At 35.9% G+C, this 574,482-nt stretch overlaps 3 protein-coding genes across 7 annotated transcripts; 2 read left to right on the forward strand and 1 right to left on the reverse strand.

Moving 5' to 3' along the window:
• Positions 1 to 121,311: 121,311 nt before the first annotated feature.
• On the reverse strand, positions 121,312 to 216,932 carry LOC145668077 (degenerin mec-4-like). 2 transcript variants are annotated; one of them, XM_081735584.1, is made up of 6 exons: positions 216,215 to 216,932; positions 214,179 to 214,310; positions 210,779 to 210,917; positions 169,731 to 169,913; positions 141,093 to 141,238; positions 121,312 to 121,913 (listed from the first exon to the last, which is right to left on the reverse strand). In XM_081735584.1, the coding sequence occupies exons 1-6, from the start codon at positions 216,284 to 216,286 to the stop codon at positions 121,476 to 121,478; spliced, it is 1,110 nt and encodes a 369-aa protein (XP_081591710.1). In that variant the 5' UTR covers positions 216,287 to 216,932; the 3' UTR covers positions 121,312 to 121,475. The 2 variants fall into 2 exon arrangements, with proteins under 2 accessions (XP_081591710.1, XP_081591711.1); XM_081735585.1 differs by lacking the exon at positions 214,179 to 214,310.
• On the forward strand, positions 193,575 to 407,045 carry LOC145668078 (uncharacterized). Of its 4 annotated transcripts, XM_081735588.1 has the most exons (4): positions 371,567 to 371,891; positions 375,098 to 375,171; positions 390,348 to 390,607; positions 397,772 to 407,045. In XM_081735588.1, exons 3-4 carry the CDS (start codon positions 390,349 to 390,351, stop codon positions 398,149 to 398,151), a joined length of 639 nt encoding a protein of 212 aa, XP_081591714.1. In that variant the 5' UTR covers positions 371,567 to 371,891; positions 375,098 to 375,171; position 390,348; the 3' UTR covers positions 398,152 to 407,045. The 4 variants fall into 4 exon arrangements, with proteins under 4 accessions (XP_081591715.1, XP_081591712.1, XP_081591714.1 ...); XM_081735589.1 differs by lacking the exons at positions 371,567 to 371,891; positions 375,098 to 375,171 and adding an exon at positions 193,575 to 193,679; XM_081735586.1 differs by lacking the exons at positions 371,567 to 371,891; positions 375,098 to 375,171 and adding an exon at positions 220,188 to 220,267.
• A 79,272-nt stretch (positions 407,046 to 486,317) lies between these two features.
• On the forward strand, positions 486,318 to 563,635 carry LOC145668080 (uncharacterized). The gene is made up of 3 exons (XM_081735590.1): positions 486,318 to 486,513; positions 549,751 to 549,953; positions 563,088 to 563,635. The coding sequence occupies exons 2-3, from the start codon at positions 549,764 to 549,766 to the stop codon at positions 563,483 to 563,485; spliced, it is 588 nt and encodes a 195-aa protein (XP_081591716.1). The 5' UTR covers positions 486,318 to 486,513; positions 549,751 to 549,763; the 3' UTR covers positions 563,486 to 563,635.
• Positions 563,636 to 574,482: the final 10,847 nt, after the last annotated feature.

Here is a 574,482-nt window from a genome sequence, read left to right on the forward strand (position 1 = left end):
GCATGGTTGTCATGTAGACCTTAAAAATAAAGACGATGAAGAAGATGATGAATATATAGTTGATTTGCTTTTAAGTATAAGAGACAATCAACAATAAGTTTTGTGTTTAGATATTCGTAAAGGTAAGGATAATGAGTTTTGGACATCCTTATCAGAAGATTTTGGTTAAAGAAATAAATTGTATGATCGGCTAATATCTGATAATTAAGATTACGACTTTTATGGTATGATAGCCATAAAAGGTAATTAGTTAAGCATTAAACAAACCATCAGCTGTAACATCGAATGCTAAATTTAATATACTACCTAAATCGGAATTATTATGGTATCTTCTTATTATAACTCTCCAATCTACGAAATGTCTAAATAAATATATAAACTCTACAGAGAGGTCTTGATAAATTGAAATGTTATGCCAATGAACACTATCTTTGAACTCTGCAATAAATTCTTCTGTTAAATTTTGAAACATTGAAATCATTGCCCAATTTACTTTGTCAGCGTAATCTCATAAGGTTTTCTGATAATTGCTGGGTTCCACATAAGCGCCACCAAGAAAGTTTATCTGCATGTTCTCGTATAAAAGATTCAGAGAGTTTGCTTCCATAAGATCTAGCATTAAAATCAACTTTGTCTATAAACTCATTAATAAATTCTTCAGATAGGTTTTGATTAAACGATACTTCTCTCCAATGAACTCTATCTGCAACTTCTCTTATAAAGTCTTCTGATAACTCTTGTCTTCCCGAAATAATCTCCCAATGAACTTTATCAGCTAATTCTCTTATAAACTCTTCTGATAACTTTTTCCATGATCATATTTCACTCAAATTAACTTTCTGCTGATATTTGCGTATGAAATCTTCTGTAATGTGATCATAGTTATATTCCTCCTCATAATCGTCATAACCTATAGATAACCATTGTTCATCAGTCAATTAATCAAACATCTCATCGGACAAGTTCATAACGTTTGCATAGAGAATGTTTTGTATAAGATTCGAGTTCTTTAGTAGCTTTCTTGAACAAATAATCTAACATACCTACAGACACGCTAAAATTTATTTTGTCTTCATCATTATAGCCACCAATATCTAAATGTTTACATACACAATCAAATATAGGTTTGTAAGATAATATTTCCTTAGCACTAGTCATATTCCCCTGTTCGTTTTTATTCTTAGATTTTTTAAATTTATTTCATTTTTGGTTTTTTATATACGGTAATAAATATTGAGAAACATTTTGATTTATTACATGATAGACTTAAACTAATTCATCAAGATCTTAAACTATTAGCAGCACTACTAAGAAAGCAAGCACTGTTAATAGGAAGCAAATACTGTTAAAGGAAAAGAATTATTAATAACACAACAAAAAACACCTGATTTGGGTAGTGATGAATACGAATATGATAATGATGATAATGATGATGAGTAAGTTTACAAAAATGATTCAGTTTTAAAATGTGTATATGTAACTTTGATGGGTCTTCCCATGAAAGCTCTATAGTAACACATCAAGGAAACATATGTAAGCAATGGCAGGCGCGTGCAGATGTTTAAATGATGTGTTAAAAATGACTGAAAATGATTTTAAAAATTTTGGTGAAGATTAAAACTTGAAAAGAATGATAATAAGATTTTCTATATAATAAATAAGATGAGTAATTATAGTAAATTTACTGTAGTAGAGTTAAGACGAAAATCTAAAGAAAAGGGAATCAAAAGATATTCCCGATTACGAAAACGTGAATAAACCTTTTTAAACATGACGATGAACAAAGCAGAAGACAGATTAGAAATATATTCCCATTTGAACAACAAGTAATTGAAGAACCAAGAATCAAAGTTGAATCAATACCAATCGATGTAAAACGTCAAAATATTACATTAAAATCAAAATTAGAAACATGGATATTTAAAACAGATTATAAGCCACAAGATCCACTCAAAAACAATATATTACTGCAACATCTAAAGCTATATTAAACAGATTGTAAATTAGCTTAAGTAAACATAGTTCATTGAAAGCTAATCTTTATATAAGTTGTACATATAAGAAAGGCGAAGAAACTCAAAACTTCTATTTTAACACTGAAAACAAAGAAATATATCAATCAAGTAATTTAAAAGAAGAAATAACTAAAATGAAACAAAGATTAAGAACAAGAATGGTTGAGTTGCAAGCTAGAGGTTCTGGCTGGGCTCTTATAAACATTAACATTTTACAACTAGCAATCGTCAAATATGCACCACATAGAGGATCAACATACATAGATCTACTTGATAAAATTAAAAATAAACAAGCAGTCATAAATGTAAAGAACAAACATGAAAACTGTTTCTTATATTCAATTGCTTCTGCATTACAACCTGTTGAAAAACATCCACAACGACCACCCAAGTACAAGCATGTTGCTATAGACTTAGAAAAATATTAAAAGGCATCAATTATCCTGTAAAACTAAGTGACATCCCAAAAGCCGAAAAATTACTTAATATTTCTATAAATGTCTATGCGTATGATAAAGACTATTCAATCTATATACTACATCACACACAAAGCAAGAAAGAAAATCATGTCAATTTATTATATATAAAAGAACAAAATGAAGACCAAGTTAAAACACATTATTGTTGGATTAAAGACCTAAGTAGATTAGTAAGTAGTCAAATAACTAAATGGAGAGCCCGAAAAATTTATGTGATAGATGTTTGTTATACCTTTACTCCCAAGACGCTTTAAATAAACATGAGCAAGATTGTTCGTTAAATGAGGTAGTAAAAATAATAATGCCTAAAGAAGGTAAATACGTTGAATTTAAAAACTACCAATATACAATGAAAATGCCATTTGTGATTTATGCTGATTTTGAATGCTTGTTACAGAAAGTTATGAGTTGTCAAGAATGTTATCCAGATAACATTCATATACGAAGAAATATCAACAACATAAGCCATCTGGATTTTGTTATTATGTAGGAAAGAGCGATGGAAGTAAAACTAATCCTGTTTTGTATAGAAGTAAGAACGCTGTTAAAATTTTTATAAGACTTAACGAAAGAAGCCAAACACATATAGAACGTATACAAACAAAATAACGAATTACCATTAACAACAAGTCAGAGAAAAGAGTTCAATAAATCTAAATGTTGTTATTACTGTAAGCAGAAGTATACTAAAGAAAATCATAAAGTTAAGCATCATGATCATATAACAGGAAAATTTGTAGCACCTCTATGTAATAACTAATATTTTAAAAAGTACCAAAGTTTGTAACAGTGATCATACATAACTTGACAGGATATGACTCACTTGTTTATAAAAGAGCTTGGATGTAATAAAGAAGAAATAGATCTAATACCCAATAACGAAGAAAGATACATATCATTCAGTAAAAAGGTTGGAACTATTAAATTGAAATTTGTAGATTCATTTAGATTTATGGCTTCTAGTTTAGAAAAATTAGAATCGAACTTGAAACCTGAACTAATGATACATACCCAACACTTTTATCCTAATCAAGAACAGTTTCAACTTGTAATAAGAAAAGTTGTTTACCAATATGATTATGTTAACAATTGGAGTAGGTTTAGAGAAAGAAAATTACCGCTAAAAAAAAGCATTCTTCAACAAGCTTATGAACACACATATAAGTGATGAAGATTATGAACATGCAAAGAAAGTATGGGAAACATTCAACATCAAGAATCTCGGACAATACCATGATTTATATTTAAAAACAGATGTATTATTGTTAGCAGATATATTCGAAAATTTTAGGGAAACATGTCTTAAAGCTTGATCCTGCTTGGTATATGACAGCACCAGGTTTAGCTTGGGATGCAAAGATGACAAATATAGAATTAGAATTGTTGTGTGATTATGATATGGTATTAATGATAGAGAAAGGTATAAGAGGTGGGATTAGTCAATGCTCAAAAAGATATGTTAAAGCAAATAATAAGTATATGGAAGATTACGATAAGAATAAAGAAGATTCTTACTTAATGTACCTAGATGCTAATAACTTGTATGGGTGGGCAATGAGTCAATATCTACCGTATAAGGGATTTAGATGGTTAAGCGAAGATGAGATAAGAGAAATAGACTTCACAACTATATCTGATAATTCTGATACTGTGTACATATTAGAAGTTGATCTTGAATATCCAAAAGAATTACATAACTATCACAAAGACTATCCACTAGCTCCTCAGAACATATGTCCGCCTGGTTCAAAACAATCAAAGCTATTAACAACTCTATATGATAAAGAAAAATATGTAATTCACTATCGAAACCTAAAACAATGTTTTTCACTTGGATTGAAATTTACGAAGATACATCGAGTAATAGAGTTCGAACAATCAGGTTGGTTAAAGAAAAATATATTAATTTAAACACACAGATGAGAACGAAAGCAACAAATGATTTTGATAAAGTCTTCTATAAGCTCATGAATAATTCAGTATTTGGGAAGACTATGGAGAATATTAGAAAGAGAGTTAATATTAAACTTATAAGCGATGAGAAGAAATACGAGAAGCTTGTAGCAAAACCAAATTATAAGAGTACTACAGTTTTTACGGAAAATTTAGTAGCTGTTCACATGAACAAGGTTAAAGTCCAATTTAACAAACCGATTTATGTAGGTATGTCAATTTTAGATTTATCAAAGCATTTAATGTACGACTTCCATTATAATGTGATGAAACAAAAATACCAAGACAAAATAAAAGTATGTTATTCAGATACCGATAGTTATATATACCATATTCAAACAGAATATGTATACGAGGACATGAAAAGTTATATTGATTACTTCGACACGAGTGATTACTCTAAAGATAACAGATATAAGATACCACAAGTTAATAAGAAAATACTTGGTAAGATGGAAGATGAACTTAAAGGAACAATCATAGAAGAATTTGTTGGTTTAAGATCAAAAATGTATTCAATCAGGTTCGAAAAAGATAAATGTTGTAAAAAAGCAAAAGGAGTTAAGAAAATGTTATAAGTAAAGAACTATCATTTAACGATTTTAAAGACTGTTTATTCAACCAAAAAGAATATTATAAGAAGATGAATTTGATTAGAAGTTATAAGCACGATTTGTACAGTATAGAAGTTAATAAGTTAGCTTTAAGTTGTGTAGATGATAAAAGATGTGTTTTAAAGAATAGGATAAATGCTCTACCATTGGGACATTATAAGATAGAAGAGAAATAGTTTTAGATGTAAGATTTTAGATTGTAAGTTTTTAGATGTAAGTTTTTATTATTTTAAATGTCATAAAAGCCTATGCGCAGAAACAATACTCATTCTCACTTTGCGCTATCCTTGTGTGTTAAAGTGTAATGGTCAGCGGCGGCTTCATAATTTTTTGGCAGTTAGGAGTAGAGGGGAAAAGTGGGCTCGTAGTTACGTATGTATGCTACTATTTCTCTCTACAACTGCTGCTTCCTCCACCAACTTCACTTTGCCAGGACAGTTCGAAGTCCTTCTCTTCTCACACAACTGAAAGGAAGATACATATTTAATTATTTACGTTTTACTTCATAAATGTACCTAATATTAATAATAATAATAATAATAATACATATTGTAACCTACCCAAGTTTCATAAAAATTATTTATTGTAAAAAGGAAAAATTGTGAGATGAAACTCCGGCTTACTGCAAGCTGGTTAGTTTTAAATGAGTTGGAAGCACTGTGAACAAGTAACCTTGAGTGGTAGAAGGTGCAAGCATCTTGTCGTCCGGGATGACGTCACGTTGCGACCGAATTGTCTGCTCTAAGCCATGAGCATGTTACAGTGCTACTTTGGAGGTAAGTGGTGATGGTTGTTTAGTATAATAAGGAGGAAAGAAATGGGTCTTTAAATTTTTCCGTAAAGTTAAAAATTCTTTATTTGATTCTTTAAATATAATTACAGGCCCTGACTATTAAGTTTTATTCAGGTTTTAATAGTATTACATGTGATTGATGGCAGTTGCCCCTCCCGACTTTTCTGAAATGGCCTATTAATGTATATAGTTTCAACCAGGGAAATTTATATATTAACATTGATATACAAATATTCAGATCATGTCTTGCCCCCCACTTTTAACGTTCAATCGCCGCCACTGGATGGAAGTATGTTTTTCTAAAAACGAAGGAAAAAAGGAAAAGTAACGTAATGTTAACGTATCATAACTTGAGTAATTTATGCAAGTTTACTTGAGTGTCTTAGTAGAGCATGTTGATTTCTGTTTTTCTTGCAAAGATATCTATTAAAAGTTGCTAGTCAGGATTTGAGTGAATTAATACTGCTGTTACGGAAACTTTTCAGGCAAGTGGAGGCTTTAAAAATCAATGATACTTTTCATGGAATTTTCAGTTAAAATGAAAAAAGGAAACGAAAGAATTGCAGTATTTATAGCGTTAGCAATTCATGCGTTTTTACCCATTTAAGCTTAATTTCTTTCCTCCCATTTTCCTATGCTTCGAGAAGCCACCTAGCAGTAAATTCGAGTTTCATACATTTGAGAAAAAAGTAATGTAAAGGCTTACCATTTTCTATATTGGATAATTATTGGAATAATTTTTAAACCCAATACTTCTAAATTATCGGATAACTTTTTTTAAGAAAAAGAGTTATCTTTTTAAGAGAAAAGTTGTTGCTAATAGAGATATTTTATTTATTCAATTGTTACTTGTTGAATGGTTAATTATTTTCTATAAACAAAATTTGGATTTGTTATAATACAATTTTTCACTTGTTAGAAATTCTTTTGACTTCTCAAGTAGTCGTAGAAGTTTTCCTAGTAGTATTACTAGAGGTAAAATAAGTTCTCTCCTGAATATATGAATAAACCTTGTCCAGTATTGAACCAGTCACTTCAGTCGTCATTATTCTCAGTCGTGGGGGAATGGAATTTTCCTTCTCTCTCCTTTTATAATTTTATATTCTAAAGGGGGGGTCATTTCCCGCAGGGCTGTAAATAGTGGGGGCAATTTAAAGGCTATATGTGTGTCGTCTACACGTTACAATATGGAAACACTCTCCTTCCACAATCTGGTAAAGCTGGTCAGAACTTTCAAAATTGGCTTATAGAAATATGAACGATTTTCATTTACCCAAGTTGTAAAATCTTTTTTTTTCTCTGGATATGATACTGATATCCTTCATGCAGTAACAATTCTTTGCCTATAGCGGTCCTTGTGAACCTCCATTACAGATCAATATGGTACTGTAATCCCAGTATCATGTTTTGGCCTTTTATAGGTTTCTCACCCCACTCCCAGCACCAAGGCCACGGAATCAGGTGTGCACACCTGGCCTCTGGGAACGTGGAGATTACAACAGGGCTTTCACCCCAAAGGCACGAAGCCAGGTGTACGCACTTGACAGCTGGTAGTGTGGTCGGGATAACCACGATGAGATTCGAAGATTAAAAAAATACCGTGGGGATGTGCACGAAAATTGGACTATGCCGATCACCACGCGTGCTGATGAGCACGTAATCGTTTCTATTATGATTGCGATAAATACTCGAATTTACAACACAATTTGGTATGCTTGACATGAACATAACCATTATTACTTATATGGTATTTTCTCAACACACACAAACAAGAATAATTCACTTCGGTACAAATAATGAAACTATGAAACAAGGATCCTTGGAGAAAGCGGGGAAAATTTTCTTTGCTCCCTTCTGAAATTACAGTTTTGCTGCATCTTCTGTGTTCAGATAAAAGTAATAATGACGCGACCTTAGTAAATGAAGCAAAAAATGTACTGTCCGTAATATACTGGGTTTACATATTGTGTATATGTACTTTACTTCTGTGGCAGCGTTTTAGGTCCTGAAAATAGTTCACAAGTCCTCAACTTACTCAAAAACTACCCGTAATTAATTGAATTCTGTATCGTTTCATCACGAATGTGCTTTCGTGATATTATACTGAACGTTATTCCATCTCTTTACATAAGGGAAGCAAGATAAATTTTAGTTTACGTAATTGTTGTAACACTTTACCAAGAAGCGATTTAGTTTTACTTTAAATAAAGAAGGAAAGAAAAGCTTCACACATTATACATTTTACGCCCTATCATAACATTTTGGATAGAGTGAAGAAACGTTCTTGGAAAATCTCAGTCAGAATGGACTATTACCGAAGTTCGGGCTCTTCGATTGCGAAGTAAAGAAAGACTCCGCTAGTAATTTTAACCAGTTCAATAAGTTAAACAGATATGGACAAGTCTAGCAAATAGCCAATTTAAGATGTGAACAAAGTCTAATTTCTAGTCTTCGTGTTTCGTGAGTCAATTCGAAAACTATTTAGTGTAATTTACAGAAAATTAGAAATATTTCATTAATAAAAGAATGCTAACCAATAGATGAAAGATGCCTCTAAAACTAGTATCGATGGCAGATTTCAGGGCCTTGTCATCCAAAACATGTAGTTGCCCACTACGAGATTCATCCAAAAGGCTCACATTACAACGACTTGATGGGGCAGCTCACAAACTCGCTTTAAAGTCATACATCAAACATGTGCGAAGAAGCTGCTTGGATACCTCCATTTCTCTTCGGCACTGGACGAACTATGACTGCTGTGTGTGCGCAACCTCTCATACTCAAATTTTTATTTAGCGAAATAAAAATATTTTTTGTCTTTAGTTAATATTAAGCTAATTTTATCGTAAAAAGTTCATACTTTTGCTTTCAGTGCTCCTATTGGCAAGAAAAATCGTGGGTCCAAATGTACCCACTGGACGCATAATATATAAAATATTCTGATATTGTGAAATGTTTAGTCTTACCTAATCTTTAAGTTAGATATGTATTATTACATTCTAGCAGTACAAAATAATATGTGGAACTGTTGATAACTACAGAGAACTAACTGAAAATTCATAAATAAAAATGCTTTTCATGGAAAAACTCTCAATATATTTTACCATAAAATTCGTGATAGAAAATTTTAGGACATAATTATTCTTGTATAAATTTTAAATATCTTATTCAAAATTAGAATTACAAAGATGGGTACTATGCAGGAAAATAAATGATAAATACGGTTGAAAACGTGAAGTTATTTTCGATGGTATTGAATGAAATAATTTTTATTTTTGTCAGGCACAAAGCTACACCACCTTTTTGGCACCTTATCCTAGATTTTACTTTGATGCAGAGTTTGCAACATTGCTTTTGTACATCATGAATCGGCCAGGTCACCAATAGCATCGAATCTAGTATCTAAGCCAGACGTTGTGCTGACTGCCTTCCTCTTCTTCTCGATCAAAGGTGCTTCTTCAGTGGAAAGTCTTCCACGTTTCCTCGACATATCTTTTCCAGCCATTACAAGCGCATTTGCAATATCTGCGAAAACATCGAGTAGCTTTTTTATGTGTGCCAACACCTCTTTGGTTGCAATGACGTCTATATAATAACCAGGAATTGACAACACACATATCAATTAAGTGGAACACAGTTCTAAGATAAAATCTCCTTGCCCTTATATCAATTCTGTATAATTCGACGAGCATGTTATGCAAATCTACGCCTTCCATCCTTTGGTTATATTCTGTGACAATTGATGGTCACCTCACTTTTATATGACTCTTCTCAGCCAGGGACCACCTTTTTACTTCATCTACGAGCTCAACACCTATGTAAGATGACGCAATGTGAACAAATTTATAACTCCCAAAGCTTGGCAGGCACATGTCATTTCATTTCCTCTTTGGAGCATATGATTAATGGGACGACAAAGATGGTAGGAACTTTTTTTGGTTACCTTGTAGTTTTGATTACCATCTCATATAGCTATGTTCTCGACGCTAAAAGAGATATTGAATTCCAAATTAATCAAGGAACCTAACTCTTTTAAAGCTAATAAAGAAATTCGTAATAATAAAAATGTCAATACAATGCGGAAAATTAAGGTCCCCTTCGTTCGCGGCCACTGAGTTGCGCTACTGCTTGTGAAAAGACAAGCAACCGACAGCAAGTACCAAGGCTTCTTGTTACTTTCTGTTTCTCCTCTCTTTTATTGCCCATGTTATGAGTGGTGTTGCCAGGACACACAGAAATACATGGAACACGCAGAAACACACATACAGCCGTTCATGGTTCGAGATTTCCGTGTCCATTCGGCGACTATCCGGTTCATATAGTTCGTAGAAGCATCTCCACCATCTCAAGTTATTCCAATTTGAGAAATGGCTGTTAATAGTAAGCAAGCACTTCTTCTTATTTTGCTGCTCAAACAGAAGAAACGTAGAGAGAAAAAACAATTTATTTATTATCATTTTTAAAAGAATTAAGCCAGGTTGTTCCGACTACTGGAACAATTTTTAGATATTTAGAACTAAATCCTTTTAATTGAGTGAGTTCCCTGGGTTTTGAAGATGCTGACATGAAGGGAATATTTTAGGTTCCCCGGATGACAGTTGGCCTGAACTAGCTTCAATGAGGTTCCTGAGGATTCACAGGACGGCTCTCTTTCTGCTAAGAGATTTGCCTTAGAGGAGGATTTGCATGAAAACAATCCTGTCATTAGGACTATATACATATGCATATTATTTCCATACTTTTTTTTTTTTTTTTTTGAGGTGTTGCAGCTCCAAAGTCAACATAAACTTTGTAATTAATTTCTCAATTTATATTCTTTTGTTAGACGCATGTAATACTCTTCCACTTACCAATATTTTTGTTTATATATTTTTATTACTTACTCTAGTGCTTGTGGTCCCTAGTTCGATCCCAGCTCGCGCCGTGTGGACTTTGTGGTGGACAAACACCGTGCCGTGGGTTTTCTCGGGGTTTTCCCGTTTCCTCCCACTTTCTTCATTCCACCATTTCATTCATTTCTCATCATCACCGTCTTCTTTAGCCTAACCGGCATAACCGTGGGACGTAAAACTTAAAGATTTCATTTTTATTACTTAGAGTTCAACTTTATTTCAACACCTACGCTACTAGGCTACGTGGGGCGTAGATCTACAAACCACAGTACCTGCCACTGGAAATCGAACCCGACTCCTGCAAGGGCAGCAAAGTTCTAAGCACTTAGCCACAAAGAATCCCATCAATATATATTTGGTTTTGTCAGCAACATATTTCCGTCCTTTACTTCTTTCCTTAATAATAATAATAATAATAATAATAATAATAATAATAATAATAATAATAATAATAATAATAATAATAATAATAATACATACATACATACATACATACATACATACATACATAATTATGTAAAGACAATAAAGAGGAGCGCGCCAATATTTTTTTCAAATTAGTCTGGAAACCAAAATTGGTAAATGTGTACCAGGTTTGGTTCTAGTAAACAGATTAGAGTCGAGATGGAATATTATTCTTGGGATACAATTGATTACAGAAAACAGCTTCTCCCTACCTATTACCGTTTTTACCTTATAGTAATCAACGTTTAAACCGGAAGTAGTTGATTTATGCCATTTCTGGTTTAAATAGAGGGTTAAGAGGGGGAGATAGTACATATATTTGAAATGCTAAATTGATTACAAAAACACTTTTCGCTATCTATTATCGTTTTTATTCTATGGCGATCAACACTGAAAGCGGAAATGGTTGATTTCTACCACTTCCGGTTTTAATACAGTATTAAGGATGGACTTGGAAGATATTCTTGGAACACTTAATCGATTTGAGAAAACCCCTTCTCGCTATCTATTATGGTTTTCGCTCTATAATTGCAACGTTAAAACCGGAAATGGTTGATTTGTACCACGTCCGGTTGATTAATCGTCTCCATTAACGAACTCGGACGAGATACCATAATCGTTCTACATATTTATTGCAAAAACAGAATATAACAATTTGGCATTTGTCCAAGAGTTGTCGTAGGAGTAACGGACGGACGGACTAAGAATACAATATTATAAGTCCCGTTACGTGATAATAGTAATAGTTATAAACGTATCCGGAAATGATTCACTTGGCATAAGGGGTGACTGCTAATCTGGTGATTAATAAAAATGACTAATACCCAAAGAACAAAACATAATAGACAACTAGGCAGAGTTGGATTTACCACTAGGCCCGAGTCTAGGTGCGCAACGTTTTGAGGGGAGCACTTTGAATAAAAATTTAATTAGCAAGACGAAGAAAAGTGCAAAAGTATAATAATAATAATAATAATAATAATAATAATAATAATAATAATAATAATAATAATAATAATAATAATAATAATAATAATAATAATAACAGAAGTCAAGCAGTCTCCAAATAATAATTGATTTAGCAAGTCTATTGGCGTTAATCATTGGTCGTCGAAGCTAAATAGAATTTTAACGTTCTACTTGCAGTAGACAGTGGCGAAGAGGTGGCTAATTATGGTGTACTGCACTTCCCTCGCAACCCTCTGTGCACGTGCTCCTCAACACCTTGTCACAATATAAATCTAGATTAAGTTCAACAATCCGATTATTTTATTCCCTTTAATGAAATTTTTAGTGTTGGAATATTCAAACTATTACGGGCGAAAATTCAAAACGAATTTATTTCATTGTAAACGCATATTGTAAAACTCATCATTCTCTGTAACTACTTCAAAGAAGAAGAAAAGATTGTGAATTTATAGTAATTAAAGTCTTTCTTCACAACATATTTTATGTAAAATGAAAATTCATTAAAATTTATACTAAAACGAAATAAAGGTATGCATAAAATAAGTTTTTCATTATTATTTTCTATTGTTAAAAATTTCCCCCATCGGGGAGGGGTAGTAAACCCGCAACTAGGGCAGGCACGGAAAGATCAAGTGTGCATGTTTCGTCTGATCAGCACTTTTTCCTTTTCTTTTTTCTTTTTTTTTTTACAACATATATATACATTGGCATCAAGATACACTGGCAACCATGTGCGGTGACCGTCACTGCAGTGTCCCCGTACGAAGGCTACAATTTAAAGCAATGCTTTCCCTCGAGTGGCGGACACTGAGAGTTGCTCGAGACAGTTGCAGCAACTGCAGTTACCTCGTACGAACGCAGCAATTTAAAGCAATGCTTCACAAGCAGTTGCGCCACTGCAATGGCTGAATATGAAGGCTCGGTAAGATGTTATATTTAGTGCTGAAAGGTTATTTTTGTTTGCAATAGGTTATTATTCTACTTATTAGCAGAAAAGTTCAAATACGACAAAGTGTAAAAGTTCAAAAAGTACAATATATTCGTATGAAATAAGATCCTTAGGAAATAAACTTGCTTATCAGCTATTTTCATTCTTTCTTCAACGAAGCAGATGAAAAAATAATTTAAAATTAAATGTGTAGTTTTGCGTTCCCGTGTATGCATGGAGAGTTACATAAATCAGTAAGCAGTGTGAAGTAAAGTATCGCGTCCATTTGAGGAAACGCTTTGGAACTATGAAACCATCTACTGTTAAACCGAAATAGTGGAATTTCATTCGATTTGAAACCTGTATCATATACAGGGTAAGTCAAAATAAGAGTTACAAGCCAATAACTCGCGAACTATACATCAAAATACAATGAAATGAAATTTTTAAATAGGAACATAGGACGTGTGATACCTCGTTTGAAAGACTTTGGAAAATTAAACAATTTTTGTAGGAAACAATTTTGATATGGGGCACCGTTTTCAAGATGGGTCCAAAAATAGTGCTATATCAGATAACATTTCCAGTACTTATAAATCAGAAACGGTTGAGTACAAAACGATGCCATAGGCAACGTGGAATGGTGTTGTCGCGGCGCCCATCATGGGGCTCCGGGACCAACTTGAAAGTTTCAAATGGGAATATAGATCGAGTGATACCTTGTTTGGTAGATCGTGGAAAACCAAACAGCTTAGTATGAAAACTAATCAGTGAAAGTTGTTGCGTGTCAACTCCCCATTGACATGGACATCATGAAGGTCAATCGAAACAAACCATCTTGCAGTATCTGTTTCAAGTTTGGAGAAACTAAAAGACAAAAGCATGTTCTTTGACGAGTGTCCTTTGCTACAGCTTTTTCATCTTTATAAAAAAAATTACTAAGATAGATAAGCTTTACAAACTACATTATTGTTGAGCAAAGTAGTTGTGAAGAGCCTTACATACTGTTGCAAAGTCACAAGAGTTACAAATTTTACTTTAGTACCATTTATCCCATAATATCTCCTTTATTTCGCATGATGAATCGTCCACAGATGAAATTTTCAAGCATACTTGAAAATCGATACAACCATTCTCATGGCAGTATCAAAATGCAAACAACACACTTCAACCCGTGTTTTTGCTAGTGTAGCTAGTGTAGTTACAACTTGTAAATTGAAATCAGGTGTTCGAAGCTTCACTTTTGCATCCGAATAAAGATGCTGACATTTGAATACTCATCCCCATGCAAAAGGATCCCTGTCTTAGATAAACTTTTCAATGCTCTACTTCCATAAAGGTTCTTAGGGAATGAAAATAAACGGTTGTAGGTGAAACCTACTCAGGAACTTATTTCATTGCTACTGCTATTATTGTCATATATAGGTTGAGTAACGAACTAATATAATGTTATCTCAGTATCTGAATAATGTAATGTATGATGTATTCGACTACCAATAGCGTCTACATCTTCACAATTCACTTAGTCATCAACTCCTGCTATGATACCAGTGGATACATATATTCCGTAACGATCAGCCTTACACTAAAAAAGGTTGAATGTCATTCAGCCACTTAATCGTAAGTGTTCAATCACTCGTCCCATATCATACGTGATAGTAATACGCTGCAATATTGTGCACTATTTTGATATTCAGTTCGAATAAAGATTTCATTGCACGATACATCTCTCCGAACATATGTAAACGCTTAATCCATGTATTTTCTACCATTCTATGATCGTGGGTTAAACCCGCACTACTCTTCATTACACGTATCATGCTTTATTCAGTTGCAAAGTCTGAGGAAATTACTACACAATTGGCGCGTTGGATGGCAAATTGGCGTAAGTCAGTTTTGAGACATTGTGAGATGCTAAGACTTTTTATTAGAATCGATATAGAAAACTGGCCTAATGCCTGGTCTTTTAACTCTGAGATACGCAACGTTGCCATCAGACAGGTTATGGTTTCAAGTTAACGGAAATGACAATCTCATTTTTAAAAAAGAAGAAAGAAAATGACTCACGCTACTTCGCCACCCACGCCTCAATTGTCTGATGTTCAACGAATGACATGAGTTTCATGGTTTTGGAAATGATCACATAACCAGCAGTGTGTAAATTATAACTGCTGTATCGTCTAAAGATATATACGTCCACAATTAACATACATGTTATGCCTTATCGTAGTAAATAGGGATAGTATGCGTGCTAAAGTAGTAAGATGTAGATTTTGGTTTCCTTCTGCCTCTCCTCTCGTAAACATGTGAACAATGTTGGTATATTCTATGTATTGCACCTACAACTTCACCATTCTTGCTTCAGCTCGTTGATACATTTTTCCACTTTCAGTAATATGTCACCCTGAATTTGACTTACTGTAGTTTCTTCAAAGTTCTTAAATATTACTGTAGATAATTTTCATATTTAAATGCCATATTTGTTAGAACCAATGATGTAGTCACACATTTCATGTCTGGATACAGGAGACAAGACTGATGACAGCAAGATAGACTTAAGTGCATGTGTGCGGGAAAATGTCCTCGTAATGACCTCAGAAATTATTTCGTGTTTAGCATATGGAAACTATGTTTTCTGCACACGCTGCTCCGACAAAGTAGAGCCACTCATTATAGATTGTATGCTTTCTAGGTAACTCACTTCATTTAAAAAAAAGAACCTAAAAGACAAGCAATGTTGAGGCCAATATTAAGTTTTAAAGTAGTTAGTCAAAGGCATGAAATGGTGAGGTACTTCTAACCTTTTGGCTTTGTATTCAAACTATAGAGCGTACTGTAGATATAGGTTTCATCATTTGGGTTTAGGTTAACTAGCAGAAGAAATGTGATATGCGATTGCGATTAGGTTTCAGATATAGAGAATGCCTGCATAAATCTACTTCAGGTGAACTGGTTATTATCATTGTCGTATAATGTGGAATGGATGTGTCAGATGAGATCAAAATTAAGTGATTGCGGCTGCGTATGTGAGATTTACAGGTGCATCAGGCGCGAACTCTAGATGTTGAAGTTGGTAAATTGGTAGAAAGCTTCTGTTGGGAATGGTACAATTTTTAAGCAATGACATAACGCTTTCTAGATTTGCCTTTTACTTAATGATTGTATTCTACGGAAAAGTGTTCCATAGACTCCTGTTCTACCATGAAATGTTCCCTTTCCATCACCGGTGATCACATTATGGTCATTGTTATCTGGGTATCACTAAACAAAACAACTAAGGAGAATTGGGCAAGATCACATCATAATTACTGGATTCAAGAACTACCTGCTTTTATCTTTGAATCTCTGTACATGAAACATAAAATCCAAATGAACATAATTTACAGATCAACTACATTAATACAAATATATGATCCAGTTCTATCGCAAGACCAAATTGCATTAGATACAGGATGATTCTTGGCATTGACTACTGCATTGCAGGTGCACGATACTACAAATTTCACATTTAGGGGAATTATTCAAGTATTGTTCTTAAAGAAAGAGGATTAAAGTTTACCAATTCTAAAATATTACGAACCTGAGATGGGACATTATGCAGATTTCTTACTTACTTGTGGTATTTCCAGTAAGTATTGACTTAGTGGCTTTGTAATAATTCTCACTTTTTGCTTGATATTGTCATTCTTTGATTCACACTATTGCTCGTTAATGATAGAATTTTTCACATCCTTGAAGGACAGAGCGTTTGGTTTTCCATTCATCTGCCTCTGATTTTGTAATAAACACACCTATACTTTTCACGAAACTATATTTTAAAAAATTCTGAATGCTTATCACCGTTTCCAGTAAGTTATACCATGTTTGCATGAAGATACTGATGCTGCCACATAAATTGGAACAACCACTCTAACCATTTAAAAAATAAAATTCATTAAAACAACAAACATTCTCTAATATACTAAAATGTTGAAGTTTCATAAAAGCTTGTTCAAATATAAAATACTCAAAAAACATTTTCCTCAAAGTCTCATGTTTTGGTATTTTGCCTATGAAGAGTAGAAGTACCCACCCATTAAGATTCCAGCACAAAATTATTTCTATAGTATTCACTCCTTGATGGTATATGTATGGTATTGGGTGTTATAACTCTAACTCTATGGCCTATGGAACTCGAAGGTTCACAAAAGCTCTCCTCTGACTTCTATCCTCAGCCAATTGGATCCAGTTTCTACTTTGTATTCCTATCTCTGCGAGATCCATCTTAATATTGTCCTCCCATCTGCGCCTAGGTCTTCCTAATGGTCGTTTTCCGATTGGTCTTGGGGCCGCGGTGGCTCAGTGGTAGAGCGTTCACCTCTGGTGCTTGGGGTCCCGGGTTCGATCCTAGCCCCCGCCAAGTGGACTTTATGGTGGACAAACACCGTGTGCGTGGGTTTTCTCGGGGTTCTCCCGTTTCCTCCCACTTTCTTCATTCCACCATTTCATTCATTACTCATCATCACCGTCTCCTTTAGCCTAACCGGCATAAGCGTGGGACGTAAAACTCAAAGATTTCATTTCATTTTTTTCCGATTGGTCTGCGTTTCTACTCTCTACCATTCTAGCTACATGACCTGCCCATCTAAGCCTCCTTGACTTGACGACCCTAACAATGTTGGGTAAACCGTATAAATTAAGTAGTTCGAGTTCCTCGTTATGAAGTTTCCTCCATTCCCGTTCTTCTTGTGTCCGAATATTGGTCTCAGGATCTTGTTCTCAAATACTTTCAGTTATCCTTTCAGTATTGGGTGTTATTACCCTACTAAAAAGAAGTTACAGAATTTATATAGCGTAGAATTACTTTGCATTAACGAATTACAAGAGTTTATAATGATTGTTATTTCAGAAGACATATAAAATTAGAGGAAGAGTTCAATCATATTTTTGATGGGTTTTAGTCGATAAATCTAATATTGTGAAAGTTACTTCTTATTTAATAGCAATAATGAGTTTAAACAATCGGAACATTCTATCATTCCTACAGTGTCATTGCTGTACGCAAGAGATTTCCTTTGACACCGAACACGTATGAGTTTCGAAGAAAGTATAGCCAAGCCACTTAGTTTTTCAAATAGCATTTTATTCCCTGAGCAACGTAATTAAGATTTAAAAATCAACATATCGCCTATAGGTTAACGAGAAGATCGATTTGAAATCTTGATGTATCTTTCAAAGGCAAATATTTTGAAACATTAGTTTATAGTTAACACGTTAACTGCCGGCCAAAATTAGCTGGTTGGGCCCCAGGCGCCATTGATGCAGTATTATGTAACTCTCACTGAAATGTTCAGTGGTTGCTATAATTCTCATCCCATAAAGTTAGTAAGCAAAAAACTTCTTCACGAGCCATTAGTTCCGGTATACTTTCGTGCGCCGTATTGGTCCAACAGCACGAATAAGTAGCTTTAGTTGTGAGCCAACGACTGGGAATAGAGTCATAAACTCAATATTACAATGTTGGTCCCTTCGGACTAACGCAGCGCAGTAAGAAAGTTTACTGTTGGGCCGAACGGCTCAACACGGCAGTCAACGTGTTCTAATTAAACTTCAGTCACGTATGCGATTGGCTTGCGTCTCGTAACGCTAAATTCGCGCTTAATGTTTAAACGTAGTTGTAGAAAGCTTCAAATTCAAAATTTTGTGTTACAGCATTTTTCAATATTTGTCTAATATCTCTCATAAATGACAATGGCTGCTTCGTGTGACTCACAGACCTTGTCAATGTGCCTTTTGTAATAGTTTTCAACTGATTTGCAATGTACCACCGTTTTAAAGTTAATAACGGAAATCGTTTGGATGTGTTTCATACGTAAGGAAAGTAAAACTCCTTTGAGTGTATACCAAGATCGTTTTTGTTCCTTTCGTTTGGTTTCATTATACCACATATAGATAATGTTTATTCGTACATTTCCTTTCTTAAGTCCAGATAGTTCTACAACGTATGAGACGTCAACTACCTCTTCATCAAGATGTAATGTTGCCCAGCTTGTGCGCCTTCGTGTCTGACGAATTGATGCACGAAATGAGAATCGTTTTGTTTTCGAACTCAAATCCTTCCTTCCCCTCATTTTCCATCTTTTCTGAAATTCTTAGAGATATACTCACTTGTCGTCATCCTCGTATTTGTCGTGGTCAATGATTATTTCACACATATTTTTCCTGGAGTCATCGTCATTACGTATCACGTCACTTGTCTTCAAATGAGATTTCTTCATTATAGTGACTGACCATCTAAAGCTGAGAAAATTCAATTCACGTTGGGTTTTAGGTACTTTGACGAAGTGAAGACATCGCCTGTGGCCTGATGAAAAGAAACAGTGCTGCCAATAGACAATTGATCGACTTTGTTGTAACTATGTATGAAATGTTTATTCTTCTGTTCAATCCCGAAACAAAACGGCAGTCACTTCTGAAGAAGATGTTGCTGCCTGAATTGCAAGAAAATTGAAAATCGATCTGTGTACCCAGGAGTTCCCTCGAAATTCCATATACCAGTATCTCAAACAAGCATATTTCAATGATTTCGCAGATGTTTTTGAAAGGTGGATACACAGACTGCGACGGTGTGTGAAGGTGGATTATCGTTAGAATCTAAAGAAATGACAATTATTATCACTATTATGTATTTTCTTTGACATTGACATGAAATAATTCAGAAAAAGCATCTTCTCTATATAAAAATTACATTGAGGTGTGGATGTGTGTATTTATTGATCTCTAAACTGGTAGTTGATATTAAATGTTTCAGTATAAAGATCTTTATTATGTTATGGATCCGTGATCTATGAAGAAACAGGGAATTGGATTTATACAGAACATTAAGCCAGGCACGGAGTCAGGATTTCGTAAAGGGCGGGTCCGTGACATGAAACACTGTGGTCATCACACCAGGGCACAGTGGTCCAGAAACCCTCAAAACCTGGCCAAAATTAACTTTTCGTGCGAAAAGTTGAAATCTTGTGTTTTTCGTTGCAGAAATGTTATGTTATGCTAAAAATAAGACAAAATGATGGAAGAACATTTATAATCATGTATTTTCACATATTTGTACAACAAGAATAACATTTTTCCACATAAAATACAGCGTAACATGTTATTAACAACAACTTATGATTTTTACACATAAAGGCTATTCTGATTCATCCTCAGATGATAGCTGTTAATGAATGCGAAACAAGAAGACAAAATATTTTATTAACAATTTTAATAATATATTTGCACATATTTGCACAACGAGAATAATATTTTTGCCCGTGAAATAAAGAATAACTGAACAGTTTATGATCTTTACACAATAAGCCTATTCTGATTCATCCTCAGATTACAGCTGCTCTGAGCATGTTTAATATGCTTATGTCGGGCTTCTTGGGCCTCCTCCGTCACCTGCGCAATGGGTAATAGGTCGTGCGAGATTATTGAGGACCCATGAGCGAGAATTTTGTGAATGGAGGCGGGCATGTAGAACCACGAATAATGCTTGGTATAGAGATCCCTGATATCGTTTGCCCAAGCTTGAAATTTGTTTGGATCGATAGCCAGTCCACAAGACTATGATTGCAGCAAGACGCCACACTGCTTAACAAGCTTTTCATTCAGACCTGTTATTGCTGCAACTTGTTGATAGTTTCCAAAAATCGTCTGGCTGTATTGCCGTCGTTGGAAGTACCACTGCCGTCTTGCCTCGGTCCGTCAATATTGAGGCCTAAGTCAGCTTTCATGGCCTCTTGGATCTCTTTTTTCTTCTTCATCATGGTCGGTTGGTCGCCTTTCCGCACCTACTATTTCTTAATTCCAAACGGTATGGCACATGCAGCAACCACTCCATAAATCTAATCCAGGCATGTAGCGTGGACAATCCGAATCGGAAAGTTTCAGGTTTTTCAGTTCTGGATCCCTTCTGGAAGGTATTCATTTCTTTTGGATTAGCGCCACATAAGTAGCAAGTTTGTGCCGATCTTGTTTGCGTCACAGCGTTACATATTTCGCCATCCACCATTGTAAACTGCAGATTGTGTATAACCTCGAATTCAGTTGATTCTATACTGCGATCTCCTAACAGTTGAATATTGATGCAACTTGGAGTCAGGCACCTAATTTGCTCTTCCATTAGGCTAGCTTCTTGCCTTGCAAGTTCTTCAGTTTCTTTCCTGAATTGTAACTTTATCGGCCGACAATATCTTGTCGATGAGGGATGTTGATTTTGCCACACTACAACTCTAACCACTTTTTTCTCATAATAAAGTTGCAGAGGCACAGCTGACGTGACAAAAATGTCGCTGTCTTGAAAGCCCACCTCCAGATCTGTTTGTTTGTATTGGGCTTGACTGGAGGTTCAGTCACATCCAGATTACGTAATCAGCTGCAGAGATTTCTGATGGTTTCGAGCACAGGTTCCTGTATTTGCAGAACTCTTGTAGTTCTATGGTCGAGGAGAGATTGTAGAGCTACTTCAGCTACAGATTCTGTGACGTTAATGACTTCAGGATAGCAGTCTTTCTTTGTGTCCAGAACTTGGTTGTAAGCAAAATATATATTGTGATCCAAGTCCTTTGCTCCGTTTCTTAGCAGCTGGTACTAATGACGTGTCAGATCCCCTTCGAGTATCAGTGCTAAAGCCTCCTCTGGTTTGTAAAATTTGGATTCTGTTTTTGGGTATGTGCCCATGACTTTCGAATCTTGCCAGCCCTGGTAGGCGATTCTTCCATTTCTTGAAGAAGTTTCGTTTTTTCCAATTCTCTCTCCTCTCTATATTTCATTTGAGTAGCATAAGCAAGTGTAGTGCCGCTGAATGAGGAGCGCAGTGTTCCTGTTTTTCTCCTCTTCGAGCGCTCCCTGCTCATAGTGAAAGCCACCTCTGGTCATCCAGGTCCAGCTACACCTGCTGAAGTCGATGGGCCCCAGTCGTCTTCACTGACAGCTAAGTCATCATTAATAACTCACCGTTTAGCCAATCTGCATTCTCATCTTCCAATTTTTGATAATTACTGTTGCACTTGTCAGGCATGTGAAACAATTTCGAGCAAAACATGTGCACACTCTGCTTGGCTTCCTTTGACAATTCAGCAGATGCTTTATCTTTGAGGTACGTGAACAGGTGCTTCTTTTTCACAGCTCTATCTCCTTTTGCCCTCCGAAGGACCTCCAATAGCTGTCTTCTTGATGTTTGATAGGACATGGGTGAAAAATAGAAGAAACAAATACAGTACAAAATAATTTTGCACTTTGTACAATGAGTCTTATCTACATCAAAAATATTTCACAGACGAGCAAAAATGAGCAAGTTTGGTTTACGGTTTCTGAAAGAGGGAGTGTTGAACTACTTCCAGAGTGCGATACCAAAGTGGAAGTACGTGGAAGTCAAAAGATAACTCTACGAGAACAAAAAAATACACGTAACATTTCTTGCTCCAATTTACTTGCATTTCATCCCCTGTAAATCGATACATTTAATAGCTACACACTGATCTAAACTCATCATCATAAATAATAATCTTTATAGATGTGACAAAAGTATTTTATTTCACCTGGCTGCAAGAAGACTAGGTAGAAAACATGCTCACCCTTTGTTGCGCTAACTTAGAAATCTTCAGTAATTAATGCACAAGGTCAACCTCTCACTTCGGAAGTCAATTTCTGACTAACGGGTGACAATTTCTTTAAGACCCAGGTAGATTTGAATACCACAGGTCATTGACTTTCAAACACATTTGGTTGTTTGCTATTTTTAAGGAATTGGTTTTTGGCCAGGTTTTGGGGGTTTCTAAACCACGTTGCAGGGGCTCGATCATTCTGAACTATTTTACTTGAACATGTATTAGTTTGTTTAGCCAAGATATCGTAATGGGGAGAGGTGACATAAAATTCTAAAGGCCCAGGAGCTCGATTATTCTAAACTACTTTACTAGCAACATATTTTGGTTTGTTAGGGCAATAAAATGAGGATATGTTAGTAAGTATTTTAATAACAAACTATGAAGTAATCTCGAGTAAAAGAAAAAAAAGTATTGAAAAAGATTTTGCAATATTTACGTTCCTTCCTTTCTTCATTCAAATATAACAATTTTCCTTTCATTGTAAATATTTTACAATATCTGCGTTCCTTACTCCGTTGAATCAAATCTTAACAGAACTTTCTTTTCACAGAACTTTTTTGTTTTCATTACTCCGTAAACTACTGCCTGTTCCAAATGACAGGTTAAAGGAGCAGTAGAAACCTGTTTCTGAAATAACATGTTTGATACTGCAGTGAAGCGACGATGGAAAGTTATGATAAAATATGTCCACATCAGGGCCGGATTTGCGTGGGGTGCAAAGGTGCACGTGCACCCCCGTTCGTTGTAAATATACACTACCTAAAGTGAGAAGCTGGCATTGAGTTTTGCGAAAATCAATAGTTTCAGTCAGTTTTCTGAAGGTTGTAGGAAAAGGATTCACCGAGAGCAAACAATTAGCATTTCCAGGGCAATTCCTCATTCACACCGCAGATGTTTAAATGGATTTATAAAACTCAATTTAATTCAAATATACTGGCAGTTACTTGATGCACCCCCTCAGGAAATCCTGGAATCCGGCCCTGGACACAGATATTACTTCTTCACAAGACAGTGGTAATACGTCAGAAGATTCTGAACAGTCTCCTTTGAGAGAACCAGAATTCGCTTCTGACTCTGCTCAGTAACATTTTATCTACGCCTACAAATGTAGCGGATGGATCCAAATACAAATACATGGACAGCTCCAGAATAAATGAATGAATACAGTTTACAACAAGTGTCAGCAGCAAAGTTATCCGATCCCCATCTCCATAAGGACAATGGCTCGCCGACACATGGATAGATCCAGGTAGGCGTTAGTCATATAACGTCTTATGTATTATATCAATGCCGACACACTATTCAATTGAAAATAATAACTGTAAATTATCTAGTTAGAGCATTTCGTTCGATTATAATCCCTCTCAGTTCTAAAGCGCTGGACGTAAAATGACACACAGAGAAGAACAAAAACAGAATTGAACAGTGTCTAAAGATGAACTTCTAATCTTCATCATATTAACTACGAGTATACATTAGACATGCTATGAGTCTACGCAATATGCCAGTAAAAAAACTTGTTGGTTAATTAAATGAGAAATTCTAAGCTTTAGAGCAAAATACTAGAAAATAAGATATATCGTCGATTTTATAAAAGATCAGAATAAATTACACCACACAATGTTCAATTTACTATCATGTGTTCAAAATGTTTGAATATAATGTTTTTAATTATATCAACCCTCGAGAAAATATAACAAGTGATAAACGACTGTTTCCAAGAACATAGAGGAGATAAATCTGAGATAGAGTTCTGTTTATAGGCAGATGTAAAGATTAAATATCCTCGCTTAGGAGATTAGAATAAGACCTAATTGTCAGCCTCTTTTTAATTAGTCTTATGCCTTAAGGAAACATACAAAAAAAACTGGGATAGCTTAAGTTATTTTTTCTTCACTTTCACTAGCTGAGAAGTTCAGAAATGAGAGTATCAGTTGTATCGGAAAAATAAGAATGCAACAAATACATTTATCTTCTAAAGTGAGAGAAATAAGAACCAATGAAACCAGGGAGTATCAAAATCAGTATGGTATCAATTATGGGTTATCAGTAGAAAAATAAAAGGATTGACCTTGAGCTTGCTGCATCCTGATGTTTAGATGTTACCTACAGGAACAAGTTGTAGTTTATGTATCAACAAAAGTGAGTTTGGACGTTCTGGACTAGACGAAGCGAAAATGCTCTACTCGAGCAGAAACCAGATTATTACAGCATTTGTAATTTACTGAATATGGCAGGCATAAATTCTTGTATTTTGTTAAGGAGAAATACAGGTAAGCACAGCAGCACAAAAAGGTTCGTCTTGGACTTAACTGATGAAATCGTAAATGAAAAATGAGATTATAAAACTGCAACATTCAGTTAAACATAAAAATAAGTTCCGTTGAAAAGAAACTAGCCTATTGTCAGATTGTAGGAAAGTGCAGCAAACAAGTCGTCACTTGTTTGCCATTCCTGTGAAAAATATTCAGTGCAATTTTTTGTATGCAAAGCAATAATAAATAACTGCATGCTTCAATATTATGAACAAACAACAGTAAAATATAATTAATAATATATATAGGCGCCGGTTTTTTCAATGGTTGCTCATGCTTCGGTATTTATAAGATGAATTATTCTACTTTTTTTCAGCATATTCAATAGACCAATGGTTTACAAACTGAAACTCCCTTGAGAGGGGAATGTTAACAAAGATTATCAAGGAAGCATATAACTACTAAAATGAAATGTGAAATTATTTTAAACTGTAAACGCGTCAATTTTTTCACGATTATCCACATTTCTTTATGGAACATAACTCAGACTGAACGTTAAGATTTTGTTTGTCAAGTGTGTTCAGCAAGATTAGCCACTGTTTTAAGTTAACTTTTAAGACTGCATCATGTAATTATATATTTTATATTCGTTAGTAGGGCTCACATTAAATTATCTATTTTTTGACGCCATAGTAATTTGAAAATTGATTGCGACGCAAGTATCTAATGGATGCTGAGCACCCGTTAAAAGTTTCCAGTGGACGCATCTACGTATGTACTCGACGCCATACATACACATACATTTGGAGAAAATAACTAGGATGGTAAAGACGTGATGTGTTATTTTGAAAGTAAAACTCTTGATTATGTACAAAAACACGGAAGCTTAGAATTACTTATTTTCTTTCTCGTGAAAAACAAGTGCACATAATAGCAGCTTACTATCATGAGCATATATCAAACGATCAAGTAAAGAACAGAAGCATTAGGGAATAAATTAGTGGCCGTATGGTAATTTTAAATTAAAATCAGTTTACGTACATAGATGTGTTAGTTTTCTCTCTGTATGGTTATTATTATTATATTATTAGACTATGTCATTTAAGTAAGGGTAATCATAAGGAATCTCAATGTAAAGAACGTCAATTAAAATACCAGTGTAATAATGTTTCACTGACAAGTCCTGCAACGGTTTGTAATGAAAAGGTTTTCTCTCTGAAAACAGCAAACTCACATGTAGTGGGCTAGCTTGCTACACAAGTGCATTTGTTGGCCTGTATTAACATGTACTGGTTGCATAGTTATGGACAATCTTGTTAACAGGAGTCTACCTCGTACTTCTCCATTTCAAAACCATACATAATAAAATTAAACATTTTAACTTGAAATAAAGATATCCATTTTGCAATGAAAATCCATTTTGCATTTATTTGATGAAATTATATTTTATTGATAAGAGTGAAGTGTTTATTTAAGCAAAATTGTACATCAAAGTATTTTATTTTAATTATTTTTTTAATGATTGAGCAAGTGCAGTGTACTATCATGCTCAACTTCTAAGAAAGACCGTTGAAACCTGCTTCTTGTGTTTATAAGTCAAATTGTGTCTTCTATTTTGTTAACTTGTCTTTTATTTTGATACATTCCCATACCAACATGAAACTGGAGAACCTGAAGACACATTTATTTTGGTGATGATAAAAAATGATCTTATTTGTGAAATTTTAATATTTGCTCACATTTGTGTAAATTGTGTTTGGACAGCAATTAATTGAAAACGAAACGTTAGTATATTGCTAATTCTATGCCTTATGTAAGAACATCACTCGCACTGTTCTAAAATGTGGTTTTAAATTTTAGTGAAACAACACAACATACGAAATGGGATATAAATTATTGGATACTTTGCAAACAAATATTGGTATACAAATGGACGCATAAAATGAAATAAGAAGTACAATTATTTTGAGTATGGTAGGTACAATTTAACTACATTTGTTATACGAATGTAAGACTGCCTTATGTAATTTGAAGCAATATTGCAAAAACTTATAACAGAAATTCCTAAGAGAAATCCCATGGATCCTCCAACATCAGAAAGTAAATTGGATTTATCATAGGTTAAAATCTCGTCAATGTGTTCCACTTGATCTGTTTTCATCCGGATATAAACAAAGCTTTGATTTAAATAGACTTCATCAAGATCAGAATCTTCAGAAATACTAAAAACTCTGTACTTCAACATCTCACATGGACGTACACAGGAACAGTTTTCAACGTAATTTAACGTTAGCCATCCATAAGTAAAAATGAACTTCTGAAGATCATAAGAACTATTGCAAGCCGAGAGTCCAGCAAGATCGAACCATGGAGCATCACATTCAACTGAAGCTGCCAATATCTGCCTCATACAATTCATAATGCACTGCAAATTTTGAAAGTTACATATGTTACTCAACTTATATAAATATATTGCATGCAAGTGTATAATTAGTGAATTTTGAACGTATTAAAGTGATACCAAGAACAATAACATACAAATTAAATTCAAAAGGCATAATGTTACAATCGACCTCAACATTTAAGAAGAAACAGAATGGAACAGGAACATCTTATACTCGACTTATACGCAGTAATGTTATTCAAATCATTTAGCAACTGTTTTTATAATTAGTATAGTAACTCAACTTAGTATTAATGTTGTTATTTTATAACTTCGCTATTATGTATTCGCAGTGACGACGCCAGATGGGGGTGAGCGCCCCCCTGGTGGCTAATTGTGTCCCCTCCCTGTCCCCCCCAGACTCAGCGTTCTTAAAACATTTTAAATATGGTGTTTTATACGTTCATATCGTAGCTAATTTTATTGTCAAATTGTATCATCCATGCATGTGCCGGATTTACGGCTCAAGCTTTCTTCTTTGAGAGTCTGGGTATGCACGTATATTTGTTTTCTAAATTAGTCCTTTTTCCGGTAAATTTTATAGTTCTTTCTTGTGAATTTCATTTAACTTCCAACAGTAAAAATAGACAACATTCTTTTTTGGAAAATTGGCTACATTGTAAATGCGATTTAACTGAAGGGGCCGCGGTGGCTCAGTGGTAGAGCGTTCACCTCTGGTGCTTGAGGTCCCGGGTTCGATCCCAGCCTCCGCCAAGTGAACTTTGTGGTGGAATAACACCGTGTGCGTGGGTTTTCTCGGGGTTCTCCCGTTTCCTCCTACTTTCTTCATTCCACCATTTCATTCATTACTCATCATCACCGTCTCCTTTAGCCTAATCGGCATAACCGTGGGACGTAAAGCTCAAAGATTTCATTTCATTTTTCCGATTTAACTGAAAACAGAGCTTCCATTGTTAGGGATGCACGCGAGACGCGAGAAGTCTCGTCTCGTCTCGCGTCTCGTCTCGCATTTGCGAGACGAGACACGAGACGAGACTGAAAATTTTATGCGAGACGCGAGACGAGACTAAACCATGCGAGACGAGACTCCGTTAAGTCTCACACGAGAAGTCTCGCGAGACTTCTCGCAGTCTCGCAACATTTATGAATTACATGTAATTATATATTTAGTGATTTTACATTTATTGAATTTTCTAAGTTGAGCATTAATGCCTCCAGGAAAAAAAAGTGATTGGGACAATAGACATTTTATGAGATTTATTATTATTCAAGGTTGATTTTCAGAATTAAAGCCTTCTTTAGTTTCTAAACATCATTAAAAAAGAAAAGCTTTGTAAATTGGAAATTTATTACAACATCGATTTAGGACTTTATTTTGCGACACAAACACATACACGCGGGCGCGCACGAATACATGAACTTCTGTTTTTTGGCCTGAAAAGCAAATAAGACTCCCTATTACTGCAAAACGTGATATTTCCGTTGTTTCTGTCTTTTTTACATTACTACTAGCGATTTATGTTGGGGAATGGCGGGAAAATCCCCTCTCGTCAAAGTTTATCCCGGGTCCGTCTCGCATAAATAACATGATATTTTTACATGGAATAAGTATTTTCTTTCTATATATTTATCAAAAACATCCCCCTCTATTTCGGAAGTTTAATTCAAACACTGGTTTGGTAGGATGGCCCTATAGGTTTGATGCGAGATGATAGGAATGGCCTTATATCTGTGAGTAATTTTATTTTCTAGATCTTGCAACACTATATAAGTTGAAAGCGAAAGTTTATAAAATGCGATAATGCAACATTGCTACAAGCGCGAACGAACCAAAAGAATTGGGTCGTATTGTGTTGTGAGGAGTTCTTTTGCTGGCTACAAGCGATTTTGGTGGTATAAAAACATCTTTATAATGGAAAATCACCCTTCAAGGAAACGACCAAAACGTGTAAATGTTGATAGTGGCGACGATATTTTAGAAGAGCCAAATATTGCTGGAGACCTCTAAGCTGGAAAACAATGTTGGATCAAGCAACAATTTATGCTGTAAATTATGCTATTAACCATTTGGGAATCCCATGGTACAATCTGTACCATACGGGGTGTTTCATGGTACATTGCGTTATAACTCTCCTATTTGAGCTTTTTCGACCGTTTTTGTTTTGTTTCTGTTTTTCAAGTCCAGAGGCATTGTAGAAGACCTTACGTATGGTTTCACACCTTCCTGCGTCGAGACATAGGAGGTGATGACATCATAATTCTAAAATATATATATTTTCTTTTAATATTGCGGGGCCGGTCTATGTTCATTATTCTTTGCCGGGCTTATATTTACACGTAGAAGAATGAAATTTTGCACAAACATTCAGTCCACCGAGTAGTATTTACCAGATTTTTTTTTTCAGATTTCTGCGTTAAAACAGGGGGGGATCCAGAGGGGTAAAAAGTTGAAAAAAGGGATATTTTACCAAAAAATCCCTTTCTTCGCGATTTTCCCACCTTAGATACATGATGGAGACAGGTGAATGGTACCGCCTGAAAGGCAGTTCTATTCTGAAGAGAATGATGTGCGACACATGAACCTAGGGTAATTAGGGAAGTGTCAGGGAATTTTTATGAAAATATACTTCTGTATAGGGGAATTTTGGACATTTTCGGTATTATTTTTTGCGGGCTTATTTTTAAACCTAAAAGATTGAAATTGTGCACTAACATTCAGTCCACCGAGGAGTATTTACGAGATTTTTTTCGTACTTCTGTGTTGAAACATGGGGGTACAAAGGGGCTAAACGTTGAAAAAGAAAAATTTTTACAAAAAATCCCTTTCACAGGATTTTCTCATCTTAGATACATGCTGGAGACAAGTGAATGGTACCGCCTGAAAGGCAGTTCTATTCTGAAGAGAATGATATGCAACCCATGATCCTAGGGTAATTAGGGATGTCTCAGGGAATGTTTAAAAATTTCCCTCTGTATATGGGAATATGGGACATTGTCAGTATATATTTTTTTGGTGGGCTTACTTTTGCACCTGGAAAATTGGAATTGTACATAAACATTCAGCCCACCTAGTAGTATTTATCAGATTTTTTCAGATCTCTGCGTTAAAACAGGGAGGTCCAGAGGGGCTAAAAATTGAAAAAAAGGATATTTAGACCCAAAAATCCCTTTTTCGGGATTTTCCCGCCTTAGATACACGATGGAGACATGTGAGTCATACCGCCTGAAAGGCAGTTCTAAGCTGAAGAGAATGATGGGCGAAACATGACCCTAGGGTAATTAGGGATGTCTCAGGAATTTTTTTTACCTGAGATCATGGTGTTTTACGGTAATTTGGGGCATGGTGAGAATTCCTGATAAAATTTCTTCCGCCCTTACTATTCAAGATAGAAACTTGAAATTTGGCACACACATTTAGTATAGCAAGTACTATTTATCAGATTTTTTAGGTGGGTACGTTCACACAGGGCCGCTCCACAGGGGACCAAAGTGCGAGAAAAAATTCCCTCCGTAATTTTCCCTTTGACATCATTTTTTCCTCTCCTGGTATATGGTATGAGCATACAAGTGGTACCATTTGAAAGCACGCTTCATTCTGAAGAGAATGAGGTATGAACCATGATCCTAGGATAAATAGTGACGATGCAGTAGCTGCTTGACTGAAAGTCTAAAATATAGCCCAAAAAGCCGGGTACCGGAAAGGGTTAATTTGACGAAAATTAATGGTCCAGGAATCAAATTCCAGCACAACTTTTCTTTTAATTTGGAGCGGAGGGGGACACAAGTTCGGATACCATGTTGAACTTTAGGTTCCGTCTCCTTAGGATGTTATGAATATTCATCCCATGGAAAGCAGTGGCATACCACCAAGGATTCAACTTGCCAAGGGACGTTTAGGTCAAATACCTGTCTTCGGACAGAATATCACATCATCATTCATTAACAGCCATAGAATAACACATTGCAAAATTTTGACCAGAATATATGCGAGACTGCGAGACCATACGAGAAAGTCTCGCGCGAGACGAGACTCAAAGTTTTATGCGAGACGCGAGACGAGACTTCACGTTTGCGAGATGATACGAGACGCGAGACGAGACCAACATTTGAGGCTGCGAGACGAGACGAGACTTTCCATTTCTCGTCTCGTCTCGTCTCGCGTGCATCCCTATCCATTGTGTCTAGCGAACAACAATAGTAGAGTTGGTTGACTTGTTTTCTTCGTATTTGAACAACTTTGATTAGAAACAAAACATAGGAAAAACAATTAAATATATTATATACAGTGGCGTATTTAGGGGTTGGCTATCGGGCTCAAGTCATCCAAGAAAAAAATTGTTATATGCAAAAGTTCATTAAAATTTGTCGACACACAAAAGGAAAAGTGTAAATTCTTATTCACATATTGTACATAGCCACCCCACCCCCGAAATAAAATCCTAAATACGCCACTGATTATGTACATTAAGTAACTAGTGTGTAGTTATCCAGATTTGAAGCTTTCAGTTACGCATTTTGTTTTCTTAAAGGTTCTATATTTTTTTTCTGAAACATTATTCTCAACATTCAGTATTCATAGGATGGGCTTATAACAGCTTAATTTTTGAATATCAGGGTTTAATTTTTGAGGAGGTGAAAAGTGTTTTCTCTTACTGCAAATAATAATAATAATAAATGTCTGGGATTAAACTATTAGCTGCAAATAAAATTTATTGTCAGAGTTCTGATCTTTAATTAGTAATTGGTATGTACTAGTGCTCCCTTTTGCTTCAAAACATTCACGTGACCTCTACCACATTGAGCAGATCAATTTGTTTTTCAGTTTTGTGAATAATGCAGAGATTCTGCATTCAATGTCTGAACCTTAGACAGGTAGTCTCCATCATTATCCCAGAAGAATGTTGCAAACACTTTCCCAGCAGACTTCTCTCTATGAACTTCTTGGGGCGAGGGGAAAATGTACGCTGCCACTCCATTGACTTGTTTCGTTCCAGGATCGTAGTGTTACAACTAAGTTTCGTCCACGGTTATTATTCATGACAAAAATTGATCGGCATTGCGGTAAAAATGGGAAAAGACTTCCCTTGATATCGTCACTCTTTTGATCTCCTGACAGATTTTTCGGAACCCGTTATGCCGAGAGCTTGCACATGATCATGTCATGAATTATCTTAGCTATATGTTCCAGAGAAATGCCCACAAACTCTGCCACACGTTTTGTTGAAATTCTGCAAATTTCAAGAATAATGTCATGAATTCCATCAACGATTTCGGGGACAATCATTGCTTTTGATCATCCTGGACGTAAAGCATCATCTGTTGAGAAATCACAATATTTAAACTATGTCACTCACTTCTTCATCAGTGCATGTAACGGGAGAGAGTCTCGTAGTGTTTCACTGATTTCTCATGAATTTATTTCGGTATCAATCTTACATATTTTTTTCAAACTGACGAATAGGCAGGAAATGAGGGGGAGATCTTTTGTCAAGTCTACCAATTCAGCGGAAATTTTATTTTATTTTTCACTAATTGTATTTTCAACGAATATGAAAATAACAATTATAATTATAGCCTATATACTCATCTCGATTTTACGGACATCGATTTAACAAACTTCGGAAGCGACGCACAAAGTCTGGAGGAGCTGATTCAATCTAAAAATCCTGATTTTAAACCAAAACTGTTGAAATTGCTTATTTATAATATATATATACAGCGTATCTGGTATTTTACACGACCAGCTTGAATTTTGTACTTAATTAAAAATACATACTACTGTATTATTCAATTTTCTTTCGCAATGTAATTATAGATATTAGCCACTGCATTCATTTTCTATGGCTATTAGCCACTGCTGGAACCTACAGACAATCGGAAACATTTGACCGTCCATGCTCCCTTTTACACCGACTTAAACAATGGAGGAGGCCCATTAAAACGAGGGATGAGGGTGTATAATTAGAGTGAACTTTGTTACTTCATATTGCAAAATATCTTGAGAAACAAGAACCTGACGAAAATATGTACGAAATAAAAAGTCAAATTTTGCATAGAGAAATTTACTTACGCTAAAATTAGTTTCCCGCTTCCCCATTTAGGTTGGTACGGGGATAAACTGAGAAATGATATGGGAACCCCGTCATTTTAATTGCAGATTCGGGTTTTAGAGGGAAAATATGTAAATTTTATTTAAAATATTTTTTTCGAACACTGATAGGTGATAGTGTAATCAGTTAAGTCTAGGTTCATTTAAGTATCTTCAATCTGGTTGGTTAGATAGAAGTTTAGTGTCTTTCTTAGCACCGAGGCTATATACGGTAAAATGCAGACAGACTATTTAACATGGAATTCGAAACACTGTAATGGATTCAAATATCAATATTCTCCCACCAGGAATAGAATACTTCATGAGCAGAGTTATTTTATTTGTTAGTTGCAAATTTTACTTTAAGTAAATTTAATTTATAATTACATAATATGAAAACAACAACGTAATACATGTTGTACTGTAATGTGGTCAAACATAATAAGACTATCGTTTTTGGCATGCAAAGATAGCCGCCTCCCAAAAAATGTCTCTGCCCTTCCTTTGCCCCCCTAAGAAATTACAGTTGGTGTCGTCACTGTGTATTCGTATATTAGTATTACTATTACTTTTTCAAACAATACTGTTAACAGAAGCCAAAAAGTCATAAAGCATACACTTGTTCGGAAGTCGTATAACATTCTGGTTGATAAAGTACACTACGTGTTCAGATAACCCTAGAATAGAGAAGATACCTGAAGGTTATTTTCGCCTCAACTGACATTAAGAGGACCCCATTTTGTATCGGTTTACGTAAACGCAACGCAAAATTTTCGTTTCTGACAAAAAGATAAAAATAAAACAACTAAACCTATGAAAAGAACTGCGTCTGAAACATTGGCAGAATTATATTTACATCGACGAGGTATTGTGAAAATTAAAACGCCATTCTGCATTGCAACATGTTTAATTGTCTCTTTAAATCCTGAAAATGAAAAACTACTCCACTCTCAAAAAAGGTAATAGAGATTCTTCGTAAGCGTTGGATTTAGAGGTTCCGGAAACCTGAGAAATTTTAATCAGTTCTGGCGGATTGGTTCAGACCGCCTGAATGATGCAATTTCTTATACAGCCATTATTGCTTCTCCCATATTACACATTACTAATACTTGAGTGTCAACTCGATAACGAGATATGAAACATAACAAAAGACGTCTGAAATCTACTTTTATACTATTAAAACCACTGATCGATAGCAAATTTTTAAATGATAGTATAGTTTCCGAACTGCTGAAAATTTTCAATTTAGTTTTGACTCTACACTCTACAGTCATAGTACTAACACATTTAAAATCGAGTTTTATTTTCAAAGGTAATTTTATATTCTCACGATACTACTGAAATACTTCACGATTCGGTAAAATTCGAGAAGTTTCCTACAAAAAATTGTTATTAATAATTTGGGCAGCTGATGTGGGACCCAGTGTCAGATAACTGTACTCAATACAATAATATTGCATATTTTGCACTATATTTGTACCAAGTTTCATTGAAGTGCCATTACTAGCTATGTAGATAGGGATTTTTACGGATATATTCCACAATTTTGAAACATGGAAAAAAATAAGCTTTCGCTTTCATCCTAATTAAGCAGGTAAACTAAATCTAATTTAAAATTTGTTTTTGCATGAATCTAGGTGTTCCTTTCGTTCTTCGAGTTTCTCAAAAGGAATCTGAACTTAATCTTTGTACTGTACCGTATTTGTACTTTGTACTGTATTTTAAAATAATACCAGTAATAGTGTTAATGTACTACCTGGAATAGTCTAAATCTCATTTAAAAGGAAATTTTAGACTTTCCCTCTAATTAACTTGCATTCATGGTTAACACGTTATTATCTTTCCAATGACTCGTGTTTTCAAACGACACAAAATGAAGCCTTACAATCAGGACCGGATTAAGGAGGACTATAGCCCCGAGCCTCCAGGTATGCAGGGCCTCCGCCCCGCTCAAAATCTCAACAGGCTATCTAAAGAGAATCATGAAGACACAATCATCATCATAAAATAAAATATGACCAAAAATGTAAATCATATTCCCTTGATTTTCCTACTGCACTTTCACAGAAATGTGTTAGTGAAGTCAGTAGGGTCACAGATATTTTCTAGGACGGGTCTCCGGATGGGTTAATCCAGCGCTACTTACAATTCATACTTCTGGGGAAATTCCGGAAAATTTGACAAATTTCCCAGAATAATATGTTCTTCAGCAATATGGGCGCCCCTTGCGGAGCCCTAGTATGAAGTACCTGTACCAAATATAGCTATCACATATTTTGGGCAATATTATGCCAAGCCACATTAAAATTCAGTTCATAGTTAAGATTTTCTTCGAAATAAATAGCAAAATTTTGAAATATAAAAAATGTACTTAATAAATTTTACTCTATCCTAATTGTAACAAATTAACGATTTGTGCGCCGTGATCTTTGAAATAATGCATGATTTAAATTATATTTCACTAATGTATAACGATCACCCATAAATTCGGGAAAATTTCTTAAAGTTTTCCTTGAAAAGGTATTGTAGAGATATTTTATTTCCCTCATACTATTAATATTCAGTATATAAACAAATCAAGATTTAATAACGATTTCATTTTTTATTTTTTTAAATATTTTTTCTCTTTATTTTCTGTGGATAATGAGAGACAGACATAACTTGGAATAATAAGACAGTCAGCAAACATTTCAAAATTCTCTTTAGTAGACGATTCCTCATTCTTCATTCTTGGTAAATTTATCTAACTTATGTAATCTGATGTAATCAAAGCGCTCTGTAACTGTTGACATATTATTAAATAAGTCGAGAATTCCATTTACCTTGCACTTTCCTGAATCCTTACACGTGCGAACTTTGGATGCTTTTCCGTAATTTCGACGGCCATCTTCCTACTTTGGTTGATATAAAAACGTCCCAGGACCCGAAAGAAGGGAGTAGCACTCGAGAAGCGGTGAAGTACACGAGTCGCGAGTGTGAGCAACGGCAAAAAAAGACCTATTCCAAGTTCCACGCCAATCCGACACAGAAGCCGAGACATGAAGACCACCAGTCGACGACCAGAAACGGAGGTACGGAATACACATCCAAGGTCCTAAACGCCCAAACAACCTTCCTTTTCTTTCTTCCTAAACATACTCTCAACTCTCTCTTTTTTTATATATTTGTTTTTTTTTTTTTATTTTTACCCACATGATCTACAAACTAAATACGCTCGTCGTCTTCTCAAATACCTCTCAATTCTACCAGTAAGCTATATTTCCCAAATTAACGATAATAGTTTCTTTTCTTTCTTCAAAACGACGACAAAAGCATTCCTACCGAATGCACAAGCGTAAGAGTATATTTTAATTTTGGTACCCCCATCTGGTCCCTAGTGTCAGGTATCTGCACGGAAAGTACACCGAAAAATCCTACATGTCCTAGGTTTTATATTTCCCAAGTTATATTGAAAGATGATTAGTAGTTATGAATATAATTTTCGAACCAATAAATATAATTTTCGACACCACCACAAACTCGACGACAACATTCTTTTGCTAAAGCAAGTTTCATTTCTTCAAGCGGTAGCTGAATAGTTAGTATGACGTCATCCATGAATGATATTTCTGAATTGACATGCTGTTTAAGAGTTGCCAAATTACTTACAAAAATTTCGAAATGTTTTCCTGAATTGAAAATAACAGTCGATACTTTGTGCGAGTTGTTTGTGGAAAATTAAGAAAAGCCTAAGAGTTGCCTCTAACAAGCAAAATCAACGCACATTTTTCTCGCAAAGTGGAACGTGTTACTATGTCAGTAGATTGAGAATAATGAAAATGACATGATATACGATTGAAACTACTCTAGTTTACGAGTTTACGAGAAGGGGATGAATGCATTCGTCAATGGGAGCAACCATGAGAAACAACTGTATCATAATTCAAATCAAAAGGAATTTGCAATAGGACAAAATTTCGGAATGCGGCAAACTATGCCCATGCTCTTGGAGAGCCAAACTAATTGATGATATCGAAATTTGTGTGCCCGTCATTAGTTTACAATGTTGGGTAAAATAATGGTAAGATAAACGTTTACATGAAAATCATGGTTACAAGTAAGAATTAACAAAATGTCTCACACAACAGCCTAAATGGAGAAAAGTCAAAATCCAGGAACAAAGTAAAATCAAAATTTTACCGATATGTCAGTACATAAGTTATGAAATGTTCCACGTCTAGATGGATTGGAATAGTTTCCTTTATATTCGTCCACAGCGAAATAACGTCATTTTATCCTTGAATGTGTTTACAATGTAGAGCGACAGAGGAATAAATACAGTCGTAGTTGTAAAATATGAAATCATAATTACGAGCAAATCATAATTGCGATCAAGTTTCCATATACGCAATGCATGTATATATTTTTCATGTACGACAGTTATAAACCAGTATTACGATGTATCTCATTGCGAGTGATGCTTCAAATACATGGAAAGCTTCCCACATGAGTATTTAATGGCATTTTAAATTATGATTGGCCTGATCAAATCATTATGTTAAGTTTATATAGTGCAATATAGAACTAGACATATGTAAAATAATACTTAAGTAATTGTTTTACGTTTTATTTCTCCTGTGAGTGTTTGTAATAAGAAAATAATACCCTTCCTCATTCTTTCATTCTCCCTTGCCCTCTCCATCTGAAAAGTCATATTTTTCTTAGAACATATCTTGGTACAGAAGGATATCTTCATGACTACTAGTTGTCATTCAATGCAAGTTCGCAATTATGTAACCTAGGAGGTATACGATTTCTTGGATGTAGCTTCTGCACTTGCGCACCAATAAAGACAATAAAATATGCCGTTTTACAGAGAAATTTTCCGTATTTCTCCCGAACTTCTGGATTGTTATACGCACACACATGGGATATCATTCAAATTTCTGCATTATTCTACAGACGGTGATGTAGAAACGATTAATCTTTCAATAGCTCGAGTAGGACTAAGAGTTTATTAAATATTTTATATATGTCAAAATATTGCAATATGTCTAAACAAATTTTCCGTATTTATAACCTACCGAATTTGCTTAGTAAATCTTGGCAGAAATATGTACAAAACATGTAAAAATATTTGGGTACATTTGATGTAAATACCTTACACTATCCACCACTGCCCCACCAGGCTGCCCAGGCATATTTAGGAGAAAACTTCTCAAATTTTCCGCATTTTCCGAAAATTGTGGATCGTTGTGTAATATCATTCGAACGTGCGAATTATTACAAAGATAAGTAAGTACAAACCATGAATTAAGATTAATTATGGTAGGAGAAGAAGCTTCCTAACTGCAAGTCTAAAATCTCCTTTTAAATGAGACGTGATTTTTAAAGGAGTAATACTATTACAAGGGTTATTTCTCAGTTGGAGGTAAAACTAAGTTGAGATTTGTTTTCAGAAGCTTGAAAACTATAAGGAAAACAGTTCCATGCAACAAAAAAAGTTTCACTGTTAACCAATGATACCATAGGTTCATGGTTAGCATGTTATCGACTTTAGAATGATGCAAATTTTCGATTATTTGAAATGTATGTATAACGATCCATAAATGTGGGAGAAAACTTTTAAAAGTTTTCCTTGAAAGATTTTTTTGAAATTTTAGTACACCTACCAAAGCCCAGTGTCAGATACTTTCACGAGAGGCATTTCATCAAACTTTTACATTTATAATGACAAGTTTCATGGAAATATGATTAGTACAGGGATGCAAACAACCACTCGCCCACTCGACCGGAGCGAGTGGTTCATCGGTGCGGGCGAGTGTTTAATATCATACCGAAGGTAAGTAAATGATTTCTATCATAGGGTGTGGGCTAGTAACTTTTTTCTTGGGCGAATAAAATTTTGTTGCTTATTTGCATCCTTGGATTAGTAGTTCTGAATATATAGAATGTTTTCGAAACAAGGACTTTTTTTTTTTTTAATTTGGCTTCTGAGAGAGAAACGACGGGGCGAAAAAAGAGATAGGGTAAGTTTTCATATGAAAATGATAATTTTATGATAAGGGTTTCACTCCCGATGGCAGCTCATGTAGTTCAGATCCCACGTGAAACTTTATGTCACTATCTTATGTAGCCTCTGTGCTGAAAGGGACGCTAAACCCGAACTCAACCAACCAGATAACCTTATCTCTAATATGGGTTACATAACGTGCACTTACAACGTAATAAGAGGTATGTAAGTACCAGACGAGCGAAAGCAGCTTACTCTGACCATATGCTGGTGGACTGATTATGAAATGGTTGGGTTTCAGTATACTTAAGATGTATTAAGTGGATGTATGTATTTTATGCACGATACCTACTTGTAAGCCAGTAATACAACGGAACGTATTGTAAGTGGCGTTTCAAATTCAATGAAATTTGGCACATCAGCATTTAGCGGCAGTTCTAATTACAATGAGCTGATGAAAGCATGTTCAAAGTCTGCATATTGCAATATAGAACTAAATATATGTAAACAAATACAACATATAAATCTAAATATACTGTATATCCAAATCTTTATCTTACATTCGATTTCTTCTGTGAATTCCCTAACCAATCCGCAGCAATATTGTGCAAGCATACTCTACATTCCCCTTGTTCAGATTGTTTGATGGACTCTTCATCATCTTCATCACTGACGTCTTCGAGATTTGCTGAAGAAAAGTCCTGGTAGCTGTGCAGGAAATGCAGTTTCAGAGATATGTTGCATCCGTCCTATTCATAAGTGTACAATAAATTCACCTTTCAATGTTTTGTAAGTTTCAGCTTTTCTAATGCCTATGAAACCTTAGCACAAACTCATGAAAGATAGAAGATTACAGTTCAAGAGGACTAAGCAAGGCATGGAAATTCTGGTATGGCAGGAAATCCCTTATTGAGACCTACAAGTACACACCGGCCTTCTCTTTATTGGCACTGAAATTAGGAAATTTACGTACATGCACTGGAAACCAGCCTTGCTTTTCTACATTCCAGCCACAAAATATTTATGAAATCATAGTTAATATGGAGTGGAGGTATATATATATATATATATATATATATATATATATATATATATATATATATATATATATATATAGAGAGAGAGAGAGAGAGAGAGAGAGAGAGAGAGAGAGAGAGAGAGTAGAATAGGGGGCGTTCGCAACATTCTTTTATAGCTGTTTCAATTTTCTTGTGTCGTTGCTGATTTTTCCTCTGATAACGAATGCCTCGGGGTTAACTATCCCATTCCCGAAAAAAGTAAGTGTTTCGTATATCCAGCCTGTAGTCTTGTAAATGTGCCTATAACTATAAAATCCTAACTATGCCTAACTACTTGTGTATAGATATATAAAAATTCAAAGATCTAGTTTCTCTACAATGCTGTTATAAACTTAGTTTCAAAAAATGTACCACGGAAGATCTACTTTCATGCAAGAAAATGCCAAACTTAAATTTTGTTAACCAGTTAATTCAACAAAAATCATAACAAAAAAACTAAGTAGTTTGCTCCTAATTTTAAAAAAATGCTTGTCTTCGAATACTTCTGATTATGCACCCGCTTCCGTTCCGAAAATTGCACGCATCATCTGTTTTATGTTACTTTGTTGAGTACATTGTGTTCTTGCCCAAATTTACGTTATCCTATTACAAAGGTAGTTATGCCCCCTCCCATTCGGGATAGGCCAATATTGTTCACAAATGGTATAAAGATAACACGATAACACTTCACAGTTCCATAACCTCGGCATTTCATATGATTATGTGTACAACACCATCCTCAAGTTTCTTTATCTTTCAAGTGTCGCTCACTTCACAGAAACTGTGTGTAAGTGATGATAGTAGAAGAATAAATCGCTTACCATCGGGAATTTAACCGATCTCGTTCGATTGGAAGATAAATACCCTACCACCTATGTCACCGCAGGTCTCTTGATATAGACACTAATAGATAGTTAAAATATAAGAGTAGAAAACGTAACAATTTTCTATGAAAAATTTATGATTCGTTGACAGGTATTAAGACATAAGGATTTACTTTAACAAACATATATTTCAAATTACTTAAACGATTCACTTAAAGTACCGTGATTTATTACTAATGTTTATTTAACGTGTCACAATATTACTTACCATAGTAAAGCTGTAGTTCAAATCGCCAGTGCATGGATATTCGTCAAGATTTAGCGCATGAATATACTGGAGCCCAACACCAACATTTAGTTTCTGACCGGAATACACTTTAATGATTTCTCTACCAAGAACTTCTGTTTTTATATCTGGAAATTAAAATATTTTCTTTAAAAGAAAAACGTAAATCAGCTAAGTATTAAGTTGAAATGTGTTTGATATACTTCAGGCGTACTAAAGTCATAGTCAATGAAGCTGACTGCATACTTTCAATAACAAATTGAGACAGTAATATCTTTGAATGATCTAGAAGCAGAGAAACTACTTAATCACCAAAGAAAACGTGCATCATCCACTTTTAGAAGAACTCTTAACTCTTGAAAATATACACAATAATTGAGTTTCGAATTATGGTCTGTTGGAAGGATGGAATACGTAAATATACACGTATATTGTATTTCTTCTTATAAATCAATGTAGAGGTTTATTATTACTGTATTTATGTTTCTTTGATTATTTAATTTGTCATTGCAAGGAAATGTGTAGATATGTCAGAGCCAGGTCTGACGCTCGCAGGGTTTAAAAGTCAAGCAATGTGTTTGACATTTTTCTTTGGCTTTGATCCTGACATCTGCATCACACGTTAATGTGTTAGCGTTGTTTGCAATTTTACAGTTCTTCGTATTACATGCGGTGATGGTTTAAATTAACTAAATTAGAAAGTTTTATATTGAGTTCTGTCAGAATTCTAGTTTTAAACTCGAATCAGGAGAAGAACGTGATAACAATGTGTGGGTCCACTGTTCTTTCCTGTACGCGAGCAATTTGTAGAATTTAGTCCATTGAACTGTAGTGAAGGGTGTAGGCCTAGTTAAATTTACATTGAAGTTGCAATACTTGATCGTGACGTAATGTCACGTGATATTAGTCCACTTTGCACATACAACTTTACTGATAAAAAAGTTATTTACTTAGGCTACGAAACAGCTGAGCGAGCGTCAGCGATCGAAGGAGGTTAGAAGCCCAGCATGGCTCGTTTTATTCCACCTTTACCCTATGATAATAGCACGTGACATTACGTCACACTCGGGTTGTGCAACTTGGATGTAAATCTAACTTCACCCTGTAGTGAATGATTATTTAAAAGAAAAATAACCACAAAATATTCTTACCTGACCAAGGTTCGTAACGGCTATGTATGTAAATCAAATACACTCCAAACGCATCTGAGGGTTTCCAGCTTCCTAGAGTCATATGAATTCCATCTCCTTTCCTCGCGGTGTTATTTCTGCTTATTGTAAAGCAATTACCATAATTAAGTGAAGACACTTTCCGAACGTACTTCTGGTCTACAAGAGATACATTTGAAACCATTTAATTACTTTGTCAACTAACAAGTGAAAACAAATCGTGAATCGTACACAGTTGTGACTCTCTCCTTGAATTTGGGAAGTGTCAAAAAAATGTTACAAATGTTCTGAAGAAATTGTAAATTTGGATGGTTCAGGTCGATCCTTTACTTAGGTAAAAAATGCCAAAAGTTCAAATTAGAGAACTTTTACCTCATCTAGGATAAGGCTTTATTACTCATTACATATTGGTAAGTACTCATTACATATTAAACCAATTACACATACATATTAATGTAATGCAAACACATAGAGTTGGAAACACATCATTTATTTGGAATGGCAACGGCCAGTGGCTGCGGCAGCAATGAGCTGTTAATGGCAGTATGTTCGGATAAACTCCATACTACGCAAGCAATAAAATAGCAGTGTGTAATAAACTGAGCATACGGTAATAGAATAAATTGGGTTACTAGAAAACCTCTCAGATTTTCAAAGCGGCCACCTCTCAGATTCTTGGAATTCGCTTAAGATGTGCGACCGTGACTATCGTTAAAAGTGAGTTTCCTTGTGGCTAAGCGATTAGCGTACGTGCTTCTGGCCTGGGAGACCCGAGTTCGATTCCCGGCGGAGCTCACGTGGTTCGGATCTCACATTAAGCTGTAGGTCCGCATCTTATATAGTATCACTGCTCAAAGAGACCCTAAACTCAAATCAATCCAAAGCCAAACCAGAGATATTTAAAAGTATGTTAAATATCTCACGTCAGACAATGTCCAAGTTGATGATGGATTACAAAGCTAATGGCAAAACCTCATGGGCGAAGAGGAATATTGGTCGAAAAAAAAACCCTGAGTAGCAGGTCCTGCCGGGCATTAAAGTGAACAGTCAGAATTATCTTGCGACTGCGGTGTAGGTGGCGGAGCAACCCAACCAGCTAGGGCGCCGATTTCTCTGTAACTTGAAGGAGAAGGCATTCAAGTGAGTGTTCGGTTGCAGATAAGGGTGTAAAAACTCACATATGATGATTTTAAGACCAATTGAATTCAAATTATGCCAAATGTTGCATGTTCATAAAAATCATACAACAATACATATACCAATAAAAATACATATAAAATGCATATTCATAAAAATATATGGAGGTCCTTATAACTTAAGCATTGGGAGCGTTGGCCCCCCGGTCCCCAGAATCGGCACCCTTGCAACCAGTAACTCCCATTGCTTGTGTCGACAGATACAGTCCGTGACTGTTACTTGACATAGACATATTGGGGTCTGGTTGCATAGGTGAAACAACTAATACAAGTCTTACAAGTCTTTATCATGGCAACTATGGTGCTGTGAACATGCAATATTGACCATTGATGACTGAAAACGTATAATACAGCCGTTCGAGCCACCATTCACTGTACTTCAACTTACGGGTCTTCTTTATGAGAGGCTGAAATATGGCGACGCTTCTGTGAGCTGTGCTGATGCTTACTGATAATGACGCCATATCCCAGGATCATATTGCATCTATTAATACAGCTGGAACTAATGGAGGAATATGAGTTGAATATTCCCTGGTCCGCCTAATCCCAATACCTCAACATAATTTAATATCTATGGTCCGTTTTGGAGACACAACTTCTGAGCATCCGCCTCCATCCTCTCCCACGGAACTAAGTGATCTTAGCTGTTTCGATAACAATAGGTGGTCAAATTATCACTAATCTAATAAGTTGCACTTTTCCAGGTGTTTCCATTAAACATGTAAGTATGCAGTGGCGAAGATTGGACGTTAAAAGTGTGTGTGTGTGTGGGGGGGGCAAGATATGATCTGAATATTTGTATATCACTGTTAGTTTTCCTGGTTGTTTCTAACATTTTGTTTGACGAAAGGTTGTATAACTAATAGGATACTATCTTTTTCAGTTAAAATACCGTATTTCGTATTTCATATTTTATTAAGTAAATTGACAAGAGCAACGCACATGAGGTACTAATCCTTGAGTACTTGCTCATGAACATCTTAAAATTCTGTCTGGAAAATTGTGTGAAAATTGTGTCGAAGTAATGGAATTTAATTGCTCACTGTGTAAGTAATTTGCATTCTTTGGCGCATATTTGCTACATTGTATTTAGACAATCTTGAATTCAGACTTCTTATGTCAATGGAAAGTTTCGAAACCAAAAGGTGAATATACAATCTGTATAAATCTTATATTAAGTATCATACAGAGTATTTTTGTCTGGAGATAGACTAAGATTAGGGAAACATAATTATCTTGAGTCATAGGTTAATTCAACAAGCTGTTACAACTAAACATTTACAACTACAACATTTACAACTAAAAATTTCAAAGTGTAGTGAAAACCATTTTAAGTTTTTAATTGATTTAAAATAATTTAATGCTTTATAAACAAGACCTAAATGTGTCAGAAGTTTTAGTAATTACAAGTTTGAGTAAAATTAAACCCATCAATTTACAATAATTATGTTTTAAAAAATACTTACAGTAGTTACTGTCGGGGCTAGAATACTTTTTTGAAATAAATATTTCTCTGGATTCATAAGTAACTGCCTTCCAAAACGCACTCAGCTTATCTACTGGCATATTGAGTTTCCACTTTGTAAGTACGGATATGTTTAATGACTAAAAAGAATAAAGACTAATTATTGATCTGGAACTATATAGAGAACAATACAAGGTATGATCAAAAAGTAGGGTGAATGATTCTTTTTTTTTTTTTTTTTTAGCGGCAACTGCTGATGCTACTGCCATTTAATGTAAATTGTCCGATAGCCTGATCCCTTGAGACAGACAGCGTTAAATTGGATCTCGTTCTGATTTGTCAGTCAGTATCCAGAGCCGCATGATTGAGATTGTGTTTATTGTGTATGTCTCGCATCATGGATTTTGAACAACGCGTGAACAGTAAATTCTGTTTCAGGTTGAAAAAAGTGTCCAAGAAACTCATGAAATGTTGAAATGGTTGTATGGCAATAATGCTGTAACTCTGAAGACTTTACAAGTGGTGTGAGCAATTTAAGAGCGGAAATGGTCGATACAAAGCATTTTAACCACCGAATTGGAAATGAAAAGAGTGTGTGCGAAATTCGTTTCCCGACTTTTGACTGACGAACAGGGGGTTCTGGCCGAAAAAAATATTCCTACCTGTCTACATCCACCGTACTCTGCAGTTATAACATGACGCAACTTCTGGTTCTTCTCAAAAATTAAAACCGAGTTTAAAAGGAGACGTTTGGACATTCCGACACTGAGAGGGACGCGACAAAGTAGCTGAACGCCCTTCCAAAAGAAGGCTTCCAGAAATCTTCCAGTCTTCAATTCAACGTTGGGATAAGTGCATTGCTAGCCAAGAACAGTACTTTCAAGGAGATTAAATCAGATTCCATGTAAGATCATTACTTTGCTTCTAATAAAATTATTCACCGTATGTTTTGAGCACACCTCGTATAAAAGAAAAACAGTTTACTCAATTGCAAAATGTTCATTACTTTTCCCCTATTGTTCAAAAATATTTCACCTTTATGTTCGTCAACTTTAATTATAAATTCATTTCTTGAGATTTTAATTTATTGAACAACTAGCTTAGCCGAACTGCATCAGTGGGCGAAAGTAACGTAGGTTAAGTTCTAAATATTTTTCCTCTTCATCCAATGACTATTAATACTGCATTTACCTTCTTAATTATTATTATTTGGATCACACAAATTTGACTTATAGGATCTAAAATTGTACAAAAACTCTTGAACGAAAGCGAATTTTTAAATTCTTTTTTGCAGTAGATAGCTACTTCACTTACCTCAGTTGAGTCCATTAATGGATTTAATCTGTTAAAACCTTGACAAATAACGGTGACTTACGCAGGTCCGTTACTCCACATGATCACCCTTGAACGAAAGCACTATTTCGAATTCTGTTCTGTTCTTGTTTTGCAATAGTTAACTGAAGTAATTACCTACCTACTTCTTTCATGTAGTCAAGGTGTTAACATACTCACGGGTGACACTGACTTTAACAGTGGGTAACCATATCCTACTTCTTGTATTAAAATAAAAGTGCATAATTCTAGAATGCTAGATGTTACGTAAACGTTTTTAGATGGGAATAAACATCCTACTGTTGACACCTATGGCACAAAATTGAAATTTCTTCGCGTGAATTTCTTTACTGTTTTCTAGCAGATAATGGAAAAAGATGTATTCTTGGTATGTGTATTTCCCTTTCAAAATTTTTGAATGGATAGTTGCCCAAGAGTGTTTGTAAAGCATTTCAAATAAGAAAATAGAAAAGAATAACATTTCAAACTAAAAGATGGAAACAAGATGTCTATAATTTAACATATAAAGGACTGAAAATTGGAAAAATAAGAATTGAAGGCATATTCTACAGGGTAAGTAACTCAAAGCAATATTCAAGACTAACGTTCTGCTGCAACTACTACCAGTACGGGCATCGAAGATCATGAAAACATACAGGTAGAACCAACGTAAGAAACAAGCCAGTGACAGGAATGCCTAATCAAAAACGCAATACAAGCAGTTACCAACCAAATAACCTGGGTCACTACAGTACTTACCATTTCCATGCCACAGATTGACCGAAACCGGATGTTGAAAGCCATACCACTAGCCACTAAAAGGTATTTTTTCAAAACACTCAATGCAGGGAAGATCTACTTTGCAAACCTGACATACGAATGGAAAAAGCAGCTACATCTCACCTACCATGAAAAAGCAATAGTCAATAACCACAGAAAGTAAGTCAAGCCTCAAAAACAAAGCAGTAGAAATGAAGGAAGAAGCAGAAAGGGGATGAAGTAACTTCGGACTGCTCAAAAATGGCGACTCAAGCACCAACAATCGTTTACAAGATGACTACTTGTATGGTTAAAGTAAGTAATGCCGTACTAACGAAACACATCCGAAGTACAGATAATGCCGATTGTAAAATTTACAGTTCTATTTGCTGGGTTATTCATAATTCAATATATAATTTGTTATTACTACAAATATGTTTATTGAGCTCCCTCGTGGCTAAGCGGTTAGCGTTCGCGCCTTTGGCGTGGGAGTCCCGGGTTCGATTCCCGGCGGGAGCTCATGTGGTTCGGATTCCACGTCAATCAGTAGGTCCACGTCTCATATAGCCTCGCTGCTGAAAGGGATGCTAAACTAAAATCCACTCCACAAATATGTTTACATGGATTTTTGCCACCCTTTTCAGTGTGGTTTTGCCATGTAAGTTGCCTATGCGTATAGCATGACCGATATATAGTGCGTGGAGTTAGTGTAAAAATATTTCACTTCCGGCTACCAGTCTGCAATTTTACACAGTTCTTATATGTATACGAAAGAACAGAAAACCGCCGGGAGACACTCGATCCAATGTCCAGAACTCGTGTGATAACGTCATCAAAATGGCGGACAGCTCGATTCATAAAATAAGCCATATCTCCGTTATTTATGAACCGATTTTCTTCAAACTTGGCTCATTTTAAAGGAAATTAAATTTGCAATACCAAAATATTTCCTCTAAAATTAACCATTTCGGAGTTATTTAAGAATTTATTAAATTAATGAGTCTTTAATGAAGAAAAATACAAAATAACTCCGAAACCCTTAGTTTTAGATGGAACACTTACTTAACGTGTTATATTGTTAACAGAGATGGAGTGGGTCAGTAGGTCGGTGGGTCAGTGGATCAAGTGGGTCAAGTTTTCTGAGTGGGTCAGTGGGTCGTGGGTTCACAGTATGTGACCCACTGTGACCCACCACCCACCGTGACCCACTGCGACCCACCACCCACCATGGCCCACTGCGACCCACCGACTCAGTATGATCTACCGACCCTCTCTGCTCACTGCATTGTAAACAGTATCTTCTGAAGACTGGTAAATTTGTCTCCGTTTTACTTTCAAGACCTTCATTTCCCTTCCTTTTCCAGTTGTTTCTGTCTACTTACCTGAGGTGAGTATATGTAACCAAGTGAAAAAAGAACTTCAAGCACTTTTGGATATTGATATTTTTAATAGTAATAATAGCAATAGGATTTACACTACAACTTGGCTTTCGAGACCTGTGAGTTTTTAGAGCTAACTACTGGAAAAAATACATTTTTGAATCACTGTAATATATAAAAAATTGAATGTAACTATTTGTGCCTGATCATCACGGTCAAATTGCAAAGTCAAATGAAATTACTTTCGGTATATAGTTCGGCCTTAATCCAAATTGGGATGTTATGTTGCTTTAATTATAATGCAGAATATCCTAAGGAGGTAGTGGGGATCCAAATTTATGCGAAAAAAAATGAGTATCTCGCAAGCCGTTAAACTTACGGAGCTGAAATTCAGTGTATTAACTCTTTATTGAAAATAAACAGAATGTGTCCTAGCATTTTTTTAAATTCTCCTTTATGTGGGGGAGGGGTACTTTCTATATATGGAAAATTGGTAGTGAGTTGGTTTGTAAAAATTAGGGATGGGCACGAGCGAGTTCGAGGGAGTTTTCTTTGAAACTCGACTCAACTCGAAACAGACATGTTTGAACTCGACTCTAGAACTCGGCTCGAAAAATTTCCTCCAACTCGACTCGAATTTGGTTCGAGTTTCGAGTCGAGTCTAGCCAAAACGAGCCAAATCGAGCCTAATCGTGTGTGTAGTTCAAGTATCATACATGCACAATAAAATTATTATCAATGACACTACTAGTACTACTACTACAACTACAACTTATTATTATTATTATTATTATTATTATTATTATTATTATTATTATTATTATTATTATTATCGTTATTATTATTATTATTATTATTATTATTATCGTTATTATTATTATTATTATTATTATTATTATTATTATTATTATTATTATTATTATTGTTATAAGGGCCGACGTGGCTCATTGGTAGAGCGTTCACCTCTGGTGCATGGGGTCCCGGGTTCCATCTCTGCTCCCGCCAAATGAACCTTGTGGTGGACGAACACCGTATGCATTGGGTTTCCTCGGGGCTCGTCCATTTCCTCCCACTTCCTTCATTCTACCATTTCATTCATTTCTCATCATCCCCATCTCCTTTAGCCTAGCCGACATAAGAGTGGGACGTAAAACTCAAAGATTTATTATTATTACAGCGTTTTTGCTTCGCAATCGGAAGGTCCCATGCTCGAATCCAGAGTTCAGTATCCTGACTGAGGTTTTCCAGGGTTTTCCTCAGTTACACCAGGTCAATGTTGAGATGGTATCTTAAAATACAGACCCTGGTCGCCATCCTTCCACTTCCTTTCCCAATGTTGTTATTATTGTTGATTTGAGGGCTCCAGTGTAAAATGGCCTCTGAGATTGTATCTGGTAGCTTAGTAATAAAGAAATAAATATATCTCTCGTTCACTTAATTCTGCAAAAAATGGCTGATGGTGGGCATGAAGTCATACGTTTCCGGGTACATATACAGTTCCTAAGAGGCCACTTTTTACGATACTTTTTCGATACGAGACAGACACAAACTTTGTCTCCTAGACTATTGTCGTGGTCTGTATATGAGTAACTTTAAGACACAATCTATGCTACATTCGTGAAGTGTTCTCTCGGTATTCGTGTAAAATTGATTCAAATGCGAAGTTCTCCGCGGCCCAATGCATATTGCACTAATTTTAACGGCCCATATGTAATTTGCATATTTATGGGCCTTCATATATCCGGAATTCAATCATACACTACTATAACGCTCGGGAACAAATATTTTTTACACTAGTTTCTTTAGATGGAACTGGACATGAATGTGGGTATATACAACAAAAAATTGGATCAAAGAATTGTTGTGAATGAATATTAATCTAGAAGTACTCTACTGAGTAAATAGGCAGAACGATATGGAGGAGAGATTTGAATCGGATAAGAAAAACAGTCGCTTGTGATTGAAGAAGACAAAATTATGTATGTAACACTGCTGTCAGAAATAAGATAAAGTATGAATAATGATAATATATTGTAGATATTCACTATTATTATTATTATTATTATTATTATTATTATTATTATTATTATTATTATTATTATTATTATTATTATTATTATTATTAATTTCAGCACGCAAAGTATCACAGATGTAAATATTTCGTGAAAGCAGAGAAATGAACTTGTTTTTCCGATTGCCTTTGTAAATAGCTGTGGGATTCTTCCTGTTATTTGAGGAGTGTCTGCAAATTTTGACTACCATAGCTTTGCTCAAGTAAATGACATACTGCCGCAGAAAAGTAATATTGTTCTTCTCCTATATTTATTGCTTACTATAAAAAAGGAAAGAGCTTAAAACTATTCAGTAAAGAAAAGTCTGAACCTCTGTAGGGAGGGACCTCTGATTACAGATTCCGTTTGGTGGTAACTTGTTTACTTACAGAGTTGCAGGGCTGTTGAACAATAAACCACACGTGTTCAGTTGCAGTCCAGTCTAAATCTTTAAGAACGTTTGCCTCCAATGAATAAGATAAAAGAGAATTTCCGGCCATACAAAATATGAAGAAACGAAGTCAGCACTTTATTTACCATGATATGTGGGGGGCGCGGTAGCTCAGTAGTAGAGCGTTCACCTCCGGTGCTTGGGGTCCCATGTTCGATCCCAGCTCGCGCCGTGTGGACTTTATGGTGGACAAACACCGTGTGCGTGGGTTTTCTCGGGGTTCTCCCGTTTCCTCCCACTTTCTTCATTCCACCATTTCACTCATTTCTCATCACCGTCTCCTTTAGCCTAACCGGCAAAACCGTGGGACATAAAACTTAAAGATTTCATTTCGTTTTTACCATGATATGAGAGGATTTAGCGAACATCATGATAATTGTCACTTCTGGTAAAATTAAGTTATTAGGTGGACTGGATTGGTATGAAGCCACAAGGGAAACTTGTTTGGTATGTGTCATTGTATCGTATTGAATAGGAATGATGAACTTTCTTTTCATACTTACTCGAAAGTCAGAAAATGTGGCATACAATTATGTTTCCACGAGCTGCCCATATTATACAAATAACAACATTGTTATCAGGAATAGGCTTTTTATAATATTGGTAATAATAATAATAATAACTAACTAACTAACTAACTCTGTGGCCTATGGAACCCGGAGGTTCAGTGCCGCGTTCACAAAAGCTCTCCACTGACTTCTATCCTTAGCTAATTGGATCCAGTTTCTACTTTGTATTCCTATCTCTGCGAGATCCATCTTAATATTATCCTCCCATCTGCGCCTAGGTCTTCCTAATGGTCGTTTTCCTATGGGTCTACCAGTCAAGACTTTGAAAGCGTTTCTACTTTCTTCCATTCTAGCTACATGACCTGCCCACCTAAGCCTCCTAGACTTGACGACCCTAACAATGTTGGGTAAACCGTATAAACTATGTAGTTCCTCGTTATGAAGCTTCCGCCATTCCCCATTCTCGTTCCTCTTGGGTCCGAATATTCTTCTCAGGATCCTGTTCTCAAATACTTTCAGTCTATGTTCTTCCCTCAGAGTAACCGACCATGTTTCGCAACCATACAGAACAACAGGCATGATTATCGTTTTATATATTTTAAGCTTCAAATAATAATAATAATAATAATAATAATAATAATAATAATAATAATAATAATAATAATAATAATAATAATATGTAGAAACTAGATGACGATTATTGTTCTCGCAAGAAATTCTAAATATGAGGAATTTAAAAATAACATAGGAAAATTATAAAGCTAAAGACAATATAGGAATATTACGAAAGAGTATTATGAAGATAATTTAAAGTTAAGTATGATTTCTTTTGTCACTAGAATTCTTTATAATGATTGATACTAACAGAAAAACAGACCAATAAAGCAATATGTTAATACTAAAAAATTAGTAATTTCTCCATATATCCTATGATAAGATATTAAGAAAAGTGATCAATTTTGAATTATCCCTTTTATTAATCATTCATAATGGGAGCCATTTCAACACAGCTATACAGTCACATATACAGTATAAAGACAAGGAGATTTAATGTTGATAATTATGGTTGGAGGGGTTATTCGATATATATATATATATATATATATAGGCTATATATCATAAAATATTGGAAAATATGGTAAATTTTACGTATTAATTAATTAATTACAAGTATTCATAACGTGAGAGCTGCTTCAACACGGCTATAGCATAAAGGTGTATACCAGGAGATAAATTGATATCCACATCAATTTGATTAAAGAGGGGTTACATGAGACACATCATGTATAGACCTATATCAATCTTAGAATACTCCGGCAACCCTGTTATTTTTCTGTTCTGGAGTTAGCAGTTATCTGAATCACCGCGGTGCTCCGCCCGGGTTTAGGGTTGTCAACGGATCGAGTGGCTCGGCTCACAGCTCATCTACTATCGATCCGAACCGAGAAATGAGTCGAGTCAACACCTCACCTAACCGAGACGGCAAAAACCGATGGCTCACCTGAGCCGAACCGAACCGATTCGGTGGCTCATCCCGAACGAGTCGGCTCAGGTCATCGGCTCAATTGAGCCGAGCCGATGGCTCATCCCAACCGAGCCGGCTCGAGCTGTTTGCTCAGTTGAACCGAGCCGATCCCGTTGACATCATTACCCGGGTTGGGCTTATGCTTAGGTTCAGAAATACGACCGTGCAGGTCTCATCCTTGATGGTAAAAACTACAGTATATACATATATTGGTGCTCACGATATTTGAGGCTGGTGAGGACTTTTATTTTAAAAAAAAAATCAATTGTGGTCTCGTTATCGAGACGAGATGAGATGCAAGCAGTGTCCCCTCTAGTGAGCAACACTAAAAGTATTCCACAGTACGGCTTACATTTCTCATGGCTTTCGCTTTACAGTTTAATCAGGCCATGATTTCAAATCAAGCTAAAACGAGCTAAACGAGCGAGCCATGTATCAAACTCGACTCGACTCGAAACTCAATCTCAAAAACAGTAACTCGGCTCGAAACTCGACTTGAGAGAACTACATTTGACACGGCTCGAAACTCGACTCGAATTCGAGTCGAGTTTCGAGTCCAGTCGAGTTTCAGCTCGACTCGTGCCCATCACTAGTAAAAATGATCGAAAACGATCGATGTTATTTAAGAAAAAAATCAGAAACAAAAAATACAGTGCTTGGCTTCATATATCCATTGCTTTCTGTTATAATAATTGCTGAAGCTTATATTTATTATATGGAGCACTTACAGCACAGGGAATCAACCCATAAAGTTGTGAGAAAAATAGGCATAAAATTTGTACTGTAAGCTTAATTATACGGAAATTTTAAGTTTCGATTGTACGCATAATTGTATGGAAAATTTTACACTTTTTTTTCTTTCCCTTTACGTTGGTCTACTTACTTTGATTTGGAACTTTCAAATTTCATCCTTTTTTCCACTGAAAAGTATTGATAATTCAACAAGGAAATAATTATATTATGATAATTTAATTGAAATTCATCGCAATTTGGCACACGGCAAACAGCAGTGTGGTAATTGAAGGGGAAGAAGGAGGGAAATTCCCATTCACCTCTGAACACTTTCCAGGAACCTCGTTCCCTTTTGCTTTCTAGACGGGGGAGGAAACTTGGTAATGGTATCAAACCTTCATATGTAATTACAAAAATTAAATTTATAAACAAATAAGAAATCATCAGTTTATCAGGCTTTAATTGATAATTTATTCACAAGATTTCCAATCAAAGGCGTGGTAGATGAAGTTTCTGTTCTACATGGGTGGACATTGCCAACTGACATGGTCGATATGGGAAAGATGTTGTATGGTGATAGAGAGATGATAGTTCTTGCTGAGTATTTCAAACCTGACCAAGAAAAATCGTTATCAGACTTAAGTCTAACAAGTACATTGTCGATGAGAAGTTGCAGAAATCGGGTAGAAGTATTATCAATTTCCACAACAGAGTGCGTACGCGGATATTCCCTTATGAATTTACAGATGACTGATATTAGAAATAGACTAAGTGCTCAAACATTGTCTAACTTGTTGCTCATCAATGTTAATGGCCCACCGCTAGACAGGCTCGAAATAGACGAGCTATTTCTTGGCTGAAGGATGGACATCATTCCGCTGCGGACGATTTACCACGAAAAAGTTACCAACAGGAAATAAATCCGTTTTCAAATTTGTTTTAAGGTGGAAAATTACGAGTTACGGAAAATGTATACTTGTATTACTAATGGCTTATTTGTGTTATTCAACTTTGTATCTAATTTTTAGTAAGTCTCTTCTTTGCTTTAGGTAAACTACTTTGAATAAATATTCATAATAATTGCAATTATGCATATTTGTAACTTAAATTTAACGTGGTGTTTTAGTGATTACACAAATTACATTTATGAGCATGCTTTATGGAAATGCTCTCACATAGGGTACCCGAGCACCTTTATACCTTATGAACAACTGATTTTTCAAGTCTTTTGTCAGAAAAATACTGTGAACTGAGAAACCATAACCTTTTCCATATTGTACAGGGATATTTTCCTGTGAATAGAAGTTTCTTGTGGAATGCGTTCAGAAATTAACACTTGCAAGAATACTCTCTTAGTACAAGTATATTTTAGGCACACACTAATTTTCCCCCACCTCGAACTGTTTCAATTTCCTCACTGACAAACACTTTACCGTTTTATATCGTAAAGGTCAGATCCACCGTTATTGTAACAGAGTAGTGTTTGAGCGATTGACTAGAAATTCAAACTCCGATTAGTGACAATATCACAGTCTTGTTTTATTACAAGTATAAACTCTTTAGTCAGTTTAGAAGAGGCCGTGGATCGTGTTCAGTGTTGATGACGATGGATTTTGGTGAGTCAGAGTAGGTCAAAGTGGATGAGAGTGGTTCATGGTGGGTGGTGGGTCACGGTGGGTGGGGGTCACAGTGGGTCACGGTGGATCGTGGGTCACAGTGGGTCACAGTGGGTGGTGGGTCAGTGGGTCGTGGGTCAAGTTTTTATTGACCCACGCCAACTCTGATTCTTAATTTCATTACCTTTAAAATGAGTATTTTAAATTAACGAAGAAAATCGGCCCATAAATAACTGAGATATCACATATAACGTGTTAATTACATTATTAAAATGACGGTCACGATTTTTAACAGATAGCGACAAATTCAGCCAAAATACTTCACTTCCATATACCAGCCCCAAATTTTACACAGTATTTATATACATAATAAATAATTTTAAAATACTTGGGAGGCACTTGATTTAACACGCTGAACTCCTATGTTGACGTCATCAAAATGGCCGAAGGGATTAAAAACATAAGTTTCTTTAAATACATTTAACTCCGTTACCAATCATTTTATTGAGTCTTCCAATTGTTCCATTTGAAAGAGCATGAAATAAGCTACAAAAATTTTATTCGATTTTAAATGGTTTATGGCGGTGACAGCGTGGAAGGGGGTAAAAAATGAATGTTTTGAAATTGTTGCTGTTGGCTTACTATATTTTGCAATGACATTTCTGTTATTACAAGAGGCGTTAACTCAAGTAAATACACATTACATCCATTGCAATGTTGCATGCTTGTATAATTTTTTATGAGTGATTCATCTTTAATTATAAATTATATCACAAAAGAGTGAACATGAAAATAAAAATAGTTATTTACATCTTTCAGTGGATCCAATGAGTAGTAGAAAATGGATCGATCTGGAACAACCTAGGCCAACCTAGGCCATAAGAGGCCAACTCAGGAGCCCCTGGGAAATTGAACACCTTGAACCGTGAGCCCACGGTCTTTTACGACCTCCATTTTAGGGGTGAATTTATTCCCTTTTATGACCACTTTTTAGGGGGTGTATTCGTTCTCTTTTACGACCTCCATTTTAAGGGGTGATCTCGTTCCCTTTTATGAGCATATTTTCCAACCCCTATTTGAACATGAGACTATCAACACTACGTAACACACAACAACCTCCATTTTAGGGGGTGTATTCATTCCCTTTTATGAGCATATTTTCCAACCCCTATTTCAACATGACAGAGACTACGAAACATGGCGGACATAGCACAGGGGGTGTATTCATTTTCTCCACCCCTAATTGAACATAGCAGAAATTACACTGAGAGTACGTAACACACAAAAACCTCCATTTTAGGGGTGGACTCGTTCTCTTTTATAATTACTTTTCCAACCCCTATTTTACCATATCAGATTTTTCAACCCCTATTTTAAGACAATGAATACCTATGTAACATAGCGATTCGATACGCTCTTTGAACCGATTTGGGTGAAACTCAGTATATAGGGGTTTTCGGACATGCTAATTACAAATATCATACTTATTTTTACCTGGGTCCTATAGTTTATGTGGCATACGCCCTTTCTATGACAATTTTAACCGATTTGGATAAAACTCGGCATATGGGGGTTTTCGACCATGCTGAGTACGAATATCATACTTATTTTTACCTGGGTCCTATAGTTTATGTGGCATACGCCCTTTCTAGGACAATTTTAGCCGATTTGGGTGAAACTCGGTATATGGGGGTTTTCGGACATGCTGATTACGAATATCATACTTATTTTTACCTGGGTATTATAGTTTATGTGGGATACGCCCTTTGTATGACACTTAAAACCTAATAACTCGTAAATGGATCCACATATTGAGATGTTGTTTCCAAATCTAGTAATAGGTCATCAACTAGTGCAAGTTCCAAAATAGTGATCATCGAGGTCAAAGGTCAACATACTTAAAACCAAATAACTCTTAAATGGATCCACATACTGAGGTGCTGTTTCCAGATTTAGCAAGAGGTCATCAACTACTACAAGTTCCAAAATAATGATCATCGAGGTCAAAGGTCAAAGTACTTAAAACCAAATAACTCGAAAATGGATCCACATATTGAGATGCTGTTTCCAGATTTAGCAAGAGGTCATCAACTACTACAAGTTCCAAAATTAGTCGCCATCGAGGTCAAAGGTCAAAATACTTAAAACCTAATATCTCGAAAACGGAGCCACATACTCAGGTGCTGTTTCCACATTGAGTAATAGGTCATCAGATACCACAAGTTCCAAAATAATGACCATCGAGGTCAAAGGTCAACATACTTAAAACCAAATAACTCTTAAATGGATCCACATACTGAGGTGCTGTTTCCAGATTTAGCAAGAGGTCATCAACTACTACAAGTTCCAAAATAATGATCATCGAGGTCAAAGGTCAAAGTACTTAAAACCAAATAACTCTTAAATGGATCCACATACTGAGGTGCTGTTTCCAGATTTAGCAAGAGGTCATCAACTACTACAAGTTCCAAAATTAGTCACCATCGAGGTCAAAGGTCAACATACTTGAAACTTAATAACACGAAAACTGAGCCACATATTGAGATGCTGTTTCCACATTTAGTAATAGTTCATCAATCACTGCAAGTTCCAAAATAATGAGCATCGAGAGCTTGTAAACGGAGCAACGGATAAATTTTGTACAAAGCAGAAAAAGTGAAGGAGGAATACATTTGAGTGGCCTATTGAATTTTGTACCAACGAGAAATGTCATTTTTTCTAGACCATGTTCTAATATTTAAACAAACGAAGGGGTGAATTTCAGTGACCTATTCAATTTTGCACCAACGAGAAATAATTGCGTATTTTAAATAAACAATCGGATAAATTTAACCGGCTCAGAAGTTCAATACTATTTTGTACTCTTGAGTGAGCTTTCCAATTTTGTAGCAAGAAGGACCATTTTTTTTTAAACTAACTTAGAATTTAATTTAATTTTTGTAATACTCAAATTTGGATGGAGTGTTTAGTTTTGTACGAACCAGAAAAATTGGATTGGATTATTTCCTTAAGTACCAACTGGAAAAAGTGAAGGGCCATTATTCAAATAAACGAAGGAATACCAACTAGAAAAAAGAGGTGAAGTATGAATAAAATTTAGGTGGACTATTTTCTTTTGTACCAACTGGAATGTTCTATTTTTGTATCAATCAGAAAAAAAAACGAAGAAGAGCCATTTTAACAAGTTCATAATTTCGATGTTCTACTTTTTATACCAACGAGAAAAAATGAACTAGCTGAATATTTAAATATACGAAAGAACAAATTTAAGTGACCTATTCAATTTTGTACCAATGAGAAATGGCTCAGCAAAAGGCGAAGAAGGACTATTTTATATAATTTTACTACTCAAATAAACAATGGAGTATTTAGTTTTGTACCATTTTGGAGTATTCAAATAAACAAAGGACTTATAATTTGTGTCAACTCTAAAATCAATTAAACGAAGTAATGCATTTGAAAAACCGAAGTTGAGTATTTTATACCGTTTTGTATTATTTCAACAAACAAAGAAATAAGCAAAAACAAAAAGGATCATTTTATATCGTTTTAAACTAGTCTAATAAACGAAGGCATAAACATGAGTGAGCTATTTAATTTTGTAGCAACCAAAGGATTTTCACGAAAGAACAAAATTGTACTAATCAGAAAAAACCGAAGAAGACCCATTTTAACTAACTGAGAATTTCTGTACCTTTTTGTACTATTTAAATAAACGAAGGGATAAATTTGAGTGACCTGTTTTTTGTACTAACCAGAAAAATCGAAGAAGGTACCTTTATACTAGCTCAATGAACGAAAGAACAAATTTGGGTGTTCTACTTTTTTATACCAAACAAGGAAGAACCATTTTAACTTGTTGAGTATTTTATACCATTTTGTACTACTTAAATAAACGAAAGAAAAAGCGAAAAAAGACCTTTTTAACTAGCGCAGAATTTCTGTAACGCAAAAATTAATTTGGATGAAGTAACAAGAAAGAAAGCAAATATATGCCATATTAACTATTTAAATAAACGAAAGGATAAATATACTGTAAGTGATCTATTCCATTTTGTACCAAGGAGAAATGTCATTTTTATCTAACTTAGAATTTCTAGTGCATGTTGTATTATTTAAACAAAACGAAGGGCTAAATTTGAGAAAGCGAACATGAACCATTTTACTCAAAATTTGGATGGAGTATTTAGCTTTGTATGAACCAGAAAAAAATGTAAAGGAGAACCATTTTAACTAACTCAGATCTTCATACCATTCTGTACTATTTTTTGTACCAATCAGAAGAAAATCAAAGAAGGGTCATTTTAACTAGCCAAGCAGAAAAAAGGAAAGAATTAACACTTTGTACTAACCAGAAAAGGAGAAGAAGGATCAGCATTCTATACTTTTTATGCCATTTATTGGGGTGTCCTATTTCTTTTTTTACCAACGAGAACCATTTTTAACTGACTTAAAATTTTATACCTTTTTGAAAAATTTGTATCAAATCGAAAAAAGCAAGGAAATACAATTTTAAATAGCTCAGCATGTTATAGCTTTTTGTGTTTTTGGTCTACCCAATTTCTTGACCATGTTGTACTATTTAAACAAACAAAGGAATAAATTTGTGTGACCTATTCACTTTTATAGCAAGCAGAAAAAGGAAAGAAAAATTTGAGTGGCTTAAGCAAAGAAGGTCAATGGTAACTAACCTATTGAAGAATGAATAAATTTTGTTTGCAATTAAAAAAGCGGAGAAGGTCTACTTTCTGTACCAACCATAGAAAAACAAATTTGTTTGACCTATTCACTTTTATAGCAAGCAGAAAAAGCACGAAAAAAAGGGAAGAAGGTTCATTATAACAAGCTAGGTATTTTTATACCATTTTGTATTACGGATGGTCTATTTTATTTTTGTAACAATCAGAAGAAAAGCTCAGAATGTTATACCTTTGTGATGCTACATTTTGTATTATTTTTGTGTCATCCAGAGAACAATTTAAATTGCCTCTCCCTGACAAATCAGTTGCCAGAGTCCAATGTTTGTAATCTATTAAATTCTTATTATTACAGTACTACAAATTAATCCAGTTAACAGTTCAAGTTCTTCTATTCATACACAATCAAATGCATATGCTACAGTGTCTCAGTGTTCATTTACAGAATTAAATAATTGTTTATATTTCTCTAAAAACATTTCTACTATTTCTTTGATATAATAATCACACTCTGTAATGTACTCATATACCAGATTAAATTTTTTCTCCACAGTATAAGTGTTCTTAATATTGTAACCTTTAAAATGCTTCTTTAAATAAAGGTTATAGATTTTCTCTCTCATTGCACGTTTAATTAAGATTGTCCACACCTTTTGCAATAATTCGTAATCATACTGCAGCAAACAGTTGTGATCTTTTTCATTCTCATTATGTTTAGAACATGCTTCACATAATAATACTGAATTTGGTGTATACTCATTAAATAATTGTATAACACATGTATGACTAATACTTTCACTAGTACACTCGCACTCATTACCTTCCAGTTCAAAACAGGTAATATTTGAAACACTGTCATCATCACTTTCCGGGAGTATTTCATCATTATATCTGTTATAGCGTCTAAAGTAATACACTTCTTCTATTTCTTGTGTTGGATATATGATTCTCACTTTATCACGTAATTCATCTGGCAAATCGGGGTCAGACGGCTGGATTAACAGTATAGGTTTTTCGTTTTCACACTGAATTTCTTTTTCTCTAGGTGAAACATAAACAATCTCCGTGCTAGTCATTTTTCTGCTCATCAGCAAAAACCAGTCAAATAAATAATTTTATATATCTACAATAAAAACATTCTATGCATTCTCCGTGTTTAATAATATGTTTTCAAGGCAATATAACATCATGATGTATGTTCTATTATTTTCCAAATATACTCCATAAACTTATATTCCATTATAATAAAATACATAAATGCAAAAATATATATATATTTGTCTTTTTGAACTTAGACGAGGAAGGAAAGTCTAAAAAAATAATTGAATCGTTGAGCAATAGGCAGTACCTTAGCAATACAAATGTTAGGTAACGCATTTGTAACGTTGATTAAATATCTGCAGCAACATGGAAATTTGAAAACTTCTCTTACTTTGATATAATCTCTTCTTCTGCTGATTCAAAATGGTCAAGTATGCTCTTTCTTCTTTTTTCTTTAGTACGCAAATTGCTATGTAGTCTGTTCTACACAATTATGACTCAACTCTGGTTTGTTAAATCTCACGTTCAATATTTTATGAGCCTTTCTTAGTGACGGGAGAGTCAATTTAAATTGTTCTCTGGATGACACAAAAATATACAAAATGTAACACCACAAAGGTATAAAATTCTGAGCTGTTTTCTTCTGATTGTTACAAAATGAAATAGAGTAATACAAATGGTATAATGGACCTTCATGGTTGGTATAAAAGTGAATAGGTCACACAAATTTATTCCTTCGTTTATTTGAATAACACAAAAAGTATAGAAATTCTGAGCCTATTCCGTCGTTTGTTTGAGTAGCAGAATATGGTATTTCTTTGTTTATTTGAGTAGTACAAAATGTACATAAAATAGACCTTCTCCGTTTTTTTTAATTGCAAACAAAATTTTTTCTACTGAATAGGTCACTCAGTTTTAATAGCACAAAAAGGTTAGTTACCATTGACCTTCTTTGCTTAAGCCACTCAAAATTTATTCTTTCGTTTCTTTGAGTTAGTTAATATGGTAATTTGATTAGTACAAAATGTTAATTCTTTCCTTTTTTCTGCTTGGCTAGTTAAAATGACCCTTCTTTGATGAACAGTAGTAGAAAATGGATCGATCTGGGCCATACTAGGCCATAAGAGGCCAACTCAGGAGCCCCTGGGAAATTGAGCACCTTACACCGTGAACCCACGGTCTTTTACGACCTCCATTTTAGGGGTGAATTTATTCCCTTTTATGAGCACTTTTTGGGGGTGTACTCGTTCTCTGTTATGAGCATATTTTTAGGGGTGAACTCGTTCCCTTTTATGAGCATATTTTCCAACCCCTATGAACACATAGCAGAACATCAGACTACGTAACATAACAGAAGATCAGACAACAGATAAGAATATGAAGCATAGAAGGGGTGAATTCATTCTCTTTTATGAGCATATTTTTCAACCCCTACGAACACATAACATAACAACGGTATACTCGTTCTCTTTTATGAGCACATTTTTCAACCCCTATTCGAACATAGCAGAACTAGTAAAAGAGTATGACTTATTTTTCAACCTTAATTGAAGACAGCAGAGAATAGATAATATTCAACCCCTATTGGAACATAGCAGTGAATACATAAAACTACTCCAACCCCTATTTTAACATAGCAGAAATTACACTGAGATTATGAACATAGAACAGAGCATGGCTTATTTCCCAACATAGCAGAAATTACACTGAGACTACGTAACACAACATCCTCCATTTTAAGGGTGTACTCGTTCTTTTTTATGAGCATATTTTCCAACCCCTATTTTAACATAGCAGAAATTACACTGAGACTATGAACACACAGCAGAACAGCTCGATGATCATTATTTTGGAACTTGTAGTAGTTGATGACCAGTTACTAGATTTGGAAACAGCACCTCAATATGTGGATCCATTTAAGAGTTATTTGGTTTTAAGTATGTTGAGCTTTGACCTTGATGATCATTATTTTGGAACTTGTAGTAGTTGGTGGCCGATTACTAAATGAGGAAAAAGCACCTCAATATGAGGATCCGTTTTCGAGTTATTAGGTTTTAAGTATGTTGACCTTTGACCTCGATGGTAATTATTTTTGGAACTTGTAGTAGTTGATAACCAATTGCTAAATGTGGAAACACCACCTGAGTATGTGGATCCATTTTCGAGTTATTAGGTTATAAGTATTTTGACCTTTGACCTCGATGACCACTAATTTTGGAACTTGTAGTACCTGATGACCTATTGCTAAATGTGGAAACACCACTTCGATATTTGGCTCCGTTTTCGAGTTATTAGGTTTTAAGTGTCATACAAAGGGCGTATCCCACATAAACTATATGACCCAATTAAAAATAGATATGATCTTCGTAACCAGCATGTCCGAAAACCCTCATATACCGAGTTTCATCCAAATCGGTTAAAATTGTCACACAAAGGGCGTATACCACATAAACTATAAGACCCAGATAAAAATAAGTATGGTATTTGTAATCAGCATGTCCGAAAACCCCCATATACTGAGTTTCATCCAAATCGGTTCAAAGAGCGTATCGAATCGCTATGTTACATAGGTATTCATTGTCTTAAAATAGGGGTTGAAAAAAAATCTTATGTAATTTCTGCTATTGTAAAATAGGGGTTGCAAAAGTAATTATAAAAGAGAACGAGTACACCCCTTAAAATGTACTCATAAAAGGGAATGAATTTTATGTATTCTCTGGTCTGCTGTGTGTTCGTAGTCTCAGTGTAATTTCTGCTATGTTCAATTAGGGGTGGAGAAAATGAATACACCCCCTGTGCTATGTTTCGTAGTCTCTGTTATGGTAAAATAAGGGTTGAAAAATATGCTCATAAAAGGGAACGAGTACACCCTCTAAAATGGAGGTCGTAAAAGGGAACGAGTTCACCCCTAAAATGGAGGTCGTAAAAGACCATGGGCTCACGTTGTACGGTGGTCAATTCCCAGGGGGGCTCGTAAAAGGGAACGAGTTCACCCCTAAAAATATGCTCATAACAGAGAACGAGTACACCCCCTAAAAGTGCTCATAAAAGGGAATAAATTCACCCCTAAAATGGAGGTCGTAAAAGACCGTGGGTTCACGGTGTAAGGTGCTCAATTTCCCAGGGGCTCCTGAGTTGGCCTCTTATGGCCTAGTATGGCCCAGATCGATCCATTTTCTACTACTCCAATGCCCTCTTTTTACTGATTGGCAAAAATTAAAAAAATACTTTTCTTTTTTAGGAAGGGTAACAGATATTTACAACAGTTTCTCACAATGAAAACATGTACAGTCCATATGGATTATTAACGCGGAAGGCACAACTATTGAAAACAATGTAAAATTTAAACAAAGGGACAAGTTTGTAAGATTAAACTTAATTTCTGCATTAGCCCTCACAACTACAAAGTAAAGTGCGAAGTTCGAGTATTTTTACACATCGACAGCGCGTGCAAATCTGTTTGCACTTGCATGCTATCAACTCTTTTAGCTTTTCCATGGTGAAGTTTGGGCTTGTCGACCAGAGGGGCTCATAGTCCTCTGCGGTCTTTTTCCATCCCCACTCACAAGGATCCATGCGTTGACTGTTCCGTTGAAGACAGTTTGTCCACAAAGAACATTGTAGAATGGCCCTCTTCAAGTGTTGCAACAGAGCGTTGCTGATTGGTGGAATATTTTCAATGGGTCTGTTTTGCTGGGTAAAGAGAAACCGCCTGGTTTCATTGACGGTCTCTGCAGAACTTGATGAATGGTACATAAGAAGTACAAAGTGTTGAATGAGTAAAAACGTGTCGTCATCTTCAGAGATGTTGTCCAGAACTTGAGAATATGCCGAAAAGCTTTGTCTAGGTCTCGAAAAGTCATCCATATTTTCCATGCAGCTGTTTTACCAATACTTGCAAAACTCGACACAGTGTCAGCCCCCGTAAATGCATGGAAGAAAGGCAAAAGATCTGGAACTCTTCGTGGAACTATGTTGTGCAACTCGTGGATCGGAAGGTATTAGAGGTTCTTTACACTGCCGTATTCCATCCAAAATTCTTTCAGTGTATTGAGTCTAGAAAAGGCATACATAGCAATTACTACACTATCAACAGTTTTCACAATGACCTTAGAACAACCCGAGTATTTCATGGCATGCCATATGTGAAGTAGGAGAGGGGCATCGGCTTCTTCATGGAATTCGGAAGATATAGCATCAAATGTCACCTCCATTTGCAATCCAATTACCGTGTCTCTGTAGGTGCAAATTACTTTTTCCCGCCGAGGAAATCCATTATGACCAAGTTTTCAGCTAAAAATTCAAAGAGTTCTTCTTTGTTTTTACTGTGAGCAAGGAACTTACTGAAAGATTTGGGGATGACAACATTAGATTTTACATTTATGCTGAGCCCAGACCCTCTCGACTGTCTTACGTCATTTTTTAGGCTTCCTTCTAGGTAGCGGTCAAAAACTAGGGCAACTCTTTCCACAGATCTTAATCTCATTAGAATGTATGGTTTAACAATCTGGTTGCAGTACTCTTGAAATGTACGGCTGGATTTAGGGACAAGCAGATGGATCAAGGCTGCTGCATCGATTATGAGCGAAGAAACTTCAGGCTCATGAGCAGTGGTCACTCGAACTTCACATATTTCCGTCTCCTTTAGCCTAACCGGCATATCCGTGGGACGTAAAACTTAAAGATTTCATTTCATTTTCATTTTCGAACTCCACATGACTCGACGATACAGGACAACACATCGGATTTTTTATTGGTTTTCTGAGCTTACCGCAGTCGGATATGGAAGGTGGACATGAGCTATTTTTATGGGCAAAGAACTTTTTGACGTCAATTTCCCTTGATTGACTAGCAACGTACAACCTGGCAAAAAGAGTACTGTCTTTTCTCAGGTCTACTATATTCTGCTTGTCTTTGGACTTAACTGTAACTTTCTTAGCACTCATCAAGGGAAGGTTGTTTCTTTTGATGACTTCATTGATGGAAACTTTTCTAAAGATCAACCGATCTTCGACAAACGTATCAAATTGGCTTTTCCCTGTAGCATTTGCCGACATGACACTCATCGCATTTTCTTCTGAGAGAATGATTCTACTGCTGTTGACTGTAGTTAACTCGTCATCTTCGAATGGGTTGCCGTGTGATTCAAACACTTCAACAAGGGCAGAAACAAGGTTTTCGAATTTCTTATGAAAACTTGAAGTATCTTCTTGATCCTCCTCGGAAGTGATGTTAGATTTCAGGTTCCGATCCTTTTCGAACTCTCCAATCATGCGAACAATTTCGGTCCTGCAACTATCCATTGCAATAGCCCCTCCCCTTGACTTAGACGGGATAGGTTAATTGAAGAATTTTTAATTAGTTTGTTGTTCTTCTCATGTAACTGGTCATGTGCCATCCTGGAAAATTTTCTTTTAGTTTTGCAGCCAGATATATTTCCGTTTTGGAACTCACGGAACATTGTTGGATGCATCTTTGGCAATTGCTTTAAGTTGAACAAAAACACTGGCAGCCATCGCGCATAGTTAGTATGATCGAGAGCAAACATCCATTGACAAATTTTCTCCAGAGTAGAAATAAAGTCTATCAAACTGCCTTGTCGAATGCTGCGGACCAAATCTAAAAGGAGACATTCTGGCACCATGGTACATTGTGTGATAGAATATTTGTTTCTTTTCTAATAATTCGGTAAGTACCACTAGCAAAAACAAAAGAAATGTTTTTGCGTTTTCTTCAAGAAGTTTATGCCATCTACTAGAAGAAAATGTACAGATCTTCTTTTCATCCACTTCCAAGTTGTCATCGCCATATATAGTTCATAAACCATTTACTTATAAACTAAATCCAATAACATTTTTGTAGCTTATTTCATGCTCTTTCAAATGGAACAATTGGAAGACTCAATAAAATGATCGGTAACGGAGTTAAGTGTATTAAGCAAACTTATGTTTTTAATCCCGGCGACCATTTTGATGACGTCAGCATAGGAGTTCAGCATGTTAAATCAAGTGTTTCCCAGATATTTTAAAACTATTTATTATGTATATAAATACTGTGTAAAATTTGGGACTGGTATATAGAAGTGAAGTATTTTGGCTGAATTTGTCGCTATCTGTTAGCAGTCGTGACCGCCATTTTAATGTAATTAACACGTTATGTGTGATATCTCAGTTATTTATGGACCGATTTTCTTCGTTAATAGCTCATTTTAAAGGTAATGTAATTAATAATATAACACGTTACCTAAGCGTTTCGTCTAAAACTAAGGGTTTCGGAGTTATTTTGTATTTTTCTTCAATAAATACTCATTAATTTATTAAATTGTTAAATAACTCCGAAATGGTTAATTTTAGAGAAAATATTTTGGTGACATGTTTTATTGCAAATTTAATTTCCTTTAAAATGAGCCAAGTTTGAAGAAAATCGGTTCATAAATAACGGAGATATGCAGTAGCGTAGCGTTAACTTTCGCAAAGGGGAGACAGCACAGGCGCACCCACGACGGGGGAAGGGGGAGGCAGCCGGGTTCCGACATCCCCAAAACTTCTTAAGTCAATATACTTTTATTAATTTTGTTAATAAAACTATGCTTGTTTAGTAGAGAAATTATTGATGTAGAATGAAAATTTGATCTTACATATCATCTGTACTATTTCTCTTATAAAAACAATGTACGAGTAGTTTCATATTTTTTTCTGAAAATATACGTAGATGAAAGAACTTTACAGTTACTTGTCTTGTCGAGTGCAGAATAACATCCGTTCAATACTACATAGACGTAGTGACTTGGATCCAGGGCCGTAACTTGTGGGGGGGGCAGGGACCAATTGTCCCAGAGAAGCTCCCAAAGAAGCTCCCCGCCGTTCGAGGGAGATCCATTTTAAGACAAAATTTTCTTACTCTATATACGATACGAACATGAAATTATAAATGAAGCATCAAACAGATTCACTACATTACATAAATAATACACCACACAAAAGGAAATAAAACAAAAGAGTCGTGGGCCCATTTTAGTAAAAAAAAAAAAGTCTGCTATTAGGGGTCCTAGAGATAATATTTATTCGTATGGCTTTGAGATTTGTCAATATTGTTCCCTTAATTAATTTGTTATGTATGGAACGAGCCCAGAGGTGTAACTAACGGCCCCGCTAACCTTGTCGTACTTGAGGGCCCACAGGCTCCAGGGGGGTCATAAAGAGTAAGAGAAAGTTGGAAAGAAGGGGCCCAAGAATTAGAAAAATAACTTTTCTAGGGGACCCAAATACGCGTATTAGTGCTTGCCGCCCAGAAAACTCTAAGTTAGGGGGCGCTGCTTGGATCCCCCAAACCCTGCACCCCTCCGCCATGAATGGAGTTAGGTATTGTCTGCTCGGGCAGACTTTTTGGTCAGTGTCGGACCCGTAGAACACTTTCTACACAAATGTGGAGTTAGCATATAGGTATACATTTTATTTTTTGTAAAAAAGTTGGGGGCAACTCCGCCCTCCCAACAAAACATTGGGTGCGTGCCTGGTAGATATTATTATTTCTTCTCGAGTTCGGAACCAAAATTAAGTTGTAGAGTCATGTCTCATACAGCTTCGGTGATGCAAAGGAATATGAAACTCCTAACCAAATTTCCTTATAAAGTGATTTTTGCGAGGTTGCACTACTGTATATAACATATGGAGACTTAATTTTGATCAACAAAGCCCTCAACGATTAAATCAAACAGGCATACCGATATTTATTCATTCTGAAGAATCTCAGTATATACACTGGGTATGTTAAATTGAATTAATAATTTACTTCCTATGTAATATCTTCTTATTTGCTTAGGCTTTGTAAAGTGTGATCTCTGATTCAAAAAGTAAGCTTAGAAATTGGCTGTTTTAAACTTGATACTAGTTTTCATACGACAACTGGTGCAATAAATCTATACATAATTAACACACGTATCCAATTTCACACAAAGTTAGCTAACGATTTTAAAAGCAACAACAGAATAGCATACTATAAAACATCTTGCGTTCGCTTTTGCCTTTCGCAGTGTTGAGACACTCTAATATTGCGATTAAAAAGAAGCCGAAGCTAAATCGTGGCAGATTTATATGAATTACTGGTATTCATAAAACTTTCAGCAAATTGTTCCGGTAGTTATTAATTTGTTTCTTTTTTTTCTTCTATTTCTTGAAATTTTCTCTGAAATATGATTGAATATCTAAAAAGAAGAGGAAAAAGTGTGTTGGATTTTCAATAGTACAATTGCGCTGAGTGTGGTATCACTGCAGCTGAAACATGTCTCATTGCCAGGTTCTTTCAGCGAGCGAGAACCTCACACAGCCACATGCGCCCGCAACTTTCAAGTAGGAGCTCCACTGACTTGTTCAGCCACGTTGAGACAGACTTCCCGATGTCTCTCTGTGGCCTGTTTGACGGAAACAGAACTTTAATTTCCCAGTTTTGAAAAATAAAATTATTTACAAATTAGATTCTATCACTATTGCTATTAACCAACCTATCACGAACCCTATTATTTTTGTATTTTTCTACAACATGAAATGTATATTGATTCTTATTAATTAAGAAATTCTAAAATTATGTTCTTTTAATTTGAAAGGGTATACATTGTCTCAGTGTCTCATAGCACTCTACGCCACTGGAGATATGGCTGATTTTATGAATCCAGCTGTCCGCCATTTTTATGACGTTATCACACGAGTTCTGGACATTGGATCGAGTGTCTCACGGCGGTTTTCTGTTCTTTGGTATACATGTAAGAACTGTGTAAAATTGCAGACTGGTAGCCGGAAGTGGAATACTTTGGTGGTTTCTGACACTAACTCCATGCACTAATAGGGGACTTTTCCAGGTAATCCAGGTTTTTGTCCCTCTATCAAAGCTATAGGGTTAAAAATCTCGCGCTTTCCTGTCTTCTTGTTTTCCTTTCTTTCTTCAATATTTATACATTTTATCAAATTCGCGAGTAAATGTATTCGTTAAGATAAATGCCGCGGCGCTACACACCGACAGATGGTTTAAGTTACTAACTGGAGAAGAGAAATGTAAACAGATGGTTGATACCTTACTCTCTGTCAGGACACAAGATATCCTGAGATCTGTCCTTTGTTCTAGATTTTCTGTACTGTTTAAGGATATTACGGTAACACAATCGAATGGTACCGTACGGTAATTGCTGCCTGCTCTCACAGCATCAGAGATTCTCCGAAGAAATGATACCAATTAGTAGGTATATGTGATGTTCTGGCAATAATATTTATAAGCGCAGCATATAATAATAATAATAATAATAATAATAATAATAATAATAATAATAATAATAATAATAATAATAATAATAATAATAATAATAATAATAACATATGGAGATGTTACATCAATCACATTGGCATTTTGAGTATGGTTACAACATATCTTCTATTATTGGGACAACCACAATAGCATTGTAAAGGATTCGACAACCAGTATTCCAACTACGTGGAAGTTCTGTAGTTACAAGTACCATAATTTGCATAGTGATTGACATAAGACATCATAAACTTGAGTAAGACAATATTTTTGTTGACTTGGCTATACTTTTTTGCTAACAATATAATGTATTGTCTGCGCAGATATGAGTGTTATTGGGGCCATATTAGCAATTTAGTATTGCTGCATTCAATCATATTTTTGTTTGTCCTAACTATACAGTTTTTAGTGCTAATAGAGATGTTACGATGGTCAAGAATACTAAAAATTAGGAAAAGGTAGAAATTACATTATTACATTGACGTTTTAGTCGCATTTTCGTCTCTGTATGACGTTTGTTGAAAGATCAGATTTTTAGATCCCCCTGCTACACTCATACCTACCTTCTAAATCGAGTATATATGTTTAGTGAAACAAATAAACGTTATACCATCCCTCTCTTTCTCTTTTCTATACCTTATCTCTGGAGATGAATGTTCAGACAAGTAGGCTGTGGAGTTGATTTTCGAAAGTAAAAATATCTAAACAGTTACAAATGAATATTATGGTGCTTACCTTAACGTATCAAAGAAGAAATTGAGAATTCAAATATTTTCAGAGATAATATAGCACTAATGCTGCAAATCTGAGCCTTAATTACATAAACATACTCCTTACCTCTCTGGTCAAATTAACAACTCCGCCATAAATTATTCTGTAACCTGCCTTCCTATACGTAAGAATGCTCTTCACGGTGATATAATGCCACTTTTGATCGTGAGGATAAGATTTAGGGAAAACGTGACGGTTTCAATTAAGGAGACACGGCATTTTCTTCTTGTTCATTTTATCAAATGTGGAGTATCTGATTTTTGGAACTCGTATGCTATATTGCTGATAGTGATGAGCCCAAAAGTCTTGGTCTTGCAGTTTGTGCAACAGTCTTGGACCAAGACCAAGACCAAGACCAAGACCAAGACCAAGGGTTCGAGTGGAAGATCAAAACCAAGACCACCCGGGTCTTGGTCTTGGTCTTACATTTGCTCATCACTAATTGCTGACAACTAAGTAGGGAACCATAAGTAAATACATATATTATAGTACTTATACACAGGGGTGCCAATCCCCCTCAAAGGCTGTGACGCCAATTCGCCCCAAATTAACAAAGTATCCCCCTCACATTTAATTTTACACTTTTTTCCTATCACAACACGTGAGATCATTGGTAAGGAAAAGGACTCAAGACACATTCCTATTACACAAATTTTAAATGTACTAGTTTATTTCAACGTAAAATTGATAATTAATCTTTGTTCACTTTAGGATGTTTCATTTTGTAAGGCAAAAATTAAATGTAAAATTTTTGCAGAGTTTGCTTATGCCCCGGGTCTCAGTGATGCAAAATATATATACAAGAAATTTCAAGAAGATTGAATAATATTTAAAGTTTGCACACATTGATCACTTTTGTAAAATACCATTTTTCAATGTTAATTACTTATATTTTTAAAACTAGACATCAGAAACTTAAAATAATACTAAAACTAGACACTAAGATTAATAGGTAGTACGAAAAAAAGAAGTATGCAATATTAATCAATTTTGAATGATGCAATCCCATCTTTTGTTCGCCAGATGACGACTTTTCTGTGATGCTCGACTATCCTCAATAAGAATTTTTTTTGTTCGTTTCTGACTTTAAACTTTCATTTTTTTTATCAGAGCGATTCCTCTTTCTCCGGTACAACTAATTAAAAATTATTTTTATTTTACTTCTTAACTGACCTAAAATTTCCTATACACCTCCTTATTCACTTTTAATCAGCATTTTACGGATTTATTTTTTACACGTATGTTCATGTTAAAATTACCTTTATTTAAGCATATTCACTTCGACAACCATTAACCAAAAGCAAGGTTACATGTTTGAAGGTAACCAAGAAAGTTCTGTCACTTTTTCACCCACCACTTTCGAACATCGATATGTCACCTAAGACATACCCTGAAGATCACAATTAGGGCCCATCAGCTTCGACTACTTTCTACCAACGTTCTGGAAGACCATGGATTCCATCGCGGTAGAACTTGGTGGGTCGTAAAGCGAATAAAGTGTCAAGTGCATGTTGCACCTCTACTAGGGATTTAAACTGGAGTCCTCTACCATGATTATCCAAGAGGCTGAACATATGATAATCGGGTGGTGCAATGTCCTGAGAGTATGGCGGATGCAATAGTGTTTCCCATCCAAGACCTAGAATGGTGTTCGGGTCATCCTAGCCACGTGGAGCTTAGCGTTGTTCTGTAACAGGATGATCCCTTTGCGATTCAGAAGTGCTGGCTCCAGAGTTTTGAGTTTGTCTTGAACACGGCTCAACTGCTAACAGTACACAGTTGTATTGATGCTCTGACCAGCTGGTGGCAGTTCCCGACGCACGATGCCGCGACCACTCAACCAAACACATAAGAGGACCTTTTTCTAATTCAGTGCTGGTTTCGGGTATTTGAAACAGTTCATGGAATACTAACCAAGAGGACGGCGCCATGGAGCTTCGTACAGGACCCACTTCTCATCACATGTCAACACCCTTTCCAGAAATGGCTCCTTCCTCAGACGAGACAGCAAAGAAACACAAGTTTCTACTCGCATTGCCTTCTGGTTCGGAGTCAAATCGTGTAGGACCCATCGACCTAGGGATGCGCACGAGACGAGTCGAGACAGGATTTTCCTGATAATATTCGAGTAGAGACACGGCTCTTCCAATAGATAAATATATATTTTTCGAGTCTAGACATCACTTTTACAGCATATTTTCGAATCAAGACAGCCATAAATCTTGTCTCATGCGCAACTCTACATTGACCCAACTTGTAGTACTACTAAGTTGATGGAGGTGCTCCCGAATGGTTTGTCCAGTCACACTGAATTGTAATCCCAGTTCCTCACATGTTTAGCCACTGTTCGCCTAAATTGCAGCCTGAAAGTCTTCATTTTGTATATATGTTGGTCTTCCGGCACGTGATGCCTCTTCGAGTGTTTCGTCACCATCCTGAAACTTGTTAAACCACCAATGCAGTGTCCGCGTAGTCACGACACCCTCACCAAAGGCCTGGCATATTTTCCGCCCCGCTGCAGTGGCGTTGAACTCGTACAGCATACACGCCCGTATGACGCTCTGTGGAGGTTCCATGTTTACTCTGTCCTTACGCAAGTTCACGGTATAACTGAACTGCCACAACCATGTAGTATGTTGGGTTTACCCACATCAACAACTGATCTTCGCCTTATCTCCATTCACATTCGAGGATCAATTGAACATAGACCTCTGCAAAAAGCAACAGAACTTTCTTCGTTACCTTTATAAAAAGTGAGACATATTTTCTTTAAGATACAGAAAAATTGCATAATTTCAGAAATTGTAAGGTATAAAAATTACATCGTTACTACACAAGTAAATAACAAAAACATCCATTTTAATCAATCTGATGGTTTGACAACAACCTTTTCCTTTGTTTACTGTTAATTAAAATTGATCAATATTGTCCTCATGTGATAATTCGCTTAACATTTCGTTAAAATAATTCGTTTAAGTTACTTAACTAATTTTTCACTATTAAAATGGTATAAATCACACTTCTTGTATCATATTTGACCGGAGACTTTCATTCAGTTTGTTAAGTCCATCATGGGAAAAGAAAGCCATTTAAGTCATTAAGACCAAGAATTAGTGTGAAAGGCGATCTAGTAATTCAGCAGTCAGTGAGTCAAGGATCTTGAAGTAAACATCAACTTTAATTTTTCTTAAAGGTTTAGTTATTACTTCATCAATTTTAAATTTTCTCCTCTTCCGTGAAAAATCCCCCCAAAATTCTAATGACGCCATTGGCGTCATGTTTCCCCCTTGTGGGGACCCCTCCTTATACATATCATGTGGTGTGAAGGGTCTTCGGTTTCCTTGCAGAAAATAAAATAAAAAACAATGAAATCTTTTAAAGATGTATTTCGATCTAACTACAACTCGTATAATGTCATCACATGGTCCAAGGACAGTGAAGTGTATTTAACAGCCACTTAGCGGATCACATGCAGATTTCTTAGTAGAAGCTATAGTGGTTCAGTTCAGGAACTGGTATAATAAGAGGGACTTTTTCCTATCTAACTGAGGTAACAATACAATACATGCACACAAATGTTCGGTCGTTTTTTGATTTACTAATATTTAACACATTACGTAGACTCTTATGGAGAATAGGATAATTGTTACCACATCTCAATACTACAAAAGACTCCATATAGTAGATTTTGATAGTTGAGGTGTCAAAATGTGGGATTTGCGTCGGTAGATATATAAGCATTTTTAAAAAATATCTGAATGCTGAACAGAATTAAATGGAACGCAGTACGGCATTTAGAAACCTATTTCGAGAATATTACAGAAAATCTGAAGAATCGTTTCCACCACTTATAGACCAAGGGCCAAGGGGTAATAACTCCCCCCCCCCTTGGGAACTTTTGCCACTATATTAGAAATGTTCCTCAGGGTCCTTAGAATCAAAAAATTGTTGTTAGTCAACATATAAGTGCAACATCTGGGTTCTGGGGCCCTTAACCATTTACAATCCATGTATATTTACATACATCGATGGGATCTCTTTAAATGGCCGTAGATCAGGCCGTTAGTGCAACACTGGAACCTCGATCAATTTGTAAGAGTGTAGCCTTTCAGTTTACGCAATGAACGGGGCATTTCTGTGTACAAAGGAAAACTAATTGAGGGATATTTAAGAAAATTTCCCTTAAAAAGTCCCTTATCGAGATTCTTTTAGTTATTACGTGGCAACACTGCAAACTACGTGAATAATAAAATGCAGTTATGTGTCCCATTTCATGTTCAACTTAAACTGAAACTTTCGTCTTGATTCATGAAATAGCAACAGAGGAAATATGTATTTTATAATCTTCACAGGTTCATAATAATTAATTTTCATGGAAATACGAGTATGACTTTGTGCCAACGTTTCGTTTTATTTTTCTATAGATAACAAATGATACAAATTATTTTAGTAAATTTTTTCATACATTGTATTATGACAGATTCCCAGTACCAAGAAATCCCCCAAGAAGATTTTATGGTTTGTTGATCCATGGTATAATAGAAAATATTTCAAAGCAATAATTTTACTATTGTGCGGTTCCATTATGTTTCTTTGAAAATACTTGTTGTTTTGGTATTCTACAATGAATACACTTCCAAACATGTATGCTGGTATGTGAAGTTATCAAACAACTATCGAAGTTATTGCGTATGACATGTATTCTTATTACATGTGCACACAAATAACCGCAATTAATATAGTATATAACATGCAGTTTTTTTAATTGCTATAATATTAAACAAACCTTTATATTATTTCTGTTCTTGTCTGTCTGTAAGTTGATAATAGTAGGCAGTGGTATATTTAGGATTTTAGTTCGGGAAGGGTTATGCACAACACGTGAATAAAAACTTATATTTTTTCTTTTGGTTGCTAGCAAATTTTAATGAAATTTTGCATACAACAAATTTATTTCGGAAGAGGGGCTTGAGTCCGATAGCCACCCCTTAAATACGCCACTGATAGTAGCACATTCGCCATAAAATCCACGTGTTCTCAGTTATTCTGGAGAAGAATGGCAAATAAAAGAATGACAGTCCGAGTATGCCTCATTGAGTTTCTCGAGGCCTTTGAAGCTGCCAGCATGCAATAGGTCTTGCCATTTAGATTTAAGCAAATCGCCTGCAATGTCCGTCAACCCGCCATACGTAACTTCTATACTGGTTGCCTAACACTGTAGTAATCTTATGGGCTCAAAACGGCCCCTAAAGTGTTGAATAGAACAATAACGGCACGGTTTTTGAAAACTTTAATGAGAACTGGACAATCTACACAAAATTTGGAATCAACCAGTGAAAACGATACTTTTCTATCACGTGTAGTTTTCGAGATCTCATTCTCGAAGGATTGCGGACCAACATATAAACCTAGCATTTTTAAATATAGGCTAGTTGAACCTGCGCTCTACACAGCGCATCATTCACATATGAACCTGAATCTACTTGTTATTCCTCACATATGTACATGTCCCTTTACAGACACAAGTGAAAGAGATCTTGTAACAATTGGCAAGAGATACCATAAAGGAGAGATTTTGTCGATTACTTTTTCAATATCTCGCACTTTTTGCAAGATTTGAGCCTATTTCCGGTTGGAGTTTTTAATTCATGTATGAGAGTTTTTAATTCATGTATGATCAGTATTTTCTTCTTGCATGCAGTATAAGCAAATACATTACACACACAATTAATTATAATGTCAGTGATAAATGGTGTTCATTGGTCAAAACACTCCAAACAATAAAGATTCAACTTACTGTTAGAGTGGAGAAATGGTTATCCTTCGTTTTTTATTATCATTTGGCCATGAAACAAACGCCTGAAAGGTATGCAACCCCTACATACAATTATGTGGTGTTGGAATGTATAATGTGCAGGATATGATGCTTTAGGCTTTTTTTTTAATTTTTAATTTCAACACTTCCAGTGTAACCGTAAAAATGTAACAAAAAATAATGGCCATGTTTTTTAGATATTCAATCAAAACTGGACAATCTACACAAAATTTGCAATCGATTAGTGAAAACGTCATTTTTCTAGAGTCTGCAGTTTGTCGAAAGAATTGGCCACAAACATATAAACGGCCACAAACGTATAGTTTTAAAAAAACTTCAAAGATGGCAGCATAATTCATTTGAATTGATTTTGGAAAAGGCTTATTAAAATACAAAGGCTTTGAACAATAACACTAGCCACAGTGAAAATGTAACTGGAATGAAATAAATGTTTTTTAACTATATCGGCCACGCTGATAACGAAAACGACAATGGAAAATTCGAATTAGCTCTCGTTTCCAAGTTAAAGGGAGGAGGTGAAATTAATTATAATTATTAATTATTAGCGGAAACTGGACATCTGGAGCTCTAATCAGGTTAAAAAATAGGATATCCGTAGCTGGCGAAGAAAAATAAACGAGTGTTTTCATCCCCATTGGTGAACTGAAATCGCGATATTCTCATATACGGTTGGATTACTTGCCTCTTTGAGGTTCAAGGAAACAACCGTCGAATTGACTATAAGCCTCCACGAAGGTAAACAGACGTACTTGATCCTAAGTTGACGACCTTGCTATTTCCTTGGTTTTTCGATTTATTTCTCTCCTCTCCTCTTCGGAGGTGGAGTTAACGGAAATCAGTTGTGTGCTGTTTATCGCTTTATCTTCTGACCTCTTATTATTACTCAATTTTCGACAAGGCAGTACTTAAGTAGTTTCTCTAATGCCGGGTTCTGATCCGCCGAAACATCGAGTTGAAAGGCATAAACTACCGCCAACTGTTATGGGTCCACCAATAGACCGCCCACGGGCGCGTGCTCGTTCAGCATCTCACTCATCTACCTCTAGCCTCTCACCAGCTCGCGAACCAAACAGAGACCGTTCACGCTCACCTAAAAAGCTTAGATACACTGATGCTTTGCGCAGTTCTCCTAGAACCAGTACAGTCAGCATCCAACTTCAATCTACGCCATCTACTTCAGAAGATGCTATGGGCATTGTTCCTTGTATAATTTTTACAATTCTATTTACTAATCTTCCTGCTGAGCTCATGGACATCAAAAAGTTTTACCAAAAACTAATACGATACTGTTCTAGACTGGATCTCCAACAATTAAACAAGACCTCTAACGGAATCATCCTGAAAACAAAGAATCCCGATCTTTGTAAGCATCTCATCTATAAAGTGGGACCAGCAATGCTTGGCGTTAACACGAAAATTCAACTCCTTATATCAAAACACCACCTCCGCCTCGGCGTACTCCATTACTCTCTGTAGCTATCCGTGGAGTTGATCCTACCTATACCGAACAAGACATACTAGAGGAACTAAAGCAGGATGGAATTCAACCTACTAGAGCTCTCCGTATTAAGAGTGCTAATAGCCCTGCATACACGGTCAGACTTCTAACAGATGATCCAGCACTGGTAGACGATGTAAATAACGGTGTCTACACCTACCGTTGCCACCATCGGGTGGAGCCTTCCCGCACACCCCCGCCTCCCTCACCACGGTGTGAAAATTGCCTAACTTATAATGCGCATCCAACGAACAAATGCACAAATCCTTCCGTGTGCTCCCACTGCAAAGGAGATCATAAAATAAAAGAGTGTCCTAAGCTCAACGAACCCTCCAGATGCAACAATTCTGACGGGGAGCATCCAACTTACTCCTACAATTGTAAGGGCAAAGCTAAACCTCTTCCAGATAAGCCCGAGACTGTTGTACCTCTCCGCGTCCATGTCTCATCACGTCCGACTAGTACCACAGCGACCACACAAACATCTTACTTACCACCACCTACTGTGGAAAGTATTTTGAAGTTCATCACTATCGTTCTTCAAAATGCCTTTCCCTTCCAGCGTGAGGCTATTCTGAATCATGCAACCAAAGCCGCCTTCGATATATTCCAGCTCCATATGGCAGCTACATATTCCGGCCTGTCTACCTACTTCTATTTTCATACAGACACCCATCATGAATAGTACAGGTCAGAGAAGGACGACTTTACATTGCTATTCTGCAATATTCGTTCGCTACCTACCAACCGAGTTCTCCTAGAAACTTTAGCAACTCAGCACAATGCAGATAGCATCCTTCTTAATGAAACATTTCTAAAACGATCTGACCGCTTCTATCTTCCACGTTATCATCTCATACGCTCTGATCTGCCACAGAACATCGCACGTGGTAGTGCAGCAATAACCGTTAAGAATTCTATTCCACGGCGCCATAACATACCACCTTCTCCCGGGCAATATCCCGAACACGTCATACAGACGCTCTATTTTCCACCTACTACTATTACCTCGCCACCATCTATGTTCGATCTACACAGCCACTTTCGTATCGTTTTCTGACGTACTTGGATCTCAACTTTAAAGCTTTACATCTCCTTAGCAGACATCAACTACCATTCTCGTACAGCAGCTCAGAAACAACGCTTTCATGATTTCCTCCAAACTACTCATAGTTCTTTACTGCAGTTTCCACATCCTACTCGTCCGGAAAGCGACACTAGTCCCGACGTGGCAATCATTTCCAGTAATCGGTTACCACCTACTACTATTGATGTCCTTGGTTCCATAGGTAGTGATCATCTCCCAATACTTCCCTCTATAACTTCACGTGTGAAATCCACTGCATCTGCATCACCACGCACAACCAGATATAAATTTAGCAAAGCTCGGTGGGATCAGTATAGCACTTATATTACCGAAAATCTGCCGGCTACTGCACCTACTCTCACAACAGTTGCATCTATTGAAACATTCTCATATACTCTAACTGACATAGTCTCTCACGCTACGGATTACGCAGCTCCTAAATGTGCTAACAAATTGTCTAGACCTCGTTTACCAGCACGCGCCCTCGATCTTCTCCAGCGCTCACACGAGTATTTAACAGAGTTTCGTCGCACAATTGACCGCCGATTTCTTCTTCTGCATCGTCAATTCCAACGAACGGTACAGAGCTACATAGTAGCCCGCAAACGACTAGACTGGCGTGCCTCCTGCAATGCTTTGCACCAAGAAACAAATCCCACTAAATTCTGGAATACCTTTAAACGTCTCACATTTCAGAAACAGGGCCTGCAAAGCCCATCATATGTGTTGGCCAAGTACCAACGACGGATGCAGAAAAGGCAACTGCTTTCGCTACATATCTTGAGGGAGTCTTCACTCCACACACTGCACCTTTGTTCACTTGTCCTACAGATACCCATATCTCACACGCTGGTTCTCTAGTGCAGCCATCATTTCAACCTGATTTCAACTATACCTTGATCCCACAAATCAGCTCACTGCTCCAATAACATCAGATGATATTACGGCTGTATTAAGATGCCGTCGCAACACAGCTCCGGGGGCAGACTCAATTACGTATCGTCAACTGCTTAAGGCACCTGTGACGTTTTTAGTCTTACTTGCTTCTTTGTATACAACTATTTTATCTACCCGCTATTTTCCAACTAAAGGAAAGTTGCTAAAATTGTGGTGTTTCTAAAACCTCGCAAAGATCCAACTACTGTGTCATCCTACAGACTCATTAGCCTTACTAACGTGTTTAGCAAGACACTAGAACGCCTTATGGTAAAACGGCTACATCACTACCTACAAATCACGAACAAACTACCAACTATTCAAGCTGAACTCCGTCCACTCCATAGCACTGCTGACCAATTACTCAAACTTTCTGCACTACTTGTCAACCATTTTAATAAGCATTTACCATCTGTTTTGATCTCATTTGATATTGAACGAGCGTTCGATACTGTTTGGCATGAGGGGCTCATAGCAACAAGGGGGAGGGGAAGAGGAAGGCAGGAGTAAACCACGTTTCATTTAAGCGAAGTTTCAGTGTGTTACAAGCTGTGTTGTGTTCGGGTGCTGGAAGAACGTGTTACTGAAGTGTAGTTAGTGCGTGTTGTCATTTAATTCCTGTGATTCAATATGCCTAGCAAATGTGTAAATGGTGCTTACAATTTTTTACATTTGCGGACAGGCTATATTGAAGTCGCAAAGGAGGCCAATAACACCTTATATTAGGAAGACGTACAAACTACTTTGGCCGTGAAATTGGGAACCAGGACAAACCATGGGCTCCTCATGTATGTTGCATATCTTGTGTTTCGAGTCTTCATTCGTGGTTGAATCGTAAAAGATCTTCCATGGGCTTTGCTATACCTATGATCTGGCGAGAACCATCAAACCATGTGAACGATTGTTACTTTTGTATGACAACTCCATTAACACATGGATTTCCAAAAAGAAAACGTCTTCCTTGACATACCCGAAAGATAAAGCTTAACTGTTGGCGTCAAGACTACAACAGTGGAACTGCCTTGATAAGACGGTAAGTGTGGCTGCGTTCCGTAACCACCATATGTCATTCCATCCATTTTTCAAAAGTGAAAAAAACTTGGTATTTTGTAGTGATGTAGAAGGACTAATGGCAGCTATGGGCATTGACTATAAAAGTGATGAGTGGAGGTTATTCATCGACTCCTCCAAAATAAGTCTCAAAATAAGTCCCAAAATAAGTCCTACTGTATACAGATAACGTGTTACCATTGATTCCGGTAGGGTATGAAACTTACATGAAAGAAACATAAGATAACAATTGTTATTGCGATTGAACTATGACAAGTTTAAATGACAGATTTCCATTGAGCTGAAAGTCGTAGGCATATTACTTGGGCTACAACAGGGCTACACAAAACTCTGTTGTTAACTGTGCCTCTAGGATAGCGGCGCCAAAACACTTCATTATAAAAAGAAAGATAGACCTAAGCGTCAATCACTTGAACCAGGACATTATAATGTTATGCACGAAGTACTTATCGAATCCGACAAAATAATTCTCCCTGCTCTTCATATAAAATTGGGCCAAATGAAAATCTTCGTTAAGGCCATGGACAAAACTGGGGAAGCATTTCTCTATTTGTGGGAGAAATTTCCGTCTTAGCAAGGCAAAAATAAAAGAGGGAATTTTTGCGGCTGCTCAGATACGCAAACTGTGCAAAGATGAGAATTTCAACACCATCCTGACAGGCGATGAAAAGTTAGCTTTGGATGCCTTTGTTCAAGTATCAATAAACATTTTCGGAAATAAGAGGTCAGAAAACAATAAGGATCTTGTGGCAAATCTTCTGCACTGCATGATTGACTGGCTGCAACATGTCCTTAAAATTACTTTTTATGGATTCGCACTTAGACTTATTTCCTGACAACTGTGGAGCTGCAAGCGATGAGCACGGGAAACGCTTCCACCAGCAAATTTCGGGCATGGAAATGAGATACCAGGGAAAGTGAAATGCATAAATGTCAGCCGATTACTGCTGGACACTAATGGGGGAATCAGCAGCTGAAAACTACAAACGTCAAACAAAGTGGTCGCGTCTTCATTGACCTTCCTACGAGGGATAACAACAAGGTAAATACACGCATAAGCTTATAAATGCAATAAAGTAAAATTATCATAACTTCAAAACGAGAGTTAATCTTGCATTTTCATTAACGTTTTCGTTATCAGCACACTCGAAAACAAAAATTATGTGTTCTCATGCCGCTTACAGAAAAAAAAGTAAAATTTTGTTGGCTAGTGTAATTTTAAAAAAGTAAACTTTACATGAAAAAGGACTACTTAAATAATTTATTTAAAGTACACATAGTTTAAAATATTTGTTTCTGTTAAAGGTGAAATCACAAATAACCGTATATCAAAGGTTATAGGTTGGAGCTCAGGCGCTTCTGTTGCTATGGCAGGATTTTAATAGATAGACTAGCTGAACCTGAATCATTCGCATATGATCGTAAATATCCTTCTCATTCCTCACAACATCTACACATGTCCCTTTACAGACACAAGTGAAAGATGTCTTGATAAAAAGGAATCGGTAGGGCGTATCATAAAGGGGAGATTTTATGGAATATTTTTTCCTGAATATCTTGCACCGTTTGCAAGATTTGAGCCTACTTCCGGTTGGAGTTTCTAAGTCATTCATGACCAGTGTTTTCTTTCTTTTTGCATGAATTATGTAATGAGCAAATACATTACATACACAATTAATTATAACGGTAGTTATATATGGTGTTCATTGGGCACAACACTACAAAAATAAAGATTCTTCTTACACTGGAGAAATGGTTCTTTCCTTTTTTATTGTTACTGGCCATGAAACAAACGCCTCAGACATATGCAACCCCTATATACAACAATGTCGTGTTAGGATGTATAATGCATAGGGTATGATACTTTAGATTTTTTTATTTCAACGCTTCCAGTATACCCTTAAAATGTAATAAAGAAATAATGGCCATGTTTTTCTAAACTTTCGATTAGAAGTGGACAATCTACGCAAAATTTCCAATCGATCAGTGAAAACGTCATCTTTCTAGAGCCTGTAGTTTCCGAGATCTCATTGTCGAAAGGATTGACCACAAACATATAAACGTCCACAACATAAAGTTTAAAAGAACTCGGAAGGTGAAAGCACAATTCACGTGCATTGGTTTTAGATAAGGCTTATTAAAATACAAAGGCTTTGAACAATAATTTTAAAACATAAACTTTATGAAAAAGATGTATTTAACTAATTTATTTAAAGTACATATGCTCAAAATGTTATGTTTGTCTCTGTTAAACGTGAAATCATAGATAACCGTAAATGAAAGATTTGAAAGCCAAAGTTATAGGTTTTAGCTCAGTCGCATTTAAGTGCTATTGTAGCATTTTAATAGATATATATCATGGACCAACAAACCACAAATCCTTCTTGGGGTGTTTCTCGGCACTGGGGATCTGTCATAATATAACAAACGAGAAAATCAACTAGAATAATTTGTATCACTTGTTTTCTATAGAAACATAAAACGGAACGTTGAAACAAAGTTATGCCCGTACTTCCATGAAAAGTATTATGAACCACGTGAAGATTATAAAATACATATTTTCTCTGCTGCTATATTTCATGAATCAAGACGAAAGTTTCAGTTTAAGTTGAACATAAAATGGGATACATAACTGCATTTTATTATTCACGTAGTTTGCAGTGTTGCCACGTAACAACTGTACATTAACACGAAGTCATACTCGTACTTCCATGAAAATCAATTTTGTGAACCGTGTGAAGACTTAAAAAAACCAATTTCCTCTGCTACTACTTGAAGGATCAAGGTGAAATTTTCAGTTAAGGTTAAATATAAAACAGAACACATAAATACATTTTATTATTGACCTAGTTTGCAGTGTTGCCACGTAATAACTAAAAGAATCGAGAAAAGGGACCTTTTTAGGGAATTTTTCTTTAATATCCCTCAATTATTCGTCCTTTGTACGCAGAATTGTTTCGTTCATTAGGTAAACTGAAAGCCTATACTCTTATAAATCGATCGAGGTATAATTTGTTCCAGTGTTGCACTGAGGGTCGGAGGTTGACACAAAGTCGTACTTCGATGAAAATCTATTATTATGAACTCTGTGAAAACTATAAAAAATATATTTCCTCTGCTACTAATTCATGGAAGAAGTTGAAATTTTCAGTTTAAGTTGAACATAAAATAGGACGCACAAATGCATTTTTATTATTCAACTAGTTTTCAGTGTTGCCACGTAATAACTAAAAGAATCTCGATAAGGGACTTTTTAAGGGAAATTTTCTTAAATATCCCTCAATTAGTTTTTCTTTGTATACAGGAATATACCGTTCATTACGTAAACTGAAAGGCTACACTCTTACAAATCGATCGAGGTTCCAGTGTTGCACTAACGGTCTGGTCTACGGTCATTTAAATATATCCCATCGATGTATGTAAATATACATGGGTACTAAAGGGTTAAGGGTCCCAGGACCCAGGTGTTGCACTTATATATTACCCAACAACTATTTTTTCGATTCTGAGAACGCTAAGGAACATTTCTAATATAGTGGTGAAAGTTTCCAAGTGGGGGGGAGTTATTATCCCCTTGGCCTTTTGTCTATTAGTTAATATGTTGCTTGTTAGTTTTTTCTTTATTTTTGTTACCAGATTTTGTAGCCGTTCTGAAGCATGACGTTTTACGGATTCAAACGAAATAGAATGTAATCTCAACTGCCATCTAGGAATTGAGTTGCTGTTCTAATACCTAAGAACAACATAAATGTTTGTATCTTTTTAAATGTATGGAGAACAACTATTTAAATGTAGTAACAGATATTAGTTGGTTTCAGCAATTTATTAAAAGACCGATATTTTGATCCCAAGAAACATTATGTGCTTTGTGCTCAATTACTTACTACTAATTCATTGAAAAAGAAAGCATACCTTAATTACATCTTTCTTGAATCCTGGTTCACGACAAACGGTAATTGCAGGAAATTGTAATGTTTCACTTTTCACTAGTCTGGTTCTAGTCAGTATGCTGGGATGGCGATATTTAATGTAACATTCTTTAATCTATAAACAAACCCATAGTCAATATACAAATTGCACATTTGCTATAATAAATTTGAATTTTTTAAGCATTTAGTATAGGGTTTAGAGAATTTAAATAAGACTGAAAGGAAGATCTATTCTTAGTAAAGAGAAACATGAAATATATAGTTATAGTGTATATATGCTAGCTACTCAAAACCTAGTTACATTCAAGATATTCATCATATTAAAGAACTCTAATGAAATGAACATAGTTTAATAAACAAAAGCCTAAAAATAGCCCTTCGGTATTGAAAAAAGAACAGAGTAATAATTTGAAACCCACGTAGTTATGGAACTATGATAGCTATCATAATCAGTTCAAGAAATTTTTTACGAATTAGTACTAGAGCCTGTCAATTTCAGGTATTCCCTCGAAAAATATGCGAAACATACTTCGGTCTGACCCCTGCCACCTTCTGACGGAGGAAACCCACCATATGCTTAGGGAAAAGAAGTGAATGACAACTGTGTTGCCAATTTGTCATTCTGTCATTTGGTCTTGATGAGTGAAGACCGTGGGCTACTTAGAGGGGCTAACAAGACAAAGTACAGCGAAGTTCGTGAAATAATTCATTATGGCAACCCATCCGCATCCAACAATTGAAAGATCTCGGCCTCAACAACTAGTCCCTCCTCTTTCGAGGGAGGCACGGGAAAGCATACACCTACAGCAGCGCCACAAGGGGCACAGTTGAAATAAAAGGCTCTAGTAATACTCTAGTACTGTCTAAATGTTCATGTTTCAGAATTCTTCTGTATTGAAGCATGAACTGTTTTTAAAAAGTTGTGTTATGATAGACATTTCTAAATAGTAAATGAGCGTAACTGACAAACTTCTATTTGGCAAAGTGAAAAGTTAAGCTCACTGCTATCTTAGGGATCGCAAATAAGTAACATCAATTTTTTTACTTTCTCGTAAGAATTAATATTACGTATTTTTAGGGACTGTGCAACGCCACAGAGTTTATCATCGTGCTCAAGGAAAAGTCCTTATTAACGGTTTATTGGATATCTGCGCCATCCGTACATTGATTTCTGAGAATTGTTTCTCTCTCTCTCTCTCTCTGTCTGATTTCTTATAAATAAAATATAACTTTAATGGTATGGCTTTATTGACTTATTCTTCAGATCTTTTTACTGTGAAAAACAAGCATCTTTTTATGTTTAACAAAAATGATCATGGCCATAATACAACACAAGGTAGTGATATATTTTTGATGCATCAAAAACATGCTAATACAAGCAAAACCGTGTACATGAATTGTGTCAGATTGTATAATAAATTTCCTCTGTACTTGAAAAATATGACCAATGTTTCCATTCTTGGTAAGACTTTATATAATCTACTCACTGAAAAGCGCTATTATACAATTAAAGAATATTTAAATGACTCATTAACTGAGAGTTAGTTACAGGTACTTACCCGTGAGTACATGCCTGGTGTGGTACAAACAGTTACCTAATTAGATGTAAATTGTCATGTTTTTATACTTTATATATCCTATTATGTGGTTTTGGAAATATGCATGATGTATACCTCTGGTACTTGACAATATTGTATGTTTTTTCCTTTCTTTTCTTCCTGACAACTGTAACGCTTACATGAGAATTTCTCATGCTTTGTAAGCTAATGAAACAGGCAAATAAATGAAATGAAATGTTCAGATGAAATATCCTTTACATAATTTAATTTTTTAATAAGCAAATTTAAATTAGGCAATATCATATTTATATACTGTATTTAACTAGACTTCATGAAGAAATCAGTACAATTCCGTCAGGAAAACGCCAATCAATTTCAAAGAAAACTAACTAAAAAGAAGTCCTCATGAATATCAATGAGTTGAAAAGTATGAGTGCTCAACACCACTAACTAGAGAAATCATATCTTCATCTTACATGAAAATGTACTATATTAGTGTACTTAACGAGCACAGTTCCTATCCTAAACTTATTTGTGTTTAGATGCAAAAATTGTAAAAGTACATGATATTTAAGAGATGTGAAATTATTTCAGTCTACAAATATGAATAATCGTTCAATGACATGTGTTAAGTCTTATATTATGTAGTAATATTTTTTAAGAACTGGAAAGACTGTTCCTACGATATTTAGATTTCATTTGTTATTCAAGATGGAAAGTGTTGAAGAGAGACGGTACATAATTCACGAGGCACGAACATTTCTTCCAGAATTTTAATGTTAAGTTTGTTATTTAAGTGCAGTGAACACAGTGCAGTTATTATATGTACTTTGTGGTTTATTTGAAGTGTTAGTTGAAAACCAGCGATTAGTAAGGTACAATAAAAACTAAAAACAAGTATTGGAAGTTTCCATTGTTAGAAGACAGTCTATTACCAGTTAAGTAAATCGCGAACATTTAAGAACATAAGCATAAACAACATTAATATTCTATGAGATTGTTTAATAAAATGAACATTATTTAGAAGGAATGATTATAAACTAAGTGACAGTTAGAATGTATACATTTCGGATGAAGAAATACCTGGCCATTGAACTAAAAGAAAGTTAGACCGAAATCTCTATATCTCTCTATATATATAAAGAAACAAGCTCCATATTATCTTATTATCTTCGGAAAATTATATCGGAAGTTCATTGGTTACTTGTGTCTGAAGGATGAACAATGACAAGAAACTAACAACATTGGCACATCCGAAATGCAAAAGACTAGTATTCTAGTATTCGATTCTCATCACTTCAGCGGTTAGATTCTCTTTCATTTCACAGCATTGTGACATGTACACTGCACTATATAAAAACAAAACAATTTACTGCACAAGTAAGTAATCTCGTTATAAGTACGGACATTTGAAAGATTGATTAGACGAACAAGTAAACAATGTTCAGTCCAGTCAATTTCATTCCGTGAAGTTATGGATTTTTTAAATTGGTATTTGAAACGTTGATGGTATTCAGGAATAGCATTTTCTTAATGACAAATGACCTAAAGAGATTAACCATTTGAGAGAACTACATTAAGAAATTAGTAACATTTAGTAATTACTTAGAAGTGAAATTTTTCGTATCGTATTTCTAGAATCGTCAATAGTCCCTGAATCAAAGATGGAAAAATGTACTTAAACAAATGGAAGATCTTCTATTGCCCTTATGTGAAATTGGTATCTTTTATTTAAAAAGAAAAAAAACTCTAGGAGAAGAACTTGACCAACTTATCCTTCTGTAGTTTATGACATATTCAAACTTTGAGAATGCCTAAAGGGATCGCATTTATAATTTTATCAGTACACACAATTTTAGCGCAGATATGTACTTATTACTATATTTCTTGTTCTTCATCCCGTTTTCAGCTATGGGTCTGATCGTATTCCTTAATATTTCCGCCTTCAGTTCTTTGTAACGCTTTCGTTACATCTGTGCCTAGTGTCTTTTATTAAGATATTTAATTTTCTTTCATTAAAGCGGAGTAACCTTTAACCCACAAATGAATTGATGTAGGAATATCATATCGCTTTATATGGTTTGCACAGACCAATTTTTCAATTCAACATCTTTTCCTTTCTTAGTACAAACGTAACTCAATTATAGCGAATAGAATAGTAAGTGTTTCCACTATGCAGTGAATTGAAACTGCTGACACTACACTGCACTAGTGAAGACAGAGCTCTGAAAGTGCACATTGCCTGTATAACAGTCAGGAAGTAGTTAAACTTAGTTACAAAAACGTTTAAAACCATTGGACGGTGGTCACTGAAAATTTAAGATTTCTTGGGAAAATATTACTTTTAGAATGAAAGGAATAATGTCTCTTCACAATCGAAGAGGATAAAAAGTAATTTCGTCGCGTTGAGGTGAGATTCCTTTTAATTTGCTAGATTTTTGGATAGAGAAAATTGTGTTATTTTTTCATTAAACTTGAAAAGATCGTTACTGAATTTTCTGTCTGTCTGTATATATATATATATATATATATATATATATATGTGTGTGTGTGTGTGTGTGTGTGTGTGTGTGTGTGCGTGTGTGTGTGTGTGTGTGTGTGTGTGTGTGTGTGTGCGTGTGTGTGTGTGTGTGTGTGTGTGCGTGTGTGTGTGTGTGTGTGTGTGTGCTATTTGTGACTTTTTCAATTTTGAGCTCTCCATTCGACAGAGCATCAAAAACTATCTCAAAGAAGTGATGGAATTTTTCTCGCCATTCTTACCGTTCCCGAGATATTGGCCAAAAACGTTCCGATTTCGTCAGATTTAAGAAGCCATATCTCGGGAACCGTAAGTTATAGAGAGATAATATTGATGTTTATCAAAACCTAAGAGGAGGTGAACATTTTGATAAGCAATAGTTACCGATGGCCACTGGCGAACTGGCAACCGTTCTCCAGATATTTTCCAAAAAAGTTCCAATTTCGGGAGATTTAAGGAGCCATATCTCGGAATCCGTAAGTCATGGACAGATTATATTAGAGTTAAATAATTCCTAAGAGGATAGTACATTCTCAGAATACATACGGTGATTTGAAGTGACAGTTCAATATAACTGATTCAATAGGCCCCCCTAATAAGCAGGTTCCAAATATGTAAGTATATTATCTATTGAATTTAATCAAATAAATTTAATACAAAATGTCATATAATTTTTTTTTTAAAAAAATAATTCTTTTTAAGTTCGTTCTGGCAATGCTCTTCGAGCATTCTCAACCGGTATTAATTTGGATTTGCAGCGTTTTCTTATTAGTCAATGGCGAATCCAATAATGTCTAAAGAGGTTGATATTTGAGGTGCAGCTGAAGGAAATTAGGACACCTGCTACCCAGCCCATCAAAAATTTCTCTGATCTATCTTACGTAGAGAATTTTACTATAGGAAATTATAAAATTATAGAACATTTATTCGTTTCCTCTTAACTTGCACCCTAACGTTCTTCATCCTCCCCCTGCCCTCAAGCTTTCGTCTCTGGCTGCAGGCCTGCCTATAGGAATCCATAGTATCGACACTATTTATTTTCCTAGTAAGGTAGTGGTTCTCTTGTACTTTATTTTGTAAACTAACTAAAATTACTAGTTAATGGCTAATTACTATATTTATGTGTTAAAGCGAGAAATGCTCTGTAACTTCTTTTAAGGATATAAAGTGTATTAGTTGGAGGCGAGCACTCAAAATATTTTCTTAGTGGGTATCAAAAGTCAAAAATATACTCCATTCTAGACCTCTGTGAGTATATCCCTGGTCAAGACAAAATTCAGGTATGTTGTAAAAGTTCTTCGCTTTGAAGGGAAAGGTAGAGCTAGGTTGAGTAAATCAGAGTCCGTGATCGACTCCAACTACCGGCTTATTCTAAAAGATCCTCTAATAACAACAGTATTTACAGAAATACTTCAATACAATTTTCCCTATTGTGAGGTAGAAATTAGGCAGCACAAGACCATGCAGTCAAGGACAGAATCTCTACAGAACTCCGGCCAAGTTAGGTAGAGTGGCGTAGGAAACTTTAATGCTCCTGGCAACCAATGAGGGGGTAAAAAGTCACAGAGCCCCGAAGCAGCTAAGGTTGGGATGACAACAGAGCTCCGAAGCAGGCTAAGCCAGGTAGAAGGGAATCCAAAAGTCACGCAGCAGACTAGAGGCTTTGAGGTTGTGTTTTCCTAGTGCTCCAGGCAAGTAAGAGGAAGAAGACCAATCGAAAACTAGTGCCTGTCCGCTGGATGCTTTCTAACATACGGGCGCTTCTGGCGCTACTGATCTCATGTTGTAATGTGACTTGTAGGTGGTGCTGGTCGTCCGTCGTCTGATTTTTGTAGTAATTCCACGTGTGGTGTATTACTTCAACGTAATACAAACAGGAGCAGGTGACATTGCTTATAAACACTAGCACGTAGTACAATATTATCTTTTGGAAAAGCTATGAGGATTTTTGAGGATGTTAAGGTGACCTCACGCGTATGCGCCACTCATTAAACTTTCATCCTCCAAAAATAAACCTGGATGCGTATTTCTCTTAGTTAACATGAGTTACGAAGGCGTATAAACTATACAGGCATATAGCTATATCTTCATAGACTGTATATGAAATACTGTTGCTTTTTGTTGTTGTTAGAACAAAACAAAATTGATATCGGATCGCTGAGTTTACTTAAGAATAAGTAATGCTTTTATTAGGCAGGACTTTATTTCTCTTTTTTCAACTGCAAATTCTTGCTTTGTGCAATACGTTGCCGTTTTCGAAAACTAATAGGTGTTGACAATACTTGTAAAGAAGGTCTGGAGAAGTGTGAAGAACTGTGCCTCGTTTTAGTTTCCATTTTGGCTCGGTTGTTGAGTTTACTCTCCATTGTCCATTCACAACAAACGTGTCAACTTTCACGGAAAAAAGAGACAGAAAGAGAAATGAGCATTTTGTAACTGATCTGTGTTTTCTTGAGATAGTTTTTACCCATTACAAAATGCATCCTTGTCCTTCTGTTGTAAGACAATGATTAACGCCAATCTTCCCGCCATATCCTGATCTGGCAGAAAATCTGATGGCAAATCACTATCTACATTGTATGATTACATCTAACACACATAATTACTTAATACCATACTTCGAAATACTTAAACATGACTTCTTTCGACCTCCATGATAATCTGATCTCTGTTGACTGTAAAGTAGCAGCTTTACAAGATCAATGCTCTCAATGGTAAAGATGTAAGTGTAAGAACACTTCCTCCTCTGTTCGCTATGGCTTAATATAAAGAGACCACAAAATGCCAATAATCAATCAGAGCACTTGCAATAATAATAATAATAATAATAATAATAATAATAATAATAATAATAATAATAATAATAATAATAATAATAATAATAATAATAATAATAATAATAATGTTTTTCCTGGTGTTACGATAAGGTACGACAAACCTGTACCTTTGTAATGAGAAAGGAAAGAACTTTGAAAATACGAAGTAGTAAATGAGAGTTTTTATTGTTTTTTCTTTTCCTTTTTTCTTTCTAGAGAAAGAGTTGCGAATCTTTGTTCCTTCTTGAAGTCAGTTAGAGTAAAAACATACCGAAGATACCTTGCAATCGAGGTCGAAGTTTTTAAGTCGCGGTCGCTACCTCGATGTGTAAGTCTAGATGGATGAAGGGCGTACATAGCGAAGAGGTCGCATCCTCGCTGTAAGTTCTCAGTTTGAGGAGAAACATATCTGTGACGCGTTTGAAATTATTCCGCCAATGCATAAAAATTACCGCGATACCATATTTTGAAATTGAAAGGACCAAATAGTTTATAAATGGGGATGGACGCGAGATGAAACATGCGAAACGCCAAAGTTTCGTTTCGTGTTTCGCAAAATTATTTGAGTCTCATCTCTTGTCCATCTTCAATAAATCAAAGATTTTTACCTTTTTCAAATTTTCTGTAAAGAAATGCCCTCTTTCAGCACTCAGACGAGAAATAATTTCCCAGTAAAATAAAAAACAGGTCTGCCTTCAGGTATTAATTTCACCAAATGAAGTCTCGTCACTGCAATTTCATTATTCCAAGTTGCCTCCCTATGGATACGTGCCTGTCTTTACAGGTATTTCTTTACCTTATATCAATAACGAATTTAGAAGAAATTCCTTTTTACTAATCTCGGAATTGGGGCGAGGGGCGTGAAGTTTTTAAGCATAGATATGATTAAAAATAGCTTCCTTTTTCTTTAAAAATTCTGGAAGTTAGGCTCTTGAGCCCGAAAGCAACCACTACTGAATTATATAATAACACGCTATAGTATAATTCTCAAATTTGATTTGATATTCCCATTTGACTTGTTATTTTCTTCCATTCTCAATTTAAAACTTGCCTATTATGATGTTGTTTGTGCCTCTTATCATATATTGCTGAAACATTCCTCACTAGTTCTACTAATATGTCTTTCATAATCAAATTTAAAGTGCTCTGCAGACGAAATTCTGGGCAAATGAAGATTTTATTCCGTGCAGCGCTTCAGGGAGAACCAATGACAACAAAAGGCGCACCGATGTTTCCACTGAACATCGATGTCAAAACAAACTCGGTTATTCATCATCGCGACTAAAAATTCACCATGGCGGTCCACCTCTAGGTCGCGATGTAGCGTGCATCTCCGGCATGCGCTTACTCATCTGAATACATGTGTTTGTGCCATTATCGAGGTAGCAATCGCAACTTAAACCTTGACCTCGATCGCAAGGTATCTTTGGTATGTCTTTAGCCTTAATTGTATTTAGGGCCTTTAAGGTTCTGAACCGACCAGATTATTTCCTGAAAAGACTGATCTTCTGCAACGAAATAATCCCAACAAGCTTATCTATCGCTGAAGTTCAATGGCCGTGAGAGATGGTAAGTTGAGGCCGGGATTCGTGAGATAAATAAAGCAATAAGGCAAATGTGGACGCTAATCAAAAATAATCTCTCTGTCTCTCTCTCTCTTACACACACACTCTCTCTCACACACACACACATGCACATACATACATACACATGCCCCACACACATATACATACATACATACATGCATACATACATACACGATATGGGTATACGAAGACACAAGGGAACGAAAAATCTTGCTACCAATAGGTCAGATTTCTCAGAAATAGGAACAGATTCATATAGTAACTTTAAATGTGCATTCAAGATTCAGAAGTACTTAAAAAATTCCATTCAAGTATCTACACAAACCAAGTACTGTACAAGTCTTTTGACTTGGCCACGGATGAAGTCCGAACTACCCTTTCCTCCTACTAATTTTACAATTTAGAATTGAGCTTCTCATAAGAAGTGTATACTCCCGAAAGACGACAGAGTTGTTAGCGAAACTATTCTATCTTTGTATTCTAATGAAAAAGTAATTAAACTTTGGCAGAAACTTATTATTACTATTATTAATTATAATAATAATATTGGTTGCCAAATCTCCGGGCGCTGCTCGGAGTGCCCTGGTTCGAAACACATTATGTGGATTTACTTGAACATGAATTAAATCTATGGACTTAAGTACCATATTAAATTATCTATACTTAACTATAGGTATGCCTTATAATATATGTTGTACTTATGAGTTGATGTTGATTATTTATAAGGATTAGGTTTTTATTGTAACCAACACTAGGTTTCACTTCTATCATCGCTCCACTTGTGTTTTAGGGTGGCAGCAACATTTAACGTTTTGATAGACGAAAAGATGGAATTTAAAATTATATATGGAAAAGCACTGTATAATTTGTTTTCTGTTTGAGAAGACGATAATAATAATGCTAATTATGAAGTATTCGTGTAACGTGGGTTCCTGTCACCACGGCATGGCGCGTCCTCAGGTTGCGGATCGAGGAGAAGGCCTCTAGATATAGAGGTTAGCTGCGAATATACTGAATAAGCAGTCGCGGACAGACGACTAGGAGTGGTCCTCCAGCTTGGGGGTTTGGGTAAGGCTAACACCCTCATCCTGTAAAAAAAGGGACTTGTTCAGAAACATTCACAAAAGCCTCGGACAAGGACTGATAACTTGGCACGACATCAGCAAAAGAAAATGGACATGAGATTTGGAACATGGAATATCAGAAGTCTTTATAGGGCAGGCGCGTTAAAATCTGTAGTGAGTGAGTTAGAGAAATACAGGATGGACTTAGTAGGAGTTCAGGAAGTTAGGTGGGAAGGAAATGGATCTGAGAATTCCGGAGATTTTACGTTCTTTTACGGGCAAGGAAATAAAAATCACCAGTTAGGAACAGGGTTTTTCGTTCACAAACGAATATTACCAGCAATTAAACGGGTTGAATTTGTTACTGACAGACTTTCTTTTATTACTCTTAAGGGACGGTGGTGTGATATTATTGTTTTAAATGTACATGCTCCAACTGAAGATAAGGGTGACGATATAAAAGATAGTTTTTACGAAGAAGTGGAACGGATATTTGACCAACTCCCGCGATACCATATGAAGATTCTATTAGGGGATTTCAATGCGAAGGTAGGACGAGAGGATATTTTCAAACCGATTATAGGGAACGAAAGTTTGCATAAGGAAAGTAATGACAACGGTGTTAGACTCGTGAACTTTGCAACATCCAAAAACCTAATCGTGAAGAGTACAAAATTCCCACATCGCGACGTTCATAAATACACTTGGACGTCACCAGACGGAAAAACACATAATCAAATTGATCACGTTTTAGTAGATAGAAGAAGACAATCTAGCATAATTGACGTCCGGTCGTTTAGAGGGGCTGATTGTGACACTGATCACTACCTGGTAGCAGCGATAATACGGGAGAGATTATCGTTGAATAAAGGTAATACTCAATGTCCGAAAACGGAGAGATTTAATTTAAAGAAATTAGAAGAGAGCCAGGTAAGAGAGGAATACCAGATTGAAGTTTCGAACAGATTCTCGGTTTTAGAAGACTCGGAGTGCACTAGTGTTGAGGATACTTGGATTGAAATTAGAGATAGCATTAAAAGTTCAGCAATAGAAAAACTGGGACACGCGGAAATACGTAGGAACAAACCATGGTTCGACCAAGAATGCATTAAACTAGTAGAGAAGAGAAAACAGGCAAAATTACGGTTGCTACAAAATCCGAATGAAATAACTACACAAAATTTCGCAGATATCAGGCGGGAAACTTCCAAAACTTTTAGAACAAAGAAACGGGATTTTTTGAAAGCTAAAATTAAGGAACTTGAAGATAATAGTAAAAATAAAAATATTCGGGACATGTATAAGGGGATCAGCGAATTTAAGAAAGGCTATCAACCTCGTGCTTATATATTAAAGAAATCTGACGGAACAGTTCTCACTGATACGGATAGCCTCTTAAATAGATGGAAAGATTTCTTTGACGATTTGCTGAACACGCAGCCAAAAACTAATGTGCGTGTAGAAAAGGAGATACACACCGCAGAACCGTATATTCCAGAACCCAATCGAATAGAAGTGGAAGCCGCTATAAAGAAATTAAAGAAACACAAATCTCCGGGTGTAGATGAAATTCCGGCTGAGTTAATTTTATCTGGAGGCGAAAAATTGTGGAACAAGATACACAAACTCATTCTCCTTATCTGGAACAAGGAAGAATTGCCACAAGAATGGAAAGAGTCAATCATTGTTCCAATTCACAAGAAAGGCGACAAAACTGACTGTAATAATTATCGAGGCATTTCTCTTCTGTCAACATCCTATAAGATCCTTTCAAATATTCTGTTAGCAAGATTGACCCCATACGCAGATGAAATTATTGGAGATTATCAGTGCGGATTTAGACGAAATCGATCAACTATCGACCAAATATTTACCATTCGCCAAATACTCGAAAAGAAGTGGGAATACAATACCCCGGTACATCAACTATTTATTGATTTTAGAAAGGCTTACGACTCGGTTAGGAGAGAAACATTATACAACGTTCTTACAGAGCTTGGAATACCGAGAAAGCTAATTAGATTAATTAAGATATGTTTAAGTGAATCCCAAAGTAAAGTCCGGATAGGAAAATTTTTGTCCACGAGCTTCCACGTCGAAAATGGCCTGAAACAAGGAGATGCGTTGTCGCCATTATTATTTAACTTTGTGCTGGAATACGCCATAAGGAAAATCAAAGATAGCAACCAGGGCCTAGAGTTGAACGGCATTCACCAGGTTATGGCATATGCTGATGATGTAAATTTAATAGGGGATGATAGGAGAACAGTAGAAATAAATGCAGAGATATTATTAAACGCTTGCAGGGACATGGGTTTAGAAGTAAATGCAGAGAAAACTAAATACATGGAAGTGCGTCGGGACCGTAATACGGCAAATTGTGGAGGCGTTAAAATATTAAATAATACTTTTGATAAAGTGGATACTTTCAAATATTTAGGATCAATATTAACAGACGAGAATGATATTCACGAAGAAATTAAATGTCGACTAAAAGCAGGGAATTCGTGTTACTATTCGGTTCAAAATCTCTTGTCGTCGCGAATTCTGTCGAGGAATTTGAAGCTTAAAATATATAAAACGATAATCATGCCTGTTGTTCTATATGGTTGCGAAACATGGTCGCTTACTCTGAGGGAAGAACATAGACTGAAAGTATTTGAGAACAGGATCCTGAGAAGAATATTCGGACCCAAGAGGAACGAGAATGGGGAATGGCGGAAGCTTCATAACGAGGAACTACATAGTTTATACGGTTTACCCAACATTGTTAGGGTCGTCAAGTCTAGGAGGCTTAGGTGGGCAGGTCATGTAGCTAGAATGGAAGAAAGTAGAAACGCTTTCAAAGTCTTGACTGGTAGACCCATAGGAAAACGACCATTAGGAAGACCTAGGCGCAGATGGGAGGATAATATTAAGATGGATCTCGCAGAGATAGGAATACAAAGTAGAAACTGGATCCAATTAGCTAAGGATAGAAGTGAGTGGAGAGCTTTTGTGAACGCGGCACTGAACCTCCGGGTTCCATAGGCCATAGAGTTAGTTAGTTAGTTAGTTAATTATGAAGTATGCTTTTCGAGAAAACAAATTAATCCATTTCTTCCTTGGATGTAAACTTACCTGTACGATGACTATAATGAAACAAGCAAAAGCTATTATCCACTTTAGAGATAACATATTTGACATTTTGTTAATTTTATAACTAGAAATAAATTTCATAAACTTTGTTTCATTACTGGAGCTCCCCTTTTTTCCAAATGGGGATCCCTTGGTTTCAAGCTGAAAGTTATGACGACCCATTCCGCATCTGTTTCGATAGATGACCTTATTAGGGTGAGAAATGTTCCAAACAGTGTTTGATTTCCAAGGCCATTGACGGGGTTTCTTCCAGTTTTTCATGGAGCCTTTTGATTTGTTACCAAACAATAATCTCCCTTCTTTCTAGTACTCTTGCACTAATAAATCATACAGAATGTCAAGTTGAAATTTATTAATTCTGAATTGCTCATAAATCATAAACAAACAAAACTCATTTACTAGACAACATAACACTCATATGCCATCAAATGAAATATTTGTCTGAGATTATCAACTATACTTCATCAAATAGTAATTATCTAGTACTCATAATGATGTAATACGCACAACAGAACCTTGACGATTGAAGTTTCGATACGAATAATATTATCTTTGCTACCCTTAAAAGTAGTTGTTAATTTAAGAAGATTTATTGTTCCAGCAACCTTCAAATGAATAAGTACTTTTCAATAAGCTATTCTGTAAATATTAAGATAATTTGATTTCTATTAAAACAATGAAACATATTTTCTTATTGTACCCTAGGAGGATTAATTGACAAGTTTGAATCACTTCTCAAAAAGTCTTGATGAAATTTAATTTTTAATTATTTACTTGAAAGATTTAAATGAAGATTTAGATAATTAGATTATTTTAAGATAAAACCACTAGGCGTATTGGTTTAAGTATTGTAAAATTGCACACTAATCAAATTAACAGCATTGCTTTGTAGAGTTCGTATAAGATATCGAATCAATAATCTAAATCAGTACTATTATGAGGCGTATGTCAAAGAAAGGGTAGATATTTAAAAAAGAAAAAGAAAACAAGAAAATTATAGAGGAAAACATTTATTGTAACTGTTATACAAGTACACAGCTTGGCTACTTTTCCACATAGCCACCATGAACCTCCGGGAACATGGCACGAGCTTCCGTATGCACTCTGTAAAAATTTGCAGCCTAAGAGTGAAGTTAATCCAGAATTGATGTCTTAAATACTTCAGTGTCGTTGAAATGCTTCTATCCAAACCACTTTTTCAGGTGAAGAAAAATAAAGAAACAACTACAGGGAAGGTTGGAGCTATAAGGAGAAAAAGTCAATAGTTCCCATCCAAATATTAGAATTATCTCAACAGTACGAGTAGCTGTGTTTGGGCGGGCGTGGCCATGAATCAAAAGAATTACAAAGCATAGCATTCCTAACCACTGGTTTTGAATGGCACGTTGCAGGTTCACGTTCAGTATTTGGAAATACACATGTACTTTCGTCCTGGTTCCGAGAATTCCACAAAAATCAAACCCTTTTACTCCCAAAACACGGTCAGGATGATTCTGTGAAATGATGGTGTTTGTTTAAATCTCTTTGCTTTAAGAGAACCAGAGCTCCACCATCGCATTGACTGTTGCTTCGACTCCCAGTAGCGTAGGATATCCAAGTTTCATCCACCGTCATTATGTGAGGAAAGAGGTCATACCCATCTTCCCCTACCCCAATGGGCCAAAAAATCACGTATAGCTGTCATTCTTTACCGTTTGCGAGCGCCATTTTTGAAATCCAACTAAAATAGCATACAATTTGTGATAACTCACCTTGTCACCCACAATTTAATGTACTGGTTTCGCAGACACTTCTGGAAACTATTGTATTTGGCGGATTAATTATTATGAACCAGTGCTTAGATCACACTTTTTCGTTAAGGCGTTCCACCAGACCGTCCGTCGGTGTGTAAATAGTACACATATTTCCATGGATGTCAGCTACATTGTCATTTAACGTTTAGAAATCGGTGACAAATCTTACTTCACAGTTGGCGGGACTTTCTAACTCCGTTCGGACGATTCTGTCTCTGTTGCAAGCACAGAATACTAGGACATGTTCTTACATGTGTTTAACTTCATCAGTGTTGCCAACTCCGCATAAAAATATCGGCTCTCTTTCTTGAAATGCAACTCGTGTTTAGTCTCCTCTAGTAGGAGTATTAATTTATGACATTTTCAGAAATGCTACATTTTTACTTTGTTCATGTTGATACACAACGTATCTTTCCACTTAATTTCGCGAAGTTATGTTACTTCAATCCATAACGAAATGCCTTACCTATTTTAACATATCGGAACTAATCGTTTCAATCTTCAAATTATACTGTAAATTGACATTTGGTAACTTTTATAACACAGGAAACAAGGAAAGGAAGCAAAAATCACCAGTTAGGAACAGGGTTTTTCGTTCATAAACGTATATTACCAGCAATTAAACGGGTTGAATTTGTCACTGACAGACTTTCTTTTATTACTCTTAAGGGCCGGTGGTGTGATATTATTGTTTTAAATGTACATGCCCCAACTGAAGATAAGAATGACGATATAAAAGACAGTTTTTACGAAGAAGTGGAACGAATATTTGACCAACTCCCGCGATACCATATGAAGATTCTATTAGGGGATTTCAATGCGAAGGTAGGACGGGAGGATATTTTCAAACCGATTATAGGGAACGAAAGTTTGCATAAGGAAAGTAATGACAACGGTGTTAGACTCGTGAACTTTGCAACATCCAAAAACCTAATCGTGAAGAGTACAAAATTCCCACATCGCGACGTTCATAAATACACTTGGACATCACCAGACGGAAAAACACATAATCAAATTGATCACGTTTTAGTAGATAGAAGAAGACAAACTAGCATAATTGACGTGCGGTCGTTTAGAGGGGCTGATTGTGACACTGATCACTACCTGGTAGTAGCGATAATACGGGAGAGGCTATCGTTGAATAAAGGTAATATTCAATGTCCGAAAACGGAGAGATTTAATTTAAAGAAATTAGAAGAGAGCCAGGTAAGAGAGGAATACCAGATTGAAGTTTCGAATAGATTCGCGGTTTTAGAAGACTCGGAGTGCACTAGTGTTGAGGATACCTGGATTGAAATTAGAGATAGCATTAAAATTTCAGCAAAAGAAAAATTGGGACACGCGGAAATACGTAGGAACAAACCATGGTTCGACCAGGAATGCATAAAACTAGCAGAGAAGAGAAAACAGGCAAAATTACGCTGGCTATAAAATCCGAATGAAATAACTACACAAAATTTCGCAGATATCAGGTGAGAAACTTCCAAAACTTTTAGAACAAAGAAACGCGATTTTATGAAAGCTAAAATTAAGGAACTTGAAGATAATAGTAAAAATAAAAACATCAGGGACATGTATAAGGGAATCAACGAATTTAAGAAAGGCTATCAACCTCGTGCTTATATATTAAAGAAATCTGACGGGACAGTTCTCACTGACACGGATAGCATCTTAAATAGATGGAAAGATTTCTTTGACGATTTGCTTAACACGCAACCGAAAACTAGTGTGCGTGGAGAAAAGGAGATACACACCGCAGAACCGTATATTCCAGAACCCAACCGAATAGAAGTAGAAACTGCTATAAAGAAATTAAAGAAACAAAAATCTCCGGGTGTAGATGAAATTCCGGCTGAGTTAATTTTAGCTGGAGGCGAAAAATTGTGGAACAAGATACACAAACTCATTCTCCTTATCTGGAACAAGGAAGAATTGCCACAAGAGTGGAAAGAATCAATTATTGTTCCAATTCACAAGAAAGGCGACAAAACTGACTGCAATAATTATCGAGGCATCTCTTTCTGTCAACATCCTATAAAATTCTTTCAAATATTCTATTAGCAAGACTGATCCCATACGCAGATGAAATTATTGGAGATTATCAGTGCGGATTTAGACGGAATCGATCAACTATCGACCAAATATTTACCATTCGCCAAATACTCGAAAAAAAGTGGGAATACAATACCCCGGTACATCAACTATTTATTGATTTTAGAAAGGCGTACGACTCGGTTAGGAGAGAAACATTATACAATGTCCTTACAGAACTTGGAATACCGATAAAGCTAATTAGATTAATTAAGATATGTTTAAATGAATCCCAAAGTAAAGTCCGGGTAGGAAATTTTTGTCCACGAGCTTCCACGTCGAAAATGGCCTGAAACAAGGAGATGCGTTGTCGCCATTATTATTTAACTTCGTTCTGGAATACGCTATAAGGAAAATCAAAGATAGCAACCAGGGCCTAGAATTGAACGGTATTCACCAGGTTATGGCATATGCTGATGACGTAAATTTAATAGGTGATGATAGGAGAAGAATAGAAAGAAATGCAGAGATCTTATTAAACGCTTACAGGGACATGGGTTTAGAAGTAAATGCAGATAAAACTAAATACATGGAAGTGCGTCGGGACCGGAATACAGCAAACTATGGATGCGTTAAAATATTAAATAATACTTTTGATAAAGTTGATACTTTCAAATATTTAGGATCAATATTAACAGACGAAAATTATATTCACGAAGAAATTAAATGTCGACTAAAAGCAGGGAATTCGTGTTACTATTCGGTTCAAAATCTCTTCTCGTCGCGAATTCTGTCGAGAAATTTGAAGCTTAAAATATACAAAACGGTAATCATGCCTGTTGTTCTGTATGGCTGCGAAACATGGTCACTTACTCTGAGGGAAGAACATAGACTGAAAGTATTTGAGAACAAGATCCTGAGACGAATGTTCGGACCCAAGAGGAACGGGAATGGGGAATGGCGGAAACTTCATAAGGAAGAACTACATAATTTATATGGTTTACCCAACATTGTTAGGGTCGTGAAGTCTAGGAGGCTTAGATGGGCGGGTCATGTAGCTAGAATGGAAGAAAGTAGAAACGCTTTCAAAGTCTTGACAGGAAGACCAATCGGAAAACGACCATTAGGAAGACCTAGGCGCAGATGGGAGGACAATATTAAGATGGATCTAGCAGAGATTGGAATACAAAGTAGAAACTGGATGCAGTTAGCTAAGGATAGAAGTCAGTGGAGAGCTTTTGTGAACGCGGCATTGAACCTCCGGGTTCCATAGGCCATAGAGTTAGTTAGTTAGTTATTTCACTTTTATAACATTAGTTAACAAGGTTTTGGCTACGTTGCTGAAAATAGGCGGAAGTATGTCAATTTGATTTCCTAATGATGAATATTGAGATGAAAATGTTCTATCACTATTCATTTCAGTTAAAATTAAAATACGTTTCATGGGGAATATATTTTATGAAAATCAGGAATTCTCATGCAATTGTCTGTCTCTGTACTCAGAATTATTGCAAATTTAATTAATTGTACCTTAGTTAACTCTTTCCAATTGGCCCAAAAACTATTCTTCAACTAACTCCTAAATAAGATGCCCACTTCAGCAGAAATTGAAGGAAATTTACGAAATTTCTCCAACATAAATATGTTTCTTTAGTATTTTGGACCTTGTCACTACAAAAAAACAAGTACCCACGGGAAATTTTTGTAAACATCGACTGAAATAGTAAGAATGTTTCTTTATACTCAAGAGAAAGGGAAACCCTTCTCGTTTTTAAATATTACATCCAGGGTGGAAGCATTCCTTTCTGACCCATGTTGTAATATGACAAATCTGAAATGATAAGTGTTTTAAAGCTTTAAATGTTGTAGAGAAACATACCTAATGCAATTACATCCCTTCCCGTTCTTTTCTTTATAATATTATGTTGATTACATTACACAGTGTCACCAAGTCCATCAGCCTCTATGTCAAGAAGCTACTTCGACGAAAGCAATATTATTGTAAGTTCTTATCTCTCTATCATATAAGATGCGATTGCATAGAGTTTATATACAGTATATAAACATTTTCAGGTGATATATAGCTGTTTAAAACTACGTAAAACACAAAATATATTGCATTAACGAATGTTATTGCTTTCTTGTTCTATGAGCCTGACCAACAGGAATTGGTCACAGGGGTATTTTATTGTGAAAACTTTGTATTTTAGGTTTTGATTTTTAGCTCTGACGAATGGTTTCAAGTGCATGAGCATCAAACTTTATTTTTTCCATAAAGCAGGCCGATAGTTCTGTCTACAAAAATTGAAGAGTGATTCAAAAAGAACATAATCTTATATTGAGTACCGGTAAATTAGTGTTCAATGTACTATAAAACCAATTAGAATGGACCTGAATTCCAGTCAGTCCATTTTCGAAACCAGACGAATTGTCTCCAGAAGAACAGGTAAATTAATTATTCAGAACATCCATGTCGTTTTACCTATACTGTAGCCCAAAACCTGACATTTTTTCTTATCAATGTTTCTAGTCTGAACAACTTACTGAGAGATCTGAATTTCACTAAGCATCAAGCAGAAGTGCTTGGATATAAACGGCAGGTACGAAATTCGCTGAGTTCCGGCACTGGAATTTGTTTATTTTAGAAGGTAGTTCGTAAATTAAAATTTAGTAATCTTCAAAATAATTCACACGTTTTATCACTTCCTTAACTGATTTTTAATATTCAACCATGAGAAGCGTACATAATCCACTTTTGCATATTTAACAATATGTCTACATACATACATACACTTATTTACTACGTTTTCATAGCAACAACTCTTTTTCTAGTCATAGCAACAACTCTATATCGCCTCTGATCCCTTTTTATAAGCTGGCACAGATTGCTAATACTATATACAACGTTATCGTTGTAATTTTGGAACGTACATGAGAATTTTTTTACTTCCTGTGTAATGAAAAATATCTATGTGTACTTGTATGAATATAGATAGTTCGATGTAGGTGTTAGGTTTCCAACATCTCAAAAAAGTGAAGATTTTTTTTCTCAACGATAAAGAGCATGTGTTGTTATAAATATTGCTGGCAAATTTGTGGAGATTCGAAAATCATTGTCATGTTACTGAAATTTCATGAATAATTTAGAAAATATGTTATTTTCTTTATTTCTCAGACAGTAGAGCAAGTGAGTGTCACTATTATATTATCAAAGTATGATATTATAAAGACGAACGAATACACCAATACATCACAATGTTAAGTATATTCCTTTATTAAATTCACAAAAAGAACTGCTTGATACTTTCTCTCTATATAAAATTAGTTAGAGCTATAGGCAGCTCGGCCGACAACTCGCGTACCATTTCATCTAGATTTTTCACTGAGAACATAGGAATTATATTCGACAAGCGGAAAGAACAGCTCCATCATTCAGAAAATGAAGCAAAACTATCAAGGTAGGTGGGAGTCTCCGCATGAAGTTTGACTGTTTATATAGTTTTGGGTAGAGAATGTGAAATAAATTATAAGAAAAAAACTATAAAATGCAAAAACATTTGTCACTCCTAACTTTGTATATTTGCTGCACATTTTGGTTTAGTACTACTATATACATTATAAGAACACAAATTCTGAGATCTTTTTTTTATATAATTATAAGTAATTAAATTGTTCCAAAACAAAACTGGTTTAAAATACTAAATAAACATTTCAATTGTGATCAAAGTTGTAATTTAGAACATTTTCATTTTTTATTTAGTGTATTAAAGTGATTTTATGTAACACTCACGGATTTAAGAGGAGAGAGAGAAAGAAAGTGAGTCATATTTTCGTCAAAGACTACATCTTGAAAGTTTTCAGTTTTACGTCCCACGATTATGCCGTTTAGGCTAAAGGAGATGGTGATGATGAGAAATGAATGAAATGGTGGAATGAAGAAAGTGGGAGGAGAGTCCCGATGAAACCCACGCACACGGAGTTTGTCCACCACAAGGTTCACTTGGCGGGAGCTGGGATCGAACGCGGAACCCCTAGCACCAGAGGTGAACGCACTACCACTGAGCCACCGATTTAATCCGTTTCCATGGAGATTTAACACAAAGAAATACATGCAACTAGAAGGCACAAATTAGAAATCCGAAGATTTAACTAAACAAGGAGCAGATATATGGATATTAACAAGTAAATCAATAAAAGCAACCAAATAAGAGGGTCGAGTTTATTTTTTAAAAAATATATGTGTATGCGTTTAAAAACAAATACTACTTTTATTAAAGAGTGAAAGTTCATTACAATGACATAATTGGCTTAACACTGACTGCTATACTAAAAAATATTTTTCTTGAACAAAGTGTCTTATTACGAAAATAGACTAATAACTTATTCCAACAATAAAAATATAAATATTTAAGATTTTCTCAAACTACCTGCAGAGTTTCGTCCAGAGGGGTGGCTCCCCTTGCATTACATAAACCTTTTGAGACTTCCCTTTTCTTTAGATAAATTTTAGACATTCAGTCAAGCAGCTATTGCGTCGAGACTATTTATCGTAGAATCATAGTTCATACCTCACTGTGTTCGTAATGAAGCAATGTTTCGAACTGTACCACCCAAACCTCCCTATTATGTACCAGAAGTGGATAAATCCCGCTCAAATTGAGAAAAAGAGATTTTTGTCAGGAGAAAACACTTTTTCGGGAATTTGTTCACCCACGTTCCAGTTAGCACCACGTGAATGGTGCAGTGTATAACGTTGCTTCATTTCAAATAAAATGAGGTACGAGCCTTGATCCTACAATGAACACTCTTGACGCTAGAGCTTATTGAATAACAATAGATTAGTAATTATTATCCAAAAATGAGAAAGGAAATTTAGTAAATTAACTCTAGCACCAAGACTATTTATTCTAGGATTATACTTTGTACCTAATTTTGTTTGTAATTAAGCAGCGTTTCCAATCGTACCACTTGCATGTGCCTATCGTGTACCTGAGAGGAGGAATTCTCGCCCAAAATGTATAAAGAAGTAGTGGAAAATTCAAATTTTCAAAAATTCCCTTTTTGGAAAATTTATCTCCTCGAGTAAATGACAGGTGGTACCGTTGGAAACACAGAATCATTATGAACAAAATGAGGTACCAATCATGATCCTAGGGCAAATAGGGATGACACTGTAGCTACTTTACTCAACACATTGAAATGAAATGAAATCTTTGAGTTTTACGTCCCACGGTTATGCCGGTTAGGCTAAAGGAGACGGTGATGATGAGTGATGAATGAAATGGTGGAATGAAGAAAGTGGGAGGAAACGGGAGAACCCCGAGAAAACCCACGCACACGGTGTCAACACATTGACTACAAATGTGTATGTAATAGGGGGGAAATTAAGAATGTTTTTGAAAAATCTTCATGGTTAGTATCTCACTTTATTCCGAATGATGCTAGGTTTTAAATGGTACCACTCACATGTTCTTATCATGTACCTGAGAGGAGGAATTCCCTGAAAAGGAAAAAATCTCCTGAAAATCCCTTTCCCACTTTGGACGGAATATTCCCGCTCCTGGTACATATTAGGAAAATTTGAGTGGTACAGTGGGAAACATTTCTTCATTACGAACACAGCGAGATACGAACCATGATCCTAGGATTAATAGCGATGTGTCAGGATTTTTTAAAAAAAGAAAGCTCCAAAATTTACTCTTTTCTTTTTTGCTTCGTCCATGTTTGTGACGTCACTGTCCCCGGGCATCGCATGCGTCACTACAAAATGCCCATGAAATATATTCTTTGATACTTCCCCGCTTGAATGAATGCAAAAATCCTGGTGTGAAAAGCTTTACTCGAGATTTATAAAGCAAATTTCGAAGGTCGACGCCATGCAGCGTTGCCAAACTCAGAACTCGGAATTATTCCAAAACCTGATCGAAATTATGCTAGATTCGGTCAAATTATGCTAGATCCTCATAATTACTAATTCAGAAGATTTTAAAGAAAAGAAAACAGAGGTTGAGATACGATAACATAACTTAAAGTACGCAAAGCGCAAGAGTGTGAAGATAGAACTAAATACTTCACGCACCAAATTTTTAACTCAACCTTCTAGTGCAGTTGTTGTTACCAGACTCGCAGCTTGGAATTATTCTGAATAATCTTTCATTTTAAGAGCAGTAAAGCTTGTCTTCTAAGGAGAATAAAGGAAGAAAGGAAGATAAATGTATGCAAAGTGTTTGTTTACTTATTTTGAAAGAAAATTACCTCGTGGTCAAATGACTAGAAAACCCTGGGTGGAGCTACCAAAAAAAAAAAAAAAAATGCATCGTTGGGGTGGACTGGGTCAAACACATGGCGAAAGCCCTTTGAGTCACCTGCATTTGTGTGCTATATGTTTCACCTTAACGTCATGAAGCCAGGGTGTCCATTTTCAGAAACACTAAATTATTTTTACTCCCACGCCCCTTCTCTAAAGGTATGGGTAAAGGGATGACCTCCCGGCGTTTACTGACTGTATGAATCAATGGGAGAGAATATATTTCTGCTGTTCTTTTTCTTCCCACGACCTACTTCTTTCTCATCTCCAGGTTTTGCAGCTTTTTGATAAACTTGCTTAAATTATGCTAAATTTCAGCAGGATGCTAAAAGCATGATGCTAGATGATAAAGACATGCAAATTAAGATCTGGCCCCGCTGACGCCATGGTACACATGTGTACCAAAGGTCCCCAAAGGGATAAATGTTTACCCTCGCACTACTAATGGGGGAGGGGGACTTTGTTTTCTTTTTCTTTTGTAATTACTATTCTAATGCTTTCTTTAAAATTGTAAAAAAGTATGTTATTGATCAGCATGTTTAGCTAAAGCGTATACCTCACGGTGTGGTGGTGCAAATTGAGCGTTAGTGTATCTCATAAATTTGTTATTTTAAGTTGGTGAACTCAAAGTTGGTGAGAGTTTCTAATTTGTTTGTTTTGCGGGATATATTTAATCCTAACAGGCTGGTACAAAATCACCTCCCCTCTGGTAGTATGCGTTACAAAAATACCTAGGTAGTGCGAGGGTTAAAGCATGCTAGCGGATATCGCCTGCACAAGACGCGGCTCGCAAACTAAAAATATGAGTGAATCATGCTCTTACTTCCTCGCCTAAAACTAGCATGTGTTATACTCTACTTATTGGCAGTTAGTGTGTTAACGAACTGTGCTCGAAGTTATTGAAATGCACAAGATATACTTTGTTAACTCGTTTCTTATTATTTTACCTCATGCATAAATATATAATAGCAATTAAGGTGAGAAATATTGTTATGTAATTTGTATGATTTATGCAATTTGTATGATAATTAACTGTATCAGAATGAGAGCCGTAACAATTGGCAGTTAAAAGAACTGGAATCGGCCCTACAAGAAGGTGCTCCGCACCCAATGTTTGAAGAATATTTAACTTACTCTGTTCTCCATTAAGTCTATATAAGATTTGTATTACAAAACGTATGTGCTCCATGGGTTTTGACTACTTAACGTTATATATGTGTTATTATAACTACCTAGAATGCCACGTAGAACATCTTGTACAGATACCAATAAACAATGTTATTTTGAGAAGTTTCGTCGGATATTACTGCCATAAGATTGCAAACAACTTATGTTGACCTGCAGTTCCCTCGTTTAAAAAGAAAAAAAAATCTTTTCATACACTGTCAACAATCTGTAAGATCTTAATGAAAACGTACTAGGTATCTAATTAATAAACATTTCTTTCAAAAAGTGGTAGAGCCTCACATCTGGTGTTTGGGGTCCCTAGTTCGAACCCAGCTCTCTATATATGGGCTTCGTCCGTTTTCTTTATTCCACCATTATCATCGTCTCCCGTTGCTTGGAGAAAACTCGTTGGAACAGTAATACTGTTTTTAAAATAAAGGGATGTTAATGTTGAATTTTGAATGCACAATTATCAAGAAAAATACGTGTATTCAACAATGTACAAAAGCAGTTGTTTCCGTTGGAGTGGTACTGCATTAAATATGAACATTATCAGATAATGGGAAGTGGATTGCAAGTGTAATCCAATGTTGCCAGATCTACTGATTTTGCAGGAGATCTCCTGCTTTTTCTCCGTTCTACTAATCAACTGCGAAAGAAAATGAAAAGTGAACAATCTCCTGCTTTTTCCTTACTTCGAGAAGTTGAAGAAATATATTATTATTAATATTGAATTTTCAATGTTTCCTCACATACAGTGGGTGTAAAAAGTATTCATACAGCCAATATTTTTGTAAAAAATGAGATTTTGTCCCGCTTCCATAATATGTAAATCCAACTCACTGGGCGATTAGAAAAAGGTTTTCCGGAAAGGAAGTGCTGGGGGAAGTAACAACAACAGATGCTATTTTGACCTTGGTTTACAGAGACAAAATATGGAAAAGTCTGAAAATTTATGTGCAAAAAGTATTCATACAGTACCACAACTCTCACAGGAATACCTCACTCTCTGTGTACAGAAACGAACGACAGGCCTGTAAAGGCACTCTAGTTTGTTCTACGTTCCGTTGGAGTGCATTCAAGTTCACAACATTATCGCGGAGTTTGGAAGTGCGGCAGTATGGGGCGTAAAGGTCGTGAAACTACAGCAGAGGAACGAAGAATTATAATTCGTCTGCATAACCAGTGTAAGTCACTTTCTGAAATCGCAAGCATTGTTCGTAGACCTAGAGGGACTATTCAAAGTATTATTGATAGAGTGGGACAGAGAAAAACGTTGAAAAATGCACATAGAACAGGTCGTCCAGTGAAGCTAAATACGCGTTGTCAGTCATTGATAGTTCGAAAAATAAGGAAGCATCCGCGTCTGAGTGTGCCAGAGTTTGCAAGTGGGCTTTATAATGAACTTGAAGTGCATGTCTCACATTCTACGATTCGCAATTACTTGAGAAAGCATGGCTTTCATGGTCGGGTAGCCCGAAGAAAATATTTTGTGAGTGAAGTCAATAGGAAGAAAAGGTTAACATTTGCCAAAGCACACCGAAATACACCACAGGAATTCTGGAACCGTGTGATATTTACGGATGAAAGCAAATTCAACATTTTTTTATCCGATGGGCGAACCATGGTGTGGAGACAAAAGAATACAGAGTTTCGAAAACAAACCTGAAACCTACAGTGAAACATGGTGGTGGTTCTATCATGGTTTGGGGGTGTATGAGTGCATCTGGTGTAGGGTCCTTGCACTTTATAGATGGTACGATGAATCATTATCAGTACATTGATATTTTAAAATCGAATCTCCATTCATCTGCTGAACAAATGGGCATTGGACAAAACTTCATATTCATGCAGGATAATGATCCAAAGCATTCCGCTTTAAAGACACGCCTTTGGATCTTGTACAATACGCCAAAATACATGCCAACACCTCCCCAATTCCACGACATTAATCCGATTGAGCACCTTTGGGACTACCTTGACAAACAGATTAGAAAACGACCGATTTCGAATAAACAAGACTTGCAAAATGCTCTGCAAGAGGCAAATAATTCCCTCATCAAAGACCAAGGCTTTGGTAACGTCAATGCCAAAGCGCATTGAAGCTATTATAGCAGCGAAAGGATATCCTACGAAGTACTAAAGTGGCTTAATGTGACGAAAACAAAGGCACTAAGTTAAGTGTATGAATACTTTTTGTTGATTGATTTTTCTTTCTTTTCACAACCTTTTTGAATTTCCTGCACGAACAGTAGCTTCTTTCTTTGCTACAATCCTAATTTGTTTCATATCAGTGTATTTTTGTGTTATGTTTCCTACATTTGAAGAAATAAGGTAGAAATTTTCAGTTCAAGTGGTGTTTGTTCACCGCGGTAAGTTACATGTTTCCATTTTCCGAGGTGTATGAATACTTTTTACATTCACTGTAAAAAGATGAAAATTTCTCTGTTATAATACACAAAGCTCTGTAGAGCATATAGATATAGAGCTCTACTGTATATAATATGAATCCAAAGAATACAACTGTACGTCATCTTCTATATTTCTATGCATTATGATTAGCGTTTTTTTTTTTTTTTTTTTTACTTTCTATTTACAAGTAAGTGCTGTTTAGATTGGGACTTGGGTTGGAAGAGTGGCTTAGATCATTTCTCCACGATCGTCAGCAAGAAATCGTCCTACGCCACGATCACGTGTGACTGTACCATATAGCTACGTTATTGCTACGTGCATGAAGACATTTTCCCACTCCACTTTGCTCTTTCACTACGTTTTACTTCACACACGTGTGTATCAAATAACATTAATATAAATCGGGACTTTTCCCTTTCATTTGCTCAACGTAGTTAATCGGAAATGAATTCTGGACTGCTTGTTTTGACTACTGCGCCCTTATTAATTGCAAATTTTATTGTCCCCCCCCCCCGGATTTACATTCAAGCGCCACCACTGCATGTCTCTACTGCTTTCTTCTGTTTTTTATCTTTGAATCTCCTGCTTTTCCAATTGACTGGTCTGGCAACACTGGTGTAATCTATTAAATAGCAAGTGTAATAGATTAATTTGAAATTAACTGTAAAAATATTTTTAAAAATTCCAGTATTCGTAAATACAATTACAAAAAACAACAGTCATTTAGTAAAAGAAAAGACTAATCACAATTTAAGGATAAATACATCTGGAGTGCAGTGTCTGTGTTTATGAAGAAGATGCCTCGCACGAGATCGAAATGAAATCCTGTTGATAGAATATAATCATGATCGATATTAGTAGAAGTAGTAGTCATGTCTTACAATATCACTTAAAACGTCCATCTTTACATAGTTTTTCAATAAGGTAAAAGTTTCGTTTTTCTTATTTACTTTTTTCTACATATTTAATTTCTTCCGTTGTATTTTGAATGAACCCTGTTCTCCTACCAACTACCATTTCTTATGGAAGTCTGATAACGAATACATTTATATATTTATGCCGATTTAAAAAAAATGGAAAGTAGTTAGTTTTGTATATTTACTGAGTACAAAAAATAACCACTTTTATAATATGAGCCACTTAGTTGAAATGCTATAACAAAATTTACATCGTGTTATGGATTGAATCTGGAGCTCAGATTTTCTTTAACATTTACTGCACAAAGAGTAAATCTAAAAGAGTTCATATACAGGTATATTAGCCTACCAGCTTATGATTTAATATTGTATTTATATGATGGAAGGATGAGTCTTATATTAGCCAGTAGTTTGGAAAGAGAAATGCTTAACACTTCAATATTTGGAATCACTCAAGGGAAATATCCTAACAAAATACTGTATAAAGAGTAGAGAAAACAATTTCGAACAGAATGGTTTTGTTAAGTAACTTCGAAAAAGAGTAAAGACATTTTCGCATTTTAACTACAATATATTATCTAATATAAAAATGTCTTTTCTCTGTCTTTTTAAAATTTAGCTAAGTTGCAAAGCTTGGCTTCCTAGTTCCCAAATCTGGAACTATTGGTCATTAGCGGAAAAAATAGTTAAGGAAAACAAATCTACTCTTTAATTTGTGACATCAGTCTATGCTATTATACACGATGAACCATATTGTATCTAGAAGTTTCAGAAGACAATTAAAGCACGGTGACAACTTGTAACAACTTTGTTATTTAAGATGCAGTCAAATGAAAAGGTCCATTTCCATGTATTGACTTTATTACTGGATAGTGCCATTGCTGTTGAGGCACTCCTTGAATTGAGTATAGAACCACTCTGTGACAGCATGGTGCACTTCTTCATCCGATCCGTAGTAGTGCCACCGGAGGTGTTACTTGAGTGGCCCAAAAACGTGGAAATCACAGATACTTAAGTCAGGACTATATACGCAGTGGCCTAACACTTCCTACTTCCAAGACGCGAAAAGATCCTGTGTTTGTTTGGCAATATGAGACAAGGCATTGTCTGCAATAAAATGATGCCCGTTGTGAGGTTACTCCGGCGTTTATTTTTGATTGCTAGCCGCAGCTGACGAAGAATATCGCAGTATTTGCTGGCGTTTATTGTTTCTTCTTTCGGGAGGAACTCCAACAGCAGAGGCCGCTGCTCGTCGAAGAACACAGTCACCATGACCTTAACAGCTAATGTGGAACGGATTGTCTTTGGTTTATTCGACCCTGCATGCTTCCTCTGCGTACTCTCACGTTTGGATTCCGGTTGAAAAGGTGGGCATATGCATTTATCTCCGGCATTGATCTTTCCAAGGAAATCACGCTCTCATTCTGATTTCACGTCAAATGGTTCAGTGATATTCCAAGTCTGTTGTGTCGCTGTTCCTCGGAAGAACACTTAGAAACCCGTTGAGCACAAACCGTCCAGTAACCAAGTCTATTGCGCAGAATGTCATACACACTACCATGGGACACCTGTACTTGAACACTAATCAGTGGCTAATCTAGAAGGTAAAACTGGAGCCAGAACCAGACTAAGATAGGTGAATCATAAGACTTTCAAAAATATATAAACAATACCTTAAATTATTTTTGTTACTGAAAAACTGGGGGGCACAGGCCTCCCCGGCCCCAGGTCAAATCCGCCACTGGCACTAATGCATTCAAGGAGACCCGTCTATCAGCTTGAATGCAATTGTTAATACCAGCAACTGTCTCATCTGGAATACGATTCGTCAACTGCCTGGGTCGCGCGTCATCAGTCAGTGTCTCCCTGCCACCACGAAAACGCCGACACCATTTTCATACTGTTTTGTCTGAAACACACTTCGCATCATTCACACCCTACATTATCCTGTGTATGTCCGCTGGCTGGATACCTTCCGCACAAAGAAAGCGTGTAACACCCCGATGTTCTTCTTTGGTAACGTTGGTCACTGGCACTTCCATTGGTGAGTCAACGGGAGAGAAAGGAACATTGATAAATAACCAACCTCTACTAACGTGTCACACTACACCCGTGCGCAACAAATGTGACATTTATTATGGTCTACATATATGTGGATATAAACAGTAAACAGGGCTAACATCTCCCTCAACACGTCCGGATATTTGCAATGGGACCTTTTTATTATCTGAATCTTATACAATGAAGTCAAAGCTTACACATTCTCTTTAATACAATGCACATAACACATCGAACAAAATTCAACGTGTTTGAAAAATAATGTTCTATGCACGTTGTAGACAGTGAGGGAAGGCGTCGATGGGACGTTCCACCATTTGACGTCGAATTTTTGTCTTAAATGAAGAAACAATAGGAAACTTTCACTCCTTAAAATAATAAAATCATGAGATCTTAAACCTAGGGAGCAGGATTGGCAAGTCAAATCACTGAAACAGGAGATCAAGGGACTGGGAAACAATTATCAGAATAGAGTCATACATATCCATGTAGTGGGTGCCGTTGTGTTGCTTTGTTGGAATGAAACGATATTCGCCAGTTGTCATACCTGAAGCTCTGGCATGAGGAATTTCGTTATCTTTTGCGGTATTTTGTAAAGGGGATTTATACCCATCGTTGCCAGAATTGGAGATTTAAAGATACAAATTCGACGTGAAGCACGCGCGATTCGTGGGATATCGTACTACGCTACAGACATTTTGTCTTTTGCCTTTAATACTATCTCTATTGATGCAAAGGATATTGTTTCCAAGACATGCTGAAGTTTGTATATCTTATTCTGTGTACTGTATGAAATTTATATTTATAAAGTTTCATTTCATGACATAATGAAGCTAAATATATTTTCTTCTGCCTTTAATTGCCTTGTGATATAGGCAGATATATAGGGGAAGTGCGCACAGTACCGGACACCTAAGGTTTTTTCGAATCCACGAGGTAAGTAAGAGATACATCAAAAAAATAATGCAATCATATTAAAGTTGGACATGTATTATAAGAGCTGACATAAAATAAACTATAACAATGGAGAGCATATATTTTTAAAATGAAAATGAAAACCAGGTTCAAATTCATACACACAGAAAAACGTTACCCAGTACCGGACACAACATAAAATATATTTGTTTCCTTTTATTTGCCATGAATAGAACGATATATGAACGTAAAAAAAACGTCTGAAGACACTTCTGTAAATATTTAAGTAAATAAAACACATCTCGTGTTATCGTTGCAGAAACAATAATAATACAAGCAAAGAAATATCAAGCCAATATCCCAGTACTGAACAAGGAGTGTGAAAATGTGAATATTAGTCCTACCTTAACATAAACAAGCACTAAAAAAAATTGCACCGATCACATATGTAATAGTCAAGATTCTCTTGACTTGTGCATGCAACATGAGCCCATTTGTGACACAAAATACACTGCACCCACTCTTCGTCCACTGTCTCAGAACAAATGATGCATTCAGTAATGATGGCATTTGATCCACTGCTGCACTTATCTGTGCCACCGGTATCAAAATTCAGTTTTTTCTTACTTTTCTTTGCACCTGTCTGTTCGCTTTCATTAGCTACTTTTTCGTTTAGTTGCCTCCGTTTATTTGAAACTGCATGCTCTTCAGTTTCGTTTCTTCTATCACTTGTGCTTTGTTTCCTGTTACGTTTCTCTTCTAATATTTTCCTGTATGGCGTTGATGTTAGAATTTGGCTGGTTTCACTTCTGTTCCTTCTCATTGTTAACTTGCTATTTGTTTCGCTTGTGACTGAGTAGATCTCTTGAGCTATTGTCTGAAATTGTCTTGAAGTTGACGGCATACTAGGATCGAATGAAGAACTGTGTTTCACACCCTGTGAAGTAGGAAAAGTTGTTTCTGAAGATGTTTCTGGAATAGGAGAAGGTGACTTTCGGAGATTGGCATTTGAATCGACAGAGAAATGTGCTGATGGAAGGAAATCCAAGTCAGTAAATACATTCCTATTCAAAGGATAAAGTCCGGTGCAGCTAAAAGCTGACTTTGCTAAATCCATTCTGCAAATGGCAGTAAACGCTGTGTTTACTAAACCAGCCACGTCTTTCACTGAAATTTTCAAGGGAACATATTTTCTCATCCATACAGAACAAGCCTCGTGGTAGGCTGCTTTAAACGGTTTCATTACAGCTCGGTCTAAAGGTTGTAATCTGTGCGTTGTGTGAGGGGGTAGACTAATCATATGAATGTTGTTCTCTTTAGCATACAAAACAACCAAAAGGTCTTTGTGTGAAGTGTGTCCGTCAACAATTAGTAGGGCAGGGTCTTTCTTTGTTGGCTTCACGCGAGCAACAAACATTTCAAGATATTTCCGGAAACCCACAGCTGTCATCCATCCACTTTCTTCAGCAATGAAAACACTATTCGCTGGCGCATCTTTCTTCAGTTCCTCAGATATCCTTTTCCGCGGAAAGACAAACAACGGGGGAAGAAACTGATCACCAGTTGCATTAATCGTGAGTAATACTGTGATGTTTCTGCCTCTTTCTCCTGAAGTAATTTTTCCGACCTGTTTCTTTCCTTTCTGCGACAGAACTTTAGTTGCATTATCGTGAACCACCGACACTCCAGTCTCATCACAGTTAAATATGTTAGAAGGTTTAAAGTTGTACTTTGCAAGTAACTCTTCATATTTGTCAAAAAATAAATCAACGTGCTTTTTACTAAACCCCACAGCTCTCTGCATGCTCGTCGACTGAGGAATACGCAACGATAGTTCAGGATGACGTTTCATGAAACTGTAGTAGAACTTCTGTCCAGCACATGTTTTGTCTTTATTAAACTGATGATTAATTTTGAGTTGCTCTGCTAAATCGAAAACAAATTTCAAAAACTCCTTTTTGTTTATTGGCAGCAATTGGTTGTCCAAGTCCTTTAGATGATTAACAAGCTGCGTCTCCATTTTTTCTGAAAATGTTGTATCAAAACGGCCCATTTGAGGAGTCATTTCTATTGTGTTTCCAATTTTCAAGTCTTTCACTCTATCCCCTAAAGTGCTCTTAGGTACCAGAAAGTTACGTGCTGCTACCCTCAGACTCATTTGCCCTTCCATGACTGCTTGCGTTGCCTTCTTCATATCCTCTTCCACCCACTTCCCCTTTTTCTTGTTTGCCATCTTGCCTGAAAAAAAAAAAAACGAGAAACGCTACTATTATAAAATTCCCGTAAGGACGACATTGTGTCCTTGTCCGATACTGGGAACATACATACTGTCCGGTACTGGGAAATTAACATGTCAGCATATAATGTCGTATCACGTAGTAACACTTTCCGTAATTCAATATTTATTATCATACTCGGGTACATTATACAATAAGAGAAGTCATATATGTAACAAAATGTACACGTACTTATCCGTACAGTCGACACAGTAGATAAAACTTAATAGACAGCACCAACGTACGCAGCAATTCAGCTACACACGCCAATATCTCGCTCCACACTGACCTGATACAAGTCACAACTTGCTCACCTACACCTTGAACTTACACAATGGTGATGATAACCAGCACACGTCTGCCATCTATCGGATAGGGACTCTACTACTACTGTCCGGTACTGGGTAACGTCCGGTACTGTGCGCACTTCCCCTATTACATACCACACTATTAGTACGCAGTGCGGCAATTAATAAAAGAGACTGAGTCTGTAAAATGTAAATGGATAAATTCAAAGTAGTTTTGTCAAGACAGCTCCTTCGTCAACACAGCTTTGCGTGATCCAGTCATCATGGAATGATTTCTAAGAATCCTGGGCTGTAATGATATTAAGGTCCTTGTCATTGCTTTCTGGGAGGTGGAGATAAACATTATCAAAAAGTGTACTGTTATTACACTGTACTATGTAAAAGAGTCTCCTTGTTCTTCCTCACGAAATCTAATATCACTGAAACTTGCATTTCAGCCACTCAAAAATATATTCCTAATTTTATCAGTCATTTCAGTTATTCTGATAGACCTGTATAGACCTCCACAGACTTCCTTTGTAAACCTCTTAACGGTATTCAAAAGCATGACAAGGGAAATGTAATTAAGTATGCCCATAAGTCTTTTTCAAAATCTCAAATGTTTCCATTGGAGTTCTTCCTAAGTGGTAACTAGTGATGAGCGCAAGAGTCTTGGTCTTGCAGTGTTTGCAAGAGTCTTGCATGCAAGGCCAAGACCAGGAATCCCGATGCAAGACCAAGACCAAAACCAAGGTGTGCAAGACCAAGACCAAGACCATACCTGCAAGACCAAGACCAAGACCAAGACTCTTGCGCAAGAGTCTTGCAGGAATATCAGTACTATTTGAATGTTTTTAAAGAATGCCACTTTCACTTGCCTCTTTCACTTGAATTTCGTGGCTTCAGTAAGAATGCCACTGGAGTGAATGTGTTCCCATCGTTTATGCAATGCGTGTGAATAAAGCTGCCCCTGTAGCATATTAGCTACATTATTTAGTTTTCTGAATCGGTTGTTCGTGTTTTCTGTAGTTATTACTCGATTTCAAGCCACATAGGTGTCATTCTAATCAAAGCTTCTGGCACACAAAGAATTACGACGCATTCCTGCGTTTTTCAACAATGAGGATTACTTGCCGGGAAATCAGACACTATGCTTCAGCTGTGTTATCTGGAGTAAACATAAACCTTCGACCTTCCCGGAGTAAAGTAAAGTTTGTCGGCTCGTCCTTGGATAAATATAGGAACACAAGGATGTGTTCTCACCCTTCAATTGCTTTGCCTTAGGCAGTCTACAGACGAAACAAAAAATTCAAATTCCACTTTCTAAACTGGAAGTCTAGTCCTATACAGTGGTCGTCTCAAAAGGCCTTCGTCGTAGCAAGTGATGTCACATAAAACACTGACAAACAGGCCACAGGCGCAGTATGCTGGGTAGAGTTAGCCAGCTCAACACCAGAGATTAAAAAAAAAAAAAAAAAAAAAAAACGAAATTTTACAGAAATGATTTTAAACGATACTCGTTGACTGCTAAGAAGAGACAGAGAGAGAGAGAGAGACAGAGAGACAGACAGACAGACAGACAGACGTAGAACTTAGATCAAATTAAGACCATTATTGTCGAGAGGATAATAGTAATAAGAAACATACATATCATTTTTTTTAAAAAAAATATATATTTCTGACAAAGAAGTTTAAACAGAATAGTAGGTTAATAACATTTAAGCTATAGATCTTTCTAAAATCTTTGTATCATGTTTAAGCGCTTAGAGAAAAATGTTCATTTAAAAGCACAGCATATCTGATTAGGAAGAAATTATACTTCATAGAGGAATATTTAAATTCAGCTGATCTTTTAAACACTTTATGAATCAAGCAAAGGAAAACAAGTGGCATAAAAGATGACTTAGAAATGTAATATTTGGAGAAGTGCAAATGTAATGTTGACCACGATACAGAAATTTTTCGTGTCGTCTCAGAAACGAGGCGAGAGATGTATGCTCAAATAAAGAGTGAGACGAGAAGTGTATGTTCAATTTAGAGACAAGGCGACAAACAAATCTCTCTCATTTTCTAGACGAGATAATTTGTGAGTCTTCTTGGTTACACTGGCTCATCCAAGTCATAGATTTTAGTATTTTAGTATTACATGATTCATAGTAAAAATTCACAAATTACATAACCACACACAAAAAAATGAAAATTTACCTTACCGTTAAGCGAATCAGCTATTACTTCACATACCACATAATTCCTTTTTAAACTATATTTCAGGTAGTTCACTTTTTCTCTTTCTTCGATTAGTTCAAACTTATTTCTTTCCCCTTAATGTTCCCTGGAAATACTGAGAATGTACTGGTGTCTGCCTCAGTCTTTCTAAATTGGACACCTTTGTGAGAGTGTCAGATCTCGAATGAATGCTAAGCGTTTCATTTATAAGGATTTCGGCGTACCTAGTCACGTTGTATCGCATTAACTTAAATAAGAATCACAAGGGAATAATATATAAATTTAATTTATAGTGTTCTATGTAGTAAATTTAATATATAGTGTTTATATAAATAACATTCATATATCCTATGTACACAAAAATGCTTAAACTGAATGAAATACTGTTACTAACAAGTACATTTTGTGCTATGTTTAAAACCGCTTTCTGACCCTCCGGTACAAAGTTTGTAAATAACGTACCATGAAATGCAATGAATTCACAATAGATATGCCGAACAGAAATCCCAGAGTTCCTCCCACATCAGAAAGAAGCTGGGAGCCATCGTACGTTAGGGTTTCCTCAATATGTTGCACCAGTTCCGCTTTCACACGAATCTCAACTAAACTATATTTTTCTATGTAACTTTCCATTATCACGTCCTTATAGAGACTGGATATGTAGTATTTTGTCATCTTACAAGGCCGGACACAGGAGCAATTTTTTTCATAATCTGATATTAAGTTAGTGTAAACTGATATAAAACGCTTAACAGTGTAATTTCTACAAGGTGGCACTCCATGAATCTTAAACCATGGTGCATTACATCCAACCTCTTTTGCCAAAATCTTTCTGATACAGTTCTTAATACACTGAAAAACAAGAAGTAAACTATATAAAACATTAAATAATGTACATGACTATAGTTTCTAATTATTTCTCAGAAATTATCATTCTGTTTATTTAACTAAGGTTAAATAATTCAGTCTGAATGAGGATTCTGCAAGTACTTTAAAATATAGAACTTACGTAATTGTCGTACATGTAAACAAAGCATTTTCGTACATGTGTCTGCAAGATGAGTGTCGAGAAACCTGACCCCGGATCACAAGAGTACAAGAATGGGAATCAGCCTCGATCACTTGATGCGCTACGCGCTCCAGAGAAATGAGTTCCTGTCCAGAATCATCATAGGTGATGAGACATAGGTGCACCGCTTTACCCCAGGAACCATGGCTGCTTCAATGACGTAGAAGCATCCCAGCTCACCAGCGAGGAAAATTTCAAAAGTGTCACCCTCCGCAGAAAAGGTTATGGCCACAGGGTTCTGGACACGAAAGATGTGATTCTCCTTGATTTCTTCTATAAAGGAACCATCAATGCGTCACGCTACTGTGACACCCTCACCAAACTCAAGTTCACCACTCGACGAAAGAGACCAAGGCTCTTGACTGAAGGTATTGTGCACTTGCACGACAACGCAAAACTACACTCAGCAAGGCTCACACAAAATCAGATTCGTCGCATCGGATCTCCCAGTCTACCGCCCCGATCTTACCTCATTGGACTTTCACCTGTCCTCTGCATTGAAAACCGCACTCTCAGGACGTCACTTCCAAAACAATGCATAGGTAGAGCGTCAATTCCTTGCATTGCAAGGCACCGAGTTTTACCAGAGTGGTTTCTTCAAACTGATTTTAAGCTACGACTAGTGCTCTCAAATGGGTCGGGTCAGGTCACTCGGGTCAGTTCGGGTCGGGTCAGATCTGTTCGGTCAACTGAGTTTAGGTTGAGCTTAAACTCGGCTGGAGTCCAAAGCTGCTGTTTTTCACTAGCTGCCTAATTAAAAATAGCAATTTTAAATTGATTTTGTAGAAACCATAAATCTACTTTGAAAACTTGCAGCTAGTGTTTTTATGCTAAGTGCTTATTTTTGTACTTGTGTGTACTTTAATTTTAAATGTGGAAGATTGATTTTGCCAATCGACTGTAACATTAATATCCACGCCAATATGAAGTCTGAACTTAGAACAAAACTAGAAGTTGTTTAAGCAAGGTTGATTGGATATGGAAGACCAAGCCCAAGCGGGGCCGCGGTGGTTCAGTGGTAGAGAATTCACCTCTGGTGCGTGGTGCCTATGGTTCGATCCCAGCTTGCACTAAATGGGCTTTGTGGTGAAGAAACGCCGTGTAGTGGGTTTTCTCGGGTTATCCTGTTTCCTGCCACTTTCTTATTCCACCATTTTATACATTTCTCATAATCACCATCTCCCTTAGCCTCGGTGCAGAATCGAGGGACCTTAAACTGAATATTTCATTTCATTTCACCAAGCCCAAGAACATCGATACAAGACCAAGATAAAGATTGGATATGCAAAACGAAATGCATAGTAATCTTGCTCTTGACCTTGTTTTGGTGATCACCAAGTAGCGATGAGCATATTTTCTTGCTTTCCGTATAGTATGAAAGACCATAATCAAAATCACACTTGGTCTTCATTTGTACCGACGAGGCTAACATTCTTGGTTCTTGTATAGCATGAAAGACCACCAAGACTACGGAATGCAGGGTTGAGACTTGACTGTGCAAGACAATGAATAAGACGGAGTATTAATGACCAAGACCCAGGGTGCAAATAGTTTGAATTTCATTTTTGGGCTGAAAGTGATGAAATAAAATTAGTGATTGGTTTGTAATTAATTGTCATTCTGTGTTTTAAAATTTTCAATTACAAAATTCATATTATGTATCTCCTTACTTGATTTTTAATTACCGAGAAAGAAGAATCAAAATGGCACGGGTCCCGGAATCATAAGAATATATTATGGAATGAAAGTTGAAGGGTTGGAAGAAATCACAGGTGTTCTCCCGTTTCCTCAACCCTTATCATTTTAGTTAAACAATTTCCTTTTGTCTCCGCCAAGAGACTCTTGCTACTGCCTTCCGAGAAGACCCCCTGCCTACCGAGCAGCTGAGAACACTGATCTTCAAGAAAAATTTCGTCACATAGAATTAAAGCAAGAAAAAAATTTTCTCCCACGTCGGACATTGGTATCAGTTATAAAAAGAAATAACCAAACCCCAAAAGTGCCAAATATTCCCTAAGATGCATATACAAACGTCCCGCTTGGTCTAGCTAGTGGTTAACGTGTAAGACTTCGGTACACGTGGTCCGGGTTTAATCCCAATGGGAGTGCATTTTGGCGTTCACCCAGTGTCATGAGGCAAACTGGAAAGCTTCATAGATCGGTATGTGTCATAATCCTCTCAAAGAAGGTAGAAACAGTGGCGAAAAGCGTCGTCGTGCTGATCACGTGAAACGCCACTTAAACGAAAGTCATCTGGAAGATAAAGCCCTTCTAGTTTTTGAGCCATGGATTATTATTGTTGTTGTTGACAACAGCAATAATAATAATAGCGTATTTCACTCATGGTTCCTGCACTGTTCGCATTTTCCCGTTTCGCCTTGTGACCTCTAGCAATGAATGAATTTTAGCTTCAGTAGGGCTTGTTCTGTGGTCGCTACCCGAGACTAAAATAAAGTTTATTTTGCTCTGTCTAAATGAAGCCGGAATCCCAGTCCGCACCCCACTTGCGTAGTTCCCATTAACTAATCAAGCGTTCTCACATAAGAGAACCAGGTTCCTTTAGACGCGAATATTTCGTTAATTTCTAGTAGCAATGTCACTGAAATTCAGTCTCAATTATGGCTGACTTTGTTTAGATAGCGTAAACTCACGCTACAAGTTCGTACGTTTAGTCGCATGTTAACCGTTGCTTCATAATTTTCAGCACCGAGGATGTTTCGGTCAGTTCTCTACGGGAGAATTTCCAAGGTTAAATTCGTGGAGTATACTTAGCGCCCGTAGATTTAGCGCCCACATATAATATCGTATACTTAGCGCCTAGAAAATATTTGATGCTTATCAGTGTGCTAGGGTTGACCAAAGAGAGAACTAGTTTATTTGTATAAATGTAATTTCATACTCATATCATCTATCCCCATCCCCTCTCTTTTGAAGACTAAAGAACAAGGATTTTTCTTGCTGCACAATTGTCATGTCACTTTTAAAATCCCTTAGGCAAGTTGAAAGAAATGTGTTCTTTTCTTCCTCTTCTGTTCACCACCGTCAGCTCTAACACTCTGACTTTTCATGTACGTACATCTGTAATTACGTACAATTTAATTACGACTTAAGAGCATTACCATATCACCTATGAGATTTTCATATATGGATGTGAATTCGTGTGCCAGTTTTATCTTAAAATTTATATAATTTTAAATAATAATAATTATACGCACCTTAATGCAAATACTACTGCATGGAAAACAGCAATTATTTATGCACATTACATAACTTCATTTCCTATCATAAATACAGGGTGTCAAAAAATTCAACTGCCAAAATTTGCTGGGTAATTCTTTATATCAATTGAAAATAAAACGTTCTAATAAATATGTGTCATAAAACGACTCCTTTCAGTGTTATAGCTGCCCAAAAAACAATAAATCACATTTTAAACCCTAGTTTGAAAATAATGGAACATATCGCAAGTAGTTAAAGAAATTTGGCAAGAACTAGTATTTCCTCTATCTAAATATCCATATAAGGATGCACTTTTAACCCTAGGACTATCAGGTGGGTCCATTGCACTCGTACGCATACTTTCTTTAATAATTACTAAGGTTTAGTAAGTATTGAGATTCTATGACATTTCCCTGGTTGTGTTCTTGTATTATGTTATTTAAGAATTTTTTTCATTTCCTGAGTAAAATGATAGTTTTTAAAATTTATAGCATTGGATACCGATTGGTCCATTAAACTCGAGCCTTAATGAAGAAATATGAGGATAGATTCAGCGTAGATTGAGATTGTGGCTCGCAGCGGAGTTAACGTTCTGATAATCTTCTAACTGTCCCACTGAAGTCAGATATAACATATTGCGTCTTTATGTGTTATTATGTAGTTTGATTGATTTAATTATTTGCAATTTTGTTTATTTTAGTAGCAGCTTTTCTTTATTTATTCACTTATATAAGTCCCTTGTCAGAAGCATAATAGTTGTTTTTGTCTATCAAACTTGTATTAATTGTATTAATTTTTCCATTGTACGCAGTTGCGTATCCAGGGGGATTTTCCGGGGATTTGGACTCCCAAGCCCCCCAATTTTTAAAAGTTGCTAGAATGAAACCTAATTTGGGCTTTCAATCTCCACATTGACAAAAAAGAATTTCCCGGAGTAGGAGACTGACCCCCCGAATAGAAATCCTGGCTTTACTACTGATTGTATGTAAAGTTTTGTTTATTGTTAGTGTGTTTTGATCATTGCACGTGGTAGACTAACAGATCACTAACTATTGATGGTGGAGGAGGAATATTTTTGGTAAATCAATAAACGATGAAGAAATTGATTCCCGACAGACGATAAGATATTAGTAGACTTATATACAAATGCAACTGAAGTTTCTTGTTCAGGTACCGATATTGAAATGAGACGTTGAGTAGTTTTCTTATCCAGAGGATGGGTTAGAAGTTTAAAGCGTAGCACCTATAGATAATGCCAGTGGCGTATTTACGATTTTGTTTCGAGAGGGGCTTTGCTAACTTTGGGGGGGGGGGGCTTTGCCTGGAAATGTGAAAATTCTGCAAGATATTTCATTTACTTTACTATACTAAGTAAGATTTCGGGGGGCTTAAGCCCGGAAGCCACCCCCCTAAATACGCCACTGGCTAATGCAAAAAGCACGTGCTAATGCAAAAAGCAAAACTCCAGAGAAAAGCGATCCTACAAGGGCTGCCTTATGTTTTGATGACAACGTCAGCGCTATTAGAATACCTGATGACGAACTGTTCCTAATTCGTGAAATTGTAGATTCTTCACACACTCTGCAATATAATTTTATTCTTACATATAATATGACTGTAGACGAACAACTTCTCATTCTTTGGGTGCGCCGTCTCTTTTGACAATATATACCCAGTAAAATCAGCCATTTTACAGTTGCAAAACACAGTGAACAACTATCCTGAAGTGGTCACTTCTAGAGCGGAGCGAAAAACTCAAAGTTATCATATATTACAACACAACAAAATCATACGTTCACACTAACAATCATATGGCTCGCTGTTAAACCACAAAACAATGGACAAAATGGCCTATGACAGTATTTTACATAACTGATGTAAGTGAACTCAACACTTATGGTACTGTGTCATCAAAGCGTAATTTCAAACGAGAAACAAACATTAAAAAGTGTGAAATGCCGTAAATTCTTCATTTTGTCTGGTTAGCAGTTCGCCAACGTTGAGAAGAAATCACGGAGAATACAAGCTTCCCAGCATACTGAAGAGGAACAGCCTAAGAAAGTCTCTCCAGCAAAGGCGGAGCACAAAACAAGAACTTTCTGCCGCAAATGCAAGCTACATGAATGTACTGACATGTAACATTTTCCAAGTGTAACACTCCGATTTTGATAAAATTTGGCAGGTAGATATACGCCAAAGGCTTGCGTGCTTGCCACTAGACCAGCGGAGAGGGATAAAAAAAAAAAACAAATATTGGAATATGTAAACTAAATTCACAACCAGACGTGGCAAGTGAGGGAAGTCGTAAGCCAAAGCGTTCCAGACAAGTCACACGAACACGAAGTACATACTGCAGCAGTTGGGATTGGCGAATTTTTCAGGGAGAATGAGAAAGTCCGATTTCTATGGAGTGGTGGACGGATTTGTTTTCCTTCTCTCAGAAGGGATGGATTACTTATAGCAAATCGTACCAGAATAAACTGAAGAATTCCTAATTTATTTTGATCAACATTACGTATCAGGTAGTCTCTGGAGTATGCGACTTTCATCTTATGATGATCTTACGATTCGATTTCTTTGCTAGCCTCTTTTTTCCCTCGCAACATACCCGTTTATATAGCAACATTACAGAAAGAGACACGAACGAGTTAATTGACAGAAGCTTCGAATTTGAAATTCCAAAAGGTTGAACCTGTCCATCCTTCCTTGTGGATGGACGTTACAAAAGGATGAGGCCATTGTTTTAACTGCATCGAAAAAGAATAGCGAGATGAATTACCGAAGAAGAGGGTAAAATGGAAGACGACTAGCCTTCAAAGGCGCTTGTTCAACTTAGTGATGGATTATTCTCAAGGAAAGACTATACTCGTTCAATATGTGATTGGGATTGATTACTGAATAAGGATGTAACTTTAGGGTATAATGTGTACAATAAGGTTCGTAGAGCGATTAACTTATTAGTTCGTAAAGTAACGTTCTTTTTATTATAGAACGTTACGTTGTTTTTCAGTGCTTGTAGTGTATGATATCAATTGCTTAACTATATAGATTTTTGTTATGCATAAAGTTGTTAAATATGTATCAGACTTAAGCGGCTAGCTTGTTAGATGTTTTTTTTTTTTTTTTGAAACTGTGTAATACCATATGATAATTTGACTTTTTTTCTTTTTTAGTATCGAACCCGATGTTGTTATATAGTCAGAGTTACCATATGTCAGGTTTTTACCGGGACAGTCCCGGTTTGGAAGTTCTTGAAATGAAATGAAATCTTTGGATTTTACATTCCACGATTAAGGAGATAGGAGTAGGATAGAGGAGACGGTGATTGTGAGAATGAATGAAATGGTGGAATGAAGAAAGTGAGAGAAAACGAGAGAACCCCGAGTTTATTCATGCACGCAGCGTCTGACTATCATAAAGCCCATTTGACGCAAGATGAGATCAAACCAGGGACCCCATGAACCAGACGTGAGTGTTTCTACCACTGAACCACCGTGGTCTCCATGAAGATTCTTATCCCGGTGTTTCGCCAGTTTACATTTTGTCCCGGTTTTCAGTCGTGAGAATATGTTCACCGTTTTTTGTATGCCTTATCCTCATTGCGGTATTCTAGATAGTCTGTTTTACATAGTTTTCACATTAAAAGCTACATATATAATCTTAGTTATTGTACATTTAAATATTGGTAGAGCATTGCATGCCACGGCGTACAGTTATACAATCTTTGGATCTAATATGCTTCTTACTTTCCTAATCATCATCATTGATACATCCAACAAAAAATTAAATAAAAATGTCTCTTAAACTGCTTCTGTCGATGAAAAGTGGTGGCAAATAGTGCGCTTTGTCGAATTTTAGTGGCAAATTGTCCTCAGCCCCCGTTCTTCCAGACATCTTGTATCATAATTTATGTAAAGTTATAATAACTTATAGTTTTGGGTATATAAAAACACTACTGCCCTCCTAAAATTTTCTACAAGTTTATATCTTGCTAAAGTTAACACACACACACACACACAAAATATATATATATATATAACTACGTTTCTGCGTGTCACCCTTACCCCCGGATGTTATGATTCACTGAAACGTCATAATCAGTACTATCGGCTGGTCTCACTGTCTCTTTCTCTCTCCCTCTTCATAACAGTTTTACTTAGTGGACGGTAAGTACACGGAACATAGATGTAAGAAAATAACATGAATTAACGACCTGTGGAAAGAGTGGTAAAATGAACTGGACATCCCTGATTGTGAGATAAAATCAACATAAAATTCCTTCTGTGAGCTAGAAATACTGGGTGCTAAATCTACGGGCGCTACATATACCGAACCGTTAAATTCAGAGCTATAGAAACAAATAATAGGGCGAATTAGAAAATTAATAGGGAAATTTCTTTTCTATTACTTTTTTTACTACTGTAAGATGAGTAATAGAAAACGAATCCTAATGAGCTTATGTCAGCCACATTTTTTTAAAAATATTATTTTATTTTTATTATTAATAATAATTTTGGTCAATATATGGTAATTTCGAGGGTTTTCGTAAGATCTTTTCGGTTTCAGAAATATCCATCCCTGGTAGAGACCTGCATGGACCGGGCAGGGCTTGGGCGGGCCGACTCTGTTATTTCTTTGGGCCGGGCCGGGCTTGGGCGGGCCGACACTTATTTCTCTTCAGGTCGGGCCGGGCTGGGGCCGATTAATTGCAATTCTTTAATAATTATTGACTTTCGTTAAACGATAATTAGAATAAAGGCAAACATTGAAGAAGTGTGTCCGTGAAAAATGTTACAAAATGAAACTTTTAAAATTTATCTGGGCCGGGCTTGGGCCAAGAATTTTAAAAAAACTCATCGGGCCGGGCCGGGCTCGGGCCGAAAATCTGCAAAGTTTTTCGGGCCCGGTCTGGGCCGGGCCTAGGTACATTCGGGCTGGATTGGGCTCGGGCCGAAAAATTCGGCCCGTGCAGGTCTCTAATCCCTGGTCCTACTTGAGAGGCTATTTGTGATTTAAGAACTGTCTGTCGATTGCTATTCTAGTTTTCAAGTCGATCGATCGTAATTTTACGAAGATTTTGTAGTTACGTTATGTTGTTGTGCGGTCGTTTAAAAGCTTAATTTGGGGTTTTTGCTGCAATTTGTAGGGACTTTCTTAAGATTTTAAATATTTTCAATAATAGTTGTATAATTCTTTAACTTTCTGCTTCTCTTTAGTGTTTGAGAAAATATGGCGGATAGAGAAGATCGTTTAAATTAACGGTAAACTACAGCACAATGAAATAACATAATTCGTAGAAATTGATTCCTAAAAACAGAATAGCATTTTTCAGGCTAAGAAGAAAACTGGTTTTCAGGTAAAGAGTATTTTGTTCCAGCTGGTAGAATAAGCATTTCATTCCAGTCTAATTTCTGAAACCTTCTAAACAATATACATCGTATGAATCAACACGTTTTGTTCTGTTCCAAAGCGATGCAACACATATACCTGCCCCGGAGAAGAATAATTATAATTATTATTTTAATTCCATATTTTCAAACCAGAATTCACACACGGACTCTTTCAAGTGCGGATTTGAAGTAAATTTCATTTACTTAGTTAAAACTACTCAATATTTTTGGTCATAAAAAATGATTCATCATCTTATGTACTTTCTCCCGTATCCTAGAAGTGATCTAATTCACGTTGTGATACCGAAGAATAAAGTATATGAATGGAATTTATTAGCGTGGGACTATTTTCCACAATTTGGAAATGGACAAGAAATGAAATCAACTATTCTTATCTTTGAAATTTAGGGATGTACTATCGGAATCGAAAGTGCATATGCATTTCTAGATTTTAATTTTTCCAGTAACTTAAAAATAATTTAATCAATGTGTGTGGGGGGGTTGTTGGCAATGAATTTACAATCGCATTTTGAAAGGAGAAAATGACTTTTAGTGGAGTAAATTGACGAAATCAGTGTAACAGAAAAAGCATTGGGCGCATTTATACACTCTGTAAAGAAAAAATAGTGACACATGCTCGGGTATGGTTTTCACACGATACGCTAACCAATATGATATTTTACATAAATTCCTGATATTACAATGGATATTCCCAATGAGCAGTTCATTCTTAACACTTGGGCCACAATTTTAAGTAATTGACATTTATTTAATGAATTTATATGCATATATAAGTAATGTTTGTTTTGAACAAAATTATTTGTAGAATGAGTTATACATGAAAGTAAAATTAAATAACAAGAATAGAACAAAACAGAAAATAGAATGTCTTGAGGGTAAGATATATTGTGCACAAACATCGGGAGGTACAATACAGCAAACTGGGATTTTGTATGCCCACCATGTTCTTTCTGCAGTACAGCAAATCGTCGAAGCTACTCGGTAACAAGGCTACTATAAATTGCAACCTCGATTTCATGGAACTACATTCAAATTATCTGTTCCATGACTTCCATCTATTCGAGGTAATTTTACATTCAGTCTTATGCTCGCATTCATTCACAAATTTTCAATTGGATTAATGTCAGGCGAGTTGGGACGCCACAAGAGTCCCTGAATACTCACATTCTTGAACCACTTATTAACGATTTTCGCTTGGTGACATGAAGCATTATCGTCCTGGAAAACGAAGTAATCCATATTTTCTTCAGTAAAGTAATTTTTAGTTGTTGTAAGAACTTTACGTTCCATTTTTTTTTTTTTTTCCATCAACTGACCCTTCACATATTTCCATCCTTCTGACGCCTTTAGCGGTGAAGGAAGCAAATACCATCACTTAATTACTGAATTTTTGCGTGTCTGAAACACAATCCTTGTCAAGGTTCTCGCTCGTTCGTATCTACAACTTCAAACCACCATCGTTTCTCACTATTTTAAATGTTTATTCATCAGAGAAACTTACGCTTCCAGTTGCCCTAAGTCCCAGTTGATATCGGCCCACTAATCTACGTGTTGATACTCCTTCTGCTTTTGTCAGCTTCGACTTCTTACGCAGTTTCTTCTTCCTAATATGCTCTTTGCACAGTCAAGACAATACAGCTGTACGAGCAACTGCAATTCCAAGCTCATCTCAAATTACAGAAGAGAATTGTCAGAAACATATTCCTTAATTCTACAGTGCTATTGATTTTATTTACCAATCTGCTCTGGGTGATGTGTTCTTTTCTCTATCTCACTGTTGACAAAGGGGTGATTTGTTATGCTTTTTTGTTTGTTTGTTTGTGAATTGTTATTTTTGCTGTCTATTGGTGGACTTTGAGTATTCTATCCATTTGCCTTAGATACTTACCTTAGTTAGGGCCGCGGTGGCTCAGTGGTAGAGCGTTCACCTCTGGTGTTTGGGGTCCCGGGTTCAAACCCTGCTCCCGCCAAGTGAACTTTGTGGTGGACAAACACCGTGTGCGTGGGTTTTCTCGGGATTCTTCTGTTTCCTCCCACTTTCTTCATTTCACCATTTCATTCATCTCTCATCCTCACCGTCTCCTTTAGCCTAACCGGCATAACCGTGGGACGTAAAACTCAAAAATTTCATTTCATTTCACTTACCTTAGTTGACCAAAGCAACAATTATGCCTTGTTCACAAGACGACTTACTTTCAAAATTGAGGGGCCCTATTTTTTTTCTTTACAGAGTATATATATATATATATGCAAGTAGTTAAGTAGTTTATATGAATATTAAATTGTGATCAATGCATTACACCCATTTCTTTAATCTACATAAAAAATATTTTGTCCTTTCTTGTTCTCTTCACTTTATTTTCGCTGTGTAAGTTAATGAAACTCACACATACAATGTTTATGTGTTCCGTATTTGTTAAGAAAACTTCGTTTCCTGGTTTTACATTAAAACGACAAGGTGGAGGCAGGGGCGCCGATCCCGGGTTGGCCAGGGGGCACGCCCCCCCAAAGCTCAGGTGGGCCCCCTAATATATTTATGAATATACAATATTTGGCATAATTTGAGTGCAATTTGTTTAAAATTCTCATATATATACCTTCTGAATCTGAATGCCCCCCCCAAATTTTTAGAGAAATCGGCGCCCTTGGGTGGAGATAAATTTATGTTAAATAATTAAAGAAAAAAATCCTGTTCTAATGCAAACAATAATAGTTCTCAAAATATTGTTTTTATTTTTAGTAGCCATAAAGTACCCATTTTGAAAATAGAAGTCCATGTTTCGCCCTTCGCAAGTGCTTGGAAAGGTATGGAATATAACATATGTACTTTTCATTACGTATTTTCGAGTTATTTTATTTCAGTTTACATATAATGAAACTGAGCCAGAAAGAAATTGTTGTTTTTAATATTCTTCCATTGTATAACCTGATATTGAGTGCAGATTCTCCATGTATAACATTTGATGGTTCACGTTCTTCACTTATTTTGAAATATTATAAGGAGCTTTGTTGTAGAATTCAATTCGAAGTTGGTGAATGAATGACAATTGTGACTAATTGTAGCTGAAATAGCAATCAAATTTTAATTTAAGCCTATATTAACTAATTGGTACGGTAATTGTAATTAATATTAGACTGACTTTTTTCCTTTCTGCGTTTTTATGTCAAGTTAAATATCACATTAAATTAAATTGAAATGAAATATCTAGTTAACGTCCCACGTCATGCACCAAGGCTAAGAGAGCATTGATATGCAACCTAAGACGTACCTGGAATATCAAAAATAGTCTCCATCAGCATCCACGACTTTTCGCCAATGTTTTGGAAGGCTATGGATTCCATCGCGGTAGAACTTGGTGGAACGTGAAGCGAAGAAGGTATCAAGTGCATATTGCACCTCTACTAGCGATTTGAACTGGGGTCCTCTAAGGTGATTGCCCAAGGAATGGAACAGGTGATAATCGGACGGTGCAATGTCCATGGAGTATGGCGGATCCAATAGTGTCTCCCTTCCAAGGCGTAGAATGGTGTCCTGGGTCATCATGGCCACGTGGAGCTTAGCGTTGTCCTGTAACAGGAGGACTCCTTTGCGATTCAGAAGTGTTGGCTACAGAGTTTTGAGTTTGTCTTGAACACGGCTCAACTGCTGACAGTACATAGTTGCATTGACGCTCTGACCAGCTGGTAGCAGTTCCCAATGGACGATGCCGCGAGCAGTCCAATTAATACACAGGAGAATCTTCTGGTGTAGTGCTGGTTTGGGCTGTTTTTGAACCGGTTCATGGGATGCTAACCAACGATGACGGCGCCGTGGAACTTCGTACAAGACCCACTTCTCATCACATGTCAACACCCTGTCCAGAAATGGCTCCTTGCTCAGAAGAGACAACAAAGAAACACGGGTGTCTACTCGCGTTGCTTTCTGGCCCGAAGCAGTGAGACCATCGCTAGTACTTTCTACTACATTTTATAATACTTTAGTGTTCTAGTACGTTCACCAACAAATCTAGTACTTTTCTTCTCTTCTTTTCTCATAAATACATTTGCGAGAGAAAAAGGAATCTCATGAAAATTTGACAATGTACGAAAATTTCACTGTTCTGGTAACTTTTTTTTTTAACAGTGGTATTTACAAAAGCGGAAGTGGAACATAGGTGCCGTCCGGTCAGCTCCTCCAACGAGAAGGAATTCTGGAAGTGGTTAGTTGTTCGCCTCTTGATAATTCATAGGGAAAAGGGATGATAGACGTAGTACTTCTTTATGAATAGCGGCAAATGCTTTTGGGGCAAGTGTTACTGTAGGATGGAGGTAAGAAAATGAATTATGTCGCACTATTTACAACCTTGAAAGGCGAGATGTCGTCAGTAAACAACAATACGAAGAAACTGCACGACAGATACCATCTGTCGAATTTTGACTGTAAAAAATTTAATGTTGGGGGTTCTTTCAAGAATGTGTTGGGTCACTCCTCCACTCACAGGGGAAGGGAGCTGCTGGAAACCTTCTAATAAGATATTAATATCGTAAAATGTTATAAATAGGATGAAACGGGAGCAGATAAAATTTTAGTACTTTTTCTCTAGATCTAGTATGTTTTTCTGCATAAGTTAGTACGAAATATTTTTGCTGAGTGGTCACACTAGCCCAAAGTCAAATCATGTGAGACCCATCAACCCAACTGGCAGTGCTTCCCAAGTTGATGGGAGGTGGTGCCGAATGGTTTCTCTACTCACAGTGAATTGTAGTACCAGTTCCTCACATGTCTGTCTTCGCCTCAATTGCTGCCTGAAGATCTTTATTTTGAACATGTGTTTGTCTTCCAGCACGTGGTGCGTCTTCGAGTGTTTCGTCACCGTCCTTAAACTTGTTAAATCACCGCTGCTGTTTGCGTAGTCACGACACCCTCACGAAAGGCCTGGCATATCTTCCATCCCCCGCGGAGCAACGTTTTACCCCAGTTTGAACTCGTACAGAAAACAAGACCTTATGACGCTCTGTGGAGGTCTCATGTTCACTCTGTCCTTACGCACGTTCACGGTGTAACTGAACAGCCACAACCACGTAGTGTCTTGGATATACCCGCTAGTGTTGCTCACGAGACCAGGTTTGGGGCATTCTCGTCTCGAAAATGTGTCGTGAAGGTAGTCCCGTCTCGAAAAGTACATATGTTTCTACTGAAAGAGCTCTGTATCGTCTCGTAGCCCGTCACGAAAATTCTGTCTCGTCTCGTCTCGTCTCGTCCAACAACTGACCTTCGCCATATCTCCATTCGCATTCAACTCACGGTGTGAGGGCCAATTGAACATAGGCCTTCACTAAAAGAGACAGAACTTTCTTGGTCACCTTCGTATTATTATTATTATTATTATTATTATTATTATTATTATTATTATTATTATTATTATTATTATTATTACTGCAGTAGTGATTTGACTTTCTCGGCACTAAATTACTCGCTCATTTTATATAACGTTGCAAATATTTTCTAGATAAAAATTAAAAGGTAATTCCCTACAGAATACGATATTTCAGTGCAATTAGTTCCTTATGATTCTATCAGACACCAATGCTGTTTTTAAATAGAAAAATCGGAATGTTAACGTGATGAAATTTTTGTTTATACTTTATTACACAGCAAAAATTATTTAAAGAAGTTCTAAATGCATTCCTTACTAGAAAATTACCTTGTCTTCAGACTAAAAATTTTATTTTGACTTTGGAAGTTGATTGCCTGAATTTTAATCTTGGAAATTTGGATGTGGAGGAAAATAGAGAAGGTTAGCTTTGTAGAGAGGAAAACGAATTAGGAAATGCTGGAAAAATGCAAGAGACGAGAGCAATATTGGAGGATATAAGGAAGCGAAAAAATGGATGGGTCACAAGTTTCGATTTTGCGAAGGGATTGCATTTTGAGAGATGTAATTAAGGGGGTGATATCAGGAGAGCGAGAGTGTGTAAGAAGGTCGCAATTGATAGATTGTAATAAGGAGGATAGTACAATATGTTGAGTTGCGACGAAGATATTAGCGGGAAATCGCAAAAATGGAAGATTTTTACCTAGCTCATGGAAACTTGCCCGTCATTAATGGCAGAACACTGAGGAGGAGGAGGATAATTATACTACAAATAAAAAAGCCGAAGCAATGGTTTATGCATACGAATTGGCCAGCCAACTTTTTTTTTCTGGTGGCACCTTTGTAAGGTTCAAGTTCTCTCAAACGGGTTAGATTGTGAGGTCAGGTTACTCGGGTCAGCTTGGGTCGGTTGTTGGGTTGGGTCACTCGGGTCAGTTCGGGTCGGGTCAGTCAATTTAAGTCATGGGTCGGATCGGGTCGGTCTTCAACCCGACCCTACCCGACCCTACCCGACCTGTTGAGAGCACTAGTTACGACAAATGTCTCAATGTCGGTTCCACTATATCGAAAAATTGTGCATGTTGTGTAATGGCATAGTCATAGGCGCTGACTGGAAGAAAATATTGGAGGTCCAAAACAATTAATAAATATATCGTTATATTCAGCCATTTTCTATCAACTGCTTGATGAAGGCCCCCAGAACTCGGTCCGTTGCATCCACACCGTTGGGAAATTCACGACCTACGTCAAATTTGCCTAAAGGCATTAAAACAAATTCAAGTCAAAATTTTGGGAACTTCACTGCAAGTATGCGCACCGTATTAATCTTCACTTATCATATCAGTGCTGCCAGAGTGTTGGTTGAAGCTTCAGTGTTCTATTAAATAGTTTTCAAAATGGTTTTTCCTATCGAATAAGAAGGCTGTTCCTAATATTGAATTAAAGACACGACAAATTTTATGACAGAAATTCTTGCTCCTCTTTGTTAATTCTTCCTCGACTGGATTATATTAGGAGGCGAGGACCCCACCTTTAAATATTGAGGGAGCCAAAAGTGCCCTGCCCCCCAAAGTCGGCGCCTATGGCCATGATGTATTTACTTTTAGCAATAAAGTTTCCGTGTAAAAAAATGAGAACCTCACTTTCGGAACTTTCCAGGATTGTTATGCTAAACCGTGTTAAAAATCATCTTGAGTAGTTTTAGAGCAGATCGAAACAAATAACAGTCAAAATTGCTCGACAATAAAATAATATTTGTAGATAACAATGATATGGAGAAATGCCTAATACGAATATGTCTTAGCTGTGACCTCTGCACGCCATTTGAACTTTATTGGCCTGAAAAATTGGATTTAACGGATTTTGGCGTAAGAATAGCGTAAAATAAGTTTAAAATAGCTTTAAAAATATTGTTTCGTTTGTCAACCTTGTATTGTTTTGAATAAAGTAAATTCGGTTCAAAAATGTAGACCATATTTCAATTTTAAGCATCATGATTTTTATTAGTTAAAACGTACAATGTACTCAAGTTTAAGTGTTTTCTGCAGTGTTGCCAATTTGGGGGCAAAGTTGCTAAGTCTAGGGGATTCGACTTCCAGGATAGCGACAAAAAATAATTTTTCCGATTGGCGACTTTTTTGGTGATTTTTGAATGACAATTTGGTGACTTAGTTACAAATCTAGCGACTTTTGTGCTGCGAAACCTGTAGGTAAGTACTATTAGCTCGAATAATTCAGATATATGTTTATTTCCCTTTTACTATTTGAATCAGCGCAAGTGTTGAGGAGCTGGCAAAGTACGTAGCATTATTCCCGCTTTGGTTGCTGGTATCTCTTGCCCTCTAACGGGGACCAACTGCAAACTTTAGTGTCTTTTAGTTTGCAGAGCTTCCGTTTAGAGGAACAAAGGGGATAGGAAATAAGTTTTTTTTTCTGTGTAGACTTTTACTTTTGTTCATTTTTCTAAACTCATTTTTAATTTCGTTGAAGTGAAATTGACCATGAAGTAAAAAAATATATATATTGTACAAAAATGAAATTATTATTTGTTATATATGATTGATTTACGTTTCTACGTATACGCTTTTCTAGAGTAGATATATTATGCCTTGAATTAATCACATATCTGATATAACTTATATGATCACACATTTGGTGAGAGAAAAACGGAATTTCAGGAATATTTTTTTAGCGACTTTTCAACCAAAATTGGAGTGATTTCATCTCCCATTTAGCTACTTTTTGTATCAACTTGTTGGCAACTCTGGTTTTCTGTATGGTATTCGTTTTCAGAACATTGATCTGAGAAGTCACATGACCTTCAAGAAGCTTCATTAAAAGTTACTGACTTATAATACTCCAATGAATGGCCAGAGATCCAGGTAGGTCTAAAAGCATGTCAAGGAAAGAACTTACTACGAACTTAGCTGGGTCTAACATAAGATGACAATTTTGACGCCATTTGTCATCTGGATCTAATGGGTATTACACGATATCATTTAGTGCACAAATAGCAGGCATCTCAAAGTTATTTCAACGACAAAAAAGCATTTTCAGAGAAAAGTGGACTTAACGGATTACAGCATAACAGATTTCTCCTACAGAGATTGGAAAATACAAACACGTCGAAAATAAAGATTAGCTGAATCTGCGCACTCTATACAGCGCATCATTCACTTGAGCATAAATCTCCTTGTCAGTCCTTACAACATTTGCACATGTCTCTTTACAGGCACAAGTGAAAGACGTCGTGCTGAAAATCGGCAAGGGATGCCATAATAAAGCGGAGATTTTTTGATTATATTTTCAATATCTCGCATCGTTTGCAGGATTGAGCGTACTTCCGGTTGGAGTTCCTAATTCATGTATGATCAGTGTTTTCTTTCTTCTTGCTTGCAGCATGTAATAAGCAAATATATTACATACACCAATTAATTATAATGTCAGTGATGTATGGTGTTCATTGGGCAAAACATTCCAAACAATAAAAATTCATCTTAGACTCGAGAAATGTTATCTTTCGTTTTTATTATCATTTGGCCATGAAACAAACGTCTGAGAGATATAAAACTCCTATATACAAGTATGTGTTAAAATATATAACTCGTAGGATATACTTTTATTTAAAAAAGTCAACACTTCCAGTGTACCAATAAAAATGTAATAAAGAAATAACGGCCGTTTCTTTAATATTCAATCAGAAGCGGAAAATCTACAGAAAATTTGGAATTGACGAGCGAAAACGACGTTTCTAGCACTTGTAGTCTTCGAGATCTCATTGCCGAAAGAATTGAAGACAAACATATAAACTTTTCTTTGGAAACATACATATAAATCTAACATTTTAATATATAGATGATACATTTCCCGAATATTGGGAACACAATTGCGCACCGACAAATTATGGTGGCAAAGTTGTCAGGTGCCTTAATGAACAATCTGCAGCTAAATTAAAAGGTCGACGTGGACTATTTGAGTGACTGCCATGATCCCTCCATCTAACTCCTTTACATTTTTGTCTCTGGGGCACTTAAAACTCATTGAGTATCTACATAAAATAAATGCCGTTGCCTATCAGAAAATGAAAATCACTGAACCCTATGCACAAATATCACCCAACTCTCCTCGTAGAGTGCACAACCATTGCGTTAAACGTTTACGAAAGTGCCTAAAAGAGATCTGAGTTATATGGAACATGTTACGTGACGGCATTTGTCTGTTGTTTTTGTGGTTCATATATGTTCTCCCTATTGACGAATGTGGTTGTCGTGGTGTTACAGAGCGTGTATAGTACATAATTATTACTTTCAGAATACAAAAATTAGTCAAACCCTAAAATTGCTTTGACTAATTGCCCCCGCCACAATTATCTTTAACTAAACTGCAATAGGATGCAATTTGATATATCGTTTTACCATGTTGACGTTTGAATTGATGAAATTTAATTCAATATGGTTACCACCAGGATGGCGGAAATGACCGTAACCATGCCATAACCTTTATTTCTTCCTCCAATATTGATGGCGTTTGATTTTAGAACCTACCCACACCTAGTTTGGAAAATACTCAGCCACATATATTTTCTGAGTAGTTCTATTTTGCGGGTTTTGCATTTTTAGGTTTCCATTTTTAAAGAAGTCAGCAAGTACCATCGGCTTTACTTAGCAGAATGAGCTTGGTAATCAAAAGGTTAAAAATGTGGATCCAGGACAAGAAGGAAATATCACTAAAGATCAGATATGTATGTGATTTTTGCACACATTAACATTTATGTGCTACTCTTCGTTGTTTCCCCTGTTGGAGAGAACTTGAGAGATACGAAAGAGAGTAAGTAAAAATATGCAGCTTACTGAATAATAGAAATTTCGACTAAAGAAACGAAATATCAATTATTTTTGTTATCTATGAAATTTCTAATTTTAACTTAAGGAATATTAAAACAATTAATTGGAATACTAAAGGGTTCTAAAATGCTTACCAAAGTCATGCTGTAGTTTCTATCTTCCACACACGGATTTCCTTTCAGATTTAGAGAATGCGTGTACTGAAGCTTAATCTCAACATTAATCTTTTGCCCTGTGGAAGCAGTAAATCTTTCTTTATCAATGGAGTCGATTTCTATATCTGGAAAAAGAAACCCAGATACTTATGAAGAATTTATTCATGATCTGCAGAATTTCTACATTCTATCTGCAAGAAAGAGATTGTTTTCCCTGGATGGAACAATATTATTTATCATAAAGAAGGACATATTTTGAGGAAGGCTTTTACAGACGACAAGAATAAAGATTTAGTAGCTGTTTTAGTGTGGAGATCTAACAAATTTCAGGTTAAATCGAACGGCATATTAAGTGTCACAAAATGTAGCAGGAAACATTAACACATTTGTATTAAATTTGTGCAGAATATTACAATGATCCTAGGGGATCTCACAGTTGTTCCCAATTTTCTCCTTTGGTAGGAGGTAAGTTATCTGTTTGGTGAGTGTGTAGCCATCAAATAGGCAAGACATTGATGGAGTATGGAAGGTTTCATTAAGAAAAAAACTGTTGCTGTTTCCTCTAGCAATACCGCTTCATATAATGGTTTGTTTTTCTGGATCGATCGAATGATTATTCCAACGACGAAATGTTCATTGCTAACTGATAGTGTATCTAAGTACTCGAGCATTACCCTTACATATGTCTACTTATTAAACGTTCTATACAGAAAATATATAGTTTACTTTTGCTATTTCAAGAAAACAGAGGTACAGTAGAAAGAGAGCATCTTCACCAATTGCATAAACCATTAACAATGTTTGAAGTAATTATAGAAATCCGGTAAAAGAAGGGTAGAAACGGAAGTAGGTATTTTCTTTTTCTTTTTACCGTATCTAGTTCCCGAAAATTTAGTTGAAATCTTCCACTTTGAAATCCATTCTATCTATTTGCTTTCAGATTCAGTAAAATGTCGTAGTCCAGGTGTCTCTCTCTCTCTCTCTCTGTCGTAAGTCTGAAGTAATATGGTTGAAGAGAGTGGAATGCTCGTCCGTAATTACGGTATCCCTACTCACTCTTATACTTGAACGCAATACCTTCCTCTGCATTGATTTCTCCCTGTATAGTGCTTCTCTTCCGACTTTCTTCACATCCAAATCTCTGTGGTAGTGATCATTTTCAAGTAATCACTATGGTCTCCCTATTACTATTACATATCATATTCACGCTGATTAAACAAAATTTTGGGGGAAGTCTAGTAATTACAAACTTATCACTATTTCCCTGCATGTGCTGCTGTAGATCCATTTGAGCAGATTTTGTCAACGTTCTCCATAGTTCCGTCCTGTAATACGGAGGATTCATGGTAGTCTGGAAAAAATCGTGAAGCTACTCCCTGGCTCGCCCTGCTCTTGCCACTTTTAATCAGCATCCAACTATTGAAAAGCTTGAACAATTTCGAATTCCTCGTGCCTGTGCTAGATATCTGAGAGGATCTACGGAGTGCTAAAGTAGCAAAAATTACGTTACGTCTCTTACTAGGTGAAATGCTATGAACAATGTTTGTCATCGAGTTTCCTCCATAAATATTCACTGTTCTACTACTACTGTGAGTGCTCTATCACCAGGTGCGCTCATGGCTATTAACTCCATGGCCATGGCCAATGGTCCGATTCTTTTCTTCTATCTTTGGTCGTCACAGTATTTGTTTTGGTGCTCATATCGAGAGAAATCCTTTAAATTTTTGTATAAATAGGACGTTCCATTCACGGGTCTCGAGTTGGACTCTGTCTTATGTCACTCATCCAATACTGTTCTAGAGATTGATCGTATACTTTACGATATGATATGCAATTCTCATATCCAATTATTACAGCTATTCAAACGTATTTGGGAAGAGAATACTCCCCCTTCCCTCAATGATTGAGGCTCTTACTTTTCTGACCTTGAAAGCAGAAAAAGCAGCATTAATACTATCAGCTAAAGATCTATTGCTCTTGCGAGTTGTATCTTAAGCTGTTCGAGTGCACGATGAACAAGCAAATGGTATGATATTTTTAGTTAAACTCTCTCTTGAGCAAATTTCTATGGGTCTGTCGTTCTTTCCTATCCATTACCGAGAATCTTTCTAATATCGAAAGCTAGATTTAAGAAGTTTTCTTCCATCGTCAGTGCTTTGAGATTTGGCAAAGGTTTATGTCACAACTTAGAGTTACCAAATTTTAAGACCATCTCAGAAGAGGGTCTTCGTGTCGACATCATAACTGGTGGCATTCTCATTAACAGCAACAAATCAACTATGTAGTATGGTGTGTAGTCTGTGATGGATTGACTATTTTGTGTTAATGGAAGCATTAAAGGCATTTTAAAGGAAATGTCGCTTTTAAGAAGATATTTATCGCTGAACAATAACTATGTGTAACGTCTAAAGAAAAGACAGTATATACCGTTTTTGCTCAAAGCACTCAATTGTATGTAATGAATTATTATCATAGATATTTCTCATGTTACTATCCTTCTGTTATTGCATCGCTCCATTATCTTGTTTAACAAAATAATATGATGGAATAGAGCTTAAAAACACTTGTATATTTATAGTGATCAAAATAATAAAGGCAACCATGTATTGCAACAAGTAATCATTGAGAATGAGTAATAATGAACATTTGTACAACGCAACTGTCTTATGATACTACTATAGTAGATGACAGCGGATAGTGTATGAGGTGGTGTAGTATAGGCTCCTGTAGAATAGCCAAACATTATGCTTCAAAATGAGACAGAGTCCAATTTTCAGAGGGCAAAATATGGGTCGCTATTAGTTGAAAGTAGGTACATCAAGACTTCCAAATTATTAGGTGTAGGAAAGTAGTGATATCCAAGGTGATCATGTAACTAGTAGAAAGATATCAGACAAAAAGAATGGTAACAGAAGGAAAGTATGTTTAGGAGAGATGGACTATCTAACCTTGAAAAGGACTGTCGGAATGAACCTTGAACTAAAGCAGCACAATTGGTTGAAGTACACAATCTGCTTCTGGAATGATCTGATTGTTCAATAACAATCCTTCAAGAACTGGATAGACTGAGCTTTCGTTGCCGATTGTGATTTCAAAATCTCTTATCAGTACGATAAAAAGGGTGTGAGGACATAAAACTTGGACCATCAACAATTGAAAATGAGTACTTCTGTCTGGCTCAAACCTCTTGACGTTTGAGACGTGTTTCCTTCCGTTGCACTAGCCAGTAGGTATTAAGCTGCGTTGCCGCATACGAACTTCATAATCCTCGCTTGTATAATTTACTCTATTACGCTCGATAAGACTATTGTTCTTGGGGACTCCTTTCTCACTCCAAATGAAGGACCTCGTTCTTCTGAACATGTACGAAAAAAATCACATTCATAGATCAAGTAGTTCAGCTTTTATTATACTTCTTTTGTTTGTATGTTAAGTCACATACCTATGTGAACCGGGGGTCGCAAATCAATAGTTTCTAAGTAATTTGCACACATGTGATGTCTTTGAAATTTGCAGGCTAACGCGAGGTGCACGAGGAAGTTTCACTCTGACTCATTTCCATATATTGTAGAGCGATGAAATTTTACATGTGTAATCCTGCGTACCTATGTAGATCATGTAGTAATGTACAGCTCGTAACTCTGCACCGTTACTGTGTTATAGGTACGAACGTGAAGTAAGGTATAATGGTCCAAAATCCACTACTCTACCTTAGAAAGCACCTAGCAACATCGCAGAAATACTTGTCCCTAGGAAATGACTACCTGATTGGGAAGAGGTGGAATGAAGATAATGTGCGTTCTAGAGAAAACGCGAACTATGACGGATTTCATTTACAGGTTCGTGCATCTGTCTTGCCAACATTCGAGCAATGAACGGGTGCATTGTTTCCCAGGAGGCGGACATGCTTTCTCAACATGCCACGCTCTGTTCCTAAATGTATTATTTTGTTATGACTTTCCAAGGTTTATATTTTTACCTTTGGAGAAAGCTTATAACATTAGGTTTTCATTGTAGCAATTGGTACGGCAATGGCCGTAATTTTGTTTTTGAGTTAATTAAGCAACATATGAGATTGAAATGTATTTCTTTATTTAGTTATTTATGTATTTATCCAAGGAAATTACACAAGGAAGGTTACGGATCTCCAACTCCGAGGTCACATCGGTCTCTTAGGTGGGTCTAGGATTTGGAAAGGAACTGGCCCTGGCCTTTTAGAAGGTACCATCTCGGCCTTCGCCTGGTGGGAGTGAAGAAAACCAGGGAAATCCTAGCCAAATCAATGACAGCGTGCCGACGTACCACCACAAATCAAGTCTGTGTTCAATTCTGAGCGACCAAAGTGATGGTCACATTTAATTGGGATCATCATGGGATATTTCTACTTGCTTTCCAGGTAACTCGTACCACAATTACCAGAACATACTATGTCCCACTGCTGCGTCTAGGGTACTGTGAAATCCCAGAGTGTGGAATGCTTGCAAAAAAATCCGCCTCTTGGAAAACAATGCACCGTTCGTTGCTCGAATGCTGGCCAGACAGATGCACGAACCTGTATATGAAATCCGTCATAGTTCGCGTTTTCTCTAGAACACACATTATCTTCATTCCACCTCTTCCCAATCAGGTAGTCATTTCCTAAGGACAAGTATTGTGATGTTGCCAGGCTGCTTTCTAAGGTGCAGTAATGGATTTTGGAGCACTACACCTTACTTCACGTTCGAACCTATAACACAGCAGCGTTCAGAGTTAAGAGCTCATGATCTACATAGCATTGCTACATGAAAAACATAGGTATGCATTACGCATGCTAAATTTCATCGCTCTGCGATATGTGGAAGTGGCTCAGGGTGAAACTTTCTAGCGAATCTCTCGTTAGCCTGCAAATTTCAAAGACATTACACATGTGCAAATTACTTAGAAATTATTGATTTGCGACCCTCGGTTCATATAGGTGAAAATGTTTCAAAGTACTTTCAGATTATCCCGTTTGCATCGAATTACCAGTCAGCCTATATATATATATAAATTTCGTGACGGATATAAGCTGTACTAAGGACTAAATATGATGCATCACAGTATTAATAAGTCACCTTACAGTTTTCTTAAAATGTTTCAACATTTTTAAAACAACGGTTTCCAGTCCGGAAATATGAAGAGAAAACGAAGGGACCCAAAATACTGACCTAAGCAAGTTACGTTCGTAATTACTAGGGCAACCGAAAAGCATAGAAAGCATAGCAGCAATTTACACATATGTTTGGTACCTTCAACATGGTTGTGGTTGTCTAAGGGCCCAGAAGAAACTAATTTTAAAAGGATAATAAAACATAATTTTGGAAAATAAAGCATAAAGCATAATTTAAAATATATAGCACAGTTCTTGGAAAATTCTATTAGAACAATTCTTTGAAAATTCTATTTAACTCCAAGTTTAACACACCGTCTTAATATTTTTCAAAACTAATATTTACAGTGCAAAACCTTTGAGAACATAACAATCCAGCAATGAAAAGCTTATTTTTATTTCTATAAACTTTTCATCAAGATATTTAGAATATTTAATGTATACCTAGGTAGTAAGTAGAGTACATATGTATGTTCTGCAGACACTTTCCCCCTCCACCTCCTAACTAACAAAAAACTATGAAGCCGCCACTGTGCACTATAACACAGAGGGATGCCTCCAAGTGAGACTGAATATGCTTTTATGACATTTAAAATCATAATAACTTACATCTAAAAACTTACAATGGAATCCTACACAAAATATATTTATTGCATCTTAATCTCCAGTTTATAAGCTTTCATTTAACACTTGAATCATGAAAATCCGTTAATAATTAGCTTAGAAAACTCAATGAGAAGGAATACATACAAAGATTACATACAACTCCGGAACAGGTGATCTGTTGCTGATTCGTTTGAACGATTCCAGTACCAGCACAGGACTGTCTAATCCGATTCTCTTTCCTTCTTCTCACATCAACATACATATATATGCATTAGCCTCTTCCTTTAACAGAGCTTCTAGCTAGCAGTGGACAGAGGGAGCTGTACAATGACGTAGTCTCCTTTGGGGAGAAAACGTAATAACTGACGTCATTGAATCCGTGACGTAGTCTCCTTCGGGGAGAAAACGTAATACATGACGAATTATTTCTCGACTTTCTTTCTTTTTCCTTCCCATCAGCTCTGAACGACAGAGAGGTTTATGCAATAGAAACAGAGAGAGAATATTGCGCTGTTACACGGCGGCCTTGTCGACAGAGCCACTATTTAGTTCCAAAACGTGCCACATGCACGCGCTAGTGTTCCATATACAAAATGTATTTCTTACATCTTTTTTCTCTCTCTTTCTCCCACACATCTCTAGAATTGAAGCATTTAGTGATACCAGATTTCAATAACTGAGTTGTATCTGTATATTCAAAGGCCTTAGCTTTTATAGTGTTGATACTATAAAAACACTTATACAGTTAAAACATACTTAAAATTACAAGTTCGGATACTGATAATGGAATCTTCTGTTAACCTCGTTCTCTATAGGAAACAATGATTTCTTAAACTCTGTCCACTGATCGTAATTCAAGCTGAATAGACAGCCGTTAATATCAAAAACCACTTGAACTTCGGTTTGCACATTTTTCACAATTACATTGAAATTGTTAGTAAGTATAAACTTTTTTGGGGGATCCATTCTAATCGCTCCATTTTTTACTTCTGACAACATATTTTTGTTCATTTTTATTATTCTTTGGATTCACAAAACTGATCCTTATTTGAAATTTACATACAGAACTCAACAGTTGGATAGTTTTCTTTTAGACCAGTGTATTTGATTTTTATTCCATCTTTAACGATCTCATCAATCATTTTATCTGTTAAGTGTTTTGTAAATCTAGGTGGAAGAAAAACCTTGGATTCCTCACACTCGACCAAAATGCTCTTTCCAAACTTAGTTTTAATCTTTTCCATTTTCACAATCTTATATTCTGTATTTAATTCTAATTCTCTTAATCCAATAACCTGTTTTTGTTCAAGACTTCCAAGCTTGTTTAAAAAATCAACGTGTTTTGCCATCGTATTTATTATATAGAAAATCAATGAACACTCTTCAATTTTTATCTTCAAAAAATATTTAATCATTTTTTATCAATTTCGTTTAATGGAAAAACTTCCATAAAACAATACAAACATACATTTTGGACCTCCGAATACAGAGGGGCTAAAACTCTTCTACTACTTTCTCATTCTTAGGATCATATGTAAAGTTCTTTCGCCCAATTAAAATCGCGTAACATGTATCAGCAGCCACAGCTTCTGCAAAGTCTACAACAATCTTTATGTTTGTTCTCTCATTTACCGATACATTCTTCCTCTTACTACAATTAATCACATACATTGGTCTGTTATCTATAAACTCTTTAGGGTCATAGTACATTTCGGTGTTACCACATGTTATTCTCTTAAATGCAGTATAATCTTCATACATCTTAAAATAATCCTTGTTAGCAATATCTAAGTTTCTTGATTCTTTTGGAAATACCTCATTCCGCCCATTCTTAAGATAAATATTCTTTACCTTACAATGATCAAACTTACTTGCATCTGCTGTTTGTTTGCCACTTCTATCAGTTTGGAACATTACAACTACGAAATCAGGCATATCAAATTGTCTAGAATTAAATTGAGTAGTAACATCAAACTCCAAGAAAGAACCTACAACAGTCTTCTGAACACATTGATAAGTATGGAATGAAAGCATGATTTTGGGTTCTTTAAGAATATTCAACTTTAACTTGTTTTCGTAATTAGATTCGTATTCAACAATAGGCATTCTTATCTCCATGCTTTTTATTGTTATTTTCCCATCATGAGGAGCTGCTCCTGATCCAGTCCATTTGTACAAGACATCGTTATTGTTGTTAGCTTTTGTAAATGTTATTCTCAATCCACCTTTCCACATAACCTCTTTATAGTCACTTAAAAAGCCTGGAATTAATCTTAATGGGTACAAAACACTAAAGTCCTTTCTCAGACCAAGTTTATCATCTGTTTCAAATCCTGCTTGTTTTAGATATTCAACTTCTGGCTTGGAAATCTTTAAGGTTCCGACAGCTGTAGATGTTATTCCAGGTAGTTCAATCTTATCTATAACAACTCCATGCTTTCTAACCTCAATTTGAGAAAAGAACAATGGGAAGAAGTTATCTACAAGTTTTATAGTATCGTTTGCACCAAATGTTCCTCCAACTGATGCACCAACAACTTCAAAAGTCATATGACAATCTGCTTTGTGTGGATGTACGAACCCATCCCCCACATTGAAATCGAACTCAATATCTTTGTTAGCTTCATTCAAATTATTAAATGTTCTTGTGTTAGCTTTAAAGCTCTGTAACTCGTAACTCTCAACACTATCCATTTATTATAAAGAAAATCTTGAAACAATGCTTTATGGTTAAATCATCATAATGCTTGGAAACCCATGATGCAATGTGAACTATGAGGTCTGGGTGGTAGTATGTGCCTGAAATAAGTTTGTCTTCCGTTGTTTTGTTTTGTGTTTGTATAGCTGTATAAATATTAGCATTGTCGGAAAGTCGACCGAGGAAAAATTTACCAAACACCTTAATCATTCTCTTACTTCGTTTAATTTCTTACCAATGTTTTAGTAACTCTAATCCTTGGCCCTTCACATGTGAAGGACCTAAAAGTCTTGTAAACGTTTAAACAAGTTGTTGCTTAATGTGTTGATCGTATCTGATTGGATTGCTAACATGTTCTTGAAACTTGACACTAGCTGAAGCATGTCGTTGGGTTGATCTAGTTTGTATTGTCCTGTTCGTCTGATTGATGGTAGTACTTCGGTTGTTATCCATCTTTTAAACTCTTTAGCTTTAGGCTTCTTTGATAATAGCACTAAAGAGTACAGACCAGACTCGTTGATGAAGATTGTATGAGGATGTACACTTGAAAAGGTCCCGGAAAACGGGACCTTGATTTGTTTGTATGTAACTTTGTCTTCCGTTGTTTTGTTTTGTGTCATGATGGTGTATTTTGCAACCGGAAAATCTTCCGTTCGGGAATTTGTTTGTGTTTCTTCGTTAAACGCGTGAATTGACATATTGGTTTTTGGTTTTAAGTTTGTTGTTGTGCTCATTTTTTTTGGCTTCATGGCTTTAACCATCAAGCTTTAGACTAAGTGTAAAAACAACACTTTTATGGAATGTACCCATAAAAGAATCATACATAATAACAATTAAATCTTATAATCCCCATCCCAACTTAACCTTAGCATTCATAGCAGCACCAACCCCAAAAGCAGCTAATCGTTCACCAATTGGCGCATCACTACTAAATACTCTTTTCCATGCTTTAGTTTCTAGTTCCTTATCTGCAATATGTCTTGACTCTGTTTCTTTATTGTCTCTGTAGTATATATCGTGTTCTTTACAAGCCTCATCTAATGGGTTAATACCTTCATCACCTCTCTCTAACCTTTCTTGAAGCTTCGTAAAAGGCCCGCAAAATCTGAAGCCTGGTATATGTAACTCTGGTATCCCTTTCATGTTTAAAATCTTATTCATTAGTCCTTTCCCAAGCTTGTCATCATTACAGAATCGTGGTGGTAATGTATTTAAGATCTTAATCAAATAACCTATACCTTTTGGATCATTAGGAATAAACTGTGAAAGCTTATTATTAATCATACTCACTATACCTACTTTCTCATTATAAAAGTTATCATTTCCAGCCTTTTCTTCTCCATCTATAACTATTAACCGATCAATTAACTTTCTCACATCATCCATCCATATATATTCCTTAGGTATCTCTGTATATTGTTTAATTCCTTCACCAGTCCTTTTAGGTGTCGTGTTCTTTCTTGGTGGTGTTGGAGGTAAAGTTGGTTTAATATAATTATCCCAAATAGGCTTGATAATATTAATGTACTTAGAACCTCTACTAGATGCTACCTTTTTATCTCGATTATATTTTTGGAAGGCAGCATCTGAGTCTATTATTATTTCCTTGTATTGTTCAAAATCGTCATCATCATAATCTTCAATGGTTTTATTAGTATTCATCGTTAACAACTCCCATAGACCTTCTGTTACTTTATAAGTTTTACCATTAATTATCAAATCATCACCATTCACTTTAACTTCCAAATTTCCTATCTTATTTATTATTTTTCCATCTTCTTCTGCAGCTCTTATTCCAAATACACTATCATTTCTTTTACTATAATATTTCGTTGCAATCTTACCAAATGACTGTGCTGTTGTTAAAGGTTCTACTCCTTCCAATTTGTCTTTAATTTGTTTTCTCATTTGTTTTATTTCTCCCGTTATAGGCGTATCACTACTACTTGGAGAACTATCATAAGTTATCTTTTTAGGTGTTTCTAGTAGACTAGGATCTATTGAAACCGTCTTATGTGCAACTGGAACAAGTTCAGTTATTAGATTTTTATTTTGTTCTGCTACTTCTTTGATCTCACTTCCCAAGTTTTGAATAGCATCAATTACAGGTTGCTCTTGTGTCTTAAATTTATCGTATATACCTGCTCTTTCTTTCTTCCAAGATTTGAAGCCCTTTATCAAGAACTCCTTCAACTTAATATTCTTATCAATTTCTGTCTCATCCATTTATTGTATAGCAAACGAACAAACGTCAATGAACGTCAATGAACGTCAAAGAACGTCAATAAACGTCAAAGAACGTCAAACGTTAAAACGTAAAACGTCAATAAACATCAAACGTTTAAGAAGTGTTTTATCTTGTTCCTATACTTACCATTGTTTACCTTCCTTGTCATATCAATTACTATAAAACCATAATCTTCTTGCCAACATTTTGAACATATCTCTTTAAACTTATCATAAGACATATCTCCTCCAACAAACTCATTATACACATGTTTGAGATTAGTATCATCTTGTCTGAATATGCATAGGAAGTTGACGTTATCTCTTATAAGCTGTTTAGGTACTTTTGAATATGTTTGTGCAAGATAGAAACAGTCTAAATGTCTATGCCTACCTGTTGTAAAGTAATTTCTAACAGTATCTTGATTCTCCAAAATGTAATCGTCAAACACAACAACAGAGTATTCTTCACATTCATCAATAGGTACAATAGAGTCATTACTGCTTAAGAACGTTGGTATTTGCTTCTTAAACTTTAGTTCTGCCTTTTCAAATCGATCTTTTAACTGCTCATACTTTGGCTGATTCATGCTTTTAGAATATATGTAGAAGTAATTATTGTTTAACCAACCTGGCTGTAATAAGAAGTTAAATAGCAAAAACGTTTTACCAGACTCCGACGAACCTACGATAAGACAACGAATATCATCAGGTATAAGTTCTCCATTTCTTTTCTTAGCTGTTGTTTCTTTTATCATCTCTTTTACATCCCAATTAATAGTTTTCTTACTCATTTATTATAGAGAAAATCAGGGGGTGAGCGTTTTGCTCACCTTTAAAAATCCGATGATTAATTTTCTGCTCATAGTACTAGTACAGACCCGGTTCGTTGATGAAAGTTGTGTGAGGTTGTTCATTTGGAAGGGTGTCCGTATTCTGCACACCCCCTTGGTTTGTTTCCAGGTCTTCAACGTGTATATTTTTGGTAGCACCGATCGGAGCTCCCAAGCTTGTTTGTACCTTTTGATTTGTTAAAGAACTCTAATCCTTGGCCATTCACATGTGAAGGGCCTGAAAGTCTTGTAAACGTTTCAACTGTTTCCTTCGCATCTTGTAATCTTTCCGCCATCTTTACAAAGTTGGACCTCCGAATACAGCGGGGGCACTTTTTATGATCTTATATCTTTAAGTTGTTCTCTGATCTTAAGCAACGTATCTTTTATATATTCGCTATCCATTTCACCATTTAGTGTTATTATCATCTCTAACTGTTCTTTAAATGAGTTAATACAAGTGACAATGGTTTTATATTCGTCTTTTCTTCTGCTTATGTTTAGCTTAGAAGACAAACCTGTTATAATAGCACTTCCAGTTGCAAGAGACGTTGTTAATATCGAGTAAATTGTTACAGGTATAAAAATATTAATAAACCCAGTTGTTGCAGAAAGTATAACCGACAACGCGATCAAAGTGTAGTATGCATATTTAACAATTCGTAGTTTTCTCTTTTTCTTCTTTAAACTGTATTCTAACTTCTGAATGACATCTTCTATTAACTTGATTACTTTCTCTCTTGGAATATCTCTAGGTAAATCAAACTCGTTCATTTATTATATAATAAATGGCTAAGGTATTCAAGTTAACGAGTGATACTTCTGTTTTAAAGAAGAAACTCCATTACGAATTAGACAACAGTAACAACTACTTAAGCATAGGACTAGTTGGGTTTTACAGTACATATCTAACTCCAAATATAACAACAGAAAAAAACAGTTTCTCATATGGTGATAGACAAGTTTTTATACCAGAAGGGCAATACAATTTGAAAACACTTAATGAGTATTTAAAATCTCAATCCATCAACATAACATTATCAGAAGATCATTTAAGAAATAGAGTTAAAATTGAAACTGATAGTAATGATGTTACAATTGGGAGTATAGGCACTGTCCTCGGGTTTAATGTTTTTGAAGTTTTAGAAAAGAACAAAACACATATTGGAAGTAAGTTGCCAAAGTTTCACCCATTCGATACAATTAATGTTCATTGCAATATAGCAGATGGCATGTTTGTTAAAGATACAGAATACACACATAGAGAAACAGGGATCATAGCATCATTTAAAACAGATGCCGAGTTCAAACATAGTATCATTTACGAGCCTACTTATCCATTATTTTTCCCTATAACCAAAGACAAGGTTGACAATTTTGAGATAAGGATAACAGGCGAGAATGATTCCTTAATTGATTTTGCTGGAGCAACAACAACTGTACTTTTACAAACTAAGATTTTCTCTTAAATAAATAGGAAGATGTGTTCTATTAAAGGTTGTATGTTTAGTGTTCCTTATAACGAACTAAAGGATCTAAATATCGATAATGTATTAACAAAGAAACAACTTAGTGATAAATCTAAGAAAATTAAAGAAGGTAAAGGAATGAATTTAACTTTAACTACTGCACAAATGAAAAAGATTAAGAAAGAGCATATGGGCGGTTTTATCTTTACAATTCCAGCCATTTTAGCAGCTTTAGGTGCGGTCGGTTCATTAGCAGGTGGTGCAGCAGCGATTATTAAAACTGTACTTGATGCTAAGAAGAATAAACAAGAACTTGAAGAACAAAAAAGACACAATATGGCTATGGAAGAAAAGCAGGGAGCAGGTAAACCTAAGTAAGAAGTTAAAAAACTAAAACCATTGACCAACTTCGATATAGAGAGGTTGGCTAAAGAATTAAAGATAAAACGATTTAGAGGTGTATTTATGAGTGATGAACTTCCACAAAAACCTTATGTAAATGAGTGTGGTATAGTTAACCTTGATAAATCAGAAAACATTGGTACTCATTGGATATGCTATTGGAAAGATAACAACATAAAGTACGTGTTCGATTCTTATGGTGGTGTTCCTCCTAAACAACTGGTACAATATCTTGGTACCGAAAACTTACTTTACAATGATGAACGAATACAAGACTTTAATTCAGTTATATGTGGTCATCTTTGTGTTAAGGTTTTAAATCTTCTAAATCAAGGGTATTCTTTTAGCGACGTTATGTATATGATTAAAAATGATTAAGCGCTTTTATGGTTTGTATCCATAAAAGTTTTATCCTTCTCTTAAACTCTTTGGCTTTGGGCTTCTTTGATGATAACACTAAAGAGTACAGACCAGACTCATTGATGAAGATTGTATGAGGTTGTACACTTGACAATGTCCTGGAAAACGGGACCTTGATTTGTTTGTATGTTCTGGATGTGTTTTTGGTAAGGGCGGTAAATTGCCGCACTTAACTCCTGAAATTGTTTTTTTATCTTCTTCTTCTACATGATCTTGAATAGCATCTCTTGGTCGTGAATACTCTAAAATTGTGGCGACGTCTTTACGAGATGAGGATATCCATAAAAGTTTTGTTTAAGATAAATATGGAAGCTATACACAATAGATTTTTAGATTATTTTGAGAAGCATGAGGATGAACTAGATGCACTAAGTAGTTATAATTTTTATCAGTACTTTGAGTATGTTAGCAAGATAGACTTAAAAGATAGAAACAACGTATATACAGTTATTGATTTATGGAAAATGCTAATGCCTAAATTTTTGTACACGGAAGAAGAGGTGGAAAAGTTACGCCCAATAATTACGTTAAAGGAGTTGTTGTCGAATTATAGCTCTAGACCATTAGAATGCAGTAATTGTGGTAGTAAGTCATTAACAAAAGGTATGAGTAGTTACATTTGTGACGATTGTTCTGTAGAGAGTGGTTGGGTTTATGATACTAATGAAGGAATGAGAGCTGCTTGTGCGAGAAAACCATGGTACGATACTACAAAAAGATATAAGTTACAGCTATCTCGTTTGCAAGCTTTACAGGATAGAATTATCCCCGAAGATGTGTTCAAGGTGTTAAATGATGAGCTTAGAGATATACCAAGAGATTTAATATCAACAAAAGATGTTCTAGAAGTACTAAAGAAAAACAAATACACAAAATATTATGATTATGTCTATTTAATACACTATCACCTTACCGATCAAAAACCATTAAAATTACAACATATGGAGGACACACTTATAAATGAGTTCGAAAACTTACACGAGGTCTTTAGGGAGCTGTATCCGGAAAGAGCATTGTTTATTAACTTGAAATGTGTATTGTACCATCTGTTGAAAAAGCACGATGTTCATGTTGATATTGATTTTAAACACTCACCTAAACAAATAGAGATGTTAAAGAAATGTTTTGAAAAATTAGGATGGGCATTTTCTGTATAATAAATGAGTATGGATATATTTGGTAATGTTAAAGATAGAAAAGGTGATGTTGATATTAGTGAAGAAAAATTAAAATTGTTGGAGAATTTAAATGATGATGTTAGCGTAAGTCAACTTAGGTCAATAGAAGCTCAATTAGAGAACGATAGAAAACGATTTGAAGATGCATTAGAAACGTTACAAGACACATACATCAAGAAAGAAGATTTTCAAAAGATCAGGATGGATACTACTAAATTGATTATGCAGAAAGAAACCATACCTCTATTATGTCGATTGAGAGCTAAAAACGTTAAGGAGCCAATCTTTAGAATATTTAATCTCTCTAATGGTTACAAATTTCTCTATAATGGGAAAATAATGCACATGGAATTAAGTTTGGATAAATACTTTCTAGAGATATATTTGGGTGATACTTTGACTAAAGAGATACCTTTTGACTTTAAGAAGAACGATATAATTACGATTAAACCAAATAAAAATTCAGCTATGGAAGAAGGTCAATTATTGTTTGTTGTAATGTACATAGAAAGAGAGCTTTCCTAAAGACGTTTGCTATATAATAAATATGGATATCTTTGGTAATGTTAAAATGACATCAGAGTTAGATAATACAGTTGTGAGAAAAGATATTGCTATGTTGAAAGAAGAGCTTAACTTCATCAAACGGAGTTATGTTATAGAGCTTCATAGTCGATTGATATCAGAAAATGTTGAAACTCCGTTCTTTTTAATACATAATCTATCTATCGCATACAAATTTCTTTATAAAGGTAGGTTAATGCATATAGAATCATCTTACAATACGTATTATATAGATATATATTTAAATGATTCTCTAGTTGAAACTTTTCCATTGCACTTTAATACAAATGATCAATTAGCAGTTAGGCCATCTAAAGATTCTGATCTGAAACATGGTAAATTACTATTGCTTCTTATGCATGTAGAAAGAGAAGATGAAGATAGTGATGATGATGAGAATGCTGATAGCGTAATATTAAACAGCGATAGTTATTGATTTTCTATATAATAAACAGGATGTATTGTGTTAAGTGTAAGAAATCGACAGATACGAAGAAAAGATACTATTAGAATTGAACAAACAAAGAATGGAAGATATCTAAAGAAAGGTATTTGTTCTGTATGTGGTGTTACTAAAACTCAATTCGTTAAAAAGCCTGATTGACTAGAAGAAGGTAAAGGTGTTAGAGAAGACATTATAGAAGAAATTCACAAACCATCTAGAAAAAACCATCTGTTTGTATGTTTGACAGATTAAGTGTAGTTATAAAAGGTATCGATGATCTTTGGCAAGCTGATCTTGTAGAAATGAATAGTGGTGTGTTGAAAGGTGTTTCCAAAATCAATAAAGGTTATAAGTATCTGCTAACGATTATAGATGTGTTCTCGAAATATGCGTTTGCTGTTCCTGTTAAAGATAAGAGTGGGAAGAATGTTACAGAAGCATTCGAATCCATATTAAGAACGAGAAAACCTAGTAACTTACAAACTGATCAAGGTAAAGAGTTTTACAATAAAGAGTTTAAGAAGTTGATGGATGAAAATAAGATTAATCACTACTCAATCTATAGTGGTAAGAAAGCTTCTGTTGTTGAGAGATTTAATCGAACACTTAAGCAGAACATGTGGAAAAGGTTCACAACACAAGGGAATTACAAATGGATAGAGATATTACCAACACTAGTTAAAGAGTATAATCATCAAATTCATAGAACAATTGGTTTAAAGCCTGTAGAAGTTAATAAGAAGAATGAGCCAATGAGAATATTGGAGAAAGTGTATAAGAAAGAATATAAGCGTGTTAAGCCCAAATACAAGTTAGGTGATCATGTTCGTTTAAGTAAATCGAAAGGGTTATTTGAGAAAGGATATACACCTAATTGGTCAACAGAAGTATTTGTTATTAGTGAAGTTATTCCATCTAATCCACCTACATATAGAATTAAAGATTTAGAGGAAGAGGATGTGCAAGGTAGATTTTACGAACCAGAACTATTAAAGACGAGGCATAAAGATGAATACTTGGTAGAAAAGGTGTTGAGAAAGAAAGGTGATAGAGTATATGTTAAATGGCTAGGGTTTGATGATTCGCATAATAGTTGGATAGATAAGAGTAATGTTGTAGTGTAAATATAAATGTTTGTCTTTTATGGTTATTGTGCCATAAAAGGATAGTTTGAACGAGATAAGGGGTAACGAAACGTTACCCCCATAACATGTCGTTGGGTTGATCTAGTTTGTATGTTTGAAAGGGGGCCAGTGCTGGTGGACCCCTTTGAAAAACTCATAGCATATATTTTCAGAGCTCGAATACGGGCCGATGAAATTATCAAAACAATAAAAAAGGCGATGGGGACTATTCTACCAACCGCTCTATGTACACAATCAAAGGTGGAGAAAGGTTTGATAACTGGTTACAAAATAAACAATCCAAGGAATTGATAGAATACTATAATGAAAAAACCGGTAGCTGGAATCCCATCGGGCGCTCTAAGTATCTAATAAAAGGTGGAGATAAAGAAACTACATCAATCGTCTCAGGATTATATAAAGTCATTGCAACGGATTCGTGGGGATGATTTTAAGATTAGTAAGAAGTAAGAAACTACTTGAATATTATGATAAAATTAGCTGGCCTACATCCAAGCCAGCAAAACTCAACGTATTATATAGAGCCAAAAAGGTACAAACAGTGATCAAAGATTTACAATAACAAACTAAGTCCGGGGAGCTGCAAAACCCTATATTTCCAGGGCTGGAATTCCAGCTGTGGAAATTATTAGAAATTAACAACATAATGGAAAAAAGCAATGGAGCACTTTTGCTCTGTTGCTCTACATAAAAATTAGCTAGTGCAGATATGCTCCGGCAAAAGATAAAGATTTTCTATATAATAAATATGAGTACTATGGATAATTCTCCTAGTTTAAACGATATTTGCTACGAGCAGATTAAAGATGATTACTGGTATGGTTTGTTTGGTGACTTTAGACTGATTATAGATAAGAAGACTGGTTACTTTAATGCTACTAAACTGTGCCAAGATGGAGGAAAGAGGTTTGATCATTGGTCAAGGAACAAAGAATCAAAGGAATTGATAAGATACTACGATCAAAAAATAAGCAACTCCTCATATATGAGGGATTGCTCTACATATCTAATTAAAGGAGGAGACCAAGAAACAACATCAATCACCTCAGGAACATATGTCTACAGGAAAATATTCCTTGCTATTGCTTTTTGGATTTCACAGGACTTTTATGATAAGTGTTACGATATTATTGAAGACTATTTCTCTAAAGACTTTAAACGATATAAGAATTATTGGAATACTACAATGAAAAATTAGCTTCCTATAATTGTAGGAGGCTAAATTTAACGTATTATATAGAACCGAAAGGTACAAACGAGAAAAATTTATTAATTTCTGGCACATATGTATACAAAAGAATTTTCCTAGCTATTGCTGTTTGGACATCACATGACTTCTATGACAAATGCTATGACTACAACAAACTTAAAAATTCCTCCAAAGCTCGTCTTACACAGTAAAACTAGCTGGTAACGAAAATGAAGTTAAAAATAAAGATTTTCTATATAATAAATATGGGTACTATGGATAGTCCTCTTAGTTTAAACGATATTTGCTACGAACAGATTAAAGATGATTACTGGTATGGTCTGTTTGGTGATTTCAAGTTGATTATAGATAAGAGTACAGGATATTTCAATGCTACCAAGTTGTGTCAAGATGGTGGAAAAAGGCTTGATCACTGGTTAGAAAATAAGGGATCAAAAGAGCTCATAGCATACATTTCCAGAACCGGTATTCCGGGTCTAGAAATTATCAAAAAAGTAGCAGGAGGTAAAGGAGAAATATGGAATGAAATAAGAGGAACGTATGTTTGTAAAGAATTGATTCTAGATATATCACGATGGTTATCTCCAGAGTTTTATCTTAAATGCAATCAAATCATTATCAATTACTTCGTTAAAGACTTTCAACAGCTATACCTTACTAACAACGATCAGCTTCAAACAAGAGTAGAAGAGATAGAACAACAAATGGAGCAATTACGATTGCACAATCAAGAACTAGAAAGCAAAGTTGATTATCTTAAAACAGTTGCAGCACCATATACAGAAGATCCAGGAAAAGTACACAAGTTAATCATTGTTAAAAGAACCTCACGGCTGGTCAGCTTCAAGACATAGTAGACAAGTACGACACAGACAAACATGATCAGGTTCGGCGTTACGAGTCATACAAATATTGGGTTGGAAGGGTTCAGCAGCAAAACATCAAAGCAAGACTCCAATGTCTCAAAGAAAAGTACCCAAGAATGTGAGTGCTATCAGAAACCAAAGATCCAAACTCGGTCAACCTCCTAAACAAAGTCAAAGAAAAATACAGCTGTGTTGTTTCGTATGGTTGTCATGTGGATATTGAAGAAGAAGACGACGAGTTTGTTGTTGATTTGTTTTTGAGTATAAGAGATTCGTAAAGGTAAGGGGTATGAGTTTTGGACACCCCTATCAGAAGAAGAATTGATTAACAGTATAGATCGCTTGTATGATAGGTTATTATCTGACAATTAAGGTTACGACTTTTATGGTTTAATCCATCAAAGTACAATTTCAAGCGTTAAACAAACCATCTGTTACAACATCGAACGCTAAATTCAACATACTACCTAAATCAGGATTATTATGATATTTTCTTATTATAACTCTCCAATCTAAGTAATATCTAAATAAATATATAAAGTCTACAGAGAGGTGTTGATAAATTGAGATGTTATGCCAATGAACTCTGTCTTTGAACTCTGCAATAAATCCTTCTGTTAAATTTTGAAACAATGAAATTGCTTCCCAATCTACTTTGTCAGCGTAATCTCTTATAAGGTTTTCTGATAATTGTTGAGTTTCAGATAAGCACCTCCAAGAAACTTTATCTGCATGTTCTCGTATAAAGGTCTCAGAGAGTTTGTTTCCATAAGATATAGCATCAAAATCAACTTTATCTATAAACTCGCTAATAAATTCTTCAGATAGCTTTTGGTTATACGATACTTCTTTCCAATCAACTCTATCTGCAAATTCTCTTATAAAGTCTTCTGATAAGTCTTGGCTTCCTGGAATAATCTCCCAATCAACTTTATCTGCAAATTCTCTTATAAACTCTTCCGATAACTTTTTCCATAAACATATTTCAATCAAATTAACTTTCTCCTGATATTTGCGTATGAAGTCTTCTGCAATGTGATCATAGTTATATTCCTCCTCATAATCACCATAGCCTATAGATAGGCATTGTTCATCAGTCAGTGAATCTAATATTTCATCAGACAAGTTCATAACGTTCGCATAGAGAATGTTTTGTATAAGAAATGAGTTGTTTTCTTTAGTGGCTTTCTTGAACAAATGATCTAACATACCTATGGACACGCTAAAATTTATTTTGTCTTCATCATTATAACCACCAATATCTAAATATTTACATACACAATCAAATACAGGTTTGTAAGATAATATTTCCTTAGCAGTAGTCATGTTCGTTTTTATTCTTAGTTTTTTAAATTTATATAATTTTTGTTGGTTTTCTATATAACAAATATGGAGAAAGAATTTGATTTATTACATGATAGACTTAACCTTATTCATGAAGATCTTAAACTTTTAGCAGCACTACTAGAGAAGCAAATACTGTTAAAGGAAAAAGAATTATTAATAACACAGCAAAAAACATCTGATTTGAGTAGTGATGATGAATATAAATATGGTAGTGATGATTATGATGATGATGATGAGTAAGTTTACAAAAATGATTCAGTTTTAAATGTGTATAAGTAACTTTGATGGGTTAATCCCATGAAAGTTCTAGACTAACACAACGCGTAATATGTAGACAATGGCAGGAGTGTACAATGTTAAGCGTTGTACTAGGACAATGAAAATGAACTGAAATAACCCGGTGAAGATAAAAATTGAAGATTTTCTATATAATAAATAGGATGAATAATTATATTAATAGTAAATTCACTGTAGTAGAGTTAAGGCGACAATGTAAAGAGAGGGGAATCAGAAGATATTCCCGATTAAGAAAAGCAGAACTGATAGATCTTCTTAAACAACATGATGATGAACAAAGCAGAAGGCAGATTAGAAATATATTCCCCTTTAAACAAAAAGTAATTGAAGAACCGAAGCCAGCACGTATACCCATCAAAGTAGAATTAGAAGAAACAGCACTCAAGAAGCGTTTACAAACCATTAAAGTTGAAAACATAGGAGGATATAAAGATCCAATAAATTTTTTAGATACAAGTGGAAGAGTTGCTATTAACAAAATCAAAAAGGAATTAAAATTTCACCCTGTTAAAGTTAACCTTGTTTTCATTTGCGACTATATTAAAGATAAAGAAATACAGGAGCGCAATTTTAAAACATCAAACGAGAGAATATTAGAATCAACTGACTTAAGTGAATATATACATCATGCAAAACAAAAACTTCGTAGAGAAATGGAAGAGTTTGAAGGTAGAGGATCAGGATGGACATTACACCAAATTAAATATTTACAAATCAGATTAAACAAATATGTACCATTAAGAGCTTCTTCCTATTCCATTATTTCCAGACAAATTTACAAACAGATTAACAGGAGAAAAAATGAGTCCTGAACGTTATAAGCTTCATGTACGAGTTTGTAAAGAATTCAATCTAGAGTTATTGGAGGACTTAACTGAACATTATAACAAAACGGATGTCCTCCAATTAACAGATATATTTGAAAACTTTAGAGATGTGTGTTTAAAGGCATATGGATTAGATCCTGCTTGGTATTATACAGCACCAGGCCTATCGTGGGATGCAATGTTAAAGATGACTAAAATTAACTTAGAAATGCTGACTGATTATGATAAAATACTAATGTTAGAAAAGGGTATACGAGGAGGAATCTCACAATGCAGTAAAAGATATGTGAAAGCTAACAACAAATATATGCAAGATTATAATAAGGATGAGTGTTCAACATACCTAGCATATCTGGACGCAAACAACTTATATGGATGGGCGATGAGTCAATACATGACTTATAAAACTTTAAGTGGGTTAAACCATACATAGATATAAAGAACATTCCAGATGACTCAGAAACTGGCTACATATTAGAAGTAGATTTAGAATATCCAAAGCATTTACATAACAAGCATTCTGATTTACCATTAGCTCCAGAGAACATGTGTCCACCCGGCTCAAAACAATCGAAATTATTAACAACGCTTTACAATAAGGAAAGATATGTAATTCACTATAGAAACTTAAAACTTTATATGTCACTTGGAATGAGATTGAAGAAAGTGTATAGGGTATTAGAGTTTAAACAATCAAACTGGCTAAAGAAATACATTGATTTAAATACAGAGATGAGGACGCAAGCTAAAAATGAGTTTGAAAAAGATTTTTATAAGCTCATGAATAACTCGGTATTCGGGAAAACAATGGAAAATATTAGAAAGAGGCAGCCCATACAATTAGAATGTGATCCTAAGAGGGTAGAAGCATTAATTGCTAAACCTAACTTTGATTACAGAACAATATTTAGTGAGAACTTGTGTGCTATACATATGAAAAAAGAGCGATTAACGTTTAATAAGCCAATATATGTTGGTATGAGTGTATTAGAACTATCAAAACTGTTAATGTATGATTTTCATTATAACACGATGAAGCCGAAATATGGAAACAATATAGATTTATGTTATATGGATACCGATAGCTTTATATATGAGATTGAGACTGAAGACTTTTACAAAGATATAGCAGAAATAATTGACCAGTTTGACACGAGTGAATACAAGGAAAATAACATATATGGACTACCACTAATAAACAAAAAAGTAATAGGTAAGATGAAAGATGAGAATAAAGGTAAGATAATGACAGAGTTTATTGGATTGAGATCAAAGATGTATGCTTATAGAGTAGAAAATAAAGAAAAGAAAAAAGCTAAAGGAGTAACTAAATGCGTAGTTGCCAAGGAGTTGCAATTTATATGATTATAAAGAAAGCTTATTTAAAAATGTTAAAACGTATAAGAACATAAACCTCATTAGAAGTTATAAGCACGATATATATAGCATAACCGTTCATAAGCTGGCACTAGATTCCTCGGACGATAAAAGATATATAGCGCAAGATGGTATAAATACGTTAGCTTGGGGGCATTATAAGATAGAAGAGGAGTAGATATAATTATATGTAGTGTAGTTTTAGTTATAAGTTTTAAATGTAAGTTTTTATGATTACAAATGTCATAAAAGCATATTCAATCTCACTTTGGGGTATCCTTCTGTGTTAAGTACAATAGTCAGTGGCGGCTTCATAGTTTTTTGTTAGTTAGGGGGTGGAGGGGGAAAGTGTCTGCAGAACATACATATGTACTCTACTGTAGTAAATATTATATATTATACACTCTTTATGTTAAACAATGATTGAAATTAACAATAAAGCATAATATAGCATAATTTGGAAAAATATAAAGCATAATTAAACAAAAAATAAAGCATAATGTGGGTTGCTCTAGTAATTACCAATATTAGGTTGTTGAGTAATTAAGAGACCTTAAATTAGATACAGTACAAATACAAACTAACTATTGAGTAAGAACTGTGGTTCCATTAGGAACAAAGTTGGTAAGAAAACAAATAATACTATACTAAAATAATATGCAGAACATTTCGTAGAAAGAAATATAAAATGAGAAAAATATTTATTATTATTATTATTATTATTATTATTATTATTATTATTATTATTATTATTATTATTATTATTATTAGACTTCGGATTTTTGCATATTGGCATGTTTTTTTCCTGATGTGATATTGATATGCTCTTTAAACAGAAATTCGTTTCAGCTGTTTTGGGGTAAAATAGTAGAGTTTTATAGTGCATATATTTGCATATTTCGGAGGTTAGTGCAGGTTTATGTCGTTATTGCATATAAATGCATATTTAAAGAAACGACCAAATTGATAATTTTTACGTGCAATAACTTTCGTCATAAATGGAATTCCAAGTTTCTAAAATAAATAGACTCAAGACCTTGAAATGGTTCTTTGTTATCGGCTTGTTTATATCGTTAAGATATAAATAACGGTGTCAAATCACCTGGAACAAAATTTCCACGTCACCCATCTCGGAATTAAAGTTGCTACTGTTGTGTATGTGTGTAGACTTGAAATTGTGTGGTCCTGTGGCAGTATAAAAATACCGAAAGAAAAATCTTCTAGAAGTTATCTCCTGAAACAGGGTACATTTAGTTGTAGTGTACCATCTTCAAATTGAATTTTAACTAGCTCAGAATTTTGTCCAATTTTTGTCCATTTTTGTCCAACCTAGAACAAATTTTGAAAATTCAAATAAACGAGGGAAGACCACTTAAAAATTTGGCCACTTTGATGACCTGTAGTGCATCTTCAAATCTGAATTTTAACTACCTCAGAATTTTGTCCAATTTTTTGTTCATTTTTGACCACCCAAGAAATTCTTTTTATAAAATTCAAGTAAAAGAGGGAGTGTCATTTCAAAATTTGACTACTTCGATCACCTGTAGTGACAGATCAAATTTGAAATTTAACTAGCTCACAATTTTATCCAATTTTCGTCCATTTTTGTTCAGAGAAGAAAAAATTTGTACAATTCAAATAAACGAGGGAGGGCCACTTCAAGATTTGCCCACTTCAATCACCTGTAACGCGACATGTTCAAAATCTGAATTTTAAATAGCTCATAATTTTGTCCGATTTTTGCACATTTTTGTACTACCAAGAAAAATTATGTACCACTGAAATAAACGAGAGAGGGCCATTTGAAATTTTGGCCACATCGATCTGTGTGACGTGCTCAAATTTTAACAAGCTTAGAGTTTTGTCCAATCTTTGTATCACATACAAAACATTTTGTACCATACAAATAAACGAGGAAGGTCATTTCAAAATTTGACTAATTCGATCACCTGTAATGTGACATTTTCAAATTCGAATTTTGATTGAAGATTTTGTGAATTTTTGTACATATTTGCACCATCAAGAAAAAAATTTCAACACTCAAATTAACAAAGGAGGGTCATTTCAAAATTTTGGCCACTTCGTTCAACAGTAGTGTAACATCTTTAAATTCGAATTCTAACTAGCTTAGAATTTTCACTGATTTTTGTAGAGTTTTGTACCAACAAGTTAAAATTCAAACTTGAAGTGTCTCATTACAGGTGATCGAAGTGACCAAATTTTGAAATGAACCTCCCTCGTTCATTTGGTTGATATATATCTTTTTGTTGGTGGTTTAAGAATGTGAAGAATTGGAGAAAATTCTAAGCTTGTTAAAATTCGAATTTGAAGATATTGCACTACGGGTGATCGATGTGGCCAAAATTTAAATGGCTCTGTCGTTTGTTTCAATTGTAAAAAAATTTTTCTTCGTAGTTCACCAATGTACAAAAACGGGACAAAATTATGATCTAATTAAAATTCGTATTTGAAGATGTCGCACTAAAGGTGATCGAAATGGCCAAATTTTGAAATGGGCCTACTTTGTTAATTTGAATGGTGCAAAATTTTTTCTTGGATTGAAAAAAATGGACAATAATTGGACAAAATTCTGAGCTAGTTAAAATTCGAATTTGGAGATGTCGCACGACAGGTGATCGAAGTGGCCCAAATTTTGAAATGGCCTTCCGTCATTTATTTAAATGGTACAAAATTTTTCTTGGGTGGAAAAAATGGACAAAATTATGCTCTAGTTAAAATTAAAATTTGAGGGTGTAGCACTACAATTAATGGACCCTCTGAAACAATGGATTGAAGTCGAGAGACGTTAACAATTCATGGGGAAAATATATTTTGCAAAGTGAATGCTAAACAAGTAATATTTTCAAAGTAAGTATGCTTGTTTTTAGAAGATGACATTTCCATTTTGTTCGATAGCAAAAGCTTAAACTTCAGCAGCGCCCTATTTTTTGGCCTTCTTATATAGCAGTTTCAAGTCTGGTAAGGAGTTCTACAAGTATGAAACAACCCAGGTATGGATTTTTTTTTTTTTTTTTTTTTTTTTTTTTTTTTTGCAGAGTTGAAACAGCTATATAAGAAGGCCAAAGTTCATTTCAAAGAAACCCTTTAAAATGTATCTCGGGACGAAATGAACAACCCTTTTGAAAATAAGCTCTACAATTAATTAAAATATTTGCTTTACAAAATCTAAAACTTGTCGCAGCAGTTATTTTTTGAGATAAGTTTCCGAGTTTTCCTTTAAGGAGTTTATGGGATTATTTAAATATAAGCTTTGTTGCTTTGATACGCACCTCAGTCTCTCGAAACATAACTTACCTACTAAGTCTTCTGTTATGTTTTCGATAACTTAACCTTCTTCCCATCCATGCTCCATGTCTCGCTCAAATCAGTTTATTCCATTTAAAATATCAATATTATACATTGTAAATTATTGCTGTTTGAAATGACTAGGATTAACACATAATTGGATAAAGAAAGTAATTTCAAGTGGATTTATTTTGTTTTAAACAAGAACATAAGGTTTTAAATACAGGCTTTTAATACAGTAAAAATTGCCTTCAACAGGTCCCTTATTAAACGGAAATATTACACTCCCCCGCCCCCCCCCCCCGAAAAAAGTGTTAAATTCTATTGATTAGTCGGAAGCTTTGTTGCGAACAACGGATGTTAAAATATACCTTTTAACAGAAATTTTCAAGTTGCGTAATGCAGCGTTTACAAAAGTTTTAGACATTCTGTGAGAGGTTAGGTATATGAACTACGTTGTTTGTAAAGATCTTCGTTTACTTGTTACCCTACATATTTAACTTTTAGTCCACCGCCATATAAGGTCCTCGATACAGTGCAACTTTTTGAACGAAGTGCAATTTATATAGTAATTTCCAAAGCAATAACTACTTCTCTAGCTGGTCTAGAGACATGGAACAAGAAGCATAATATACACAATAGATCAAAGGGAGCCAAAAGTAGAGGGAGGAACACTCAAAAGGGCATAGCATCTCCTTTTTGTCTTGGCCTTGGAAAACGTATGTAGGCTTTTCTTTTGCTTTACTTTCTTTTATTATTTATTTTTTTTGTTCACTGTAAGTTTTATGTGTATTAATTTGTAGCGTAACTAAATACTGTAATTTAATACGGTATGTATAACATTTTATTTTATCTCACTATGTCCATTATTTATTTATTTATTTATTTGCATAGATCTATCTCCGTTAACTTTAAAACCTTTAAGAGAAATTTTTACGAATTCTGTTCAACTTCACTAGTCAGGTTTTACTATATGTTTATGCCAGAAATATTTATTTACATCTCTGAGTATATTTATTCTTTATTCACAGATACTTGGCACATTCTATATATATATATATATATATATATATATATATATATATATATATATATATATATATATATATATATATATATATATATATATGGGGTAGATGCATTTTAATTTCACATACTGAACTGTTTCAACCCGAAGAAACCAAATATATTCCAGACGCCATGGATACTTGCGGAGCTAAAAACATTAAAAGCGAACTTGGGTTTATCAATACTAAATTCAGTTCAATTTCAAAGATCATAGGAGATGAGAGGAGCGATGACTAGGACTTTGTAGCGCATTTGAGCTGTTTGATCCAATAACGAAACAGGCTCCACCAAGACCAATCGGATAAACATTTTTTCGAAAAGCACAGCCAATAGACGAGAAAAATTCTATATTCCATAAAATTCTTGTCTAATGCAACTAAAGTGTTCCTGGGAACAACGACGCACGAATTACAGATTTATCGGCAAGTAACATTGCTTCTTTAAAACACTGTCCCTTAACGACCTGTGACACAGAAGGAACATTTTCGATGTTCAGTAATGTTTTGACTGACAAATGCAGGCTTCTGCCAGAAAGTACCGAAAACTACATAGTTGTCAATTGTAGCATGAATGCATCATAATTGTACACCAAGTATATGTAGTTCAAGTAATACAACTTTTTTCTTTAAAGATAATGAAATTTATCATTTAACTTTAGTTTTTGATTGGTGCATATTTATCCTTTTCAGTGCATATTTTCGTGATTTTTAGCGCATATTTGCATGCATATTTTGCCGTTTTTAGTGCATATCGATCCGAAGTCTAATTATTATTATTATTATTATTGAAGATTTGAGAATTAAATGATGCACCTTAAGTTGTAAAAGGGTTGAACCAGCGAGCGGTGGTGTGAAGTAGACTATGAGGAATTCACGAAGGTAACACGAGGTAAACTAGGTTAGAACTACACATTTAGATAATTATATATAGTAGAAAATCTTTATATAATACAAATTTTAATGATAGTTTCTTCGTGCATTCCAATAATTATGTATTCGCCTTTACATCGAGAGCTCGGATTTGACTGCTATTGGAGAATCATGTGTTTCGTTTGCACCACTAAGTCCACGTGCATGGTTGGAATTGGAACGTCAGATCCAAATCAACCAATCGTCCAACGAAGATTAAAAAGATTTTCCAAGAAACATGAGATATTAGATAGTTCTCTTTAAAAAAAAAAAAAAAAAAAAAAGGTCTTATCTTACCTGACCATGGTTCCTGCATATCATGTACATAGATCGTAAACGTTTCGTGTTCGTAAAAACGATCGTCGCTTCCTAATAGAAATTGAAGTACATCTCCTTTTCTTACGGGTATGTTTCTCTTTATTGCAACACAGTTTCCAGAGTTAAGTGAAGGGACATTTTCCAAAACTTTGTGCCCCAAGTCTGAAACATTTAAGTAACGATTACTCTCCATAAATTTAATTGTTTGGAGACAACTTAATAAATCTTTTGCAAATACCAACTTAATAAAGAATTAATGTAACGTATTGTATGACCCAAGTGTATTTTACGAGTATCAAGTTCACAAATCAAGAATCATCTCAAGATCTTCTCTGTATTGAAATTTCTGTCAACAAAGAAATCACACAATCTACTACTGCTGCAGTATATATCGTTCCAAGAACTGTTTGCAAGAAAAGCAGCAGGATCACTTATTCCTTGTCATTTCATAACAACCTACACTCACCACAAAAAGAAACTTTAAATTATCTTTTCATACTAAAAACGGCCCTGTCAAGCCCAAATTACTGTTCGCCCTATGAGGAGACCACAATAATCTTCTCCATTATCAGAACCAAATATCACCAAAGAACAACCGAAAGCAACGAGAAAGGGACTCCCATCAAACAGTGGACCAAATATTATGTAAAACAAGTAGCACAACAACAAATAAAAAAAGACCAAATTATCCGAAGTAAAACGTTCCAGGTTTTAAAGTAAATGCTTTGCAAATGAAGAAAAATCATTAAAGAATGTGTGCACTCTGCCACACACGGAAACATTAACTGAGCTACCTCAGTGCTTACTTTATCAATATATGAACGGAATAGTAATATCCTCAGTAAGACAATGGACATCGCAAGGCGAATATATATAAGTCCAAGCTGTACACCATAAGCAGCAACAACGGTCGATTCTCATCAATCTCTGTAACAGCACATAAACATGTTTTTCTCAGCCTCTTCATTTCTATAGATCTACTAGTAGTATCTGGACGTGATTATGAAAAACACACACTAACTCTCATATTATAAAATACGAATAACACTTAAAGAAAATAGTTTATCAATTACTAAATACTTTGTAATAACTTAACATGATAGTACAATTATTATTACACTATATTATAAAATGCAATTAACCATTTTAGTCCATTCTTGTTTGTGAGATTCATTATTTTTAAACTATGTTTCTAGTTAGGAGAGTGTGCTATGTAATATTTGCAAAGCATTAGAGTAGATCTATAGAAAATAATATAGATCTAGTATTATTTCACTAAACGTATATATCAGTAACGAACGTTTAATTTTTTTTACAATAACGTATGATAAAAGATATTAAGAAAAGATACTTAAATTACCTTCAAAATGTCATATAACCTTGCAGAAACTAGTATAAACATTAAAAAACTACAAAACGAAGTATAATATGTTAAAAACCATTTGACCAAGATAATAAAAATAATTGTATCCGAAACGTATACAGTACTTCTGTAGCAAGTGTAAGTGTAGAAGAATAATGCTGATAAACATAGTAGAACGAAATGGTAGTGAGGAAAGTTTATCAACAGTGGCGACAGAACAACTGTAAATACTTAAGCAGAAGGGATCTAAGTAATTTAGAAATTGTACAAATATGAAATATATTTCAAGAGATGTTATGCAACATACAGGGATAAATAAGAATTGATGATTGATAATTAGGAATATAATGGGGTAGTCAGCAACGACACTATCTTCCCCATCATGATAAACCAAATGATTGATGTATTCTGTGCATTAAAATTTAAAAAAAACTCCTAGAAAGAAGTAACATTCAAGTAATAATTTCATTTGATAAGGGATTAACAAAATTGTAAAAATTAACTAGGATGGGCGTAAAATGTTAATAGAATGAGTAACGAAATATATATATATATATATATATAAGGATCGGATCCAAGATTTTCTGAGGGGGGTGCACTAATAACTAGTACGGTACCAGTACATTTGAATTGGATTGGAATTCTTTAAATGTCTTTAGGCATCTTTAGGAAATGCTCTGCAAATGCTAAGTGTCTGTTCTCGTGAATACTTCTCTTTCAACTTTAGAAAATTGACTTCAACCATCGATTTTGGAAAACCTCCCTTTGTTTTAAGCCGAAACGGAAACATGACAGAAGAAATTTTAGGAAAGTGTTGCTATTTTCGCAGCTAGATTTTCACTTTAGGTAATGTATATTTGCAACGAAGGGGAAGGGTGTGCACCTGCACTTTTGCACTCCCTTAAATCCGCTCTTCTACAGTCAGCGACAGTAATAACTGGAGGTTGGATACATAAGAAATGATAGCTTTTTCCAGTAGCAGAATAGTTTCACTCTATGTCTGATAGTTGGACAACCAACATGACAGCAAATACGTGCCCGAAAACATAACATACCAGGATATTCCTCCACTTGGAGGAAAAAGCATTACTATCTGAGAGCACCATTTAGAGAAGCAACCACGAGATAAATCTGCAGAAATTCCATTCACATTAAGTTCAAAGAGATAGGAATTAATGCAAAAAAAAACGAAAAGAATAATACGCTTCATGCAGAAACCGAAAAAGTACGGAAAACTAAACAAAATGAGAAAAGAAGGAAAGAGAGATAGGAAAGAGCAAAAGACATGGGAATAAAAATGTCCGTCTTTTCCCTGCCCCCATCATGGGTTTTCTCCCTTCATAGGATAAATCTCTTTCAGTATCAAACGCGAACATCATTTATAGTGTTCAATTCCTTGAAAAAATTTTAACTCATTCTAGGCCGAGACTCGAACCCCAGACCCTTAGAATGACAGTCTCACGCGGTATTCACTTACCTACAAAGGCTCTATCTACTGCGTTTATAAATCAACTATTACCCGCGCTGTTATCAAACGTGTTAAATCAGCCATTGTCGGTGAGCCACCCCAGTTCCATTTGAAGTTTAAATTTTATTTACCTCACTTAGCCATCTATGGATAGCAGTCCCCTTGCTTTCATAAAAAGCATTTGTTCTGTAGATTAAAATCAAGAATGAATTAATCTGTACTCTTGGGAGCTTACTGGTGCACCAACATATATATATATATATATACATCGGATTGATTGCGGATTAAAAGAGCGACTTCGTAAATTTACGAAACGCGTGTTAACACAACAGTAAATACATCTCGTAGCGCTGTTACGTAACACACGCACTGTAAATAAAATTCCAAACCAGAAGTTGGACGATATGCCGTGGGTAAGTCGGTAAGATGTCTGCTTGCTGAGTGGAGAAATCCTGGTTCAAATCTGGGCCGGTACGTTTTTTTCTGTTCCGTTGAAAATACATTTCTATATTTTTGCGTTAGAAATTGCTTTCTATCATTTTTTGTAGATTATCTTAAATTAGTGAAGGCCAAGTAAGGTCAGATTACATATATGTCTGCTTTGTGTGTGTGTACAGTCCAGATATGGAATGGGTCAGTTGGGTCAAGATTTGTGAGTAGGTCAATGGGTCGTGGGTCAACAGGACGTGTTTCACTGTCACACACCACCCGCCGTGCCCTCTCTGACTCACGCTGACCTTACGTTTTAAATTTTAAAGTCTCTCTCTTTATTCGGCATCCCTCCTTCAAGATCTCCCTCCTTATTATTAAATTCAATGTATAGATAATTATTGAGTTGAGTTGATTTTGAGTTTAGCGTCCTTTTTTAGCAGCGAGGCTATATGAGACGGGACCTACTGATTAACATAGAAACCGAAACACACGAGCTCCCGTTGGGAATCAACTCAATGTCTCCCACGCCACACGTATATAATTGTGTCTTATATAGCAGTTACTATTCTTGCTAAAAAGTATCAAATAACTAAACATTTGATGTAAATGAATGAGAAACCTATAATATTGCAGATTACTGCAATTGCGATTAAATTCAATTTTAAGCATTATTCATCCATATGATTGTTGAAGTTGCTTTATAAAGATGCAGATTATGAATTATAGTAATTTCTTCAATGAAATGAAATTAAATTAAGTTTGACGTCCCTCGGGCGGTTTTATACTTAACAAAATATGAATTTGGATTTTCCACACGTTGAATTATGCCTGGGCCAATAAACTTTCCGCTGAATGCTTTGGCGTGACCTTTTTTCCTTGTGGTGTCTAATATCCAAACTTTTTCTCCTTCTTTAAAAGCAGGTTTCGTATGTCTCTTATCAAAAAATTTTGCCGCCGTTTTATGACGTTTGTAAAGATTTTCTTGCGCTTTGTCTCTAATCTCTTGTAATTGCTGTAACCGAATGGCATTGTCTTCGTATTGACACGGGGTATTTAATATTGCCTGATGAAGTAAACTAGGTTTGAAGCCAAAACGACATTCAAATGGTGAAATTTGAGACGATAAGTTCTTGGTGACGTTAAGCGAAAAAACTATAGGTTGTAATAAGTCAATCCATTCTCCTAAATCTTTGTCACATAAAGCTGATTTCAATCGTTGTTCTATGTTCCTAATAGTAATTTCGCAAACACCATTACTGTAATGCCCATGTACATTTACAAAACGCATGTTAGCACCAATCATAGCACATAATTCTTTAAATAGTCCACTAGTGAATGCACTGCCTTTGTCTAAGACAATTTCATAGAAAATTCTAAACTTTAAAATTACTTTGTGATAAAGAAATGAAGCCAAAGTACTTGCTGTAACATCAGGAAGGGAATCTGCAATTATGTATCTAGTACAACTGTCTACTACAACTATCATATATTTGTGATTTAACATATTATTGGGGGAATAATTCCCAGCTACATCTATGTGGATGCGATAGAAGGAGGGAACGGAGGGATAAGTAAGCCATGTGCCATACGGAGAACCAATTTTCGATTTCGATACTTGACATATCGTACATTCTTTACACTTCTGATATATATATTTCTTCATGTTCGGAAAATACACTGTTTTTATTAACATATCATAGGTTTTAGAATAGCCAGAATGAGATGACCCCAATGCTGACGTATGACAAGCATTAAAAACTTTATAATGCAAAGAAGTGGGAACTGCAACTAAAAATTTTATACCTTGAGAAGTTTTTTGTTTTCTATACAAAATTCCATCTTTAATAGTAAAATATAATGCTTGGCGTTCTATTTTAGGATTTCTATTTTCTTTCTGTTCCAACCAAGAAAAAATATCTTTAAAAAACGGATCTTTACGCTGTTCAGTTGCCAGATTTGGCTCATTTAAGATTGAAAATGAATTTGCGGTCTGAGTAAATAAAATTTTCGGATCATCTTGATTTTTTTCTCGTCTTCCAAATCTCTAGGGGGGTTAGAAAAACGTGAAATGGCGTCTGCCTCTACGTTACTGGAGCCACTGATATGTGAAATAGTGAAATTGTACGATTCGATTTCACTCAACCATCTAGAAATTTTACTTACATTCTTTGTTTGCTTCAAATAAATTAAACTATGACAATCTGTCTTCAAATAAAAATGACGTCCCAAAAGAAAATACCTAAATGAACGTATTGAGTACAATAATGCTAGTAATTCAAGCTGATATGGGTGTAATTTTCTCTCGCTAGGAGACGTTGCACGACTACAATAACTAATGGGAACTAGATTTGTATCGTCAGGTGAATTTTGAGGTTGTTTGATTAGTCCAGAAAGAGCGAGTTTGCTAGCATCAAAGTAGAGATACAGAGGATAATCAGGCTTGTATCTCATTAGACATGGTGCTGAAATGATGGCTTGTTTGATATTATTTAATGCTGTCTCCTGTGCGTCCTTCCAACGAAAAGGAGTGTCTTTTTTCAACAAGGAAAGTAACGCTTCTGCTAATTGACTGAAATTAGGTAAATACGAACGAACAAAAGAAGCCAATCCTAAAAAAACTTTTGACCTGTTTCTTTGTTTTGGGACGTTGATAGTTGGAGATTGAGTTAATTATTCGTTTCGAAATAGACAAACCATCTTTACTAACAGTGTGACCTAAAACATCTAATGAAAAATATCCCAATTTTGTTTTTTCTGGGGAAAGCTTTAAACCAATTTCGTTTATTCTTTGAAGCAACATACGAGTTAATTGCACAATTTCATCAAAAGTATCACTAGACCAAAAATAATCGTCAACATAGGCAAATATTTTATCTTGTGGAAGACCTTCTAAGGTGAGTTTCACTAATCTGTTCATACCACTAGTAGATGTCTTTACACCCTGAGGCAAAAAATTAAAATGGTACGATCCAAGATTCGGAATCGAAAAAGCTGTAATAGGTTTAGATTCTTCAGTGAGCGGAATATTAAAGAATGCTCCAAAAACGTCGCTAGAACATAGATATTTACGTCCTGCCAAATTAGTCAAAATATCCGGGATAGGAGGAACCGGATAGCTGTCAGGAACAATTTTTTTGTTCAAAAATCTCGCGTCTTGTATAAATCGATTCTGTCCATTCTCTTTTTAACAAGCATTACCCGAGAATTATACGGACTAATACTAGGCTCAATGATCTTACTTTTCAATAAAATATCTACTTGTTTTTGATCTCATCCCGTAGATGAAATGGTATCGAAAATTGGGGTCGATTTACTGGAATATTGTCTACTAATTCAATTTTATGTTTATATCCCTTAGCACAACCATAATCAAATTCATTCCAAGAAAAACTAGAATAAAATTCTTCTACTAAGTCATATAATTGCTGTTGTTGATGTGGCAACAATTCAGGGTTAACATTTACTCTATATTTATCATAACCTTCAGGAAAATATTTCGTATCTACTGCATTAACTTGATGAACCTTATTATTAGTGGTATTTTGTTTCTCGAAGTTGGTATTACTGATAACATTTTCGGCAGAACCCAAAACAACATCTTTTTTCAAGTAAAGTCTACTTTTGGTAGGATTAATCACAGATATTACCGGATGAATTTCGTCTACGACTGATTTACGCACAAAAAATTCTGCCTGCGTATCTATTAACTCATTAGGAACTAATAAATTGCGAGTTTCTGCAAGATCATTTACTTTTTTCAATGTAACTTGAACACTTGAATTTGGAGGCAAAACAACAGAGCGAGCCACTAAAAATTGAGGTTTATATAATTTTGCTATATGGTTAGAAATTTCTTCAAAAGATACGTATGGCGGCAATACCAAATTTAACAAAACTAAAAGAATTCTTATTGTGATCAACCATTGCAAGATGACTTTTCAAAAAATCTTGGCCAATTATGCTATTATACGGAAAATCTTTATACACTCGAAAAGGATGCGTAAAATACTGTCCTCCTAATTTAAATTTCACTAAAGCGATTTGATCACTTCCTTGAGAATTTCCAGTGATACCACGAATAAAAGTCGTTCCTTTGAGTATTTTATGCTTATTGCTTAAACTATTACCAGAAATTAAGCTAACAGTGCTGCCTGAATCCAATAGAAATAAATGCGGCTTATTATCAATATATGCTTTAACATGAGGTAAATCAGCTTCATATTGAACAGGAACATAATATCGCTTACTATTTCTAACATTATTACACATATTATTGCCTACTTTATTCCTATTATTCGATTTAACATTCTCATTTACATTGACTGCATTGACAGAAGCAGGAGGCAACGAATGAAAGAAGGATGCGTTGGATGCATGAATGCGATTTCTTCGCTCCAAACGCGAATGCTCATAAGATTGTATACACACAGATTTTCCTTTGTGTGCGTGAGAAACTTTTGCGGCCGCTGTTCGTTGCACAAGGCTTTCTAACTGGACTTTGATACCGTCTAACTGAGCTATCAATGTATTTTTTTCTTCACTCTGACTTACAATTTCATTTTCGTTCTGAATATTAGCATCTAAAGTATTTTCTTTTTGCTGTACAGCATTCTTACTAACAGGATTATATTGTATTCGTTTGTTATTGCCAAGGACTTCGATTGCTGACTACGCATGCTGACAAGAAAATTAATTCTTTCATCTAGACCTAAGGACTTTGCTAACTCAATAACAGTCTTATACGATTTTCTTACAACTACAGAATAAACTGAAGGCAATAACCCATCGATTATCAAGTTAATTTGTTCGGTCACTGGCATCTTCGGATTGTACTCGAGTATTAATTTCCACTTATGAAAAATGTAATCTAAAACAGATTCAGAATCTAACTGCTCCCTATTTCTCATTTCTTGCTCTAAAACTTGCGAAACTATGTTATCTTCATAAGCCTCTATTAAATTCTTCTTAATCTGTACATACATGAGATTATCATATTCTGCGGTTGATTGTAAAGCTAGCAGATAAGCACGAGCCCCGTTTTCTAAACAATACGGCAACAAATGACGTTTCTGTACATCACGTTGGTTATGAAGGACAGAAAAATCCTCAAAATGACTAAAAAATGATTGAACTGACTCGTTCAATTTGCCGGAAAATTTGGGGGGTTCTACTAAACGATCTATAGCAGAAGATATAACACTAGTATTCTCCATTATATCTATTTTAAAAATCACACTTATAATAAATATCTTACACTACTATGTGTATATATATCCAACACCACAAAGAAAAACAAAATATAATAACTTGGCAAAATTTTCTCTTCTCACCCACTTATCATTCGATTAAAATACAACAAAACAAAAAATTACTCTAACAGAGCAAATGAATAAAGTAGTGAGGGTGGGCGGATGGGTTAAAAATAACTCTACTTAATTTCTCTCGACAAACTAAAATTACACAGTACAAATTACTCAAAATTTGGGGTCTTAAAGCATCTACCGAATATTTAGAATCGTAATTTATCGAAATTTTAGGATCGTAACAAAGGCGTAAGCCTCACAGCATCTCCATCATGTGCCGGTGCTGTGTCATCAGTTATAGCTCAGAATACGAAATAAATAAATGCAACCAAATGGGGATGGAACTGATGCACAACACGGTACTTAACTGTAAAATTGTGGTTGAATTTAAATAAAATTCAAATGATTCTAATTTGGAAGATGACTATTCGGGGAAAAGGGTGAGAGAAAGAGAAAGGTTATGACTAAAAGATAAGGGATGAGCACTAGCCTGATAGATCCGACAGGGCTGGCGTCGTCCTGGTCATCTGGAATGATGAATATCTTTCTCTGGAAAAGTCTGGATTAGCTGGAGACAGTCAACATCTGGATCTTAATCCTGTTGAACTGCAAGGGGCGTCGATAATGCTTCTTTACGATGATATTCTTCTACATCTTCATTCTACTAGACTGTAGGAGCCTGTTGAGTCTGCGGTGATAAACCAACAGAATGGTACTCTTTGACTTGTGGAGTCGGTGGTCCTCCAACGGTGGGATCCGCTTCTCTCTGATGATCCTGCACCTGTCCCAATCGTGTGTTGAATACCCCTTGTTGTTCTGTTCCTCGTGGTTTTGATCAATTCAAGAGTGATGACCTAATCGGGAAGTATCAGGCTGTGCTCGAAGGTATGCGGAAAGGAAAGAAGGAAGCTAGTCGAGTTTATTTAACAAATGTGCATTTACAACATGTGTCTGAGAATGTACACTTCTAAACAAAGTTTTCTTTCAAAGTTTTCAAAAGTTCATGTTTCTTTATATCAAATACACAGTCACTTCATTTCCAATAGACAGATACTTCACACTTACGTCGGCTAGGTAGAGGAGACGGTGATGATGAGAAATGAATGAAAATTGTGCAACGATGTAGATAGGAGGAAACAGGAGAATGATGAAGAAATGAACGCACACGGTGTTCCTTCACCACAAATCTGACTTTTTGCAAGCTGGGATCGAACAAAGGACCCCATGCACCAGAGGTGAACGCTCTACCGCTAAGCCACTTCGGCCCTATGAAAAATACAACCATATTTATTCTCTCTCTCTCCATGTATATAGGTATCAGAAACATGAATAATTTTCATTTTGGGGGGCGCGGTGGCTCAGTGGTAGAGCGTTCACCTCCGGTGCTTCGGGTCCCTAATTCGATCCCAGCTCGCGCGGTTTGGACTTTGTGGTGGACAAACGCCGTGCTCGTGGGTTTTCTCGGCGTTCTCCCGTTTCCTCCCACTTTCTTCATTCCACCATTACACTCATTTCTCATTATCACCGTCTCCTTTAGCCTAATCGGCATAACCATGGGACGTTAAACTTAAAGATTTCATTTTATTTCAATTTTTACTTTGAACGTATGGTTTCAAGTGGGTATTAAACTCAGAACTCTGATCTTGATGAGTTGAGTTCATTTGGAGTTTAACGTCTGTTTCAACAGCAAGACCGTATTGATTAACGTAAAACCCGAACCATGCAAACTCCCGCCGTGTGGTGGAGATTGTGATTTTGAGTTTAACTACCCGGTCAGCAGCGTGGCTATAGGAGACGTGGACCTACTAATTAACATGAAATACAAAACACATGAGCTCCCACTGGGAATCGAACCCGGGTCTCCCACGATAAAGGCGCGCGTACGCTAACTCCCACCGGGAATTGAAATCTGTTCTCATTGTAAGAATGTTAACGTTCCTTATTTTACCGTTTTTGTATAACTTCATGGACCAAATTTCACAGAAATAAATCCCCATAGTAAGCAGGTTTGCATATCCATACTCTTAAGTATGAAAACATTTACGCTCACTCCAACCTCAAACATTTCATGAATTCAACCTGATTTACGTATGTTATTAAGACGTAAAATTGAATGTGATTTATTCTACAAACACTTTTATATATTGCAAGAGCTGTGACGTCCAAATATTCACTGAGAACTCATAGTCGTATTGCAATAAACAAAGCGAGTATGGAACAGTAAACTTCTTTCACAAAAGTTTAAAAAAACTGCAAATACATGCAAAATGGTCGAGTGGTTTAGGTCGATACTCTATCAATCATATATTTGTGTGTTAAAACCGGATAATAAGGTTTTCTAAGTGTCTTCCTATTTTCATTTGGAGGCGGAAAACATTTATTTGAATAACTCATTGGAAACTTCTTTTGTTTCAAATTCGGTTAAGATGGAACAATATATCAATTGCAAAACTAAAATCCATAGCTGAAAACAAAATAGAAAGTATATTTACTACCCCATTATTATCCTCTGATTTGTAACAAAAAACTAATTACAAACAGTTGTGATTTGAGAAAATTATCCTCGGGGTAATATTTAATAGGGGTGGTGGGTTTACTCACTGGTAATCCACATTAAGCATGATCGAAGATAGGTCCCGAAGGCAGAAATTTCTTAGCTTGAGAAGGGTCTCAAATTCTTCCACAGAACACTCCTTGAAATTATCACTGCTTAAAAGCTTTTCGTAACAAAACATAATATTACAGTTCTTTCTCGCTCTACATTTTGAAATAGTAGTATCATAACTTATACAGAATTATAATAGAAACATAAAAAATATAATACTAATCATGTAAAAGTTATCCTGTAAGTTACAATTTTGTGTTTGATTAAAACTCAATTTTTTTTTTTGCATTGCACTTGAAAGTAACTCATCTCTATATAATCCTAACCTATAAGCCATGCTCAACTCCAATTAATTAACCAAGATTTATAAGAATATTTTTTTACTTCACTATTTTCACTATTCCATATTATATACACTTCCAAAATAAAACTCGAAAATGTATATTAGACGAGTGGAGACTCGTAAATAAATTACCATTTATCATACACATTGGTCTCTATTCGAAATTCTATTTAATCGAATCCGACAGGAATACAGACAGAAACATCGAGAGCTCGTAAAAAGAGAGAGAAAAAATGCGTTGGACTCGCCGGGAACTCGAACTAAGCTTGCAGGGTGTTTAACAAAAAGGATCGCCTTAGACCACTTGCCCATGGTAGCAACTAGTGATTGTAGCAAAGGCTTCGAGTAGCAGTTCTTCTTACAGAATAACATTACTTTCTATTGTTTAAAATTTAAGTCTAAGTTACTTTGATGTAATATGTCTATTAATTTTGTTTTATGAACACGTTATTGATTACTTTGACGAATGATGTATGTTGTTGATATAGATTCTACTGCACGTTCTTTCATAAATACTATAGAAAGTATCAAGGCTATTTATTATCTTTCATGAAAATTGACTGGTGTATGCGCAGTAAAGAGAGAAGGCGAAGAAGGAAATGCTAACAGACTGTTAGAATGTTTCGCTCGCAAGCAGTAGGTCTCAACTTGAAGGCGCGCTTCCTCCTTCTGGGGAGGCGTGAAGGGCTTACGAAGTCCCTTCGTTTTCTTATATCTCTTGAATGATGATACACAATATCCAGCCACATCTTCTACACATTTGGAAGTGATAAATCGTAGTATAAATTAACCGTCCTCCACACACGGTGCTTGTTGATTTTCCAAGATTAAAAACTGAAATAATTTTTATTTCAATGGTATATATAAGTTTCAATGGGAGGGGTTAAAATCCCTCAACCTCATGACTCTTCGATACGTCACTGCCTGAACTGTAACTTTCAAGTTAGAATCGAATAATATAGGCATGTGACCTACTAAATATATTTTTGGATCATTATACGTTTTCAGAAATATCCACTATTACAATGTCAGTAAATGTTAAGTAATTTACTGTAAATCTTTGTACTTTCATTTTCCCTCTTTTTTCTCAACTAATCCTGAAAGGTGTAACAAGAGGAGGTTAATAATTCGAAATATTAATATATTTTAGTAATGTATTGCTTCACTTTACTTTAGGCCTATGTTTTGTATGGAAGGATAGGTCTTCTTAGGAAACTTGTGGTTGGTTTATTTTTTAACCAATACAATACATTGGTTTCATTGCTGTGAAGTATAAGGAATAGCTTAAATGTATTTTACTGCTGTTATTGCGTAAAGAATTATCAGTTTAAAATTTTTCCAAGCTCTCAGTAATTAACTGGACTTATGAAAAATGATACTTAATATTGGCAGTACTATACTATACGAAGAATAAAGAATGTATTTTACACTACATTGTTCTTGATTTCGAACTCAGCTATTAAAGAAGTGACAATAAACAAAATGAGCTTTATTCATTCGAATTAAGATAATATTTGTATCTAGAAATTAAACAACCAAAAGGGAAAACATCATTAAAAAGACAAGAATACTTTTATCCAAGATGTGAAATAAAGTAATTAATGAACTGAAATGAAAGTAATATTGGACATGATATACGAGTAAGAAAAAGACATAAATTTGTTCTTAGAAACGTTCAAAGTAAATTTACAAATACTTATTGAAGATATACTACTCTTCCTTTACGTTTTAACGAACTAATAAGTAAACAAACAAAAGAAATGAATGAAGAACGAATGTCTTGCTCTCAAAAAATATAACAAATAGATGAAAAATAAATGTTTACACAAAAATAACACACTAGTACTTCATGTAGTCACCTCCAGAGTCAATAACTTCTTGAAGTCTGGAGGGAATACTAGATACAAGTCTCGAGCAATATGACGGTGTGTCAGGTAAGTGTTGCCACAGTTCCGTAACTTGATTTTGAAGAAACGTTTTGCCTCTGTCGTCACTTCTCTCTTTCCATTCTTGCACCATCTAGGCCCACAAATGTTCAATTGGGTTCAAGTCTGGGGATAGAGGGGTCCACTCTATACAAATTAACTCCGGATGTTCACTTAGCCACTCTCGTGTTTGGCGGGAAGTGCAAACAACACTGTTGTCATGCATAAATATATATTCTTCCTGTTCGGGGAAGTTTTTTTCTAAGGTCGGTAACAATGTATTTTCGAAGATTTTAACGTAAACAGTGCTGTTCATTCTCTCGGGCACTGCAACCAAATCTACATGACCAGCAGCCATCATGTATCCACAAAAGTGTGCTAATATTCGTTCTGAACAAGAAGTACTGATATTTCGTTCAGCATCCCTGGTTCCGCGTGGTCTATACAATATAACTCTGCCTTGCTGGTGAGACTTGAAAACTTTCTCGTCGGTCCAGATGACTAAGTCTCAATATGACAGTGGTTGGGTTGTGTTCTCCTGTGCCCATTCCATTCGTCTGGTCTTTTGCGTTTCAGTCAGAAGAGTCTTCCTAGCGGGTCTTGAACAGTGGAGATCAGCCCCCAATAATCTTCTTATTGTTTCGTGAGAACAATTATATTCCATGGCTTTGTCCAAAAGGATCGACGCGTGGCGTAGAGGTTTGTTGATTGCTTCTGTAACTAACGTTTGCTCTTGAGCTGCAGTTGTCGCTTTAGGCCTTTCACTTCTTGATCGAGACCTGAACCATTCACCATCTTCTTTATGTCTCTGAATCCATTTCTTGGCTGTTTTCTTGTTACAGCCCAGATTCCTAGCGATGTGAGGCAGAGTTTGTCCCACTGTTGCTCGGTTTATGATTTCTCCTCGCAGGGCAACAGACAGTTCTCCACAGCCCTTAGAGCGAGACATTTTGACAACCTGTTAGAAATTTGAATTCTGACTTGTATAAATAATGTCAGTAAAGCGTATCTTTCTGTTTCTACTGCACATGCACCAGTGAATTTTTATGAAAGCTCATAAATAATCCTGATAATTGCTTAATATTTATGAACTAATACGTAATAGAGCCTATATAAACAATACAATACATCATTCGTCAAAGTAAAGAATACAGTTAACACAGAACAATTTCAATAAACATATTGCACCAGGTCAAAATAGGCTTAAACTTCAGGTAATAGAAAGTAAATTTCATACTGTAATGAAATGTGTAACATGAAACACGCTTACTACAATCATAACTGCTTACAAAAGTCGAGTGGATGCCCTCCCCGCTGATGTAGTGGCTTGCACTTGCCACTTTGGTGTACGGGCTCCCGGGTTCGATTCCCAGTGGGAGAGCCTTTGAAATTTTAACTTTCCTCGATGTTTCTGTGCTCATGTCCCTGTGGTTTTAGGTTATTGATAAAGCAAATTAAACAAGTAAAAAGTGAATAAAATTAAGAAGTAACTAGTAATAAGTAGATAAAAAGAAGTGGATTAAGACATTCGACTGTAGATTTTCGAGGCACCATTTAAGGGTAGGTCGAATCTCACCAGACTACAATTTTCGTTTTACTTCTTCTTGAGGTTTCTATTTGTGTTCCGGTCGGAAGCGATTAAATATAATTTCGTAATACGCTAAAATATACGTAATATTTCGAATTCTTAACCTCTTATTATTACATTTTTTAACCATAGTTGGGAAGAAGGAGGAAAAATGAAAGTACAAAGATTTACAATAAATTACTTAACATTTACTGACATTGTAATAGTGGATATTTCTGAAAACGTATAGTGAACCAAAAATATATTTAGTAGGTCACATGTCTATATTATTCTATTCTAACTTGAAAGTTACAGTTCAGGCAGTGACGTATCGAAGAGTCATGGGATTAAGGTGTTGCAAGCCCTCTCATTGAAACTTTTGTATTTTATTGAGATAAAAAATATTTCAGTTTTTAATCTTGGAAAATCAACAAGCACCGTGTGTGGAGGACGGTTAATTTATACTACGATTTATCACTTCCAAATGTGTAGAAGATGTGGCTGGATATTGTATATAATCATTCAAGAGATATAACGAAACGAAGGGACTTCGTAAACCCTTCACGCCTCCCCAGAAGGAGGAAGCGCGAATCCAAGTTGAGAACTACTGCTTGCGAGCGAAACATTCTAACAATCTGTTAGAATTTCCTTCTTCGCCTTCTCTCTGTACTGCGCATACACCAGTCAACTTTCATGAAAGATAATAAATAGCCTTGATACTTTCTATAGTATTTATGAAAGAACGTGCAGTAGAATCTATATCAACAACATACATCATTCGTCAAAGTAATCAATAACGTGTTCATAAAACAAAATTAATAGACATATTACATCAAAGTAACTTAGACTTAAATTTTAAACAATAGAAAGTAATGTTATTCTGTAAGAAGAACTGCTACTCGAAGCCTTTGCTACAATCACTAGTTGCTACCATGGCCAAGTGGTCTAAGGCGATCCTTTTTGTAAAACACCCTGCGAGCTTAGTTCAAGTCCCCGGAGAGTCACATGCATTTTTTCTCTCTCTTTTTACGAGCTCTCGATGTTTCTGTCTGTATTCCTATCGGATTCGATTAAATAGAATTTCGAATAGAGACCAATATGTATGATAAATGATAATTTATTTGTGAGTCTCCACTCGTCTAATATAGGCTCTTGAGAGTTTTATTTTGGAAGTGTATATAACATTGAATAGTGAAAATAGTAAAGTAAAAAAAAGATATTCTTATAAATCTTGGTTAATTAATTGGAGTTGAGCATGGCTTTCAGGTCAGGATTATATAGAGATGAGTTACTTTCAAGTGCAATGCAAAAAAAAAATTGAGTTTTAATCAAACACAAAATTGTAACTTACAGGATAACTTTTACATGATTAGTATTATATTTTTTATGTTTTTATTATAATTCTGTATAAGTTATGATACTACTATTTCAAAATGTAGAGCGAGAAAGAAGTGTAATATTATATTTTGTTACGAAAAGCTTTTAAGCAGTGATAATTTCAGGGAGTGTTCTGAGGAAGGATTTGAGACCCTTCTCAAGCTAAGAAATTTCTGCCTTCGGGATCATGCTTCGGGAGCTACCTTGGATCATGCTTAATGTGGATTAAAAGTGAGTAAACCCACCACCCCTATTAAAAATTCCCCCGAAGATAATTTTCTCAAATCACCACTGTTTATAATTAGTTTTTCGTTACAAATCAGAGCATAATAATGGGATAATAATGGGAAAACATACTTTATATTTTCTTTTCAGCTATGGATTTTAGATTTACAATTGATATACATGCATTTTTTTCAATTGATTTAGATTTCCAAGAATAGGTTCCTTCAAGTCCATTAAGTCTATGTTTTCTCGTCACCAAAAGTGCCTTTACATCGCCGTGACGTGTATGTGACCGCGCAGTACTCCAAAGAAGGGATGGTTGTATAATAATTTGTGATTAATTTTGAAGAGTTTTTATTTTGACTAGGGAATTAACATAGCTATAGAGAGTAAAGATACAGATTTGAGGCATGAGTGCCCTGTCATTGAAGCATCAGTGCACGAAAAGATTCGTATTCTCATTTTTCTCTATTTATTGTTTTATATGTTAAGTTAAACACCACAATATGTACCACTGATATGGCAGATCGTATTATTTTTTAAAATCGTGTTTGTAACCTATTGTCAAAACATTCATCTCCAGACATGATATAGAGAGAAGAGGAAGAGATACGACATATATATGTATATGTGATTCACTAAGTAACTGTAGAAATTAGTTAAAGGACGCGTAAGAGAGCGAAAACGTGTCGTAGACAGATGAAAATATAGTTAAGTATTGCAGAAGATATCATGTAATTTATCTTTCTTTTCTTATATTCTAGTGTACTTTTTCTTTCACATTCAAACATCTCTATTCAGAATTACGAGATAAAGGTGAAGAGAGAAACATTCCATTTCAAGAATTACATCAGAAAAAATCTTTGGACTTAGATTAGATTCGAACTCGCAATCCTTGAAATCATAAGTCAGCGCTCTACCGATTGAACTAACAACTGCTGTTGCGTAAGTTTGATTTCTACAACTACCGGTTTCTGATTAGTGTGTATTAACGAAGTTGGCCGATATAATTGCTTCATATAGCTAATGCAATAATAATAATAATAATAATAATAATAATAATAATAATAATAATAATAATAATAATAATAATAATAATAATAATAATAATAATAATAATAATAATAAGATACTTTAAAATGTCGCATTTGTTAAAAGTTTGACCTGCAGAGTAAGTCCTAATATGATATTTTATTAATTTTATATATACGAGGGGTTGTACGCGTATGGTACAATAGCCTTGCATCCTCCAACCATGAAGAATGTTTCGGTTTGAACCTATGCGTGTCCTAAGAGGAAGGTGGAGATTGAAAGAAAGAAAAGTGGTTTAGAAATTATGCAAAAGTAGAATATCTCACGAGGTGAGGTGATATAGAGTTCAGCGTGTCTTTCAGCTGCGACTCTATACAAGACGTGCATCTACGACTAAACGTGGAACCCGAACCACACGACTCCTGCCGGAAATCGAAACTCGTATCACCTCTAGTTCTATCATGGGAGACACAGGAACATGTAAAAATAATCGAAAATGAACGATATTAATGTTAAATCCATAGTTTTTGAGTACATGAATTATGATACCCTCTATATCGTTCACATCAAAGTTTAGCATTATCGGCATGGAGGTTTAATGAGAGGGGTGAAAATTAAAAATTCCTAATTGAAAGATATGGGTGTTTATTTAATAGTTTTCGGGGTCGTTGAAATGAATAATTACACTCCCGATACCATTAAAGCCCAAAGCTTTACTCTTTTGTTAGCAGGAAGTTTATTCATTTACTTAACTTAAGAAACCTTAAAGTTAAGGATATGAAACTCGAAGCATATATTTCGAATTTAATATTATTAGATATGTATTGTAGCTTAGACTTCTAAGGAGGGGAAGGGACAATTTATGCAATGATTTCCTTCACATTCGAATAAAATACTGTTCCATTATATTGCGAAAACTCATTTCGAGTAGTGTCATTGCTAATAGTTTTCCGTATTTGTTTAGACCCCTACTCATTTATAACAGTATCTCACTTTTCCTGTGACGAGAGCAACACCTAAGAGAGCATTCAGTAAAGTAAATGCCTTTAAAATCTATATTCATAGCACAGTGGTGCAAATGAAGTTGAGCTCTTTGGCAGTCTTTAGCATGGAAAGCGAAAAAAGCCACCACATTGATATTGGAAATGTAGCTAATGAATTCCTCTCTGAAAAAGTTCACCCGCACATTTATTTTACAGATGGTGGTTTATAGTTATACTTAAGTTTGTTGAAATTACTTCATAGTTGTGGGGGCGAGACACTGAAGCCATCCGTAATAAGGGGGGAAGTGACGTGTAAAAGTAGTCAAATATGAACAATATTAGTATCAAAATCATAGTTTTCGTGGTCGCAGACGAATAGTGACGCTGTCGATGTTGCTTAAGTTCAAGTTAAGCCTTGGTTGGCATGGAGGTCAGAGTGGGAGGGTGACAGACAAAAAATAGTAATAAATAAATAAAATAAAATAAAAATAAATAAAATAAAATCGAAAACATCCTTTATTTGTGTCGAATATATATTTTTCGGGATCTATGACATAAATAGTAATATTCCAGATGTGGTATATGACCAAGGTCGACCCCATTCGCATGCTGTTTCAGAGGAGAGAACCGGTGAAGATTTCAGAACAGTTCCTTTGACTTAAGTTTCAATACACTGAGAGTGAAGAGTGGTAATACACAAATACTGGTGTCACATCCGGACCTATCAGAGATTTGATTTCTGGGGAATTATCGTTATTCCAGGAAGGCATTACCCCCTGATCAGTCCCTAAAATTCTTACTGCTTCACAGTGGCGTAGGCAAGAAATTTATTTCAGTGATCGAAAGCATTTTTAGGGGTAAATTGTTCAGATGGTAATGTATACGTATACTAAATTCATTCGAAATCCCTCCAGGAGCCCATGTTGCATCTTACGTCCAACTGTGCTTTTTTCTGAGTCAAAACTTTGTCTCTCTTTCTCTCTCTCTCTCTCTCTCTCTCTCTCTCTCTCTCTCTATATATATATATATATATATATATATATATATATATATATATATATATATATATATATATAACAGAAACAGGGTCAGTTGTAGACATTTCGTAAGTGTAAGCAAACAATATTTAGGCGCCCCCGCCTAAATGATAATAAAAGAATAGAATGCTGTAATGGACAAAAAATCTTCAGATAATTGTTACAATTACAAATTTCTTCAATATATAATAATTCAATCTTCCTGTGAGTATTAAACGAAAATGGCGAAATTAAAACTAATTATCTGTGGATGAATCATGACCAAAGTTCCAGTTTTAATAATTTATATTTTTTTATTAAATAAGCACAGGAAACAACTAAAATGTATACCTAAGATGTATTTTGACAAATACAGTTAAAACATAAAAATCGAAATAGAATAAAACTCATGAGCTTCAAGTCTAACATTATCACAGGTTTGATTTTGAGAAAGAGATATGCTCTTACACTTCATTAAAAGCATATTTAAATAGTGTTTTCTAGTGATACAAATATGGTAATTAGCTTAATTTCTCGTTTTCTTTGTTTCTGAAAAGTTCATGTTATAAAGACACTATTCTGGCTTTCAATTTGGCAAAATCTCTTATTATTGCATCCATGTCAATTTCTTTCAAAATGTGATTTTCAATGGCCATCAAAGCTAGTCCATTTAATCGTTCTTGTGATACACTTGATTTGAAATAATTCTTTATTAATTTCAGTTAAACTAGTTCAATACACAACAAATGACAAAAGTGTGTGTCTTAATTAATATTTAATTTGTCCCCGATCCAGTGGCAGAACTTTAACATCAGGTTTCTCCGCAAAAATTCTTTTCAGGTCCCCTTAGGCCTATAGAACAATTCAATTCTTTCATCTTTCTTTCCAACATAGACGTTCGAAATCAGACAGTAACACAATGTAAACACAAGCAATGATGCACCCAAGATTTTTCTTTGGGGTCCGAAGATTTTTCGGAATAGCCTACAAAATGCAAATAATTGCCGTGGAAATTTTCCTCAAACTAGCATCACTTGTGAGTGTGGCATTGACATCAATTGATGTACGAGTCCATTTCATTTGTAAAGGGGTGTTTTACATCCAACCCCGCAAAGATTCGACTTTATTCTCCATTTGATGTTTTTATCTGTATCTCGGTCTGTACAATATTTATTTGAAGATATATAAGGAAACTTTTTCATCGTAACATTGTATTTATTTATTTATTTATTGAACAAATTCCCAGATACAGCATAATTGTGCCATTTTACACAGGGGAATGTCAACAAACGGGGGAAAAAGAAAAAAAATAATATAAAATAAACAACAACAGCACCATCAATAGTATTAACAAAGAGTGCACAAGTAATATTATTTGGCCAGCGCGCGTTTTATTGCTCTTTCAAACACCGGGTAGCTCGAAAAAATGTCACCTCACTAGTTAGATAATAGGTCGCTACTCGGTGAAAAAGAGACCTCTGTATAATTGTTAACCTAGGGCGTGCAAGATGGAATAGGTGGGTATTCCGGGTTTTGCGGGAAGGGACATGTAAGGATAGTTGTTGAATTAGGATTTCTGATCTTACGTTTCCATTAACAATCTTATGAAGATACTTCAAATCAGAGTTATTTCTGCGTACTTTCGGCGTCTGGATATTAAGATATCGCAAAATTTCCTCTTTAGGTAATATTCGAAGTGCGGGAACACGAAAACGTACTATTTCAATGAAGAAATTGAGAACAGACTCAAGGTAGAGATGTGTAGGTGTAGCCATGGCCCATAGGGGAGAGCAGTATTCGATCTTGGGTGCTATTAGAGTTTTATAGAATGTTGTTAATGATGACACAGTACGTAGTTCAGTGAATAGGTAAAGAAGCCCCACTATACGCATTGATTTCTTATCTATTGAGGAGATGTGGTCAGAGAACGAGAGTTTCCAATCAAAGATGACACCAAGATCATTCTGACTGCCAGAATGTGTTATAGGGAAATCGTTAATATGGTATTTGGAGGGAACAGGAGACTTTTTCAGAGTAATTGTAATACTGTCACATTTCTTACTGTTAAGTTTCAATTGCCACATTTCACACTAGTCTACAAAGTAATATATGTCTTCCTGTAGGGCAATTGTATCATGGGAACGTGATATTTCTCTATATAATTTGCAATCGTCAGCAAAAATCAAAAGGTCACTAGGATTAAGTTTAATAAATATTCACATTTAAAAGGAAATTCATTTTTCTTATTTGGCGCCCTGTTCACCTGGCACCTCCTGTTTGCAGGTTTCAAGATCCGGCCCTGCAGTAACAATGGAATTCTGTATTACCGTCCGACTATCGTTGTTGTGGAAACATTCATCATGATATGACGTAGGGAAATGAGTTACATTAATGTTCTAAGATCTAATATCAAAGTTGAAACATCGCAAGTAAAACAAAAACATGTAATAGCAAATAGTTTTGAAAATATTTTCAGTTTAAACTAGCTGCGACTACATTTAATTCAAAATTGAACTTCTGGAGCGCAACATATGAGCGTAGCTAAAATAAAAAATCAATAAGAACAGTCGGGATTTGAACCTAAGCCATACAAGTAGGAGTCCCTTACACTAACCATTCATCTACTATATTTTGTTTACTAAAAATATTTTCCATGCAGCAAAATGCCATTTCACACTGAAACAGTAACAACATAAGAACAAACTTTTCAAGAAAATTAGCCAAAGCTTATGTATTAAAAGTATCCCAGTATTTGCCCAGTTGTACTGCAAAATCATTAGTCAGGATGCCTCGTATCGAAATTTGAACCTGGAGACTCCCAATTACGAAGCGTCAACACTAACCACTAACCTACGATCGTTCAGTAAATGTCATCAAATTACTTTTCTGTAATTATTTTTGAAAAATGTTTATTATTTTCATGAAGCAAAGAGTGCATCTTCTACTTGGGTTGAGAACTATATCTACTATACTTCTAAGAGTCAATAGTTGATGTTCATTATTTCTGTCGATTTTTTACGTCTACTAAGTTATTTCAATTTTTGTAAGTTTTCCCTTCCGGTTATGACAATGATTAGAAATGAAGGCTCCTCTTATACAATTCTTGATCATTGTAACATTTTAGTCAAAATTCTGAATTATTGAAAATATTTAAATTAGTTAGAATGAAGAGGATAATACTAAGAAACGTGATTAGAAAAAATAAACATTGATGTTTAACGAATTGATAGAATCAAGCTATTTCAAAACATAAAAAATACTGTATGGTATAGGATGATCATGGAAAAAGTAAAACTAGCCATCGAGGACACACTAACCAAGTACTGTAAGCAGATAAGTCAAGGCTCGTTAACTTGGTAGACGTATATGAAGAAACCACTAACAGAAAATAGCTGATAGCTTTACGCCTAACCATCCCAGCGACCTCGAAACTATAAACTCTACATTAACATCGGTTGTCGTTTTCGATCATTTTATATGTTACTCCCTTCCATTTCTCCCAGGAGTTCACGCTGTCTTACCCCTTATCCCAATGCATGAAAAGCAAATTATACTTTCGCAAACACAGCCACGGACAAAGAGGGAGTAATACAGAACGCACACAGCTCGTTGTATAGCTGTAGGGCAAATACCTAAAAGCACAAGCAATAGGCCACTTGACCAAGAGCAATGTTGCCAAACGTAAGACAAGGTAAGCCCACGCGCAGCCTGTCTCTTCGCGTGACATTACCTTCGACACAAAATCACTGACCCTTCGAACAAGATAACCTCGGTTCGGCTCGGTGGTGACTAGGCCGTGAGCCGAGTCACTCAAGCCGTTGACAACACTATAGTCTCTACACTTCAGGTTGCACAACTACACCCACCGGCTTCCAATGGGCCATTACGGTTTTGTAACTGTTCTATTTAAGTAATATTTCATTAAAGTTTAGTCATATGTTAATTGCCGTTCCAAATATTTATAAGTTTCAACTTCCCGTTAGGATAATGATAAAAAAAGAAGTTTTCTCTTTTTATAAAATTTTTGATAATTGTAATACTTTATTTAAAGGACGTAATTCTGTATTATTTGAAAATATTCAAATAAACTAGAATGAAGACGATAATACTAAGCAACACTATTAGAACAAAACATTGTTGTTTAAGAAACTGACAGAATCAAGCTTTTCTTTACAAAAAAAAAGAAAAAAGAAAATAGAATGGAAGTGTAGTCTATGCGATTCGAACTTATGATCGTGGATAAAAACAAAATACTCTGAGAGCATGCTCTAACCGTCTAGTCTACGAAGGTATGTTTAGGTTTCTTTTATTTTAGTAAACTAATATTAGAACGCATTTTAATCACTGCCACAAACTGCCTGATCGTTTTGTATATTTTGTGGCTTATTTCTTTTCATTTGTTTGTTTACGTATAAAATGTTTAATATCTATTAGTATTAGAGCTGTGCAATATGTATAGCAACTAACATTATGAAAGATTTACGTTGTATTTCTAATAAATCATAAAATTCCCTGTCTCTCTGTAAATTTCGCCGCGCATTTGCCACGCTTAGGAAAATGGAACTTAGAATTGTGCGATGAGTTTCGGAGATTTCTTTTATTAATTATAGCTTCTTTATTTCTTGATATTTTACAGAAATATATATATATATATTTGGAAATATGTGGTTTTCTTTTTCTGCATATTTCTAAGAAGACATTTAACATTTTCTCTCATAAGAGAGAGAGTTATTTCTATTTATGTAAGTTTGAAAGACATGCAAAAAAATTCTGGACAGAAGTGTAGTTTCTTCTCTTATTTATTTATACTCCATTTCTAGACACAGACAAAACAACTTTCCTCCATTTTATATATTTTTTAAACATACCAAGTAATGACCCATACCTTTGGTTCAGTCTTACTTATTAGCTCTAAACTTCATCCGTCTCGATTCGTTTGTTTTTTTCCCTTTTTCACTTGTGCTGAAGAAATAAAAATGGTTCTCGTGCGCGGGAATCCATCCGTGGACTAGAAGATCTTCAGACCACCTTGCTGTCCAATACTCTCCGAGGGAGAATGGCCAGAGCAGAGGAACTGATTTCTTTGTTCAAGAGACATACGCAAATTACTCTGGCTTCGTTACCTCAATCTGTGTGCGAATTTACACAACTAACATGGTCTTCAAATTTTTCACGTGATTTCGCTAACAAGTTATTATAAGCTTCAACACTACATGCAACGTTGATAAAGCATTAAACGAATAACACAAATTACAAATAGTGATCGAACTTATAACTCTAGTCACAAGAAGGATTCTATTCAAGGTGTCACCTCACCTTCCTATCTAGCAAACAACCTGGGAGGAGCTCATGTGTTTCGGATTCCACGTTAATCAGTAGGTCTCATCTCCTATAGCCTTGCTGCTTAAAGGGACATTAAACTCAAAATTAACTCAACACATCTAGAAGAAGGGCGAAACGAAATTCATTAATACTATCAGCTAGCACATATTTATACTCCATTTTTTGTTCTCATAAAATAATAATTCTATGTGTCAATCTATAAATGGAACAATATTATTACTTTCATGTGTAAACCTAAAAAGAATCTGACAAAATATATCTCTTCCCTTCCTATCAATGTATCTTTTTCTTTCCTTGTTTTGTCATTCTAATAATAATAATAATAATAATAATAATAATAATAATAATAATAATAATAATAATAATAATAATAATAGTAAATGGACACTGTTTTCTTCAGAAACTTGCGACTTTAAGGTCTACAGTGTAGAGCTCTGCCGACGACAACACACTGGACATTATTTATAAAAAGTCCGCAAAACATTATTCGCCAACTTATTGTCTACGGTTTGAACTGCAAGAAATGATCATACTTCTTCGCGATAATGTGATTACAAAGGTGGAATGTTGTGTTTCTACATAATTTATTTTTTTCAAATGACGGGATAGTTTAAAAAACTTCTATTGTAAAAAAAATAAAATATATGTCTTCAAAGGGAATCGATGTGAGGACCTCATGAACTTAAACCCACGTTGTAACCGATTACACCATCAAGTCCTGCTTGAAAGGTAAGCGCTACATTGAGTGATATGTCGAAATAGTCCAAGCACTTTACATCGCATGGTATTTTTTCCTTGTTTTGTTTTTATTGTTTTCACTCTGTTTTTTTCGTAGAATGCACGAAAAAGCAAATACATTTTTCGCCACGATGCCCAGGAATACTGTTTTAATTGATGAGCAAAAGAAGCTACTGGCGAAATGATATGGGGGCAATGTGTAGTATTATATTTTCATAGCAGCAAGGTGCAAGATACTATCCCATGGAAATATTCATAAACTTTCTTGACAGAGAATACTTGCAGTTCGGAGATAGAAATTGAACCGAATGAAGGTCAACGAGCAATCGGAATTTGAAGGCTGAGATCGTAGTTTCCTGAAACTAGTGTTGTCAACGACTCGAGTGGCTCGGCTCAAGGCTGTCACCACCGAGCCGATCCAACACCTCACCCAACCGAGCCCGCTGGAGCCCTCGACTCTGTTGGTCCGAAGAGAGCCAAGCCGGTGCTCACCTAAGTCAAGCCAAACCGAGCCCATAGCTCACCTGAGCCAGGCTAAACCGAGCCACTGGATCATGGTAACCGAGCTGGCTCGAACCGAGCGGAGCCGAGCCGGCTGACATCACTAAACAGTACAGCTGTAGATGCATATTTTACCAGAGATACAAATGAAATTGAACATCAAATGTATTCATTTAATACGCACGAACTTGAAGAACAAAATCTTGAGTTTATAGCTGAGAAGCTAGCTTTCTAATTTAAAGTCAAATATCCACGGCTTTATGTCAAGGACCTGTTCAGGGACTACAATGCAACTGGACAAAATTTATCATCTCAAAAGGAAGACTAGCATCTTCATCAAAGGAACTTCTAGACACAATCAAAATAGCCAACGAACATTTTCTTGAATGTAATGGAGAATTTATTCGCAAAGGAAAGAACATCATTAGAAAATTAACAGGCATCATAGAAAATGAATTTGTTAGCAAGTGTAAACCGGGGGTTTTAATATTTTATCCAATTTAGAACATACATAAGAATAAATTAAAGAAACAAGCAACTGAAAAGTTCTTCCTCCAAAAGAACATTTTACAAGAAAATGAAGAAAGTGAGGAATGGAGAGAATTAAAAGTTCAGGAAAGAAATCTGATTGACAAACGCAAGTGGATTAGGCCAACTGGGGATACAATTTAAGGGAAAAAAGAAAATGAAATCTTTGAGTTTTATGTCCCACGTTTATGCCGGTTAGGCTAAAGGAGACGGTGATGAGAAGTAATAAATGATATGAAGAAAGTGGGAAGAAACGGGAGAACTCCGAGGAAACCCACGCACACGATGTTTGTCCACCACAAAATTCACTTGGCGGAGAATGGGATTGAACTCGGGATCCTAAACACCAGAGATGAACGCTCTACCACTGAGCCACCGCGGCCCTTAAGCAAAAGAAAATAAAAGCGCGTCACGGGGGAAAACTTGTCCAAATAGACTTTTCTTTTTATTTACATTTAAAAAGAAAAAACAATATATTTCCATGACGGAATAAAATTCCACTAATACAATATACATCTAAATTAGAAATAGCAAAGACAGCTGAAAGTGAGGAGAAAACAGTAATTTCACATCAGGTTCCAAAGAGAATACAGAACAGCAAGCGAGTAAGCAGACAACAGCGTTACTCCTCCTGTCCAGAGCGTGTGTCAAAGGTGACGTCATTGCACGAGTAGGACGGAAACGCGTTCAGCGATGAACTTACCAAGGCAGTAACTACTGTATTTACGCCACGGAGTCCGAAACTCTATGTGCCTTTTATCTATACAGGATTATGCGCGATCAACATTATAACTGTTACATTTTTCATTCTCTGTTGCAAGAAAACAATTGACATAAGGATAGGACCTGTACTTAAACGCAAAATTACATAAACGGTCTGTTAGTTTTAGTTAGAACGATCCGTCAAGTGGAGGTGGGGTAAGTTCTCAAACATTTTGATTGATCTGATTTTTAGTTTAGCGTCCCGTTCAGCAGCGAGGCTATATGAGACGTGGACCTACTGATTAACGTGGAATCCGAACCACATGAGCCCCCGCTGGGAATTGAACCCGGGTCTCCCACGCCAAAGGCAAGTTCTCAAACATTTAAATATACGACGTCTTATGTAGGTGCACTACGCAACCAGTTACTACAAGCCCCGAAGTAGGACTGGTATCAAAACGAGGCAATACGAGACTACTTGCAGTATTAGTCTCCTTTCAATCGACAAATAGCGGTCTCAGTCCCGTCTCGATAGTCTCGAAATAAATTATGACAAATTATTCCACACTAAATTCGACAGTAGATAAATAAAATATACCTCAAATAGTTCTCCCTATTACTTCAGAATATATCCTGGATGCACCATTTTCTACTAGATAAAGTATGAATTAGCAATTCATATACAACATTCAAACATACATATGTCTTATTTCCATTAAATATACTCAATCTTTCTTAAATTATTTATTTGCTAATTGAAATACCCGGCGTTGCACGGAAAAAATAGCATTATATTTCAAAGATATATTTGAGATTACTTTTCCCAGTAGAATGCGTATTTGAATCAGAATGAAATAGTACGAATTCGTTTCCAGCAGGAGCAAATGAATAAACTTGCCGCTGACGAAGAATAAAGCCTTGGGCTTATATGGTATTGGAAGTGTCATTATTCACTTCAGCAACCCCGAAAACTATTGAATAGACACTCATATCTTTCAATTAGGAATTTTTAGGACCTCGAAAGCTAGAGATTTAACATTAATATCGTTCATTTTCGATTATTTTTACATGTTCCTGTGTCTCCCATGATAGAACTAGAGGTGATACGGGTTTCGATTTCCGGCAGGAGTCGTGTGGTTCGGGTTCCACGTTAAGTCATAGATGCACGTCTTGTATAGAGTCGCAGCTGAAAGACACGCTGAACTCTATATCACCTCACCTCGTGAGATCTTCTACTTTTGCATAATTTCTAAACCACTTTTCTTTCTTTCAATCTCCACCTTCCTCTTAGGACACGCATAGGTTCAAACCGAAACATTCTTCATGGTTGGAGGATACAAGGCTATTGTTCCATACGCGTACAACCCCTCGTATATATAAAATTAATAAAATATCATATTAGGACTTACTCTGCAGGTCAAACTTTTAACAAATGCGACATTTTAAAGTATATTATTATTATTATTATTATTATTATTATTGCAATAGCTATATGAAGCAATTATATCGGCCAACTTCGTTAATACACACTAATCAGCAAGCGGTAGTTGTAGAAATCAAGCTTTCGCAACAGCAGTTGTTAGCTCAATCGGTAGAGCGCTGACTTATGATTTCAAGGGTTGCGAGTTCGAATCTAATCTAAGTCCAAAGATTTTTTTCTGATGTAATTCTTGAAATGGAAATGTTTCTCTCTTCACCTTTATCTCGTAATTCTGAATAGAGATGTTTGGATGTGAAAGAAAAAGTATACTAGAATATAAGAAAAGAAAGATAAATTACATGATATCTTTTGCAATATTTAACTATATTTTCACCTGTCTAGGACACGTTTTCGCTCTCTTACGTGTCCTTTAACTAATTTCTACAGTTACTTAGTGAGTCACATATACATGTATTATATATGTCGCATCTCTTCCTCTTCTCTCTATATCATGTCTGCATATGAATGTTTTGACAATAGGTTACAAACACGATTTTAAAAAATAATACGATCTGCGATATCAGTGATACATATTGTGGTGTTTAACTTAACATATAAAATAATAAATAGAAAAAATGAGAATACGAATCTTTTCGTGCACTGATGCTTCAATGACAGTGCACTGATGCTTCAAATCTGTGTCTTTACTCTCTATAGCTATGTTAATTCCCTAGTCAAAATAACAACTCTTCAAAATTAGTCACAAATTCTTACACAACCATCCCTTCATTGAAGTACTGCGCGGTCACATACACGTCCCGGCGATGTAAAGGCACTTTTGGCGACGAGGATTCAATCCAAAACACGTTCAAATTAAACATTTCTGGTTTCAAAGGTTATCACTAATGGTAAACAGAAATGGTAATAGATAGTGACAAACGGTATTTGCAATGGATACAACCTCTCAATTGTATATATATCATCACAGCTTGCAGCACCATATCAAAAGTGGTTGAATTGACTAATACATCTGGTTTCAGATTTTCACAGAGCATCAACTGTAAAACATGTCGAGGAGTTTTCTTTCGATCGATTTAATGTCCCAAGGATAGGTTCTAATCCTTACCTTAACCTTCTATTTATTCTGTAAGTGCTTCAAATTAACGATTTCTGGTTTCAGTACTTCTCTCCATATAAGAAAAGTGGAAGGGTAATGGTTTAGAATGGAAATTTTTAAGGTTTACGTTCCACAGTTATGCCGGTTAGGCTAAAGGAGAAAGGTGGTGATGAGAAATAAATGAAAGGGTGGAATGAATAAAGTGGGAGGAAACAGGAGAACAACGGGAAAATCCACGAGCATGGCGTTTGTCCACCACAAAGTCCAAACGGCGCGAGCTGGGATCGAACCAGGGACCCCAAGCACCGGAGGTGAACACTACCACTGAGCCACCGCGCCCCCCAAAATGAAAATTATTCATGCTTCTGATACCTATATATATGGAGAGAAAGACAGAGAGAGAGAGAGAGAAAATAAATATTGTTGTATTTTTCATAGGGCCGCGGTGGCGTAGTGGTAGAGCGTTCACCTCTGGTGCATGGGGTCCTTGGTTCGATCCCAGCTTGCAAAAAGTCAGATTTGTGGTGAAGAAACACCGTGTGCGTTCGTTTCTTCAGGATTATCCTGTTTCCTCCTACCTACATCGTTGCACAATTTTCTTTCATTTCTCATCATCACTGTCTCCTTTACCTAGCCGACATAAGCATGGGACGTCAAACTTAATTTAATTTCATTTCATTGAAAAAAAATACTATAATTCATAATATGCATCTTTATAAAGCAAATTCAACAATCCATATGGATGTATAATGCTTAAAATTGAATTAAATCGCAATTGCATTAATCTGCAATATTTTAGGTTTCTCATTCATTTACATCAAATGTTTAGTTATTTGATACCTTATAGCAAGAATAGTAACTGCTATATAAGACACAATTATATACCTGTGGCGTGGGAGACCCTGGTTTGATTCCAACGGGAGCTAAGGTGTTTCGGATTCCATGTTAGTCAGTAGGTCCCGTCTCATATAGCCTCGCTGCTAAAAAGGACGCTAAACTCAAAATCAACTCAACTCAATAATTATCTATACATTGAATTTAATAATAAGGTGGGAGACCTTGAAGGAGGGATGCCGAATAAAGAGAGAGGCCTTAAAATTTAAAACGTAGGGTCAGCGTGAGTCAGAGAGGTCACGGTGGGTGGTGTGTGACAGTGAGACACGTCATGTTGACCCACGACCCACTGACCTACTCACAAATCTTGACCCAATTGACCCACTCCATATCTGGACTGTACACACACATAAAGCAGACATATGTAATCTGACCTTACTTGGCTTTCACTAATTTAAGATAATCTACAAAAAAATGAAAGAAAGCAATTTCTAACGGAAAAATATAGAAATGTATTTTCAACGGAACAGAAAAAACGTACCGGCCCAGATTTGAACCAGGATTTCTCCACTCAGCAAGCAGACGTCTTACCGACTTACCCATGGCATATCGTCCAACTTCTGGTTTTGAAACTTTATTTACAGTGCGTGTGTTACGTAACAACGCTACGATATGTCCTTACTGTTGTGTTAACAAGCGTTCCGTAAATTTACGAAGTCGCTCTTTTAATCGTCAATCAATTCGACATATATATATATATAGATAGATAGATAGATACATACATACATACATACATACATACATACATACATACATACATACATACATATGTTGGTGCACCAGTAAGCTCCCAAGAGTACAGATTAATTCATTCTTGATTTTAATCTACAGAACAAATGCTTTTTATGAAAGCAAGAGGACTGCTATCCATAGATGGCTAAGTGAGGTAAATAAAATTTAAACTTCAAATGGAACTGGGGTGGCTCACCGACAATGGCTGATTTAACACGTTTGATAACAGCGCGGTTAACAGTTGATTTATAAACGCAGTAGATAGAGCCTGTGTAGGTAAGTGGATACCGCGTGGGACTGTCATTCTAAGGGTCTGGGGTTCGAGTCTCGGCCTAGAATGAGTTAAATTTTTTTCAAGGAATTAAACACTATAAATGATGTTCGCGTTTGATACTGAAAGAGATTTATCCTATGAAGGGAGAAAACCCAAGATGGGGGCAGGGGGAAAGACGGACAATGTTTATCCTTAAGTGTTAAAATTTAATTTATTCCCATGTCTTTTGCTTTTCCTTTCCCTCTTTCCTTCTTTTCTCATTTTGTTTAGTTTTCCGTACTTTTTCGGTTTCTGCATGAAGCGTATTATTCTTTTCGGTTTTTTTTTTTTTTTTGTTGCATTAATTCCTATCTCTTTGAACTTAATGTGAATGGAATTTCTGCAGATTTATCTCGTAGTTGTTTCTCTAAATGATGCTCTCAGATAGTAATACTTTTTCCTCCAAGTGGAGGAATATCCTGGCATGTTATGTTTTCGGTATTTGCTGTCATGTTGGTTGTCCAACTATGAGACATAGAGTGAACTATTCTGCTACTGGAAAAAGCTATCATTTCTTATGTATCCAACCTCCAGTTATTACTGTCGCTGATTGTACATATATGTAGCAAGTGGTTCACTTGCGCCGTACAGTACGTACGCCGATGACCAACCATACTTATGATGTGAAAAAACAGTTGCCTAACTCTACGGCGCAAACAGGTTCCGATTAATAATGAAAGTAATTAAAAATATGTATAATTGTTAGAGGAACTTGTTTATTCCTTTGAGCCTTTATTTCTGTATAATCAACATAGACTGCATTAGTTGTAGTAATCAGTAGTAAGTAAGTTCATTTGTGACGAAATAGATGGTGTTGAAGATGCTTTTACTTAAAGAGTACACGGACATGATTCTTATCTATGCTTCTGTGCTGAAACGTGACGAAATGCGTCCGAATCTCAAAGGTTATATCAGGAATGATTTTTATTGTGACGATTACCGTTACTACATGTATTTAGACGGAGAGTACACGACTCATACAAGGCGAAATCAAGAAGGCACAGACCAGTATGTGACAACGAAGATAATATAGAAAGAGTGATTGGCTATTTTCAAGAACATCGGACACATAGTAAATATGTAATTGCATTTATTTCACGTTTGTTACATTTCTTGGCATTCAAGGCGTCTCACATAAACTACAATAAACTACTGCAAGTAGTTAGTTTTGCTTAAATAATCCCTGAATGTCAAACTGTGTGTCGGAGCTCCCAGAGGTGTCGCGGCCCAATGTTTGAGTCGTAGTACTTTGTCAAATTTAATTGAAAATGCCGTATTACATTACATCAAACAACAGCTTCTGTCTTCAAATGGCGCAGTTACCTTACCATGGGTAGTGTTGGTTTCTTTGTGTGAGCAGTGCGAGAACGGCCCTGACGGGTTAACACAAACACAATCAGGAAAATGCTTATCGTTTAAAATCTTAATTTTCATTCTCATTCTTTCTCTCTCTCTGTCTCTCTCTCTCTCTCTCTTTCTTTCTTTCTTTGTCTATTGTAAAGCGAAAAGAATTCAATCTTACAGGTGTCTTCGAGAAAAAATCCTTTCTATCGAAGCCTCACTCAAAAGTTGTTAAAAGTAAATTTCGTATTTACTTTTCTGAACATGTTGCCCAGCACCAGAGATGTTCACCCTCGCGAGGGTGGCCCTATCGAGGGCATCCTCCCCCTCAAGTTCCCTCGCCCACAGTGACGCGAGTTCGAGGGAGCGCGAGGGCGAGGACAAGTTTCGGCAGCGAGGGCGAGGACAAGCTTCGATGGCGAGGGTGATTGTGCGCGAGGGCGAGGAAAAGCTTCGACGAAGAGGGCGAGGGTGCGCGAGGGCGAGGACAAGCTTCGATGGCGGGGGTGAGGGTGCGCGAGGGCGAGGAAAAGCTTTTCCCAGTCAGAATTTTTAAACTATCCTATCTCTTTATTTTTATTTTTATTTAAAGAAGAAAATTAATATATTGGGTGTATCCAATATATTAAAGAATATATATAAAAAATACATAAACATACTGAATTATAAAATAACAATATATATACAAAATATTAATGAAAATAAAATAAAAGAATAAAAAAATAACTGCTACAGAAATTAACAAGTAAATTTTCTACTTATAAGTGCTATTCAAGTAATAATATTTCAAGTCAATAATTGTCTGTTTTGCATTATTACTTTTCAACCACAGAGCAAAATAATCAGTCACTCTATTCCTGTTTTAATGATGTATAGCAGCGTGTAACAAATTGTTGCGAGGTCCTGGGCAAGAAAAATTTGTGATCGCCCTTTCAGTTTTTAATTGCTAATTATAATAAAATTTCTGGAAATCAATTAATCTACACATTTAATTATTTGTGCTAAAGAAAATAAAGGTTTGTTCTCTTACTTTCCCGTTCCACCATTTCTTTCATCATCATTCACTTGCAATTTCATCCATCTCCTTTAGCAGTTACATAACTTTGGGGCGCTAAACTAAAGATTTCATCTTTTCTTTCATTACTACAATCTTAAAGTTTGCACGTATTAAAGTTTGCACAACATTATTAATTGTTGAATTGGTGGATTTATAAAAGTCAGTGCTAAATCATTTTAGGCTCGATAATCTTTCCAAGGCCCCTGGAGGCGCTAAGCTCTGAGCGTGCCATTTAGGGAGGAACGGTGGCTCAGCGATAGAGAAATTACCTTTGTTCGAAGGGTCGCATGTTCGATTCTCGTCCAAGTAAGTTCGTGGTGGAGGACATCGTGTTCGTGGGTTTTCTGGGGATTCTCCAGTTTCCTACCACATTCTCACTCAACTATTTCTTTCATCATTCACTTCTGTCTCCTTTAGCATTTAGCTTGCATAACCGTGGGATCTTAAACTAAAGATTTCATTTTTCATTTGCCTTTACGTATTTGTAGTGTAAGGAATCCTTGAGACAACGTTTGAAAGATATAATTTCATAATTGTGGGAATTACTGAAAATAAACTTTCCAACAATGATAGTTGCCAAAAATGAACCAAGACCAAAGTGATAAAGTGCACAAATTGGCCCCTAGGGTAGTTTCTTAAGACAAAGTATTATGGCAATTATTGATAAAAATTAAAAATTTTAACATTGTTAAGGTAGGACGAATGTATCTCTATTAGTGGTGAATATTAACAATATTTGAGCATCGAAATTAACCTTACAAGCACATTGACACATTTCAGTTTATATTTTAAAATACCAATTAACTTAGATTCACATTCAAATCAATGAAGTCATTCATGTTATAGTTTAGAGTGGGTATATATTTCCGAGTGATAATTCAACAATAGTGTTCTGAAGTATTTTATTTGTTTGCTGACGGAGTTTCAAAATTAAGCTCTTTAGATCTTTCCCTTTGAATTTGTTCAAATTCCTCAGTTACGCTACATACATCAGGGATGGCCAACGTGTTGATTGTCAAATTCTGACATAGTCCGCGGCAGTCACTCTACCGCCACTCATCAAACCTTGATTTCACCCTCACCCTCATGAGAGACGCCCTTGTGTGGCTGAATACTTATGCTTGCATCGTAGTTCGAGGAACATTTTGAAGTAAAGGCATTGAATACTGTTGATAAATGATGTAAACGTCACTATCGACCGAGATCTCCATTGTAACAGTTGTTCCATTTTAGGTGTTCCACAGTAAGTTATACGATGATATGTTTAGTTTCCTTTCTTTAGGACGTATGTTAAGCAAGGGCGAATCCAGGACGGACTTCTGGTGGGGGTGGTGGGTTGTAATACTGCTACTTAGAGGTACTTTTAAGAGCTCCAAACTCTGGGATGCTTTTTATTTGTATATATAAAATAAAGAAGTTTCCTCTTCTAGGGGGGAGCGATCGACACGATCGCCCCCACTGGATCCGCCACTGACGATAGGGAAATAATTCAACAAATAGGTTGAATAATTGATGCTCTGATCCTCACGAAGGAGGCCCTCTCGAGGCCTCCTCACCCTCAATTACCCTCGCCCTCAATGATATGAGGGCGAGGGTGCGCGAGGGCGAGGAAAAGTTTTGAGCACGAAGGCGAGGGCGAGCGAGGATAATGGACAACTCCTATCGCGAGGGCGAGGGTGCGCGAGGGCGAGGACAAGCTTCGATGGCGAGCGTGAGGGTGCGCGAGGGCGAGGAAAAGCTTCGACGAAAAGGGCGAGGGTGTGCGAGGGCGAGGAGAAGCTTCGACAGCAAGGGTGAGGGTGCGCGTGGGCGAGGACAAGCTTCGATGGCGAGGGTGAGGGTGCGAGAGGAGAGGAAAAGCTTCGACGGCGAGGGCGAGGGTGCGCGAGGGCGAGGACAAGCTTCGATGGCGAGGGTGAGGGTGCCCGAGGGCGAGGAAAAGCTTCGATGGCGAGGGCGAGGGTGCGCGAGGGCGAGGACAAGCTTCGATGGCGAGGGCGAGGGTGCGAGAGGGCGAGGACAAGCTTCGACGGCGAGGGCGAGGGTGCGCGAGGGCGAGGACAAGTTTCGACAGCGAGGGTGAGGGTGCGCGAGGGCGATGGAGAATTACATTCGCGAGGGCGAGGGTGAACGAGGGCGAGGGCCAACTGCTACTGCGAGGGCGAGGGTGAGTGAGGTCGAAGTAAAATGAACATCTATGCCCAGCACAACTGAATCCTTATCTTATTCCCTAATCTCGTGGTATATCATCCCGAAAAATTGTAAACGGGCTTCGGGATTGGAGATGTTGATTAACCTGGAAAATAATATTCGTAAACTTACTTTCAAGTAAAATGATAGATTCACATGTTCACAACTTCCCTGTCGTGGAGTACGAGCAACTGTGCATTTCAAACCGGAAAGATAGAATGCGTTTGCATTGGAAAACAATGACCAAACATATGAAAACAAATCTACCTGGTGCCTTTTGTATACAAACATTTGGTCACCTCCTATTGGATGCAGCATGAAAAGTAAAATATTTCCACTTAGTTGTGGGAGCTGTGGGAGACTTTGGCAACATATTAAAAACGAATAACGCACCCATGGACAGCAAGAATTGACGAGAGAGTGTTACTCAGTTGTAAAGCAACTATTCAAACATGCAGGAGACTGGCCATTAGTTCAGTGTTCAGTGATTCTCTGCTTCTCTGAAAATAATTGCACGCACAATGAACTGTCTTTATGATTATCGGTACCAGAAATTTAATAAATTTCCAGTAGGTATATTTGTATTTTCATGGCCCGATTCTAATAAGATAATAATTGTTATTATTGTTGTTATTAACCATAATTATCATTATAATCATTATCAACCGTTCTCAGTCCACTGCTGGATGAAAGTATCTCAAACATTTCTCCACAACCATCTCTCTTGGGCAGTCCATTTTCAAGTTAACCCATAGTGTTTCATTATTTCGTCACACCATCCCGTATTAAAATGTTTCCTAGGTTCTTCGTGACTATTTGTATCCAGTCAAGGACTTTTTCTGTCCGCCTGCCATCAGTTCTGTACCGACCATCAGTTCTGTTCAACCCATTGCCTTCTTAATGCCTTTATTTTCGCGATTATATCAGTTACTCCCGTCGTCTTCTTCATCCGTGTATTTTTTCTTATCTTTCCGAGGTTATTTCGAGCATATTTAGCTTAATTTATTGTTCTCAGACATTTTGTTAATAAAAACAGTCGAAGTTCCTGCATCCTGTGCACATACTATGTAATTACTATTCGTAAATGGAATAAACATAAATGTTCAACATAATGAAGTATAGATTATTTTAAATTCAACGTGTGTGTGTGAAGTAAATTGTGTGAAACTACGTAGAATTTGAAGGACATTGTGTATGATATTTCGATAATTCTGATTCAAATTCAGTTGTTGCTGTTGGTGTAAACGACGCACAGAACTCGCAGTAAGGAATGATAATGAAGATCTACGAACGTTCACCAAATGCTCGTGTGCTAGTACCCTATATTGTTCGCTTCGGTATGTATGCTACTTTAGGAATGTTCGGAAAATGAAGATCATGCATTTTTAAATTGTTTTTGTTAAACAATATGATTTTCTATATGACTTAGTTGTATTCCTAATGTTCGTATTGATGTGCTTGAAGTTATTATATGGTATATCTGAATTAAGTCGTAAAATGAAAGAGGAGATTTTTGAATTAGTTGGCATCGAAGATTTAGATATGTAACAAGAGGTTATTTATTTTAGATGGAATATGTCTTATGTAGTGATGGTTTTAGAACCTACTGATTCCTGCTAATTGAAAACTACAGGTATAGAATGGTCCAGTATAGAATGGTTTATTGTGTTTAATTGGTGAACAAATTAGATCAGTGCTTTGGTTCAAAGCATTTTACTAATTGCTAGAATATTATTCAGGATTTTCTGCTAGACTTCATTAGAAACACTTACTCACGATTGATGCTAACAGAACTTTTGTCATGGAGTTCGATTCCATAATAAAGTAATTGCTGAAACACGTAACCAGCCTGAACAATTTTCTTCATTCGAACTTTTCGGTTTCCTTTTTCTAAATATCGTAAATGTGGATTGTAAAATCTATGCTTTCTTTGAATAGTAATTGAATCGCTGAGTTCGAAAACCGGTCACCTCCATCGAAGCTAATTTGAGAGAAGAGACAAACAAAACTAAATTAGTCAATATATATCTGATATGCAGAGCTGTTTTCATTTTTGGACCGTAGAACCGTCATTTGTCTACGGTGGAAAAATGAAAACAGTCCTATGTGTCAGATATATATTGAGTAATTTAGTTTTGTTTGTAACTCTTCTCAAATTAGCTTCAATGGAGATGACAGATTTTCGAGCTCAATGATTCTATTGATTTCTATAAAACTTCCAAGTCTCTTATACTATACGAGTGTGACTTGTTTCTTTTAGTATTGGTGAAAGTGATTCGCATGATACCTCCAATATAATTCTTAAATTTAAGACATGCATTTGTTTATACGAAGACAAAGTGTTTTTGTAAGCATGTTACTCCTTGAATGCAAGCAACCCAGTTTGTTTCACTGTATGGTTGGTTGTCCAACTTCACTAATTGTACGGCACAATTGAACCACCTGGTATATGTATGGAATTAATATATATTGAAGCTAGCTCAAGTTGATTTCAAATCTTGAGCATATCAGCTACCATGAAGACTTCAAATCAAAGTATATATATATTTAGAGAATCGTGATTTGGTCTAAAAAGGTAGGTTCATACTGCAACTGCTTGGGAACTAGATATTAGGTTGATATTACTGCAAACAAAACCAGTCGATACAGCGAAGGCAACACTGATAGCCGCTTGACTATCAGTATGCTTATCATGTCAGTGCAGAGTATAAATTCCCAAAGTAAAAGACTGTTTCGGCTGAAAATAAGTTTTCTGCAAGCGGGTGGTGAGTGTTCATAGACAAGTTGTTTCAATTTTTCAACATGATTACGGAAGCCGATCATGTTCCATTTAAGAACAACAATATTTGAAAACATTAACATCAAAGGTCCACTCACTTTTCATCAGTTTCTTCCCCAACGTCTGGTTCTAGTAGAATCGAAAGTGGCTTGCGAACTGATGAAGATTTCGCTTTTCTCTTAGAAAGAACAGTCATTAAGGAGATAGCTTATGTAATAATTTAATTTGAGTGACGTGTGTATCGAACAGAAAAACATACAATGAGTGACGATGAAATGGCGTTAGCTTGGCACGAATGCTACGAATAACACTTTATGTTCTGGGAGGTTCGTTAGATAATGTATCGATTCTGGTTTCCGGTTTAGGACTGTTAGGTAGAGAGAGCTCTCTTTGCGTGGAAACGACAGATGTTTGCACAAGAGAGGCAAATAGAACTGTAGGCGACATTGAAATGTTTAGGATTTTATAAATTAAGTTCTTTGTCAGGCTATAATTAATATTGGCTGCGGAAGTCTTTTCGACAGCCATTAGCTCTCGAATTCGTTTTTCTTTCCGAATGGCTGGACACTCCCAAGACCAGGCAGAATGATCAGTCTTAAAGCTAAGATAATAGGACTTGGTCGCTGTGCAGGGATCTGCAAAATAATTTTTCTGGCAATAGTTTCTACAAGTAGCAAATCTAACATTATAAAAGGTGCTTGTATGTCTGGAATGGGATATAAGGACAAACTTTGAAACGATAGTATTTAGCCTTAAACAATTTCGAGAGTGTAGACAGACATAGTGTGAATGAAGACTGAGAAGGAAGCAGTTCACCTGACTTCTTATTTTTCATCTCGTTGCTTCCCCTTTATAGCAGTATAGTGCATTACTAGACTCTCGACACTTCTCTTTTCACCATATCTGTATGACAAATACATTATATTTGTTCTCTTGTGTTTTGGACTTCCTTACGAGAAAGTTTGACTCCAAGTAACTAAGAGATGATTCACCCATATGTTGAATTTTAATTATACTTAATATAGAATCTATTGAGAACCGTGTGTTCGCAATACCAGGATAGCGGAGCATTCATAAGAAATAACAATACTACCTAGCAATCTCATAGGCACGCTTTCACCGAAATATCAGAGTGGAGGTGATGTGACAAAGGGAAATGGGAGTAGAAGCAAATCATCATTACCATCGACAAAACACCATGACCCCGAAATTAAAAAGATAAACAAAAATTGAATAAAAAGTATAAAAGCAATGAAATACAACAGTCATTAACAAGAAACAACTCAGAAAGAAAATTAGTGAGATCTTTCGAACATTTCATAGTTCCACATTTTAATACACAAAAACAAAACTTTAGATCCACATAAATGCAGATTGGGATGGTGCACTTACATTTCTTTAAGGGGAAAACGTGCACTGGTCATCCTCTAACAACAACTACTCAGCAACCACCTGCGAGTTCTGGAGCAATATTCGCAACTGAGAACAGGCAAAGGACATGAAGATATAAAGGTGGTCTAATGAATGATGATTGAGGCCGCTTTCTCTGCTCCATTCCCTTCCTAGTGATAATAGTCCGCTGCATGAAGAGGGGTAGAGGAAAATAGAAATTAACTGCATGCCCCATTTGTGCGCAATTAATTACATCACATTTTATCCAATCTTCGTCTTTTGATTAAAAGACGTATTCATATAAAATCATTGAATTAAGAAAATCTAAAATTATCACTTACCATGAGTAACAAAAGGTGTGAAATATTTTGTAACCCTAATCACTTGTCTTGAGGTATAAGTTATAGCTTTCCAAAAGTGCTGAATATTGTGAGTTGGTAAATTGTACTTCCACTCTGAAGGTTTGCTTATGTTGAATGACTGAAATAAAAATTACTCAAATATCTTATTATTTACGCCTTTTGTATTCCAACATTCAAAGTTATATATAGTTACAGTATTGCTTATTTAAATGTGAGATAAATCATTAAACAATAGAACTTTATGTAACAAAAACCAGACCCAGTTTCTATTACATGTTAGCGAACAATTTGAAGTCAACACAACTCTTGTGTAGGATATAGTCGCTGGAAACAGATGACAAGAAATCGTTATACATTCATTACGGAGTTGCATTCATAGTATGTGTATAACTTTATTTATTGATTTTTGTTAAATATCTGTTCATTCTGAATTACTTACTTTCGAAGCACATTGAGCTATAAGAAAACAATATACATATTCTTAATTTTAAGGAATAAGTTTTGTAATGCATTGTCTACACTGTTGCAGATACGAAGTTGCTACTAGATCGAGATGAAATTCAGACGTTCACTGCTTTCTAACAGTAAAATAAAGATTTAGTTCCCATACGTCCGAAATACGGCTTATATAAAATGGTTATTAAGCTCTCTACCTGGATACGATAAGAGAGTGATGCGTTATTTTTGCGAGGAAAGGGGACAGGACAGTTCTAATTCATAAGAACTGCAACAGTTTGTGGCACAAATGTGATAATAATCAAATATGTGCTTAAATGCTCTAGGCAATTCTGTGGCAATCGCGTGAATGTGGAAGATGAACAAAGGAACCGGCATCCAGATACAACAATGGTCTCCTTGTAATTAAAATGATTCTACAGACGAATCCCCGAATATTACTAGCTGAGTTGGAAGTGCAGCTTCATCTGTTATATTGCGCAATGTGGGACATTGTTCACGAATGTTTAGGATACAAATAAGTGAACAGCAGGTAGGTTCCGCGATAACTTACAACCACAAGAAATAGTACATTCCTGTCACATCTCCTCCGATTTAATGAGCATGAAGAGGATTGCGTGAGTTAAATCGTTACTGAGATTACAATGTGGGTCCCACTACTGCTCCGAATCAAAAGTGCAATCAATGGCATCTAAGCATTCACGATATCCCAACAGTCAAAAAGTTCGAAACATACCAGCCATTGGCAAACTGACGGCGCAATTTTTTTGGGGGGGGGATATCCACGTTGTTCTCCTGATAGATTTTTGTGCCCTTTAATTCATTTTGTATCATTTTAAACGGAAAGAATTGTCTTGCAACTTGTACGAGGTTCTCGAATGGATTAAGTTCATATTCCACTGTACTACTGTATTTCTCTTCATATCTAATATCAACAATATACCTGAAATAGGAACCTCACTATCTTACGTCCTCTCCATTATATAACCAGAAGTAGCTTATTGATTTAGGAAAACCCAGAGAGAAAGAATCATTTAAAGTCATGATTGAAGTTCAGTTGAATCTTCCATTACGTACTGATATACCTACACTTAAACGTGTGTAACAATTTTAAGATTTCAACTATATATAATGCACGAGGTTTCCTTCATGCCGCACACCCCGAAAATGTGGAAAAGGTGGATCTAAGATAGCGGCTTCATTTACTTTGATCAAAGTTTCATCTGTTGTGTAAGAAAACGATATCCCTAATTCATGTTTACTTTAAAATCTTAATAACAATTTCAATTTCTTATCCAATATTTGATGGGTTCCGCACTAAAATACAATACATTCCACTTTGCTTCAACACTGATACACTGAAGTCTTACATTTCTCCATGTACACGAAATATCACAAGACCCAGTCGATATTTTGATAAAATCCTTAAATTTTCCTAAAACTTAGGAGTCTACATCGTTAACGTTTCCTCATTAAGAAATAAAGTACGTTTGCCGCTTTTTCATCTATAAAAGATTTCTACCCCAGAGTACTCGTAATATAGGTTCGCAGCGCTCAAGTGAAGATAGTGTGAAGCAAGAATGTTTGGTGATACCAAAATAAGCCTCACTGAATTGAATTGAGACAGACCAGATATACCCACACTTTCTTGCTGAAGTTTAATAATTGAACGCAATCCCAACAACTGGATAATGCGCCAGAGTCCGAATCCCAACAACATCAACCCTAAATAAGATGAATGATTGTGAGTTAGGAGCAAGTATAAATCCTGCTGTGGATACCAAGCGCTTGACTTGTTGCTGATAGTAAGCATGAGCTCAAGAAAATCCGAACCTGAACTACCGTAAGTTTCATTGAGGTTAGTGACCACGAGCCTCATTCACAATTGTGACGCCAAGCCCAAGGGAATGCAATGTCCAATGTCCATCGCTGGAGTGCAATGATAATATTTCTCTGCAGTAATTAATCTTTGTATTTTAAAGTTCCCCAGAAGTTATTGAATTGGGGCACTTAAATGCCAAGCAGTACAACTCCAAAATTAACATTTTAAGGAGAGAACTTTCAACTTCAATATCCCATGTAAATAACGTGAAGGGAATGCTATTTACTATCAGCATTAGAAAAAATTTCCTAACTATGTTTGTGGTGGCATTTTTTTCATGAGACACTTCAACTTAAAAAGTTCTGTCCTGAAAAAGTTTAATTTTTGAGTTACAACATTTGACATTTAAGTGATCCAATTAGTTATGCTGTTTGAAATGCATCAAATTTTGATTCCCTTTGGTAGATTACAAATAAATTATGGGATCGTATTACGCTATCTTAATTATGTGAATGCATTAATTTTACGTACTTTCAACAAATAACAACTTTGCAATGATACCGTATTGAACGAAAAATTCAGGATATATTCACCACATCGCTTAACAAGACATATTGTAATATATTGAAATAAAGGTGATAATTGCATGTTCTTTCTAGATTATTCCAACTCGATATAATTTTGTATACTAGTAATTTTATTGATTGAAGCACTTATGCAATTTACTTGTTTACTTCCACACTTTTTTGTGGGTTATTTACTTTGCACAAGATAAATTGCATTGAATTCAATGAAATAACTTCTTTAGTTTAATGTACTATTAATTTCTTGAGCTAAAAGAAACAGATGATTACGGAAGAATTTATGGAAGGATCAATTGTGATTAAACTAGAAAATCTAGGAAAAACTATGAAAAGAGTTGTCTTTTATGTAAAAGTCAAAGATAAATTTTATAGAGGTTTATCGATGTCAAGCTGTCCTTTGACAGCATGTTCTGTTATTGCATACAAACTTCAAAATACAAAGCAAGTTTTATCCGGTGAAATCTGTGATAGTTCTCTTTAAGCACTAGGAAAAGCAACATAAATTAAAAAGGAATACCTTAATAGCTCTCCTGTTGAATCCTGGTTTACGGCAGACTGTGAATATGGGAGGTGGTAACTCTTCGCTGAGAATCAATCTTGTTCTCGTCACCACGTTCGGATAGTGATATTTGTAGTAACATTCCTTCAGCTGCAAACAGACTCATAACATTTCAAAAAATTAAAATAAAATGCATTTATTCTTTCCGATTACTGATCATGATGTGAAATATATTATTTACATGATATCAAATTCAGTCAGCCGATAACCCAGAAGATAAGGCCAGACTCTTAGCTACACCATCTCCAGAAGCAGGCGCTTGGCTCCATGCTATCCCGTCACCTTCTTTAGGATTACATCTTCCCAATGACAGTTTTCGAATTGCCAGTGCACTGCCTTTGGGAACAGATGTTTGCGAGCAACACGGATGTCCTGCCTGTAGAAGTGTCGTAAACAAGAAGGGCCTTCATGGACTCTCCTGTACCAATAGTGCGGGCAGACATTCACGCCACTAAAGCGTCAACGACATTATGATGAGGGTACTAATTTCAGCAGGCGTTCCTTCTATATGCGAACCGTTGGGATGCAATCGTGCAGACGGCAAGAGGCCAGATGGTATGACCCTAATACCGTAAAAGAAAGGAAAAGAACTTCTATGGGATTTTACTTGTTCCGACACCTTCGCCCCTTCAAATCTACATTCTTGCTCAGCACAAGCTGGCAACGTGGCTGCTCGCCGGGAAACAGAAAAGCACGGAAAGTATAGCAATTTTCTCGACAAATATCATTTTGTCGCTACAGCTATCGAATCAGGTGGTTCATGGGGGTCCCGAAGGCCTTAACTTTATAAAATAAGTCGGTCACCGCATTTATTTGTCGTCAGGAGACGATAGAGCAACCTCTTTTCTGCTACAACGCATCAGTATGGCAGTACAAAGAGGAAACGTTGCATTAGTTTTGGGAACGCTACCCTCTGGTAAGGAACTGGAGGAGATCTTTTTTTCTGTAATCTCGGCGAAAGTTTGAAAGTGCTGTTGCAAAGCTTATCACAATAATGTATATTATTTGATAATTATATTTTTATTTAAGTGTGTGTGTGTATGCAGATACTAACTAGTGTACTGCATGTATGATGCAAAATGTTGTGACCAGAGGACCGGAGTAAGTTATTATGCATGACATGACGGTAACTTGGGGGATGCAATCTGAGGTATTACATTAATGCAACTAGATTTCTAAACAAGATACTCTGAAATGGATATATTAATAATATCGGGATGTGCCATATGTTTATGTATATGTGGCTATAGACATGTAATGTAACACCTGTTTGGAATATGACATAATATACGAGTTTTTATTCGGATAAAATCTTTCGAATATTTGTTAAAACAATTATTGAAATAAACGAATTTTTTCATATATTTAAAACTATTATTTCAATGTTAATAAAGCAAAAAATAAACATTACTTTTACGTTGGGATAAAGAAATAATTTAATTTAGTAAGGGCCTAAAGTTCCATATGGAATCTGCATATAAGAATATGAAATCCGGTCCATGTTCCGTTAAGGGGGTCCAAAAGTACACGGGACCCCCTTAAGCTAAGCTAAGCTAAGCTAACCTAACCTAATCTGACCTAACTTAACCTAACCTAACCTAATATAACCTAATATAACGTTATATTATGTAATCAAACGAAAATCAATAGAAAGAAGTGGTGTCAAAGGCACTGGACCTCCTTAACGGAACATTGGCCTAAAATCCTTTCAACAAGCTGCTTTCTCTGGAAATTGACATACGAAAAAAAAGTCTAAAATACTTCAATTTGTAACAAATTTTTGACATGACCATAAAGAAATGATTACAATATTGGAACTAAAGTAGGTGTACAACACATCTGATATCGATAAATCAGTATAATGTGAAGTCTTCAATCAATAAGAATCACTACACGTCGATCATTAAATTAAAATGACGTTGGGTGAATTCCTCAAGAATCGTTTGTCACGTTGTTTGTATCTGCAAAACATTGACATTGTTGAGGATACTTACTTCTGGTGCGCAGAGTCCTTGATTCGATATTTGCACGAAGTGGACTTTGTGGCGGAAAAAGATCGTGTGCATGTATTTTCTTGGGGTCTCCAGTTTTCTCCTACTTTTTTCATTTCATGGTTTTGTTTATCACCACCGTCTCCGTTAGGCTCGAATCATAATGTGACACTTAAACAAAATAATTGTAGCTTATGTGTCACGTTATTTGTTGCATCATTGATATACTTAGAAACCTCCTCTTTATAACCAGTAACTGGCACCTATGTCAATCTTATTTCACACTTTATGTTTAAAAACACAATAGTTTTCGTATATTTCCATTTCTGTCACTGAATTACAAAAATATTGCCATATTTTCAAGAGGATAAAGGTTAGAGAGTTGTCGCAAAATGACCGCAAATGTTAACCTAAGTGTTCGTAAATACAAAAAAGTCAATTACTCTGTCGATAGGCGACAATTACTTATTTTACGGACTTTAAGACGCACTTTTCTTTGAAAAATTGCCTCCAAAATTCAGTGTGTCTTATACTGGAAATTAATATAAAAATATCCATTGTTTGATTTAAAATTCTCGCCGGTCTGAAAAATAGCCATATATTCGATGCCACGAGGAGAAACCTATCTCTATCTGGAAGCATTGGATTCAACTGATAGCAGCAGTGCACCGATGCGACGAACATGAGTTGCGGGGATTTACAAGCTTGCTAACACTGTCTCCCTCCCGTCCCGCCATCACAAATCCAGAACTACAGACTAAAATATGCTGACTGTAAACTCTGCGAAAAGTTGAGAAACGTTATGGTATTTAAAAAAATGCTTAAAAATTAAGGTGCGCCTTATAGTTCGTAGCGTCTTATAGTCCTAAAATGGGATATCCTTAAAACTCTGATTGTCAATTTTTAATACGTAACACAACCTTGCACTTTTTCTTAAAAGAAAGAAAGAAAGAAAAAGGCCTTTTTAATTATTAGTTTAAGAGTTTATTATTATTTTAATCTGATTGTGGCCATCAATGAAGCAAATATGACCTTTAACTGAACAACAGTCGAACGACAGAAACTTATTTGAAAGGTAGAAAAATATGCACATTGAAAAGTTATCATTTGCTTTTGCTATTTACAAGTATCAACTACTGGAACTTTTACTCTAAGTAGTAACTACGGTCAGGTTTTTAGGTGGCACTATTTTCCTTGAAAGCAAAATTTAAGCCCTCCAAAAGACACAAAACAGGTACAAAATGTCTAACAGTTAGGAATAGAAATAATTTTCCAGTGCCTTTTAAACCCCTTCTGGGCTCTTTTTACCTTATCCTGACCCTTATTCCTTTTTTTTCTTCTTTTACTATTTTTTTTTTTTTTTAGATTTTTATTTGAAATTTCCCAATCACTGTGAATTGAGTATGTTGTGTGATGTGTGAAAATTTTCACAAAATCACGAAGATTGTGCTTTCTCTGGATAAAAACGACGCAGGTGCAATTTCCAAGTCGCATCAGCTTCCTCATCCGGAGAAAGTTCATGATTTGTAAACAGAACTATACTCTATCTATGGTTGCAAATATATAGCGCTTTCCATTAAAACATGAAACTACAACGCTTAGTAGATAGAGGTGGGCTATCCACTTACTTTGTCAAAGGAAAGTTTGAAGTTAACTTTCCAAAACGATCCGAATGTTGCTGAATTTGTAAATATTTACAGAGTGCTCATAGGGAATATAAAATTTGCCGAATTGATCTCTGTGATTATGGGAAGAAACTTACATTTTACGTTTTGTCTTCAAATACAAAGGCACTGAACATTTTACAACTTAAACATGCTTAATCTTAAGGAACAACTTCATATTTTTTCTTCCTGAAACAAGAATGTATTGTATCCAATCTTATAGAGAGATACATAGTTTGATTATTCAATTAGATTCAAGTTCATTCCAATTATATGGAAGGGCAATTTGCCACACTAGTTTAGAATATAGCACATTTGTTTACCCTTTTTGTCTTATTTTAACATTATTTCTCTTCTTTTCCTCTTATGAAGATTACTTCGAAAAGTCCTCACCTTGGTGATTATTTTTCTAGATGAGGTACTTTTCTAAAATGAGAATCATAAACCAAAAGATTATAAAAGAATCTTAAATCGTAAGGTCTCTGTCAGGAGAAAGTGCTGAAAGAAGAGGAAAGAAATTCGAAAATACAAAAAATTCGGAAACTGAAAAAACACTTTTAAAAAAGAAAACATTTCGAAAACGAAAAGCAATAGATTTTTCAAAAAATGACCTTTTTCCTGGAAACGAAAGACGAATATTCCTTCTAAAAACATAAATAGAATAATTCTTTCAACACGTAGGTTTAACACAAGAGAGAAAAATTTACCCTCAATCTACTTTAGGAAATTTTTAGAGCATACAATGCCTAGAAGACTAATCGTTAGGCAATTCTCGTTAGTGTGACATTCTACTATTTTCCACTTGAAGATGGATTTGGGTAGACCATCTTCACAAGGAAATTAAAGTTGAATTCAGTTCAATGTGCCTTCTCATCACTTGAATAGTCTCTGCACATTACGTACTTTGTATATCCTTGTAATATTCAATCACAGTTGAGATAGCATAAAATTTTGGGGTCCGAGTACGTTTTGACTGCACTGTGTATTATTAGATTTTACCATATAATTTTCGGTTTAGGTATTAAATCCGTTTGTTCCTTGTGAAAATTAACTCAGGAGCTTCAGAATAACCAGGAAAAATTATATTTTGGAGAATAGTTTTTTATTTATATATTATTTCATCGCAAACTTTTGTATATGGGCACCTCAATTGGATGATTATTGAAATTATACATTTTTATTTCAATGTAAACCATAGATCAGTAATCGGGTAGAATTTTCTGAATTTGTCCACCAATCCAATATTTGGTAGAATAATTTAGACCCGCTTCGACCCTCTGGAATGCCCATATTCTGCTAAAATCCGGTTTGATCCAGTTTTTACCATTTTTTATTCGCTTTATATTTATGTTGCGCAAAATTCCTTTATTGTCATTGGGAACTATATCCCACCGTAATATTCTGGCGCGCCTTTATCTTGTTCTTTGTTGTGCAAGATTCATAGCAGACTGCATCAATATCTGGTCCGTCGAAAATTGGATTTTCTACTGGAAAAAGCTATAGCATTCAGGAAATAACGTATTAAACAACAAATAAACCGTTTGGAAGCTGAATTAAGTCCTGAACTTTTGAAAATCCTGCAGTGAAATTAGTTAGAAAATATGAAATATGGAATTCAATTCAGCAGACGTCATGTTTGTGAACACAGATAGTCATGGAGAGGATTCGTAGTGAAGAGTATTGATTTTTCCGGTTTGTGATCTCTCGAAACTAAGTTTTGAAGATTAATGCTTCTCTTAAGAATTTCCTTCGCTCCCAAAATTTTTGTTAGGTTGCTATAACCTGTCCATATATAATTTTGTGTATAGTATACGATTTGATGTTAGTTAAGTTCAATATTAAAATGTCAGAATAAACTTCTCTAGGGACTCCTATTTACCATTAAATTGACAGCTTCCAACACATCATGCGTTGAATCATTTCGTAAAGGTTTCTTTTCCTTCAGGAAAGAAATCTTTCCTCCTTTACTAGTTCTGATATGTCCCTCTGGGACTATAAATAATAGTCTGATAATTGCAACAAATGGGTTAATTTGAGTGCATAGGCCATCTGGTCCGGACTATTTCCCTTCCCTCCTTTATGGCATCAGAGCTGGTTGAAAATGTGGTAATGTCAGTGATTTGTTGGGTCTAGACATGTAGTAGCTAATGTAAAGCTATAGGGGATTTTGTATCGTTATTTCAAAATATACAACTTGTAGTTAGCTTCTAACTGAGTACTAAGCATGTTTCCTCAGTACAAAGTTTATTGTCACCTTGTAGTGCCATCTAACGTCAAATAAACAACCGCTCATTGTTAGTGTCTTGTTACCATAAATATTTAAGACGACAGTTAATCTTAAAAACACCTCTTTTTCTTGATTACTAAGAAATATCTGGTAGCTACGGTCAATGTGAGTATTCCAAGTAATAAAATACATTACTAATTAACTATATCGAAAAGTATGAAACATTATATAGTTCAATAATTAGCAAAAGTAAACTTTGCTTTCGTGCTTAAACACAAGCTAGTACACATGACACTATTCCATCGTCAGTTCATAATTTCAAAATATTCCTTTTCTTCACCTTCAATGATTAATCTCATTATTGTTGTCAGAATACAAGCACATTTATCAGAGTATACAGTAAGTAATATTGAATTCCACTTTCGTACATACGACCTTTAAGCTATGAAGTGTAAATATAGTGTGGCTTGTATTGAAAGAATTGAGTCTTGGTTCACGCGAGTTCTCATGTATCGCGATAATTTCTTTAGTGGCATGTAGGTTTTGAGAGTATAGAATGTGATTGCTTTGAACAGTCTTGGGTATAATTAAAGAATAGGATGTCTAAAAATGAATTTATGTTATAAAATGAGTAATTTATATTTATATATATTCATATTACTCATTTTATAACATAAATTCATTTATATATATATAATATAGTGAGTGTGATTAAATGATGGGACTTTTTTAAATATATGAGTCCAGTATATTCTTTGCAAAGTGCTAAGGTATTGATTATTTATATATTATGATGAATGTTCGAGCAGTGACCCCTACATTAGAATTTCGTATAAGGTAGTGTGTCGTGTGAAAATGACCGACTATGTTTTCACTTCGTGGCTTGACATTCAACCGTAATCGTGTGTACTAACTACTTATCTGGTCTGACGATGTGAGTGGTGTTTATGTAGTAAATGGTTCTGGGTGATTTAAAAGTAACTACAGAACAGTATAGCCATTTCCATAATTAGTGCAGTTTAAGTATATGCGTCCAGCCTTATACTCACAATAGTACTTGGTTACTTTGAGACTTTTTTCTTTCTCTAACGTTATTCTACTAAGCCGAGTTCATCACTGTTCGTAGAGGTTACTGGATGAGTATTTCTGAATGAGTATTTTAGTATTTCTGACTGTAAGTCTGTGGAAAGATTTCCAATAGGGCTACATCTTGGAGATGCTTCGTCGTTTAGTTTATTACAGGCGCTGATTTAAATTCGACGTGTATATACTATAAAATAATTAGTTACTGTGCGATGCCATTGCCGGTGATATCGAAGACATTCCTCGTTTTCAGTTTGTTTGTATTCATGGAAATGTTGGCGTGATTTTTGTACTTAAGACAGATATTGAGGAGGCAGTTTAGGTTTAGAAGGATAACGTTTCTCCACGGGGATGGTTTGTTGAGCACTGGTATGCAAGATGTCTATGATATGGTTGACTGTGTAACACTTCATTTTCAGAAGTTGGTGGATGAAGGGTTGAGACCTGGTTGTGTATGAACTGCCGGAATTGAGGCCAGTCGGCTTTATCATAACGGGGAATAATATGAGGTTGTAACTGCTTTATAGAGGAACGAGCCTTGTTAATGGACAGTTTGGTCAGACAATGATCACTCTCGATCGTGTCGATAACCTGCAACTCAGTCATTTACAAGCGATAAAGAAGTGATTACTACATCTGGAGTTGTTTGACTGTCTGGTCGAGTGGAACCAGGAAGGTTGTGAAAATAAAATTGTAGGGTGGTTGCTATAAATTCCGTAAATATTTCTCTTTACCTTGCACTTCGCTATGAATGTTTATGTTGGCCATAATAATTATGTTTTTAAAATTACGGGCTATGTAATCGAAAAAAGAAAATGATATTCGATGCCCAGGGTGGATATATATAGTGGCTACATTTACTTGAGAGATGGATAATATATAGAGAAGAAGAGATGTTCAGGTAGCTGTGCAAATGTAGGAGGATTGTATTGCCGATAAGAAATTTTTGGAGAAAATCCAATCAATACTACTCCTTGAGCGCGTGCACGTGCATCATTGTAATCATATCGTTGAAGTTGAACCCTGAAAGTCGCGCAGAATTTTTTGGTTTTAAAGCTGTTTCATTGAGAGCTACAATATCAACTCTTTCTTCTAGCAGGAGTGGCTCTAGAAGTACTTTGTGTTGATGAAATGATCGGATGTTAAAGCCATTATGTATACTGCCATGTTGACTTTAGACTGCTTTTTCTAGAGATGCGATGTGGAAGTGGGCAAAATTACCTGAATATGTAGCTGTAAAGTTTAAGTTGAACAAAGGTTTTGCTGTTGAAATGGCAATACAAAGAATGTGTTCACGTTGGAATGGAAAAACCTTTTTTAGTACTATAGTGATGTAACGAAGAAGATCTTCGACACAAAGAGGCTAAGCGAGAGACTGAGTAGGTGGTGTGGATTTGTCGAAGCTTTGTATTGGTACTGTGAGTTGTGGACGTTCAGGTTGTGCTTGTGGTTTACCCTTACAGCGATAACTGTAGGTTGGATGATTTTCGTTACACTCAGAGCAAGTTGGCGGTTGGTGCAGACTTTTACAAGATTTTGTTTCATGAGGTCCACTACAGTACCCAGATTTAGATGCATTTGGACATTGGTGTGTAAAGTGAGAATTATAGATTTGACATTTCTCACACCGGATTGGAAGAGGCCATAAGATTCAATACGATGGAGTTTCTTATAGATAAGAGCTCCATGGGTTAACAGATAGTGTAAGGAAGTTTTATTTTGCGATAGAACGCGAACCATGTAAGTGATTTCATTGCTATTTTAATACGAATGCACCTGCTAACGTCGATTCCCTCTTGTTTGAGTTCTTCAAGAACCTCTTCGTTGCTTATTTTGGGTATCACTTCTCTGATAACAAAAGAAAACATAGGTGGTTTTCGAGGAGGTGGTGGTTGTTTTGTTTTCCTATCGGCTTGTTTTGTTAGTTTCACTGTTTTACCAAAGATCTCATAAGATGCTTTGTTTCGGAATGTTGTACCGAAATTCGGGTTCTTAGAGCGAATGATAAATCCATTTGGAGTTTTAACGATATTTTCTATGCTAGCTTGTGGTAGATAATTGATGATTTGCAGAAACACCATCTTAGGATGAGTGTATGTTGTATCTAAATTGGTCAGTAGAAACGTATAGATTGGTTCCTTGGTGGTGTAGAAATTGGAAGATGAAGCGCTAGCAGTGTCCATGGCATAGTCTAGGTTGGCTGTTAGAACAGGAGAGCGAGATCTATCGCAAGGTCGTTTACTGGAGTGAGTAGAGTCACCATGATCAGTACGATATCTGGGTCTAGTTTCTCATGAACTGTTTGACTACCCCATGAAAGGTATCCAGTACGACCGAAGCGAGATATTTTCTCGGTCTACTGTAGAAGATCCAGGAGCCGGTGACCCCACGTACGGGAGTAAGTTCTTGTGCATTGGTCCAAGGACTAGTACAATCTATCCGTGTGAATTGACTAGAATGAGAAATGAAGTGAAAATAATGATGACGAATGATAATGATGATATTCCAGAAATACAAACGACCCTCCGAAAGTGTTAACTTTCTACAATTCATTAAATAATGTATGTCTGTGATGCTCACAAGTGCGTATGCTACACCTGATCCTCACCAACAGATTAACAGTTATAAGAGAGGCTGGGTTCTGCTCAAGGGTAAAGATTAACACCAAAGACATCGCCTTCTAAGCATATCAGAAGTAAATCGTAATTGTCAGTGAGAATTTTACTTATGGAGTTTATTATTTGCAATGAGCAAAGCTTTACGCAGTATATTTGACCTTATACCCAAGTAACAAGTAACGTAACACGATCTGCTGTAATCGGTCACGAAAATAGTTTCGTAAGCCTACGAACTGTCTGACAGCTGCCACCTGTTAGTCTTATATCCTAGCTCAGCGGACGTTACCGAGTTCTCAGAATCATTCAGCGGTCATTCAATGAAAAGTCTGGATAACACCGCCTGGCGAAAAAACAACAACTACCATCTAACATAACGACGATGGCAGCCGCTTCACTTCCGCTTAGACGGATTTCCGCTTCGGACCGTCATTTTTCCTTCGCGGGCTATTCGCTAAACTGCGAAAGCAGACCGATTATAGTTGGCGGCACTTTACACATGGGGAGGTCTATGGCCATATCAACATTGATCAATATCGGATGAGTTTAATCGAACGCGTTTTAATGCATTTTCTTGATTTTACTAACTTTAAATTCAAATTTTATAGACAATAATTTGGGAACCAAATTCCCTTTATATCTTAATATTAACAATGTAGGTTGAATATGTTCAAGTATATAATAACTGTACTAATTTTAGACAGGAACAGATTATTTCCGCTGGTAGTATGTGTTATACATTATCCTTTCGTTAAGTGCAAATCTAACTTTGATTACCAATAACTCGAGAATCAAAGACCTACACACTACAGTATTACATATGGTTACTAAGATTCTCAAGTTCTACTACCATACCAAGTTTGGTCAAATTCGAATGAGGTCCATCTTTAGAATTCAATGAAATTTCTTGATTTTACTGGATCCAAACTAACTTCAATGGTCAATAACTGGAAACCAAAGGTTTGTACACCATAATGTTTCATATTGGCCCTACTATGCATATCAAGATCGTCAAGATCTACGATCATAGCAACTTTGGTCAAGATCATTTGAGTATAACTAACTGCATCTTAGTGAAATTTCTTGATGCCATTAATTTGAAACCAAAATTTTAAGTACAATAATTCTGGAACCGAGAGAACGCGCATCGTAATGTGTAACGTACATACTAAATACATCGACGTCCACAACCATTCTAATTTTGGTCGTGATTGAATGTTTCTCGTCAATAGTATGTGTTACATTATATCCTTCCATTATATCCAAGCACAAATTTGTTGGCTAATAACTCGGCAACCAAAGTACTGCATACTATAACATTACATATGGTTACGAACCTTGTCCAAGTCTATCGTCATCTCAATTTTGGTCATGATCGAACGATTTTCAACGATTGCTTGAGATATATACAATCCTTGTTTGATTTCTAAAAAGAAAAATCAGTATTTTAAAAGAAAAACCAAATGAAAATCAAAAATAAAACAAAGAATATAAAACAAACATTTTTCAAATTTAAAAAAAAATTGTTGAAAGGCGGAAAAGTAAAAGTTATCAAAAAAACAAACATCAAAAACCGGAAAATTATTCGAGAAATGAAAAATAAAAGGAAAACGAAAAGTTTTTCGAAAAAATTAAAATTCTTTGAAATAAGAAAGATTATTTTTTTTCAGAAACGGAATTTTTTTGGAAAAAACGAGAAATATAATAATTAAAGGAAGATTTTTCGAAAATAAAAGAAACATCCCTCATTAATCGCAATCATCAGAGTGTATCTTCTGCTTTCAGATGTTTGCTTCTTTTGTTTCGTTTTTAGTTATTTATTTAATCTATTGATGATTCCACTAATAAAGTGACTATATCAGGTTCTTTTCGATCCTCCATTATGCAAAAACAAATCCGTTTTGTCTGACTACTCCGCAATCATACAAAAAAGAGAAAAGGAAAGAAAGAAGCGAAAGATTATTTGCTGTATCCAAAGCCTTGTGGTTTTGATATGTCAATATCATGACAAAAGCTCTGTTTAACTGAGGCATAAAATATGTTTCACATCATACTCAACGCCAATAATTCCTTCTAGTACATCGGGTGTAATTTTCTCTGTTCCTTCTCGCTGCAAGTTGGTTGGTTATGTGTATCTAAAAAATTTTATTTTATTCATGATACTCCTTAGATACCTAGGTAAATCATTCCATTAAGAAAATACCATAAAATGTTTTTACATTATAAAACAATATAATCGTGGCCTTTATATTTTTAAGGATTCGTGAACAAATTTATTTCTCATATGCCTTCTCTATTGTCATATGATGTATATCATCCTTAAGATGATAAAGTGAGTCCATTGAGCACATCTAGTAGTTTACTATAAGCAGTATAGATGCCACCGTACATATATGATCCCTTTCTTTACTATCATCGAAGAATAAACATGCAGCCCTGCCAATGGACACCACATCACAAAAAAAAAGGCTTACCATTTTAAGGGTTAAGCCAATCATAGATGTTCACCGAACTCGTACTCTCTGTGAAAATTTTAGGACTATAACACTGGTAACAAGTTTTGTAAAGGAAAGAAATGCTTATAAACATAAAATATTCAAAGCCTCAAAAGAAGAAAACAATAAAGTGCTTAAAAGTAGAAAAATAATTCAATACTATTGTCTATAAAAACATTTGAAGTCTATATCAAGCCAAACAAATTAATATCTAATATAAAACAAGTTTAGATGCTAATCTATGAGGCATTAATTAGTTAGCTTGGCACAGACTAAATTTTTGTACTTAATAATACTGAACTAATATTTTTCACTTTTAAGCGCTTTATTATTTTCCGATTTTTAGCACGTTTTCAGTTTTTACTTCACTATTTTCTAAGTTGTAATTTTTTGCACGCGTTAGCATTTGTATGAAGCAATTTTGTTGCAATTCCATCCAATAATACCAATAAATATTGTACTCATTTTAAAATCAGTATTGAAACGTTTATTTACTTTCAATTCCGAATATCTACCTACCTTTTACTCCTGATATCTCATATTTCATAAAGAATGGAATGAACTGTCCGGAAACTGGAATTTACATAGCTACACAATCCCATATGGAACAGTTCAGACTTAGGATAGGGCACAAGAGATGTAATTGGCTTATTAATCAGTGAAAGGTTTATAGAAAAAGGGAAAGAAGTGTATGTTGAATTTACTGATCTAGAAAAGGCTTCTGACAGCATGAACTGGGAATTGTTGATGGGAGTTGTAAAGAATATTGAGTTGAGATGGGAAGACCGAAGACTCATGAGATACTTACATATGAACCAAGTAGTAGGTGTTAGAATAGGGAAGGTAACAGGGGCGGCTCCAGGATATTTATACCCTAAGCGAAAACATGTCTGCGCCCCCATAATCTCCTTCCGCAAACCAAAACCGAAGTGAAGCCTTATCGCCCCTAACATTTTAACCACATCACATTATTACCATTTGTTTAAACATTAAATAAAATAAAACTTACTCCCAATGCCTCGTACCGTGATATTAATAAGTAATCTATAAGCTAATTATTAAAAAAAAAATTTCATTGCTGTGGCATTTGGGATGAAATTTTACTAGTGTAATATATTAACAGGAAATTTAAGTTTTATTGTAATGTAAACCATGTCGATGTCCATAGTAAATATAAAACAAAAGATTGTAATTCTTTCTAAAAAAAGAATCTTCATAGAAAACATAATTAGTGACTACAGTGTGTCCAAAATTTAATTTTTGCCTATTTAAGCAAATCAAAAGTTAATAGGTATACTATAAACAGTTTCGTGTTTTGAATTTGTGTAATCATTCTGTCAAAAACTGAGCAGCTTAAAAAGTGTCCACGTCAGTTGTTATCTGATAATGTAAATTTGGTTGTCTGTGAAAGAAGGACTTTTGAATAATTGACAGTCTAGGGCGGGAAAGGTGGAAGAGATGGGTATTTGATGCTACACAGGTAGGAATGTCAAGGGATAATTCTTGAAGTAGGGCTTCAGATCTTAAGTTTCCATTTACTATCTTATGTAGAAACTTTAGATCAGTGAAATTTCTGCGAGCATCCAGAGTCTGGATATTCAGATAATACAGGAGATCATCTTTAGTCATAGAATGAACAGCGGGACACACGGAAATTACTATGGCCAGGTAGATGTTCCCACTCTTCATACAGGTGAGCAGTAATCGATCTTGAGTGATTCCACCTTTCATTAACTTCTTCTTCCTAAATGTGTATTTGATGCTAGCGCCCACGTACGTTTTGGTTAATGTTGATAGACCTTACGTTGAAAAAAGAAAATGCCTGCCATTCCGCCCTTACATGTTTCCACCCCAGGCAGCCGCCTAGGTTGTCTATATGGACGAGCTGGCCCTGGAAGGAAATGACAGAGGAAAATGCAATTGAAAAAGGAGTTCGACAGCAATGTTAATTCTTGCTAACGTTATTTAAGAAGAAAGAGAGTGAAAACGAGTCTACTGAGTGAAGATGGTGTTTCCGTAGCAAGTAGAATGATTAGAAGTACACGGCTTGCAGATGATATGGCACTTGTTGTGGAATTTGGAAAGTAAATCAATAAAATGTTAGTAAGCTTGAGGAAGAACTGAGAAGAACATGGGATGAAAATAAATGTTAGAAAGACAAAAGCTATAATTGTTGAAACGAAGTGATCGGTGTCAAATATAGAATAGATAGTCAGTTTTCAATACCTCGGTAGTATTATTAGTAATAATATGAAGTGCAAATGCGAAATAAAAGCAAGAATAGGAATGACGAAAGAACGGAGAAAGAAAAGTATTTTGTGAGCAGTTGAATGAAGAGTTGAGAAAAAGACTCATAAAATGCTTTGAATGGAGTATTGTACTGTATGGGGCGGAACCATGGATATTACGGGAAAATGATGAAAAATGATAGAAAGCTTCCAAAATGTGAATGCGGAGAATTAGCTTGATCCAGCGGGAAACGAATGAGAGGGTGTTAGAAATGGTGGGGGAGAAGGGAATAAATATAGATATAATTGAGAGGCGGAAGAGAAACTGGTTGAGACATTATATAAGAAGGAACTGTAGCATGAGGGACGTACTAGAGACTATAGTGGTAGGAAAGAATGAAAGGTAGTGAAGGAGGCTAAAATTGATTAACAATATTAAAACACAAAAATCGTATGTGAAAACTAAGAACTAAAAGGTAAACTGAACAGCGTGCAGCATAGAAGCTTCTCAGTTGCGAAAAGTGCCCTGCCAATGATGGCAGAATATCTAGATGATGATGATGGTGATGATGATGACATAAGTCAAGGAGCGAGAGTGTTAAATCATGATGAATGAGAGAAACCCCATACTTACAATTTGCATTGTGATGTTAGAATGAAACTCCTAACGTCATAATACTGCATCTGATGTCTTTACAGGCTGTTGAGTACTAATGAGAGAAGGTTGTAAAACTGGCGTTTTATCAAGTTAGAATATTTATATTGGCTTCATAATGAAAATACAAGGCTCTTTTCTCTGATAAAATTGTAACTGGAACTCATGGAACTGGTCAATTGATGTAATTTCTAGTCTCATAGTCGACCAACAACAGGTATCTCAAAGAAACTAGCCAGTCTTTCAGTGGGAAGTAGCACATTCTAATTTAGTGACTATTCATCTTTTAGGGTTAGTTACCGAGTAGTTTAAGCTCCCATAAGTTTTGATTTACTTTGAATTTTAAGTCTCCAGCACAGATGCTATATGACACTGGATCTACTATTTAAAGTAACGACCAAATCTTCTAGTTAGGTCACCACGGAAACTATGAGTACAGATAGTTCTTGCGTTACTCTCTCAACCATGATGAGATACTAAGTGCATGAGAGTTAATCCTTAATGATTTCCTTCACCTATAAAAGTATTTAATGATAGCACGATTAGATGAAGCATATCTCAGTTTCAAATACTGCCGTTAAAAAAAATTGCTGTCATTTTTTTCTTTTACACAGTACTCTGGACACGATATTACTATTAAACTGTGGAATCTAATATATATAAAACCTATGATTAATAAACACGATGAATAATTTATTTGCAGGCGATACATGTATGCATGAATATAGCTTGTCCTTCAAAATAATTACCTCCCATGGTTATTCGCTTCTGACAACGTACGTAGAAGTCTCACATCCTTTGGGCGAAAGCAGCCTGTCTGATGTGATTGGGTTCATCGTTCACATTGTTTGGATGTCTACACTGTCTGTAAACCGTTGCTCTTTTAAATGTTTTTTCCAAGTGAAGGAAAAGGAAATAAACGCCAGGAGTAAATCCGGTGAATAGAGGGGTCCAACATCTTGCCTTAAAAGTTGGCGCGTTTTCTTTAAGTTTTCGTCGATACACATCGTCACGGGCCTACCTGCCCTTTGCACTTCTCTTATGCTGCCCCGATCGTCATGGAAACGCTTGTACCACTCGTACATACATTTTTTTTCAGTAATCCACACACCTATGCAACTTATCATAACATTCCCATCACATTTTGGTAACTTTCGAGCAGAATTTTACGTTCGTACGTTGCTCCATTTCAATCGTAACAGGGTCGCTACACTACATCTCACTTCGACAACGCGTACACGCAAATCCATACATCTGAACAAGAACATAGTTTCGCGACCAATAGCAGACGTACCTCTGATTTCAGTGGTCTGACCGTCAACCAGCAGTACCACTTACATTGCACCCAGAAATTCATTTGCAGTATTCATTCGTAACAGGTTTACTATGGTAACTGCTTAGTTTAGCTAAATAAGTAAAAGTCAAGGTAAATGTTTAGTTGAGCAAATCAATGCTGATCAAACCTTCGTTCACTGTGAAGGTGACAACTAAAGTTTAGAGTCTTGGATAGGCCAAGAATTAAATAGGTGAAATAAAGAGCATTGTGAAAGAGAAAAGAAGTTCTGAACTATGAATGTTTTCAATCTGACCTTCTTACCTATTTCTATGAAATGTGTATATATAAACCTGTTTCTGTACAATAATCTAAGGATGGTATGGGGTCGTCAACATATTACGTAACGAGGCAAAGGGGAAGGGGGTTTGTCCTTGCGTTACGAAGTGTGACAAGTGGGCAGGAGGGGATTACGTCTTCGTTACCTAACGCAATTTTTGGCTGTAATTTTTATTGTTATTCTCAGGTTTATATGGAATCTTTAAACAGATAATAGTATTCAGTTCTTTTCTTTTTTATAAACATGTAAATAAATATTTCTGTTGTTTTGTGAAATTGCGAAGATATATCCTATTAAATTGAATCATGCAGAAGGGATTCGAAGACGCGACTAGACACCAGCATGACTGGTGACGAACCCTGCGTGTATTACAATACAACAAAACTCCGTTTTGTGGCTATCTCAGCATTATATTTACGGCACACGATATTCTGGAGTTAGTTGTTAGGATCGTAACATCGCTTGAAAATGCTCTGGCGTTTGCACTCGTATCGCTATTTCTGAGATTATTATTTAATACTTTTGATTTCAATCATTAGCCACTCAATTTTTCTAAAGATTTCGCATGTGAAACCTAAGAAACGTTTTCGTAAAATAATATTTTCCGCGACGGAACGATCCACAATTTGATTAAAAACCTAATTCACGTTATATTTATCTCATACTGGATCTTTTGATTTTCAAGTTTAAATATTTCTGAAAAATCGAGTATATTCGAATTCTGGAACTGATTTAGGACAAGAAGAATTTGGAAAGGGGTAAACTGAAGTCCAAAGTCAAAGAAAATGCTCGAAAGGTTGTTCACAATCGATATGTCTCTGCTTCTTCACGTGTACAACTACTTCGAAGCTGTACTCGATGAGGAAGAGAACTTCTTTGCATCGTCGACACGGGCGAACTTCTAACGAAAAAAAAAAAAAAGATTGATGTCATCGACACTGGCGAAGCATCATGGGTACCCGAGAGAAGGTACATGTCAGTTCTTTAGATCCTGTTTCACCTTCATTTTCCGGCTGTATTTCTTCCCTTGCCACTCATTGGTGTCCTAAAACGATGGCTGCGATGTTCTTGGGAAAACGACAGTATGCAATTTTGAAGAATTAAAACTGGTTAATTAAACAACCTTATGGGGTTAAAATATTATTACGGTACTACAATTTTCTAATACTTAGATTTGTTGGCGAAAAACACTATAAATATATTCTGAATATGCGTATTTTGTAATAAAAAGTTCTACTATTAAAAATAACCCCCAAAATAAGCACAATAGGCGAAAAATCAAAAAGTGTTACGTAATAAAGGGAGAGGGGTTCGGCCTTGTGTTACGAATAGTATGACAAGGGAGAGGGGATAAAAATTGGTCAAAAATATCATTACGTAATATGTGGACGGTCCCTATGATACATATTACGTTAGCACAGTTATTTGACAGGAGTTCGTCAAGACTTATTCGATACAGTGTGTAAACCAACTCTGATCAAGTTCGTTTTGAGTACGACGAAAACTAAGTCAGATTTGTGTTTAGCTAACTATAATCAGTTTAGAGAATGACACTAAATTTTAATAAGTTATATTACCTTGGAAACTCACAGATATTTAGTGCTTACAAAACCTAGAAAATTAAAAGCAAGTTGCATTGTTGATCAATGACTTTTAACCTATGAATACACTTTGTTCTTATGTTATATCAAAATTACCTGAAGCATAGCTGTAACTAAACACCCCAAAACTATTACCCACTTAAGCGAAAATAATTTGGTTATTATGCAACTTAATGTCACCCGCATGGGAAGTACGCAATTCTTATACATTACAGGATGAATATTATCCACTATTTTAATAGGATAACTTGAAACAGAATCCTCGTTTAAATATGAAATAATATTTTGCGGCCTACAGCGAAAATACTTTTGTTGGATGTAATTTTGCTGCTATTTCTTCCACTTGTGTATTCTGTTGGCTCTTTTCTTAATTATTACTCTACTACAAATAACTCTTTAGACTTCATTTTGAAAAATAAATAAACCAGCAAACAAAATAAATAAATGAAAAAGACAACTACATAAATTGAAGTGATTCTTATTTGTGAACCTCGCAGTTAATACAAATCAGTTTCTAAAGAAACCTCATTAAGAAATAACGTCATCAACTCAATCTTGTGTTAAGTGGTAGAAAACGCTATAACCACTCAAGCACATTTTCCTAATGGCATCAAACAAAATTAAATGTCACAATGTGATCAATGATTAATACAGTAAAGAGATAAACTGTCCATGAAAATTCCCCTGTAATAAGCTTCATTCACTTACACTTACGATAGATTAAACCTGAAGCAGTCTTGGGAAGTAACGTAACGGAAGTAACGCGTTACTTGTAACACGTTACATTTTAAGTAATGTTTCCTAGTAACGCGTTACTTTTTTCTAAAGTAACTGTAACGGTAACACGTTAAAAATTTTTAAGTAACGTACGTAGTTTGTGTTACATTTTTTGCGTTACATTTCGGATGACTAACTACAATATGTGTATATATTTTTCGTAACATATTTAACATATTTCTTTCCTATAAGTAAATTTTTCAGAATGGAGGAATGAAGCATGAACTATGTCAGTGACCGACAGTCAGTCACCAACACACAGACAAAAAGATCTTAGTGCCACTTGCTGTTTTGAAGAGATGAGTACGATCTCAGGGAAATCACGTGTACTGATTGCAATCACCTGGAAGATTTTGTCAGAGATTTTGACAGTTCCAAATCAAACATTTAAAAACAAAAATACTTTTTATTAAAGGCTAAGGATATTAGTGGACCGAATTTTAAAATACTGTCTGAAGTGCACCGGCGGAAGTATTTATTAACAGCCAGCAGTTCGTCGCCAAAGGCTCGTACGCTAACCATATTCCTACGAGAGACCTCTACTTGCTAGGGAAGGGGTATTTTTATAACATGATGTTATATTGACTACTAATGTCACAATCATTTGTGATTGTGGTTATATGGTTAGCGCGGAAGAGTAGGTTACACTTTATAGGAGATCATGTGTTTTGGATCCTGCATTAAACTGTTGATCTACGTTTCATATAGCCTCGCTGCTGAAAGAGGAGTAAAACTTCAAACCAACTAAAGAACCTATTTACCCTATAAACACGAGATGTTAAGAATAGTAAAGAGTCTACTAATCAAAGTGATAATAATAATACGGAATAGACCGGTTTTGTGGAATATTGGAAATTATACAGCGACTTAAAAGCATATCATTATATTCAGAAAAATTATATTTATCATAATAAACCGCTGTTAGTTCCTACTAAATGGACGTCTCTCGGACTCTTATCCATCATCATGTATCTTTGGCAATTCTTCTTCATGTTACTTCAGTGCTTCTTGATTTCGTCATACCGAATTGAATAAAGATGTTTCTTAGTTTTCTCCTCGTCCCATCCTAATCAACAATTGCTTTTGTCAACTTATCGTTAGTTCTTCTTGCAATGTGATCGATCTACTGTCACTGTAATACCCTTTAACTTTTATGATAATATCTGCGACTCTCGACATCTTCTTTATCCATATGATTATTTTCCTATGTTTGCGAGTGGTTTCCAATGTACACTCATGTCCAAAATGATTGTCACATGTCTATAAATATGTTATTGTAGGAATATAATTTGATAACGAATTCGCCCGAGATTTCTTATAATGTTAGTATGTGTATAATTGGCAAAAATATCATGTCAAATTTCATGTCAAAAGAGCAGTAAATAAGGACAATAAAACAAAAATAAAACTTCCTTGTCCATTTAGCAACATTTTGTTTAGCTCATTCTAATTTTCGTATTTATAATTCCTTTCCTATGAAATATCCCAAAAATATACATTCCCCGGTTATACATATAGTATCAGTATTAAAAGTACCTTGTAAAATCATTATAAAATTATATTCTTATAGATATGCAACAGTCATTTTGGACATGAGTGTACATCTCTCCTTTTTCATTCCGAGTCTGCACACAGTGCATATCTGATTTTGTTAGATTGTTGGTTTTGTTTGTTTTATCTGTAGTTTAGAGTCTCTTTTCAGCATCTAAGCTATATGAGAGTGACCCTTCTGTTTAGGATAGAATTCGAACGATTATAATACGTTCAAAATGTAATGTTTTCTTACCCCGAATCATATCCAGGATCAATGTTGCACATGCTACTCAACAAGGGTGGTGGTTTGATCTCCATCAACGAATGAAACGTAGAAGAACTATCGATTGCGTATTACACAAATACTTAAGCGAAATAAGCGCACTGGAAATATACAGGGTGTCCAAGAAGTCCTTCCCTGATTACAGAAGTTGATAACTCAGGCTAGAAATAAGATAGAAATTGAAACTGGTGTTGAATTGTTTACAAACTATAAAAGTTTTGGTCACATTAGTACATTTCCACATGTGCACCCTTGGTAGCACGTAGCACATCTAGGCGATATTCAATTTCCATCCACACATTAGCCAACATCACTGGAGGGATCAATGCAACGACTGTGGTTATTCGTTGCTGCAGGGTTTCAAGATCTGGTACACGTGTTCGGTAGACATCATCCTTGACATAACCCCATAAAAAGAAGTCTAATGGGGTTATGTCAGGAGAGCGTGGAGGCCAAGCTGTTGGTCCATCACGACCAATCCATCGCCCAGGAAATGTCCTATCGAGATAAGCACGGACGTCCAAACCCCAATGAGGTGGTGCACCGTCTTGCTGAAAAACGACATCGAGGCGATACTGAAGCAGCTGAGGAACAGCATACAGCTGCAACATATCCAGGTACACTGCAGATGTGATGGTATCCTCAGCGAAGAAGAATGGCCCGATAATTTGATCGTGCAATAACGCGCACCAAACATTCACCTTTGGACTGCCTCTGGTGAACTCCCTGACCTCCCTGGGGGGTTCTGAACCCCAAATGCGTACATTATAGCGATTCACTACTCCACTGACAAAGAATGTCGCTTCGTCGGAAAAGGCAATTCGTCTGAGATAACCATTATCGTCCTCAATACGTGATAGCATTTCGACCGCAAAGTCATATCGACGTGTACCGTCGTCAGGCAACAAGGCCTGAACGAGTTGCACTTTGTAAGCACGAAACAATAAACGTTTGTGTAAAATGTCATGGATAGAGCTTTTTGGCATCTGTAATTCACGTGAGGCCCTGCGCACCGATTTCTTAGGACTTCTCAGAAAAGACTGCCGCACAACCTCCACCGTGTCTGCTGAGGTTCTTGGTCGACCAGACCTCGGAAGGTCAGCAACCGACCCTGTGTTCTTGAACTTCTCATACCAGGCTTTAATGCTCTTGACATCAGGTGGAGTCCTCCCAAATGTTGTCTGGAACTGTCCTGCACCGTGGTTGGTGATCGTGTCTCATGGTACCACAGGACACACTGTGCCTTCTTCTGGTTGGTTGGCATGGCTTCTTGGGATTCTTACTTACGTACTACAAACCTAAAACAAAAAACATTGAGACTTGGTAAAACAGAACAAATCTAACACAGACAAAAACTTTTATAGTTTGTAAACAATTCAACACCAGTTTCATATTTCTATCTTATTTCTAGCCTGAGTTATCAATTTCTGTAATCAGGGAAGGACTTCTCGGACACCCTGTATTTTAAACAGGCTGTTTAGTAGTCATTTACACTTTCTAACTTCATATAATTTAAAATTCATGAGTCATCTCGGAAGGAATATTCAAAATGACTTTCAGAATTCATGACAAGCAAGAGTAAAAATTTGAAAAGCTTGTTTCAAACTATGTACTACTTCATTACTTTATTGTACACGAGATATTGCCTATGTTAAGCAACTCTGTAATATTGAAATTTATAAACAAAAACGTTGCTGCAATTAAGAATAATTGTATATTATCTTGAAATTTTCACAGACAATATATTGTCTACACTTTTACTTATCATATTGCTCCATGCAACTGGTAAAGGGCTCCACAGGGATCCATCGCCCTAGGCCTCAAAAGAAATTTAGGCCGCCTATATACTTACTAATCAATATTGTAAATGAGCGAAACATATTATTAACATAGACATCTTTAAAGTGGTACTGAACAACACACTGAATCTTCTGGTTTTTTTTTTTTTCAGTTCAGAAAACACATTATTTATTAACGTGTAAATGCAGTATACCAGTAAATACTATAACCATATAGTCCAACTCATCGAATGTTATTAAAGAAAATTTTAATTTTTTAAGTGAACCTCGTATAAAAGCACACTTAAGGATTTTTCTCTCAGCAAACAGACGAATATGTATATATATATGTGTGTGTTGCGTCTGCGACGGAAGTCTTGGTGACCCTCTCGTTTCTCCAAATACGTTGCTAAAATTCAGCACAGGAAGCAAACTTCGTCTCCAAAAATTCATGCCTATAGGTTGTCATAGTTATTTTTAGCTCTGACATCAACAGGTTGCATTGTTAGCCTTTCCGCCGGGTAGAAGCACGGAGAGGCGGGGAGAAAAGCCAAGTCAGTCTGACAATTGTTTCTGGTGTGATAACAGCATGTAAAACAACGCAGTCCAAAGCCTTCGGACAACTCTCAAAAGTTAATTCCAAAACAGCCAGTCAGCTCTGGAAAGGAAGACGATCAACAGTGCGCGAACTATGTTAACGTAATGCAGTTAATTACAGTATTTAGCGCATCAAAAGTTTAAATGGTGCATTGATTATGACGAAAATGTTGCCGAAAAAAGAAAACTTAAGTTAATAACATTTGTTCGTAATTGTCGCTTGTAAGTCGTTTTTTTTTGACGGCAAGGTGCTAGCTGCGCAATGGAGAAACTTCAAGACTACCCGAAAGAAGATAAAATGCAAAGTAAGAAAATTCATCCCTACAACTTTTAAGTAAATCCCCCAGAAATTATCTTTCTTAAATACCAAAGTGAGAGACCAGTGACAGTGCGAAATTACGGAAACTAACGATGTAGTGAAGTTCAACCGGTAATCCGCGTCTTCCGCGCTCAGAGTGAAGATAATTGGGCCAATTGTTAAATTCCATTATTATATCCAATTATTTAAATCAAAGTGCCAAAGTGGAATTTATTCTGTATTAGTAAAGTTTCAGTGTTATTGATTAAAATCAAGAAAATATAATTACACGTATCCTTTCATCATAATTTATCAAAATTATCACCATGATTTAAAATTGTATGTTAGAGTAGATAACCTAATTTATTTTCCTTTCCAGCATAAATAATTGATCCCCCATACAACGTAATAATTTTCGCATTATTAAATTGTATGGCATTGAGAATACGATTAGAATCAGTCTTTATGTCAGTTTTCCAGAATGTTCTGACCTGAACTCTGAACCATACTGTCCATTGGTTATATGATCGGCTTTGGTAAATCTTCGAACCGCTATTAAAGCCTACAGGAGACGTTTATGATATAGAGGATCAAATCGCGGACTATCATTAACGCCTAAGCCCTCATAGGGAACTGCAGAACTCGAACCACATACAGTCATAAGTTGTCTTCCCGAACAGGGATGTACAAGATTCTAACCCAATAACGTCATAATACACAACACTAAATGCACATAAGACTATCTGATGTCTGTGCAATTGTTGTTTCTGCATTTAATGTCTGAGATCTAAGATTGATTTCTCATGCGAGTTTATGTAGGTCAAACTTTATGCAAAACTACTTCTTGTGTAATATACCTAGGTAGTTTGATAACGTCATTCGAGTCAAAATAAAAAAAGCAAGGAATAATTTCCAAATATTTACCGTCGAATAGTAAGCCATACTTACATTTAAGAATAAGAAAATTAATAGTTATTACTAATAAAATTCAAGCAAAGCAAACTCGCAATTTAATTTAACTTAAATTTGTAACATTTAATTTAACAAGATTTTGTAGAAATTTTATTTCTAGTAAATATTACAGTTATATTTTATATTCCGAAATATGTTAGTAAAATCTGTATTTAAATCCATTAAGATATATTGTTGGAGCCTATTTTATAATACATAAACACTATATATATACTGGATAGTGATGTGGACATAAATATTAATGACCTGTAAACTCAGTTTGGAGCAGACTAATCTTTAATTTTACTATTGTAAAACTAGATGTTAAAGCAAGTAAAGAGTTACTTCTCTAAATATCAGACCTAAGTTTACATAAAGATTACATGTAAATTTGTTTCATAGATCAGATCTGACTATGCATTGCTTATTGATGGCACAATAATACATCATCATTTTGATACGAACAATAGAAATATGTAGATGAAGGTTGAAATTCCATTTTGTTGTGTAGAAATGATTGGTTAGTTCTTAGTACTTGAATATGGAGCATAAACAACAATCATAATGGTACACTGTAAAAAATGAGGTGTTGAAACAAGACAAAATGACTACCACTTTAGCGTGTTACTTGTGTGTTAATTCAGCCCAAAGACATCGCCTATTATTGATTTTGCTCATATTAAACGATAAATACCAATGAATATTCTCCCAGGTAGCAACTAGTTATTTTTGATATGCTCGGAAGACGATGTCTTTGTGCTGAATTGACACACAAGTAACACGCTAAAGTGGTAGTCATTTTGTGTTATTTCAACACCTCATTTTTTGCTGTGCAGTTTCAACAAATATATTTAACGGTTCAAAATGATTTTAATATATGAAAATATATTACGCAAGAGTTGAAAGAAAAAATTCGAAAAGCTGAATACAGAAGTACCTAACAGAAACCCCACAGACCCTCCAATATCAGAAATCAGTTGAGACTCATCATAAGTGAGAACTTCTTCAACGTGTTCTACCAAATCAGAGATAACATTAAAAGTAACAGAGCCATATTTGGTCTCAGCTTCATCAATCATCTGATCTTCATTGACCTTTGATTTATAATATTTAAACATCTTACAGGGCCGAACGCAGGAGCAATTTTTATCGCAATTCGACAATAACAGAGTGTAATCAAAAGTAAATTCCATAAGTTTGTACGAGTCATTGCATACGGCAAGTCCAGGAATTTCAAACCATGGTGCATCACATCCATGTGCCTTTGACAATAGCTCTCTGATGCAATTCGTAATACACTGTAATAATTAAAACAATATTATATTATTAAATCATTTAAACGGTTAATTTCGCTATTAGTTATCTAAATAATATTTAACTATAATGTTAGTGCAACTGATAATATGATCAATACAATCATTGTAGTTTTGGGCTGCTATAATTCAAATGTTAGAAAGACAAGTGATAATTCCAAATGATCCTTTCCAAATGATATCAAAACACCTAGTTATTAAAAATGTACACCTTCTTAATGAATTTCATGATGACACAGCTAGCTGGATTGTTATGCAAGGAATTTCTCTACAACATGCAATATCTCACAACGAATAAATTTCGATCACGAAGCAATCAACAGGAAGGACCAAATTCTAGTACATGATAGGTGGAATATGGTACGTAAAGGAGGGTTTCAAAGTACAATTTATTTGATTTGCGATGGACATTCTGATGCAAGGAAAAAGAGCAAGTTCTGTTAACTGTTACTGATTACCTAAAACCAAATTTAACTGAAGCTGATGTAGTTCAGCATTACAACTACAATATCTGCAGTCATAATATAGTGCCGTCAAAATTACATTATGAACCATTCCAACTGCAAACCAGTATACAAACAGCAACTCCTCATGTAGATAGTGGCATTATTTCATAGATAGTTGACGTTGATCTATATCCACATTGTGGAAAACGTTTAAGATCGTGATATTAAATCACATTTAAATCAGAAATACCAGTCTAATGCAAAAACTTTTCGCTAATATATCTCACACACTATGGGAATTGCATATATCTAGACAATTTGATTAATTGATAAGCGTCAACTTATATAAGAGACACGTGTTCAACAGATTAACCTTACCTACAACTTATTGGGGTAAATGGCTTGCTAAATTTCAACACTTTGACGTAAGACATCATCCAATATATTTTTTTTAGAAATTTGACTGAAAAGGTAACCCTCGGGAGTCAATATGCTTCAATTTCTAGTGATATATTGCTGCAATGAAATTTCACATACTACAGTGAAACCTGTCAATGTTGGCCACCATCGGTTCCATCGAAAAGTGGCCAACTTAGACAGGTGGCCAACTTACAGAAAATAAGTGTGATTTGTGTATTTTTAGAATAGGATTTCTAGTATTACTTGCTTGTAAAATTTTAATAAGCAGTGGCACGACAGCTACTTATAAATAATGTATATAGAGTAATCATAAAAATATACAGTACTAGAAAATATTACTATAGTATGCAAGGGCGCCGATTTCTCTGTATATTTTTGGGGGGGCATTCAGATGCAGAAGGTATATATTTATATGAAGATTTTAAGACAAACTGCACTTAAATTATACCAAATATTGTATACTCATAAATAAAATAGGGGGCCATATGAGCTTTGGGGGACCGGGCCCTCTCGGTCCTCCCAAGATCGGCGCCTTTGATAGTATGTTTAATAAATGCGCATACCTTTCTCTTCCTGAAAACTAGTCTGGTACATTGGATTATTCGGATTGAAAACACAATAACACAAACAACCATGAAATGTAAGTGTATGTACGCAGTTTATTGAAATTGATATAGCACACTGAGCTATTCAGATTAAAAGCAAGAAAAGGTAAGTTATAAATTGAGAAATCCATATGCAATTTATATGACTTCTTTTCAGTTGTTAGTGAATGGTGGTTCATTCTAGACGTATTTGTTTTATTCTTTTTGGTAGATATGCACGTTCTAATATTGTAGTTAACTACTTCTTGTTAATGAGCTAGAAGTATTTCCCTCGGAGCAAAAGTTTTGAGAAAATCTTGAGGGAATTCATATCTCAAATACTCCGTTATCTTTTGACAAGCCGACCGGTGTCAATAGTTGACAATTGAGGTTAGTTTTAACCTTGAGAATTTTCCGGAATTACTAAAGCTCCCCACTGATGAGAGGAGCTGATATAGCTTATGGTTTTACCAAAACAGACAGGGTAAACAATACGTACAACCATTTCCTGAAATCCTGTACGTGCTTTTTCTTATTCTCATCTTCCTTCACCACCCCTTTGTGAGGATAGTGTCCTGGCCATTGACCTCCAAGAACAAATCGTACGAATCTATGCTTCTTTGTGTCCAGTCACAAATATAGAACATCTGCCTCTCATATGGGAATTCGAAAGAGTTAGGAAAAATAACAAAGCTGTATTTTTCGTGGCCAAGATACGCAAGTAAATTATCATTATCATCATAGGGTAAACATTGCTTCAGTGTGGCCAACTTCCAAGATAAACAGGTGGCCAACTTTTAGAGTAGTAAGTAACGAATGTCTTATGGGAAAATGCAGGTTGAAGACGAACCAGGCCAAGATAAGCAGGTGGCCAACTTAGAGAGGTGGCCAAGTTGACAGGTTTCACTGTACCAGCGTATGATGTTTTCATTCGTCGTACCTCTTTCAATACCAAGTTACTATTCTTAACTGAAAAATTACGCCCAAAGTTCTAATTTACATCAGTAGAAGATTTTGTTCTCCATAATATATCTCGACCTAACACTGTTCAACAGCTTCTGCATATAAGTTTTGAAGTTCTGACGCAGAATAGGCGACGTGGGTGGGACCAGTGGCGTATTTACGATTTACTTTCGGGGGGGGCTTTGCTAACTTTCGGGGAGGGCTTTGCCTGAAAATGTGAAAATTCTGCAAGATATTTCATATACTTTACTATAGTAAGTAAGATTTCGGGGGGGGCTTAAGCCCGGAAGCTCCCCCCCCAAATACGCCACTGGGTGGGACAATAATTGTATCAGCTAACAGTATATTTCTAGATATGTAATATAAGTGAAATTAAAAATTTAAATCAAACTAACCCAATATTTGCGATCTTTATTTAAAAATTCGTTACACCTGTACTCATTTCTGTTGAAATACTAAGAGAAAGTTTTGAAGTATGGTAAATATTCGTCCATAAGTGGAAGTAAACATGAAACAGCTTTACACAGTGATCTTAAAAACTGATCGTACGAGATGGTGATGTTGTAGTAAACTATTCTGCATCTATTCTACCATGGTTATTTCTGATAATTGTCTTCAATGTTCAGTTATTGCTATTATCTAGGTTTAGTTTCTGTCCACTGTTCGTTTTCTAGTAGTATCGTGCCATGATTTTATTACCCCGTATTTATCTTGGACACGATTGCTTTCGATACACCTAATGCGCTGGAATTTTCGATGCAATTTCTTCAACTAGTACAGCTCACGACGAGATAGAGGTGCATAACATCGCCTGTCTGTCCGTAGATGTGTTATCCTTTCTACCTTGTTTGTGGAATAGTGCAGTAGAAATTTATGTTAATTACTAAATGTGAATTGCAAGTAATTTGTTTCTTTATATACATCACATTATTAATTATTTAGGTTGGCGTGTGACGTCGAGTTTGAGCAACTTAATTTGTATGAGATCTTATACACTTATCTTTTTGACCTTGTATCTAATAGTCCAGTCAAGATAAGGATTGAGCTTGAACAAATTGCAATAGAAATGAAATATGTGCCAAAATGATGTCGAGCACATTCTAAGCAAACCTGAAAAAGTCCTCAAGAATATTCAGTCTGGAAGGTCGTTAAATCCAATATGGCCGCCGTTTGTGGTCTTTTACGGCAGACATAATAACAAACGGAGTAATTATGCGACTTTGTAACAAAATTGCAGGCTCAACATCCATTATGAAAGTTGTTCACCATTATGTGTCCTTTCGAATGAGGCATTGAACATACCTCTAATATACAGGGTGTCTCAAAAGTCCCCCGACATAGAGTAACTTAGACTTATTATCAGAGTTACAACAAAATGTAAGCGGGGAAACTGTCTCTAAATATAATATTTTCAATCTAAACTAAAGGACTTTTTTATCGGACGAGCCGTTTGTGCTGTAGACTCTTTATGCGCCCAATATTAAATAAAAATGCAACGTTGCCATATACCGGGAGGTGGATAAATTTTGTAAAAGTATGATGAATGGGGGCATGTTTGAAATGGGGGCTGGCCTCGACACGTTAGCATAAAAGATAGTAACTTCATTCACTTATGTTGTCGGTACCGGTGAATGGCAGCATTGTAGTTTCATTTAACATTGGGCGCATAGAGTATGTAGCCGAAACGGCTCGTCCGATTAAAAAAAAAAAAATCCTTTAGTTTAAACTGAAAACATCATATTTGGATATGGTTTCCCCTCTTACATTTCGTTGTAACTCTAATAATAACAGAGTTACCCTATGTCAGGGGACTTTTGAAACACCCTGTACTTTATTCACTATCTACACATAGTAGGCCCTTTATAATTCTTGTAAGTGTAAAAGTAACTCTGTTTGTGGTTATTGTTCAAATGGCTGAATGGTTGAATACTGAACTGTAACTGATGATTTTAATTTTACAATGCAAGTTTAATGTTCGTCCTGTTGTTGTGTCTTACAGCTAATGGAAACACTGAATATGATACTGCTCACTTGTCACGGAGAGTTGCGTTATATGAAAGAAGGTATTCACAGAAAGGATGCCAAGGAATTCAGAACGTGAGTGACAGCTGTACTGACAGCCAAATCTGAAAAAAAAAAGTACATAAAAAATGCCGAAGGAAGTATGTGAATTCCAATGAAATCAAGAAGGATAAGCAATTAAGAATACTGTCCGATGAAGAGACATCTGCAAGCATTCTGCGTTCAAATTCGCCTCCATTTCATTTTGCTCCTAACTGTTTGTTTTGTGGTGAGCCTGAGAGATATGATGGTAAGTGGAAGGATCACTGTCTAATTCCACTAACAGCTAATACTTTTCCAGAAACAATATTGAAATATGTGAAGAATTCAATGATGATTGTGCCATGACTGTAAAAGGTCGTATTGAAAATGCCAGAGATTTGTTTGCGAAAGACGCAGTGTACCACACTACTTGCAGTGTAAACTTTAGAACAGGAAAGAAGATTCCAGGAAAGATGAGGAAGCAGATGTCATCAGGTGAATACGAACCGAAGAAAGACGGCAGGCCTATGTAGACTGAAAGAGAGGATGCTTTCTTGCGAATAGTTGAGTATTTGGAGAAGGACGATACTGAGCAAGTTACCATATGTTATTTAGTAAAGGTTTTGGAACTGGAGCTGTGGTATACAAAAGAGCAAGCGTACTCTTTCAGACACATGAAAGCTAAACTATTGAAGTTATTTGCGGAAAGAACCATTATAACTGAAATAAATGGAAAGAAGAATTGTTACTTTCAAAAACATATCTGCTAGAATTCTGCTAGAAAGGGCCTACTATGTGTAGATAGTGAATAAAATACAGGGTGTTTCAAAAGTCCCCTGACATAGGGTAACTCTGTTATTATTAGAGTTACAACGAAATGTAAGAGGAGAAACCATATCCAAATATGATGTTTTCAATTTAAACTAAAGGATTTTTTTTTTTTAATCGGACGAGCCGTTTCGGCTACATACTCTATGCGCCCAATGTTAAATAAAATTACAATGCTGCCATTCACCGGAACCGACAACATAAGTGAATGAAGTTACTATCTTTTATGCTAACGTGTCGAGGCCAGCCCCCATTTCAAACATGCCCCCATTCATCATACTTTTACAAAATTTATCCACCTCCCGGTATATGGTAACGTTGCATTTTTATTTAACATGAGAGTGTACAGCACAAACGGTTCGTCAGATAAAAATAAGTCCTTTAGTTTAGATTGAAGATATTATATTTATTTATTTATTTATTTATTTATTTATTTATTTATTTGCCATCAACACAACAGGCATAAGCCCAATTATAGTGTTGGTGTATTACATAATACATTTACAATAGTTTTCTTAAACATAGAGTTCATATTGCAGATGTCAATTTCTTTGTGTTTAATACATATTTTGTTATAAGTAGAACACATTCTCCAAATTGGTGATTTCAATAATACGTTGGTCCTTGCTTTTTTGCAATAAAACAGACCAGAGTTATTAGCACGAGTTTTAAGTGTCGGGACAGGAAAATTTAATGTTGATATGAGATCCGTACAATTAAATTCGTTTTGTACTATTTTATGGAGAAAAATCAAATCTGTCACATTTCGCCTTTGCTCAAGTGTAGGGATACAGAAGTTGTCTATTAATGTTAGATAATTTTCATAATATGGATAGATTCCAGTTGTCTTGTACATCAGGTATTTGATAAATTTAGATTGGACCTTTTCCACTTGGTGTCTGTATTGCTGTTGTGATGGGTTCCAAATCACAGCAGCATATTCCAGTTTTGATCGGACATAGGCATAATACATTTTTGTTAGTGTAGTACTATTGTTAAATTCCTTTCCAGTTCTAATTATGAACCCTAACATCTTGAGAGATTCGTTAACTATGTTCTCTATATGGTTATTAAATGTCAGTTTCGTATCAAATATAACTCCAAGATCTTTGACTGAATTTAATCTATTTAGTAAGATCTGATTCATTGAGTAATCAAACTCTATTTGACTTTTGTTTCTGGTAAACGATAAAATGTTACATTTGTTTATGTTTACATTGAGTTTGTTAAGAGAACACCAATTAGCAATATTTTCCATGTCACGTTGTAAATCGAGACAGTCATGGATGGTCTTTATCCTACCGTATATTTTGAGGTCATCAGCAAAAAGCAATTTGTTACTTAATAATATATGATCAGGGAGATCGTTAATGAGTAAAAGGAACAATAACGGACCTAGATTAGAGCCCTGGGGAATTCCAGAATGTGCAATATAATCAGATGATTTATATTCCTTGTAGATAACAGTTTGTTTACGATTATTTAAATATGATGAAAAGAACTTGATCAAGGGAGAAGAGAAATTATATTCGCCTAGCTTATGTAATAGTACCTTGTGATTGACTCTGTCAAATGCTTTTTCAAAATCTATATATATTACATCAACCTGACATCCTACATCTAACGAATTTGCTATAAAGTCTGTGATAAGTGCAAGGTTTGTTGTTGTTGATTTGTGTGGGATAAAGCCATGTTGATAAGGTGAGATTACGGGTTGGATGTGGTCAATTATCCGTCGGTATAAGATTTGTTCAAATACCTTTGCAAAAGTAGGTAAAATTGATATAGGCCGGTAGTTATTTATTTCGTGTTTATCATTGGTTTTTGGTATTGGGCAAACTATAGATGATTTCCATTTATCCGGAAAAACGCATGTTTTTAAAGCGAGATTGAATGCAATCCTTAGCGGATATGTAAACGCATCTATACAACCCTTTATGATATATGGAGGTATTCCATCAGGGCCAACAGCAGTTCTGGGCTTTAATTTTTTGATTGCCAGTACTACTTCAGATTGAGTGATTTCCTCAAAATGGTAAGTGACTCTAGTTTGTTACTTACATAAGTTAATAAATTGTTCGTAGGAATGTCAGTGAAACCTGTATCTGGCACATATACTGACGAGAAATACTGTGCAAAAGCATTGGCTATTTCATCATTATGATAAAGTTCGCGTCCCTCATAATTTAATTTCCCCCTAAGAAGATGCTTAGTCTTATTTTTTATAAAGTTCCACAATTCATTAGCATTGTTATTAATGTTATTTTCAGAATCTTGTATGAACGCTCTGTATGCCAGCTTAATTTCTTTCTTTATTTCCCTACGCAATTCATTGAATTTATTGAAATAATTTACTTCTTTATTACATTTGTATTTTTTATGATACCTTGCTTTAGTTTTGACTTTTTTGATAATTTCATGTGTAAACCAGCACGGATAAGCTGTTCTTGAGTTGTTTTTAAGTGGCACGCACTTGTCAAATACACTATAAATAATATAATAGAGATTATCAACTAGGTCATTGGCGTTTTCATATTTCTTTAGGCAGTTCCAGTCAATAGATGAGAATTCAAGATACAACTCTAAGAAATTAGCTTTCCTAAAATTATATCCTGATATATTAGTTTTCTTTTTAATCTTCGCGGTCCCCTGCTGCATCACGTTTATTACTAAGGATGGATAGTTTCCCCGCTTACATTTTGTTGTAACTCTGATAATAAGTCTGAGTTACTATATGTCGGAGGACTTTTGAGATACCCTGTATATTAGAGGTATGTTCAATGCCTCATTCAAAAGGACACATAATGATGAAAAACTTTCATAAGGGATGTTGAGCCTGTAATTTTGTTACAAAGTCACATAATTACTCTATTTGTTATTATCTCTGCTGTAAATGACCACCAATGTCGGCCATATTGGATTTAACGACCTTCCAGACTGAATATTCTTGAGGACTTTTTCAGGTTTGCTTAGAATGTGCTCAGCATCATTTTGGCACATGTTTAATTTCTGTTTCAATTTGTTCAAGGTAAAGTGTCTTTTTTACGTACGTTGAGTGGACTATAAAGGCTACATCTATTCATATTCATGAATGGATTCGAAGTGTTTTCAAGTTAACTATTGACCAAGTGATAGGTATCGAAATGTACTTATTTCGTGAACTTTTATACATCGAGCTAGTTACTAAATTGCTTCGTGAACGCATCCTTCCCGGTACCAGCGGTACCGTGAATTATACCAGTAGTAAGGACGACCATGTATTACACACTGACTTGGCGGACAACTTATGTAAAAGTATACTTATGTCTAATAGAACTCATGACACCCACTTAAGTCATGTACTCTCCCAGTAGCCCTATGGTAGAGACCTGCACGGTCCGGGCCCAGCCCGAGGCCCGAAGCCCGGCCCGGCTCACGGGCCGGGCTTGGGCGGGCCGACTCTCCTATTTCTTTGGGTCGGGCCGGGCTTGGGCGGGCCGACACTATTATTTCTTTGGGCCGGGCCGGGCTTGGGCTGGCCGACACTGATTTCTCGTCAGGTCCGGCCGGGCTGGGGCCGATCAATTGCAATTATTTAATAATTATTGACTTTCGTTACACGATATTTGGAATAAAGCCAAACGTTGAAGAAGTGTGTCCGTGAAAATATTACAAAGAATGCAAGAGCTATTTACAGTTTGTGTTGCTTAGCGGCTCCACTTTCACTATAGAGGATTGCAGGCATTATGCGGTAAATTAAGCTCTGAGCTTGACCTTCACTGAATTCAAAATATAACAAGAAGGGGTAGGAATGTTTTGCCTGTCGCTAAACAATATTGCCATCTTCACTTTATGCTAAAAATCAATGAAGTTAGATTTTTGTTACAGGGAATGGAGCTTTTGTTCTCTCGATGACAGGCAAAGTTCTAGGAGGCAATGGTACCATTTGGGAGGCAAACGACAGGTTGTGATCCAGAGTTTAGAAAATGTTTCTGAGGGTTAGGTCTAATTTAGTACTAAATTTTGAGAAAGATTGGGGCTCGAGCTAATTTTTTAAAAAAATTATCGGGCCCGGGCCGGGCTTGGGCCAAGAATTTTAAAAATATATCGGGCCGGGCCGGGCTCGGGCCGAAAATCTCCAAAACTTTTCGGGCCCGGGCTGGGCCGGGCCTAGGTACGTTCGGGCTGGATTGGGCTCGGGCCGAAAAATTCGGCCCGTGCAGGTCTCTACCCTATGGGGATATTAAAAATATTGTTTATGAACAGTACTCTACAGATCATAGTTATCTCAACTTGTACGGGTCACAAACTAGTCAAAATAACTGTTAAAAGCAATATCCCATCTAAAACCTATGGCTTTACGTTTGTGGTTTACGTCGTTTGGTCAGTTACGCAGGTTAAAACCAAATTTGTGCCCACTGTAACTCTCAGGATCATTTGGTAACCACTGGTAGCCACTGGTTTGATAGATGCTACTAATGATTCATAAGTGATTAAGACTCCAACATAGCTTCTTGTGAAAAACGCAAGTTAATTCAACTTCAGCTTAACAGTGATGCGGTGCCTAAATATTCTAAAAGAAATCGAAGTACTGTAGTAAAAAGTAGTAATAGTGTCAGAACAACACGAGGTTCTACAAAAAAAAAAAAAAAAAAAAAAAAAAAACTAAAATCCGCTGTTCAATCAGACAGCAAATACTGCTTTGGTCACATTTGGTATCAATTATCTATCTTCTTTATATATTTATCTTGTGTTCGCACTTTACATATGTTCTTGTTATCGCATTGCGTTGGTTCATTTATCGCCTTATATATATATATATATATATATATATATATATATATATATATATATATATATATATATATATATATTGTAATGTTTAATTTTCGTTTTGCCACAGTCAATTTAAATAGTCTTACTTCTGTCATATTGCATGCACTACGAGATTTTATAAATCATGAAGAAGTTGATATTCTATTTGCTCAAGAGGTGACAGTACCCTAATTTCTTGACATTTTTAATTATTTTTTTTTTTACACTGAAAACGGTTTAGAAATTGCTATCATCTGTCACAGTGACTTCAATTTCCAAGTGGTTCTCCAAATGCCTGAACATATCACCTTAGAAACACTGGGAACTGTACGCCTGCGTGCAGCCTACGCTTTGTCTTGTTTAAATCAAGCACAGGAGCGAAATATTTTCTATAGCACTGAGCTTGCTCATGTGTTGTTTGTACTCACGAATTATTTCTCTCCTTGAATATAAGAAGGAGGTTTGAGGTTTTGACACCAATAGATATGACCTCACATTATACCTTCTTAGCCAGCCTGTGAAATTTAATTGCTAGTTACGATCTTGTAGAAGTAGTAATGGCGTTACTATAGGACACTTTTTGGCCCCATGGTCCCTGGCCGGGGTCAATGACCTAGGGGTACATAGGACCACCCCCTCTAAATTTTGGCAGGGGTACCATGGCCTACCCCCTAAATTTTGGCAGGGGTACATAGGACCACCCCCATTAAATTTTGGAAATTGCCAAATCTAAAAATTTGGTATGGTAGCCTAGGACCATAGTATGTACCTCTATCAGTATTGGGTGTCTATGTCGTTCCCTTTCATGGGTAAAAAATTGCCAAAAAGTCAAATTTGGGGGGTTTTTGACCTAATTTATCCCCTTTGATGAGGTGTTATTACCCTATATGGTTATATGGGCGTATACAGGGGTCCATTCCCTTTCATAAGACATGGGTATATTAATGCACCCCTTGAAAAATTTGGGAGGGGTACCTTGGCCCACCCCTTAAATTTTGGAAATTGCCAAATCTAAAAATTTGGTATGGTAGCCTAGGACCACAGTATGTACCTCTATCAGTATTGGGGGTCTATGTCGTTCCCTTTCATGGGTAAAAAATTGCCAAAAATTCACATTTCGGAGGTTTTTGACCTAATTTATCCCCTTGGATGAGGTGTTATTACCCTATATAGTTATATGGGCGTATACAGGGGTCCATTACCTTTCATAAGACATGGGTATATTAATGCACCCATTGAAAAATTTGGGAGGGTACCTTGGCCCACCCCTTAAATTTTGGAAATTGCCCAATTTAAACATTTGGTATTATAGTATAGGACCCTAATATGTATTATGATAAATTTGGATGGTCCACCTCGTTCCCTTTTAGGGGTACCAAATTGCCAAAATATAAACGTAAGCAATACGTAGTACCACGTGTTTGGTTTTGACCTAATTTATCCCCTTGGATGAGGTCCTATTACCTTATATGTTTATATGAGCGTATACAGGAGTCTATTACCTTTCATAAGACATGGATATATTGGTGCACCCCCGGGAGGGGTACCTTGGCCCACCCCTTCAATTTTAGAAATTGCCCAATTTAAACATTTGGTATAATAGTATAGAGCCCTAGTATGTATCACTATAAATTTGGGTGGTCCACCTTGTTCCCTTTCATGGGTACACAATTGCCAAATTTTAGTACAACCACGTGTTTGGTCTTTTGACCTAATTTATCACCTTTGATGAGGTGTTATTATCCTATATCGTTATATGGGCGTATACAGGGGTTCATTACCTTTCATAAGATATGGGTATATTAATGCACCCCCAGGAGGGGTACCTTGGACCACCCTTTAATTTTGGAAATTGCCCAATTTAAACATTCGGTATAATAGTATAGGACCCTAATATATATTAATGTAATTTCGTTCCCTTTTAGGGGTACAAATTGCCAAAATATAAACGTAAGCAATACGTTGTACCACGTGTTTGGTTTGACCTAAGTTATCCCCTTGGATGAGGTTCTATTACCTTATATGGTTATATGGTTATGTATAGGGGTCTATTCCCTATCATAAGACATAGGTACATTTGTGCACTCCTTTAAAAATTTGGGAGGGGTACTTTGGCCCACCCCTTTTATTTTGGAAATTGCCCCTTTTTACATGTTTGGTATTATAGTATAGAACCCTAATATATATTACTATAAATTTGGGTGGTTCACCACGTTTCCTTTGATGGGTACGAAATTGCCAAATTTTAGTACAACCACGTGTTTGGTTTTGGCTCAATTTATCCCCTTGGATGAGGTCCTATTACCTTATATGGTTATATGATCATGTATAGGGGTCCATTCCATATCCCCTTAAATTTTGGAAATTTTCCAATTTAAGCATTCGGTATCATAGTACATGACCTCAACATGTATCATGATAAATTTGGGTGGTCCATCTTGTTCCCTTTCATGGGTAAAAATTACTAAAATATAAACATAAGCAATATGTTGTACCATGCGTTTGGTTTTTGGCCCAATTTCTTCCCTTTGATGGGGTTCTATTACCTTATATGGTTATATGGTCATGTATATGGGTTCATTTCCTATCATAAGACATGGGTACATTGACACACCCCTTGAAAAATTTGGGAGGGGTATCTTGGCTCATCCACTCGGTTTTAGAAATTGTTTTAATATAAGCATTTGGTATCATAGTACAGGACTTCAATATGTACCACTATAAATTTGGATGATCCACATCGTTCCCTTTCATGGGTAAAGAACTACCAAAAATCGAATTTCGGAGGTTATTGACACCTATTTAGCACGTTATATGGTTTATTACCTTTATATGTTTATGTTCCCTTTTAAATTTGGGAATTATCAAATAACAAAATTCGGTAAACGTTTTCTAGGACCCATTGGTGTTCCTCTTATGGCCAAATATTCAAAATTTAAATGTTATTGACCGGCTTTATTATTGAATAAGTACAGGATTTATTACTTTTTTCATAAGACACAGGTGTATTTGTGTACCAATCTTAAATTTTGGGAGGGGGTACATTTCTTATTGTCATATCAATAATTGGTAAATGTTCTTTGGGTAAATCATTGTGATCACGTGATCAGTTATTGACCTATGATGGGATTAGGAGTCCAGGACATTGGTACATTGAAACTTTGTAGGATAATTTGAGAATGCGTCATTGGTATTGATTATTACAGCCAAATATAAACGTAAGCAAGACGTTGTACCACGTGATTGACCTTGATGAGGTAGTGTACATGGATACATAGCTAACCTTATTGAAACTTATGACTCATAGTCTTAAGGGAATACATGCTACAACACTGGCAAAGTTATTGTTGATGCAATTTGATTGGCTGATCACTATCTTTCCTGCAATCTGATTGGTTGATCACTATCTTTCGTGCAATCTGATTGGTTGATGAGTTTTAAATCTTTGCTGTATTCAGTTTTTAAGTTTTGTTTTACATTTAAAAATCTTTTTTTCGTTCAACATTTTGCACTCAATGATAAATATGATCAAAACCGTTTATTTGTTAATCGAATAGTTAAAAACCGGATAAAGTTTGACGGTTAACCGTGAAACGTAAAAATTTTTTAGTTTGAAATTTTTTTTTGCTTGAAACATTTTGTTTGAAAATTCTTGCTTTCAAATTTTTTGTTTGAATTTTTTGTTTCAGAATTTTGTTTGAAATTTTTTGTTTGAAATTTTTTTCGTTTCAAATTTTTGTTTAAAATTTTTGTTTGAAATTTTTCGTTTCCAAATTTTTTGTTTGAAATTTTTTGTTTCAAAATTTTGTTTGAAATTTTTTTTGTAAATTTTTTGTTCGAAATTTTTGTTTTGAAATTTTTCGTTTCCAAATTTTTTGTTTCGATTTTTTTCAAAATTTTGTTTGAAAATTTGTTTCGTTTCAAAAATTTTGTTTCAAAGTTTGGTTTGACATTTTTAAAGTTTGTGCACTCATTAGTAAAGAACCGGAACTGTTTAGAACTAAAACCTCTGGCAACATTGTGGTGCAATAGTACACGTCAGAACATAGGGTTGTACTTGAAATGAAAAAACACAATTCATTGAAATGGATCATTTTATTACACTCCACATACATCCATACCAGATAGTGGTTCTGGATATTGTCGATACAATGTATTTTGAACTTCTTGCACTAGTTTGTCTTTAGCATATAATTTTAATTCCAATTGAAGTCTTTTAAGGTCTATTGCAATATCAATTGGTGGAAACTCAATGTTCATTTGATCACAAATAAACTGTTTATCAATACAGGTATGCACCCACGAACGATGTTGACAACCATCACAATATCTAGATACATGTTGTACAATATGCATAACACATTTTTCAAAATAGTACTTTTTCAGGAATATACTTGTTTTGTTGCACACTTCCACTGCATGTTTCACACACTGAAATACGCTGATGAATTTGTTCCATTCTGTTTGCGTTAGATACACCATGTTGCGAGGGACATGAAATGTACTCTTTTTACGTAACAGCACCATCTTCTCTTCGAGGACTGTACGCATCACCACTTCATGATTTGAGCCTAATGATTTGACTATGGTCACATTTAGCTCATCATGAAAATAATCGTTCATTTGGTCGATTCGTGAACATAATATTTGCCATTCTTCACAGGTCAGTTGTACACCAAATTGTTCTGCTTTGCCCAATCGAATCACTGGTTCAAATGTTCTAGCACTGATACCAATCATCACATGTTTTGTTTGAAATATATTTATTGGATAATAGCTTGCGAAGATGAATTCTTTATCGTTAGAAGTACACATCTTTCTTCCTGAAAAGCACTTGCTCAAATGATTTCACGGTATTGGTTGATTTATAGAACTACGGCTGACGTCATGTGCTGACGTTTGAATTCATGGTTTCATCACAGTTCCTGACGTCATGCTGACCAACCACATTCATACAACTATGTCTGATGTGCTGACGTTTGAATTCATGATTTCATCACAATTGCTGACGAATCCGGCTGTGTACTAAATTCAAACTGATGACTTCGACCCAAGAGTCTTTTATAGCATAAAGATACAGATCCAGTATTTAAGAAACGCAGCAGTTCTTCTTGTTTTGATGCTTCCATGGGTAAATATCTTGCTGGTAAAATTATATTCTTATCATTTTCAAGCTTCACTACGATTCTTAATCCAAACTCTGTAGGGATCATTTGGCTAGCTAAGATTCTATAAGGTACATTCTGTTGTAAATCAGTAATCTTGGTAAATGATTTCATCACATCACGTGTGTTTAGAAACTGCAGACAAGTAGCCATGATGATGTTATCATGAATACTAACGCGAACGATACTTATATATGATGCAAAACTGATGACGTTTCATTATCATGTTCTGACGTGTACTATTCCAACATGTTCTGACGTGTACTATTGCACCACAATGTTGCCAGAGGTTTTAGTTCTAAACAGTTCCGGTTCTTTACTAATGAGTGCACAAACTTTAAAAATGTCAAACCAAACTTTGAAACAAAAAATTTCAAACAAAAATCTTTGAAACAAGATTTTCAAACGAAAAAAAATTCAAACAAAAAAATTTCAAACAAAAAATTTTTTCAAACCAAAATTTCAAACCAAAAGTTTCAAACAAAATTTTCAAACGAAAAAATTTCAAACAAAAAATTTCAAACAAAAAATTGAAACAAAAAAATTTCAAACGAAAGAAATTCAAACAAAATTTTGAAACAAAAAAATTGAAACAAAAAATTTACAAAAAAAAATTTCAAACAAAATTTTGAAACAAAAAATTTCAAACAAAAAATTTGGAAACGAAAAATTTCAAACAAAAATTTTAAACAAAAATTTGAAACGAAAAAAATTTCAAACAAAATTCTGAAACAAAAAATTCAAACAAAAATTTTGAAAGCAAGAATTTTCAAACAAAATGTTTCAAGCAAAAAAAATTTCAAACTAAAAAATTTTTACGTTTCACAGTTAACCGTCAAACTTTATCCGGTTTTTAACTATTCGATTAACAAATAAACGGTTTTGATCATATTTATTATTGAGTGCAAAATGTTGAACGAAAACAAGATTTTTAAATGTAAAACAAAACTTAAAAACTGAATACAGCAAAGATTTAAAACTCATCAACCAATCAGATTGCACGAAAGATAGTGATCAGCCAATCAAATTGCATCAACAATAACTTTGCCAGTGTTGTAGCATGTATTCCCTTAAGACTATGAGTCATAAGTTTCAATAAGGTTAGCTATGTATCCATGTACACTACCTCATCAAGGTCAATCACGTGGTACAACGTCTTGCTTACGTTTATATTTGGCTGTAATAATCAATACCAATGACGCATTCTCAAATTATCCTACAAAGTTTCAATGTACCAATGTCCTGGACTCCTAATCCCATCATAGGTCAATAACTGATCACGTGATCACAATGATTTACCCAAAGAACATTTACCAATTATTGATATGACAATAAGAAATGTACCCCCTCCCAAAATTTAAGATTGGTACACAAATACACCTGTGTCTTATGAAAAAAGTAATAAATCCTGTACTTATTCAATAATAAAGCCGGTCAATAACATTTAAATTTTGAATATTTGGCCATAAGAGGAACACCAATGGGTCCTAGAAAACGTTTACCGAATTTTGTTATTTGATAATTCCCAAATTTAAAAGGGAACATAAACATATAAAGGTAATAAACCATATAACGTGCTAAATAGGTGTCAATAACCTCCGAAATTCGATTTTTGGTAGTTCTTTACCCATGAAAGGGAACGATGTGGACCATCCAAATTTATAGTGGTACATATTGAAGTCCTGTACTATGATACCAAATGCTTATATTAAAACAATTTCTAAAACCGAGTGGATGAGCCAAGATACCCCTCCCAAATTTTTCAAGGGGTGCGTCAATGTACCCATGTCTTATGATAGGAAATGAACCCATATGCATGACCATATAACCATATAAGGTAATAGAACCCCATCAAAGGGAAGAAATTGGGCCAAAAACCAAACGCATGGTACAACATATTGCTTATGTTTATATTTTAGTAATTTTTACCCATGAAAGGGAACAAGATGGACCACCCAAATTTATCATGATACATGTTGAGGTCATGTACTATGATACCGAATGCTTAAATTGGAAAATTTCCAAAATTTAAGGGGATATGGAATGGACCCCTATACATGATCATATAACCATATAAGGTAATAGGACCTCATCCAAGGGGATAAATTGAGCCAAAACCAAACACGTGGTTGTACTAAAATTTGGCAATTTCGTACCCATCAAAGGAAACGTGGTGAACCACCCAAATTTATAGAAATATATATTAGGGTTCTATACTATAATACCAAACATGTAAAAAGGGGCAATTTCCAAAATTAAAGGGGTGGGCCAAAGTACCCCTCCCAAATTTTTAAAGGAGTGCACAAATGTACCTATGTCTTATGATAGGGAATAGACCCCTATACATAACCATATAACCATATAAGGTAATAGAACCTCATCCAAGGGGATAACTTAGGTCAAACCAAACACGTGGTACAACGTATTGCTTACGTTTATATTTTGGCAATTTGTACCCCTAAAAGGGAACGAAATTACATTAATATATATTAGGGTCCTATACTATTATACCGAATGTTTAAATTGGGCAATTTCCAAAATTAAAGGGTGGTCCAAGGTACCCCTCCTGGGGGTGCATTAATATACCCATATCTTATGAAAGGTAATGAACCCCTGTATACGCCCATATAACGATATAGGATAATAACACCTCATCAAAGGTGATAAATTAGGTCAAAAGACCAAACACGTGGTTGTACTAAAATTTGGCAATTGTGTACCCATGAAAGGGAACAAGGTGGACCACCCAAATTTATAGTGATACATACTAGGGCTCTATACTATTATACCAAATGTTTAAATTGGGCAATTTCTAAAATTGAAGGGGTGGGCCAAGGTACCCCTCCCGGGGGTGCACCAATATATCCATGTCTTATGAAAGGTAATAGACTCCTGTATACGCTCATATAAACATATAAGGTAATAGGACCTCATCCAAGGGGATAAATTAGGTCAAAACCAAACACGTGGTACTACGTATTGCTTACGTTTATATTTTGGCAATTTGGTACCCCTAAAAGGGAACGAGGTGGACCATCCAAATTTATCATAATACATATTAGGGTCCTATACTATAATACCAAATGTTTAAATTGGGCAATTTCCAAAATTTAAGGGGTGGGCCAAGGTACCCTCCCAAATTTTTCAATGGGTGCATTAATATACCCATGTCTTATGAAAGGTAATGGACCCCTGTATACGCCCATATAACTATATAGGGTAATAACACCTCATCCAAGGGGATAAATTAGGTCAAAAACCTCCGAAATGTGAATTTTTGGCAATTTTTTACCCATGAAAGGGAACGACATTGACCCCAAATACTGATAGAGGTACATACTGTGGTCCTAGGCTACCATACCAAATTTTTAGATTTGGCAATTTCCAAAATTTAAGGGGTGGGCCAAGGTACCCCTCCCAAATTTTTCAAGGGGTGCATTAATATACCCATGTCTTATGAAAGGGAATGGACCCCTGTATACGCCCATATAACCATATAGGGTAATAACACCTCATCAAAGGGGATAAATTAGGTCAAAAACCCCCCAAATTTGACTTTTTGGCAATTTTTTACCCATGAAAGGGAACGACATAGACACCCAATACTGATAGAGGTACATACTATGGTCCTAGGCTACCATACCAAATTTTTAGATTTGGCAATTTCCAAAATTTAATGGGGGTGGTCCTATGTACCCCTGCCAAAATTTAGGGGGTAGGCCATGGTACCCCTGCCAAAATTTAGAGGGGTGGTCCTATGTACCCCTAGGTCATTGACCCCGGCCAGGGACCATGGGTCCTGAGGCAGGGACCCAGGGGCCAAAAAGTGTCCTATAGTAACGCCATTACTACTGTAGACATGTGGTGACACTTATTTCCTAATACACCTGGACATACGTTCTTTACATGGACGAGCTCCTGAAGATTGGATAATTTCCCTATCAGTCGCACTCTTAGGCATCAACATATGGCTATGGTTCCAGTCTGTTTTAGTGATCATTATTCTGTACTCATGATAAACTTCCAGCCCAAAATTTTCTCAAATGTAGCCCTTGTGGTACTTAATACTTCAATTTTACATGAACTCTAATATGGAGCTGTGATACATGCAGAATGGGAAGCCCTTCTTCACATACAACAATGATACAATGGTTCTTTCATGTAGTTTCGGAATCATGAAGTAAAATCAATTCTATGCTGTATGATAAAACAATATTATCGAGCTCGAAACTCCGATCATCAGCCGAAATATCAGTACTACAATAGTCTATTGAGGGATCATATAATAAATGAACATCACGATGGTCAATAACAGTCTCAAATTCAGGAGATGAAGGATCATTAGCAATGCATGGCTACTTATGCAAGACTTTATGGTTCTTAGCAAAACATCAATATGAAACTGAACAGGCTAGTATCCTTCAAATACTCAAAGAGCTTACACTAGGGATAGGCACGAGCGAGTTCGAGCAAGTTTTCTTAGAAACTCGACTCGACTCGAAACAGATATCTTTGAGCTCGACTCGAGAACTCGGATCGAAAAATTTGCTCCAACTCGACTCGAATTTGGTTCGAGTTTCGAGTGGAGTCGAGCCAAAACGAGTCAAATCGAGCCAAATCCTGTATGTAGTTTCAAGTATCCTACATAGACAATATAATTATTATCAATGATACTACTACTACTACTTATATTATTATTATTATATTATTATTATTATTATTATTATTATTATTATTATTATTATTATTATTATTATTATTATTGTAACAACAACACCGTGTATAAATATGAAAGATAGGCGCTTTGTATCTGAATACTAAAGACTGGTTAGCTGTCGACCTCGGTAGTCGTGAAGTCTAGGAGACAAGGACATCGTTCACGAGGTTACAGGTTTATATTCCGGGGGAGCATCAAACCTGTTGCCAGACGGGATCAGGGGAGTGATCCCTCCTTCAAGGTTAATTGACCTCCCTGGAACTGTGAGTTGTGATAACCTGTGTTTGAGAATTTAATTAAAACATGAATTTTGTTTCCATGATTACTTTATGTCATATATCGAAAACGAGTTAAATCCTGTATGTATGTAGTTTTAAGTACTCTGAGCCAAGAAGAATGGCAGGAAGGAGCAAATGAAGATTAAGGAACACATACAAATTCAATGTCCACCCTCCATATAGCTGACGTCATCATTAAGGACGAGGGGATAGATAGAAAAAGGAATTAAATTTAATTACAGCAAAGTGGCATCTTGGCTTATGCTCTTGGAAAAAGATGGAACAAGGCTGGTCTGGGCTATTTTAATACAGATACCATCCCGACATCGCCTCTTAGATGAAAACTGTGCACCATATTTTTTCCTATGTCAAATGAATGGTGCTCAGAAAAAGATGCCGAACCAAACCGAACCTTGTAAGTGCAGTACAAGTCACCTACTAGTTGAAACATTCCATAAATGTGGCAATTGTAAAAATGAAACAAAATCTTTGAGTTTTACGTCCCACGGATATGCCGGTTAGGCTAAAGGAGACGGTGATGATAAGAGATGAGTGAAATGGTGGAATGAAGAAAGTGGGAGGAAACGGGAGAGCCCCGAGAAAACCCACGAGCATGGTGTTTGTCCACTACAAAGTTCACTTGGCGGGAACTGGGATCGAACCCGTGACCCCAAGCACCAGAGGTGAACGCTCTACCACTAAGCCACCGCGCTCATATAGTCTCGGGACGTTAAAATCAACTCAACTCAATTCACATTTTCTTTATTGTTATTGGATTTTGCTGTTGGAGATATCAATAAAAGTGTTTAATCTGTATCAATTAGGGCACCAGCGACATGCTGAGGTTCTCTCAGCCTTCAAACTGTAAGCGCGAAGATCCATAAATTGTCAGAAATTAATTTTATTAAAAGGTAGGCCAATCTTTTGACTAGAAATAGGGTAAGTTTGAATAACATGGACACATTAAAAGCAAAATGATAAAATATTTTATTGATATCAAAAGATAATTTGATAGAAACATCAAATGTCTTGTCTAGAGAGTGTTCAATATTGGTTAAGTTACTTTTAAACTGCAGCGCATTACCTCGCATCAAGTTTGTCTATCCTCAGCAAGTTTGTTGCCTCGGTACCAACAAACGGTAGGAGCAAATTTATTATTTTTAAAGTTAATTTTCTGTGTGCGCAGAAAGAGACCATTTAGAGCACCAGTGTCATACCCAAAGAAGGGCCAAGGGACCCATGGTCCCACCCATCTTAACCAATGGAAACTACTAAACACAGCTCAATCCATTAATTCATCAAGATAGATGTGACTGTTAATTATTTCTAAAACACTAACTAGTACCACCCATTTTATTTCTATAGAAACAACCATTCGTTGCCCTAAGAAAACTTTAACTTTTATATAATTTGTATTTCGGACTTGCATTTCAATTATCACCAGTCGAGCAGGTTCGGATATCATACGTATAAGCAAATTCACAGCATTTAACAAACATAACAATAGCCATATAGATTCCAAATCGCAGTTCCAAAAATTAATGTTTATTTCAATTACCAGGATACAAGAACTATATTACAGCTATATACTTTTAAACGATCCGGATTATAGGATACAACAGTTATCTCACCACTTTACTTCCTACAGCAAGTGCATATATTATTTCCAATTGTTATCGAGACTTCGACGTATATACTTTATTCCTTTCTAATATTTTAATTCATTCATTACTTGAAGATAGCAACGTATTTGCACATGCCTGCCGAGCTTTATAAAACAATGGCTAAGAATACATATCAGAAAACATCCGTAACATCCATCTCGTGTTAGAACATAAGCTGTAATATTAGCTTCCTAGATTCTGGAAACTCAATATTATTTAATAAAATAGTTATTGCATACAAAATCTAACTTAATAATTTAACATTGGGAATCATCTGGGATCCGAAAGTAAGCGGAGCTAGGCTCTTAGCAACTCATATTATGGTACATCTCAACGATATTCCACAAACACTTCTTACCGTTTATATTTATTTACTGCACAAAAGAATATAATTTTCAATATTTTATGGCAGTTCGATTAAATAATACTTAGAATTGCTTTAAACGTCAAATTAATTCGGTTTTTCATTTATCAACATTCACTGTTTATTTTTGTATATCTATCATCGATCAATAAGAAGAAAAAGATAAAAATGCATATATGCAGAATTTAAAGCAGTTTCCGCCCAGTGATTCATTTAGTATTCCAGAAAACTATAACTTATCGACTCATTTTAATAAAATTTGAGTTGATAAATTGATAATAACATTTTAAAATTAGTAACAGCAATCTTAAAATGAAATGAACAAGTATTTACAATAAAATAAAACAATCAAATAATGACAATATACACCAAACAAATCAGATTTGTAACGATTGTTTTTCAGATCGTTACAATTCCCCGGCTTAACCGGAAAAATTTTATGGTCTTGATAGAGCAACATAAAATTTTCACCTTCTACTATTCATAGTTATCTTACATTCATTTCTTTTGTTCCCTCAAGACTGAATAAACTAATATAAATTACAAACTAAACAACAATTTTAAAAACAGTAACGTTAATAACATAGAATTCGCTTTTTACAAGCTCTTTTATTTTTCGATATTTTACGTCACCTTTCAATTTATTTCGTTTCTTCCCCGTACATTGTCTTCCTTTTAATTGCTTAGACTTGTTTCTGTTATATTTCCGCATACTGTTTTCTTGTGACTTCTTTACTTTCCTCTTCCGATGTTTCCACTGTCTCGTTTTATCTGGATTTTTCCTTTTATCTACTTGTACTTCTTTGTCTCTTCTTTGAACTTCTTTCGTATCTTCTTTTGGTTTTCTTCTTTTCCTTTTTCTACTCTTTCGATTTCTGATGATGGTTTATGTCAGTGTCTTTCTTCTTTTTCGTCTTCTACTCTTGTTTTCCTTTACTTTCTTCTTTCTTTTCCTACTGCTTCTATTTTTGCATATTATCGTATTATTTCTTTTCTCCAACTGTTGTATTGGGCTTTGTTCTTTGTATTGCTTAATCTTCTTGTAAGGTCTTTCGACTAGTTCATTTGATGTTTTCATACTTTTATATGTTACAGTTTTAACATCCGTACACTCTTCATATACTGTCATATCTTCAATTACATTTGTTGTCCATTGGGCAGTGTTCGTCAGAATAGCTTCTATTAATTCGTCACAAGATTGAACCTTTTGTTCTCTCACTTCTTCACTCAGTTAGTTCAAACGGATATCGACAGTGTATATCTCAGTTCTCAAGTCCTCCATCAAATCTTGTTTGCAGTTGGTAAGTTCTTGATGCCATTTCCTTTCAGTCTCAATCATCCTTTTAATCATCCGCACTTCCAATTTCTGACAATGAAGTTCAAAATTCTTATTCTGAACCTCGAATTTCTTTTCCAAATTTTTATTCATGCTTGTCTCCTGATCCTCAAAATTTTTATTCATACGCGTCATCTCCTTCCACAGTTTTGTCAAAATTGTTTCAGATCCTATATTACTACTTTCAACAACTTCTTCTTCTTCAGAAGCCTCATCATCTTCTACTATTAACTGACTATCTTTACTGGTACATCGACTACAACACCAAGTGAATTTGGTTGATTCCATTTTTTCACAGGACAGATGAAAATAATTACGGCAAGTATTACACACTATACTGTAATCAGTATCCTGTCCAGGTACTTCCACACTTTCACAACACAGATATATTAAATTGTCTCTGCTTTTAGAAGTTTTATCAAGTTTATTTTCCTTACCATATTATGCATATAATGTTCCGCCTACGTCCGAAGACCCAAAATCTTCTCAATTTTTAACTCTGGTATCCACTATCCGAAACGCTGATATCTTTTTAGATCATTGTCGTTATATTCTGACTCTGGATCTGCGACCAGTAACGACATCTGTCTTCAAAGTCCTGTCACGGTCGCCATTTTCTGTGACTGTTAATTATTTCTAAAACTCTAACTGGTACCGCCCATTTTCTTTCTATAGTAACAACCATTCGTTGCCCTAAGAAAACTTTAACTTTTATATAATTTGTATTTCGGACTTGCATTTCAATTATCACCAGTCGAGCAGGTCCGGATATCATACGTATAAGCAAATTCACAGCATTTAACAAACATAACAATAGCCATATAGATTCCAAATCGCAGTTCCAAAAATTAATGTTTATTTCAATTACCAGGATACAAGAACTATATTACAGCTATATACTTTTAAACGATCCGGATTATAGGATACAACAGTTATCTCACCGCTTTACTTCCTACAGCAAGTACATATATTATTTCCAATTGTTATCGAGACTTCGACGTATATACTTTATTCCTTTCTAATATTTTAATTAATTCATTACATGAAGACAGCGACGTATTTGCATATTCCTGCAAAGCTTTATAAAACAATGGCTAAGAATACATATTAGAAAACATCCGTAACATCCATCTCGTGTTAGAACATAAACTGTAATATTAGCTTATTAGATTCTGGAAACTTCATATTATTTAATAAAATAGTTATTGCATACAAAATCTAACTTAATAATTTAACATTGGGAATAATCTGGGATCCGAAAGTAGGCGGGGCTAGGCTCTTAGCAACTCATATTATGATACATCTCAACGATATTCCACAAACACTTCTTACCGTTTATATTTATTTACTGCACAAAAGAATATAATTTTCAATATTTTATGGCAGTTCGATTAAATAATACTTAGAATTGCTTTAAACGTCAAATTAATTCGGTTTTTCATTTATCAACATTCACTGTTTATTTTTGTATATCCATCATCGATCAATAAGAAGAAAAAGATAAAAATGCATGTATACAGAATTTAAAGGAGTTTCCGCCCAGTGATTCATTTAGTATTCCAGAAAATTATAATTTATCGACTCATTTTAATAAACTTTGAGTTGAAAATTCATAACAACATTTTAAAATTAGTAACAGCAATCTTAAAATGAAATGAACAAGTTTTTACAATAAAATAAAACAAAAAAATAATGTCAATATAGATCAAACATATCAGATTTGTAACGATCGTTTTCCAGATCGTTACATAGATATACACGAAATTTATCAAGTTGGAAATTTACACCTGACTGTACAAGAACTTAGATTCGTAATAGTCTCCTTCACAGCCGAACCAAGGATTTCATTAAACTAGACCCCAGATACAAGAAGAGCCATTTAGCCGGATATACAGTCACTTCCATAAAAGCCACATCGGACCTCTAGCGAACCAACTCGAACATTTGATCATGTTAAATAACCTGAGCCTACCTTACCTACTCTAATGGTGCAGTTGGTTTAAATGGGTGACTCACGGCTTGTTCACCACAGAGCAGAGCTCAGAAAGATCGCTCACATATCACGTCTACCGAGCTGGCCGGATCGAGCCGATGGCTCGCTTGAGCGGAACGGAACCGAGCTAATGACTCACCCCAAGAGAGCCGGCTCGAGACATCGGCTGCTGACTTGAGCCTAGTCGAACCGAGCCGATTGACTCGCTTCTACCGAGCCAGTGCTAATCCTAACCGAGCCGGCTCGTGCTGTTCACTCACTTGAACCGAACCGAGCCGGTTGACATCACTATCCGGATTCTTCTAATTGCGCTTAAAAAATTCAACCAGAGCTCATTCGTGGCTAAGCGGTTAACGCACGCGCCTTTGGCGTGGGAGATTCGGGTTCGATTCTCGGCGGGAACTCATGTTGTTCGGATTCCATGTTAATCAGTAGGTTCCGTCTCATATAGCCTCGCTGCTGAAAGTTACGTTAAACTCAAAATCAACTCAACTCAACTCAAAAATTCTACCGTGCAGATCTCAGCCTAGATGGTAAGAACTACAGTACTTATATATTTATATTGGTGTTCAAAACATTTGAGACTATCTCGTTGTAAAAATCTGTTGTCTTCTCGTTATCGAGACGACACGAGATGCCAGTATTGTCCCTTGTCGTGAGCAACACTAAAATTATTCCACATTACTGCTTACGTTTCTCATGGCTTTTGCTTTCCAGTCTAATCAGACCATGATTTCAAAACGAGCTAAAACGAGCTGAACGAGCGAGCCACATATGAAACTCGACTAGACTCGAAAGTCGACCTCAAAAACAATGACTCGACTTGGAACTTGTAACACGATTGAATCGTGTTGGGTTCGGTTCCAGTTCGGGGCAGCCGTTCTTATGGTCTGCAGGGTCTAATTCTTGTTCGAGCTAACCATTTTTGTGACTAGAAGAGTCTGATGCTTACCTGAACCCATTCGGGATAACCAAATCTTATAACTCCGCTGGAAACAACTCCTGTTCAATACGGCTTACCTGTGGTGGATTTTAGTAATTGGCATGAAGAAGACATTCGTAATAAAAATGATAATACTACAATAGAGAGTGCGCAAACCTCCAAGTTGGATCGCGAACCAAAATACTGTTTCATTGAAGTTGCAACTACGAGCGCCCACCGTCATTACCACGCCTGCTGGCGATAGCGGAATGAGTACAAGTTACTAGATGAAAACATCCACCATTTTTGGGTAGTGATTGTGCAGAAATGCTGTAAAGGTAATTGTACATAAAGAAATTGATTGTATGTAAATTTTATTCGCTTAACACAGGTTTATAATACTTACGTTAACAACATCACAACATTTTGTTAGTGATTTATTTAACATGTACCAACACACCATAAGCCCAAAACTTTATAAATGTGTAATTTATGCGAAGAAATTATTATATATTTTTATTTTATTCTTTCTTTCTTTAAGGAAGATGACGCACTACGAATGCCGGCTAAATTTTATATTACGCAATGCACTAGTGTTAAACACACGCCATTTCGGTATCACACTTAACCACACTATAAATTGATGGATTTTGGGGGGGGGAATCATGTAGTCATTCTTACGAAGAAGATTTCTCTATGCTTCTTGTTGCTCGTTGGACAGTCATTATTTAGCTTCCGTGGAAGTTATTACTTTTCAATTCCAAGTGGAATTCACCCTTTTACTTGTGTAGGTTCCTTAATCATGCCTCGTTGCTTACATGATTTCACATATTAAACGTTGTCTTGGTATACGAACATAGATTTTGTATTAATTTTATATTTATATACCTGCGCAGATTTAGCTTATTCTTTTCATTATCAAACTTATTAAATCTTGAAGGATTGCGAGGAAAAACTTTGATATTCTTCTCGGGCGTCACTGTAGTAGGACCAATCAACCGCCATAACCACTTAGAGTACCTTTCGCGGCTTTTTTGCCTCAGCGTCAGTATGTTTACGCTGAGCATGCCAGAAAAGATTTTATAAATATTCATAATAAATATCCTTCATCAGAAATACAAATATCAAAGGGCGTTAAATAAGTTCACCATTAAAACAAAATAATTAAAGTGTTAAAAACAGTAAAAGTATTTTACGATGGCATTTGAATTCAAGGGACTATTTTTTAGATTGTCATAACCACTTTGCACCTCCTTTGTTCGGTGGACAGGAAGCACGAGTCATCACTCACAGGGTTGCCAACTTTTACAAAGATAAAACCAAAACACAGTTTGCGTCGACGAACAGTACATGAAGCCTCATTCCAATTCAGCCAACAGTAACTGGGAAATTTTAAAATGGAATGGGAGTGAGGGGGGCTACACACTCACAAACTCGACTCAAGAAAATTACCTTTGACTCGACTCGTGCCATCCCTACTTACACGGGCCAGACAAAAATTAATCGCTTCAATTAAAAGTGAAGATGGATGTAAAAGTCATGATATATATTTATTTGATTATAATAAACAATTATACTCCATCTACTACTCATTGTACTCACTTTTCCGTTCTAGACTACATTCCATTTTTAACGGATCATGATTGAGAGTGTCTAATGGGTCTGTTCACAATAGGCGAGGTCGACAGTCTATCCTACTTTACAACAGACCGTCACAAAAAGATATGATGTCATAGCTTTTAAAGTCCGAAGTCTTTAAATATTACATACATCACGTAATTTCAGTTTTTTAAGTAGAAATTTATTTTTAAAAATGCTGTCTTCATCTGATTGTGGCACGCTGCCCAGGTGTTTCATTTTCCAAAGCCTATCAATAGGTTTTTAAACAGTCAGTCTTTGTTTTACTATGATATAAGAAAACATTACTTGTGGCTCAAACCCAACTGCATTTGCCGGTAACAGGAGAAGGAGTAGATTTTATGGATGTTGGAATTTAGTCATATGCTCCTCTTGTGAACCGAAGCTTCGTATGGTATGTTCTTATCTCGATTCTATCACTGCTACGGTTTCAACGTCTGTTTTCAGTATCTTGACCTTGTATTTTCGATTTTCATCTTTCCTTGTACAATTAAATTCCCTCACCTTCGTGATGATGTTCTTGACATGTTGTGTGCAATAATAGCTCAACAACAGGTCGTCGAACTTTATTGACAATAGCTGCGCTCATATTGACGTGTTCCGCCACCCACATTGGTCCACGCGATTTATAAAAAACTGGAGTAATATCTTGATAACGATCACTGCTTAGTTTTAAATCAGCCAATAAAAAGAAATATGATATTTTATTGTTGATAACATATATAAAACGCCCGATAGGTTATTTAATTTAGGAATCATATCTCCTAATATAATATGTCATACTTGTAATCAGATAGGCACTCCTGAAAATTGATTCCATAGCTGTCTAGACATACCATCCATTTAGGAGAGTTTTAGTACTATGCTTAGTAGAATATGCCATCTTCCACCCAATATTTTAATGTGCACAATCTTATTTCCGAATATTCATTACTTTCTTAGCTACAAACATAATGATGTAATCTAGATTACTGAACAAACTTTACTATAATGTTTATTCTTGTAACAGTAGAACCATCGTCTATTCACATATATGAAATGACATGTCAAGCTAAGAAGCTCTCTCCTGCACGTAATCGCAAGTATTTTGCCAACTACTTATTAGGTGTAAGGCGTAACCCCTTACACCCTATTATAATGTAACAAAAATAAACTGAAAATATGAACTCTCTTTGTCTACTGCATTTGAATTTCAGTGAGAAAATTATGTATATATTTTTGTAAATTCTCTATATTTCAATGTAAATAAAAGTTACATAAAAAGTTAGGTGAATAATTAACATAGGGAACTTTTGCATTGGTGATCCTTGGTTGGATTGGTGGGGATCGTATTTATATTTTTTTCTTTCAGCAACACTCATTTTGAGTGTTCCCCACAAGTTCAAGTTTGAATTAAACGTAGTCGCAGCCACTTTTAGATGAAATTATTTTCAAGTGATTTTCTTTTACTTTTGAGAATATGTTTTTAAAGTGTATTATCTGTGAATAATATATTATTACACGATTATTTATTCAAAAAAAAGTCCAATCCCATAATACAGTCTTTACAAATTTGATATATCTACAGTTTTGCATCATGAACATCATCTTTATTCCATACAAAAATCAGTGTTCTACCACCAGTATTCACTTTCTTTGCATATAAACGAAACGTTAAGTATTTTACTTGAGTCATCGAAGAAAGCACTAATATGGGACGGTTGAAGTGGACAAATGTTAGGAGATACTAACTTGAGTGTTTTGGTATATGGATCTTTGCGTTATTTTGACAACTATCTCTATACTTTATAGTGTAATAGCGTTATTTAGAAATATATGCTACTTACCATAACAACACTGTACTTAACGTCAGATACACATGGGCTTTCTCGAAGGTTTAGAGCATGAACATATTGAAGTCCAATTTCTACTTTTATGCTTTGCTGTGTCCTAACTCCAATGATCACTGGGTCAATTAAATCCGTTTGTATATCTGAAACATATGTCGTACAATTCAATTTTTTATAATATTAGATATGTCACAGTGCCATTACATTTCAGTACTACATATGTATATATAATTATCGATTATTAAAGGAAAGAGTAAATTTTACATGAAATATGCTGCTGTGTCTTTCGAAGACTGTATAACTAAGCATAAAGTGTGTTGCAATATCATATTTAAAAAGAAATGTCTATAATTTCATAATTCTATGATTCAAATACACTACGTTTTATTTTATTCTAGGAAGAACTTTATTCTCCACAGTAATCCGCGCTCAAGTTCATCAATACTATCTCTAGTTACAGGATAAAGAATAATTTGAGCTGTGAATGAATGTTTGAATTTGATTATAGACTAGATTAACAGAAGTAAAGCTCTTAGGAGGATATTCGGCTAGTTGGCGAACGAGAAAGGAGAGTCGCGCATGTTAAGATAGCAAATATTGAAATTGTAAGTCTGTTTCTACCAATGTCATATAAGTCTGGTAGTACTCAACATTAGTTTGTTCTGGTTTCGAGTTACAAACAACACAGTTTTCGAATAGATTTTTCAAGGACCTGTCTTTCACGTTAATACTTCAACATGATGAGTAATGATGCATTACTCATTCTCTTTACGTATAAACGAAACGGTAGGTGTTTTATTCAGGCCTTCGGTCACAATCTTCAGGTTGAAGTAAGTATGAGAGTCTTGTTTTAATTGTTTATTTTTATTACCTTAGCCCTTACCAATTCCAGTCCCAACTAACCTGAATAATTCTTAATCTTGAAAATCAGATGATGTAAACGAACTATATTTTGAAATCGGAGGAGAAGTAGTATTCTTTGGAGCACTGTAGAACAACGCTCGTAGGATAGAGCCGAACTAGAGAGCTGTGAATCAACTGTTAAATCCTACGTATTGTCACTACAGATATTTAAAAGATTTCTGGTATGCATATGAATACGTTTACACTCAAATCGAATAGTGTACATTCAATGATAGAAGGAAAGTGCAGGCCTAATGTGTTGGCTATCTGGGGGATTAGTCTCCAGAACCTCGTCTACTCATAGAGTAGACAGTAGTAAAACAGAGGCCATTAATGGAGAGAACTTCACGCCAAATAATGTCCCGTTGTGTTCAATTACTGAGAGACGTTACGTAATATTTCCAAACATGGTGCTTCAAAGATCTAATAAGATATCTAGCATGAGTATGAGGAATCCAAATTGTTGAAGATTCTCAGCAGCTGGATGCCGGTTGAAAGTGATAACAATGCTCAAAAGCCAAGATAACTTCAACCATTTCTGCAGACCTCCATAGCACTCGTCGTCATGAACCATTGCCTCTGCATTCTGGGATTGAGAAGAAGAAATCATGCAAGAGAAGCAACAGTAGTAGATGTGGACGACTCCGAATTGGTAACAAATGATGAAGTAGAAAAAATTATAAAGAAACTAAAAACAGGTAAGGCCCCAGGTCTTGATGAAATAACAAATGAAATATATAAAAGGAATAAAGACATATGGGTCCCTTACTTAACAAAACTACAACATATTGTTAAAGAAACAAACATTCCCAAATGAATGGAAAATTTTGAAGTTAATTATACTACTTAAGAGCCTGGACAGAGACCCATTAGAAATTGTTGCCTACAGACCAATATTTTTTATAAAGAACATAAGCAAAATTTATGAGAGATAGCTAATAGGATAAACAAGTATAGAAATATACAGAATGACACCCTACAATATGGTTTTAGAGCGGGAAGATCGGCCTAGGATGCACTGCATGTTTTTAAAGAACAAATACAAAATAGTAGCTACCAAAAGAAATATGCTCTAGCGTTGTTTATTGACATTGAGGGAGCATTCGATAATTTACGGATACCAGCGTTATTAGAGAATTTGAAGAAATTAAGGCTTCCACAATATCTGCAAAACGTAATAAAAGATTATTTCCAACACAGAAAAATAGTTATACAAACAGAAAAGGGAGATAAAGAAATACAAAATGAAAAGGGCTGTCCACAAGGTTCAATCTTGGGACCCCTGATGTGGGATATACAACTACAGCCTTGCCTGCAGAAAATGGGAAAGAATGAGTCAATAGATAGAATCATAGCCTTTGCTGGTGATATTGTAATAACAACATCAGCAAATTCCAGAAGAGAAATAGAAACAAAAACTAACCAAGTAGTGGAAAGTCTATATAATTGGTGCTCTGAAACTAAATTAAAGCTATCAGCGCAAAAAACTAAGTTTATGCTTTTTGGAACTAAATTAATTAGGGAACCACAAATAAAAATATTAAATCCATAAATAGACTTCAAAGAAATTTACTTATAAGACTAAGTGGAGCCTTTAACACAGTGCCAAATGAAGCATTATGTATACTACTACATATAAAACCACTACATCTGGTAATACTACAAAGAGCAGCATTCTACTGGCTAAAAAAGAAAGAAAACGAAAAGATAATAGATCTTCTAGGCAAGGCAGTAACAACAAAGAAGGAGATCGAAGAAACTATAGAAGAAATATGGAACTTAGAATGGACAAACTCAAACAAATCAAGAAGATTATGGGATATTATTCCAACAATTAATAAAAGGAAAAAGTTAAAACATCTAGATCCAAGTCCAGGTGTCATTCACTTTCTAAGTGGGCACGGCCCCTATGAAACTTACCTGTATAGAATAAAGGCCAAAGAGAATACAATCTGTGAATGCGGCGAAATTGGAACACCAGAGCACCACATCTTTTGGTGCCCTCTGACAGAAGATGTAATACCAGAGAGGAAAAATATCAGACGTAAAAATCTAATACAAATAATCGAAAATGAAAATGATTTTAACATCTTAAAGCGAATAGGAAACAGCTATTCTGAAATAAGAAGAAGAACTTATTACAATGAAAACGAATAAGCATTTCATAAATGTAAATAGAATTAGAGTGGATGTATCTGAGTGTTTTTGAATGAATGAAATCTTCCGGACCGAAAAAAATCTTCAGGATGGCACTGGTATTCCGTGCCCCCCGGGGGAGAGGAGCGAGTTGATCATCGCATCCCCGGTTTACACCGGATGGAACTCCGGATGGGTATGGTCTTGTGTGTGTGCGTCGCATGTGCGCTTTTGTGTTTGTGGTTTCCGGGTCTTTGGTTTTCGGTTTTCGGGTTTTTGGGTGTACTTCATTGCGTCATGGACGATAAGTGAAGAGGAGTGTCTCAGAGATAGTGAACTTAGTGGCCGCTTCAGTCGATCTCGGCCGAAATGACGGTCCCAGCCTGGGTGTGCGGGCGGAAGGACACAACGGACCAGAACCTACACTAAGTGCTCTGAGTGGGTCCTGGACCTCAAGTCAGCACATACAGGACTGTGATATGACATGGACAAGAAACTGAGAACACTCACAGAATACTTCATGAATAACCATTAAAATTTAGGTCATATAAGAGTGGAAGTTATTAGTGAAGTGAAATGTTAGTGTAAATTTTTGGTACGTTAGTGTAAATGTGTTCCGTGACCACAGGAGAGAACCAATCATACAGTGAAAAACCGCAGTGATCTGTTTTGTTGTGAAAAGTGAAGAGGAGTGCACTTTGATAAATAATCATACAGCATACAGGAGAGGAATCATTGTCATGCGGTGAAAACCGAAGAAAGAAGATGAAGCAACACATTATTAAATAAAACTTAACTATATAATATAACAACTTAAATAATTAGTAAAGTAAATATAAAATTAATTAAACAATATCATTAAACACTCATGTGGAATAACAAGAGGAAAAAATGATAAATAGTAGCCTAACTAATAAATGTACATGATAATAAATAATATAGTAAACCATTAAATAAGAATAGAAAACCATAATTACAATTAAACAAATAAAAAAAACTAGGTAACTAAAAAACATAATAAGACTACAATAAAAAAACATCTTAATAATTAAGAAAAAGAAATCAATCAGTAGGAATTAAGTGGTTAAGAACTATAGGGAAATAATATATAAAATAAACAAATAACAGCAAAATAGAAGAGTAGACTAGTTAGACAATATAGATAGATAAGTAGATAAGAATTAATAACAATAGAACGTATCATTTAAGTATTTTATATCGTATTTCATACTATTAGAGTTGTTGGATTAGGAATTGAAATACTAAGTAGTATAGTTCAGGATAGATGCAGATAGAGTTAAGCTGAGTAGCACTTTGCAAGAAAATTGTTGTTAATTAATTTTTTCATTGTTTATTCTTGTTTGTTTCTTTGTATTTTGTTTGTTTTGTTCTTGTGCTGTGGTTCCTTTGTTCTTTCCTTTTCACCTTTTTTCTTTCAAACATGGATATCCAATAAAGATAAGAAAACAAATAAATGGCAATGATGATAACCCGTTCCGGTCAAAAGTTTCAGATGCCGGATCTGAAAGACAGGCCTGAGCCAAACAAATAAAAAAAATTCTTGGATTGATTCATGGATAATAGCCTGCTCAAATACAGTAGATCTATATCACCACATGGAGGAAAATTATCAGGAGGGTGAAACTCGCTGGTTTAGGATGAAACCTAGCAGGCCACAATCGCGCTTGGCCAATACTTTGCCATCCAAAACATTACGGGCAAAAATATCGCCTGGGACAAAACTTCACCGTTCAAAATATCGCGGCACAAAGTTTTGTCATGGCGATTTCTTCAGTCTAGATTGTTCACAACATTGTTGTATGCATGCAAACATAAAATAACATTTAGAGTTCAACGTTTATTATCGAGCACCTTCACAACACGGACAAATATTTTGTCCCAGTACAATATATTTATTATTACGGGACAGATTTCTCAAACTCACGAACACTCTCATATTGACATGAACAATCTCTTTCCCTTCCTTTAAATATCAAAACAAAAGTTCCACAGTTTACTGTATCTTTTATGTACAAGCCTAGAAAAATTAATTGCTTTCAGGAAACTTCTTTACCTTCTTTCCTGCCTTTCAAAAAGTGTTTACCCAAAACTTTGGGTACTTAAAGTCAGTCTTTTTTCGTGATTTTTTTTTATAACTTAGTTATAGATGTTTCTAAAAAGTTGCTTGCATAAATTTGTACAGCATTAGTAATACTTCAAAGTGAAATTGTTCAAGTTTTTCTCTGATAAATGAGTTTGCCAGAAAATACGTGTCTCTTATTATCCCATTTTTATTTTTTTTTTTTATTTTTAAATTTTATTTATTTATTTATTTTTGTCGGGGTGAGACAGTCATTTGGTCTTTCCAGGTTCGCTAACTCAACATTAAAATTTCACTGGCCTCCTCATGATGATATTCAAAAAGTGAACAAAGTGTTTATCTTTTATGGTCCAGTAATTTTATTAGGAAATAATCCGTTCATTGTTAAAAGAGTTGAACTTGCAAATATAAAGAGGCTTTATGATGTTAAAAAGAGAAAATGTTTGGTTTTAAAAGTTTTGGTCTAGGCCTATTTTCTATTTTAGGCCCTACCTTTATAATAAAAAAAATTATATTACTACAATGTGTAATTTTGCCATTCCAAAATGTTCAGAATGAGTGAAAAACTTCATATGAAAGACTATAAATTATGAAAGACTGTAATTTATATAGTTTGTAATTAAAAACATTCAACTTTCAAGTAGACTTTCAGTAACCTTAATTTTCACATGACAATTGTAGAAAAGTAGTCAGAATACAAGCATGTTAAAAGGTAGGGCAATAGAATACATCTTAGGCATATTCGTTGTAACCCCAGTTCAATAACAAGGCACAGAATAAAAGAAATCTGGGCAGCATCTCTTATTACCCCATACTGAATAATAAAAGACAACAACTGAAATTTAAAAACAAATAATTTTTGTAGTCTTCCTGAACTTTGGGAACAAATAAAATAATTTTCTATTGAGTTGCCCAGTAACAAAGTATATATACACAAAGAATCAGAAATGTGACTTGAAAACTGTTAACATTTTAAATTACTTTTGTCTCTTATTACCCCGAGTGTCTCTTATTAATCCATCTTTCCCTAATTAACAACATACATTTAAATATTCCTAAATTACAATAATTTCGAAGTTTATAATTTTAGTACACAGGTTCAAAAAATTTAAGCTTTCACAGAATAACACTATAATAGTCTTTCCCAATTGGTGATCCGTGGACTCCTAGATAATGTTTATGGCATTATTCATCTCTCAGAATTAATACAAGATCTAAATAATGCTGTGCACTCAATGTACGTACAATATGTTGTATACTTATATATAAAACTTTGTAATTTACTTATTAATATTGTCAGCTACCTCTCAACCACCACTACTATACAGATACCAAAATTTAAAAGTTCTGGATTCGTACCATGTCTCAAAAACAAAAAGGAGGTTCGCAACTCTGAAGTAATTGAGGAACACAAACTGTGGAAATTTTTAAGCAGCAAAAATACTAAACAATTGGATACATTCTGTAACCATGGGATTCTTCACCACAAACTATATACTTGAGAATATTTCACAGAAAAAAGTGATCCGCATAATCTCGCGTATCGTATTATAGTGGCCGATTGGTATTCCAAATGCCTAAACATGAACATAGGCATCATCATACCCATCAACCTGTATCAGCTACCTACTGTTACAAATAGAACATAAATAAAAATCAGAGCAGAACACGTGGTAACAAATTTACAGAAGTATCTGGACATCCAACTTCTTCCCTGTGACGTTTCATGCCTAAGAGTGGTTGTTCCGTACTGATTTGTTACACAGAAAGTAGTTTTTAAAGTATTATTTTACCTGACCAAGGTTCGTGACTATCATGAAGGTAAATAATGAAGAATTCTATATCATTTGAAGAATACCAGCTTCCGAGAGTAAGATCAAACTGATCTCCCTTACTTATTGTCGTGTTTGCACTTATTGTAACGCAGTTTCCATGATTTAATGACCTGGTTGAAGTAAAGGTTACGTCTGAAAAAAGTTACAAATTTTATAAATATTGAATTAGAGTATAGACAGCAATGGCAAAAAGAGAGATAGATATGTAAATGAATTATAATGTAGAAAGCGCTAAAAAAATAAATTATTGCCAACACACCAAAGGAGAAATTACAATAGGTTATTACTTTTAACACATCATTCGAAGTTGAAGCACTGAAATAACATGGCTTCAGACAAAGAGTTTGGGGCAGAAAACTGGATTTTTTCCACAAATAATGACCTAACGTAATCTCATTCCCAGACTAATCTCATGGACACCCTTGAAAAGGACCAGCTCGGGAAACTAATGCTCCCGGAAGTAGGAACTAAATACACGGTTCTGATTGGTTGGCGTTATTCGTTTCTTGCCACACAGCATACATATAGCAGAAATCAAACTCTTATTACAGTTGGTCCTCGTGGCCGAGCGTGCTAGCGCTGTGGGTTAGTAACGCTAATCGCTTTTGGCGTGGGTTCAAATCCACCCAAGGAATGTTTTTTATTCTTTTAAAATTTTCATAACATTGTTTTCATTAAAATAAGATGAAAATAATACTCAAAAGTGATTACTTACTTTTGTGCAAATAAGTAGTAGTAGTAGTAGTAGCAGTAGTAGTAGTAGTAGTAATAGTAGTACGAATAGGAGTAGTAGTAGGAATAGAAGTAGGAGTAGTAGTGGGAAGAGAAGGAGGAGAAGGAACGGGTTAGAAGCCCCACAGGGCTCGTTTTGTTCCACCTTGACCCCATGATATTAATTTTGTGACCAACTTAAAACAGCTAGCTAGGGTAGCGCGCGAAGAAAACATACTTAAGGGAGTATTGCTCTCCCGAGCGGGTCGTCCTTGGAACCATTGTGAATGTAAAACAATAAATTGAAATAATGTAAAAATCACCTCCTTCACCGCTGTAAGGAAGGAATTTTTATAAACGTTTTAAAACGTGTCAATATGTTTTAAATAGGAACACCATGTTTCATCTGCCTAAATTGAGGTATTCGTGAAATATTTTATATTTGGCAATTGAACTTTTGTTCCCCTCAGGTTAATTTTTAAAATGAAGATCAGATTATAGTAATCGTGATGGGACAAACTACATCAGTTTTAATTGAGAAAGTAAAATATTCAGATATCCTCCCTTTCCTCTTGGAAATGCGATTTGCGATTCTTTCAACACAAGCCTTCCTAATTTTAGTCAGGAGTTTATAGCTATCCCGAGTTCCATCTCCTAACTTGAGACACTATATTTTTGACATAAACTATGAACTCGCTGCTCTCGTTGGATATGCACTTTACAAATTCTAAATAGTTTACTGTTTCTTCCCTATACCTATGATTTGGATTTGAGTAGGAGTATACCAAGTCAAGTCGTGGGAAGCCATGGTTTGGATTTGTATGGGTGTCAAACATAAAAACAAATGAATATTCAGCTTTATACAGAATGCCTACTAAAAAAAATTAACTTTAGTTTAATTAAGAGTTTAGATTAAGTTAATAGAGAAAGTTAATCTAGAGCGGACTCCACAGCTTTAGTTTTCAATGTATCTCTTTCATTAGACTTGTAGAATTGAAAAATTGTAGAAACTTGCCGCGAATCACTTCATAAACACTTAGCGTTCGCACTGTAACCCCGTTATCTATCTCTAAAAAATGTAATGATTGCCTTAATATTTTTTATATAAATAAATGTAAATTTTGCTATTTCAAATATAGTGTTCATACATGATATCGCGTACATGATAGGAAACTGTAGAAACAATAAGACAATCATGTGTGCGTATATTAGACGTCAATTGCACGCCGTGGCCGTAGTACACGAGTTTTCCACATACGATAGTATATAATGTGATTAGCTTCAACTCCTATAAGTAATGAAACCAGAAGACAAGCTGCGAAAACATGCTTCAGAGAATTAATGCCGATCATCAATTTTTATCTCTACCAGGGTTGCCCAGATTCCGAAACAACATAGTTTTCTGAGAAATCGAATTTTTCTGGATTTCCAGAACCGTCAGGCATTTGTGTTGTATTCTTTATAACCATGAATCATTACAAAGATAATGATATAAAAATCATGAATATGATATTATTGTTCTAGGAGCAGCAGATTTCTAAGTGAAAGTCTAATATATCTTTTTAACTGCTGGTGCTCTTAAAAGGGTCAATATTGTCACTAGCATTATTTCTAAATTGTAGAGTACAGGACCGAAACTAAGGACAGATTCGTCTACAGCAGCTCGAAAATTATAAGAAACATCTAGTTTCAAGAAAAATAATTTACTGTAGACCAATGTTATAAACACAATCATTCCTCTACCCTTGTTACAAATGTTTATACTGTAATAATAAAAAAGTTACAATTTTCATCTAAAATTACTTTATTATTTTACCATTAAACTTCATGATCCATACATCACATCATAAGTAGAAATTTCCTTTTCTACTGCTCACTTTACTTTACTCACTCCAATGTCATCATCTTTTAAATCCTCCAATAATGATGGTTACTGAGAATATTTGAAGGATTCAGAACTACAGCGTCTTCAACATTACGAGAAAGTTGAGGGACTATAATTGTACTTGAAATTAATTTTTATATATCCTCATGGAATTACTTACACATATGAATGTTTTATGTATGAACCACGGCTGGTTCGGTTTCTTTTGTGGCTAAAGGTGATTCTCCAAGGTTTTCAACTCTCCATTTCACACTACTTCACTTAGTAAAATACTTTCACTCCTTACCTTGAAACATTGGTGACCCTTTGTAGTGAAATAATATGATACATACCTTAAATTATGTACATACTTGGGCTCAACTGGCGATGTGAGCGTAAAACCTACAAAGAAACCGAAGTATTTTCGTATCTGCTTTAAGCATTAAGTCTCGTCTTATATAAGGCCTGTTTTATCCACGCAGTTGCGCAACCGCCACATTTTCTAACTACATTGAGTCAAATGAGTGTTTTATCCAGTGCGGTGCGGATCTCCAACTGCCGCGGTCCGAAAATTCGACCGCTGAAAATCCGCGGCGGTTGGGCAGTTTCTATTTAGTTTGTGTCATATGGAATTCACAGCAGTTCGTTTCGCTAACCTCCCACAGCGCTGAGCACCCCAAACGGTCACAATCGCAGTTTCAGTTTTGTTGTTGCTGTCTGAAGTGGAAGAATATAAATAGAATTGGCTTCAATGCAGAACGTTACAAAACTCCGCTAGATAGATCGGTAACTGTCTTTGACGTACTACCTGCAGTGTTCGCCAGTAGTGTTCGCAGACACAACCTGGTCAAAGCGAAAATAACGAATCTGCAGTGGTCGAGCAACTGCGTGGACAAAATCGGTCTAACTTCAAACGATGAAGGAAGGCGTTAATTTCTTATTACACAATAAATTAATGGACACACTATTTTCTGTTTTATATCATATAGGGCCTATTACTTTCATACAAGCATAACTTACAATGAAAATTCTCCTTATGTATAGATAAATATCCTGCTGACATAATAAAATCCTTATAAGTCGCTGTTTCCCAAAATCGATATACTTCATGCGAAGATATATTGTTCCTAAATTCTGAATGCAAGAAAAGATACAGCGACTGAAAAGAAAAACAAGGATAAATTAGAAATATTATTTTCATATATAATTGTTGATTCTCATAATCAGTGATCCAAACTGATTTTGCTTCCTGTCCTTCGTAAAACAATATTCTAGAGGAGAATATACAACGGCGCCCCCATACATATATTCCAAGTAATTTTTCCTCTTTTTTCCTTTCTTCACTTCCGAATTTTCCGCCCCTTATCTCGGCACCCGGGTCCGTCGCCTCGCTCTCCCCCTCACGGCATGGTACTCCTGAAACTATCATGGATGATCATGTTGAACAGCACTCGCGTATCGCATTATCTCGCATCGCAACTATTATCCAAAACACAAAAGTAGATGTGGAAAACATTCCAATATTGTTTTTTTTGCGATAACGCAGAACACTGTGTCAGTCACAAGCAGAAATAAGAAGGCAATAGAATTATCTGAGATAGAAGCAGTGCAGACAATGTGAACCTGGGGAACGGTAGGGAGAAATTGCCAAAGGAACAGTATCACATCACACGCATTTATTTCATTAATACGCACCTATGATAATCATCTTCTCTACGATGTGATCTTTAGTCCTGGTAGAATATCGGATGAACACAACATACGCCACACCTTATCCAATTTTCTACTTAAATGACTGAATGGGGCATCCAACATTCCTGCAGCTACACATCTTCCCATAAGATCCCAAATGATGCAATTGTCAATGTTTCTTTGTGTTTGAAGAGGGAAAAAAGCGTAAATCGTGAGTGGGAAAGGAAAGGAGCTATATGGTAATCTTCAATTTGATAGTTAAGTCAGATATAAAATAAATAACTAAATGAATTTTGGAATTTTTGCTTCATATGTATGTTTTAGAATTAACTAATTCATTTCGGACTTCCGAAGAGAAACATCAAAGCAATTTAATGACCGTGTCTATAGCGACAACTCCCAGTAACTTTCAGTTTTATTAGAAAGAGGAAAAGAAAGAGTGAGAAGAGAAGAGAAGAAAGGGAAAAGAGAAAGAGGAAAAAAGAAAGGAAGAAGAAACTAGGGATAAAGGATTATTGGATAATTATAGAATTATGGTAAAGAAACTTCAATAGTTATTAAAAGGTGATTCATATTCGAAGGTTATTACTTGAGGATCAATTCTGAAGTGATCCCGAAGAGACACATGCTCCCTCATAATATCCTGACCAAGATCCAGGCAACTGCACAAGTGGGAGTTGCCCTAACCCAGCCCAGGTGACGAGAAGTTTTAATTTAATTGTTCCGAAATGTTATTATTATTTCGAAATGTTAATTGTCTATTATTTCGAAATGTTAAATAACCTGTATCCAGTATTTGAAATTTTATAATGGAGATCGAACATACATTTGAATCGGCAAAGAAAAAAATCAAAGTGATGTATATACAGATGGTGATCAGAAAAATGGAAACACCTGAACGAAATTGGAACTTTCCAGATTAATATGGTGTCGGGCCACCTTTCGCCTTCAAAACAGCCTTGATGCGACGTGGGATGGAGGCATAGAGGTCGTGAATGGTAGCAAGTGGAATTTTACACCATTCCTCGTGCAGAGCATCGGCCAGTTCTGTAAGAGAGGATGGAGGTGGAAATCGTCGCCGGAGTCGTGTTTCCAAAACGGACCACAGATGTTCAATTATGTTGAGATCTGCGGATTGGGCGGGCCAGGGAAGTGTTAAACTTCATCCCGATGTTTCTCAACAACGCCAGGTGTGTGAATGGGTGCATTATCATCCTGGAAGATGGCGTCATTGTCCGGGAACAACATCCAGACCATAGTATGCAAGTGGTCTCCTAAAATTCCGACATAATCGTTGGCAGTGATTCGTCCGCTAAGTGTGACCACAGGACTCAATGAAAACCATGATATGGCGGCCCACAGCATCACCGAGCTGCCGCCATGTTTCACAGTTGGGCGGAGTCACTGCAGATCATAAGCTTCTTTGGGCGTTCTCCACACAAAAACACGGCCCGTGGTTGGGAATAGGGTGAAGGATGACTCATCCGACCATATCACACGTTTCCAGTCCTCAACGGTCCAAGTTGCATGGTCGCGGCACCATTTGCTGCGTGCGAAAGCGTTATGGTCCCTGATGAGCGGTTTGGCCCGTGCAACACGACCCCGTAAGTCCATGCCATGTAATTCGCGGCTGACTGTGATTGTCGAAACAGGGTGGGGAGGTACTGATTGAGTTCCTCCGTTACTTGCTCCGCAGTGGCACGACGGTTCTGCGTGACAATGCGCTTTAATACCCGGCGTGACCTGTCACGCATGACTTTCTTCCGCCCACTGTTCCGCTTCCCCGACGTGGTTTTCCCGTGTGTTGTGTAGGCCGTCATCACCTTCGACACTGTCCCACGCGACACACCTAACACAGTAGCCACTGCCGTCACACTCACTCCACATAACCGCGCACCAACAATTTGCCCTCTTTGAAAATCTGAGAGGTCTCCCATTTTACACTACCTCCGTCTGCTGCAGCCACTGGACACTGCTGTTCCATTGCGCCTGACGTAGTATGGAGACCGACCTAACACACCACCACCAGCGGTCCGGCGCTGCGGGCGCCACGACACCACTGCCAACCCATACATCTGACGTGTTGCCAACTACAGGTGTTTCCATTTTTCTGATCACCATCTGTATATATTCACAAATAGAAGTTTTGAGATTTTTGAACAGACTATCGTCATTCAGGCTCATCCTGTTATTTTGGCTTTTCTCCCTGAGCCGATTTAGACTACTTTAGAATTGGTTATCTTTCATGACCTCCGTCATACACTAATACATATAAGATGCTATTACACACTTATTATGAACACTATCATAGTAAATCAACATTAAATCCTACTACTTAAAACTAGATTTATCATTCATTCACACACACTCACATACATACAGGACAGCGTATCGACATGGGTAAAAATAGTTTAAAGAAACCATCTAACTACAATTTGGTGAACATTTATTACATCTAATAAGAAATTAACCGCAGAATTTTATACGCATGCAATAAACATATTTACATATAAACATTTCAATCCACACACATGATCGAACAATAGCAATGCAAGGATATATACATATATATTTATATATATTAAAAGACAGATTAAAAGGATAGAAAAAATTATATTTTTATTTAACTTTCGGCAAATACAATATAAGTCCGTGAGTAATTACAGTCTACAACATGATAAGTGAGGAAAAAACTTAAGATGAGGGTTAGAAATGAGTCTTTATCTCATATATGCAAAAATTTTAAAGTAGTTATACGAGTCCTCTCTCGTAGCTCAAGACAAGCTATAATATCACATGTATTATCGCGGCCCCCTTTCTGGTGTCCACGCATTTAACTTTATTTCATCTTTACACACACACATAGGATTACGTTTACTCATTGTAACTGACCACTATTCTGCCCGTCGAAGTATTTATCGATAAATTTCTTCCATTTCTGGTGTTAAGAGATCAAAGTATTCTCAGTAGTATCACATTGACTAATGTTACTTATTTTGTCATTCACTTACTATCCCATTCACTGACTATCTTTTAGTTAATATCATCTTGTACTAACACGTGCACACTTTCTTCGATATATTCACACAAGATATAAAAGAACGAGAATTTTTCGAGTTCAGAAGGACTTTCGTTTGTATTGAGAACACGACTACTTAGATGGAAACACTGGTCAAGTTTGAAGATTCGTATGGGAGAGATGGAATCAAAATGTAGTTTTACAGAAGAATATTAGTTTACAAACTTGAGGGTTGATTTAAGAATACATTAGGGTTACGATGATCTGCCTTAATCCCATGCTACATGATGTTAGTCGTTACATATCTTACTTAATAATATTATAAAGATTGGAGAGAATATCTATAACATGCAACGGTATTTTCTAACATTCACGTTTTATATTTATTGAATATTTCGGAACTATAGCAACCAAGGACCGTTTGGGGTAGGTACCAAGACCCTTTACACATATTTATTTATTCAATTCACCATTATACATTTTACTTCAATATAATCTTTATATTCCACACATATCTTAATACACATATATTCAATAATCATTTAAACTTTCAATAACCCCGACAAGTTAAATTTTAGGTTGCAACATTTCACATAAGAGAATCCGAATGTATCGCTAAATTTACCTAATTGACCGCACATAATGATAAAGTTAATATTCTTAAGCATATTATTTAAACTGGTAGACATTTAATTCGCATGGCAGGTACGTAAACACAGGATTTGTATAAATATATTGTTGTAAAAGGTTAACACTACTTTTGGGCCCAAAACAACTACAACATTTACGTTTATGGTTACCAATAGAAAGAAAACTAGAAATGACTGATAATTCATGGGAATTCCGAACGAATAATGAAAGAAGAAAGTGAAATTTTATCGTGTATTGAACCATCGCTCGCTATTGCAGTGGGTCAAAATGTGATGGAGAAAGGTTTCCTTTATATTCCACATTAAAGAATACTTCCACCAATGGTGTCTTGCGACATCTCAGTTTGTAAATCAAGTTCAAATGATATATGTTGAATGGTTGACATTTGTCAAGTTCAAAACTTGGGGGGAGGTTGAAAAAAATACTTGAAGAAGAGAATAGAGGGATACATAGAGAAGAGAAAGGAAAAAGGAAAAGCAAAAGCGGCGCCAAATGAATAAGCTAGGACACTAAAACTACAAAGGTAAGTAGTCCAATTTAGACATAAAATAATCCACAGCCAAATATACTTTCATATGCCGAAAAATGTGGCCTACTAAAATACGTGGCCTAACGGGGTCTCTGAGAGATTACGTATGGGTCCACGTCTTTTAGGCAACCCTCTCACAAGCTCTGTGGAATGATTGACTGTTAACCGTTTCCGGTAGCAATTCACTCAGATTACGGTCGGTCCAGCCGGAAGGTTGGTGTGGTCTCTTAATTTAGAATTTCTAAATAAAAAATTATCCGACCACTCAAAAACTGAGAAGAGTTCTGAGTAAAGTATGGAAAACTAGACTAAAGCCGATACAATAGAGAAAATTCTAACTAGGATTTACCAAATTAAAAATAAATAAAATAAATTTTGTACTAGTAAGTTGTCTGCAAAATCTTACTAGTAGTTCCCACATCCACAAGGGCGCCAATCTTGAGGTGTCATTTAATTTTAATCGGTACCTAGTTTAAAACTAAGGAAAATGAAAATATTTGGAGGGGAAGAATCGACACCTGGGTACAGAATAACGAGATTCTGCTGTAATAAATTTTCTATATTATTCGATCCTATCCACTTCGTCACCTCTGCGGACAGTAGTAAACTTAGATTAATCAGATGACATGAAAAATTTAAAGTTGCAGAGTAGTATCACAAATATAAACTGAACGCGTATATTTTTAAATTGTTTTAATGCTGCAAACGGTTATTCTGTTCTGTGATTAACTCGGGAATATCCGGAATCATTTGACATATGACCATTATTCCTATCGTCAGTTAGTATGTATGTTTACTATCAAATGTCAAGTCACAAAGTGAAAATACAATCCATCATTTTTACACAACACACTATCCTCACACAAATTTTAACGTAATGGTTAATGTACTATATATATATATATATATATATATATATATATATATATATATATATATATATATATATATATATATATATAATCAATACCATGGAGCAAAAATTACAACTGGGACATATATGCACGGACGTCCTATTATTTATTAATACTCACTACCATATATATATATATATATATATATATATATATATATATATATATATATATATATATATATATATATATATATATATACAGTATATATATCATTAATATTATCATTACTCACACACATATATTTATTTTTATTCACTTTCCCTTAGCGTCGATTTATTTTCAAACACCCTATACCCTACAATTACGCCCAAGACTGTTCGGAAGAGTCTCATTATATATACTAAAATCAACACATTCATCTAGTACGTTAACCAACACGCGTGAGCTTGTATGGACCGATGTGAGATTCTTTCAAAACAAATTATAGTATATTTCACTTTACGGCTTCGAATTATGTTGTATTCAGCGAAGCTCAATATCCTTCACTATATGCACTTATATTTCAGAAAAAGGCAACAATGGGATCGTTCACAGGAAGCAACGGAAAGAGAGAATTTGAAACTGCAGCCTGACAATAAAATAAAGTCATATAGACAAACTTCAAGTTAAGAGGAAAAGCAAAGTTTACTATTATTAATAATTCCATTACTGAACTATATAAATGGCTGTGCTTTCCGGAAAGTTAATTTACAATGAGAATTATCTAAATATCTATTCATATGGACCAGAACGAATATTTACTCATCATTAATTGCAAAAGAAGGGTCATTTTCATGTTGACCAGTTCACTAAGTATTGGAGTAACAAAAACCTAGCGACGGTTAGTTCTCAACTCGGTACGAGATGGCATTGATAGTACGAAAACTAACTTTGCACTAATAAATAAAATTTGTACTTTGTCATCCACAAATATAACGAATCTAGTAAGTAATTACGGTACAGTATTAGTATGAATTTGCGTTGCAAATTGGTTTATCCTTTTATACTGACTACAAGAGATAATTAATTAAGCGATGCACTGTCCAGAGAGAAATAAATCACACTTTCACTCACACATTCCTATGGTCAAAATACTAAATTACTCACACATGCATGCTACATCCCACATAAACTAAGAAAACAAATATTAATACATATCACTACACATGTTAAATCATCTTATCACACAGTTCAACTATACATAAATCAAATTACAGAACCGGCTCTATGCACTATGAAACGGAATAATCAGAACCCAATGGCCCTCCTATTAATTAATCATGGTTTTCCAATTACTTTCAATGCCCCAGAAAGGACATATTGAAACTACTAATGGTAAGGGTCCCCTTCCCGAAGGGAAAAGAACCCTTTTTGATTCTTTATTTAGCCCATAATATGTTGGAAGCCGTGATCAACTCAGGAATAAGGAAGAGTCCCTGTTCTAACTTGCACGGACATTGTGAAATGTAATTTAACTATAAATAAACCTACACCTACCGTCATAATGAACAAACTCCATGGCTCTGGATAAGCTCTGGATAAGTAGAGTAACAAATAAAACACAGTTCTGACCAGAGCAGAATGAAGTTTCAAGGACCTAACGTCCTCTTCATCAGACACAAACACTCTGATGAAGAGGACGTTAGGTCCTTGAAACTGTAACACATTGTAAGTATAGTTTTTAATATATTTCATTCTGCTCTGGTCAGAACTGTGTTTTATTTGTTACCTACCGTCATGTTAATAATTTAAAAAATCATATATACTACGTACAAACATAAAGGTATATAAGGGCAGGCTATCGTAACCCTATTTTGAATTTTGGGGAAGGAAAAATTCCAGATGAAAGGCACTTATTTCACACGTACTTTGATGAGAACACCAGATCAGAAACTAACGCACTACACTTTGAAGAAACCTGTCCACAGCTACTTATTAATTTAAAACATGGCGTCCTTGACTTGAGATTCTATATCTTACTATTTTCTGACTTTTTAGAATGAAAATCCAACTTTCTTGGGACTCTGTATGCTCCCGAAGGATTTATTTAACTGTTTAGCTTAGCATTACCTGTTTTATATGCCTTTTTCCTGGCTAAATCCACTTTTTTAGGAGCAAAATTTACACCTGAATTCTGCACCTGAAGAACAAGGTGAAAGCGCGCTAGAATACGAGAGCGCCGGAAATAGTTCCAATCAGAACAAAGAGTTTTGGCGGTGGAAAATATAAAGCTAATAGAAAATAGTAAAAACTGGATGAAACGGGATTTTGGGAGGATATGGGCATCTTAGAGGGACGAAGGGGGTCTAAATTATTCTGCCAAATATCAGATTTGTGGATAATTTCAAGAATCTCTATCCAATTGCGGGCCTATGTTTTCGTATAGTATTAAAGTGTATAATTTCAATAGTTGTCCATTTGAAATGACCATATACAGGGTTCACATTAAAATCATATATAAATAAAGATATTATTCCCCGAAATATAATTCCTACTGGATTATTCAGAGCTTCCACATTGATTTTGATTCAAGTAAAGAACAAATGAATTTACTACCTGGACCGAAAAATATATATTGAAAAATCTACAGTACACAGTACGTTCAAAAATATTGGGTCCCTCCAAACAAAAATTTCATTACCTCAGCTGTAATGATACATTACATGTTTGTAATTGAAGCTACATCCATCACCTGTAGAAACTCCTATGCGGCGCGAAATAACTACAAGTAGTGCGTCTGCCCTCACAGCATCAGGACTCTCATCCGCGACAGTACGATAGAATGTGACATTATATCCTACAGTTTTCACTAGCTCCTTAGCGTTGTCTCCCGGTGAAAATAGCTATTTCCGCATAAATACGATTTCCCTCCCGAATCACGTCCATACCCTCACTGGGATTAACTTACTTATGATCTACACGTCTAATAATAATAATAATAATAATAATAATAATAATAATAATAATAATAATAATAACAATAATAATAATAATAATAATAATAATAATAATAATAATAGTGAATTGTCACTATTATTATTTCCAGAGCCACGACAAGACGCTAAGAACCGAGACCGAGCGTGGCCTACTGGTAGGAATTTCAGTGAAACAGATATTTTTGGACACTATTTCAATCACTTGCATTTACGAACACATGAGAGGTCTTTACTCTTAATGATTTTCTCAGAGGCAATCTTTAGCTACATAGTCTTTAAGACAGACCAGAACACAATGTCTTAAGGGCAATAATCAGTAGTAAATAACAAGATTTATGTAGATTGTGGTGGGTGATCAAAACCGAATCCCACATGCTACTACTAAATTAGGTAGTAATTGGAGCTATAAAAAATGATACGTTTTAGAAATTAGTTGTCAGAGTTGATAGAAATGAATTTTATTAGATTTCATTTCGTGAGTTTCATTAGTGAATGATTAATTCAGAAAGGCGTAATAAACAACTAACCCCAGCACTAATTAGACAAGAATGGCAATATTATGACAATAAAATTTTCGCGGGATCGCCATGCACCAATTTATATGTTGGTCACTTTTTTAGAACTCCGAAACCACAGTAGTCCATTGGGCTGGCAATTGAAGTCTTCACAGTGATGTCAGAGAAGGGAATTGCGGCAATTCCAATTTCCTGCTCTATACGACAAAGAATCCAACGATGTTTTCGCCGTGTTCTGCTGGATGCCTTATCTTTGTTCAGTTCAAGCTGGTTCATGTCTAGTCCATTTCATGCTGGTACCTTTCAGTCAGGACATGAGTTTGGTAGTACGCAGCATTGATTCTTACCTTCGCCCCGAACTTTTACAGATGTATTTTACCCCTTACAAGAATCCCTGTACGAGGAATACTGTCTCTCTCTCTGTATGTAATGACACGAACTTTATCACAGTCTGTGAAGTAAATTCACATCTCATCAAGTGTAACAACAAACTTCCACTGATCACCAGCGAGATGACATTCATACAACCTCCTTCAGTTCCTTTCTCGCTCAGCCACATAACATGGTTTCACGGCAAGCTCACTGCCGTTGCGATAGATCATGAGGCGTAAATCCGTGTGAATGAAGCGGTTGATTGTTCCCTGCGATGTGTGGCATTTGCTAGCCATCGCACGCTGTGTGGAGGGATTTTCGGAGGTCGCCTTACGCCAAACCGTACGCAATAGCGGCGGGGTCCTCTTCGGGGGAGGCTGGTTACTAGTTGTTCTCGTCGCTGTAGTGGGCCCAGGACTATGCCGCATATTTCCGTATAATACGATTCACAGTGGCAAAAGCCCCACAAAAATTACGCACTTATCACATTTCTGTGATGTACTACCGTAAACTTACCGTCAGAAAGAGGTACAATTGTCGTTAGAATAACTTTCTTCGTATTATTTATCTTCCTTTAGTCATTTACTCCTTATACCTGTATTTCTATATTTAAAATATAAATCATATTCAAAAATTCAAATCATCTTCCAAAGTTTCACCCCTAAAATTTCCGTATTCTATGTACAGTATAATCATATACCATTCAGATAAAGATATTCCCATATAAATGCTGTATAAAGGTAACCAAAAAAGTTTTTCGCTTTTTCTGGATGTCTGTGTTCAATTAGCCCTCACATCGTGAGTTGAATGCAAATGGAGATAACGTGAAGGTCTGTTGTTGGTGTGGGTATATCCAACATAATACCAGGTTGTAGCAGTCCAGTTACACCGTGAACTTGCGTAAGGACAGACTGAACATGGAACCTCCACAGAGAGTCATAAGGGCGTGCTGTACGAGTTCAAATTGGGGTCAAACGCCGCTGCAGCGTGGCAGAAGATGTGCGAGGCCTTTGGTGAGGGTATCGTGTCTATGCCGACAGTGCAGCGGTGGTTTAAGTTTAAGGACAGTGACGAAACACTCGAAGACGCACTACGTGCCGGACGACAACACATGTAAAAAAATGAAGATTTTCAGGCAGGAATTGAGGCAAACAGTGTCCAGACACATAAGGAACTGGAACTACCATTCAGTGTGAGTGGAGAAAGGATTCGGCAGCACCTCCATCAACTTGGGAAGCACTACAAGTTGGGTTGATGCATCACATATGATTTGACTCCGGACCAAAAGGCAACGCAAGCAGATACCTGTGTTTCTTTGCTATCTCGTCTGAGGAAGGAGCCATTTGTGGATAGGGTGTTGACATGTGATGAGAAGTAAGTCCTGTACGAAGCTGCGCGTCATCGTCATCATTGATTAGCATCTCATGAATCGGTTCCAAAACAGCCGAAACCAGCACTGCACCGGAAAAAGGTTCTCGTGTATGCTTGGTGGACTTCTCGCGGCATCCTGGATCGCGAACTGCTACCAGCTGGTCAGAGCATCAATGCAACTGTGTAGAACAAAATCTCAAAACTCTCGAACCAGCACTTCTGAATCGCGAAGGGGTCCTCCTGTTACAGGACAACATTAAGCTCCACGTGGCTAGGATGACCCAGGACACCATTCTACGCGTTGGATGGGAAACACTATTCGATGCGGCAAACTCCCCGAATATTGCACCGTCCGATTATCACCTGTTCCATTCCTTGGGCAATCACCTTAGAGGATGCAGGTGCAAAATGCACTTGATACCTTCTTCGCTTCACAGCACACCAATTTCTAAAACAATGGAATCCGTGCACTGAGAAAAATCCATTATCCGGACAGCGGTATATTGTACAAATACAAAGATTCGTTATGTTTACTAAGGAAATCTGTACGGAGCGTACTTTATCCATATGCTACACAGCTACTGCCTTTAACGCGCTTGGATGTTATATCATGTCGCTGCAGGATGTCTGACATCTAACAATCTTCCGTATTTTATATACGTATACGTATGTTAAATACTTCAGCTATATGTTATATACGTCCATCTGTGTGTGAGGTCCTGACCGCCTATAGACACCTCTTTCTTGCACCATAGATGACGTCATGAAACAACTGTCGTATGCTTGCGAGCTGGTTTATAAACGAGGTTGTTTACAAACGGAAAAGAAGAGCGGAAGGAAACAAAAGCCTGGGTAAGTGCAATAGTAAATTATCACTTTAGTTAAATATTCCATTAATTATATATTCCTTTAGTATAACTTGCTTTAATATAGTACTAAACAAGTAATGTGATTTATGACTACAATTCTTACTATTGTAACTCGTTAATGGTTGAGGAGAAAGAAATGGGTTAATCTGAATTTTGAGAAATCTTTGAATATTAATGTTTTGTAACTTTTTACATTTCAAGGTACGCAAAATAAATGTTATGTGTTTATTCTTTCCTTTTTATATGTGACGGTTTATTACTTGATGGAGATTTACTACAGGACTGCTTAACATAATTGCTAAGAAGCCGTTTTCAGCGCGAACATTTTCTTGTGTAGTGAAGATTTAGGATTTAGATTTCTGGGCTTTCGGCATCAATGACCTTGTTAGCCCGTCACATGTGAGTTATGACGTCCCTCGGTGAGCACACTATCCGGGGAAAGGGAAGGAAGCAAACGGCCTGGGACCTATATGTTGGGTACCACCAGGCATTTGCCTGGTGTGAAATGAGGAAAACCCAAGAAAGCCTCATTCAGGATGTCTGGACTTAAAAGCTTTTGATACTTTTTCGACCGAGTGCCCCTACCGGAATCGAACCTGGGTCCGCTCGTACCGAAGGCGAGAGCGTTAGCAACGACGCTACGCGGAGCCACTTGTGTCTAGGAAACCTATTTTTACTAGGATATTTGCAACAAAATTTATTTCCTTTCTTTCTTTCTTTTTCTTTTTCTTTTTGTTTTTCAGTCAGGGAGAGCTCACGTTTAAGGTTCTTTTTGTTTTGTTTTGTTTTGTTTTGCTTGTTATGTTCTCTAGTTAACTAATGTTTGAGTTTCTGGGAATTACATTATTATTATTGTTGTTTCATAATTTTCGAACCAAAAATTAGATGTTTTTCTTTTTTTCCTTGTGTTGACGTCATTGTGGCAAGTTGGGGTGTTTGTATCGTACCTTGGCATTAATTTGGTTACTAGCACATAGTTTCAAGGTCATAAGTTGTAGGCCGCTTGAAACAGCTATTACACAGTTTGAAGAGTTAGGAGTGTCAGGCGTTTGACTTGCAGCTTTCGTTACAGCGTCTAAATTGCAGTATTGGATTGCGTCCAGCTTCTATGGCTGGTAAAAAAGTTATATCGCTTTCGTAATATGGTAAGAAATACAATGTAACAGTTAGATATAGTATATATGACTAGTTTAATTAGTCGGAAATTACTCTGTTTCCTTGTCTTATTCTTTCGATTATGTTTAAGTACTGTGTCTTCATAGTATTGTTTCACTATTTCTAGAAGGAATTAAGTATTCACGAAGTAAAGAATAAGCAGTAGCCCACTTTGATTGACGTTTACTATTTCTCATACTTCATTGAGAATGTTTTGATCCCCAATTGCGCAAACTTCTAGTATGTGTGTGTGTTTCTTTTTGTTGTTGTTGTTGTTGTTGCTTACACTGCTTTAGATATGAGCTCCTTCATGGCTAAGCGGTTAGCGTACGCGCCTTTGGTGTGGGAGACCCGCGTTCGATTCCCGGCGGGAGTGGTTCGGAGTCCATGTTAATCAGTAAGTCCACGTCTCATACAGCCTCGTTGCAGAAAAGGATATTAAAATCAACTCAGCACTGCTTTACAGATGGAGTTGTTTGATTCAGGGTTCGAATGAAGCTTTTTACTGGAAGCAGGCACGTAGCCAAGGGGTGGGTCCAGACCCCCCCCCCTTCGGATCCAGAAATGAAAAATATTAAGGAAAGATGAAACAGAAAGAAACAGATGAATCAGCCTCAAAAATATAAAGCTACAATAAGCGTTTTGGTTACTCTTTCTTACGAGGAGCTTTGTGTGGAGGAAACGGGAGGAGGGGGGGGCGGATCAAGTTGAAATTGGATATTATTGTAATGGAACATTCCAAATTCCATCTAGCTCCATGTTAACCTATGCAGCGGCGCAAATCTGTCTTCAACATTGGGAGGGACGGGTAAGACAGTTCTCATAATTTTTTTAAGGATGTTCAAAATATTTATGAAGTTGATAAACAATGCTGCGGAGGATCAGAGTTGTCTTCAAAATTGTGAGGCGGGCAGATTTAAGGCTTAATCTGGGGTGGGGACATCAATTTCATTTTACTTTCCTTTGTGGCAATCGGACACAAATCATCACATTTCTCTCCAAAAAACGCATTTCAAATCGGATTATTGAGGGGAAAGTCCCCCCACTTCTAAGATTGGAGGGGACATGTCCTCATCCCCCCGGGATTTGCGCCAGTAACCCTATGGACTACAAATGACGATCGATAAACCGGTTCTTTCAGATAGCCTGTCAGAACTTAAGCAATGCCCAGAATTGCCAATAATATGAACCATTTTGAATTTCGCGGCAACACTAATCCATTTTATAGGATGTCTTTACTTCCGAAAGAGATCTCGTTGCTATTCTTGACGGCATTGAACTAAGATAAGAGAAATAGAAAGAAGACGAGAAGAACCGAGTTCGAATGACCTCGGAAGACTATGTCTTTGTCAATACTTTTTTCTATTCTTTTACGCAAGATTTCTTCATAATTCTTTAATTAAAATACTTACTAACATATCCTCATTTTATTGTCCTAACAAATCAATATGGATATGTTGTCAGTAAAATAGTTTAGATTGATCGAACCCCTGGTGTGATAACCACAGTATTTCGTCACGGACCTCCCGTATTGCGAAATCGTGGCTACGTGCCTGCGGGGAGGGGGCGACTTTTCAGATATACAATCCAAGCATTTTATTTCTCAGTGATGCAAGATGTAATATATAGTATATAATATGTAAAATATGAAATGAGGGAAAATATTTTCCCGGCAAGGGAGAAATTCTTTGGCGAGTTGGGGAAATTACTTGACGAGAGGGAAAATCTTCCTCCCGTTGATTCAAATCTTGATCGAAGATCATGCGAGTAGGATTCCATATTATGCTGTAGGTGTAGGTAGTACACAGTCTTGGCGCTGAATAGGACGCTAAGCTTCAAGCCAACCACATGTCTGTAATAACCTATTGCGATTGAATGGTAATGTAACGTAATGTACGATATGTGCATTTTCTAGATGCCATAAAATTATAATTTTAATTAAACATTCCACGATTATGTACTTCAGGTTAAAGGAGTTTGATGATTAATTGAAGTGAATAATCGAGGCAGTGATTCTCAATCTTCTTGACTTACGATACACTTTACTAAACCCCAGTGACATCGATATATTTGTTTAGATTTTGGATTGCTTTCCAACAAGTCGAGCCGCGCCAAAGCTGTGTAGGCTTACTAAGTTAAGTGAACTAATCCTAATCTAAATCTATTGTTTTCGGAGGCGCAGAAATGGACAGTGACACTTCCGATACTATTTAAATCAAAATTCAGCCAAGCAACTTGGGGAGGGAAAGAGGAGAGACGGATCTTACAAATGATCGGAAATAACCGATATGAGAGAGCGTTTCGTAATAGTAAAAAAAGTGACTGACTAACGTAACATATTACTGATTTTCTTATTTTCACCCAACGAAGCAGGTAATAACGCTAGTACTAGGTATGTGTAGACTAAATGAGGTGATTTGTTTCGTGACCCTTCGAACAATGTACGAAGCGGATGCAAGCAGTTAATACATGGAGTTAGCTTACCTAAATTTAGATTTCGCTTTCCGAAATCTTAATGGATGTATTAAGTGATTTCGTTACTTACACTCTCAATCTCTAAATACAAGGATTCAAAACACATTTTCGATTCCAAACTATGACTCTGCTAGACAAAGAAAGCATAGGCCAGTGTATGTTTTACTTCATTTTCATATACGTGTTTGTAGGTTTTCTCGGGGACTTGGTTTCCTCCCACTTTCTCATTCCACCAAATATTCCATAACCATTAACTTGTTTTAATCACCGTCTCCCTTAGCCTAACAGCATAATCGTGGGACATTAAACTCAAAGACTTTATTTTTATTTTCAAGTAATTACTTCTCTCTCCCTTATTTATTTTTAATTTAATTTCTCTTTCAATTTCCCTCTTTTAGGAACATGAACATAATTTGCAATTCTTTCTCATTATAATTACACTATTAAAAGTCCCATATGCAGCTCACCACGTTGGAACCCAGCGGAAACAGATGAACAACGAATATTGTCGAAAATATGTATTGCTTACAGCGGCGTAGCGAGCATTATAAGATTGGGAGGGGGATGAAACTTGAAATTGCCAAGTCTTGATTTTTTTTCTTAAAAAAATGTCAAGTCTTGATAAAAAAAATTGCCAAGTGTTTCGAAAATCTTACAAACCCTATGAAAAACTATTACAGCAACCTTATTTTCATATTCGTTCCATTCCATGCCCCGTCTGAGACCGAATAAGATCAGCCCTTGTTCCGCTCTCGAGTCCAATTTACCATCTAACCTCAGGATCATTATCATCACCCACGAAGCACAACTGTTAATTTGATAACTCATGGCTATGTTAGGTAACCTCCGCCAGCTAATCTTCACGAGAACCTTTAAAGTTACAATCAGTTGTAGAAATGTATTTAAAAACGTAGAATAAGGTAGATTATATTTACTGTTTGTGATGTAGAACTGTCTAATTTACTAATTAAACATTCAATTGAGGGGTTCAGTGAGAGACCAGGCTAACTTACATCCAGGTCAAGATTGAGATTTTGACGGAACAACATACTAATGTCATTAATTGACCTTTGCCTCAACCACTTGTCTGTGTGGCTTGTCCTGAGACAGGGGCGGATCCAGGGAGGGTCTATCTCCCCCAAGAAGAGGAAACTTTGTGTATTTTAATATAAAATAAAACCCACCCAGAGTTGAATCTCTTAAAAGTAGCGATAGCTTGTAAGTAGTGGCATTACAACCCACCGCCCTCCAGTAGTCCATCCTGGATCCACCCCTGTTGTATACTAAGCCAAACTATGAATATCAGTCGTATCCCTTGTAACGTGCTGTTTTCATTTGTTTCCTTTTCTTTCAGAAAGTTAAAATTGTCAGTTAGCCTAGTCTCTCGCTAAACTGTCAATTGTGACAAAACACACCAATAATTGTTGATGCCAACTAAAACATACATATCCAAAGCCTACAAAATATATCACATTATTTAAGTTTTCTTTCTTTCTTTTTTTTTTTTTTCAAAATCGCTTGCAATGTTTTTCTTCGTGCCAAGCATCCGAATGTCATCTTGAATTCTGACCTTCTCATTTCACTACAATTCTTTGAAGTGTAAGACTGCCCAGCTTTTTTTTTTCCCTCTCTCTCGCTCTCTTCAGTCCTTCAGTCTCCCCTACTTTGATTTCATGATTTCGCACTCTGATGAAAAGTATTAAACACCAAAATGGAAAAGTACTAATATATAACCTCTCTTTTAGTAGCCCCTCCAACCACACGCCCGGGGCACGTGCCTTGCTTGCTCGCCCATAGCTCTGTGAGCTATATAAGTAAAATACAATGCGCGCGCATATGTAAACTTGGTGCCAGCTTTGATTCTCGCTGAGAGAGTATACATATAATGTTGGTTCGAATTCCATCAAAACCATAGGCTCATTTTTGTGTAACCTTGGTACTGAAGAATACAGTAGACTTCAACAAATATTCCTGTCGGGCCTCGATGGCTCAGTGGTAGAGCGTTCACCTCTGGTGTTTGGGGTCATTGGTTTGATCCCAGCTCGCGCCAAGTAAACTTTGTGGTGGACAAACACCGTGTGAGTGGGTTTTCTCGGGGTTCTCCCGTTTCCTCCCACTTTCTTCATTCCACCATTTCATTCATTATATCATCATCAGCGTCTCCTTTAGCCTAGCCGGTATACCCGTCATTATTGATACAACTATTATATACAGGATGCATCAGAAGTCCCTTGTCATCCTTTCTGAAAACTACAGGGATGTAGTTTCATTGATTGCGAGATAAGAGATACACATTAGGCCCAGAGGGATACTTTCGGATTACATCACGCGGACGGTCGCCATCTTAGATTCGAAATTGTAATACGGACGATAAGTGGGTAGTGTGATACATGGCCATGCACTAAAATGTTCTGAGGATGTCAAATATGCAATCAGATATCATGTAACTTATTCTGGTGGAATGATATTGGCAGTGAACCAAGTGAGACTATATGTAGTGGTATGTCATACCCTTCTGTTTTTTTTCCAGTGATAGAGACATACCGTTTCTGTTTTTTTTTTTTTAGTGATCAAGATATACCTTCACGGAAGAATAAATGCTAAATACCATTAATAAATCCATTTTTTATACGTATTGACGAATAGCTTTGCACATAAAAAGATTTTATTTCTTATGTAGATTCTAAGTTGACAATACTGACATTTTTACCTTTTTCTACCTTTTGTTTGTAAAATGAGGTGTTTTCAAAGAAGTTCATCTAGTTTATATTTTGATGTGCCGTATTGAATTGTTTCTTTCGTATGTATGTATGTGTCGTCTTATCTGAATTGTTATAAGCGTCGTGTTTTGAGCATGGGCGGATTTAGGGGATTGCTGTGGGGGCAGATCTTACGGGAGTTTGAAATACCCCTCATTCGAGTGTGTGGTCCAGGAGTTTTCCCGCTGGAAATTGTTAATATTAAAAGTCGGTTTTTGAGCACTTTCGTGTATAATTCTCTGATACAAGGTAAGGGCTATTTTTATTTATTTTTTTCCAGAAAGTTGTTCACGATGGATGGATCAGTCTCTCCGTTTTTTCTCCGTAACTAAAAGAAGCTTTCCAGTGGTTTTCAGACATTATGTAAATAGAAATGCAATCTTGTAGGCTTCACACCTCACTGCATTTGAACATTTAGATAGCCGATATGTCGAGTCAAAATCGTAATAAAACACACCGCCTCTGATTTTTCCCACTTCTAACACATTTCCCTGTTATAGTCAGGGGTAAAAGCGAGGGGGAACGCGGGGGACGCAGTTCCCCACCTCGAAAAATATGTAGGGCGTCCCCCAGATCCTAAAATGGTACAATGGGCAGAGATAGGCAGGAGGAACGGCGTGGAATGATGCCGCTACCTACCGTCCCCCCACCTTTTCAGGTCCACTTTTACCCCTGGTTATAGTATATGTTCCACATGTTCCTACTGAGCAATAAACATTTGCAGAAGCTTCTTCCCATTGCTGTGGACACAAAGTAGGATATAGGGTCAAATTTGTGCACATACGATGGCGATACTTTGTTCTAGATGATAAAAATTATGAATATTTACTGCACAAACCATAGCCTTAACTTTTCCACTTAGCTAGAAATTGAACAGCGTTAGGTCCGGTGATCGAGCAGCCATTCAACTGCCTCTCGTCGATCAACCCATGTTCTAGAGAATTGTTCAAGTAGTGACGCAATACGAATCCATAATGAAGAAAGCGCCATGGTGTTGAAAAAAATGCGAGAATGTACCATCCTCGGGCATCGCAGCTCGCAATATCTATCCCTGTACGAGCGTGAGGTATTATTCCGCAGTTAATTTTATGGAATGAAAAAGTGACTGATTAGACGCATTCCTCATTTGTCTGCCAACACCATAATTAATTTTCTTTGCGCTGGTCATGTTGGAGGGGTCTTGCACGCGGGGTTGTCAGGTGACCGATTGTGCATGTTCTGCCTATTAACCTTCCCATTTACGTAGAGGTCAGCTTCATCTGAAAAGAGTATTTGCATAAAAATGTTAACCATAATTACTCACTGCACTTGGCGATCAACATCGTTCTCGTGGAGATGTTGCTTCATTTGCACCTTGTACGGATGCACTTATACACGCGCAGACCCTATGACTCAACCCACATTGCATTAATAAATGACGTGTGCTCCTCTGGGGCCACATCGAGAAAGAAGTCAGCACTACCGTAGGCGTTGCATCATCTGTAGCTGTCTACGATCGTCCGCTACGACGTATGTCCACGAATGTGCCCGTCTCCTCAAATTTAGTTAATTACTGTGACACTGCAACATGTAACACAGTCACATTGTGGATGATTCTGTTTGCAATCGGTAACCACTGTACAGGCACTCCTCCCGCTCCACAGTTTGAATATTTCGATGCATTCCTCACGTGCTAACGGTATGGTTCTACATCTAGAAAAAAAGAGGTAAATACAACATTCAATTGGCAATAACTTTTCACCAAATTAAGCTCCATGGAATCTGATTGCATATTTGACATACTGAGAAAATTCTAGCCCGTGGCCATATATATATCACATTACCCACCAGTTTATAACAAACAAATTTAATCCAAAATGGCGGCCGTCTGTGAGAGTATTCCCAAACGGCCTAATGTGTATCACCCATCTCACATTCAATTAAACTACACCCGTGTAGAATTTAGAAAGGAACTTCGTATGATGTATACAGGGTGTTTCGAAAGTCCTCTGACAGTTAGAGTTACAACAAAACGTAAGAGGAAAAACCATTTCTAAATATGTTGTTTTCAATCTAAAGTGAACACTTTTTAAATCGGAGGAGCCGTTTGGGCTGTACTCTTTATGCGCCCAATGTGGAATGAAAATGCAATGTTACCATTTACCTGGACCCACAACATATGTGAATGAAGTTACTGTTTGAAATGGGGGCTAGCCATCGACATGTTAGCGTAAAAATCAGTAACTTCATTCACTTATGTTGTGGGTCCAGGTAAATGGCAACGTTGCATTTTCATTTAACATTGGACGCATAAAGAGTGTACAGCCAAACGGCTCATCCGATTTTGAAAATTCCTTCAACTTACATTGGAAACATCATATTTGGAGACGGTTTCCCAATTACATTTTGTTGTAACTCTGATAATAATCGAGTTACTTTATGTCAGGGGACTTTTGAGACACCCTATATATCTTATGGAATATATGTTTGATGTCCCTATAACTGTGGTATAATTTAGTTTGTTTAAATTTACAAGTTATTACAAGTAGATTCTGACTTAAAGGCGTAAGAGTTTGTATGTAACTAACTAATGAATTCTATTTCATGAAATTTACATTGAAATATTTAACACAAAATCTTTTATATTCATGCTTAACTTAGTGACTTTGCTTTGGACTGCAACTGATTATTGTACCCCATTATTGCTTGAGAAGAAACAAGATATCCGAATCTTCATTTGGAGAAATCAAAGGTCTATTGGAATGCTGAGGATTACAATCATTACCTTCTACACTTTAAGGTGCGTAAATTATATCTAGGTATATTCTGTGTTTATTGTTATAATTACTATTACTATTATTGGGTTTAGAATCAATCAAGTACTTCATGATATTTTAGAGGGATCAAGATGGCTGCCAGATAGATAAATATTTGAGCGTCAGGCCCTTATTTCTTTTCAATTTTATATTTAATCAATGTCTATCCCCCCCCCTCATTATTCCACCAAATCGTATTCCAAGATCATCAATTTTCAATACTCATTTGTGACTGTCAGCATACATAGCATAACCGTAGGACGCAAAACAAAGATTTCTTTTTATTTTTCGTTTTCATGTCTTTTCTCCATAGCTGTGAAAAATAACGCCTTCAACATCATAAATTTGTATGCTACTTGCCTGCTTTCGAGCACAGTAATCAACTATTTGGACATTACGAAGCAAAGCAGGTCTACGTTGCAGTTAGCATAGTTTTGAAAGGATGTGACATAATGATATTGGTGTTGCGATGTTCAGCCTAAACAGTGCAAGTAAATAAATCTGTAACAATTGTATTGGTGTTTAGCTTACATGTCCTCCAGACGGGCCATTTTTTTTTTTTTTTTTTACATCTTGTTACTTCTACTCTATATGAGGGGTCGCGGTGGCTCAGTGGTGGAGCGTTCACCTCTGGTGCTTGGGGTCCTGGGTTCGATCCCAGTCCCCGCCAAGTGAACTTTGTGGTGGACAAACACCGTGTGCGTGGGTTTTCTCGGGGTTGTCCCGTTTCCTCCCACTTTCTTCATTCCACCATTTCATTCATTACTCATCATCACCGTCTCCTTTAGCCTAACCGGCATAATCGTGTTACGTAAAACTCAAAGATTTCATTTCATTTCTACTCTATATGAAGTATATTCTGAGGTTGTGTTTTTGGGGACGTGGTAGCTCAGTGATGGAGCGTTCACCTCTCCTGCGTGGAGTTCCTGGATCGATCCCAGCACGTGCCAAATGGGCTTTGTGTTGGACGAACACTGTGTGTGGTTTTCTCGGGGTTTTCCCGTTTTCTCTCACAGTTTTCATTCTACTATTTCATTCATTCTCGTGATTATAGTCTCCTTTAGCATACCCGGCAAAAGCGTGGAACGTAAAACTCAAAGATTTCATTTCATATAAACTTTGGTGCAAAGTAACCCCATAGATGAAGATATTTTGCACCACATACAAAAAAGTATGTTCAACATACTAACATAATGTTTGTTTGCAATGTTTTCTCTCCTGTATTTATACATTTCACTTTTTACACAAAACTGCATGTGTAACGAATTTTTGTTACGAAATTCGAGACGAGACATAGCTCTTCCAATAGAAACAGATACAGATTTCGAGACGAGACAACTTTCGCGACACCTTTGCGAGAGGTGACAGTCTCAAATCATTTCTCGTTCGTACCCCTAGCCCATATCGTGCGTTATCAAAAAGCATGTTAATGAGAAATAACAACATGTAAATACAATATAGGTAGTTAAAAACATTTTTGTTTTCATTCTTCAGTAATGCATTATTATTAACCTCAGTATTTTATAGTCCATTCTTAATCTTAAGGTGATATATAATTAAGTTTTGAATTCGGTTAACTTACTTTGTTTCTCAAATTGTATTAAAAATGTATGTACAAACATGTTTATTTTCATTCTTGAGTGCTTAAAGTCACTATAGTTATTAAACATAGTAATTAATATTGTACTCTTAACGTTAAAATAATATACAGTTAACTTTTGAATTCAGTTAACATTTTTCTTACTGAAATTGCTTTAAAAAGTATGTAAAAACTTTTTTATTTTCTTGAGTGCCAAAAGTGATGCACAGTTATTAAGATTAGTACTTTATACTCTATTCTTAATTTTAAACACTGATAAACAGTGCGTTTCTGAATAAATTATATCAAGTTATTTGAGTGACGAACACTGGTACAAAACCCTAACTACCACTGGAACATTTCGATTTTGAGATGACTACTACCGGTGCAATACAAGGGATTTTAAAATATTGTTTTTCCTTTAACGGCTATTCGATTTTGAATTCTGACTACATGGTCATATATAGGAAGGATCAGTGTCTCTTTCCAACTATGGTACAGCTCCGACCGATTCACGGTGCTCACAGAAGAGACAAAAGAGTATGTTTTCAACCTTAAAGTAACGACCACTGGTGTTTTTGCCCTGGTATGCAAAAGTAAGTGGGTACCCGAATGGGGTAGAGGGGTACTATGCGGTACCTAATTTCTGCATTTTAGATATATGGAAATACATGTGTCTAAAATGTAAAGAACTGATATTTGTTTACCGAAAACTGCAACTCGGTAAGCCTTACGGATACCGAGATATGGGAAAATAAAGAGCGACACGATATGTATGTGGGGCTTGCATACTTGAAGGTACAATTTGGAAAATGAATTCAAATATGCTAACGGCTATCAAGATATTGTCAAATAAAGAGAGGACCAATACAGGTATGGGATTTTCGTATTAGATGATAAAATTTCCGAAACCGGTCATGGAAAGTTAATAAACACCAGTAGCAATTCCATCTTCAAGTAATTAGATATTTCCATGGGGTGTTAGAACATCTTACAGTCTACCAAGATTAAATTTTAAAAGCTTTTGAAAATATAACTTGACATTTGTAAAGAGTATTAGAAATATGTATTTACCTAAAACTTGCAGCTAGTACATCTAACATATAGAGAAACACCGTGAAATAAAAGAGTATGAGATGTTGAAACTTCGGAAAAATTATTGGTCCCAACAAAATTAAATAAGATGGTATTTCTATGGGTTAAGTGAGTACCTCAGTACAATTTCGATGGAAAGATTAGTTCTAGGTTTTCTTCAGGCAGTTCCAAAGGTTCATCGAGCTGTGTAAAAGAGTGAAAATTCCCTGTGAATATCTAATATAGTAACCAAAATATAACGAGTAATTTATTTTATGACGTAAAAATAGAGATCTTTAAGGATTTGTACTTCTGGGTCTTTGCTATAAGAAAGAAATTCAAAAACCTACTGTATATACCTTAATATACAATTAAATCAGTGAGGACACAGTAACTTAGTGGTGGGGTGTGTACCTAGTATGTTTTGCAGAAACTACACTGGAGTATTCTCTTAATCCACAGAGATACGATCACACTTAACTGCCCATTTAATTTTAAAATGAAATTAAGGCAAGTGAATGTTGATGATAGAATTGATGGAGTGTAAAGGTAGGAGGAAACGGGAGTACCCCGAGAATACCCACGAATACAATGTCGACTACAAACTGACTTGGACACGGATCAAACCAGGGACCCAATACACCAAAGGTACGCACTCTACCACTAAGCCACCGTGCCTCCACCCATTTAATTGTCTATTAATGTATATACGGTAGTTTTCTGAAATTTCTTCTTCTTACAGCAAAGACTCAACAGTACAAACAAAGACTCAACAGCAATGTGGGTCTCCATTTTTACGACGTCGTAAAATACATAATTACTTATATCTCGGTTGCTATATTAGATATTGACAAAGAATTTTCATTCTTTTTGTACGCTAGGAATTATCACGCTTGGATTTACCCGAAGAAAACTTCGAGCTGAATTAATCTTTCGATCGGAATTGCCCTGACGAGTGTGAGGTACTCACTTAACCCATATAAGTACCATCTTATTTAACTTTTATTAAGATCAAAAGTTGTTTTATGAAATTTCAAGATCTAATACTCTTTTATTTCACGGTGTCTCTCTAGCTGTAAGATGTACTGGCTGGAAGTTTTGGGTAACTCTATTCTCTTTTCTAATACTCTTTACAAATGTCAAATTATATTTTCCAAAGATTTTAAAACTTAATCTTTTTAGACCCATGATGTTCTAAAACCCCATGGAAATACCCAGTTACTTTAGGATGAAATTGCTACTGGTGCTTATTCAGATTTCATGATCGGTTTCGGAAATTTTACCAGCTAACACGAAAACCCCATAACTGTGTGGGTCCTCCCTTTATTTGACAATATCTTGATAGCCATTAGTCATATTTTCATTAATTTTCTAAACTACTGTCAAGTATGGAAGCCCCACATACCTATGGTGTTCCTATTTATGTCACCGTATTTCGGTAACTGTTAAACGTACCGACTTGCGGTTTCGGTAAACACACACCTGTAACGTTCTTTATAAGTGTATTAAGATATATTTTAGAATGTTTAGAAATGGGAGGTCTGCGAATGCCATAGTACCCGAAAACCCCCATAAGGACGTGTGTGTAGTGTATTGAATTGAAACTACTTTTGAGGTTGTTGTTAGCCCTCAGTAATTACGTTTTCGAAACTGCACAATCTAGTACGCAAAACTCACACTTCTATGGTGTTGTCCTTTATTTTCCCATACCTCGGTATCCATAAGGCTTACCGAGTTGCGGTTTTCTGTACTAAACAGATATCAGTTCTTTACATTTTAGAGACATATATTTCCACATATCTAAAAATGCAGACATATTAGGTACCCCATGGTACCTCGAACGCCAGTGGGTACCCACTTACTTTTGCATAGTAATACATTTCGAGTTGTTCAGCATCAACAAACACTTTTTTTAATTCATCATTTTTTTACCAGAAACCCAAAAGTCCATACCTGACCGAACAGATTTTGTCCATTTAATCTAAAAAATGTTAAATATTTTAAAATGTAACATTTTAAATATTTTTGGATTTTTGTTTCAGGTATTTCATGCATCAAAACAAAACCAGGATTCTTCATGAAAGACAGCTAAAAGAAGCAGTGTAATTTGTGGCTAAAAGCACGTCCTTTCTGAAGACAGACCCGATTGTATTTACATCTTTTGTACAAATATGTAACCTTAATAAATATACTGCTCCGCAAATTATTTCTTTCTTCCATAAATTAGAATAAATGTATGTCTGTTTAAAGAAAATGTTTGTTAGCGTTAAGTCCTTTCAACTCTTTTTCTCTGTAAATAAGAACATTATACCTTGCAATTTTTTTTATCATTGTGCAATTCCGATTGGATAAAGTAAATCTGCACGAAGCACTATTATTTCAGTCATACATTAATAACTAATGTATTGTTCTGTGAATAAGGCAATGGTATAGTGAATATGTTTTAACATAAAATCTGTAACTCAGCTTTTCAGTAGTCAACTTTATTGAGAATACGAAGAAAGAAAGAAAAAATGTTGGACTTAACGAATTTCAAAATTATTTTTGTTCGAATTCTGGACTAATCCAAATTATCCAGAGAAATCATTTATGTTGCTCTCTACAGATGTATCCTTTCTCCAAATCGTATGAAAAGGAGACTTCATACATCGCTATATTTTGTATGTACTATGTTTCGTATTTATTTAATCACTTTGTACCTTTCTCTAGTGTTGACAAGGCCGCAAGTGTCAATCGAATAATTTAGTGCTTCACTCATGTAACCTTGTGACTAACGTACGTCCTGTCGGTATATATATGTTACTGGGTTCGATTAGCGACAAACAATTTTTAGTGTTAAACAAATACAAAAATCTACCCGCAATGAGATACGATGATCTTTGCCTCATAGACAATACCAAGCAACTAACGGTACTGAGTGTGGTTGAGTTTACTAGTGGTATTATCTGGCTAAAATCAATGTTCCGAGAGCTATACTTCTTTTTGTGCTCTGAATGCAAACTTTGATATAACCGTTTTAAATTATTGTACATCTATCTATCTATATAGCTATATCTATATCTATCTATCTATCTATCTATCTATATATGTATATAATTGTAAACTAGAAAGTTCCGAGTAATTCTGAGAATCATCGCTCTTTCTTTAAATAATGTATGAGACTATTACACTGCTCGTTACTTAAAATGTTGAACTAAGAAGGATACATCCAGAAAAGTCCAAATTTGCAGAATGTGTAGAGCAGGGAAGGATAAATATGTTTGGTCGATGGCTGCACAGCTTCTCATACCTGTGAACTCCGCCAGCTACAGTTGATGAGCTGTGGCATTGGATCGTAAGACGCATGGCTTACCATACCAGAAGAGAACATCCTCTCGATGTCTCGCTGTGTTACAGTCGTTCTGGTTGTCAATGTTAGGTCAGTTCTGCTCTGCTATCACCACGTTGTCACACAGCGAATACAGCGGTAAGTTTAACCCTTAACGTACCAAGCCTAAGTCGTCAAAGTTGTTTACCAAGCTGGAGTCTTCTGGGGACCCCAAGTATTATTTTAATTTCTCAACATAGTATTGCAAAGGGTTACTCCAACTATTATTTTTTGGATGTCTAGAAGCATACTTAAGTTAAATGAACATTGTTGACGTCAAATATTATGTATATTTGAACACTATTCAGTTCTTCATACAATTTCATACTTTTGTGTTCGTAAATCTGAAAAACAGGTTTAACAATGGAGTTTTTACATTTTGAAGTGTGTTTTTATTTTTTGTATTTTTTAAAGAAACGCATCGTTGATCTAATCATGTAATTGATATCTCAAAGGGTTGCAGGATACATATAAAAATCGAGAATAAATTGATTCTTATAATTGCGGCAGTATCACCAAATATCACTCTCTGGGGTCCCTAGAGTACCCCTCTTGGTATGTTAAGGGTTAAGCATATTCGACACTTACTATTAGATATCGGCTTGGGAACTTTGGCGTAGCTACCCTGTCTCCTTGAAGTTGCATTTTTAATGGGGAGTACTGTTTAGGAATCATCTTGTGAGGGAAAACGTTTTCAGCTGACACCATGTTTTTAATTATAGCTTCATTTAAAAAATAACTTATCTGTTAATTAAAATGTGCAGAGAAATTATTTCTGGAAAATCCTATTCACGCCTCTTGTGGTAACAACTTCTGCATTTTGGAAGAGGATATTATTAAGGAAAAGAATGAGGTAAAGTCGTCTTTATATAGTACACACGGAAAAGAAAGTATTTGACAGTTGACAAATTTTCTTTTGCCAATAGCTCGGCAACAAATTAATTAATTTGGATCTTTTTGTTGTTATTCTTCGAATAGTTATAACTTGACAACCTGCCAAAGTCGGTACTCTGATAGGTTAATTTATTGCTGAGTTTTTAGGAAAACAAATTTTGTCAACTGAAAAATATTTTCTTTCGTGACTGTACAAGCAATGGATGAGATAACGGCTTAATAAATGACTGTACGTAAGTCTTTTTTGAGTTTGAACATAGGATTGTACATGGCTGTGCATTTTGCATTATTATTGAAGTGCTGCAACTAAGTTATTGCAAAAGGTATGATAAATTCTTACAGTAATATTGTCACATATTGATTTACTCTGTATGAAAACTAAAATAGTTTAACATATGGTTACCCTCCTTTGTGCCAATAATTTTAAAATTAACTCTTGTGCCACTTTTCAACACTTGGCTTTGCAGTAGCTTTCCAAAGAATTAGCAGGAAGTCCAAACTTACACCCTGCGGATAAATACATTTCTCTGGACAGTTTCACTGCTCCAAACTAAGATTGAAAAGTGTAGTATTTTTAATTTTATTATTATTGGCACAAAGGAGATCAACCATATTTTAAGCTATTTTTGTTTCCATACAGAGAAAAACAATATGTGGCAACATTACAGTAAGAATGTATCATGCATTTCTCAGTATGTTGCAGCACTTCAATAATGGTGCACTATACGTACAATCTAGATCCTGAATATGTCCAATTCATATATTACAACAAGGCAATACGTATGCGATACAGGTAAAATCCGTATATTTCATATGGACAATCTATAAGCTACATACATCCAATCCATACATTACATATGGCCAGCCTGTACGCGACATACGTGTAATCTATATGCCGCATGCAGACAGTCTGTAAGCTGCATATGTGCACTCTGTATGGTGCATACGGATATTCTGTATGCTGTATCGGGACAAGCTGTGTGCGACATAAGGAAAATCTGTATAATACATAGGTACAATACGTACACTGTATCTAGTCGTACGTACGGGGCACAAGTACAATATAGATGCTGTCTCGGGGTTGAACGCAAGAAACACACGTACAGAACGTATATTGCATACTTCTTGAAATTATGCTCCGTCCTGATAGTCAGTGAGTGTCGTCATTATTAACCCACATGCTACATACGATCCTGACGTCACAAAACTAGATATTACCTCCGTATATACTTGTTACTGTAGATGACGTCACACGAATGACGTCATTGCACTTATGTAGACAGTACGTATAATACATACTTTTTCAGCTATACGTTTGCTGCAGGATGCTATATACGGTTGTACGTTAAGTCCAGAAACTACAGGAATTACGAATGTAACCTACGTTTTTAAGTATGCCACCTACATTTTTTTTCTCAGTGTGGCCTTCCAGAACGTTGGCAGAAGTTCGTCGATGCTGATGGGGACTATTTTTGATCTATCAGGTATGTCTTAGGTGACATATGGATATTCGAAGGTTGTGGGTGAAAAAGCGACAGAACTTTCTTGATTACCTTTATAGTTAGCGTACAATTTCTAGGCCTGAATGTTCTGCGTTTTCAACGTGTACGAAACGTACTTGTTGACAGATTACGCATGTTGTGTCAGGTTCTCCAGTCCCAACAATAACTCTTTTCAGATGTTTTATTGGTCTAAAATCTTATACCCTAAACTTAAAAAACTTGCCGTAATTTATACCCCAAACTTTGTATAACTGCATCATATTAAGCGAAAAGTGTCCTTGTCTTCAAAGCTGTAAATATTTCTGGGCACTACTCACATTTCTACTGATGATAAGGAAGTGGTCAATGAACAGTTAGTTGAAATATCATACTAAAAGATATATATATTCCAATTAAGTTTCCAGTTTATGAAGTACCTAGCTATTTTGATTTCATAGCTCTAAGAACTTTGGTTTAGTCTTGAGGAAAGAAAAATAGTTGATAATAGAGCACAGTGTTTGAATCTATCAATTAAGAAAAATGGCAAACCTAACCAACTTCAGCATTATTCGGCTCAGCATGTATTTATTATTTCTGTTTGTTTCACGGTAACAGGAGAGCTTCTTCAACCTAGGTTTGTTCACTAGCAATGAAAATTAGCATAAGCTTTTTCTGTGCTTAGAAGATTACCTTATAGTTTACTGTTTAAAACTAATGGGAAGTCTTACACTTTGAATTTGTAATTTGTGCAAGTTATACAATTTTAACATCACACACATATACAAGTACACACACACATTATATTTAATATATATATATATATATATATATATAATTCAAATCATCCTCATGAAGTTGATTTAAATCCTTCAATAATTATCCTATGTTAAAATTTGTTTTAAGAATTAAAAAAAATTAACCTCACTTTCATGAAACGTAGCTTATAATTCTCTAAAGATTAAAAGTTGCCTTGGGTCAAAATTAGTCAGACTCAAGGGATTTGGAGAGTAGATTATGAATAGTGTAATACTAATATAATGTAATATATGGATACAAGGATGATGTAATAAAATTCAACCAACCAGACAAAAGAAACTTCGCTTCTGTTCACTCGACCATTACGAAACTGGTTTATGTACATCATTAAAGTGACCTCAATTGACTTTAACCAACTTCTCTGACTGATTTTGACCCTTTGTTACATTACAGAACGACAAATACTTGCAGAAATGTTTATTATTCTCCATACCCTTATTATTTCCTTCTTGAATCCTGGTAGTCGACAAACTGTAAATGCTACAGGGGGTAGTTCTTTAGTCGATACCAATCTGGTTCGCGTGAGTACACTTGGATACCGGTATTTAACATAACACTCTTTCAGCTGTAATCAAACATGATCAGTATATAGATATATTGTATTTATAAGAATGGCTGATTAAAATAAGAATAAGAGTAAATTTATATATATTGAAATCTGGTAGATGTTGACATTGAAAAATTCGGGAAATCCAGAATTGAGAAGTTCCAGATTATTGATATATTATATGCTGTATATATTTAACAAAAAATTACCACAAGTATAGTCCTTCATACAAAGAAAATTAAACATTAAATGAAAACCAAATATAAATTTAATGATGAACTAATTAAAGCAGTTCTACCTAATATTCGTTCAACCCAGTAAAGTGGTTCTACGGATTTAAATTCAAGTGAATAAAATAATTCCTCAGAACTACAGCACCATCAAACCATAAACGGCGCCTTCAAACCACAGTGGCGTGCCAAGGCGGAAAATTTGAAAACGCGCTGCGAAAACCACGCCGAAAAACTCAAAAACCTGAATTCAACAATGGCTTGATTTTTGAATGAACTAAATATTTCAAAACAGGGGAAGAATAAATTTCCTTACTATGAAAGGTATTCATGTATCCAGAAAACTGAATATCTCCGGTTTAATGGAGAAGGAAAATGGGAAGTAAGGCTAATCAAAAACATCAACGCCATACAAGTGAGAAAAGACGGAGAGAAAAAGAAAAATATTTGAGTTGATTTTGAGTTTAACGTCCCGCTCAGCAGTGAGGCTATATGAGACGTGAACCTAATTATTAACATGGAATCCGAACAACATGAACTCCCGCTAGGAATTGAAACCGGGTCTCCTACGCTAAAGACACGTACGCTAACCGCTTAGCCATGAAGGACCTCGAAAAAAATATATATATGTCCTGTTGTTCAATGTTAGTTTAAAATAATTATATAATTTTATTCCAGATTTAGTCGATTCTTATATTGTAACTTGCATTAATTTCCAATACACTCTTTAAAACAGGGATGCAAATAACCACTCGCCTGGGGCGAGTGGTTCATCGGTGCAGGCGAGTATTCAGTATAGAGATGCAAAAAAGCCGGCTTTTTTGAATCGATGGTTTTTTTCACATAAAAAGCCGGCTTTTTTGGAAAAAAACCGAGAATTTTGGAAATTTTGGCTTTTTTCATTTTCATGATTTTTCTATCCAAATAGATTTCTTATAGTATATTCTATAGTTAGATAAGATTACCACGACCTGAATGCCATATTTAGCACTGTAATTCACCATCAAGATGGATGGAGCACATATTTTACGAATTAAAGCTAACATGAAGAATGTAGTATTTGAGGGCAATTTTACAGGTTATTTAACTTTATTTTAACTTTTGAGTTATCGACATTTTTTTCCTTTTCTAGATCATTTTAGTTTGTCATCCGTGTTTCATTTCTAAGAGCTTAGTACTCCAGCTTCTAGCACGAAAGTTAAACTTACGTTTTTCTATATATCCGTCAAAGCATACGTTTTTCAATATGTCCGTCAAACCGTATTTCCACATTTCTGTTATACTGTAGTTGTGCAATGATTTAGCAATAATTTTCCAGATACAACCTTGAATACCAATTTATACAAATAATCAATAGCGGATTTAGAAAAGTACTTTGGGAGGGGTTTCTCTGATTGTTTCGTTTTCTAAAAAGTCTTAATTTTATTTGGGAGGTGCTTGAAGTTTATGAGTACAGGCATAACTAATATTTCGTTTCGTTTTATGTTTAGCAATAATCTTCCGGATACAACCTTGAAGATCATTTTATACTGAGAATCAGTGGCGAATTTAAAAAAGTGTTTTGGGAGGGGTTTTCTTACTACTAATGTTTAGTTTTTCTAAATATTCGTAATTTTTACTTGACGGGAGCTTAAAGTTTATGAGTAAAGGCATAACTAATAGATATGTCGTTCGTTTTAGACACTCCACAACTTTGGAGAACAGGCTTCAGTCCGAAAGACCGATCCTCTAACCTTCGCAAAACCGTCACTGCTGGTAATTAGTAATAATAACGATTTAAAAACAATAAGAAAGGAAGTCGGCCAACTCCTACACTCCTAGTCGGCCAGTACACTCACTATTTCTACATTCTCATATGGAATGAAGGAAGGCTTTGTCAGAATGGTCGAATGCTGGGTTGAATCCCGGACTTCCCGATAGAAGAGCAAAAGCCAACCACTCAGTAACGTTTGTTGTGCAGTTGTATTTAGCTTAACTTAAATATATTCCGTAGTCTTTTTTTTTTTTTTGTTCCGTAATGATATGTTGAATCCCTCTTGTTAAAAATTCAGAAAACTTGAGGACTGGGTAAACCGTGATGGTGGTCAAGGGCGCCCATGTTGTGGTTTCCAAGGAGGGGAAGTATAAGCGACGTTTCAAAAATAGTTTCAAATTTTGCTGTAACTAATGTAAAAATCCTATTGGATTTTCAATATTCTGAAGTACAATTTCCTCTAGGGGGCAAGCGCTCCCTTAACCCCCATGATGGGCGCCCTTGATGGTGGTTATAAAAAACTTGACTGTAGAATTTCAAGAATATACAGAACCATGTGCAGCCTTTAATTGTATCATACAAATCTAAGTATTTCTCTTATGTTTTATTTTAATTTTATTTTGTTTCAAAAAGAGGGTATGGAATATTTTGAAGTAAAAATACTACATACAATTTTGCTAGTTATTTGTGTATTTTTTGAAAGAAGTTTTTACTCTTAGGGTTGGCTCGTTTACACCAGCTTTTTTTTAAAAAAAATAACTGGTTTAAACTAAAAAAAATTAAAAGAACAAAAATGCAAATCGTGTGAACTTCATAGTGACGATTCACATGTCAAACCATCTGCATTAGTCTTATTTCCTTTTCACCTTTTAATCAAGGTGTCCCATGTTCAATTCTCGGTCGAACCACAACCCTTCTTTCATGTGTAAACCAAGTACTCTTTCGGATGTCACTTTAAGCGAAAGTCTTCTCCTTGATAACCTCGGTATTACGTAAAGATGTTAAGCCTAAACATACAAAACGAAACCAAATTATATATTTCTGCATGCCTGTTGTTTTATAAAGAAGCGAAAGTTGCTTAAATATATTGATTAAAATTGGTAAAATTTATCGATATCCTACTTAGCTTCCAACATTAGAAAATAGGTTGGATTGGACTTTCAATGATACCTACATACTAAATTTGTAATTTAATACCTAAGTTTTAGGAAAATAAACACACTGCTGAACAAGACTGCACTTATTTAATATAAAAACACATTTACACGTGACGTTTCGATCTTCTATCCAAGATCCTCATCAGACGTACACTCACGTCTGATGAGGATCTTGGATAGAAGATCGAAACGTCACGTGTAAATGTGTTTTTATATTAAATAAGTGCAGTCTTGTTCAGCAGTGTGTTTATTTTTCTGATTTTATTCGCAAGACGTTGACTATGGTTGTGTGTCACTCAGTTTTAGCGTACTGATTATAATACGTTACCTTTAAATTTTACATGCAAATTAAATTTTACAGGATTTTCCCGTTATTGTTTTACATTTAAAAGAATGACGGGATTTTCCCGATGGCTAGGGCGGGAGTTTCTCAATTTAAGAAATTTACTGACCGGACTTCTTTAAGCTTATGGGACCTCTTCCAGCATAACCCCGTTGTTGAATAATAACACCAAGGCGAAACAAACTTATTTCTGTGAATACGTAATACAAATACATAAAGCAAAATATCTAAATCAAAAAATCTGGTTTAAACCCCAAAAAAGCCTGGTTTAAACTGCCCCCCCCAAAACGGGTTTTTGGCATTTTCAGAAACAACTATGGTTCTTGCCAACTCTGCTTACTTTTGTATATAGGAGGTTAAAGTGTGTTTATTATATACATTGGTTAATCCTTTGGAATTCATAATGTAAAAATGTTGAAGTAAAATTGTTTAAAATATCTTTTCAAAATTCATGGTTTACTTTCGAGGTTTTATATTATTATCGGCATCAACCACTAATTAAATGACTTTTTGTGTTATAGAGAAGCGAAACAAAGTCTGCTTTATCGATTTAAAGCAGAATTTTGAAAAAAGCCCAAAATTTCCCAAGCAAAAAAGCAAAGCAGAAAAAACCGAGTTTTTTCCAAAAAAGCCGGTTTTTTTCCGAGCCCTTGCATCTCTAATTCAGTATCATACCGAAGATAAGTAAATTATTTGTATTGTGGGATGTGGACTAGGAGCTTTTGTCTTGGGCTAGTAAAACGTTGTTGCTTATTTGCATTCCTGCTTTAAAATAAATACAACACATATAAATGGTAATTTTAAGCAGTGTACTTCTGGCTATTATAATCATTCAACGTAAAACATTCCCAGCTTTCACAGATTCCAGCGTAGCCTATAAGAGTCAATTGCTTTCCAAGTTACAGACTAACCACGATGCCATCCAACGTTTCAGTGCTTCTTCCTAATCTTATAGCTAGGGCGTCTGCTTTTGGTATACAACGCGTATATTTATATATAGATCCCCGATGGATGAGCATCTAATCCACAATAGTTGTCCACACTACTTTGAACTGAACTGTAAGTTTTGTCCTACATTTTTCACTGCGGGTTTTTCAGTGATGCAGACATACTATCTCTGGTTTTTCAGTGATGAAGACATACCATCTCTGGTTTTTCAGTGATGAAGACATACCATCTCTGGTTTTTCAGTGATGAAGACATACCATCTCTGGTTTTTCAGTGATGAAGACATAACGTCTCTGGTTCTTCAGTGATGAAGACATAACGTCTCTGGTTCTTCAGTGATAAAGACATTCCGTTACTGGAAAGTGAATGCCAATATACCTTTAATAAATTCGCTTTTATACACAGTAATTGACGAATTGGTTTGCATGTCAAAGGTTTTACTTTTTACGTAGATATAATTTATAAGTGCCAACACGATATTTTTGTTATTTTTCCTACTTTTTGTTTTTAAAATGAGGTGTCTACGGAGAAATTCATCCCTTGCTCCTACGGAAGAACTTATATTGGTTGTAGTAGTTGTATATAAGGGTCACATAACAGAGAGGAATGAATCATGAATCCAATCCAAACAAAAACAAAAAGTGTTGTATTGGGGTGACTTATTTAAACTGAAATCGGACATTATTGTTGAGTTTATCGGGACTTGTTTTGTAACTACAATGGTAAAGAAATACATAAGTCCGGTATTTACGAATATATATATATATATTAACCCATCTGTGGACATTAAAATTCTATTAGATCATGCTTATAAAGTTAATTTTTGAATGAGTGAGTGTCCTATGAAGCCAATACATTTTAATTAATCCTGTTCGAATGTCTATAAAGAAAAATATTCTAAAGCGAGGAAATACATGCACAATGCTACGATGTTGCTGATGGATTAAATGTTTTTGTTGTATATTGATTGTTTATTGAATTGAGTTTAACGTCCCGTTCAGCAGCGAGGCTATATGAGACATGGAGCTACTGATTAATGTGGAATCCGAACCACACGAGCTCCCGCTGGGAATCGAACCCGGGTCTCGTTGTTTATTTATACGAGTGTTCTAAAAATGGCTCCCGTGGACCACAGAGCATTAATCTACAAGTCAAAATAAAGCATACATATATATATATATATATATATATATATATATATATATATATATATATATATATATATATGTCCCCGTCTGGAGACGTGAATTGCACTATGTGGCAACGTCGCAAATAAAAAACCATAGAGTAGGTCTACCAATCCATCAAATAGTTAAACTACATCGATTTTTCCAGATAGCAGCTAAAGTCGACATAGACTGTTATTAGATCACTTATTAGTGTAGCAAACGATTTAACTGTTTCATGTATGCGTAGAGAAATGAAATGGTTCCAAGTTAATCTGCGACGCTGCCACATGGTTAAATTTTGATTCCCCATGGCGGCTGAAGGAGGCCCCGGAAGGAATTCCATCATGTAACATTTTTGCTTTATTTTGACCTGTAGAATAGTGGTCTGTGGGTGCCATTGTTTAGAACACCCGATATTGTCATCCCATAGATTATTGAAGCCAAAAATTTTCCGAACATTTTATGATAAAACTACAAATAATTAAGTTGTTAAATGTATTTCTAGGCGATGAGTCACCTCTCAGCACATACATTTTAATAAAGTAAGCTAAACGTGTGACATATCTTTTTATAAATAGTCGGGAGGCAGAATCTGGAAAAGTCTTCAAAATAAGGAGTTGGACCGACCCGAGAGAGTAAAAGCAACCGGTGGTCCTAAATCATCAAGTCCACTGTCCTGATCATTTCTAGACCGCCGGTCACTTGGTGCGAGCGGAAGTTCCCCCCTACACCTCTACTGAAAATAAAAAAATAAGCGTTTCTAATAAAAGGCCATATCTCCGAAACTAATCAAGATATTGATGAATTTTTTCTTCGGTTTTATCTGTAAGACGTGTTTCACGATTTTGTCTATTTATGCTTTGGAAAGACCTAAAGGTTTTTCGGAAAATTTAACACAAACATTAAAAGCTGGTATATTTTGTCCTTAATATTTTCTTTTTTGTTCTGTATCTCCCCAATGAGTTGTGCTATGGAAAGAACATCCCTAACCAAATTTGTAGAACATAAAGTTATCTTTCCAACGGTACCAATATTGTTAGGTTTACTTCCAGAAGTAGCCGTACAACGAGGTAAGTTTGAAGGGAAGTGTCTTTTGACTCAAATGGTGATACGTCTATAAAGATTTTGTTTCCGAAGTAAAAGCTAATTTTTTCAATATTTGAAGAACAGTTCTCTCATGCTTCTCCCTTGAGCTTTCCTGCACTGTCCTGATCATTTTTAGATCTCCGTTCACTTGAAACGACTGTGCATTCCACCGCTAGAGGTAAAAAAAAACTCATATGTCACATGTTGGCAAGTCACTCGGGCAATGGAGTGTAAATGCAGTAGATCCCACCATTATTTATATTTGTATTTATGTCTAATATAGCATTTAGAATGTAAATTTTATAAATATATCATTTGAAGCAATTAAATTTTATGCATGGAGAACCAAGATGGTGGATGCAGGAATAGCATATTGGATTTGTCCATATAGGGACTTGCTATCAGAAGAAATTGAAGAAAATTGTTGAGTCTCTGGTTGATAAAAACCTATTTTGAGAAGAAATTTCAAGTGGATGATAATACGCCCACTGGTTACTTTTACTATTTTGAGTTAAATTTGGTGAGCATATGTTCCGTGTTGAGCTTCTTATTTAATGTTGTCCTCTTGTTTAATGTCGTTACCGATGTTGAGTGAAGATTGGTGCAATAATAGAAGAAGACATTAAACCTGCCCTTCTTTCACCAGTAAAGAGGAAACGAACTAACTCCACTAATTGGGATGCTTGCATGCTCTGCCAGAAGGACGCGCCCTTAAGCATAGAAGTTCTTCTAGTATAATGAAAATCAGACAAGCCTATTCCATTCAAAAACTCTACGAGACGGAAAATGAAGTTCTTGATAGATTTATCTCTCATATTGACTATTTGGAGGAGAAATGCCTCAAGTGGCTTTCCAAAACTTGTTATTCATCGTTTTGCAGCAAACCCAACTTGCAAAGACTTGAAAAGCGAAAACAAGGTATTGTTGCGAGTTCTGGTGAATCTGTTCCCGTAACTTCAAACTCTTTTCCAAAGACCAGATGTGAACTTCGCCAAGTGAATTGGACGTAGTGCTTTTTTTATCAACAAACCCATCGACGATCTCTTCACCAAGTGTTAACAAGAAAGTGTGAGAGTAATATTAAAGAAATTACCAAGGATAATCAAACTGTTCATTGTCGGGTAGCTGCTTTAGACCTGACTGCGTATGAAGCAAAATAATAATCATCTTGCCTGCTAAAATGGACAACACCGGTGTAGGTAAATCCGGAAAGTTCCTCAGAGAGCAACCACTTTGATCAAGCATTTTTGGATTTGTGCGTGATTGTTGATAAAGGTTTGAAATGTGGCCCCTTGTATTCGCTTTATAGTGTGACTGAATGATATCAAAAACTTCAAGATGATTCATCTTACCCTTTTATCATGTTGAAAGAGAAGTTGCTGTGTCATTATGGATTTGTTTTGTTCGTCCTCTCGAGCAGAAAAGGTCGCTTCTCATCTTCCCTTCTCTACCATCCGAAACTGCTGTTCAGGCTGCAAAAGCATTGCAATCTGCTAATGAAGATACAGGTGTCGAAGAAGATTTAGTAACATTGTCAGAGTCTTCCAACCAGCAGAGGTTTCTCGCAGCCAAAAATTCAGTGGCTACAAAAATACGATCACAAATAGCAACAATGCCGGCCACGGGAATTACTACAACATAGATGAACAACATGCACGAGCTGTTGTTCCTGATATATGCTTATTCAGCTGCTATTGATGGATCAAAATGATTATGAGGTTAACTATACCGTTGTATTAAGTACTGCGCAAGATATTGTGTACGCTGCATCAAAATAAAGTAAAAATCTAACACCAAAGCACATTGGCTTATGCGTCACCGTCCATCAGGCTACGCAATCAAAATCGTTAATTGAACTGATTCATGCCACTGGACACACTGTCAGCTACGAAAAAAGTGCTTCGAATCGAAACCAGTATGACTGAACGGCAAATCAAGAGGCTTACAGAAAAGTTTTTTTTAGAAACACTGGTTTCTGAGCGCTTTGTGCAGCTTGGTGTGACAATGTCGACATTCTAGAAGAAACTTTGGGTGTAAAAGGCAATTTTCATGGAACAGAAATAGCTGCATTCTAAAGGGGTCCAACTGCCATAGTTACGAACGTGGGAATAATATCCAGTCAGTGTAAAATGTTGAAGCCCATCTCTGTTGAATTGAAAGAAATCGTGAAAAGTGGTTATGGACGTTGCAAACCGGATGTTAGATCTTCCGTAATGCCATGTCCACCGCAGATAATGAAGTGAAAGTTGATACAAAAGATTTTATTTGATTGACAAACAGATATTACACTGCCATGAAGGAAGAGCAGAGTATTCCTGGATTGTCAGCATTTAATTAATAAATATCAACTGTCAATGTACGTCATCACAATAAGTTACCTTCCGACCCTTCCCTCTCCTGCAACTGAATATGACACATTATGGAACGCTATCTGCCGATGTCAAAGAATAGCTGAATTTTTAGGTCAGCCTTCTACGGTGATTGCAGTTGATGAAGGCTTGTACTTCAAAGCTAAAGCAACTAATTTGGGCAAATCCTGAGGTATGGGAACACGTCGTGTTACAATTAGGGGGATTCCACATTACAATGTACTTTTTGGGAGATTATCGGCCAGCGTTATGAAGATAGTGGTTTACAGGATGTGTTAGTCTAGGCTGGTCTGTACAATGATACGACCGTGAAAAGCATCTGGAGAGTAAACAATGAAATAGAAGTGTTAGATGTCATAAACTAGTTCTGAAAGCACTGTGGCGCATATATTGGAACAAATTCTTGAACTGGATGGAATACGATGAAGCTATGCTTGTGAAGGGTATCACAAAAAGTGTACAAGACATATTACATATAATAAGGCGTAAACGTGATAGCAGTATACTGATTGATGCAATAGAGCAGCAGGAAGTAGCTGTAGAAGAATTAGCTCCCTACATAAAAGAATTTGATATGACACTCGGTACTTGCTCTACCTCTGCGTACTCGCTACAGTACATGGAAATGATTCATATCATATTGCAGTTCATCCGAGCCGGAAGAGAAGGTTTATGGTGTTTACATCTCTCTACATTCCGCAGTATGTTACCCTGGATGGATGTGTATGATCATATAAATTACCTACGGTGGGAAGCGGTTTATTACTTGACATGAATTGCTTGCAAATAACAGAGCCAGAAGTATATACTGAGTTTGAAAATGGAAATTTCGTTGTCAAAGAATTGCTCCAACCATTTAACCAGGTATTACCAGACATAGCACTGTAACATATAAACAAAATGGGTAAAGTTTCAGGATGACTTGTGAGCATCAGTAGAATGGAAAGCGCACGAGATTGGTGGTGTCTCATATACAATGAGGAAGCCCATTTGTCAGACAGCACCAAAACATCGATAAATCTCTAATCAAAGAATAAGGAAGTGTACTAACACAAGGAAATAGGAGTCAAAAGAATGGAAAGAGACGAATTATACTGTGTCGTCTCATTGATCAGTTCAGGAAATTTTGTGTTTTTGAAGATCGAGGCTCAGAACTCTTGTGCATATCAACAAATGATGTTGCTCTATCTAATGTAGCTCGAGATCTTGATGTTAGAAATAGGACCAATTTTGATGTTCGAAATACTCTTCAGATGTACAACGATGTTATCAATCACCCTGTATATCACCTGTAAATGGTGTTTACCCTTACTTAAGACAACTTTACAAATGTTCTTCCTTATTTATATTTTCTCTTTTTTAATTGTGGTAAGATAAACATTTTTGTTAAAAAAAATAGGAAATTATTTTCAACGACCGGAGGAAACACCGCATACAATTAGAGTTGAAAAGTCGGAATCATCCTAAATATCAACTGTAAATGGGTTTTAAAACTATAAAGACATCTCTATTTATCCTAAATTTAGTGATCCTTAACGCACAGTCGTAGTGACCGGAGCTCTAGAAATGATCAGGACAGTACAGGAAACCTAAAAGAAGAAGAGTGAAAACTGTTTTAAAAATATTTTTTTAAAAAATCAGCTTTCATCTCGAAAACAAAACCTTTATGACAGCTGAAATTCGGTGGTGCCACTCGGAACATAATCATTCAAATCGAAGCGCTCTTGCCTTCACACTTACCTCGCTCTACGGCAAATTCTGGAAGTAAACCGAACAATATTGGTACCGTTGGAAAGATAATTTTATACTCTACAAACTTGATTCGGGATATTCTTTCCATATCACAATTTATTAGGGAGATACAGGCCAAAAAAGGATATATCAAGGACAAAATATGTCAGTTTTTAATGTTTATGTTAAATTTTCCGAAACCTCTTTGGGTCTATTCAAATCATAAATAGACAAAATCGTAAAACACATCTTACAGATAAAACTGAAAAAGAAATTCATCAATATCTTCATTAGTTTCGGAAATATGGCCTCTTATTAGAAACGCTCATTTTCTTAATTTCAGTAGAGGGGAGGGGGTGTCCTGGGGAACTTCCGGCTCGTATCAAGCGACCGGCGATCTAGAAATGATCAGGATAATTTACTTGATGATTTAGGACCACCGGTTGCTTTTACTCTCTCGGGTTAAACGAAACCTAATAACCACGTGTTCTGCCTCCCGATTAAAATAAGTCTGGAGCTAATATTATAACGCTTGGAGTATGATTCTTGTATATTACAGTAAAAGCACAATAATACCTTTATATCGTTCTGTAAATTATAGCAAAGACATTGTCATTGCTATAATAAAATAGTTAGCATTATGTCAAGTGAAGATGGAGATCTGGATTAAACTCAAAGTGGTAACAGATATAAATATCAACTAATTATTTATGTCACACTGCTATTTCCATTAAAGGGAATTGTTATAAATACAAATGGTCAAGGGTATTCATTGTTGCTCATTAAAGTTTAAACAGAGTACTTCAATTTAAATTGGGAAATGCAACGAAAAATAGTAAAGGAAAAACGAATAAAGAGATTGAAGACGAAAAATAATATACTAGCCGAAAAGCACAACACTTTTCTTTTATTCTTACAAAACAAACTAAATTTCATAAAGCACCTAGGTCCATAGAACTAAATATTCATGTTTAGGGCAAAATGTTTGCTATCAGCTCTCTCATGTCTATATGGTTAACCCGAGTTTGATTCTTGGTGGAAGCTGATGTAGTTCGAATCCCACATTAAGCTGTAAGACCCTGTCTCAATATCTGTTATATAACTAACCTAACAAATATTTTTAATAATCAAAAGTAAATATATGCATGGTATCTGGTACCTGAAAGGTTAGGATAATTACACACGTTAAAATTATTAACGAATTGAAAGAGAAATATTTCAAAATTTTGTCTACTTTCTCATGAAAAGCCGCATTTATTGTACGTGTTTTAGAGTTAGAACCCAAAGGATAGATTCTGTTCTTATGTCTGAATATGTATTCCTTGTGATATCTATTCGCAGCTGATGGATATTTATCTATTTCCTCCTTAGTGACGAAATAAATACGTCTTGGTACGTGGTCGTCCTGTCGCGATTTCTTCCACTTGCACAGAGTTTCCTTCAATTTCATTTCTGGCAATAATTTAATGCTGAATCCAAATGGTTTATTTCTAATTCTTCAAACTGCTTTCCACTGCGTGATTACAGAACAAATTGTACTGAAGAAAATGTTTATTCGTTCAGCACTTATTCTAAATTAATTAGTTAAGGTACAAATGAATGAATTAGAAACATTTTCTACACGTTAATCAAGTTAATGCACTTTGCTTTTAAAGTATTGAATAGAAATATCGTCAGTTCGGATTTTCAAGTGTTTCTCGTAAACTAATATCAATTATAATCATTCAAAAGTAATTTGTTAACATCATAGGTTTATAAAGCATACTGCGACTCATTATTGATCTTAGCACAAGCAAACATTTCAAGTGATTCCTTCGGCCCTTTTGTGAAGAGGAAGCCCGACTATTATAAAAGTCAGACTAAACACACTCTTTGATAATTACTATTTCATGCATACTGATAGTAATAGGTGTCACTAAAAATCTAAAGTAAATAAATAAATACTGTAAAATCCCTAATGATTTACCGTTAATATATTTAATGTACTTTGAAACTTTTAGGTCGATCTGAAGACATTTTTTCAGTTCACGGTATTAACCTCTGCTATCCAGCATTTACTTTCTCCATTCCGGAACTTGCTTAATAATAACTTCATAGCGCCATTTTATAGTGTTACAAAAATATAATCAAATAATAAAGTAGTTAATCCCGTGTTCGGCTCCAGTTGGGCTAGTATGTTTAAATCTCACAGTCTCATAAAGCATCGGGACGCGAAGTTCTAAGTCAGCAAACAAGTAATTGTAACTACAGAATTATGTTCTAAACTGGATTTTACAAAGTACGAAAACATGTTGTCTATTAGTCAAGTTATATAGGGTGGGTGCGCTATATATGGAATACGTTCTTAATATGAAATACCAGACTATTTCGTCTACTATGTGCTGGCGCCGAGAAGACTTTACGTAAACTTGTACACAGTGACACCCTCAGTCTGCGCATGAGTGGTTTGTTGCCGAACGATAACAAAACATTTTCTTTTGTTGCAAAATATTTTTCTGAAGAACTTGAGTTTTTCGGACGTACCCTTCCAAGCTGCTGAATGTATGCAAAAAGGCATGTATTATCTTTGAGTTTGTGATGTTTAGATTACATATATAGTGTACCATAAGGGCATAAAGATTCAGCACACTGAGAACCACGTAAACGCGTGTAGGAAGAGAACTATCCAAAATAGCAATTTCCCTAATATGGAATACTAGCAGGATCCTAATATGGAATATTCCTAAATAGGTTCATACGTATGTGAACTAGAAGTGAAGAAGAATAACTGAATTGTAAGTTATATTATAGTCCGCGTCACTCGAATTGGCGTATGGCGTCAACCAATAAACTTGCAGTGCGCTGTTGGCAAACCTTCAGTGAGGTTTCTAATCATTCGTAAATGACCATAAATATGAACAAAATCAACTACGAAAGATTAAATTTCTTACTGAAGGTTTGAAATCAGCGCACGGCGAGGTTATTGGTTGACTCCATACGCCAAATCGAGTGACGCGGACTGACAGGCCTGACATATTATTTTAGACCGAGAGTCAGCGAACGTCTCCTAGTCGAGACGTTTGGCATTTGTGTTGTCTGTTTGTGTGTCTCGCGATAACTCCTGAACGCTTGAACCGATTTGAATGAAAATTTTATTTATTAGTTCAAATGTCCCAAATACTGTGTCGTCTACAGTGCAAAGTGAAGAGAACAGCACGACAGTACCGATTGAAATAGTGAGTCTGCTACCACAGCATTGCAGCATTGTGAGTCCAGAACTACAGCCACAGAATTGCAACACATTTGGTTGCAACCCAGGTGAGGCTAAAGTAGTTACGAGCACTCTACACAAAAATGATTTAGAAGCTGCCTGTACCTCATCACAACGGGCCTTTACCTCATCTCTGCAAGTAGTTAAAAAATGTTTAACTTTCCAAGCCCCTCCCAAAAAAATCCAATCGAAACAGCCAAAGATAAGGGCATCAAGTGGCTACAAGTTAGAAAGTTAATCTGAAGAGTCAGTGAGTGATTTGAATGAAGATCGTGATAGTTTAAGTGATCCTACTGATGATGAGGAATGTGGACATTGTGGTAAATTATGGTCGCTTAGTGCAGGGTAGGGAGATTGGTTAAAGTGGACACTTTGTAAAAGATAGTCCCACGAAACGTGTCCCATGAAAGAATCAGAAAAATATGTTTGTAGCCAGTGTTTTGCAAAGCAAAACTGAAATTAAAAATTTGGACGCCTTGAAAGACACTAATCCAGTATGTTTGAACTTTTTCTTTATATAGGGCATTTTTGTATACTTTATTTGTCGCACATAGTTTGCTTCCCCGAATATTTCGTTTTACAAGCATTTTACAAACATAGGCCTAATAATGAATAAGTCCAGTCAAGTTCGATAATTATCTTTGTACTACGTAGAATTCTGGTATTTCTGCTGTTTTATTTTTTGATTATCTTAAGAATGTTATGTAATTTTTGTTTACTTGTCTTATAGACCTAGGCCTATAGGCCGCAATGCCTACAACGCGACATTTGGATAATTCGAGCATGGGCACGATCACTGCTCAGACCGCCCATTCTGAGTGAGCTTTTCCCTTATTTTCCTCAGTCCCATCAGGCGTATGAAGAGATGGTACTTTTCTGAAGGCCGGACCGAGTCCTTTTCAATTCGTAGACTTATATTAAGGGCCTATGTGATTTCGGAGTTCGAGGCTTGAACACTTTATATGCTTCTTTCCTTGAACTAATATCTAAGTAAATTTATTCCTTAAATAAACAAATAAATTGCTCGAATGATCGCCCATGCTCGAGTTGTCTAAATGTCGTATTGTAGGTAGACACACACATTTGTTCTAGTATTCCATTTTAAGAACAGGTAGTGTTCCATATTAGGAGCGGGATGTGCCTAATATGGGAAATTGAGTTTCTTTCAATTTTGTAATATTATAAAAATCAATAATGTGGAACACACTTTCATACTTGTATTTTGTTTTGCAAAGGTACCACAAGTATTATAATGTATAATATTTTTATTCTGTAATACGCATTTCTGAGAAATGAAGAAGAAACAAAAACTATTCCATATTCGGTGCCTTTACCCTACTATGATACGCCATGAGGCTCCAACATTTCAAACAATGTAGAGACAAATAACGCTTGTGTTCCATCATTAGTATACACGAAAATGATCATATACGAGAAGGTATCAAAAAGCTCGTGCACTTACTTAAAAGGTGACGACCTATGAACCTGTCGAACATGCAGTATATAGTTAGGACTCGTTAGAACATTCTCTTTTTTAGGTAAATCAATGATTGACAAGCTTGAATCACGGAGCATCATTAAGTTCTTCCATTTTCAAGGGAAATCAGCAAAGTAGATCCACGAAGAAATTAAAGAAATCTATGGAAATGAAAGCCCATCCTATGAAATGGTATCCAACTTGAAACGGCAATTCCAAACTAGACACATGACCACCCCGGGCGTCTCTAGATCTGGAAGATTATATTTCACTGATGATGTCACCTTGACGGAGAAAGTTGAGATGATAATGGAAGACAGGAGGATAACCATTGAAAGTGTTATGGGTGCAATAGGTACGGGTTATGGGTATACCTGGAATATCATTCACAACCAGCTGCATCTTCAGAAAGTGACTGCTCACACCATTCCAGAAGAGAAATCGCGAAGACACTGCAAAGCTGTCAGGTGGTTGAAGAGGACTCCTTCGGCAGACTAGTGACAACGGATGAAAGTTGGGTTTATCTTTATGAATCTGAATCCGAAACAAAGGAAATAAGCAAACAATGGAAACACTGTTTCTCCCCCATCCTCTAAAAAGCACATTACAGAAGTCTGCCGCCAAAGTGATGATTTCCGTTTTCTGCGACTGTGAAGGGTCATCATGGGAGATTACCTACCACAAGAACAAACTATTACTAGTATCTATTACTGCTATCTCCTGACTAAGTTACGAGAGAAACTGACGAAGAAACGTAGTAGATTGGTCAGAAAAGAGGTGCTGTTGTTGGCAGACAATGCACCAGTTCGTTCCGCCCATGCATCCATGATGTAGGCAGTGGAACTAGGTTATGAAATATTCCATCACCCCCATACTTACCGAACCTAGCCTACCAAGTGACTTCTTTTTTCAGAAATAAAGCGTTCACTCAGAGTACGCCCTTTTAAAGTAGGGATAACGTCATTTTTGAGGTTGAAGTGTGCTTTGAAAGCCAAACTACAGACTTTTACAAAGGTAGCGTACGGAGAGTGTAAAACCGCTGGCAAAAATATGTCAGAGTGTTATCAGAGTTCTCTAGAGTGAATTTCTTCTAGATAATTGCACTAACTTTTTGATACTTCCTCGTAACTCAGTTTCAGTGTAACGCAACTTAGTACGCACCAATCAAAATCACAAATTATTTAGTCGACACTAACCTCTATTGGAACATAACGCTGGGGAGTTCATTACCTAAAACGTATTAATTAGTGATATATTGTAGCAGAATATATTTTGTAAAAGAAATAGGCAACCTTGAGCAGAATGGAACGTGTTTTCCCTAACAAAGAAATCCTGGATGTGTACCTGTCTATCACTGGTCTTTAAGAGGAACCTTTAGAATTAGTATTGGTTCAGAATAATTTCCTATTAATTCATGTAATCCTATACTACTAACTATATGGCCTACGGAACTTGGAGGTTCAACGCTGCGTTAACAAAACTCTCCATTGACTTCTGTCCTTAGCCTATTGGATCCAGTTTCTACTTTGTGTTCCTATTTCTGAGAGATCCATCTTAATATTGTCCTCCCTTCTGCTCCTAGGTCTTCCTAATGGTCGTTTTACGATTGAATTTCCAGTTAAAACTTTAAAAGTGTTCCTACTTTCTTCTATTCCAGAAGCCTACACTACACATTACATAAAATTTTCTTCATATAAGAAATAGTTATTTCTTTGTATTGGATCATCAGGTGCTTTTTTTCTTAGTACTTCAATATTTAGTTCTGAAGTGAATGTTAAATTCTCCATCCTCTTGACAGTTCCATATAATTTACAAACCATCATATTTTAAAAAGTTGATGCAGGCACTTAGACGTTTAAAAAAATTATTTAAAAAAAATGTATTGCAAAAGTGTTAATTGTTTAGTTAGTTGGCTTGGATTAAAGTTTAGCATCCTTTTCACCACCGAAGCTATTTGAGAGGTGGACATAAACCTTAAGGTGGAATCCAAACCACATGAGCTCCCAGCTGTAACCGAAGAACCCTGTCTCCAGTGCAAAAACCAAAAACTAGAAAATTGAATATTCTAGAAATCCCCTTCCCTTTCCCCCTTTAGGAGCAAAATTTTCGAACGTTTTAATATGTGTTCTCTCACTTTTAATGAAGAATTTATACGACGAATTTCTCGCCTCTAGCATAAGCGAATCTTCATTCTGAATAAAAAATCAGATATTTTTGAATACTATAGAAATTTCGATCTTACCCCCTTTAAGAGGGTAAATTTTCTAAAACGCTGAAACACGGATTCCCTTATTTTTAATTAAAATTTTGTACAGCAAATTCTGATTAATCTAAACTACAGCACTCTCTGAATAATTAAGCGGAAACTTGAATATTATAGAAATTAGATTAGGAACCCAATTTTTGAAAAGGTTGTTAAACCTATTACATTATTTTATAGTAAGAGTTTATATATTGAAATTCACACCTCTAGCTTAAGTGAATTCTCACGTTAGACAATTTATGAATACTATACAAATTATCCCCCATTTTCCTTTAAGAGCGGAATTTTTGAAAATATGTTTTCAGTTACACTTAAAACTAATGAAAAGTTTGTGTATCGAGATTCATTTCCGTAACTTTATGCATTTGCGAGACACTCTATTTTAAAAAAAAATGTTAGGATACGTATTGAAAGATAAAGAAGCCTTTCTTATCCCACGTTTCAATGACGAAAGATGTTTTCTCTCCGAATTGCGGGTCTTTAGCTATAGTAGTATGGATCGGATGCTGATGAGTGATTCATTGTATACTTTTATTTAGTTGTAAAGTGTAGCATTTTGGATAAATTCATTATTTATATCTATACAATAGATTCCAGGAAAGGTGAAAGAAAAGCAGAAAAGAAATAGTAAACATCCACATCAGCAGATCGCCAATGAGATGCAGGAACTTTAATTTGTTACCTCTTAATTCAGGTACCTGCTTAATTACCTTACGATGCTGAGAAAATGTTAGTAATCCTAATGAGAAAGGACCAAGGACACTCACACCGAATTATCCCAAATTAATTTCAGTAGTATTTTTAAAATGAAAACTGACATCAACTTTCTTTTTTCTTTTTTTTCATACTCCCAAGTGCACCCACGGATAGTAAACTTTCAGCCATATGCTAACGAGGTAGAGGTCAAAAAGCTGAAGAATACCTTATATAAGAATTGACTGAAACTTTATATAGGGTTAAACCTTCTGGGACGTAAGGTGTTTTAAACGTGAACGTACAATTTCGAACACACCTAATATATCTATATAGATAGATAGATAGATAGATAGATAGATAGATAGATAGATAGATAGATAGATAGATAGATAGATAGATAGATAGATAGATAGATAGAGATCCTTCGTGGCTGAGTGGTTGGCGTCCATGCCTTTTCCGTGGGAGACCCGGGTTCGATTCGCGGCGCGGGCTCGTGTGGTCCGGATTCCACGTTAATTAGTAAGTCAGTCTCATATAGCCTCGCTGCTGAAAAAGACGTTAAACTCAAAATCAATTCAACTCATATATATACGAGGTATGTTCGAAAAGTTTCCTATAACATATTTTATTACTTATTGTATATTTTAAGCACTGGTCCCTACAAAGTAGTTTCCTGTACCGGTAATACATCGTTCCCAATGTTTTATCCGTTTTTGGAAGGCCTCCTGAAGACACTTTCTGGGATGGTGCACAGGCCTCTTGTTGCATTATTCTGAGTCTCGCCTATGGTTTGTAAACGATGTCCTGTCAAAGTAATTTAAAGTTTGGAAAACAGGGAAACGTCTTTTGGGTTTGGTCCTGAGAATAGGATGGATGAGGCATAACGGGAATCTGATGTTTTGTCAGATTACTGCAGATGAGGATCGAAGCGTGAATAGGGCATATTGGCACGGTAGATCATCCATTCTGGTTTACCCGCAATTCAGGCCTGTTCCTGCGCACAACATTTCTCAACCACGCTAAATTGTCCTGGTACAAGTTTTTGTTTACAATGTGACCACTTGATACAAATTCATGATCGACAAAGCCTTTCCAATCAAAAAATACAACCAACATCAGTTTGATCTTTGAGCAAGTTATGCGGTTTTTTTTTTTTGTTTTTTTGTTTTGTTTTGTTTTTTTTTTTTTTTTGTTTTGTTTTTTTTACCGTGCAGACTCTGAATGAATTGAACAGTCTCCGTAAATGTTTTTCCAAGTTTGTAAGCAAAATTTCACACACACACACACGTTGCTCTTCAAAACTCTTTTATTGTTACCGTATCATTAATCCGACGAACGGCTTTTGCATGTGCTCACGTCAGGACTGTAGCTCTGAGACTACGGGTCATAGCGGAATGAGTCATAGTGAAACGAGACAAATGGCAATTTCCTTCTAAACAAGCCCCTAGGTGCGCTTAATAGCTGCAACATGTTCCGTCTGCGTTTTAGCGCGCTGTTCTAAAAGCTATGTTTCTTTTGAACACAGCTCATGTATATATAGGGTAGGTGCGGGAAAATAAGCCATGTTAAGGATGTTGGATTTTTTTATGACCTTAATTTCATGAAACACAAACATAAAGACATGTGCGTTGCAGAATATTCTTTTCCATGTTTAGGAAAAATGTGGAAATGATGCGACTTACTTCTTTTCTGCACCCTAGGTAAAAGAGAAAACTGTTACAAAGTGGCGTATTTGCCAACACGTGCAGGTAATTGCGCCAATTCTGGGATAATACTAGACACTTGTAATAAATCTTGCAACTGCTTATATCGTTTGTATTATACGAACTCAAATATAGTAGAAATCGCCAAACTTCTACACGACAAAGGATACCGCCTTAATGGATGTTACTAGTTGTACCGTTAGGTCATTAGGATGTTGATGTTGCTCAGCTAGGTCATTAGGAGTTGATGACCTGACCGTTACGTGGTCGGTATGGTTTGGAAAGTGGTTGTCCTCTTTTCTTTTTTTGGCTGTGCTTACGTGTAAGGATCGTTTTAGAAAGTTCCTGTTTCTTTTTTGGCTGTGATTACGTGTGTGTACCATTGGAAAGGTCGTGTCCTCTTTTTTGAGTGTGTATACGTGTATGTACAGGAAGTATACTGGATATTTTTAAAAATAATAATGGAAATTTAAATTTGAATTTTAATTGGTTCGATTTGAATTAAATCTGCTGATATGTTAGTTAATTAGAATATTGTTACATATGATGAAACGTTATTCTGTATCACTTAGTTTCGTAGCAGTGATTAAATTAATAATAATATTGAATATATTTACATTATTGACATTGAGATGAAGACCCGCGTTCGAATCTCGTATTATACAGAAAAATGGAAACTTGTTGTTGTTGTTAATTATTTTATTCTCGCGCATGTATACTAAAATAAGATCTTGAAAAAAGTATATAGAAAGTGGGAGGAAACCATTTTATAAAAGGTATTGAAAAAATATATATTATAAAAGTTTATGTGGTGGATGCTGAGAATGAACCCGGGACCCTTAGCACCAGAGGTGAACGCTGTATGATGGGTGGGAAATATTTATTCATGCGGGAGATAGGAAATTTGTGTGGATTGAATAGTTTATTTATTTATTTGTGAATATTTATTTTTATTGATTTTGTTCCTGGCTTGTAGTTAACTCAGTTCTTACACCATGTTTCTAAGTTTGAAATGCGGAGAGATTGAATTGTTCTTCCGTCTCTCACAGAGGCTATCTTAGAAATGAACACTCAGTTTTATTTTTTGCAAAAGGACTTGTTTCCGGGTAGACCTATACGCGCTTTCCCTTGCCCCCATTAGAGGTCTGAGTGGCGACACACATAGTTATACAGTGTCAATGCACTTTCTACTTTTATTTCCGCTTTCTAATATGTACTGAAATATCCTCCATTAACTATGATTGACATCGTGTTAGTTATCTGCAGTGATGAAGATAGATAGATAGATATTTATCGATTGGGAACATATAGAACCATTTCTATCCTCCCTTCACAAGCTGTTATGGACAAACACATAAATGTATTTTTGGCGATATCTGATCTTGACAACGTGAAAGTTTTACTTGTAACCATTTCCTTAATTAGTTGAGAAAGTCTGTATATTTCAGAACCGTACGATGTATTTTAGGTCCTACATGACCCAATGGCGACACTTTGTCCTGAATGATGAAAAAACGGTAGCTTTCCCTACCTCGGTTGATGAACTTGTAAATAAGAAATTTTTAGATTTCCTGATGGAGGACCGAACACTGAATAATTTGATCCTATCGATTTTTAAACATGATGAACGATGTTATCGGACATGCTGAGTTTATTTATAATTAATGAAAAATGGTTTTTGAAAACATGATGAAAAGATGATAGAGGGGGGAGCACATTGAAATGCCTTATAAATACTACCCAAATAAAGATGATTATTATTAATATTTACCTAGTGCACGAGTGCATATTGAAAAAGTTTATTTGTTCTTGTGTCTGTATTGAAGTTCTTTTGGTCTTTGATTCTGACAGTTAGAAGGAAGTTTGATTTTTAAGGTGAGAATCATTTAACCTTTTTTAAATGCTAAAGTTGCTTGTATTATTCACTTAATTATAATGGAAGTTTTTGACTAATTATTTTCCGAACCACACGAGCTGGTTTTGAAAAATTGAATTCGGGATTATTTGTGTTGTAAGTCTATCTGGAAATAAACCTAGGACCATTTTGTAATAAAGGCAAAAGGGTTAGGATTTGTGACAAACCGGGACCAGTGGAAATGTAATCTGATTTTTTAATGCTAAAATTGCTTGTATTATTCACTTAATTATAATGGAAGTTTGTGACTAATTATTTTCCGAACCACACGAATCGCATTGTAGGTGTACTAGGAAATAAACTTGGGATTATTTGTGTTGTAAGTCTATCAGGAAATGAACCTAGGACCATTTTGTAATAAAGGCAAAAGGGTTAGGATTTGTGACAAACCGCGACCAGTGGAAATGTAATTTCCATTTTCTATTGCCAAAGTTATTATTATTATTATTATTATTATTATTATTATTGTAGGAGTACATATTTTGGGGGAGGGAGATGAGATATTTTACTTAAGAATATATGAATGAATGAACATTTGTAAAATGAATATACTGGTTTTTTCTCCCTTAAGAACCGCCACTATGATTTTACCAATGGCTAAAGACGAACCATTTACTTGTAGTTTTATTTGGTTAATTATAGTGTGCTTAATTACAATATGTTTGATTGATTTGTTACGAATTTTAACTGTAATACATATTATTACACTGATTGTGTACTGAAATATGATCACTTTACACTTTAAAATCAGTTATATCCGATATATTTTTCCACTACAGACGGGGTTGAACTGAACTATGATGTAATTTAGAATTTTGCCGATAGATGTCATAAAAGTACGCTTGGTAACATAATGATAATCTTTTAGGAAAGCAAATGTTTGAACACATTTATATATTGGACTAGGACTAGTATTCGAAGAAAGAAAGAAAAAAGTTCCAGTTTTGGGGGAGGGAACCCACTGTCCTAGAGTTTTTGTAACTTATATGTGGATGCCTAGTACTTTTTTATTTACATGTTTTAATAGTAAATATTACTGAATGTTAGTTATTTGCGGGGTGGTACTTTCATAACGCACACAATAGCTTTAATGTTAAGAAAGAGAGAGAGGATGAAAATTTTACGGGTGGAGCCCGCCCCTAAATAAAATACATTTGTTATTGAAGATTGTCTTTTGATTTTGAAAACTTGTTGTGTATTCTCAAAGTGAAAAAAAGAATTATGTAGGGCTATCCGTAACATGTCCCTCCAACTGAGGGAGTATTGCCCCTTAGTTAGGGTTTACCCTTAGATTTTAACAGTATTAAAAATATATTAAACATGTATTATATTAGAGCAAAATGAAATTATGTACGGTTATTCGTAGCATATCCTACAATTGCGGGGTTTTGCCCCTTAGTTAGGGTCCCCCGTAGATTTTAACAGTATTAAAAAAATAGATTGAACATATATTATAGCAAAAGGAAATTATGTATGGCTATCCGTAACATGTTCCTACAATTGCGGGGTTTTGCTCCTTAGTTAGGGTCCCCCGTAGATTTTATCAGTACTAAAAATAAATTGAACACATATTATATTATAGCGAAATGAAATTATGTATGGCTATCCCTAGCATGTCCCTACAACTATGGGGCTTTTGCCCCATTAGTTAGGGTCCCCCGTTGATTTTAACAGTATTAAAAATAAATTGAACATATATTATAGCAAAAGGAAATTATGTACGGCTATTCCTACCATATTTTTCCAACTGAGGGTGTGTTCCCCATTAGTTAGGGTCCCTACAATTGCGGGTTTTTTTTCTAAATAGGTAATTGTATACTGTAATAACATGATGATAATTATGTCTAACTGAAGGGGCCTATGTGTTGGTGGGTAGGTAGGTCCTCCTAGGGTTTTGTAACACATTGAACGTGTAGTAGATTACTGATAGAAGAAGCTATACCCCACAAAGTATGTTTTATTAACAGAACACAATTGCGAGAAGGGTTTATGCCTCACAAAGTATGTTTTATTAACAGAACACAATTGCGAGAAGGGTTCATGGTACTTATTTAATGCTATTAGTAGTATTTTACGGTTTAAAAAAGAAATATAGCATACTTTATCTTTAAAATATAGAAATATATTCGGGACCATTGATGAAATACGTCAACACGGCACACGGGCTAAACTGAACTAAGGTCTAATTTAAAATTCTTCTGACAGGTGTCACTGTTAGTGGTAGTGGGAGAACACTTGATAGAACATAATATAACCTGCATTTGATGTGTACGCTTATCATTTTTCTTACGTCAGCGTGCGTTAAAGATCACAGAGAAAGCTTGACTGATTATTAAACCTATTTTAATAGTATTAAATAAAGTACATTGGATTATCACTATATTTATTGAAGCCTGTTTTATTGCAGATATTGAACCTTTGCTAATCATTGTGTGGTGCTAGCAATCGCATTGAAACACCCAGACATTAAAAGTACCGAGCCAGAGTCGAGATTTTTCTTCTTTTTTGTTGATTTGTGAACGAACAATTAAGCCTTGAAAGGTGTGTATTTCTTATGATTATTGTGATTTTTTTTTTAAAAAAAAGAAAGAAATTATATACTTTCTAATTGTACTTGAGTTGTATTTAACCAATATTAATGAACAGAGAGAGAATTGTTCTTTATTTTTTTTAAAAAGAATAAATTACAGCTAATATAAAGTGAATATATTTACTGATTTTTCATAAATTAAACAGATTGATTTCTATTTACATATCAATAATTAATTAAAGATGATTATTTTTTTCTTTTATATGATATTATCATGTGACCGTTGCTTAAAAAGAAGTATTTATTTGATCCTTTTATTAAAGTGGACCTCATTACTCAAAATAGTTTTTCTTTGTTTTATTTTTAGATGGTTTTCTTCTGCCCAGCTGAAGAATTAAACCTTATTGAAGAAATCTACCTGCAGGAGGTCTTGCGCGGTCTCAACGATTACCCGAGGGTTTTTAGTACCTGGAAAGCCATTATGGAGCTTTACCGGCTTGGCCATAGAGGATCGGTGAGATGCGAGGCCATATTGCGGACCCTTCGTGCTTTTGAAGGTAATGATAAACTATTTCTCCAGCATTGCGTAAGCAGTGCTGACATAATAGATTTATTTGTGTATGGGTTTTTCCGTAGGTATGATACTTACGAAGCGGCGCAGGCAAAACTTTTATTTATTATCATGTGGGGAAGGTCAGGTGGATAGGATAAATGATACAGAGTTATCTGAGTCTTTTGATTTTGGCACGCGATTTGTTTTGGAACCATGCTTAATCCCATCTCAAAATAATGCCATAGTCATGACCCCTCAAGAAACTCATAACTTGAGTCCTAATAATTTCAATCAATTAACGAATGAAGATTTAGCTTTTCTAAATGATAAAGCTGATGGGATTGGCAATCTAAATTCCGTTGAAATACCAATTGAAGAAGAAATGAGGAGATTGGTTGAAAATGAGGACAATGCTGTGGTTATACTCACGCAACAGGTCCAGGGAGAAAATCCTGTATACAATCCAGCTCAATACTGTGTACAGGATAATCATGACTATGGGAACCAAATGATTTTTTCTCCTCACCCTGGACCGTCATATGCTAGTGTTCCACCAATGGTTGGACATGGCGACATGAACAAGAATAGTACAAGTAGTACTACTGGTAGTCCTAATAGTGGTAGTACAAGTGGTAGTAGTAGTGATAATAATAATGGCGGGGATAATCAAAGAAATAGTAATTTCAAAGTTGTAAGACAAAGCAGACAAAGGTTTCGTAAGTTTCATCTTACGGGATATGAAATTGCCGTCAGACTTGTGGGTGGTGAAAGGAACATTAATAACCCAGAGGCCTATATTGAAAGTTTAATTGATTTTGCGTCGGAACATATGATCTCCAATGCACGCCCCATGGACTACATTGGTTTATACATAGAAAGTAGTAATAGTACTAATAACAAGCCAGTGTATGTGCCGTTTAGAAGAAGGGGCAATTTCTCTGCTAGAACAGTCCTCACTTCAATCAAACGTGTATTAAATTCGAAGGAAGTGTTCCTTTTAGGGCAAGAAGTTTTGTTTCGATTTCACATAGGTGAGAATTTGCACGGACAAGGAAGAACTAATGCAATGAGTGCTGTTCAAAAATATTGCAAATACCAAGATTACTTGGAAAAGGGATTAATTCGCATTGAAAATAAGAATATGTACTGCCTCCCACGGCCATAATATATTGGATAACAAAGCATACCTCAAGTAGTCAAGTTTTATGTGATTTAAGAACAAGAGAGTATGATAGTTGGATTCTTAAAGCAGAAGTTCTCTGCGAGATGGCAGGTGTTAACGTTCAAAGTAAGCAAGATTGTGACTTCTCTTATTTGGAATCGTTTCAAGCATATTTGAAAGGAGAGTATCAAATCTTGGTTTATGAGGAGATTGAAAAGAATAATCGGGAATATATAGTACGTTATCCGGGAGAACATGCAGAAAATAAGATTTTTATCCTGTATCAAAGAGGTAACACTATTGGTCATTTCGAACCCATTCGTAATATTAGAACTTTTCTCAAGGCATGGAAGTATTGTTATTATTGTTTGGAAGCTTATGATGAAAAGTCACGTGCACACAAGTGTAAAACTCGTTGTACTTTTTGCGAACATACTCACGAACGGGACTATACTGCAAACAGAATTAAATGTAATGCATGCAATAGAGAGTTTGCTGAGGGTATATGTTTTAACAACCATGTGGCACGTAATAAAACGGCTAAATCCGTATGTGATAATGTAAAGCTCTCCATCGATTGTGGTATCATCTTTGATAAGAGAGGGGGGAAATCTGATCACATGTGTGGTGAACATTTTTGTTCAACGTGCCATGCGTATGTTGATAGAAACCATACATGTTTTGTTCAGAGACAGCGACCTGTTCATACGAAAAGGTTTATGTACATCACCTATGATGTAGAGACGATGTTGAAGGCACCGAATGAGCGCGGTGAAAGGGAACATGAAGTTGTACTGGTGTATTGTCATCATGTTTGTTACGCCTGTATAAGGAAAGGTATCGATGAGCCTTGTAAAACGTGCGGTGACAATATTGGAAATCGTTCGTTTTCTTTTAAGACAATGACGGATTTTATTAACCACGTGTTAGTAGAACGTCCTGTCTTTCAAAAGATTGTGGCAATTCCCATAATGGATCCCGATACGATGGCCTCCTTTGTCTTAGAACTCTAATAGAAGACCAGCATATTGTACCTAATGTTCTTATCCAGGGTCAAAAGATTTTTAATATTAACATAGGTAACCGTATCTTTTTCAGCGACTCTTTCCTTTATATTGGTATGAAATTATCTAAATTGCCGAAAACGTTAGGCCTTAGTCAAAATTTAAAGAAGGGAGATTTCCCATATTTGTTTAATACTGAAGAGTATCAAAATTATGTCAGTCCCTACCCTCCGCTTGAGTACTACGACCCTGAGGGGCGAAGCACAGAAGAAAGAAAACAACTGGAAGCCTGGCACCAAGAACGTGCGGAAAGTGGCGAGGAGTTTAACCTCCAGAAGGATATGCTGGCTTATTGTGAAAATGACGTTATAATTCTAACAGAAGCGGCCATTAAGTTTAGCGATATCATTGAAGAGAAAACGGAGAGTTAGCAATGTTTCATAACATCATCCACCATTGCAAGTCTTGCAATGCGTACATATCGTACCTTGCACTTACCGGAAAATACTATTCCTATCATTCCCGCGTTGGGATTTCATCATAAGACCAAGTAGAGTACAAAAGCTATGCAATAGCTTATGGATATGGAAGACCAATTAGGGACAGAAATCCAGCATGCTAGGAGAGGTGGGGAAAAGTATATTGGTAAATACAAGGTCGATGGATGGCACTAAGGACTCAACGCTGCCTTCAACTTTTATGAGTGTTATTTCCATGCCTGTCGACTTTGTTTTCCCTTTAATCGTGACGCGGTTTTGCACGATGCTCAAGACTCGTACAATACGATGGAGAAACAATATGAGCAAACCATGCGGCGGCGTAGGTAACTGAAAAGTATAGGTGTAAACCTATATGAAATATGGGAATGTTCTTGGGACAATAAGGTAAAGACGGACAAGGAAGTGCAAAAGTTTGTTCAAAAACGTTGTACTAATATGAGTGATTTTCTTATTCCTAAGAACTGTTACAATGGTGGTCGCACGGAGGTCTTTCGTTCTTACGTCAATTGTGCGAGTAATGAGCGAATTTATTACGCCGATGTAACTAGTCTTTACCCATGAGTAATGGCGAGTAAACACATGCTGGTTAAATCACCTAAGATTTACACGGGGCCGGACTTTCCAGATGTGGAAAGTATTCATGGTGTAGTTAAATGCACAATCCTGCCCGCACAGGACCTCTATTTTCCGGTGCTCCCATACGTTGCGGGAGGTCGATTACTTTTAGGTCTTTGCCGCACATGCATGGAAGAAGAAAACACTAACGAATGTACCCATAGTGACGCTGAGTGTGCTCTCACAGGAACATTTCGCACTCCAGAGTTACACCTTGCTCTTAAAAACGTTACAAAGTAATCGATATACATGAAATATGGGAATTTGAACTCTTAGATCCTGAAGAGGGGAATTCAGGTGGGCTGTTTGGGACCTATGTGAATTCCTTCCTTCAGATGAAGCAGGAAGCCTCTGGTTTTCCTGCTTACTGTACCACTGAAGAAGACAAACATAAATATATCGATGAATATTATGCCCATGAAGGCATACTATTAAATTATGATAATATTAGGATGAACCCGGGATTGAGGCAATGTGCGAAACTATACCTCAATTCATTGTATGGAAAGTGGGGCAACGTACAGACATGTCACAGAGTATAATCGTTAGTGATGAGTTCACATTTCTTAGGTATTTAACTACGGCAAGGTATGAGATTCAAAGTGTGGTACCAATTGATGATGATCATATCATTCTTACATACAGAGACATTGAAAATGAAAACTTTCCGTTAGAGTTTTCGAATGTGATACTAGCCGCATTTATTACTTCGTGGGCTAGACTTAGACTTTACGAACTACTGAGGACTGTAGGACCTGACAGAGCTATCTACTGTGACACTGACAGTATAATGTACCTACAGAAAAAAAAGGTCCCCTTGTTACCGCTCGGAAACTATTTGGGTGATCTAACAAATGAAATTCCTGAAGGTTGGGAGTTTACAACCTTTATAGGTCTAGGCTGTAAAAATTAAGCGATGCGGCTAACAAATGCCCAAGGGGATGTTCGAGATATATTCAAAATTAGGGGGATAACACTAAATGATAGGACCTCTCAAAAAATTAACTTTGAGAGTTTCTATAAATTAGTGTCTGGACAATTAGAGTCCACAGTAATAGAAACCCAAATAGCATCGTTCGTAGACCGGGCTTCCGTATCTTTAGCTGTAGAGAGACAAAGACACACCGTGAGGTCAACAAAAAACGAAAACGTGTTGACGAACCTGACATAACTGACAATGAACCAATACAAAAACGTGCAAGTGTACCTTACGGTTATAGACCCACGAATGAGTAAATGTGAGTTGTATGAATGTCTCTTTTGTGCAATGAAGCCCCCGAACAATCATCGATTGTAAAAATATTTATTTTTTAATTTATTTCTAATTTATTTTAATTTATTCCTAATTTATTTTTTTATATTTTCGTTTGCTGTGCAAACAATATATAAACTAGTCATTTCAAGCTTTAATCTGATATCCCAGTGATTTTTTTATTCATTTCGTTTGCTGTGCAAACAATACATAAACTAGTCATTTCAAGCTTTAATCTTTTATCCCAGTGATTTTTTTATTCATTTTGTTTACTGGGTAAACTCTGCCTTTGCCTTTGTATTCTTTCGTTTCATTGGAAACTCCTTCATAAATTGATTGTGAAAATATTTAATGTATGAGTGTGAGTGTGTATATAAAGCAGAGTCTCTATTGTATGCATTCATTTGATTACAAGATGTTAAAGTTTCAACATCCCTCTACTATTTTAATTGCTGGTCCTTCAAGGGCTGGTAAAACTTGTTTTGTAAATCGTTTACTTAATGAATGTGATCAAATGTTTAGTATAAAATTTAATGATATTGTTTGGTGTTATGGTGCAGTAATACCAAAATTAGATGCAAATGCAAAAATACGTTTTGTAGAGGGAATACCTGACATGAATAATTTTGAAATTAAAGAAAATTCATTATTAATACTTGATGATTTAATGTCGGAAACTAATGGCGATGTTGCTAATTTATTTACAAAGTATGCACATCATAAAAAGTTAACTGTAATATTTATTATTCAAAATTTATTTCCAAAAGGAAAACATGCACGTGATATTAGTTTAAATGCACATGATATTATAGTATTTAAAAATCCACGTGATAAATTACAAATACAATATTTAGCAAGGCAAATTATGCCTCGGTATAGTAAAGAAGTCGTGAGTGTATTCGAAGAAGTAACACGGGAGCCTCACACTTATTTATTATTTGACTTGACACAAAAAACAAAGGATGCATTGCGAATACGTACAAATATTATTCCGAATGAAATTATGCATGTGTACGCTAACGTAAAAGACATGCATACAGAAATTTTTGTTTAGTCTGCATCAAGTTCCAAACAGGGTGGATTGATTTAAATCAGTCTGATTTAAATCGCGATTTAAATCAAGATTTAAATCACTTGATTTTTTAAATAAAAATCGTTGATTTAAATCGAATTTCGAAATAAATTAATTTAAAGTGAAAATATGTAAAATCCCGTTTCTGTTCTGGTATTTTGATTATAGAAGTTAATAATCATAATACAATGAGACTCAAATGTAGAGTATAGTGTGAAAACAAGTGTCATGCAGAGGATGATTAGGGAAAATCCCGTTTTGAACAGGTAACGGAGCAATCCTGCTTCTTCTTTTCGTAACATTGGGTTTGGGTTTTAAAATCGTTAACTATTCCAACGGAGAAATCACCATCGACATTTAAGACGAAAATTCTTTTGGTGCGTGCTTGTTTGTTTCCAGTTAATAGGGCGTATTTGGAGTGGTTCTATCCCCTCTCCAATTTTCTTTTCTTTCTTTCTTTCCATCTTTTTTGTTAATTTTATAACTTTAGGCGAAATGTATGTATTTCATGCAGCAAGCTAGTTTTGAGTTTTTTAAAAATAGGCCCCTGCCAAATATCAGTAACTGTTGTGAAAAAAAGGGTCATTTTGATAAACGTTGCTGTACTTTTTCCTTAATGCTTAAGCTTTTAAATTATATTACCTATTTTTAGGTGATAGAGTACATTCTTCATTATTCGATTTAAAAATACCAATAAGGCTTTTTACTTCGTTTTCTTCAAGACTAGGGCATTTTAGAACACATTACGTATGCTTTCATGCCTTTCTGCGTTGAAGCATAGTATGTGAAAACGTCATAAATTTAAGATGTTTTTTGTTATACGTATTATTATTATTTTTTTGGCGGGTTACATTTTGCATTCAGAAGTCTGAAATTTAGCACACTCGTTCAGTGCACCCCTTAATAATTTTCCAATGTTTTCAGATCTCTGCGTGGAAACAGCGAGGTCCAGAGGGGCAAAAATGTTTTTTAAAAAAATTATATTTTTAACAAAAAATAGCTTTTTTCGTGATTTTTTCGCCTCAGATGGAGACATATGAATGGTACCGTTTGAAAGGCTGTTCTACTCTGAAGAAAATGATGTACGTACTATGCTCTTAAGATAAATAGAGATGTTTCAGGAAACTTACCTGAGATCCTGTTTTATACGGGAATCTGGGGTATTTGGGGAATATTATTTTTCGCAGGCTTACTTTTGGACCTACAAGATTTAAATTTTGCACATTTACTCAGTGCACCCTTCAGTATTTTTCAGATTTGTTTCAGATATCTGCCTTAAAACAGGGGGAGGGGTCCACAGAGGTAAAAATTTAAAAAATATATTTTAAAGAGAAAATTTCTTTTTTTCGTGATTTATCCGCCCCAGATACATGATGGAGAGATTTGAAAGGTACCGTTTGAAAATGTGTTTTATTCTGAAGAGAATAATGTACAAATCATGATCCTAGGATAAATAGGGATGTCTGAGGAAATTTTTATATTACATCCTGGTCATCTGGGGCATTGTGGGAATGTTCTTAGCTTATTGTTAAATAGTTTCCTCACCCTTACTACTCAAGATAGAAACTTGAGATTTTGTACACACATTTAGTACACCCCTTAGTATTTCCCAGTTGATTTTGAGATCTGTGCGTCAACACAGGGGAATCCAGAGGGGACCAATTTTTAAAAAAAAAATAAAAAGAAATGCCGATTACTCTCAAAATTTCTCGCTTCAGGGACATGATAGGGAAATGTAAATGTTACCGCTTCAAAAGCTGTTCTATTCTAAAGAAAGTGATGTATGTATCATGATCCTAGGATATATAGGGATGATGCTGTACCTACTTGACTGAAAGTCTATAATTTAACTTTAAAACGAGCCATAATTTAAAAGGGTTAAGAAACATTGTTTGGGATTGATATAGGTTAACGATTGGGGATGATTCAAATTTCAACCCCAATACTTTCACTTAAATGGCATAATGGCATAATTAGCATTTAATACTAATTTCTAATGCTTTTTCTTGTTCTCGACTTGTATTATACGAGAAGAAAAATTTGATTTAAATCAAAAAAATAGATTTAAATCAAAAAAATCAACAAAAATATTTTTTTAAAAAATCATGATTTTTTTCCACTCTGGTTCCAAACAAGACAGCAATACTTCTATTTTACCATTTTTATCAGACATTTTACAATCAGTACCGAAAACACTTCGTAGGAAAACAGATCTATTATTAAAACAGTTGACAAGTTCTGATAAAATTCAGTGGGATAAGTCTGGTATTGTACGTTTTCAAGGAAAAACAATACTAGGTTCAAATATTATAGATTTAATAAATGATGTAGTTCGTAGAAGAAAATATTCAAGAAATCCTATAGGTATTCATGAATTTAAAAATTTATTAGATCTTAATGTTCCTAAAGAATTTATTGGTACACCTATTAGCACACCAGCATCAAAAGTGAATAGTAGTAGTAGTAGTAGTATTAGTAGACAACGTATTCGTAAAGTAAGAAAATCTACTAGTCCTGCAGTAGTTACTAATTTATTTAAACAGTAGAAAGAATATAGTATGTAAAATGACAAAATTATAAAAATATTTTATGATTATTCAAATCCTGATTCTTTATCAAGTATAGAAACATTACAACGCAAAACAAAATTATCTAAAAAGAAAATTAAAAATTGGTTAGCTTCTCAAGATGCTTATACATTACATGCACCAGCTCGTCAAGTTTTTGAACGTAAAAAGTATTATGTTAGTGCGCCAAATGAAACATTACAAATGGATTTAGCAGATATGCAAAATATTGCAAAGTTTAATAATAATTATAAATATATATTATGTTGTATTGATATTTTTTCACGTTATGCATATTGTATTCCGTTAAAAACAAAGAAAGGTCCTGAAATGGTAAAAGCAATAATTAAAATTTTTTAAAATTTCAAGTTACCTGTGTTTAACGTACAAACAGATTTAGGCGGTGAATTTTATAATCGTCATGTAAAACAATTGTTTAAAGAATATGAAATTAATCATTATAGTGTTCATTCCGAAATTAAATGCGCGTTAGCAGAACGTTTTATACGTACATTAAAAGAAAGATTGTATCTTTATTTTACTGCAAAGAATACTTATCGTTATATTAATGTATTAGATCAAATTGTAAAAAATTATAATCATTCATACCATTCAAGTATTAAAATGGCACCTGCACAAGTAAATGATTCCAATGTGAATCAAGTGTGGGAAACATTATACGGGAATAAAAAGAATAAAAAGAATATAACATTTAATTTAGACCGGGTGATTATGTACGTGTTAGTAAGTATAAACATATATTAGAAAAGGATATTTACCTAAATGGTCACAAGAAATATTTATTGTTGACAAATGTATTAAGGCAGATCCTGTCACTTACAATTAAAAGATTGGAACGGTGAAGAAATTAAAGAAATATTTTATGCACAAGAATTACAAAAAGTAATTTTAAATTCAAAGAAAATATCTCATTGAAAAAGTATTAAAACGTAAAAAAGGGTGGATGTATGTAAAATGGTTAGGATATCCATCAAGTATGAATTCGTGGATTAGATCAGATTCTATTCAGTCTGCAAAATGAATTCGAACTTTACACACGACTTTTACGTTACTCTTCCTACAAATGCAAGTAGCAATCTTTTTAATAATAATACATCATCATCATTTCGAGTTAAATTGGCACAACCTATTGATTTAAGTGATGGGGAATGGGCTGTTGCATTAATACTAATTAATATTCCGTGGAGTTTTTACAATGTTGGTGAAAATGAAGAAATTATAATTACTAGTGTTATCGATGATAAAGTTGAACGCTACCATGTTCCAATAACACCTGGATATTATTCATCAATTGAATCGATTCTACAATTAATTCTTGAAAATGTTCGTATGTTACACTATTTACAAAATAAAAATCAAGTTGTTATTAAACATTCTTTAAAATTAGAAGATCAATGTATGATTGGTGTTACACCAGGATTACAACAGATTTTTGGATTTATTAATGAAAATACTCTTGATGTTAAAAATGTTATATACACAAAAGTTAAAAATGTTGATTTAATATTAGCACGTGGAAAATTTTCATGTGATTTAGATTATAATATTCCCAATACAATTAATGTTTGCATTGATATTGTAAAACAACAACAAAATATAGGTCCATTAGTTGGAAAACTTAGTGTATATAATGTACAACACGGTCATGTAAAATATTTTGTGTTTCACACACCACATTATGTTAAAGTTGAAAAGAAATATTTTGATACAGTTGATATCAAAACTTAAAAGATGAACACGGGTTAAAATTACCATTTCGTTTTGTAACTTCAAACCTAACACTTCACTTTAAACGAAAATGATTTCTGAAAGTATTGATGATAGTTTTTACATTACGTTAGTTTCAAATGCTAGTACAGATGTATATCCTACAAATAGTCCAACACATTTTATTAATCAATTAAAAATAATATTTGTTTATCAGAATCCGATTGGCATGTAGGATTAAGTGAAGTACATATTCCATTAGCATGTTATAATGTTACCGCGGGTGAAAACGTTATATGGTACAAATTTAAAAATGCAGAACCTATGAAAAGTAAAATTCTTGTTGGATATTATCCATCCATTCATCATTTACTAGATGAATTAAACGCAATATCGAGTTTTATAAGATTTAGTTTTTCAAATGTTGTACATGTTGAATGTGATGAACGTGTAGAATCAGTTACATTGTCGCCTACATTAGCTTTATAATTAGGTTTTTCTGAAAAATCAGATCTTGTAAAAGAATCTCATGGATTCAAACAACCATACATAGATATCGGATATCCACATCAATTTTTTATTTATACAGATATTATACAATATCAATTTTAGGTGATACAAAAGCACCATTATTACGTATAGCAACAATCTCTGATATTAAAAACGGAAAAGTTCAAACAATTACATTTGAAGATATTCATTATATGCCACTTGCAAAATTTTGTTTTAACACAATTGAAATACTATTAAAAGATCATGCAGGGCGAAATTTACCATTTCGTTCTGGGACACTGACCGTAACACTACATTTTAAAAGCTCTCCTGCATCTTCTAAATAATAATAATAATAATAATAATAATAATAGTAAAAAATGAGAGCAAGACGTGTTACTTATCACCGTGGACGTGGAATACCATATTTTTCAGGACCTGTATATCAAAGGGGACATGGTATAGGTAGTTTCTTTAAAGGATTATTTCGTTTTGCTTTACCATTTCTTAAACAAGGTGCAAAAACTGTAGGACGTCAAGCATTACAAACCGGTATGCAAGTTGCGGGTGATGTATTAGAAAATCGACCATTTAAAGAATCGGTTCGTGCGCGTGTAAAAGAAGCTGGTAATAGTTTAAAGACAAAAGCAATTAATAAAGTTGGGCAGTTGCTAATTGGTAACGGCAAGAGACGGTCACGCAAGAGGAAAGCTCCTGCAATTGTAAAGTTTGGACCACCAACAAAACGTAAACATATACACGATATCTTTTCATAATGGCGCTCCTAAATTCAAGTACTTTTGAATGTTGTACCAATGAATTGGATATCTTTTCTATACCAATGACACAAACAGCTATTGAAGCAACTACAAATGCTGAATATCGTCCTATTTCCACATTAACCTCAGAAGGACCTATTGAATTTGTTATTCCTGGAGAAACAGGTGAATTTATTCATCCTGCATATCTATATCTTTATGTACGTTGTAAAATTACTAAAGCTGATGGTACAACTTTAGCTAATGATGACATTGTTGCACCCGTAAATAATTTCTTACATTCTTTATTTAGTCAAATTGATATTTCGTTAACTGATAAATTAATTAGTTCTTCATCAGTATCTTATCCTTATCGTGCATACATTGAAACATCATTAAATTATTCTTATGATGCTTCTCAAACACATTTAGCATGTGTCATGTGGCATAAAAATACTGCAAATAATTTTAATAAATTAGATAATACAAATGCTGGTTTTCAAAAACGCGCTAATAAGGTGAAAAATAGTAAATCTTTTGAAATGTATGGACGTCTTCATACTGATATTGTAAGTTTAGATCGTATGCTTCCTAACAAAGTAAGTTTGCGTGTAAAACTACATCGTAGTAAAGATAATTTTTGCTTAATGTCTCCTGAAAATACAAGTTATAAAGTTGCACTTGAGGAAATTATTCTTCATGTACGACGTATTGATGTAGCTGCAGATTTAGCTATGCAATTAAATACACGAATGGGTTCGGAAACAGCCAAGTTACCTCTGACGAGAGTGGAAACAAGATCTTATACTATACCTGCACAAGTAAAGTCTTATACCATTGATAATCTTTTTCTGGGTAATGTTCCTAGAGGCCTGATTATTGGTTTCGTCTCCAACACAGCCTTCAATGGGAAATCATAGCTTAATCCCTTTGAATTTCAAAACTTTAACGTTAACAAACTGCAATTACAAGTCGGTTCAAAATCATTTCCTCCCAACCCCCTCACTCCTGATTTTAATAATAATTTATACCTTCTAAGTTACTATACTTTGATTTCAGGTACTGGTATATATTATCAAAATTATTCACATACTGTTACTCTTGATGAGTATCCAAACGGATATGCTCTGTATGCTTTTATCCTATCTCCAACAGGAACTTTAGATGATAACACGTGGGATGAAGTACGCGATTCCCCTGTAAATTTAAAAGTATCATTTTCAGACACTTTAACTGAGCCTGTTACATGCATTGTGTACGCGCAATTCGATTCTTTAGCACAAGTAGACAAAGACAGAAATATTTATACTGATAACACCTTCTAATTTATTCAGTTGAGTACGATGAGGGTTGTTGTTCACTTCTCGGCGTATCATGATAACGAAGATGACTTTATTACAAAAGAGCTAGCCATTGTAAATCCTGACGTTCCCTTTTTGCAAAATTGGGTTTTTAAACCACCATTTCCTTTAAATAAGTTAGCTGAGCCAATCGTAAGTACAAACAAATATCTAGGTGAGAATGTGTATGGCATTACCTGGCACGAAGGGGATGTAGAATATTCACATCTAAAGAAAATACTTCAAAGATATTGTTCAAATACTACAACCATATACACATACGGAATAAATAGAAAGTGTTTTCTTCAAGAAATTCTTCAAATAAAAGTTACAAATTTAGAAGAAATAAACTGTCCAAAGTATACTGCATTGTTTTCACGTTCATCGGTGTGCACATAATAAGCATCGTTTCGGACAATATAGGTGTACTGTTCATGAAGCATTACTGTATAGTGAATATGTGAAAGTGTATGACTATGTTTTACATGTGAATAACTGATATAATCATAGCTACTACAATTAAAAATAATAATAATCTTCATCATGTATAGTGACGAATTATTAAGTGTTACTAAGTGATAAAGTAACTGGTGCAAGTGTTACTGGAATTTACCCTATTGACAAACTTCCTGTAACGGTAAAACCTCCTGCTGCACTTGTGATTAATCTTGATACATCTGATTCTGCTGGTTCCCACTGGGTTGCAGTGTACATCAGTAAGAAAAAACATGGTTTCTACTTTGACAGTCTTGCTATGGACATTCCCAAGGAAATAAAAAACTTTTTGTCGAAAAATACTAAAATGTACTTCACAAATATTCAACAATATCAACATGATAATTCTGTGTTATGTGGCTATTTTGTTTTATATTTTCTGCATCATATTATTCGCACTCAATCATTTGAAAAGTGTTTAAAATTGTTTAGCAAGAAAAATTTGAGAAAGAATGATGATATCGTTTATAAACATGTAAACAAAATTTTAAAAAGAAAACACAAATATTTTTTATTTTTTTATTTTTATTATATATTTACAATTTTTTAAATTTACAATAAATTTTTAAAACTTACATCCATGCATTTTATTTACAATTCCTCATTACAATCTTGATAATGCATTTGTTAATGCTGTTGATCTTTCATATTTCCACCAATAATTCAACTAGTGTGCATTACGACATGCACATCCTGATTTCTTTACAATAGTTGTGTGAAAAGAACAATATTCATTAAATGTATTTCCACATAGTTCATTTAATGAAGGACAATGTTTTGTTTCTAAATCAATGACATTATCTAATGCAAATATTCTTTTAATCCAAAGAGATTTCTCTAAACCTTTACAATAAAAGGTTGAATTCTTTGCGCATAATTGATATACAAGGTTTCGTATGCATGATACAGTATATCCAGTTTTGCTATTCCATTTCAATCCATGTAAATTTAATGTTAACCACTCAATTAGTTTTTGACATCCTAGTGATAATAAATTATATTCTACTGGTGATTTTACCAAGCAATGTAAATTTACTGTATCATCGCATGCCGTTAAACAAAACTCATGAATAATAAATTCGTTATCAGACATTTTAAAACCTTGAATATCAATAAAATTCAATATCAATAATATTCAATATCAATATTGATTTACACATGGTGAAATTTCATTTGTATGAAAAATAAAAGACGGAATTCCAACAAATTCCAACAAATTCTGAATTTTGTAAAAGATCACAAGTTTTATGCATAAAGCATAGAATTGAGATTTCACTATGTTCTTGTTCAAACACTTCAAAGAGTTCACTACGAGTTTTACCAAGAGATAAATACTTCACTGCAAATGTTCCAGTATTATGAAAATGTCTACATTCATGAGGAAGATTTAACTTGCATTCCACGCATTCCATTGGATTATTGCTGTGCAAGTATACTTTTATAGTTTTTAATACACAGTTCACATTAATGTTTTCACCAGTACATAACACATATGAGACACTAGCACTATTCGAATACATTTTTTCAATCTGAAATATTCGCTTTCCGTTTGTCTTTTCTTATGAAAATCTCTAGTAATTCCGGTAAATAGTCTGTATCACTTAATAATTCCACATAGGCATCATAAAATTTTGCTCTTGTTAATAGTCCGATAATATGCGTGTTTGCATACAAATAAAACACATCATCTTCAACACTAGGACTTGCTATAATACTCCAAGCGCGGGTTTCCAATAATTCTGGACGCACAGTCATACAATCATGAGCAAAATCATGATTAGATCCTGTCGTACATCTTTCACATATTAGTGTTTCATTAAAATTCCATTTTTCAATAGCCTTCTTTATACATTCGCGATCCACTTTATCACTATTACAACAACAATCTAAAGCCCAAAATCGTGATGTTCTTGATAATACAACTGGAGATGATGGTCGTGTTGGTGAAACTGTTAGCACCGGTGATTCTATCGCATCAAAATCATATTCCTCGTCTGACGATGATTCGTATATTTCTGTTTCAGCATCAGATGGTGATGCTTCAATATTGCTATTGCAATGATCCTTCTTCTCATACGACTGCATAATGTATCTTTATATATTTCGTCTTTTATAACCTGTATTTAAAGTATTTTCATAGCCACAAGGTAATCACGTGTTCAGCATTCCCAACATCAAAGTTCTTTTCTATTCTTAAATACCATACGGACATGTTTCAACATGTTTACCTACCGTGGCATCAAAGTTATTTCTATTAGTCTGTCCCCAATCTGTGATGCTTATATTGCACGTCCGCAATCTTTCTTTTGTGTTTTTCACCAACAATGTCTTTTGTTCACCTACCGCGGCACCAAAGTTATTTCTATTGGTCTGTCTCCAATCTGTGATGTTTATCTTCCACGTCCGCAATCTTTCTTTTGTGTTTTTCACCGACAATGTCTTTTGTTCACCTACCGCGGCACCAAAGTTATTTCTATTAGTTTGGCGGTATTCTGTGATGTTTACCAAACGTGTCAACGGTCTTCCTTTGTATTTGAATTCAAGTTTTAGCACCGTCCTGCAAGCACACATCATCATCAGCACTCCTACCCAACCGGTTTTCCAAAAGCGCGTAAACATTCAGTTTGTCTCTTGAGTTCACCAACAAAAGATGTACGGAAACCACGCTCTGTATACGTATATTTACCAATACGCTTCTAATAAATAATTACCAACAAGTTCTTCAAAAATCATACTGTTCAAGTAATCAATACGAAAAATTAAAATAAAAATAATAAAATCCCGCATGAATAAATATTTCCTACCCATCATACAGCGTTCACCTCTGGTGCTAAGGGTCCCGGGTTCATTCTCAGCATCCACCACATAAACTTTTATAATATATATTTTTTCAATACCTTTTATAAAATGGTTTCCTCCCACTTTCTATATACTCTTTCAAAAGCTTATTTTAGTATACTCATATTGTTCGAACATCTTATACATGTGAGAGAATAAATATTTTAATATGTTCGCAATTTTTAAAATATTTTCGAAACATTTTTTACAACGAGCTTATTTTAGTACACTCACATATTGTTTGAACATGATATACATGTGAGAGAATAAAAGATACGAAACAATAAATAATTAACACCGAACTTCTAATGAAGTGATCAAACTAAAATAAAAATAAGTTGCTTCGACTAATTTATTAGGAGAATATAAATAATTATCCATTTTTCTGTATAATACGTGATTCAAACAGGGGTCTTCATCTTATTCTGAGTTTCTATTAATACGATATTCAAACAGGGGTCTTCATCTCATTGTGAGTCTCTATTACTCAAAAACCATCTGTATAATACGAGATTCGAACACGGGTTTTCATCTCAATGTCAATAATGTAAATATATTCAATATTATTATTAATTTAATCACTGCTACGGAAGTAAGGAATACAAAATAACGTTTCATCATATGTACCAATATTCTAATTAACTAACATATCACCAGATTTAATTCAAATCGAACCAATTAAAATTCAAATTTAAATTTCCATTATTATTATTATTTTCTTTTTAAAAATAACCAGTATACAGCGTGTGCATACACGTATACAAACTCAAAAAAGAGGACACGACCTTTCCAACAATACACACACGTAATCACAGCCAAAAAAAGAAAACAGGAACTTTCCAAACCATACCGACCACGTAACGGTCAGGTCATCAACTCCTAATGACCTAGCTGAGCAACATCACCATCCTAAAACCTAACGGTACAACTAGTAACATCCATTAAGGCGGTATCCTTTGTCGTGTAGAAGTTTGTCGATTTCTACTAAATATTACTACACAACACGCTGAAGCAAAAAAATAAAATAACCAAAGTCGAAGATGAAGATAAAAAGATGAAATGTAAAACCGATAATATCCAAAGTCGAAATGAAGTTTCAAACTGAAAAGTTTTAGTCCATAAGAAAAGAAACAAACAGTGTCACTGCACTGTGACTTAAGAAAACTACACTGATATTACATGGAACATGCAAGACAAATGAAAACATCTTTGTCTTCTGCAGTCAGTTCTGCACAAGCCCGGCGTATTTCACTGCACCATTCTTGATATTGATTTAGTAGCCATGGAATCACAAATACTGAAATTACACTTACAAAACAAAGTGTTCCTAGACGGACACGAAATAAGCCGTACATTGCTGTAAACAATCGGCAATGTTCTGAGTTAGCACGGTACTAATAACGGATTCTTACCTCTGTTCAAATAATAACGTCCTTCCACGGAACCTTCCCGAAGCAAACAACATTGCACGGCGTAGCGGTCTCAGCGCTGTCTCCCGGAGTATTTGTCAAAATGGACTTGTCCAAAACCGTGGCACGTATTGAAGGCGCATTTGAGCGAATTTGATGGGTTAACGTCCCAGTACTAAACGCTTGGTGTATTTAGCTGTGCTGGCGTTACACACACACACACACACACATATATATATATATATATATATATATATATATATATATATATATATAATGAGTTCATTACACAGTGTGAAACTACAGTAAACATCCCAATTATGCGAATTCAATACTCACCTGGTTGCAATACATTAATAACATCGAATGTAGAACCTGTTCCTCGGACACTAAATCCATACCAAAAAGTTATTATTACTCGATATCCTTTACTGACGATAAAGGTTGAAACCGGGAATCATTAACTTCAACCACTTCCGGTTTGAATAGAGAACTCTGTTAAGTTGTTGGCTCCATTAGTACCATTGGTAATATTCACTTAACTTGCCACTGTTGCCATGAATACCAACTATGGTACTCAACATGTCATTTATTTTGTTTCTTGAGGAAACCTGGTAGGTCTACTCAGTTCTGAATGTTTTATACCTATCTGAAAGACGAGATTTTACTCTTTAAAAAAGTACTAGTAGCATTCAGATGTCTGTATTTTAATGAAAGTATTGTATCAAAGATTTGTTTTCAAATTTTACATAAAAATCCTGTTTGTAGTATGAATTTTAGGTAATATTTTGCCCAGGGTTTTCTTTACTTTTTACGCAGTTTTTGAAGTAAGTATTTGGCACGACGCACTTCTCTTTTCTCCCAAATTTCCACCTTTATTTTGGTTGGGAGTTTTTTGGTTATGTATCAAGTAAATTTGTGTTTTGTTTGTGGAAAATGGATGAAAGAGAAGTAGATATAATAAGAGCAATGTTGAAAATGGACGATTTGAGCGTTGTGAATGACAGTTACGAAAGTGATGGTGTTCTAGAATTATTAGATGATTCAGATGAGAATCCTTCATACTATCCTTCCACGGACAATGCAAGTGCAAGTGGTGATTCACTTGGCAAAAATAATGAAGTGACCAGTGTTCGAACTGACACTCCTATAAATGATTGTATCTATGAAAGTGAAGAATAAAATGGTCGTAATTGTGATAAGAAAGCCTTTGTGTTAATTTGGGATGATTGTACACAACGACGTATAATCCAAAGAACGAGCCTGTTGGAGCAAATCCTGATCTCTATGAGGCTCTCACTGAAGGCACTCCAGTAGACTTCTATACGTTGTTTTCGAATATCAAGATTCTGGATATGTTAGTCAGAAAAAAATAATGGGTATGTTCACAAACGTGTCTAGCAATTCCATCTCGTAAGTCAACACATTCACATATTGGAAGATGGTTGGACGCAAATAGATTGGAAATGAGATAGATGTTGGGACTCTGAATGTGGATGGAAGTTGTTCAGATGCCAAGTATTTCCTCCTACTGCAACAAATCATTTATGTTTGCAAACAATATCCGAAAAGTTATGTCCAGAAATAGATTTGAATTGATGCTTAGTAAGTTCCACTGTGCAAATAATGAATGTTGCCAGCCTGGATATAAACTGCATAAAATTCAAATTCTAATTGATAAATTAGTAGAACATTTCAGGCAATTCCTATCCCTGCATAGGCGAATCTGGTGTACCTTTTAGAGGTCACCTAGTCTTTTAGCAATATATAAAAAACAAAAGACATTGCTAGCATTAATAATATTCAAAAATATGTACAAATGATTGTGACACGGTTGCTGGGGAAGAAGCAAAACCAAGCCTTGATCTCTCTTCTAAACTAGTTCTTGACCTAGCAGAGGCACGTTAGTTTCTGAAGAACAATTTACGTTACAGCTGGTATATACAACCGTTTCTGTAGCTAATGATTTGATGAAAAAAACAAAATCTCATCTTGTAGGTACTCTTCATTCAAATAAAAAATGAGTGACAAAAGCTGTCACTACCAAGAAACTAGAAAAGGGATAGGTTGCGGCTATGAGAAGCGATATCAATGTCACTCTTTTGAAATGAAAAGACAGGCGTGATTGTCTTAATGATTTCCACAAAACACGGAAATGCAATGGCAGAAGTGCCGAAATAAAGACGACCAGTTTTGAGGCCAATGTAGTTGTTGATTAGAATAAGCGAAAATCGTACTCTTGTGGATTGCGTAGAAGCTTAAAGTAGTACCTAGGTACAGAAAAGTGCTCTTGATTTACTTTTGGGAACAACAGTTAAAAATGCTTTGTCTTTCTTTCGAGTTGTAAACTGAAATCAAATGAAAATAATGGACTTCAGAAGAATAGTTGTAGTGGATTTGATTGAAAAGCAATGTATGCAACCTTCTTTTTTCCCATTGAGCGATCGAAAACGAAATACTAAATCAAAAAAGAAAACAAATTCTTTGTGTTACAAAGCATTGGTGGCACCAGCCGGAAGAAAAACTGCCCAAATGAAATGCAAGAAAGTGAGCACCAAATATGATCAGTGAAAAGTGTATGTTTGCTCTAACTGCATTTTTTTGGAGATGTGTCTGAGGAATCGTTTCGGGATACAAATTAGTGTAAATATATTCTATCATATATGCACAGTTAAGTTGAATAATATATGTTGGTATAAAACATTGCAATATATATGCTCTTCTTTTCTTTCTTTTGCTGCTAACCATCTTGAAAACTTAAAAAAAAAATGATAAAAGGCCAAACTGAAATCTATTATATACTAGCATCAATTACCCGCTTCGCTTGGTTAAATTAAGAAAAAATAGTAATATGTTCCGTTAGTCAGTCACTTTTTACTATTACTAAAGCGCTCCTTGATATTCGTCATTTTCGATTATTTTTATATATCAACTCTCCTCCCCATGTTGCGGGCCACGGCATCAGAAGTGTCATTGTTCATCTCAGCGACCCCGAAAAGTATGAATTCGACACTGATATTGGTAATATAGGTATATATATATATATATATATATATATATATATATATATATATATATATATATATATAGGGGAGAGATGGGCAATGGCGATCACTCTAAGAAAAATGGGTTATTACGTAGTTTCATTTGCAAAATATATTGAAACAAATTTCTAAATACGTACTCCAATCCTTCTACAATAAGTGTGCAAAATAAAAAGAGGACCATTCTTTCAGTTCAGGAACATGATGAAAAAAACTCAAATTGCTTCTTTGGTCGCCATTCCCATCACATGTTGGTAATGGCGATCACAGTACAAGCTTAATAAACACACATAGTTTCATAGGCAGTTCAAGTTTTTTTTTCTACACTGCGCCTTCGAAAGACTGAGAAACATCAACTGAATGTTTTAATAACGTTTTTTTCAAAGACACGTCACAGATATATCCATGTGGTGAGTCCACAACAGTACAATCAGCATGCACCCACGATCCACAAAGGTTACACCGATACCAAAGTTTCAGTGTTTGACTCAAGTAGGCGTATTACCTATCTTAGGTCTAGCCTCTTTTATAATTTTTGGCTGGAGAAGTATTCCAAATGTTTGTTAGCAATGGCGATCACCATGATGGTAAACCGATCACGTTGATCGGTATTCCCAACATTGCGCCATTTTGAAAATTGAGTTGAGTTGATTTTGGGTTTACAACCCGTTCAGCAGCGAGGCTATATGAGACGTGGACCTACTGATTAACGTGGAATCCGAACCACATGAGCTCCCGCCGGGAATCGAACCCGGGTTTCCCACGCCAAAGGCGCGTACGCTAACCGCTTAGCCACGAAGGAGCTCATTTTGAAAATTGAGCTGGTTTATTTGAAATATAATTATGTGTCGTGCATTAGACGTAAATATAACTTTTTATGAATCTTAGTAACTTCAAGATCTTACAACTTAAAATTGTACGTATCGTGAGTTAAAATATGCAGATCCTAATAAGAAAATCAACAAAAACAAGTTTCAGCACGCTGTAGACTTCAGTCTTCTCTGACAACTTCCTCGACAATACACAAGAAACCTTACTACAAAAGGCAGACGGCAGCACTAGTTGGACTTCTCCTCGGGTAACGCAAATGGGCAAAGTGGGCTGATCGCCATTCCCTTCCTCTCCCCTAGGGTGTATATATCCCTCCCCTCCCACAATTTTTTCGGGGCTCAATTTGGATTTAAATGGCATCAGAAGTGTCACTGTTCATCTTAGCGCCCTCAAAAACTATAGATTCGACACTAATATCGGTCATTTTCGATCATTTGTAAATGTATTTCCCCTCCTTTAAGTTACATCCTCAAAGTGATATAAAAAAAAGTCATCTCATGTTCGAACTTAATCTAGGTTGAAAATTTGATCGAGATCGGTGAGGTGGTTCAAGAGTTATTAAGTTTTAATTATTTTTATATATCTCCCCCTCCTTTAAGTTACATCCTCAAAGTGATATAACAAAAGTCATCTCACGTTCGAACTTAATCTAGGTTGAAAATTTGATCGAGATCGGTGAGGTGGTTCAAGAGTTATTAAGTTTTAATTATTTTTATATATATCTCCCCCTCCTTTAAGTTACATCCTCAAAGTGATATAACAAAAGTCATCTCATGTTCGAACTTAATCTAGGTTGAAAATTTGATCGAGATCGGTGAGGTGGTTCAAGAGTTATTAAGTTTTAATTATTTTTATATATCTCCCCCTCCTTTAAGTTACATCCTCAAAGTGATATAACAAAAGTCATCTCATGTTCGAACTTAATCTAGGTTGAAAATTTGATCGAGATCGGTGAGATGGTTCAAGAGTTATTAAGTTTTAATTATTTTTATATATCTCCCCCTCCTACCTCCTCCCCTAACTTCTATCGTCAAAGTGAATAGATAAATACCATCCCAGGCCCGAACCTCATCTATGTTGAAAATTTGATCGAGATCGGTGAGGTGGTTCAAGAGTGAAGTCACATAGACAGTCACTTTCATTTTTATTTTTTACATATATCTCCGCCTCCCCCTCCCCTACGTTGCACCGTCAAAGTTAAATGATAAAACATATCCCAGGCCCGAACGTCATCTATATTGAAAATTTGATCGAGATCGGATGGGTGGTTCAAGAGTTATTAAGTTTTATTTATTTTTATATATCTCCCCCTCCTTTAAGTTACATCCTCAAAGTGATATAACAAAAGTCATCTCACGTTCGAACTTAATCTAGGTTGAAAATTTGATCGAGATCGGTGAGGTGGTTCAAGAGTTATTAAGTTTTTATTATTTTTATATATCTCCCCCTCCTTTAAGTTACATCCTCAAAGTGATATAACAAAAGTCATCTCACGTTCGAACTTAATCTAGGTTGAAAATTTGATCGAGATCGGTGAGGTGGTTCAAGAGTTATTAAGTTTTAATTATTTTTATATATATCTCCCCCTCCTTTAAGTTACATCCTCAAAGTGATATAACAAAAGTCATCTCATGTTCGAACTTAATCTAGGTTGAAAATTTGATCGAGATCGGTGAGGTGGTTCAAGAGTTATTAAGTTTTAATTATTTTTATATATCTCCCCCTCCTTTAAGTTACATCCTCAAAGTGATATAACAAAAGTCATCTCATGTTCGAACTTAATCTAGGTTGAAAATTTGATCGAGATCGGTGAGGTGGTTCAAGAGTTATTAAGTTTTAATTATTTTTATATATATCTCCCCCTCCTTTAAGTTACATCCTCAAAGTGATATAACAAAAGTCATCTCATGTTCGAACTTAATCTAGGTTGAAAATTTGATCGAGATCGGTGAGGTGGTTCAAGAGTTATTAAGTTTTAATTATTTTTATATATCTCCCCCTCCTTTAAGTTACATCCTCAAAGTGATATAACAAAAGTCATCTCATGTTCGAACTTAATCTATGTTGAAAATTTGATCGAGATCGGTGAGGTGGTTCAAGAGTTATTAAGTTTTAATTATTTTATATATCTCCCCCTCCTTTAAGTTACATCCTCAAAGTGATATAACAAAAGTCATCTCATGTTCGAACTTAATCTAGGTTGAAAATTTGATCGAGATCGGTGAGGTGGTTCAAGAGTTATTAAGTTTTAATTATTTTTATATATATCTCCCCCTCCTTTAAGTTACATCCTCAAAGTGATATAACAAAAGTCATCTCATGTTCGAACTTAATCTAGGTTGAAAATTTGATCGAGATCGGTGAGGTGGTTCAAGAGTTATTAAGTTTTAATTATTTTTATATATCTCCCCCTCCTTTAAGTTACATCCTCAAAGTGATATAAAAAAGTCATCTCATGTTCGAACTTAATCTAGGTTGAAAATTTGATCGAGATCGGTGAGGTGGTTCAAGAGTTATTAAGTTTTAATTATTTTTATATATATCTCCCCCTCCTTTAAGTTACATCCTCAAAGTGATATAACAAAAGTCATCTCACGTTCGAACTTAATCTAGGTTGAAAATTTGATCGAGATCGGTGAGGTGGTTCAAGAGTTATTAAGTTTTAATTATTTTTATATATCTCCCCCTCCTACCTCCTCCCCTAACTTCTATCGTCAAAGTGAATAGACAAATACCATCCCAGGCCCGAACCTCATCTATGTTGAAAATTTGATCGAGATCGGTGAGGTGGTTCAAGAGTGAAGTCACATAGACAGTCACTTTCATTTTTATTTTTTACATATATCTCCGCCTCCCCCTCCCCTACGTTGCACCGTCAAAGTTAAATGATAAAAAATATCCCAGGCCCGAACGTCATCTATATTGAAAATTTGATCGAGATCGGATGGGTGGTTCAAGAGTTATTAAGTTTTATTTATTTTTATATATCTCCCCCTCCTTTAAGTTACATCCTCAAAGTGATATAACAAAAGTCATCTCACGTTCGAACTTAATCTAGGTTGAAAATTTGATCGAGATCGGTGAGGTGGTTCAAGAGTTATTAAGTTTTAATTATTTTTATATATATCTCCCCCTCCTTTAAGTTACATCCTCAAAGTGATATAACAAAAGTCATCTCATGTTCGAACTTAATCTAGGTTGAAAATTTGATCGAGATCGGTGAGGTGGTTCAAGAGTTATTAAGTTTTAATTATTTTTATATATATCTCCCCCTCCTTTAAGTTACATCCTTAAAGTGATATAACAAAAGTCATCTCACGTTCGAACTTAATCTATGTTGAAAATTTGATCGAGATCGGTGAGGTGGTTCAAGAGTGAAGTCACATAGACAGTCACTTTCATTTTTATTTTTTACATATATCTCCGCCTCCCCCTCCCCTACGTTGCACCGTCAAAGTTAAATGATAAAAAATATCCCAGGCCCGAACGTCATCTATATTGAAAATTTGATCGAGATCGGATGGGTGGTTCAAGAGTTATTAAGTTTTAATTATTTTTATATATCTCCCCCTCCTTTAAGTTACATCCTCAAAGTGATATAACAAAAGTCATCTCACGTTCGAACTTAATCTAGGTTAAAAATTTGATCGAGATCGGTGAGGTGGTTCAAGAGTTATTAAGTTTTAATTATTTTTATATATATCTCCCCCTCCTTTAAGTTACATCCTCAAAGTGATATAACAAAAGTCATCTCACGTTCGAAGAACTTAATCTAGGTTGAAAATTTGATCGAGATCGGTGAGGTGGTTCAAGAGTTATTAAGTTTTAATTATTTTTATATATCTCCCCCTCCTTTAAGTTACATCCTCAAAGTGATATAACAAAAGTCATCTCACGTTCGAACTTAATCTAGGTTAAAAATTTGATCGAGATCGGTGAGGTGGTTCAAGAGTTATTAAGTTTTAATTATTTTTATATATCTCCCCCTCCTTTAAGTTACATCCTCAAAGTGATATAACAAAAGTCATCTCACGTTCGAACTTAATCTAGGTTGAAAATTTGATCGAGATCGGTGAGGTGGTTCAAGAGTGAAGTCACATAGACAGTCACTTTCATTTTTATTTTTTACATATATCTCCGCCTCCCCCTCCCCTACGTTGCACCGTCAAAGTTAAATGATAAAAAATATCCCAGGCCCGAACGTCATCTATATTGAAAATTTGATCGAGATCGGATGGGTGGTTCAAGAGTTATTAAGTTTTATTTATTTTTATATATTTGCCACCTCCCCTACGGTCTACCATCAAAGTGATATGATAAAAACCACCCGAGGTCCGAACTTCATCCATGTTGAAAATTTCATTAAGATCGGTCCGGTGGTTAAAGCGTGATAAAGTCACAAAGACGGTCACTTTTATTTTTATTCTTTTTACATATATCTGCCCCTCCCCTCCCCTAGGTTCCACCGTAAAAGTGAAATAACGAAAACATCCCAGGCCCGAACCTTATCTATGTTGAAAGTTTGATCAAGATAGATCTCGGGGCTCAAGAGTTATTAAGTTTCATTTATTTTTATAGATTTTTCCCCTCCCCTTCCCCTCTTCTAAGTTCTACCGTTAAAGTGATATGATAAAAACCACCCCAGGTCCGAACCTCATGTATATATATATATATATATATATATATATATATTTAAAGATCGGTCGGGTGGTTTAAGCGTTATGAAGTAACAGAGACAGTCACTTTTACTTTCACTTTTTTTTTTACAAATATCTCCCCTGTCTCCCTCCCCTTCGTTGCACTGTAAAAATGAAATGAGGAAAACATTCCAGGTCCGAACCTTATCTATGTTGAAAGTTTGATCGAGATCGGTCTAGTGGTTCAAAGTTATTGTTTTATTTATTTTCATATATTTCCCTTCCTCTCCTCCCCCTCCCCTAAGATTTACTCTCAAAATGAATTGATAAAAAAAAAAACTTCCCAGATTTGAACTTCATATATGTTGAAAATTTGATTGAGATCGTTCGGGTGGTTCAAAAGTAATTAATTCACGAACATAGTCATTTTTATTTTTATATTTATTGATTTTTGTATATCTCCCCCTCCATCCCCTTCCCTACGTTGCTCTGTTAAAGTGAAATGACAAATATCATCCCAGTCCCGAACCTCATCTACATTAAAAATTTGATTAAGATCGGTCGGGTGGTTCAAGAGTTTTTAAGTTGTATTTATTTTTTCTATGTTCTCCTCCTCCCCTCCCCTAAGAGCTCCTCTGTGGCTAAGTTGTTAGCGTATGCGCCTTTGGCGTGGGAAACCCGGGTTTGATTCCCGGCGGAAGCTCATGTGATTCAGATTCCACGTTAATCAGTAGGTACACGTTTCATATAGCCTCGCTGCTGAACGCCGCGTTAAACTCAAACTCAACTCCCCCTCCCCTAAGTTGTAACGTCAAAGAAAATAGCTAGCAACACTCCCAGGCTAGAACCGCACCAACGTTGAAAATTTGATCTAGATCGGCCGGGCGGTTCAAGAGATTAAGATTCACAAACGTAGTCACTTTCAATTTTATAATATAGATTTGAAAGGTATTGTATGAAATATGAGATAAACTAAATATTAATTGTATAAAACAATTTTCTTTTATCTTTAGTTATTATTGGGTTAGATTTGGATAGGTTATTGTGGAACAAGTGTGAAATTTAGAAGTTAATTTTACGAAAACTCTCAATTTGCGTGAGTACCAGATATTGACTGGCAGTCAACCTGCTAAGGGAGGAAATAAAACGTATTCTTGGGAAGCTAAATCGATTGGAAACAACCGCATCTCTCCCTGGGGAAATGAGTTAAAACTAGGAGTATAGTCAAATTCAGCCACTTGTGGCTTTGGTAGAGTGAGTTTGGGATATGTTCTTTCGACACCCTAAATAGATTGCAGAAAATTGCTTGTCGCTATTAGCGCTTTTGCTCTATGAAGATAAATTATGAAACAGGAAGTGATTAGTGATATGATTTGAAGCATTTCTGGTTTCAATAGAGTGTTAACAAAGGAAATAATACCTATTCTTGGAACACAGAATCAATTGCAGAAAAACGCATCTTGATGTCTCTTATCGTCTTAAAGAATAGAACTTATGAAAACAGGAAGTAATAAATTTCAACCACTTTTAGTTTTGGTAGACTGCTTGTGATTATATGTTCTCTTGACATTCTGAATCGATTACAGAAAATTGGTTGACGCTATCTATTACCATTTTCGTTCTATTACCATAAACGTTGAAACCGAAAATAATCCATTTGAACCACTTTCTGTTTGAGCAGAGGGTTAAGGGTCTTCACTACAGCGAAATTAAACTACCGCTAATTTTAGAGTTTTTCTGTAATATCTTCAAAACATATCAAAATATTCGAAAAGCAAAAACGTAGTGAACTAGACAATACGATTTTGCATATGTTACCGTTATCACAACTCATCTATCTGTTTTCGGTTTGCAACTGTAGACCTACATAGATTTAACATTTTTTGCGGGTTCTGTAAATAGCAGCATACCAGAAGCAGATACATGAATTGTGGTACAGGTATGACATGCAATATCGTATTGTCTAATTCACTACCTTTCTGCTTTTCGAATATTTTTATTTGTTTTGAAGATATTACAGAAAAACTCTTAAATTAGCGGTAGTTTAATTTCGCTGTAGTGAAGACCCTTAATGGAAACTATTCTTAGGATAATGAATCGATTGCCAAAAATCGCATCTCGATATTTCTTACCATTTTTTGTTCTGTGGAATTAAGGACTGAAATTAGAAGTAATAGTAAATTTGAAAAAAATGAAATCTTTGAGTTTTACGTCCCACGGTTATGCCGGTTAGGCTAAAGGAGACAGTGATTATGAGAAATGAATGAAATGGTGGAATGAAGAAAGTGGGAGGAAACGGGAGAACCCCGAGAAAACCCACGCACACGGTGTTTGTCCACCACAAAGTTCACTTGGCGGGAGCAGGGTTTGAACCCGAGACCCCATGCACCAGAGGTGAACGCTCAACCACTGAGCCACCGCGACCCCCAATAGTAAATTTGAATCTCTTCTGGTTTAGGTAGAGTGCAGCAAATAGTCCTGGTATGTTACCTTGAGACACTGAATCGTTTTTTCCAGAAACCTCTTCTCAAAATAAATCTGTTAGTTTTTGTTCTATGATGATAAACGTTGAAACCGGAAATGGTTCATTTGAACTACTTCCGATTTCAATAGAGGGTTGATGGAGGAAATAGAACCTATTCTAGAGAAGCTGAATCGTTTGCAAAAAAACTGAATCTCAATATCTTTTACCGTTTCACTCTATGGAGATAATTGAAACCGGAAATAGTAGAAAATTACATTTTCCTGTTTTTGCAGAGTTTCCTGGGTTTGACTATATGTTCTCTTGAGAGCCTAAATCTATTGCAGAAAATCGATTGTCGCTATTTCCTACCATTTTTGTTATTTAACGATAAATGTTGAAACCGCAAATCTGATACACTTCCAGTTTGAATAGAGGGTTAACGGAGGAAGTGAAATTTATTTTCGAAACTGCAAAAAACAGAATCTCGATAGAGATCGTTTTTGCTCTACGGAAATTAGTATTGAAATCGGAAGTAGCAGTAAACTTCAACCGTTTCCGGTTTTGGTAGAGGTTTGTGAGTTGTGTTGATACACTCTCTTGCGATTCTTAATCGATAACAGAAAATCTCTTCCCACTATCTAATATCATTTTAGTTCTATGGTGAAAAGTGATAAAATCGAAAATAGTCAATTTGAATCATTTCTGGTTTGAATAGAACAATAACGGAGAAGATGAAATTTATTCTAAGAACAATAAATCGATCACAGAAAGCTGTGCCTTTGTATCTCTTAACGTTTTTGCTCTGTGGAAATCAGTATTGAAACCGGAAGTAATAGTACATTTGAGGAACTTCTGATTTTGGTAGAGTATTGTGGATAGTCATGGTATGTTATCTTCAGACGCTGAATCATTTGTGTAAAACTGCTTCTCGCTATCTTCTACCTTTCTCCTCTGGGGATAAACGTGGAAACCGGAAATGGCCATTTGAACCATTTCCGGTTTGAATAGAAGATAAACCCTGAAGTTGGAAACTATTCGTGGAACGCTTAATGCATTGCAAAAATTGCATCTTTAACTGTTTTCAGTCTATGAAAATGAGTATTGAAATAGGAAGTAGTAAAGGAGGTGGGCGGATAAGGGCCATTTTTCGCCCATCAGACAACGGAAAAATGAAGTGTCCGATTCCGACAAGTTTGCAATGTATTTGTATACTAGAAGATATGTTGCATATGTAAAAATAATAGATACGTGATAAAGAAAATAGTAAGTCATAGAAATGAGTGCCCAAAAAGAGTCCGTTTCAGCGTTTTGCGACATTTTGGTAATGTTTGCTGTCTTTGATGGAGGCTTATAGGAAGAAGGAGTCGATGAACCAAAATAAATCTGACTCGTCATAATATAACACTGTGTAACCTTTGATATGAGTACTAACTGATTTTGGTTCAGTGTGTCCTTCTACCTATTAGAGAACAAAATGTATTGCGCGAGAGTATAGAGCGATGAATACCGTTTATACGCTGTAATGTACGAGTTCAACTGGATACTCCAGCTCTGATGTAAGTTACCGATTGTGACTGAAAATACATGCTCAGCATGTCAATAAGATATATAAAGAAAATATATTGTTTGCGCGGATATGTGTGTAGAGCAGCAAAAATAGAGACAGCACGTTATGGAGTATTGAGAAGGCGTGTCATTTCTGAAAGTGGTATGAGTAAAAGTGCGAGCAGGAAAACCAGTCGCAGAATGGCATGAAATTCTGCAATAGATATATATATCGAAGAATCATACATACCACGCGTCAATGAAGTACCGATGGGAAGTCATTAATACGTTATATTGCAATACTGAGGGAAAGATGAAAAACAACGACCAATAATCGTTACCTGATGTCTCCGATCCTTACACTCACGAGCACTTAAGTGACAAAGGTATGTACTCTCTGTACATACATCATGACGATGCTTCTGTTCTCCGAGTTCAGTGGTACTGTCAATGTAAAGTAGGCGCACGGGTCGTCGGATGTTGTGGGCATGTTGCTTCCGTACTATGGTTTCTGGATTACTGGCGCCACAATTCCACCGCAGTTAAGAAACCGAGTCTAGAATATACTCATACACTACAAGATGCCGCTGCAGGATGGTCCAGTGGCGATTCGGATGACGACAGCAAGCACGATGCCTAATCTGCAAACTAGCTACAAGTGTCTCCAGCTATCTGATTATTATCTATGCTTGATTATTTCCGATGTAATATATTGATCTCATAGTCGTAGTAGACTTCATTCTTCTTATTCTTGCCGTTAGTGTTCTATTTACTGTTGCTTTCTCGGATGCCAACTCATGACATTAGTGTTTACGTTCCTCATTAACACACGACTTACGTCTTTGTTTATTTATTTTTTTTTTTACATCTCACTTATAGCGCTTTCCATTAAAATATATTTGTTTTCTTATTTTTATGAGGTATACTATTGGAAACCATGCATTTCACATCTCGGGCCTGATGGGCGAAAAATGGCCCTTATCAGCCCACCTCCTTTCAAACACTCCCTGTTTTGATAGAGTGTTGTGGATTAAGATGGTATAGTCTCTTCAGACCCTGAATCGATTGCAGAAAGTGACTTGTGGCTATCTATTAGCATATTTGTTCTATGGCGATAAGTATTGAAATTAAAAATTGTTAATTTGGACCACTTCCGGTTTGAATAGGAGGTTAGCGAAAAGGATGGAACCTATTCTTGAGACAATGAATCGATTGCAAAGAGTCATATCGCGATATCTCTTATGTTTTTGCTCTGTGGAAATCAACATTGAAACTAGAGGTAAAAGTAAATTTGAACCACTTTTGGTTTTACGAGTGTAATGCTGCAGATAGTCCTGGTATGTTGCCTTCAGACGCTGTCTCCCTTGTGAAAAAAAAAAAAAAAACTCTTCTCGCTATCTGTTATCTTTTTCGTTCTGAATCAATAAACGTTGAAAGCGGAGATGGCAATTGAATCACTTCGGGATTGAACAGACGTTTAGCAAAGGAGATAGACTCTATTCTTGGGTCCCTGAATAAATTGCAAATAACCACTTCTTGTTATCTCGTACAGTTTTTGCTCTAATGCCTATCGACAAACGGACGGACGCACAAACCATTTTATAAGCCTTCCGACAGCACGGGATACTTGAGAAATCTTAAAATGTCGTAACATCGGAGATTACAAATGAACCAAAGTGTACCGCATGGAACCAGAATCCTTTTCGACGGCATTCAATTAAAGAAAGGTGAGCTGAGTCAGTTTCCTTGTCTGGTGTCCCGACAAAACGTACCAGCGACAAAACGTACCACTTGAATTTTCGCGACAAAACGTACCACTTTTGACGACCTGTCATAAATGACAACCTGTCATCGATTAATTAAAGCATTTCTGATATTTATTCCACGACAAAACGTACCACTTATATAAATTACAACCTGTCTTAGACTAATTAAAACATTTCGGATATTTAATCCGCGACAAAACGTACCACTTCAAGCATTTTTTTTTTTTCAGCGTGTTCACAGATTATTCTCCAGATCGAACAAACCTCTCTTAAAGGTTCTGTACGTGACAAACGTAACATTAAAAAAGTTTATCAGCGAGTAAGAGAACATGAGTCTTCCAAAATACATTAGACCAGTGTGGATGCATACATATCTAACAAAAGAGAACATAATGTTAAGAAACTACTTCCTCATGAACAGATAAAACAACGGCAGTATAAGGTTGAGAAGAACAGACAGGTAATGTATCGAGTTGTCAAAGTGCAGAAACTCATTGGTAAAAGAGGGCTCATTTACAGAGGAAATGTAGCAGCCTATTAACTGAAAGACACAGCTATAGATCATGGAAACTTTTTGGGTATTATTCCTTTCTTAAGCAAATTTGATCTTCCGCTTAAAAGTAATTTAGATAAGGTCACCGAGAAGAGTCATATACGAGGAAGTAAGCAGGATAGTGGTCACATAACTTTTATTAAACACGGTGAATTATGTTTTGAATGCTGTCAGCACACTTATCAGAGAAGATATTTCGAAAGAAGTCTCTCAAGCTTCAATATTTTCTGTTCTATTAGACACTACTCAAGATATAGTAGTTTCAGGCCAGTGCTCTGTTGTTTTACGGTATGTTGTTAAAATGGTTGTCACACAAAGTATTGTTATCATTGTAAAATGCATATCTACCACAGGCCAGTGTCCTTGCGGTTTACTGCTAGAAATTCTGCAGAAGTTGAACCTTGATATTAAGAAGTGTATTGAAAATTCAACCGATGGCTCAAGTAACATGCAAGGACAATATTCGGATTTTTTTCAATTCACCTATGATCAGTTACACTGTGATTCAGTTGATTTTGAGTTTAACGGCCCTTTTAGCAGCGAGGCTATATGAGACGGGACATAACTGATTTACGGGAAATCCGAAGCACATGAGCTCCCGCCAGGAATCGAACCCAGGTCTCCCACGACAAAGGCGCATGCGCTAACCGCTTAACCACTAAGAAACTCAGTTACACGTGTGGTGTAACACTCATATACTTAATCATGTCATATGTAATCTGACAAAAAATTGCATTGATTCTGTGTCATTGTTTTGCTGAATGACTGTGCGATATTTATGCATGAGTCTTATCAGCGAATGGACATTTGGAAGATCAAATGTTAACAAAGGCGTCTTACAGTTATTGCGGAAACAAGATGGTAGGAAACACATTGTTTTTCAGAAAAAGTATGGTCATTTTTCGAACCCAGAAAGTGCTTTGTGTATATATAGAGTTGACCATAATAATTAAGAAAATTGCTTCTGCAGAAAATATCAAACCAAAAGCTAGGTGTAAAGCGAAAGGATATATAAAAGATCTTCTCAAGTTCGAAACAACTCGAACAGCACAAATGTTCCTTAAGATGTTTCAAGTGACGACCTCTCTGTCAAACTATCTCCAAATAGATGGTGTTGCTAGTGTAGTCCTATCGGATAGTGCAGACTACTCTGTTCCAAGTGAAAGAGTTGAGAGATGATTTTGAATCCGTTAAGAATGCAGCATTAAGTTTTGCAGAATGCGCCAACAACAAATTTGAAGACTTAGAACGTGATTTTTTTTTCTATTGACCTGTCGATAATACGCCTTCAGAGATGGACGAAGATTTTCCTGTGAATATGAAGATGAAGCTGCTTCTATTCAATGACCAGGTACTGCATCGAAGCATTCAACACAATATTGGACATGGTAGTTTCGAGTATTTCTTCAAGATTCAAGAAGCAATGTACTTTATGGATTATTTGGACCCTAGACATTTCAACCAAGCAACAGAACTTCCAGACGTGCCTTTCGATAAACTTACATATTTTCTGAAAAACTTCAGTAAAGAAGTTTCCAAGGATACTATAAATGTACTCTCTTGGACTTTTGAAGGACGTGGATATCCTTGAAAGTCAGTCTTGATGACGAGCACAACCGAGAAAAAATGATTGTCTGATGGTGCAAGTGATTCAGAATTACGAGAAAATACATTTGTTTACAAGGAAAGCGAATGCAAAACGTGTTGCAAATTGTCCAATGTGCTGCTTTTTAATTTTTTCAGAATTGTAAATTTTGCAGTAATACTTATCCAGGTTTCCAGCATACAAATTTTTATTGACTTTGCCCGTAACTCAGGTAACATGTAAAAGTTTTTTTTCAAAACTTAAATAAACTGAAACACATTAAAAATAGGCTAACGAGTACCATGTCTCAGGAACATTTGAAAACATTTATGTTGATGTCTATTGAAAAAGATTTATTAAAAAATATTTCGAATGCAAAAGTAACAATAGCATCAAAACAGTAGATAACAGTAGCATCAAAAACTAGTACACTAAAACATCTGCTAATTTTGTAATATAGTATACGTTCTCCTTGAACTTCATATAATATTTTGAACAATTCAGAATAATATACTGATGAAAGAATATCAGGTTTTAATTGTCAATTGTTAATACTATTGACTTACTGTAGAAAGAAAACTATGCAATTGATTTGTGACATTGAGATGCTGGTCGCCCTTGTGGGAGAAAGCGCCCGCGCCCCTCTAATAATACCTATCCGTCCCTGGTCCAAAGCCTGGATAAAGTGTGATGGAAATCAGCAAATATTCAAATATTGTATATGTAAGATTCTTGCTGGTCTTGGTCTGGCGAGAATCTTGCAGGTATGGTCTTGGTGTTGCGAGAATCTTGCAGGCATGGTCTTAGTCTTAGCCTTAGTCGTAGTCTTGGTCTTGCATCGGTACTTTTCTCACCACCAACCTGTTCGACTTTTAATCTTATTTTGGCCGATATATATATATATATATATATATATATATATATATATATATATATATATATATATATATATATATATATATACTTATATGCTGTCCTATCAAGTGGTACGTTTTGTCGCCTGTCATTATTTGATGGCTGATTGGAAGACTCTTCGCAAGTAGCCCTCCAGGCAAGTGGTACGTTTTGTCGCTTGTCATTATTTAAAGTGTTTTCAGAAAACCCTTCACAAGCATCCCTCAGGGTAAGTGGTACGTTTTGTCGGTGGTACGTTTTGTCGCTAGTACGTTTTGTCGCGTATTCTCCTTGTCTACGCCACTGCTTTATTCATCTTGTCGTATAGTCACTCCCTGCACCTATCATATAGCAATAGATTAATATACTGTATAGATAATTATAAATCATTACTATTATCTTTTTAACAGAAAAAAATAAATAAGTAGATTTAAAAAGAAAAACGAGAAGGGGAAGAAATTGGTATTCCACTTTTTTTTCCTTATTCAGGGAAATTAAATACCGTCTTTTGTGTCAGCGCTAACCGCTTGTAGTTGACAACACTGCTCGTTTATGCTTCTTTTATCAGTCTGGAAATACGTCACAAGAGCAAGTGCCAAGCACGTTCATGATTGAAAGAAACAAGATGAGCTTAGTTCCACGAAGAATCACGGAAAGTGTGTGATAGCCAATCGCGTGAGCTTGCGAAAATAATTATAGCATCGGACGATCTTGTTGATACACCCTCTTTCGTTAGGTGTAATTTTCGGGATGTTCCCGAGGTTGCCGTTCAGACAGAAATGTTGCTGCTTATTTTGTAGTGTTCAGTGATTTTAATCTTGAAAGAGCTAAGAAGTTTGTTTTCATTCACCATTGGACTTAACGAAAAGAGAAGACTGCATCTGGAATTCACTCCCAGTCTTAGCAGTGCAATTTACAGGTAAATATATATTTTTCCTTGTGTGTTTTACACTGTAATATCACTCAAATTATTTAACAATCGGTTCAGTGATCAGTTTGATAAATTAAGTATTAATATTATTACTATATGATTATAATATTATTACTCCATGATATATTATTTTCATGATATTTATTATATATTATAAATCCTCTCTCCCCTCACGAGAAAATCTTCTGAAATCATCCCTGATTATTATTTGTTTATTACAGTGGTGGTTCAGTGGTAGAGCGTTCACCTCTTATGCTTGGGGTCCCTGGTTCAATCCCAGCTCGCGCCAAGTTAACTTTGTGGTGGATAAACATCGTTGCGTATGTTTCCTTGGAGTTCTCCCGTTTCCTCTCACTCTTCATTCCACCATTTCATTCATTTCTCATTATTACCATGTCCTTTAGCCTAGCCGGCATAAGCGTGGGACGTAAAACTTAAAAGATTTCATTTAAGCAGTAACTCGTAGAGCATCTTTATAAAGGTATTTTGAATATTGATTTTCAAAAATAGTACTACAGAATATAATATATAGGCTATATATATATATATATATATATATATATATATCTATTTAATTACTATATGTAGAGGTGACGAGACAATTTTGACAGCTGGTTTGGTCGAACCATCCTGTACATGGTGCTGGATTTATACAGTACATTTTAAGTTATTTAGGTAGCTCAGAAAATACTTCACTGGGGGTTTCGCTGGTTCCATATTCCCGAATCTTCAGTTGTTTAGTTACGAACGAGGAAGGCAGAAAAGAAAGCGTGGTGACCGTGCAAAAAAAAATAAATAAATAAATAAATAAAAATAAAAAAAAGAATTGAACATTGCAATGGATTTACACATTTCAATGTATCTCAACCAAATTTATACTTAAGGTTTTCATTTCGGATTTTCTTCCAACCCCTAAAATTAAGGGTAGTTTATTAAAAGTTCAAAATCAAATATTGCGATTTTCGCGAAAGTGGTTCCAGCGATTTTGTTCATATCTCATAAACGATTTTTTTTTTAATAAGAACTCTATACCGTAGTATAAGTCATTTCTCTGGGAAAAATAGAGAAGTGGTTTACTCTTAAGGGTGATTTTTTCGGTCGATTTTCTTAGAAACGACTCAAGTGACCTTAAACATATTTCACAAATAAATATTTCATTAATAACCTGACAATGTAGCATTACTCATTTATATATTAAAATGCTAGCTCTGTCCAATCCTTTTGACAATGAGATCTCGAAAACCACAAGTGCTAAAAACGAGCCGTTTTTGCTGGTCGATTCCAAATTTTGTGTAGATTTTCCGGATTCAAATTCAAATTTTCAAAAAAAAAAAAAAGTCTTTATTTTTCTATTCCACATTTTAGGCATTGTTTGGTCCCTATTAGTTTAATATTGCCACTAGAACATTAAGGTTGATACCCTTATGAAAGGGAAACAATAAAGGAGCCACGTATACCGGGCTGATGGACATTTCAGGCGCCTTGCTTTAATCTGAATGACAAAACCTATTGCAAACTGGCACGAGACAAGATTTGAGGCTGTCTCGTCTCGAAAATGTGCTGTAAAAGTGACGTCTCGACTCGAAACATGTATATTTATCTACTGGAAGACCTGTGTCTCAACTCGAATTTTTTCAGAAAAACTCCGTCTCGACTCGTCTCGTGCGCATCCCTACCCCTAGTGAAAAGATAAAATCCACCCCAGGCCCGAACCTCATCTATGTTAAAATTTTTGATTGAGATCGGTCGGGTGGTTCAAGAGTTATTGAGTCAAATGTTTTTTTATATATTGATATATATCCCCCTCTAAGTTCTACCGTCAAAGTATTATTATTATTATTATTTTAAATAAAATACTGTTATGTTTCCAAAGAGAAGTACACCCAGTCCGAATGTTAGACTTCGCACTTTCACAATCAAAAGATATAGATGCAAATCTGTGGTGAAAATTTTTAAAAAATAATAAAATAGAACACTCGGTAAACTGGTATTTTACAATCCACCTATGTCGTTATTGATAGCAGTGAGGAAGAAGTCTCTAGGTTTTCACAACCTCCTTGTAATTTTAATACAGTAATTATATTAGCTTTTAACATTTAACAGGAACTAGGATTAAGGGCATCAATTGTATTTTGTTTGTTTGTTTGTTTGTTTCTTTGTTTGTGACTAAACTTTTGTAGAGAAGTTGCTGAAAACCAGTGGCGTCACTAGAATTTTATGTTTGAAGGGGTCAGACCACCCAACAACTCTAAAACTCCGTTTAGTATTTTGATTTGTCTTCAATCAAGAACACAGTAAAATAGTAAATGAAATGAAATCTTTGAGTTTAACGTCCCACGATTATACCTGTTAGGCTAAGGGAGACGAAGACAGTAAAATACACTTGCTTTTGCTCTTGCTTTTAGGGCAGAAGAATATTATTATTATTATTGGTTTACGCTTGTATTATTTTTCTAGCATAGTTGTTTATTTCATTTTATTTTATTTTTATTTTTACGGAACTGCACGTTCTAATATTGCACAGATTCTTTACAATACAAACGTGCCTTCAAAAAGAAGAACACTGTTTCTCAAAACTACTTTTTAAAAAAAAATAATTTTCCAGCAAACTCTCTTTTTTTTTTCAATTTTCTATTTCTGACATTCTCCCAAAAATAGTTTTACAATAAGGTTATGCAATATTAAACATCCAATTCATTTATCTAAAAGGATGTGGATTTAGATTTGCCTTTTTCCGCCTACAGTAGTCATAAAAAGCTCGTAAGAAACTAAGTGTACCATATGAAGTTCAAGGACTGAACAATGCATTTCTGTAAGATGTATATGAAAAATATTGTAGTAGTTATATGAAGAACCCTGCAAACAAAGCATGGTATTTATACAATATATTCTGACAGTTTAGAATGCCCTGTTTTATTGTTTTAATACACACATACTGGATGTTCTATACAGTGATGCTATTCTAATTTTGTAACAGCCGTTGATATATATATATATATATATATATATATATATATATATATATATATATATATATAGTATTTTTCTGGCGCTGCGTAACAGTGTGGCGTACCAGCACCTTTTTAACGACAACGGAATAGTTACTCTTCTGTCTTAAAAAGGGGTTGGCAAGAAACTTACAGAATACCAAATTGAAAATCTGAGTTTTTATTATTTTCCTTTTTTCTTTCTAGAGAGAAAAATGAAATGAAATCTTTGAGTTTTACGTCCCACGGTTATGCCGGTTAGGCGAAAGGAGACAGTGATGGTGAGTAATGATTGAAATGGTGGAATGAAGAAAATGGGAGGAAACGGGAGAACCCCGAGGAAACCCACGCACACGGTGTTTGTCCACCACAAAGTTCACTTGGCGGGGACTGGGCTTTCTAGAGAGAGTTGCGAATCTTTGTTCCTTCCTGAAATCAGTTAATTGTATTCAGAGACTAGAAATATTTGGGCCTTTTTCTCTTTTTATTCATTACTTTATATATAAAGATTAGAAAGAGGATTAAGTGAAAACATCACATACATTGTTTTCGCAAAGTTTACCCATTAATTTAGTAGAGGGCGGTAGAACATTTTGGTAACATGATTAGTACTCCGAAGAACATATGATGAGTTGACTAGTACTAGCGAATAGCGCCCTACAACACCACTACTAGGGTGGGGGAAGGATGGGGGTGCTTGTCAGATATCCAAGCCAAGATATCCATTTCCTGAAGGACTCAAGCAAACTTTACCCTCTTAAGATCTTGGATTTTTGGGGTATTTTTTAGACTTTCAGTCAAGGATCGTCACTATTTATCCCAAGATCATGATTTATACCTCATTCTCTTCAGAATAGAGCAAGCTTTCAAATGATACCACTTACATGCCCATATCATATACCAGGAGAGGAAAACATTGAGGGGAAAGGGGAAATTTCGGGGATTTTTTTGTCACTTTGGGCCCCCTGGAACGGCCCTGTGTAAACTTAGAGATCTGAAAAAAAATTGATAAATACTACTCGGTAGACTGAATGTGTGTACCAAATTTCAAGGTTCTATCTTGAATAGTAAGGACTGGAAAATATTTAATCAAGAATTCCCCAATGCCCCAGATTACCGCAAAAGACCCTAATCTCAGGCAAAAAAAAAAAAAAAAAAATTCTGAGACATCCATATTCATCATAGGATCATGGTTCGTCCATCATTCTTTTCAGAATAGAACTCACTTTCAAACGGTACCATTCACATGTCCCCATCGTGTATCTTAGGCGGGAAAATCGCGAAGAAAGTGATTTTTTTGGTTAAAATATCCCTTTTTCAACTTTTTGCCCCTCTGGATTTCCCTATTTTAACGGAGAGATCTGAAAAAATATCTGATAAATACTACTCGGTGGACTGAATGTGTGTACAAAAATTTTTATCTTCAAGGTGCAAAAGTAAGCCCACCAAAAAATAATGAAAATAGGCCTAACAAAAGAAAAAATATTTTTTAAAGTTATGACGTCATGACCTCCTATGCCTCGACGCAGGAAGGCATGAAATCGTTACCTGTACTACGATGCTTCTAGACTTGGAAAACAAACCAAAAAAAAAAAAAAAAAAAAGGACGAAAAAGCTCAAATAGGAGAGTTAGGACGCAAAGTACCATAAAACACCCTTATGGTACAAATTGTACCATAAGATCTTAAAAGGGTTAAGGGTCATGGGTCCCCACGACCCTCGGGATCGGTGCTCATACCCAACAGCAGTGTTGCCACACTTTGTACAATTGTACCAAATTCGGCCCTTTTTGTCATTTGTTGGTACCACGCTGGCATCTTCAGCCCCTTTTGTGAACAAGTTGGCACAATTCTACCCAATTCAGCATCATTTAACAAATACTTGTCACACTTTTAAAAGTGTCAGTAATACTTTTGCTGCTACATCTCACGTTACTCATATTGTGTGTTGGACTCTTAAAAATGCTGTTGAACATTCATTCTGTGACGTTGCACTGCATAACGTCAGGCCCGTATCCAGGGCGGACTAGGGGGCCGGGCCCCCCTAGATTATTGCGGGCCCCCCTAAAATTTTCACGGGAGGCTTGCAACTGAACTATAATATGGTGATGAACTATAATATTTTTGGGTCGCCCCCCCCTAACTTCAACCGGGGCCCCCCTATATTTTTGGGCTGGCTACCGGCCAGCATAACGCTACGAACTTTGTGTCGAAAATTCGTAATTCGAACTATACGCTAAATGGAAACAATGACGCTAAATGGGCGATTTGTTCCTCATATATTTATATTCTTTCATATACCGTATGTCATAATACAAATTTAATTTATTCGTCACTGAAAAAATGAAATGAAATCTTTGAGTTTTACGTCCCACGGTTATGCCGGTTAGGCTAAGGAGACGGTGATGATGAGTAACGAATGAAATTGTGGAATGAAGAAAGTGGTAGGAAACGGGAGAACCCCGAGGAAACCCACGCACAAGGTGTTTGTCCACCACAAAGTTCACTTGGCGGGGTCTGGGATCGCACCCGGGACCCCAAGCACCAGAGGTGAACGCTCTACCACTGAGCCACCGCAGCCCGTCACTGAGATAGAGGCGCGTTTGGTTTCCTTACAATGCCGAAGATGATAACTGTTTCCTCTTTTAATTTGCGGCCTCTGTTCTACTTCCTTTGTGCGAGAAAACTTTCATCTACTTCCACGGTTGTTCGTGCTCCTCCTATTTGGATATTTTAAAAACGTAATTTTTAAAAAGATGGCTTTTTTGATTTGGACTCTTCGAGGAGGGGGGAGTATTTTAAAACTTTACCTCTTTTAGTTTTTTGTTATAAAGCTAGTATTACACTGGTGCAAAATAATGAATTCAGCCCTTTTTGTTTTAATTTGGTACTATTTTTCAGCCCACTCCAGAGATAGGACTGTGACAACACTGCCCAAACAGTGTGAGTCAGTGTACTGAAGATGTCACAAGTGCACCTAATACAGTGTTTTAGCTTCAGAACACATAAACAACAATGTAATTAATTATTCTAAAATATTACAACAGAAACTGAAAGAAGAAGAATTTATAGGCCTATAGATAATGTCCATGCGTACTCTTCAATTTGAAGTTGTTATCAAGTAGCAATTCGTGCCCATGGTGAGGTAAAAATAAAAGAATTCAATATCGTAACTGTTAAGCAAGACATTCAGTATGGCTGGCATTACTCTACTTTGCTCTGCATTCCTCTACCACTATATCACTAATAGATTTCATGCTTAGTGAAATCAGATGATTAAAACCATGTTATGCACAAAAAGCGGCCATACTTATATTTTTAAAAAAATATAATAAAATCCTTCAGTTTAACATGCTACGATTATTTCATATTGATTAAGGAAAGCTATAATTAAGGCAAGTGAATAATGATATGGGAATCTTTGAATGAGAATGTGATACGAAAACGGAAGCACCCCAAGAAAACACATGAATAATTACGATGTTGTCCACCACAAACTTACTTAACCTGGGATCGAACCAGGGATTCCATGCTCTACCACTGAGCCACCATTTCCCCGGTATTCAGTTTGAAAGTTCATCAGACAGCAAAAAATGATCATATCGAATATTTGTGTAACGATAGTGATAGCAATAGGCATGATGATTGTTTGTGTTGATTTTGGAAAAGTTAAAAAGCTTTTGTTTGTGGTGTGGGAAGTGTTTGCATTTGGCACATGCCGTAAACAGTCCATGTTTCAATTACGATAAATATATGCGACTTCTGCTCTTGACTAGACCAGTGGTTCTCAACCTTTTTTAACGGCGACACATTTTACTGAACGTCTAGGACACAGTAGCATCATTTCAGATTTGGCTTGGGGGGGGGGGCAAGACCCCTTGATATAAGTAAAATTTCTCATTTTTCACTGACTTACTACTACTATATTGATAAAATCTATATACATCAAACTCAGGGGGGGAGCAAAATGATATATTCTCGCATCCACGTATAGACATTTTAATACTTTCGATTGAAATAAAAGACCTCATTTTGTCAAAGTAATAATAATAATAATAATAATAATAATAATAATAATAATAATAATAATAATAATAATAATAATAGTAATAGTAATAGTAATAGTAATAATATTTGTTCAGGCTAACTCACCTATGAGTAAGAATACACTACTTTTCAAAGAAAAAAGTGTAGCTAGCAGTGGCGTACGCAAGAGAGGGGGTTTCCAGATTTTAACCCGCTTAAACAAAATGTGCAAAATATTTTGCAAAAATTGTGCAAAAACATTTGCGAAAACAAAATATTGTGCAAAAACATTTACCATATTAAGATATGCAAACAAACACCTGAAACGAGCTGAACGTGGTAATTTCAGGAAATTTTGTGTGCGCTAGATGGCTAACATTTTAGCTATCTTCACGAGATTCAATAGTACTTTGATTTTTGTATAGAAGAGAGATTGATATTACTAGTTAGACTGTAAACATGTGCTCGCAACAGTTGAAATGAAGTGAAGGTTTCCACTGTTATGTCTTGTAAGCCAAAGGAGGCCCAGGATTGATAGAAGCAACTAATTATAAAAGAATAAGTAGAAAGAGAAAGAGGAAGATAATGGGAGACCCCAGGTAAACCCAACAACACGATGTTAACCTACCACAAACGATTTTACAGTCACATGTCCGAGGATCGAACCAGAGACCCGTTTACAACAGGTGAGTACTCTGTCACTGAGTCACTATGTCTGCCCCTCCCCCAATTGGTACCAATTTTCTTCTAAGGTTATCTATATTAGACTAGTTTGAGCGTGCTAACGAAGTTATAACGTACTTACTTTAGACGTAATAAAAAATAATCTTTTGTTGATTTAGAATTTTATATGTGGCATTTGCTGTTACATTTTTTATTATCTTACTTATAACCCCTGTCCGTGTAGCTTAGTGGTAGAGTGATCACGCCTCGTACGTGGGATTATCACCAACCCAAAGCTCATTTTTTTAAATTTCAAAAAACATTGAAAAAAACAAACTTAATTAACCAACCCTCGTATATAAAAAAAAAACAATCTCAAAGCTTTCTTCATCAGTTTGGTATTTTGTGCATTTGTGTTGGTAAGCTTCACTTCAATTTTACGGCCATATATGGTCAAACAATAAAAACTGATCACGTGATAGTAACGTGTTTGGTGAACGTCCCTCTGTGTCTAATCCCAGCTCACGTTAAAGTGGGCTTTGTGGAAGACAGATAGACACACGGTGTGCGTGGCATTTCTCGTTTCCTTCCACTTCATTCAGTCAACCATTCCGTTCATTACCATTATCAACATCTCCTTTAGTCTCGGAACAAACCGCGGGACGTTAAACTAAAAAGAAAACTGTACCCGACGCATGCTTTTATAAAGGAGTACTTAAGGCCTGCCTTTAAATAATATAGAGAGTTATATACTAAATGTACTACTGTTTCAAATTCATTTTTTATTTAGTTCCTACTGTGTATAAGTTTTTGTGTATATTCCCCATTCCTCCCAAACGATAGGCTATAAAAGATTTTTAAAAAAGCGATAATATAAATTGTTATTGCTGTACAGCTCCTAATTGCCATTCGGTTAATTACCAGAAACTATAAAAGTACTTTCCATCTTATTCAGATAAACTGAGAAACGTTTGAAAAGATTGTTGTCACATATAAGAATTAGGGGCGTTATCGAGATGCACAGAGTTTTAGCCTCGTCTTGGTTGACGATAGTGGTCTCGGTCTCGTCCCGATGGTAAAATATCTACATCGGACGGAGCCTTAGCCTTGCTAACTTTGATTGCTTACTTCAATGTTGAATTTGGATATGATTAAGATATGATAGATATTGGATTTTCTATTCTGGTAAATAAAACTGACTGTTCCTGTCCTAGAAACATTACAAGTAATTAATGTACGTAATTGTTACGAATATCTCTGTTATTGTTAGCAGTGTGTGTGTAACCGTTTGAAAAGACAAACAAGATACAATGTGTTGACATATTTATTTTTCCAAATAGTCTATAATAAATACATAATAAATAATCAGCAGAATAAAAATCTCAATCACAATAAACGGGATATTTTTCAGCGCCACCAAGATTAGTTTTTATTGATTTTCTGGAAAATGCGCAGGAGATTTATTTTGAAGCATGTCATTCTTTCCAGCTCAATGCCTTCTATGAATTGCTATGTGTCTTGTAGGCCCCGTAGCGTTGTAGCTGACACTCTCGCCTTTAGAGGATTCGATTCCTGGTGGGAACACTCAGTCAAAAAAGTGCAAAAAGCTTTTTCCACTCAGCAATCCTGAGTGAGGTTTTCCTCATTCAGTGCAATCAATTGCCGGGATGGTACGTAACATAATGGTCCCAGACTGTTTTCTTCCTCCCCAATTCCCCAGGCAGGCATGGATGAATTCAGGGGGTAGCCCGGAAGGAATCTCTCCCCCGAAAAAAATGCATTCCCCCCGGAGAAACTCAGACTTTCAATCACAAAATGTAAAAATTACTTCACCCAATTGCCTGCCTCTCTTTCCGTGCACGTGAAGGCGAAATCCCATTTCTTAATATACATATAAATGACGCAGATCCATTCTATATAAATATTAAGCACTGTAACATGTAAGGTGGAATACCAAAAAGTATATAGAACCTGTGTTTCTTAACGCTATGGGAGAGTTTGCCAAACCATGGAGTTGTCAACTGTTGATAAAAGATTTGTATTTTAGTAGGTATAAAATTACACCTATATTACAGGTATATTTTACTAGGTAGCACTAGCACAGATTGAGATAGGAAAGAAAAACAGAGAAGATCCTTCTATTATTCCATATGATCTCTGACATCAACAGACTCCAGTTCTTGAAAATAAACAGTTCTTGCATTATTTGGAATACAGTGACCTAAATTCCATTTTTCGCCTTAACAGAAGTAAGTGTTTTTTACATAGGGCTGCGCATGACACTAGTCGAGATAGAATTTTCCTGACAAAATTCCAGTCAAGACATCACTTTTTCAGCACATTTTAGAGACGAGTCAGCCTCAAACCTTGTCTCGTGCGCATCCCTAGTTTTACGATTATTAAACAAACCTTTCTTTAACTAAATTGAAGTCAATTAAACGGTGGGATTCAGAGGGCGTCATTTAGGGGACCCAGGGAGGAACAATTGTTTGAGATTTATATAGATTTTATCAATAGAATAGTAGTGTATCAGTGTAAAACGCGAAATTTTACTTGTATGTACTGGTAAGTTGGAGAAACATAATTCTGACAAACATAAGAAAGCTCTAGATATGGAAAAATGTGGGGTTCAGGGAGAAAAGCATCCAGTTCATATGCGAGTTATTCAACAATGTGAATCTCAGACACAGCGGAATCGGGCATCACTATCATCGTTAATTGAAAATGTATATTATCTTGCAAAGAAAGAAATTTCCGACACTACAAAACATGAATCCTTGGTTTCCAAATTGATCAGAAAACACAACAGCACTCTAGACAGTTGGATTAACAGTAAATAGTGACAGATCAACGTACGTCAGTAAAGCAACAAGTCAATTTTTGACTTATATATAAGTACTTGACAATGAAGATTTACGTGTTCTCTCAAATAGATATTTTGCCTTAATGGCCGATGAAATAACAAACATTAACAATGTGAGTGAACTATCGTTAATGGTGCGCTATATTACTGATTCAGGCGGAGTTGAGTTGATTTTGAGTTTAACGTCCCTTTTCAGCAGCGATGCTATATGAGACGTGGACCTACTGATTAACGTGGAATCCGAACCACATGAGCTCCCGCCGGGAATCGAACCCGGGTCTCCCGCGCCAAAGGCGCGTACGCTAACCGCTTAGCCACGGAGGAGCTCTGATTCAGGCGGAATAAAGGATAAATTCTTAACTATAACAGAGTTGAATGACACATCTGCTGACACAATAACAAATGCTATAGATGTTGAAATGAAAAAGAGATATTTAAAATTTGAAAATATGGTTTCATGTTCTTTTGATGGTGCTTCAAATGTTTCTGGTTCGGTTTCTGGTGTACCAGCTAAGTTGTCAGAAAAGAAAGGTTCACAAACACCTTTTATACATTGTAGAGCTCATGTCTTATCACTTGCTGTTACGAGTGCAAGGTGCAACTTCCCTACAGTAAAACACACTCTTCACGTAGTTAAAGATAATTATAATATTTTTCATCGTTCTCCTAAGAGAGAGAAAATCCTACATGAAATTCAATCTGTGTTACAAGAACAAAAATTGAAAATCCCTGAGGCTACTGACATTCGTTGGTTAAGTCATTATCGAACAGTGCATGTTGTTTTTATTTCCTATAAATCAGTGATGATTTCATGTGAACAAATTCATAAAGATGGTGCTAATCTCTCAAGTTTAGCAGGAGGAATTCTACTGAGTATGATGAACTCAAGTTTCATCATTACTCTGGCTGTTTTAGATGAAGTATTATTGACTTGACTAAAATTTTTCGAAAAGAAACTTTGAAATTGTCGACATTGCCTGTACTTGTTTCTGGAACTATAAGTCATCTAGAGGCTGTAGCAGAGAAGTGCACACAGTCTAACAAAAACAGTAATATTCATCAGAAAGTGCAAATTTTATGTACTGCTGCAGTGTAAGAAATATATGTGAGAATGAACCAGAAGAGTGTACATTTAGAAGTGCAAAACGATTTGTTGATTCCGTTGTGCAGCAAATGAAAGATAGGTTTAATCAGTGTGCGAATTAGATAATCTAAATTGGGGGGAGGGGTAAAATTAGGCCAACAGGACGTAAAGTTTGAAGGTGCAATAATTCAAAATGAGACAATAACGTCTTATCTCCCCCTCAACACACATAAATATGACATCTGTAATAAATAAGAGATTTATTAATTCAATTAATCTAGACAATAACTATGTACGTATATATTGTGTGACATGCACACATCACACCTAACCTTTCTGAACGTATTTAAATGTACTCACTGTTGTGTCCGTAGCTCTCTAAGGTTTATTTACTTAATAATTAGGCCCGAGCGATAGCTATGATCACACACAAGCATATGTTATTTCTTCCACTCACATTGAAATCTTCCATTTTGCGTTATTACACACAGCTTTACAAAAGACAACCTCCTTCAGTATTATGAAAACCACTAAAATTATCAGTTAAACCGGACTTACATTTTTTTTTTTTTTTTTTCTAAATCTATGTATTAACCTATCATACGAGAAATGGTTTGTTGCTGGTCCCGATTTCTAACATCAAGGTCAAATCTAAGGCCAAATATTTAAAAACTCTTAATTCAAATTTCGAGCTTGCGCTTCTACTCCCCGCAAAAGCTGCGCTCTTCTTGCTATTTTTTCTTTCTTTTTTTTTAATTTCGATCCCGTGACGGAGCTCAGAAAGTCAACACTTACAATTACTTTACTGTTAGGTTACATATGAGTTGATTCACTGTGTGCTACGTTACTCAAATAAAGTATAAACATTATACTGAAGTTTTCCAAACAACATTATTTGTGTGGACAGCAAACTGTAGAAAAAAATACAGCGAATAGAAAGATAACCTTAAAAAGCCCGCTCCAGTTGAAGTGCTTATTCAGAAACAGACAATGACATGGAGAACAAGTCGTATTAGCAAATGCTGAAGCAAATCTTCAATTATGCGCCTACTCACCTTCACTAACATGTCTGCTCACTAGGGGTGCATCCCAAGCGTGTACGCTAACATATAGCCACGAGAGAATATATCTCAGATTTTGAGAACAGTTTCAAAAGTTCATTTCCGTAAACTGTAAAAGGCAGTAACTACTACACTAATTACCACAAACGCAACTTTTGAGTTGCATACACACAAACTACTCGGGAATAAGAACCATGCGCTAACAAATAATATACTGGAAAATGAAATACGACAAAAATAAAAATGGGATGATAATCAATACAAATGTATAGGATGAATGATATGTCCGACCTTCACTGACAAGGGAACCTTCCGAAAATGATAGTTGCAGTGAAAGATGTGACCTATGCCAATTGAAAGAGCTATAACAGAGATGAGCATTCCCAAAAAATTAGCTGCCCATAGCAATAGGTTCAAGAAATATAAGGAGTGGAAGTTCGGGAAACAGCAAGGTCGGACAAGGGGGGGAGTGCAAATTCCGTAAAAAAGGGGGGCACGGCGAAATGCAATGCTGACAAGTGATGTATAGAAAGAGACTTGCCACAATAGGAAACAAATGAAAGCTACCAGTGGGGTTAACAGTGTTGCCAACTGCAATGAAAAGTACATGTTTTGCAAAGAGCGCTATATGAAATGAGTGCAATATTCAGTGTCAACCTGTCATGTAGAACATAAGATATGACGTGTATAATCAGTGGTACAATCTAACAAAAGAAAATAGAAAAAAACATAAGTACGAAAAATACGGAAAAGACGGAGTTGGCCATAATGCGGCACATTTAATCACGAGCTGTGCATATTAGAATGAACAAAACAAGAAAGCACCAACTATGCAGGAAACCGACGTACCTAGAGTCGAAAAGAAAAACGAGTTCCAAAGTTGGCAACACTGGCCATGAAAATCCCGACAATTCTTACATAGGCCATTCGCTTCACAAAAAGAAAATTCCGGCAACAGGCATCACTCGGAATGCATCAATGCTGGAGTGATTGAGGCAATGTCAAGTCGGGGATCATGAAATGGTTGGGTCGAGCCAACAACCGATAATAGAAGTAGTGAACATTATGTCATGGTTGGGTCGTATGTGGGAATATACAGGGTGTCCTACAAAACTTTGTGACCTGAAAGATTTGCGAAAATGTGACGGATCCAGTTGTGCAGAAATTTGCCAAGGTCAGGGGTGATAAAAGTCTGTGAGAAGCAAGTGCCCCCAGGATCCCCATCATAGAGCCCCAGGTGCCAACTTCAAACTTTCAAATGGCAACAGGGACCGAGTGGTTCCTCTTTTGATAGATCATGTAATGTGCAACAACACCTATAGGAAACATTTGCTATATGAAGCATTGTTTTCAAAATGGCCGCCACAAATATATGTTGTGTCTTAACATGGCATCGAACATTGTGATCTCAAATTGTTGCGAAGCGAAAAGAGATGTTGCAAATCCAATTGCACAGGAATGTACTCATGACGAGGGCATAGAAAACGTTGTAAGAAGCAAGTCCCCCAGGGCCCCCAATATAAGGCTCGAGGGGTCAACCGCAACATTTCAAATGGGAACAAGGAGCGGATGATATTTCTTTGGATAGATGCAACACCGCCTATAAGAAACATTTGCTATATGAAGCACGGATTTCAAAATGGCCACCAAAAATGCACATTGTTCTTGTCACCGAGCAGGCATTTTTGGCGGCCATTTTGAAATCCCATATAGTAAATATTTCTGATATGGCTTGTTGCATATTCCAAGATTTATCGAAAGAAACATAACTCGACCGATGGTACCATTTGAAATTTTGAAGTTGGCCCCTGGGACCGCATGATGGGGGACTTGGGGGCACTTGCGTCTCACAGAAGTTTGTCGCCCGCTGACATGGGTACATTCCTGCACAACTGGATGTGTCACATTTTTTTCGCTTTGAAACTATTTCAGGTTACTATTTGGGTTAGGTGGGACACTCTGGATATATTATATAGGCGGTGATAGTACTGCAGACAGCAGCACAAGATGTTTCCTACGTGACTCCATTTGGGTTGCGAGGAGGATGATGAACAAGTAAGAACGATAAGATCAGTGGGAGGGAGAAGATGTAGAAACAAAACAGACAAATGTTTCCTTTCCACAGGAAAGGAAAAGAGTGCGCTGCAAACACTCGTAAGTCACTTGCTTTCCTGCAATTGACTGGTCAAGGTGGCTCATAACCTGCTGCTAAAGGTAAGTATTAACCTCTGTACGAATGATCATGCTAGATTAGTAGTAAAGGGTAGTACAACAAAAACATTTGTGGCGATGAAATACGAGAAAGCTGAACTTTGTGTAACATATGCACATAATCAATACAAGGAGTTCAGTAATTTCAATGTCAGCGTTTGGGGTTGAAACGGGGAAAGAAAAAAAGAAAAAAATAAGTGAATGAATATTATATAAAGCGGAGTTCTTTCCAAGTTATGGGTGAGGAAAAATGCAGAAAACTCAACTTTGAAGGATAAAAGCGCATAGATGTATATGCAAGTGGTAGAAGGCAAAGGAACATTTCCCCAGAAGACCAAAGACTTTTTGTTAACTCTTCCGAATATTAAGGCCTTCCCAAATACAACCGCAAACATGCAGAAGAGTGATTTAAGCGTGTTTTATTCCAATGTGTTTTGGCCAAGTTTGGCAGAAAGAAACCTAATTGATGTTGTGCTACTTGTTGATTCTTGGACAGCGAACAAAGACACCAACTTGCTCTACAAGCATGTACCATGCGGAGTGAATTTCAAAGTTGAGCTGATCTCTCCTGGTTGTACGGCTCTGATACAACCACTTGATGTTTATTTTTTAGACCATACAAGAACTTTGTGCGCTACGTTACAGAGCTTGTGTTATCAGATATTTTAACATTTGGTCCCGCGAGAATTTTCTGAAACTTCAAGCCTTAACCCATTACCAGTTTACGGCATCTTTATTCAAGCCTTTGATTATGTTTACTTTCTACAGATGTGGATATGTGATAGACAGACCACCAAAGGTTCCGACAACTCTAGAGTACTGTTTCGAGACATTCACAGGCGATCATTGTAACATGTATGCCGGATTGGCAGTATTCCGCTGTGCTTACTGCAAATGTATCTTCTGTTTGGACCATTGTCTTATCGAACAATTACTCATGCAATGTTGACGAGCATGCACAAATGATGCGAAGGCTAATGCCTGTTGCCGAAATTTTCTTTTTGTGAAGCGAGTGGCCTAACTATATTAGAATTGTCGGGATTTTCATGGCCAGTGTTGCCAACTTTGGAACTTGTTTTTCTTTTCGACTCTAGGTACGTCGGTTTCCTGCATAGTTGGTGCTTTCTTGTTTTGTTCATTCTAATATGCACAGCTCGTGATTAAATGTGCCGCATTATGGCCAACTCCGTCTTTTCCGTATTTTTCGTACTTATGTTTTTTTTTCTATTTTCTTTTGTTAGATTGTATCACTGATTATACACGTCATATCTTATGTACTACATGACAGGTTGACACTGAATATTGCACTCATTTCATATAGCGCTCTTTGCAAAACATGTACTTTTCATTGCAGTTGGCAACACTGTTAACCCCACTGGTAGCTTTCATTTGTTTCCTATTGTGGCAAGTCTCTTTCTATACATCACTTGTCAGCATTGTATTTTGCCGTGCCCCCCCCTTTTTTTTTGCTGAATTTGCACTTTTCTTCCCTTGTCCGACACTGTTGTTTCCCGAAATTCCACCCCTTATATTTCTTGAACCTATTGCTATGGGCAGCTAATTTTTTTGGGAATGCTCATCTTTGTTAGAACTCTTTCAATTGGCATAGGTCACATCTTTCACTGCAACTATCATTTTCGGAAGGTTCCCTTGTGAGTATGGTGGAAGAAGTTATTTGTTTACATCTTCTTGAACAACCGCTAAGAGCACTTATAAACCCATTATGTGACTTTGTTATGCGCAATTAGTATATTCAAATTCACGAACGACGACGAACTGAAGGGTATGAGGATACGATTGCAAGTAACAACCATAATCATAATAATATACTTCAACTAAACAACGGTGAAAATAGTGAGGAAATTGGAAGTGACCAAAAGTGAATAATTTACATGCTCATTTCGAAATACAGCTAGAAGATTAAACTGACAAGAAATAACAAAGATCAGTGAAATTTGGTGTTATACTAACATGTAAGCATAGTTTGGGGGGGAAAGCGGGCATTCCCGTGGGAATACTTCAGCTGACTTCTTTGGGAGGAACAAAATCCCCCTCATCTCCCCGGTAATTCGCACCCTGGGTTTAATGACAAATCTTCTCAGTTAATAACATTGTCGGCATACTTTGAATCATTTCAATCATTCTGTGATTTAACTCAAGACAATACAAAAGCTCTTTGAAGGTATTTTGGTCTAGATGATGATGCTGTTTGGGCAGATATACAATCTTTCAAATATGTTGTTCGTAATAATGTAGATGCTAATGGTGTCAGCGTAGCATCATTGCTTCTGAAAGGGAACTCTAAGTATCCTAACTTGAAAAAACTTTGTGAATGTATAATGTACATCCCCGTGGCTACAACTGGTGTAGAAAGATCCTTTAGCACAATGAACAGAATCATGACCCGACTAAGAAATAGAATGGGACAGGATACTCTTCACTGCTGTATGAAGATTGCTATTGAAGGTGACGAAGATCCTACTGAAGATTTCGTGAACAAAGTTATCGAAGTGTGTATGCATCGAAGAAGCCAAGGCGAATACGCATGATTTAGAAAGAATCAGAAGTGTGAGAAAGAATGAGAACTTTTTTTATTAAAATATTTCTATGTATGTTTGTTTCAGGAAAATTAAAATATTTGACTTATTTTAAATTCTCTTTTACCAAACTTCTACATTAATAACAAACAGTAACTACTGTAAAAACGAAATAATAACAAATATAACTGTAAACAGCAATTAAAGTTTAGTCTAAAATACATGGCAAGGTTCTGGAACACAGGTCCCCCCTTCCCACTTAGCTGTGATAAAGACTGAAAACAACGTGCCCTGCGGGGTTCTAACCCGCCTTCACTCGCTAACGCTCGCTCGGCAATACAATGTGAATTAAATATTAAACTTTGGTACAGAAAAGAACAACCTAGCTACTAACCTATATGGGGGGTCCTGTGTTCTAGAACCTTCCAAAATATATTTTTGAGTCTTTATGATTATGTGATGTTTCAGATAAAAGATTGTTTTAATTATAATCTTACATTGAATATTTATGTCTAATTAGTGTTAGTATTACGTATTGTTAAACATGCTGCTTTCTTGCAAAACTACAGAAAAAAACTCCTACCCCAAAGAGTTCATACCCCCCCCCTTCCCCCGGGTAAAGATGTCTGAATTCAACACTGCAGGCAGGGACGTCATACCTCATATGTGTGACGGGCTAACGTTGCCATAGGCAGGGGTGCCCACAAGGGGGGGCTATGACGCAAACTGCGTCATTGAAATTTTGAGGGGGGGTTAAAAATCTATATAAATATGTTTGATGGGGGGGGGGTAAAATTAATCGAAAAGAAGATTTTTTTCATGGAAGAACACCTACGGATAGACAATTGGGGGGGTGCGTCATGGACATAAGGGGGGGTGGGCACCACTGCCATAGGTGCCTACGAAATCTAATTCCTAATCGTAATCCTAGTATGAGTCTTATCTTTGGACATGTTACTTTTGTTCATACGCTAGCAACATTGTAGAATTTAGCAGCTTTCTTTTTTCTGTAGGATGTTCAGAAATCCAGCACTAACTGTGGTGGAGGCGCTTACAGGAATCCACCGTAGCGATCCGTTATTGGATTTAATAGATGCAATTTCTCCACCATCCACGACTGACGATATTGGCGAAGAATTCGATGAAGAAGAGCGTTCCGTGGAAGTGATCTTCTTCAAATCGCCCGTGGAAGGAATTCCATCTGACAGGGTTGAGCATTCCCATCACGGACTCTGTTTTCACTTCGAAGGAGGCCGATGCATCACAGTTGGAGGTACGCTCATTATATACATACATACATTATATATATATATATATATATATATATATATATATATATATATATATATATATATATATATATATATATATATATAGAGAGAGAGAGAGAGAGAGAGAGAGAGAGAGAGAGAGAGAGAGGTCTAAATCATTACTATGAGCTAAGTACACTTCCATAGAAATATTGTGGATTTTCTGATAGTTATCTATTGTTCTCTTATAGTAGATAACTCACAGATCAATGCAAGACAAATCAATCTTCCCGATTTCATGTGAGGAAACACTTATAAATAGGAAAGGATTTTTTTAAAGGTAAATACAGATTGTATTAAAATTTGAGATATTCAAAGAAAAGTTATTAACTTAGGTTTCGTTTCAGATAAAAATCCAAATGAAATCTTTAAAATTATACTTATATTTACCGTGAAAGAACATATTTTCAACATGCCTTGAAAATATTTTCTAATTCTTCATATAAAACATACGAAGGGTGTTTTATAAAGAAGGATAATACCGGTATTTTTCCTACACAGTTTTATTTATCCTCATACGTTGAATAACTTTCTCCAGGTAATCCCTATTCGATGCAATGCACTTGTCTCACTGTCATAGAGAAAGTTGTACCGTCGTCAAAGACAAGATGAAGAATACTTTTGGAAGGTCCCTCAGTCCTTCTACGAAGCCTCGATAACCAGTTCTGAAGTAGAAAAATGTTTATCACAAAGGCATTCCTTTAAAACATAGAATATAAAAGTGTCCCACCAGGTTCACGTATGGACTATAGGGAGGATGGAGAACACATTTTACACTCACTATCGATAAATATTAAGATACATTTTGCATTGCCCAAACCGTTACAATACAATTTTATTATTATTATTATTTGTGATTTTGCATTTTGACAGTTATTTTTTGTTTTGAGATTTAAATTAGGCATTAATTTATATGATTCAAAATTGAGAGATTCTTAACTTATATTTTTGAGAAGGAGTATTTTTTTCTTATCGCAATATTATATGCATTTTACTATTTAAATACTAAATGGTTAAGTTCAGGTATTCACATGTACAAATCCAAGTTTAAATTGGAATAAAATTATTATTTAATATCTATGACGGGAAGATGAGGAGGAAATATTGAAGTTCAAATAAGATATTTTCACTTAACAAGAAATATTTGTTTTTCTGTAATTCTTTGCAACTACGGAGATTTTTAATTTTTCGAAAGGTTGCTTAGGAACGTAACACAACACACATCAAATATACTGGAAAAGTGTTCATGGTAAGGAAATAGTACTGACTATTTGCAAAAACATCTTTTTCATTTAACACAAAGTTTTATTTACTCGCATATAGAAAGAACTCTTAAGATGGAAAGTTAAATTTTAAAACTGGGCCAACGTAACCGTACTGATAACCGACATTATAAAACTCTGTTTAAGTGTCATCTTGTGTGCTCAAATTATAATATGGAGAGTATACTTATAAAAACTAATTTTCTGTTATATTATATTGGTAAGGTCAAACTACAAAATTCTGTAAACATACATGTTCCATAAGAAAAAGGAGGTAATTTAGAGTAATCCCCCCTCAAAAAAAAACTGCTCACAATTTACGAATCTTATTTAAGTCAGCTCAAAAAGAAAAGGAAAACTTCCTGAGTGAGTAAATCAAAAATCAAGAGGAGTTACAATTTACAGAAATGTAGCCTGAAAAGAGAAAAAATTCAGATACAAAATTTCAAACGAAAGGAAATTGACCTCAAAGCCGAACTACCCGAACAGGCAGGAAAATATTTCCTCGTCAAGTCTCCGTTGATCATCTTTGTTGTGTCAGATTGTCAATTCTTTCCTAATAAGTTGTGAGACTTATTGCATGTTGTTTAGAACGTTGCAGATTTTCTACAAAATATTTATTATGTATTTTACCTTATCAATCGAAACGAGACATTTTCTCGAGCTCGTCTCGTCGTATGCGCATTCCTAATTCTACTGGTTGCTCCTCTCCCCCTAATATTTATAATAGTTACCGACTGTTTTCAAACTCTTTCCTGTTTCCAGCATCTCTAATGGCGTTTAATTTGACGGAGCTTCTTGAATGGAAAATCGAGTAATTCGACTTCTGTTTTGTTCCTTCTATATTTTCTTCCTCATAATTCATCTTCTAACATCAAATAAAATGGATAAACTATCAACTAACAATAAAGACTTTCACGGAAATGCTATTGCTGTTTACAGCTTAATGAAGAGCGACTCTAGAATAAACCTCAAAACCACGCTGAACAGCAGGGAATATATGACTTGTTGCATGGAGTAAAGAGGCACAGTTTTCCGCAAATTATCTTGTGTCAGTGAGTTTGAAGAAACCTTAGCTTTTTGCTCACTTGACGTATAAGGAGAAGTCTCAGCTAAACAGGATTATAAAACTACATGTAAATGGCTACATTCACAATACATATTAACATTGTTTTACATTAGTGTGTTTGATCTAAACGTACTTTACTAAGGAACTAATATGTGCTCTATCCAAAAGTACCTGTTTCAGAATCCTAAGGTACTCACGCAACATTATTTTTTACAGGCAGTTTGGTTACGAGCATATAATCTAAAGTACTCACTACCTCTATAAAAATTTTTGTGGAAGTACTGCAAGATTCTAAAGCATGTATTTTTGGATAGAACACATATTAGTTTCTTAGTAAAGTCTTGACCCGACTCCGATAGACCCGATACTTTTGGAGCTATGGACCTTTAAAGTTCATTTTTTCACGTTTTCGGCAGCCTATAACTCCAAAAGGAAGCATTTGTGCACCCAGGTTGGTCTATACTTTTTTTTTTTTTTTGCCTTATCTTGGTGTCAGGAATCATCTCCCAAACGTTGTCGGTGTTATTTTGAAACACCCTATATATATATATATATATATATATATATATATATATATATATATATATATATATATATATATATATATATATATATATATATAGTGTACTCCGATAATTTGCGAACACTTTCCCGCTCAGCCGCAGTGTTGCCAGAACACATAAGGGTCTAAATAGTTGACATTCTATTCTCTGTTTTGCCAGAATCTTGTTGAACATAATAAAAATAAGAAAGTAAATCTACATTCAATACCTTCTCGTAAAACAATTAAAACAAACTACTATGTTGCAAAACAGCAATGAGGGAGCATCCTCCTTGCCTGAGTCGAATCGACTTTTCAGTTTTGTTTCAGTCGGTTACAAAAAGTGCATTCGCATAGATTTTTAGCCCTTAGTACCTCAATGCGACTATAAGGCTCTAATCACTCTAAGGGCTGGAAGAACCCCGCAATATTAACGAAGATAACGCCCAGCCCCCAAAGTTACTGATATTATACTCTTATTACGTTTCATTTAGCGTTTAAGGAATAACCTGTTACAAGGCTATTTCTTGGACTCTTGTTCATTTAGACTAGTGCTTTGCGTCCCTTTCAGAAGCAAAGCTATACAAAAATTGGGCATTTAGTTTAACGTAACATCCGTACCCCATGAGCTCTCGCCAGGAATCGAATTCGGGTTTTCCTTTACGAATATGCGTAAGTTAACCATATAGTCAGGAGAAAGGGAGCTGTTTCTTTGGATCAAAAAATTTGTCTATTCATGTTTCGAGAAAGAAGGAAGTTGTAATAAAGTGACATTCGAGTTCATTTACACTAGAAATCTTTGTTCAAATAAAGACTGTTTACATTTCTAATTTCGTATCAGCAAAGAACACGAGCGCACACTCCAAAGTCCAAACCCTCTCAAGCTGCACTACGAAGGGCCTTCCCTAAGCTGTAAACAATTTCCAGTCCTCGCCCAGTTTATCCAACAACCTGCTAAAAGAGAGAACAATGTTTCTTCAACGCGATGTTGCACATCTTCATATATAAAACAGGACGAAATGGATATCTTAATTGAAGGCTTGTAGTAAAATAATAACTCCGTGGGTTTAATCTTTTATTATCGACCTGACTCTATGCAAATTTTTGTAATCATTTGTTCATTGCTAACTAAGAAATTAGTTTAAAAATCTAATGTTTAATAAGGGAAAGCTCGACTTAGCGAAGAAATAGCAATCACCTTAATTTTATCCATTGATTCTTACAACTCAACATAATTTTCATTATATGATAGTGAAAATTGTCATATTTAATTCTAGTTTCAATAAATTAATTTTAACTGTTCTTTTCTTACCTCAGATTTTAGAATAATCAATCATTTTTCTTTATTTTTTAAAAACAATTAGTCCGTTAATTTTAAATATTTTTTTCCAACTATATAAAATAAACATTAACAGTTTACAAAATAAATGCAGTTTAATATTGGAAAATGTTCTAACACAAAATAAAAAATAATGATTTCTTAATGGGCACCTCCGTTATTATAAGGTAACCAAGAAAGTTCTGTCGCTTTTTATGGAGGTATGTGTTCAATTGGCCTCACATCGTGAGTTGAATGCGAATGGGAATAAGGCGAAGCTCAGTTGTTGGTGTGGGTATATCCAACATACTACCTGGTTGTGGCAGTTCAGTTATACCGTGAACTTGCGTAAGGACAGAGTAAACATGGAACCTCCACAGAGCGTAATAGGGGCATGTATGCTGTACGAGTTCAAACTGAGGTAGAACACCGCTGTAGCGGGATGGAAGATATGCCAGGCCTTTGGTGAGAGTGTCGTGACTACGAAGACAGTACAGCGGTGGTTTAACAAGTTTAAGGATGGTGACGAAACACCCGAAGGCGCACAACGTGCCAGACGACAAACACGTGTAAAAATGAAGATATTCAAGCAGCAATTGAGGCGAACAGTGGTCAGACATGTGAGGAACTGGGACTACAGTTCAGTGTGAGTGCAGAAACCATTCGGCAGCACCTCCAGCAACTTGTGAAGCACTACAAGTTGAGTCCATAGGTCCCACATGATTTGACTCCGGGCCAGAAGGCAACGCGAGCAGACACCTGTGTTTCTTTGCTGTCTCGTGTGAGGAAGGAATCATTTCTGGAGAAGATGTTGACATGTGATGAGAAGTGGGCCCTGTACGAAGCTCCACGGCTCCATCATCATTGGTTAGCATCCCACGAACCGGTTCCAAAACAGCCGAAACCAGCACTACACCAGAAGAAGGTCCTCCTGTGTGTTTGGTGGACTGCTCGAGGCATCGGGAACTGATACCAGCCGGTCAGAGCATCAATGCAACTGTGTATTGTCAGCAGTTGAACCGTGTTGAAGAAAACACAAAACTCTGGAGCCAGCACTTCTGAATCGCAAAGGCGTCCTCCTGTCAGAAGACAACGCTAAGCTCTACATGTCTAGGATGACCCGGAACACCATTCTATGTCTTGTATGAGGAACACTATTGCATCCGCCATACTCCCCAAACGTTGCATCGTCCGATTATCATCTTCCATTGCTTCGACAAACACTTTAGACGACGCCAATTCAAATCCCTAGTAGAGGTACAAAATGCACTTGATAGTTTCTTCACTTCACGACGCACGAAGTTCTGTGATGTAATCCATACCTTCCAGAACAATGTCAGAAGGTCGTCGATGCTGCTGGGGACTATTTTTGATCTTCCAGGTACGTGGTAAGTGACATATCGATGTTCGAAGGTGGTGGATGAAAAAGCGACAGGACTTTCTTGGTTATCTTTATATTTGCAATGGTCTAAGTTCCTCCTTGCGCACTAGCTGTTCGTCGCGGTACACCATTGCGTAGGAAAATGCCGTTTGAAAATGAGTGAAGTAGGATGTAACGCTCAGAATGAGAAACGAAAACATAATCTGCATTCTAAGAAAATATTCAATTTCCATTAGAGATTATTCGAGTACACCTACAATTTCCAGACCTCTAACCACAAGTACACGTAAATATTCTGTACATTACCCTTTCCAGCCTGTTAATAACTTTTGGAATCACTAAATATTTATAATCATAAATCTAATAATAATTCATGCAGTTTCCCCATGTAATCATTACACTCTTCGTTCGGGTCAATCTTATAAGTTGGTATGTCGACTTACTCGCGGTGAAGCGAAATAGAGGATCTAGGGCGTGACATAATTGCAACAAGAAATGCTGTAAAAATATCTTTTTCCATCACACACGAAAATTCGGGCTGGGGGAGGGTGTTAAGTTTTCAGTCATATCACGGATGTCAATCCCACCAGGGACACCGAGGATGTGTCCTCCGAATATTTGTTAAACTGTTTTCGTCCCCCTCCTCCCCCCCAACAATATTTAAACTATCCCGGGTCAACTATAACCAAAAAGAGATTTAACCATATAGCAGTTTGCTACGTTCACAAAACAATGTTAGACAAAGTGCATATGAGAAAAAAATAGCACAAAAGTTTGTTTCCAATTGTGAAAAAAAAAGGAGTCAATTTTTGATCCTATAAAGATGAAGGTGGAGTAAACTATAAAGTAACAAACTGTTTTTGTTTGCATGGTGAACAGCAAAGCGAGTTTAATTTAGCCACAAAATCACAATTTTCAACTAATTTTTTAACTAAATATTATTGAGCTTTGTTTACATTATTTGTAGGCCTCAAACCTGTTTTCAAAACTTTATTGTTCCTGTATATTCACTTTACATTACCTTTTAACATTATTTTGTTTTTGGCCTGGTCTTTGTATTATTTAACTTTAATTAAAATTGTAAAGCAAGGTTGAATTTTATTACTCGAACAAATAAATAATAAACTTCAAAGTATGTGTGTGTTTCAGTGTCACATTTTCTTTTAAGAAAAAGTAGAGTATCTAATATTTTTTAGAAAGTTTTTGTTTGCTTTTTAAGTAAAAAATACTTTAAAATGCAATGTACGAAGACTATTTTTTAAAAGATTACAGGAATCTCCGGCCCCAAACCCGCAGCCACGGGGTGTCTACGAGCCTGCCTGGGCCCCCCGTTTTTCTCGGGGTATTCCATACACCCCAGTCCCACCAGTGGTCTGTCCCCCCAAAGTTTGTGGGCTTCTGATGCCAATGAATCATATTACTTAAGGATGTCGTCCTTACGTTTATGCATATACGAAGCGTAATATCAGTTAAATGCCATTTTAGAAAACTGTAAAATAACTCCAATCTTCTTTTAACAAATATATCTCAATGCTGCTGTACTTTTATCATTGCAGGTACCACAAGCGAAAAAGGTGATCGACTTGTACCATCTTACATAAATGGCCCACCAGGTGACAATGCATCTGGTTATCCTCTCTTGACTATGCGTCTTTCACCAAAACGACTTTGGGAATGCGTCAAGAACAACCCATTAAATCACACAAGATACACCGTTCACGAGAACAATTGCCAAAAATGGTTGCGCGCATTAGCCGAATTGATATCTTCAGAGCTTTTCTCCATACTAAAAGAAAGATTTCCAACACTTCTGGAGGCGGATCCTAACACATACTTTATGGTGGTTCTCGCTAAGGGTTATGTGCAGCCAAATCCATTATCTACTATGGCTCAAGTCGGAGCAGTTGCTGTGACGACAGGCTGTAATATTATGTGAATGCTTCGTTTTCTAATATTTAGACAATACGCTGTAAATATAATCAAAATAGGTTTTTGGTATGGATAATAAATAAAACTGCGTACAGAATTACAAATAACTTAATAGAAAGTCAATATGATTGTATATAATTGCTTATTGTTTCGTACTTATAAAAAGAGTAGTTTCAGATATTCCTGAACTTAGTATCTTATTCTATAGAAGCATGGGATAATGAAGTATATCCTTCCATTCGCCAACTGAGATTCAACCTCTGACTTGTGTGGAACTCAAGTATGTTCCAGTGGAAGAAGTCCATCAACAACTTTCGCGTAAATGTGTACCTACAGGTATATATACTTTCATACAGTGTCGTACGCAGAATTATAGAGAGAGTTCAAGTTTCTAAGTTCATATCATTTCAGTATTTATGTACAGTCCGCACCAAAAGACCAGCAACATGAGCATGTAAGTTTATTGTGAAACGACGAAGTCTTTTGCTCCAAAATAAGTGTGCAAGGGAGGACACCGAGGTTTCTCGTGACGTTTCGTGCCATTTAGACATTATGTTGATTCCCTGCGTTGTTAGGCGTAGATTCACAATAAACTTATATGTTCATGTTGCAGGTTTTTTGCTGCGGACTGTACATATATCATAATATCAGAAATAATATTTTTCTCCATAATGTTTTGTTAAAGACAGTTAAAATGCTGAATGCCTGCTCTGTGTACACCACTGATGTAACTCATATTTACGCTGGCATCACGTGGTTCCTAGAAAGCTGGCTATCGACTTTCAAATGTTTTCTTGTCTAAAATCTATAAATTCAATACTGCTTGCGACCGTGAAAAGGACGATTTTATGTATCATGTGGCAATACATATTCATTCACGAATGTAGAAAATTTTTGGTGCAGACTGATGACGGGTCGGCATTTAAAAAATATGTATATATATATATAATTCTACTCTTACAATTTAAAAGAGAGACATGTGAATAAGTAATTTGTAGCAACGATGTACACTCCCACAGCGTAGTACAGCTGTACTTCAGGCGTACAAGAAAATAACCGCAAATTGCATGAGAAATTATCTTATTAGAGCTACAAGGTATAATACCTAGGTAGCTTTTACCGTATTTTTTCATACTCAAAGCTATTTTATATGTAGTTGAGTGTGATGCACAATGAAGCAAATGAAGATTTTTGATAGAAAAGAAAAGGGCTAACCTAAGAGTCTTTGCTACGCTCACCCAAATTTTAACATTTTCGTGAATAAAGACAATAAATAACAAAATACTTAGAAAATGGGCGAAGTAGACTCTGCAAGCTGATGAGCTATTAATAGAGACACGATTTTGTGGTAAATAAAAATTTGCAATTTCGTTATAAAAAATACGAGTAAAGCGGGATAAAATCGTCAATAAAAATTCAATGTTAGAACACTATTTTCCTTGGCATTACAATTAGTTACCTTTTATTTCACCTTAATTTTAACTCATCAATCACCATGATATGAGCTTATTCATGACTGTATCAAACAATATTTGAGTTTTTAAAGAAATAACACTAAGCAACCTCACTGAATAAAAGTATGTCTATTAAAATACTGCAATAGCAGTTAGCAACTCCTGAGCTCCAACCTATAAATTTGGCTTTAAAATCTTTCATTTAAGGTTATATGTGATTTCACGTTTAACATAGACAAACATTTCAAGTGTGTGTACTTTAAATAAATTATTTAAATAGATCTTTTTCATAAAGTTAATGATTTAAAAATATTGTTCAAACCCTTTGTATTTTAATAAGCCTTCTCCAAAATCAGTGCAAATGAATCGTGCTGCCATCTTTGGAGTTCTTTAAGACTATATGTTTGTGGACGTTTATATGTTTGTGGCCAATCCTTTCGACAATGAGATCTCGGAAACTACAGTCTCTAGAAAGATGACATTTTCACTTATCGATTGCAAATTTTGCGTAGATTGTCCAGTTCTAATTGAATATTTAGAAAACATGGCCATTATTTTTTATTACATTTTTACGGGTATACTGGAAGTATTGAAATTAAAAACAAAAACCTAAAGCATCATATCCTACGCCTTATACATTCCAACAGCACATAGTTGTATGTTGGGGTTGCATATGTCTCAGGCGTTTATTTCATGCCCAAATAATAATGAAAAAGGAAGGATAATCAGTTGTCCAGTCTAAGATGAATTTCTATTTTTGTAGTGTTTTGCCCAATGAAGATCATATAAAACTGACATAACTAAGTGTATATGTAATGTATTTGCTTATTACATACTGCATGCAAGAAGAAAGAATACACTTGTCATATATGAATTAGAAACTTCAACCGGAAGTAGGCTCAAATCTTACAAACGGTGCGAGATATTGAGAAAAAATAATCGAAAAAATCTCCCCTTTATAGTATGATTTGCCGATTTTTAATACGACATCTTTAACTTTTGTAAAGGGACATGTACAGATGTTGTGAGGAATGGCAAGGAGATTCATGCTGATATGCGAATGATGCGCTGTGTAGAGAGCGCAGGTTCAGCTAGTCATTTATAGAAAAAATACACAGAGAGAATATTAATAGAAAAAAACAACTTTAGTGTTCACAGTTTACTTATGCAAATAACACTTAAGCATTGTTTCAATGTTTTCTTGTGTTAAATTTGTTCTTTTGTCGGTAAGAATGGCATTGTAAGAAGAGCGAGCCCTCTCCACATCAACATTCGAAACTGATATGTACACTCATGTCCAAAATGATTGTCGCATATCTATAACTGTCTTCTTGTAAGACATAATTTGATAATACTTTTGTATTATACTTTTAATACTGATACTATATGTATAATCGGGAAATGAATATTTATGGTAAATTTCATAGGGAAAGGATTATAAATACGAAAATTAGTATGAGTGAAACAAAATGTTGCTAAATGGATAAGAAAGTTTTATTTTCGTTTTATTGTTCTTATTTACTGCTCTTTTGACATGAAATGTGTCACATACATGTCTTTGTCTATTATACACATACTAAAAATGTAAGAAATACGGGGCAAAATTATATCAAATCGTTGTCAAATTATATTCCTACAACAACATATAGACATGCGACAATCATTTTGGACAGAGGTGTACTTTAGTTGGAGACAGTTTCCAGCGATTTCTGAATGCTCATTTAACATACCGCGCAACACTCTTTCCACACTATCCACTTCACCCGTAGATGCCGTTTGGAGCTCGCATGTAAAATTTCAACAATTCATGGTGTCTGTTTTCTCAAAAATGAGAATTTTCATCACATTGCGTTGAAAAATTATCACTTTTGAGTAGAGATGCAAAAAAGCCGGCTTTTTTGAATCGATGGTTTTTTTCACATAAAAAGCCGGCTTTTTTGGGAAAAAAACGAGAATTTTGGAAATTTTGGCTTTTTTCAACTTCATGATTTTTCTATCTAAATAGCTTTCTTATAGTATATTCTATGGTTAGATAAGAATTTCATGACCTGAATGTGATATTTCGCTCTGAAATTCACCATCAAGATGGATGGAGCACATGTTCTACGAATTAAAGCTAACATGAAGAATGTAGTATTTGAGGGTAATTTTAGAGGCTATTTAACTTTATTTTAACTTTTGAGTTATCGACATTTTTTTCTTCTTTAGTTTGTCATCCGTGTTTCATTTCTAAGAGCTTTTATTACTCTAGCTTCTAGCGCAAAAGTTAAACTTGCCCGTTTTTCTATTTATCCGTCAAAGCGTACGTTTTTCAATATATCCGTCAAACCGTACTTCCACATATCTGTTATACTGTAGCTGTGAAGTGATTTAGCAATAATTTTCCGGACACAACCTTGAATACCAATTTATACAAATAATCAGTAGCGGATTTAGAAAAGTACTTTAGGAGGGGTTTTTCTGATTGTTTCGTTTCCTAAAAAGTCCTAATTTTATTTGGGAAGTGCTTGAAGTTTATGAGTACAGGCATAACTAATATTTCGTTTCGTTTATATGTTTAGCAATAATCTTCCGGATACAACTTTAAAAATCATTTTATACTGAGAATCAGTGGCGGATTTAGAAAAGTATTTTGGGAAGGGTTTCTTACTAGTGTTTAGTTTTTTAAACATTCGTAATTTTTATTTGACGGGAGCTTAAAGTTTATGAGTAAAGGCATAAATAATAGATATTTCGTTTGTTGCAGACATTCCGTAACTTTGGGGAACGGGCTTCAGTCCGAAAGACCGCCCCCCTAACCTTCGCAAAACCGTCACTGCTGGTAATTAGTAATAATAACTATTTAAAAACAATAAGAAAGGAAGTCGGCCAACTCACAGTATACGCACTATTTCTACATTCACAGATGGAACAAAGAAAAGCTTTGTCAGAATGGTCGAATGCTGGTTGAATCCCGGACTTCCCGATAGAAGCTCAAAAGCTAATCACTCAGTCATGTTTGTTGTGCAGTTGTATTTAGCTTAACTTAAATATATTCCGTAGTCTTTTTTTGGGGGGGAGGGGGGAGTTCCGTAATGATATGTTGAATCCCTCTTGTTAAAAATTCAGAAAACTTGAGGATTGGGTAAACTGTGATGGTGGTTCTATAAAACTTAACTGTAGAATTTCAAGAATATACAGAACCAAAAGCTCTACATGTGCAGCCTTTAAGTGTATCATATAAATCTAAGTATTTCTCTTATGTTTTATTTTAATTTTATTTTGTTTCAAAAAGAGGGTATGGAATATTTTGAAGTAAAAATACTACATACTATTTTGCTAGTTATTTGTGTTCTTTAAAAAGAAGTGTTTACTTTTAGGGTTGGCTGGTTTACAGCAACTTTTTTTTTAATAACTGGTTTAAACCACAAAAATAAAAAGAATGAAAAATGCGAATCGTGTGAACTTCATGGTGACGTTTCCAGATATCAAACCACCTGCAATAGTTTTATTTCCCTTTCACCTTTTAATCAAGGTGTCCCATGTTCAATTCTCGGTCGACCCACAAACCTTCTTTCATGCGTAACCCAAGTAGCGGTTCGGATGGCAGTTTAAGCGAAAGTCTTCTCTTTGATAACCTCGGTATTTCGTAAGGATGTTAAGCCTAAATATACGAAACAAACCAAATTGTATATTTCTGCATGCCTAAATGCGTGTTGTTTTATAAAGAAGCCAATATTGCTTAAATATATTGATAGAAATTGGCAAAATTTATCGATTGCCTACGTAGCTTCCAACATTAGCTTGGATTGGACTTTCAATGATATCTACGTACCGGTACTAAATTTGTAATTTAATACCTCAGTTTTAGCGTACTGATTATGGTACGTTGACCTTTAAATTTTACATGCAAAGCAATAACAGGATTTTCCCGTTATTGACTTACATTTCAAGTAATGACGGGATTTTCCCAATGACTAGGGCGGGAGATTCTCAACTTAAAGAAATTTACTGACCGCACTTCTTTAAGCTTATGGGAGTTCTTCCGGCATAACCCCCCTGTTGCATAATAACATCAAGGCGAAACAAACTTATTTCTGTGAATATGTAATATAAATACATAAAGCAAAAAATCTAAGTCAAAAAAGCCTGGTTTAAACCAAAAAAGCCTGGTTTAAACATCCCCCCAAAAACGGGTTTTTGGCATTTTCAAAAACAACCACGGTTCTTGCCAACTCTGCTTACTTTTGTATATAGGAGGTTAAAAAATTCTTATTATATACATTGGTTAATGCTGTGGAATTCATAATGCAAAGAATGTTGAAGAAAAATTGTTTGAAATATTTTTTCGAAATTCATAGTTTATTTTCGATGTTTTATATTATTATCAGCATCAACCACTAATTAAATGATTTTTTGTGTTATAGAGAAGCGATACAAAGTCTGTTTTATCAATTTAAAGCAGTATTTTGAAAAAAGCCCAAAATTTCCCAAGCAAAAAAGCAAAGCAGAAAAAACCGAGTTTTTTTCCAAAAAAGCCGGTTTTTTTCCGAGCCCTTGCATCTCTACTTTTGAGTAAATTTTGTGGAATATCGGGACTGGTTGCAAATTTCGCATTCGACAGAATTTTGCATTTAATCGCGAGCGTTAAATGGCCTAACAAAGGTGAAAAAGTATATATTTTAGGTATACAACGTTTTCGCACAAAACTGATACATTTCGCGTTTTCGTGTGTCACCAAAAAATCGTGTCTCTAGCTATTAGTTGTTTTCGGAACTTTTCGTGTAGTGAAGGAATATGAGTGCTTGACAATTATGACTTCGTAAACTCATGCTCCCAAATTTCTGGCCTATAATAAAAGGTCTGGAAAGAGTTACCAGTTTATAGAATAGCATTTTATGGATACTATGTGACAGGTGGGGTTAGCGAAGAGCCTTAAGAAAAGTAGCGCTACAAAGGGTCTTTCCTAGTAAGATACTGAAATCGGCCCTTGATCCAAATTTGGTCGTTATTGATTCAAAATGTTAATTTTGACCAAAAACCACCACCTCCCCCAAAAATTTCGACAACCTGCCCCCATCTTTTATCGAATTATCGTATCATACATGCTCAAAATTTAATATTTTTAAATTCTGGTGGGAGTGGTTCAAATAATTTGAAAGTTCCACAGATTGTAGACACTATGTAGGTGTAAATGTGAACAGTTTTTCAAAAACATCGATGTGTATTTTCTTTTTTCTTTTTTTGAGTGTTGAGAATTTGAAAAATTCTCATTGTAATCGCAAGTTTTTTTGTTCAAAATGTTGTAATACCTTTAGGTACAACATATATCTTTTCAGGTTCTAAAAATAATGGTAACATGTCAAAAAAAATAAAACTAAAATAACTAGTTTCTTCAGTTTCTGGACCATTTTAGGACCCTCAATGACAATCCAACTTAATATTTAAAAAGAGTACTTTGAAAAGCTCCTTGTAACATATGTTTTGGGTACCGAACCTCGTTTTGCAATGTTTTCTCAAGTTTGCCTGTTAGGCCTATTTCTTGTAATGCTTCTTTTACAAAAAATGAATTTGAAATTATTTTATACACAGTTGGAATTATGTTTTTCCAATTCGTAATTTTGGATGCAATTGAATCTTACAACTTCAAGAAGAACGAACTTAAAGCTCTAAGGTACAAAGATAAAATTTAAGAGTTGAAAAACAAAAACACAATTACCGGTAACACAATTGGATTATAGCTATATCAATGTGTTTTTATTTTACATAAATACGTTTGAGTAAATTTATTTACTATACACATTCATTTAACATAGAAAGCAATAAGGTACACATACATAATCTTTGATAATGAGAATAAATCAAAACCCAAACATCATGTAATTTGCGATAATTCATTTAATCTTCGTCGCTGTGCTCGTTGATTTGAATATTTTCAAATTTATAGACTGTTTTAAATAAATTATTAACGAAAGAGAAAAGAAAATCGTGAACTTTGCCAAAGATATGTTCGAAGTTTTGATCTTGAGAACCCTAAAATTGTTTTAAAAAACTTAAACATGCTTCTTCAGTTTTAATTTTTTTGACAATGTTGCCGTCATTTTCAGACCCTGAAAAATATGTTGTACCAGGGTATTACAACATTCTGAACAAAACAATCAGCAACGCTCCCCTCCTCAATTTTGTTAGATTTTTTTAAATTTTCAATACGCAAACAAAATACATTGATTATTTGGAAAACGGTTCACATTCACACCTACATAGTGTCTACAATATATGAATCTTTCAAATTATTTGACCACCCCCATCAGAATTTAAAAATATTAAACTTTGAGCATGTATGATACGATAATTCGATAAAGGGTGGAATAAGGGGTCGAAACTTTTTTGAGGCTGGTTTTAGGTCAAAACTAACGTTTTGGGTCAATAACGACCCAATTTGGATTAAGGGCCGATTTCACTATCTTACTGGGGAAGGTCCTTTCATTGTTACTGTAATGTTGCGCAATACATGTATTCACAAAATGCGTACTTTTATCCGTACCTGTGAAGAGAGTACATTTTTAACAAGGTGAAGAGTGTGTGAATAGTAAATGTAAAACTTCTAAAACTAGAAGGGGATAGTGAAAAATGAAAGAAAAAAGCCGAGTATCACTCTGAATTAGGTAGGTTTACAAGTAATGAGTCTTCGTGTAAATTGTCATATTTTAATCAACGTGCACTAATACTGTAAGTTTACAGTGATTTCATAACCTAGTTACTCATGCGGCTCTGACACACCCACCACATCCCTTCTACTGGTATCCATTCGTGGCGCTCTGACACTGTTATTCATCTGCCTTCAATTGCTCAGGTTCACGCACTTTCCGGTCTGTTACGAAACAAACTGCCTTGTGCAAGCATATCTAGTAAACATAAAATATTGCTAGCACTTAAAGAGTTGTAGAGGCATTAGCGCTGTATTTGTATGTATTATTTTCTTTTCCCGAAACACTTTCCCTGGCAGACCTACGATGATCGTTGTTTTACAAATGTTATAAACGCAAATCAAATATAGATTATTTCTACAGATTTTTTTCAAAGAAAAGAGAACTTGGTAGCCATTATCATTGTGCACCCATATTTTATATTTCTGCAAGAGTAGTGATTAGAAATGTAAAGGCTCTACTCTCGGAAGTAGAACGTGATTTGTACGAAAAAATGGTATGGTTACATCATTTTGTTGTATTCGACAACTCGTCAATGTGTACGCTTTTACTATTCTATTATTATAGACCATTGGTTAACTTTATTGTCAATACTAATTTTTCAACTGTTTCAAATATAGCTACTGGTGTCTAAATATTATCGTTTTAAAGATGTAAACGCGGATATTCAACTATATAAGATTAATACAGTTGCCTTCTGTGTGTACACTGTTATAAGCTTTGTGTGTAAATAAATGAACGCAATAAATGTATACTGTTTATACTGTTTCTTAATTTTTTCAACTATTTGTTATGGGGTATGTTTCTTTTCGTATGTCCTTAAAGAAACTGCTATTCATAACATGTAAGCTGATAAGCAAACAAAACAAATTTTCTCCCCCACCACGCTCTCGTCTGTGTCTCAAATACGTAAATATTGGTGTTTCTTTTTTTATCATCGTTAACTTCTGCATACTGAGGTTCAGAATTTATGATAAACAAAAAATTAACTGTAATTTCCATAATTAACACGCATAGTTTTAAACATTATTACAGGAATCTGCATTAGTGATATAAGTAGCAGATATTTTTGCGTGGTAATATATTTAATTGTCGTTTATTTGGTAGTTCGGGACAAGGACACCGATTTCTCTGCAAATTTGGGGAAGGGGCCATTTAGATGCAGAAAACATATATGAGGATTTTTAAGACAAGTTGCATTCAAATTATGCCAAATATAAATTTACAAATACAATGAGGGGACCCACATGAGCTTTGGGGGTCCCGGGCCCCCTCGCTCCCCCCCAGAATCGGCGCCCTTGGTTGGGGAGGTGAGATAATAATGTAATGGCAAGCGATGACAGGGTTGGAAATTGAAAGAAAATGAAATGTAATTCTTTAGTTTTACCTCCCACGGTTATGCCGACTAGCCTAAATGAGACGGTGATGATGAGCAATGAATGAAATGGTGAAATGAATTTAGTGAGAGGAAACGGGAGAACCCCGAGAAAACTCACGGACACGGTGTTTGTCCACTACAAGGTTCACTTCGCGGGAGCAGGGTTTGAACCCATGACCCCATGCACCAGAGGTAAACGCTCTACCACTGAGCCACCGCGGCCCCGGAAATTGAAAGGACAAATATTACATTCATACAGGAATTTCATATACAGCAAATACAATCTTTATGGACAGAATATCAGACTGCCAACATAATGATAGCGAAACTTTGAAAAATGATTTTTTTTTAAATGCCTCGTCCAATCATCTACTAATGTTTTAGTTTGTTTTTATTAAAAAATATATAAGACTACAGAAGTACAAGACATAAATTCCCTCTTCAGTACGTATTAAATGTGCAGTGTACTTCGAATGAAAATACAATATAATTTGTTACCTACACTACAAAATATTATATGTATTAGTAGGACACTATATATTTACATACGCTAAATTCACACAACCTAGCAACTTAAGTTCTCTGTGATTTGATTACCAAATCGAATAGAAGACAACTTTTGAAATTTGAAATGAAGTAGAAGCTTGACATAATTGGTTTGCCCCACAACCTTCCTCTACTCTTTAAATAAAAGAATTTTGAAATTAACTTAAATGCGAATGAGTTCCTATTTCTAGAAGTTGAATTTAAAAATACAACTAAGATCTTTAATATGTAAATAATGATCAAAATGTTTAAATAGCTATGAATATTAAATATACTGTATTTACTGTTACCTATAGCAGAAGTTAATACTGGCTAATCAGAATAGCAACCTACTCAGCAACATGAAGGTGCGAGCGAACTGGAGTGGAAATTTTGATTTTACTTGATGCAAAATGTTTCCTTTTTCTGCAGTGGCAAAAAGGAGGAGTAGGGAAGTTTGTTGTGATTGCCTCTGCTTAGATGAAGTGAATAATAGGATTAAGTATATCACATCCGCAAAATTTCAATCCGCATCCATAACATTTCTGTTCGTATTCGCAGATAATGATAACTACGTATATGGTGCGTTCAGTGCACAAGGAAATCAAGTCCATTTATGGTCATTTTAGACATATTTCATCACTTTGTGCATTATTTTGGGCTTGAGCCCGTCACGTATGATGAATAATGTCCATAGACGACCACACTATCTGGAAAAGAGGGAAGAAAGAAAGGAAGCAGCCTGGGACCTTTATATTAGGTGCAGTGCCGTCATTTGCCTGGTATGAATGAGGAAAATGCAAAAAAAACATCATTCAGAATAGCTGGCCTGAAAAAGCTGTTACAGGTTTTCGAATTAGGGCCCCTCACCAAGACCCGAACCTGGGACCACTCGCACCAAAGGCGAAACTATTAGCGACTACGCTACGCGAGGCCACTTTATAATATAAACAAAAGCGCTCACTAATCCATGTACTTAAGCTCACCTGCCCTCATCGCTGGTCTAATGGCTGGCGTATATGGCTTTGGTACACGCTGTCCCGGGTTTGACCTCCGGTGGAAGAGCACAAGAATTAATTTCACAATTATTCATTTTCATTAAACATCCGTTTCCTTTAGAGTAAAGGATATAGGTGTAGAACGTTAAACTAAAAAAAGAAATAGTCGGGTATAGTATAGGTTTCAAGTAGAAGAACTATAAATTTCGAAAAAATACTTATTGAGACTTAACAACTCAAAATGTATTATTACGCAAAATTAACTGGGTGCCCCAATGAGATTCAGGGGTACCATGGGTATCTAATTTCTGCATTTTTAGACATGAAATATATGTCTAAATTGTTGGAAAGAACGTTATAGGTATCTGTTTACCGAAAACCGATCGCAACTCGGTATGCCTTACGGTTACCGAAATATAGGGAAATAAAAAGCGACACCATAGGTATGTGGGGTTTGCGTACTACACGGTACAATTTAAAAAAATAATTTAGGCCTAACAACAACTCCAAGAACACTTTTAATCAGTGACGTATTTACGAGTTTGTTTCGGGGGGCTTTGCCAACTTTATTCCTGGAAATGTGAAAATGCTGCAAGATATTTCATTTACTTTAAAATAGTAAATAAAATTTCGGGGGGGATTAAGCCCGAAAGTCCGCCTTAAATACGCCACTGCTTATAATCCAAAATAAAATACATCTCTATTGTGATTGGATGTTCCATGGGGTTCATGAAACTCATTTTTAAATATTTCCAAAATATGACTCAAAACACTTCTGAAGAACGTTAGAGATACGTGTTTACCAAAATTGCAAATCGAAAAACAAAACGGTTTCAGATAAATCACTAAATAAAAACGATAGCAAAGGAGTAGGGGTGGGTATGAGCACAAGATGTACAATTTCCAGAAATTAATTACTGGAACCTAACAACAACTCCGAGAACAATTTCAGTCCAAAATAAATATTAGGGTTTGGGCATACCATGGGGTTCCTAACTAATTTATACATATTTCTAAAACATGTCTTAACAAAGTTTTGAAGAACGTTAGTGCGTTTGCACACGGCAACGATAATGTCGGTGGAAGCACCGATAATGTCGGCGGTGAAATCGACTTCAATGTATTCGTAGCTTGCACACGCCACCGATATTATCGGCCGATCCTCCGACACGCAGATGCTGTCGGCCAAGCCCCCGATACTGTCGGCGGTATCGCTGTCACCGATTTTGTCGGGGGCAATGTTTTCTTATGATTGGATGCACACGCCACCGATAATGCCGGCCGGCCAGCGGGTTAGATGAAGAGAGTGAATGAGTGGAATTTTGTTGTTTCCATTTTTTCTATTACAATTGCATAATATTATTATTATTATCTTGTCCTATAAACAACTTCGGAACAGCTTATTATTTTTTTACAGTTTCTGTTTTGGAGTAGTTCATCATCATCATCATAGGTATTCTGCCTTTATTGGCAGGTCACTTGCAGCAGCTGAGAAGCTTCCATGCTCCACGGTCCTCCGCTAAATTCTTCGTCTTCGCGTATGATCTTTCTGTTTTTATATCATCCATTAATTGTAGTCTCCTTCGCCCCCTCCCTCTCTTTCCCGACACCATACCCTCTAGGACGTCCCTCATGATACAATCTCTTCTTAGGCAATGTCCCAACCAGTTTCTCTTCCTCTTCCTAATAATGTCTAAAATTGTTCTTTTCTCACCCACCATTTCTAACACACTCTCATTCGTTTTGTGATCGACCCAACTAATTCTTTCCATTCTTCTCCACACCCATATTTCGAAGGCTTCCAGTCGATTTTCATCACCTTTACGTAATGTCCACGTTTCCGCCCCATACAGTACAACACTCCACACAAAGCATTTTATGAGTCTTTTTCTCAACTCTTTCTTCAAGTTCCCACAAAACAGACTTTTCTTCTTCTTAAAGGCTTCTTTCGTCATTCCTATCCTTGCTTTTATTTCACGTTCGCACTTCATGTTATTACTAAGAATACTACCCAGATATCGAAAACTATCCACTTGTTCTACTTTCTCCCTTCCTACTTTTATATTTGACACAGACCCCTTCGTTCCAATCACCATGGCTTTTGTCTTTCTAACATTTATTTTCATCCCATATTCTTCAAAGCCCTTTCTCATTTTTCCTAACATTTTATTGATTTTCTTTTCAGATTCTGCAACAAGCGCCATATCATCTGCAAATCTTATGCATCTAATCATTCTACCTCCTACCGAAATACCATCATCATCATGTAAACTCTTTTTCACTATCTCTTCTAGATAGACATTAAATAGTGTTGGCGAGAGGCAGCATCCTTGTCGAACTCCCCTTCCAATTGCACTCTCTTCCGTCAGTTCTTCCCCTATCCTAACACTTACTTGTTGGTTCATGTATAAGTTTCTTATAAGTCTTCTATCTTTCCATTCTAACCCTATCTTCCTTAGAACTCCCAACAACAATTCCCAATTCACGCGGTCAAAAGCCTTTTCTAGATCAATAAATACAACATACACCTCTTTCCCTTTTTCTATAAATCTTTTATCGATCGCCCTTAATAATCCAATTGCATCTCTTGTGCCCTTGCCTCTTCTGAACTCGAACTGCTCTTCCTCCACTTCTTTATTTGTTCTTTCATATAACCTTCTGTTCAGTATTCGGAGCAGAATTTTAGCTGCATGAGATATGAGACTAATAGTTCTATAATCCTCACATCTCTTTGGGTTCGATTTCTTAGCCATCGGTAGCATGATCGTTTTCAGAAAGTCTTTTGGCCATTCTCCTGTTTCATATATTTCGTTGCATAGTCGGAACAATTCTTTCTTTCCCTTGTCATCTATATTTTTAATGAATTCGATTGGTATGTTATCTATTCCGGTTGCCTTTCCATTCCTAATCTCGGATATAGCCTTTTCAAACTCATCCCTAAGAATACTAACTCCTTTATCATCCTCGCCTACTTCATTTTCTACTTCAACATTTAGGCTACACGGTCTATCCCTACTCTCATATAAGTCTTCAACGTATTCTTTCCACCTTCCTATGACCTCATTTCTCTCGCTGACTACCTTCCCATTCTTATTTTCTACTGCCATCATAATACCCCCTTGTTTCCTCCGAAATTCCATAGATTTCACCTCCTTGTACATTTCCTCATATTTCCCAACTCTTTCTAATTCTTCTATGTCCTCGCATTTTCTTTTGTAAAACTCTTCCCTCGCTCTGTCTTTCTGTAGCTAATTTCCCTTGGAGTAGCTAATTCCCTTTATTAAATAAATATAAAATGTGGGAAGTCTGAAGAGTACTGGTTTCCCTCTAAATAGCTATTACCAAATAGAATATAGGAAATTTTGATAACCAATTTCTTCATTATTTTCCACTCCTTTTTTATTTTTGTTCTTTCTCTCTCACACACACACACACTCTTTGATGGTATATTTTTTAATCTATTAATGCTTTTAAATTTTAATACATTCTGGAAATTAATTTAATCGTAATTTTCAAAGTTTGATACACTGTGAACATAAGCATATGGAAAAAATCCTGATTATTATTACTTTCTTCTATTTCCATCAGAATTGTGTGCAGATCACTTTTCCCGGTTCCACTCAATAAGCAATGATTGAATAGAACATTTGTTGACAAGTCAAAGTAGAATTATTATTATTTTGAAACGAAACCAGCACAATCAAAAACTCTTTCCAAAGCTCCAATTTGGCATTTTCTTGATTGTGATCTCAACAATAGGGATGTGAGTTCATGCTTCACTTGTTGCAGATTTTTTCTCTCATTTCCAAAACTATCCCAAATCCCCCTTTTTAAAAATAATGTGTAGAATGGCAATTGAAAACAAAGACCAAAGCTATGTATCCAAGTTTTCCCTTTCCCCTTTGTACCGGGATCGACCCCCTGATAGAGTTCTGCAGTTTAGCTACAGTGACTGAATGAAAAGGTTGTGTATTATTGCATTCGTATCTTTCTAGTTTTGCTTAGACTTTTAGAGATGGCAGGAATTTTTCCATTCGATATTTTAACCCTTATTGAACTTGTGGAATGTAGACCTTGCATATGGGATAAGATAACAGACTCTTTCAAGGACAGAATTGAACAGCAAAAAGCATGGCGAAAAGTTTATGCAAGCCTTGCCCAGGATTTTGAAATCATGGACAAAAAGAAACGAGAAACGACAGGTATGTATGCAACAGCGCAAATCTGTCTTCAACATTGGGAGGTAAGATCGTTCCCATATTATATGTATAGCGATGTTCAAACAATTTCTGTAGTCGAGAAACAATGCTGTGGAGGATCAGGGGAGCAGGGATGTCTTCAACATTGGGAGGCGGTCAGATTTGAGGCTTATTCTGAATGGACATGAATTTCATCTCACTTTCCTTTCTGGCGATCGGACACAATCAAATTTCTCTCCCAAAAAACACATTTCAAATCGGATTATCGGGGGGGGACAATCTCCCCAGTCCCAAGATTGGAGGGGACATGTCCCCTTCATCAACCCGGGATTTGCGCCAGTGTATGTATGGAGCAATGTAAAACAGAATTACTAATTCGAATTTTATCATTTAATCTACTATGACATTAATGTTAATTGCATGGAAAACAAAATAATATACATACAATATGTAACAGTGTTCCAACAAAAATTAAAACTAATATAGTTTGCGATGTACAGCAGCATCAATTCTCATCGAAACGAAAATAATATGTTTACAGCATCTATTTAAAATTGCACTGTTAAATCTAAACATGTTTAGGCATAGGACTATTTTTTCTAAGTTTTGTACCGTTCTCCACACCTCTTCAGAACAGTTTTTGTAGTCCTTGTTTTAAAAAATAATTTTCCCAATTATTATTTTTTTTATTTGTTTTCATATATGGAGAAGATTTTTTTGTGTGTGTCGCTTACTTCGCTCATCACCGGCAACGATATTGTCGGGTCTTCCACCGATATTGTCGGTATCGTGTGCAAACACGCTTACAGGTGTCCAACGAAAACCAGAACTCGAAATGTCTAACGGCGAAGTGCCAAGATATCATCAAATAAGATTGGCAGCATCAAGTATATTGTTTTAGTGTTAGATGGTAAAATCTCTGAAAACTGTCATTGAGGGTTAATAAGAACTCCAGAAGCAATTTCATTCTAAAGTAATTAGGTATCTCCATGGAGTTTTACAATATGATGAGGTTTGCCAAAATTAAATTTTAAAAGCATTTCAAAATATATCTTCACATTTTTAGTGTTACAAATATGTGTATACCCAAGCTTCCAGTCGGTAAACGTAACGGCTAGAGAGAAACAGTGAAGTAAAAGCGTATTAGATGTTAGAATTCCAGAAACAATTATTGATGCCCAACAAAAATTAAATATGGTGGTATCCCTATGGGTTAAGTGCGTACCTCAGTGCAATTTCTATCGAAAGACGAGTGCAGTTTAAAGTTTTCTTCGGGTTGTTTGAACAATTCACAGAGTTGTGTAACATAGTGAAAACTTCATAACAATATCTAATATACAGTAATAGCCGAGATAATAAGGAATTATGCTTTTTATGACTTTATAAATATCGAGACCTTTATGGATTTGGATTTTTGGGTCTATCCTATAAGGAAGATGTCGATGTTGCCATCCAGTCTGCACTGGTGTATTTCTCTTGGACTTCAGTAAGTATAATAAAAACTTGCTATTTAAAATGAGTTCTTTTCTTAAAAAGTCTAGTATAGTGTTCAAACATCTATAAAATAATTGATGTTTTTGCAAGAGGAAATATTCTGTTCTGTTGTTCATTTAAATAAATGAAAATAATATACCTAATGCACAGTGATAAAAAAAACGTTAATTCCTTGCGTGGCGATAAAGAAAACAACTCTGACTTTTTCTTTAAATAAAGTAAAGTAAATAAAGTAAATAAAGTTGAAGCAAAGGAAACAGTAGGCGACCGAGGAGGTCGACTACGGAATACAGGTGGTGGACTTTGGAAAAGAGTAACATTTGTGGTAAGAGAGTGGTATAAAATGAATTTGGATAACTTTTAACAGACCTACGAAATTTACAAAACTGCAGCAACAGAGAGAGTGCCATGTCATGTTTGAAAATTACTATTACGTGGCAAAGTATGGTAGTGCAGGTCCTGTATGCTCTATTCAGACTTGGCTTTCATTTCTCTGTCTTTAGATTCTGAAGAATGTGAAGGATTCTCTCCTTGCAGAATAATGATCCACTATTCAACTTGCTAAAATGAGGAAAAAACCTATCAGGACTATGAGGGCACTTTTTCAAGTATTACATTTTTTTTTTTAATTTCATAGACCAAAGGCTATAGGCCTCCAATCTTGTTTTCTTGTTTGCAAGTCTGACAAGTGCAAGTGACGACTTTTCACACGATTATTGTAGCCCTGTCATTGTAGTTAGTTTACATAAGATGGCAAGTGTCCAATTACGTTTAATTTTATAGTTTACAGATAGACTAACTTACGATAGGTCTACATGAAGCTCTAATTAACAAACAACTGTTCAGATATAGTGAAAACGCATTGTATAATGCAATACATACTACATGATCAAGGAACATGAGTGCGCGTAAAGCTTCAGCAATCTCTGGTGTGCCCAGAACAACGTTACTCGGTAAGTGGTGTGGCCAATGTTCAGAAAGTCGACAAATGTGACCTAAATCAATATGGTCCAAAGAGAGGAGAATAAGCTTGCTGAGTGGTTAATATCAGTGGCGAAATTCGGCTTCACAAGGAAGGACGATTTACTGTACGTATACCATTCAACACAGTTCAGCAAAATAACAGAACGGGAATATCTAGCGCTGACTGATACCATGTATTTCTTAGAAGACATCCGCAACGACTTTAAGGACAGCGTAAACAGTATCTAAAGCACGTGCCTGCTTTACAAAAACTGTAGTTATATATTGGTTTCAGGAGCTGCAAGAGTACATAAATAGTGCTAATTATGAAGGTTTGTTGCAAGATTCAGAAAGAATTCTCAACGCCGATGAGGCATATGCTTTTAATTATGTCTATGAAATGGGGTAGTTTTGGGACTCACAATCAATTGAATTCAATGCCGCAAAGTATTTTGTCAACTATGATAGGTTCCCATTTATGTGAAGCAAATAAAGATTTGGTAAATATTGTAACAGAAAAAAAAAAGAATAAGGCATAGGATTATTTGATACAGCGTTGATCAAATCTGAGGAATTCTATAAATGTATTGATAACGTTTTGCTCTCTTGATTGATCAAGGAAAATGCGAGGTTCTCTGCTTTTCCTTATTTTCGTACAGATAACTTATGTTCTGAGAATAGCATTAGTCTGTATGTCCTATACGCCAATGCCACTTACATATTGCAACTGCCCATGCATTGTCCTTGGCGAAAAATTGCGAATACATCTTCAATGCATTCTCAGAATCCAGGGAGCGTTATTCCGTGATTTGGAAGCTGACAATACTGAGCAGTACGAAGACTTACTAGGGAAGTACATGAAGTGGTACGCGGGGATCTGCATGTGTTATATATCGTTGGAAAGGTCACACCGAGTATACTTCACATGTGAAATATCTCGCTTGAATGGGGCCTGTAGGGGGCGTGGCGGCCATTTAAAGATCAGAACAAGGCTCGCTCCGAAACACCAGAAAACGTGGATAAAATAAGAAGCTATGATGTAATTGTTTTGAGACGTGGTATATATAGGTTTGAAAGGTAGCTGAATGCGAATCTGACATCAAGTGTTTACAAATCAAAATGGCGGATCCAACATGGCGGACACAAATTACAGAGAAACATGCTATGAATCTGAAATCAGGTATATGGAGATATTCGACGTCGCTGTGTATGAATCAGATGCTTTTTTCTCAACTCTATGACTTGATTGCCTTGTGCTCTGAACGCACCATATAATAAACACAAGTTTCAGCAATTATTATAATAGAAAGCAGTTAAAAATGCGAAGCACTAGTTCTTGTTTCTCAATTCTATTTCAAATGTGGCTGACCCGGACCACTAAACTTAGTTATTCATTTAATAGGTAGACGATATTTCAGATCAGCATACGAAACTGAAGTATTCTTCAATAAATTCTTAGAATTCTGACCAATATTTTAAAAGTGATACAAATTTTTCCAGAGTTCAATTCAGGATGTTTATTGCAAAACATTAAGGATAACTAAGAATAGATAAAAATACTAACTTCCTACCATATAATACTAATACTAGATATATTCATACTAGATATATTCCTGATTCCGTATAATACTAGATAATTTCGAAAAATATTTCTGCATTTCGATAAAATTAATTTTGGAAAACATTTCAAAGACATATGCTTCCCCTAAAGAAAATGCATTTCACTTACAGAAATCTTGTCTTGTGTGAGTTGCGTCTTAAAATTTTGTGAAAATTCAATCACCTTGGCCACGATGTATCTATTTACTTTATACAGTCTTAATTCAACTCATTCCAATGGACATAATCCAGTCACCCTTCGCTACTTCAAATATACTTAAGTATCACCAACTTTCAAACTAGGAGGTAAATAATTAAAAGTTTCAAGAAAATAGGCAAATGGATTATAAGACTCAGAAGATAGGATTATCAATAGTTTCCATATACCATACGCTTAGTAGAAACCAATTTAGGTATTCAACTGATTACAATTTCTAATCTATTCCATTCCTTATTCATGGTGTGAACAAAGCGTGTGTGAGGGGTGATTCTACGTGTGAAAACATCCAGAAAACTGTTTCTATTCAGAGATAGAGAATGACTGGAATCATTGGAATCATTGCTGACTTCTTTCGAATCGATTGCCTCATCAGTTCCCCGAGTCGTTGTTTTGGTAGTAGAGTGCTTCAAACTAGAAGCCGTGTTCTTGATTTTGTTGCATGAGCTTTCCTGCTTGCTTTCATGCGTAGAAACACTTAGTACAGCCACGTACTCTATGTACAGCCTGAATATTTTTCCATTACTTTTATACAAAACAATCTTCAAAAATTTCAATAAGAAAGTCATTTTTGTAACACTTTTTTAATGACAGCAGTCAGACACATACCCAGAAATTCATTTCGAGGAGGGTTCAAGGCTTTTGCGGACGCCCAAATTCAGAATGAGTGTAAATTTTACGCGTGTCGATAACTTTGCGTAAAATTGTAGTATCGGTAAGCCTATATTTACAAAATATCGGAATTTCAAAGAAGAGAAGCTTAACAGCAGTATCAAACAAACGAAATTATGGTTAACCTAGTTTCGTAATCTCTCTTACCTGCTCCTCCTAGTATTCTCTTCTTTGTATTAGTTACCCTCCTTTTCCTCTTGGGTCTAGGGTCGTCATCACCTGATGTTGATGATAAAGATTCCGGGGCCAGCACTGGGTACATAATCATCACTTGAACATGAACTCAAATGATCTTCGTTTACGATACCATTAGATTCAGTGTTTTCTTTACCCGTTTTCTTGGCGATATTCAATTCTGTTGTTGACGGTAACGATCCCGAATTAGCAATAGGCACATAATTATTACCCGAACATGAACTCAAAAGAAGCAGAAGGGGTCCAGCTCTTTTCTCTAAAAAATGTTACAATTTTGGTAATTTATGTTCACATTCGGTTAGTTTATGGTAGGTTAGGTTAGTTTAGTTTAGGTTAGGTTAGGTTAGTTTATGTTATATTAGTGTAGGAGTCCCGCATAATTTTCCAAAAAAAAAAAATGATAGAATTTCGCTTATTTCTACTAATATTAGGTTAGTTTAGGTTAGTTTATGTTAGGTTAGGTTAGATTTGGTTACGTTATGTTACGTCTAAGTACTTGTATCATTCATTTCTCCTGTAAATTTTGTGTTTCTCACGTGCTTCTGGACCCCTTGTACTAAACATACTCCCAAAAGATCTTGTTTGTTTTCTGTACCGACTCAAAGTCTTCTTCTCCCGTTTACTCGGTGTTATTCAATTTGATTAACTCGAGAACTCTTCTTGCCCTCGAAGTCATTTTGTAATTCATAAACGATTGATTGATTGATTGATTTTTAGTTTAGCGTCCCTTTCAGCAGCGAGGCTATATGAGACGTGGACCTACTTATTAACGTGGAATCCGAACCACATGAGTTCCCGCCGGGCAATTCATAAACGAACTGTGCGGAACGACGTGCTAATGACCAGCCATACTTCATTCACTACTCTCTTGTTTTTTTGTCATTCTTCCTAAAAAGCTAAAAAAAACTACTAAAAAATCAAAATTCGGCAACACAGGGCTATCTAAAAATAACTTCCATAGTCGCGGGCTACTACCTGACGAAAATGTAATTTGCACATTATGCTAGGGATTAAAAAGTGAATCGACATTTCATTTTGCTTATGTAATAATAATTACTTAATAGTTTATTTACTTCTTTTTAAAATGGCGAAACAGCAGTGTGCTTTCAGTATAAAAAAAAATACTTACCCCAGGTTAAAGCAATGTTACTACTAACACGTATGTTTGAAAATTCATCTCAGTTTTCGAGTCAGAGAAACGTATGAGTCAATACGTCTCTTTGGTTCTAAAAATTGAATGACTTCTTTTAAGACAGAAGAACGTATTGGATGTTACGCTCCTCTGGCTCTAAGATCAATTCTTAAATGAGAGGATAGAGTTACGTCGATTTGTCACCGAGTGGGCCTTTCAAAATTATATAGATATATAAAGAAAAACGAAAATCCGATTTTTGGAGTTACGTCTCTCTGGTTCTCATATGACATACCGTAAATGCAGGCTACTTGGACCCAATTTTGCAATAAATTCGTTCTTTCGGCCTGTTTTCATCCACGAAAACTCGAAAGTTATTGTCATAACCCATATTAAGTGGAACTACAGGCTTTATTGTACATATCGAGGACAGGTTTAGTTACATATATTGAAAACAAATCACAGGCGATTATTGCAAAAAATGGGTCCTAGTAAGACTCGCGTTCGGGCTACTTTAACCCACCCCCATATTTTCCTACAGAAAACCATTCAAGTCTGCTCTGAGACTAAGTAGGACGTAGGTGTTCCAAGAACAACACCTTTTATTTACTGCAAACCACAAAGAGAGCATGTTAAGAGGTACCGGTACTATCAAATATAATGACTGTAATACCTGATTACGTTTTCTTCTACAGCTGCACAAGCCCTATCTATATTAGCAGCGAATCTAATCATTGACTGGAGGTGCAGTTTCTAAAATAACTTCACCCAATCTCGACTGGGAAGATTTTCTTAGAAAGCAATGACAGTTCTCCCAAGCATGGCTAAATAGGACTTCACAATAAATCTGAAATCAAGTTAATTAACGAGGAATCAGAAATCACAAACTTTATCAAGATGACTAGCGAAGGCTAATTCTTCTTCTTCAGTGAACACTTTCAGATGGCCCGGATTCTGCCTTGACCTGTTCTTTAATCTTCTTTCTATGGTGGAACGACTTATCTTGAAGTGAGCTTCTGTTTCTTTTTGCGACATTTTCCCCGACTGAATTGCTGGTAAACATTCTTCAAGCTGTTATGAAAAATCAGCATATTTTCGACCTGCAGGCAATCTTTTATATTGATGTACCATTTTGTACCGGTATCCTTAAGGAAATAATAAAGTCCTTACTTGTGTGACACGTGACAACAGACCTTTATTTTTCATTGATAAGGATAACAAAGGATGGGGTGGGATAAAGATAAGAAAATATGTGGTGGGACAAAATATCCATGTTTTCCAGGTCATATGTACACACTTCATAAATAATACAATTCCGCACTCATCTTATTGTATATGAGAAAGTTTCCCATGTTAGTTTCATTAACCTATGTGTAACTACTTATGTGTTTACTTAGCATTGGTTCCACTTCCTTCCAAATAGTGTCCACGCATAAAAGTTTGGCGGTCAATAAATACACTCTTTTCGTCAACGACCTTTCTCACCGATGCTGCTCAATCGTAGCCTACCACAGAACTAGTTTCAATCTGTGTACGCCTGCATTATGATCCCATCTAACGGATCTAACTCTGAACTCACTCATTATTGCATTGCATATGGGACTTTAAAAGAGTTTTTGGTATGGGTCCAAGTAGCCCTTTAAGGGTCCAAGTAGCCCGCAATTACGGTAATGTAGTAGAAGCTAGAAGCTTCTAGGACATTTTGGTAACATGACTAGTGTTCTGAAGAATATTATGTGAACAATGTACCGTACGTGTGTTGTTATTGAAATTCAATATTTGTAGAACTATTCATGTCTTTTGAAAACAAACAATAGCAGCTTACCTTCGCCCGTTTAAGAGAAAAAAATAAGAAACAAATCACTACGAAATATTGATTATCAGTACGTTTATTGTATCATAATATAAAGATGTAAAAACCAGACATTTTTAAAGCATGTTTATGTATGGGACTTGTAAGAATTTTTAGTTACAAGATTGCAGTGATAAGCAACTGGACATCATTATTATTATTGTTTATAATAATAATAATAATAATAATAATAATAATAATAATAATAATAATAATAATAATAATAACCTGGAAGGTATGCAACCTTTTATCCTTTATGAACCTTAGGTTCAGCGAACCGGCTCTTTTATTTTTAGAAAAAACGCTGTATGTAATAACAAATTTGTTATTATTTTTCTTGCAATGTCTGTGCCTCACACAAGATTTAAAATATGCCTTCAGGGTGAAAAATCGCAGAAGGCCCCAAAACCGAGGGGGGGAGGAGTAAAACCGGTTTGGGCGCCAATGTCAACGTCACTTCCTTCTTATAGAAATCTAGAGTCGCCACTGTCTGCCGCATATTAACATGAAACTGATACTGGAGTATCTCTTCATTACGACATTACCAAGATGACAACTCACAGTATGGTTAATGAGATATAGCCCAGTACAAAGTATGGTTAATGAGATATAGCTCTGTATACAGTATGGTTAATGAGATGTAGCCCAGTATACAGTATTTTTAATGAGATATAGTCCAGTATACAATATGCTTAATGATAGACTTTTATAAAGTATGGTTAATGAAATATAGCATCTATAAACTATGGTTAATGAGATATAGCCCTGAATACAGTATGGCTAATGAGATATAGCCCAGTATAAACTATGGTTAATGAGATATAGCCCAGTATAAATTATGGTTAATGAGATATATTCCCAATATACAGTATGGATAATGAGATGTAACCCAGAATAAAGTGTGGTTAATGAGATATAGTCCAGTGTACAATATTGTTAATGAGATATAGCCCAGTATAAAGTATTGTTAAGGAGATATAGTCCAGTATACAGTATGGCTAATTAGATATAGCCCAGTATAAAATATGGTTAATGAGATATAGCCCAGTATAAAATATGGTTAATGAGATATAGCCCAGTACAAAGTATAGTTAATGAGGTATAACCCAAAATTATGATTAACTAAACTTTATTTTTTGTTTAACTATACATTCCTATATAAATCGATAGATGACATCAACCTGAACAAAATGAAGTGCTTGAGACTGAATTCTCATGCGTAGATTCCGTGCAGATCAATAAAAGATATTTTTTATGCAAAAAATATGTCGTCTTTTGCTAAGATTAACTGATATATTTTATCCCACTGGCACAGATTGTTTATTTATGTTTATTTAAAAATTATCAGCAATTTTGACATAACTCTTCTTGCATTGTTCATACTGACTTCTGTCCTAGCTTATCTTATTCTTATGCTGTTGTAATCATGCTAGGAAAGATTGATACTAATTCCTCCATTTGTCTTCCGTTTCTTTGCAGATAGATCATGGCCACTCCATTAGAAGTTTGCACTAAAGAGAAACAATGAACAGTGACCCGATTTTTGTAGTCGGAAGGCATATCAGGAACCATGACTAATTTCCGGACGATTTGCCATTTCGTCAATAGTCACTCGTCTGTTCAACAGAAACATGTCACGTGCACGCTCAATGTTGTCATCGTTTCTGCGCAAAAAATGCATAAGCAGATATGTTGACTTCTTGCGAAATCCGGATTTTTGTACTTTTAAGCTTGTTGGGGTGAGATCTATGTGTGACCAAAGTAATATAAGCTAAATGTGCTTAGTTATGGAGATATAAGCCTTGGCATTTTTTCCTTTAGTATTTTAACCTACATAAACACAAAGTCAGATATACAGACTGCTATAAAGAGCATTTATTTTCTTATGAATAGCTTATTGATTCATCTTTTACGCTCCGGTTTTTAACTTCAGTACTGTCAAGATCCGTCTTTTGATAAGAAAGCATTGTGAAAATATAATATGCGCATAGTATGTATGTATGCATGGTGAGTTAAAATGCTTTCATGTTGTGAAAGAGGTAATTTGTTCTGCTCTAAATATGTGAAAAGCTTGCCTCCTCCTGAAAGTAATGATCTCCTAGAACAACCTGCTGGCTACACCCCTGATTATCCTGTAATAAAAGTTGTGAGTTCTATTTGCAAATCGAAACAAAATCCACTGGAAATTAGACGCGGGACTCAACGCTCGTTTTACTAATTGTTTTATATGGAAACCTTTCAAAGCGTCTATCATGCCAACCAGTTGGCATAGAAAGATGTAGTTTTCACGTATTTGTTCGTAATTCTTTTCTCTACTTGGTAAAGTGAGCAGTTAATGTGCTAGTGCAATATTTCTAAGTAGAGCCTGTGATATTGTCAAGATTCGCAGTAGCGCGAGAAGACAGCGTGCAGAACTGCTTGTCGCGAACTGTCAACACCGCTCAATGCCAATTGGACGCCGTGTGAAGCCAACTCAAGGCCATGTCGTTTCTCATCTGAAACCTGCAATAGTCAGATTGTTTTGAGTAACAATGCTCGATTGGTTGCCAAGGAGACAATCACAGGTGTAGCTACTAGAAGGAGTGGCGAGAATGATGCTAATGTTACTACTATTGAAGGTATTCAAGAAACAAGACCCGAAACTATAGATTGTCTGGGTAAAGATAAGGAAACCGACAACTGGAGTGATGATTCGACTGTATTGGTAAGTTGATTTTCTAACTCAATAATTTATTATTATTATTATTATTATTATTATTATTATTATTATTATTATTATTATTATTATTATTATTATTATTATTATTGCATGATTGTGGATCACTGAACTAAGAATTGGCAGTTAAATTGTCTTAAAATAATTTTGAAACCATATTGGCAATCCAGATATAGGCCTACTGTGATTCATAACGCATGGGGGCGCGGTGGCTCAGTGGTAGAGCGTTCACCTCCGGTGCTTGGGGTCCCTGGTTCGATCCCAGCTCGCGCCGTGTGGACTTTGTGCTGGACAAACACCGTGCTCCTGGGTTTTCTCGGGGTTCTCCCGTTTCCTCCCACTTTCTTCATTTCAGTCATTTCTCATTATCACCGTCTCCTTTAGCCTAGCCGGCATAACTGTGGGATGTTAAACTTAAAGATTTCATTTTAATGTGATTCATAATGCCTGGAGTGTTTCTTTTATTCACAATGAAGGAAATTCACACACCCTCTTTCTCATGTTGAGTTTCTCGGTAACACGAATGCATTCCATAAAAATTTAAAAGTTCTGAATTCATCAGGAATTACTAGAGACATAGTCTGCCCTCAGTAAAGCTCAAGCCTAGCCTTGATAAATCATTTCGTATGTTGAACCCAATGTAAAATGGCCAATTTTTTATAATATATACCTACATAAAAAATAGACATGTGAGGAATTAATTTGATATTGAATTCACTCATGTTGAGTTAAAGCAGATTTATTCCTTCACGTTTAAGAATAGCAGATAAACAAAATAAATTTTGTAGTTTACACTGTACAAAATTCGTCAGACCCCTTCACTTCAGATCGTATTAAAATCGACTGTACGTTTATTTTCAAGATGATATTCTTAACCAAGATGACTCGGATGCAGACCCAACTTGGAAACCTGAGAACGATGTTTCAAAGAGATTTTATGAAAAGTGTTCTACAGTAAATGAAAATGAAATAGGATTCAGAAACCTTGATGGTACGTATGCGTTTTTACTAAATGTTATATTGAAAAATGGAAGTACAAAATTCTGCTTTGGTCAACAGTTAATTTTAATTTTGAGCTAAGAGGGATGAGTTTGAAATGAGTACTTTTCAACAATATACAAATTTTACAATAGAAAAACTCACATTTATTATTATGGATATTTTTGTGCTTTTTAACAATATTTTTTAAATACAAGCTTTTTTACAAATATGTTATCTTCATGGTAGTAGGGACAGAGTTTCGTTCAAGCCTGACCAAGATTAGACTAAGATTCTTATTTTCTATCAAGAACAATCATTGCCAGTAAGAAAGATTACACAATAACTGTTTTCATTCCCTTTTAGCAAGTAGTGTATTAGAAGAAATTTCAGATAACATTAATATTAATTTGAATCACTTTTAGTGACAAGCAGAGTTTACTACATGTTTACTACACACACCCACACACACCCACACCCACACACACACACACATATATATATATATATATAATCACAGTGAACAAGTAACGCTTCATGTCCTCTAGTGGAAAGGTCTCAGCATAACTTCCTAGTGGTGATCTGTCGTAGCATCCTTTTATTGCACAACACTAACAGCCATAAACTCTTAAGTCTAGTGGTTTATCACCTGGTTCAACAAATCATCACAGCCTACCTTGTTAGTGCTCCGCCTACTATCCTGCTCGTGGCCGACTAATTAGGAATTCATGATTTTCCCAGTGTACTTCAGCTGTGGCCATAAAATTACCGCACGTACTTATATTTTTTTATGCAGATTCTCTCCTTAGAAATCATCCTCATGCGGCTAAGATAATGAATATACATTGCTCATTTGCCACTATCGATATACTGTGCTACACGTTTCTTTCTTTGTTTCCTTTCTGATATCTCTAATGCGAAAAATCAATCAGACAGAGGTAGACATGAACCAGCAAATAAGCTTAGTGAGGAAAGGAAAACAATAAGAACCTTTATATTTAGGTATCCAAAGCATGTTAGTCATTATTCAAGAAGACAGCGGAAGCAATTTACTTGTCAAGTCATTTAAACATTTGAATATGTGCAAGAAAAACAAATGAAGTCAGAAAAATATGTAAGCTGCGATAATTTTCGTAATGTTTTCTCCGAAACCGGTTACAAATTCAAAGAACCTTACGTAGATACCTGTAAAAAATGTGATGAATTCAAAGCTCTGAAGAGGCATGCGTCTACGCCTGAAGAACGGGAAAATATTTCAGCGCGTCACAATTCACATATATTTGAAGCTCAGAAGCAGGGCCGGCGCTAGCAGTTTTGCCGCTCTGGGCGGTACTTTCACATGCCGCCCCTTTAATTAACAAATTGTATTTTGACAAATGTTCAAGTGCCACGGAAAAGTAAGATGCACTATTTAAAAACATGTATGAAATGGAAAGAAAAAAATGAACTAGCTCTCTGAACTGCTAATGTAATATTTAAACGACTTCATACATGACAATATACAGTATGGTCGATTTCGTTGTAGGTATATCTGATATACAGCAGCGCATACTGAAAATAAAATTTTAAAAAAAATATGCTTTAGTCACGACTAAGCCTTATGTAGAGTCGTCCTAACTCGTGATTAGTGCCATAGTAAAGAGTTCGACTAATGACGCTAATCATAATCAAAACGACTCTGCATAAGGCCCTTAATTTTTAAGCTTATATCAAAAGGTGTTCCCAATAGAGTATGGAGCATGAAGATAATATAGTAAATCAGATAGTACTCAAAACTACGTGATTAGCCTAAGCCTTATAATGTATTAAAACACAATAGAGATATAAATTCAACACACCTTAATTGAAAGAAACTATTCTTGCTTTGATATAAGCTAATTCCTTTATCACATTCGCGTAGTCCAATGTTTCAACCAGTTCCTGTTCTATTGATATCATCGCTGGACCACTCTAGCGTGTTTCAGACATGGAGGAACGTAGATAGTTTTTAATAAACTTAAGTTTCGAAAAACATATTTCTACACTTGCTACTGTTATCGACAAGGTTAACAAAATCGTAAGCGGAACTCTGACATTGAGAGCAAAGTCATGTTCCTTATTTAAAGTCTCTTTTGGTGAACTTTTAGGTTTAATTATAGCGGATAACACTTTCAGTTCATCTTTCAAATCACTGTAGTTAATCGATTCTTCGTGTGTTAAAATGCTGGCAAGTTTAGTACTCTTTTCAGACAAAAATTCAGGTGGCATATCTTTAAAATTACTTATATCGTAAAGAAAATCGAAATATTCGCTGTGATGGTTAAGTTGCTCAAACCTTTCTCTTAAAGCTAACACAATCACGTCCAGAACTTTGTAATAAAAATCGATCTTGTATCTCATTTGTGGATCTTCAATAGCTTCATCTTCTGCGGTATACTGAAACTGTCTTTCGCCCCGTACTGAAAAAAAAAAAAAAAAAAAAAGATATATTTTCATTAAACTCGACTGCATCCAATACATGAAAATTAATGCTTTGGAGACTTTTGCTTACTGTGTTTATGTGGAGTAAAAAGTCATACCAGATAACGAGTGAGCAAAGGAAAGTAATGTCACGCAGCTGTTTTGCTACACACAGAGCATCGTGGACGACCATTTTATCTGTTCTATTGTCGTTACTTATTTGAAGTAAGACATCATGAACCTCCCCTATTTGATATCCAAGTGGAGTCAGAGCATCAATTCGGCTCTCCTAAGTTGTGTTGCTTAATGTTTGAAACTGAGACTGCTAATATGTTCTTTTAGTCTGGTCCAGGGTTGAACAGGCGCAGAAAAACAAACTTTTTTTTTAACTATACCAAAAAAAAAAAAACTGCGTACTGAGATGCTGCGGCTGCATCGTTAACGACAAGGTTTAGTGAATGACTACTTCAACGACCACAGAAGGCTCGGGAATTTATCTCTAAACTTCTCTTCTGAATACCTGAATGTTTGCCTTCATATTGGAACCATTGTCATATCCTTGGCCCCTCATGTCTTTCATAGAAATGTTCATTTCCTTTAGTTGTTTCTGTTACCAAACCAAAACAAGAAAGTGTTCGTAAATTTTTACAAACCAATCTCCATTATTGTATGTAATTTGTACAAAACGAACGATTATTGTCAGTTGCTCTGTAAATTGGTTAAAAACTCGCTGTTAGAACCTAAATGTCTCTAGATGCTGTAGGCTAGAACGACCTGTCTCAAGTGGAAATGTACTCCCATGCGCAAAAAATATTGCGCGTATACTGTAACTCACAATTTTTCGCAATTATTCCAGTTTCCGTATGTTTATTGGTAAAATTCAGTTATTAGTACGTGGAGATAATAGAAAGCAATCCATCTAAGGAGATATTTCCAAAAAATGTAATAAAATAATAAAAATATAAGCAAAAAACAAAATTATGTTCGGTTTTGTGTATACTGGCAATAATGTTTTCGAGGGAATTTTTGGAGTAGCACAGCACGATTGGAGAGGGAATAACAAGATTAGTAGGAGAAGAGCTGAATCAAGGAACTGGAAATCGGAGTAAAATATTGCATTTATTGGCTTAAATCTAGGGCGTAAATTGTCTGCCAAATATAAATTAGCTTCTGTAAGCAAGATGTTATACGGAAATATATAAACAAAGAGAAAAACTGTTGTCTTAAGTTTGGAAGTGACATGAAAATGAAATGAAATATTTAAGTTTTACGTCCCACGGTTATGCCGGTTAGGCTAAAGGAGACGGTGATTATGAGAGATGAGTGAAATGGTGGAATGAAGAAAGTGGGAGGAAACGGGAGAACCCCGAGAAAACCCACGAGCACGATGTTTGTCCACCACAAAGTTCACTTGGAATCGAACCCGGAACCCCAAGCACCAGAGGTGAACGCTCTACCACTGAGCCACCGCGCCCCCACTGGAAGTGACATGCTCTATAGCCATGAGCATTTATTTCTTAATAAAAAGATAGGCAACAAAAGAAAATCTGTATGGGCAAGTGGGTAGAGTGACAGACTAGTAATTTTTATACTGTTTTGACACCAGATCGAATCCCATCCGGTCCTGTTCAATTTTTTTTCTTTACAAAACATTGTAGAAAGTGTATATTTTTTATGTTAATAAGAAACGAAATAATATAATAATGAAATAACTTTTTGCTTTTCTGATGACGTATTTATTCAGAATTAGCTTACTATTTATTACTAATAGCGATTGTTTTTAGTTTATGGTATGGTATGCTTAACCGTTCCCTCTCCGTTTTTACACAGCTTCAACTCACTGCGAGTGTCTGTGAGTCAGGAACAGGAAAAAACAAAACAAGAGCAACCTGCAGCTTTACACACAGCGTGAGGAACACAGTCACAGCGATAGCTCGTTGTCATGAAGAAAAAAAACTGTTCTAGTGTTTCTGTGTGTGTGTTTCTTTTTAAAGTATTGACTCTCTCTCTCTCTCTCTCCTTTTGTTTCATATCCACAAGTGCAACAAATGCAAGTCTGTGTGAAAAAAAATCAAGAGTGCTTTCTTTAAACAAAACTAAATTTTACAGCTCTCTTTGTGAGGAACGCGAATGCTTCCAAAAGATGCCATGAATATTAACTATAATCGTACCGAATTATACAGTAGCGTGAAAAACTGATAATAAAATGATGTAACATGCATAAGCTTTTTTTTTCTAGAGTAACCACACATTAAACATAACAAATGAAATTTTTGGGATTACAAATTATCACATTACGTGTCGGTGTAGGCCTATTCGTTTTCACATTCGAGCGACGAAAGAAGAAAGTGTGGTGATAGTTATAAAAACCGAATACCAGATTTCAATAAATTCAAGTTACATGGCTCCTACATATCGAAAAAAATGATTTTTCGATGTCTGTCCATCTATTTGTCTCTCGGTTCGTCACGCTTTTACACGCACTCAAATAGAGGCCATACTGTTCAACGTATCTGCACCGAATTCTAGACATAACGTTTTAATAACATAATATCTTTTGAATTTTATGTCCTTCGACACCTAAAAGCAAGGGTAATTTACTGAAGGATTAAAATTTAAAATAATTCAATTTTCTCAAATAAAAAAAAGCTGTGACGATTTTATTTACTTTTGATAAATATATATTTTATTAACAAATCTCCACCACATATGAATAATTTTTCTGAAAAAATATATATGGTGTAATTTACTGTATGGTATGCGTTCTTTTTGCACAATTTTCTCAACCACATTTCATAAATAAACGTATCATTAATTACCTAACAATATGACAACTCGTTCGAAGGAGTAGCTTAATCTTAGGATGAGCTTTCCCCCGATGGTTTTCCCATTAACGCCTCAGGCAATTTTGTTCATATTTCGTAAAGAAATATTTCATTAATAAACTATCATAGAGCATAAATAGTTTGTTCTGATAACGTACAGAAGAAGTGGTTTTCTCAAGGGTTGATTTTTTTTGGGACAATTGTCTCAGTAATAACTGAGACAAATTTGTTCTAATTTCAGTAAAAATATTTTCTGTAATAATCTTACAATATGGTATAACTCGCTTGTTCCGAAAAGAAAAATCCAAAAGAGATAGTTTACTTTGACAGTGAAATTTTTCCCGACGATTTGCTTAAAAATTACTCGATATACCGTCATTTCCCATAACTATGGTCCAGATTTTGCATATATTTGGCCATATCTTTTCTAATATTTGCCGCAGAAGTGCATAATTTTGGCTTTGGGTAATCTATACCTTCCGCTAATAAAATAATTTACTATCGTTAAACTAAGCACTCTACGTTCACATTTATGAAAAAAAATATGGTGGTACATAGTTATGTTCTGAGTTGCCCAACAATGGTCCATGAATAGATTGTGGTGTGGAAGGCAATGTTGGGAGTCAATTTACATGAAAATGAAAATCTACAGAATAGAAAGTTTATTAAAAAGAAAATAAAAGTATTAAAGTACAAAGTTTTTAATAAAACGGCACTGTAAATTGTCAAATAGTAACATTTACAATATCAGTAATATCTTAACATTAACACTACGGTACTACACTAAAGAAAGCACCAGTACCATTACAGGTTAAAACTAATTCAATTCAAAGTACTGTGCCATACCTCTGTCAAGTTCTTTCACTTTGAAAAGTCCTCGGGAAGAGGAAATTTTCTGAGGTGGAATAATGTTAATGATTATATCACTTAGTGAATAATATAACCTATCTTCTTGTTGTGGCCATATCCAGTACGAGCCAACTTTTTCCATACAAGAAACAACAGCCCCTCTCCCTTGTTTCCTTTACAATGTTTGGCTATAGCCTACTGACATAAGACACGATAACATACACACCCTCTTGCAAGTCAACGCCATTGCAACTGGAGTTTCCATGGCTAAAGGTGTTGGTAGAGAAATCGTCTTCGTCTTCATGTAACATAGAGACATTTGTATCTGTATCTGAATCTGAAAGAGTTCAACGTGAGAGTTCCGGCTCGTCATCTTCACTGTCTGAAGATTCAAATTCTTTTGAAACTCGTCTGCGCTTCACTTTCATCTTACTTTTAGAAAGCTTCCGTTTTGGTGCTTGAGATCCACTTGTGGAAGGCTGTTTTGCTGCAACATTTCTCAAACCTTGAAACTCATCTATTGAAATGCTTCTACCAGGTTCAACATGTAGTTGTCTCTTCCGGGTAGTACCGGTACATTTTTTGAACGCTAACACATTGGTATCATCATTATTAGCACTGGTACTGGTGTCGTTTCCATAACGCGTTTTCTTTAAGTGTTGTAAGAAAAGGGTTGATACAAGAGAGGAAGTTTTGTTTCTTTCAGGATCAGATGATGGCAATCTATCTAACACTTCGTTCCTGTTCAGTGGATATATTCCAGTTTTGCGAAACCCAGACTGTAGGTTAACTGCTCCTCGATCATGAAGCGTTTCCATCAGCTTACGCAAGAGGTTCGGAAAAATAGCTTTCGGAAGAGTTCCTTGTTTCCGTCCTTCACCAGTAAAATAAGCAATCAATTGCTTCTTGGCATTTAATAATTTAGTAATTTTCAATAAAACTGATAGACCGGAACCCAGGGCCCCAGCCTGGATCCGCCACTGCCTATAGTCAATGAAATAGACCTAGGGTTGAACTAAGAAATAAAGGTGCAAACCAAATGGGATACATCTATGGTCCACATTGTAATAACACGCTACCACATTTCAGAGACTAGAATTCCCAACTATGATCCACGAAAATTGTGGTACATTGTTGGGATTCAAGTCGAAGACTTTTGTTTACTAGCCTACTACACAGAAACAATATAATTTCCTTCAGTAGTTTATATCTAGTTTTACTGTAGACATAAGACTGTTCTTAAAATAACAACTTTCATGCGTATCATATTTATCAATTTTATCTACCGAAGCTTACTTTCCACACTTTTGTGCACGAGGCAGTTATTGTTATTTTCATCACATCACGTCTCCCGCGCAAATAAAACCCGCGCGTTCAAACCAACTATGTTGCCTTATTGCACCATCTATTGGATGTTCTTCCCGATGCCTAGCTTAACTCCCGGCAGGAAACCGTACTAGCTATTGCTAATGACGTCATGAGAGTTGTCTTGGACCATAGTTGGATGCCTGGACTATATTTATGGGAAATGACGGTACTGTCAAAATTACAGATAGAAGAGTTTACCTTTGGGGGTAAGCTTTTCCCGATGACCTTCCTAAAAACAACTCAGGAGATGTTGGTTGTTCATATTTTATAAATACGTGTTACATAAATAACCTAGCTATATGGTATAATTCCCTCATCCGGAAAAACTAGAAATGGTATATTACTTTTGACAGTAAGTTTTACCCTGCGATTTTCTCAAGAACGACTCAGGCGATTGTGTTCGTATTTCATAAATAAATGTTTTATGAAAACACTAACAATATAGCATAGCTCGTTTGTACTGAAAAGATCCACAAGGGATAATTTATTCTTGGGGGTGACTTTTTGCATAATTTTCTCAGAAATTACTCAGACGCTTTTGCTTATAGTTCACATACAATTATATCCTTTATAATTCTAATATATGGATCAAGTTATTTCTAACGGAAATATGACCAATGGATACTTTACTTTTGGGCCTGAAGTTTGTTCTATCAAAGTTTTCCAAAACATTATTTTATTCGCAATTTCCCAAATAAATGTTTCAATAACAGTTGCAGCCTAACATAAGTCAGTGTAAAAAATTCGAGCGAGAAAGTACAGTGCGTTTACTCCGTACCCTTTCTTAAATATATTTTTAAATGTTACACCTAATCACAATTTTCCGAACAAAATCGAAACTTCTTTCTAAATGTGCCTTGTTGTGGTCAAATGGTTCAAGTGCATTGGTTCTGGATTAGATTTCCAGTGAGAGCTAGTGTATCTTCATCCAAGAGATGTGACACGTCGGTGCAAAGAAGAAAGTGTTTAAATAAGCCTAACCAAGCTAATCAACAAAAGAAATAATACAATGTTACGAAATTATCGTAGAAACGTTGTTAATATTAGGTAGGTTCGACTGGAATGTCCAAACAATTGTCAATTCCAAAGGTCTTTGTTTTCGTCCGGCGGGAGCTCATGTGGTTCGGATTTCCCGTTAATCAGTAGGTCCACGTCTCATATAGCCTCGCTGCTGAAAGGGACGATAAACTCAAAATCACATCACACATCTTTGTTTTCGCCTTTGTTTTAGCTCATAAATGTCTCTGTTCATAAGCTCCTTAGTGGTTAGCGTACGCGCCTTTGGCGTGGAAGACGCGGCTTCGATTCCCGGTGAGAGCTCACGTGGTTCGGAGTCCACGTTAATCAGTAGGCCGACGTCTCATATAGCTTCGTTGCTGAACGAGACGTTAAACTCAAACTCAATGTCTTCGTTCATAAATGTCTTTGTGTATGGTTTTGCATATACGTGGACATTAAATTTTGATTTCTACGCCATATGTATCTAATTACATACACACCTATAGAACGAACACAACAAACTTGGAATATCTACATTGTTTGCGTATGGAAAATAATCACGCTCTACTGTACAGGACAGCCGTGTGTATGGAATTCCATACACATGGCAATCAACGTATTAAGAAATGTATAATAATAAGAATTATTATTATTAATAATAATAATAATAATAATAATAATAATAATAATAATAATAATAATAATAATAATAATAATAATAATAATAATAAACAGAAAACGATACGATCACTTACATAATTTATAGATATAAGTTAACATTTAATAAGCATATAACTGCAATGGAATTAAGTTGTTTCTCTCTCTCCCTGAACGCTACAGCCCTTATTGTTCTAAGGCGTAGAAGAGAACTTGTGTCACTCACGATTTGGGGCGGTGTGTGGTCACAACTTGGTATCATCCCTTTGTTGTTAGTCCTAGCTTTCTAGACGGATGCAGTTATTACCGGTAGAATATACAAGCAAATAGACTTTTGTATTACTATTAAAGTAAATAATTACACTCATTCCTTCAATGTGATACTTGTCGTTGCTTAACCGTATACAGACAGCTGATCCATGGAAAAATCGTTAATAATAATAATAATAATAATAATAATAATAAATAACAGGAACTCGACAAATATTCTTGCAAATAATAGGAAAAAGTTTGCGTCACACTGTTCACTTTGCTGGACACACCAGTGTGGCGCGTTATACCGATTGTGGCACTGGAATATAGGGTATGTTTTTTTGTTTTTTTTAAATTTTTTTTTCAACTATTCCAACTGCTTCAATTGAAATGGATCTATAATAATAAGAGAGTGAATTTAGTCTTCTTACCCTTCGATTTAGAAATAAGGTTCGCGAGAATTTCATAAAAGAATAATATACTCAGAATTGTATATAGTAGTTTGTTTTATTCGAAATTACTGTTTTTTGATTGAAATGATTTGAAATTAAATTTTTAAGTTTTACGTCCCACGATTATGCCAGATAGGCTAAAGGAGACAGTGATGATAAGAAATGAATGAAATGGTGGAATGAAAAAAGTGGGATAAAACGGGAGAACCTCGAGAAAACCCACGCACACAGTGTTTTTCCAGCACAAGGTTCACTTGGCGCGAGCATAGATCGAACCAACTCCATGCACCAAAGGTGAACGCTCTACCACTGAAACACCGTGGTCTCTGAAATTACTTATGGAACTACCGAGAACTATGCTGTAATATTTGAATGTGCTCCAAGTTTACAATAATTAGTTTAGTTAAATTCATTATTATCAATTAAATAATTGCATTCATTATTAACAGGTAAATGCTGCTGATGCAAAGACTTAAATCTAGCGATATTGCGAGCGTAAGTATTAAACAGAGCGATTTTAAAGAGCCCCCTGAGCTGGGGGCCCTGGGCTCCATTGGCTCCGCCCTTAATCCGCTAATGCCTATAGATTATAAATTAAAGGGGACGGGCCGGGTCCGTTCTAAAAATTCCGGCCCGTGCAGACCTCTAGCTCCTGGGTATATGCTATCTGAAAATACAGTAGAGTTTCGCTTATCCGACATAAAACAGGCAGGCAGAACGCCGGATAATATGGATATGTTAAGGAAAGACCTATAAAAAGTCAAACTATGATATAATTTTACACATTACGCATCTAATTATCATCTTTGCAAGAAACAAATATAATGCATTGACTCAGTGACGTATCCAGCGTGAGGTCCTGGAAGCTGTCCCTTACCAAACCTCAAGCACTTTTTAATAAACCTACTTTTTCCCTTTTAAGTTTTTTTTTATGTCAGATTACTTTGAGTCAGTGTCCAAACTGTGGACAATGCGTTGTTGTTATAATTCTAACAAGTAACACTTCCTAAGTGTAACACTCCGATTTTGATAAAATTTGGCAGGTAGATACTATACATAAAATAAACAAATAAGTGCTTTTTTATTTTATTTTATTTTTTTTTTTTGCTGAAAAGCGGTTTTAGGGGGCAAAAGCCCTCACCCAAAATTTGAAAGTTGACGCTCGAAGGGCAAAAACAAGTGGACCAAAGTGAACGAAATTGTGAACAGATATTGCGGACATAAAATTAGGGACTACGTGTTTTGTATTTTCCTGGAAAAAACGGTTAGGTGGGGCACAGAACCCTCCAAACCTTTGATCATGAAATATCAAAAGTGCTAATAACAGTATGTCAGAAGTGCCTAAAATTTACATGAAGAATTGGAACAAAACTTTGTGTTAGGACAATAAGCAAAAAATAAACAAATTCGGCTTTTTTATTTCCTGCGAAAAAACGGTTTTAGAGGACAAAAGGTCCCCCCATGAATTTTGAAATTTGACGCAAGAAAGGCAAGAAAAAATGTAACGAACTGAATGAAATTGTTCACAAATGTTGTAGAGGTAAGATGAGGAAATACGTGCTTCGTATTTTCCTGAAAAGAAAAAAAAACCTTTTGAGTGGACCGAGGCGTTGAGTGTCGGAAGGATTGGACCGAAGCGAATGAAATTGTCTGTAGATATTGGATATGAAAAATAAAGCCTCTCGTGTTTCACAAGTGTCTCCATCAGATTTCTTCAAATTTGGCAGATCAACAACAAGCACAAACAGTATAGCGTATTTTGTAGTATTTCACGAGGCAACTTTAACCCTTACAATGTTTTTCCGCATAAACAAAAACACGTGCCGATTAATTTCCTGTTTGCTGTTGATGTGCCAAAATTGATAGGGACATCTTTAAAACACGAAAGTCCTTATTTTACATACAGTCTATACAATATCTACACACAATTTCATTTGCTTCGGTCCACTCCTTCCTGCACTTTTACGGTAATATTAACTTTTTTTTGGAGGAGCTCTAGGTCCCAACACTGTTTTTTCATACAAATTAAAATGCATTTCATTTATTGTTTTGCAAATTGTCCCTATACGAAGTTTCGTTGCAATTCTCCATACTCTTTAGGAACTTCTGACGTATACATACTTATTTGCACTTTTGATATTTCCTAATCAACAGCTTAGAAGGTCCGTGCCCCACTCAATCGCTTTTTTCCAGGAAAATACGAAACACAATTACCTCAATTTACGTCTAGAATATCTGTGCACGATTTCAAAATTTTGGGTGGGGAATTCTGCCCCCTAAAACCAATTTTTCGCAGAAAATAAACCCGTATTTTTTTCTTTTTCTTTTTTTTTTTTTTTTTTTTTTTTTTTGTATTGTCCCTACACAATGTGTCGTTCCAATTCTTCATGTCCTATAAGCACTTCTGACATACTGTTATTAGCACTTTTGATATTTCACGATCAAAGTTTTGGAAGGGTCTGTGTCCCACCGAAACGTTTTTCTTTTTTTCAGGAAAATACGGAACCCATATTCCCTCATTTTTCGTCTACGATATCTGTGCAATATTTCATTCATTTCGGTTCACTTCTTCTTGCCTTTCGGGCGTCAACTTTCATCATTTTGAATGGGGGATTTTGTCCCCTAAAACAGGCATTCGTTTAGTTTTTGCGTATTGTCCATACACAAAGTGTCATCGGAATTCTTCGTCCTTTACACACATCAGACATATTGTTACTAGCACTTTTGATATTTCATGATCAAAGGTTTGGAGGGGTCTGCGTCCCACCTAACCGTTTTTTCAGGAAAATACAAAACACGTATTCCTTCATTTTACGTCTGCCATATCTGTGCACAATTTCGTACACTTTGGTCCATTTGTTTTTGTCTTTCGGGCGTCAACTTTCAAAATTTTGAGTGAGTGCTTTTGCCCCCGTAAAACAGTTTTTCCGCAGAAAATAAAAAACATGTATTCGTTTATTTTATGTGTAGTATCTGCCTGTCAAATTTTATCAAAATCGGAGTGTTACACTTGGGAAGTGTTACTTGTAAGAATATACCGTAATGCCATTGATACCAGGTGGAATTAAAGAACACTTTTAAATGGGATTACAATTTCGTTTCCGGTCTGTTTATAACATTACTGTATTAGAACGATACACTCATTGCCATTTGCTATTTTTGTTATGTGATATACGTAGCAGACAGTTTTCCTTACATGTCTCTAGAAAATATTTTTTGATTTTGTGTGAGTTAGAATTAAGTTTGACCGGTTCATAAATGACAAGTAAGAAACGTTTAAGAGAAATACAGAACTGTTGCATTATTATTATTATTATTATTATTATTATTATTATTATTATTATTATTATTATTATTGATATTTTTGAAACATTAGAATTACGTGCTTACGAGGATTCGTGTCGGGTCCCCTCCGAAAAGAAAAGCTGGATATGTGCCTGCACTGAATGATAGACGTATGAGTCAAGGTATAGACGAGCGTGCTAGGCGATCGAGTCCGGAGCATCAAAAACAGACTAAGACCACAACTTGCAGTTCTTCTTGCCGATTGATGCTGCTTTTTACCTGCTATGATATGTCGGATAATAATGTGAAATAAACGAAGGTCAAGACCATGGCGTATTGGTGTTTCATGCACCTAAACCTCTAAAATATTTGTGCCGAAAACATCTTTCACTCACTAGCTAAATTTGAGGGTATGATCGCTCATCTTGCCTTATAAAGTATAGTCTTATAAAGAATACCCTATATATAGCATAATAAAAACCTTAAGACCAAATTCAATGATTTTCTATAGTTTTCTTTTTTAATAACGGGAAACTTGTTTATTTCATCACGATAAATCACGTTTGATACTAAGATGTCTGTTTCTGACTATATATATTTTTCATACTTTATTGGAGACAATTTTTTTTCAAGAAAAGATGATGATAAAGGAAGCTATACAACACCATAAACTGAAAGCAATCGGTATTACTAATAGTACACTAATTCTAAATAAATACGTCATCAGAGGAAACAAAAAGTTATTTCCTAATTGTATTGTTTCAGTTTTATTAACATAAAAATTATACACTTTCTACAATGTTTTGTAAAGAAAAAAATTGAACAGGACCGGATGGGATTCGATCTGGTGTCAAAACAGTATAAGAATTACTAGTCCGTCACTCTACCCACTTGCCCACACAGATTTCCTTTTGTTGCCTATCGTTTTCTTAAGAAATAAATGCTCATGGCTATAGAGCATGTCACTTCCAAACTTAAGACAACAGTTTTTCTCTTTGTTTATATATTTCCGTATAACATCTTGCTTACAGAAGCTAATTTATATTTGGCAGACAATTTACGCCCTAGATTTAACCCAATAAATGCAATATTTTACTCCAATTTCCAGTTCCTTGGTCCAGCTCTTCTCCTACCAATCTTGTTATTCCCTCTGCAATCGTGCTGTGCTACTCCAAAAATTCCCTCGAAAACATTATTGCTAGTATACACAAAACCGAACATAATTTTGTTTTTTGCCTATATTTTTATTATTTTATTATATTTTTTGAAATATCTCCTTAGATGGATTGCTTTCTATTATCTCCACGTACTAATAACTAAATTTTACCCATAAACATATGGAAAATGAAATAATTGCGAAAAATCGTGAGTTACAGTATACGCGCAATTTTTTTTTTTTTTTTTTTTTTTTGCGCATGGGAGTACCTTTTGCATACTTGGAGTGGACACCTTGATAATCATCCACCTTAGCTGAAAATCTTATCTACGCCGCTGCAAGGGAAATATTGAACGAGATACCTGTGGTTCTAGTAGTTTGATAATTGAAAATGAGGGGGAATACTCTCAATTTCCTGTGTGTGAGTGAAGTAAGTTCAATTACATTCTCATGTGAACACAATTTTATTTTTCCATGCGGGCCTATTACAAAACATTATATTTTGATAGTAGTATTTTCTTTTTCAAATTTTGCCGCCCTAGGCGGTTGCACGGCTCGACCCCCTCTCGCGCCGGCCCTGCTCAGAAGGAATACGAAAGTAAGCATAAAGATAAAGAAAAGACAAAGACATTTGAATACAAGAGTAATAGTTTTTGATCTCCAGCAGGTATTACCAGCACCATTCATTTCTACTGGTGTCGCATACTACACCGTGTACAAACGAATGTTGTCTACGTACAATCTCACAATCCGCGATTGTCATTTGACTGAGTCATCAACGTGCTTCATGTGGCATGAACTTGTAGCTAGTAGAGGATCTGATCAAATCGCCTCGTGTGTTTTAAAGAAGTTATTGCAACTCGCAAGTTTCGTAACACACGTTATTACATATTCAGATACATGCGGTGGTCAGAATAGAAACATTAACATGGCTGTTATATTCAATAGCGGTTGATAATAAGTTATACTCTTTTATCAGCTCTGAGCTCCTCCGTGACTAAGCGGTTAGCGTACACACCTTTGGCGTGTAAGACCCGGTTTCGATTCCCGGTGGGAGCTCATGTGGTTCGGATTCCACGTTAATCAGAGGTCCACATCGCATATAGCCTTGCTGCTGAACGGGACGTTAAACTCAAAATCAACACAACTCTTTTATCAGCTCTGCTATGTTGAAAAAATAATTGTAAGCCTTTCTTGTGTAATCTCTACTATGTTATATAGAGGTTGAAAAAAGTGGTCGTAAAAGATAACGATATCTATGGGGGTACTCAGTTTTCCATAGCTGGATGATACGCGTGCCATGGTCGTAATTTTGCTACGTTACATAGGGGTTGAGAAAATAAGCCATAGTCCTTTATCAGCTCTGTTATGTTCATAGGCTGATGTTGTGTGTAATGTTTCTGCGCATGCGTGTGTTAGTAGTCTTAAGGAGTAGTCGTAAAAGGCTAGTCTTTCTGCTGTTCATAGACTGCTCTTGGAACCGGAACTGGAACAGGACTGGTACCGAAAGTGATCATAAAAGGAAATTAATAAAGTATTCGAACTCTTCTTTCCCTGTAAAGAAAAGTGGTCGCAAAAGGCAAAAAAAGTTACTAGATCTGGTTACAAAAATTATCGGAAACCTGGTACAAAACACCCCCAAGTCTCACCACCCTACTGTTATAATAACCCGCAAAATGAGCAAAATTAGTGAAAAAACAAAAATCAGTAAGTTACGTAACAAAAAGTTGAGCGGTTCCGGCTTGCGTTACGAAGTGTGACAAGGGGGAGGGATGAGTAAAAATTGGTCAAAAATAACGTTACGTAATATGTGGGTGGCCCCTAACACACCGGATCCGAAAAACCGGTTCCGGAACCGACTCTTTTGGAACCGGATCCGTTCAGAACCGAAAACCTGTTCCACCAGGAACCAGTTCTGGCCATCCCTATTTAGAATAGTAGTCTGCTTCATTTACATTTATCTGCTTCAACGGACTTCATAGGTATCATAAGTTTAGTTTTCTTGAAAATATACTCAGTAACTGTTCTATGAGTCATCTTATCGAACTGTAGTGTACCATGAAAAAAAAATATTGTAATAAAAATATTAGAGAAAACTTGTATAAGTGTTTGCTTTCAATTGATATTAAGACTAAGGTTTCAGATATTGAACAATCCTTAACATATAACAATACTACTAGGAAACGTGGCGCCATTATTGGAAAATTCACCATAGCACACCTATGCACTCTCGGAGAGTAGTACACTTTTCAACACCGTTTATCTAAGGTATTTTTCATTTTAAAAAATGTCAACACTAAGTTATACATTAAAATAAGATCGCGGTTCAGTGTTCTTGTATTAATACCTAAATTGCTAGGCTGTTAAGACCCACATTCTATTGCTATTAGTCAATTTTCCAGTTGGAACCAGTCGTTCTTTCAGAAAAGTGTTCCGGAGGGGCACACGTAGTATTCTGGGGGGAGGCATTACTGATACTATTTTATTCTTATTATATTATAGACGTATTATTTTGGTCTCGTCCGGGGGCACTCTCAGAGCTTCGGGGAGCAGTGCCCCCCAAAAAAAATGTCTGGAAGAAACACTGGTTAGAACAAATAAGGAACATTGCAGTGGCGAAGCGTACTATGAAGCTCTGAGGCCGGACCTACCCAGTTTTCGACCGTATATTTTCTTTATCTTTGATTTATTATATAATAAAATCAATACTTCAACATTTATTTTGTTTGTTTTTTTCGGCAACAAAATAGTAGATTGGAAACACTTGGAGACCCTTCTATCTGAGCCTCACCAGCTCGCTAGACAGGCTTACGGGCTATGCTGCTCAGGAAGCTATTATCGCTGGGGATTGCACGCATTGTTGGAAAGGTGCGAAGACTCGCCTGTGGGAGTTTAGTTTTAGCGCTGAAGGCATCTTTCAATGCTAATATGTTATAAAATGATTTACTCAACACAGAGTAAGAAGTTTCTGTGTACAATTATGTGTTTCTGCTAGTGATAGCTTGTTTAATTTAGGTATATACTCTCAGGAGTTATTCATATTTTCTTCTGTCTGGGATTTTTTTTCTACATTAGGCCTGGACCACAATAGCTAGTAGAATATACATTTCATGCATTAAACATATATACAAATTTACCAAACACTACCGTACAGGATAAAATAATAATATTTATGTGTAATTTTAGTTGAGTTTTCCATTTCATAGAATCAGTGGGGTATTTACGATTTTGTTTCGGGAGACTTTGCTTGTTTTGGGAGGGGCTTCGTTAACTTTATTCCTCGAAATGTGAAAATTCTTCAATATACTGTGTGTAGTGCTCTCAACGGGTCGGGTCGGGTTGAAGACCAACCCGACCCGACCCGTGACCCGAATTGACTGACCCGACCCGATGAAACGACCCGACCCGACTGACCCGAACCGTGATCCGATCTGATTGACCTGACCCGATAACCCGACCCGAGCTGACCCGGTTGACCCGACCCGACAACCCGACCCGAACTGACCCGACTGACCCGACCCGACAACCCGACCCGAGTAGCCTGACCCGACAACCCGACCCGAACTGACCCGACTGACCCGCCCCGACAACCCGACCCGAGTTGACCCGACCTGACCCGTTTGAGAGCACTATGGTCACGACACTGGGTGAACGCCAAAATGCACTCACATTGGGAAACTAGTTTTAAAAGCATAATTTTAGAAAATAAAGCATAATTTAAAATATATAGCACAATTCTTGGAAAATTCTCTTTAACTGAAAGTTTAACATACTCTGTTAATATTTTTAAAGCCAATATTTACAATGCAAAATCATTGAGAACATAACAATGCAACAATGAAAAGCTTATTTTCATTTCTGTAAACTTTTCGGTGTAATCCTTTGATGTGGGGAAAAGAAAGTAAAAGAAGAAATTTTTCCTCCAACAATGAATAGTATGCAAAAACTCCATACTATATTGTTACAGTGACGACGCCAGCTTTAAGTTCTTAGGGGGGCAAAGGAGGGCAGATACATTTTCGGGGGGCGGCTATTTGCCATACCAAAAATGACATATTTATTACGTTTGACTTATTTTACATTACATTGTGTATTTCGTTGCTGTTTTTATGTTAGATCTATATGATTATAAATTAAACTTATTTCAAATAAAATTTGTAACTAGCAAATAAGTAACGTCTGCACATGAAATATTTTTCAATGAAACTTTTGAAGCCTAAACATAAATTGAATTACTTTCGCGTATGCTACAAGTAACACATCCGTCTATATGCTACGTATCTCTCTCTCTCTCTCTCTATATATATATATATATATATATATATATATATATATATATATATATATATATATATATATATATATATATATATATATATATATATATATATATGTAGAGAGAGAGAGAGGGAGCCAGAGAGAGAATTTACGAGGAGCTGCTAAAAATGTCGTAGTCTAATCCAGAAGGAGTGTAGGTACTAGGTAGAAAAATGAAACCGTAGTTTAGAAAAACATATCTCTGTATGTACAAATATAAATTTTCATATTAATAATGAAATTCTTATTGTTTCTCAGGCCTCTGAAGTGATTATGTGTGCCCAAACAGATAATTTCACGAACATCCAGGGCAATCTTTGCCAGCCATGGAAACATCAGATACGCTGAACTATACCTCAGACGACACGCCGAACTTCTCCACCGATGGTCTGAAGAGTGGAAGATCAAAGTCAGCGAACAGAAGACCTCAGTAGTAAACTTCACAAGAAACAGAAGAAGGGTTCACGTCAGGATCACCATGGCTGGAACACCCCTCCAGAACCGAGATGATGCCAAATACCTCGGAATAATACTGGACAGGAAACTTACATTTGCTCACCACATACATTCCATCGCCAAGAAAGCCAGTCAACGCCATCAAGCCTTGCTACCGCTACTCCTCTCCCCATCCCTCACCCTGAAAACCAAACGCCATATATATCAGATGAGCATTCGTCCCATCCTGATGTATGCCCACCCTGCATGGCAACACGCAGCAAAAACGCACCTCAGCCAACTACAAGTCATCCAGAACAGAGTAGCCAGGGCTATCACTGGACACTCGAGAGACACTCGCCTCGAGCAAATACATGAAGATTTGGAACTCCCATTTCTACATGACTACAGAATTCACAGATCAGCCAACTTCTGGAGGACAATCAGAGCCTCACCACACCACCACATAGCCACCATAGGAACGGCCAACCCAAGAAGACGAACTTACAAGATGCCGCACCCCTAAAACGCACAACCACTAAACTGACATAGGAACAGCAAAAGAGGAGCGCGACAGTTGCGTCCTCTCTCACAACAAATACGCACGCAAAACAAACGACAGTCAACAACACAAATGGAAGGCAAGGGCCCAAGCCCGGTACTTAAATCAACCACAAAAACCGCCAAGAAATCTCTGCTCTGCTCTGCTCCTTACTGTTATAACATTTTTGTTCCACCAAGGAAAGTCACCGAAGTAAATTAATTAGGAAATCAGTGAAACACCACGGGACTCTCCTCCGTTATATATAGTGGTGAAGAAGTAAGTGGCTTAATATAAACGTAGCAATTTCTCAACAAATTATGCTTTACATCCAGGATGATTAAAAGCAATGACTCTTCCTGGAATCATGGATGCAATTTTTGACATTATTCTTAAAAATTGCAGCATTTCAGCCAGTGGTGGATATAGCCCGGGGCCGGAGGGCCTAGGCCACCCCAATTTTTGTGTGACAAAAATAATTCAAGCTATTTATATTTATTATAGTCTGAGGTCTGCACCCCGCTTTCTCGGTTTTTACCTTCTCAGCAAAACTTGTGTCAGGGATTCTGGGCATTTCTTTGGAACTCGTCGGTAGCATAATTCAGAATGGCTTGGGTATGCGCAAGTTCTCGGCATAATGGGTTCCCAAAATATATGTCAAGAGAATAAAAGGGTAACGGCATTAAGAGAAGTATTCTTCCAATTTGACCGTAATGCTGATCAATTTCGCTGACGAATAGTAACCATAGATGAAATATGGTTGTACCACTATGATCCTGAATCGGAACAACAGCCAATGGAGTAGTAGCACTCATTTCTCCATCGCCCCAAGAAGTTCAAGACACAGAAGTAGGTTGAGAAACTGTTTGGAACATTCTTCTGGTATAAGTATGGAGTGGTAGACTACCTCCTCAATAGTCAGATATTTAATCCAGAATCTCTACATTACTTACAAAACTGAAAGAAAAATTCAAAGTTCAACGCTGCGGAAAATGAAAAGAAAGGAATTCTGTTCCTTCAGGAGAATACACCTGTCCATCAAGCCCCTGCGAACATAACTGACATTGCATAATCTAGGATTTCAATGTCTAGATCAGCGTTTCCCAACCGGTGTGCCGCGAATGGACCGCTGGTGTGCCCTGAGGAAATCGAATCAAAATTATTAATTTTATAGCAACCAAATTGCAAGACATAGGGAAAAATTTATATTTTTGTATTTCACATTACTATGAATTTCTACCATGGAAAAAATTACTGTAATTGTAATATATTATTCTACATCTATTACTGTGTAGCAGACAGTATTTCGGCTCGTACACATTTCCACGGTTAGCTGCTATGTTACGCTTCAATTGAGAGTCATACTAACACCGAAAAATGGAAGCACTTTTACGGTACGCGTCAAGTGAACGTTCATAGAACACTCATTCGCACGTGAATGACAGAACAACACTTTGTTCAACAGCTGTGCTTTGACTTCGACGCATCGCAAGCTGTGTGATTGCAATAATATGCACCGGTTTTGGCTAAAACAGCAAAGTTAAAAGTACAAGACATTTGTTTGTTCGTTCGTTATTTAGTGATCTTCGTTCTTAGTGAAAGGTTGGATACAGATTTCGAAAAAAAAGAACGTATTTTTAAAAATTTGAGTCCTATATTTCATTGCAATTGTTTTCTATTTTACAATTATAATAAAAAATAAGCATAATGAATTAGCATAGGGGAAAACCAGTGATCGAGCTTTCATCTCTGTGAGAAGATGATCAGTAATCACAGATAAAAAATTACCATTTTATTTTAGATAAGCAAATAATAATAATAATAATAATAATAATAATAATAATAATAATAATAATAATAATAATAATAATGAGTGTGCCGCGAGAATTCAAGATACACCCATAGTGTGCCGCAAGTTCAAAAAGGTTGGGAAACGCTGGTCTAGATCATCATTCTTATTCCGCAGATTTAGCTCCGTCTAACTATTACGTGTACTTATTTCCCAAACTTAAATAACACTTGAAAGACGCCATTTTAGATCTGATAGGGGTAGTGCTACGAACAGTGGTGCGAGGAAAGCTAGATTTTTTAAACTTTTCTGCAAAAGCCGGAGCACTGTACAAGGTAGTATATTGACTCTCGGGGGAAGAGAAGAAAAAGTGAAACTTCACCAATCCATGTGCACTCCTTCTGGGTTGGGCTACGAATTTTTCAGCAGTTCCTAGTCAATATGATAGACGTCACGTCAGTACTTTGAAACAAAATAAGTAAAGGAGCACTAGTATAAACCAATTACTAACTAAAGATCAGCACTCTGACAATACATTTTATTGGGAATCAATTTCATTCCATAATTTTATTATTATCATTTGCAGGAAGGAAAAACACAACTCTTTTTATCTCCTTCAAAAAATTAAGCCCTGGTAGTTGCAAACTAAGCTGTTATAAGCACATTCTCTGAATATTGGAAGCCGAGAATAATGTTTCAGAAAAAAGAAGTTTTAAATAAAACAAAATATGAAACTGAAAACTTCAAACCTGGACAAATACAAACAAGTTACGTAACTGGTTTTACCTTTCTTTTGTTTCCAGTCGAAGTTGATCCAATGAGAAGAAAACAAGTCGACCAAATCTACTATTGTTCGCTAGGCACAATTATTAAAAATCATAAGAAAGAAGTATAACTAAAATTTACCTCAAAATGGGCTAAATTAGAAAACAGAAATATGCGTGCATACCCAGACGCTCAAAGAAGAAAGCTTGAGGATTAATCTGCCACATAGTAAATTCATGGAAAGTAGACTACAATTTGTCAATGAGATTGGTTATGATACTGATATATAATACTACATGAAGAATGTTTAAAGATTGTACGAGTCTGGGGGGGCAGTCTAGGTGGCAGTCAGGGGGGTAGAAGTAGCTACTAGGGGGGCGCTCGCCCCCCTTGCCCCCCTCTGGCGTCATCACTGTATTGTTATGTTTACTTTTAAACTTAAGCACTTTCTGTACTTTTTGGTGGCATCTTTTACTTTCCCTTTCTGTATATATGTACCTGTAAGGCGCACACAAATGATAGAAAAAATTTATTCGAGCAAAGCACATCTCTTTACAATGAATTAAGTAGAAAGTTCATTAAATATGAGAGAAACTAGTTGCAAAAAAATATCAATAAATAGATCAAGATATTTAGAATATTTGATGTATAATAAATATACATTATACACGATTAATGTAAAATAATCATTGAAATTAACAATAAGGCATAATTTTAAAAAAGCATAATTAAACAAGAAATAAAGCATAATGTGGGTTGCTCTAACAATTAAGTTGTATGAAGACGAGAAGAAAACGAAAGCTGATTCCTTAACGAATTTCGTTGATCTTCTTTGGGTCTACAAAAACGCATTCCTAGAAACTTACAAGCTAGGTATCATCTCTGTGATTATATCAGTTTCTAGTGCTACATGTGAAAGGTCATTCTCTTCTTTGAAAAGATTAAAGACTTGTATACGCAAGTCGATGACTCATGATAGGTTGAAAAACTTAGTGTTACTTTATATTGAGAAGAAAATTGCTAAATCGTTAGATCTTTAACAAGTTCTGAATATGTTTGCTGCTGCCCACACAAATAGAAAGATCCTCTTCAAGTAGAGGCATGAACCTATAAGTTATTTTCTTTACCTGTAAAAGTGTATTTGGTTCCACTTAAGTCAACCAGCTACACATATTTTAAACGCCATGATTAAATAACTATTTACTTATATTAGAAATCAATTGCATTAATGAATCCTAGTTGTTTGAGGTACTAAATTCTTATATTTTCACTGTTTTCCAAAGAGTAAAATCATGAACAATAAAGATGGAAACATTCACCTTGAATACACACACACACACACACACACACATATATATATTGGAGATGTCCCCCTTAAAATCCTCTTGGGCCCTTGATTGCCTTCCCCTGAAAAAACTCTAGCTACGCTACTGGACACCATGCACCAGAGATGAATTCTCTACCACTGAGCCACCGCGGCCCTGCTTGGGCTTGGTCGTCCATATCCAATCTCTCTTTTGACGTTGCTTAAACAACTTCTAGTTTTGTTCTAAATCCAGACTCCATATTGGCGTAGATATTAATATTACAGTCGATTGGTAAAATCAATCTTCCACATTTAAAAATTAAAGTACACACAAGTAGAAAAATAAGCATTTATCATAAAAACACTAGCTGCAAGTGTTGAAAATAGATTTATGGTTTCTATAAAATCAATTGAAAATTGCTATTTTTAATTAGGCAGCTAGTGAAAAACAGCAGCTTTCGACTCCAGCCGAGTTTAAACTCAATCTAAACTCAGTTGACCAAAGTGAACTGACCCGACTGACCCGACCCGACAACCCGACACGATAACCCGACCCGATAACCCGACCCGAGCTGACCCGATTGTCCCGACCCGACAACCCGACCTGAATAACCCGACCCGAGTTGACCCGACCCGACAACCCGACCCGAGTAGCCTGACCCGACAACCCGACCCGTTTGAGAGCACTAACTGTGTGTATAAAACAATAAAAAATTGCGAAAAAAATTCGGTGAGTGTTTAAGCACGGAAGCCACCCCCTTAAACATGTCATTGCATAGAATACAATATTAAATATCTTCCGTTGATTCAAATGAAGCTCCTCCTGAGCATTAACATTTCTAGTAAAGTCACTATCACGTGATGCATTAATTAAATGCAATATTGTACTTACCTTAAAGTGGGAGATGCAAGTAACAAACGCTTATCCAAGAAATTTGACAGTTAACTGTGAGAATGTACTTATTTTTTCTCTCCCTCTATTTTCAAACATGCAGGATATGAAAACAGCAACAGAGGAGGAAATTACCCTCATCCCCCTGCAAATCCCCGACAGAAGAAAATATGAACTGCACTTCAAAATATTTGTAGTAGAGCTAACTGGGAATATCCCATTAATATACATTGCGTGTTTTCCTCCATGTAAATATTTGTTGAATAATAATAATAATAATAATAATAATAATAATAATAATAATAATAATAATAATAATAATAATAATAATAATAATAATAATAATAATAATAATAATAATAATAGATAACTTTCCGTCTACTTTTGCTTATATAAATATTCATTCTTTCTTGTTAAATTAAACAACAAAAAATACTATGTATAGATGCTAGAGACCTGCACGGGCCGAATTTTTCGGCCTGAGCCCAATCCAGCCCGAATATACCTAGGCCCGGCCCAGCCCGGGCCCGAAAAGTTTTGGAGATTTTCGGCCCGAGTCCGGCCCGGCCTGATAAGTTTTTCAAAATTCTTGGCCCAAGCCCGACCCGGGCCCGATAAATTTTGGAAGTTTCATTTTGTAACATTTTCCACGGGCACACTTCTTGAACGTTTGCCTTTATTCTAATTATCGTTTAACGAAGTCAATAATTATTAAAGAATTGCAATTAATCGGCCCCAGCCCGGCCCGACCTGAAGAGAAATCAGTGTCGGCCCGCCCAAGCCCGGCCCGCGGGCCGGGCCGGGCTTCAGGCTTTGGGCCGAGCCCGGCCCGTGCAGGTCTCTAATAGATGCACATAAATTTAACTGTAAACAGTGTTAGAAATACTGCTAAGAAGGTTCTTTAAAATAAATAAATTTGGTAGTTTCTTTTGTTTTACTCAACAAGGAAAATAGAATTCTGACTGTAATTTTAAACATTTTATGATACATTAAATTTTATTTGTGTTATTAGTTTATCGGGCCTACCCTACGTGTGGGATTACGCTTCGCCACTGGAACATTGCATGGTGTTTTCATACAATGGTATACTTACTCCAGTAAAACCTATGATACAGGATGCGTATACAGCAATTATAATTTTTCAATAATAAATAAATAAGTACTTTTTAAAATTTTTCAATTTTCTTCTTCTTCTATCAGGTAGCTTAAATAGGTATCAATGCTATGTAATTGGAATTTATGTTCTATGTATATATCATGAGACCGTGGTGATTAGGATGGTCGCAGGGTGTTCTCATATAATGGTCTACTTATATTCCCTTCATTGAAATCGGTGATACAGTCCATAAAGGGTATCCTATATTAGAACACCTTCCTCGGCCTAGATCTCAGTGATTGTTGTACATCTTACACACAAATATGTAAGGTATGTAATAACGAGTTTTTTGTTACGCTGCTGTACACACAATGTTGCAAGAGATTAAATATTTTCGGAAAAATCGAGTTTTTGTGATTTTTAAAATTTCTTCTTCTAGTCTGTGGGCAAAATGGAAAATAATGTTACATTGTTGAAATCTGCGTTCCATAAGCTTTACAAAGATGTATTACTCATTGCTCTATGTTAATTAGGAGGGACACAGGAGGCGCGGAAGTGAGACTTTGCGACTAGTAGAAACGCATGGCGGCCATGTTAGAAATTTCTCCATAGCGGCCTCACCCCACCTATACCCCCCTTCCCAAGAATAAGCCTCAAATATGCCCGCCTTCAAGTGTTGAAGACAACTCTGATCTTCCACGACATTGTTTTACAACTCCAGAAATATTTTGGACATCGAAAAAAAAAAAAAAAAAAAAAGATTTTGAGAATGGTCTTACTCGTCTCCCCAATGTGGAAGACAGATTTGCGCCGCTGCATGATACAGTCTTTTAAATGTTTAGGGAAAGCTTTAGAATACGTTGTCTCGCATAACTAATAGTACATTTTGGTTCAAGTATTTGCTCAAACTTCCCTCTTATATGAAATCGAACCTATCGCAGGATAATGAACAAAATAAATTACTAACATAGTTTGAGCTCTCTTTGCTTGAATATGCATATATAACTGCGCATTTTTAAACAAATCTTTTTGTATATAGCAGGCCGGCAACCAGAGGGGGGCCTAGCCCGTCCTAACTTTTCGTGGCCCCTCTAGATGTCAATAGAAAATGCTATTATTAATACAAAATAAACACAATTTAGATATTTGCAAGATAATTTTTAATGACTTGGTCCCCGTAACAAATGCATGCTTCCCCTCTCCCCCGCCAAAAAAAAAATGTGGCTGGTTTCGGGCCTGGTATATAGGGCCTATAGTATAATACAAGCAATGGAAATACAAGCAGAGGAAGATACATAGAAATAAAAAAAAAAAAAAAAAAAAAAACTTAATGACTTTTCAACCACCCGACCTATCTCGATCAAACTTTCAATATAGTTGAGGTTCGGGCCTAGGATGGTTTTCATTACGTATTTGTCTTTGACGGTAGAACGTAAGGGAGGGTAAAGGGGGGAGATTTGTGACTTAATAACTCTTGAACCACACGACCGATCTCGATCAAATTTTCAACATAGATTAGGTTCGAACTTGCGATGGTTTTTATCGTATCATTTTGTCGGTGCAATTTTGACGGGTGGGAGGGGGTATATATTTACAAATGATCGAAAATGACCAATATTAGTGCCGAATCTATACTTTTCGCTGAGACGAACAGAGATAATTCCGATGCCGATTAAATCCAAATTCACCCTTTTACATTCAAAATGAAACGTATTCTCTTCGTGCGAAGAACTGATATTCTGCTAGTATATTATACATATTATTAGATTCTTACTTCCCTGTAAAAGTCGGGGGTGCGGTGGCTCAGTGGTAGAGCGTTCACCTCCGGTGCTTGGGGTCCCTGGTTCGATTCCAGCTCGCGCCGTGTGGACTTTGTGGTGGACAAACACTGTGCTCGTGCGTTTTCTCGGGGTTCTCCCGTTTCCTCCCACTTTCTTCATTCCACCATTTCACTCATCTCTCATCATCACCGTCTCCTATAGCCTAACCGGCATAAGCGTGGGACGTAAAACTTAAAAATTTCATTTCATTCTCCCTTTAAAAGTTTTCTATTAAGATTTAACACTTAGGTATCCAATAAATATTTAATAATTCAAAAATAAATTACACAATAGATTTATAATTTCATTGGTTGGTTGAAGTAAAGCGTCAGTGTTCAGTGCCGATGTTGTAAGAGATAGGGACACACAATTTAAGGTGGAATACGAACCACCGTAATGCGTTCAAATTTCAAATTTCTCCCACCGGGGATCGAACCACAAACCTTCTTATTTATAGCAAAACTAGTTTTGCCTGATATAAGTACAAAATAACATTCAGATTTTCTCAAAATTTTATTATTTCGTGCTTTAAAAAAATAGACACGTTGCCTTACACAATATTCAACACAAAAACATTAACACATTAAATTAAAGTGACTGGTTGAGTAATTGCAACAGGAAAGAACAAGAAAGCAAGATGAGGTCAATTTAGCTAAGTGGTAAAGCGCTCGTCTCTGGTGTGTGAGATCCGTGGTTCCCGCCGAAAACACCATGTGTGCTTTAGTAGCCAATTTCCCGTTTTTCACTTACGTCCTTTTAACCATTGTTATTCGTCTCATTATTACTTTATCCCTTAGCCTCGCTGTATGATCGCAGGACATTAAAATCAAAAGAAGAAAGGAAAGACTTTTCAGATTCAGAGGTAACCCACGTGTAACTTCATCTATATTGACTCTGGAAATATTAGTCTAATAATTAATAATTTCCTGACCAGAGCATATATTTATTTATTACAATTAATATAAGTCGTAACATTTTCAATAACTTTATGTTATCTTCATCAGACGTTAACTGGCAGAAGTATCTTCATAATTGAATGTTAATACTCTGGTCAGAAAAACATTAATTATTAAAGACTTTTCATTTATTTTCCTCTAAGAAAATGAGTTTGATTTCTATTTGTTTCCACCTAACAAGAGAGTAAAGTAAGATCAATTTTAAGAAACTCATTCCTTTGGAAAACTGGAAAATAGAAACTATTAAATACGTTAAACGTTCCTCTGCAAAATTTAGTTTGTTTATAGCAAAGAAAACCCCCTTACGTGAATTTATTTTTAGTTAACGACTTCTATTTGATACTTCTAATCTTTTCTGCTAAAAGCATGTTTCACTTCTCAGAAGCAGACGTTTATTTGCAGAACATTGACCTTGCAAAGATTATTGCAAATTTTTTCTATAGTCTTGTTCTTCTTCTTTTAATGATAAGATATACGAAAGAAAACTGTTTATCAATGTTGGCAGCGACCCAAGAATCTGTTGAGAGTGGCTCCATGTGGCTGATTAGTTTCTATGTCAAATACGACCCAGTGACGACACCAGCTTTAATTTCCTGAGGAGAACAAAAATATAACCTCACAGTGAGACTGGTTAGAGTCTTTCTATTTCAAGTGTGACCTCGGAAAATATTCGAAACATACTTCGGTTTCGCATATTTTCCCTGCGGCACTCTTATGTAGATAACCTTCCCTTTGCTTTGGGGAAAGTAATGAATGACCTTGGATGTGTTGCCAATTTGTCATTCATCCATGTGGATTTGGCGAGTGAAGATTGTAGGCTACTTAGAATGGCTACCAAGACCGTGCACAGCGAAGTCCGTGAAATAATTCAATGTGGTAATCGTGCCTGTATCCAACTATTGAAGAATATCGACCAAAGCAACTTGTCCTTCCTCTTTCGAGGAGGGGGGTACGGCAAAATTCACATCGACAGCAGCGCCATCAGGGGCACACCTGAAATAAAAAGGATCTAACAATGACGTGTTGAATTCAATGTCTACGAAGTTTTAAGGCTCTAGGAATCTAGGGGCAGCCGTAGCCATCTTGAAGAGCGCTCTCCCTCCTCTGGAGCTCTGACGTAATCACTGGTCTCATCATAAAAGCCTAGTTTCGGTTACTGTGTTCTCTAGCATTGAACTGCTAAATCATTTCCTTGTATATTTGCATCGCACTATTCACACTAATGACAAGACAAAATTCGAGAAGGTCCGTTATTTTATCAGTTGTGAGAAGTTTAATCTTGTTCATTGTGTGAAGATACATTTCGCAGCTAGGGCATGTCATTTCCCCGATCCTTTATTATACAGACTGTTCCATAATTCGTGTTATTTTCTACAGCGCTGGGAGAAGATGAAGTTTATACACTATTAATGTAAAATTTGGCACTCTTATTGAGAAATATCTGAATTTTTCGAATTTCTAAAGAAAATAAGAGAAAATTGCTGTTTAGCCCCCCTTTTAGGGGTGTAAACACGAAAGTTCATTTTCCTTGTGGGAGATTCAATGTTAAATTTCAGAAACAGTTTTCTCCAATAATTATTCGTGAAGATTTTGGAGCAAATGAGTTGTATTTGTTACAAAATGCAAAAACACTCATTCACAAAGCTAGTAAAGCCGTCTCAAACATTATTTTGCGAAGGATCCCCTTTTGGGGGGCAAGGGGCGTAAAAAGATAGTGAGTGATATGTTACCAAAATCCCAAAATTTATTTTCGGAATGCCAGTAAGCGTGAGATTAATCACAAATGTCACAAAATTAATGCTCCAATGTCCTTACATGTAAGAGTGACTGATAATGGGGCTACAGCCCCGTTTCAAAAATTAAAAAAAAAAAATCACCATAAATATCCTTAGTAGGGACACACGAGAAGAAGGTATTTTTGTTAATTAATGTAACATTAGGCGTCATTGTATCGAAAGAGTATGCGTTTTTCAAATCTGGAATGTTATTTTGATAACTCACCGCCTTAGGGGGCCACAGGGGGCGAAGCACTAGATGATGGATCTTTATAAAAATTCAAAATTTTGTTCCGGAAATGCCAGTGAGCGTCAGATTTTTCACCACTGTCACAGAATTAATATTCTAATTCTCCTTGCATGTGCCAGTGACTTATATGGGGCTATAGCCCCATTTCAAAAATAAAAAAAATCACTGTAAATATCCTTAGTAGTGACATACGAAAAGAAGGTACTTTTTGTCAATTAATGTTTAATTTGGCGTTGTTGTAGCACAAAGGTACGAGTTTTTCACATCTGAAATGTTATTTTAGTAACCACTGCCTTAGGGGGGCACAGGGGGCGAAGCATCAGATGATAGACCTTTATAAACATTCCAAATTTTGTTCCGGAAATGCCAGTGAGGGTCAGATTAATCACAAATATCACAGAATTAATATTCCGATGCTCCTTGCATGTGTCAGTGACTGATATGGGGCTACAGCCTCCCTTCCAAAAATCATATTAAAAATTCACCATAAATATCCTTAGCAGGAACATACCGGAAGAAAGTATTTTTTTTAAATCAATTAAGTTAAATTTGGTGTAATTGTGCTAAAAAGATATGTGTCTTTTAGTATGGGATGTTACTTTGGTACCGCACCGCCTTAGGGGGCACAGGGGGCGCAACATAAAATGATGGATGTTTATAAAAATTCCAAATTTTATTCTGGAAATACCAGTGAGCATCAGATTAATCATAAATTTCGCAGAATTAATATTCCGATATTTTTTGCATGTGCCAGTGATTGATATGGGGCTACAGCCCCCTTCCAAAAATCACATAAAAAATTAGCCATAAATATTTTAGCAGGGACATCCGAGAAACCATTATTTCTTGTCAAATTAATGTAAAATAATTTGTTATCTTAGTAAAAAGGTACGCGTTTTTGAAATATAGAATGTTATTTTGGTGACACCGGATTAGAAGGGCACAGTGCGCGCAGCATAAGCATTTGAATCTTTATTTTTTAAAAATCCAAATTTTATTTTGGAAGTGTGAATGAGTATCAGATTAACCACAAATGACACAGAATTAAGATTCCGATGCTCCTTGCATGTGCCAGTGATTGATGTGGGGCTACAGCCCCCTTCCACAAATCACGATAGATATCCTTAACAGGGACACACCGGAAGAAGCTATTTTTTAAAATCAAGTAATGTGAAATTTGGCGCTGGCGTTTTTTTTTTTTAATTTGGTATAATTTTAATAACGCACCACCTTTAGCGGCAAAGGGGGCGAAGCATAAGATTGTGGATCTTTATGAAAATTCCAAATTTTATTTTGAAAATGCTAATGAGCGTGAGATTAGTCACAAATGTCACAGCATTAATATTCCGATGCTCTTTGCATGTCCCAGTGACTTATATGGGCTACAGCCCCCTTCCAAAAATCACAAAAATTCACAATAAATATGTCATAATTAATAAGTAAGTTGTCATTATTGCAAAACAAAAGAAAGTATACAATAAACCTGGAAATTACTGTAAATGAATAACTTCTGTCAGCGTAACTGATTATGCATATAGCTTTGTTGTTATGGTGTCACTGGAATATAATCAAAGAATTTTATATTTTTAAAAATCAATTAGGGCTCTTTTTATAGCAGAAAATCTCACTCACAAATCACCTACGTATTTTCTACACACTTAAGCAGAACCATCTCGAAATAGAACACAAAATGACAATGGAAAACGTAGCAGGAAAAAAAAATCTTAATGAAAAGTAAGATCTTAAAAATTAAAAGTAAGCTTTAAGTTTCAATATTGTTTGCTTTATTCGTAAAAAGAAAAAGCATGTATTTTCATTACTTCTTACACAATAACCGTATTATCCAACTTTCCATATAACAACTTACTCGTATGTACTGCAGACGCAGGTTATTTTATATACCTTGCTGCAGACGTAATACACACGGACACACGGTTGTAATAGAAACAAATGTTTCCCGAGGAATAAGAATCAGTTGCTGGAAATTATTCTTTGTTGAAAACAACTCTTTTTGGCTCTACTATCACCAATTGTTTAAGAAGATAATTATCCTAAGTGTAAAACCCATAAAATCAACTTACTTTTATTCCTCCTGAACGAGCAAGACATAAATTAATGCGATTTACTAAAGAAACTGTGAACACCTTCTCTACATATCTGGAGTGATCATCTCTATACTGTGGACAATCCTCTGTTTCAAGTCCTCTACACTGTTACATGATTTTTGGTAGACAATTTATTTTAAGAATCCCCACAAGAAAAAATCGCATGGTGTAAGATCCGGACTTCTTGGTGGCTATTCGACACTTGACCCCATAGAAATAATCCATTCCCCAAATTTCTCTCTCAAAAGATTTATAGTCGTATTTGAGCGATGCGCTGGCGCTCCATCTTGCATAAACCATAATTAATCACTTTGATCTAAATTTAAACGATCAAGTTCAGCAAATACTTTTTCTCTTAGTAGCTTTTGGTATGATGACGTTATTACATTTTCATCAAAAAAGAAAGGTCCTATCACCTCAGTCGCAGTTGTACCACACCAAACCATTATTCCTCGTTTGTCCATTGACACTTCTGATCTCACGTTCGGCTGTATCGATGACCAATATCTTGCATGTGATGAGGACACAGAACCATTTAAGAAGAATTTTGTTTCATCGGAAAACATCACTTGAAATAAGAACATAGGGTTTTCATTTAACTTCTCCATAACCCAGTTACAGAGATAAACAAGATCACCATAATCACTTGCACACAATTCAGAAACCATTCGGACCTTATATGGTTTTACCTTCAAGTTTCTTAAAATTCTTTGTTGCGGAGTTTTCTTAATATTTAAGCCTAAGCTTCGACGAGCAAGGGATTTCCGCGGTGAACTAGTAACAGATAACAACACCTGTCTTTTTGTTTCTTCTGTAGATACACTTGGATATCTTCCTGCACTTTTTCTAGATGCAAGATGGGCAGTGTGAAAACAATTGCTGTGGAACTGTTTGTACAAACGGTGAATTTGCATATCGTGTACTTTTAATCCGAGTTCTTTAACTATACTGGATCTTATTGCTCTTGCAGATTTTTCTGATAAAATTTACCATTCAATTACATTAGCACGCTGATCCTGAGTTAAAGACTGCATGATCGAAGGACACTACAGAATGAATGCACTCTTAAAGTATACTGGAAACGACAAGTAATTGTCAAATGATTAAGCCAGTCTATCCCCGAGATTTACCTACTATGTAATGTCCATTTCCGAAAAAGTCAATCTAACCTAGGTGTTTGAACTGTCAACACGCTAACTCGTAAATCGTTGGTGTATTGCGACAAGAAAAGGTCTGAAACTGTTGTCAGTATACATGAACAAGAAGTTGAGTCGGGAATTAGAGGGTGTTTTATAAACAAAAGTTTGTTGACATTGCTTAAAATCAGCTTACAGTGGGACGCCAACAAATGATCCGGACGTGTTCCAGTGCTTCTCAAACGTACATCTCTTAGCGTGCATTCTGAACAATCTGACGCTCACTGGCATTTCCGGAACAAAATTTTGAATTTTTATAAAGATCCATCATCTAGTGCTTCGTCCCCTGTGCCCCCCTAAGGCGGTGCGTCATCAAAATAACATTCCAGATTTGAAAAACGCATACTCTTTTGATACAATAACGCCTAATTTTACATTAATTAAAAAAAAACCTTCTTCTCGTATGTCCCTACTAAGGATATTTATGGTATTTTTTTATTTTTGAAAGGGGGCTATAGCCCCATAAAAGTCACTGGCACATGCAAGGAGAATTAGAATATTAATTCTGTGACAGTGGTGAAAAATCTGACGCTCACTGGCATTTCCGGAACAAAATTTTGAAATTTTATAAAGATCCATCATCGAGTACTTCGTCCCCTGTGCCCCCCTAAGGCGGGGAGTTATCAAAATAACATTCCAGATTTGAAAAACGCATACTCTTTCGATACAATGACGCCTAATGTTACATTAATTAACAAAAATATCTTCTTCTCGTGTGTCCCTACTAAGGATATGTATGGTGATTTTTTTTTTATTTTTGAAAGGGGGCTGTAGCCCCATTATCAGTCACTCTTACATGTATGGACATTGGAGCATTAATTCTGTGACATTTGTAATTAATCTCACGCTTACTGGCATTCCGAAAATAAATTTTGGGATTTTGGTAACCACCCACCACCCACCACCTTTTTACGCCCCTTGCCCCCCAAAAGGGGGACCTTCGCAAAATAATGTTTGAGACGGCTTTACTAGCTTTGTGAATGAGTGTTTTTGCATTTTGCAACAAATACAACTCATTTGCTCCAAAATCTTCACGAATAATTATTGGAGAAAACTGCTTCTGAAATTTAACATTGAATCTCCCATAAGGAAAATGAACTTTCGTGTTTACACCCCTAAAAGGGGGGCTAAACAGCAATTTTCTCTTATTTTCTTTAGAAATTCGAAAAATTCAGATATTTCTCAATAAGAGTGCCAAATTTTACACTAATAGTGTATAAACTTCATCTTCTCCCAGCGCTGTAGAAAATAACACGAATTATGGAACAGTCTGTATAATATTGGTTAAGATTAGGATTAGGAATTAGATTTCTGGGCTTTCGGAATCTATGGGCATGTTAGCTCGTCATGTATGAAGGATGACGTCTCATGGAGGTCACACTATCCGAGGAAAAGGAGGAAGGAATTGGCCTGGGACTTATATGTTAGGTACCATCTCGGCATTTGCCTGGTGTGAATGAGGAAAACCTCACTCAGAATAGTTGGTCTGAAAATCTCACATTTTCTCGACCCCCACACGGAATCGACTCGGGACGGCTCGCGCCAAAGACGAAAGTGTTAGCGACAACGCTACGCAGAGCCACTGTAATATTGGTATTTCGCTTGCAAAATAAAATCAAGGACACGCATTTTACATTTTATATGAGGCGTATAGTTTCTAAATCCGCCATCTCCAATTTTCAAAAAAAATGAGGTAAGTAGATTTACTGGTATTCCTTTCCATGCCCTACATGATGGTGAAAAGAGTTGTTTGAAATGTCGCCACCTCCACCCTCAATTACTGCTTTAAAGTTCAGGGTATTCTTCAAAAGCCGCAATCTACACTCAGCAGTGTGTTTGTAAACCCCATCATCTCGATTCTATTCTATTCTATGCTATGAATTGAAGACCGACGTTAATGAAAAAAAGTTGCAAGATGTTGTTCAACTCCTAACGAAACACTTCGGGGAGAATTGGCGTGCTAATTCAAACTTAGCCATTTATGTTGATGCTGAAAAGAGACTGACTGCTTCAACAGAAGAAAGTGTAGATGAGGATTAGGCTGAATGCCAGTGTTTCGAACATGATTCTGATCAGAACTATATCTGAAAACAGTGTAAAGATCACTTTCAATCCTTTTCTTGTTGGTAAAGGTGGCATTTATTCCGAAGTTCCCATCCTGTTATGTCAGGCTATGTTAGGTTAGGTTAGGTCCCAATGGGTTAGATTAGGTTAGTGAGGTGAGGTTAAGTAAGCTTATGTTATGTTAGGAGACGATATTTCTAAACGGGCTGGGAACTTCGGAACTTGACCTGTAAATGTAGCTAACGTACTATGATTATAGCTTCATTTCTTTTTTCCTTGTTTGTGCACATTATAATGTCACCCAACAAGTTAATATCGTTGTTTAGATTCAGTTTATCTCCATCTACTGCTCTGTTCTGAAATAGTTATCAGAAATTATAATAGTAATGACTTGGAAGCAAATAAACCCCAAAAATTACTTAGGTACGTTTGATTCAAAGTCCTCCATCTCCAAAAGTTGTTTTCAAAATCCGCCATCTCCAAACTGCTTTCTGCAATAACCGAGAAATGAGATGAGAGAGATTTTTGTCATTTGGTAGTTATAATGAATGTCCAGAAAGCAGTAAAGTATTTCTAAAAAGAAAATTTTATCTCACATAATCTCTGAGTTATCAGTTTTTCCTGTTTTTCTCGAAACCGTTTATAAAGGAGATGGCGGATTTAGAAACTATACGCCTCATATACAGAAATCCCAACGGATTACGACATTTTTTAGAGGTAATTTATTATGTTCAATCGAGGATTTTCAGGTAAGCAACATAGTCAGTGAAACCAACGTATGGAGACGTACAATGCTTTTTGTTTCAGGAGTTTGAACCATCTCATCTAATAGGAAAACTATGGACTCAGGGGATGGTTGTAACACCGACGGTTCCAGAGGGAGTACAATGATAAGAGCCCTTTTTCATTATCCGGCGAACTACCGTGAACGGCGACGGCGAATTGCTGTGAGGGTAGAAAGACATTGTAAGCAATGGAGCTCTTCACATATGTACGACGGTCGCCGTCCATTTACACGGCGAGCAAAAATAGCCGCCTCTTCCTGCTAGCGCTTGTAATTCTATAAATTTGTGGTGCCCCAAAATTGAAATATACATTATCAAATATTTCAGCAATATTACATATTTAGTAATAATACCTTAATGTATTTTCGCAAAACAGGAGAGAATTCATGATGAATTTGATAAATGGGTGGTGTTAGGCAACAACCAGTCAACCCACAAAATTTTAAAAAATGAGTTAACCATGCTGGTGGGTTCGAACATATGTAAGGAACATACTAAAAAATCCTGGTAACGCATTTGCGATTGATCTGCCATCTATGAAGGGAAAGGTCAACCCACATACGGTAATATCTTATGGGCTAGAGAAACCTATAACTGCGATTTCCTCAAAACCGACTCGTTGTAGGTTGAATGGTTGTTACATAACACCGCCTAAATATACCGTACTTTACACATTTTACAATTATCTTTAATACTTCTATGGTTGTAATTTCTTGAATAGTCTTTGAATTCAGGGACTAGAACAATGCTTTAAAGAGACTTTATTCAATAGTCGGAACGCTTAGAACAAAAGAATAAACCGAAATACTATAATAATAATAATAATAATAATAATAATAATAATAATAATAATAATAATAATAATAATAATAATAATAATAATAATAATAATAATAATAATAATAAAAATAATATAGGGTGTTTCAAAACAACACCGACAACGTTTGGTAGGTGATTCCTGACACCAAGATAAGACAAAAAGTACAGACGTACCTGGGTGCACAAATTCTTCCTTTCGGAGTTATAGGCTGCCGAAAACATGAAGAAATGAGACTTAAAGATCCGTACCTCCAATACTATGGGACCTACAGTAGTCGGGTCAAGACCACTTAGAAACTAATATGTACGCTATCTAAAAATACACGTTTCAGAATCCTGTATTGCTCACGCAACAATTTTTGGAGAGGGAGTTTGGCTACCAGCATATAATTTAAAGTGCTCACCAACTACCTCGGCTATCAGACAGCGCTTCACTAATAGTAGAAAGTGACTAACTAACCGAACATATTACTAATTATTCTTATTTTAACGAAGCAACACGAGTAATTGACGCTAGTATATTATAATATTATTAGCGTTTAACGGGTAAAATGTCCGAAAACTATACATATACGACCAATCAATATAGTAGATCTCACTGAGTTGAGAAAATGATAGGACGGGTGTGAATCTCATACGTGTATGTAGTCTCCTGGAAAATCGACAAAAACGAACGTTTGTCAATCAAAAAATTGATACTGTAAAATACTTGCGCCACCTATTAAGACAAAAAACAAACAGTTCTATGGTCCTAAGGCAGTAATCGCCAAATCGTCGGTCGCGAGCTACTAGCCTTCCTGTTACCGCCCGTCACTACATTGACAAAATACCGGTAGTATAGAAAGCGCGCCCAGACGATAGCCAGTCGGGAGACTTTGAATTTAGCACAATGAAGCCATCATAAAGTTTGTGGTCCCTTTGCAAGAAGAAAAAGTTAAACGTTGCCATATGTAGAGCCTTCCTTTTCCTCTCCCCCTTTTCTCTCTCCCTCTCTTTCTCTTCCATCCATGTTTCTAATAGTATGTGTGCGGGGAGATGTATGTTGGGGGGGGGAGGAAGGTTGTGTCAAAGAAAAGGGATCATTGACAAGGATTTGACAACAGTTTGTGTTCAGTTTATTGCCTGTCAGTTACTTTTCAAGGGAGAGGAAAACCAAGCAGGACAGTATGAAAAGAAACCGCAAACGGGGGCGGCATAGCTTTGTGAGTAAGTGGCTACCTTTAGACTGAGGTTACTATACATTCTTTGATCCCGTACGTCATTATATTGGCGTAACCTATAGTGTATTAAACAAAAACGTATAGCATCAATTCTATTGTGCATAAAGACATGAAGTAAAAAGTATTTTGTTGTCTAGGATCTCTACTTCGATATTTTGAGGCAGTCATGATATTTTTTTTCAAATTCAGGGGGGCCACGGGGGCAAAAGCCGAAAATTCTAGAAAAAAGGATAAGTTTTGAGGGAAAGCACACCCATTTTCAATTTGGTTTGTAAATAATTTTATTTGAAATGTAGCTATAACCTTCCCAATGCGAAATCTGTTTGGTTTAGGTGTTAGGATGAAATAGTATTATTACTTTTACAAACCAAATAAAAAACGGGGGTGTTTTGGGAGTGGTTCCCCAAAAAACTTATCCTTTCTTTCTAGAAATTTCGGCTTTTGCCCCCTGTGGCCCCCCTGAATTTGAAAAAATATGAATGCAACAAAAAATTAAAGTAGAGGCCCTAGACAACAAAATACTTTTTACTTCATGTCTCTATGCACAATAGAAGTGATGCTATACGGTTTTGTTTCATACACTATAGACTATCATTTAAATGGCCCGCGGAATCACGAAGCATACTGGGTGTTGGCGAGTGGTCGCAGGGGGGCTAGTAACTCGCGGGGACATTTTCGGTAGAACGAGTTAACGCCCCAGTTGGCTAACCTTGATTCCTCTCCTGAACTGATGCTAACGACAGGAGGCGCTGACGACAACTGCTTTCTCCCGCGCAACCACGGTTGCCAACCATTCTCGCTAAAATAAATCAATAACCATTTGAAAAATTGGGAAATGGCAACCCTGCATCCATTTTTTAAATTCACTTACATTTACGTGAAGTTGGGAATATTGTTGTTCGTATCAGACAGAAGGCTCTCTTTTCGCACGCGTAAGTATGAGCGCCTTTACATGTAAAAAACAAAGAAGTTAGAATCGATGTGTGGACCTGGTTGTGGAAAGTGAAATTATGTATATATAGTGTAATTTATGTTTTTCTTATTATAATATACGCAAGTATCAATGGCGGATCCAGGGGGCGATCGCTCCTCCCCCTCTCCCCCCCCCGCAGACGAGGAAACTTTTTAATTTTACATATATAAATAAAACCATCCCAGAGTTTGAAAGTGTTAAAAGTAGTTCTAAGTAGCAGTATGACAACCCACCGCCCCCTCCCCAGAAGTCGGTCCTGGATCCGCCCCTGGCAAGTATAATTATTACATGAACACGCAAAATAACTATGGAAAGTGATACAGATCCTGAAGGGCCGTCCACTCCACAAATGAAACTGAAGATCCGGGATGAGTTGAAAAATAAACATTTAAAACAAAAATTCAGGAAAGAGTGATTAATTGATGCTGTGTTCAAGGACTGATTAGAGCATATTAGTAATAATGTGTATAAAGTCCGGTATAAACTTTGCAGAACCGAAATTACTGCTGAGTTGACTGTAGTAAAGTATCATGTTAAAGAAAAAAAAAAAACATTTAAGTGCAGTGAAACGTGTATGGTTTGCCCAAAGAAAACTCGATTTTTCACGTTTACTTCTCATACTTTGGATACACTAGGTAAGCAAGCTGAAATAATGCTTTTTTTTTTAACTGAATATAATATTTATATGTACACTGCAGATTATTTAACAGATGTAATTAAAAATGCGTTCCCTAATTCTAAAATTGCTAACAAGTTTCAATTAGATAGAACTAAAACAACTGGTGTGATTTAAAAAAATGTCATTGGTAAATGCCATTTGAGGGAATTGAATGATATGTTACAGAAATAAAAATTCAGTTTAATAACACTAGCCTGCAAAATTAAGATCACTAAAAAGTGTTTAAAATGTAATTGCTGATCTTTATGTATTTTGGTACGCTAATTCCAAAAATAACATTAATATTGCTGCATCACGTAAGGTTTCTGTAGAAAAGAGACTCATAGCTGGAAGGAGAAACAGCTTATATATTCATATTTTATGAACATATTTTATGAAAAGTGTACCTTTCAGTTTTTAAATAGATCTCTTACAAATATGTTTCCAGGTCCTTATGTTGTCTTTTTGCGTAAAAATTCTGCCTTCGTCACTTTCTTTTGTTAGCTTATTACGGAAGGTCTCTCTGCAGCATCCAACAGTAATCTGCTAGGATGTTGATGTTCCATCTTCCCTGGTACCTTCGCTCCATATCCTTGATACTTTGATGGAATTGCTCTCTTTGCTCAGCACTATGTGAATTAAAGAAGTGCAGTTTTAACCTCACTGAACATTCCAAATCTTTGAATTTTACTAACAAGTTTTCTGCAGTAAGCTTGAAAGTAGGATCCTTAAAATTACCAAGAAATTTATAGACAATTTCCTTAAATTTATTCCAAGCCTCTTGCTCAGGTACGGTCATCATATCATCGAATTCTTTATCATTCATTAGTTTTCTTATGTCTGGGCCAATAAATACACTATTTTGAGTTTATCTTCAGAAAGTCCTAGTAACTTTTCAGTCAAATATCGAAAACATTCTCTCTTTTTTGACAGAGCTTCTACGAACTGTTTCATGACGCCAAGTTTAAAAATGTTACTGTATAAAAAGTGTGGTTTGTAAAAAGTATACATCTAGCACTGGTGCAACAGCAGAGTTGGCTGGTTTAAACGATTTTTTTTAATGGTGTAAACAAAAAAATGCCACTAATCGTGTGAAGTTGATAGTGATATTTTTACACATCTCGAATCATCTGTGTTAGTTGAATCTAATTTTCGCCTTGTAATTAAGGGGTCCCGATGAGCCCACAAAATTTCTCCCAGCAGGAAACCGAGTAATGGTTCAGATGCCACTTTAAGTACGGGAGAAGTGCCGATTATCACACCCCTTCCTAATTCCGCACCCCGTTGGATTTCGGCCGGGGAGTGCTGCACTCTGGTGTTAACACGTGTACTATAATCGTCTGAGATATCTACTCCATTAGACGGAGTTTCGCCGCGCTGTGTGCAGGTGTAAGAAAAGCACGAGCTGTTGTAATGTTGGTGAAGGCCAAACTATTTTGCAAGATTGTCGTCAACGATATATTCTGCAGTCAAAGGTATGATATAATCATATAATTAGTGCATAAATGCTATGTGTAACTACCTAGTTATAGTGTGAAGTGTATATTGCGAAGTGGATACCAAATGTGTTGGTAGAAGTAGGCGCCATGTTAGCATGCCTACTTGTGCCGAATATCGCACCCTGCATATGTTCCAAATACCGCACGGGTGCGATATTACGAATAGCAATTTTCACCTTGGAATGATGTCACATAAGGCTGTACAGGGCATGTTCCGTGTGGGTTGTGCCGAACAGGATATAGATAAGCTAGTCTCCATTAGATTAGGGCGAAAACCAGCTCCTGGGTACAATCTGGAAAGTGAACTAGTGAAGTATTGTGTAGATATGGAATCTTTTTTTTGTTTTGTTTTGTTTTGTTTAACGGCCAAGGATATCAAACTTTTAGATTTTCAACTCGCTGAAATCAATTCCGCATCCATTTCCGAAGAACGATTTGTCAGCTAGTGCTAAATGGTTTCGTGGCCTTTATGACTCGCACTCCGAAGCTCACTCTACGAAAACATCAATCGACAAGTCTTGCTAGACTTAAGGGGTTCACTAAAGAAAAGGTTAATGCATTTTTTTTATATATACGAACCACTGGTTGGCATTGTGCATCATGACCCAACAAAAATTTACAACGTTGACGAAACAGGTCTTACCATCGTCCAGCACAAAACAACAAAGGTGATTGCTCTTAAAAGGAAAAGGCAAGTTGGTTCAGTTTCGTCCGCGGAACGTGGTTCCCTAGTCACAGTGGTTTCATGCATGAGTGCGTCAGGACATTTTGTACCACCCCTTATTGTATATCATAGAAAGAATATGAAGCAGGAACTTCTGGATGGTGCCAATAGTAGGGACCCGCGTATATCTCGCCGAGTCAGCAAAAAATTTCTCGATTCTGATTGGCTGATAGAGGTCACGTGACTTTAGGCCCCGCCCACGCGGAAAATTCAAATTTCCAGGTCACGTGGTATGACGTCATGAGTCACACTGTGGGGAAATCCCTCATTCTCTTTTATGACCAAGATTTTTGAAATTTGTTCCCTTTTACGGGTAAGATGAGTGCTTTGATACCTCATTCTGATTGGTTGACAGCTGTCACGTGATCTTATACCTTGGGATATTTGAAAATTCGTTCCCTTTTATGGGTAACATGAATGCTTTGGTACCACGATGCTGATTGGCTGATAGATGTCACGTGATCTTAGACCCTGGGATATTTGAAATTCATTCCCTTTTACGGGTAAGATGAGTGCTTTGATACCTGATTCTGATTGGTTGATAGAGATCACGCGATTTTAAGCTCTGGGATTTTTTAAAATTCGTTTCCTTTTACGGGTAAGATGAGTGCTTTGATACCCGTAAAAGGAAATTGATTCTGATTGGCTGGTATAGGTTACGTGATCTTAGACCTTGGGATTTTTGAAATTCGGGCATCCTCTTTGATGAGTACTTTGGTACCTCGATTCTGATTGAAGGATAGAAGTCACATGATTTTAGACCCGCCACACGGTGAACAGATTACATGGTATAACGTGGGGAAATCCTTCACTGATTTGTTTCCTTTTACGGGTAAGATGAATGTTTTGGTACCTCAATTTTGATTGGTTGATAGAAGTCACATGATCTTAGCCCCAGCCCATGTGAGAAATTCAATTTTCTTTTTAGGTTACGTGATATGACAGTGATCCACCCTTGACCGGGATTTAGAATTACGTTCCCTTTTATTGTTATGTACTGAAGTTCACCTTAAATATTATCGTTTCCTTTTATGGGTAAGATGGTTCTTATCTTATATGTTTACGTGTGGAGATCTTGTCCTTGAATTAGTAGCCAATGTCTCTGAAAGGAACAATGGTGAAAGAGGGGTCCATCCTTGTCGCTTGTAGATTTCTTATAACACATTGTTGTGAGTTTAAGCGATTTTTAAACGCTGAACGTTTTGTTGGTCAGTAAGCGCTTCATTAATGGAAACAGTGTTGCCAGATTTTTCTTACCTAAACTGCTCCGATTCTTTTCGAAACGGTTCCGCAGAGTGCAAGAAATTTTAAACTAAAAATTTTTCGAACTAAAAAATTTGTAACTAAAAAATTTTAAACAAAAATTTTCAAACAAAAAATTTTCGAACTAAAAATTTTGAAACAAAAATTTCAAAAAAATTCGAACTAAAAAATTTAAACAAATTTTTCGAACAAAAAATTTTAAACTAAAAACTTTCGAACTAAATTTTCAAATCAAAATTTTTTCGAACTAAAAACATGTCGAAAAACATTTTTCCAACCCAAAAAAATATTTCAAAAAACATTTTCGAACTAAACCAATTTTTAAAAACAAGTCTCGAACTAAAGATGTAAACCACATTTAAAAATTTTTCAAATCATTTTTCGAACAAAATTAAAAAACAAATTTTGGACACTAAAAATTCTTTAATTAATTTTTCGAACAAAATCATTTAATCCAAATCTTGGATATATTTTCCACCTTAAATTTTCAAGATCACCATTATTTGAAAACAAGTGTTCAAGGTTTCAAGAAATAATAAAACATATTTTTTTCAACTTATTGTATTTTAACGAAAGGTATGTGCTTTTCTCATACAAGTTTATTAACATAATAAATACAGAATCTAGTTAATAAATATTTTGGACGTGTCATCATCTTCGAATCTTGTAGACGTATTCTGTAAAGGAAAAGAAGAAACAATGGATTACTTTATGAATTTCTTTTTGTTTCTGAAGCAATAAAAATTAGTAAATATTGATAAGAGAGAAATAAAACTTACTTGTAAAAGATGGATGTGTTTTGTTTCATCTTCCTCCTCGGGGACGAGATGACAGCATTTCTTACACTGATGGTGGTGTTGGTGGTTTATGAACTCTTCTGGGTACTGCATTTTCTTGGTGTTGCTGCTTTATGGTCAAGGTTCCTCCTTCGGTACGAGATGACTACATTTCTTCCAGTGGTGGTTTATGAACTCTTCTGGGTACTTCATTTTTTTCTTGGTGTTACTGCTTTATGGTCAAGGAGGCAAAAAAAGGAAAAAGGAAAAAGACTATGTTACAAGGGTGGCCTCATTGGGTATTTACAGTTTTTTCTTCATCTTCTTTTTCCAGTTCCAACTTCCGTTTTTTAACGTACCCGTACGGAACCGTATCATAGGAATTGAGTTCTTTAAATCGACGTTTCGTGTACTGGATGCTGTACATTTTTTCTTCTTTGCGTGTGACGATGGTATGGACTTTGGTCCTGCTTATTTTATGGGTGATGGTAATGGTGACTTGTCCACGGCATTGATTTGTAATCATTTCTTTTAGCGTGTTGAAATTTAATTGCTGTCCTGCATTGTAATTTAATGTAAATCCTCTAATTTTACATATGTAGCTGGTGATGTTGGTATCTGGATTGTATATTTCTAAGCTGTAATTTTTTGGTCCTCCACTAACAAATGTCTTGATGTACGCTCGTTGTCCATAAGACTCCATATCATCCGATAAGCATCCCAAGTACGTTGAAGGTTCAATGGTTGGCTCTCCAGGCTTTTCTGTAAAAATCACAGAATCCGTGTCGAAATATAAAACACGTTCCTGCAACATTTCCAGGTACTTGTACAGTTCCAGACGTGCCTGACATGTTGTAAATGCACCTAACACGACATTGGTGTTTCGGTTTTGAGCAGGTACATGTTCATTGTACTCCCAGAACGCATACAACATCGTATCATTGATGGGTACAATTTGATGGAGTTTAATGTCGGGGGAAGTGAGTTTTTCATAAAATTCTTCCGGCCGATCAATAATTGTGGTCTGGCTAAAGTTTGAACGCTGAGAAAGCTTTCCCCATAGAGCGTTAACACAAAGCTTAGATAAACTTCTTCGTGCAGGATTATTTTCAATTTTGGTCGGATCCAATGCAATACCTTCACGCTCAAGGCGGTTTTCGGTCACACAGGAACTGGGCCAGCCAGAAGCTTCCATTTTCGATTTCAAAAACGTATTGATGTATTCCGTGAACAAGCCACCTGTTTTCGTGATGGGGTCATATTGTTCAATGTCATAATCCCAAATTTCAAAGATTTCCACCGGTTGATATCCTAATTCTATTGCCTTCTGTATTTCATATGATACCCATGTTCCAGTGAGGCACCGCTCCTGATCGTTGTGTGTACACGTTGCTGTAGGGTCTGGGTTCATTTCGTCGGCACAAGCAGCACACAGTGGAAACAATAGTTTCTTGTTGCATCGGTAAGGTAGGAGACCATGATAAAGATGGCGACTTGGTAATATCGTCATTTTGATCAGACCATTGACTTTATTTATTGGTGGTATATTTTCGTCACCCTGTAGATAAATTCTAGGATGTCCTACAGGGTATTTAGCACACTTATTTATGTAAGGATAAAGCGAAACAATATCGAAATATTTTATTTTTTCTCCTGCTTTTTCGTCGACTTGGTGGTACAATTTCACACAATTGGTCCTTCCTCCAAAAAAGCTATCTCTTGGATTTAATGGTCTGCGGTTCATGTACGGGCGATTCTTGAGATACGTCGCCATTGTTGGATTTTGTTTCAAGAACTGTTTAAATTCGCACTCCCACATTTCATGTACAATGTACCCCAATTCACGCAGTCTTGCATTTTTTCGTTGCGTTCGTTCATAACGGAATTCCATAGTGTCTTCTGGATTGCCGTAGATGGGCTGATTACGGCCTGTAGTAATACACACTTTACAGCCGTGATAAAAACAGCCGGCATGCTCATAGACGTGCTCCTCTAACGTCTCAGGATCTTGGTAGTAGCCATCAACATGGAATCCCGCAATAAACACTTCTTTTTGTCGGGCCACATGTAAGATTTGTTTTCCTTCGGTTTTTTCAATGTAGGCCAGCCATTGCATTGCAGCGATCGATTGGGTACTTCTCCATCGATAGCCATGTGCCGGTAGAATTCCAATAGTGTTGGGTTTGAGGAAATTCCGGCGGAATACTAAATTGGAAGCACTTGCAATCGTTATCGTCTCCAAGAAGGGATTCACTTTGGTTTCTGCTTCAAATGACGTCATAAACGAAACGCATGCTTGTCGCAGTACATTGACATCTTGAATACAATAGTTGAGAATTTCCTTCTGGAAATCAAACGTGTCATTAGGATGATCGTTGTACCACTGCATGAACTTGTTCCTGTCTTCGACGGCCATTTCATTTGCACCATAATACTTCGTTTCTGGAAGTGGTCCAATATACGATTGATTTTCTTTGGTGTTGAAGAAATGCGGGAAGTAGCCTTTGGTTGCGGGTAAATTGAACGCTTTTGACAATTTGCTGAATGCCATAGGCAGGAAGTTCAAAGAGTCGATGAACGTCAGATTATTCAAGGTTAAACTCAATATCTTGGTTCCATTTAATATGACGTCAGGTCTCCATTGACATTGTTCTACCATGGTCTTTAGAATAAAATGTCCATCGTAGCCCTTCGAGTTGTGAGCGAGACAGAAAATCCTATTTATATTGGGACGACGTTCCCGCAAGTATTGAAGAAAATCATAAACTGGATCCTCTCCTTGGAAAATATGCTGGCGCTGACCACACGTACTGCAAGACTGCTCGATATTATCGTTTTCAACACATACGTAACATACTTGTTGTGCAACCAATAAATTCGGAACGTGGACAAACATATTATCACCAATATTCGTGTCTTGCATAGATTCTATATCGTAGAAAATCAATAAGGCTTTCTTTGCGTGCATGAGTGAAGGAACACCAGTTTTTAAGCATTGTCGATCTGGAAGCATAAAACATTGATGCGATCCTGGAACAATCTTCTTACAAACATTACAAAAGATCTCATTACAGTCATGAATGCGTTGTCCACTTCGTACAAAAGAATATACTCTGTAACATCTAGTACATTGCTTCATCATTTTACATACAGGTTCCCCTTGATGATATATTACATTCCGATGATTGTTAAAACATTCTTCACCGTAAAATTGACGATTGCAGTCGTTACACAATATCGACGTTTGGTTCTTGTCGCATAGAGGTCTCTGTAAGCATTTTGAACATGTTACAGGACAATTTTTCACATGTCTGTTACGTTGATCATACTTTTTATGGCACGCTTCACAGTAGAACTTGGTTGCAAAACAAGCAGTTAAAGATTGGATGATGTCAAAATGACCAGCCAAACAAATCAAATTTATGGGAGTGCGATTTTCATCGTTGGGGCCCTCGTACATGATGTCATGGCCTGTGAAACTGGTGTACACAGTAATTTTATATTCTTTGAGGTATGATTGGAATTGTCGAATTTCATTTACACTGGCACCATGATCCAAATTCACTCCTGCCTTTGCACATTAACGCATCGACTTCTTGATCTACAATGCATTTTCTCTGATTTTGATACTGCTTATGTCGTTTCACATCTACATTCTTGTATTTTTTTCAGGCCAAGAGCAATAACAAGGGCGTACGCCAGACACCTTGAATCTTGATTTTGTACACGTACAATCCCTCGCTTGCTTCGTAACAATTCTTCGTTTTGAAATACTCCTTGCCGCAAACCGCCGCCGTAGCCACGTGGAATATCCACACGATGGAAATGAACGGTGAATGGCTCGTGCAGGAGAAATGCATTGTTACTTTGTAAAACTCTTTCGAACGAGGCCCACATCGTCTCCAGTGTCATGTTTCGTGCTTGGCGGAAACTCACCCAAAATGGCTTATTGGTATTGCGTGGTGATATTACCGATAAACCAACCATCGCCTCATCGTCGACATTGGCTAATAAATGGTCCAGCATCGCTTGGAAACTATTATGCACGTATTGGATAATATCGGTTCCTACGGGTGGTGCGTTAAATTGTACTTCAACCATTCTGCCCTCAATGTTAAATCGTCGGTGGGGTTTGCTTTCCACGTCGGATCACTGTCAAGCCTTTTCTGAAATTTATTATTCCCATGCGTTATCATACATTCTTTTCAAAACTAAGCTAAGTGGTTGACGTACACAACTCTGGCCCTGGTTCAATCCCGGGTGATTGCTCGAATATCACGTTAAGCTGAAGGGGACGCTAAACTAAAATAATGCTTTCAAAGGGAATCGAACCATATTATTCTCAGGTGTAGTTTTCGAAAGTTTGAATGCATTCTTTTCAAAACTAAGCGCACACATCTCTGGCCATGATTCAATTCCCGACGGGGCGCTCAGATTCAACATTAAGCTGAAGGGACGCTAAACCATATCATTTCTCGTGCTTAGTTTTAATGTGTGGGTTCGATCTCGTGAGTTTATTAAGGATACTCCCACTTTCCCATTCCACTAATTCCACATAGCCTAAATATTTCGTGCTAAAAGTAAAACAGTGTATTAGTGATCCGCCCACAAATATGAAAAAAAATGATTTTCGAATCTTGTGTGAAAAATAAAAATCTCACTGAACTTACCTCAAATTCAATAAACAAAAAGTCGGCGCAATGAAGACACTTTTAAAAAACAGACCTTCTCACTTGACAGTTGAGAGCGGTGTAGGATTTGAAAAATGAAATTTAGATTTTTATTTAGGTCGCTGTGAAAACGATGTCATCATCAACCAATCAGAAACGAGGAAATTCATAAAATGACATCACAACGAACCAATCAAAACGCTGCTTTTGTCATGAATCACGAACCAAAACGATGTGTAACAATCGATCGTGACGTCATTCATGTTTCTCAATAGTTACAACATCTAGTGTCGCAATTCCGATCATGACATCATCCCAAAATGCTTTCTGTCAGGATCATGTCACTACCTGTCGTAAATTGTGACGACATTACATTTTCCTCATATTCCGTAAGAAAATGTCAATGTTTCCTTTTTATTTTTTCATGAATCATGCTGACACGTTCGTAGTAAAACTAAAGTAATACGATACAACATCCGCTGACGTTTGCATTTTCAATCATATGTGCTTCTATGTCAACACACAAAGAAGTCTATCAGCATTTTATTTTAATCCACGAACGGAAGCGTTACATTGCCAGATTTATTTTCTTAAAGTATAAGTGTATCGTTTACAAGGACCATGGTTCGAAACCCACCAAGCACGATTAAAACCGAATTCATTCATAGCTAAGCTGTTAGGATACACGTCTTTGGTTTGAAAGACCTGAGTTCGATTCCGGGAGAAACATTTCTTAGGATTTTTCTTTTTAGTTTTCTAAAACTTGGTTTAAATTTCTAGTTCGAAAATTTTAAAAGTTTAGTTCGATAAAAAGTTTGATTTGAAAATGTTTAGATGTGATTTACATCTTTAGTTCGAAACTTGCATTTTAAAAATTGGTTTAGTTCAAAATTTTTTTGTTTCAATTTTTTGGGTCGAAAAATTTTGATTTGAAAATTTAGTTCGAAAGTTTTTAGTTTAAAATATTTTTTTTCGTTCGAAAAATTTTTAATTTTTTTGTTCGAAATTTTTTTGGAGTTCGAAATTTTTTTGATTTGAAAATTTTGTTCGAAAGTTCTGTTTAAAATATCTTTTTCGTTCGAAAAATTTTTGTTTAATTTTTTTAGTTCGAAATTTTTTGGGGTTCGAAAATTTTTTAAATTTTTTTTAGTTCGAAAATTTTTGGGGTTCGAAATTTTTGATTTGAAAATTTAGTTCGAAAGTTTTTAGTTTAAAATATCTTTTTCGTTCGAAAAATTTTTGTTTAATTTTTTAGTTCGAAATTTTTTGGGGTTCGAAAATTTTTTAAATTTTTTTTAGTTCGAAAATTTTTTGATTTGAAAATTTAGTTCGAAAGTTTTTAGTTTAAAATTTTTTGTTCGAAAAATTTGTTTAAATTTTTTAGTTCGAATTTTTTTGAAATTTTTGTTTCAAAATTTTTAGTTCGAAAATTTTTTGTTTGAAAATTTTTGTTTAAAATTTTTTAGTTACAAATTTTTTAGTTCGAAAAATTTTTAGTTTAAAATTTCTTGCACTCTGCGGAACCGTTTCGAAAAGAATCGGAGCAGTTTAGGTAAGAAAAATCTGGCAACACTGTTTCCATTAATGAAGCGCTTACTGACCAACAAAACGTTCAGCGTTTAAAAATCGCTTAAACTCACAACAATGTGTTATAAGAAATCTACAAGCGACAAGGATGGACCCCTCTTTCACCATTGTTCCTTTCAGAGACATTGGCTACTAATTCAAGGACAAGATCTCCACACGTAAACATATAAGATAAGAACCATCTTACCCATAAAAGGAAACGATAATATTTAAGGTGAACTTCAGTACATAACAATAAAAGGGAACGTAATTCTAAATCCCGGTCAAGGGTGGATCACTGTCATATCACGTAACCTAAAAAGAAAATTGAATTTCTCACATGGGCTGGGGCTAAGATCATGTGACTTCTATCAACCAATCAAAATTGAGGTACCAAAACATTCATCTTACCCGTAAAAGGAAACAAATCAGTGAAGGATTTCCCCACGTTATACCATGTAATCTGTTCACCGTGTGGCGGGTCTAAAATCATGTGACTTCTATCCTTCAATCAGAATCGAGGTACCAAAGTACTCATCAAAGAGGATGCCCGAATTTCAAAAATCTCAAGGTCTAAGATCACGTAACCTATACCAGCCAATTTCCTTTTACGGGTATCAAAGCACTCATCTTACCCGTAAAAGGAAACGAATTTTAAAAAATCCCAGAGCTTTAAATCGCGTGACCTCTATCAACCAATCAGAATCAGGTATCAAAGCACTCATCTTACCCGTAAAAGGGAATGAATTTCAAATATCCCAGGGTCTAAGATCACGTGACATCTATCAGCCAATCAGCATCGTGGTACCAAAGCATTCATGTTACCCATAAAAGGGAACGAATTTTCAAATATCCCAAGGTCTAAGATCACGTGACAGCTGTCAACCAATCAGAATGAGGTATCAAAGCACTCATCTTACCCGTAAAAGGGAACAAATTTCAAAAATCTTGGTCATAAAAGAGAATGAGGGATTTCCCCACAGTGTGACTCATGACGTCATACCACGTGACCTGGAAATTTGAATTTTCCGCGTGGGCGGGGCCTAAAGTCACGTGACCTCTATCAGCCAATCAGAATCGAGAAATTTTTTGCTGACTCGGCGAGATATACGCGGGTCCCTACTACTGTGCCCCTTATGGCACCATCGCTCATTGTCACAGCTCAGGCTGGATACAAATTGATAGTTTCCTTAAATGCTTCCAGAAGCAGTTCTTAACGAACGTCAGACCCTCCAAAGATAATCCAGTTATTCTTATTCTGGATGGCAATTACTCACATACGCGCAATGTTAGGTTGCTTCAATTGGCACGCGAGAATGGTGTTCACATTTGTTTTTTGCCACCACACACGACACATAAATTGGAACCTCTCGACAGAGCTTTTATGCAACCACTGAAGACATTATGCGCAAGCAATAGAGACATGGCTCAAACATAACAAACACAGAGCAGTTACCCACTACGAAGTTGCAGCATTGTTTGGAGAAGCTTACAAAAAGGCTGCCACAATTGAAGCTTACAAAAAAGCTGCCAATGGATATCGAGTGACTGGTCTGTATCCCTGCGATCACAATATATTTACTGAGCATGAATACATTGCTGAAGCAAACGAAGAAGTCAGCAAGGAAGCAGCAAACGGAGGGACTGTGGCTTCCACACACGTGAGAACACTTAGGCCCACATCACCAACAGAAGACCCCAAGAGATCTACAGCATTAGGCCTGCATGAGTCACCTGCTGCTCACTCTTCAACGACTTTTGAAGGCAGTTCTTTAAGAAACACCGATACATTCAACCAGTCTTCGCATTCTTCAAACGGATGCACCTCCAGTACATCGTTGCTCGTCTTACCATCGGGTGTAAGTCCAGTGCCTCATCATGTGCCTAATCCTGATATGTCTAGAGGAAGACGAGGTGATTCTGCTACTCTTCTAACAAGCTCATCATACAAATATAAACTCACTGAAGATTTGCAACGCGCATCTCAAAAAGGAACAGTCAAACAAAATGAAAAGAAAGCAGCAAAGCGAATTGGAAAGGACACACGTTCGTACGGAGAATAAACAAACGTTAAAGAAGGGGAAGAAAAGAATACTGGAGAGAAGCCCTGGCATAACCAGTGATGAAGATTTGGATATGTCTTTTCATTTAGTGTCAACTGATGAAGACAGTGAAAATGAAGACTGAGAATGTCCTTATTGTAACGGAACATTTTCACGTGAGAAAGGCGGCGAAAAATGGATCCGTTGTATTCTGTGTAGCTCTTGGTGGCATGAGCTATGCACGAGTACTGACGACTACAAGCAGTTTGTGTGTGATTTGTGTTTGGAACATTAGAATAATCACTATCACATTGAATTTGACGTGAACACTGAACCGCATTGGCGACATTGTTTTTTTTTTTTTTTTTCGCCTCTTCTTTAAGCTGGATCGGTAGTCACCTTTAGGGTAAAACTTTCTCGCTAGATGGCAGAGCACATTGCGACACATGCGGTGTTGCCACATGAGTTACGGGTAGAAGAGTGTTTAGACACGGTCGCATTTTATACATGATTTACAACAAAGAGAAATGAGAGCTTTTATTTCCATTTTACTCAATACTGCCTGCTTTAAAAAAGGAATTAATTATATTCTTTGATCAGAAGTGATTTTTTAACTCATGAAACGTTATGCGTATCTCTCAAACTAGATGTCTTTATGATGCAGATTAAGAATGCCTATACTAATACAAAATCATTACATAAATTTCATCTTTTGGACAAAACAGACTTTCAGTACGCTCAAAAATGGTGTTTTATAAGCGTAGTTGTAATCCTTGGTGTAAAACTTATCTCTACTTTAGAGATTTAATATATCATGGCTAAAATTCCATTGTTTTCTGGTCAAAGGTCAACTCAATTTGCATTTAGGGGAAAATTATATCATTTCTATGGCAATAGTTTGTTAGAAAACGGCAGCTAAACGTTATACATTTATTTATAATTAGATGCCTCTACGGTGCAGATTAAGGATACGTGTACAAATACAAAATCATTACTTAGGTAGATGGGACAAAACAGATTCTTAGTATGTTCAAAAATGTTATTTTATAGCCGAAGTTGCAATCCTTGGAGCAGCTTTACTTTAGGAGCTTAAATATCATGGCTAACATTCCAGCGTTTTCTGGACAAAATTCGACTCAAACTGCATTTAGGGGTAACGAAAACTAAATTTATAGTAAAATTTTATCTGCAAATTACAAAGATATGCAGATAAAATTTTATCTGCATAACTAAATGTCTCAAAGGTGCAAATTAAGAATAAGTATACAAATACAAAACCATTACACAAATCCGATCTTTTCAACAAAACAGACTTAGTTCTTTCAAGCGTGGTATTTTGTCAGTTGTATTCCCGTGCAGGTATTTTGTAAGTTGTGTTCCCCAGTGCATATATTTTGTAAGTTGAATGTCTTAGTGTAACTTTACTTTAGATGGCATCATCATCAGGCCCGTATTCAGGGGGAGGCCTAGGCGGGCCGGGCCCCATTAAATTTTGGCTAGCCCCCTAAAATTTTCACGGTAGGCTTGTAGATGAACTATAATATTGTTGGATCGAGCCCCCTCTAACTTCAGACGTGCCCCCCTACAATTTTGGAGTGGCTACCGGGATGGTAATCATTATGGCTAAAATTCCAACGTTTTCTGCACCAAACATGGCTACGTTAATTGAAAACTATCATCAACTTTTACTAGGTTGCTTATTTACATACACAGATTTGTTCCACAATCCAGGTGGAATGAGGAATCTGAGATAGGGCTTTATGCAGTCGTTTTGACGTATGATTAGCGTCATACTAAAGGCCTGACTACTGCAGGAAACATATGTTAGTCGAACTCTTTAGTAATCACGGGTCAAAATGACTTTGCATAAGTTCCCGCAGCGAGTAAAACTACGCGATTAGCACGGGTGTTAGGATGCCGAAGGCGCTATTTGAAATTTTCTAGTTTAATATTCCACGATTATAGTCCGAATCTAAAAGGAGCAGTGACGATGATTATAGAAATGGTGGACTGAAGGAAGTGGGAAAACACCGAGAAAATCCACGCACACTATGGGTCCTACAGAAAGTCTTCCTGGCGAAAAGTGGGATCGAACCAGCGATCTCGTGCTCCAGAGGTGATCTATCTACCAAGCTATTTACAGCAAATTTTATTAAAATCTACTAGTATATTTAACCTACTTCATTTCTCCAAGTGTTTTGAAAGTACTTGCTTTTGCACCTTGATTGCTGTCCTTCATATATCACATGATCTTCAACAATAATAAGCTTAAGTATGAATTCTGTAATTCTTGTTTATAGTGGCATATATTCAAAACAATTTCACGCTATCTTTTAGTACTGGTTCATACTTGATACTATGCACACCTGAAGATAATAACAGTTCCGAATAGGAACACTTTTATCCAGAAACACCAGCAGGATTTTTCTAAGGTCGCGGAAGCGGCAAAAGCCCGACACACATTGATGCGCATAATGCATGATGCAAAACAGTTATTATTGAGGCATATTGCATAACTTTGTGGACTACATTACATAGGACTATAGGTGTAACCAAACATAATGTTCCTTCATGTGTGTTTCTGGGTAAAAGCGTTTTGAAACAACCAAACACCTTTCGAAAATGCAGGGTAAAGCGATTTTCCCCTTGCCTCCGCTGCAGACGCTCATGGCCTGATCGTTGACAGCGCATACGGGTCTATTGCTTTACTCAATGGTGTCATTCACTTAGCTCGCCCGAACCGGTTATTAAAATTTCTCAGGTTCTTGGAACCAGTTGTTAAAATTGTATCTCCTGATCGCAGCCATTGCACAGGCAGTAGTATGAGGCCGAGTATTGTTATGTTATAAAGGAAATTTGTTTTCAGAAGTCCGTGTTACTTCGTATAGAAAGTTTAGGATGTTTTTGAAGATCGGAATACAAGATATTATTAACTATACATTCCCTATGCTGTAACGCTCCAAAATGTCACCCTTTTGGTCCCAGAAGAAAGTACTAACTTCCCTGTAGATGGTTGTGTCCGATAATGGATACTGCCATTGCATGCTCGCTTTCTTATTTCCGGAATGTAATAGTGCACCCATGTTTCATACCCAGTAACGAATCTCTTCTGAAACTCACTACCTTCTCGTTTACGGCGTGGCAAAATCTCGTGACACATCAACACATCGCTGCTTCAGTTCGTCTATCAACTGGCGTGATACCATCCTGGCACACACATTCCGAAATCTGAGCACAGCGTGGATAATGTTACAGATTGAACAGTGACTTATGCCAATGATTGTAGCTACTTCATCCAGTCACTCTGCATTGTCCCTTATCACACTTTCAATTTACATTTCAATTGAGGTTTAAAGCCCTGACACAGCAGTTGCATCAACGGGCGTTTAAAGATTAACAATGCAGACGACCAGTAGAACGTAACACAAAGAAACTAAACTACATATTCCGTGAACGGAGATCGGGAAATCCCGATTTCTTTCTCCGGAATTGAACATTTAGGCGGGTCGAGATTAGGGAAGTTCCCGAAATTTGATCTAGCGGTTGAATATAGATGGCAAGCAATACCTAAGAGTGTAAAAATGTAATATATATGCGTATTTAGATTAATGTTTTAAACAAAATAAACATTTTAAACATGTTTTTTTTTTGTTTAAAACAAAGTACTTTGTTTTAAACGTTTAAAGCGTTTTAAACAAAAAAACATGTTTAAAGGAATCATATATATATATATATATATATATATATATGATTCCTTCCCTTTCCCCATTTTCCACTTTTATTAACTATAATAGTTTTGTCACAATTCACATGTTTCGCCCCTGGACTTCAAACGCTAACAAGGAATTGCCCTACTACTGTGACTGCAACAGTACACATGTAAGTTTGGCAACGAAGCATTATGGCGTCCTGCGTAAGCATGAGATTCAGCCGCTAAAACTATTTCCGTAAACACAAAATAATATTTGAATAAAATGTAAAACATAACACGAAAAACGGTAATATAATATCCATATTCCCTAATGAGACAACTACTTGTAAAATAATTTATGCTTGTAAGTAAAAATTTCATAAAACTGAGCACAGGAGTAGCAAAATTTAACAGCAAGCGCCATCTTGTGTACTCATCTTAAAACTGATCAAGTTTTTCTCTTATATGTTACTTTTTTAGCTAACAGAATACATAAGCACAGAAAATAGTATCTCATGTTGTAGCTGACGCATAACTCTATTTTATAGTGTAATACTTATAATATGTGCCATTTCTTTACGCGTTAGTTAAGACAATGAACTAATACATATACTGACTTCCGGGTAGTGATCCACCTTAACTACATCTTTTCTAATGTTTTTTCAAAGCATCCATTAGATATTTCATTGAATATTTCTAGCTTTGTTTGTAGCCCTATGCAATTTCGATGTTTCATTTGTAATTTGTAGCACACATGTAGGCTATTCTGCAATGTCCATGTTCCATTTCTAGATAATTTGTACAAGAATGTGTGGTATGCTTTAGAATGTAGACCAAACATGTTTTTTTTTCTATTGTAGCATGTAAGTGGCCTTAATAGTTGTAGCATATTAACATGTAAGAGGCCTCTGTTTAATTACATGTCTCATTATAACTTCTTGTTCTTGTTTTCGGCAACAAAGTCTTGCACATTATGCCCTTACAGAATGTGTTCTTAATATCGCACCGGGGTACGATATTATGCACACTTGTTTTCAACTCGGAAAATCGTAGACTTTTGTTTAAAACGTTATGTACAAGTATGTAATGTATTGAAATCCATTCTAGGCATCACACGAGTTGGCAAACCCTCCATCCTTTGCCTTGTCCTTGTTCTGTTTCATTTTCACCTATTTCTGCTTCGCTACGTACGAAAAATAAAATGGGTGCGATATTCGGCACCTCTCCCCAAATATGTCCAATCCTTCATAACCTAGTTGTTACATAACAACGTTAAGCCTAAACAAACCAAACAAACTGAAACAGCTTTAGCGGGTAGGCCAGTACCTACCCAAAAATTTTGAAAAATGTAAACGACTAAAAGATAATTAATACATATTTACTGCAATGGAACAAATACTATACATTTATATTTAGAATATAAAATTTAAAAAAATAGGTTTACTCAAAATTAAAATCCTGAAGCCACCTCTGCTAACGAAGCAAATTCTATCTTATCTGCTTACCTGGATGTCTGTTTCATAGTTATCAACATTTTAAACTTTGCTTAAATAAATTAATAAAAAGTAGGCAAACTGTTTTGACTACATCTGTAGCTTATCAATTGGACTTTTTTTTTAATTTTCTTGAATGATATCTCATACTAAACTTTAACTTTAAAATTCCAGCATTCATTGTTTGTCTAAACGCCATTTCAGCTCACTTGTTATCAGGGACCTACACATGAATTTACTTCGGGGGATATACAGCTTTTCAGAGGGGTTCAAATTCAATATGGAGCAAATTGTATTAAAATTTTCAGGTGGTTTGCAGGGTGGGGAAAAGGAAATGTCAGTCTCCAAATAAACTTCAATTAGAAGACATATCAGGCTATATCAGGCTGCCTATGAAGCAAATTGGTGGGTCGGGCATGTTTTACAGAAAAATGGAGAACTTGGTGAAGTAAAATAAATTTTTGATCCACCTGGGCCATCTCCGTCATTCTCATATCTAAGAAATGCTGATGTTCTGTGAATGTTAGTAGTGGACGTTCTGACAAAAGTGAGTCCTTAACTCCCACTGAAAGAAGTTATGTTCTTGAAAGTGATGTATATCGAACAAATCTGACTTTTTCAAACTTCAAATGAAAAACATATCCTACTTTATTCAAAAGTTTTACTATGAACTCATCTATACTCTCTTCAGGTTAGTGTCTATTTTTATTTTCACGGAAGTGTAAAACCTAGCATTCTTGTGTTATTACCCTACGTCCAGAGTATTATTGAAAAATCAAGTATTAAATTTGAATTTTTTTAAACAACGAACCTATTATCATCCATTCAAAATATGAAGACCATTCATATTTTGCCATATGCTTTACAACAATACTATCTATTCATTGAATTAATTTCAAAATTTTAATTTTTTTTTAATTTTGCAAATAAAATTTGGATTTTGATTTTGAAAAAAAAAAACATTCCGTACTATCCTATATGGTGTATACCACAGGAAAGGGCATGAAAATTACTGTAAAATGGCACCTCAATGATCTCTCTAGCTCAATTATGAGAGCTGCAATTCCAATTTCAAAATTCATTGAACATGCTATTTTGGGGATTTTTTTCAAACTTGACATAACCCTATCTTCAATACCGGTTGATATATAAAGTTGAAATTTGGTATTTTTCTTAGTCTAACTATAAAACACCTATGTGCCAAATTTCTTTAAAATCTGAGATGGTGCGGCTAAGTCACTGTGTTAAATCGATACGGGATGGCCCTAATTCGTCAACACTGTTCATTGGAAAGTCATGATTTATAGTTCATTCTCTTCAGCATGAAACAAGCTTTCCAAAGGTGATATGTATTGGGGTCCATAATGTACTTGAACAGGGAAAATTGGGGGAATGTGGGGAAAATTCCCTCCAGAAATTCCTGCAATCAACTTTGGACCCCTCTGAAGTGGCCCCGAGTAAAAGTACTCAATTCAAAATGTATCTCAAAAAATAGTATAGAGTATAAGAAATGACTGTACCAAGTTTTGTATTGATAGACACAATAGGTATGAGGGGAAAGCGTGTATTGGTATACAATCTTTTTCCTCATATCTATCCCGTCTATTAATATAAAACTCGGTATAGTCATTTCTTATATATATATATATATATATATATATATATATATATATATATATATATATATATATAAGCACTATAACAAGGTCTTCTAAAAGATTCTTCCAATTTTCAGAAATAAGGGGCCATGACCCCCCCCTAGGAAAATATCCTAGTTGCGCCAATGAGTATTAGATCACGGCGAACTTCCATATAGGCTATTTCGTTTTCTCTGCATTTACTTCTACTCTTATGTCCCTACAAGCGTCTAATAAAACCTCTGCATTTCTTTCTCCATAATCTGGCGAATGCCATTGAGCTCTAGGTTCTAGTTATTATCCTTGATTTTCCTTACAGTGTATTACAGAACAAAACTGATTGATAATTGAGATAATGCATCTTCTTGTTACACAGTGGTCATTCATATCATATAACAACTGGTTTTATTATTAATTAACTTAATATTATTGCTATATCATTATATTATTATTTATTTATTATATCATTATATTATTATGATTCTAGCAATAGTGACTAGCATTCATTCATATAACATCTATAAATTGATGTTTTGTTGAATGGTTTTCAGGAAAAAAATACTGACAGACTATCAGACAATTATTACTATTATTTGTAAGCACTGAATCCAGTGGCATTATTCTAATTTTTTAACAACCGGTTATATATATATATATATATATATATATATATATATATATAGAGAGAGAGAGAGAGAGAGAGAGAGAGAGAAGTAGTGTCACGAAGTTAGGTAGCACTGTGAATATATTGGAAATGAATTATCCTCCAAAATAGATGGTTGTCAAAAAGTATTGGGAAAACCTTCATTCAGCAATGCATTTGAGCTACGGACATATAATTTGAAGTACTCACCAACTTCCTTTATTAAAAATTGTTGCGGAAGTTCCGCAGGATTCTGAAACATGGATATTTGGAAAGGGCTCATAATACTAGTCTTCTTGGCCCGACTACGGTAGGTCCCATAGTATTGGAGCTATGAACCTTTAAAGTTCCGGTTCATTTTTTCATGTTTTCGGCAGCCTATAGCTCCGAAAAGAAGCATTTGTGCACCCAGGTTGGTCTTTACTTTTTGTCTTATCTTGGTGTCAGGAATCACCTCGCAAACTTTGTCGATGTTGTTTTGAAACACCCTGTATAAAGCTATTATTTTCAGTATTAAGAAGAATCTTGCTACTTGGCCCCCATGAAATTAATGCTAAAGTCGTTTTTAATCCCTGTCTACATTGAAAGTAAAATTAAGCGTATAGAAGGAAAAGCTTCAGTTTGATTTTATTTGGAGTGACTCACTCTTCTTGCTCATTCAATATTATTTGGTTCGAAAAAAGAAAGAAAAAAAACGGGAATATATCTCTTAGATTGGTAAGCGCAGCAGCATCAACGAAGAGCTTGTCATTTTTCAAAGCGGGAGTTCCCCGATCGGAGAGGAATGCTTCTTAGTGTTGCTATTCACAATAGGGAAAAGCAAAGCAAATTTAAAACTGAATTCTCAAAGGCGCTATACGGTTTATTTTTCAAGTAAGCTAGAGATACTATTCTTGAATCACTAAAGGCACCGAATAGTAATCTACTATGTGAACTTTGCACAGAAAAAAAAGAAAGGAGGTTGTCTTTAAAATAAAGGGATTTTATTTTTTCCTCGTCGTGCAAGTATTTAGCGCTATTGATTGGCAACACTGACGCATAAACAGTTGTGACGGGGAAGAGAGAGCACGCGCGATACAGGAAAAGAATGTAAAGTTGCTAGGCGGCTCCACGCTTGCGGGTGGAATGTTAGCGTAGTCTGCTGAATTAGATCTGTTGCTAGGAGATAAAACAGTGAAACAGTGAGGAAATTAAGTCTGGAGAATCAGCAGTTGGTGTGGAACATAACGCAGCGACTTGAAGACTAGACACACGTGATTACAGGTACAGTAAACGTTAATTATTCATAAACTTATAAACTATGTGTTAATTATATACATATAAATCGGCCGGGACATATTTAATGGGCGATCCCGACGTTCAAAGGTACCGTAAAAAAAAAGAAAAACAATTTTTACATTCGAGCGATCATACAGCAGGAAGTACAGTATCGTGCAAAAAAAAAAAAAAAAGTAACATATAACATTTCTATGGATTTATACACGTTTCAGTATCCCCTTAATGCCGAAAAGTAATGTTTGAATGTCTGTCTGATCCACGTTCATTCATTCGTTCACACATTTTAGACCATTGGTTCTCAATCGGTATGTCGTGCAGTCCCACAGGATGTATCACGAAATGTTAGAATTAAAAGTTATGATGCATTGATATTGAGACAGATCACTAGCGCAAATCCCGGGGGTTGAGAACAGGGGCGTACGCAGTGGGTGGGTCCTGGGGGTTCGGACCCCCCGAAATTCCGACTTTTTTGTAAATGTAGTCTACTTTTAGGGGCAATTTTAGAAATTTTCATATAATTTAGTCTCAAATTGTATTTGGATCCCCCCGAAACGCTTTAGACCCCTCCCGAAATAAATTCCTGCGTACGTCCTTGGTTGAAGAGGACATGTCCCCTTCAATGTTAGAACTGGGGGACTGTCCTCCAAATAATCAGATTTGAAATGTGTTTTGGGGGAGAAATGTGATTTATGTCCGACTGCAACAAAGGAAAGTGAGATTAAATTGATGTCCCCCCAGAATAAATCTCAAATCTGTTTGCCTTCCAATGTTGAAGACAACTTTGCTCCCCTGATCCTCCACAGCATTGTTTTTCAACTTCATAAATATTTTGAACATCGTTAAAATATATCTATCTATCTATCTATCTATCTATCTATCTATCTATCTATATATATATATATATATATATATATATATATATATATATATATATATATATATACTGGGGCGGATCCAGGATATCATCAAGGGAGGGGCTGAACCATATTTTGCCGTTTTATCCAGTGTAAAGCAGGATTGAAGCCCATTTTATCTAGTGTATACCTGAGCGTCAAGGTGGGGCTATAGCCCCTATGGCCCCTTCTTGGATCCGCCACTGTATATATATGGGAACGGTCTTACCCGTCCCCCCAATGTTGAAGACAGATTTGCGGTGCTGAGACAGACAGTATTATTCAGCGCCTCCAGTCAAGACAGCAACAATTCTCAGTATTACATAAGAGTCCCTAATAGAAATCTATAGTCTTAAACTACTGTAATTTATTTTATTGTTAATAATAATAATAATAATAATGATAATAATAATAATAATAATAATAATAATAATAATAATAATAATAATAATAATAATAATAAAAGTCAAGTGTGTCGGGATGTCGTGGGCATTCAGTGTAGCGTGTCGTCTGTCAAAAAAGGTTGAGAGGCACTGTTCTTGTGCCATAACTTTCAACGTATTCAGACTAAATTTTAAAACTTCTGGTTCTTATTAGGTTCCCCAAGGGGAAGGGGGTCTAATCTCTTTTCTAAACCAGAAAATAAGGTTAGGTTACTAGAAACTGGAAATTAAAACAATTTTTCACGAGTAGAACTTTAAAGTGAGAAGAAAAAATGAAATCAAATCTGAGTTTTACGTCCCATGATTATGCCGGCTAGGCTAAAGGAGACGGTGATTATGAGAAATGAATGAAATGGTGCAATGAAGAAAGTGGGAGGAAACTGGAGAACTCCGAGAAAACCCACGCACACGGTGTTTGTCCACCACAAAGTTCACTTGGCGCGAGCTGGAATCGAACCATGCACAAGAGGTGAGCATTCTACCACTGAACCACCGCGGTCCCGAAAAGAACTCTAATTTTGTTTATTTTTCATAAATCAAAAAAACATTATTAACAAGTCACTTTTCGGATAAAAAGATTTCAGACAGGTTAATTTATTCTTAGGACTGGGTTCTTTTTCGAAAATTTTCTCAGGAACTGCTCATTCACTGTTTTATTCCAGTCTCCTTGATTTCAATGAGAAATCTAAAGCTCGATAGGGTGGCCGTAGACCATATTCATTACGTAGGCCTACGTGCTACATCTATACGTTCAATAAGTTAAAGGGGTATTATCTCCCAACATGTGTCGATAAAACACTGTATTCAGGCGATTTTGTTCATATTTCATGTTTCATTAACAATCCTAGCCCTACAGCAGGGCGTACGCGGGGGTAGTCCTGGGAGTCCGCCCCCCGATATTCCGACTTTTTTTGTAAATGTAGCCTACTTTTAGGGGCAATTTCAGAAAGTTTCATATAATTTAGCCTCAAATTGTATTTGGAGCCCCCCCCCCCGAAACGTTCTAGACCCCTCCCGAAATGAATTCCTGCGTACGTCCCTGCCCTAAAGTAGGCCTATGGTATAAATTATTTCTCAAGAAAAAAATCCACAAGGGGTTTCCTTTTTGGGGTGAGTTTTCTTTGGACGACATCTTCCAAGAATGTTTTATATAATTTTGTACATATTCCATAAATAAATGATTCCGTAATAACAGCACCATGGGCTGCCTAGGTCCTCAGTTTTGGAATGACAAAAATAATTTAACGTATTATTCATGTATTTTTGCATGTTTATAGTAAACTCATGATATACCTATTATAGTCCGAGTTCTGGCTTCCCACTCCCCCTCCCCCCAGTTTTTACCTTCTAGATCCCCACTGACCATGACATGACTTAAGAATCGGTCGCAAGAAAGTTTAGTGCGGTAGACCTTGATTTTTTTTTCAGACTTAAGTCTTTTGTTGTTCGTGTTAGTTTTATCGGTGTGGGTAAATCTCCAAAAGAAAACGAAAGAAATCCCAGAAAGTTCGTACGTATAATGTCCATCAGAAACGTAGCTTCAGACCAACAGACTTTTTTGAAGTTGGCCTTATCTGCTCCTATAATAACAATACAATAAGCCCTATGTTATTTTCCTGTAGAACATTAGTTATTATTATTATTATTATTATTATTATTATTATTATTATTATTATTATTATTATTATTATTATTATTATTATTATTATTATTATTATTATTGAGCTGAGCGAAGCGAAGCTCTTATACTCGGGTTAGCCGTTTGGTTGTCCGCGAACTCCTCCTAGACCGTTTGGCCGATCTCAACCAAACTTCGCACGCTGATAGAGTATGTCGTGCTGAGTGACAACATACACTGAGAAAAAAAAATGTAGGTGGCATACTTAAAAACGTAGGTTACATTCGTAATTCCTGTAGTTTCTGGACTTAACGTACAACCGTATATAACATCCTGCAGCAAACGTATAGCTGAAAAAGTATGCATTATACGAACTGTCCGCATAAGTGCAATGACGTCATTCGTGTGACGTCATCTGCAGCAACAAGTATATACGGAGGTAATATCTAGCTTTGTGACGTCAGGATCGTATGTAGCATGTGGGTTAATAATGACGACACTCACTGACTATCAGGACGGAGCATAATTTCAAGAAGTATGCAATATACGTTCTGTACGTGTGTTTCTTGCGTTTAACCCCGAGACAGCATCTATATTGTAGACTTGTCTACTTGTGCCCCGTACGTACGACTAGATACAGTATACGTATTGTACGTATGTATTATACAGATTTTCCTTATGTCGCACACAGCTTGTCCCGATACAGCATACAAAATATCCGTATGCACCATACAGAGTGCACATATGCAGCTTACAGACTGTCTGCATGCAGCATATAGATTATACGTATGTCGCGTACAGGCTGGCCATATGTAATGTATGGATTGGATGTATGTAGCTTATAGATTGTCCATATGAAATATGCGGATTTTACCTGTATCGCATACGTATTGCCTTGTTGTAATATATGGATTGGACATATTCAGGATCTAGATTGTACGTATAGTGCACCATTATTGAAGTGCTGCAACATAGTGAGAAATGCATGATACATTCTTACTGTAATGTTGTCACATATTGTTTTTCTCTGTATGGAAACAAAAATAGCTTAAAATATGGTTGATCTCCTTTGTGCCAATAATAATAAGATTAAAAATTTACACTTTTCAATCTTAGTTTGGAGCAGTGAAACTGTCCAGAGAAATGTATTTACCTGCAGGGTGTAAGTTTGGACTTCCTGCTAATTCTTTGGAAAGCTACTGCAAAGCCAAGGTTGAAAAGTGGCACAAGCGTTAATTTTAAAATTATTGGCACAAAGGAGGTTAACCATATGTTAAACTATTTTAGTTTTCATACAGAGTAAATCAATATGTGACAATATTACTGTAAGAATTTATCATACCTTTTGCAATAACTTAGTTGCAGCACTTCAATAATAATGCAAAATGCACAGCCATGTACAATCCTATGTTCAAACTCAAACAAGACTTACGTAAGTCATTTATTAAGCCGTTATCATCCATTGTTTGTACAGTCACGAAATTAAATATTTTTCAGTTGACAAAATTTGTTTTCCTAAAAACTCAACAATAAATTAACCTATTAGAGTACCGACTTTGGCAGGTTGTCAAGAATAACAACAAAAAGATCCAAATTAATTCATTTGTTCCCGAGCTATTGGCAAAAGAAAATTTGTCAACTGTCAAATACTTTCTTTTCCGTGTGTACTATATAAAGACGACTTTACCTCATTCTTTTCCTTAATAATATCCTCTTCCAAAATGCAGAAGTTGTTACCACAAGAGGCGTGAATAGGATTTTCCAGAAATAACTTCTCTGCACATTTTAATTAACAGATAAGTTATTTTTTAAATGACGCTATAATTAAAAACATGGTGTCAGCTGAAAACGTGTTCCCTCACAAGATGATTCCTACACAGTACTCGCCATTAAAAATGAAACTTCAAGGAGACAGGGTAGCTACGCCAAAGTTCCCAAGCCGATATCTAATAGTAAGTGTCAACTATGCTTAACCCTTAACATACCAAGCGGGGTACTCTAGGGACCCCAGAGAGTGATATTTAGTGATACTGCCGCAATTATAAGAATCAATTTATTCTCAATTTTTATATGTATCCTGCAACCCTTTGAGATATTAATTACATGATTAGATCAACGATTAGTTTCTTTAAAAAATACAAAAAATAAAAACACACTTGAAAGTGTAAAAACTCCATTGTTAAACCTGTGTTTCAGATTTACAAACACAAAAGTATAAAATTGTATGAAGAACTGAATAGTGCTCAAATATACATAATATTTGATGTCAACAATGTTCATTTAACTTAAGTATGCTTCTAGACATCCAAAAAATAATAGTTGGAGTAACCCTCTGCAATACTGTGTTGAGAAATTAAAATAATACTTGGGGTCTCCAGAAGACTCCAGCATGGTAAACAACTTTGACGACTTAGGTTTGGTACGTTAAGGGTTAAACTTATCGCTGTATTCGCTGTGTGACAACGTGGTGACAAAGGAGCAGAACTGACCCAACATTCACAACCAGAACGACTGTAACACAGCGAGACATCGAGAGGATGTTCTCTTCTGGTATGGTAAGCCATGCGTCTTACGATCCAATGCCACAGCTCATCAACTGTAGCTGGCGGAGTTCACAGGTATGAGAAGCTGTGCAGCCATCGACCAAACATATTTATCCTTCCCTGCTCTATACATTCTGCAAATTTGGACTTTCCTGGATGTATCCTTCTTAGTTCAACATTTTAAGTAACGAGCAGTGTAATAGTCTCATACATTATTTAAAGAAAGAGCGATGATTCTCAGAACTACTCGGAAGTTTCTAGTTTACAATTTTATATGATATAGATATAGATAGATATATAGATAGATAGATAGATATACAATAATTTAAAACGGTTATATCAAAGTTTGCAATTCAGAGCACAAAAAGAAGTATAGCTCTCGGAACACTGATTATACCCAGATAATACCACTAGTAAACTCAACCACACTCAGTAAAGTTAGTTGCTTGGTATTGTCTATGAGGCAAAGATCATCGTATCTCATTGCGTGTAGATTTTTGTATTTGTTTAACGCTAAAAATTGTTTGTCGCTAATCGAACCCAGTAACATATATATACCGACAGGACGTACGTTAGTCACAAGGTTACATGAGTGAAACACTAAATTATTCGATTGACACTTGCGGCGTTGTCAACACTAGAGAAAGGTACAAAGTGATTAAATAAATACGAAACATAGTTCATACAAAATATAGCGATGTATGAAGTCTCCTTTTCATACAATTTGGATAAAGGATACATCTGTAGAGAGCAACATAAATGATTTCTCTGGATAATTTGGATTAGTCCAGAACTCGAACAAAACTAATTTTGAAATTCGTTGTTAAGTCCAACATTTTTTCTTTCTTTCTTCGGATTCTCAATAAAGTTGACTACTGAAAAGCTGAGTTACAGATTTTATGTTAAAACATGTTCACTATACCATTGCCTTATTCACAGAACAATACATTAGTTATTAATGTATGTCTGAAATAATAGTGCTTCGTGCAGATTTACTTTATCCAATCGGAATTGCACAATGATAAAAAAAATGTTGCAAGGTATAATGTTCTTATTTACAGAGAAAAAGAGTTGAAAGGACTTAACGTAACAAACATTTTCTTTAAACAGACATACATTTATTCTAATTTATGGAAGAAAGAAATAATTTGTGGAGCAGTATATTTATTAAGGTTACATATTCGTACAAAAGAATGTGAATATAATCGAGTCTGTCTTCAGAAAGGACGTGCTTTTAGCCACAAATTACACTGCTTCTTTTCGCTGTCTTTCATGCAGAATCCTGGTTTTGTTTTGATGCATGAAATACCTGAAACAAAAATCAAAAAAATATTTAAAATGTTACATTTTAAAATATTTAACATTTTTTAAATTAAATGGACAAAACCTGGTCGGTCAGGTATGGACTTTTGGGTTTCTGGTAGAAAAACGATTAATTAAAAAAAAAGTGTTTATTGATGCTGAACAACTCGAAATGTATTACTATGCAAAAGTAAGTGGGTACCCAATGGCGTTCGAGGTACCATGCGGTACCTAATGTCTGCATTTTTAGATATGTGGAAATATATGTCTCTAAAATGTAAAGAACTGATATCTGTTTAGTACAGAAAACCGCAACTCGGTAAGCCTTATGGATACCGAGGTATGGGAAAATAAAGAACAACACCATAGAAGTGTGAGGTTTGCGTACTAGATTGTGCAGTTTCGAAAACGTAATTACTGAGGGCTAACAACAACCTCAAAAGTAGTTTCAATTCAGTACACTACACACACGTCCTTATGGGGGCTTTCGGGTACTATGGCATTCACAGACCTCCCATTTCTAAACATTCTAAAATATATTTTAATAAACTTATAAAGAACGTTACAGGTGTGTGTTTACCGAAACCGCAAGTCGGTACGTTTAACAGTTACCGAAATATAGTGAAATAAATAGGAACACCATAGGTATGTGGGGCTTCCATACTTGACAGTACAGTTTAGAAAATTAATGAAAATATGACTAATGGCTATCAAGATATTGTCAAATAAAGGGAGGACCCACACAGTTACGGGGTTTTGGTGTTAGGTGGTAAAATTTCCGAAACTGGTCATGAAATCTGAATAAGCACCAGTAGCAATTTCATCCTAAAGTAACTGGGTATTTCCATGGGGTTTTAGAACATCATGGGTCTAAAAAGATTAAGTTTTAAAAGCTTTGGAAAATATAATTTGACATTTGTAAAGAGTATTAGAAAAGAGAATAGAGTTACCCAAAACTTCCAGCCAGTACGTCTTACAGCTAGAGAGACACCGTGAAATAAAAGAGTATTAGATCTTGAAATTTCATAAAACAATTTTTGATCTTAATAAAAGTTAAATAAGATGGTACTTATATGGGTGAAGTGAGTACCTCACACTCGTCAGGGCAATTCCGATCGAAAGATTAATTCAGCTCGAAGTTCGGGTAAATCCAAGCGTGATAATTCCTAGCGTACAAAAAGAATGAAAATTCTTTGTCAATATCTAATATAGCAACCGAGATATAAGTAATTATGTATTTTATGACGTCGTAAAAATGGAGACCCACATGGATTTTTACTGTTGAGTCTTTGCTGTAAGAAGAAGAAATTTCAGAAAACTACCGTATATACCTTAATAGACAATTAAATGGGTGCAGGCACGGTGGCTTAGTGGTAGAGTGCGTATCTTTGGTGTATTGGGTTCCTGGTTCGATCCGCGGCCAAGTCAGTTTGTAGTCGACATCGTATTCGTGGGTATTCTCGGGGTACTCCCGTTTCCTCCCACCTTTGCACTCCATCAATTCTATCATCAACATTCATTTGCCTTAATTTCATTTTAAAATTAAATGGGCAGTTAAGTGTGATCGTATCTCTGTGGATTAAGAGAATACTCCAGTGTAGTTTCTGCAAAACATACTAGGTAAACACCCCACCACTAAGTTACTGTGTTCTCACTGATTTAATTGTCTATTAAGGTACAAAGAGTAGGTTTTTGAATTTCTTTCTTATAGCAAAGACCCAGAAGTACAAATCCTTAAAGATCTCTATTTTTACGCCATAAAACATATGACTCGTTATATTTTGATTACTATATTAGATATTCACAGGGAATTTTCACTCTTTTACACAGCTCGATGAACCTTTGGAACTGCCTGAAGAAAACCTAGAACTAATCTTTCCATCGAAATTGTAATGAGGTACTCACTTAACCCATAGATGTACCATCTTATTTAATTTTGTTGGGACCAATAATTTTTCCGAAGTTTCAACATCTCATACTCTTTTATTTCACGGTGTTTCTCTATATGTTAGATGTACTGGCTGGAAGTTGTAGGTAAACATATTTATACTTATATATTTCTAATACTCTTTACAAATCTCAAGTTATATTTTCAAAAGCTTTTAAAATTTAATCTTAGTAGACTGTAAGATGTTCTAACACCCCATCGAAATATCTAATTACTTGAAGATGGAATTGCTACTGGTGCTTATTAATTTTCCATGACCGGTTTCGGAAATTTTATCATCTAACACGAAAATCCCATACCCGTATTGGTCCTCCCTTTATTTGACAATATCTTGATAGCAGTTAGTCATATTTTAATTCATTTTCCAAATTGTACCTTCAAGTATGCAAGCCCCAGGCCCGTAGCCAGCCCAAAAATATACGGGGGGTCCGGCTGAAGTTAGGGGGGGCCCGATCCAACCATATGATAGTTCATCACCATATTATAGTTCTTTTGCGAGCCTACTCTAAAACTTTCAGGAGGCCAGCAAAAATATAGGGGGGCCGGGCCCCCCTAGACCCCCCTGGATACGGGCCTGGCAAGCCCCACATACATATCGTGTCGCTCTTTATTTTCCCATATCTCGGTATCCCTAAGGCTTACCGAGTTGCAGTTTTCAGTAAACAAATATCAGTTCTTTACATTTTAGACACATGCATTTCCATATATCTAAAATGCAGAAATTAGGTACCGCATTGGAACCCCATTGAGTACCCACTTACTTTTGCATAGCAGGGTAAAAACGCCAGTGGTTCTCACTTTAAGGTTGAAAACATACTATTTTGTCTCTTCTCTCAGCATCGTGAATCTGTCGGAGCTGTACCATAGTTGGAAAGACTCACTGATCCTTCCTATAATGACCATGTAGTCAGAATTCAAAAAGGAGTAGCCGTTGAAGGAAAAACAATATTTTAAAATCCTTGCACCAGTAGTCGTCACCTTAAAATCAAAATGTTCCAGTAGTAGTCAGAATTTTCTACCAGTGTTCGTCACTCAAATAACTTGACATAATTTATTCAGAAACGCACTGTTTATCAGTTTAAAATTAAAAATGAAATGAAATCTTTAAGTTTAACGTCCCACGATTATGCCGGTTAGGCTAAAGGAGACGGTGATAATGAGAGATGAGTGAAATGGTGGAATGAAAAAAGTGGGAGGAAACGGGAGAACCCCGAGAAAACCCACGAGCACGGTGTTTGTCCACCACAAAGTTCACTTGGCGGGGGCTGGGATCGAACCCGGGACCCCAAGCACCAGAGGTGAACGCTCTACCACTGAGCCACCGCGCCCCCCATTTAAAATTAAGAATAGAGTATAAAGTACTAATCTTAATAACTGTGCATCACTTTTGACACTCAAGAAAGAAAATAAAAATGTTTTTACATACTTTTTAAAGCAATTTCAGTAAGAAAAATGTTAACTGAATTCAAAAGTTAACTGTATATTTTTTAACGTTAAGAGTACAATATTAAATACTATGTTTAATAACTATAGTGACTTTAAGCACTCAAAAATGAAAATAAACATGTTCGTACATACATTTTTAAAACAATTTGAGAAACAAAATAAGTTAACCGAATTCAAAACTTAATTATACATCACCTTAAGATTAAGAATGGACTATAAAATACTGAGGTTAATAATAATGCATTACTGAAGAATGAAAACAAAAATGTTTTTAACTACCTATATTGTATTTACATGTTGTTATTTTTCATTAACATGCTTTTTGATAACGCACGATATGGGCTAGGGGTGCGCACGAGAAATGATTTGAGACTGTCACCTCTCGCAAAATGTCGCGAAAGTTGTCTCCTCTCTAAACTGTATCTGTTTCTATTGGAAGAGCTATGTCTCGTCTCGAATTTCGTAACAAAAATTCTGTCTAGTCTCGTGCCGTGCGCAACCCTAATCAGGCCATAGACAAAAACTTCATTTCGGAGGGGTTTCGATAGGGCTTTGTGATATCCAAATTTTGAAATAGATAATCGATATTGACATACTATTGAAACTTGTTCGAAATATCAAAAAATACAGCAATATCAAAATATAAGCAATATCAAAAATCGAAAATATAGAAATATGATAAAGATCAAAAACATCGATATATCGGTCAAAAATTTGATATCGATAGTTTGATATTTGAAAATATTAATCGTTCGATCGAAATATCGCACATCCCTTGGCTCCAACTGTTACCACCTTAAAAAAGAATGTGAAAATTGCTAACTACCTAGGTAATCTGTAAGTACCTTAAGACGGGGCTACTTTGCACTTCAGGGTTAACTTCGCACAAAATACGAAAAAAGTTACACAGTCTTCCGTCGGTAAACCCATGAACTGTAAAGAGAAAGTTTTAACTGCCATCGTAAGATAGAACATCTAACTGAATTTTGGCTATAATGTTGGCGGTTAACATCAGTTCTAATTACCTGAAGGGTTTGTTGTTGTAGAGGTATGGAAAGCACTCACTGTAAATGCAGACAAAATTTGGAAGATATCACCTACAAGAATTTCCGTCAAAGTTAAGTCGGTTTCGTAGAATTCTACTGTGTATGATGGGACTTCCAAGCAATAGTTGAAACTGAAGTGTGAAACATTGTAAAGTCATAGAAAAAATAACACTGGGAGAAGGCTGTTTTGAGCCTCAAATCGTAGTTACTTTGCACCGGGTCAACGTAACCCCTTAAATGGGAAATTCTTACTACTGGCACCTCCTGCCGTCTAACTTTAGGAAAATTTCCTCTTTAGGTAGATGTCGGAATGGATTTCTTGTTGGAAAATAAATTACGAACAGCGGCGGGTTCAGAAGAATAGTTTGAGAGGGACTTCACACAGAAATACAGTGAAACCTCTACTAACGGACACCTCTGTAAAGCGGACACCTCTCATAACGGACATATTTTGTAATCCCCAAACACTGTAATAGGAAAACAACATGTTGACAAACCTCTCTAAAGCGGACACACTCTAGTACGGACACGGACAGTCTTTTCTGTCTCTTATAGGTATTATTTACCTCCATATTACGGACACTTTCTCTAGAAACAAGTTGAAAAGTACAGAAAAAATACATTTTCAGAAATGCATACATGTATCACCAAGGAAGCATTGTTATAACATTTTTCCTCGTCAACTGGCTGTTCAGAAACTCAGATGAAGCGTCTTTGTTTAACAACACCCTCATATCCTTTGCTTGCATTCCACTCCCACCCAACCTGTTTTAGAATCAAAAGTGATTAACAGTTGCCTGCCATTTGGGATGACACGTCATTCTACTGTTCCGCTGGAATCAAGCAGAAGACATGTTTGGTATTTTTTGGCCGCGTATTCGCATATTGTCTTAGTGCCTCTATTTGTAGACGGAAATCTTTTTAAGTCATTCTGCATCGAATAAGCAATAAGGTGTAAGTTGTTGTGAGCTTTCGAAATGCCACGAGAAGCGCTAATGTTAAAATCGAATTGATTGAATTTTCGAAGAATACTGAGGTGTGCGAAGGATAGCTGAAAATTTTTGTATCGGTAAAACACAAGCATCTGAGATAATATAAAACCAAGACAAGTTAATAAAGTTGTGGTGTGAAAATGACGTTGAAAATAGTGTCTCATTGCTTTGAACAAAGTTGGTGTGCAAGTGAATGTTTTTATAGAGTGCGGAATGAAAAAAAATTCCTGTGTTAGGGTCGATGCTAAAAGCTAAGAATTTGGAGGTAGCAACAGAAATGAATGTTTCAGATTTCAAGGTCTCCAACGAGTGGTTAGAGAAGTTGCGGATTAGACACAAAATTTCTTTCAAAGCGATTTGTGGAGAATCCGCAGATGTCGACATGCCCACAGTCATAGAACGGTTTGATAAGTTACCTTCAATAGTTTGTAATTACATATTACCTTATTTACTAATTTACGTAAGAAAATATCGACACCTCTCTAAGACGGACACCTCTCTATAGCGGACAATTTTTGATTCCCCACGGCTGTCCGCTTTAGAGAGGTTTCACTGTATTTCGTTTATTTAGAAATCACTAGACTTTTTGAAGGGTTTGACGGGCATACGCATAGGAATGACTAAATTAGATTTTTTTAAAAAGAAATCCTGCAATTTGGGTGGGCTTCAGCCTGAAAGCCCCAAATCCCGTAAATCTTCCACTGATTACGGTTGAGATGATATTCTTGGATATAAAGAGCAACCAAGGCAAATCAGTTCACGGAGAGTTTTTCTGTTTTTCAGTTGTCATTTTTGTGGGTCATGCTAAACTATCAGAATGTGGCTCCTATTTCGGTACCAGAAAATACATAATTTTCTTTACAAATATCGATAATTCATACTAAGTACTGATACCGGTACCATAATTCCAACATCAATATTTGTAGACTGCATGCAGTTTTGTGTAAAAAGTGAAATGTATAAATGCAGGAGAGAAAACATTGCAGACAAACATTATGTTAGTATGTTGAACATACTTTTTTGTATGTGGTGCAAAATATCTTCATCTATGGGGTTACTTTGCACCAAAGTTTATATGAAATGAAATCTTTGAGTTTTACGTTCCACGATTTTGCCGGGTATGCTAAAGGAGACGGTGATGATGAGTAATGAATGAAATGGTGGAATGAAGAAAGTGGGAGGAAACGGGACAACCCCGAGAAAACCCACGCACACGGTGTTTGTCCACCACAAAGTTCACTTGGCGGGGACTGGGATCGAACCCGGGACCCCAAGCACCAGAGGTGAACGCTCTACCACTGAGCCACCGCGGCCCCTCATATAGAGTATCTACAAGTAACAATATGTTGTAAAAAAAAATGGCCCGTCTGGAGGTCATGTAAGCTAAACACCAATACAATTGTTACAGATTTATTTACTAGCACTGTTTAATTATCTACGGTGCTGAACATTGCAACATCAATATCATTATGTCACATCCTTTCAAAATTATGCTAACTGCAAAGTAGACCTGCTTTGCTTCGTAATGTCCAAATAGTTTATTACTGTGCTCGAATGCAGGCAAGTAGCATACAAATTTATGATGTTGAAGGCGTTATTTTTCACAGGTATGGAGAAAAGACATGAAAACGAAAAATAAAAAGAAATCTTTGTTTTACGTCCTACGGTTATGCTATGTATGCTGACAGTCACAAATGAGTATTGAAAATTGATGATCTTGGAATACGATTTGGTGGAATAATGAGGGGGAAAAAATAGACATTGATTAAATATAAAATTGAAAAGAAATAAGGGCCTGACGCTCAAATATTTATCTATCTGGCAGCCATATTGATCCCTCTAAAATATCATGAAGTACTTGATTGATTCTAAACCCAATAATAGTAATAGTAATTATAACAATAAACACAGATTATACCTAGATATAATTTACGCACCTTGAAGTCTAGAAATTAATAATTGCAATCCTCAGCATTCCAATAGAACTTTGATTTCTCCAAATGAAGATTCGGACATCGGTTTTCTTCTCAAGCAATAATGGGGTACAATAATCAGTTGCAGTCCAAAGCCAAGTCACTAAGCATGAATATAAAAGATTTTGTGTTAAATATTTCAATGTAAATTTCATGAAATAGAATTCATTAGTTAGTTACATACAAACTCTTACGCATGTAAGTCAGAATCTACTTGTAATAACTTGTAAATTTAAACAAAATTATACTACAGTTATAGGGACATCAAACATATATTCCATAATATATATAGGGTGTCTCAAAAGTCCCCTGGCATAAAGTAACTCGGTTATTATCAGAGTTACAACAAAATGTAATTGGGAAACCGTCTCCAAATATGATGTTTCCAATGTAAGTTGAAAGAATTTTCGAAATCGGATGAGTCGTTTGGCTGTACACTCTTTATGCGTCCAATGTTAAATGAAAATGCAACGTTGCCATTTACCTGGACCCACAACATAAGTGAATGAAGTTACTGTCTTTTACGCTAACATGTCGATGGCCCATTTCAAACAGTAACTCCATTCACATATGTTGTGGGTCCAGGTAAATGGTAACATTGCATTTTCATTCCACATTGGGCGCATAAAGAGTACAGCCCAAACGGCTCCTCCGATTTAAAAAGTGTTCACGTTAGATTGAAAACAACATATTTAGAAATGGTTTTTCCTCTTACATGTTGTTGTAACTCTGATAACAGAGTTACCCCGTGTCAGGGGACTTTCGAAACACCCTGTATACATCATACGAAGTTCCTTTCTAAATTCTACACGGGTGTAGTTTAATTGAATGTGAGATGGATGATACATTAGGCCGTTTGGGAATACTCACACAGATGGCCGCCATTTTGGATTAAATTTGTTTGTTATAAATTGGTGGGTAATGTGATATATATATATGGCCACGGGCTAGAATTTTCTCAGTATGTCAAATATGCAATCAGATTCCATGGAGCTTGATTTGGTGAAAAGTTATTGCCAATTGAACGTTGCATTTACCTCTTTCTTCTAGATGTAGAACCATACCGTTAGCACGTAAGGAATGTATCGAAATATTCAAACTGTGGGGCGGGAGGAGTGCCTGTGCAGTGGTTACCGATTGCAAACAGAATCATCCACAATGTGACTGTGTTATATGTTGCAGTGTCACAGTAATTAACTAAATTTGAGGAGACGGGCACATTCGTGGACATACGTAGCGGACGATCGTAGACAGCTACAGATGAAGCAACGCCAACGGCAGTGCTGACTTCCTTCTCGATGTGGCCCCAAAGGAGCACACGTCATTTAGTAATGCAATGTGGGTTGAGTCATAGGGTCTGCGCGTGTAGAAGTGCATCCGTACAAGGTGCAAATAAAGCAACATCTCCACGAGAACGATCTTGATCGCCAAGTGCAGTTTTGTGACCGAGTTATCGAGTAATTATGGTTAAACTCTAACATTTTTATGCAAATACTCTTTTCAGATGAAGCTGACCTCTACGTAAATGGGAAGGTTAATAGGCAAAACATGCACAATTGGTCACCTGACAACCCCGCGTGCAAGACTCCTCCAACATGACCAGCGCAAAGAAAATTAATTATGGTGTTGGCAGACAAATGAGGAATACGTCTAATCAGTCACTTTTTCATTCCATAAAATTAACTGCGGAATAATACCTCACGCTCGTACAAGATAGATATTGCGAGCTGCGATGCCCGAGGATGGTACATTCTCGCAGTTTTTTCAACACCATGGCGCTTTCTTCATTATGGGATTCATGGTGCGTCACTACTTGAACAATTCCCTAGAACATGGGTTGATCGACGAGAGGCAGTTGAATGGCTGCCCGATCACCGGACCTAACGCTGTTCAATTTCTAGCTTTGTGGACATGTTAAGCCTATGGTTTGTGCAGTAAATATTCATAATTTTTATCATCTAGAACAAAGTATCGCCATCGTCTGTGCATGAATTTGACCCTATATCCTACTTTGTGTCCACATTAATTGGAAGAAGCTTCTGCAAATGTTTATTGCTCAGTAGGGACATGTGGAACATATACTATAACCAGGGGTAAAAGTGGACCTGAAAAGGTGGGGGGACGGTAGGTAGCGGCATCACTCCACGCCGTTCCTCCTGCCTATCTTTGCCCATTGTACCATTTTAGGGTCTGGGAGACGCCGTACATGTTTTTTTCGAGGTGAGGAACTCCGTCCTCCGCGTTCCCCCTCGCTTTTACCCCTGACTATAACAGCGAAATGTGTTCGAAGTGGGAACAATCAGAGGCGGTGCGTTTTATTACGATTTAGACTCGACATACCGGCTACCTAAATGTTCAAATGCAGTGAAGTGTGAAGCCTACAAGATTGCATTTCTATTTATATAATGTCTGAAAACCACTGGAAAGCTTCTTTAGTTACGGAGAAAAAATGGAGAGACTGATCCATTCATCGTGAACAACTTTCTGAAAAAAATAAAATAAAATAAAATAAAAATAGCCCCTTACCTTGTATCAGAAAATTATACACGAAAGTGCTCAAAAACCGACTTTTAATATTAACAATTTCCAGCGGGAAAACTCCTGGACCACACACTCGAATGAGGGGTATTTCAAACTCCCGTAAGATCCGCCCCCACTGCAATCCCCTAAATCCGCCCATGCTCAAAACACGACGCTTATAAGACTTCAGACAAGACGACACATACCAACATACGAAAGAAACAATTCAATATGGCACATCAAAATATAAACTAATGAACTTCTTTGAAAACACCTAAATTTACAAACAAAAGGTAGAAAAAGGTAAAAAATGTCAGTATTGTCAACTTAGAAGTTACTTCTACATAAGAAATAAAATCTTTGTCAATGCGTATAAAAATGGATTTATTAAAGGTATTTAGCATTTATTCTTCCGTGAAGGTATATCTTGATCACTAAAAAACCAGAAACGGTATGTCTCTATCACTGAAAAAAAAAAAAAACAGAAGGGTATGACATACCACTACATATAGTCTCACTTGGTTCATTGCCAATAACATTTCACCAGAATAAGTTACATGATATCTGATTGCATATTTGACATCCTCAGAACATTTTAGTGCATGGCCATGTATCACACTACCCACTTATCATCCGTATTAAAATTTCGAATCTAAGATGGCGACCGTCCGCGTGATGTAATCCGAAAGTATCCCTCTGGGCCTAATGTGTATCTCTTATCTCGCATTCAATTAAACTACATCCCTGTAGTTTTCAGAAAGGATGACAAGGGACTTCTGATGCACCCTGTATATAATAGTTGTATCAATAATGAAGTTGGAAATATGTGATCTAGTTCGTTGTTTCCAATTTAACCTAATGTTTTGCTGAAAAGGGAATATTTGTTGAAATCTTGAGTTTTACGTGCGACGGGTATACCAGCTAGGCTAAAGGAGACGCTGATGATGGTATAATGAATGAAATGGTGAAATGAAGAAAGTGGGAGGAAACGGGAGAACCCCGAGAAAACCCACTCACACGGTGTTTGTCCACCACAAAGTTTACTTGGCGCGAGCTGGGATCAAACCAAAGACCCCAAACACCAGAGGTGAACGCTCTACCACTGAGCCATCGAGGCCCGACAGGAATATTTGTTGAAGTCTGTCTTCTTCAGTACCAAGGTTACACAAAAATGAGAATATGGTTTTGATGGAATTCGAACCAACATTATATGTATACTCCCTCAGCGAGAATCAAAGCTGGCACCAACTTTACATATGCGCGCGCATTGTATGTTACTTATATAGCTCACAGAGCTATGGGCGAGCAAGCAAGGCACGTGCCCCGGGCGCGTGGTTGGAGGGGCTACTAAAAGAGAGGTTATATATTAGTACTTTTCCGTTTTGGTGTTTAATACTTTTCATCAGAGTGCGAAATCATGAAATCAAAGTGGGGGAGACTGAAGGACTGAAGAGAGCGAGAGAGAGGAAAAAACAAAAAAAGCTGCGCATTTTTACACTTCAAAGAATTGTAGTGAAATGAGAAGGTCAGAATTCAAGATGACATTCGGATGCTTGGCACGAAGAAAAACATTGCAAGCAATTTTGAAAAAAAAAAAAAAACCCTTAAATAATGTGATATATTTTGTAGGCTTTGGATATGTATGTTTTAGTTGGCATCAACAATTATTGGTGTGCTTTGTCACAATTGACAGTTTAGCGAGAGACTAGGCTAACTGACAATTTTAACTTTCTGAAAGAAAAGGAAACAAATGAAAACAGCACGTTACAAAGGATACGTCTGATATTCATAGTTTGGCTTAGTATACAACAGGGGTGGATCCAGGATGGACTACTGGGGGGCGGTGGGTTGTAATGCCACTACTTACAAGTTATAGCTACTTTTAAGAGACTCAACTCTGGGTGGGTTTATTTTATATTAAAATTCACAGTTTCCTCTTCTTGGGGGCGATAGACCCTCCCTGGATCCGCCCCTGACTCAGGACAAGCCACACGGACAAGTGGTTGAGGCAAAGGTCAATTAATGACATTGGTATGCTGTTCCGTCAAAATCTCAATCTTGACCTGGATGTAGGTTAGCCTGGTCTCTCACTGAACCCCTCAATTGAATGTTTAATATGTAAATTAGGCACTCCTACATCACAAACAGTAAATATAACCTACCTTATTCTACGTTTTTAAATGCATTTCTACAACTGATTGTAACTTGAAAGGTTCTCGTGAAGATTAGCTGGCGGAGGTTACCTAACATAGCCATGAGTTATCAAATTAACAGTTGTGATGATAATGATCCTGAGGTTAGATGTTAAAATTGGACTCGAGAGCGGAACAAGGGCTGATCTTATTCGTGTCTCAGACGGGGCATGGAATGGAACGAATATGAAAATAAGGTTGCTGTAATAGTTTTCCACAGGGCTTGTAAGATTTTCGAAACACTTGGCATTTTTTTTATCAAGACTTGACATTTTTTTAAAAAAAAAAAATCAAGACTTGGCAATTTCAAGTTTCATCCCCCTCCCAATCTTGTAATGCTCGCTACGCCGCTGTAAGCAATATATATTTCCGAGAATATTCGTTGTTCATCTGTTTCCGCTGGGTTACAACGTGGTGAGCTGCATATGGGACTTTTAATAGTGTTATTATAATGAGCAAGAATTGCAAATTATGTTAATGTTCCTAAAAGAGGGAAATTGAAAGAGAAATTAAATTAAAAATAAATAAGGGAGAGAAAAGTAATCACTTGAAAATAAAAATAAAGTCGTTGAGTTTAATGTCCCATGATTATGCTGTTAGGCTAAGGGAGACGGTGATTAAAGCAAGTTAATGATTATGGAATATTTGGTGGAATGAGAAAGTGGGAGGAAACCAAGTCCCCGAGAAAACCTACAAGCACGTATATGAAAATGAAGTAAAACATACACTGGCCTATGCTTTCTTTGTCTAGCAGAGTCATAGTTTGGAATCGAAAATGTGTTTTGAATCCTTGTATTTAGAGACAGAGTGTAAGTAACGAAATCACTTAATACATCCATTAAGATTTCGGAAAGCGAAATCTAAATTTAGGTAAGCTAACTCCATGTACTAACTGCTTGCATCCGCTTCGTACATTGTTCGAAGGGTCACGAAGCAAATCACCTCATTTAGTCTACACATACCTAGTACTATTGTTAATTACCTGCTTCGTTTGGGTTCGATCATTCTAAACTATTTTACTGGTAGCATATATTCGTTCCTTTAGCTAGGCTTTCGTAATGGAAGGGGGGTGCGTGACTTGAAATACTGTGGTTACAACACCAGGGGATCGATCAATCTAAACTATTTTACTGACAACATATCCATATTGATTTGTTAGGACAATAAAATAAGGATAGGCCCTATGTTAGTACGTATTTTAATTAAAGAATTATGAAGAAATCTAGCGTAAAAGAATAGAAAAAAGTATTAACAAAGACATAGTCTTCCGAGGTCATTCGAACTCGGTTCTTCTCGTCTTCTTTCTATTTCTCTTATCTTAGTTTAATGCCGTCAAGGATAGCAACGAGATCTCTTTCGGGAGTAAAGACATCCTATAAAATGGATTAGTGTTGCCGCGAAATTCAAAATGGTTCATATTATTGGTAATTCTGGGCATTGCTTAAGTTCTAACTGACAGGCTATCTGAAAGAACCGGTTTATCGATCGTCATTTTAGTCCATAGGGTTACTGGCGCAAATTCCGGGGGATGAGGACATGTCCCCTCCAATCTTAGAACTGGGGGGGGGACTTTCCCCTCAATAATCCGATTTGAAATGCAATTTTTAGGGAGAAATGTGATGATTTGTGTCTGATTGCCACAAAGGAAAGTAAGATGAAATTATGTACCCACCCCAGAATAAGCCCTCAATCTGCCCGCCTCACAATTTTGAAGACAACTCTGCTCCCCTGATCCTCCGCAGCATTGTTTTTCAACTTCATAAATATTTTGAACATCCTTAAAAAAATTATGAGAACTGTCTTACGCGTCCCTCCCAATGTTGAAGACAGATTTGCGCCGCTCCATAGAGTTAACATGGAGCTAGATGGAATTCGGAATGTTCCGTTACAATAATATCCAATTTCAACTTGATCCCGTTTCCCCGTTTCCTCCACACAAAGCTCCGCGTAAGAAAGAGTAACCAAACGCTTATTGTAGCTTTATATTTTTGAGGCTGATTCATCTGTTTCATCTTTCCTTAATATTTTTCATTTCTGGATCCGAAGGGGGGGTCTGGACCCACCCCTTGGCTACGTGCCTGCTTCCCGTAAAAAGCTTCATTCGAACCCTGAATCAAACAACTCCATCTGTAAAGCAGTGCTAAGTTGATTTTAATATCCTTTTCTGCAACGAGGCTGTATGAGACGTGGACTTACTGATTAACATGGACTCCGAACCACTCCCGCCGGGAATCGAACGCGGGTCTTCCACACCAAAGGCGCGTACGCTAACCGCTTAGCCATGAAGGAGCTCATCTCTAAAGCAGTGTAAGCAACACAAAAAACAAACACAAACACACACACACACACACACACACACACATATATATATATATATATATATATATATATATATATATATATATATATATACACTAGAAGTTTGCGCAATTGGGGATCAAAACATTCTCAATGAAGTATGAGAAATAGTAAACGTCAATCAAAGTGGGCTTCTGCTTATTCTTTACTTCGTTAATACTTAATTCCTTCTAGAAATAGTGAAACAAATACTATGAAGTCACAGTACTTAAACATAATCGAAAGAATAAGACAAGGAAACAGAGTAAGTTCCAACTTATTAAACTAGTCATATATACTATACCTAACTGTTACATTCTATTACGAAAGCGATATAACTTTTTTTACCAGCGATAGAAGCTGGACGCAATCCAATACTGCAATTTAGACGCTGTAACGAAAGCTGCAAGTCAAACGCCTAACTCTTCAAGCTGTGTAGTAGCTGTTTCAAGCGGCCAGCAACTTATGACCTTGAAACTAAGTGCTAGTAACCAAATTAATGCCAAGGTACGATACAAACACCCCAACTTGCCACAATGACGTCAACACAAGGAAAAAAAGAAAAACATCTAATTTTTGGTTCCAAAATTATGAAACAATAATAATAATGTTTTAATTCTCAGTAACTCAAACATTAGTTAACTAGAGAACATAACAAGCAAAACAAAACAAAACAAAAAGAACCTTAAAGGTGAGCTCTCCCTGACCGCTGTTTTTAAATTTCAGTGAGGCTGTAAAATATGTTTTGTTTTATTGTTAAAAAACAAAAAGAAAAAGAAAAATAAAGAAAGAAATGAAATAAATTTTGTTGCAAATGTAAAAATACACAAGACACAAGTGGCTCCGCGTAGCGTAGTTGCTAACGCTCTCGCCTTCGGTACGAACGGACCCAGGTTCGATTCCGGTAGGGGCACTCGGTCGAAAAAGTATCAAAAGCTTTTAAGTCCAGCCATCCTGAATGAGGCTTTCTTGGGTTTTCCTCATTTCACACCAGGCAAATGCCGGGTGGTACCCAACACATAGGTCCCAGGCCGTTTGCTTCCTTCCCTTTCCCCGGATAGTGTGCTCACCGAGGGACGTCATAACTCACATGTGACGGGCTAACAAGGTCATTGATGCCGAAAGCCCAGAAATCTAAATCCTAAATCTTCACTACACAAGAAAATGTTCGCGCTGAAAACGGTTTCTTAGCAATTATGTTAAGCAGTCCTGTAGTAAATCTCCATCAAGTAATAAACCGTCACATATAAAAAGGAATGAATAAACACATAACATTCATTTTGCGTACATTGAAATGTAAAAAGTTACAAAACATTAATATTCAAAGATTTCTCAAAATTCAGATTAACAAATTCCTTTCTCCTCAACCATTAACGAGTTACAATAGTAAGAATTGTAGTCATAAATCACATTACTTGTTTAGTACTATATTAAAGCAAGTTATACTAAAGGAATATATAATTAATGGAATATTTAACTAAAGTGATAGTTTACTATTGCACTTACCCAGGCTTTTGTTTCCTTCCGCTCTTCTTTTCCGTTTGTAAACAACCTCGTTTATAAACCAACTCGCAAGCAAACGACCGTTGTTTCATGACGTCATCTATGGTGCAAGAAAGAGGAGTCTATAGGCGGTCAGGACCTCACACACAGATGGACATATATAACATATAGCTGAAGTATTTAACATACGTATACGTATGTAAAATACAGAAGAGTGTTAGATGTCAGACATCCTGCAGCGACATGATGTAATATCTAAGCGGGTAAAAGGCAATACCTGTGTAGCATATGGATAAAGTACGCTCCGTACAGATTTCCTTAGTAAACATAACGAATCCTTGTATTTGTACAATATACCGCTGTCCGGATAATTGATTTTTCTCAGTGTAGGTCGAAATCAAAAATCCGATGTACCATCGAGGAATAATCACCGAAAAACGCTTCCTGATTAGGTAGTTTAAGCTCGCTCAGCTCATTTCATTGCAATCGAGTATATACATTGCATTCCTAGTTATTATTATTATTATTTCTAATACAGTTGAGGGTGTGATACACTCGTATTTTGTCTGTATATGTGTGACAATTGCTGCTCTTGCCTGGTTATTAAAAAAGGCAGTGCATTTGCCCACTGCTGGATTTTTGCAACAGGATAACATACAAGAGCAATCATTACAAGACTCGCTGCACATTTCTGTTTATTATTCGAGTCTCTGTACAGAGTGTTCGCAGAGAATTAAACGGCTTTTTAGGCACACTAACGCTAAATATTAGAAGAATACAGAACAGGCCTTCAGCCAGAAATTTTTGTTGGGAGGGAGTCCAAAGTTCCTTTTGGGGACATTGATGTAGTGTTGATAATATTAACAACAATATAATATCAATAAAGTACGGGACAAGAATATATATATATCAATAGATATAATATCAACAACAATACATTGATGTAGTGTTGAACCAGTGCTATTCTGCATCTGAAAAGACGACAAGTAATTATTAATTATTGTTACTTATATTCTCAGAGAAAATAGTAGAACTGCATTATTTTTTACATGTGCTAGGGTTGCCAATTCAGCCACTTTGTGGCTAGATCTGGCCACTTTGAGAACCTGGCTAGCCCCAAATTTTCCAAAAAGCCACTTAGTGATGAGCAAATGCAAGACCAAGACCAAGACCCGGGTGGTCTTGGTCTTGGTCTTGGTCTTGCACATGCGGTCTTGGTCTTGGTCTTGCAGTGGAACCCTCGGTCTTGGTCTTGGTCTTGGTCTTGCACACCTAGTCTTGGTCTTGGTCTTGGTCTTGCACACCCAGTCTTGGTCTTGCTTGCAAGAGTCTTGCAAGTTTTGCTTTTAAGAAATCTATGATTTTCATAAGTAAATTTTACTCTGGATATAAGGGATAATAAATCCTACATTGCGTCAATAGTGAGGGAAATACAATGTATGTTTCTAAATGTAATATAGGGCCTATTTTACCTTCGTGTACGTGTGATGATACTGTACAACATAGGCGATGACCTTTACTTTTTTTTTTTCAATGGGTGATCACGCTTCACTACTTATAAGATAAATCACAACATTTCGTAATATTTTTATATGTTTTAACAGATCCAATACTCCACTGGTTCCCAAACTGGGGAGGCTATCCCTGACAGTGAGATGCATGAAAGAAAACCAGGACGGCACAGATTTCTGAAATACCATAAACTGCAAAATTATTTTTACACTCTAAAGGCGTCAGATCTTTTCTTTCCAACCACGATTAGCTTATCTTTATGTTGAACAAACTCCCAATTAAATATTGAAATTTTGTTTTACTGATTCTAATATGTACTGTATGGGGCAGAAATAAGAACATACGCAAAAACGATGAAACAGTTAGACTTTCGAAATGTGGGCATGGAGAAAAAAAGGAGAGAATCAGCTGGGTTGAACGGAAAACGAATGCGAAGGTTTTAGAAATAGTAGCAGTAGGGGAGAAAAGAAGAATTTTACATGTAATGAAGAGGAGGACATTGGCTGAGGAGGAACTGCATTATGAGGGACGTGCTAGAGGGACGAGGCGAAGGAGATTGTAGTTGAAGAAAGATATTAAGACAGAAAATTGCTACGTTAAGACGAAGAGACTAGCTGAGGACCACAGTCATCGAAGCTTCTCAGCTGCAGCAAGTGACCTGCCAATAATGGCAGAATAGCTATTATTATGACGATGATGATATGTTTTGCAATATTGACCAAAAAAGAGGGAAAAAATTAAAATAATAATAATTAAACCTCTTTAATATTTTAGAATATGAAATGAAATTAAATTTGTGAGTTTTACGTCCTACGATTATGTCGGCTAGGCTAAAGGAGACGGTGATGATGAAAAATGAATGAGAATGGTGGAAAGAAGAAAGAGGGAGGAAACGGGAGAACCCCGAGGAAACCCACGCACACGGTGTTTGTCCACCTCAAAGTTCACTTGGCGGGAGCTGGGTCGAACGCGGGACACCAAACACCAGAGCTGAACGCTCTACCACTGAGCCACCGCGGCCCCAATATTTTAGAATAATTTGAGTGAAAACTGAAAACGACTCAACTGTCTGTCTTTTTTTATATAAGCTCAATTTATATAAATACTTTTGACTACATTAGAAATACATAACAACGGCATCAAATTTCAAGTTATTTGAAATAAGTACGAAATCACTCTCAGTTGTGAATATAGATTATTTATTGTTGTATAATGTTATATCGTTGAATCCTAGATATGCCGTATACCTAAGGGGGCTATAAGTTATATTGATAAACAATTATTCAACGTATAAGCATCCACCTATTAAATCAAACTTGCGGTCACATGCGCTAAGTTTTTTGTCAATGTCATGAAAATGTTATTTCAATATTAATTTTATAAGTACACATTAAAAATTTCCAACGGATGCTTGAACCTCAGAGCCAAGGCCTCGGCACCGATGGTGCACGGAATTGTCGATGTTCAATGCTACATTTCCCGTTAGTTTTGGAAGAAGAACACCATTAATATGTTTTTGAAATGAAATTAAATATCTACTTTAACGTCCCACGATTATAACATTGAGGCTAAGGGAAACAGTGATGATGAGAAATGGTGGAATGAAGAAAGTACGAGGAAACGGGAAAACCCACGCACAGGATGTTTGTTCACCAAAAAAGCTCACATAGCGCAAGCTGCGATCGAACCAGGACCCCATGTACTACCATGAGCAAAATAAATGACGCGTCTCTTTATTTTGAAGTATTTTGAAAATATCTCCGTTTTCTTTATATGTTCGAAATCTCGGAAGGTTTCCCCAGCAGGACAGGTTAATAACAAACCCGTTTTTAATATTTGTGTTAGATATTAGCTTAAAATAAAGAAATTAGAAGCAAAAAACATTAAATCGACAGAAATCTCGAGAATTACCAACTCTGCTAAAGTGGGAAATTTTCAAGAACGCGAGGGAATTCTGCAGTTCAACACGAAGCAGCGACATCTATGTCAGTGAGAGAAGCGTGGATTAGATCTACAAACGAAAATTTTAACGAAATATTTCTAGTATGTCTTATTATATGCATTATCAGCGAACTCCAAATATATGAATCTATGCTAAGTATTAACGTATAGATAGTGCAAATAGTGGAAATTACCTATGGAAAAAGACGAATTGTTAGCCCAATCGTAATGAAAAATCGTCTTTACTGTAGAACAGATTCAGTTTACGTAAGAAAGCAAATAGCTCAGTTGGATAAAGCAACGAGTTTGTATACCGAAGGTAGACGGTTCGAATCCCGTGAAGGAGTGTTGTCATTTTTATCACTAAGGTTATTTTATTTATTTTTTATTTGGGAAAGAATCAAATTGTAACATATGTGTAAAACTCATGACGATACCAAAAAAAAAAAAAAAGAGAGAGAAAATATCGTCGCATTTGCATTAGTGTCTCTAATTTTTGTTTGCAAACAGATTCGTAATTATTTCCCCTGTGCTCACTGATGCATAACGAATGTTTTCCAGTAAATGTTAATTCTAATTTGGAGAATTTTATAGTTTCACAATTCCTCACTACATAGTCTTCTATCTACGTGTTTGGATATTTTGATAACAGATTTCCCTATTAAATGTTTAATTTTCTCTATAAATATTTGTCTTAAATTGAAATTGTTTTGAATTTACTACATAAGCAAAGTTGCCCGAAGGAGGAGAGCTCAAGTAACAGATATTCTACGTAAAAGCAACCTATTGTAGAATGATGATGCTTCTTACCTTCAGCACATAATCTTAACGTTAGAGAGTCAGAGAGAGAAAAATCCTGTTTTTCCTCCCCTATGACCACTATTCTTAAAGCTCTACCTATAATGATTCGTGTCACATACTTTCGGCTCTCCAAAGACATTCATATTTATTATTATTATTATTATTATTCCTGTGACTTTTTGGCGCCCTTCCCCTAGTAGTAGCCTATATTTTACATTTTATCATAGTGTTTTTAATAGTTTAAACCAGGAGCGTCATTTCAGATTTTGCTTTGGGGGGGGGGGGGCAAGACCTCTTGATATAAGTAAAATTTCGCGTTTTTCACTGATTTACTACTATTCTAATGATAAACTCTATATACATCTCAAACTCAGGGGGGGCAAATGCCCCTCCCTGCCCTCCCTAAATGACGCCCCTGTTTTAAACCCATTTTCAAAAAGAAATCCTTACCTAGGAAAACTTCACAAAGAATATGGCCCGCTATAAACAATACCAACTCCACCCCCCTGGTCTAGTGGCTAGCACGCCTGCCTTCTGTGGTACCGGGTCCAATTCCCGGTGGATTACTGTTGAACGATAAAAGTGGTTCGGATTCCACTATAATTAGTATCCACATCTCCCTTGCCCATTAAGGCATAACCGTGGAACGCTAAACTCAAGCAAACAAACAAACAATACTTAATTCCCGGCACTCTTTATTCTACATGCCATCTCTCAATTTTTAGATACAGCCCCCTTAGTACTATGAAACTCTCTTCTTCCATAGTGAAATGGAAAAAGATCATATAATTGCCACTACTTTACAAGAATATAAACCAAAAACGTCAGTAGAAAGCACATTATAAAATTTACTTTTTGAGGCTCGTTTTGGTGCCCCTCTTTCTCTGGCGCCCCGGGCAGTCGCCCGGCCCTTAGTCCGCCCTTGAAAGTACGGACGCATAACTAAGGACTGCGGAGGAGAGGTTAACCTTCATGTTATGCCACTGGTTTGACGTGTTTGAAATGTTCAGTAAGTGATCGGTTAGTGAAATAATTTCGACAGTTACTGATGTTTAAAGTTTAGCTAAGACAAAGCTACCTAATCAAATACATTTGATATCGGGATGTCACAATTTGATTTTTCCTCACATAAAAAAGATAAAAATAGTAATAAAAACCCTTACTCGTACTGGGCTCCTAACTAACTAACAACCTAATTCTTACAGACTAGTTGCTCTGACCAACTGAGTTTCGATTTCTTACGCGAAAGAAGTCTGTTATATTAAGAGGCATGCTTTTCATTATCAAAACTGTTCGAAGTAATACGAACATGGCTTAAGAACAGAGACGGAACTGAATTACCACTCGATTGACCTTGAGGGCAAATCACCAAAGCGTAAAGACGTAAGTTCAGCATGCATTTCTCTGGAGTTGTGTTCAGTATTCCTATCTGCCAGTCATGCTTGTTCGTAGGAGTAATATGTTACAAACCTGACCTTTCGATACAGCACAATAGCAAAAGAATAAAAGGGAAGGAATTCTTGCCCTTGTGAACGTTGGATACCACCATGTGCAATAAAACTGTCGCGTCTCCTTGAAGTGATATTTTATCGAAAATAACTCGTTTTCCTTTATATAGTCTATCCGAAGTTTTTGAGGGTTTCAAAATGAGGAAATGTTACTGACAAACAAGGACGCATTCAGGGGTGGGTCCAGGGGGTCCGGACCCCCTCTGAAACCCCAACTTTTCTGTAAATTTAGCCTAATTTTGGGGATTATCTTTTAAAATTTTATTATAATTTATCCTAATATTGAAGTCGGACCCCTCCCGAAATAAATTACTGCATACGTGTCTCTGACAATTTTCAATATATTCGTTAAATAATAAAGTAAAATAACTAAATTAGGAGCAAAAAGCTTTAATAATAATAATAATGATAATAATAATAATTGAAGCGAGCTTAACGAGTTTCAACCGTACGACTCAACCAACGTTTGGGTGCCTGTTCGTTCGTCTGCTCCTCTCATAAAAGACATTTCATTTTAATGAAACTAGTAAGTGTCTTCTTTTAGCTCTGCGGAGTAACTATTGCTTGGAATATGAATCTGCAAAACATAAGAGGTAAAATTAACCAAATGGTGCAAGTTTCCACTTATATATATAAAACAATTTTGCAATATCAACTACGTGAATCTTGTCCCATAAAGAAGCCGAAACCCCTACACCGAAGAGCCCTCCGAGATTTGATCATTGTCCACACGGACTGAAATTGTCATTTGAAGCCAAGACTTTAATATGAAGCCAATAATTTCTTTAAAATAGACGGAAAATTCGGAAGTTATAAGCATTTTCATATTTTTGCCTTTTCCCATAAGGGAGCCGTAGCCCCCTATACTGAAGAGCCCCTCCCCCCCCCGGAGATTTGATCATTGTCCACTCGGACTGAATTTGTCATTTGGAACCAACACTTTAATACGAAGCAAAATATTTCTTTAAAATAGACGAAAAATTCGAAAGTTATAAACATGTTAACAATTTTGCCTTTTCTCATAAGGGGGCCGTATTAGCCTACACTGAAGAGCCCCACGAGATTTGATCATTGACCACTTGGACTGAAACTCTCATTTGAAACCAAAACTTTAATATGAAGCCAAAAATTAAACTTTTACATCAATTTAAACTGACTGGGTTCCGGTTCCCCCCACTATTGTTTAGTTTAGTTAAGTGGTAATTTGTGACAGGTTCACATCATCAAAAGAATGTTTCACTTCCCCTCCCCTCCCCCAGGAGTTCGTGCTGGATCCACCACTGGAATCAATAGACACTCTTCCTATTCTTTTTGTCACCCTTGATTGTGTAGGGGCTCCTTCGTACAAATAAAGAAGCGGTAATATTCAATCAAGGGGCGCTATATATTAGGTATTCTTTTAGTTACCTACCCCTAACCGCACAGGGCCATCTTTCGTAGAATAAAAAATATTACGTGATATTCCAATCATGAAAGGGGAGAGAATGCTGTAAATATATTTCTTATTCATTTTGTCTGTCCTGCTTATCAAAAATTACTTTCTGTTGGAAGGGTACTGAAATGAGAGGGGCAAAATAAAAAGTCGTACCCCCTCCTACATGGTTGCTCAAATAAGTACTAAAGAAAGCATTTTAAACTAAGATATTTAAGATTTAAACTAGGAAACTAAGATATCCTTACATTATGTAAGGATGGCATATTCAGGATTATTATTATTATTATTATTATTATTATTATTATTATTATTATTATTATTATTATTATTATTATTATTATTATTATTATTATTATTATTTGAATGTTTTTGGAGCACCGAAATTTTGTGAGACGAACAACGATATGTAGAGGTTTAAGATGGGTGGTCATAGAGGAGGAAAAACAGGATTTTTCTCTGTCTGACTCTCTAACGTAAAGATTATGTGCTGAAGGTAAGAAGCATCATCATTCTACAATAGGTTGCTTTTACGTAGAATATCAATTACTTGAGTTCTCCTCCTTGGGTCTACTTACCTTATGTAGTAAATTCAAAACAATTTCAATTCAATACAAATACATTGTAAAACTTTTCCGTAATTAAACATCTAGGGAAAATTAAACATTTAATAGGGACATCTGTTATCAAAATATCCAAACACGTAGATAGAAGACTATCTAGTGAGAAATATTGTGAAACTTTATAAAATTCTCCAAATTAGAATTAACATTTACTGGGAAACATTCGTTATGCGCCAGCGAGCATATGGTGAGCAGTGAGCACAGGGGAAATAATTACGAAACTGTTTGCAAACAAAATTAGGGACGCTAGTGCAAGTGCGACAACGGCATTTTTTCTTTTTTTGGTATCGTCATGAGTTTTACACATACGTTACAATTTGATTCTTTCCCACATAAAAAAATAAATAAAATAACCGTAGTGTAGTGATAAAAATAACAACGGCATTTCCAGGGGATCGAACCCGCTACCTTCAGCATACAGACTCGTTGCTTTAACTAACTGAGCTATTTGCTTTTTACGTGAACTGAGCCTGTTCCGGTAAAGACGATATTTCATTACGATCGTCCTACCAATTCGTCCTTTTCCATAGATAATTTCCACTATTTGCTCTATCTTTATGTTAATACTTAGCCTATATTCATATATTTGGAGTTTGCAGATAATGCATATAATAAGACATACTAGAAATATTCGTTAAAAGTTTAGTTTGTAGATTTAATCCACATTTCTCTCAATGACATAGATGTCGCTGCTTCGTGTTGAAATGCAGAATTCCCTCGTGTTCTTGAAAATTTCCCACTTTAGCAGAGTTGGTAATTCTCGAGATTTCTGTCGATTTAATGTTTTTTGCTTCTAATTTCTTTATTTTAAGCTAATATCTAACACAAATATTAAAAACGGGTTTGTTATTAATCTGTCCTGCTGGGGAAACCTTCCGAAATTTCGAACATATAAAGAAAACGGAGATATTTTCAAAAAACTTCAAAATAAAGAGACGCGTCATTTATTTTGCTCATGGTAGTACCAGAGGTGAACGCTCTGCCACTGAGCTACCGTGTCTATAACATGCTCTAGTTTATTTTTGCTTATCCACTTCTTATGGACACAACTATTCTTCATATGATTTCCCAAAATCCAATCATGGGCCGTCGTGAATGATCAAATGATGACCAAAGTAAATCAGACACTGAAGTTATTATAGCTTGTAACAATTCATAGAATGATGCTGTCGGTCGTCTCGTGAACAACCGATTCAAAAAACGACATACTGTAGCTATATGTTACAGGAGCAGATCGACTCACATGGATTGCATAAACTACTGGGAACACATTCACTCCGGCGGTATTTTTACTGGAGCCAAGAAGTTCACGTGAAAGATGTAATGATTTTTCCCCTTCCTTTTTACATTCTACAAAAAATTCAAGTAGTGTTGGTACTTGTGCAAGACTCTTGCGCAAGAGTCTTGGTCTTGGTCTTGGTCTTGCAGGTATGGTCTTGGTCTTGGTCTTGGTCTTGGTCTTGCACCCCTTGGTCTTGGTCTTGGTCTTGCATCAGGATTCCTGGTCTTGGTCTTGGTCTTGGTCTTGCATGCAAGACTCTTGCAAAAACTGCAAGACCAAGACTCTTGCGCACATCACTAAAGCCACTGGTGACTTTTCTAGCCATCTGCTTTTTACTTTTAGCCATTTTCTGAGTTTGGCCACTTTTGATATATTCTGTCATTTTGCTATTTTCTGAAATTTGATGCGTTCTCTAAGTGGTAACATTCTAAACCCAACTACTAGAATTGTCCCCTTAAAATATAGCATTGGATTATATTGATCCCTCCTCATATCTTGGTTACACAGCAGAGAATGAGCTCAAACCTCTAAGTTTCCAGTGGACATTCAGTATAATTATCGGCAAGACGTGTAAGTTTTAGTTATTATTATTATTATTTAAAAGAAAAAAAAAACTCTTTAAAGAAATTCAAAGTAGACTTCTCGATAATATAAATACCCTTTGGAAAATGTCGCTTTTCAATGTGAATAAGGATTTGGAACCGATGAAACAGTCTTTTACTGATTTAGCTACAGCTTGCACTCTGAAATTTGAAGATAATATCGATAAAATTGAAAATTAGTGGCGAACATAAATTTCCTGAAATGAGTAAATAAGTCTTCAATTGAAGAATTTTTGCAAGAAGTAAATCGCTACATAGATGCTGGAGGAGAGAATCTATTTTCAGAATTAGTTATTATCTTTATATACTAATGCTAACATTCGAACGCGGAAATCACTGGTGTCTCTGGCATCTAAAATTGGAGGGACATCAAAGAAATTGATTTAAATGGTACTACCTAGCGCAACCTGTGTGTTATCTTCGATTCCATTTGTTACCTTTCTGATTACCTTCACGGATCCCCTGAGGCATATCAAGAACTCTATTATAATAGTTTCACAGCCTGAATATTATATTCCAAATAAATATTATTATTATTATTATTATTTATATGCTGTTCTATAGTTAGTAAATAATTAAATTAGAATAAAATATTGAATATTTTGTACTTTAAAATATTGGGGGGACGTGTCCCCCCTCAAGAGACGCCCGTGGCGGAAATGAAACGTGTATTCAACCAGTTGAATAACGTCAAAAACAGACTTAGGAACAGCTTGAAAACGAAAACACTTTCTTTAATTTTGAATATTGAAATTTAGGTTTGCCGTGTGTAAAAGTGTTATGTTATTCTCTATACGAAATTATAATCCACAGTTTTGCAACTAGATGAAACAAAAGTAGACCAGTATAAACAACCGAGAATAAAGAAGTTTTGCTTTAATTTTACGTTATTATAGGATTTTAATTTATTTATTTTCGTCTCAGCGCGGAAACTTGCTTTTTTCTAGCCATTTCTGGCCATTTTAGCTACTGATTTTAGTCACTTTTTCTCGTTGAGTGCTGGCAACACTATCCGCGACGGCTTCAGTTGTGTGTAAGACGTTGTGGGAACCATAGGTGTCCAAACTCGCGAGCCCGACGCTCGTGAGCTCGGCACTCACACTCAACCGAGCTCGGGCTCAATAATTAAGCGCGAGCCCGAGTGAGCCCGAGCCCCAATGAAATAAGTGAGCGCGAACCCAATCGAGAGAAGTGAGTGCGAGCCCGAGTGATCGCGAGCCCAGTTAAGAGAAATGAGCGCGAGCCCAGTTCAGAGAAGTGAGCGCGAGCCCAGTTGGGAGAAGTGATCGCGAGCTCAAGTGAGCGCGAGCCCAGTTGAGGGAAGTGATCGCGAGCCCGAGTGATTGCGAGCCCAATTAAGAGAAATGAGCGCGAGCCCAGTTCAGAGAAGTGATGGCGAGCCCGAGTGAGCGCGAGCTCAGTTGGGAGAAGTGATCGCGAGCTCAAGTGGGCGCGAGCCCAGTTGAGGGAAGTGATCGCGATCCCGAGTGAGTGCAATCTCAGTTGAAAGTAGTGAGCGTGATCCCGAGCGAGCGCGAGTTAAATTGAGTGCGAGCCCACGCTCATTTAACACTCACGTTTACTCATTTGCTTTAGAGTAAAAAAAAATATAGGAAACTCATTCCATGTGCAGAATTGTAAAGGAAGAATGAAACAATTTTACAAAAAGAAAAAGCATACTCTTGAGGTCTGAGCTGTCATCAGTAAGTACGCCAGAAATTTTTACTTGGGGGGGTGTTCGAAATAAAAGGGGTGTGTGTGCTCTCAACTCAAACAAGAAAACAGTAGGGTAAGGTGTCCATATTTGGATAGGTTCCTATTTTCGGATACATTAATATCTCGCCACAATACAACAGCATAAATGTGGCAACGTTGTGAACTAGCGCGCCCTGGCGATGTTGTGTTGTCAAGAAGCTGCTGGACGTGCAAGTTGCGTGTGAAGTTTGTAGGGACGTTTTCTTTGTTTTCCACAATTTCGTTATAATATTTTGCTGGTGTAACTTAGCACATGAAACTTGAAGGTGAGTATGGAATGAATTGTGTGCATGCTTGTAGTTAGAATAGCTATTGTAGTTAAATATGAGTATGTTGTTTGTCAAATCGAGTGTTCGGTAACAGCACACAGCAGCCATCTTTGGAAGTTTACGTGGTTTCCCAATTTCGGATACAGAGTGAGGGCCTAATTTCAACTATCCGAAATTAAGCGTACTTAAAAAAAAAAAAAAACTAAAGTATTGCATCCCTCTTGCAGATGTCTGGACGAAAAAAGAAGGTCATGGTCCATGGACAACATGGAAAAGGTCATCGATGCAGTGAAGAAGAAGGAAATGGGGTTTCTGAAGGCATCCAAAGTGTTTGAAGTTCCCAGGTCAACTCTCTTAGAGACTCAACAAGAACTAACATTGCTGGCAAAAAAAATTGTTAAAGAAGTTTTTGATCCGGCACCCTGACCACTCCTTTCGAAAACCAGAGCACGTTTCACTTGCAAGAGTCAAAAATTTTACAAAAGAAAAAGTGTCTTGCTTTTTTGGTCTGTTGCGGCCGGAATTACAAAAAGTGAATTTTGAGCCATCAAAAGTGTACAATGTTGATGAAACTGGTATATCCATTGTCCAAGGTACACGCTCGCAAGTCCTGAGTGTTAAAGGGAAACGTCAGGTTGCGAGACTGTCCTCCGCTGAACGAAGCTCGTTAATAACTATTGTGACATGCATGAATGCTTGTGGTACATACGTTCCTCCTCTAAATGTTTTTCCGCGCGTGCGTATGAAACCTGAATTGCTACATGGAACACCACCAGGAACCGTAGCAGCATGCCACCCATCGGGAGGATCCAAATGCATATTTTCACACAATGGTTTGAACATTTTGTTAAAGTTGTAAAACCATCATCTAGCGACTCTGTTGTGCTCATACTGGACGGGCACTATTCGCACACCCATAACCTGGACATTATCCACCTAGGACGGACCCATGGTGTCATTATTGTGTGCTTGCCACCCCACTCGACGCACAAGCTCCAATCTCTGGATGTGAGTTTTATGGGTCCATTTAAGCAGTTCTATTCACAAGAAGTCGAACTCTGGCTCGATAATCACCCGTTTCAGCCGGTTTCTATGTCTGATGTTGGTGCGATTTTCGGTACAGCCTAGGTACGAGTTGCAAGTATGCAAGCTGCAATCAGCTGCTTTAGAAAGTGTGGGATTATTCCCTTCAATCCGAAAGTTTTCGACGACAGTTATTTCCTACCCGTTCAAAGCAGTGTCAGACCTACTAGTTCTGTTCCTGCAAACTGTGACCCTTTACCGTCGGAACACAACAGTGACAGTAGCCCTACCATCTGTACGACTATTCCTGAAAAATACTCACCGCTTTCACCATTTGACATACGACCCCCTCCAACACTACCAGGCCCATCCACAGGTAGTAGGAAAAGTGGACAAGCTGCAGTGATAACCTCATCCCCATATAGACATACATTGGCTATACAAAAATCTGCACTTACTACCGCTAAGAAAGGGAAAACCAAAAGAAATATTTTGCGAGACACACTATAGCCTTCAAAGCAGAACAAAGCGACTAAGCCTTCAAAGAAGTCTCCATCATCTGATGAAGATAGTGACTCAGACCATGCTGTTCCTCTAATTTCCACTGACGAGGACGACAGTGCAGACGAAGAATGTGTTTATTGCTCTGTTGCTCATCGTGAAGACACATCAGGAGAGGAATGGATTAGGTGTATTGGATGTTTGAAATGGGTGCATGAGCTTTGTGCCGGAACAGAGAAAGACGGTTGGCAGACATACAAGTGCGACTACTGTGAATAGTCAGATACAACTGTTTTCTCATTTCCTTGCTTTGTATTTGCTATCATTTGTGTAACATAATCAGTGCTAATAAAAAATGTTTATCGTCTATCAATGTGATTTGAAATCCTATCCGAAATTAGGCAATGCCGTATCCGAAATTGGGAAACCAAAATGATGAATGCTTATTTTTGTACGGTTTCATAATATACCATATGCAAGGATTGAATATTTAGCTATGGACTCTATCATGCTATCCTTACTTTCATTAATCTTCAAAGTTTGTTTTTCATCCCTGACATCTTGAGTTTGGCTATTGGTATGCACGTGACACAGCTCAATTGCTTAAGTATCCGAAATATGGGCACCTTACCCTATATTTTGTTACGCAACTATTGCAATACTACTACTACTACTACTACTACTACTACTAATAATAATAATAATAATAATAATAATAATAATAATAGTATCAGCTCTTCGCAGTGGTAGGTTCAATAAAGTAAGTTCACACATTTGAGAATTTATTATTATTATTAAACTTAGGAATTATCCTCCACTATTTTACCCAGCAATTACATGTGAATTGATTACATACGAATTATTGTAGTCTAATTATTTTGCAAAATTCTGCTATTATTTCAATTTATTCACCCCAGCAAGTTTTAGTGGGTGATTTTTTTTTCGAAAATATTAATTAGGGGAAAAATCCCTCGTCCCATGCTAAAATCACATTCGTTTAGTAATTAATACTGTACATAGTTCCAATTTCATTATTTTAATATTCTAACCCTGTTATTAACGTTAATTGTTGTAATATAATTTGATCTCTTAATCTCCGTTCCTGCTATAGACCTGCAGGGGCCCAATTTTTCGGCCCGAGCCCAATCCAGCCCGAATGTACCCAGGCCCGGCCCAGCCCGGGCTCGAAAAGTTTCGGAGATTTTCGGCCCGGGCCCGGTAAATTTTAAAAGTTTCATTTTGTAACATTTCTCACGGGCACACTTCCTCAACATTTGCCTTTATTCTAATTATCGTTTAACGACAGTCGATAATTATTAAAGAATTGCAATTAATCGGCCCCAGCCTGGCCCGACCTAAGGAGAAATCAGTGTCGGCCCGCCCAAGCCCGGCTCGTGTGCCCAGCCTGGGCCCGGCCCGTGCAGGTCTCTATTTCCTGCCTCTTTCTGGCTACGTTATTGACTCTGAATATCTTTCATAAGAAAATTATTCATTGATTTAGTTGTTTTCCAGAAATCCAGTTTTTCAATTTACAAATATGTTGTATCTTTCTGCTTTGTCTTCTTTAATATACCCTAATTTTAATAATCCCAGGGCTCATAGTGGTCTGATCTCTTGTAAATAGTTGAAAAGTGACCAAAAATGGCCAAAAGCACACGGAAAAGTGACCAAAATCTCATCATGCCCCTTTTTTCCTTTGTCAATTTCTCCATCACCTCTTTCTTTGTTTGTTCTTTTGTTTCTTCTTTACTTCTTTTTGAGCTTCCTCCTTTCCTAGATTTTCAAAGTATTCTTTGTAGTTACGGTAGTATAGAGAGAGAGAAATAAATACTTCGAAATGTATGTGTAATTAGTATGTGAATATGATGTTAAAGTAAAAGTATGATATTAAATGTATTATGAATATATGTAAGAGCGCTCGTGTCTGTCCCCCTAGACGTGTATTGGTTGCTATAGTTTACCAGAAGTCTTCCGACGAATTTAAGAATGTAGATTTTGTTAAGAATACCGCCGTGCACTTAAGTAATTTTCCTTTTCCTCTGAATCAATGTAAGTGATAACCTCTGTACTTATATAATGGCATGCATTGAAAAGATATCGGCAGGTCTAAACGTAACCCACATCATAACAAATATTATCCCTGAACAATTAACCTAAAACCATTGTGGAAAGTGCACCTTGAATCCTTCTCACCTACATGTGTATCCTATGACTTGACCAGTTTTTTTTTTATCCTCAATTTGAACCATCATACTCCGTACACCTGTGGAAGATCATTTTTTTTTTAATCCGAACCATGTATAAACATATACGAAAGTGATCCTAATGAAAGGTCTCGTGAAGTGTCACAGTGTTGGATAAATAACTTGAAATTATTCGATTAATAAATTTGGAAATAGACCGTCTAAGAGGAGAAACTTCCTCTAGTGAAAGTTATTTTCTCGAAATCCCTAGATGGGTATAGAAGTAGCAGTGTGCGATTGCAGATATAAACTGTTACCAGTTACAAACCAAATATAGACGACGAATGGTTTTGTAAACCAATAGATATATATATATACATATAGAGATATATATAAATGACCACAAATTAAGTTAAATGGAGCGAAACGTTTTGGACACTACGACTAGTGCGTGAGTTGTGATTTGGACGCTCGAAATTATTAATATTTTAATATCTCGACGTGAGGTAGAGACTCATATAAGTTTTAATACACCAAAAGGTTTTTTTTTTCCTCTTTGTCCAATTTTTTTTTTTAAGTGAAATAAGTTTTTTTCTTTTGCGTATGTCGCAAATCATCATTTTGCTTTAGCATGCCTAAGATATGATACGTGTAATTATTTTTTTTCTTTCTTTTTCATTTGTCAATATGATTGAATATATAAAAAATTACTAAAATATAACACTATGTACTCTATTAATATATAACCAAGAACTTGTGCGTTTAATATTTTCTTCATAATTATTTGTTTTGTCCTTTTTTTTCACTATGAATGTAATAAACTATTTGTACCTTTGTAGTTAGTTGGTTTCCTTTAAACATATATACACTGTCCTGAGTGAGTGAGCGTGTGAATGCATGATAGATTTAATATAAGTAATTTTAGTGATATCATTTGTCATATTAACATCTGTAATATATGTGTCATGTTTTAATATATGTGTTAAGGTAAATAACCTAGGTCATGAAGGACCGTCACTAATGGTTTAAATCGGCTCGAGGAGTGAAGCAAAATTAGCAGGATAAGCCTAAATACGACATCTTTCTTCCAGGAAGTTGAGACTTTGATTGATACGACACATAAATTTATATTGAGTTTATAAGTTTGATTTTTTTTTTCCTTGGCTAATTCATATGTGTGGTCGATCCTAGAGGACAGAGTTCAGATGCTGGATAGTTATCAGTCACCGGTCGGAATAACTTTACAAAGAATTAAATTTCACTTTTCTCATTTCCAGGTCTAGGCCTGGGCAACCCCATGATCGTGGTGCCTGGAGCTAGGTCTGGGTGGTATGAGGGAACATGTGTCTATTCCGAAGCATTCCAAAATTGATTAGTTGTTAATAACATTTAGAATGATTCATCTTTCAACGACTTTCCCGACCTTTTACTATATTTCCGGAATTATCCAGTAATCTGTTTCTCATTAAAATACCCTATTTCTTTTCTTTCTTCTTTACCTACCTCCTTCTTTTACCCTTCTACTTTTTTCTCTTTTTTTCCTATTTCTAAATGAAAGAAAACGGAGTCATGATTGAGAGTAGTCGCTATTGGCACGGTCAATAAGTTGTTTCGATGAGTTTTCTTCGGGAGTCCGATATGGAATAATTAACAATAACAAAAGGTTTATTGGAAGTTACTCTATTGGAAAATAATCTGGATTTCAATCAGCAAGTGATCTTTCGTAATCGTCCTCGTTAAAGAGAATTAATTTTAGCGACTCCTCTTCAACTATTACATTAGCTTTTTTATCTTCGTTTACTACTACTACTACTTTTTTTTTACGTCTTCTTTCAATTTTGGCTAACCGTGACAGGACCTGTTGCCCTAGAAACGGCGGTTTCTATGGCAACGGACAGAAGTTTTCTTTCAACATTGGCGACCGTTGACATAGGACAGTTACCATGGAAACAATTGTTTTCCCTGGTAACGGATCTGAAATTATTTATTAAACACTGTTTAGGATCGAGCACATATTGACTTGGCCACAAAAGGTGCATAATTAAAAGTTACAGTGAGATTAAATAATTATAGTCATTGGCTGTTCTGCTATCTTTGTCTCTCTCTGTAGAAAGGGGGAAATGAAGGAATTTGTCAAAGTAAATTCTAAAAATTGAAAATGCTGGAAGTTGACCCAAGGAGGGAATTAGATAGGAGTCCTTTAATTTATGAATAGTACCTGATTAATAAGTATTGTTAGTTTATAAGTATATAATTGCATGTGTTTATATTGTGTCTTTTTATATGGAAACTATGGCAACCAATAGGGAAGTAGTATCACACGAGAACGCGGAAGTCTCATGTACACAATGTACTTTAGAAAGTAGTGAGAAAAGAGCTCGCGTCTCTCGTAGGCTAGTGAGGTGTCACGAATGTGGGCTGAAATGGATACATTTCAGTTGTATCAATTTAGAGGATACTGCGGAAAATGCAGAAAAGGTCCGGGCTGGTGAGATAGTCAAATATTGTAAAGAATGTGAGGAGAAGCTCCACCAGTCGCGTGAACCCATGAGTTTATCCTCTGAAAAAGAAAATGAGCATCCCGATTCGGACGGTGAGCGAGGGTATAGTACCCCGAAGAACCGAGGCCAAATATCTCCAGTGGAGATATCTGACCTCGATGATGATGAAAAAGATGGGGATCCAAGTGGTGATAAAACCAAAGAAAAGCAAAGGAAGACTGGGTCATCTAATAATGACGCTCTCCTCCTTTCATTGCAACAAATGCTACAGGAAATGAGACGCGAAATGAATGAAAATAGCCGCGAAATAAATGAAAAAATAGATAATAGTAGCCGAGAGATGAGACGCGAAATGAATAAGAATAGCCGGGAAATGAATGAAAAAATAGATGCCTCGAACCGAGAAACCGAATCTCGATTCGAAGTATTAACTCACAAGATAGACAACATATGTTTGGACTTTGCTTCCTCAATAAACAAATTGAGAGAGCAAACGTCTACTGACATCGATTTGGTCAGATGCGAGGCTCAACAGTCCATAAAGCAACTTCAGCAGGAGACTGAAAGTAAATTAGATCATGTAAATTCTGAAATTGAAGAAATGGACACAAAATTACATAAAATCGACAATAAACTGGAAACACAGCAGGCCGAAATTGATAGTTTAAAGTCAACCTTGTCAGACTTATCATTGAAAACCGAACTGGAAGTAACCGACCAGAAAGTTTTGAAAATTCAAAATGACATAGTAAATATTCGAAAAGAAATGACAAAATCTAGTCGCGAAAAATCAGAGGTAACCTATCCTTTCCCCGGTAGCGATTCCTCAGGAATATTACCCGCTACAACTACCCGTAGCGCAGGAAAAGAAAATTTAACGTCAGTTGATGCACGGGATATTGCGACTCACTACCCCATGTATCGGTCAGAACCAAAGTCGTGGTTCAATTCTAATAGTGTGCCGAATCAGTCGAGTGTTGTGACGACTACGGTCACTAGCGTGAGTGCTCCCTCCTTACATGGAGGTATACAATCACATAGCGTGTTGCCGGGAAAAGGAGATGGGTGCCATTCTGAGTCGTTGTTCATGGGTGCGATTGGTCCGGGGATGGAGCCCAACATGTTCAATACGACCAACAAAATCCCTTTCCCTTACATGGGTAGTTATAACACCGCTACTACGTCGTCGGTGGTAAATCCGGTGACGACTCCGATTGTGCAGGATAATATGTTAACTCCCACCAACAATTCCCCTACTTATGTTAGTATGAACTCTAAAGTTTCCCTCCGGGATATTGAACATTTTCCCACTTTCGATGGGAATATAGCGAACTGGTTACCTAGTGTTTTCCTACGACCTAAAAGGTGAACTCACAATTTCCAGAATCTTAAGCTTTTCAACTGTACTGAGGACAAAAAACGGGAACTTCTATCTCAATACCCAAAGTGAATGTTACACTGTCTCATTTGAGTGTATGAGTGTATGAGTGTATGAGTGAGTAGTTAGTTTATTAGTATTAATACATGTTAATTCTATTCAACAAAATTTTGTTATTCAAACAAAATTTTTTTTTAACGACGCCGGGGAACTGTAATATGCCATTACAGTCTAATGAAATTATGTTTTTAATAGGAGGGTGCCCGAAATTTTTTGCACCGACTGTACTTGACGTTTAACAAAAAATTTCTGGCTGTTCATATAATTCGTAATTTTATTTGTTATTCTATTTCAAATTAACATGGAAAAACTGTAAAAAATTCATTGGGAATGATAGTTTTGGGAATCAATATCTTTATTTATATTTTAAATTAGTTATAAGTCTTGCATATGTATATGTAAATGGATTATTACAATTCTTACGGTGTCAGTGCTATCCGAAAATATAGATCCACTATTGGACGGAACTTTCCAGATCAAATAACCAATCTAAAATTCGACAGAATTTTCAGGACCACCCTTCACCTCTCTTTCAGATACCTAGGTCCTTCTAAAATCTAGTTTAATCCAGATTTTACCAAATTTTATTCGTTTCAAAGCCCCACCGCCAAAATGCTTAGTTTTGATTGGCTGATAAACCCACGCTATGATATTAGGGCGCAATTATTCCATTTCCAAGCCGGAAAATCTTGCTGACAACAGCCAGATTTCGATCGTCGAGCTTAAAAGGTCGCAACGGAGTGAGAAAAACTGCAGTAAAAGGTAAAACTAATATAATAGTCGAATAACTACCAAGCAGGAAGCTACGGAGCCATAATTTGTTAGTTTTTCATAGTAAAAACCGGACTGAAGAAATAAAAAATAGATGACGCCATGTTGTGCAGATATTGTTAGTTATGGACAGGCTTTGTAAAGTGCATCAGTTTGCGAGTTTTCTTAGGAATCTATAAACAGTTTCGGAGGAGTGGTGTTTTCTCCCTTAAAATATTCTTATCCTTAAAATTATTCCTTTTCTAGTTACGTAAGGCCTGCCTCACTACCGTTTGTGTTCGTGTATGTAGTGGATGTGATTTCTTTTTGTATTTATTTATTAGTAACATGGCGGTATTTAATTTTGTGGTAGTCAGTCCAGTAATCACAATGCACGTGTAAATTTCAGTAAGGGCTCCTATCTGACTCCCAAATTGGGAGTACGGCTTCCAGTGGGATGGGTTGAACGTTTAGTTTGTTCCGGGTTCCTGCCCCTTCAGGGCAGGGGTCCTATTGCTAGCTAATACTCCGATATGTCCCCTCAGGGCATCGATTAAACAGGTTGATTTCAAGAATATGATTTAGTAAATATAAGGGCCAGTTGGCCCTGTTCATTTCTTTCCTTTCGTTACCTTTCATAGAGCCGATTTAACATGGTAAAATCTGAATGATTTCTGTGTATATTTATTAGTATAACATGTATTAATGTAGTGTGTAGTATGAATGTGGCATGATGTGTCTTGTAGTTCGAGTAGTATGTGTACAAGTATATTTGTAATGTAGTATCAGTGATAGTGATAATTAAGTGATGAAAGAGTGTGTTGGACAGTGTAGTATTTACTATGCGATAAATTTTTATTACTCCGTCATTAAGTGAACGTAATATAGTATAATAATTCCGTGTACAAGGTCACATTCAGTTGTTCAAGGGTTCATTATATCGTCGCTAGCCCTAGTGTCAAAAGTCAGTACTAACCGCCATTCTTCCGTCGAGGTGCTTAGTGATTTAGTTTTCATGAAATTGACCTTTCTTTCCGAAATAAAACCTAGAAGGTATAATTCACAGCCCATATGAATGTACAGTTAGGTCAAGTGACCCAAAATTAATATATTCTGAAAGTTTCAACATTCTGCATAGTCTAGAAATCGAGATATTTAAATAAATAAACAATACGTAAATTTTTAACAGAAGTCGGGCGATATGATGCTAGTTCTTCGCTTTGGAATTATATTAGATGTTCATTTTTCTTCGTGGCTGCAGAAGTCAATTGTTGCTGCAGAAATTTCGTAAACATTAAACATTATCGCAGATAATTCTATTTTCAGTGAACATACATAGGATTTTTTTTTCTTTCGTTCTTAATAAAGCTACCAAGTATTACATAGTATTGTGTGTGTGGTAAAAGAGTCTTGGGTTCGAGTGAGGTTGTCGTGCGGTGATCGGAATGGGAAAATGTTTGTAGTGATTATAGATTTTAAAGTATTATGATGAAATGTGTAAATAGGCTGGGCGTAGATAGAGGAAACAGGGTGTTTGTAGAATATAGCGTCGTGGCAAATGAATATTAATGTGAATATGAATATTAATAAGTATATGAATATTGTAGTAGATGAATATAGAATATAGGACACCCATATAGTTAAATATATAGTAGCCCAGTGAATACTTCTCCGTGTGTTGATATATATAGATATTGAATAGATATGTGTGGCTACAAACATCTCAAGTTCTGACCCCTGCACCATAATATCACGCGGACCGGAGGGCGATATATAGTCGGACTACGGTAATACTTTGTAGTTTTATGTGTTATAATAATAATCAACTATAGTAATACCATCTGATAGAATGGGTAGCATCATATAATCGCTGACTAGACATATTGAATAATAAATTATGAAAAGACAATAGTAGTTAGACAACAGGGCTGTAGTGAATCATATCTTCTGGTCGGTTTTAAAAGTAGAATGTACCACTCCGTGAGATTTTTTTTTCTTTACGTTACCTACTCAGGCTAGCTTACAATGTTCATGGAGGCGACAGCTCTGACTGGGTACAGAATCAAAACAATTAGTTATTGAAATTTATTTTCGCGTACCCGGATGTCGACCCCTAGTCCCTTTAAGTATTTTCATTTCTTTTCTTAGTTTAATTAGACGAGGGAAATTAACGACATCCCAGACCGTGGCGTGTCTGCGCAGGGTAGCTATCGGTGAGGTTTGGCATAGAAATCACCGATCCAAAATTCAGTTTATTTAATTTTTTTTTATTTCGGCAAATCATTAGTTAGGGATATCTTAGATAATACTTCTATTCTAGTTTCATTACTGTCCTCGAACCTTCTTAGTTTTTCTAAGGGGTCGAATATTTTTTTTTTACTTAGAGATTTCAAAATTGGGGACGCAGTTACCTGGTCCCTTTCCCCCTCTCCTTTTATCCTGCTGGTCTGGGCCGGATACGGGGATCGGATTTCAATCTTACAAGCAAACTCTTGTGGGATTGGGATCTGATGGACACAGAACTTGCATCCTTGGCAGCAGGGCGCCTCTTGAGTCTACGTATTTGAGTAGACAACCCTTTTTGGCATGTTAAGAATATTTTGGCTATGGATTTTGTTGAGAGCGAAATTCGACTTCTAACTTTGTAGCGTTAGTTATTTCTCACTTAAGTCTTTGGCGCCCCTATTCTTCGTCTTCCTTCTTCTCTATCTCTCTCTCTGTCTTCATTTCTTCAAGTTTTTTTTAACTTTTTTTCAACCTCCCCCCCCCCAAGATTTTGAACTTGTTACTTACAATTTATTTAACGTACAACTCTGATCTGAAATTACCAGCTGAGACGTTGCAAGACACGATTCATGAATGGAGTAGATAATGATTGGGTCCTCCATCACATTTTGACCTATCGCTGAAATGAACAAAGACTTAGTATTTGACGACACTTCGATTACGTTCTTTCACCGTCGTTCGTCTTAAGTTTTTTTTTAATCCGTTGGTCACTTTCCTTTCTGTTTTGGTTTTCAATTACTTTGTAGTTAACATGGGCCCAGAAATTGTATTTTGATTTACCTAGTTATATCTAGAAATGCTTTGTGTTACGTGCCTGCCTCACAAAGTTTTTTTTTTCCATGATTTAAGCACGAACTGATTATATAAAAGTGAAAATTTATAGATGCGCGGTATCAGGTAGAAAAGCGATTTTCTTTTTTCATATGTAATGTCGGAAGTCATTTGTTTTGGGACAATGTTTGCAACCTTGTAAAATTTTATTGTTGGGGATGATTAATTTAAATGTGTGCGCATTTATTATAAATATATATATATACAGAGAGAGAAATAAATACTTCGAAATGTATGTGTAATTAGTATGTGAATATGATGTTAAAGTAAAAGTATGATATTAAATGTATTATGAATATATGTAAGAGCGCTCGTGTCTGTCCCCCTAGACGTGTATTGGTTGCTATAGTTTACCAGAAGTCTTCCGACGAATTTAAGAATGTAGATTTTGTTAAGAATACCGCCGTGCACTTAAGTAATTTTCCTTTTCCTCTGAATCAATGTAAGTGATAACCTCTGTACTTATATAATGGCATGCATTGAAAAGATATCGGCAGGTCTAAACGTAACCCACATCATAACAAATATTATCCCTGAACAATTAACCTAAAACCATTGTGGAAAGTGCACCTTGAATCCTTCTCACCTACATGTGTATCCTATGACTTGACCAGTTTTTTTTTTATCCTCAATTTGAACCATCATACTCCGTACACCTGTGGAAGATCATTTTTTTTTTAATCCGAACCATGTATAAACATATACGAAAGTGATCCTAATGAAAGGTCTCGTGAAGTGTCACAGTGTTGGATAAATAACTTGAAATTATTCGATTAATAAATTTGGAAATAGACCGTCTAAGAGGAGAAACTTCCTCTAGTGAAAGTTATTTTCTCGAAATCCCTAGATGGGTATAGAAGTAGCAGTGTGCGATTGCAGATATAAACTGTTACCAGTTACAAACCAAATATAGACGACGAATGGTTTTGTAAACCAATAGATATATATATATATACATATAGAGATATATATAAATGACCACAAATTAAGTTAAATGGAGCGAAACGTTTTGGACACTACGACTAGTGCGTGAGTTGTGATTTGGACGCTCGAAATTATTAATATTTTAATATCTCGACGTGAGGTAGAGACTCATATAAGTTTTAATACACCAAAAGGTTTTTTTTTTTCCTCTTTGTCCAATTTTTTTTAAGTGAAATAAGTTTTTTTCTTTTGCGTATGTCGCAAATCATCATTTTGCTTTAGCATGCCTAAGATATGATACGTGTAATTATTTTTTTTCTTTCTTTTTCATTTGTCAATATGATTGAATATATAAAAAATTACTAAAATATAACACTATGTACTCTATTAATATATAACCAAGAACTTGTGCGTTTAATATTTTCTTCATAATTATTTGTTTTGTCCTTTTTTTTCACTATGAATGTAATAAACTATTTGTACCTTTGTAGTTAGTTGGTTTCCTTTAAACATATATACACTGTCCTGAGTGAGTGAGCGTGTGAATGCATGATAGATTTAATATAAGTAATTTTAGTGATATCATTTGTCATATTAACATCTGTAATATATGTGTCATGTTTTAATATATGTGTTAAGGTAAATAACCTAGGTCATGAAGGACCGTCACTAATGGTTTAAATCGGCTCGAGGAGTGAAGCAAAATTAGCAGGATAAGCCTAAATACGACATCTTTCTTCCAGGAAGTTGAGACTTTGATTGATACGACACATAAATTTATATTGAGTTTATAAGTTTGATTTTTTTTTTTCCTTGGCTAATTCATATGTGTGGTCGATCCTAGAGGACAGAGTTCAGATGCTGGATAGTTATCAGTCACCGGTCGGAATAACTTTACAAAGAATTAAATTTCACTTTTCTCATTTCCAGGTCTAGGTCTGGGCAACCCCATGATCGTGGTGCCTGGAGCTAGGTCTGGGTGGTATGAGGGAACATGTGTCTATTCCGAAGCATTCCAAAATTGATTAGTTGTTAATAACATTTAGAATGATTCATCTTTCAACGACTTTCCCGACCTTTTACTATATTTCCGGAATTATCCAGTAATCTGTTTCTCATTAAAATACCCTATTTCTTTTCTTTCTTCTTTACCTACCTCCTTCTTTTACCCTTCTACTTTTTTCTCTTTTTTTCCTATTTCTAAATGAAAGAAAACGGAGTCATGATTGAGAGTAGTCGCTATTGGCACGGTCAATAAGTTGTTTCGATGAGTTTTCTTCGGGAGTCCGATATGGAATAATTAACAATAACAAAAGGTTTATTGGAAGTTACTCTATTGGAAAATAATCTGGATTTCAATCAGCAAGTGATCTTTCGTAATCGTCCTCGTTAAAGAGAATTAATTTTAGCGACTCCTCTTCAACTATTACATTAGCTTTTTTATCTTCGTTTACTACTACTACTACTTTTTTTTTACGTTTTCTTTCAAATGGGGGGAATAAAAAAATTGGGGAAGAATTTTACTCTAATGTCGAATAAGGAATTTTGCTGTCGTCAGAATAACATTGGAACACGATGCGATTTTTTTTTTTAATCTCGAGAATGAATCCCCCTACCCCCTGCTTAGAAACTCTATGAATGAAGTACCGCGCAAGTTGCTATATGAAAGGATGGGCTGGTCGGTTTATCGCTTTGTGTAGGTAATTTACCCATTTTCTGCTGGGAGCATTTACTTATTTCTTATTTATACCATGTACGACACTTAATACGTAATGCTGTTCAATTGCTACATGATGTATAATAAATGAATTAATCATAATATTTTGTATAGTTTTCTGTTTGTGCGATCACATTTTCCAGGGCCTGCGGTAAACTGAAAACCAGCTCAAAAGTGGCATCACTGTGTACAATAGAGACTTTCCGTGAGAGGTCGCTCCAGTAGTATTCTATATATTCAGCTCCATGTATTGTACAGAGTGAAGCCAGCTAGGCAGTTGTTCGTTTTTCGCAGATCCTGGAAAATGTAATCACACATTCACACACAAGAAAACTATAGAAAATATGATCATTCATCATACATCAAGTAGTAACAGAATATTGTTACGTATTATATGTCGTCCATAATAAATAAATAAATGTAAACGTAACCGAACAATAGATCGGTTAAAATAGCCTGGTACTGCGGTTCTCTCATATAATTTTATACTGTGTGAAATGACATCAATAAAACGGCCTCAGCACGCACTCTGTATAGTATCTCTATGACTTAAAGTGGAGAGAGAATGTTTCAGCAGACTACTAATAAAAGTAATGCCATTTTTATAATTACTACTGCCCCTACTACTACTACAAGCATTCTATAATACTACTACAGGAAATAAAAACAACAACAAAAATAACAATTACTAGTACTATAGAAACTACTGCTACACTGGGCAATTGTTTTTAGAGGACTTGAGTTTTGAGGAGGGAAGAGATTATTAGTTTTGGGGCGGAGTGCGCCATCAGCTTTGGGGGGGATGGGCACCCCTGATGGGAGGTACCGTGTTTGGCGCAGACAGCATGAAGCGATGGATCTCGCATTCCAAGAGGGCGTGGTCCAGGCCGGTGGAGTATCAGTCATGGTGTGGGGTGCATTTTCATGGCATGGAATGGGCCCCCTGGTTGTTCTGGAAGATACATTGACTGGTCTGCGGTATCGTCAGCTACTCGGAAACCATCTCCATCCGTTTGTTGATGTTTCAACATCCTGACGACATTGTGGTCTTTCAACAGGAAAATGCGAGCCACATCGCGATAATATCGTCCGTGATTGGTTCGACGAGCATGCAGGTGAGATCCAACGACTGAACTGGCCACCCAGAAGCCCTGATATGAATCCCATTGAAAACATCTGGAATGCCCTTGAACTCAGGTTCCGGGTATTGGATCCTCAACCCATGAACAGGCAATAATTGGCTGCCGCTCTGCAGACTGTGTGGTGTCAACTGCATCCGGACGCGTACCAGGGACTTGTAGACTCCGTTCCACGCCGTATCGCTCCGCTTCACAGGGCCAGAGGAGGCCCGACCAGATATTAAGTGGGTATCCCATGAGTTTTGCTCAATCAGCGTATATCCACGCGTGTATCTAGATGTTGTATTAGCGACTGCGTTTGTGCCTCGATATTGTGGCCCCTTTGCATGAAACTGCCGAACAACCTTACATGTAACTATTAGTCTAACATTTATGTTGTGCTTATAAGTATTGTGGAAATATGCTGCCTGGTAGGAGGATACTTAGAGTTGTTGTCGGGACAGTCCTGATTGCTAAGAAAGGGCAACAATTGGTAGAGCGTTCACCTCTGATGTATGGGATCAAGGGCGCCGATTCTGGGAGTCCGGAGGATCCCGGGCCCCCAATGCTCATGTGGGCCCCATGTATTTTTAAGAATATGTATTTTATATGTATTGCAGTATATATTTTTTATGAATATACAATATTTGGCATAATTTAAATTCGATTTGTCTTAAAATCCTCATATATGCCTTCTTAGACCATGGTCTGGATCTAAACACACATCTGAATGCCCCCATCCCCAGAGTTACAGAGAAATCGACGCCCTTGCATGGGGTTCTTGGTTGAATCCCAGCTCACGCCAAGTGAACTATGTGGTAGACAAACACAATGTGTGCAGGTTTTCTCGGGATTCTCTCATTTTATTCATTCCATCATTTCCCATCATCATTGTCTCTTTTAGCCTAGCCGTGGGACGTAAAACTTTCCTATTGCAAAGAAAATGTCCCGCGTCCGGACTTGGCTCTGTTAGGAATGTAAAATGTCTCGAGTTCCATATGTATTGATGAAGTTGGTAACTATTATTATTATTATTATTATTATTATTATTATTATTATTATTATTATTATTATTATTATTATTATTATTATTATTCAATAGCGTCATTTCAGATTTTGCTTGAGGGGGGCAAGATCCCTTACTCATATAAGAATTTCACGTTTTTATTAGTATGTTAGTATACAATTGATTAAAAATATGTATTTCTCAAAATCAGAGGGGGGCAATTGCCCCCTCCTGCCCTCCCCAAACGACGCCCCTGTTATTATTATTATTATTATTATTATTATTATTATTATTATTATTATTATTATTATTATTATTATTATTATTATTATTGGAACTTAGTTTGCACATTATTATACAGAGCCTTCAAAATGAAAGGATACCTCACAATAGCTGCAAGCATATACCAATGTGCGTGCAACAAAAAGTCTAACCACATTTTGTAATTGGTAAAGATTGACTTCTCACGGAAGCAACAAGTAACCAGATCAGGGGCGTCATTTAGGGAGGCAGGGAGGGGCATTTACCCCTCTGAGTTTGAGATTTATATAGATTTTATCAATAGAATAGTAGTAAGTCAGTGAAAAACGCTGAATTTTACTTATATTAAGGGGTCTTGTCCCTCCAAGCCAAATCTGAAATGACGCTACTGAACCAGATACATACAATTGAATTGTAACAGCAGCTTACGACTTAGGACTAGCAGGAGTTGAAGCAATAAAAGCAGCAAACGGTACTGCTTCTATAACAAAGATAATAAAGTATTGGGATCAGGGCCGGATTAAGGCTTTTGGGACTCTGGAGCCAACTATTTCAACAGACTCTTATGTCGTGATCGGAATTAGGTTGAGAACTACTGGTATAAGATTATTATTATTATTATTTCTTTGTCGTCTTCTTCGTCTTATTGCCGATCTCATGTTCGCGTTGGTTGAGGCGTCAAGCCAGCGACTCAAGGGTCCCGAATTCGAATCCCGACTGGGATATGGTTGGTTTGCGGATTCTAAAACCTTTATAGTAGTGCTAGAGGACACTCAAGACGGGCCGAACACCTTGGTTAATTAACGGGCCCAATAATACATTTGTTTTGTTCTTCTCATTATTATTATTTTTACTAATCATACTGCTCATATCAATAATACTAATCAGACTACTACTATTACTACTACTACTACTACTACTACTACTACTACTACTACTAATAATAATAATAATAATAATAATAATAATAATAATAATAATGTCATACTAATAACAATAATAATAATAATCATAAAAAGCCATTTTTGCGTTGTGGTTTCACCCGTGTGCCTTTTCTCTACCAGGTAAATGTGTTCGTTTGGAACTTACGATTGTGTATCGTGCTCCATTTGACATCGATTCCCATCAATGACGTACTAGAGATTCCAATCACCACCGACTGTTGTCATCTTGAGTTTGCAATATTTGTCTTCGTGAGAAACCAGGTTCCAGTGTATCACATTCTGGCATGTATGACCAGAGTACATAACTTTCAGGGGCTATGGGAGAACGATCATTCTACTTCCTGTTCGACAATGTTGCGAATCGTAAGAGTAAGCATATTTCCATCTTTCAATATGTCCTTCCACTTGTGCAAGTTCCAATGCGATACTCGGCGAGGAGTTGGATAGCTTTCCTTGTAAGATTTTATGCTTGTCTGCTACAATACAAAACATCCCTTTATTTGTAAAGTGTCGTATCTATATTTAAAAAAAAAAAAAAAAAAAATCGAGATTTGAGTTAAGACCAGACCCGAATTCCCCTTTAGGTGCTCTATAATTCTCTTTAGTAGCCGTATCTAAATTCCTAAATATAACTATGGAATAAGTAATTTTGATATTCGTCGTATCTCAATTGTAGAGAATTAAATTTCTCTCGAACTGCCGTAACTCAAGATACGACAGTTTGCAAGAGAAATTAATGTAAGTGTCTATTGTTCTCACAGAATCGTATCTTAAACGACTTTTGTGTGTGTGTGTGTGTGTGTGTGTGTGTGTGTTCACCTTAATGTGTAATTTGTTTTAATATGTTGTTTAAGTAAGCAGGAAATATTATGTGCTTTCACAACTAGTCCATGTGATCAAGCTAGCTCGTAGAAAGCAGCCTTTTGAGTTAGTGGAACTACAGTATAGTGACTTCTCAACTTCAAGCAGCTCTGCAAAGAACTTAGAATTCTACAAATTCGAGAATCAGACGGAAGTAATGCAAAAGGCATAAAATGGAAGAACATGATGGAAATAAGAGCTTTGAAGAGATCACCGACAGCCAGTGACGTCGCTCGGGGCAAGAACTCGCCTTAGCGACCCCCCCCCCCCCGACCAACCAAAGCAAAACACTTCCTGACTACACCTGATATTGCCACCACACAGTAATTCTCCTATTCCAAAAGTGGAAAACTTAATTTCAAAATTGCTGTACATAATTTAAGTATTAGTACAAGGTAATACACCAATAGTTGATTGCCAAATAATCTACGAGTAAAATGCTTGACATATTCTTATAGTCTTATGATAATAACTGCAAATGACAATGATTTGGAATTATATCTGGATGTGCATATGTGTAGAATGAGTCAACAGTCGCTTGGTTTATAATAGAATATTTAATTATGACAAACAGTCAAGCTGTTGTCTTGAGTATTATACTCGGACATTTTGCAAATCTCTTAAATCGACCTAAGTTAAATGAAAACACAAAAAGCTGGAACTAAAATTTAACATTGGGAGCTCTCTTTTTGACTGCAAAGGTTTTTACAATGTCCTCAAAAGATAAAGTTAATTTATGCTCTATGGATATGATCCTAAGGTTGGTGAGTCGTTGTTTCTGAGGATTTTTTAAATGATCTTTAGTTTGCAAAACTCCTTCCCTTGCCTTATAGTGAAAGTAAATATTTGCCGTTTTACGCCCCCTCAATCCGGCGCCCGTGGCATAAGCTCCATTTGCCATCCTTAATTACGTCACTGCCGACAACTATTTTCTACAAAATCAACCACCTATAATTAGACTCAGGGCCGTCGCGTGGGTTGTAAGCGCCCCTCCCCCCCAGTGTGTTATGAAAAACAACCAGAGTTAATTCTGTACTCTTAGATTTAAATATGGAATGTAAGATCATAATGTAAACAAAATAAGTTATTATATTATTTTTTAAAGTGAATGGCTTTTGTAGTTAAAACATAAAAATTAATGAAAACATGGTTTCTGAATTATTAAAATCGAGTGCTATTCTATTTATTTTGAACTTGATGCACATCAACATAGTAATACCAAAGAATATACAAATAACGATACAAATATTGAATTCCAAGATAAAGAAAAAACTTCTAACAGAGGGCTGGAGAGATTTCCAGTTGGATAATCCTCGACGATGTTTTACTTTACCGGTAATTTTGAAGTTCAATACTCTATCGAAAGTTCCTCAAGGATCTAATCTAGGTCCCCACTTGTTTCTTCTTGTTGTTAATGATATTCCTCTGTGTATTAAAACTTATCAAGTTCTTCTTTTTGCCGACGATCTCAAATTATACTCCAAGGTAAGTTCAATTGATGATTGCGTGAAACTTCAACAGGATCTACAGAGTTCAAATATAGTGTGATAAAAATAAATTTAGTCCTGAATGTGTCCAAATGTAATTCTATATCTTTCAGGAGGAAAGAAAATCCAATTTTTATCTATACAATAAGTGACACTTCCTTGTCTACCCCAAATACTATCAAAGCTCTAGGAGTTATATTTTATAGCAAATTAACCTTTGCTCAACACATTGACGCGATAACGAGTAGTGCATATAGAAACCTAGGTTTAATTTATAGGATAGGACAGGATTTCTACAAAGAATCAACATTTATAAGGTTATATTTTTGGTATGTGAGGTCAAAACTAGAATACTGTTTTACTATTTGGATACCAAATGTCACTAAATGCTCTGATGCAATAGAAAATATACAGTTTGAATTTTTTTTTAAAAAATGCTTGCATACAAAAAAAAAAAAACTGTTTCTACCCGAAGTATGTCCCCTATGAAAACTTAGTAACGAATTTTGGTTTCCAAACATTAGAAAAAAGGAGATGGGTATTTGATCTGTTGTTCTTACATAAATTATTAAACTGTCCAGAAATCGTTTCAGAAGTGTTATTACGTGTGCTAACGGGTAAGACTACAACAGCAAACACTGGGACATTCTATTGCAGAAAAGCAAGAACTTACATAAGTCTCGTCTTGGAGAATGTGTGCTTCATATAACGAAATGATTAAATTTCATGTAGTAGATGTATTTAGTATGCCCGAAAACAAGTTCAAAACAGTTGCCAGGTAATAACTTCTGCATAATTTAACGACGTATATTTGTGTATGTATAATAGTGTATGTTAGATAAGTATGTACAGTAAGAGACACTTCTGGATGGTACACTTTTGCTGTAAATTTTCATATGGGTATACCGTCCAGAAGTGTCCCTTACTGTACACGACACTATAACTGGACATTAAGCCTGTTGTGTTGTCCTTATGAAATAAATGAAGTTTACTTAGCCGTGGCCTGAGCTTAAAATATCTGAATTAACATCATTTTTTAAAAAGAAATCATTTACCAACATAATCTGAATTTCTTGAATTTTGTTGATCTGTCATCCTGCCCCGGTCGCCCTGCCCACGCGACGGGCTGATCAGACTACAAAGAACTCAAATTTATAACTGTGGACCTACCCCTGTCACACGAATGTCTGAGCACCAGTAATTTTACTTTCACCTCCATCATTAGGACAATTTCAAACAAAAACGAGTTTCTTTATTTTTCTAGTTTTAACTTCAGGACTGTTTTTTTTTTTTTTAATTCAATTGTTTTATGGACATGGTTCAGTAATTTTCAGTAGGGTATTGTATGAAGGTGCTATGACTGTATTCATGAAGTTATACTCAGATTTACTTTTTAAAAAAATACTATTATATTCTAGTTAAGTTACGATAACTATTCACAACTGAATAAATTTACAGTTTTCCAACCTTAATTTGACATTCTTATATTCCAAGAACTATGCACAGCGACGTAATACATTCTTAAAACAAACTTTTTTTTGTTTGTTTGTTTGTTTTGCAGAGTGACGTATCTCAAATAACATATTTTTAATGGCTTAATATTACAATATTATAAAATTTGAAAATGCGGTATTAACGAATAGACGTTTGGCTACATTGTGTCAAAAATTGCTAAATAGTTGTTGGTAAACACAAGCGTAACAGGAAAGTAAAATAGGTGCAAAATTTCAAATCGCTTTCCTGAAGAATGAGAAAACTGAGATACGACACTTTGCAAACAAAGGGACGAAAAAATACTTAATGTCATCGATAAAGAGGGCAAAGAAAGTGCTTGCATCAAACATCAAGCTAGTCTTAATAAAACATCACTTATAGGAAGGAGAAACAACTCTTAACATGCTCTCAATTGATTTAGAAGACAGGAATTGTAAAATTTTGTAATAAACCTCCTTGCTCGCTTCTCACACCCGGCAGCGGGAGCGCTCCCAAGTTGGGAACCACTAATTTACAAAGAATATGATAATTCACAAATAATGAGCAAGGAGAGGGGTAATATCACTTCACGCATTATATTGCTAGGAAATTAAAATCTTTTTAACGTGAAGACATGGTGACTCAGTGAAAGAGCTGTCACGTCTAATGCGAAGGGTCATTGGATTCATGCTCCTCACATCAGTTCATTGTGGACCAAGGGCGTGCCCATGCGGGATTCACCAGGTCCGATCACCCCCCCCCCCAAATTCTTCGTAACTCGACATAATTTCTATATATTCTTAATAAAACAATACGTATTTAGCAGAGAAATTATTAATGCAGTCTAAAGATTTGATCTTCCACTTCATATGTAGGCCTTCTCTTTCTTTTCCTATTAAAACATTTTTTGGGAGGAGGGGAGAATATACGTGACAGTGCAGAACAATTACTTATCGTCTTTTTGGATGTAGAATATAACTGGTTCAATATTACATAGACGTAATCTTTGAATATTGGACCCTCCCAACCAAAATTTGGGTGCGTGTCTGTTGTGGACAGATTCCATCCTATCTCGTCTAACGATTTATCAGCCACTTATATCTCCAAGATAAGAATGTCCGCCATTTTAGGCGAGATGGGAATTCCATCTTGCATAATCTCATCTCGCCTAAAACGGCAGTTGGATACAAGGAGGGAATTTCTGCACTAAAGAGGGAATTACTCTACCAGCATTTTAACCAGATATTTCAATAAATATTGGCAATCACTGTCAACTACAATATAAATATATAATAAGTACTATACAACATGAAAGCATAGGGGGAAGGCGATTTATTGAATTTAGTTCACTTCTGGTTTGTTTTGGGAATACTGGAAGGTGATTGGCAGGCAGGAGCTAATCAGAAACAGGATATAAATATACAGGGTGTTTCAAAACAACGCCGACAACGTTTGGGAGCTGATTCCTAACACCAAAATAAGATAAGACGGGTGCACAAATGCTTCCTTTTGGCGTTGTTTTGGGGGAAGGAAATGTATATTATTTTTAGCCATAGCTCCCATCAATGCACAACTCAATATGGTACATGTGCGGCGCAAAGGTCATCCCAAAGAAATTGAAGAATTATTGGGATATTTTATCAAATGCTGACTGAGGCAAGTTAACTACAATTAATACCGATATTTCAACTAACAGGAGTCTTAGAACATGGTCCAACTTACAAAAACATCATTAAAATTATAAAAAAGGGGGGAAGATGCATATATTTGATTGATCTACTTTGTCTCAGTACAGAATTGGCTATTGAGGAAGAACTGAAATTATATGAAGTCCATAAAGTTTAAATGTTATGCCTTCTAGGCTAATGAAGACAAAGATTACTTATGGCTATGTGGGTAGCGTACGTGACTTTAGCATAAGAGACCCGGTTCCGATTCCCAGCGGAAGCGCAAGCGATTGAAACTCACCCATTCCTAAGCAGAAGTAATACTCTATCACTAAACCACCGTGCCCCTACTTTGGAGGAAACACTTTGATCCTAGCAGAAGTAGGCCTATAGGTCTGGTAAATGTTGTGTGACAAACAAATATACAGGAAGTACAAAAGGTCAGAATGTGGAATTCGTAGTTTCCTTCGTTCAGAAACGGTAAGTACGTTTTTCTGTCAGTTATTCTTAACTGGTTGCCCGCGTTTCTTAGGTATTGTGGGAGGACACGGTTACTCAGTGGTAAACAGGTTGCCTCTGGTACGTGGGACCACTGGTTCGGTCCTCAGCCAAGAAACTTTGTGGTGGACACCATCGTATCGTGTGTGGGTTTTCTCGGGATACTCCAATTTCCTTCCACGTTTTTCATTCCATCATCATTCACTTGCCTTAATCATTGTCTCCCTAAAGAACATAATCGTGGTTCGTTAAACTGAAATACTTCATTTTAAAGAGGTTGCTTACAGTTTGTCGATGGATCACCGTTAAGATAGTTTTTAATAGGTTATATTATTGATAGTATTATTTGTAAGGAAGAAGTCTATGGTGCTCATAATTTTCGAAAGGCTGAGAACTACAATTGTACGTTGATTGTAAGAAATGCTAAAGGTACTAACTAAATTCTATTTGTGTCTCTTTTAGCTTTATTAGTCATATTATGGACAAGAAATATCTCACACTACAGGCCAAGAAAACTAACAGTGAAATTTGATATTCAACAGTGAATGTAATAATATACTACTTGGATATCAAATTTCGCGGTTAGTTTTCTTGGCTTGTGGATATGTTCAACTTACATCTGTTTTCGTGATAATCCAAACTTTCAACATACGGTGAGAGTATCAGTCTCCTAGATTTTCGTAAATAACTATGAAGATGATCCTAAATCTTCGAAATAAGTACAGAGCATGATCACTAGTTAAGACTGTCATATTTTTTCGAGAAAATACGGGACACCTTCGATGCCCCCCCTTCCTTCCCAAATTTTCCAACACAATCCAATGACTGTAGCTCTGGTTATGAACAACAGTATGATAAGGGCCGCGGTGGCTCAGTGGTAGAGCGTTCGATCCCAGCTCCCGCCAAGTGAACTTTGTAGTGGACAAACACTATGTGCATGGGTTTCCTCTGGGATCTCCCGTTACCTCCCACTTTAATCATTTCTCATCACGACCGTCTCCTTTAGCCTAACCGGCATAAACGTGGGATGTAAAACTTAGAGATTTCATTTCATTTATTTTCAACAGTATGATAAGCGAAAATTCCCTCAGTTGCAGCTATTTTTCTCTCTTCGTTCCCTTCAATTAATTGTACGGAGTGAAAATATTTACTTACAATCCAACTACAAAAGAATGGTCTTAAATAAAGATGATGTCTTATAAAAAAAATCTTTACTCGAAAAGAATATGTTAATACTCTCGTTTTATTTAAATCAGTGATACACTCTACCTTTAATATTCTTCGCGTGTTTAGCAATATCTATTTACATGGCCGTATTTGCTAAAATTACATTTGTCAGTTTAATCTGATGAAAACTTAGCTGATTTTTCTTCTTGAATCGTGTGTGATTGTCAATGCCGGATTTACACATATTTAAGCCCTAAACCAAAGTACAATTCTGCGCCCCTAGCTTCTCAAAAAGCTTATTTATCATTTCTGTTAACTTACCTAATGTTTCGCTGGAGAAAAATTGACTCATCTTCCTTGTGCTTGTAGATGTAGAAGCACTAGAAGCCATCTTGTGTTTGCTTGTGTTCTGGTGTTGGAAAGTATCCGAATTTCTACCATGTGCAATAAAAAAAGTAGCATTGCAAATTTTGCAATCAACATCATAGTTCAACTTCGTTACCTTCAGAAAATTGTACTACTCCTTCAAATCGGAAAACTTCCGCTTCCCTTTAGGCATTCTCGTTGAAAAAAATTGGAACATTTCACTTGTATTATCAAAAATAGCTCATCTCATGCACTTTATCAAAGACTGCAGATCCCTTTGACTGCAACGAACAACTGGACAACTGCAATTCTGAGCCGAAGCTTGCTAGCTCTCAAATCGAAGCTAGTGTGTTTGGGGCCGCGGTGGCTCAGTGGTAGAGCGTTCACCTCTGGTGCTTGGGGTCCCGGGTTCGATCTGAGATTGTTTCAAACATTGCTGTGACTGACTTGCAGAGTATACGAGGTAGGAAGTTAACAGAATAGAAAACAGAGATTTCTAATATTGATTGATATACTTCGTATACTGAAACTATATTATTGATTTTCTTACGTACGAAAGATTAATACATAGAGTATTTCTTTTCTGAAATGTGCTATGATTTCACAATTTCTTAGTGTTAGTGGTTAAACTGCTAGTACAGGAATTCCCTCCTTAGACCAGAAATTCTCTCCTCGCATCTTACCGCTATTTTAGGAGAGATGGGATTAGGTAATATAGGAATTCCCATCTCGCCTAAAATGGCGGGCATTCTTATCGTGGAGATATCAGTGGCTGATAAGTCGTTAGGCGAGATGGGAGGACATTCCATGTGCGTGGATTTACTCATGCTCTTTTTCCTCCCAGTACCTACATTCGATTCCGTCAATTCCTCTACCATTCATTATCATTTATACTTCGTCCTTTAAACGGTTTGATGGTGGAACAAAATGTTGAATTTCACTTCAACTTATTTTAAATATTAGAAGAGTATTTATGAAGTCATTTAGGGTGTAAGGAAATTTCTAAATATATTTCCGACAAAAGCTCGTGTGGTTCGGATTCCACATTGAGCTGTAGATCCGTCCACGTCCATATACTGTAGCTTCGGTGCTCAAAGGAACACTGAAATCAAATCAAATCTACAATAGACAGAACAACTATAAACGTAAAATAAAGAAAGGAGAAAATAAATTGACTTTGTGAACGTTAAATAAATTACAATAAAATGCTAGTCTTCGTGAAGGGACAAGGGGTCAAAACGGTTAAGAACAACTGTTCGCAATATAAATCTATTGTTGTTCAGTGATAGAAGTCGCGTTCATTGAAGCTCTTCCTCTCTTGATTTCAACAAGGGGAATGTCCTTCACAGCACAAAACCATCGCACAATAAGAGATTAATATTCTACAATAATAGCAGTGTTTAATGAAAAAGAAAAAAAAAAGAACGTCCGAAGATGAAACATAACAATCAAATCAATTTCGTCAAAGTGCACTGAGAAAAATCCGTTATCCGGACAGCGGTATATTGTACAAATATACGGAATCCATATGTTTACTATGGACATCTGTACAGAGCATACATTATTCTTATGCTACATAAGTACTGTCTTTTTCCCGCCTACATGTTACACCATGAAGCTGCAGGATGTCTGATATTCAACAGTCTTCCGTAAATTGCATACGTATACGTATATTACATACGTCTATCTGTATGCGAGATCCTTACCGCCTATATAGAACTATTTTTTTTCATGCGGAAAGTACGTATAGATGGAACACTTAAATACGGAAAGTATTATAAAACATATGTTTTCAGTTATACGTGTGATACAGGATGTTACATACAGTCGTACTTTAAGTTCAAAAACTACAAGATTTACGTACGTCACATAAGTTTAGGTTATGTGACTGGCCCCGATTGTGATTGTCACACTTTTACTGTTCCAGCTGCTGGTTGAACTTCGCAGCAATTTTTTCTATACTCGCTTCACTGTTCTTGGTGACAATCCCTTTCAATGCTCGGCGATCCCTGTCACGTAAGTTCCTCCTCCAACCACTATTAGTCTTTGCTTATCTATTTTACCATGAATTATGTATGCTGACATTAACTAAGACGATATTCCTTGCTGCAAACTTAAAATGCTGGTCACCTTAAGATACGCTTGCGCCTACTAACCTCGCACCCATAATTTGGCCCTTTTGAAACGCGAGAGCTCTTCTATTTTCCATTATCACCTTCAGCCTACTTCAAAGTACATGTTCGTTCTATACTGCCTCTCGTATTATGCAAATAACCAAGAAAGTTCTGCCGGTTTTTCACCCACCATCTTCGAACATCGATATGTCATCTAACATGTACCTGGAAAATAAAAAACACAGTAGTCCCCATCAACATCGACGACCTTCTGCCAACGTTCTGGAAGGCCATGGATTCCATCGCGGTAGAACTTGGTGGGCTATGAAGCGAAGAAGGTATCAAATGCATTTTGCACCTGCACTAGGGATTTAAACTGGCGTCCTCTAAGGTGATGTCCAAGGAATGAAACAGGTGATAATCGGACGGTGCAATGTCCGGGGAGTATGGCAGATATAATAATGTTTCCCATCCAAGGCATAGAATGGTGTCCCGGATCATTCTAGCCACGTGGATGTCCCGGATCATCCTAGCATTGTCCTGTAACAGGAGGACCCCTTTGCGATTCGCAAGTGCTAGCTCCAGAGTTTTTGAACACGGCTCAACTGATGACAGTAAACAGTTGCATTGATGCTCTGACCAGTTCGTAGCAGTTCCCGATACCGCGAGCAGTCCACCAAACAGATAGGAGGACCTTCTGGTGCGGTGCTGCTTTCGGCTGTTTTGGAATCGGTTCATGAGATGCTAACCAATGATGACGGCGCCGTGTAGCTTCGTACAAGACCCACTTCTCATCACATGTCAACACCCTATCCAGAAATGGCTAGTTCCTCAGACAAGACAGCAAAGAAACACAGGTGTCTGCTCGCGTTGCCTTCTGGCTCGGAGTCAAATCATGTGGGACCCGTCGACCCAACTTGTAGTGCTTCCCAAGTTGATGGAGTTGCTGCCGAATGGTATCGCCACTCACACTGAATTGTAGTCCCAGTTCTTCACATGTCTGGCCACTGTTCGCCTCAATTGCTGCCTGAAGATCTTCATTTTCTACGTGTGTTGGTCTTTCGGCACGTGGTGCGTCTTCGAGTGTTTCGTCACCATTCTTAAACTTGTTAAACCACCCGCTGCACTGTCCGCGTAGTCACAACATCTTCATCAAATGCCTGCCCGCTGCAGCGGCGTTTAACCCCAGTTTGAACTCGTACAGTATACACGCCCTTAGGACGCTCTATGGAGGTCTCATGTTCACTCTGTTCTAACGCAAGTTCACGGTGTAACTAAACTGCCACAGCCAGGTAGTATGTTGGATATACCTACACCAACAACTGACCTTCGTCTTATCTACATTCGCATTGAACTCACAGTGTAAAGGCCAATTGAACACAGGCCTCCACAGAAAGCGACAGAACTTTCTTGGTTAGCTTTATACAATCATTTTACACAGTACTAAGAATGGACAGGCGATGCACAGGCATCCTATCTGTTACCAACTCACATCTTACCTACTGCGAATTATAAGTGTTTCCGTTATTTCGATAAGCATGTGTATTTATTACAATTATTTTTAAGTCCAGAAATGTGTGCTCTGCTCAGCAATTCTAACTATCCATTTTCTGTGTCTCACATAGGACAGAAGCGATAATGAGTTCATCCAATACGCGATCCTTTGGAGGTGGATATGACATTGGTAAAGAATATGATAGCGAGGAACGTATGGCTGACATCATCTTCTTTAAGTCTCCTGTCAATGGAGTGGATTCCGACAAAATCGAACGCTCACACCATGGATTATGTTTCGACTTTGAAGGGGGACGAACCGTAACCGTAGGAGGTATGTACACTATTTGCAACGTTTTGTGTTTTCAAATAGAGATAAGAAATTGGAAAGAATTAGCTGTTATAGAACTGGCAGAATCTTAAAAAACCTTAGTGGGTGGTAATCGGAACTGTCCGAACAATCCTATCCTCTTACTAGTGACATTGTAACTTAACTTATGTTCAACGACGTTGCCATAGCTTTGGTCCCCATTACACATGTGGGTTCTTTCTTTCTATATAGAGAAGGGGGAAATAAACAAACACTGACCAACTTGCCTGCATATATAGATCATTCCTTCTCAATGGAAAAGGAAATATTCTATTGAAAGTGTCAAATAACAAAGCAACATCAAGCACTCGGAGTTTCTAGACTACTTTTTTCTTCGCCAAAACATTTGAGACATTCCATTCCTTATTCATGTGACGGAGATGATCACGCCGAGAGCTGCCATCCAGTTTGAATTTTGTCCCTCTCCAAAGGAAAAAGGAAGATTTTTCCACTCAAAGTGTCAAATAACAAAACAACACAAACCATTCTGAGTTTCCACGCTACTTTTTTTTCTTTTTTGGGCCAAAACCTTTCTCAAGTGACAGAGGAATACGCACTCCTCCGGTCGAGAATTGTCAGCTAGCTAGAATTTCTTGGCAACACCGGATTTCGGAGAAAATATCTGTTTCACTACCATGTAGTAGTAGGAGAAGGTTAATAGGTCAATTTTCCATACCTCCCCCCAAGGGTTTTAAGATGTTTCAAAAAGTTTACCTTCCTCTTCTTATTTATACAAAAAAATCTACAATTAGTGTTTCAAATCTACACCACGTTTTGTAAGGTTGAAACAGAGTATTCCGTCAAACTAAGGTTGAAGTATCGGATGGGGAGAAAATTACTCTAACCTCTTTTGTTGGGCCATAACAAAGGAACAGTCATAACTTCGTAATGGTTAACACTAGAGAAAAAATAATAATGCCACTTAATTTCTACGAAAAATTGCTGTTAAAATGACATATCACATGCAATGGTTTCCATTAAAGACAATTGCGTAAAATTTAAGATGGCGGACATCATTGTGATTGTCCTAAAATATTTCCCTCACCCCTATTCCCCATCTGCATTATTACTTTGGTTATATTTTGCAATGTTTCTATCTTATTAGGGTGTTTCCATACTTTTGAACTATTCTGTTTATTAAATAACGCTCAAATTCGGATTCAATATACTCTAGACGGTATACATATTTTGTGCTTTAGGTTTCTAGATTAACGACGCATATTGTAGTTTGAAACGCATGTATGCACTACATCGAATTTTAAGCACATTAGTGTTTATGACTTTATTTCCCAGTCTCGTTAGAATCCCGAGATTTGGCTCCATTTGAAATCAGATTCAGAGGAATATCGAACGAAATTTGACCTTAGATTAAATTAGATTTTGAGTTTAGGGTCCCTTTCAGCAACGAAGCTATATGAGTTTAACGTGCGTCCCGCCGGGTAGGTTCATTGACACTCCAAGATCAGTTATACGGTCAACTCTTTGCAGCAGTGTGCTCTTTATATGATATTCAGATTGCAAGTACCGTATATTTTCTTTCTTATATAAGACATTATACGGTACTTCTCAGTATTTGACGGTAGCACGTTTATTTCGCACCAATTAGAAAATGCGCTAACCGATCCAGTTCATTTCTGAACCTATGACACAACAAAATTTTAAATCATTTACATATAAAAGCTTTTGTGACTATTACATCAGGTTAAATCATTAATACGTAACTAAAACGACAAAAGTCCTCAATTTCAGTCCGCGGCAGAAATGAATAAACTACAAATTCAAGTCAGGACATTTCTGCAGTCACTGCTGAAAGGGACGTTAAACTCAAAATCAACTCGACTCATACATGTTGTTTCCGTTCGCGAAGATATGACGATAGAAATTTACGTAGGCTATGTGAAAAATTAAGTCACAAGCTTGCTAAGAATAATAATATGTTTTATGACATCAAACGCTTTATTGAAGTCTGTATGAAGTGTATCTACTTGATTTTTGTTATCAGTTTACGTTCCTAGTAACTTAATGATCTTAGTTCATTTTCTGAATAGGAAACCATGATGACTTTGTGAAACAATTGGGTAAAAGTGTGAATATTTTTCTTCTGAATAATAATTTCAAATATTTTGGCGGGTACTAGTAGCAATAATCTCTAGTCTGTTACTTTTTATATCAGTATTCTTTCTAGTTAACCTTAGGAATTGAATAAACATCTGGTTGGAAAATAATAACTGACAAATAACCTATTAAATATCGCCTGAAATGGATATTTTAGTAATTGGGAGCAAACTGGATGGTATATGGTAGGATTGTGTCAGGTTCTGGAAAGGTTTAGGTCTAAGCCTTTTGATAGCATCTATGACTTCTTCAACATGAGTAAATGTCAACTAAGCAGATCAGAGTTAACATGTGATAAAGGGTCAAAATCATACGCAGATTTGTTACATAGTACCTTGAAAGTGTTGCATAAATACATTAGAAACATCTATTTCGGTACGTAACTAACGTTCATAAGAGTACTGCAATTTTTTTATTTTTATTTATTTATTTTTACATTTATACATTTTATGTATTACTAAGAATTTTGGATTTACAAGAATACCGAATCATTTATGTATGTATCATAAGCCTTTAAAATTTTCCATTTGGCTACAACTCTAATTTCTTTCAATGATAAGCAATACCCTCAATCACTTGTCTCGACCTTCTTTGATGATAGTCATTGTTTTTATTAATTTGACATTTTAGGCGTGGATAAAACAGGATATTCCTGATGAATTTTCATAGATGGAACACACTTGTGAAAAGTATTCATTATTTTCTAGAAAATATCAACAATTTCGTTAACTGTAGAACTGCTAGCCACCGTTTCCCAACTGCTGGACATTATATAACTATACTTACGAGCAATTAGCATTGTGGAAGTTATAATCTAATTTAATATGTGTACTTTTAGTACAGAGGCTCTTACTATAGCAAAAATCAATTAATGAATAGTAAAGATTAATTAATAGTAAATTTTAATAGTAAATATTTAATTATCGTGAAACATCCAAAATATTGGGCAACTGTGAACTAAAGAAAATTGTAACTGTGAGATAACAGAATAATAAAAATTTTCAATTACATTTTGTCATTGTATTTCACTTGTCATACAGAATTCGTTTTTACATGGATCTTTCAATTCCTTGCCTCAGTACAGACACAGGAACATAGAATACGCATAAATCGACTTCTTGTTAAAAACAGAAAAATATACTGTAAAAGTTGATTGATTGATTGGGGACGTCCTATAAAATTAGCAAAAGCATACTACTTATATTATTAACATTTCTATAGTCAGAAATTATAGTAAAACTCCTTTCCTTAGATCCAGCTCAGGGCATTATCCCCACTTTAAAAATACATTACTTAAATAAATTATTTAAATACCCCGTTGTGAAAATTGCAGGGCGGAATGACAGGACTGGGTCAATCCATACGAAGTGGTTGCTTGACCATCTCCGAATATTATAACATTGTGTATGAGAAAGTCAGTAACATCATTCACGTTGTCGTATGTACAGCGGGGGACACTTCTAAATGGTACAGCCATATGGAGATTTACGGCTAAGGTGTACCATTTAGAAGTGTCCCCCGCTGTACAAGTGTTCCTGAATCTTGCCATCTTTGTTGTCGGTGGAGTGCCAATTTTTGCATTTGTAAGCGTTTACGAAAACTACAATTGCTCAGGACGTACCAATCAGATGAACACCAAACAAAACGAATGTTTACAGAAGAGACTGAGGTACACGGAGAATATAAACTTTTGCATCTAAATAAATATGCAGGTTTGCAAACCAATACATGAAATCACCAGAAAAAACTACAGAAAATTACACTTTTTAAAGGGGCTGTATTTTGGAATGTCATAAAGTGGGGGTTTCATAGGTTTGGTGCTGAATACTATTGCATGTAAAGAGTCTGCAGAAATATCCACGGCTATGATACTACTGGCACCGTAGATTTATGGGGGTCCGAAAGTTGAAGTTTGTGATACCATTTTTGGGGCGTAATATCTCAGGAGGGCAAAGTGCTAAAAATTGCTGCTTATGCCACAAAGTATTTCTGTATGTGAATAAACTATTGCAAAAAAAAAAAAAAAAATCATGACTGATATTACACGGAGAAAAAAGTGAGGACATGGTAAAAACGCAAAGCAAGTGCGTGACGATGGTTGTAGCCCAGAAAAAATTAAAGGTTTGGATATGTTTCATGCTAGATCTTTAAAAAAAAAAGTAAAAAAACTATCCATGGTTTAGCAATTATTCCCACTGTCATTTGTGTTCAGTTGTGTACAAGCTTGCGAGTGGCGTTTGTTTCATCTTACTAGTTCCATGATCATTGTCCATGATATGGTAAGGGGGTTAGCTCCTCCTTGCTCCCACGACACACATCGTCGAACTGGACCGCAGTATTAAGACATTTAATGTATCAGGAAAGTATCATTGAAATCCAATCACAGTTACGGAAGTTAATATGTTCACAATGTTGCGTTATATAGGATAGTCTTTGGCTAGCTGGGGACTCCGCCCCTACGCCCTCGAATCTTTACAACCTACAATTCTACCAAATTTCAAGTTTCTTTTCGTATTTCAACTATCTAAAAAATAAGATTTTGTATCACAAGAAAACACCCATTTAAATAACATGGAAATTACTTCATTCCCCCGATAAATACCTTAAAAACTAAAAATATTTACTTTTGACAATCCTCCTGTTGGTTAGTCCCGGAAATCTACAATCATGGGAAATTTCTTCATTCTAATCCTGCCGGAAGTGCCTAAACATCTTGGGGTGTAGAAGATGTCCCATATAAATAACATACGGAAGACTTTTCAGTTCCCCATAAAATTTCTCTATTGTTTAACTTTTTCATTTTTGGTGACTTACTTAATAACTCTAACGGAAACCTATAAGCATATCGAATATCAAGTTTTTATTCTAATTCCAAGGACCTAAAATATGAGATTATAAGTATAAAAAATGGGGGAGCTCATTTAAATAACATAGAGAATTTCTTCATCCGTCTCCCTTAGACCTCTTAAAATTAAAGATATTAACTTTTGGCAATTTTCCTGTGGGTTAGTACTTGAAAGCTACAATCATGCTAAATTTTAACTTTCCATGTCAACCGGAAGTACCCCTTTATTTTATGTCAGTTCATGTAGTTTTATATATGGTTAGGATAGATATAACGCAACCTTTTGAACATATTAACTTGCGTAACTTGGAATGGATTTCAATGTCACTTTGCTGATATATTAAGTGCCTTAATACCGCTGTCCAGTTCGACGATGGGTGTCGGGGGTGCAAGCGGGAACTAACCTCCTCCTTACCATATAGACGTGGTAATAATCATGGAGCTAGTAAGATGAAACAAACACCACTCGCAAGTTTTGCACGACTAAACATAAACAAAAGCGGGCCTAATTGCTGCACCATGCATAGTTTTTGAGATCTACCATGAAACATAATCCAAACATTTCAATTTTTCCGGGCTACGACCATTGTCACGCAAATGCTTTCTTATGATTTATACCATGTCCTTCCTTTTTTATCCATGTAATATCAGTCATGATTTTTTTGCAACAGTTTATTCACATACAGAATTACTTTGTGGCATAAGCAGCAATTTTTAGCACTTTGCCCTCCTGAGATATTACCTCAAAAATGGCATCAAAATCACAAATTTCAACTTTCGGACCCCCATAAATCTACGGTGACAGTAGTATCATAGCCGTGGATATTTCTGCAGACTCTTTACATGCAATAGTATTCAGCACCAAACCTATGAAACCCCCACTTTATGCCATTCCAAAATACAGTCCCTTTAAAAGTGTAATTTTCTGTAGTTTTTCTGGTGATTTCATGTATTGGTTTGCAACCCTGCATATTTATTTAGACGCAAAAGTTTATATTCTTCGTGTACCTCAGTCTCTTCTGTAAACATTCGTTTTGTTTGGTGTTCATCTGATTGGTACGTCTCGTAAACGCTTACAAATGCAAAAATTGGCACTCCACTGACAACAAAGATGGCCGCGATTCAGGAACACTTGTACATACGACAACGTGAATGATGTTACTGACCTTCTCGTACACAAGGTTCATCACACTCAAATTTTTATAATTTTCGGAGATGGTCGAGCAACCATTATTGGACCACTTCAGATGGATTGACCCATAGTAAAACTCCTTTCCTCAGATCCGGCTCAGGGAATTATCCCCACTTTTAAAAATACATTACTTAAATAAATTATTTAAATACCCCGTTGTGAAAATTGCAACGCCAAGACGGAATGACAAGACTACGACGTAATTACAGGATTGATAAAAGAAGAATTACAGAAGAAGAACAGCGCTCTATGCTCGGTGATCGTAGTAGAAACTACGACAGATCGATTTACGCAGCATTCAACTCAGATAGTGGGTAAGCGTCAGTATGACTCGTTGATGTCAAAGGGTGCAATATACACAGACAACTGCCTCCTGGCGGTACCGCATGGTTGCAGACGGAAAAGAGGCTTCTCGGACCGTGAAATTGTAGTGCATAAAGGGAAAGCCATCAGGACAATGATACGTATAAAAGCAATAGACGGAAGAAAACCGTACACTGCTGCCCACATTGTTAGCCCAAACGCTGGAGTACGGTAGTGAGTGTGGATTCGTCTACGTCGACGGAATGACGCAGTCTCCTAAATGCTGGACTGGAAGGAGCACGCATGGCTTTCTATTGCTTTCCATTGACCAAGAACCAACAACACCTTAGTCTACAATGGGTAGTGAACACCATAACTGACAAGACAGTCGTGTTTTCGGACAGTTCCATTTCAGCCTGTTCTACAATGATAGCCGCATACGTGTAAAATTATGGTGCTGATTGCAATCTGCCAGTATGCATTATCGAGCGTCGTAGCAGCCGAGCAAAAGATGTGCTGGTATGGGGCGTCAGGTAGTGCAATACATCATCTCACGTGATTCACATTTAGAGTAATGTCACCAGTTGTAATGAGCCTCTCAACTCTCTATGTTATTATCAAACCTCTCATAACAGGAAGGATCCTGTTCCGGCCATGGGAAGCTTGTAATTGGGAGTGATTTATCAGACTTCGACTTGAAGAGCATGTTCGGCACGAGTAGTGAGTTAATCGAACAGTTAAGCAAACTATCTAAAATTTCTAATAATGAAAATCATTGAAATTTCCTTATAGCTAATTTTATGCATTTATTCGACATCCAAATCAATATGTACGAAAATATTCATGCAATATAAATTATATGCTCATGTACATCTAACATATTCATACACATAAATCATGCAGATTACTTCCTTATATTAGTTGATACATCTTATATTTTGCAGGCATCATCATGCTTTTCGTTAATGATAAGATACACATATAGAATACATGTTAGCCATCAGACTTAAAGAGATACGGAGAATTACATGTTTCTTAAATTACTTTAAATTCATAGATAGAAAAAGAATATCCATAATCAGACCATACGTTTCCCAGACGATTAATTACCGTAGATTCTATTTGTTTAATCTTATAAGAAATTCATTACGACGTAGCTTCACTTTTAATAGCATATTATATAAAGACAAACCTTATTTCATTTAATTAAATCCATATCTTTTAATGTTGAAAAACATCTCTGATCATATTCTAAATTCTCCCTTCTGATATGCACTGGTAGTATGGCGATTAACTTTTAGATTCAAAATTTGTTGACATTTTGTCTGATGCTAATAATTTATCTTAATGCCTACATAGATACAAATAAACACGCAGTCGTAGTAAAGTGCATGATGATTAATATATTGCATTATGTTCATAATCATGAATAATTTAGCTATGAAGTTCAGCAATCTAACATATCGAACATCGAGGGAAATTTAAGCTATTTAATGCATAATTACGTTTTCCAACATTTTACTCACAAAATTAATTAAACTTATAAACAATCTGTTATAATAATTTCAGTAGTCCGACGATATCACTTTTCTTTTGAATTATTAGAACAGCAAAGTATACTGTATTTTACCTTTCTTCTAAGAAATACACTTTGTTACAACTTATTTTCACACAAACTAGAAGAAAAGAAAATGCATCTACTCAGTATTTAAAGAGATGACATGATTACTAGTACATAAAGCTTATGAACATGAATGCAAAATTCTAATAAAATTTAATACATTAAAATAACATTCAGTAATCAAAATTAAACAAATAAATATGCCAATAATTAAACGTTGAATACAACTATTTAGACAAAATAAAACGAACAGGTTGAATATAACTATTTAGGCAAAATAAAACTGGAACAGAATAAACAGTCTGTTACAGATTACCACTGTCACCGAAAAAAAAATATGTGAATATTTTTTTTACAAGACCTGATATTTCTTCAATAAATCTTGCCTTTTTGCTAAGGAACAATTGAATAATTTAATATTTCTAAGATTCTGTGTTCCAATCGACTCTCCAGTTAGTGAGTGCAGGACAGCACAGTTTCTCAATAGTTTATGTACAACATATGGTCCGGTATATGTGTCCATTTATTTATGCGTTTGAGATTTGTCAGCCACCATGACTTAAGCACAACTAAATCACCTTCCTTTAACACTAATTGTGATTACACTTCATTACTAACAACTAACTCGTTGGTAGCTTGCAACATTGACTCCGATGTTTGACAACCCATATCATTTCCAGTCGATTTTCTTTGCCTCGTATTGAATGAATTATTAAATCTTCCACGATAATTCCATGTACCATTATTTCTTCGCGGAAAGTATCTTTGGTTATTACCTGATCTCGTGTAACTGGCTTCTGTTTGACATGGGGTGTTAGGAGACTCAGATCTATAGTTATTTTGAGCCATTCGTATATACGGAGGTTTTGTATTGGTGTCACGTCTTGAATTAATGTTCCATTGGTTCGCTTCAGCTTCCGCTTCCGCTGAGTTCATCTCAATAACACTCAACAAAACTTCTTCAACTGTTTTTACTTTCGATAACCTTAAAATCTTAGCTTCTTCCAACGGAAGACACGTTAACAGAATATCACGGAGCTCTTTCGCGTCATAGTTCACAGTTATATTGTGATATTTCTCCACTATACCCAATGCGAATTCAAGAGTATTAGGATATCTGGATTTATCGTATCTCGTATTACGCAGTTGACGTTTCTGAGCCTGCTCAAGCTGTGATGACATATACTGATTCTTGAAATGTTGCTCAAATTCATCAAAAGTAGTCACAGTATCTGCTATAATTTCAAACCAACCGATCGCCGCTCGTGTTAAACACTGAGGTATTATAATGAGCTTTTCGGCGTCTGAAAGATTATACAATTTCGAGAGTCGATTAAACTCTTTCAAGAAATTTTTCGCCGCTCCAGGGGTTAATTGTCCACTATATCGTGGGAAATCGCGCAAGTATTTTGGTTTTAACATACTGTTAGACGTATATTCGTTATTTGCAATTATTCTGCTCTCCTTAGGAGTCTCTTTAGTAATATGATATATCGGTGACTGTCTTATAGGACTATGAACTTCTGCTCTAGTGATAGTTTGTTCTTCCAATTTACGAATTACATCTTCAAAATCTAAATGTGGAGTCGGTTGAAAATGATCTCGATCACTCGCACAATCGTCAACTCGAAAACGGTTGTTTCCTGTTTGGAAAAAAGGAATCCTCTTTTCTGATACAGCATATCTACAACCAGATTCAAAAGTACTCATTACAGTAGTAACTGTTGAAGTTACCGTAGTATTACTAGAGGTAAATGTAGGTATTGATACAGAGCGCGTCCCATTATCTGAGGATTTTGGAAAAGGTACACGAATATAATCAACATGATTAGTATCAAAATTATTATCTGCTTTTTCATACTTACGCTTTATAGCATCTACTTCCTCTTGCAACAGTTTATACTTACGGTCTATTACTTCGTGACAATGTTTACAACTATTCTCTATTCTTTTTATGTTCTCATCCGTCATTTTAAAGTTTGATTTTAGTACATCAACTTCTCTTTCTACTTCCTGCGATTGCGCTTTGCACAGAACCATAACTGCTTTTAAACTTTCCGAATCTTCCGACTGTTTTTCCATTTTCTTATTTATTTCCACAAGTTCTTGGTCCAAACGTGCTACTTCCTTATTCAATTCAGTTTTCCAGTCCTCTCTCATCTCCTTCATTTGATTACTCAATTCTGTAAATTTTTCATTGATATCCGTCCTATTCTGAGCATATTCTTCTCGCAAAATTTTTGTTTCCTCGCCTAAAGTATCAAAGCGCCTATTGGTATCCTCACTTAAAGCATCAAAGCGCTGATTGGTATCCTCACTTAAAGCATCAAAGCGCTGATTCATTATCAGGACCAAATCTTCCAAAGTAAATTTTGATTTCTCAGTCGCCTTTGTCTTCTCTTTTGAACCGTCTCCTTTATTTGTTTCCGGTATTCTTGGTATATCACATTCCTTACAATACCAGTCTACTTCAGAATTACTAAATTCGTCGTATCTATCATTATCAACATTTACACAATTAAAATGGTACCATTTGTGGCAACGTCCACACATAATGGAATTCACCACTTCATCATTTTCCACTGTCTTTCCACTGCAACATGTATAATTTTCACTGGAATCACCAGGTCTCAGTCTTTTCACTTTCTTAGCCCTAGGCATTTTCTTCTTTCAAAGTGTTATTTATTATTTCCCTCGATGATTGTCAATGTCAGGTGTAAGCTTCACTTCTGTTGTTTCTTTTGCCCAACTGTCAATACAACATCACTACCAGAGTTACAAATAGATGGTACTCTGCTCCAAATCGTCGTGCTTACGGTCGCCATTTTGTAATGAGCCTCTCAACTCTCTATGTTATTATCAAACCTCTCATAACAGGAAGGATCCTGTTCCGGCCATGGGAAGCTTGTAATTGGGAGTGATTTATCAGACTTCGACTTGAAGAGCATGTTCGGCACGAGTAGTGAGTTAATCGAACAGTTAAGCAAACTATCTAAAATTTCTAATAATGAAAATCATTGAAATTTCCTTATAGCTAATTTTATGCATTTATTCGACATCCAAATCAATATGTACGAAAATATTCATGCAATATAAATTATATGCTCATGTACATCTAACATATTCATACACATAAATCATGCAGATTACTTCCTTATATTAGTTGATACATCTTATATTTTGCAGGCATCATCATGCTTTTCGTTAATGATAAGATACACATATAGAATACATGTTAGCCATCAGACTTAAAGAGATACGGAGAATTACATGTTTCTTAAATTACTTTAAATTCATAGATAGAAAAAGAATATCCATAATCAGACCATACGTTTCCCAGACGATTAATTACCGTAGATTCTATTTGTTTAATCTTATAAGAAATTCATTACGACGTAGCTTCACTTTTAATAGCATATTATATAAAGACAAACCTTATTTCATTTAATTAAATCCATATCTTTTAATGTTGAAAAACATCTCTGATCATATTCTAAATTCTCCCTTCTGATATGCACTGGTAGTATGGCGATTAACTTTTAGATTCAAAATTTGTTGACATTTTGTCTGATGCTAATAATTTATCTTAATGCCTACATAGATACAAATAAACACGCAGTCGTAGTAAAGTGCATGATGATTAATATATTGCATTATGTTCATAATCATGAATAATTTAGCTATGAAGTTCAGCAATCTAACATATCGAACATCGAGGGAAATTTAAGCTATTTAATGCATAATTACGTTTTCCAACATTTTACTCACAAAATTAATTAAACTTATAAACAATCTGTTATAATAATTTCAGTAGTCCGACGATATCACTTTTCTTTTGAATTATTAGAACAGCAAAGTATACTGTATTTTACCTTTCTTCTAAGAAATACACTTTGTTACAACTTATTTTCACACAAACTAGAAGAAAAGAAAATGCATCTACTCAGTATTTAAAGAGATGACATGATTACTAGTACATAAAGCTTATGAACATGAATGCAAAATTCTAATAAAATTTAATACATTAAAATAACATTCAGTAATCAAAATTAAACAAATAAATATGCCAATAATTAAACGTTGAATACAACTATTTAGACAAAATAAAACGAACAGGTTGAATATAACTATTTAGGCAAAATAAAACTGGAACAGAATAAACAGTCTGTTACACAGTGACCACAGCAGGGAAATTCTAAAGGCCAAGGCCATACTCTTTTCTCAGGCAGCGGATGCCATCTTTCAAAAAAGCAATGCCCGCCCACGCTCACACACATTTCCAAGACTATGAGGTACGACAGCAACCTGTGTGTCCCTGCTCTTGATATCACGATGTATAGAGGCTCGGTTGCAGCACGTGGAAGTTTCAGGTTTCACCCCATACCATCCCTTCAGACAACTCCGGACACGATATTTCGGCAGGACCATGTCTGTGCAACCTTTTTCAGAAATCAAGAGTACGCTGCTGCACTGTTCTGCACGATCATCTGGCATGTTGCGATATGGTTGGTGGATATCTCGCTAGAACTGTCCACCAATAGATTGTGTCCATTTCTTTTTAACTCGCATACAAGCAGCAGGAGCTAATTCCTCAGGAACACATCCACCACCTGTTTAATTTGATATCACTATTATCTAAGCGCTCATTGCAGTACTTGGAGGTTTCATGCCATATAGTTTTATCAAGGTGATAGCCATGTAACGAAACTGTGGTATAACTTTTATCTTTGGCACATCTTCCTTGGTGTTGCAATTTGCACTAACGGTAGTATACATTAGTAAAAATTAATATCTTTAATCGTAAGCTAAATAACGGGATTTCTATATTTTAACGGTTTTGTATTTTACAAGTGTGATAATACCAATCATGGTCAAGATTGTCTAATAACGATTTTGACAAGACATGGAGAAAGACAAAACCGTAATAGGATGGTCAGGAAAATGTTAACTAGACATTAATTAACTATGAAGTAAATAATGTGAATTAATGTTTTTGTTAAAAAATAGTTTATCCTTTTTCAGGTACTCAGGATGAGAAAACAAAAAAACTTGTTCCCAATTACATTCATGGTCCACCTGGTGAAAATGCTTCAGGATATAAATTGATGAAAATGAAAGTTTCCCCTAAACGCGTGTGGGAATGTGTGAAAAACAATCCATTAAACAACACTGTTTATTGCTTATTGAGCAACAACTGCCAGAACTGGTTGCGCAAATTCGCTGAACTGCTTTCTTCGGAACTTGCTAGAATAATAAGTGAAAAATTTCCTACACTTCTAGAAGCTGAACCTAACAAGTATTTTTTTGCCATGATTGAAAGAAAGAACAAACAAAAGAAAAACGCATCAGGATCTTTTCGATCCGGATCAGGGTCTTGTAACAGTTCTAATTCTTCCGACAGTTCATGCTCCATCTTGTAAGATAAAATAGTTTATAGTTTTAACCTGAATTTATAATTTTTCTATACATGATTCAGTATCAGATGACATTCTACTTTTGCAATGAACTTTGCTATACAATTTGTAAGAACTTCTTTTGAACTCATTACAATAAACTTAGTATAAAATCTATTTGTGAGTTTAATCATTTATGAATGATTTTAGTACATTTAACATCAATCCATCCAGTGGCGGTTCTTGAATGTGGTCACATCGCTAGAAGCTAATGGAAGATACCTTATCTAATGTTTTAATTGAATAGTAGCAAGGTAGACTAGATCAAGTCAGTGACGACGCCAGAGGGGGGGGCAAGGGGGCGAGCGCCCCCCTAGTAGCTACTTCTGCCCCCCTGACTGCCTCCCCAGACTCCTACAACCTTTAAACTTGCTACATGTAGTTTTTTTTTATATCAGTGTCATAACCAATCTCATTGTCAAATTGTAGTCTACTTTCCATGCATTTACTATGTGGCAGGTTAGTCCTCAAGCTTTCTTCTTTGAGCGTCTGCATATGCACGCATATTTCTGTTTTCTAATTTAGCGCCTTTTGAGGTAAATTTTAGTTATACTTCTTTCTTATGGTTTTTAATTATTGTGCCTAGCGAACAATAGTAGATTTGGTTGATTTGTTTCCTTCTTATTGGATCAACTTCGACTGGAAACAAAAGAAAGATAAAACCAGTTAACGTAACTTGTTTGTATTTATCCAGGTTTTAAGTTTTCAGTTTCATATTTTGTTTTATTTAAAGGTTCTATACTTCTTTTTTCTGAAATATTATTCTCGGCTTTCAATATTCAGAGGATGTGCTTATAACAGCTTAGTTTGCAACTACCAGGGCTTAATTTTTTGAAGGGGATAAAAAGAGTTGTGTTTTCCCTTCCTGAAAATGATAATAAATTTATGAAATTGAATTGATTCCCAATAAAACGTATTGTCAGAGTGCTGATCTTTAGTTAGTAATTGGTTTATACTAGTGCTCCCTTACTTATTTTCTTTCAAAGTACTGACGTGACGTCTACCATATTGACTAGAAACTGCTGAAAATTTCGTAGCCCAACCCAGAAGGAGTGCACGTGGAATGGTGAAATTTTACCTCTTCTACACTTCCCCCGAGAGTCAATATACTATCTTGTACAGTGCTCCAGTTTTTGCAGAAAAGTTAAAAAATCTGAAGATTTCCTCGCACAACTGTTCGTAGCACTACCCCTATCAGATCTAAAATGGCGTCCTTTTAAGTGTTATTTAAGTACACGTAATAGTTAGACGGAGCTAAATCTAAGGAATAAGAATGGTTATCTAGACACTGAAATCCTAGATTATGCAATGTCAGTTGTGTTGGCAGGGACTTGATGGACAGGTGTATTCTCCTGAAGGAACATAATTCCTTTCTTTTCATTTTCCGCGGCGTTGAATTTAGAATTTTTCTTTCAGTTTTGTAAGTAATGTAGAGAATCTGGATTAAATTATTGACCGTTGCGGAGGTAGTCTATGAGTACGACTCCATACTTATCCCAGAAGAATGTTGCAAACAGTTTCTCAACCTACTTCTGTGTCTTGAACTTCTTGGGGCGAGGGAGAAATGAGTGCTACTACTCCAATGACTGTTGTTTCGTTTCAGGATCATAGTGGTAGAACCATATTTCGTCCATGGTTACTATTCGTGAGCGAAATTGATCAGCATTACGGTCAAATTGGAAGAAGACTTCTCTTAATGCCGTCACTCTTTTATTCTCCTGACAGATTTTTTTGGGAACCCATTATGCCGAGAACTTGTACATACCCAAGTCATTCTGAATTATGCTACCGACGCGTTCAAAAGAAATGCTCACAATCTCTGACACAAGTTTTGCTGAGAAGGTAAGAAGTGAGAAAGCGGGGTGCAGCCAGGCCTCAGACTATAATAAGTATATCGTGAGTTTACTGTAGACTTTAAAAACTATATAAATAATAGCTTAGATTATTTTTGTCACTCAAAAACTGGGGTGGCCTAGGCCCTCCGGCCCCGGGCTATATCCACCACTGGCTGCAATGTTGCAATTTTCAAGAATAATGTTACAAATTGCAACCATGATTTCGGAAGAGTCATTGCTTTTAATCATCCTGGATGTAAAGCATAATTTGTTGAGAAATCGCCACGTTTATACTAAGCCACTTACTTCTTCACCACTCTATATAACGGTGGAGAGTCCCGTGGTGTTTCACTCATTTTCTATTAATTTACTTCTTATGATTTTCCTTGGTGGAACAAAAATGTTATAACAGTTAGGATCTGGATGTTTGTGAAATTATCTGTTTGGGCACACATAATCACTTCAGAGGCCTGAGAAACAATAAGAATTTCATTATTAATATGAAAATTTGTATTTGTACATACAGAGATGTTTTTCTAAACTACGGTTTCATTTTTCTACCTAGTACCTACACTCCTTCTGGATTGAACTACGGCATTTTCAGCAGCTCCTCGTAAATTCTCTTTCTCTCTCTCTCTCTCTCTCTCTCTCTCTCTATATATATATATATATATATATATATATATATATATATATATATATATATATATACAGAGAGAGAGAGAGACGTAGCATTGTAGTACTAGATGCATGTGTTACTTGTTGCATACGCGAAACTAATTCAATTTATGTTTAGGCTTCAAAAATTTCATTGAAAAATATTTCATGTGCAGACGTTATTTATTTGTTAGTTACAAATTTTACTTGAAATAACTTTAATTTATAATCATATAGGTCTAATATGAAAACAGCAACGAAATACACAATGTAATGTAAAATAAGTCAAACGTAATACATATGTCATTTTTGGTATGGCAAATAGCCGCCCCCCCCCGAAAATGTATCTGCCCCTCCTTTGCCCCCCTAAGAACTTAAAGCTGGCGTCGTCACTGGATCAAGTATGTATGAATGGCAAAGTAGACCACTAGTATTTTGGTCTACATTATCTTTCAGAAAAATACGAAAATTAATTTGTATATTTGAGCTCTTTTTAACTAACAGGATAGCTGGTTTACTTTAACATAAAAATTTATACAATTACTGGTAATTTCGTATACAGAACTTAATTTCGTTAAAAAAAAAAAAAAGTCTTGTCTTGCTACTATTCCAACATATTACGTAAGTTTTCTTTACTCCCTGAACTTCTAGCAACAAAATTGTAGTTTTTACCGATGTGATTTCCCTCAAGGGCCGCCACTAAATCCATTTAACTATATTTTTCTGTAATTGGTGAATTGATGGAGATTAATGAAGATATGAGCATCGAAGTTCGTAGTGGGAGTGACCTCATTTTTTTGAGCAAATAACGACTCCCTACAACAAAAGGTAAATACATAAATAAATGCTAAAAGCTAAAAAAAAAAAAAAAAAAAAAAAAAAAATTAAAATGTGAGAAAATATAACAAAAGAGAAATTACGGCGGTGGTAAAAAAAAAAAATACTAGATAGTAACAATGATTGTGAACAACAGCAATAAGCATATAAAACAGACAAAACATCGAATGTTTGACAAAAATGCAACGGAAGAAGTAAAAAGAGTCAATAAACGTTTGTAAGTTTGACGTCACGAAAAACAAAAGGTAAAAAGAAGCTTAATAAAAACTAGACCTTCTCCCAAGACAACTAAGATTACATTGTAGAACAAATTTAAACTTATTTTTCTGTCCTTCAAATGATATTATGTGATTTTAATTGAACGACAGGTGATGAGCAGAAGTGGAGTGGGTCGGTGGGTCAAGGATTGTAAGTGGGTCGTGGGTCAACGTGACCCAATCTGACCCACCAACTCACCCTGCTCAGTGCATTGTACACATTATCTTCTGGTCACTGGTAAATTTGTATACGTTTTACTTTCAAGGCCTCCATTTTTCTTCTTTTTCATTTGTTTCTATTTATTTACTTGAAATGAGTATACCAGTATTTAAGTGAAAAATGAACTTCAGGCACTTCCGGATATTTGTAATTGTGATAATAACAATAGGAGTTACTATTTGGCTTTTGAGATACAGCCTGTAAATTTTTAGAGGGACTAACTACTGGAAAAATTATATTTTTGAATTACCTACAACATATGAATTATTACATAAAAAAAATTGAATGTAACTATATGCGTGATGATCACGGCCAAATGGCAAAGCCAAATGAAATGACTAGTATATAGTTAGGCCCTAATCCCAACTGGGATGTTAACATATTGCTTTCATTATAATACATATCCTAAGGGGGAGTTAAAATCCTAATATATGAGAAAAATACATTATGTCACAAGTTGTCCAACTTAGGAAATCGCAATTCAGTAAATTAACTCTATATCAGCCCTGCCCACGGCGAGCAGATAGTGGAAACTCTCCTCGTGAACGCTCACGAGCATTCTACGGGCAAATACCATTGTTCCTGCTTCGTGTATCTTCGGGTTTTGTCCTTGGAGGAGCGGAAGTGTTGTCAACCTTGGCGGTAATCACTAGCTTACCCAAAAAAAAAGTATGTATGGTAACTGATTGCCATTTAGTGTAAAGTGTTTCTTTTTTTTTTTTTTTTTTTTTTTACAATGTGGTAACCGTTAACTATAGACAATACAAACTTGTAACAGCAATCAAATGATAAACTATGTACGTTCCTTTTCTTCTTTTTTCTTTCCTTTTGTTAAAGAGGGATGTGGGTTTGTTATATCCGAGTGTGGGTTTGTTATATTATGTTGTTTCGCTTTTTAGGAAAAGAGATAATCTGTTGATAAGAAAAAAAAAACTGTAGCACTTGTTTGTAATTATCTAAGTATATCTCCAGAAAATTAGCTTATGCATGTATGTGTGTACGAATAGGCTTAGCAAGGGGTTGGTTGTGGAGATTAGAAGCCACTATTACACTATCAATAGGAAGAATAGTATTTCTTACTCCACTTTTAAAGTTACTTTGATCGCAAAGAATCAAACAAAATATTAAGAGAGCCAAAGAGATTTTCCATTTTTAAGTGTGACCGTTAGTGACTGCAATTAGTTTTTCTTTTTATTTATTTTTTTTAAAACAAGGAGTCTTTTTAATAAGGAAAAATGTATTGTACCTGGCTGGTTGCTTGCCGGTGGCTTGTTAAAAGTGAAAAAGAATGTTAAATCATTTCAACGACTGAAGCTACACGCTTGTCTTTCTTCGATAGTTACTGACTGATTTTGAAAGTCACAATGTTCTAGGCCTACTGTAATAGCGTAGGCCTACTGTAATAGCGTAGGTCTACTGTAATAGCGTAAATTCGAAAGGAAACGTTCCAACTGAATGATACGAACAATTATTCCCAATGTCTTGAACATGAAACGTGGGTTGCACGGGTAACGCTTAAAGTAGGCTGGACTGCACTGGAATTTCCTTCCGGCAAATTAGTGTTTGGTCGAAACTCGGTTCTTCTGTGTAATTGTCTCTTAACAACATTTGAACATTTCTTTTAGATAATAATAACTAACTAACTCTATGGTCTATGGAACCCGAAGGTTCAATGCCGCGTTTACAAAATATTTCCACTAACTTATGTCCTTAGCCAACTGGATCCAGTTTCTACTCTGTACTCTTACTTCTGCAAGATCCATCTTAATATTGTCTTCCCATCTACGCCTAGGTCTTCCTAGTGGTCTTCTTCCAATTGGGTTTTCAGTTAAAATTATGAAAGCGTTTCTAATTTCTTCCATTCTGGCTACATGGCCTGCCCACCTGAGCCTTCTACACTTAATAACCCTAATAATGTTAGGTGAGCGGTATAAACTATGCAATTCCTAGTTATGAATTTCCTCCAATCCCCATTTTCATCCCTCTTTGGTCCGAATAATAATAATAATAATAATAATAATAATAATAATAATAATAATAATAATAATAATAATAATAATAATAATAATAATAATAATAATAATAATAATGCGTATTATTATTATTATTATTATTATTATTATTATTTTCAACCTCCCGTCGTTCTCCTATCAATCTAGCAACGAAAGGCGTTTACAACTTAGCAAACGTGAAGCGAATGACAAATTACAGACCGAGTGCTAATGTAATACAACGTCACGAATTGTGTAAGCAAGCTAAAAAGGTCTGAAACAATTCGTTTCCGATTTTTGCAGTCGTTTTTATGTCTGTAAGATGACATGTTTAATATTAGTTTCTTTCTTTCTTTCTTTCTTGTTCATTTGTTAGTTACTTCAACGCTAACTGTAACGTCTATCATGCGTCTTCCTCAACCAAAAAATGTACCAATTTTATTTCCTGTAGTGTTTTCGCGTCACTGCTTTCGAAATGGGGAGGGGGAGAGCACACCTGCACATTTCACGCTTGCGTCTGCTCAATGCTTATCATCGTGCGAATTTCTGGCCAGGCTTGGCCATAGGTTTTTTGCCATCATGTGTGGTTGGCAACACTTATCGGGTGCAGTGGAAGAAGGGAAGCTAGCAGCACCTGTGCTCACCTGTTCTTATCTTCGCTCGTGCCCGCTCACGCTTTGGCTCCGGGAGCCAATTCATGGACAGGCCTGCTCTATATTAAAAATAAACAGAACATGTTCTAGCATTTTTTTAAAATTCTCTTTTAAGGGGGGAGGGGCCTTATATATATATATATATATATATATATATATATATATATATATATATATATATATATAGGAAATTGGTAGTGGGTTGATTTGTAAAAATCGGAAATGATCGATATTAGTTGAGAAACAAAAAAATGCACTGCCTCGCATTATATATCCACTGCATTCTATTATAATAATTACTGAAGCTTATGTTTATTATATCGAGTGCTCAGAGCACAAGACAATCAACCCATAAAGTTGTGAGAAGAATAAGACATAAAATTTATACTGTACCCTTAATTACATAGAAATTTTAAGTTTGTATGGTACGCTTAATAATATGGATTTTTTTTCTTTTATTTTTTTTTAAATAACGTTGGTCTGCTATACCTTGATTTGAGACTTTCAAATTTCATTATATTTTCAACTGAAAAGTATCTGTAATTCAACAAGGAAATAATTATATATGATAATTAAATTGAAATTCATCGTAGTTTTGTCCATGATGCTGCACACAAACACATGGCGAAACTGATCAACAATAAGACTCTTACCAGCCCGGACGTACCATGGAACTCAAGGATGTTATAATATAGAGCAGTGATTTCCAACCTGGGCGCTCCCCTCCCCCTGGTAGGGTGTGAAGAGCGAGCAAGGGGGTCCAAGCTATGACAGAAATAAAATGTGAAATTATGAATAAAACTCCAATTTATAATAAGCATTTACGCTTTAGCATTAGTAAATTTCAAAGCGCTACATAGTTATCGTGTCTTTCTTATTGCTATTCAAGATTTCTATTTCTCTCTCTCTCCCCAAAATGCTATTTCAGTATATAACATGGAGTTAAAAAACTTATGAAGTAAGGGAGAGGAAAAACTCGGTGTGATGTTGACATTGCTTTTCCTTCATAAGTTTCTTGATATTCGGTGATAAGTTCACCAAAGGCATGTTCGTGTTTCTACCTTAGAAGATTGAAATTTTTAAAAAATCAACAAGATATGGAAGAGAAAATACAAATAAGTCATCAGTAAAAGAAGTATAATATTCATCTTCTTCTGCACTTAGGAGAAATATTTCCACATCTGACTTAAGCTCGCACAACCTACTCAACATATTACCTTTTGACAACCAACAAATTTCGATACCGAAATGTAAAGTTTTCTGTTTAGCACTGAGGTTGTCACACAAAGCCTCAAAGAAACAAGTATTCAAAGCACTTGGCTTTACAAAATTAACAACTTTAATAGCTACTGATAATGCCTGCTTCAGGTTCTCTGGTAAAGAATTTGTAGCTAAGGCTTGCCTGTGAGTTAAGTAGTGCAAACCAATAATCGTAGAATTTCTGTCCTTTGCCAGCTTTATAAATCCAGATAGCGAGCCTAACATTGCTGGAGCTCCTACATCATTTATATATATATATATATACAGAGCGTTCAAAAAGTCTCTATACACCTGAATCGTGGCAAGTCAAAGTCGCATTCAAAGTCACATGAAATAAAATTTTATGCGAAGGTTTGCAACACTGCTATATTATCGCCTTGCGTGAAGTTCCTCTCTCAGATTCCAGTCGGCAAAGTGACGTTGAAGTGATTGTTGCATCTAGTTAGCGGTCTCTGAAACAATGTTGTTAACTTTGGAACAACAAATATACCTATTTTTTTTTTTTTTTTTTTAACTGATGAGGCCTGGTTCCATTTATCAGGTTACGTCAATGCCCAGAACTCACATTTGTGGTGTGCAGAAAACCCACATGTCATACATGAAGTTCCTCTGCATGACCAGAAGGTAGGGGTGTGGATTGCAATATCCAGAAGAATAGTCGGCCCCATATTTTTCAGACAAACAATAGATTCAACTCGTTATTGTGAAATTACTCACCAGTTCATGGGAGAACTAACGGAAGACGAAATTCGTAATGCTTGGATACAACAAGATGGCGCTACAGCACATACAGCTCGCTAATCCATGAGATTACTGCAAGAGGTTTTTGGAGATCGAATAATTTCAATGGGATTATGGCCACCTCGCTCTCCTGACTTGTCTCCTCCGGATTTTTACTTCTGGGGTTATGCAAAGAATTCTGTTTAAAAAGGGAACCCCCCACACGCTACAAGAGCTCAAAACAGCTATTCGAGATTTTGCTCATAGCATTCCACATGAACAACTTGTGAGAGTATTTGAGAACAAGAAGAAACGTGTGCAAGCATGTTTGGAGGCTCATGAGGGACATTTCCTACATTTGCTGTGAAAATGTGTTTTAAAATGTGTGTATATGCTACGCCCTGTACATAGTGCTTTTATGCCATAAAATATAATAAATTTTGAGTAAAATAATTTTTTCGTTGCTTTGAATATGTGACAATTCAGGTGTATAGAAACTTTTTGAACGGTATATATATACAGGGTGGTCATCATCAATGACGGAAAATTTGGGAGATGAATCTACAGGTAAAAGCAAGCAAAAATGTCATATGAACATTGGGTGAATGCGGCTTCATTTGGACGCTAGAAGCATCTGAAATGCCACCTTCCTAGGCGGCAATTTGCAATATCGCAAGAACGGAGAGAAATACGAATGTCCGGTCAAAAGATTTCAAAGGAAACCACATCCGAAGAATCCAAATATGCATAAGTGATGACGAAACAGTGGCGGCGCCAGAGGGGGCACAAAGAAAGTGAATGAAACGTCGAGAAAAGTGGACAATTTACACTCAAAAAATGTAGGAGGAGATGTTATATGGAACATGCAGCAACAAATGTTAATGAACATAGGCAACAATGGCTACGCTATAGAAACACTGAGGCGGAATATAGGGATACAGTATCTGTGTAACGGAGAGAAATAGGAATGTCGGGTCAAAAGATATCAAATGAAACCCCATTCGAAGAATCCAATTATGCACACGTACTGCGGATCAGTGGCGGCGCATGGAAACTACAAAGAAACTGTTAAACACTCTTAGTGATGAAACACGCAGATCGTACAGAACACGTATGGAAGATGAAACCCAGTGTACTGTAAAAACAAGAGGTACTGTACTTACCGTGGTCAACATAATGTCGTCCTACAGGTGTTCAATATGTCGTACTTGTTCTTCGAGACATATAGTTACACGATGCCGTAAGGATTCTCTGACTGGTGACAGTAACGCTGGAGTTTGCCGTAGTGTGGCAAATGCAGCTTATACATGCTGGCGAAGATCTTCAATGTCGTGACATGTGTATACAAGACTCTTCATGTAAATCCACTGGAAAAAATGTAGGGTATTCAGGTTGGGTGAACGCGGGGGTCATGCTCGTTTGCTACCATGATCTATCCACCTGCGCGGAAATGTTTCGTTCAGATATGCACGAATAGTGTGGCATGAATGGGGAGGGACGGCATCATGCATAAACCACATATACTTTCGTGTCTCAGTGGCATGTCTTCAAGCAGAATAGGTAGGCCCTGGGTCAGGAACTGGAGATACGGTATTGCTTGCGTTCAATTTCTGTGGTACGAAGTGCTGTCCCACAGCGTTGTCATCAAACATACCAACACACACATGCAATTGAAAACGGTGATGATGCTTTGTCTCTACAATTGCATGTGGGTTTTTGGGTGCCCATCGATGGTCATTGTGGACATTTGTGATGCCATCCCGTATATATGCTCATCCGAGAACAACATCTGTGCTAGAACAACTTCGCGTTCCATTCACTTTCTTTGTGCCCCCTTGCGATGCTACTGCTTCGCCATCACTTATGCGTAATTGGATTCTTCGGATGGGGTTTCCTTTGATATCTTCTTACCCAACATTCCTATTTCTCTCCTTTACACATATACTATATGCCTACATTCCGCCTCCGATAGTGTTCCTATAGCATAGCCATTGTTTCCTTTGTTCATTTAACATTTGTTGTTGCATGTTCCATATAACAACCCCTCCTACAGTTTGTCAGCGTAAATTGTGCACTTTTCTCCGCGTTTCATTCACTTTTTTGTGCCCCTGACGCCGACACTGTTTCGTCATCACTTATGCATAATTGAACTCTTCGAATGGGGTTTCCTTTAATATCTTTTGCCCCGACATTCGTATTTCTCTCCGTTACAAAGATACTGTATTCCTACACTCTGCCTCCCATAGTGTCCCTACAGCGTAGCCATTGTTGCTTTTGTTCATTAACATTTGTTGCTGCATGTTCCATGTTACATCCCCTCCTACAATTTTTGAGTGTAAATTGTCCACTTTTCTCGACGTTTCATTCACTTTCTTTGTGCTCCCCTCTTTGTGCTCCACTGTTTCACCATCACTTATGCATAATTGGATTCTTCGGATGTGGTTTCCTTTGAAATCTTTTGACCCGACATTTGTATTTCTCTCCGTTCTTGCGATATTCCAAAATACCGCCTCGGAAGGTGACATTTCAGATGC

Source organism: Thermobia domestica, chromosome 13 (genome assembly GCF_964235325.1).
Source record: "Thermobia domestica chromosome 13, izTheDome1.hap1.1, whole genome shotgun sequence".
Taxonomy (NCBI): domain Eukaryota; kingdom Metazoa; phylum Arthropoda; class Insecta; order Zygentoma; family Lepismatidae; genus Thermobia; species Thermobia domestica.

Bases quoted from the DNA above. Each gene is read 5' to 3' on its own strand.
- LOC145668077 (XM_081735584.1), bottom strand. From the start codon at position 216,286: ATGCACACGATCTTTTTCCGCCACAAAGTCCACTTCGTGCAAATATCG. The intron at 210,918-214,178 runs GTATTCCTTTTT...TTTTTATTTCAG, and splicing joins TCAACAGGAGAGCTATTAAG to TCATTCAACATAAGCAAACC. The intron at 121,914-141,092 runs GTAAGCATTTTA...CTTGTTTTTCAG, and splicing joins GAAACTACAGCATGACTTTG to TGTATTAAGAACTGTATCAG.
- LOC145668078 (XM_081735586.1), top strand. The intron at 390,608-397,771 runs GTACGCTCATTA...TTATCATTGCAG, and splicing joins CCGATGCATCACAGTTGGAG to GTACCACAAGCGAAAAAGGT.
- LOC145668080 (XM_081735590.1), top strand. From the start codon at position 549,764: ATGAGTTCATCCAATACGCGATCCTTTGGAGGTGGATATGACATTGGT. The intron at 549,954-563,087 runs GTATGTACACTA...ATCCTTTTTCAG, and splicing joins ACGAACCGTAACCGTAGGAG to GTACTCAGGATGAGAAAACA.